The 576,716-nt window shown below is 40.0% G+C and overlaps 30 protein-coding genes and 2 long non-coding RNA genes across 58 annotated transcripts; 15 read left to right on the forward strand and 17 right to left on the reverse strand.

The window, feature by feature from the left end:
* The first annotated feature begins 48,616 nt into the window (after nt 1-48,616).
* Nucleotides 48,617-78,809, forward strand: pax2a (paired box 2a). Of its 15 annotated transcripts, none has more exons than XM_044046112.1 (12): nt 48,617-48,969; nt 50,295-50,472; nt 51,482-51,679; nt 55,001-55,086; nt 55,220-55,339; nt 56,312-56,356; nt 63,158-63,333; nt 65,753-65,873; nt 72,423-72,638; nt 74,563-74,664; nt 76,491-76,577; nt 76,733-78,809. In XM_044046112.1, the coding sequence occupies exons 1-12, from the start codon at nt 48,927-48,929 to the stop codon at nt 76,852-76,854; spliced, it is 1,494 nt and encodes a 497-aa protein (XP_043902047.1). In that variant the 5' UTR covers nt 48,617-48,926; the 3' UTR covers nt 76,855-78,809. The 15 variants fall into 15 exon arrangements, with proteins under 15 accessions (XP_043902047.1, XP_043902048.1, XP_043902049.1 ...); XM_044046113.1 differs by having other exon boundaries at nt 50,307-50,472; XM_044046114.1 differs by having other exon boundaries at nt 76,714-76,854.
* Nucleotides 78,810-85,259: 6,450 nt separating this feature from the next.
* atoh7 (atonal bHLH transcription factor 7) lies at nt 85,260-86,263 on the forward strand. The gene has a single exon (XM_044046258.1). The coding sequence runs from the start codon at nt 85,404-85,406 to the stop codon at nt 85,839-85,841; it is 438 nt and encodes a 145-aa protein (XP_043902193.1). The 5' UTR covers nt 85,260-85,403; the 3' UTR covers nt 85,842-86,263.
* A 1,709-nt stretch (nt 86,264-87,972) lies between these two features.
* Nucleotides 87,973-93,427, forward strand: pkd2l1 (polycystic kidney disease 2-like 1). Its single transcript, XM_044045674.1, has 15 exons — nt 87,973-88,306; nt 88,425-88,538; nt 89,378-89,505; nt 89,607-89,860; nt 89,959-90,183; nt 90,270-90,498; nt 90,580-90,750; nt 90,853-91,034; nt 91,117-91,237; nt 91,325-91,423; nt 91,504-91,625; nt 91,707-91,824; nt 91,923-92,056; nt 92,151-92,292; nt 92,439-93,427. The coding sequence occupies exons 1-15, from the start codon at nt 88,009-88,011 to the stop codon at nt 92,556-92,558; spliced, it is 2,457 nt and encodes an 818-aa protein (XP_043901609.1). The 5' UTR covers nt 87,973-88,008; the 3' UTR covers nt 92,559-93,427.
* Nucleotides 93,428-102,302, reverse strand: tial1 (TIA1 cytotoxic granule-associated RNA binding protein-like 1). Of its 4 annotated transcripts, XM_044045677.1 has the most exons (12): nt 102,124-102,297; nt 101,451-101,547; nt 100,708-100,806; nt 100,511-100,565; nt 100,347-100,434; nt 98,523-98,598; nt 98,153-98,261; nt 97,360-97,455; nt 97,183-97,267; nt 96,844-96,967; nt 96,415-96,560; nt 93,428-96,268 (listed from the first exon to the last, which is right to left on the reverse strand). In XM_044045677.1, the coding sequence occupies exons 1-12, from the start codon at nt 102,150-102,152 to the stop codon at nt 96,145-96,147; spliced, it is 1,128 nt and encodes a 375-aa protein (XP_043901612.1). In that variant the 5' UTR covers nt 102,153-102,297; the 3' UTR covers nt 93,428-96,144. The 4 variants fall into 4 exon arrangements, with proteins under 4 accessions (XP_043901612.1, XP_043901613.1, XP_043901614.1 ...); XM_044045678.1 differs by lacking the exons at nt 100,347-100,434; nt 100,511-100,565; nt 100,708-100,806; nt 101,451-101,547; nt 102,124-102,297 and adding an exon at nt 99,029-99,311; XM_044045679.1 differs by lacking the exons at nt 93,428-96,268; nt 96,415-96,560; nt 96,844-96,967; nt 97,183-97,267; nt 97,360-97,455 and adding an exon at nt 97,462-97,924 and having other exon boundaries at nt 102,124-102,302.
* Nucleotides 102,303-104,999: 2,697 nt separating this feature from the next.
* On the forward strand, nt 105,000-111,030 carry bag3 (BCL2 associated athanogene 3). The gene is made up of 4 exons (XM_044045676.1): nt 105,000-105,239; nt 108,083-108,418; nt 108,563-108,913; nt 109,049-111,030. The coding sequence occupies exons 1-4, from the start codon at nt 105,039-105,041 to the stop codon at nt 109,856-109,858; spliced, it is 1,698 nt and encodes a 565-aa protein (XP_043901611.1). The 5' UTR covers nt 105,000-105,038; the 3' UTR covers nt 109,859-111,030.
* Nucleotides 111,031-112,587: 1,557 nt separating this feature from the next.
* On the forward strand, nt 112,588-125,557 carry inpp5f (inositol polyphosphate-5-phosphatase F). The gene is made up of 20 exons (XM_044045673.1): nt 112,588-113,056; nt 115,018-115,098; nt 115,542-115,678; nt 116,277-116,405; nt 116,527-116,694; nt 116,811-116,867; nt 117,169-117,367; nt 117,531-117,710; nt 117,856-117,923; nt 118,629-118,753; nt 118,867-118,944; nt 119,165-119,285; nt 119,505-119,633; nt 119,869-119,986; nt 120,086-120,284; nt 120,450-120,521; nt 120,607-120,680; nt 120,827-120,955; nt 121,026-121,113; nt 121,734-125,557. Exons 1-20 carry the CDS (start codon nt 112,960-112,962, stop codon nt 122,884-122,886), a joined length of 3,402 nt encoding a protein of 1,133 aa, XP_043901608.1. The 5' UTR covers nt 112,588-112,959; the 3' UTR covers nt 122,887-125,557.
* Nucleotides 115,100-121,767, reverse strand: LOC122781719. The gene is made up of 4 exons (XR_006361843.1): nt 121,714-121,767; nt 119,156-120,320; nt 117,062-117,382; nt 115,100-115,694 (listed from the first exon to the last, which is right to left on the reverse strand). It is a non-coding gene; the product is annotated as an uncharacterized LOC122781719 (long non-coding RNA).
* Nucleotides 125,558-125,853: 296 nt separating the features above from the next.
* LOC122781715 (minichromosome maintenance complex binding protein) lies at nt 125,854-134,415 on the reverse strand. Its single transcript, XM_044045675.1, has 16 exons — nt 134,221-134,415; nt 133,315-133,406; nt 133,091-133,231; nt 132,962-133,003; nt 132,392-132,481; nt 131,976-132,108; nt 131,068-131,213; nt 130,073-130,170; nt 129,824-129,996; nt 128,666-128,789; nt 128,426-128,543; nt 127,971-128,136; nt 127,683-127,816; nt 126,639-126,806; nt 126,433-126,521; nt 125,854-126,289 (listed from the first exon to the last, which is right to left on the reverse strand). Exons 1-16 carry the CDS (start codon nt 134,279-134,281, stop codon nt 126,163-126,165), a joined length of 1,902 nt encoding a protein of 633 aa, XP_043901610.1. The 5' UTR covers nt 134,282-134,415; the 3' UTR covers nt 125,854-126,162.
* A 973-nt stretch (nt 134,416-135,388) lies between these two features.
* Nucleotides 135,389-143,237, forward strand: LOC122781770 (SEC23 interacting protein). Its single transcript, XM_044045777.1, has 18 exons — nt 135,389-135,592; nt 136,451-136,962; nt 137,065-137,272; nt 137,440-137,633; nt 137,801-137,890; nt 137,987-138,107; nt 138,336-138,425; nt 138,509-138,650; nt 139,223-139,431; nt 139,523-139,620; nt 139,824-139,991; nt 140,214-140,309; nt 140,443-140,619; nt 140,708-140,863; nt 141,140-141,242; nt 141,886-142,068; nt 142,155-142,317; nt 142,773-143,237. The coding sequence occupies exons 1-18, from the start codon at nt 135,457-135,459 to the stop codon at nt 142,852-142,854; spliced, it is 2,928 nt and encodes a 975-aa protein (XP_043901712.1). The 5' UTR covers nt 135,389-135,456; the 3' UTR covers nt 142,855-143,237.
* On the reverse strand, nt 143,177-149,434 carry csgalnact2 (chondroitin sulfate N-acetylgalactosaminyltransferase 2). Its single transcript, XM_044045778.1, has 8 exons — nt 149,186-149,434; nt 146,263-147,113; nt 145,977-146,193; nt 145,751-145,852; nt 145,487-145,665; nt 145,301-145,395; nt 145,103-145,184; nt 143,177-145,011 (listed from the first exon to the last, which is right to left on the reverse strand). Exons 2-8 carry the CDS (start codon nt 146,912-146,914, stop codon nt 144,719-144,721), a joined length of 1,620 nt encoding a protein of 539 aa, XP_043901713.1. The 5' UTR covers nt 146,915-147,113; nt 149,186-149,434; the 3' UTR covers nt 143,177-144,718.
* A 1,239-nt stretch (nt 149,435-150,673) lies between these two features.
* ret (ret proto-oncogene receptor tyrosine kinase) lies at nt 150,674-170,176 on the reverse strand. 2 transcript variants are annotated; one of them, XM_044046427.1, is made up of 20 exons: nt 169,897-170,176; nt 160,697-160,939; nt 160,146-160,439; nt 159,398-159,636; nt 159,108-159,303; nt 158,824-159,023; nt 157,949-158,231; nt 157,420-157,551; nt 156,947-157,057; nt 156,721-156,834; nt 156,336-156,580; nt 156,095-156,242; nt 155,869-155,976; nt 155,572-155,786; nt 154,700-154,822; nt 154,515-154,585; nt 154,223-154,360; nt 153,977-154,076; nt 152,602-152,749; nt 150,674-151,723 (listed from the first exon to the last, which is right to left on the reverse strand). In XM_044046427.1, the coding sequence occupies exons 1-20, from the start codon at nt 169,964-169,966 to the stop codon at nt 151,566-151,568; spliced, it is 3,336 nt and encodes a 1,111-aa protein (XP_043902362.1). In that variant the 5' UTR covers nt 169,967-170,176; the 3' UTR covers nt 150,674-151,565. The 2 variants fall into 2 exon arrangements, with proteins under 2 accessions (XP_043902362.1, XP_043902363.1); XM_044046428.1 differs by having other exon boundaries at nt 150,674-152,749.
* A 787-nt stretch (nt 170,177-170,963) lies between these two features.
* On the reverse strand, nt 170,964-194,590 carry si:dkey-192p21.6 (uncharacterized protein LOC565246 homolog). The gene is made up of 18 exons (XM_044045017.1): nt 194,330-194,590; nt 193,950-194,068; nt 193,562-193,683; nt 192,619-192,737; nt 190,412-190,481; nt 190,234-190,300; nt 188,424-188,506; nt 185,553-185,629; nt 184,739-184,769; nt 184,480-184,640; nt 181,867-181,979; nt 180,869-180,990; nt 180,215-180,338; nt 180,048-180,134; nt 178,681-178,758; nt 175,258-175,328; nt 174,079-174,191; nt 170,964-173,598 (listed from the first exon to the last, which is right to left on the reverse strand). The coding sequence occupies exons 1-18, from the start codon at nt 194,400-194,402 to the stop codon at nt 173,417-173,419; spliced, it is 1,812 nt and encodes a 603-aa protein (XP_043900952.1). The 5' UTR covers nt 194,403-194,590; the 3' UTR covers nt 170,964-173,416.
* A 1,331-nt stretch (nt 194,591-195,921) lies between these two features.
* pcbd1 (pterin-4 alpha-carbinolamine dehydratase/dimerization cofactor of hepatocyte nuclear factor 1 alpha) lies at nt 195,922-198,231 on the forward strand. The gene is made up of 4 exons (XM_044045811.1): nt 195,922-196,048; nt 196,763-196,894; nt 196,971-197,051; nt 197,773-198,231. Exons 1-4 carry the CDS (start codon nt 196,046-196,048, stop codon nt 197,863-197,865), a joined length of 309 nt encoding a protein of 102 aa, XP_043901746.1. The 5' UTR covers nt 195,922-196,045; the 3' UTR covers nt 197,866-198,231.
* Nucleotides 198,232-198,612: 381 nt separating this feature from the next.
* Nucleotides 198,613-208,802, reverse strand: sgpl1 (sphingosine-1-phosphate lyase 1). Of its 2 annotated transcripts, none has more exons than XM_044045809.1 (14): nt 208,644-208,802; nt 205,416-205,581; nt 204,784-204,851; nt 204,282-204,429; nt 204,040-204,119; nt 203,680-203,808; nt 203,487-203,575; nt 203,253-203,361; nt 203,072-203,170; nt 202,837-202,983; nt 202,374-202,612; nt 202,143-202,289; nt 201,932-202,052; nt 198,613-200,516 (listed from the first exon to the last, which is right to left on the reverse strand). In XM_044045809.1, exons 1-14 carry the CDS (start codon nt 208,653-208,655, stop codon nt 200,379-200,381), a joined length of 1,692 nt encoding a protein of 563 aa, XP_043901744.1. In that variant the 5' UTR covers nt 208,656-208,802; the 3' UTR covers nt 198,613-200,378. The 2 variants fall into 2 exon arrangements, with proteins under 2 accessions (XP_043901744.1, XP_043901743.1); XM_044045808.1 differs by lacking the exon at nt 208,644-208,802 and adding an exon at nt 206,181-206,293.
* Nucleotides 208,803-209,792: 990 nt separating this feature from the next.
* On the forward strand, nt 209,793-211,206 carry LOC122782107. Its single transcript, XM_044046314.1, has 2 exons — nt 209,793-209,836; nt 210,230-211,206. Exon 2 carries the CDS (start codon nt 210,230-210,232, stop codon nt 211,085-211,087), a length of 858 nt encoding a protein of 285 aa, XP_043902249.1. The 5' UTR covers nt 209,793-209,836; the 3' UTR covers nt 211,088-211,206.
* A 4,552-nt stretch (nt 211,207-215,758) lies between these two features.
* neurog3 (neurogenin 3) lies at nt 215,759-217,123 on the forward strand. Its single transcript, XM_044046536.1, has 2 exons — nt 215,759-215,802; nt 216,028-217,123. Exon 2 carries the CDS (start codon nt 216,029-216,031, stop codon nt 216,599-216,601), a length of 573 nt encoding a protein of 190 aa, XP_043902471.1. The 5' UTR covers nt 215,759-215,802; nt 216,028; the 3' UTR covers nt 216,602-217,123.
* Nucleotides 217,124-217,146: 23 nt separating this feature from the next.
* pdlim1 (PDZ and LIM domain 1 (elfin)) lies at nt 217,147-223,325 on the reverse strand. Its single transcript, XM_044046535.1, has 7 exons — nt 223,076-223,325; nt 221,112-221,263; nt 220,563-220,647; nt 219,354-219,538; nt 218,417-218,565; nt 218,138-218,255; nt 217,147-217,737 (listed from the first exon to the last, which is right to left on the reverse strand). Exons 1-7 carry the CDS (start codon nt 223,166-223,168, stop codon nt 217,551-217,553), a joined length of 969 nt encoding a protein of 322 aa, XP_043902470.1. The 5' UTR covers nt 223,169-223,325; the 3' UTR covers nt 217,147-217,550.
* A 2,606-nt stretch (nt 223,326-225,931) lies between these two features.
* On the reverse strand, nt 225,932-266,466 carry LOC122782276 (sorbin and SH3 domain-containing protein 1). Of its 2 annotated transcripts, none has more exons than XM_044046564.1 (28): nt 266,278-266,466; nt 256,566-256,608; nt 255,911-255,997; nt 255,382-255,498; nt 254,499-254,605; nt 254,219-254,360; nt 253,979-254,008; nt 253,266-253,408; nt 253,052-253,112; nt 252,829-252,903; nt 251,256-251,291; nt 251,020-251,122; nt 248,806-248,920; nt 245,940-246,023; nt 242,061-242,110; nt 240,091-240,269; nt 238,153-238,164; nt 235,422-235,486; nt 235,077-235,247; nt 234,552-234,598; nt 234,094-234,208; nt 233,788-233,913; nt 233,498-233,692; nt 232,811-233,332; nt 232,107-232,202; nt 230,297-230,484; nt 230,068-230,174; nt 225,932-229,152 (listed from the first exon to the last, which is right to left on the reverse strand). In XM_044046564.1, the coding sequence occupies exons 3-28, from the start codon at nt 255,942-255,944 to the stop codon at nt 229,085-229,087; spliced, it is 2,988 nt and encodes a 995-aa protein (XP_043902499.1). In that variant the 5' UTR covers nt 255,945-255,997; nt 256,566-256,608; nt 266,278-266,466; the 3' UTR covers nt 225,932-229,084. The 2 variants fall into 2 exon arrangements, with proteins under 2 accessions (XP_043902499.1, XP_043902498.1); XM_044046563.1 differs by lacking the exon at nt 266,278-266,466 and adding an exon at nt 258,994-259,015 and having other exon boundaries at nt 236,686-238,164.
* A 1,048-nt stretch (nt 266,467-267,514) lies between these two features.
* On the reverse strand, nt 267,515-276,916 carry pik3ap1 (phosphoinositide-3-kinase adaptor protein 1). 2 transcript variants are annotated; one of them, XM_044046566.1, is made up of 17 exons: nt 276,590-276,847; nt 275,137-275,562; nt 274,581-274,804; nt 274,259-274,403; nt 273,174-273,316; nt 272,951-273,083; nt 272,656-272,852; nt 271,817-271,985; nt 271,673-271,735; nt 271,331-271,588; nt 271,106-271,162; nt 270,454-270,647; nt 270,288-270,360; nt 269,964-270,119; nt 269,067-269,137; nt 268,292-268,401; nt 267,515-267,756 (listed from the first exon to the last, which is right to left on the reverse strand). In XM_044046566.1, the coding sequence occupies exons 1-17, from the start codon at nt 276,618-276,620 to the stop codon at nt 267,633-267,635; spliced, it is 2,574 nt and encodes an 857-aa protein (XP_043902501.1). In that variant the 5' UTR covers nt 276,621-276,847; the 3' UTR covers nt 267,515-267,632. The 2 variants fall into 2 exon arrangements, with proteins under 2 accessions (XP_043902501.1, XP_043902502.1); XM_044046567.1 differs by lacking the exons at nt 267,515-267,756; nt 268,292-268,401 and adding an exon at nt 268,408-268,672 and having other exon boundaries at nt 276,590-276,916.
* A 21,597-nt stretch (nt 276,917-298,513) lies between these two features.
* On the forward strand, nt 298,514-313,617 carry fam204a (family with sequence similarity 204 member A). 2 transcript variants are annotated; one of them, XM_044046401.1, is made up of 7 exons: nt 298,514-298,896; nt 299,784-299,868; nt 300,060-300,093; nt 300,690-300,795; nt 301,853-301,942; nt 313,245-313,354; nt 313,517-313,617. In XM_044046401.1, exons 1-7 carry the CDS (start codon nt 298,660-298,662, stop codon nt 313,566-313,568), a joined length of 714 nt encoding a protein of 237 aa, XP_043902336.1. In that variant the 5' UTR covers nt 298,514-298,659; the 3' UTR covers nt 313,569-313,617. The 2 variants fall into 2 exon arrangements, with proteins under 2 accessions (XP_043902336.1, XP_043902337.1); XM_044046402.1 differs by having other exon boundaries at nt 300,693-300,795.
* A 40,791-nt stretch (nt 313,618-354,408) lies between these two features.
* On the forward strand, nt 354,409-368,846 carry LOC122782176 (rab11 family-interacting protein 2). Of its 2 annotated transcripts, none has more exons than XM_044046417.1 (6): nt 354,409-354,584; nt 355,576-356,161; nt 359,084-359,490; nt 360,105-360,456; nt 361,659-361,758; nt 364,233-368,846. In XM_044046417.1, exons 2-6 carry the CDS (start codon nt 355,809-355,811, stop codon nt 364,455-364,457), a joined length of 1,437 nt encoding a protein of 478 aa, XP_043902352.1. In that variant the 5' UTR covers nt 354,409-354,584; nt 355,576-355,808; the 3' UTR covers nt 364,458-368,846. The 2 variants fall into 2 exon arrangements, with proteins under 2 accessions (XP_043902352.1, XP_043902354.1); XM_044046419.1 differs by having other exon boundaries at nt 361,659-361,731.
* Nucleotides 368,847-437,134: 68,288 nt separating this feature from the next.
* On the reverse strand, nt 437,135-439,640 carry LOC122782211. Its single transcript, XR_006361894.1, has 2 exons — nt 439,565-439,640; nt 437,135-437,520 (listed from the first exon to the last, which is right to left on the reverse strand). It is a non-coding gene; the product is annotated as an uncharacterized LOC122782211 (long non-coding RNA).
* An 11,589-nt stretch (nt 439,641-451,229) lies between these two features.
* On the reverse strand, nt 451,230-455,888 carry emx2 (empty spiracles homeobox 2). Its single transcript, XM_044045055.1, has 3 exons — nt 455,151-455,888; nt 453,876-454,060; nt 451,230-452,459 (listed from the first exon to the last, which is right to left on the reverse strand). Exons 1-3 carry the CDS (start codon nt 455,530-455,532, stop codon nt 452,292-452,294), a joined length of 735 nt encoding a protein of 244 aa, XP_043900990.1. The 5' UTR covers nt 455,533-455,888; the 3' UTR covers nt 451,230-452,291.
* Nucleotides 455,889-458,283: 2,395 nt separating this feature from the next.
* eif3s10 (eukaryotic translation initiation factor 3, subunit 10 (theta)) lies at nt 458,284-467,068 on the reverse strand. 2 transcript variants are annotated; one of them, XM_044045949.1, is made up of 21 exons: nt 466,894-467,068; nt 466,258-466,448; nt 466,026-466,162; nt 465,130-465,293; nt 464,775-464,974; nt 464,352-464,560; nt 464,100-464,271; nt 463,770-463,874; nt 463,551-463,649; nt 463,336-463,452; nt 463,038-463,223; nt 462,309-462,656; nt 462,110-462,214; nt 461,912-462,025; nt 461,700-461,822; nt 461,374-461,527; nt 460,990-461,171; nt 460,755-460,837; nt 460,128-460,666; nt 459,374-459,727; nt 458,284-459,079 (listed from the first exon to the last, which is right to left on the reverse strand). In XM_044045949.1, exons 1-21 carry the CDS (start codon nt 466,940-466,942, stop codon nt 458,907-458,909), a joined length of 3,804 nt encoding a protein of 1,267 aa, XP_043901884.1. In that variant the 5' UTR covers nt 466,943-467,068; the 3' UTR covers nt 458,284-458,906. The 2 variants fall into 2 exon arrangements, with proteins under 2 accessions (XP_043901884.1, XP_043901883.1); XM_044045948.1 differs by having other exon boundaries at nt 460,755-460,852.
* Nucleotides 467,069-469,926: 2,858 nt separating this feature from the next.
* On the forward strand, nt 469,927-474,004 carry dennd10 (DENN domain containing 10). Its single transcript, XM_044045014.1, has 10 exons — nt 469,927-470,063; nt 470,151-470,205; nt 470,890-471,086; nt 471,277-471,356; nt 471,436-471,584; nt 471,833-471,944; nt 472,032-472,132; nt 472,595-472,702; nt 472,789-472,883; nt 472,968-474,004. Exons 2-10 carry the CDS (start codon nt 470,160-470,162, stop codon nt 473,133-473,135), a joined length of 1,056 nt encoding a protein of 351 aa, XP_043900949.1. The 5' UTR covers nt 469,927-470,063; nt 470,151-470,159; the 3' UTR covers nt 473,136-474,004.
* Nucleotides 473,810-477,064, reverse strand: sfxn4 (sideroflexin 4). Its single transcript, XM_044045015.1, has 14 exons — nt 476,920-477,064; nt 476,767-476,832; nt 476,623-476,676; nt 476,512-476,538; nt 475,770-475,824; nt 475,466-475,491; nt 475,315-475,368; nt 475,145-475,207; nt 474,946-475,014; nt 474,752-474,842; nt 474,548-474,663; nt 474,373-474,458; nt 474,173-474,290; nt 473,810-474,094 (listed from the first exon to the last, which is right to left on the reverse strand). Exons 1-14 carry the CDS (start codon nt 476,956-476,958, stop codon nt 474,017-474,019), a joined length of 942 nt encoding a protein of 313 aa, XP_043900950.1. The 5' UTR covers nt 476,959-477,064; the 3' UTR covers nt 473,810-474,016.
* Nucleotides 477,065-477,441: 377 nt separating this feature from the next.
* On the forward strand, nt 477,442-490,539 carry prdx3 (peroxiredoxin 3). Its single transcript, XM_044045016.1, has 7 exons — nt 477,442-477,520; nt 487,708-487,813; nt 488,054-488,195; nt 488,295-488,430; nt 488,581-488,684; nt 489,785-489,950; nt 490,365-490,539. The coding sequence occupies exons 1-7, from the start codon at nt 477,485-477,487 to the stop codon at nt 490,413-490,415; spliced, it is 741 nt and encodes a 246-aa protein (XP_043900951.1). The 5' UTR covers nt 477,442-477,484; the 3' UTR covers nt 490,416-490,539.
* Nucleotides 490,540-490,759: 220 nt separating this feature from the next.
* tm9sf3 (transmembrane 9 superfamily member 3) lies at nt 490,760-500,740 on the reverse strand. The gene is made up of 15 exons (XM_044045013.1): nt 500,557-500,740; nt 499,238-499,433; nt 498,979-499,101; nt 497,586-497,746; nt 497,372-497,449; nt 496,930-497,061; nt 496,646-496,812; nt 496,403-496,497; nt 496,150-496,280; nt 495,389-495,528; nt 494,636-494,704; nt 494,400-494,546; nt 493,693-493,776; nt 492,924-493,000; nt 490,760-492,349 (listed from the first exon to the last, which is right to left on the reverse strand). Exons 1-15 carry the CDS (start codon nt 500,647-500,649, stop codon nt 492,282-492,284), a joined length of 1,761 nt encoding a protein of 586 aa, XP_043900948.1. The 5' UTR covers nt 500,650-500,740; the 3' UTR covers nt 490,760-492,281.
* A 2,366-nt stretch (nt 500,741-503,106) lies between these two features.
* On the reverse strand, nt 503,107-508,560 carry si:ch211-117n7.7 (Monoacylglycerol lipase ABHD12-like). The gene is made up of 13 exons (XM_044046437.1): nt 508,316-508,560; nt 506,491-506,606; nt 506,291-506,396; nt 506,059-506,178; nt 505,887-505,917; nt 505,738-505,783; nt 505,307-505,436; nt 504,778-504,815; nt 504,608-504,687; nt 504,411-504,493; nt 504,206-504,284; nt 503,965-504,086; nt 503,107-503,253 (listed from the first exon to the last, which is right to left on the reverse strand). Exons 1-13 carry the CDS (start codon nt 508,408-508,410, stop codon nt 503,214-503,216), a joined length of 1,086 nt encoding a protein of 361 aa, XP_043902372.1. The 5' UTR covers nt 508,411-508,560; the 3' UTR covers nt 503,107-503,213.
* Nucleotides 508,561-509,487: 927 nt separating this feature from the next.
* mocos (molybdenum cofactor sulfurase) lies at nt 509,488-517,283 on the reverse strand. Its single transcript, XM_044046517.1, has 15 exons — nt 517,041-517,283; nt 515,483-515,572; nt 515,319-515,385; nt 514,577-515,221; nt 514,393-514,469; nt 514,075-514,274; nt 513,865-513,981; nt 513,407-513,787; nt 513,160-513,322; nt 512,953-513,040; nt 512,456-512,580; nt 511,190-511,286; nt 510,908-511,049; nt 510,708-510,812; nt 509,488-510,613 (listed from the first exon to the last, which is right to left on the reverse strand). The coding sequence occupies exons 1-15, from the start codon at nt 517,150-517,152 to the stop codon at nt 510,512-510,514; spliced, it is 2,511 nt and encodes an 836-aa protein (XP_043902452.1). The 5' UTR covers nt 517,153-517,283; the 3' UTR covers nt 509,488-510,511.
* A 2,736-nt stretch (nt 517,284-520,019) lies between these two features.
* On the forward strand, nt 520,020-531,672 carry zgc:110045 (uncharacterized protein LOC664755 homolog). Of its 2 annotated transcripts, none has more exons than XM_044046329.1 (13): nt 520,020-520,630; nt 524,425-524,536; nt 524,701-524,724; nt 524,823-524,855; nt 524,959-525,075; nt 525,234-525,365; nt 525,780-525,908; nt 526,477-526,566; nt 527,200-527,241; nt 527,642-527,717; nt 528,556-528,608; nt 529,446-529,615; nt 531,339-531,672. In XM_044046329.1, exons 2-13 carry the CDS (start codon nt 524,459-524,461, stop codon nt 531,373-531,375), a joined length of 981 nt encoding a protein of 326 aa, XP_043902264.1. In that variant the 5' UTR covers nt 520,020-520,630; nt 524,425-524,458; the 3' UTR covers nt 531,376-531,672. The 2 variants fall into 2 exon arrangements, with proteins under 2 accessions (XP_043902264.1, XP_043902262.1); XM_044046327.1 differs by having other exon boundaries at nt 520,026-520,630; nt 529,937-531,672.
* A 2,814-nt stretch (nt 531,673-534,486) lies between these two features.
* vwc2 (von Willebrand factor C domain containing 2) lies at nt 534,487-560,384 on the forward strand. Of its 2 annotated transcripts, none has more exons than XM_044045104.1 (4): nt 534,487-534,830; nt 545,109-545,814; nt 547,163-547,292; nt 559,550-560,384. In XM_044045104.1, exons 2-4 carry the CDS (start codon nt 545,188-545,190, stop codon nt 559,699-559,701), a joined length of 909 nt encoding a protein of 302 aa, XP_043901039.1. In that variant the 5' UTR covers nt 534,487-534,830; nt 545,109-545,187; the 3' UTR covers nt 559,702-560,384. The 2 variants fall into 2 exon arrangements, with proteins under 2 accessions (XP_043901039.1, XP_043901040.1); XM_044045105.1 differs by lacking the exon at nt 534,487-534,830 and adding an exon at nt 536,812-536,979.
* The last annotated feature ends 16,332 nt before the right edge of the window (nt 560,385-576,716 follow it).

Consider the following 576,716-nt stretch of genomic DNA (forward strand, 5'->3'; position numbering starts at 1 on the left):
ATCAAATTAGCATTACTGCCCATTTTTTTACACCAAAATGTTGGGCTAAAACATTTTTGCTCCATTCATTTTTACATAAAGCCTGGTTTTTCTATTTCCTGTGCAAGAATCTGATGTTTCACTCCAAATTCTCCAAGGGGTCTTAATGATGGAATGTGTAAATGACTTTGGGTGGGCGCAGTGAGGCAGGGGAGCAATATCAGAGGGGAGAAAATGACCAACATTGATTTATCCTGGCTGTTCTCTTGTCTGGTTGGTGCCGTCAGAACACCTCGCTGCATCCCATTCCCTCCCATTATCTCCCCGCGATCACCGCAGTCCAATGAGTTTCCTACAGGGTCATAAATACTTCCCCCAGACCCCATACTGCTTCCACATCATCCTCCAGACGCCGCCTAATGACAGTGAAAGACAGACAATGCATCCTTTCTCTTGTCTCTGCCATCCCTCTCTCGCTGTTCATACACATTTTACAGTGGCTGGAGAACACACACCTACACCACGAGAGGCCAGCAGCGCCGTGTCCCTCAGACTTTGCATTTAAAATGGTACATTAAAGCAACATGTCTGGAAATATTGCACATGATTGATGTTGGTAATGACAGTGTTTCCTCAGTGTGAAAGTCATGTCTGTGCTTTTCTTTACATTTGAAGTCGCCGAGAAAAGAAAATGTCAAAGCCCCGGGAACAAACAAAAGAAGCTATCCTTGCATGGTAAAAGCGCTGGGCAGTCTTGTCAAATACGCCCGACACCGTTTGATCTGCAGGAGACGATGTATCAGGCAGTTAATCCAATTAATTATTTTGATGCAGTGGTCATCAGAATCAATTAGAGTGCGGCACACAATGCACACACGAGCATAAACAATAGCTTTTCCCCTACAAAAATGCCTTCCGCAGTCCTATTAAATAAGAATCCATATTCATAAACAAAAGCCAAAGCTTGTAATGTGACACTGCTTCAGGCAGTTTGATGGTATTTTATTTTGTATGACGCCGTGCAGATTAGTGGCATAAACAGTCATCAACAAATGTGTGCAATATGAATATCTTTTTTTTTTATTCTAAGACTTATTTCGTCAAATACTGATCAACAAAGATATCATTTATGCTGTAATTTCACCCCTACTCTTGGAGTTGTATTGTTGGCATAAACTAAAAATAATCTATATATTGTTTTTATTCATTTCTTCTCTATCAGGCAGACATGCATTCCGCCGGCTGGGGGGCAATGTTGTTAGCCGCTACTGAGTCCCATCTGTGATGTGAATACTCTGTGCATTACTCTGTGTTGTGATCTGAATAAAGCAGTAATGAAGTGCTGGTAGCCATCACCACAACTGGACCCATGAAAAGAGACAGCTAATGTCCCCCATCTATAATATGGGACAAATGTAAAATAAATAACACACATTGCTTACATAAACAAAGCCTGCATGGGGCTGATGAAAAGGGGAAATAACATTTTATGTCAACATTTAAAGGCTGTAAGGGCACGACGCGCTCTGTTGAACAATTAAAAATGCATTTTAAAATGAACGTTAACATATTGTCATTTCGTGGATGAAGACGTGATTGAATTTTGCACTGTAAGTTTATTCACACACAGTTTTTTTGGCAGACCATATTTAGAGACCGTCAGCTGACACGGTGAATTGGCCACCCACAGACCCCGTGCATTGTAAAGCTGCCACATGCTCTATTAGTCCCCACTGTTCAAATGTATACATAGCAGGACAAAAATCAGACAGCGAGTCCGACTCTGCGCCATGAAATCAGGACATCATCATCCTCTGGTGTGAAACATGAATATTCACACCACGCCTCAGTTTACATCATTAAAAACCAAAGCGTGTGTGCCAATTCGGGCTTTGATGTGACGCTCAGAGCGACTCTCCACTGTCACGGAGACCAAGCTCATATTGTAAACTGTAATATATGACCTCGTGTTGAGCATATTCTTCGCGGGGTCTCGCAGACAAGCCGTGCACTTGGGAGGGACACGAGTGACTGAACATTGCTCTATTGAGCAAGGCTCCTAATAGAATGGCATGTTTAGGCCTGTCATTCAAAGCAAAGGAGCGTCGTGTGATGAGGACGCTTGGTAAATTAGTATTTTAGCAGGCATGGCTAATGTCTACAAACCTGCGGTGTTTAGTTTGCTGTTAAGGATGACATTAACGGAGACACCGACCCAGGGATGCCGATCAACCCTGAGGTCCTAACACATGGGATGGAGTTTCTGGCTCATTTCCTGCACCATAATCAAGGCTTATGTACCTTTTGTGTGAAGTTGGATGGATGTGTTTCTGTTCTTAATAGTTTAGAGCTTGATTTTGTGTTACTATGCCCAGCTCTCCATGCCAGTTTTCTCAGTCTCATCCTCTGCCTCTTTCTCTCTCACCCGCTAATAGAAACGGGAGGGCATCAGCTAATTAAGTATGTAAATGGAAGTGAGGAGCGACAAAGAGCCTGCTTGTAATTCGCATCTAAATTGTCTCTTACCTCAGCAGAAAAATTTATCACACAGGAGACAATGTCAACTTTTACATGTGCAGAGCCATTTGCATTTTTTGAATGCATTACAAAGGTGGCGCTGCAGTCACAAGCCTTTATAAACACGCCCACCCTCCCTCCATTCTGCTGCACCCACCCTGCCCATCGCTACCGGGGAAGAAATCTGATGGGTTTCTCTTCAGTGGTCACTCAGCAGCACCACAGATGCAGGATAGAGAGGAGGAGGAAAGGAAAGCAATGGACGGAAAGTAGCAAGGAAAGAAGTGTGGAGAGTTTGCTGGATGTGAAGCGTAAAGTGGTCCACCCACTTGTTTGTGTGCATGTGCGCGCGTGTGCATCCGTGTTTGTGCCTGTGTGTGCGTGCGTGCGGCAAAGCCACACCAGTCTCCCGAGCGACAGAAACCTTGTTGTGATTTATGCAGCCTGAGATATGAGTGCTGGTTACGCAGTAGCAAGACATCGATCTGACAAAGCAAACCAAACAATAAAGAGGCGAGGAAGATGATGTGCCCAGTGGAGTGGAGAAATGGAGAGTGTACCTATAAGAGCTAATTATCTGAGCACATAATTCTTCAGGTTAAGACAGGGGGAGCTGAGAGCCAGCCAAACCACCGCTGTGTGAGTCAAAGGCTCAGATATACAATGGGCCTGAGGTCTCAGACACTGGTCAAGAGTAAATCCAAATCAAAATGTATAAGAATGCAACATGTCAATAGAGTAGGCTTTGCTAAAATAAATAGGACCTGGATTAATCTGTGTGCAGCAGACTGTGACATTTGCAAAAGGGGCTTAAAAACAAATAAATAAATGAAATGCTGGACTGAAAGCAATGTTCTAAATTGACTTTGTGCAAACACGTAGAATCCAGTTTAGATTTTAAGTTTACCGGGAGGTTGTTCTGTTTAAATTGATGAGTGTCCAAAAAGAAGAATTCCTCAGCAGTATTAGTGATTACAGCTAAGTTAAATTCAGTGGAATCTAATCTACAGTTGTCGTTACTTAGAAAATCCGCAGCCTCATTGTGGAGGAGACTGTGAGGTTTTTATTCCTATGTTATATAATAGCCACAACGGGCCCCATTACATTACCGAGCAAGTTCACAATTCACAGTTCAAATACAGTCCTCCAGCCGCGTGTCGTCTCTCTCTATAAGCCCGTGAAAACAATAATGATAATATTTGCAATTATTATTTCCTATCTTGCAAACCCATTCTCTGCTTCTGTAAGCAGAGATCCTTTAATTAGACACAAGCACACATACACAAAGACCGGGGCGGTGGGTGCTCGCTGCCATTAATAACGCTATATAAAAGCAAAGCCAGACAACCTCTGACACTTTTAGTAGTTTGGGAAACAAGATGTAATCTGCGTTCGGTGCCAGGAGCAGACTGGGGCTGTGTGTGTGTGTGTGAGAGAAAGAGGGAGTGCGGCCTGTAAGTCAATGCAAACAGAGAACTGTGAGTATGTCACTGATGAAAACATTATCTGTGAGTTACACTCACACGAGCGATGGGAGGGAGAGATGTACACGACCCATAAGACAAGAGAACGTGACGGATGAAATGGGCATCTGTTGTTGCCAAGGCCAGTCACTGTGGGTAGAAATAGAGCTGGGCGATAATTCAATAACAGTATATCATAATATCATTTCCTTCAGTGTTAGGTTTTTGTTTAGTTCACAGAGGTGCAGCACAGCAGTCCATTCCTATTTTCTCAGAGAGACTAACAAGATGGCAGCAAAGCAGTGGAGACTCCTCAGTTCGTTTGGTTTAACAGCGTCAGACACTGAGGCCACTACTGCCCGCTGCAATAATAAATACTAATTTGCTTCTAATTAAATATTTATTGTTTGTATAATGTGGGTTTTTTTTAAACAGAAAAACCTTATGTAAAATTATAAATCAGAGATTTTTTTTATTTATTTTTTTTAAATTAAGGCCATATAAGCCACTTCTGTTCAGTTTATGTAGATATCATGTTTATACATTGTGCAAACACATTCTGAACTTTAACATTTCAACGTCACTTCAGGTGTAAAATGTAATCTTCACATTTGTAGCATTATATTGTGATCATTTTCGATATCACATTCGCCGTGATAATGTTTGGCCATAATCGACTAGCCCCTAAGTAGACGTGATACACGCTGTGGTCTTTTCCTTTTTCGTTTTGAGGTTCTTTGTGCCTCCTTTCATTGTGTTATATTGCAGCATTTTGTGTTGGGCAGAGCAGAGGATGAGGTTCTGTTTAGTGGCACCCTTGGCACCCATGTAACCTTGGCATACTGCTGGGCATGCTCCACTGGCCCTGAACATGCTGAGGTTTGAATCCAGAAATGCCTTTGTGCAGCACAGGCCACCAGAGCGGCGGGGAGGCTCCATTATTATCCCCAACTCTATTGCATCACTCAAGACTCGACTGAACCCACAGATCAGTATCTGCAATACCAGAGGAGCATATGCTTGAAAGTGAGATTCATCCTAGGATGTAAAAAAAAGAAAAAAGAAGAAAAAGTCTGTTCACTTATAATATTAAAGAATTTACCAATTTGAAAAGAATCAGTTACGGTACATTTGGTTCACGTGAGGTCAACCTGTGCCATTGTTTTCTCGTTTGTGTGTTTGTTTGTTTAATATAAACCATGAATTCTAATTCTGGCAACACAGAATGCCACATTAACCAGGCATGGCAGACTGGGACGGGGTCCAGCTGGAAGCATGCATGGGATGCTGATTTCCTGCAAAAAAAAAAAAAAACTGGCTTCACTGGCAACAGCTAAATAGTTTTTCACTTCCAAACAGTCGGTAAAGGGGGAGAGCAAAATCAAGTATTTTTCACTATAAATCTTTCCCTCAGTACTTATAATTATAACATGATTTGTATAGCATGTCTTACCTGTGCTCACAGTAACTGATAAGAACAGGAGAGTGTGTGTGGGGCATATGCTGTGTTTCCACTGGAATGTAAGCTCACTCTTCACTGTTCATCAAATTCTCATCGTGTTTTTTTACAGCCTGCTGGGTGGTTAGTGTGTTGGACGGGTGTATGTGGTGTCTGTAAGAAATGTCCTAAAATTACCTTATTCTCATTGTGATAAAGTTGAAAGTGACTGGTGGTGAATACTGAAATATGATTTACTTGGGTTTCCATGTACAACTCTCTTGAGTGTTTTGCCGAGAATTGCCCCAAAGCAAACTTATCCAGTGAGTTTCCAGCTCTCTTGGTGCACATGCTTTGATAGCAGCGATCAGAGAAGAATGGCTAGACTAGATTAAGGTGGAAAAAAACAACAGTAACTAAAATATCCACTTACTATCAAGTAAGGTATGACAGCATGAAGAACAGCAGCTCTGAACACACATGTCGAACCCTGAAGCAGATCAGCTGCAGAAGCAGAAGTACAAACCACGACAGCTACTTTATTCGGTGTCTTGTGTACCTAATAAAGTGGCTGGTGAGTGTATATTTATATAAACATTACCATCGGGTGGTGTGAGGTAATGTTTTGCTCTCAGGGTTGCTGTCACTCAACTACTGCAGTAAAACTTCATGACAAAATTACACACACTTCTGTGTTTGTGCAAATGTTTCAGAAGTAGCACACACAGAAAAGTTTTAAAAACACTAGCCCTTTTCAGTCCTTCCATTTGAAAGAAAAAAAAAAGGATGGTGATGCTTTCACATGGCAGCAGTGCTATTAAAATCTCCATTCCTGACATGCTGTAGAAGGGCTGCACTAATCTATGGTCCCCTTGCCCTCATTGGCCTTTTACTGTGTACAGCCACCTTTCTCTTACACTTTCATCAGAATCCCATTTCCCCCCACTCCTCAGCCCAAAAGCCCCCTCTGAAACTCTACCCCTCGTACGACCATTCTAGCCTGTGTATGATGGATGGCCGCACCTCAGGTCCTCTCAGCCTGTCCATCAAGCCCGGCGATTAAAACACTTGGAATGACCAACATTTTTTTTTCTCTCTCTCTCTCTCTCTCTCTGTCTGTCTTTCTCTCCCCCCCACCCCTCACCCGCCAACCCCTTCTCCCCCATGCTACCCCTCCACTCTTGGGCCACCACCAGTGCAGCCCTCTGCCCCCTCACCTTTCTCACCCTCCCTCCCTCCAACACTCCTCTCCTACTTCCACTGCCCTCAGAACCCCACAATCCATCTTGTTGAGAAAAAACATCATTTATTCTGTACTTCCCAGATAATTTACTTTTTCTCTCCCTCTTCCGTTCCTCTTTTCTTTTTCTATCCTCTCTTCTACAGGAATTCTCCATTTCCCTATAAAATGAAAATTCATCTGGAATTACATCTTATGTCATCATTATGTTTATTAAGCGTGGATGATGTATATGAGGAGCTGCGGCGTGCCGCTGAGTGCTTAATGATGCATAAGATTAAGCCGAGCCTCTCAGCTGTGCTGAGACTCCCCTCTGCTTCCCAGGCTGCAGACACACGCTGGGGGAACAGGCTCCAAACGGCCATCAGGTGAACAGGGGGAAAAAGGAAAACCTGCATCCTCTTTGTGTGTCAGCAGAGAGAAGGAGGAAAAGTGCGGCGTTGGTGCAGAGGAGTTGCTGATAAGGGAGGATCAGAGAGTTGGCATCGAGTTCAGAGGAAGGGAAAGAAGTTGCATTTGTATCAGTTTGTTGGGCGCAGTCAAAAGGGAGTTCTTAAATTGTGTCTACTCAATTTAATTATACAGTATTTATAATAATAATAATAATAAATATTAGTATCCCTGTTACCTACCTTTTCCAACATTTTTCTCCTCTGGGATGTGACACACCCACACGCACAAGATTCGCTTCCGGCCTCCTGCCCTCCAGCGTAGCAGCAGAAGCTCCAGCAGTCTATGACAAAAACATTATCCTTCTGGTGCTAAACAATCCAATAAACCTCTCCACAGGGAAGAACTTAACCTCTCCTCTCCTCCATTGCTGGCTTCCAGACCACGTGACGGCTGCCACAGTAAATTCAAATCATTAGTCTTCTCAGTCTGCCATCACACAGGGAAGAGGAAAAAAAATCTGCCTCTATTAGTAATGGAGACCTCGTCAGAGACCTTCCACTGAGAGCCCTGCCTTCCCAATTCCCACAGGAAAAATCCCCCTGCAAAAAACTAATTCTACTTTTAATAATCTGTCATCAGGACCAGAGGCAGTCATAAATTATGTGGGGAGCATGTGCGGGAGCGGGCCACGAGAGGGAACTCGGGGGGGAGAAATCAAAGCCCGAGTTTGACAAACTTTGCCGAAGATAAATAATAACTTACAAACAGGATTAGTTGTAAAGTCATGGTTGAGCGCCCTGCCAAGCAGTTTCCCTCGCAGTCTATGTAGGATGAAGAATTTACAAACACACCTGTCATTAGCACCTCCCTTCTCTCCTGCACACATCCTCTCTTTTCATTCTCACTCCCTTGGTATCCTGCCACTGTCTTCACAATCCTGACAAACTCCCTTTGCCTTTTTTCTTATTTATTTTTTTATTCCCACAGCAGACACTGTTTGTGTTTCCTCACTAATGCGCTTGGTTCCCAGAGGCACGTGCCGACGGAAGATGATTCTGTGGTTCAGACGCAATATTCGGAGAGGAGTGTGGCAGGAAGAATATCTCTCCTCCGCCTCCTTTTAAGGTTGTAGTGCCTTTTAAATGTAAACTAATGTCCGTTGCATTCAACCACTGTCAAATGAGGTCACACTATGCTGATGAAGCCTATCATCTCCACATGATTCTCAATTAGTTCCCACTGTAGCGGTGTTGAGGTCTCGCGTTGCCAAGCGACATTCTTGTGATTTGTTTTTGTCAAAACATCAGCAACCCACTCAGAAAACTCTACCTCTGTATACACACAAATGCTCCCTCTGTCAGGTCTGACATTGTGAGATTGACATTTAGATAATAAAAATAAAAATGTTGGGTTGCTTATGCAGAAGAATAATGTGACAAAAATCACTAAAACGTAAGCACTGCAGCTTTAAGTAAATAAATAAATCCACTTCCTGCACAAACTCAGTAGATAAACAGAAGCTGTATTTAAATTAGATAAATTAATCTTCATCTTTCGGTGAACATGTAACGTGTGACTATCGTGAGTGTAGCACTCGACTGTCCACCGCAGGGGTCGTTCTTCCGCCCGCTCCCGCGTCAATATTTGCCGGAACAATCGACATGCATCATCATCATCGCCTCCCTCTATCAAACTGCAACCTGAAAGCCACTCTCCGTCATGTGACCAAGACCAGTCAGTCAGGGGATGAATCTCGCCCTCCCACAACCGAGCATGAAGGCAGGAAGTGACAGAAATAAGAGAGGCATATCTTCCCAAGTCTGTGTCAAATCTCTATTGATTTAGTTTTTCCATCAGAACTACACTCTGTTAAGGTCATCTGATGTGATGCGATGGCTAACTTTTTTTGGTCTTGTATTATTAAAAGGCGTAAGGCATGCAAGAGTTTGTATTTTTTATTTTTAACAACTGCCAGTACCCGGGTTCATGACCTAGTTTGGACAAAGGCCTTTCTGCATGGAGTTTGCATGTTCTCCCTGTGTTTGGGTGGGTTTTCTCCAGGTTCTCCACATGCACATTTGGCAAATTGAACACTCTAAATTAACCGTAGGTGTGAGTGTGAGAGTTGTTTGTCTCTATGTGGCCGTGTGATGGACTGGCAACCTGTCCAGGGTGTGACTGCCTGATGTTTGCTGAGATTGGCACCAGTGCCTCTCATGTGGAGGACAAGTTGGTAGAAGATGGTTGGATGATGATCTCGTAGTGGCTGAGATTATTTAATTTATGGTGAAAATACACTGATTGAGTTGGTGAAATGTTCATTTCATTTCACTTTCAGTTTTTCCAGTGTAGTTTAGCTGACCATGGTGCCGTTTGGAATGGTAAAGCCTGATCTGGCTTGTTTTTCCACTACAGAGTGCGTGTGGTGTAACTGTGTCAGCCACATAAATAGTGTGAGGTCACACCAGCTTGACACAGTGTAGGCTGCCAATAAATTCCACAAAGAAGAAGAACGTGATGTAGTAAACGAAGGAAACAACAGCATTTTGTGTTGGTTCTTCTTGGCATTTGGATGTTTAATCACAAACTTTTGTCTGTGGCATAATTTGTGTTTTTTCCTAGTATCGCACATAACTTAGGATTCTCTGTCAACAAATCTCTGGACTGTTGTGTGGCTGGGTCCACGCTTTAAGAGCCAGATCCCAACCTCCCGTTGGGGATAAAGCAAACTGGGGATAAAGCAAACTATTGCACCTATTGCACTTATTCCATATTTTGGATATCTAATGTATGAGTACATGGAGTAATACTTACAGCTGTGACTGATTTCTTTCATACTGAAAACTAAAAGGGTTCAGCGCTAACTTCCAAACACAGACCTAAACACCCCCATGCTTCTGTCTCATTGAGCACAACATAAAGACTGCACTTCAAGCGTGTCCCATGGAAAACCCTGAGAAAATGCAAACATGTAGTACTGGGATTTCAACCCTACAAAGTCAAGTGCTCAATTTTCTCTCCATTCTCCGGCGATACTGAAGAAGCTCAATCATACCGGGACAGTAATATGAATCAAGGACAGCTCACTCACTCTCAATTGCAGCTTGGTCTAACTGGGACCACGGGTAGAGCAGAAACTGGGTTCTCAATTCAAATGGGAGAGTGAGTAGGCCAGCCGGACTCTCCCGCACGTCTCTGGGCTGATAGATTACCTACTGCAGTAAGGACAAAGGGAATGAAGATGACTACTCTGCCAAAGCTGGCTACAGATGAGACATGCACGGCTGAATGACCATGATACACCTCACCCATTTGTCTATGTGTTCAAGCTTTGCACTACGTATGACAAAGGAGTCCGCGCGCTCCGCTATTGACATATAGTCTCACATTTCTTGGAATATCTTGTTCTAACTTTCATTTTGGGTAAAATTTTGAGCATGTTAGAGCATCCGTCAACCGGATTGGCCACTTAAGGCTGCTGTGTATTACACTAAAATGCACAATGAGGACATAAATCTAAATGAACGGTGATCAGTTTTGTCTCAAACATAAAACAATACGTCTTGTGAGAAATCCGTGCAACATTTGATATGATCTTATCTGCGTAAAACCTAAGAATACTATGCATAAACGTTGATAGATAATACAAGTATTTGACATTGGAATCTTGATTCATTGCATAAAAGCATATACATCTTGCGAGCCAGCAATTTTTTTTTGCACTGAGTACATGATGTGCCATCCTCAGAGATTAACCTAGATGTTCTTGAGGCCAGGTTCACTTGTATCTGAGTCGGAGTCGTATATTACAATGCAGCTGAGATGGCAGTAGCAGTAACTCATTCTTTTCTGTTCTGTTCGGCTTGTGCATATTCCACAAAGCCCCCACTGCTCTGCACTTAGAAGGTCACCTCTTTCATCAGCTATTCTATTTGCATTCCAAATCGTACGTACATGAAAAATGTGCCACTGAGTTTTCGTGGCGGCCCTTCGAAGGCAGATTAGATAGAATTTACCATACGAACCCTATGCACGCTAACCTTTGCAGATGGCCCCACTATTGTGGAGAAATGGATTGCCTAATAAACCATATCATCCGACATATTTGCCGCTTGGCTGACCAAATAGAGGCTGTGTTTTTTGAGCAAATTCCCTTTGTCAAATTTGTCAGTGTTCATGCCGTCGTTTTTGGTTTGGGTCGCAGAGAGGAGGAGGAGGAGGAGGCGGGGATCCCGTAGTGCATCAGGTTAGAGTGCTGACCAATTTGGACCGATTCTGAAGATGAGACAATTTTTCCATATGATTTATTTCATCAGAGGGGAAATATTTCACATGCTCTCCATTTGTTAGTTGCATGTTTCCTCTTCCATGTGTCGCCATGTATAATATACAGTATTTGAACAGTGAAAGACAGTTGGTGGCTTCTTATGTCACCGGATTAACAGAGACAATTAACACTGCAATAGTGGTAACACTGAATGTCATGTCATGTCATGTCAGTTGCTATATTTTTTGGCTTTTGTTTTGTGACAGTGTATTTTAAATGTCTTTACTTTGTGTCGATTACCATTTAGAGCGTCTCCAAGAAGCCTTTGGTTTCTTTCGGCTTGTCGGCTATTCCGACTTTCATATTCTTCACTAAATTCTCCACATTATTCCACATTATTTATCTATAATTATCATATGATTAGACAGCGGCGAGGAAACAATGCTACTTCTAAATCTTGTGAGGTTTTTACCAGAAAATCTAATTTCACAGCAGAGCCCTAATTTGTCGCTCCCAGAAAAACCTCTTTCATCAAACTTTGCATATGAGCAGCCAAGTGATGCACAGGCTCTTAACGGCATGCTTTGCCTCCTTTGGTGAGTTGGCCAACCAATCCATCTTCCTGAGTGTGCTCAGAGCCGAGGAGTGGGCAACCGATGCTCCCGTCACCACATTCCTGCGGGAGATGGATTGGGGCTCCATCGCCCACCTCCAGTCCGGTACCAGCCCAGTGGCACAATCTGGACCTCGGTGCAGAGAGCCACGTGGTGGGCCTTGTGGGGCTCTATTAGGGGGCTGCGAGATACAGGATGGAGGATGCTGTGTCTCAGTCACTCATGTAGAATCCAGATCCTCTGCTCCACAGGAGACAAAGCTGGACCTCCTGTTTTGTGTTCCACAGAACAGAGTGAGGGTGTCCAAGTCATTGCCTGCCTGTGCAGTTCCTAATGTGGGCATTTTATCTATGACAAAATGTCAAACAATAATGTGATCATCAGCAAAAGAGAAGAAAACTCGCATCAACTTGTTTGGGAAACTAAAAAGCAGGAATTGTAATCTGTGTAAATGTGTGACCTCCGTCTTACGCTGTGTCCTTCATTGGTCTATTAGTCACTGAACTGTCCGACAGGACAACAAATACAATAAACAGTTGGCTTGATTTGTTATTAATGTGATAACTTGTGATTCAATATCTACATCCGCCCTTAAAATAGCCTGTCCTTCAGCCAGAGGAGGAGTTCTGTCTCATCCCTTTGTGGCGTTCATCATGACTGGCTTTGAAACTGAAGTGAAAGCTTCTTTTATTAATCACAACGAGCTCAAGTCAAGGCTCTGCACTCCGTCGCTTGCATCCAATTTACAGCGGCAATAATTCATGCTATGCTAAACATTTCTTGTAAAATGTCACTTTGTGTTTGTAATTAATTTCCAAATTAATAAGCAAAATCTCTGAGTTATGGCATCAAACCCCTTGAAACCTTGGTCGCTAAACAATGCATCAAGGTGCCACCTGGAATGATCGAGACGATAATAGGAATATGACTGTAGGAAGAGATGAACATGCGGCACATTTGGCAGGTTGTTTAATAGAGTAATGCAGCAGAGGATGGCAAATCACAGGTGATCTATCTCTTTTATTAAAATTTCTTTCTCTTATTTTAAAAAACTTTGAGACTAGCGAATAAAGGATGATTTGGATCCTCTTTTCCTGCGCTGTCAGTCACTCTGCCTTCATAATCTCACCGGTGACCAGGGTGGCCTGGTCCACTGCGAGCTTTATTTCCAAGTAACAAGCTGTGTGTAAGGTTACCTCCTTCATGGGGTATCATGTGTCCCTCATTTAATGCAAGCAAACTAAAGAGTGGGGGTCAAAATGAGAGGAAAAGACAGAGCCTGTCTGTGTCCACTCAGCTCCCACTTTGGGGGCAAATGCACCTGTTACATAAAAAACAAGTGTGAAGATCCAAAGCTGATAAATCAGATTTGTTCCGCTGACTTCAAACTTAACTTCTCATCTTTTAACATATAAAAAAAAAGAAGAAGTAGTGCTCTGGGTGCGAGAGCTGAGCGATGTTGATTAAATGATCTGTTGTAATGTCTTTTAAAGCTTTTCACTTATGGTTTTTTCCCTTTGTTGCAAGTGGCCCATCTCCTCTGCTTTCAGTGCCATTGATGGCAACATCCATAACCTGTCCTCTGATATTTTATTCCCATACGGGTGCCATGAACCTAAGATGTAATCGATACACAGACACACAGGCCTCCTGTGTTATTACAAGAGGGACAATGTCTGCTCAGCTTCCCGTGCCGTTACACAGTTCAGGCTTCCAATTAACCTGAGCGGATCCCCATGCCAATCACACAGGGCTTCTATCGACAAACCGCATGAAAAGAATAATGTTGTTAGGATGATGTAGCTCACGGTAGGAGGGCTGCTTCTCCCCCCTCTCGGTGCTGACAGGGATGAGTGTTGTAGTCATTTATCACCTCCTCGCTGGTCACTGAGGGGCCAAACGGGGCTGCATGCCTCTCACAACCTCCCTCTGCTCCAGCAGACCACAATCTGAATAAGTCTGAATCCAATACCGGGGCAGCGGATCGTATCTGGATTTCAGTGCAAGAAACCCACGGTGAAATTAGTGACACTTGCTTTGCATATTGCAGCTGATGTGGAGTCTTTTTTTAAAACACTCCTTATTGGAAGCAGTTGGTTCATCACAGACAAACGTGTGTTATTTGGAGGCAGAGGAAATAAAAGGAGTCATTGACTTCTGTTTGTTCTGGTTTTGTAACTTGTGAAACTTTGGGGATGTACAGTAAATGAAGGGAAGTAGGGATTCTTTAGAGTCTTTGGTTCATGTTTGCCTCTCACATGTATGTTTGTTGTTTAACTATCTGTCTGATAAACACACGTTTCCACAGAATTTCCCAACCCAAAGCTGTTTTAGTGGTAACTGTCTTAAAGTAAATATGAAAAATACGTAGCTATATAATCTATAGGTTTACCTGTTTATTTTTCCAGCCGTGACAGTTTCCATAAATCCCGTCTCAAAACAGATGTGCTGTAACTGTTGGACTCGGACAGGAGATCAATCCATTTATTTTTCCCCATGTCTACTGAGAGACAACATACAAATTGAGACTGTATCTAAGTTACAATAGCAGCCAAGTGTGGCCTGCTAGGATTTCAGGCGTGATTGAGAGTGTGTTTAGACGCTCAGGGCCAAACTCTAAAAGCATTGTTACATTGACAAGGCCGACACAGAGAATGAATGCCTCTCTACATTTACTCCCCCTTTCCTGGGCATTGCAGCCACTGGCGACTTTGATATTGATTATTGTGAAGCAAAAATCAGCTCAAGGAGCACGATCATTAAGACAAATGCAGTTCCACTCAATGCCAGAGAGCTGAAATTCTTGGAGACATATACTTCTCAGTGTCAGACGCTGCACATGTTAGTCCACGACTGAAGAACACACAGAACGGAGTTGCTGCCTTTTAAGACGTGGACTAAACTTTATTTGTACTTTTTTATCAAGTAATGTTCAGTTTATTGTTCTTTTTAACTTAAGTAATTCACTAAAATATATGCAAGAGGCTGATAATAAAGCATCGGATCAAGTATTCGTGTACATAAAGTAAAAGAAAGAATGGTGCAAAATACACTGGTATCAAATCGATTGTTATTGGATGCCTAAATTTGCCTTTCGCCAACTATGTTGATAATCAATCAGTTTCAAGTTCTTTTGTTTTATTTTTGGTGTCTTAAATGGCTATATTTTCACATTTTCTAAATCACAAATAATCAATAAAACTGAATAATTTAAGTTTGTGAGGAAGAAAACTCAACAATTCATCAACAAATCAACATTTGAAAGTACAGTCATGAGTTAAAATGACTTAATTAAAGTATTAAAAGTTGCACAATATTACATTTGCTATCGACTTGAGTAGTAATGAGTTGTGTTGTATTGTAAATGTTATACTGTTATACCAATGCCACAATGTGTAAGTACTATTGTAGCTGGTTAAATTTTACTTGTATGAAATCCTTCATTTGCCAAGTAATTTATGGCCATAATATGTCACATGTCTGTAAATAGTGGAAACAAGTACAAATGGCACAAATATAATTATTAATAGATGGATATATACGGATAGTTTTTATGTACTTTCTGCACTGAAGTTATTTGTAACATTATAAAGAACACTAAAATACCATCGTGGACTTTGAGATGTACAGTATATGATCTACATTATTAAACATCTCAAAACTTTACTCCTAACTATGATCACTTTTTCTTGTTTAGCAGACACAGCTGACTTGAGGATGTCATTTCAGATTTAATGTGGCCCCCGTACCTTTTAAAACTTTCCATTTGTTATGTTTGGTCATCCCAATAGTTGCCATTTATTATCATTAGCGTGATAGAAGCCTCTTCCTCGCCGAAGCAGAGTGGAAAGAGAGGGGGGGAGAGAAAAAACTGCACATTTTCACATTAGACAGAACTCCACTGGTGCGTCAGATTAATGTCCCTTTCACAAAAACAGAAAAGGTAGGTGGAACATCAACTTCAGGAGCAGCAGCATAACTATTACATTATGCTGTCATTTTATTTGCTTATTTCCTTGATGGTCGGCTAATTCCCGTTGCTTTTCTCCTGATGGTTGGAAATGTGGCTCTCTTTTTGGTCTAAGTGCATTTTAACAACCTGTATTTGATGCTTTAGTTGTTTGGTAATAGCGTCAGTATCAGTTGGGCTATATTTAGCCACAGGGAGAAAGAATTAAGTAGCTAGTGAGCAACAGCAGATTAGAACAATTTCATGCTTTGGATTTCAACACAACATTGTTTTTGCATTTGATAAATGATTATTTATTGAGGAATCGGACGGGTTTGATCAGAGGTTATTCAGTGTTTCGTCGTTTGCATGATGGAGAATTTAATGTTGCCATGAAATAAAACATGGCACCTTTTTTATTTAGATTTTTTTTAAACAGCAAAGCTAAATGTATCAGGATAGCAACATGCGTTTATGATTAAACCTTAGAACACAGAGCATTTTGGCTGCTTTTTTCTATTACTATGTTAAAACATACAGTATATACAGAGATTATAAGAATGTGTTTAATATCCATTTTCAGCACTACCAAGGTAATCCGATTAAAAATAAATTCATTTTCACCAACTGAATAAACACACCTGAGTACAAAGAGTACTCAAAATGTTTATTAAATTTGTCAAATTTCGAAATACGTCACACTTCAACGGTCACTTGGCTCGTTTTTATGAACAAAAAGAAAAGAGAAACGCTCTATTTTGTGACTTCTGCACAGTTTTTGCTACTTTATCCTATATACTAAAATGTCCATATAAGGAGTTGTGTATTATTCCCACGGCAATTTAACATGGGTGCAACAGATCCGTGGGGTTAAATATGGAACTTGTATTTCTTATTCTGATGTCTCATCGTGAAGACCGCATGATACCAAACACACAGTCACAAGCAAAACACGCCACAAGCCATAGTATATAATAAAATATAACAATTAAACATAATAGGTTCCTTGCAATATGACACAATATTTGTATCATCAGCCGATATTGGTTTTAAAATGTATTATTGATATCGCCAAGATCCCCCGATTTCACTAATGACTAAAACAGTTGGCAGAACAGGCTGCTACCTATTATTATTATTATTATTATTATTACAATAATAATAATTCTTATTATTATGTTTAGCTACTTTGCAAGATGAAGAAAGATATATATTTATTCACCTGCTGCGACATGAGTATGCAAATATTATGTTAATTTCACTTCAGAAGACACAAAAATTACCTCTGTAGTTGGGCTGTGGGAAAGGATGTATATATACATATCGGTATTGGTGGTTAGATTAGATTAGATTAGACTAGACTTTATTGATCCCCCATTGGGGAAATTGACATGTTGCAGCAGTTAAAGAGAATAGAAATGGAACAACAAAAGAATAAATTAAAACAAAAAATTGGAGCGCTCCTTTTAGCAAAAAATCCAATATCGTGCATCAAGATAACATACTCGTTCATTAGGAAGAGTTATTTATATCACATATATCACTGATTCACTCTGTGCCACACACCAAGTGTGATTAATGGTTTTCTTAATGTACTCATGGCAGTAATAGAAGTCCCTCATGACTAACCTTTCATAAAAATGCAAACGAACACTGTGGGCAGGGCTAAGCCTGGAAGCCTTGGGTAGTGGGTGTGCATATTTTCTGTTTCAGGGAGACTAACTTAACATTGTGGATGATCTTGAGTTGTGGTGGAATAATTAAAGATCACAAGGGAAAACAAATTGGGTATTGAGAAGAAGGAATCCAGAGAAACTAAAAACTGCCCAAAAACAATGATTTCACTAGTATTATTGTGTATTATGCTAAAGCACCAATATAATAAACATTTCCGAGGTTTTCCTGAGTGAGTGCTCATGACTGCCAAGGCTGTTCTGTTCATCAGTAATTTTCCTCCCTCTCTTTTATCATAATGAATAATGTTGATTAATTAGCAAGACAAAAATCACTGAGGATAATCCGCGCGGAATCGATCACTGTCAGGAGAACTGTTGAATACTGCATTTACACCAGGAGCGTTTTAATTACAGAAGTCTTAACATATTCATTAGGACTCAGAGGGAACATAAGAACAAAATAACTTATTTTCTTCACCTCTTCATGTTGTGCCTCCTCTCTCGCTCTCTCTTCCTTCTTTCCTTCTCTACCTGAAGCCATCAAAATTTCAAACTCCCGCTGAATCTTGGCTCAGAAAGGAATGTTGAATCCAAGCCCGAGTCACTGAGTCGCGTCCAAGTGAATCAGAGTGAGTCAGAGTCGCTGAGGTTGAGTGTTATGTAAAAGTTTTAAACCTAAAATGTACAATTTTAAGCGTCTTCGGTTCCTTAGCACTTCACTGAATACGAAACCACAAACAGACAACTGCTGAATGTTAGTCGTTATGAGACATGAAAAATTGAAAATGAAATGATGTTTATATACATTGTTGTTTCTCATTACCCCAGAATGAACCTTTGGGTCAGCTCTACGGAGGCCGCCAGTTTGGACCACCATGTTTTTACAATAGACCACAAATCATTTGATTTGATGCCAACTGGAGGCTACATAGATTCACACTTTGAAATGAATATAAGATGAGGAATATTCAGCTGCAGCATGCAACTTCACCAATAAATATTTCAAAATTTGACATACTGCACTGCTAATATAGCTACAAATCCCATGCCAAATTAGTAGTGTGGCCTACTGAAAAATAAACCCTAAGTCTAATATCAGTCTTTCATCAAGTCAACAATGTTTGATTCAAGTCTTAAAATTCACATCTTAGACTTGAGTCTAAATCCTGGATTGTAGCTTTCAACATATCCAACTATTTTCTTAGTATCCATAGTCGAACCTTTATATTTTAAATTTTTTTACACTTTTACACTTTTTTTTTTACACTTTTGTCCCAAGAACAGATTAGATTAGACTTTATTGACCCCGAACTGGGGAAATTCACATGTTGCAGCAGTTAAAGGACAGAGAATAGAAATAGAAGAAAAGAAGAAATTAGAACAAAAATCGTACTGCAAAGTATAAAACAAGATGAACAAAAATAGAAAGAATAATAAACCAATAGAAAAACCCATCATGTGCTCAAGGTAGCATGTACTATTACTTCTACTTTTGTATCCCATATAGAAAGATGCATTTTAAATAAATTGAGTAACATTGTATATGAGGCTAATACAGATTCTATGCTTGCATCAAGCAAATGTTGCTCCCTCCTCACTCGTGTGCTAGAGGAAAGGAAATGGTTGCTCCCTCCTCAGTCGAATTCACATTGTTTAAAGGCTCAAATAGGGATTGTTTTGTAATAGGTCTGAGTTTAGCAATCTCTCCAGGCTCCAAAAAGCATGTCTTACTGCTTTATGACGCCATGACACACTCCTATGATCCTTTATGAAGCCAGAAAGCAGCCCTCTAACACACAGGCCCATCAAAGCCAATCCCATCAGAGGGATGTGGGGCAGAGATAAAATTGGTCTCTTTAACTCCCTGTACCGTAACATGCTAATGCAGGACAATGACTCGCTCATTGCCTGCTATTATGGAATATACTGGAGGCCAACGTGAGGGCTGTGACAGAAATGGTTGTGTGATACATAAAAATGCCGAGCGGGCGATGGGGAATTCAACTTTTTTTTTTTTTTACGGTCAGGTGTGGCGGTGTCGTGCGACATCCGCTGAAGTTGGGAATGAAGATTGATGCCTCACATCGCCGCTATTAATGTATTGATGGCGCTGTCAGAAACACTGTGAATGGCACGTTTGCTTTATATTGATGCATTAGCTGCAGGTAATTGATGAAAATCCTGTAAAACTCCTTAATTTTGTTCCCCCCTCTTACAAGCTATTTGTCTACCATCTGCTCCACTTAGAGCTCCCCTGGGGACGGTCGTGATTGGTTGAAATCACTGCTGATGAGAGTCCTGAGTGCTCACAACTCATAGTTGAGTTTAGACCCTCGGAGAGTGTGATATTCTGTGCAGAAGGATAAGCGAGTCGATTGCAACACACAGTAAACTGTGCTCAAAGGTCCAGTGTGTTGTGTTTATTGGCAGGTATTCAATGTGTGGCCCAAGAGCGTGTTAGTACGAATGTAAAATTGCTTTAAAAATAAAAATGGATTAGGGTTTTACAGCCTGAGGACAAGCCTTCTGTATATACTTGAGGCACGGGCCTTGCTTTTCAGAACAAATGGACAAACTAGCCAGAGCATTTTGAAGCGTAAGCTTTGTACATAAATGAAGAAGAACACCATCCTTCCTGGTCTATGCAAAGACCACAGTAGTGGTTTGTTACAATAACACTTTATATTGCTGTGCAGGAACAATATGATGTAATAATAATAATAATTGTGAAATTTGTAAAATTATTATGGCACCATCATCTTATTTCTGTTGTTATTACCAAGAATAGTTTGTCAATAATGAGGGAAAATTTGGTTTAGGGTAAGGGTAAGTTAAGGGTTTGAGATGTCAAGGTTAGGGTAAGGGTGTTTTGTTGAGGCAAGATACTTATTTTACAGGGAAATCATTTTTCTAGACGAGGTCTCTTTTTTGGATCTTCAGCGACCCTTCCGAGTTCTTTGAACTCAACTTAAGCTGCACTCTAACATTGGTCCAAATAACCCATAACAATTCTCTACTGTCGTTCTGTTAATCTCTAGAAGCTACCGCTAGAAAATCAAAAAGGTCGAAACAGAGTCAGAACAGCCTTGATTTACATGCAAACTGATTCAATCCACTGGGAAGGCTGCACAGTCAAAGATCAAACCAGAAAAACAGAGTTAAAATGTTCACCATTGTAAATCTCATTACTATAAATTAAGCTTCAAGCAGAATACTTGATATACAGCTGCAGTGCTGCTAAATCACAAAGAAAGATTAAGACTCGGGTTTGGGGTTTTTACTGTCAGTTTACCTTCTGTGATCGGAGTTAAATAAATTAACCTCGGCCAGTTTATACTTCTGCAAGTCATAAAGCATCAGAATGACACTGTCAACGTTAATTTAAAGAAAACAGCGCCGGCACTGTATTTTATGCCGTTTGTTGACAGAGTAAAACCCAACAGCTCCTTCCATAATCATGAAGGGCGTTGACGTGAAATGAACTGTAGCCACTGTCTCCTTGACCAGTTCGCAGTGGTCAGCGGTCCACGTCCAGCAGACTAGATTGGATTTATTGCTACTGGGCTAAAGGTAACAAATACATGCAATATAAAGGCGGAGATGGATGCCATTATCACTGGATGGATTTTGTGCCCATCATGAGGGGCAATCACATGGAATAGATTGATACTGCAAGCAATATCTTTATATTAGGCTTATATATCTTAACTGGACAATTCACTTTCAAGAAGGTAAAACAGGAACTGGTTGAACGAAGCAACTCTGCAGCCAGAGGCAGGCGACTTCAATCATTTCTCTTCTTCTGTGCATTTGTGACTTCCCCGTTTCAATAATGGTTTACATTTAAGTGTGAGCAACACTGGTCAAACTCCAGCTATTGTGTTTATACGTTGAAAAAAACACTTTTGCCTGGAGGTTTGAGTCGGTTGAGGTGGAAATATCTTCATCTCATCCACAGGGTCGGACCAAGGTTCCCGGGGAGTCCTCGGAGAGATGGGATGAGGTTACGAGAGGTCATGTAGAACAGCTCAGTGTGACAGCAAATCAGAGGCCACCCCTCCGGATGGAGTCACGTGAAAACAAAAGGAAACAAGGAGATGAAACACAAACACAAACCTCTTGTGGGCAAACTCCATCGCCCCCTGAGCTTTGTGCAGCACCAGCGTGGCCTCATTCCACCATCATAAAGAAAGAATGTGCACAAACTGCTCTTGGTTAAACGCTATCATTTGACTCTCGGTTCATCTTTTTTTTTTATTGTAATCCATTATTAGGGAAAAAATAAAGAAAACCTACATGTATATTTTTAAAGTGTTTGGTAATAGATTTTTAATGTTCATTTGTCTATGCCCTGGAGGCTTTGGATCTTTGACATTTGAAATAATTGTTGTTCGAAGGATCATCACCAGGGGAGGCTTGTGAATAGTGTAGGGACGATTTGAGTAAATGACTGTGTCAGCCTGTTTATCTGTAACACGATTGCCGCCGGCGCTGCCGCAGGACAGCTATTAGAGGGTTTGGCCATAAAGAGATAGAGAGAGAAGCCCAGCGCTCACCCAAAAGTTAGCACTTAATGTGACAACTTATCAGCCAGCAGCTCCCCACAGAGAATGTGGAAATGACAGACAAAGAGAGCGAGGAGGGTGTGGGGGTGAAGAGGGATGGAGATATCATCGCCCACAGACAGAATAATATAGAATGACGATGAAGAAGAAACGGTATTATAATTACAACGCTCTAAAGTGGCTCCTGTGTCAAAGATCACATGTCTATTCAGAGTCCAACACTTTGCCCCATATGCTTTAGCATATTGCACAATGCTGTGAAATCCATGTTGGCCTGAGGGGAGGCAAGGAACAGAGGACGTTTAGTCCCATATTTAATTAGATCACTCAAATACCTCTCAGCCTGTGGCAAGGCCTGAAGTGCAGGCGGAGAGTTTTTTTACTGCAGTCTGGAAGAGCCACTAAATAAACACTTTAGGTCCCAGAGGACCTGAGATCATGAGAGGACGCTTGTCACTCCTTAGGTGTAAACACATCACTAAGATCACTTGTCCAGATTACCAGGAAAATAATCCAATTTTGTGCACAGATTATATCCAGAAAACCACAATTGAAATCAGAATGTGTCTTAGTCTAAACCAGTGGGATTTTAGTTTAATTTGATCTGATAAACTATAAACAAGAGCTCCAAATTGTTCCCTTTGTTTTACATATAATGAAGTAGACACTTTACAACACGTATTTTCTTGAGAAAAATAATTGCAATTTCAACAACATTTTTTAAGTTTACCATCTACTGATCACAGTGGCTCTACAAAGGCACACAACATTTAGTCACGGCTATCTGGATCTGAAAAATACGGTATTTAACTTTATGATTAGACTCTTAATTATACTGCAAAATGTTCACACATTCATCCTGCGGGCCGGATCGGACCCTGTGGTGGGCTGGTTCTGGCCCACGGGCCATATGTTTAACACCCCTGGTCTAAACGGTCTCACTGCTCAAACTGGAGGTTCTGACCTGTCTTTTGCATCACTTTACATTACAGTACAGTAACAATAGGGTTATAGTGAAGTAATAGGGATGTAAAATGATGGTAATATCATCAGATTTCTATATAAATGACCACATATAACAAAATTATAACCTACTGTAATGCAAAGCGTTACCAATGATGAAATATTGGTGACGAGGCGTAGCCACGCCAGCTGTGACTGCAGCACGGAACATTGCAAAATAGACCAGTCAAGTTTGACGCACAAGAGAAAACCCGGCGAGTTTTTGCACCGTGACTGTTTGGAGATGATGCATGTCACTTTCTCCTGCCTCCATGTTTGAAAGCCATGGAGCAAACGTGGGTACGGTTTTATTGTTACCAGAGCAAACCCATGCAGAAAGGTTGGTTATGTTTGACTGACCACACCTGATTTCCTTACCTAAGACGCAGGGAGGAAAATAATGACAAGATAGTACTATCATAGATAAACATTAGAAGCAAATTTGTAAGTGCCACATAATTGAAAGCACCAATAGTTGCCGTTGGAAGAGGCGGTTTGTTGACACGGAGACAAACGCGTGTCCTCAGAACTCTTCCAGCGCTGCACGTCGCCACAACAACTCTGGCCCCGCTGAAGAATGCTTGTAATCTCTGCTGGCAGGGACAGATCCTGTGGCTTTGGAGTGGACGGTCCCATTGTGGCCTTAAAGCCTCAAAGGAGAGGAGAGAGATAGGAAGGCAGGCGGGGAGGCAGAGAGAAAGAAAAGGGAGCAGGGAGGCAAAGGGCTCTGGCAGCAGTCAAATAAAGTGCAGGGATGGATGGATTAACAGTGTTGATTTGATGGCGAGGAACAGGAAGTGTCTTCTTTTAATCCTGCTCATGAAACACCTATCTTCTGTTGTCCTGGGGAAAACTGCGTTTGTCTCAGTGTCTTCCAGCTTCAGTCACATTTTATGTTCTTGAGTTTTTAGTTAAGTATTTAAACAACAAATGAAATGCATGTAAATGCTCAGTTTGTCATTTCCCTGTGGATAGTAGACGCCCGTCTCCAAGAACCAAGCTGGAACACAGACACCAGCTCTCACTGGACCAATTTTAGTCCTGTAACTATAACTAAGGCTCCTCGAATAAAGTAATAAAGATATTTTAAGAATGATTAGACACCTCTATCTTGTTGGTAGACAGACCTAATCACTCTGTCTACCACTGTTAATCACTCACTCCTCACATCAGATTCCAATGAGATTCCAACCGCTGCCTGTGTGTCACTTCAGATCTGTTATTTTGTGACTTTGGCGTTTGAACTACGTCTTTAAGATTTACTGACGTGACACAAACTTATCAGAGGAGGCTGAAGTAGAGCAACAATGAGATAAAACACTTCCTCTATGGACTTAGGTGTGTGAGAGAACGGTTTACAAACTTAAAATGATGTGTAACTGTGGGATAGGGCAACAAATAAATTCTTAAGGAGGTATTTAGTGAACATTTTGTTGAGTAGCTAAGGTCTGGTTTTCCGTGTTCCGGCCTCAGAGATGACACAACCATACTTTTAAAAAAAAACCAGAACTATTCCTTTACGATGAATAGGAAGAGATTCAGCAGAGTGTGTGTGTGTGTGTGTGCAGAGAGAAGTGAAGGGGAGAGACCAAGGTTTTTTGAGATTATGCTAAATCAGGGCCAGTTAGAGGAGGAGGTGGAGCAGAAGGCCAGACAAAGACTGAAGAGGATGCTGCTGCTGACATTTAAATAGGCAGGAGGTTGTGGAATTGAGAAAAAAAATGGAGAAAGAAAGAAGAAAAAAAAGGGGGGGGGGTGAAAGAAAAAAAAACTAGAGTGAGAAAAAGCATAGAGTTTCTTCGCCATGACAGACACTTTTTTCTGGCTCTTCAAACAGATGCTGAGGCAGATGGTGGTGAATTAACAGAAGATGGGAGAAGAAGAAATGAGAAAGCCTAAAATGGGCCCATGGAGGGCAGACATTAAAATGTGTGTGTGTGTGTGTGTGTGTGTTTGTGTATACACATTAATATATGCATGTGTGTGTCTGCATGTGTGACAAAGAGAAATTGTGTTTGTACGTCTGAATGTACAGGTCCAGGGGAGCGTCGTTTTAACAGTATTTCAGCTGGGAGGACTAAAGAGGATGGGTGGAGGATTCCCAGTCAGAGATAGAGCTCGCGATAATAATCACAAGCGTGAAATTACAATGCTGATATTTGTTGCACCCCAGGGTGTGGTGTGGCGGGGGCTGCCGGAGCTCAGAGGGCCCACATATCACCGAAGGCCTGCACTGGCTGACGGTCATCAATGATCAGAAGAGCGGGCGCACGCCCACCGCTCTGCTCACTGCAGATCCACATCATCCTGCTGAGACTCCAGAGGGTCACCTGTGCGAACTGCGGGGCAAATACTGAGTCACTCTCTGTGGTTAATGATTACAGTTGTGTCTTTTGGAAAATTACAGTCACGCTTTGATTTCAACACTTCACAAAAGAAATCTACCTCTACAAACTACTATATTATATTTAAAAAAAACCTTTTAAAAAGAAAAAACTGACATAAAGGAATATATATGTGATACTTGAAGATATTTTTGACACTTGAATCTGCTTGATTCTGATATCTGAAGCACACAAACTTAACATTTGACACGTTTTCTCACATAATAATCAGTGTTGTTAGTCATCGGGTGGCAGATATTGTTTTCTCTTTGTTCATTTCAGACTTGACACTCAGAGAAAAAGAAATAATCTACAGTGTTTTGCACTCTGATTTATCCGTTTTGCCACTTCCAAGTCAACAAAAGATGGAATGGAAATACTATTTAATCTACTTTTTCAAAGTATTTTATAATGCTCATCCTGAGAGGAGGAATGATCAGCTGTTTGCTTTACAGACACTAATGTTTGGTAGCTGGTTTTCTTCCTGTTGAAAAAGCAAAACACCACAGTTGAGTTTCTTTTGAAGCCACAGTTTGGAAAACCCTCTCCATGTACATTCATGCTTTTTGTGTTTGCGAGTCCACAGACGTCTGTGTGACGTAAATATCATCATCCATTCATTTCCACACGAACAAGAGGCCCAGATTATGTGAGCTGTATATGTGCCAACGTATGGTCCATGTTTTGTTGTTCAACACTTCTAGTTTCTTCTAGTCTAGTCGTTGGCGTGTTCCTGGTGTGACCATGTGACGTGGAAGTAAACACGTGTGGAACGATATGGACCTTCTTTTTAGTTTGAATGGAGCTGCTGCCATGTCTCAGCTCCACCACGACCCGACACACTCTCCTGTAGACCATCACTGATAAACTGCTCATGTTAACTCTTTGCTGTGCTGTCACTTCAGCAGAGTGAAGTTTTGTGACATACCCTTAGAGCTTCATTCTTCATCATCGTCACTTCTCAAGGTGATCTACTTCCTCTTTTTCACCCTAAATTACATTTTTCCAGTCAGTTTTGTCATCAGCTATGCAGTTTTTTGTAAATATCGTAGTTTGAGATTCAATTCACACCCATGCAGCCTCTGATAATCTTGTTGAGCAGTACAAATCTGAAGCAGAAAAGTGGCAGGACCTACTTTCAGCATCAGCCTCCTCCTGGCCATGAGCCAAGCTCTGACAAGATATGACACCACATTTTCTTCCGTCCACTCAGTGAACGGGGGCGAAAAAAAAAGCAGCTCATTTTCATGTCCATCATCTCCTGCTCTTGCCACTACGCCCGTGAAGGCCCCCTCTGCCTGTCCAATTTCTGGGGTGAAAGTGAAAAGTAGATGTGTTGTCAGGGCAAAACTGATAATGGCAGTGGGACACACACTGATCCCAATTGCCCTGCTTTCAGCCCCTGCCACCCCTGCGCTCCCCACCACTGAAGGTTCCACTGACAGATGGGATGTGGCACTGTGGGGTAGATTGCTGAGTTGGCATAAAAAGCCCACCAAACAGGCCTTTTCTTGCCTAGTTTGCTTTCAGGATACATTACTGTCTGCATTCTTCCTCCTTGCACTGGAGTGAAATTTACATTTTTATAAAGAATAATGATGGATATCTTTGAACAAACGGATAATGTGTTTTTCCTCTTCCATTGAATGCATAGCCAAACTTAAAAAAAAGAAAATGTCCAAAGTACAACAAGAATATTTAATCATAAAGTCTCATCATAATTCTCTTGCAGATTCATTCATTAATTTTTTTCCAAAAATGAATCACCATAGATTCACCATCTTTTTGCAAAATTTGATAATTAAAGGTCCATGGTATATTGTTTCATAAATAAAGACGGGTTCGGATCAAATTCTACTACTATAGTAAAGGAATTCAAATCTTCTCTTTTACATGCGGGAGATTGTGGTGAATTATCTTTAAAAATGTTGTACATCTTTACTAGAGTGAGATGGAATTTGTGCAAATGGAAAATATATCAAATACTTACCTGACAATGATGTTTTTGACATTTCTTGAGTTATAATTTGAAGGGTGACGTTTGGCAAAGAGCCACACTGTTGATTTAAGTGGGTTAAATTCTAATTTAGGTGGTTCCACTGCTAATTTAAGTGGTTTCAATAGAAAATGTATCAAATATGTACCTAAAATTGATGTTTTTGACATTTCCAAAGTAGTGATTTGATGGGTGACGTTTGGCAAAGAGCCACACTGTTGATTTAAGTGGTTTCATTGCGAATTATTTTACGTTTTTAATGCCACAAAGTATTTCATTTATTAGCCCGAGCCTTTATTAAGCCTCCCACCCACAGGTCCTTATCAGTTTTGAGGTACATTCAAAACTACATTCCAAACTACGGGCCCAAAGCCAGTTGAACACATTACCTCTACTCTGTGTTTACTTTCTATCATTTTGTAAAGCAGCCAAGTGGCTACAGTTCTCTGTGGTTATCACTTCACAGGCCCATTTCATTCAGATTATCTTCACCTCTCAACAGAGGGACAGATAACTCACGGGATCCATCAGCAGAGGGAGCGAAAAGTGAAGGTCATTAGAATGTCATCGCAAGTTATCCCGCCGACCCCAAACTCCCCGAGATTGAATATTGTCCTCTGTGGGACATGAAAGGGAGACGGGGAGGGACAGTTAAAGAGAGAGAAAGAGACACGTTGACAGACGGGAAGTGAGAGGAGGAGGAGGAATGGAAATAGCACGATATTACAATAACATATTTATGCAGAACAATGTTGCAGCAGAAGAGATAATGTATAAGCTGCCTGTTAGATTTATACCACAGAGAATAGGCTGGTAAAGATGCACTTTATCTTCAGACGTGAAAACAGCCCTTCTGCTCTGGCACAATCCCAGCAGGGGCTGCTGGGAAATTGCTGTTCTTACATTTCTGTATCATTCTCCCAAAAGGAATATGGATAACAAATGAAATATTCAGCCCCATTGTCTGATTTATTCCCTTTATTATCCACGAATATCAGCCTGGCAGTCAAAGGACGCCTCTCCTCATTCAGGGGTGCTTCTTCCCACTCGGGGCCTGACAACCTATCAAGTCTCCCTGCATAAACAGGTCAGGATCGCGTTAGAGCTCCAATATGTTATACTTAAAGGTTCTCGCCGTGTAGCATCGCTCAACAGAAATCAAAATCTCCAGAGGTGTCACAGAGGGCTGCTGCTGTGCAACAAAAACAACTAACAACATTAAATCTACACAAGAGCTAAAGACAGTTTTTTTTTTTTAGCTTTAGTAGCGAGTGTGTGTGAGGTTTATTCAGCTAATGTGGGATCCTGCTGCAGGAAGAAGAAGAAGAAGAAGAAGAAGAAGAAAAAAGCCCATGTGTTGTTTTGATGTTTGCAAAGTAGACGAGACAGATGCCCAGTTACGACGGCAGCGGGACACAATGAGCCTCATCAGGTATTAGTAATTGACCATTAATGAACTCTCTATGATAGCCCACTGAGGAATACGCACAAGGGCCCTGGGGACCACGGGGGGCCAGCGGGGGGGAAAGGGCCTCTTGGCATTTACATACTCCCAAGGCTACAAGAGGCTTTTAAATGGCCAATCAATAAAGAGCATTAGTTCATCGTGCCCTCTGAGGGACCCTGAGGTGTCTGTTTTTGTGTGGAGAGGCAGCACAAAAAAGGGGAAAAGTGTGCAGTCAAGAGCCCCCTTTATGTGAGAATGATGAATGTGAGAACCAAAACATGGGTGAAACGTGCCGTTTGAGAAGTAGAAGCATATTGATATTGTGCCATTATCATGACAAGAGGACATTGAGAAGATATTGTTTTCTTGGTTTTGGAAGGCTGTTGCAGTCCTGGGATTCAGGCGTTCATTCACATGTTATGATATTCATAATTACACGTTGATTGTGATTAAAAAAATACATACAGTTTTAAACCAAGGGCATCGCAAATACCATGTGACATTTACTGTACATGAATAAAGCCAGACCTGCTCTGCAGCCAGCGGTTTTATTCTTAATTTTCTCATTTGTGTTATACGGCACAATGAAAATGGGTATCATTGCATAGAATAGCACTGTCACACAAATACCGCGCCGTGTCCTTGAAGGTAGCATAATAAAGGGTTCATCACTGCAGCGACCAAACGCCAAGACAAATTTATGGCCGCTGATCTCTCTCATCATCAGAGCAAAGTACTCAGTAAAATTTCATTGTAACTTCCAGGGAAATAAATAAATGTGGCCCCTGACCTTGAGGGGGAAAAAAAAAATCCCCTCCCACTCATCCAGCTGAGATGATGGACCTCCTCTGCCTCCATCACTCCCTGCTCTCTCTTTCAATCACCTCTATACAGCTGACCTTCTTTGGCACAGTGTCCACACATATTGTAGACGGGAGGCTAAAGATAGGCGTCCCACCTTCACTCGCCATATACTCCATCCCCTCTGAGATTTGCATCCCGCTTTCTGCCTCGCTGTCTCTTTTGAGGCCCCCTCACCCCCCAGAGGAGCAACTGCAGACGATGAAAGTGGTGCAAAAAGAGTGAAGAAAATAAAGTCTCCGTTTAAATCAAGATATAAAATAATAGAGGGGACGAGCTTGTGGATGCTGCCTCTCTCTGATGGAAACACATGGCTGAGGGCTGAAGTGTTGTCAGTCGTCTGCCTGTGCATTCTGACATCGCCTGCCCGATGATCTGGCCCGCCATAAAATTAGAATAGCAAATGCCCCGACTGACACAGACGCATGTCCTCCCTCTCTTGTGCTACCATAAAAAAAACTCCTGCCGGTGTCTTCCGAACACCGCAAACTTCAATTTAAATTTACAGCGCCGCAAAAAAGAGGAGAAGTGATACGCATTCAAGAAATTTTAATAACCTATTAAGTTATGGCTTCAATTTCGTTTTATGAATATTTTCCTTCGAGAGTGCCGCCATCACCAGAGAGAGACTGGAATTTAAAAAAGATAAATAGTGCCATTAATCTATAACATTTTTCTCCCATTATTCTTGAAAATGAGAAGTTATTTTTGCTCCGATCGTCGTATAATTAGCTCCCTCTATACTTGACTCGCAATCCAGAAAATGACCACGTTTGAGAGATTCGAAGTCTGTCATTTGGCCGGCGATAAAAATCATCATTTGTCTTAATCTACCGTCTCTCTGACAAGTGGTAGCTGAAGTTGATTAAGTTCCTGTAGCTTTATTAATAACAACTGGTGCTGGATCCGAAGGAGCCGAGTCCTCTTGTGTCTAAGTCAGTGAGTCTGCTTTGTTTTGAAAGATCACTGCGCTATAAATTCTCACATGTCGTTTATTACCCAACATTGTGTTTTTACTGGTTTTAAGCTGCAAAACTATTAACCAACTCATCACAACTCCACTTTGTAGAGAGTGAATGTGGGAGTGCAGCAGGGTATAATAGCTTTAATCTGTCTGTTGTTTGTCTCATGGGCATTAAACACCATCTTGATATGAGTGAGACTACAGTGCACACAGGAGGGGGTCCTCATAATATTTAATAGGTCATCAAAGGGAATGGGGGGTAGACTGCTGACATTTGCCTGGATAGTTAGGAGAAACCCCAGGAGTTGTCATATGACTCATTACCAGAGCACAGTCGACGTGGTTGCATCATCGTTCAAAGTGACTGTGTGGCAGAAACATCATAATCCAACAGATATTCAAGTCGCAATGGCTCCATTAAGTAGCACAAGATTCTGATTCTTGTTTCCAGCCTGAAAATAGACACTAATCAGTTAATAAAACTCTATTACTGCCACTGTGAATGAGATAGTGCTATTAGTGTGGAGAGGAGAGAAGAAGGAGAACCAGCCACTACAGCATCAGCCTGACAGCATCACAAACCACAGCTCAACATAGAAGGTCCTTTTTTTTCTTTTCACTCCCGGAAGCATCTAACCACCTCCTCACCCACGACCTCTGGTCACAGATTAAAAGCTAAAGCCCTGCAACCCAAAGCTGATGATGGGATGTAAGATTCTCCATAGCAGAAAAATAAAATGAAATGTGGCGACCGGACCAGCTGCTGACCTCCTCCGGCCCTTTAGAGAGCAGGTGTCACAGGTGAAAACTTATTGTGAACTCCAGTGTCTGTGTCTCTGTTGCCCTCGGATACGTTTAAGTGTTAATGTATTCAAACGCACAGTATGTAATTAAGGTCTTTCTCTCTCTCTCTCAAAACTATAATAATTAAGACAACGTGGAGGTCGTGACCTTCTGTTCACTTCTTAATTCATTGACCGGTCATTTGGTGTTTTTTTCTTCCTGAAGTCACTTTATTCCAGCTTTTATTTAAAGTTGCATTCGCCACACAACACGTCCTGTGCCCCTTTCAAAGTAAAAGCACTCTCGTTTTTCCTGTTCCTTCGTCCTGTGTTTTTTCAACGAGGCTTTTATTGTGAAATATTTGCAGGACCACTGAAGAGTCTAATTGAATTTAAGGTTATTTTTAAAGGCAAACCCATTGTTAAACACTGCAGCAACTCTGCACTCATCAAGTGGATGACGTCATCAAAAAGCCGACAAATGAAGTGATGTATTGTAATGTTAGCGCTGACTTGTTGAATGACACATAAGTTCTCAGTCATTTTAAAAATAACAGGTCACAATACGTTTAGTTCACGATAGAGAAAAACCTCATTATTACCTCATACTTTATGACAAAGAGAAGCAAAAAATAAGATGTGTGTATTTATTCTTCCAAAATAAAAAGCCTAAAAACTGTCAGATTTACAATAACAGCGATATAAAACAAAACAAGAGCCATCTCAAAGCAGTGATGAGGCCTCACTGCTCATCACTGCTCTATCACTCCTTAGTTTGGAAACTTCATCTCAGAAAAGTTTTTTTTTCCTTTTTGAAAGAAGCAAACAAAACATGGTCGTTTGAAGAGAATTTCACTGTCACATTCAAAACCCCTCAAACTTCGGACGCTCTCCTTTTAGCCGCCACACAAATCAACAGTAGGACTCTTGCACGTCCCTCACACACTGATTCCTCTCCCGAGGGCCCAAACCAATTTCTCTCGCTTTCAGACACTCTCCCTGCTCGAACCTGCAGTGACCATCAAAGACACTCATCCATCCCAACAGGGTGACTATGACTGATCTGACCACCAAACGATCAATTTGTATCCTTTTCTCTTTCTTCTTCTTCCTCCTCCCTCTCTCTGTCTCTTTGCCCCCGTCACTTCATTCTCTCTGCTGTTTTGTTGATGTGCAGAATATGATGAAAAAGTGAGGGTGCAGATGGCTTTGACACGGTGGCATGTGAGAGTAACAACGCAATCACTGTCTGACCTTGGAGAACGGCTAATTCCAATGTTCATCTATCTGTATTTTTTGACACATGTAACTTTTTTCCATTTCAGCAAAAGCCCACGGATCATTCATGCAAACATTAAATGATGCATTTTGTACTCGCAGGCTTTTGAAAAATGTGGGTCATTGGATCACCGAACTATCCGTACGTAGGGTCTTAAAATGACACCGTCAAAACGAGGCTGCGAGTTCGTTCCGATCAGCTTCCGTGTGCCTGATTCGCTCAGTAGTATTTGCCTCTTCTTCATTCATTAAACTGTAATTGGACATAATCCTCAGGAATGCTGCCTCCCCTGATTCCTCCAAGGCATGCAAGGTGATGATGACGACAGTGTTGGAAAGAGCTGTTAATCCACCTTGTAATTGCAGCGAGCAGACGGCAGGGTGGGTCTTGTCTGTGGAAAAAGGCTGTGGAGAAACATTTGTCACCAGGCTTGAACAATAGACATTATTTATCTGTGGGCATCTGCATGTGGAGCGGAAAGCTTTTGTTTGCCTCTGTGTTGCCGCTGTGTGTGCATATGTGTACATGGCTGTGCATGTATGTTGATGCAAATGTTTGTGTGCACACGGCGGGGTGTGTGCGTGTGTGTGTGTGTGTGTGTGTCGGGCGGGGGTCCCTCTGCCTTTGCTATTCACAGACAATTTGTAAGGCCCGTCGGTGAAGCCAAGTCGAAGCGCGTGGAACAGCTGGAGCCCCTCCATGATTGATAAACATGGCGGCGAGGAACTTCATCTCCCCCTGAATGAAGACAAAGGCCCCACAATGCTCAGCCAGTGTGTTACGCCTGCCTGTCGTTAAGTGTGGACCGCAGACCTGCCCTGGTCCTCAGCTGGGGGAGTCCCGGTGCCAAGAGGGAGGTCAGGACCCAAACTAATTACCATTTTATGACAAAACGGTTCTTTTGTCCTCATTATATAATTGATTTACCTTTCAGAGGGAGATCATTATAAAGCCACTTTGGAAGGTTGTCATTTATGTGGAGAAAAGGGGGATTAGCGTCACTTGTACATGTCGTACATATCTACAAATATATGTGCTTTCAAATTAAAAGACACTATAAATGCATAAAAGATATCTGCAATTATTCTCCCCTACTTCATCAGCTGTCAAAGCAGAAAACAACTGATATTGAATATTGAAAAACAGGAAATCACTGACCCCACGAGTGGACATGAGCAGCTATGTGCATCCACCATGTAGATGAATGTTAGATCTGCATCCGTCCTACGTGATTAAAAAACACCAAATCACTTTGTTGTATCGGTGCTGGCAGATATTTCCAGGAGACAGATTTTAACAGAGACGTGTTCAGAGGTCCGCTGCCTCAGTGTCGTAAACTTTTGCTTAGTTTGTGACCCATGCCGGACCAGGTCAGTGAGTCAGATCAGGGCCAGATCTGTCAAAGTCACTGTGTGGTCATAATCGGTATATTTGGCCGTGATGAATCCCAACCAAGCATCTGTTTCCTCTGACTATACATTATACTTGAATTATGTGTGATGTCATTTAATCATCCTCACCACTTTCTGATTTTTGTCCTCATCACTTTTTAATTGCATATTTTGTGAAAGAATAAAGACGTTCAAAAAAAAAAGACAGCATATAATATAAACGTGCTCCAGCTTAATTATGGTGCATTTTAATGCAGCCATCCACAATACAGCGTTGTAGACAAGTGAGGTGTGAGGCATGTCCAGGAAAAAGCTCATCACGCTGTTTGGCTGCATAAAAACTTGCGATTTAAACCCTTCATTTATGCAGAGAAACAGAATCAAATGTAATGTAATTATTGACATACTTGCTGTCATAAATACTTTTATTTTAAACATGAAATAAAATAAATACTTGCGCGTGAGGGTCCTGTAGTATCTCACTTGAACATCGGGTGGCGGCACAAGTCTGGACGCAGAGAATATGTCGCATTCCCATCAAAGATGAAGAGAACGATGCTACAGCTCTCTCTGAACCTCTGGTTCGAGAGTAGGTAGAACTTCCACTAGGGGGTGCACTCCAGAACTCGGACTGTATTGAACGAATGAATTTGCATTTAGTAAATTGCAAAAAGTTGGTGACAGTGGAGGAGTTTAGCTTGTAGTTACTTCTGAGATCTGAAAACAATGAGAGATCGCTATTACCGCTTCTCTGCACTGCCACCTACTGTTCATGCGAGTATTGCATCTCGCAGACACTGTGCGCAACTCACTCTCCACATGGGATAACTCAGATGTTGGCGATGCGTGCGCGTGTGTGTGTGGTTATTGCTATCAGTGACAGGTATTCTGGTGTTAAACATTTACGTTTCTAGTTTCAGTCAAAGCTGTCCAGCTTTAAAAAGGAGTTCACTGCACATCTGAAATCCCCCGGTCTCAAGCGTCTTCCTTTGTGCGAAACAAAAAACGACGTTTTGTGACCATGCCTCCAACTTTCTGATACATCCATCCTTGACCTATTTAATGGCCGGGTTCTGTTGACGAGCCGTCGCGCAAATTGAAAAGTTTTCAGTCGCTAAGTGAAATGTATGGGCTCAGCCTCCGGTCCAGAGAAATTGGGGGATTGTTCTATTTTAATTCCAAACCCAATTGCATTGACATGGATTTGTCGCAACATCCATTGCGTCAGGCTCGCTGACATTTCAGCTGCCAGGACACACGATGAATGAGTGAATATAGATGAACAAAAAAGATGAATCCAAGAGAATTCTCCAGTTATTGTTTAGAAAACAGAGGAGAAGAGGCTCCCGTCAGATCCCCCCTGGGAGCGAGGAGCCATATTCAGAATATTTCGCTGTGAAGTTCAGAAAGAGATATCAATCTCACTTTGAGGCTCTGGGCCTTCATTTGTTTGTGAGAGATGCGGAGGACTGCTCACATGACTGTGCCAATTCTTCAAATCCCACTTACAGTAGGAGTTCACACACACACACACACACACACCAAACACAGCCAAGCATCTGCCTCTTTCCTGAGCCTCGTGTGTTTCAGTCATCAGTGTCTTCAGAACCGGAGACTGCGCTGTGCCACTGTGCGCTCCTGATTGAGGAAGCAGTCGCGGCTCTGCTGGCGTCTGTTGGAGGGTTAAGAATGAAGTAACATGAGTGTGTACTGGATAAATGGGTTAGTTTTACAGCGTTCAAGTGTTTGTGAAAGGGAGGCATGGAGAGTGAGTGAATCAGAGGTGATGTCCTCTTAGATTCTCAGTTGATAAAGCGTTGGTGAAGCTTAGGATGTACCACCAAAGGAAAATACAGTGTATTCTCTTCTGAAGCACCATTTTGGTTTGACAATGCAATGTGTCAGGTTTACATATCTATATCCAAATAGAAGAAACAATACTTGAAAATCAAATGATAAGACATGATAAGATGTCCCATACAGTACACCATACAGTACATAGTAAAAAAGTAAGCTAAAAAAAGAAGAAACTTGCGTTACAAACACAAAGGTATATAAGAAATATGAAAGTAAAGGAAAATATGAAACATTTTAATGATAAATAAATAGAATAATACCTACATACACATAATATATGCACTGCAATGTTCTCCCCAATCATCAGATACTGTAGAGAATGTTTTAACTTCATTTAACTTATAAAGACTACTCACTTAAACTGCTTTTAATTTAATGTAAAATGTGTTATTGTGTGATTGTAACTGTGAAGGCATCATGCACATGGGCAACTGAATACAGTGATAAAATGTGACGTTAAAGGTTACCAAAGTCTTTTCAAAGAGAAATGTAGTTATCAGCTTGAGTTTCAGTGTCGTATCACGACAACGCTTCTTATTTAGAGCTCTGATCATCACGATCGGAGGTAAGAAAAGCGATCTGTAAGGAACACAGTGGAACGTTACACTGGTGCGTGTAGATCTTAGCTGCTGACAGTACAGCAAACGGGGCCAGTAATGACTCTAAGAAGTGAAATAATCGCGTGCATCCCCACAAATCCAGCCGTTCTTCAGCTCGATGAGCACCCTCTCTCTCCTCGGGTCCTCTCTGTCTCTCTCACTTTCACACCGCGCTTGATGTGACAGACCCTCGCTGAAGAAGCGGCGTTTGATTGTTGTTGAGGTTTAAGCTGGTTCCGATTATCATATCAGTTTGATTTAGTGGTGCATCATGATGCATTTCATTCTCAGATTTCTATATTATGTATAAACCTTATATATAATATATTGTAGGAGCCATGTCTCATTTTTATTTGTGAGATCTTCCTCCAAACCACTAGGGGGTTGTATTTTATTTCTTATATTCTGCCTAAGGCACTCCTGATGCTGATTCACCAGCTTCCTGCAACAACGCGAGCGAAATTACCGTAATAACCACATGTCGGCTTTGACGTGCAACTTCTCCGCTTTCAGAAACTGTTTTCCACAAACCGTAGCGTAATTGCAGTAATGCGAAGTGCACTTGTGCAATCGTGGCGTCTGCAATATTCTCGGTGTTCAAGGGTTAAGTTTCGTTTCTGATTTGTTTAATGGAAATAGAAAAATAAGCCGTGATCGGGAGAAAACAAATCACTGCTATTATTTCAGACGCTGAGGAAGAATCTGGTCCTGATTTATATCTGAGTGCATGTAAAAACATGCTCTCAGCAGCCAGTAGTCAATCTCAGCGGATATAGGTTGATAGTCGAGGTCACACAGCAGATCACTAGTCCATCACAGGGACACATAGAGACAAACAACCATCCACTCTCACACCTACAGTTAATTAATAGTGTCCAATTTGCCTAATCCCCAAATTTGCATGTCTTTGGACTGTGGGAGGTAATGCGCACACACACGGGGAGAACATACAAACTCCATTTTTATGACCCATGTCTTTTAATGTTGATCCAACTGAACACCCTTTTCCTAAAGACACGAGTGTGTCAAGCATCTAACCTGGCTGTGGTTTGGCTTTAGCAAAGCAATGGGCCATGCAGGCCTTTTTTTCTCCCCCCCACAGTGGGTTTCTGAGTGGAGTCTCTGCCCTTACATGCATTCAGCTGGGCCTGCTTTACCCACACTATTGATTGCAGGTGATGTTCTGGACTCAGTCCAGCTGACCTCAAAGGGGAAGTTCGATTCATCATTGTCCAAAAGAGGAACCTCTGGAGAGAAGCGGCACACGTGTTAAGCGGTCTGACTTTGTCTGGCTGCTGCATCTGTCAACAAGCGCTCTGGACACGAGCATCTGTGCTGCTTAGCACAAAACAAATCTTATCGTTCAGTCATTTCTGAAGTGAAACCGGACGCCGCCGAGGCAAACGCTCCCGCATCAGCTGCTGTGTGCGTGCGTGCGTGCGTGCGTGTGCATGTCTTGAACGGACACCGCGCACGCTCCTCTAGCACCTCACCTTTTTCCTTCTGCCTGCTAATTAGAAATCTTAATATGCAATCATGTTAACATTGGCTCTAATTTGTGCAGCGTGCATCTTTGTTTCTCACACACCTCACAGCAATTGATGGATATCCAATGAGACGCAGAGTCCCTGCCAAAGGGAGTAGCTCTGCAGCTTGTGACACATCGCTGAGGCTGGTGGGGGTGCACGTAAATTAACATCGGACCTCTTGTAGCTGCTCACTTCTGTAAACAAACATTTTAATATGCAGTAATTAATTAAATCTGCCAAGCTACTCTTCCCCTCCCATAGATCTTCTTTCACTCTGACTTTCCCCCCCGTCTTGTTAAAGAGTTTATTATGTGAGGCGAGCGGTAAATTCACAACTTTTACCAGGAGCATCTCCCTAAAGTCGCCACTTTTTTCACTGTAACCCGGTCGTGTATTATTATAATTGCAGTCTCGTCGCCCCCAAATTGCTCGCCCAGATTTCACACATGGTGTGAAACATGGTGAATAAAAGGAGCAAATATCACTTGACACTTGTGAGGAATGGACCAATAAATAGTACATCGCACCCGTCCTGCCCCCTCTAATAGCTTCTGGGTTCTGGCTGTGAGAGAACAAAAAAAACCTCCTGGGCTGCTTTGACCAAGTGCAATGAATAATGTTTGGTCTGACAGTCACAAATTTGTACTTTTGACACCCAATACACTCTATTTGTTCACCACCAGTGTGTGTGTGTGTCTTACTTTAAGGTCCAACCAGGTGTTTTCATTTGTGTTTTTCCACACGTTTTCACACATTTGCCAGGTTTTTTTTGCCCAATGTTACTGTTTCCTACATAAGATATTAACCCTTAGTGCTCACAGGTGCACCCATGGTTAATTTGCCATGGGAATAATACACAACTCCTTATATGGACATGTGTGTTTACAGGTCACATCTTCATGCTTCAAAAAATGGTTTTTTTCGTCTTCTTGTGTGTTGTTCAGTCAAAGTTATAATTCATTTCATGTCACGTTTTTAGTAGCGATATGAAGTAGCAACAATTGAGCCAAAGTCACAAAAATAGATGTTTTTAGCTCAAGTGTGTTTAAATAGTTGGTGAAAATGAAAATGATTACTGAAAAAAAGGATATAAGACACTCTCTATCTTATAGCCTCTGTACATACTGTGTGTTTAAACATAGTAATGGAAAAAAGCAGCCTGTGTTCTAAGGGTTAACATTCAAGCTGCTGGACTTTGCAACAGCCATGCTAATATTCTAATTCTACAATATTCAAATTGTACGTGAGAGTCAGCTAGTTTATTATATATCTGTGCCAGCTGTCTCCGGATTTAGATTTCTTTTCCAGATAAATAACAGTTTGACAAATCCTTCAAATTATCTACAGTGGGTAGTTTTGCATTTATCAACATGGAAAACAAAAAACAAAACAAAAAAAATTGCCTGAGTTTATGGAAATCCACATCAGAGGGGACTGGATGTGGACTCAAGGGGCATCGCTGCACAGGTAAGCTGCTTTTGGAGGGTTCATGTAAATCCTAAAGTCCAAAAAGTCAATTACTGGGGCATCTCAAGCGTGTGTTACTGAAAGACTCTGATGTTTTATTGAAGAGAGGCTTTAATTCATCAGGCTTCTCAGCTCCCTTTCATGCAGCTCTGAGAGAGGGAGAAGCAAGGCACCTCCTTCAGATGGCCAGTGTCGTATATCACACACACACACACACACACACACACACAGAACACACACTAATGCCCAAAAACAACTCTCAGGTGGTCTGCTTCACTCCACTGACCAGACCATTACCCCTACACACACGTACACACACACACACAACACGTACACACTCACAGACCTCTGTGCAGACCACACAGACTAAACAAGAACATTTTAATTCAGCTGTGCTGCAGCTTCTTTTTGCTCCTTCCGTGCACAGTTATCTACATTTCTAACAAGGCACGGACACATTTTAACTATAGAAAAACAACTTTACTTGACAGACACCTCACAGACTTCTAAAGATGACAAATGCACAATGTATTCCATTTTGTTCCTCTGTTTTACTTTTAATGAAGTATCTTTTTACAAAACATGAACTTTACTTAGAAAAATAAGTGCAATTTCGACAATAATATGCCTCAATTTACCATTTACTCATCACACTGGATCTGTAAAGGCACAAACACTTTAGTCAAAGGTATCTGGAAGTGAAAAATATAGTATTTGGCATTACGATTAGGTTCTGCGCGCCGGATTGGACCCTCTACCGTTACTGTTTCTGGCCCACGGGCCATACATTTGACACTCCTGTGTTAAACTGTTCATGTAAAAGCCCAACTAGGGACAAGAGTTGTAAACTAGCAATAGTTATAAACACTAAAAAATCTAAAATCTGTAAAAACAAAATGTGCAAAAATAACCTAACCCTGTCTCTGGGAGTGAGAACAGAAAAACCTTCCAATCTGACCTGGTTTGGGAAGATTAACTGTATTACAGTGTCATAGAATCACATTACTGTTCATTTTTTGCCATTTATTCCCGCACTGCCATGTGGATAAACAAATAGTCTTCACAGCGGGCCGACACAGTCTCACCACAGCAGAGCGAGTCCACTGTCTCTAATGTGTCCACAGCTGGATTTAAAGCTGGCGTTGCCCAGAGTGAGGCGAGCAGACAGCTTATTTTTCCACCGTGATTAGCCAAACTGTGTTGCTCATATACAAATGGAAATGGGATGTGCATGAGTGTCCCCCCCCCCACCCCCCTCTCTCTCCCCCTCTCTCTCTCTCCCTCTCTCTCTCTCTCTTTCTTCCATCTGTCAAGACAAAAGATTTTAATCTTTAATCCATGAGCACCCATTGAATACTGCATGGGAAGTACAAATTACAGATGTTTTACTGTGTGTGTGTGTGTGTTGTCTCTCTTCCACAACACGTCCTCCTGTCCACTGTCTGTCTCCATGTTCAGGCCCTTCAGCTACAATGTTGACGTTAACACATGAAAAAAGAAAAAAAAAGGCTTTTCTCACACTCGCTCTACACAAGCGTGCACAACAAGGAGAGGGACACACACACACACGCACACACACACACATTATACACCCTCATTCTGTGCCATCATGGTACCATATGACACTGTCATCATTTGGTAATTAAACCCTTGCTGGCTTTAAATATGAAAAGCTGGCAAGAGTTGATGATGATGATACTGGCTGTCGCTCAGCCCAGATTTCCAACAAACCATCCAGACACCAGGCAGGAAGCATATTGTCCCTTTGTTGTCTTAGTTTGGCCAAGCAGTTCTCGTCTGAGGAGGAAGAAAATAATGTGCTGCTGTGAATCCACTGACCACCAATACACTGCAGTAAGAAGAATCATTTTTGTACATTTGCACATCTGATTTTAATTGTGCTCTAGTGAATAATATAATAATACATGATATGTAAGAATGCACTGTGCTGTATGACAATGACACATTGTTTTTTAACCCTTAGAACACAGAGAATTTCGGCTGCTTTTAAAGAATGTGCAACATAGAGTGTGTTATGTGCTTTTTATTTCCAGCACAACCAAATTCACTTTCACCAACTATATGAACACACATATATGTATATATATGTGTATATATATATATGTGTGTATATGAACACACATATATATATATGTGTATATATATATGTGTGTATGTGAACACACACATATATGTATATATATGTGTATATATATATGTGTGTATATATATACAAATATATATATATAAAATCGGATTGAATTCACAGGTCAAAGTTCACTTGGCTCGTTTTCATGAAAGAAAAACACGTCTACATTTGTGACTTCTGCACAATTATCGCGACTTTCTATCACTGCTAAAAACATGGTATACACGGTGAAAACACGGTGACCTATAAACATGCACACACACCCAGGATGTCCATATAAGGAGTTGTCTATTATTCCCACTGCAATTTACACCTGCAGCACAGATTTGTGCCGCATGAGCACCAAGAGTTAAATAAAAATTCCAATTTTGATCCTTATGTCCAGGTTTGCCTCGCTGCATCACATGATGTATATTTGTTTCCAGTCTGTTTTTGATTAATTGGATCATGGATTATGTTTTTTTTCCCTCATCTATTGCGTTTTGTCTATCAAGAGAGTCATAAATAGTAAATAAATAATAAATATTACAGTCTGGTACATATGGAGTTACAGTGGCCTCCTACAGAGGCCGACAGGGAAGTGTTGGTGCTGCTGGTTGTGGGCTGTGAGAGTGGGAAGTGTATTTAATGTTCAGCCCGTGTTCAGACACTGTTTTTTTTTGTAAAGTAGTGGTGGGGTGTGGGGGGCTTAGAGGATAAAGGGTGTAAATGCAGGTGAGAACTTTCTGTGGAGACAGGAAGGAAGAGCAGGTTTGAAGATACACACCTTTAACATTAACCTGACCCTCACACTTAAACACACACACATCCTTTTCACACACACTTCCTTCCAGCCCCCTGGCAATCTTGGACAGAGAAGATACCATTGACCAGTCTAATGGACTATGCCATAAGATCTCTCCCCTCCAACCCCCCCGCCCAACCGCCTCATGACATCGTCCAACCAAAATCACTCCTCTCCCTCAATTCTCTGACTCTCTCCCCCTGCAGACGCCGGTCATAACCCGTAAATGTGCTGTGTGGCTCTGAGGAGAGCTTAGGTTCCATTACTGACAGCCCACACAGCTTTATGGCCATTTAAGCTCCTCGATTTGGGTTCCTCCCATTCCGATGTTCCTGCAGACCCCCAGTGTGTCGCTGCAACACCAACATATAGAGAGGGGAGGGAAAAAAAAAACTGCTTATTAAGATCATTAATGTCAAGATTGCTAAGGCCGACTCGACTCTCACTGTTGTAAATGTAATTTAAACGCGGCAATAAACAATAATAGAACAAAAACAACACACTCGTGTGCCAGTGTCCACCAGTGAATTGGTGTGAATTCACTTTTTGCTGCATAAAAACAGTGCACTACAATTATTTTTTTATATATATATATTTCTACAAAACAAACAACTAGACATATTTCAGTCACAGTGTAGGCACATTTTAAAAATCAATGAAATGGACAATAATGTGCATGTTTTTCCATGAAAACCTGATACACATCACATGCTCCTGGTGTGAAAGTCGGCTACTTATTTAAATTTAGTCAGGAACTCATCTTTTCTGGCTGAGTATCTTAGATATAAAGTGTTCCATAATATCCATTACTGGTCCGTGGTCCAGTGGCAGTGTTATTGCCATTTCTGAACTTCAAGCACTGTAAAGAGTCTTATAATACAAAATGTTTGTTAAATAGCCGATAGAGAAGCTATAATCTTTTAATGTTGAATTTTATGGCTTTACCACGCTCTGTCGTTCTTGTGAATATTGTAATATTGCATTTTTACTGGTTATTCATCTGTTAATGTTCCAGTTACTAACTTTTATACTCCCCCTTATACTTTTTTTTTTTGTATTCCCTCACACTGTTAAACACACACAGAGAAAAAGTTTCCTTTGTAAAGTTTATGTATATACTTGAGTGGAGTGAAGAGCAGAGCAGTTTGATGACTGTTTTAAAGCCCAGGTGTTGAAATGATGATTGATAAGAAGGAGGATGTACAGTATAGAGGGTAATGTGTAATGTATTGAGCAATAAAAGTGAAGGGTCTCAAAAAATAAAAGGAGACAGCAACGTTTTATGGAATTAAATTAAGACTCAATAAGTCAGTCTTTCTGTGTGTGTGTGTGTGTGTGTTGTACAGAGAGAGATTTTGTGTTGTAGTAAATCTGTATAAACTTGTTTTTACTACACAACAACATTAAATTAAATAAATTAAACAACACTAAAACAAGTTTTAAAAGCATCAGAGCTGGTGTTCATGGGGAGGGAGGGGCCATTTCTTGTTAGCTCATTCTATATTGTCATAATAATGATATAAATGCTTTATTTCACTGTTTATTTTGTCATTATTTAACTCAAAAGACAACACACACACACATACACGAAGGTCCAGTCATTTTAACACATCACACACAAGTTGTTGTTGTTTTAATTCTGCACTTTCTACTTGTTTTATTTTATTTCTTTATTTTTATTTTATTTTTATCTAAATTCTAGTCCACTGGAGCAGTGTTGCTACTTCGTTTTTTGTTTGTTTTTTTGTCGCCGTCGTCGCCTAAACCGTTTAGTTTTGGTTGATCGGTCAAAGATTCTGTCAACCAGCGGGGAGAGGCGCGACGCCGCAGCCGGGGAGGGAGCGCAGGAGGCCGGACAGATCTGCTGGGCTGCGTCGGGGAGACGCACCATTAGACAAGGGGAGAGAGAGAAGCATGGCTCACAGCGCCTGGTCGATCAGGTAAGAGTTTCTCCCTCTGCTTCTGCCTCACACTCCTGTGTCTGTGTTTGTTTGCAGGTGACTTGGTCTTTCTGTGTGGAACTAAACTGTGTGGAAGCTGCACTTTTATTTTATTTTATTATCATTAGTATTATTATTTTTATTTTATTTTTTACATCAAACAAAACCGTTTTCAGCAATTTCACTATTTAAACTGTTTGTTTTCCCCCTTCACTGCAACTATAATAATACTAATATTTTTTATTATCATTATTGTTATTATTACAGGCCTATATGCTCGTGGCTGTAATTGAAAACATAGATCACACACTAATCCACCTCTCAATTTTGGGGCGTGGACGCGCAGATCAATGGAAAAACAGTTGTAATGATCTAATTAATTATGGCAAAATTAAAAGCAAGTACAAAATCAATCTGTGCTGGTGTCGAGGATATGGAGTCAAATTGATATCCATCTGCTGCCGTCCTAAAGCACATGAATAAGCAATCTAAGGGCTGCAGCTGATGATATCCTGCAGTTTGGCATCGCCTGTCTGTCCATATGGCTCCGGGTGTCAGGAGACACCGACACAATCATTGTGGGACATTACGAGTGTGACTCCCGGTATGATGATGGTGTTTTTTCACTAATATAGGAGAGGGCAATATAGAAGCGAAGAATCATGTGACGTCTGACGTGCAGGGGAGAAAAAAACACCATCAAAAATATGGAATTGAATGTAATAATTCAGAGTTCATTTGAATTAGGAGCTGCATAAGTAGATTTATCTGTGTTTACTATAGGGCACATTATTATTTATTTATTTATTTATTTGGTTGGCTTAGCCATCTTTTTGAAATATGTGTATATATAATATATATAGACCTATATATATATATGTACACACATTATCTGTGTATGTATACATATCTATCTATCTATCTATATATAGGTATATATATATGTGTGTATATATATGTATATATATATATATATATATATATATATATATATATATATATATATATATATATATACATATATATATATATATATATATATATATATGTATAGGCCAATTAAAATATTTTAAGGCTATTTTAATGCTGAATTTTGTTGAAAGGGCTCAGACATTCAAGGCTTACATATAAGGCAGATTTAACACAAAAAAAATCCCAGAAATATTGATTATTGAACAGAGAAGAGACCAAAAAAAAGGTTTTGTCCCCGATGGAAATTCATCATCCTACCCTTCCTGTCTGTGTGTCTGTCCACTTCAGTGCTCTTATTATATCACAACCCATTCGCACATAACAATGAATTATTATTATTATTATAACATATTATTGTTATTATGTTTTTCATATCTTTTGTTTCAATTATGAAAGTCAACTCTTGTTAGTGTGAGTGCAGGCAGAAAAACATTGCGAACATAATCGCTGTAAGTCTTTGAGGGAACGATTTGTTTTTCTTTTTTTTTGTATAGCTGAAGTGAGGACTAACAGTTTGTTAATGATCACGCGCTTTGTTTTTTGACTTTTGTTTGCGCTGTGACACAGCGACGCTCGTGGAGCAGGATCCACGCAGAGGTACGGAGGGTGCAAATCGGGCTGTTGAGGGGGAAACACGGCAGCAGCTTTAGGGCAAAAGTGCACTGACGTGTGAAATTACAGCCCATGGTGCTACATATTGTACCAGAAGCTCCCATCCTTCCCCAAAAAAGGCAGAAACAAAAAAGGAAGAAAGAAGAAGAATCGTCCTCAAACTTGTCCAGAGGGCAAATGAACAGAAAAACTCTCCTTTATTGTTATTATTGTTATTATTATTAGTAGTAGAATAATCATTAATATTATTATTCAGGTTAAATCCCTGAATCGAAATTGCAGTTTTATATTTTTTTTTCTTTCTTTTCTCCACTTAAACACTGAGATGATGTAGTGATGTGCACGTGTTTACTTTATTTTCTAATAGAAATTATTTTAACTTCATCAGTCACTTTTGGACTTGCACAAGTTTTTGCCACTTTAAGTCAGCACTATTTTTTATATAAATAAAAAGAAAAAACTGAATCTTCCGGATTGAGCTCCACACCGGAAGTGGGTAACTGTCAAAACCTACAGTAGGTTTGACCTCACCAAACAACCTGAGCCCGCCGCCGCCGCTGCTGCTGCTGCTGCTGCTGCTGCCGCCTGTGAGCCTGTGAACAGCAGCACTGCACATGTAAGCGGTGTGTGTGTGTAAGCTACTGTGTGAGCGCCATCTACAGAGCGATGCTGCACACAGGCGGTGAGTGAGTGAGTGGATGATGATGATGATGATGATAGTGCAGGATTATGAGGAGGAGGATGGTCTGCACTGGGCTGGCCCCTCTCTGCTCCCTAACCATGACTGTCATTAACTAAAACATAGATTATTATATATATATATTACGTATATATATATATATATATATGTATATATATATATATGTATATGTATATATATATATCTATATATATATAGATATATATATATACATATACATATACATATACATATGTATATGTATATATATATATATATGTATATGTATATATATATCTATATATATATAGATATATATATATATATAGATATATATGCATATATGTATGTATAAATTAACATTCAAGACGTGCAAATGCTTTATTTATTTATTTATTTATCGTTTTTAATTTCTGAATATAACACCAAGAAGCTGCAGCAGTGAGAATCATGGAGCTGTGATGTGTTAAATGGCAGCAGCACATTTTCCAAAATAAAAGGGCACTTGATTTATTTATTTATATTTTTATTTATTTTTTTACCCTGTCGTATTTCTTTCATTAACAATAAAAAAACTTTTTTAAAGAGAGAAGAAACTTGATTCTCTAGATACAACCACAGACATACAATGAAACCTGAATAGCTCGCAGAGATAATCCAATACAAATATTGTACCAATACAAATGTGGTACAGTGGATTTTGAACCATTTTGAATGAGGAGTTCACACAACAATCTGGGTTACTGTGTCGCCTCCAAAAGAATGAAAAAAAGTTCATTATTGTTACTTTTTAACTTGTTTAGATTGTTTTGAAACTAGGGCTATGTGTAATAATTCAAAAATAATGTATATAGCAATATCATTTTCTTAAATATCAATATAAATAGTTCAATATCTCATTTGTATGCAGTGTGCAAACACTTCCCGTCTTTATCATTTTTAGTCAAGTAAAGAAGTTTAAAATCAAGTTTAATTCACTGTTTTTGGACATTTATTGTGATGTTGTATGTAATCCTGTTTTTTTATGTTATTTATCCCAGCTGGTGCTGCAGCCTCTGCTCATGAGTGCTGCTGAAAACAAACCTGAGCGTCTAACATCATCGCTTTGAACAACACACTCGAGCAGCTGACACTTCTTTACCTCTACCCCCTGCATTCCTTTAATTTCCCTGATTCTTCACCCCAAAGTCTCATCATTTCCCGTTCCGTCTCCCTCCTCCCTCCTCCCTCCTGGCTGTCGGATGCAGGGACCTCCTCATTTGAGCTGCAGCTTCTTCTTCTTCTTTTTTTTTTTTTTTTTAAACGTAGGCGAATCACAAAGTGTTGGAATCTATTGCCTTTGTCTGACAAGTCATCCATCTCTATGCGAGAGGATCTGTGGGATGAAGGTAGAGGAGGAGGAGGAGGAGGAGGGAGGGAGGGAGGATGAGGAGGAGGTGGTGGTGGTGGGGGGGTTGATGTGTGGGACTGCAGCTTTTAGAAACAGACACACAAGGAGAGGGGTTTCATTCTCAGCCCAAAGCTTCGCTCAGGCACAGCCCATTCCGGAGGAGAGGGGACGCACTGCTCCGCGCTCCGCCGTGTCCATGTTGTTGTCATCTCCGCCCCGCGTCTGACTCAAAGCACCTCCGCGGTTCCTCCACAGAAGAGGAGAGAAGAAGGATTTTTTTCTGTTTGTTTTGGTTCGGCCTGCAGTTTCCACGCACACACGGACCCGTGAGGACTTGAGCTGCTGCTGCTGCTGCTGCTGCTGCTTTTTCTTCTCCTTCTTCTTCATAATCACCATGTCCTTTAAACACAAACTGTGACCCGTTTCCAACGTTGCCGCGAATGGTGCGCTCTCGTATGCATGCACACGCATGGGTCACGCTCCGCACCTGACAGTCTTACATCCGCACACTTCTGAGTCCACACTTGAGAACAGGAGGGAAACTTAGACATCGCACCTGCAAAGAAGTTCTTCCGCGCTGCTGCTGCTGCTGCTGCTGCTGCTGCGGACTCTCCGCACCAGGACTTGTTTTACTCCAGAATCTAAATCCTTGTTTTCGTTTTTTTTTTTACTCCTATAAAGCTGCACCACAAAGGCGAAACGGCGACCTCAGTCGATTACCTTTCTTTCCTTTGCTATCCCATGGATATTCACTGCAAAGCAGACCCCTTCTCGGCGATGCACCGTGAGTATAATGGACGAGTTTATAGACTGAGAAAAAAAGGAAAAATAAATGAAAGAAAATAAATAAATATGTCCAGGACTTCTCCTCTGGCGAAAAATAAATACAAGAAATTATAATTATGTAAGTTACAGTTAAAAATGTCAAAACTTTTGTCTAAAATCGAATATCTTTCTTTTTAGATCCATTAAATGTTGGAAATTAGCTCCTTTTTAATTATTTTTCTCTTTGAAAACTCAACGACACAACTTTGTATCAACTCGTTTGAACGGTAGCTTTTTTATTTTCTGACAATGATAATTAAAAAAAAACAGCACAGCAAAAAAATAGTTTTGCTGAACACTTTTATGTCATTTTTTTTACATTAACAGAAATGAAACATCTGCTTTAAGCTGATCTGCTTCAAACAGAAGCTCCCCCATTTAAATACAAAGCGTTTATTAGCTGCGAAATGACAGAGAGAAGAGAGCACGTTTGTGTGTAAATGGATGTCATCGTGTCCCCTTTTTTCTTTTCTTTTTTTTGAACCCATCTCTCACTTTAACTTCAGGTGTTTAAGAATAAAAAATGCAAAGTAATTGTGGAGGAGGGAAAAACAAAGCGAGTGTTTGTTTGTTTTGTTTTGTTTTTGTTTATTTCTCCTCCATATGATATGTAAAGAAGAGCCGGCGCTGTGCGTAAATTATTTATCCCCTCCTCATTCGCACCATCCGCGTTTGTAATATGAGTTATCAAAGCTCATTTGAATTATTTACAGCAATTGTGCGAGGAAAATTAAACAGGTTGAAACACAATATCCCGCGACATGTGTTCAGCTGCGAGGGGGGAAAGAGATGCTCCTGGTAAATGTTGTCCAAATAATTCACAGTGTACAGAGTAAGAGATGTTTTAGTGTTGCTTTTTCCCCCCTATAGATGCATGAAAATGTATATTTTTATTAAATTATTGTGAGGGAAAATAGTCATTCATCTTTTATTTTTATCATTTTTTAAATTGCTATTGGGGGTGTTATTTTTATTAATGTATATATGAATATAAAAACTGAAATGACTGTGTTTACTGTTTAATGTAACGTTATCATTATGATGTGCTATTAAAATTTAAAAAATTAAAAATTGAAATTTAACATATTACTAGTCATGTTTAGCTATTTTCCACTGAGTTGTAAGTGTGTGTGTCAGTGGTGATGTGATTTAATATTTATATAACATTCATACATATACATAAATATACAGACTGCGGTATATTCTCTCGTGACAGAAAAGCCCCGCGTGTCTCTTTTGCTGCTGCAGGTGTGTAATGTTATGCTCCCCCTTGTGCTGCTGTTGTGTCCCACGCAGGGCACGGCGGTGTGAACCAGCTCGGCGGGGTGTTCGTCAACGGCAGACCGCTCCCGGACGTGGTTCGGCAGCGGATCGTGGAGCTGGCGCACCAGGGCGTCCGGCCCTGCGACATCTCCAGACAGCTACGGGTCAGTCACGGCTGTGTCAGCAAAATCCTCGGCAGGTAAAAGGGGGGATCCACCACCGACAGCAGCGCGCGCTCTGTGTGTCAAACATCAATCTTCTCTAGATTCTCCTGCACTGTATAATAATAATAATGCGCACCCAGCTCTATTTCAGCCTCAGTCATCGGTTATGTAGGCAGGTCATTTTTATTTTCTGCTTTCTATCTTTCTTTTCTTTTTTTTTGTTCCTTGAACACAGCAGTTCTGCGTCAGAGATTTATTTATTTTTTACTATTTCTATATTTCTATCCATCACCTCCAGCCTCACAGGACAGAAAAAAACCCACACCATAATAACCACGAGAGGAGTTAAAAAAATTATAATGTAAATCACTGTATTATAAGTAGAACACCTGAAATGATAATCCATCAGATTAAACAGCATAAACACAGGCTTTAAATTGCTATATATATGCATACATATTTTTAACTCCAGAGCACAAATGCTGTGAGATAATATTTTGAAATTATATTTTTTTCAGCTATCAGAAGGCATTTCAGAGGTATTTTTCATTTCACACACACTGAATGTTTGTCACCAACATTTTTGCCAGAAAGGTCATGGTGGCATGTCGTGCATGCTACTGTACAAGCTCATGGAGAGTGGAAATTGAAGTCTAAAAACTCTATATGTACCTCACAGCAAACCTGTCCTTTGTTCTGTCCGTCTCACCGCTTATTATTATTATTATTATTATTATTATTCTTGTTATATTGTGTGATTTCAATTACACGGCCCCTTTTTTGTTGGAAAATCACCCTCCACCTGACACACGATTTGATTTGGCCCCTAAAATCTGCAGATAATAGATTAAAGACACATTTCGAGGTGTTTTTGTGTATTTTTTTATATTCACTCGCAGAGGGTCGGCGGAGATTTGTTTCCACACAAACGCTTTTTTTTTTAAAGCCACCTTTCCCCCCCTCATCATTTCCCACGACTGACTCATGTGGACTGTTGAATAAAGGCTGGATCCATTCAAGAACACGCACTCTGTCCCCATGCAGGTACTATGAAACCGGCAGTATTAAACCCGGAGTCATTGGTGGCTCCAAACCAAAGGTTGCAACTCCGAAGGTTGTGGACAAAATAGCCGAATACAAGCGCCAGAATCCAACCATGTTCGCGTGGGAGATTAGGGACCGACTACTGGCTGAGGGCGTCTGCGACAACGACACCGTCCCCAGCGTCTCATCCATCAACAGGTAGGTTAAAATCTCGTTTTAACTACACGCTGTTGTCTTTAAAAGCATGCCGAAGTGTTCCAACACTGAGCAAAATCCTTCTGAAATAGTCGTTTTCTTATCTTTTTTTGAAAAAACGTGTGGTCGTTTGTGACAGATGTTTAATTGAGCTAAATTAAAATGAGAAATCGGACGAGAGACTTTTCTAACCCGCGTAAAGGCGATAAATTAGCTTTAAAATAGACACATAGCTATTTTATTTTCACATACGAGGCTGAACCATAGTCGTTTCCAGTCCAGCCATGTAACCGGGGTGGTCTCACAAGTGAAATCCAATCCCCTGTGCGGCCCTCCACGACACTGCCAGCGCGGGGGCTGGCTGCATGCATGGGGCTGCACGGGGCCACGGAGAATCACATCTGTCTCGATAAAAACCGATCGATACCGCGTAACCAGATCCAGAGGCGGAGGGAAATACCCAACCAAGTCGCTCAATACGCGGACCACACTGCGACAGAGGCGGCAGCAGCAGCAGCAGCAGCAGCCTCTTTATTACCACACATTTGCTCGGTTTCCCTGCGCCAAGCGCGCATGTGGCGCCACAGCACATCTCAATTTTCAATTATTCTGAGTTAAATATCACATTATTATCATGATCACTATTATTATTGTAGAATCCATCTAGAAAAATACAGTCTATGTAAAAAGAATACGTGTTCCACTGCTACAGCAGCAGACACCCTATACCTTCACCTTTCCACATGCAGCGGGGACAGCAGTGGACAAAGTGTCTTTTAGACAGAGGACGCCTGTGAAAAGCCCCAGTGCACGTGTGCAAAGTGAAAAAAGAAAAAAAAAGAAAAAGCCCCATGGAGGCTGGGAGTGATGAACTTTGGTTAGGAGGCACTGTTCCAGAGAGCTGGTCATCGGCATTACATTTTAATGAGCTGAAGAGAGTCTCATAACACCATCCAGCCTAAATGAAAGAGATGGATGAATCTTTATTAAAAAAAAAAGAAAAGAAAAGAGACAGAATTATCAGAATATGTGGTCGTTACATGTATGGTTTCAACAGGTTCTTGGTGTCACGTTTTTAACCTGTTGTCCTCAGACGCAGAGTAAATCTTATTCACAGATATTGATGTTGTTGTTTTTTTCGATGCATTCATGTAAAAGAAAAACAGCATTTCAGACAATCTTCTGGGTTTAAACTGTCTGATGGGAGAAGTTGGGTCCTTTGAAAGTATTTTCACGTGCACATTAATAATTAATATGACAACTTGTGGCATTGTGCACATCTGCACTTTTCTCCTTAAATCACGCGACAGACCGTCATTTTCACTCTTAAATGTGATTATTAGCTGGTGTTTTCTTCTTCGCTTTGTTCGTTTTACAAAATAAACCACTCAAGTGAAAGTTTTCACACAATAGGCCTCTTATAATATTGTTTTGTGTCAAATAGAGAGATATGGAGGAGGGAATAAAGTGAGGAAGGGAAGAGAAAGGAGGGAGAGGAGAGGAGAGGAGGCAGTGCACTGGTGGTCTCTGTGGTTACAAGGGCTGACCCCTGTGCTGTAGACTAAAGAGGATGCCCCGGCTTTAAACACATTTTCCCTGCATGAATTATTAAAGATTACACAGATACTGGGTTGCACTTTTGTTTTGTTGCCGTAGAGAGAGGAGTTTCCACTGGCTGCACCGCGGCGCCCAGTGGACGGAGGCGTCCACCCATGAGGTCCTAAGTGGCTTTCAATCATATTGATCCCGATTTTAATATTTCTTTGGGGATTTTTTTTTTTCCTCTTTACAACAGCCAAACGCCCAAAGTCGTTAATTCAGCCATCCAAATTGCTTATTCAATATCAACAACATGGACTTGAAACAAAGTCCTTGAATTTATGAGGCTCCCTCGAGTCATGAGGTCAGATAACTGTTGTGGTGAGATGTTAGAAATTCAAATAAAATATTGATGTGTGTTTTCTGGAGGAGGCTGCTGCTTGCCTTTGTTACTCTGCCTGAAGGAGAGAGTATAGAGGACGCCTGAGATACTGAGGGGAATGAAAACAGTCTGATGTACTTTTTTTTTTTCTTGCCCCTGAGGATGTTAACCCTGTAGCTGCCTGATTCTGTAACGATGCTGCGTCTGAATGTCAATGTAGCCTCATCTGCACGCTGCAAAAGTCTGTTTTTTCTGTCTCACACCTCTGGAGTGAGAGGTTTGTAGGAAGTGCACAGCAACGCTGCACGATCTCACATTTGTCTGTCAGTCAAAAGATTATCACGGTGTAATGCGATCATGTCCCATAAGAAGCAAAGCTGAGATTGTGTAATCCCACTGTAACACTTCACTTCACCAACAAAATCAGCTTTTATTTTTGCCACCTTTAAACATCATCTAATGCTTATTTTTTTAAATCATTTCCCAAGAGCACACACAACAGATTTAACAGGGTATGGATGTGGCGGTGCTTTCAATAAGACACTATTGCTTTCCTGTCATGTGAAATTTATAGATCATTATTTGCATGTGCTCGTCCTCGCTGCCTTTCGTCATCAACTTTTCCATCTAATCGGCCCCTTCTGTTTGTCAGCGAGCCTGGAGGATCTCTGTGTGCTACACTGAGCAGCAGAAAGAACAGACACCAGAGAGGTGACACACAAATACAGAGAGGAATACTAAAAAAATGAGCCGGAGAGGAGTAGCCAAAGACGGAGAGAGAGAAAAAGAGCGGTGAAGAGTGAGAGAGACAGAGATTGTAAAGTACATTAAAACAGACAGCACACTGGACACTGGAGGAGAAATAAGAACAGAGGATGGCTACGGGAGTGAAAGATCAGGTGTGAGAGATGGAGAGGGAAGGAGAGAATGAGGAGAGTGGGGAGCCGGAGAGGGAGATTATTAGAGTTGGCCAGGTAGAGCCAGTGAAGCCGATCATTGAGGTGAATTGATGTGATTTCATGCTTTGTTTGCAAGATCATTCAGACCAAAGTGCAATGAAGACTTTCCCGCCACATCACATCTTACTGGTACGGGGACTTTATCATATTTCTAACCCCAGAATCCAACTAGATTGAATCCACAATCTCTGGGGGCAGCGACTATTCAGCCTCACACAGGAGCACAGAGATTGCCCCTAAGGCCCTGAGATTGGCTGCTAGTGACGGGGGCCAGAATATGAGGATACAAGTGCCCCCCCAAACGACAGAGCGTTTGTACATGCACAGGCGTAAGTGGACGCGATGTGCCGCATTTAAGTGTCCCGGGGGCGACTGTGGTGGTGTGAAATCTCCATGCTCTGGAAGCCGAATTGATTGATCCGTGTCTGTTGTTCACTTTGCCAGGATTATCCGCACCAAAGTCCAGCAGCAGTTCCACCCGTCCCCAGACGGATCTGTCACGCCGCTCTCCACGCCGGGCCACACCATAGGTGAGCGTGAATGAGGCTGCACACAGCTCACAGCACAGTTACAACTTTGTCGACACCCGGCCGACGCACAATCACCTGAATAAAGACACAAATAACTCACACACACACACATTAACTCCGCTTTCTCCATCAGTGCCCAGCACAGCCTCCCCCCCTGTGACCAGCGCCTCCAACAATCCCGTAGGATCCTACTCCATCAACGGCATTCTGGGTATCCCCCGCTCCAACGGCGAGAAGAGGAAACGAGACGATGGTAAGAGAGAGGAAAGACGAGATCCCTTTTGTTTTCCATCCTTTTAATTCCCTCCATCACTCGCCTCCTACTTTTTTTGTTTGTTTGTTTGTTTTTTTCTCGGTGTGCGTGTGTGAAGAAGATGGCATTTATGACAGCGCTGCAGCCAAGTGTGTTTCTGTGTGCTGTCTCCAGTGACTTGTTATGTTGTATATCAGCGCAGGGCAAGTGTTGTGATTCAATCAGCTTTTATTTTTCTTTTCTTTTTCTTTTTTGATGCCCCCCCATTTTTACCATACGCCTACAGAGCTGCATCTCAATTTCAGAGCATGCCTGGGCGTACTGTAGATATCCTATATAGCTGTCATACAACTCTAATCCCCCCCTGGCAAAGCATTATTGCTGCTCTTCCTTTTATTTTTATATCATAGCAAAAGGCAGCAAAAAAAGAAAGCTCTTTTTTTCTGCCTTGAAACCTACCAGTCATCTAATCTTCCACAGTCTATAGATACATCAATTCATTTTTTTTTTTGACTAAACTGTATTTTTATTGTGAGGAGCTGAGCAACACTTAACTCAATAATATTGTATTTTTTCCTTTTTTCTTCTATTTTTTGAATGACTTCATAGACGCCATCAGGAGACTGGCAAGAAAATAGATACACTCAAAGATTAAGTGGAAGCTTAACCGGTCCAAGCCAGAATTTCTCATTCCTAGGCAAGGCAAGAGTGGACACACACTGCCTGAGGGCTAATAGATTATCGGTTGTGCAAACAATTGGCTTTTTTAATGCCTATGAATTAACATGTCCCTAGTGGAGGCCTGAACAGGTGTAGGAACAGACCGGTGCAGGCAGGGAGGGGGCTGCGCATGTGCCTGTGTGTGTTTGTGTGTGTGTGTGTGTGCGCTGATGGGATGATATGGTTGAAATTATCTCAAAGAGCACTCATCAAAACAGGCCACTTCCTTCTTTTATGTTTCTGTCTCTTTAGTTCACTGGAGTGGCAACCACTTGGATGGGAGGAAAATAGGACATTGTAAGTTGAAGTTAGACAAACCTTGTCTTCTGCTTCTGCTCAATCAGATCACAAAACTTTTCCCTCTCAATTCTGTCTTCCTTGTTTTTCGCTCTTCTGTGTCTGGGGTGTAAGCTGTGGAAAGTCTTTTCCAAACAATGGCATGTACAGTGTCTTTTTACTTTGCATTATTATCAGGGAGATTCAAAGTCAATGGATTTTCAACATGCGGTTACGTGTACATACATTTCTAAATGATTTTAAAGATGATATTTGGTTGAAATGTTGCCTGAAACCCACTGCAGTGCATTTAATGTCAGTATTATTGTTACCTGGGGGGGAAAAAAGAGGATAGTATAAGTATAATTGTAGTTGCAGGCTGATCTGCTCAGTCCATCTGAGCTAAATGAGAGAAACGTACCTGCTAAAACTTGACAAGTAAACACATGAAAAACAAGGGGAGACCTGGACTTTGTTGCATGTCTCAGATGTTTTAACCCCTCACATATCTGTTCCTGCATTCTTGTTCATTTCTTTGTGCCCCTGGTGTTGCATTGGTGGGGCTTGTGTGTGTGTGTTCCCAGTGTGGCTAAAGTCGTCGTTTGCCCTTTGAAGGTAGAAAAAGGTCCCCATTACTGGAGGGCTGTAGAGATAATGTAGTGTGACACGCGTTATGTACACCAGGTCCCCCGTAAGACGAGCTTCAGGGACATAGGTGCCATAAGAGCCATTAATCTGTCCTTGTCATGTGTTATTGCAAATTAAAAGTTGCATGTTATACCGGGGCGGCTTTGAGTGAAGATGGGAGGAGGAAAAAAGAGAGAGAGGAGGGTTTATGAGGTGAGGAAGGATGAAGGATGAAGACGAAGGTTCTGGCAGCCTGAGTGAGAATAGAGCAAGGATTAGTTTTTAGGATTTGTGCATGTACAGTACACACACATGTGTATATATGTATATATATATATATATATATATATATATATATGTATATATATATATATATACATATACACCTCCATAAGCATGGAAATGTGTGTGTTACATGTGTCTGTTAGTAACTCCGTGGCTTTGGATGCACCTCACACAGTGAACATAGTGACATTTAAAAGAATTTGCAATTCTGCAGAGAAAAGCTATTAATTCACAAATTAACATCTCACCCCCCCACCTCCCCTCCCTCTATCTGGGATGTGCAAGCCATCGAAAAGACAAAAGAAATAGCCTTAAGGGGGGAAAAGAGAGAGTCTCAGCCCTATCTGTGGAGAGATTGGTTTGCATGTCTGCAAGCAGCGATACCAATTATGCCAGAGCTGGGAGAATGCGTCTCAATGTGCCCCCTCCTTTGCCCCGCCCCCCCCTACACACCTCCTCCTCCTCCACTTCCCACCACTACCATCACCACCGCTGCTGCCGCCGCCACCCCGAATCTATCCATGGCCAGATTTATTTGTGTATCTCATTACGGGAAATGGGATGTTGTTCCTGCCAAATGCATTAATAGTGAAGTGGGAAAATTAGCCTGTTGTACAGAATGCATCTAACTCAGTCGTTCAAACCTATGGTGGAAGTGGAAGCCAAGAAAAGACAGACAGAGAGACAGACAGAGAGAGAGAGACAGAGAGAGAGAGAGAACCGGGCGACAAGTTTGTCTGCTCTCTCTCTCTTTGCAGGCCAATGTGTAAGAAGTAGTGGCATCTACTGGTGGGACTGCTGACTGCAACAACTGAGAATTACAAATCAATGCACAAGTGCAATAGTTTTCAGGGAGTTTTCAAACGAAGATGTGCTTTTAATGCAGTGTTCAGTTTCCTCCTCGATTGCTAAGAATGAGGGCTTTGAGTGACTGAATCAATAGATGCTGATGTTTTGAAGTTTTGTTGTTGTTTGCGTCAAGTTAATGTGGGCGGAGCCTTTCTTCTTAACTGGTTTGTTCTTTCCCAGCTGCCGTAGAAACAAGGCAGTGCAAGCTCGTGACCCCCATGAAGCAAGGTCCTTGCCTAAACAAACTGTTTTTATTTTATAGTGGTTATACACATATACTTATTGGCAATATATCCAATATGTTCCTTTATCTATAAGGCACTGCTGGGATTTGAACCCCCCAGGATCCTCCTGTTTACAAGACAAATGCTTTGACCACCTGAGCCTCTTCTTCCTTCCTCCTACCTGAGCTCCTAAATGTTACACACTGTTTTTAATTCAGTTTCCCGCAGTAGTTTTAACATCATACAGTGACAACTCACTTCTGACCTTGCTGCTGTGTGCAGTCAGGTTGATGTGACCTAAGTGTATGTTTCCCTCATCACCAGCTTACCACATCACACACGGAGCCCAGTGGAGCTCTAGGGAGGACAGGCGTTCGGGAGCCACAGTGATAAATTAGACGGAGAAAGCAAAGGTCATAACTTGTGATTGTAGCGTGGGTGTGGGATGAGTGTAGAAGGAGTTCATGAGTGTGTGAGCGCGCAGAGAGAAAGAAAAAATATGGCCCTGTCAGGTTATTCATTCATGACATAAAAGAACGATTGTAGCGCGGGAGTCACATCAACCTCGTTCAACAGCTGGAGGAAAAGATGAATACAGTCGCCGTGGTGATTTGTTCAAATTTGATATTTGGTCCCTTTTGGAGATTGTCCCGAGTGTGCGTCTCATACACATATGACCCGTTTTGTGAAGTTTAAATCAGTTAGTGTAGGGATTTGAACCTGGGCCGACACTGGTTGGCTAGTCAAGCCAGTCCATGACAATGAGTCAATAGAGGATCGCTTTAGAAAATAAATGCATCCAGAGCGAGACAGAAATAAATGGAATCATGAGCACCATGATGGCCTTGATGGGCTGTGTGTGCTGGAGAAAAGCTCAGGTTTGAGAGGGGCCACGGAGCGGAACATAGAGACAAGAAGCTGTTAGGGCCCCGGCAGTGGAGGAGGAGGACACACAAGGGTCCGCATTACACCCACCCCCCCTCGCCACCACCACCACTATATCTCTGTCATTCTCTCTCCTCAACATTTCATTTCTACCGTTCTCCTCTCCAAGTCTCTTTGTATTTAGCAACATGGCTGCATGAGTTTAGACCACATAGATAATATAATATAAGGATAATAATATAAGGAGAAAGAAGTCAGTTGATGTCGAGGGAGAGAAAAATCAGTGATGGGCACCAATGTCGAGAATTAATAGAGCAATGCATTACTCAGCTTGAGGAAAGACGGCGTTTCCACAAATACTCAGCACACAGGGTGGCAACATTAAGTTAAGAGGAGGGAGAGAGAGAGTAATCTGAAATATGATATACTTTTTTCTTTTTGGAACAATTTGATTGTTTTTAGTGCAGAACATTATGTATTATGTTGTTTTTGGTGCATCAGTTTGCTTTATCTTGAAAGAGTAAGATTAAGTGGCTATACTGTCATTTTCCCTGTGTTTTAAAATCATGTGCAAATACGACTTGTATCAGGAGTTTTTGCTCAAGGACACATTGACATGAATAGCCAGGGAAATGTAACCGTTCAGTTGGAGGCCTACACTCACAGTGAGTGGACCAGGAGCTCCAGCCACCACTCATGATCTGTATCCACACAGTTGTATAAAATTATTTCATATAGTCATTATAAACCTCAGGCATTTTCCTGGGATATGAGAATTTCAATCAAGTATAATAACAAGTGTTTTAAAGCACTATTAATGCAGCTCCAGTGCCAGCCGTGAGTGCAAATATCAAATAAGCATCACTATCCCCGCTGACAGTCAGTACACTGGTTGGCGGTGCTAAATCGAATTAATAAAGCTCTTAAACACGCCACAACATAACAGGATCTTAACAGCCATGGCAGTGTAGCTGTCTCTCTCTCTCTCTCTCCCCCTCCTCTCTCTCTCCTCTCTCTCTCTCTCTCTCTCCCCACCACCCCACCCACCTCTCTCCTTTCCGCTTCACAGGTTTCATAAATATAGCTTACAGGGAAGGAGTTTTCACCCTCTGGGTGTACCAGTTTGTTTGTGCTTTTCTTTTTCCAAACTCAACTGCATTTTTTTTTTTTAAACAGCAAACAAATGATCCGCAATTTGCGATAGCATCATTTCACCAATCAGCAGAGGACGAATAAGTAAACAGTGGAGCCGCAGCCTCTGATCTTGGAAACCCCGTGTCATTGATTTACAGAGCGAGCCAAGCTCGTGTGTAGGAATTCATTTGCCTTTCAAACAAGCCCCAACACCCCACCCCACCACCACCACCACCTCCCGCTCTCCCTCTGAGTTATCTTATCACAGGAACAGGGGGAGATGAAAGAAGGACATAAAAAGTGCCACCTTGCCAACACACGACGTTAACATTCGCCTTAGAGACAAAGTGAGACAGCTTTTGATATCGTTGTAGAGCTTCTACAACGAGTGGCTGTTTGAGTTTGACGCTGTCTGTTTTTAGCCGGACGTGTCACGATGAAAATGCACAAGTTTGGGGATCGACCGTTGTGAAGCGCACTGCTCTTCAAAGAGAGCGTGTTTGGCACTGAGTCCTGTGCTTTGTGGTTGGCATGTGTAAACGTCACTGTTGGTTGTTTTTATCTCGGGGTTTGTCTGCTCACACTTAGGCGTTAAAACAAAGAGATGCTGTGAGAGCTGGTGCTGTGGGTTTGATAAGAGGATACCTGCTGTGACACCCGAAGGGGTTGAAGAAACAGTGAGAAAATGGAGAGAAAAAGAAAGAAAAGAAACCAGTCAATGAGACACACACACACACATGCACCTCTGACAGTGGGGCTTCACACTCCACTTGACACGTGGACTGTCAGAGGATGAATCTGATTTATTGCAGCTATCTTCTGATATATGTCAAACATGAGCCACTAATGGCGAATTCTGAAAATAAATGATTTACCATTATTTCTATTTAATGGCCAAATCTGAATTTTTTTTGGGAGCCACATAAATTTACAACGCGTCACTGAAGGCCTGTAAAAAAATAAAGTGTCTGAATGAATATACACTGTTCAAAATATTTAGAGTAGATTAAGTATTATTAACTATTAAGTAGAGCAAATATAGATTGAGGTATTGTTTGTGTTGCAGGGACTGACTGATCAATTTGCACATTTCATTTTGATTATTTTTAGGTCAAAATGAAAAGACTTAAAATAATAACCTGCTATAATGAGAATATGTTACGTTACCACAAGTTCACAATAAAGTGTGCTCCTCCATTATAAATGACAAATGCAGGCTATTGATTGAGCCTCTTTTCTCAGAGCAGCTGATACAAGGTAATTAATGACTCCATTTTCTTATATACCACAGATACAGCAACTGAGTTTCATGCAGCAACACTAATATTACTCCACCACCTCCACCAGGCCTTCACTCAAAGAAAGAAAGAAAAAAAAAAAGCCTTGTGTTAACGTACTTGGTTAACTGATGGAAGGAAAAAGAAACATGTGGAAGGAGGAAAAAAATGGATTTCTTCATAAATGTTACACTAAGAAAAGTCAATATATTTTAAAGAGCGAAATTCACATATATATTTACCCGCCAACACACACCTTTTTCCTCTGCACACACACACACACACACACAGTAAATTCGAGTTCCATTCTCTCCCTGGATCTATTTCTTGGTGCGAGGCGGGTTCATCCTCTGGCCTCAGCCATTGAAAAAAGGTCAAGCAGCCGAGCAGAATGGCAATAACGCCCCTGAAATGGTACCATCAGTGGAACATGATTGATCAATTGAATTCCATAGCACAGAAAAATGTGGGATTAAGTAGAGTATTATACGCACAATGAGTTGAGGCATGATGTTCATTCCAAGTTCATTTCGCCTCCCTCCTCTGCTGGCGGATCAGGCAATCAATAGCGGCCTTGCATATCATATATCACCGCTGGCTCGCCCAGGAGAGAACATAATCTGCTGCAAATTTAGAATGACAGATTTGTACGGTAGCTAAAGCCCTCATCCGCTGTTGGCGGTCGGGCGTGGGGAGAGAAGGGAGGGTGGCGGTATAGCGAGCACTTGTGTGGAGGGTTCCCCGGGATGCTGGCTGGAGGTCTTTATATCCCTGTGTTCAGGACTTGATGAGTGAGCAGAGAGAGGGAGCTGTCGTGGCAGCGGTGGGCTCCCTGGCTGCGTTGATAGGGTCAAAGATCAGGAGAGCGAGGGAAGCATAGGCTCATTTGTTTATATAGAGTGTGACCGAGTGAGGAAATGCATACACTTGCCCTCGACGCCCCGTCCTCATTCGGCCCTGAGCTCCATCCCCTCTCCATTCTGTTTTCCAGAAGACAGGCAATATGTGGGGGGTAGATGGAGGGAAGGGTAATATGTTCATGAGGAAATAGTACAGTTAAATAATGGCTCTCTATTTCCCGCTGGCAGAATGAGAGGCTCTGTGTGTAATCGCCAGCCCTATACTTCCTCCACCTGAAACACACGCTCCCCCTTACAAGTATATATTTGCACTGAAGGTAATCCATCAATTACCACAGACCTATCACATGATGACCGTGCTGATGGTGGCCGGGAGTAGTGGGGAGTGAGGGGAGAGACAGTGAGTGTATGTGTGAGGGAGGAGAAGAGAGAGGGAGATAAAAGGCAGACACTGAAGCTGGTGGGTTTCCCTTGACTTTACTGCATCTCCTCATGCCATCACTCTCATACACATCAGAAATGTTCCTCCTCCTCTTTATCTCACATTGCTAGTCTGTTAGAATAATGTGTAGTAAAAAAGAAAAGAAAATGAGCCTGATGCAGAATGTTGTCGTCCTCCTTTCCTCCTCTTCCTCCTCCCCCTTCTTCTTCCTCTCCTTCTTCCTCTCCTTCTTTCTCTAGATGGCTCTGATGGCTCAGGCCCCGGCAGCGACTCTCAGGGCAGTGTGGAGAGTTTAAGGAAACATCTGCGAGCGGACGCCTTCACCCAGCAGCAGCTGGAGGCCCTGGACCGTGTGTTTGAACGTCCTTCTTATCCTGATGTCTTCCCCACTTCAGAACACATCAAACCGGAACAGGTTAGCCAGACAGATTTCTCTCTAAAGCCTCATTCACACTGAAATTAGTGGATAAACCTGGAGTAGATGGTGTTTGGTCTGCACTGCCAAACGGAAAGCAGATGAAGAAAACACGTCTGAGTTCGCTTGTGTCTTGAGTTCCCAACAATCAGGACAACTAGAGAATTAGCAACTAGAGAGAATGTCAATTTACATTCCCACTGCTCAAACACAGCTTTAAAATCCAGGATGAAATTGCTTTTCCACTAGTGGGAATGACCTATAACACTACTCTACTATGTGTCCTACCTGTTCTTGTATTGTAGTTGCCACCAAACAAAATAAGTTACCCTGATTTCGAACATTTTAAAGTAAACAGATTGTGACGCTGGCAACAAAAGGCTCCGTACAACTTCTTGCTCAAGGCGATACAAGACTACAGCCCTTTTCAGCGGATAACCTTTATTTACATTTATTAGACTGTTAAACAACAAGAGACTATTAATTTTCCCATTGGAACTCTATGTGGGTGCCCATGCAGCCTGAGCAGTGCCCTAATTGAGTTCATTTTCATCTCTGTGCGATCGTGGGGAATTACAGCGGCGATAAATCAGGGGGACAGCCCCTCAGCCTGCTATACAGCCCCTAATGCAGCTAATTACCAAAGTGATTTCTACGGCAAGATCAATACCAAAACGAATTGGAAATGACTTGCAATCACAAAGAGTGTGGGAGAAGGTATTAAAAAGGCGAGGGCAAGGTGGAGGAGGGGGAGAGAAAAACGGCATCAGAATAGTCCAGAAAAATCAGTTTTAATTTAATGTAATATTAATCAGGCCACTTTCCCCTCTTTCCGTGCACCTCCTTTTTTTTCTCCCTGCTTCCAACACCCCCTCCTTTTCTTAAACTGGTGAAAAGGTGGGATATTAGGCTATTAGGGACTTGTCTGGTGTCTGCGTCAGGGCATTAAAAAGCCATTTTGAGGAGGCCAGGCTGAATAGGCCTCATCCCTCCCACACTTCTGGCAGCCATGTGGTCAGGTCATTCAGGTCCCTCTGTGCTTGCCACTCGCCCTCCGCCCAGTCCTGCCCAGCCCTGCCCACAGCCCATCTGCATGACAAAATGGTTCTTGTGCTGCGGAGGCCCAGCGGAATAGAGAGGAACATCCAGCCTAGTGCCAGGGAACAGTTGTAAGCAGACAATTAGAGTTTATCTGGAATAGAGGCAGACAAGACCGGGGTCACCAGCTTGCCCCTGTGGGACCCCCCATCCCATTGAGGCAAACAGATGCACACACACAGTCGCATACAAACACTCACAGACACAAGCGTATGCACACACACTTCTCCTTTTTAAAGAAGAGTCAGTTCAGGAAGTGTCATCTCATTAAAAAAAAGAAAAAAAACAGGATTCATCACAGCTGCGAGTGTGGTCTTTATATGAGAGTACAGCGGATAAATACTAAATGTGGTTTCCTGTACCACATTTCCACTGGTCAGAAAAACCCAGGTTAATCCCAGATTTAAATGGGTTTGTCAGTGTATGTAATCAGGGGTTGTGGTTGTTTTGTTTCCCTTGGTGCAGGGGTGAAAAGTCCCACCTCAGGACAGACCAACCACTGGCAATGTGAATGTTGTGAATTTGTCTTCTTTAATGTGAAAGAGGCAGCACAGTGGACAAAAAGCAAAAGTGAAAAACATTAAGAACGACTATACAGCAGCAGAGAAAGGCACTTATAACCTCTAATATAACATCAAATAAATAAAGATATGAAAAGGCAAACAATACTCACTAGTTTATATTTTTTATGAACGTGATTTTATGTGTTCGTCCTGGAGGCAAAACACAAAGGTTGGTTTTGAGGTTGTACTCTCCTTTAAAGAAAAACAAAAAAAACAAAAAAACACACCACATGTCTGTCCTGTAACAAAGCCCTGAATGTCTCCTCCCTTGACTGGTCACAGGGATGACTGCAGTGGAGCACAAAGAGCCAGCTGACACCCCGTCCTTTCACTCCTCTCCCAATCCTCCTCTCATCCCTCTCTCCCTTTCTGCCGTCTCCTCAGACAAGCCCTAATGCATGCATACATCATGGGTCTTGGTAAAGCACAGGCAGCGGAGACAGTTTGGGTCGAGAGGGGGGCGGCGGCGGCGGCGGTGTTGAAAGAATTCACAGGAAACATTGAGAAGAATACACAGTGAGAGGATCACAGGCAGCTTCCTCTGATACACCAGAGGCTGTCTTCAGACATATTTCACGTATTGTCGCCTAAACTGGGAGATCTGCTCTAAATCTGTGACCCAAAGTGGGCTCGCCTGTAGTGTAGCAGTGGTATCACCGAGCTCACATGGTGGAATGTGGAAACACATAGGAAGCCTCAGTTTTTTTTTGTTTTTCTGCATCTCCCCACTGACATATTTGTTGCACACCTGTCCACAGGCAAATGAATACTCCCTCCCATCCCTGAACACCGGCCTGGAAGACGTGAAGCCGAGCCTCTCCACCAGCGCCAGCTCCGACCTTGCTTCCAGTGTGTCCCAGAGCTACTCTGTTGTGACAGGTACAATCTGACTCACGCTATTGATCCCTGAAAGAACACACATACACTACTGTAAGGTGCAGCGGGTCAAAGACATCTACAGCAGAGCGGGTGAACTTACAGGAGTCAGATTCCACCAGAAACATCCGTTCAAAGAGCAGTTGACTCTAAAAATACTGATATTAACATGCAACTTCCAAATCCTCATCACCAGCTTCAACAGTCTTGAGAGTCGTATGTTTTTTGGCAGCAACAACTGGTTGTGTGTTTTATCATTTTCTGAAGCACTCTGTGTTTCTTTCATGTGGATGTGCAGGCCTTAGCATACTTGCTATTATCTTATCATCACCCGTACCTTATGACAGTTAACAAATCTAATTCAATCCCAAGATTGGCAGAATCAAGTGAAGACAATCGAAGTGTTAGATAGTAAATCCTTAGAAGCATGATCAGCGTGAGTGGAATTTGGGGAAAAACCTTGTTGGAAAATCTTGTTTGGCCACTTATTTAAGATATCACATCATCACTGACTCATTTCACTTTTGACGGCCACTTCCTCTTCGTTTTTTTTTTTGGAGTGTTTATTTCCACAGCAAAGTGATATATCATGTGAGCCCATTAAATCCTTCTGGCCTTTCACACGCTGCTCCTAACCAGCTATTGTGTTAGCCCTATGTTGGCCTGCTAACAGATTGACTGGGTTCACTTCTCTCACAAGAGACAGCTGCTGTTCTCGCCGTGACACAGCGTTGTCATCAGAGGCTATGATGATAGCCCGCTGATTGACAGCGGCTGGAACGGCACCGCGGCTCACTTGGCTTGTCTGAAAATGATGAGACGCGTGCAGTAAAAGAAAACTGAACTAGTTTTTTCCAACTTATGAACTTCCACTGAGAGCAGGCAGGTAATAGCAGGTGCAGTGTATTGAATATCACATAGTATTAACTATCTGTATCATATAACCCATACTAACCCACCTTGTATTGCACAGTGGCTTCTTTTGCTGTGCTGTCGAGGTTGATGGCCGCCTGGCTAATTGAAATATTGTCTCATTGTGGCTGCTGAGGCACTTTCCCAGGAGAGGTTAGGTTTACTGATGGCTACTCCGACTCGAGAATAATATGCCAGCCTTTTAATAAAACACCCATAATTATGCAGTGGGCATCAAAGTCAATGAGTCCACTGTGGTGTGTGTAAGGGAGAGGGAGGGGAGAGAGTGGACAAGATGATTGAAAACTGCAGTAGCCCTTCTCAAATGATCCCCACAGTCCAGCCCTGGACCCAGACACAGAGCTATGGGAAAAGAAAGACCCCTCTTTTATTCCTGAATATGTGGGAGGTAGATTTGCCCCAGAAAGTTGGGCCTCAGGAGAAGAAAGGTGTGTTTTTGTCTTTTATGGCGGGCTCCTCCTATGAAAGCTGTCTCGCTCTGTGGAGCACAGTCATAGCAGGTGGCCTCACAGCCACCTGGGGGCCCAGGGGCCTCCTAAAGCGAAACATGTGAGGGCCACAGATTGCATAATGAACCATCAAAACTTTAAGTTAACCATCACGGCATACTTTGGTACAACCATTAAGAAAAAAAAAAGTGTCTCAGCTCCAAATTAAACTGGGAAGTAATATCCAGTAAACTTTTACTGCTTAATTTTTGCGACTATGCTAGGTAATACATGAAGCATTTGATTTGTTGTAGGTTGTTAGTGCATAATATTATTTTTTCTGCCATTAGCAAACACTGTAAATAGGACTGTATGCCAAGGCAGGAAAAAAAAAAGCTAAATTACCTTCCTCAATTAGGGTGAGATCCAATTATCAATAAATTATGCTCTCATACTGGATGGTGCTACGAGATTATATTCATTCTTTAAATGTTTTCAGCTCCCAATTAAAATTCATACAGTTATTGATTTTGTTGATTTTTATGTCCCGAAATTTGCATAATCTATTAAAGATGAATGATTAATGAAGTGCTCAGTTTTGCATTCCAAGGGCGCTCGTGAAAGCGATGTTGGCCGTGTTTGTGTCCTCTGTTTACACTAATGTGTGAAAGAGACACTTACCTCAGAAGGAGGGGAACAGCCAAACTCAGAGAGAGATTTAAGACACTCAAGAGGGGCAGAAGTTCCTCTCAGGTTTACCTTTAAGGTCCAGTGTTTAACATTCAGGAAGGCAGACATTTAATATACTACCAATTAGGGATGGGATAAAACCAACTGATACCAATATCAAAAACTTGAGTCTCTACCGATACTGATATTAGTCCGATGCAGACATTTTAGACCATTCTCCCAAAAAGAAGAAATAAACAGCCAAAACATGACTCATGATTTTTCTGATCTGTTCAATATCCAATCCAGTGATTTTGACCAGTATCGGACTGATACTGATTCCCATCCCTACTACCAATAAGAATTTTAAAAATATTTAGAACACACCTTCTACATGTACCTTAGTCCAGGCTGACAAAATCATGCCAAATCATGCATTTTCATGTTTTCATTAAGAAAACTACATTTTATTTCTGGTATGCAAACGCCATCGTAGTTTCTAGATGCACCTGGGAAAGCGAGGTGGAGGCATAGAAATCCAGTCTCACCATTAGAGATGAGTAATTGTCTCATAGTGGCTCTTTAACCCTTTAATACCAAGCATATCGCACAAGCACAATTTGCATTACTGTAGTTACGTGATGGTTTGTGCTACGGGGAAAATTCCAGCGGTTTCTGAAAGCGGAGAAGTTAATTACGGTAATTTCACTCGCACTGTGGCAGGAAGCCGGCGAGTCTTTGTCAGCAGAGAGGAGAGAGTTGCAAAATACTGTTCAAATTCAACAGGTGTTGAAGGGTTAAAGATAAAGTTTGTGAATGGAGCAGTTTCTTTTGATGTAGATGTTTATTGTTCCTTTTGATCACGTGTCATTCAGCTGATATCAAGACAGAGAGGACCAAAACCCTATAGAACTTGTTTTTAATAATAATACAGTAAGGTGCAGTACCAGCGCACACTAAGGTCCAGTGTTTTCATTTCCATGCTTATTCAGCTGTGTAATAACGGTGTGAGGACAAAGGGATACACCGAGGAAAAGCTGTTGTGCCTGTGTGTGTGTCTGTGTCCAGTCACAAGTCAGTTAGTCAGTGTCACTCACAAGCAGGTAAACACTGAACTCTTCAGTGGATAAAACAACAACATGTCATCGTGTGTCCCCTGGTGTTTGGCTCTGGTCCAGCATCTGTGTGTCTGCACAGTTATCCATTAATACCTGAGCACGGGAAACAACACACCGAGTACAGTTCGGATGCTGGATATCTTGCCATTTTATCACGAAACCGGGTTTGTATTGAGTGAAACGTTGCTTAGCTACTTATCTGTTGTTAAACAGTGTTTTTACACGATGAGAGTCCAGTGGTCTGTGTGCAGACTGGGCCTGATAATGGCTCTCACCACCAGAGCCTGCAGGGAGGCCCCCTCTGACCGACCACAGATGTGAGGGTTTTTACACAATCGCTACCTTTTAACCTACCTGTGCTTCTTTCACTCTGTGGGAGAGTGAAGGTGGGGAAAAACAGAAAAAAGATTGGATTTTTATTTCAAATTAATTTTACCTTTTATGACTTGGCAGTAACAGCGAGTCTCAAGCAACACGCCACCTAACCCGCGGTGCGTGGTGTGTGGCCCGGTGACAAACGGCTTGTCTCAGCTCAGTTAACGCCAGCAGCAGCCCCGAGCTTGGAAATTAATGTTTATATCAACCCCCCACAATAGCACGCTAACCTTTGAGCACACATTTGATAATGAATTACTTTAAACTCATGGATGGGGAATTCACGCTATTTGGCCCCCGCAAATATTTCTCGCTCACAATTGGGTGCAGCCGTTTGACAAGTGTTCTTTTGTCCCTTTTTCCTTGTGTAAGTGGTTATGAATGACCAGTATATGATAGAGGTGTAGGCTTAAAGCTGTAGTGCGAAAGTTTTAAATACAAATACAAGTGATTTGATTTCACGTCATGAATGATGGAAGCACGGCAGAAGCTGCCAGTGCCCGTGCAAATGTTTGTGGATTCTAAAAAAAACCAAAACCCTGAAGATTCAGCAGTTTGACAGGATCAGTGCTGGGTTGCTGAGGGGTGGGGGTGATATGGGATCACTCGACATGTAGAGATGCCAGCAGGTTCTGGTAATTATTCAGAATTCCTCATGGGGGCGACAGAAGTTCCGCACTGGGCCTTCATGTGTCTGCACTGAAAGCAGATATGACTGTCCATGTTGAGGTACAGTAGACTTGTCTCCAGATGATCTGGAAGTTTTTCCACAACTGAAAAGTTCTCTGTGGATCAACTGTCAGCCTTTGCAAACAGAGTTCTGCCTGTAAATGCTTTGAGTTCCTTGGTGAACATTTAAAAATGAAATGCCCACTTGAGAGAAGGCTGTTGCAGCTATATCCCGACACATCACTCGGCAGGCTGTTGTAGGTTCTTAACAGTCCATTTCTATGGTTGATGGGGTCTGCGGACGTGGCGTCAGTGGTGGAGCAGAGACAGATGTTGGAGAACTCTATAGCGTCTGCACTCCCTCTCTCAGAGATGTGTTTGCTGGGTGGAAGAGGTCCCCGAGGACCCTGAGTTTATCTTCAATCTCCATCATCAAGGCCTGTGATTTGACAGGCTCCCTTTACCCAAGCGCTGCCTCGTCTCTAGGACAATAAGCAACACCATGTCTGATTAGTTTCAGAGTTCAGTGGTCTTGAACGCAGCGTTTTGTATCAGTTGTTGTTGCATCGTAACCCCTGTCTGTTTGACAACGGTTGCTCAGGCGCTGAGAAAACAGCGACCTCCATGTGTACGTGTGGAGTCTGCGATACAGTTTAAATAGACTCAAGTTCAGGTTAATGCTCGACAGATTCTTTTTGTCGTTTTTTAAATATGTTTAGCTGATGTTGTTCTGCTGTGTAGCCCATTGGTTGACCCGGTAATTGGTTTTCATGTGCTGTGAGTGTGTATTCTAGCAATGATGTGGGTGCATGTTGAACATAATGTGTTTGTGCAGACACTAACCACTAACAAGGCTGCTGTATTGTCTTTTATTAAAGAACGCCTGCTTCTTTTCTGAGGGGAAGTCCTATTTTTAATTTTTTTTGGCTGTGATCCACTCACAAACTTTTAGAAGCAGTTTTAACTTTAAACACTTTAATAGGCTGCATGTTTGCCATCATTCAGTCTGAGCTATTTAAATTCATTCCCGTGTGCAGACTCTCTAATAAATGTATGACACACATTTACATTTGACAACGGCCAATTAGATGCAAAGCCCACTTATTACAATATTTCTGTTCACACCACAAACTCATGGCGAACACTCGTTTTTTAATGACTTGATCATGTGTCAGAAATGTGTCGCTTCCTCAGTAACAATGGTGTTTGTCTCAGTGAGATGTAATCGAGGCACTTCTGTCTACATCAACAATTACAACTGTCGTAAAGACAAAGAGGGGGAGATTTGAGGAGACCTGCATGACACACTGTGTCTATGGGAAAGCGTTGAGTTATGTCGCCTGACTCCCTGCCATTAAGTTCATAGGGCCGACAGGGGCTGCGTCCCCTTCCATAGAACAGTCCTTATCTTAATGAGGAATTGCAACACACACAGTCCTGTTGTAAAACAACAATGATGGGGGGGCGGGGGGGGGCAGCTAATGAGGCTATCATGGTGTCGGGGAAAGAGCCATCTCTCCCTAAAGGCCCCAGCGAAAATAAAACGGGCTCTGGAGCAGACATGGAGGAGCTGGAGACAGAGCTCACATTGATGATTACATAGGTTTGAGGGGCAGAGCTGCAGGAATGAAAAGACGCCAAGACTCATCAGCCAAATTAGATCCAAAGTGTGGAGCTCTGAACTGTCTGCAAGACGATTGTTTGGTGTATTTGTGGGAGTGATTTGGTGTTCGCGAAGGCAGCCGTGAGATTATGTTGTTTGTTTACCCAAAACCTTGGGGAAATTTTTCTTTTTCCTTTTTTTTTTTTTTACGCATTCAGGCTTGATTGATCAGGCGTGATGTGCTCGCTGTAACATTCCACTGGTGTATGTTTCCACTTAGTTGAATAAATTACCGATGGCTGCATGTGAGATTATTATTATAAGCTATGTAAATGAACAAATCAACTGCTAAAGAGTGCTCATCTATTCACAACTCATATGAATGCACATGCCTGGTCTGGCCTCGGTGGAGGATAAGAAGTTAAAGGTCCTGTCTGTGACACAGACATTTAATATACACTTGTATATGTGTATATAATGGCTTTAAAATAAGAATGGTTTGGTTTTTACCTGTAATTTAGCTTTGGAGCATGTGTTTTGCATTTTTGCACAGATTTTCAGACCTTGGACTTTTAAACAATGCTTCCTTTAGTTTTCCTTTGGTTATTAGAACATTTACAAAGTTACATTACATTCATCCCACCATAGCTCTACATCCGAGTGACTGATGTGAATGTATGAACAGTATGTGAGGTGTTGCATGTTTGCATCATAGTCTCTCTATTTTTTTTTTCCTTTTGTTTTCTTTGCCTGGCAGAGTCTCACCCATCTTATCCACCTTCCATGTGTGTAAAGCGGGAGCCTCATGAGGCGTCCTTTGCCCCCTTCACCCCCTCCTCTGTTGGGGACTCTGCTCTAGCTGACATCTTGTCCCGCCAGTCCAGCCTCTCTGTAGATGCCTCTACTCCCAGCTACCCTGCTCATGCCAATGGCCCCTGCTACAGCCAGTATGCCAGCCAGCCCTTTATAGCAGGTACAACTTTAGCCTCCTGTCCCTGTAACCCAGATCAAAACTCACTCACCATGTTCTGTTGATTTTTTTCCGCCCTTAAAGTTCCAGTGTGTCAGAATGAGTAATATTTAATGGTGAGACAGCAAATAGTAACATATGAAGGAGCCGCTCTTTTCCCAAGCATGTCTGGGAACAAGTGTTTATGACACTAATGTGATATATTATTACTTTATCAGAGATTACACTTTACAAAACAGTGATAATATAACAAGTCATGTTTCCATTGCTAAGCAGCATTGTGCAGAGTCACTGTGTTACTGTGATGTGTGCATGCAATTGGCACATCACATCTAAAGGAATATACAAAACAACATAGTCATAGTTGGAAGAAACTGCCACGGTGGGTGTTCTGCAGTGTGAATCAATGGATTCAGTTCCAAAATAAACTTGTTGTACGTCACTTTTTGATAAAATAATATACATAACATAATGAGTAATGTAAGTTATTACTTTCACTACCAAGAAATACATAACATTATTACTTTCTAAAGCAGTAACTGGTTTGTCCTTAATGTTGCCGTAGAAACATGGTGGCGCAAGATAACGGCCTCCAAAAAGAAAGGCCTTTGCTTAAAGTACACAGGCTTATTTTATTTTATTATTTTAAGGCTATGAAACAAAATTTATTTATTTAATTTGTTTTACAGCAGTTAATCACCTTTACAAACATTGTATGGGAAGCATATTCTGCCAATAAACCTTCCTAAATGTTAAACATTGGACCTTATGTTCAAATAATCTACTCAAAGCCATGATAATCTTTCATGTTTACGGCACTAAATCCCAGGATTCTTTGTGGTTTTACTCTTGTGTATACAAGGGCAAAACTGTCTGCCCCTCATTAACAGCAACTGCTCTCCCCTCCTCTCCTCACCCTGCTTTTCTCCCGCTCTGACCCCCTGCTCATCCCTTGGGTTAACAATAGCCCTCCAAGTCCTTCCAGTGTCCTCGTGACAGGCCTGAGGTCTGAGGGGCCAGGCAAGGCTAAAGCAAGGGGGGGCAGCTTTGGACCCCTAACTCCCTGTCCTGTGCCCCTTCATCCAGCCAGGCCTGATACTGTCACTGTTAATTACAGAGCTGAATGTGGAGCAGAGAGCAGCGAGAGCACTCGCTGGTCTGATGCTCACGTCAGTTTAAGAGCTGCTTAGGACAGCGGTGCATTAATCTTACAGTAGTTGCATCACTGATGAGCTCGTTTCATACTTCTTTTTTTTTTTAAACCATAATAACTTTCGTGAAGTTAACATAACAAACTGCTCGGTGATTGAGCGCTGACTCATGTAGGGACGAGCGCACAAGACCAACCGCTCCATGACTGTTCTGACCTCTCCTCATTCAAATCACCCCTCAAAACTCACCTTGTTTTAACTGAAATGTCTTTTTTCCTTTTTTCTTAATTCATTATCTGGTTCTTTTTGTGCTTTTAATGTAAAGCGACTTTGAATGTATTATTATTATTTATTAATTATTTCTTAAGCGTTCACCTACAGTGCATCACTACCCTTCAGCTGATGCAAACAGCCATTACACATTTGTGGTATTCCTTTTCGATTTGTATGGGTTTCAAATGTTGGATGAGGAAATGTAATGTTGTGATTATCCACTAAGGTGATTTAACTATGTATAGAAAAGTAAAGCACTTTTCCCATGATGGCAGGTCACATGACACTGGAAATTCTACATATATATATATGTTCTATAGTAAAGTCAATTTAATTCAAACCACATTGTTCTTTTTAACTGGACAGATCGGGAAAATAAGATGACACATTTCAACGGTTTTCCTTCAATATCTTCACTTTGGTTACAATTCACAATTAAACCTAACAACTCAGTTTGAATATGGAAAGATAATATTTTTAACAATCCTCTTGTGTCCCCACAGGTCGAGACATGGCCAGCACCACTTTACCTGGATATCCACCTCACGTTCCCCCGACAGGACAAGGCAGCTACCCCACCTCTACACTCGCTGGAATGGTCCCTGGTACGTGGCACTGATACATTTCATTTGTTTAAACAACTGTGGGTTGCTGAATGACATTGCTTTGCTAAAACCTCGACAAGACACTCACAGTCAGTCCTTACTGAGAAGCAAAAGGAAGCGCAAATCCTCGCTCTGCAGGATTGAGGGAAGCTTGTTATAGCTTTGTTAGACTGTGGTTAGCGTGTGGTTAGCATCTGCGGATGAGGACATTAGATGAACTCGATAGGCGATCACCACAATCAGTGGCCGTGAGATAGGACAGTTCCTCTCAGTTACACTCCAGCTCCCAGCGCTCATTACCCTCACCATGTCCACACGGCGCACTCTCACCAGCTCCGTCGATAAACACGGCTTTTGCTCCTCTCCTCGCCTCCCCGGACACTCAGGGCTGCAGAGCGTATCTCTTTCCCCTCTACTTAACCTGCAGTTCAGGTTCACAGCAAACAGTTAAGGGTCAAAACACAGAGGCGTGGAGGGCCTGTAAATATTTAAATCACTATCTCTCTCAGGGATGAGCTCGGGTTACACGACCAGCTGTAAGGATGCTATAGCTGTTGTGTGGCGCGTGTAGATCTCCTCCAAACAACTGAAAACACCGTGCCCTTCATTGTGCAGGAGACCTGAGCCTTTCACTCTGAGCACTAATCAAAGCAAGCCCGTCTAGCATATATAAATAGAGGTGAATGCAAACCAAATCCAAGAAATGTATGTTAGCACAAAATCCTTTGTAATCCAGGTGTTGTGGATTTTCTTTTTCATCTGCCGGCGAATGACTTAGATTTAGTGACTGGTCCAAAACACCGTTAAAGCAAAGCCATTCTTCAGCAGCTTCATATAAAACCCTGCCTTTATGGTCCCATAAAAGAAAGAAACCTGTGGACCCACAGCGTCGCTCCCTGACATCCCCCCTCCCCCCCTCAGCCTCCCCGTCCTTCCCACCATGACCTGCACCGGAGGACAGCCGCAGAATTAGTGGCAGTGAAACCCACGGGAAAGTTTTTGACGCAAAGAATTGTCCTGAAAAGCAAGAAAGACGCCAGTGAAGACCTTGAGTAAAGAGCAAAGGGAAATTGTAAAAAATGATGATAACATTCTCATTCAAAAATGCATGCATTCTCATCTTCTCCCCAAAACAAAAACATTTAAATTTGCCCCGGCAGAAACTGAGGGTCCGTACACACAAGAACAAGTTTAGAATCTGCAAATGTTTTATAACGTGTCAGCTTTTCATCCACATTGAATCTGCGTTTCGGAAACTGCCTTTAAAATGCTATTGATGGAAAATGCCACCCATACATTTCTGAGTGTATAATCTGACAATGATGTCATAGCCCCGCCTCTCTCATGCTCTTAAATTCACTGACGCCATCTTCTTCTTGCTTTCTGCACATGCTCCGCTTCTTCTTCTCCATCGTTGGTGTATTTCTGTGGCAGCGTTACAGCTTAACTTATCTGATAAGATAAGATAGTCCTTTATTTGTCCCGCAGTGGGGACATTGTTACAGTAGCAAGACAACAAGACATATGTATATATATACATAGATACTACAGCATTTAGAATCAATTTTATGTAAGTAAAGTACTGTTTCTACATTCTTCATTCATTAACTCTCATTACCTAAAAGCTTACTTCCTGTTTTACCTTATCTTTGAATTCAAGTCGTTTTTTTTTGCATTCTTGTTTCTTGTTCGCCGTATTTTCGGAAACCAAATTAATTTCATGTCACTGTTGTGTGACACGGCTGAAATGTAGCCATGGTGTAAGAATATGTAACAGACGTCACCTTGTTAGCCCTTTGCTAATGTTTGTTTTTATTGATTTCCAGGAGGGGACTTTTCCGGAAACCCTTACTCTCATCCACAATACACCACTTACAACGAAGCCTGGCGGTTCAGCAATCCAGCGTTATTAAGTAAGTGACTTATTGTATTATTTTAATCTTACACATTGTACTTTAATAAGCTTTTAATAAGTCGTACTGTACTTGGGGCTTTAAACAAGTTTTGACCTCATTGTTTCCAACGCCTCGTTCTTCTGTTAACTTTCAGGTTCCCCTTATTATTATAGTGCCGCGTCCCGTGGCTCCGCACCTCCCACTGCTGCCGCTGCCTATGACCGCCACTAGTTACTATGGAGAGCAGCTCAAACTGCAGGGCGAGGGCTTCGGCCTCCATATTGTCCCCGTCTGAGAAACACTGAGGTCAAAGGGAAAGCGAGGTGGAATCCTAAAGGAAGCCCTGTGATGTTATGTGATGTGGAGGAAGGAAGGAGGGGAGGAAGGAGGAAAGGAGGAAAGAAGGAATGGCTGATGGCGGCGCATCTAGCCCAACTTCAGCGCTTCACACTTTGGGCCAAAAAAAAGGGCCCGTGTGGCGTTTAGAACTTACCCATCATGCCCTCAATCTCTCTCTATCTCTCACACACACACACACACAGACCTGAATATTTCCAGAATGACTTTAAGAGATTATATAAATATATATATTATAAAGTATAAATTGAAGAAAAACCGTGTGAAGAATACCATGTGGAAAAAATTGTTGTGGGTTTTTTTTTTTTGTTTCTTCGTTGCTGTTGTTGTTGTTGTTATTTTATTCATGGATCCTCACATTCCTTTTACGTAACGAACTGCAGTGTTTTTCTGCTCGTGAAAAGAGAAGTCCAAGGGAGTTCCACGATGGTCCCCCATAGCTTGACAATGCAGCGGCCTGAGCCAGTGTTGTGGGGCCCCTGTGACACTTACCGAGATCCTGGCTCCACGATGTAGGGCGGGCTTTACTCTGGTGCTTCGACGACATCTTCTGCTCCCATTTCAGTCCGACACACACAGCATGTCCCTATAACGTTTACTGACCCTGTACAGACCACTGGTGACGTCCCACTCCCTGTGGCAAACAATCAGATGTAAAAATGTAAATCATTTTTTTCCGAAGTATTAAAAGAAAAAAAAAGAAAAAAAAAATGCAGTGAATGTGGACTCAGAAAATGGTCTAGCCAGAATTTTGAATACTTTAAATTATTTTTTTCCTGTCACTACTCATTTTTAATGTAAAAGCAACAAAAAAATATGGTATCAAAGATTTTGCAGAACTGCTGTCATACTGTTTCCTCTCATCTCCCGTCACGTCCATCTCGACGTCCAAATCATCTCGCTTTTTTTGCACTATCGCCTCAGCTTATCTGATTTATTTGGTGCGTTCACATACAAATCAAGTTGAAGCATAACTGTTAAATATTTGGGTGTAAAGCAAACAAAGCAGAACAACATCTTTATCATTTTCCTTGGTTATATTCCATTCAGCTGCTTCGTCGTACCAATAGATGCCTACACTGATTAGAAAGCTGTACGCAGTTGAGCTTCAACAATTGCCTTACAACCCTGTGTTTCCAAGTTAAAGTCATGACTATTCAAAGAGATCAGCTGCCTTTTTCAGAATCACATCCACGACTCAACGCTCCACACGGAAGAAAACACTGATTCAGTTTTGTTTTTTTTGAGAAACAATATTTTGTGAATGTACTTTTAACTACATTTGCCAAAGACTTAGTTTGATATTTAATATTTTATTTACAGTATATGTATGCATAAGTAAAACAGTATTATCTTTTTTTTTTGAGTACGTAGTCAACACTGAACATGTATGCTGTGACTATTCAACAAACCACACCAATGAGGTTGAAAATTCAGTGACTCAATATTCCAACGGCTGCAACTAAAATGCTGCTTTGTAGAATGATTTGTGAATAATGTGAAGACAATTCTTCTATGTAAATAATATCACACACACACACACACCATCGCAGTATCATTCCAATGTACTGGCTCCCTTTGTAGATATACAAACAGGAAAAAAAAAGAAAACGTGCATTACATTATGTGTCCTAATGTAATGTTGTGCTCCGATGAAGTGCGCAGCTATTATCGCACCTGCGGAAACGTCAGTCACAGGTTTTCAGCAGCTAACGTCCCATACACTAGACTTTGTCTTTGTCGTTTAATTTTAATTTTTCATGATGTTGTCATGATCATGATGATGTTTTATGTCACTATGCAATGAGTTCAATGGCTTTCTGTATCATCTTTTGTTGTCGGGCTCTGAAACAAGTAACCCCTGCCCCCCCCCCGTGAAAAACAGCATAAAAGTGAAGAAGTTGAAAAAGACCTTCAGTGTGAAATGGTTTTACTTTTTGTTTTTGTCCCCAAAAATCATCAAGACAAGATCAAACTGAAGTCCTTGGCAACAATCAAAGATATCGTTCCTGTTTGCTGTTCGTAGATGTCGTGATCATTTTGTTAATTCAGATCGTCTGTGCCTCCATGTACACAAACCCGTCCATTTCCCCGTCTTTCCACCGTTTTCCTCACCTCTTCCTCTCGCTCTCTCTCTCTCGCGCTCAGCCCACAAACAATGCATCTCTTTAGCATAAAAGCATCCAAGGGGGAAGTTTAATTCAACACAAGAAAAAAACAACGACATAATCTGGTGCCAGGGGTGACTGTCATTTCTGAGGGAACCAGATAACAGAGAAAAACAGACTGCAGCCCGGCTCTGCACGAGAAGATTTCCTCCACAAATTGCACATGGGATTTGCCTATTTCTGTCTGCGTGTAGCTCGACATATCCGGAGATGAAACACTGGCACAGAGTGCGGGCCACGTCATTCAGCTAAGTCATTGCTTTAGGAAGCGGAGCACCTCTGAGGGAATGGCTCTTCTGCTGTAGTAAAGATGATACAGGAGATGTGTCATGGACATAAAAAGGATTTCTGATGAAAATCTATACAGAAAGCCTTGTGGCCTCAATCATCGTTCTGTTTCAGTTCTGTTCCAATTCTTTTTGTGCACATGAGAAATAAATTCTTTTATATGTCAGTCGTTGACTCGGTGTCCCCTCATTATTAACCCCATAAGAAAATGATTCAGAGTTCAAGGTTCCCGGGGAGCACCGCTGCTGCTGCTGCTGCTGCTGCTGCTGGCGCTGCTGCTGTATTGACATTTGGTTTTATTAACAGTCAGGAGCACAGAAGGCACTTACATGGGTTACAGCTCTCAAATATGGTCCACACAATAGCTGCACAACAGTGGGATAATGTATGCAGAAATTATATACATTATAGTTTAATGCCGTATGCGATAGAGAGATCAACTGCATTTCGGTAATGCGTGTTTGTGCAAGTTAGAGAGAGAGAGAGTGGAAAATAGAAACAGGAGGAAGGAGAAGACGAGGGTGAAACAAATAAGGACAATCGAAAAGGCAGGAGAGCATTGCACCAGCTTCTGTCTCCACTTTATTTAATGATGCATCAGATTCATCCTGCTATATCACACCACTGCTGGTGCATGGCTTCCTCCCTGCATTCTCCACCCTGAAACACACAAACCCAGCCATTCGTATTTCTCTTTTTTTCGTTTTTCCGTTTCCTCTGCCTATTGTTTATTTCATGGATCCCCTGTGAAGCATCAAAAGCTGCTGTTTCTGTCAGCCTCTAACTGTCCTGTGTTTGTCATTCAGGCCTTGTTAAAAGATAAGAACCCCCCACCCCCACACACACACACACTCCCTATTCTCCCAGCTCAGAATTCCCAGTGGTAAAATTATTCCATTTAGATGGGAACTTTTTTTGTCACTATCTAAATTGGCATATCTGGCTCTCTCGTAGAAACCAATAAACTGTGAACTCAGATGCATCTGTCAGTCAAGCTCATCTTTACTTTAGCAGGCCAGATGACAACAACAGGAGAAGACACACACAGACACACACACACAGACACACACCAGCAGAACGGGGCGCACTGATTGGCTCTCATCAGTTAGGCATTACGAAAAGCACCTGTCATCCTCAAGGCTCCTCAAGCTGCACAGAGGCCCCTGCCACAGGGGCCAATGGGCCTCGTGGCAGGACGTACTCAAACACTTCACCCTCATTGTCAACGTGGCGTGGTGATGCCCTACAGCGAGGCCTCTTTGGCATGATTCATGTCTGTCACTGGTAATATATACAGCAAAGAAACTGCTTTACAGAGCTGGGAGCGGGCGGACAAGGACTGAAGCCATTTGTGGCAAATTGAAACCCCTTTTATGTGATGTAACATATGTCATTTTGCCATATATTTAAATTTCTTTTAATACAACGATAAACACAGTAAATAAAAATTGTGTATTTTACAATATTGATTGAATGGATGAATATCTTAATTTTGGTTGCATTCATATAAAAATAAACATGAAGTGAAATCATTTAACACATTTATGCTAATAACCGAAAAAAGGAATAGGCTGAAGGACATGGCTTATTTTTGCATATCCTGTACACTAGGAAAAACAAGAAAATCAGAAATGTGGAGAAAATACATAAAACAATGCACTGATAATTATTATTATTATTATGTACAAGAATTCACTTTGCATTGTAAGCTGTAATTACTTTACATTTAGAACTTTTTTTTTAACCCCAAAAGAGTTTTACACAATTTAATTTCATCATTGAGCTTGTTCCATAACTATGCCCTTAGTTTACTTTGATACCTGTCAGCGTTGAAACTGAAGAGCATAACCTTTAAATAGATCCAAATATGATTGAATACGACATACTATCGTATGACTTTTTTGTCAATTTTTTGATGACATACTGTAGCATGAATTTTTTGTCTCATTTTGGACGACATACTATACTATGAGTTTTTTGTCTGATTTTAGACGACATACTATACTATGTATGTGACAAAAAGTCATAGGTTAGTATGTCGTCCAAAATGTGACAAAAAAGTTATACTTTATTATGTCGTCTAAAAAGTGACAAAAAAGTCATAGGTTAGTATCTTGTCCAAAATGTGACAAAAAAGTATTTTTTCACAGTGATAGTGATGACAGCAGGATTTCTCAGGCATGATCTGGGTCACTTTTTATTTTATCAACTTTCCACAAATAATGAAAGTACACAAATAGGTCTATGTAGTTCTGTGTTTCACTTAAAAAAAAACCCACACGTGCCTTTTGTCTGCTCTTCTTTGGCAACAGCTATGGGGTTGCAGACCCCTGGTCTGGAAGAAACTGCAGCTTTGAAGGCAAGACATTTGAACAATAAGGCATTTCAAAGTGCTTTACAATAAAAAGGAAGATACATCCAGCAGAAGCAGCATTATAGATATAAAAGGCATAATAAAACACACACAAAAACTTTAAATTTAAATATAGAAAAAAGAAAACAGGTAAGTAGGTTTTCAGGCCAGATTCAAAAGAATGAATTGATTTTAAAGACCTGCACTGTTCTGAAAGTTTGTTCCATTTAGGGAATAAAGATTGAATTCAGCTTCCTCATGTTCAGTCCTCATTCTGTGGACACAGCAAACCTGACCCAGATGACCTTAATGGTCCGGACGGTTCATAAATCATTTTAAATAATCTGCCATTGCAGACTGATCACAGACCTGTTAACTTAAACTGACGCCTGATCCAAAACAAAAAGGAAACGCTCAGAAGCCAATTAAGCTTTGTTAATGAGTCCAATTAAACGAGAAGAAGAGTTCAAATAGGCATAAAATTACGTCCACCTTACGTGACCTAATTATACTGCAAGCCTCGTCTCACCAGCTGCCAGACCTACTTGTTCACTGACTTCACTCTACGTGTTGCTAATCAGTAAATATCTGTGTCCTTGTAAACATTACACACTTTTATTACCTCTTTTTCATGATTATCATTAGTATTATATAGTATTATTCTTACAGCTGACTTGTACTGAATAAAACCATGATTCAAATTGTGTTTTCTATATTTACTCAACTTGTATATTGCTGTATTTACGCAAAAATAACAAATATAACAAAATATTAACTTGTGCTGTTTTTGCTTTACATTAGAAAGTCTGATCTTATTCACACGCGGCTCGTTTGGTTATAATCCTGTGATGATAATAAGATTTACACTTTCTCCTGGACAGAAACATATGCTTTGTGCCTTAATCTCTCAAAAAGAAGATGTGGATTTATGAGAGTACATATTCCTGCCAGAGCCAGGCGGGTCCCTCCTCAGTCATAACATATGGCTTTGGACAGAGGAAATGGTTCAGCCCATCAAGACTCAGAGAAGCCAATCATGTGAAAGGTTGCCTTAAAGAAAAGAAAAAAAAAGACAGAGAAGAAGACACGAAAGGTCCAGGCCACGTCTGAGGCGAGGCCCTCAGACAAGACAAGCAGCAGCTGGCAAACTACATAAATCTGTAATCAATGAACCAACGGGTAGATGGGATTATATGCCTAATTGCACAGCTAACCAGTCCATCCCCAAAGTGAACAGACAGCATCAGCTTTTGTGCATGACCCAGTACCAGAGACGGGTATTATTGTGGGCCTCTGACAGTTATTAATCATTCATAAACCTATCCTCTACACCCAAGCTTTCAGTTTGTCAATACACAGCGACAGGAGCTGTGTTTCCACCACGACAAAGGAGAAGCAACACAAACAGTCAGGTCCTTTACTACAGGAAAAGTAAAGGGATTCACATTATTAACACATTATATGTCGGTTCAAGACATACATATCTTATATGTAAAATATAATTTATAGCTACAGTATATACAGTGCTTAACACATTTGTTAGACCACGTCCCGTATTAAAAACCGGAAAGCAGAAATCTTTCAAAAATGTATTAAAAACTAAAAATGATATTGCTATTTATTATAAACTTTTTACACCCTTATTTGAGCTGACACACTGGGCTTCTTCTCTAAGAAGTCAGAAATGATTCAAGCATAACATTCAACCACTAAAACTACTTTTTCTGTTCAGGAATGCAAGTAAATAACTATAATCAAGAAATATATTTTTTTTTTTCTGTTTTTGCGAAAATTCATGGATAATAATAATAATTATATTTTAGCATTAAAAATATGATTTCAGCTAAAGAGCTTCTACATACTGGTGTATTAACCATTATATAAACGTAAACAATTATTTTGCTAACCAGCAACGCTGTTAATTTAGGGCAGCTGTGAGTTTGGGTGGTGGTCTAATAAATGTATTAAGCACTGAATTGTAAAGTCAACCTATACAACCTTAAACTACAGAGAAGAGACAATTAGAACCAAGTCAAAGTTGTTGTTTTTTTCCCCAGAATTGATTTCACAATATATAGATTATGTGTAATACAGTAGGAAAATTAGTACAATTGTGCTTCAGTGGTTCACAGAAATCAGTCACATTCTGTGTATTGCAACCAAAAACTATCTCTATTTTCATATAAAATGGAGTATTAGTAACAGCAGTGGTAAGTGATGTCTCACATTTTGAGAGTAAACGTGTGACAAATGGGTCGAGCCTCTTGTATTACAGCATTCACTGTTGCCAGATGGAAAGGACAGACAGACATATTATTCTGTCTGTCCCATTTTCTCGGACCACTACACAGATCAATTATTTATTTCACATGTGCTCTCCACCACATGAGGAGCCTTAATGCATCATCCCACATACTGTGATTCAGTAAAGCCACAGCTCTGATCATCATCCTCACAGACCAACTGAAGAGAGTAGACCCAGATTAATATGGAAATCTTAATCTTATTTGTACACCTGCACAAAAAAGTGTGCTCAGTGCTCCTTACACCATCTTGGTCCATATTGTTAGAGGCTCATAATCCACTGACGTGCTGTTAAAATCCCTCCAGTTACAGACCACACTTACACTCTGTAGCCTCGGGCTAATCTCAGATTATGGGTATTATTACATGAAGAAAGGCCAGTTACATGGGAAGTGAAAGGGAATTTCTTCTAACTAAAAGATATACAGGCAGTATGACACTGTGGTATCTAGTAATATTCCTTAATTTGAAAAAGTGACATTAAATGGGGTACAAAATTAACATGATCATGAAAGAAATGTATTTTTATTGTTATTATACAATGAGGTGACATTCTGTATGTTTATATGTAAACGCTATTTATTTTACAATGTAATGTTACATGTAATTTTTTTTAATTTATGAATTTTTTTTATTTTTTTATTTATAGTTACATTAACCTAATATTCATCTAAATATGAACTCAGTCCTGCACAATAAGGTCGATTTTTAACCTTATAATTTTATTCTGTCGTCCTTCTTATCTGAAAAGCTCAGTCAAAAATAAAATGTATCATATTTTGCTGATGCAGCAGTTAATTTAAATATAACTGATGCTTTTGCTGTTATTTTGTATTTTAACGTATGATCATTATTCCAGATAACTGGTGGAAATTAACATTAAACAGGGGAAACATCCACGACTCAGCCTTTTAAAAAGTTGTTTGCATCATCAGCTGTGATGAGTCGATACCAGATGGTACTTTTGGTGTGTGTGACACATGGCTGTGAGTGAAGCCACGGCCAGGTCGCCCAGCCTAAGATAATTGGAATTTCATTAAGGGTTTGTTTGTGTGTTCACTGAGTGTGTGTGTGTGTGTGTGTGTGTGCCTCTGTGTGAGAGTGGGTGTGGGTGTGTTTCTTTATGAACAATATTTGGGGTGGGGGAGCGGGGACTCCACCTGCTGCCACCTGTTAAACTGCTCCATCTTATAAAAGCTGCACCCTTCACTGTGTCCAGGATCAGAGACACCTTGTCCTCCTCAGGCTGTCCATTCTCTATCTGGTGAATACTCAGCAGAAAGGACACACAGCTTGGACATACATAGAGGAACATCTGAGGAACCCCTGAAACTCAACCTGGAAACGTCTTGGACAAATCGACTGACTCAAACCATGAAGTCCCGGCGGCCCAGCTGCACTGACTCTGGATCCGAGTCCTCAGAGATGGATTCCATGAGCCCAGAGAAGTATGAGCCCACCACAAGGCGACGGATGGCTGCCAATGCCAGAGAGAGGAAGAGGATGCAGGGTTTGAACACAGCCTTCGACTGCTTACGTAAAGTGGTCCCCCAGTGGAGCCAGGACAAAAAACTGTCCAAGTATGAAACCCTGCAGATGGCCCTCAGCTACATCATGGCCTTGAACCGGATCCTGACAGACGCCAGGAGGCACGTCGCTCCTCACAGGCAGTGGCTGGACCTGGACCTGCAGTTTGACTGTGTGCAGCCTGAGAACTTCGCCTGCCTCATTGGGTACGACTCCCCGACGGGACAGGACTACATCCACTCACCGTTCCCCTATCAGTTTGATGGACATCAGGTCCACGTGTAAACTGCTGCCATGTGTTGGATAATCAGTCATTTTGTTGATTTTGAGTTCCTCCAGTCTAGGAGACAGTAAATACATATGTATTACATAATTTTATTTTTTTCCGTATTTGTGTGACATTCAAAAATGTGTTTTGGTTTTGAAAAATGTTGAGCAGCTTTTTGTTCAAAGTATAGCAATAGTGTCATTATGATGACAGGCAATTTTATCAGTTATTTTTGATACGGCCCCTAAAATGTTGTGCAATTTTCAGTTGATTCTGAGAAAATCATTGTGATCTTTGTTACATAGTTTGATTCAACATGTGACTATATTGACAAAGTGTTAAGTACACGTTTGTAGAGTTGGAAGATATGTTATTTTTCACATGCAGACCTCTATTTTGTTGAATTATAGTTTGGTTTTTTTACCAAAAATAAAACATTTTTTATATGAAAAATGTTTCTCCTGTTCTCTATTCATGACTTGCAACTTAATAGTGTATCTGCTACATTCCTTTTTATATATATGTGTATGTATTATATATACATATATATATATATATATATATATATATATATATATAGTCCTTTTGCTTTATGCTCAAAAATATACTTTACGCTCACATTGACATTTAAACCCTAATTTGTCTGGTTTTACAACAGGGGTTATCACAGAGAACAAGTAATTTACAGCTCTGTCTTTGTTTTGTGCTTGTCAGGTTTTCAGCAGGTCATGTCCACTGCAATGCTTCAGTTTGTACTGGGGGAATAAATCATGCTTTAGTCCAGAGCTCCTGTGCTTTGAGATAAGACACTTTTACGTCACCAAGGCACAAAATAAATCTAATCGTATAAATTAGGAAAACAGAACAATCATTAAACGATTTCCTTCTCAATTAAACATGTTTTTTTAAATTAAAAGTGACACCTTTTGAAGTTAGAAACTCACTGTAACAGAGAGAAGCCAGGATGCCATATGATCCGCGGGTGTCTGTTGTTCGGAGCCACGCGGCTACAGATTTAAATTGCAATCATCGGCCGCTGACAAGTGATTGTTACAGACTTGAAGAAGTTTGAATGGTGGCCGCAGCAGATTAAGCCTGTGTGCCCGAACCAACCATGGCTTCAGCGGGGGAGCAGAAATTAAACTCTATTGTGTGCTAATGGCTGTGTTCAGAGCCACTGAGGCATGAACGACCATCCCTGGACCCAAACTCTAGCTACATAAAGTGGAAAGACTCTATTATTATATATGTAAATATTATAAAGTGGAATTATATACAGCACATGTTCCTGTCTGTATCCCATTACGTTATCTCCTTATTCTAAACACTTATATACACATGTGGAACATATTGCATGTGACTTGTTGGGTTGAAAGAAGAGAAGGTGCCAAACACTGATGCAGATGGTCATAATGACACATCTGCCACATCCAATGTTGTGTGTGTACATACTTTTAATCAATGCTCTCTGACAGTTGGCATGTCAAAAATGAATAGAGGGCAGAGTCAAAAGTGTGGAATGGTAATGAGGCGGAGAGCCATCAGTGACACCGCAATTATGCTCTTCATTAAATCAGGTACTAATGGTGAACAGCCGGCGATCAACATGAAATTAATTAAGTTTTTTCCTCAATAGGAGCGTGTTTTTGGACGAAATTGTTGATCAGTCGTGACGCAAAAGAAATGAAAATGTCTTGTAACTATAGAATGACCATGGGTGAATGTTATTTTACTCTTTTAAGACATTTCCAGCCGATTAAAACATGTTGGAAGTGTTTTTTGAGTAACTATAATAAATTTTCTGTGCCAGCATGAAGGAGGGATCATACAGTATCAAATGCACTGATAACATTCATAAAACGATACACTCATATCTAACAAATATCCACAACCTTAAGGACTGAATCTCATTAGTTAATAGTACACGTGATTGTATCACTGACCAAAAGAGATTAAAATGTCCAGTATTTGAATAAACCTTAGTGAAGTGTCATACATTATACATTATACTGGGTGTAAACCTCTAAATCTCAAGACTACAAAGCTCCAGCAGAGGACCAGCAGCTCCTCCCTCAACAAAGATTATGTCATCAACTCTTTATAATCATCTCTCCAGCAGGTGCTCAGAAGCTGCCGACACTGCTCTGCTTCACTTTCTTCTCTGATCTGAACCCCTTGCAGTTCATGCTCACAGACAGCATGAAGTGCCTGAACAACCGTGCCGAAAGTCACCTGAGCGGGCAGGTGGAGTTGGACAGTGTGGGCAAAGGTGCCTGGGTGAACCATGGCTACAGTGGTTCTCCTCCACCTCTGCCCCGCGCTGTCAGCACCATCTACAACCCTCAGCCTCTATTCCAGGGCTCCATGGACAGCATGTACAAGCTGGACAGCCCCAGCCCATTCCACCATCCACCTGAGGAACCACTACCCACTGAGAAAAGTCTGGAGAAAAAACAGAGAGGCTGCTGCTCTTTTATCAAAGGTAAGATTAAGTCACACAATTTGGTATAACTACATCATGACAGGTCTTTACAAACACAACACCAACAGAAGTGTATTTGTGTCTCATGTCTGACGGTTTGAATTGATATTTTGTGTAGGGTTGTGGGGCACAACGTTGACAGAAAACACCTCCGACAACAGGGAGCTGTTTGTCCGAACCACACTACGGGAGTTACTGGTCTATGTGGTGTTCCTGGTGGACATATGTCTCTGTAAGTGTCCTCCTTACACTAAGATGTTTACCTCGCACTAACTGCAAGAACTTAGTGCTACAGTCACAAAGACTTCACAAAGCATTCTCCAACATATGACACAAGAATGTTTGTATGTAAAAAAAAAAATGGAATATTTTGTTATTTAATGTTGTTTTAAATTAGGTTTACACTTGTTAAGATTTATTATGAAATGCATTGAAATTACGTCCAAACACTATGACGCCAAATGCCCTTTTGCCTTTGTATTTCAGCGTATTTTCAATGAAGATAATGAGATATTTTCTTTAATTGTCGCTGCTGTTATGTACACCAATCCCACTTTTCAATGCATTTCCATAAACTATTTGTTTTAGCCGATCACTGCTCACCACTCGGCAGGAAGTTACTGTATAGGGCACTTTGGGCTGTTGATATACGCTGCTTTAATGCCTACCACCACAAATGCCCCTCCCATTCTTCCACCTGTGAGCCATTGTCCAGCTGAGCATTAGGAGAGAAAGGGACATGGACACTGCTCTCTTGCCTTTTAGCGATAAGAGCATTAGGCCTCGTCCATTGTTTCTTTGTCTGGCTTAGATTTACATTCTTTGATGGGGCTATTTGTGTCAGACCAGCGTGCTCTCTCTTCAAACAAATAATAGCATCTGATCTGGATCTATTTGACAGCAGTGACATAAACACGGCCAAACAAGAGTCCTCAATGAGGCTTTGCGTGTCTGCTTCTGAGCTGTCTTATCTTAGACCGCTCAATGGAGCAATGTTAAAAGCCGAGTCTGAGCAAAGAGTGATAGGAATCAGCGATTGGGTGTTACCAGTGTGATTACGTTGTCTTTCAGTGACATATGGTATGACCAGTTCGAGCACCTACTATTACACTAAAGCCATGACGGACCTGTTCGTGAATACAGCCAGTGAAAGTGGGGTTAGGTTTCAGTCCATTGGCACCATGACCGACTTCTGGATTGTGAGTTTTCAGCCATTATTAATTCCTTCCATGGTCACTACAATGATTACAGTACATTCAATCTCAACCTGTGTGAATCCACCCTCTCGTCATGTGAACAGTATGCTCAAGGCCCATTACTGGACGGCCTCTACTGGACTAAATGGTACAATAACCAGTCACTGGAGAGCGGAGAGCGCTCCTTCATCTACTACGAGAACATGTTGCTGGGAGTCCCCAGGGTGAGGCAGATAAAGATCAAGAACAACTCCTGCAAAGTCCACACAGATTTTGCAGAAGAGATCACGGGATGTTTTGACGTCTACAACGAGAAGAAGGAGAATGACCTCAGCTTTGGCCTCATTAATGGCACAGCGTAAGCCTCTCTTATTGCTATCATCAAAGGGACACTACACTGCAGTAAGAGTCATTGTTTTATTGAAGTGATTTCCATGCTCTTGTGTACATCTACAGCTGGACCTACCACACGGAGAAAGAGATAAAGGGTTCCTCTCACTGGGGCATGCTGACTACTTATACTGGAGCAGGATACTATCAAGATCTGAATCTCACCAAAGAAGATAGTGCTGTCATACTCAACGAACTGATGGACAACTTATGGCTGGACCAGGGAACCAGAGTGGTCTTCATCGACTTCTCCACTTACAACGCAAACATCAACATGTTCTGTGTTATCAGGTAAACGCAACAATGAAAAATGGCAACTTCACTCAGTAGTTGGTAGCGGTTCATTATTGGTCTTATGTTTTCTACACTTCTTTCAGGTTGGTGGTTGAATTCCCAGCAACCGGTGGAGCAATCCCTTCCTACCAGATCAGAACAGTCAAACTGATTCGCTACATTAACTACTGGGATTACTTCATCCTCGGCTGTGAGGTCGTCTTCTGCCTGTTCATCCTCTACTATGTTGTGGAGGAGTTTCTCGAGCTACGAATACACAAGTTCTCCTACTTCAAAAGCATCTGGAACATCCTGGACATTGTTGTCATAATGGTAAAAAAAAAAAAAAAGTGTTATATTTGTTTCAGACAAATTTGCTCCGGCCTCAAAGAGTTAAATTGTTCTCTTTTCCAGCTCGCCATCGTCGCCATCATATTCAACGTTTTCAGGACTGTCAAAGTGGACAAGTTGCTTGGCAAACTTCTGGAGCAGCCTGACATCTATGCTGATTTTGAATTCCTGGCATTCTGGCAAACACAGTACAACAACATGAATGCTGTGAACTTGTTCTTTGCGTGGATCAAGGTAAAGGCACTGGCATCTTTCATTTCAGGTCATTACTTTCATTAGAAATTTGTGACCCTGGTGTCAAACCAAAGACCGTGTGCATGTTTCTTGTCCCTGTAGGTTTTCAAGTACATCAGTTTTAATAAGACCATGACTCAGCTGTCCTCCACACTGGGACGATGTGCCAAAGACATCTTGGGATTCGCCATCATGTTCTTCATCGTCTTCTTTGCTTATGCTCAGCTTGGATATTTACTCTTTGGGACTGAAGTTGAATCCTTCAGCACCTTCGTAAAGTGCATGTAAGAAGTGTCAATCATGGCAGCTCAGTAGAACTGATTTAATTCAGAATGAACTCATCACATGTCCCTTTCATTCCTGCAGCTTCACACAGTTCAGGATTATTCTTGGGGACTTTGATTATGATGCCATTGACCGTGCTAACAGAGTTCTTGGGCCAATCTACTTTGTCACCTACGTCTTCTTTGTTTTCTTTGTTCTGTTGGTAAGTCATTCTGCTGCAGAGGGTGGTTGACTTCAAAAGGCGAAAAAACACTAATCTCATAAATGTGTCCATGCACTTGTATATCAGAACATGTTCCTGGCCATCATAAATGACACATATTCAGAAGTTAAAGAGGAGCTCTCATCCCAAAAAGATGAGCTGCAGATTACGGACATCATCAAGCAGGTAAAGCCAATGATTTAGATGTAGGCGGATTATTTGTGACGTTTTACAAAACCAAAAACTGTATATTTTTTGTGATTCAGAGCTATATGAAGACATTTATGAAGTTGAAACTCAAAAAGGAGAAAATATCAGACGTTCAGAAGGCCCTAAAATCTGGATCTGGAGAAATTGAATTCAGGGACTTCAGAGAAACTCTTAAAGAGTAAGTGACAAAATATCAAAAACAAAGGGACTTATTGTACTTACATGTTAAAGATAACTCACTGCTCTGATGATTTCATAGGATGGGACATGCTGATCATGAAATTTCTGCAGCCTTCTCTCAGTTTGACAGCGATGGGAACCAAGTTCTAGACGAAGCCGAACAGGAGAGGATGAAAATTGAGCTGGAGGAAAAGAGGGTTTGTTTGTACTCCATTTTTCCTTCCAGCAAACAAATTAATGTCAGCATTAATGTAGAAGGAGATGTTTTTACTATGTATTTGCCATTTTTTGTTAGGATGCTCTTAGCGCTGAACTCAACAATCTGGGAAAGAATTATGAGAAAGAACTGATGGAGAAGCCTGCTGTGACCTCCACTGAGCAGAAGAACCACTCCAGTCAAATCTACGTGGATCTGGAACAGTTTTTGAAGTGGGAGACTTTTCTAACCTATAACCCATGTTATGTCAAAGTGCATATTTTGCTTTTTAATAATGACAGCATTACCTTTCTCTCAACACTTAAGACTGACCAGACAGGTTCTCCACCTCGAAAGCTCTGTGAAGGGCATCACAACCAGGATTGACTTGATTGCAGAGAAACTGGGAGTGCATGAGAAAGCCAAATGGAACGAAAATCAAGGGAAATCTTTTGTGACCAATAAAAATGTGAGTACGGAAACTGGTTGTGAAATTCTTGTATTAAGACTAACATTCAAATGGAGGAGGTATTCAAGTCTTTTAAGCCATAATAACAATACAACAGAGCTGTAATAATTGGAGAAAGGTTAAAATTTCCACTTACCTCTATCCAGAGTGATGACACTGCCTCAGAAGGGAACATCCTGGTTTGTGTGGACAGAGACACAAAGGCCAATCTGTCATTCAGGAGACCAGAAGTTCGCACCACCTCCACATTTGACGGTCACATGTGACTAACGATCAGAGAGGCAGAATCATCATCAGTTATCTGGAAGTCAGCTGACATTTGAGAACGACGGGGTCACCCACTGACAATATTCTGTGATTCAAAGCTTTCCTATATTCAAAGTAAAGATTCTTCACATTGAAAGCAACAGTTTGGACGCTCAGATCAAGATCATCAGTAAACTTCTGATTTACAGAATGCAAGGCTGAATGACTTCCCTTCAGCTACTCAGTTTAAGTCACTCAGTCTATTGTTATATGTAAATACTGTGTATACATGCATATTTTTTTGGAATTTGCTTTCTAGGCACCTTTACTAGGGCGTATATAATAAAATGTGTTTAGAATTATAGAGGACTACAATGTATGCCGTGGGGGAGACCTGAATATTAATCTGGATATTGTTAAATGTTGTGGAAAATACATTTATTTCAACATTAGGTTAGAAATAAAAGGCAATGTAATACAGTCCATTATTAGGCAGTGCAATTAGCATCTGACTAAATTGATGTTTGCTATGCTTTATTCCTGTCAATGAATGTTTAAGTTACTGCACTGAATTACGTCGTTTAGTGAGACAGTGACAAATTAATTCATTATATTTTAAACTTGTTATATCATTTAGTAATTATTCAACAACTTCTCCCACATCAAGAACCTCATATAAACATATATACTTGAAGATCCTTTGCGTCTTCTGTCCTTACAGAATTGTCCATGCAGAAATGGGTAGTCAAGTTATAAAGCAAACCCATCTATTAAAAGGTACAATCCTCAGTTTAATAATTCTGTATGCAGTTGAATTACTGTTGACAATTTTACAATGCGTTTGTGTATAAAGCTCAACTTATCAGTGTAAATTAAACGCACGAAATGACCCGGTTGACGTATGTCTTTATTTGAAGTGACTTAGTATTTTCCTGGAAACGGAAAACTGATTTCATCCTTTATTATTAAACATCACTTCAGTGGTTCAACTTAGATGAATTACTTGTCATAAAAGCAAACTGCCATAACATTCATTATTTTCAAGCAAGAAATATTGTACATGTCACAAGCCTGCAGTTCAAGCTGATGCTTCATCTGCCTCTGGTCACATCCTGAAAATGGCACAAAGTCTAAGATGGGAAAATCTACATTACAAAAGAATTTAGATAAGGGGGCCCTTTAAAAAACACAAATTAAGGCTTATGCATAAATTATATTGCTGAAATTTCATGATGGCATTTTATTTCATAACATTCTACCTACAGTATGTACATTATTTCCTGACTGTAATCAAGGTTCATATTTACACTCTCAGCCAACATGATCCTGTTTTGTTAAATGAACACCCCCCAATTTAAATGAAATAACAAAAACATCGTCATGAATGTTGGCTTGTACAACAGGAAATAGGTGACATTACAAGGTGTGTGGTACACTGTACAGAATGGCACATATGCAAATAAAATCCAAATAGCAGGATAACTTTACGAAATCCTCTTGCCACAATTAATCAGTGATGTTTAAAATAGTTTACATTGGCATATATGAAAACATTCTCCAAAATAGTGAGAAAATTCACAGGGCAGAAGAATAAATGATATATTTAGGAAATGTCCACTGATTCCACTTAATGGAATTTCTATAAAATAAAAAATAATCCCAGTTTAAAGTTTCCAAGTGTGGACAGTCCGACACAAAGGTGTGGCTAAAAATTATGTAAAAACCTGATGCAGAGCAGTGGGAGGGGCTGGTTTTGGTGCTAAATTAAAGGAATACTTCACCGATTTACATTTAGCTTTGTATTACTAGAATAGGGGTAGTATTTTTGAAAAAGTGTAACTCCCAACCTCAGTTTCACCTGAGTCAAGAAATATCTTTATTCTTTTTTTTTGTTACTTGCCCACCAGTGACACTTAGTCCAAGCCTTGGTCTGGGGTTTGACACTGCAACGCTGATTCTGCACTTTTTAGACCCACTTGTAGGGGGATGGGACCTCATTCCAAGAATGTAAACAGTGTCCGCCATCTTTGCCAACAGTTACGCTAACAGAACCAAGTGTCACTGGTGGGCAAATGACAAAGGAAAGAATTAAGATACTTCACAACTCTGGGGAAACTGAGGTTGGGAAGCACAATTTTTCAAAAATAATACCCCTATTCTAGTTATACAAAGCTAAATGCAAATTGGTGAAGTACTCCTTTAACTCTTAATTTTCTTTACAAACTTTTACAGCCATTGAAAGAAATGACTATAAATTACTGAGGTTGGCAAAAGAAAGAAAAATTAGAAAAAAATGTATTAATGATGAACTATTCCTTCTAGGAAACCAGCCCCAGAATCAGCACACACAATCAGTTAAATTTACAGGGTTTGGGTGGGGGTTGCACTGTATTTACAATATTTTCCTTGAACATAGAGCATGTAATACAGAGCCTTTCCGTTGAGACACACGGTTATAAGGAAGTCCAACCAGGCTCTATTGCAGCGTCAAATTAAATCTATCAAAAGTCTGCAAAGACCATGCCGATTACTCAATTATACTATAATACTCCGATTACACACAAAATGAAAATTTTTTTTTTGCTTTGAGAGCCAAGTAGGTGAAATATTCTTTGTACACAAATCTCACCAAAGAGATTCCACCTTACACTAAAATAATAATTTTGTCAAAGTTGCTCGTACAAATTTTCTAACACATAAACTGACTAGGACTTCAACACACAAAGCATTTTGTTTGTAAAAAATATGTCAAAAACACAACCAAAATGTTCAGATATATGGCGTGAGCTAAGCCCATATCATCTTATAGCAGTCTGGTTCACTCTCAAGTATAAATTCATCAGACGTGCACCACGGGCATCCTGTTATATTACAAAAAATGTACTTATCACTGCTTAAAGACCCTCCTTTATATAAAATGACAGAAAACTATGACGAACAAACATTATGAAGAGTCCGTAACAAACCAATACACTTGAAATATTCAAATATTACAAAACCTATTGGCAAACTGAAAGCAGATATATATTGCTGTAGTTTGATAACTTAAATATTTATATTATCAAGTTTGAGGTTTTTAAAGGATTTTAATCCTAACCATATTCCAGTGGGTTGCTGGAGTAACAGGATGGCTTCTAGCTCCAAACATTTGAATCAGTTAAGTTTATTTAATTTTTTCCTCATAGAATTTTTCTTACATGTTTAAGTTGTCAGGGCAATTTGTTTTTATGAACTACACCAATCTTTTGATGGTGTTTGGCTCTTCATGAGTGCGTCCAGTAAACTTTCTAGTACTGTAAATCGTCTTGACTCATGAAAACACACATTGGTGTGTCTTTTAACATCTACTACAGAAAGAAATATGGGTTGCTTGGCTTTCCTTTAGAAGGCCAAGAGCATTTTTCCAAGACAGAACTCATCAAACATTTGTTTTAAGTCCAAAGTGAAATTAAAATAGACGTTTTAAAACACAACAGTTTAACAAACTTTAGAGCAACTATTGGCTGCAAAGGCTTTGTGAATGTGCCCCCTGCCTTTCTTCGTCAAAGCTGTCCAGTTGAGGGTGCTGTGTGGTCTAAAGGGTGTTACACTTTGGTTTGGGCCAGCTCACTGTGTTTGGTAGCCCGCCATGCTGAAGTTGGCCAGGTTGGACATTACTTGACCAGTTGGGGCTGCAGCCTGTGCTGAAGGAGATCCAAAGTTTCCCACCCAGGCTGGTGACTGGGACTGCCTGTCAAGATCACACAAATACTGAATTAAAGTAACTACTGTGACTTGTGTTCATCGTGTACTAACTGTACAAACATCAGCTGTGACGTAAAACAAACTGAAGCACTCAGGCTGAAGGAAAAATATACAAAAGAAAACAAGACTTACTCTACTCCAAATCCTTGCTGGTTCCATGTCTGGTTGTACATGCTATAGGAGGGAACTTGCCAACTGTTGGACACATACTGGCCAAACTGCTGCTGTTGTGGACTTCCATAGAACTGGTTCCATTGTCCCCATTGACTGTACTCAACCTGGGAAAAACCAACAGATGCAAAGTTGTCACAATTGTAATATTTCTGTTCAGTGACCGTAACATTAATGAGAGATTGGATCACAATTAGAGACTTAATGGTTTCATATTATCCTTGTGGCTCATGGGTTAAGACACCAACCATTGCACTGTCCATGGTTCTGGTTTTACCAGACACAAGTGTAACATGTTTTCCCCCTTATCTTCCCTCATTCACTGTTTTCTCTTTCAATACAGTATCTGTTTTATCCTATTAAATTAGCTAAAAATTACACTGTCCATACCTGCTGTGGACTTTTTGCAGTGTCGGGTGATTCTTTGCCCCAGTAGCACTTCACTGTATTTCCTTCAATGAAAGTACCATTGACTGAAACAATGGCATGGGCAGCACTGTCATGGGAAGAAAATCTGAGAAGAAAAAAAAGCAGTTTAGCAGTGCAATTTATCTCACATCATTCCTGATGAGCAAGTCAGAAAATACAGAGTATTAAAACTACAATCTGACGGGTCCATCATCAAAGTACAAGGGTGAGGCTTTAGAAAACATGCCAATGACAAGGAGTCATGTCAAGTGTTTGTGTTGACATCTAGAGGCCAAACTTAGCAATAAACTGAGACACTACCTGATGAAAGAGTATCCTTTCTCCGGAAAAACTCTGATCTCCATTATCTGACCAAAAGGTGTGAAGGTCTGTCGCATAAGGTGTTCTGAAAGAACCAAGGAGAAACAGGTTTATATAGTTAATTCTTGGGGTATTTGATGAAAGTGGAAAAAATTGACTTCTCGAGATGATACTTGCCCGATAGTCCTAATTGGATCCCGCCACAGTAAACGGTACAGTTCTTGGGACTGGACTGATTCAGTACATCCTCAAACCTCAGCTGCTTCGAAGAATCTGAAATAAAAAACAAACGAAATTTGAAAAAGAACAATCAAATTTCAAACCTCAAATGCACATAGGTGACATACTGCACATGATAAACAAATATCTGAAAATCCATGGACCTTAAGTAGAGTATTCAAAATGTATCTGGCTGACCTAACTGAGTAAACACAACAGTGAGCAGAACCTTTAACTCATTTACACCCAATATGAAAAATGCGTTTTCTGTGGATTGCAAATAAAATTACAGATGTAAATGCAACACGACAAACTGAGGGCAGACTGGGATGCTATTAGCCACACTGAACACTAGTGTATGTAATTATATTCTCAATTCACATACAAAAACTATGTATGTGGGCAAGCCTTCCAAAAAATCAAGGAAGCAGCAAGTAAGCAACTAGCAACCAAGAACTAATAACACAAAAAAAGAAAACCAGAAGACGAGTATTTTCCTTAGTCCTCATGATATTCACGATACCTAAGAAAGAAGTGAAGAGGAAGCCAGTTGAAATGCACCATCAACTTCTATTTTATTAACTTGCAGTCAGAAAACTCCAAATGAGAATGGTTAAGTAGTTGGTGCATAGAAGCTAAAATATAGACAGTCTGCAAACTCCAGCAAAATCCTAAAAAAGGATCTAATCACCAAAAATAGTTCCCTGAATCCATGTGTGAGTGTTCAGTTGTTGTGGGCTTGAAGACTTACTCTCCTGAGAACTCTTTGGAGCTGGTGGTTTACGTGTTGCCCAGTTGGTTCTGATTTGGCGTCCTCCCAACCACTGTCCGCCCATGTTAGCAATGGCATTGTCTGCATCCTACAAATCCAAATCAAAGACAGTTATTTCCCAGGATTAGAGTATCTGAAAAGTATTTTAGTCACCAAAATCAATTCAATATAAGCAATTACTGATTTCAAACCAAGTAATATTAAAAAAGACTACGAAAACAAACTGTAATGTTAAACTATTTAGAGTTGTTGTGACTGTACTATTAACTGTGATTTACGATAGTAAAATAAGATGATAAACAGAAAATTGAAATAACCTTCAGTCTGAGTTGTTGCATCGGAACCTTACCAGTTTGTTGTAGAAGGACACAAATCCATACCCCTTTGATTTGCCTGTCGCCATGTCCTTCACAACACGAGCATCCCTGCAGGAAAATGTTAAAACAATATCAGTGCTCTTCTTATTTTAAATGCGTCAAACTAAAACGAACCACGCAAAACTCTGAACTGTGAATCCTCTACTCTGTCCTACAAAAAGATATATTAGCTATGATGACCTCTTACTGAGCACTGACTCAAAATGTAACACTCGGAAAAAACAAAAAAAAATACAAATGCATGCAGCCTACAGTTTATTCTAAATAATAATTTTAGACGTATTAATTAATGGATCCTCACCTCTAGAGCACCACTTTTGTTCAATGCTCTTAAAAATATTGATTTAAATTCACAAAAGGAACTGATCATATGAATTACCATGCATTCTTAAAATCTGTTGTTGGTGCTCTTCCTACAGTAGCATATATATGTATAGAGAATATATGAAAAGAGAAAAAAAGGAATTAAACGGCATACATGGCCTGTTAACAGATTTCTTTATTTTTCCTGGTCAATTCTTTACCACCAATATGGAGTATGGAGTTTGAGGAGCTGCAAATTTTGAGAAATTGACATTTTCAGTAATTTTGGAAAAGGATCATTAGGCTGCAAACAACACTATGAAAATCAAAATGAGACAATTTAAACAGAAATGTACTAGACTGACTACATTGCCTAGTGGATTCTGTTCATCTTGGCTAAGTCATGTTAACACATAGCATCTACAATTAAAGACATGTGGAAAGAATGGAGGTAAAAAAAAAAACTACATCTGTGTCTCCAGAGTGCACAGTTCCTTGCTGTGCCTTCAAGCTCCTGTCCAATCCTATGAGCATTTCTGTAAAATAACCAAAGTGCTATTACTTCACTGAGACCCACAACTAAAAGCTATTCAGGTTCAACACAAAGCTTAGATTTTGCTGACACACTGTACAATTTACTTACCACATCATAAATGAGTAAGGAAAAGCAAGTGTCAATTTAAGGCAAACAATTCAGCCGTGAAAAGTACACAAGGAGTAAATAGCTGGAGTTAGGTACATGGTGGCTTACACTAAGTGTTATAACATTTGATAACTTAAATGACTTAGTTTCAATCCATAAGTGTTTTTAAAAAAGTAATATGTATGTTAAAAAACATCCACTGTTACATGCTTAAATTATCTTTGTCCATTATTAACTATGTTTACATGCATGATATGGATATGGTGTCCTAATACTTAAACACATAATAGAAATTTGACAAATAATTAAAAATCAAACAAAATGAATACTAACAATTGCTGTAAATAAGAAAATGGCTTATCATACAAGTTTGTCAAATTAATAATGTATTCTTTCAGGGCGTTCATACAGTACTAATTTGCAGAACCAGTTAAACCAAGCCAGTTCAGTGCCAGTGGACCAAAGTTTGAAATTATGAAATTCAAAACCTATTTTAGTTGCGTAACTTTATGCATATATAAATATACATATACACAAATATATATATATATATATATATATATATATATATATATATACACACACACATATATATATATATATATATACACACACATAAACACATATGTATATATATATATAAATAAATAATGTTGTATTTACAGTTTAGACAATACTCATGTGCATGTAAACATGGCCATAGATGGCAAATCAGTCAACATGGACTTACAAAATACATGATTGAAATTCCTTGTCTAAGTGAAAGAAATCAATGTGTTTGCATTAAAGCAATGAAATTATTGAAGTTCAAACTAATAAAAAAAATTAAATTGAAATAAAAATAACTTACGAGATTTTCCCAAAAGGTGCAAATGCAGACTTGATATCCTCAGTGGAAATCTCAGGACTCAGATCACCCACAAATACATGGAAGTGATCTAGAAGAAAAACAAAAGAAAGAAACCACTTACTATTGTCTAATCTTTAGCAGTGACTCAATGTAAGAACACTTACTGGATGTATCTTTCTTCTGGCAACTTGGAGTGGTGGCCCAATTTACTTTGACCTCCTGAAAGCAGAGAGTTCACAGAGATGAATTGAAGCCATGACAGACTTTTACAAACTGAAGAACAAGGACCACAGGGAAAATCTAACAACAAAATAAACTCCCTAACCCCACTCATACTTTGGGAACAAATAAGATGGCCTACCTTTCCTAATATCTTTCTCCCGTTCATGGATGCAAGGGCTGATGCGGCATCTCTGTGTTCAAAGAACTCCACAAAGCAATAGGGGTCATTGCTTGTATGCTGCGTGGGACAAATTCAAACAGAGCCATTTAATAACAATGTCAGAAAACAAGAACAATGCTGAGTGGTGCACTGGGATCACAAAATGTAAAAGTGCTCATCAAGAATAAGATTCTATACTTGATGAACTGTCCTTTCATTCTTAAATTACCTAAAGTACAACTGTCTTTGGGGCACTCTGAATTCTTTATTAAGTATGGATATTTTCTTTAGAGTTAAAACCATCGTGATTTGATCACATGGATGACATCTGAGTATAAAACAAATAGTATCAATCAAACCATACTGATAAATTAACTAAAGACATGTCAAGCAAAGAAAAAACAATATTCATTAACATCTCTGAGCAGAGCAGAACATAAAAAAATGATAGGAATAGATATATTACTGTGAATTTTAAACAGCAGTTGAAAATGTAGGTTTCACTATCATACACAGCTGTGATCTAACTGCAGTTCAAAACTTGTATTCACATTTCTCAATGATGGAGGACATATTAAAGATGTCTATCAGTTCTAATTTTCTTCTAGGTTAAAATGGGACTTAGTCCACCAATAAATGTGAATAACAGGACAGAGGACATGGAAAGAAAATAAAGATAAGTACAACCAAAAACCAACAAAACAAACTTTGTGGCGGCTCACCTCCGTGATCATTTTACAGCTTTTACAAGGTCCTATCTGGGTGAAAAGTTGCAGGATCAAAATTTCTGTTACCTCCCTGGAGAGGTTTCCCACATACCTGCAAGGAATCAGGAGATCATTAATTTAAGAGCTGCTACAGTTTCAGGGAACAATAAACGATTTCACAGTGATACTATTATGCAAAGATAGCATTTAAACAAATAGTAACAACAACAAAATAAAAGTACCATAGATTAACACAAATGATCAAGTTACACAAACAATGAACAACACCAGGTATTGTGACTCTAATCTTCACACTACAATAACAAATAATAAGTATGGAGCACATCGTTACTGTTTCTACAGCTTTTCTGATGGACTGAGCTGCACAATATATTGAATAATTATGAATACCGCGATATCAACATGCGCAACATACCGTTTTTTGGCAGCTAACCTTGAAAAGATTAGAATTGAATTATTCATGTAACGTGAGGTACGTTAGCTTAACCCATATTTTAGTTAATTAAACATGACCTTGAATAAACGACCTCGATATTCGCGAGGCAAACGTTTATGTTGTTTAGCAGCTGTGCTGACTGTAGGTACAACGGCTAGCTAGGTTAGCCACCGGTTCCCGGCGATAGCAAAGCAAACGCACATTAACAATTTCCACATTGAAATTACTTACAGTGTTTTGGGGTAGCATTCGTCGTCCATTGTCGATCCTGACAGTCACCAGACACACAAACTTCAGCTGCAAACTAGTAATCGAACGACGACCGATTCCAGCGTTCGCAGCTAGCTAAATTGCTTAGAGACTAGCTAACCGGGCGGCATACGTCACGCGGTGAGTGGAGAGAACGTACGCGTGCGTGGCTGAGTGCCCAGGCGCGGTCAGGGTGAGGCAGCATAAAATTCCGTCAACTATTTTCAGTTTCTTATACGTCTGTAGTGCAGTTTTATTTATTAGCCAACACTTTATACCTACAAAGGCCACAACTACTTTTTATTTTAACATAGCTGATGATGATGCATGGAGGCAACTGGCTTGACAGACTTTTATTTTGAAGTGGGACGCAAAAGAGTAGGCTTGTTTTAATCACCAGGGTGCGACTGTAAACGACCGCGAGTTGAGTCACATGCATTATGACTAACAATCTTATTTTACAAACAGTGGCGTGAAAACATTTGGAAGGGCAGTGGCTAAGAAACTAATATCTGATGTACACATCTAATTTAGAAAAAAATTATGCTATTTCTAGCTTTAAAATTCAGTAAATATAGGGATAAATAATACTAGGGCTTACACTCAATAACACAAGGCAAGATCTTTTTTTTTTCAGGGAAGTATGTGCTCCATGGACAGTGAAAAAAACAAAGATGATAAACAGTAAACATATCATCGAAATATGCAAATAAATAAAAAAAACTAAGCTTATTATGAAATAAAAACAATAAGTAGTAATAACAATATGTACTGAACTGAAAAAACAAATGCACACAAATATATTTATGCCTTTATGTAGACACATGTTGCTGTATAACACAAGGTGTTTTTAAAACTAGCACTAGGGGGCGCCAAGGATAGACAGTTTCAAAAATGGTATTTAATAGTTTTAAATACATTTTGACAGGTATTTATTTATTATTTATTTACTGTACATTTACACGTCTGTGCCATGACTTAGTTTTAAGAAATGTTCATCAAAATTACTAAAGGTTTTCTTTTCAATTGCTTTTCATATCGACCACAGTTCCAACTGGTGTTAAATAAGTGAGGTATTTTACTTCATTAGAGGTCACCTGAGAGGGGTGAAGGCAGGACACGATGATTGGTGATAATACCAAAAAATTATCAACAGCTGTGTTGTTCGCTGGGCTTGCAAAAGCCAGAGATTCCCCTGACATCTTAGCATGTGAATGTTCCGGAAACATGCCAGAATATTCCAGAAACATCCGGAATCTGACAATCATTTATCACTTTGTTAGTGTTTGCAGTGACTAAATGTATCAACTATTTGTTAATGTGTACAAATGAACAATGTAGGGCTGACTGGACAATTAAACAAAAAAATATATATAAAACACATACACACACATTTAAATGCATCTCAGGAGCTGAGAAAGCGCTCTACAAAAAGACCTGTACATATTCTGGCATACTATGTTTAACAACCATTTTCAGCAATTGGCTCTACATACTATGCAATGTAGGTTTTGGTATTTTGGTTCCTTCATGTGTAGGTGTTAAAACGTCAAATTAAAAATGTAAGTATCTCCAAAAAATACATGTGGTGGCCTCAGATGAATCAGGAAACATATTCTGTGTAGTATGAAGCAGGATTAGAGTACTCCTGTGATTAAACTCTGTCATTTGAGCTGTCACCCGGCCCACACTATTATTTTGGCACCACTGAACCACATAATTGTGCATCAAATCATAGCAAAATCAGACTAGGTTCCCTTCAGACAAAATTTGTCATGTGGGAGTCTGAGTACATTTCTCTGGGGGATCTTTTTCCTGTTAGAAAGGCCTAGGATTCCCTCTTCAGTAATATCACACAGAAATCAATATGGTGTTCAGGATATTCAGGGAGTCTCTGCAAATATTCTTCCTTTAAATTAACAAAATACAGTAATAACACAATATCAGGAGACGCTCATGGAATTGTGGTATAAATTAAAGTTAAAAAAATAATAATTTATGCAAAAGAAGAGGGAAAAGTGACATGTATTAATGTATTGTATTAGGGAATAAATTGCTGTTGTTTGCAAATTATTTTTGATTCGGTTTACTACTTTTTTACTTTTTATTATAATAATTTGGTATATTTTGCAGTCTTGTATAAATATCTAAAAGGGATACTTGAGTAAAAGTACAAGTATCTTACCAGAAAATAATTGGTAGAAGTTAAAGTCACTTTTTATAATATTATTTAAGTGAAAGTCTTAAAGTATATGTCATTTACTGTATTTATGTATCAAAAGTAATTTTCTGATAGAAAATGTACTTACATTTTAGAAGTAAAAGTCTTAAAAAAGTGAGGGGTTAGAACTGAGCCATGGTAGCTCAGAGGTAGGGCTCGTTGTCTTTCTCCTGGAAGGTTGAGGGAATTAGAGGAGATCTAGTGGAGTAGAAGTAAAAGTTGCAAGAAATATAAATATTAAAGTAAAGTACAGATACGTGAGTGTTGTACTTAAGTAAAAGGTGAGGTTTGAGTTGATGTTATATTATATGCACAGTGGAGCACATCGTTAAACTATTTTTAATTGATAAAGACTGTTCATTTGTCAGGTTGTTTTTTTATTCTGTTCAAGTCATTTGGATGAATGGAAGCTCGCAAATTGCGGACTAAATTGAGCTTCACACTCTTGGGGCTCGACTCAAACACAGAGGTTTAGATTGTGTCAGTCGAGGGTTCGATCGGCAACATAACAAGTTGGAGACCTCACGCCGCGCGAGCAGCAGCAACAGCAGCAACAGCCAGCACCATCCGCCCCCACCATGAACCTTGGGCGGTCACTGTTCGCTCTATTTCGAGAAACTTCCAGCCCACTTCACCACGTCACTTAAACCTTTAAAGCGTCCGTCGCCCATATAAAATGTCTCAGTATTCGACAGCCAGCCGCAACATGAACGGCATGAAGACACAGTCGCCGACACTGACGATGGCAAACAATGACAGCGAGCCTCTGCCCCTCGGCTGGGAAGTAAAAATCGACCCTCACACGGGATGGCCCTTCTTCGTGGACCACAACAACCGCACGACAACCTGGAATGACCCTAGACATGACACAAAAAAGGTAAATGAATAAATTAAAGAAACAGAACGGCGGGATAAAGTTGGTTTTGTCGACGTAAACGGCTAACGGCGGTAAACTCTTTTGACAGTTATTGTTCGTGCGTGGCGTGACAGGCTGTGGATCAGTACTACATCACTGTTGTATATTTGTCTTGTTGACTGTAGGCCTGGTATGACACCGTTACCCCCCCTCACAGACAGCTCATAAGACTATTATAACGGGTGATATGTTCCCATGTGTCATGATCTCATACTATTATTACTCGATGACTCAGTCTTGCAGCGTGTAAAGGCTACGTATGTTGAGCTGCCAGTATTTCGATAACATGGCTTTCAAGGTGGGAAAAAAACACTGCGACGTCGGCTGATATTAAACTTTTTCCTTACAAGGATTGGAGCTGGTGCGGTTCACGCTGCCCGTGCTGTCTCTCTGTGTATGTGTGTCTGTCTCTGCCCTGTGGATCACATTCAGCTGTATTTGACACAAGAGACTGAGAGATAGGTCTGCAGAGGAAACCAGTGTGAGCTGAACTGAGCTTCACACAAGCTGCCAGTTGGTAATCTTTCGTCTCAGAGACAGACACCGTTGTCCAAAGTTAGTGTCCCGACGAATCTGCTAGAAAGACACAGCTGTCAGGGGATAAAATTGGTGCAGTGGTGTGCTGGCTGTGTGTGCAGTGTACTCAAATGGCAGAGGGCAAAGGGTCGTTCACAGCTATTTCATAACTTTGGACTTTGAGGAGAAATGCCAGTGGTCCACACCTTAACACAGTTCTCTGGGTTTTGTTTTAATGCCATGCTTACTTTTTAGATACAGTATTGTCAAAGAGCCAAACTATCTGTTGACCTGTTGCTTGCACCTTTCCATAGTTGTGAAAACAACACAGAGAGTAAAAAAATACAAATTACAATCTACTTTCAAAAAAGTAAAATTCTCATGTATAAAATCCAGTAATGTGTTATTTGTATTCCTTTAAATATCACAATTATTGTTCCCAATTGGGACTTGCCTGTACTCTGATTACTAATAATTTAGTACAATAGAGATTCTCATAATATGATAAATTTGGGGGGTATTCAGATAGTTGTGTAGAGTTTAAAAAAATCTGGGGGGTTTATTGGCAGAATTAATGGGGGTGGGAATCACAGGGTGCCTCATGATATGATACCATACGCAATACATTGTCCATGATACCAATAATACCACGATACAACCATTCAATATATTGCAAGACAACCATATAGCGATACATCATATCTGTCTAACTGAAGAAAACAAAACATCTGTGAAAAGTTAAAAGTACAGGATTATTCACAACATAGAGAACAAAGTGCATAAAGTCTATTTATTGAACGTGGATAAGCCATTATCCCATAGTAAACTCCCTCTTTTTCGGCCAGGAAATGTCTATCAAAGTTTCCCTCATTAATTTGAGCAGCGGCACCTTGAGGAGACATCAAGGAGTGGCGAGTGAAACTGGCAGGGACTTACTAACTTTAGAGCGTCTTAATTTTAATTAATATATAGATATTTGCCCTGGTATATTGATTAATGTATCGCAGGAGGAAGATTAATAGATTTTGACCCACCCCTAGAAATCATAAGTATGTTTATATGGCTTGTCTGTAGCAGTGGCAAGATCGGCTATAGAATGGATGTTCTTGAGTGCGCTTGGGAGAGTCAAAGTTTGTGTGCACATACTGTAAGTTTGTGTTAGGACAAAATGAAACACAAAAGACTAGTGAAATTGGCTAAATGCACAAAACATTGGCTGCCTGACACATGAGCAGCTGGCTAGCATGGAGAAATGGCTCCTCAAAAGTAGGTTGCTAAAGACTAACAAGAATCAAACTGTCCCTCCTGATAATCCCACAGCAGCACCTAAACAAAAGGGAACATATCAACCTGTCTTTTTGTGGTAAATAAAAGTTGCACTAAGTTTGCCTGATGCAGTTTTAATTAAGCAGTGACCATGGTTAAAATCTTGCATTCATTGTTTACTACTTTATCCTCCACATGAGGGTCGCAGGGTAGCTACACCCTGGACAAAGGTCAAAGGTCCATCGCAGGGCAAACATATAGAGACGAACACTGTGCAAATTACATTAATAGACAGACAGATAGAAAATAGAAAGCCCAGCCAATGTGACAGAATGTCCCAAACTGCTGTTTGTCCTTCTTCTGTGAACAGGGCTACACAGCAGCTGTCTGGCGGTGCAGGGGAGGAGGGGGAAAATGTTTTCCTTCCGACTCATCAGTTCTTCAAGTAAAACTGAACACAGTTAAATGTGAATAATTGCAGAGACTGTAGTGCAGAGACATCTCGGCTTCACAGCGAATCTGACCAGAGCTGTTCATCAGGACAGTGGACCAATCTGCCCACTGAGCTGACAACAGACAAATAATTATTATTTACAGTTATCATTACAAAGGAACAGCTTTTTACTTTGCCAGTTCCCCTCATGAGTTGTGACTTGAAAATGTTGAGAACCACTATTAGGAACGGGACAATGTATTTAATATTGTCACTCATCATGATTAAAACTGCCAATGTAATAACATGTGAATAATTTAAAAAAGGTGTCTAGCTTGCCAACATATGGCCATAGACATTTACTTTGAAATACCACAAGGGAGAGTCTGAAACTTTCCAGTCATTCCAGGACCTCATGACTTATACTGATTACAAATATACTTGTTTCATCTAAAGACTTAATTGTTATGACAAGAGGAGAAGAAATCTATATTCCAAAGCCATTGCTGACCTATACCTGTATTTGCTTTGGTTCACAGAAGAAGAAAAGGAAAGAAATTTAACATGGTGTCTATTGACTGTGTTTCAGGTAAGAGACGTGTCTGCAAATGGTCCTAACATACCACCAGACCCAAGCCCTATGGAAACACAGAAGAATTTTGTGAGGGAGATGAAGCACCCCATTCTTCGCCCTGGTTATGTTCCCATCCCAGTCTTCCATGAGGGGGCAGAACTGAGGCAGCAACAGCATCCATGTTACGCCTACATTCAGCCAACCACTGCACAGAATATCCGCACGGAGGGGCGAACGCCTTCCCCAACACCTGGGCTCCACTGCAGGCCCCGATCACCCTTACATGGACCCTCTGAGAGTTGTTCTACTGATACTGGGATGGTCGGCTCACCTGTTTCACAAACAGCAGAGGTAGAGTTCAACAGGTTTAAAGAATAAATAATGCAGAAATGTACAATATTTTATGTGTAGAGCTTTTAAACTAACTGGAAACAAATGACAAAAAATACTGACTGTTGACATTGTCAATTTCATTTTGTTTGTTTTTTTTTCAAGCTGTACACTGCCCCACATCACCAACCCTCGTGGCCCAGCAGCACTGGTCTTCAGGCAGGTTATATCCCTATCCCAGTGATCCATGAGGGTGGAGGAGGTTCAGTACAAACACAGGCTCAGTTAAATCCCTCTGGCTACTCTCAGCGTGACCCCTTCTCAGAGCAACAGCAGCCCTTTCATCGCCATCAGACGGACGAATGGCCTGGCTACTCTGCAGCAATGCAGCCCCCCCGGGAAAGGGCATCTCCGATACTGCTTCCCCAGCATCGTGATGCTGCTTCTATTCACCTACCACCTCATATTAGAAGCCATTCACCTATCATAACACAAGTGCTTGGAGAAAGACCACAGGTGATTTAACATTTAACACGTTTTCACTTTGATTTTTCTTGTGATCATCAATGTTTGGTTTTATTATGTACGGTATATATTGACTTAGATTGTTACACACCATCCTAATGACTTATTTTATTTTTAACTCCAAAGGCTCAGCAGCATGTCATCACAAGAGACCCTGCCCAGAAAATGGAGCAGGAACAACAAAGCACGCAGCAGAAACCTGAGAACATGCAGCTCCCCCAGCCACTGCACACAGAAGCCGAGGTCCAAAAGCCTCAACAACCTCAACACTTCCAACAGCTTCCACCTCAGCAACCGCAGTTCCAGCAACCGCAGTTCCAGCAACCGCAGCAGTTCCAGCAACCTCAACATTTCCCACAGACACCATCTCCAACATCTCCACAGCCTCAGCAGTCTGAACAGTCACTGCTGGCACCACAACAGTACCTGCCGCCCCAGAAACCAGAGCAACCACAGCAACACATGGCTGATATTAAAGTTCAAATACCTCCACCATCAGAAGCCCAAGACATCACAGCTGATCCCCCAGAGGTACCACCTGTAAAGGTAGAAGATGAACAGGCTGCTCAGTGCCCAAGTCATCCAGGCTTGACTAAAGTAAGGCAGATAGTTGAACGGGTTGCTAAACTGGAGCATGAGGTGAAGTGTTTTGATGGGAAGAAGAATGATAAGAAGTACTTGTTACTTGAGGAACTGCTGACCAAAGAGCTTTTAGCACTGGACTCAGTTGACCCAGAGGGTCGTGTAGATGTACGGCAGGCGAGGAGGGATGGAGTCCGCCGTGTTCAGAACATACTGGAAGCATTGGAGCAACTGGAGGAGCAGCAGGCTAAATCTGACTGTGAAACCACCATGGAGGGAGAGAGCCTGATACAGAAAGGAGAGCCCAGCATGATCACCAAGGAGAGTGCCGAGATGGCAAAGGAGATATCATAATAATGACTTCACACTTCATCATCAAGAGGAGAGGAAGATGGCCTGCTGTTCACATATTTGATAGTGAACAAGTGTTCTCTGGAGAAGTCTCCACCTCCTCTGTCTACAGCATTTGTAGAAGTTGCATGCTTCAACAGTGTTGGTATTTCCTGCCATTCAGCACATTACGAATGGTAACTCAGTGCAATCATTTTCAAGCCAATGTTGTTGCCTTCTATGTGGTGCCAATGTTGTCAAATTAAGACAGTTGTCATGATCAATGTGTGTGACAACAATTTCTAGTCAAAGTTTGAATAAGAGGCCTTTATCAATAAATGAAAGATAACTAGAAGTATTTTCTTAAGAGATGTTATATGGAGTGGCCTTTTGTCTCATTCAGATATTGTATGGAGCTTTTCTTAATCCACCAGGTCAGTTAGTTCATGAGTGCAAACACTAGGGCCTCAAGGCAGAACTGACTGCAGAGAAGCACTGTCCCTGTTGTGGCCACACGGCCATGTTTGAGCTTCTTCATCACAGAACACAGTGATTATGTTTGTTAGATGCTGCTTTTTGGTGCATTGCTGATTTTGCCATCTTTGCACCCGGCCATCATTGAAATTGCTGACAGTACAGTACAGCAGCACTACAACTGAAATATAACTGCTACACAAGTTTTGATTGATGTGTTTGTGTGTTTGTATGTGCATTGGTTTACGTGTTATTCAAAAACATTATATCTGTATTTATATATCATTATATAGTATTTTGGTACATTTAAGAATGTATAATGATGAGCAGAGGTGAGATGGTGTGTCTTACTTGAGATTTTAGACAATCAGCACTTAGTGCTTGTCAGGAGCTGAAGATTGTCACAATGTCTTTGTATAGTTACCAAAGCCACAATCTGTAATAACACTGACACAGAAATGACCTTAAGCCTTATAAACATCAACTGTGAGAAAATGTCCAATTCATTAAGAGAGGAAAAACTTCAATTTAAAATATTTTTTCTTGTTTCCCTGATTGTTAAGTAGTGTATCATAAGAGAGAGACTTGGTGTCACTGCCTAACACAACTTTACAAATTATGGATTGTGGCTTAGAGTTGATCATTTGTGTTGCAGCCTGTTGTGTTGTTGAAAGCAAGTCAATCTTATTGGTACAATTATAATAAATTGTATTTGACATGGATTTTGCTGAATATTTTTGATTAATAATGATTATATATTTTGATATTAATCATTATCAGAATTAGGACTCTGGTATTGCTTTAAAGGCACTGTCCATAGTAAGGCAAACAACCTGCCTTATATTATTGTCTATTATGACTGGCTGCAAAATAATTTTCATGATATAATAAATCTTCTGTATTTTATGTAAAAAAGTCAAAAACATGATTAATTTCGAAAGTGTATTCATGAAAGTTCTAAACATTGCACACCCACATACTGTATATTTACATTAAGGTCACATTAGACAAAAAACTTTCATAGGAGATAGTGATTGCATAACAATAAAGAATGCAGGAAAACAAAGCTGCTGTTAATCATCATAGAAGAATAAGCAGTGTTAAAATTCTCAACTAACAGAGAATAGAGCCCAAAAGATCAAAGCCATGATGCAAACATTACAGAATTAAAGTTTTGTCAGGTAAACTGAAACACAAGAGGCAGAAATGCAATGTAATGGGAGTCAATGGCCATAAAACACCAAGAACAACAATAAAGGTAACGTTCAAAGGGATTTAATGCGCTTGTTAAACAAACATCCTGAGGTAGGTTGGTTCAGCGAGAGGGAGTGAGGGTGTTTGTCAGGTGCACATTTATGATGTCAATCCCATTTGTATTCTACCTTATCCCAAATGTGCTCACTGACCCCTCTCATGTCCTGTTTGAGGAATACCAGCTTCTGCCTTCAGGAAAGCACAGAAGGAATAAATACAAACATTCATTCCTTCCTTACTCAATTACACTAAAAATAATCCTCTAGGGAGATTGTTGAGTACGTTTTCACTACATTCAGTGTGTAATTTCTAAGGTTTTTAGGGACATATATTTAGAATTTTAGTGCATGTTACGGACTTACTGTAGAATTTTGGGGGGTTGGGGCCTCGTGCCTTAATGGACTAAAATGCTGCACCCTAAAGTGCCCTCATGAGTCACAAGATGCACACTTAAGTAGCATCTAGAGTGGACAAAAAAACAAGAGGAAGTGCTCTACTGGCTGCCATTAATTTGTGGCCTCTAAAGCAACATTTGAATAAAAAAAAAATTGGATTGATTCTAAAGGAGTGCATTTCTTGTGGAGGAAAGTGATGTAGTGTCCTATAAGATGCCCTTCCAATCAAAAAGGGTGCGAAAGGGTATCCTTAGAGGAAATAATATCCAGTACTGTATTGAAAATGCCCAGCTCAGTGATAAAAATGAATTAAATAATAATGTGTGGCGGTCCATATAGAGATCCACATGCAACCCCAGTTGCACATATCTGCCTTAAGTGTATTAGTGGTGCCTGCCCCACCAGTGCACAGTAGGTGCCCTTTTAATTTTTCGCCCCTGAGCTTCCAAATGTCTGTGTACGCCACTGGTAAAGATTCACTCCAGATTATGCCAAGTTGTGACCTTTCACAAAAAAATGTGTCAAGTTCCATTATGCATATTAACATAATATAGTAAATGAAGATAAGTCTAGTGTACCTGTGTGTTGATGACAGTCATAGATCACGTGTTATTGTTTGGAGCAGGAAACTGCCTGTCGGTTACGACACACACACACACAGAACAGCTGCTGTGTGGGACACTTTCTCCCTCATCCATCTATGTTTGCCTTCACCGTGTCCGGTATGCGTGTAGGGATGAAGGGATGCCTCTCCATTAGAAAGGAAATTCAATTACCAGCATGCGTAGATGTGGAGTAAACAAATCCGACACGCAATTAGCTGCTGCTGCTAGCTGCTAGGTAGCTAGCTACCGCAGCTCAGCAGCCCGTAGGGGGGAAAGAGGCACAGCCGTGTGTAGCTACAGCTAACCGTCAAGACGTGGACGTTGACACTAACCTACACCTGGCTGTGCCAAGCCAGATACGCGCTTGTTTGTTTCACTCTCACGTAAAGGGACTACAATGGAGCTGTTCCAGGCCAAGGACGACTACATTCTCCAGAGCGGGGATCGGGCTCTGTGGTGCAGTCGAAAAGATGGGACCATGACGGTCAGACCGGGTATGTATGTTAACGCGACAGCGTTCTCTAGTGTACCTATAACACGTATCGTGGAAGTACAGCGCACATATCAGGTGTCGACTATCTTGTCTCGCTTTTGTCAAACATCGTTTTGCTCTTGGTGTCGTCACTATAACCATATGCGTTTAAAACACCTCACCCCCTCCACTGACACTCGTTCACCGGTGTAATATTAAGAAAGTCATGATAATCTGAGCGCATTGAATGAGCCAGCTGCGCTGAAAACCCCCCAGCTTTTTTTGGTAACAACGAGACAGTAATTACTTTATGTGTCATTCCTGTGTCTTGAAATCATCGTGCTAGCTTTCATTCTAGCAGTGCCAACACCCCAAACACTCAAACTTCTAATGTTACTCTGTGAGATAAGCATTTGACTCTTCCGGTCTTAACACCAAGGCTGTACATGACACTCACTAGGGCTCAACGATTTGGAATTAGATATGATTCACAATATCAGAGGAAATGGTAATTTTGACATAATCATTATTCTCATTTGCATTCAAAAAACACATTTAAAGTGTAATTGCTGTGTGATATTTGTGCAGATCTGTGAGAAACAAATATGTTCTTTTCAGTCTGTAGAATAAGATGTGTATAGATCAAGAAAATAATTAATCAAAATTATTTTTTGAAATGTAAAGATTACTCAGTTCAAGCCCTGTGGCAGTGAAAATATCATAAAATCATCTTATATACCAATATGACAGCTGTCCTAATCTCGTAATACAGTCAGTTATTGTTTGATTGTAATTAGTGATGGGAGACTATATAAAGAAACAGGACCAAGTAAAAGTGTTTTTTTTTTTACAATATTGCAATGACATCATACATCTTATTTGGTAATTTGTGACAGAAAATCTTCATGTTTTCCATTGCCTGTCAAAAGCTGACTGCTTTAAATTTACAGCATTCAGGTACAATAAATACACGTTAAAAACTGCATGTTTGTGCTACTGAGGTTTGTAAAGCACTCCTTGGCAAGATTTCATTAGTTAATTACCTCTGCTGCTCAAAGTTGTGACAAAGAAATGGTCACGCTTCCCTAATTAATAAAATAGCTGTAAAACATCTCCACATGAAGTGAAAGAACTGCTAAACCAAAAGGAAACTTTCATTGGACACTGCAAAAGGCTGTGCGTGTTATCCTGTGTGTCACTTGATGTTGTATGGCTGTGCAGCCATCCTGAACAGGTTTTTAGTTGCACCACTGTTCCATTATTTAATTGGAAAGAGGGTTTCCACTCCTCACTGGGTTTCCGCTACTCCCTTAAGCACACAGGGAAGTATTTCCATGATAGTACTTATTCTGAGTCATGTTGTGGTATTACTTTCTTTTTTCTGTGAGACCCTCCTGGATGTGGGCCGTTAACAGCCATCGTCTTTCACATTCCCTTGTACATGAATTTCCCTGGCTAGTGGAACAGGAAGAAACATTGGCATTGTCCACACATATGCTGTTCTCCAGCCACAGCCACACCCACACCCTCATTTTTCCAGTTTTCCCTGTTATGATTTTTAATCCATCTCCAAAGCATTACTATTTCCCTCCCAGTTACTCATTCTGAGTCATTACTGACTCCTGCTATGGGTTGTTGGTAACAAAGTTTTACAAACCACAGGTTCTACAAGTTCTAGACCAAGTCTTTGTGTTTGAGGTGTTTCACTGGGAATTGAAAACAATTTAGAATGGCAGCAGGAAACCACCTAACCATGACTGCCATGATGTACTTTCTGTTGGGTTTAACACATAGATGAAGCTTTTTAGGGTGAATATTTTGCTGTTTCTGACAGAAAGTGTGTATTTTAAGTACATGGTCCAATAATACAAACTACATGGTCCAATATTTACAAATATATAATCATTTATCCTTGCTTATCTGGATGTCTGCATGTTTTATTTTGCTGATCTGATATGTTTCACCTGCATATTTGTATTGCAGCCACAGACCTGCTGTTGGCATGGAATCCAGTGTGTTTGGGTTTAGTGGAAGGACTCATTGGAAAGATACAGCTTCACACAGGTAAGTGGAGAATGGCGAACCTTTAAATGAACACATTCTTGCCAATGATTTCCATCTGTGTTCACTGGACACTTTACTTGACAAATCAGCCTCTATTTTGTATGCTTTTTTTCATCACAGAGAGAGTTGTGAAAACATTTGCATACTAGTGCATTCATGAACAGGAGTGGGCCAATGGTCTGGTTTTGTTTGTTTTTGTAGTCCCAAGGGGAGGATGTTTGAAATAATAATCCCCCACAAGTAACTGAACAAAACCTTTGCTAATCAAATGGATTAACATGGTTTAAACGTATTTACTAGATGTCTTGTGTGGCCTTATGTGGCCTTATGTAAAGAAAAAAAAATCTATAATGGTGTGTGTGCAGCTGCTTTCTTCACACCTTCCAGAATGTGAGGAATTCTGCACCCATGATTCAGCTCCTCCTTCCTTCTCATCTTGGCAGATCTTCCTCTCGGTCTTGTATTAATCCGCCAGAAAGCTCTGGTGGGCCATTTACCAGGCAACCACAAAGTCTACAAGATCACCAAGATAGCTGTCATTCCTCTCTCTGACGAAGAACCCCAGGAGCTTGAGCTGGAGGTGTGCACACAATACACTGTAGATGAGAAAACAGCATTAAGGAGTTGTGTTTTAATTAATGTACTCACACGGCTTGACGATCATTATACCAAACATGTTTTTTGTGATTCATTCTGAAGATGATTGAGATACAGAAAGAGATGTACTGTAGCTGTTTTTAATTAAGGGATGAATCACATTTAGAGTGAAAATGAAATGCAGGCATAAAACTGCTATTATAGATCGCAGAGGAAGTTGAATGTTGGCTAAGATGTCGGTGTTTCAGGAAGGCATCATGGATGGTGAGACAGAATATTTTCAAGTGAGTAGTTACAGAGGATGGTTGTTCTATAATAGACTTGGATCCCATCCTGTTATATACTGTCTTTATACAGCAGAGTGATCAGTCAGCATCCTTTGTGTCTAGAACTCCTGTAGACCAGTGTACTGAAGACAGAGTTTCTTGCTGTGCTGTGTATAGTAGGTAGTAGTAGTATGTCACCATAAGGGGATACCAAATATAGCGATTACATAATTTGATGGTAGAATAGGTAAATGATCATAATCATGTTGATAATATGTGTATTTGCATTGGTGTAATACAATATTTTCTTTCCAGCTGTGCAAGAAGCATCACTTTGGAATTGACAAAGCAGAGAAACTGGCCCAGTCTCCCGATGAGTCAAAGTTTTTAATGAAAACTTTTAGTCAGATCAAATCTAATGTGGCTGTGCCCATCAAGAAAAAGGTATTTTTGTTCGTATAATCAAATGTTTTCTTTCATGTTTAAAACTACACACAGTTTCCAAACATTTCTATTTTAAAAGCTTTTGCTTCCTTCACCTTTTCAACCATCCCCTGATTTTCAGGTCAAAGAAAACAAAGAGAAGGAGCGCTTGGAGAGGAGACTGCTGGATGAGCTGTACAAGATATTCATAGACTCCGACTCCTTTTACTATAGCTTGACCTATGATCTGACTAATAGTGTGCAGCGTCAAGGAGACTCGGAAAAGACCAGTTTACCCCTTTGGAAACAGGTTTGTAAATAAAATTATACATAATATTTGAGTTCTTTTCTTCACTTTTTTTACATTCACATGTAGATTGTGGAACAGCTTCACATCTGACTGTACTATTTTCATCTCTGTCAAAGGTGGATGATCGTTTCTTCTGGAATAAATACATGATCCAGGACCTTATTGACCTTCAGGTAACTGCGTTTTCCACACAGAAATACAGACTTGTACTACTTATTGTTGTTCATCTATTTTAAGCCCAGACTGATCCTTTGACAAATGCTGACAAAGTCATACACTATTATTTAAAATGTCAGCAATAGCCTGCTAAGTAAATGTGACAGTTAGATGTTCATATTCATGTGCATATGAAAATACTCTCACTTACTGAGGATTATCTGCTTTAGTTGGTTGGATGTAGAGTGCTTTTCTTGGAAGACAGGATTTGAATCTCCTTGTTCGGCTGTTCTTCTTTTTAACATTGGACTGGTCCAGGTCCCAGAGGTTGACCACTGGGTGATACCAGTTATCCAGGGGTTTGTGCAAGTGGAGGAACTGGTGGTGAACTATAATGACACATCAGATGAGGAGAGGAGCAGTCCTGAGACCCCGCCCCAGGAGGTCACCTGCGTTGATGACATACATCCTCGCTTCACTGTGGCTCTGATCTCCAGACGTAGCCGTCACCGTGCAGGTAGAACATCTTGGCCTAGAAGATAGTGAGGCTTGAGCTGTAATTCAGTTTACATGTGTGGGTCATTTTTCAAAAAGCTTGTACATGTAATCCTTGGAAGACAATTATGTCTCCATCTGTGATATAAATAACCCGGTTGTTGATGTTTTCTCCTTGCCCAAAGGGATGCGGTACAAACGTAGAGGAGTGGATACAGACGGCCATGTGGCTAACTATGTGGAGACAGAGCAGCTGATCCATGTGCACAGTCACACTCTGTCTTTTGTGCAGACTCGTGGCTCTGTGCCTGTCTTCTGGAGTCAGGCAGGATATCGGTACAATCCTCGGCCACGCTTAGAGAAAGGTCAGTGCAGCTGCATTATCTCCCATAGAGCCTGAACAGAGTGTTTGCTGTGAATTGAAAAGTTGGATTTGCTTCATATTTACTGAAACAGAAGACAACACTTCAGTTGTATGAAAACAATCTACATTTGTTTCTAATGATTCAGGAGAGAAGGAGACCATGTCTTACTTTGCTGCTCACTTTGAAGAACAGCTTAACCTGTACAAGAAACAGGTGAGTCACATTCCCCCAAGTGTATGCTTGGGTATATGTTTTCATGCATCTGTCTTGAGTTATTGTTATTTTAAATGTACTACCACTGTAAACTACCAACATTTTTTGCCACTGGTGTAAAGATAACTGTGAGAATTACCATGTTCTTCATGTAGTAACTGGACCAAGATCATCCTGACAAGATTGTTTTTTGTTTTTTTTTATTATTATTATTCCATTATTGATCTTTGACTACACACAATATCATCAAGCTAGTTCATTAGTTTGCAAATGTAACAGTAGTAGGGCTGTAACTAACAATTATCTTTATAATTGATTAATCTATCGATTAGTTGCTTGGTCCTTAAAGTGTCATAAAATGTTGAAAAATGTAAATGTCTTTTTTTTCTTTCAAACAAACAGAAAATATTCACATTTACGAAGCCGAAAGAGCACTCAAAGAACACTCTAATTAATCGATCATCAAAATAGTTGACGATTCATTTAGTAACAGATAAATAATTGATTAATTGTTGAAGCCCCAAACAGTAGTAATGCTGATAAAATGCTAGCATTCATGTTCATTTGTCTGTCGACCACAAGGTGCCATTAAAAGTGCTTGTTCATTTGTCTGTTGTCTGTCCTCTGATCAGTGTTTTTGCAGAAATGGCTCAAATGCCCTCAGTGTGTGTTATCCACTAGGCTTAATGACTTTGTCTTCTTCAGGTCATTATTAACTTAGTGGATCAAGGTGGACGAGAAAAGCTAATTGGCGACTCTTATCTAAAGCAAGTCCTGCTTTACAACAATCCAAACCTCACATACGTTTCTTTTGACTTCCATGAACACTGGTAAGACATACTACACTCAGAAGTGAAACTCCTTTGTGAAAGTACTTGCAAAAAAACATTTGATACCACAATGTATTTATTTCCTTTTTATGGTTCTTGCATCCTTTTCCTAGCCGAGGTATGAGGTTTGAGAATGTGCAAACACTGACTGATGCAATTTCTGATATCATCACTGACATGAAATGGGCCTGGTAAGTATTATGTCACCACTCTTTCTTGTTTTTTCAAGAAAAATTCTAATAATATAAGCAATAGATTTTATACAGAAAGCTACTATAAACCACCAGTGCACTGATGCGTGTCTATCAACTTGATTACCTTAATCTCTTTAATATATCCAGTGTATGTATGTATGTGTGTGTGTGTGTGTGTGTGTGTGTGTGTGTGTGTGTGTACGTGTACCTCTCTCAGGGTGGACCAAGCAGGAGTCATCTGCAAACAGGACGGAATCTTCAGAGTCAACTGTATGGACTGTCTTGACAGGACCAATGTGGTTCAGGCTGCTATTGCTCGGGCAGTGATGGAACAACAGGTGAGTTAATAGACCCAGGTAAAGAGAAGAACAGAAATGTCACTATTGCAATGTTGCTCATGTGTGCACGCCAGCATAACCATTAATGTCCAATGTATCTTTGCAGTTTTCTTCAGAAACAACATACTGACCTTTCTCATTGTAAATTAAGACAGACATGAGTGTATGCAAAAAGAAATTCAAAACAGCTCACACTGAACATTTTACTTCTTCATGCAGCTGAAGAAACTGGGTGTGATGCCTCCAGAGCAGCCCCTGCCTCTCAAGTGCTACAGGATTTATCAGATCATGTGGGCCAATAATGGAGACACCATTAGCAGACAGTATGCTGGAACAGCAGCACTCAAGGTAACATCACTGTCCCACATTTAAATCAGCTTTTGCTTAAAACACATCTTCTTTTGACCCAGTCGATTGTTAAGTGGATAGTTAAAGCTTCTGTAGCACAAACTTTGTGACTCAGATTATATAGTATGTCAGGAACGTCAACACATGAGATTAACAAATGTGAACTGATCTTTTGACTGATTAGACTCACTATTAATATGGGAAAGTGTAACAGACACTGGCTCATCTGTTTCAGGGAGATTTCACTAGGACAGGGGAACGGAAACTGGCTGGTGTGATGAAGGATGGTGTGAACTCGGCCAACCGCTACTATCTGAACCGTTTTAGGGACGCTTACAGACAAGCAGTCATTGGTATGGAAAAACTAACCAAATATAATGGCTATATTACATATACAAGGTTGTCCTATAATCATTCCGTTTATTCCCCAAATCATTTGCCCTTCTATGCAGACCTAATGATGGGCCTGCCCGTCACTGAGGACCTCTACTCCATCTTCAGTAAAGAGAAGGAGCATGAGGAGAAGGAGAAAGAAAGCCAAAGAGGAGCCCAGGAGCAGGTTAGCCTCCTGCTCCAGACATACATGCAGCTTTTGCTGCCAGATGACGAGAAGTTCCATGGTGGTTGGGCCCTCATTAATTGTGACATGAGGTTAGTTCTCCAGGTTTGCTAACTCCTGACCCCTTCCTGTAAGAAAGATTTGTACATAAGTACTGATAGTTCCACAGGGTTTACTTACAACTACCAACTGAGCAACTTTGTTAGTAATTTGTGAAGTTCTCTTTTTCATGGTACTGTTCCTGTGCTTCCCACCAGCCTTATTGATGCAACTAACAAAGATGTGGATGTCCTGCTGCTTCTGTCTGACAAAGCGTACTACATTGCTTAGTAAGTCTCAATTTATGTTTGCCAAAATATCTCTTCAGTCATAGCTCTTGTGAATTCTTTTACACTTGCATTTCTTTTCTTGTAGCTATGACGAAGAAGCAGATAAAGTCAACCAATACCAGCGCCTCAATTTAGAGGGATTGGAAAAGATTGAAATTGGTAAGAAGTCAGACTCAAAGGAGAAGTGAGGATTCTTTTAGTTTTCGTTTACTCAAATGACTCACTCAGCACTTCCCAAAAGTGTGCTGTCAATTATGATTCATGCAACAAATGTGCATTGTTAAAAATGGTGTTTTATTTTGCAGGTCCAGAGCCTACTCTGTTTGGGAAGCCAAAGTTCTGTTGTATGCGTTTGCATTACAGGAACGAAGAGGCAAGTGGGTACTTTCACACACTGAGAGCAGCAACACGAAATCCTGAGGATGATGGAAAAGGTACAATGTCATATACTTTAAATTCTTAGATCACTGCAGTTGTTGAGACTTACATTGTGACATATTTCAGATACGTTGCAGTGCATAGCAGAGATGCTTCGCATAACTAAACAGGCCACGGGGTTGGACCTGCTTGTGGTTGAAAAGAGGCTTGAGAGGTGAGTAGCTAGTCATTCAAATAAGTAGCATTCATCTGTCTTTCTCAAGATGTTAAGGTCTAGTGTGTAAGAATTAGTGTCATCTAATGGGTAGACTGAAGATGGCAACAGATTAACTATGGCGCCACATTACTTTGTCTGGGTTTGTTAGTATAGTGGTGTTGTGTGTTCTTGTGTTGCCTGCCGACATTCTTTAACTGTGCACAGGAAGTGAGTCGTTTTACATCATGACTGACGGAGGCACGGTGGAAGCACAGCTGCTACATAGCACTAGTAAAGCACGATGTCTGCAATGATTCTGTTGCTAAAAAAAGAAACTGGTTGTTCAGCAGTTTGACAGGATAAAACTTATTGCAACTGGGTAGAGGAGGAGAGGGGGGTTGTGGGATCAAATAGACATTCGTCATGTAGATACGCCGGCAGTGTTTTTGTAATTACTCAGCGGAGTCCCGCACTGGAGCTTTAAAGTGATTATACACTTGTACAAGCATGCTTATGCATAGTTTATTCAATTTCAGCCAATAAACTCTCCTAAATGTTACACACTGGACCTTTTAATGTAAGGAAGATCAGTCGGTTTCATGAGCTGTTTTTCCTTACTTATGGTGTTTGTGTTCCAGGCGACAGAGTAGACCTCATGAAGATATAATGGGGATCCAAAACAAACCCTCTGATCAGGTTCAAGGAAGCTCTGGTTTGGCACAAGGCAAAAGTTTCCTCCTCAACAAATTCTCCTCTCTCAATCAGAAAGTTAAACAGACCAAGACGAACGTAAACATTGGCCCCTTCAAGCCGCTTGGAAAGCTGGGCAACTTCTCCAAGCCTGATGTAAAAGTCAATTTCCTGAAACCAACTATGCATGTCAACCTGTGGAAGTCAGACAGCAGTTTGGAAACATCAGACAACCCTGGCACAGGATCCCTGAAAGACATTGGTGACGAGCACTCTGAAATGTCAGATGACTCGGATTCCTATAATTCTGACCCAGATCACCCTTGTTCTGGTTCTTTAGAAAATGTGGACTATGTGCTGCCCAGCTGTGGCATTGTAGCATCAAACCCTCGACTGGGCAGCCGCTCCCAGTCCATTGGTAGCGTGGAGCTAAATATCCCCTCCATTATCCACATCACTGCCTGTGACGAGGTGCAGGAGAGCTCCTCTGTAGTCAGCGACGACAAGTCTCCAGGTGCTGCCTCGGTGGCCGAAGAAGCCATTCTGATTGACTTTGGTACTCCCATTGATGCCTACTGCCACCAGTTTGTCCAGGATGCACAGACCAAACCTGTTGAGGTGTTTGGGGAGCATCCACCAGCCTCTGTACCTCCAGTCAACCCTGTTGTGCCTATACAGAATAGGATCCCAGCAAACTCAGACAAGCAGCTAAACTCTGAGCTACAGGAAAAGCCCCAGCTCCCCAGGCCTTCTCAGCTAGATGTTGAGTCCGCTACCTCCAATTCCAATCTCCTTCCTGTACAGAGGCCCAGCTCTGCGGTCTCAGGAGGCTCTCAGAGGAGTCTCGGTTCACAGATGGAGGGCAGCCTCGGCCCTTCACCTGCTGACAGCAACAGCAGTCGAGTGGTCTCCCCCTTTGCCAAGATCAAGAGCTCCATGGTCCAGGTGGCCAGCCTCACCCAGGCAGGACTCACCCAAGGGATCAACTTTGCTGTGGCAAAGGTACAGAAGAGCCCCGAACCAGACACCGTCACTGAGGTCCAAGAGAGTGAGCTGAAGGCAATGTTTACCCAGTGCCAGACCAGGATCATTCAGATCTAGTGCTTTCCTTCCGTAGCTGACAACATGTTGAAACTTCCTGTATGGTAGCAGTAGCAAAAGTGTGCACATAGAGTCGCTACTCAGCCAAGAAATGCACTGTCAAATTTACCCTTTATCTAAAATGGTCCATAATCACGGCTATTGTTCCAAATTTTCAAATATAAACTGAAGCCCATAGCCAAGTGGCATGTGGCTGAAGGGTTGCCAGTTTGTGTTCCCGCCAGGTCTCACTAAGGAAGGTACCCAATCCCCATTACTGATTGTTAATTGGACACTAAATTGACCCTAGCCTCTGGAGGTTATTTGTTGTACCGGCCCCAAGCCCGGATAAATAATAGAGTTGTGTCAGGAAGGGCACCCGGTGGCATCCCCAAAAAATATTAAGGAATTATCTTACTCTCAAGAGAACACTCCCTCTCGTCCCTTTATGCTATCCTACACATGATGTAAATGTGAGTGGAGTATAAAGATGGCATAGGTACAAAAAGTATTTGGGAAATGTGTGAAAATTCCCATGTGTCATTGAAAACTGTATGCAGTTACAATCGATTTATTCTCCTGTCATAATAACATGCTGTCCTTATGATTAATTACCTTAAAAAACTATGGAAATGATGGACACAGAGTTTAGGTTCTTAAGACCTTTTAAACTCTGTACTTTTTTCTACACATGTACTTTTTTGTGCATGTAAACATGTCGCTGTCCTTGATCTGATCACTCATTACCCACAATGCTTGCATGTGAGGTTAATGTAAAACGACTGATATGAACATGGCAGGTAAAGAATCAGCTGCATGTTGAACAACCAACTGTCACCTGTTGGCATTTGTGATATAGACCTTGTTTAAAAAAAAAAAAACAACGTTCAGTTTGTTAATGTTACTGCTGTAGAATCTGACCAAATATCTTTTGTGATTCCCAAAGGATAGTTCTATGTTAACTTTGTATAGCTGTCAGAAACTAGCCAGGCGACATACTGTACGTAGTTATCCTATGTAATTCAATGTTGTCAAGTGGAACTTAACAAAGATATACCGTTAGAAATAGAAATAATGACTACACAAAGACCTTTGGAGTATCATGGTTGTTGATATGTACAGTGAGTATTGTATGTTTCTGTTCCCTAAGTAGAGCCGTCCCTTGAGCTTTTTTGTGTATAGCAGGGTGGCAACCTAATATGTTTAGAGGTTTGAGGAGCGTTATATTTTGAAAGGAACACCCAGTACTGTCGGCGATAATCACAAAAAATGGAAAACTGCTGGTTGGAGTTTTGATAAGATTGTGTTTTGAAAGAACTGTTATGAAAATGACAACTTGATGATGGTTTGTTTGAACCGAGTCCAGCGTTGTATATTGACGTTGCATGTTCGAAAATGGATGGGAGAGTAGCATTTTGTAGGTATAGAAGCAGCTGCACCCACCCACTTATATAAAACACTGACGCTTTATGCACTCCCCCAAACTGCAATTATATTTGCCTTAACAGGGACTTGAAGTGGGATTAAGTATATTATCAGGTATTTATGTCAAAATCTACCTTTTTAAGTCCATTCTGTCATGTTACATTTGGTGTACTGTATAAAAAAAAAAATCATGTTCAGGGTTATTGTATGTCATTTGGCTTTATCTTGGGATATTTCATGTGCTGGCACATGCATTCTCCATAGACACGTGCAGGTTGAAACATCACTGCTGCTGGCGATTGTTTGCTGCCGAACCCTAGTTATATTTATGTAGTAAGAAACTGTAAACATTACGTTATATTACAAGTTTTTTCCACTAACTTCTAGAAGTGAGGTTTTGCCTCAGTTAGCGCCTGTTAAACTTTACAGATTGTCGTTCGTTGAAAATCAATAAAAGTGTTTATCATAAGTAATTGTTTTGCTTTGAGCTGAAATATCCCAAGATAAATGGTCAACATTTGTATCTTGTGTAACATTTGCCTCTTTTCTGCATTCATCGTGCACACCAGCAGATAAGATGTGGAATAAGTGTATATTATATCTGACTAAAATTGTATAAAGTGAGACTGTAGCCTTGGCTGCTTTGTGGGTGCTAGATTATATAGTTATTTAGTTATTGAACCTGCTGATAGTGTGTGGTGCTGCCAAAGCTTTAAGGTGACAGATGCAATGCAACGTTTTAATTAAGAGGGTAAGAGGTGTTACTTTTGTTTTTAAAATTCCCTTCAGGATTGCAAACACTGGAGCAGTTCTCAAAGCAGAGACACATTATTCTGTCCTGGCTGTATCAAGTTATGTGTATGAAAAGAAAAAGAAAACGGTGATCTTCAACATTCCTGACAGAGACCTCAGTGTCACAGTGCTGGTGTCTGGTTTTTATATGCAAAAGCTGACATAGTTTGATGTAATCCTGCCTTTGCTGGGTGAGATTCCCCCCTCGTAACCTTTTGTTTTTACATTAAGTGCTTTTGTAACCACCACCTAATTTGTTGTCTATGGTCGACCCCCACACCGTGACATATCATCATGTGACTAGAGGTCTTAAAGCATTTGATTTGCACTGTTGAAGCACATTTTCTAACATTAGCACCATCCATCTCATCTGAATGTTTGTGGTCATGTCTCTCCTCTTTACCAACTGACTGTTGTCACTGATTTCCAGTGTCCTGAGATTGTATTGTATATTAAAGTATCCTATTTATTCTTATTCCTTTTTTGCTGTTACTCGGTTAGATAATGCACAATACATGTTCTCTTTAGTAAAATACACCTATTAGATTAAAAAGTACACACAAGAAGACTGCATGCCCATGTGTTATATATGGATGAGCAACTATGCAACTTAAAATATAAAGTGAACACCTAAATAACTTGATGGATGAAATATTTCAGCTGAAAATCATACAAACCAAAATCACAGAAATTCAAAGACTAAGCGTTTGCTTAATTTAGCTGTTCAATGGCCACTGAATCAAGAAGAAACTACACTATAAGAAATGATCATCTAGAGCACAACTCTTTTATTTACATATTAAGGAAAAAAATATTTTTTGTCAAACAGAATATTTGGTCCGTCACACTGTCAAAAACTGCTGGCATATACCCACAGCAGGCTGTGCAGGTAAGGCAACAATGTGACCAACAACACACTGAGATGTTGCTTTACAACAATCCATTAATACCATTTATCCACCAGTAGAAAATAAAATATTTTCAATCTAGTGTAGAAAAAGCTGAATGCAACGGTGGCATATTGAAACCATTTTTTAATTACAAACCTGTTTTTATCAAAAGGAAATTTAATTTACGTGGTCACGGCTCATTGCCATTGACACACTTGTGTTGCTCCATTCGGCTCCTACGCTGTGCTTCGATGTGTTTGGCCTTCAGCCAGGTGTCTCTGGACAAAGAAGTCTGTCCCAGACTCAGAGACAACAGCCTGTGGACAGAGTTTCCATTGTCATCATATTTTATTGTTTCTTTTGAAGAACAATTTCCAGGCTGATATTAATCTCACAGAATACATCAGCACAGAAATGTCACATAGAGGAACTTGAACTATGAATATAAACCACAGCCTACCTTGCCACAACGAGCATCTTGTGGAGGTCCTCAGCAGATATGCTCTGGGGGTCGTCCTTCCTCATGTCTACAAAGTCATCCTCGACTGACTGAGGACACCAGAAAAGTACAAGCATCAAAGGACTGCTCATTAAACAATCGTAAACAGGCCTGCTAAACACATAAGGGACAGCTGCATGACTTTCAGAGTTTACAGCACACCTCACCTTTGTCACTTCATCAGAGATACTGTAGTCCAGCAGCCGAGCCACACACAGGTAGATTCTGAGCTTGTTCAGCTGTGATGACGTCGGTGAATGCATGTGGATGCTGCTGAGATACTCCTCCATGTGTGGAGGGGCGACGTGAGACTGTACGTGCACCTGAGAATCTGACTGTGGAGGTTCAGAGAAACAGAGATAATGATGTCGGTGAAGGTTCTCAGTCATCTAAGTCATTGTATCTTCAGGAGTTACGATACAGGCAGTTGGACAACATTTATATAATCAGACCTGAAGAAGCATCTTTGGATGAATGGTGAAACAAAAAGTCCAGTTGACAGTATCTTAACTCCTAAAGACACCAGAGAAGTTTCTATTTTGTCTAGAAGTTCATATCTTACACAGAGGAGCTGCATGTTGTTGCTGTGCAAAAGTAGTTCCTGCCTGCTTTGTGCATGACTAGTCTGGCATATTGTCAAAACTTAATAGCAAAACCAAATCATTGGGCTGACCATGAACCATCTGATCGGCTTGACCGCTTTGTTCAAGGTAAACACAGACATGCACTTGTGACTTCTAATCAACCCCGGGCGCTGTTTACTGCGCGCCGCCCTTCACTGATGAACTAATAAATGGCCTGGGCCCGATGCCTCTCCCTGGATTGCTGCTGTGGCACACAGTTGCCGTCATAGCAACCCATTAGCCCAACGCACAGAAATAGAACACAGCACATTCCTCGTGCTTTTCACAACAGTGACACCGGGGATAAAGGCGCCGGCTGAAGGGTTAGCTTTGGCGAGCCAATGGCAGCTGAGATGACAGTGTGACGCTGGCTGGAAACAACCTCCAGTGTTTTGACATAGCCTGGTCTCAGGATAGGCTGGAGGAAACACATCCCCCCCTCCCTACCCCACCCTCCAGCCATACCAGAGAGGCCTGGGTAGAGCTGCTATCAGTTTTTTTGGGTGTTGGCTGAATGGAGGGGACAGAAGTGGGTGGGGGTGAGTTTTCCCCCCTGTCTTTGCACTCCTCATCACTCTTTGTCCTCACCGGCAGTAGCGAGCGGCCCTCTGAGACGACGAGCACGTTAATATTGCAGGGGAATTCCATCTGGTGGTAGTTAAAGTCATAATCAACCTTCTGCCACGAGATCAAGTTGCCTAGGGCCGTGACGTTACGCACACCTAGAAGACGCACAGACACACACACAAACACAAACAAAATGTGGTTAGCGTGGACTCGATCAAACCACTTGTGTCGACAGTGTTCGCACGATGCAGCAAGGTCACTAAACTACAGAGATTGTCCTCTCAGTGTTGTGGTTTCTAGAATTGTCACCTGTTGTATCCAGCTGTCCCTGCTCCAGCTTGGTTTCATCCAGGAAGAGGGAAGTGTTTCTGGCCAGCTGTAAGGCTCCACTCACTAGACGGTTAGCCACATAGTCCTTCTTAGGCACCAACCGCATCTGGTTCATGTTTTGCAGGCTCATGCCCAGATAGTACGACTGCACAGAGAGGGGAAAAACATTTTAAATAGGGCTGTCAGTCAGATGATTCATTTTTTCTTACATCATCGCAATTAATGGCATTTTATCACAGTTTTTAAGTCCATTAAGTTAACACTGTACTTTTACTGGTGTATCTTGATTCTAAATTAAATGAATGCAAAGATAATGGATAACTTCAAAGTATAAGAAGTGAAATGATTGAATTACATTTACATTTCCCACTTAATTGCCAGGGAGTTAACTGTGCCATCATTGGTAGTAATTCATATTCAGATAATTCACTCACAGAAGGAACAAGCTGCTGGATGATCTGGTAGAGGCGCTCAGTGTACGAGGCAACTGTAGGACAGCCACTGAGGTTCAGTGTGAATTTGCCCAGTGGGAGAATATCTCGCCTAGTGTACCTACAAGGAAATCCAACACTGTAAAATGACAGCGCTCCTCTGGCTTTGGAAAGAAGCCACATAACAAAGACAGGGCAGTCGGTTGGTTATTTACACAGACCAGGCTTCTTTTTGACACGTACACGCTAGAAATGAGATGCAGAATGAGGTACTCGGCAGCCAGGGAATCTCCCAGGAGGACATGAGTGAAGTATGTGAGTAGCTCTGCCCTAATAGTGGCCATCTCGCTCAGGGTCGAAGATAAAACTGTGGAGGGAAAGAGACAAAGAGTTAGAAGAAGTCCCTCTATAGAAACTAAATGCAGTGCTCTATAAAAGACGTACAGTGGAAAACACTCATCCTCTCCTTTGAAAGCTTTACAACATACAACTTAACAGCCCGTGTTTTCCTGCTCACCCACAGCTGGAGTGGATCAGCATTCAAACACTGTGAATGTCAAGACAAATTATTTTTATATGCTGATTTATTTAAGCTATTATTTACCAAAATAAAAAAGTAATTGCTGGATCAAACCAAGATGGAACAGATGCAAGTTCACTCTTTAAAGTCCAGTGTGTAAGAATAAGCGACATGAGGATTGTAACAAACAGAAGACCCACTCCTCTCTTTCCCTAGTGCGTTAGGGAACCAAGAGATGATTGTTTTACAGACATTATTCACTTAAGCAAACACACTTAGGCAAAAATATACTCAATTTCTGCCAAAAGTGGACCTTCAATAAGCGGATTTGAAGCCGAGTTTCTGCTTGATAACTTTAATCATTACCTGAATATGAACATCACTTTCTCGACAGACTAATAAATAAACTTATTTAACACATCATGCCCAAATTACAGGGCAATGATTTATTGATTATTATTAGATTACTAAATTAAGTGTCAACTAAATTTATTTGATGGTCGATTAATGGGTCTTTAATAATTAAAACAAGCTCAACAAGTGAATAGTTTTAGACATTAAAGATATTTAAGATCATCATCGTGCGAAACACCGGTCAATATTTTTGGATATTTATGGACCAACAAGTGATCGGGAAAATAATCGATAGACTATAAAAATAATCATTAATGGCCTACCTATAATGGTAATCCCTTGGGTTTTTCTGACAGTGAGATTACACTGGGTTTGAATATGGAAAGTCATACATAGTGAAGATAAAAAAAAATGGTGGAATGTTGTGCAATAGCATTCTGTTCATAAATAAGAATCTACACTGCCATGCAACAGTCACACATACACATGGGGGACATATATGGTCACTGAGCTGCTGTTGTCCTTACATGCACTGTTGTCTGTTAAACTGAAGGAAGGCAGCAGAGGGTTGTTGTGTTGCAGCGGTTTGGCGTAGAGCATATGGAGACGAGGGACTAGTGAGGCTGGCGGGCTGTGCACTCTCTGCTCCTCTGCCGTCTCCATGCTCTCTGTGGGGTCCAGCACGGACGATGAGGCGTCTCTGTGAGGACAGGACGCGAGCGAGTGAGTTGGCACATCACAAGCAGAGGGAAATCAAACAGAATTACGTGTCTTACTTCTCATCAGCCAGCGCACTGAGAGCAGGACTGACAGAGAGGATCCCATAGACCTCGAGTGTGTCATTCAGTTTGAAGCTCTCCCAGTCCTCGTATACCTGCCAACAGTATGCAGTGTTTAACCCTATTTATACATAATAGTGCATTTATAACGTTGCCATCGTGTCTGCAATCATATCACCTCTTAAAGTAGTTGAGTTAACATTGACTGAGTCAACAGTCTGGCATACAGTGATCTGTCTGTATCTGCCCCTGTTTGCTTGTATTGATGCCATAGAGTGGTGGAAGAGTTAAAGGTACAGTGTGTAACTTCTGTTGCCAAAACACTGCCAGTGTCGCTACCCACCCCACAATTACCCCCACGCAACAGATGAGCATGCAGAACTTTCTGAGAGGACAACTCTGGTCCGTATTCCAACTGTTCTCTTTAGACATTAATTTCAGTATCTCACACCCTAAATCAGTTGTGATGTAAAACAAAATGGTCAGTACGTTTACATGCACAGTTCAATCGACCGCAGTCTGATCAAGAAAGACTTGCCAAGCCCCAGTATACATGCGGAGGAGAAAACTGATTTATTGGGCTTGTATGTTTGGATGGTTTGAACGTCACAGACATTTAAAATGTACACACTACACCTTTAAAGAAAGGACGCACACAAAAAAAGCACCAGCAGATTGGTATAGTATAAATTTATGAATATATTTCCAACATAATTAACTGGCAAACTTTGTGAAGAAACATTGCTGCTTTTTTTCGAAGTCTGACTCTTGACTCTTCACCGCTTGACTAAGTTAATTCTCTATTTAATGCTGCTGATGGAGAATGTTTTTTTCACCCCTATATGACGCAAATGGAAGAAAATCATGAAATGATTTGATTATGGATCACTGCACCTGATCCATAATCACTGCACTGCACGTTTTCAGAGAAAAATTGTGAATTACCCCGAGATTCCCACACCTGGTGGTTAGCGTGGAAAAATGCAACATACCTTAACTAAACAGGAAGGACCTTTTTCTCCGGGCAGTGGGAAATTAAGGTCAATATGAGACGCAGACGCCGTCTGGGTGGACGGAGCTTCTGTCTCCTGCCGTTTACAGTCGCTGTTTCCCTGCTGTTCTATGAGACTATGAGGACCTGCAGCCGAGGGAAGACAAAATCTTTCAGTGTTAAATAATCTATGATGATGTAATGAGTGTAACATGTAATGTATTTATCTGATGTACAAGTTACAAGCTTCCTGTGCCAAAACAGGACAAAATGGCAGAATCAGGACTGTTGTCTTGTGGGAACAAAACCTTTTGTAAGTTCTCTTCAGAATCAGAAATACTTTCTTAAGATTCACAGGCATGCAACTATAGTATGAAAAGAGAATAATATTATATACAATAAAAATATTTGCATCTGTGTCAAGTATGTTGAATAAAGTTAAATACCAATACACAAAACTTCAACAGTAAATAAAACAGCAAGAACAGAATTTAATTCACTGACATATAGGTCGACAACAGTTGCACTAAAATGTCAGTGAACTGCCACTGACACAGATTCACAGCAACTAAACGGACATCGCTGTGTGATATTGAAGGACATTGTAGAAAGAGGTAGAGTGCAGTAAATGTGTGAAAATCACACTCCATTCATCATATCTCCTACTATGCACATATTTTTTGGTATATTTTATCTGTTGCTAATATTGTGATAATCTTATACCTTATTGTTCTTTTCCTTGTTAAAATACTTGCTAAAGCAGCAATAAAACTAAATTCCATGGTCACGACTTATGATCTGTAGGACAGTGTCAGCTACACAAGCTTCAGCTCTTCAGGATGATTTTAGGTGCATGCAAAACACACAATGCCAAATTTAAATTTCAATAGTTTTCAATCTTCACTTTACCGCTTTGTGGCTCCCTCTGTTTCTGCGGCTGCGTGTCCATATCGTCGTCGTCGTCCTCGTAGCTTCGCTTCTGTCTGCTCGGCACATATGAGGTGGAAGGAACTACTCTTGCTTGGCTGGAGCTGGCATAGCTGTGTTACAGAATTAAGGAAAACTAGAGGGGGAATATTTGAAGTCAGGCACTTGAATCATGTATACAAGATATAATATGCTTATCATCACATGCAAGGTAAAACAACAAACAACTAAATTTCTCATAACTAATACAATTTTGGATAAAATTAAAGTCCAGGGAAAAGAAGTTTAAAAATCTGATTTTAAAAAGAAAGTGCTCTGTTCCATCAGACAATGTTTGACTTCAACCTAAACTCACATGTACCTGATGGCACAAGTGTTATAATTTGTAATGAGGATATTTCCTTCAGCCAGGGATTTTCTCCAGGGACTGGCACACAGTAGAAAGTCTGTCTCTCGGCAGTCACAGTGTTCGAGGAGTTCAAGTCCACCTGGAAATAAATGCAAGCATAAGTATTGTTAATGGCAAAGCTGAAGCTCAGCTGATGCATTTATGCATGCTTTAATTCAGTGGTTCTCAAACTTTTTATACCAAGTACCACCTGAGAAAACACCATTGTTGCCAATGTTAAAATACAGTGGTGTAAATAGGCAGAGCAAAGTCAGCTACGGATAATAAGACAAATTGCTCTTTCAACATCCTCCTCTTCCTCATATATACTTCACACACACACTGGTATAGTGTAATTAGTATAAAACTGAGCAAGACATAAAGCGACTCTAATTATTTATTTGTTTTTTGACATTTGTCTAATTTTCTATGCAGTCTGGTAAAAAAAAATCTTCAACTCCACTCTCCACTCATTACCCTGGTATAAACAGTATTTTCTGATTTTCCTCCAAGTACCAACAGAGGAAGCCTGTACCACAGTTTGAGAACCACGGCTTTAATTGAACAGAAATGCACATACCCCACACTCTGTCACATCTTTGTACTTCCCACATCTCAGCACCTGGGGACAGTCAGACAGTAAAATGAGATGATGGGATGGCTGCTGTTATGCAAAGAGAAACACAGATGAGGAAAATAACACACTTACGTTAGCCTTTGTTGACGCATCAACGGTCTCATACACTCCCATGTAGAACTCTGGATCGAACATGTCTTGGATTAAACAACGAAACTTCACTAGGCTGTTTGGCTTCAGGTAGTGCAAAGGGACGTCGTTCAACGACGGAACCTGCACCAGAACAGAAGAGGCTGTGAATGTGCTGAAACAGGCTGCACCACTTTCTGAATAAGTTACACAGCACCATTTATTACCGAAATATGAGCATCCTTCTCTTTCAGCTGCTCTTTGAAGAATTCAACCACTTTTGCCTCCCATCCAGAGTTTGGACTGTTCTGGGAAGCAGCTGAAATATCAGTAACAGCTGGTTATTACTTATCTTCAAATTTAAAATGAACAATATAATTGCGATAACTTAAAAAACGTGTTTAATGTATACATTTTTAAAGATTCTTAAAAAAAATATTACGGTGGTGAGAGAAAACGCAGAAAGAACAAATTTATTCACGAAAAATGATTTAATAAGACCATAGATGATGAATTAATGACTAATAAGTCATGAGGAAATATGCTGCTCCCAATAGGCACAGTAGAAATAGATAATAGACGACTATGGGGAGCTTTCAAGTCAATCTCGTGAAATATTGATGTTTTTCTTCATTTACCCATTAACACGATTATAGAAATTCACCTTTTAATTCCCGACAAGGCATGATATCGTATATTGTCCCATACTGACCACTTTATTACTACATAAGAAAACATTACCTCTTGCTTTTGAGGACAGATGTGTCTTTAATTTACATTAGATAAAAGCACGTGCACTGCAGTCATTCATGTTGGCACTAAGTACATGATTTAAATCTCTTGACTGGTCCGTGAACGCACCACGTTGATGGTTTTCAGTGTTGATGTGTGCGGACGGTTCTTTACATCAAATTGCTCCAACACACATCTGTGTTTCGTGTAAACACGTGTGTGACATGTCACATTAAAGCAGCAGCGGCTTCTATAATCCGCAGAAAATGTTACTTTCATTTTTTTTACTTCAGGAGCAGAAGAACCGCGGCTACACTTTGAGCACGACCGTTAGCACAGAGCTAACAGGCTAGCTTCACGCGTTAGCTGTCATGGAGAGAAGTTCCGGTTTTGTCTCTTACCAAACATCTCTTCAACGACAGCCAGTGGACTGTTGATCCAGTCTGTGTGTGTGGAGGGCATCGTTAGCCAGCAGCGTGGAAAGTTATAATATGTTAAAGTACAATACAACGTGGGGAAATCACTACTTTGTTGACTTTCTTTCTCCACACGTATAGGACCGCAGAAGTGAGGGCGGGAAATTTGCGTCACTAGTCAAAGACCGGAGTGCGTTTGTTTTGTTCACAGTAAACTGCCGCCGCCGGATGCACGGAGACAGCCCACTTACTGTCTGAGCTGTAGATTTATTCTGGATTATATCATCTGTGACTTTGAACTTTTGTTAATATAGTTTTTGGCTTCCTAAATTATCTATAGAGTATTTTGTAATCGAAATATATATATATTTTTAGCAATGTTTCATATTTATGAAGAGAAGAAACAAACTTTTTTTGTTTCCTTTAAAGACAATCTCCCGTTAACAACCAAAAGGCTGTAATGACTTCAACGTATTATATTTTTAGACATATGTTGTCTTTTATTTTGCTCCCAAATTCTCTCATTGTCTTTGTTGTCTATTGTTAATTTCATATGTCACAGTCGCTAGCTGTCTTTGACAGCTGCAGCCCGGTGCTCTGTGTTTTTCTTTCAAATCAGCACGTGGCATTTGATATAATTAATAAAAAGTTGATTATAGAAAAATAATAACTCGCTGTGCTTCACATGGGCTGTGTTTGGATTTCGACTTCGACTTAAATTCAAGGTAAATTTATTTTAGATTGAGAACATTGCGTTTTTCTATAACATATAAAAGAGTGAGTAACATGTGGACATACATTATCTTCTTCAAAGAAATTGCAGTATTTTAGTTAGCTTCTTCAGCATATTAGGAAAACAAATTCGCTAATGATAATTTTTGAATCCATTTTATTCGGACAGAGTTCCACACCACATGATGGCGTTGTTGTTTGGCGATACACGAAACAGAAACACCAAAATAGAGGAAAAGTAACATATATGACCAATAGATGGCAGTCATGATATATACACTATTCATTTGTTAGTTTTATCCAACAGCGAAGAAGGAGCTGCATCCGTTGTTTCCTCACGACTTTAGTAGATCTATAAATTATGTGTGCCATTGCTTTAGTGCAGCTGATGAGGTGGGGATCAGCTAAACGTGTGTGTTCGCTGCTTGGAGACTAGGTGGCGCACTGCCTGCCTGCTCCGGTAGTGGCTACGTGTAATTCTAGGGGAAAATGGCAGATAGAAAAAATAATAATAATGTTGCTAACCCCGGGGCTAACTTACTGTTTAGCGCCGCTCCGGAGTTTAACTTCAATCTGCCTTTCATGCCAGTGAGTCAGGCCACTGGTCCAGCGGTGCTGTCAGGAGGTGAGATTAAATACTGACTGTGGGGAAATGTCCACTGTGTCCTCAGTCACAGGCTAAGCTAGCTTCCTGTGCTGCTCTCATCTCTCAGTTAGTTTCACATGAATAGAGACAGGGGAGAAACAACAGTCTCAACAGCTAGCAGATGTATGCTAAATGTTTAATTTCCTGCTTGTTTTCCTGTCTGAAACTATGAACGATAGAGTAACATAAATCAAAACATCTGAACTCTTGAAATCTGCTTAATACTTAAGGTTTTAGTTTAAAATCCTGTTTTAAGAGGGTGTTGCCTTCGCCTTAAGAATAGCCTGTTTTCCAAATATAGTCAATTATATATAGAGAATACTTATTGGCTCCTGTTTACACAGTGAACATATGCTCATCACTTATTTAGTTAGTATGTGTATTTAGTAACGTCGGTGACGTGGAGATGCTGCAGTTCATCCATTTCAAGGATCAACATGTTGTGCATTTAGAGATTGTCTTAAATACCCAACTGCTGGCTGGATATGTTCTCCTTTTTGGACCATTCCCTTTAAATCTTAGTGATGACTATGAAAAAAATCCCAGTAGATCAGCTGTTCTGGCACCAACAACCCTGCAATGTTTAAAGTCCCTTAAATCATCTTTCTTCCTCATTCTGATGCCCAGGGTTGAACTCTAGCAGGTCATCTTGACAATATCTACATGTATAAATGCAGTGATTTAACACCTTGTGATAATCCAGTTTGATATTTGTGTTAAAGATTAGTTGAATTTGTATTCCTTTATAAAGTGGCAGGTATGCTGTGTTTTGTATGTCCCTCACATAATCACATATTCATGTTAATTTAAATGTCTTACTATTTTAATGTCCCATAGATGACTCCACTGATGTAGGAGAAGAAGACAGCTTCCTGGGTCAGACCTCTGGAAATGGATCTGCCCCGTCTACATTTAACTACTTCTCCAGCCCCGTAGCCAGCAGTGATCCATTCGCATCCATTGGCCAGTCGCCATACCCATCACCGGCCCTGTCAGCAGCACCTCCTACAACAACAGGCCCGGTTTCTGTTCCTAGCAGTGTTGGCATGGTCCCACCACCTCCAGGTCCACATATGAATCCCGCCACTCCTACAGCATTTGGCAATGTAGTTTACCAGAGTCCAATGGGCCGTCACACACCTCCACCCACCACAATGACCCCACCACCTCCCCAGATGCAGCCACAGAGTTATAACCCTTACCGACACACCCCCACCAGCAGCAGAGTCAATCCTTATATACCAGCACCAGAGGTCCTGCCGCCAACACACACACCTCAGCAGCACAATTCCTACCCCTTCAGCTCTCCACAACAGACATTCCCACCATCAGGACCCACATTCACAAAGGTGCTTAAAAGTTAATAATTGGCACCTGTTGATTGCGTCACATACTTGATCCACTCATTAAGAAGAAGTTTTTAACAAAGAATTATTCTCATCTCTCTTTAGCCTCCTCCCACACAGATTCAAGCGCCTCCACCTACAGCCACCAGTGCCGGAGCAATAGTGCCAGCAGGACCCATGATGCCATACAACTACAATATCTATGAACCTGTTCAACCTCACTGGTTCTACTGTAAGCAAGTAGAGTCAAAGAGCGTCTGGCTTCCTTTCAGTATCATTGACTCCCTTAAGCTCGAGGAGACTTTCAACTCAGGTACGGTGATTCTTTCATGTTAATATTTTTTGAATTCACTAACTTTGTAATATCATTATTGCTTTTTTTCCTAACCATTTATCATGCAGTTTGGCAGTGCTGTTTGCTGTCATTACTAGTCAGTGTGATCTGCTCTAAAGTCATGTTGACCTTTTTGTTTTTTTCAGTTCAGCCAGATCCAGAAAATGTGATTGTGCGAACAGAAGGAGGACGATATGACGTACAGCTTTATGACCGGAATCGGACATCGGTGTACTGGGAAGAGGAGCCCACAGAGGTCCGGCGCTGCACGTGGTTCTACAAAGGAGACACAGACAGTCGCTTTATCCCGTATTCTGAAGAGTTCAGTGAGAAGCTAGAGGTTTGTTTCACTTTCACATTTGACCAAAAACTGACATGGCAAAAAGGGGGACATTTTTAGATTATTACTTCTAGTCACTCTTGTTTTAAATCCAGTTGCTGCATCAGTTTTAATGTACAGATTTGTTTTGTAAATTATTGGCTGTGTGTTTGTGTCTCAACACATAGGTCGAATATAAGAAAGCTGTATCTACCAACCAGTGGCACCGTAGACTGGAGTTCCCCTCAGGAGAAACCATTGTCATGCATAATCCAAAGGTGACCCTTCTTCCTTCTAATAAGTGCTAAGTGATCGTTATCTTGTGATGATTAAACCTATACATTGTTTTTTACACTTAATCTTTGCACCTGTAGGTGATTGTGCAGTTTCAGCCGTCCTCCATTCCAGATGAGTGGGGCACGACTCAGGATGGGCAGACCAGACCCAGAGTGGTGAAGAGAGGGTTAGATGACGACCACGATGAAGTGCCTGATGGTAGTGAAACTCCTCTTTTTACTTCCAAGGTCCAGTGTGTAACATTTAGGAGTGTTTCTGGACAGAAATAGAATATACTACCAAAGTAGTAGTAAGCCAAAGTGGAAGCTTACTGCTTAAAAAAAGAAAAATGACATCCTTTCTGGTATGTCTGAAACGCTTGAGAAAGAAAGTGGTGAGTGGAAGATTTCTCTATTTGTTTCCACTGTGTGCATCTATCTGTTACAGGTGAGCTGTCCAAGGTGGATCATCTTGTTTTCATGGTTCATGGAATCGGTCCCGTGTGTGACCTGAGGTTTAGGAGCATGGTCGAGTGTGGTGAGAAACCAAACAGTCAGGTCCTATGGCCCTCTGTGGTGACATTGTTTGTGAAATAAAGTTTTCAAATGTTTGTGTTTCAGTGGATGACTTCCGCAGCGTGTCGCTAAAGCTTCTGCACAGTCACTTTAAAAAACCGATGGACGAGCACGCCATCAGCAGGGTGGAGTTCCTTCCTGTCCAGTGGTACGCGGCTCTGCATGGAGACGCCACTGGCGTAGACAGGTACGGAGACCTAGGTTTACATAGTATTTATGAGACTGACATAGAGCGATAGGCGGGGTACACCCTGGATAGTTTGCCAGTCTATCACAGCGACACAACCAATCATTCTGACACTCACACCTATGGTCAATTTATAGTGTCCAATTGTTACCTAATCTCCATATTGCATGTTTTTGGACTGTGGGAGGAAAACCGAGAACCCAGAGAAAACCCACGCAGATAGCCAAAGTCAGTAATATAACAGCATTTTATGGAAGGTCTGGATGGCCATGTATTTTATTGTATTGTGTTTTTCAAAAAAAAAGGAGGAAACATTGTCAGCTGTGGATTAACACTTATTTGGTGTTATTAGGACAGCAGGGGTTTAAGTCAAAGTACTGTGTTAGTGTTGGAGGTAGCCTGCCATGTCCACAATAATGTAACTCACTGATGTGATTTTAATGGATTTTTAATCGAGTATAATACAGACAGTGTTTATTTAATGCTTTGACAACAAAAAGGAAAAACTAATAATATTAGTGGACCTATCCTATCATAGACTTCATTAATCACAGGCTTACTTTTCTGTGCAGGAGGATTAAGAAGATCACCCTGCCCAGTACTGGACGACTACGTCACTTTACAAATGAGACTTTGTTAGACGTCCTCTTCTACAACAGTCCCACTTACTGCCAGACCATCATGGACACAGTTGCCCTTGAGATTAACAGACTGTATGCCCTGTTCATGAAGAGGAACCCAGACTTCAGAGGGGGAATATCAGTGGCTGGACACAGTTTAGGTACTAAATCAGTTCACATACCTCTCATCTGTTGCTGTTGGTTTGTTTTCCCCCACATAGAACGTGTTGTTTCTCTCTTTTATTTGTTCAGGATCCCTGATTCTCTTTGACCTGCTTTCAAATCAGAAGGATGAGTCTTTTGCGATGGCCACATCTGATGAGCACACTTCGAATGGAGAAACCAATCAGGTCACACATCAATCAAATTAATTGGTCATATAACCACAGTATCATATCATCTATTATCCAGCTAATCACAAACTGTAATTAAAAGATACACCGAATGTGAGGAATTGACCATAAACATTTTAAGTCCTTGCTCCTGTTGGTGGAAATAACGTGTCTAATCCCATGTTGCAATACATCATTGCCATTTCTGCTTACTGTGTTAGGTGGCAGCCCCCGTTCCACTGGAGAATAACGCAGTTGCTCCTCCGGCTGTAGAAGAGGAGGCCAAAGATGCAGAGGAGCTTGAAGATCTTTCTACGATGCTTGAAAATCTGGGCCTATCCGAGTACAAGAGCACATTTGATGAGGAGAAGATTGACAATGAATCTTTTGTAAGAATAATTCTTTTCTGCTGGTTACAGGTAACCTAAAATAAAAAGGTCAAAGAATGAAAATGTAAGAATACAGTTTTGTTAGAAAAGTTAACCCTTGACCGAAGGGACCAATTGGAAGCTGACGATATTTATAAATGCTAAATTAATTTCACAAAAGCTTTTATTTTATCTGATATTATTATTCTCATTGTACGTTTATTTATTTTTTCATGTTTTCAGCTCATGTGCACAATTGAAGACTTGAAGGAGATGGGAATCCCACTGGGTCCCAGGAAAAAGATTGCCAAGTTTGTGAAGGAAAGAGTGAATAAGCAGGTAAGACCCTGCATAGACCTCCACTCATAAAGGATCAACTGGTTGTGACGTCACCCAAAAGAATCTTAACTGCCGAACATCTCTTAGTGAGTTTCGTGAGTGACTTGTCGTGGTTGTGTTGTCATCGATGTAGGCTGCACGTCAGGCAGCCCAGGAGAAGAAACCAGAGATCAAAGAGACGAGCCAGGTTACTGCACCACCTCCACCTGCTGAACCTCTCCCTGGTCCGGTTGTAAAGAAGCTTCCTGTGGGCAACACCGTCTCCTCCATCCACGTCGACTACAATTACTTTGAAGTTGGCACCGGGCAGGTGAATGGGACTTAAGAACTTAGTCATGGATCATGCGACATGAAAAACTCAGAATGTATCTGAACCTCTCTGATGTTTTGTCCTCTAGGTGTCAGTGGTCTACCATTCTCTGGACTTTGAACCTGTGAATTTCTTTGCTTTGGGTTCTCCGATTGGCATGTTCCTCACAGTACGTGGAGTGGAGAAGATCGAGGAGACATACCAGCTGCCCACGTGCAAGGGATTCTTCAATATTTACCATCCGGTAAACGTGCTGCTCCTCCTACCTGTGCATCCTGAAGGAACTACTGTCCCTGAAAGCATAGATTTTTAGTTACTCAGCCTCTTGACTCATGATATCATGCGTTTGTTGTATAGTAGTACAACTTTACATATTCCAGTGTGAAAAGGCATTTCATTCAGTAACTTTACACATTAGTTCAAAAATATGCTTTCATAAATCTCTCTGCATGGAAGTACAGGATGAAAGCATCATAGCTTTCATGCTCTGCCCTCTAATAGTTTCATCCCTGTGTTTTAGTTGGACCCTGTTGCGTACAGGATCGAGCCCATGATAATGCCAGAGGTGGAGCTGAAGCCTGTTCTGATCCCTCATCACAAAGGAAGGAAGAGGCTTCATCTTGGTACAACTTTCTCTCCACTCTCTTAAATTTGTTCTATGTATATATAAAGTCACGCTTCTGTTCAATGTTCATTATTGTGTCAACATTGTGAATTCCATTCCAACTCAATTATCGCAAAAGCTTAGGTGTAAAATATCTGTTATTTTGAAATACTGGACTTACGTCATTTACTTAGGACATAATTTGCACTAAATTTGCTGCCTTTGTGATTTTCTAATTGTGTCGTTTCACGATGTGAATTTAATTTGAATACAGTTAATTGTTCAGCCCTAAGCTACATGTGAGCATTTAGTGAAAATGAGAAGCCGCCACAGCTACATGTCTTTTGAATAATCTAATCTGAGTTGCTGTTGTGTTCGTGAACGCTTTGTCCTCAGTTCAATCATTTCTGTCCCTTATGGATGTGGTGCCTTAATTTGAGTGGTGGCAAAATACAAGAATTATGGTACAGTCTATGGGAAAAATAGTAGCTGAAGGTCCAAATTGCTCAATTTTTACCTTCTGCTTTTTCTATTTTTAGTCTGAAAATGTTACCATTTTGAAAAGGAGGTTTTGCAGCATGTCGCGGTTTAATTTTGTAGACAAGATGATAAAAAGAAAAAAAAAAAGTCATGCTGAGTGAAAATGTTTACCTGTGTTTCAGAGCTGAAGGAGAGTCTGTCCAGGATGGGCTCAGACCTGAAGCACGGTTTCATCAGCTCTCTGAGAACCGCCTGGCAGACGATCAACGAGTTCGCTCGCGCTCACACCTCATCTGACCAGCTCCAGGCCCAGCTGGCCATCGTGGCCAATCAGATTGAAGAAGAGGAGAAGCAAGCGGAGGAAGGTGAGTTTCTCTAAGACTTTTGACTATGTGGTGTAAATTGTAACTGTCTTGTGTGCGATTAATGACTCGATCCTGATTTGCTGCAGAGCATAAAATCCCAGAGATCCCGGAGCCACCGAAAGAGGAGGAGCCTCAGGTGAAGATCGGGATGCTGAATGGAGGGAATCGCATCGACTACGTCCTGCAGGAGAAGCCCATCGAGAGCTTCAATGAATACCTGTTTGCCCTCCAGAGTCACCTCTGCTACTGGTACGGAGATTGGCATGTCTCTTCCATTGCATCCACATGCAATCAGAACGAAAAGGGTTTTCCCATCAGTAGACAATTAATCAACTATTTTCATATCATTTTTAGTGATACTGCCCAAAATTAGGTCAGCATGAAATGTGATATTTGTCTGCTATTCCTCATCATATGAGTAACATTAATGTCTTTAGGGTTTATTTTATAGATTTTATTTACCAATAATCAAAATTGTAACTGTGAGTGCAGACTTGTTGTAGAAGGGCTTTAAATAATCACATTTCTCTAACGTCTTATTTCGTTTTTGACTCTCTCAGCACTGAGGGAGGTGATTTTCAGATTCAGAGCCTTCACATAAACTCTACGTTAGCTGAAATACACTCACATCTGTCACACAACCACTTAACTCGTTAATATGTACGTTTTTATGTTAATATATTGTTGTTTTCTTTATTTTCCAGGCAATCTGAAGACACTGCCCTGCTTATTCTCAAAGAGCTCTACAAAGACATGGGGATCCACCCAGAACAATTAGCACATTAAATTCAGTGAAGTACCTGAGATGAAAAGAAGGCCAGCTAAATACTTTCCTGTTAGCTTTATTTCACATCAGGATTTTAATTTTTTTTCTTCTTCTTCCTATTCATTGTTAATGTAGATTACTGTATACAGATGAATAATACAACTGTATTATGCCATTTGTCTTAAATTAAGAAACATTATGCTTAAGCTAGATGATTTACAGACACATGACAAGTTTGATATTATGTTTTTATAGAATAAATTATATAATGGGTCCGGTTTACTGAGAATATAGACGATTAAATGAAATGCCAACAGCAGAAATGACAAGCGGCAGTCAATGCAGCCTTCTCTGTTTTATTCTATGGACAAAATGTCAAAATAAATCATTTCCTTGCACGGATTCTTGCTGGTTGAATTGTTGTGTATTTCTGAGAAGAAGATGTGTAACATTTCTTCTGCAGGGCGAAGGAGACTCAAAGACTATCTACAAAAAGCTGGAGTAGCTGCAAAAATGTTGACTGAAAATTAATTGTCCAGTACAGGTGTAGAATTACTGGTTTCTTTTTTGGGGAAAATAAAACATTTCCCCTCTGTTGTACCTCCTGTTTCGATAGTTGTACTTAAACCTGTGACTGAACTCTTCAGCTGTAAACATTCTTTGTCAATATGAAATGGAATTTAAAATCAAACGAACAGGCCTACAGCCATCAACACAGCTTCAAACACTGTTCATAACAATCTCGACACTTCACTGGAAGCATGTAGGCACATATGACGAGTATTCAAGTCACATGTATGACATAAAGAAATACCATAGTAGAAAAGTATTTACAAGAATGGCTGTAACATTCAATCTCAGTCCAGAATTAGGAAACAGTGCGTGTATGTGACAAAACAGTCGATCCAGTCCTGATATTATAGCGCTGCATGCTATAAGCATATCTTTTCTCCCGGCTCTTAAACTATTTCATCAATGTGCAACTTTGATAAACTGATCACATGATGACACTAGTGTCATCATGTGATCAGTTTATAAAAAAAAAGGAAGTTAGTGCCTTAATGGAAAACTCAAAAAAGGTCCCTTTTTTACCACAATGCCAAACTAAAACCTGCACACACTGTATATTTGTACCATAGTAACACAAAAAATATGCTCAATAGACGACTGTTAATATTGTACTGTGTCAAGTCAAAGATTAATATTGACAGACACCGTTGGGAATCAATGGATATTCAGTGGTTCTTACAGGGTCGAATTAGTATTTTAAACTTCATTTGTGCAACCTTTTACCATTTCTGTCAGGTAGTTTAAAAAACATTTATGTCCCAGTTTTTAAAACGTTAAGGGGAAAATAAATCACCTGAAGGAGTTGAGACCTTGTGGCTGACGTCACATTCAGCAGTTAGCAGCAGAGAAAGTGAACGTAGTGAAGGATCTGGTTGCAGGTCGGATGTTTTTGAAGCAGGTGAGATGGCTGCAAGAGAACTACAATGTTTGCAGTATCAAACTAAATCCAACAAATATATTACCTGAAAACAAAGTGTAAGGATCCTCCTGCATGTTAAATATTAGGGATGAGCTGAACAAAAAGAAAAAGTAAAACAGACAAGTGTTATTTTGGCTGTGATATCAGTATCAAACATGAAAAAGATGATATTGAGCCATCCCTGTTAAATATTTGTCTGATTTGATAATGAACCTGTTCTCCTGCTGACGTTCTTTATGAACCGTACCGTGCTAAAGCCTGTCGTAGATCAAAGCCCATTTCTCTACATTCATTTGTCTGCAACTGAAATGCAAAAGGATCCGTGTTGTGATGCGTTCACAACTTACAGTCCAAACGCTGGAATGATGTTGATGATGATGTGCGCAGCAGTTTGTTCAGGCCTCCGTTTTGCTCTGAGTCTTAAACGCCTGCTTGCGGAGGTGAGATTCGATCTCCTCGCGGAAAACCAACATGCCCAGGTGAGAGTGCGAGGCCTCGTTCATGGCTTTGGACTGGATGCACATGCGGTACTGCTCGGGCGTCAGCTCATCCGCACACTGCTTCTCGTGCCACATGTGGAAAAGACCGGACACCGGTGTCCGGATCACTATCATGTCACTCCGTAGATACTTCCTGTACAAGTGGACGTCCTCCACACCCCAGCCTTTCACTTCAAGGTCAAACCCCCCTGCAGGAATGAGGTGCATTTGCCTTAACTTGCAAAAGCTTTTCATGATTCTACTGTTGAATTTTGATAAACACAAATGATCAGTGCTTACCGATATTAAGAAAATCTGAGCGAAACTGACATGTCATTCCAAACCCAAAATCTCTCCAGAATCCAGCATCTTTTTTGTGAATCTATTCAAACACAGACGATCACTTATTTCAAACCAATCAGCACCACAGGATAAGTTTTATGCAAATAAAGATAATTACACATATATGAGCTAAAAGTGAAATTTTAAAATCCTTACCAGTTGGAGTTCAATTGGTGGAGCCAGCTCCATATTTCCATAGACTATGGCAGGGTTGTACAGACTAAACACCACTGGATAGAAGACTTTCTTGTCTAGAAAACAGAAATAGTCAAATAACACAACATTTAACCTCATTCTGCCTGAAAAAAAAAATTCAAGACTGAAAAACTACATAAAACCTACTTGGGGCAGCATGCAGACGACAGGTGTTAAGGAACTCCAGTGTAAAATGGATGTCAACGTCACAAAAAAACATTAATACGTCGCCTCGCTTCCAGGCATGGGCTCCAATATCAAGTCCCCGACCTCGAGAAAACTCTTCATCCACTGGGATCAGTGTGTAATTGGAGAAGTTCTCTTCCCTGAAATACATACACTTCCATTAAAAAAAATATACACATTAAAAATAGCACATCAAAGGCTCTTTTTTTTAATGAGAGGGCAAACCTTGACATTTTTTCCAAAGATGACCTTGCCTCCTGAAGGCCTTCATGCCCAAAATAAACCACTGTGAGGTGCACACGTCTGTCCTGCTGTATGCACACTTCCCTGCAGACATTAACATAAACCATACACATTCAAATTAGCATAATGTACGGTGCAGCGACAAGGAAAAACAGTATGAATACAAATTTGAAGTGAACATGTTGGAGCGTGTGTGATTCCCTCCCACCTGAAGTTGTGTAAGAACTGTGAGAAAGTTTCCACTCTGCCTGCCAGCGGAACGATGATGTTAATAATCATTCCTGATGTTTCTACAGAGGTGCTCCTGACTTTCATTAGAGGACCAAAAGGCCTGAAGAGTGTGACATGACGGAAGCTGCTGGAATCCTCTTTGGCAAAGAAGAGCTCATAAAGTGTCCCTTTGTCTCGCTCTGTCCTGTACAGCCCTGTCAAAAACATCAGCTTTCAGTCATTCATTCACTCATTATTTGCTAGTCCGAGAGCGTGAGTCTTACCTTCAGTAAAGTGGACCTCTGTGTAGGTTTGTCTCTGCATTGGCATGTCATCTTCCACACCGTCCTCCTCATCAGGGTTGTTTATAATGTCCAGTGCAGCCTCGATGACCTCCACCAGCTCGTCTCTGCGGTCCTTGCGGACAGGTTTCTCCTCTGGGTGCCGTGTCAGCCCCATCTCCAGCTGATACACCTTAGATGTGGTGAAACTCTCGAAGGGAACCAGGGCGTACTCGCTGGGCAGGCGTGCACCGGTGCTGACCTCAGCTTTGTCAATCTGAGAGTGCAGATACTCCAGCAGATCTCCTGGCTCTTGGTCTTTAGTCTCTGCCAGGCCCTGCACCCCAGGGAGCTCTTTCTTGTCCTGCAGCAGCTTCAGCTTCTCGCTCATTTCCTGCAGCTCCTGCTTGAGCTGGGCAATCTGACGTTTGAGGCTGGTGGCACGGCTCAGGTGGCGCTCTTCCTGTTCCTGCAGTAGGGCCTGGTAATACTCCTTACCATAGGTTTCTCCTGCTGGACCGGGCAGGACCAAGCTGACATCTGCCGGTGGGGTGCACTCCAGCAGGTATGCAAACAGCAGCAGCACCAGCAGCAGGAAGAGCCCCAGGAAGATCCAGCGGACCCGGCCCTGGAGCGGCAACCCCCGCCTGGGCATCACACTCACATGCAAGCTATAGCTGACAAGTCTGCATTCCCTTTCCCCACAGATCACATGACTTGTTATGATATACGTGTGCACATCTTAGTGATTCAAAGGGCCATTTGTGTCATTTTACTGTGAAGGTCTTGGTTCTAGTCTCAAAGGAATCAGTGTTTCCATACATTGGTCCCGTGCAAATCCTTGTGATGATCACCTGGAAAAATCACAGAAATTCACCATAAGACAAATACAAGTAAAAAAAGGTCTGGTTCAGAATAAAGTCACACAGTCACACTTATGTGTGTTACCATCCATTCAACCTCTGTGATTAACCACACTGTCTTTGACATTCTCAGTCAATGAATAGAACATAGACCAGCATGTTCACTGTGAAGCAACAGTGACAACGAAAAACATTCAGTTTAAATGTTTAAGAAGGAGACATGAAGAAATACCTTCACATAACTGTCCTCGCTAGCACACGGAGACTAGCTCTCAGCTAAACAACAGTACAGAGGAAAATTGGAAAATGACAACATTAGCAAGCTACTAAAGTCTGACTTCCGGTTTCTACTTCAAAATAAAAGGGACTCTCAAGAACAAGCGAATTTACAAGACAACTTGGATGATAAAACTAAAAGGTTGTGACATGAGTTCACCATTTTCGAAGTAATCCCAGTAGTCATGGTTTTTACTCTTTGAAATTGAATGTGCTATATTCTTTATTAATCCTAAACATTTTAAAACTTTTAAAACAAGGTTATGTTTTTGCCTGTGTTAGTCTGATTGTGAACAACGTGAATCAAAACATTAACATGGATTTAGATGACATTTCATGGACATGTATATTATGTCACACGGAAGAAAGGTGGAGATTTTGAGTGCACTGACACTTAACACCATTGGTAGAGGTTTGCATAATATGAGCACTTACTCTGCTTTACCATTACTATATTTGTTATGCCCCATAACAAAAACATTGCAATAAACCAGACTGATTCTGATATTAACCTGCCCTTAAATATGTTTTGCTCTCTGGTTTCCCCCATACTTTGGAGCTTTAATACTTAAACTCTTCCAACACAAGTTTTTTTTTGTAGGTCACACAAATCAACAGCTCCAACCTCGGCACATTCACTGCTGCTGTTTGTTCTCTAACCAGGCATCAGAAGACTTAACCTGGGCTTGCGCGTATAAAGTTGACTCCTGACAGCTCTAATGTAAACCAGCAGGGCTCCGAGTCCAAAGTACCAGATTGAGAGAGAATTATAGCTCCAATATTTCAAGCACCTACAATGTTTATCAAACCATTTCTTTGTATCTCGACAGCAGAACTAAATGTAAACAACATGCAGAGGACTTTCAGTTATTTAAAGCAAATATAAACACAATATTAATTAAACATGACTTTGGACTTTTTGGTGACTACAATTACTGTCTAACGTGTATTTACCATTGTGCAAGATATTTAAGTTTAAACCAGGATAAACCAATAACTAAACCTGTACTTTCAGAAATATTTATTTAGCTGTGTTAATGCAGAACCTACCAGTCCCTTCACAAACTCAAAAAGTAAGTTATATATAACAGCTCCTTCACTAGAGAGATTAAAATATTCTTGTGTGTAAGTATGAGGATGTCAAAAAAGTATGCTTAAATAACACAAAACAGTGCTACATTTCTCTTGGTATGCGCGTAAGTATTTGTCTAATGACCCTGACCTCAGTCTAAACTATTTCACATCAATAGGGAATTTTTTAATTTCAGTAACCTAGATTAAAACAATGTCTTACGAGTCTAATCAGGCTAATATTTAATAAACACAGTGTGCCACACACATTTGTGTGATAAAAAAAGTAGTGATACTGTTACCACTTAAAATGTGATTTTATTTTTAACAGCACTTTTAAAAGCACAAGTTTACAAAGCACTGTCATAGACAAAGTAAAAACGAGACTGAAACAATAGAATCCTTCATGAAAAACAATAAACACCACACTAAAGCACATACAAGTGAAAATAGTAAATACAAGTAATAAGACAAAAGCTAAAAAAAAGGACAATTGTTTTCTTCTAAGATGCGTTTTATTGTTACTATTTTACATGAAATATTTCTCAACCCTGCAAACATTTCTTTGACGCTTATTTTGAAAGAGTCTAAACCGGATATTGACACGGTTCTGTAGCTAGCTTCGCGATGTTCGGACCTCCACTACGCTTTCATGATATTTCAAGGCTGTTCGGCGGCCAACAAATGAGATATACTGTTCACAGTCAGTTACTCACCTACTCCTGTCTGTTTCCATCCCTATCCGTGCTTAGAGCCACGAGTTAGTGGTGAAAGCAGAGCAGCTGCAGCTTGAGCAGCAAAATGCCACGGAGCAAAGAGAAAAGAGTGGGTCGAAGTCTACTTCCGGTCAACGAGTAACCAATGGGAGTTTGGGAGGCGACGTCGTCATCAAACACGGCAGAGATCCATGATTGTTGTCATGATTATTATCCTGAGTCAGCATTTACGGGCACAGTATTCCTCTTTTCACAATGAGTCTCTTTCTTTCTTTTCTTTCTTTTCTTTCTTTCTTTCTTTCTTTCTTTCTTTCTTTCTTTCTTTCTTTCTTTCTTTCTTTCTTTCTTTCATTCAATGTATTATTCTGGATTAATGTAGACTATTGTATTATGTAGAGTAAATTTTGGTAGGGATTAAGTTTAATTTGCCTGACATCAAGAATTTTGCTTGACTTTGAGAAAAGACTTCTATGGTTTCTTCTCAAACCATGGAAAGTTGTCATATTCCTAAATGTATGTTGTGGAAGAAGATCAAGCGTCCACCAGTTTAAAAAATGAAGTGAGACTTGAGATGATATTTGTGTTTACAAAGCTGAATGTAAATATAAATGTAATTTATGTTTGATTGTCAGTTTATTTATTTGTCTTTTCATTAAATGCACTCTTAAGAAGGTGAGATTTTCATAAATGCTGAATATGTCTCTCCGTCATGTTATTCACAAAACAAATATATTAACTTTTCAGTCTTTCACTGAGAGATTAACTAATCAAGAGAAACAAATGTAACTATTATTTCACTACTTTTAGACATGTGCAATCTCTTATTGTAACTGTTTTGTTTTTGCTCTGTTTTGTTTTTCTCTTATCTGTGATGAAACATATGCTGACAACTCTGAATTGCATTACCGCTGAATTGGACAGAAACTGGAGACAGATCACTTGTTTAATGTGCAAACATTGCCTCTGTTATCACTATGGTGCAGTGAGTAAACCAGGAAATGTTCCCGGGTGAGATTCTATTTTAGTCCTTCTTTTGTTAATTTGTCTATTAATTCCCATTAAGGATGTCAGGAGTCTAGAGCCTCTGTGAGGTGGGAAGCACACGACGACTGTCACTGTCACACAGTCACACAGCCATTTTACTGATCGTTTTTATTAACACTATAAAATGTTTCCAGTTGTTGGAATGTAAGTATTACATATTACATCGGGGGTCATGGGAGCAACTATCATGTATATTTTAACTTCTAGAAGAATTCTACATCATCTGAGAGATATTTTAAAAAACAGACATATTTGACATTATATAAACAATTAATTTTATTTACTTAGATTTTATGCTTAACTGACACAAAAAAGTTATGCACAAATAAATAACTAGTTTTTCAGATCAGACAAAATTAAAAGTTAGCATTAGTCCTTACACTTTTCTGGATGAATGCCTGATAATTCTACTATTATTCCTGCAACTATACTATAGAGTAGTCCTTTCAATTGTGAAAAAAGCTATCATACAGAAACTTATCCGTCTTTAGACAAACTGCACATTTTGAATGTTTATTATTAATGGTAACATAATCAAATAATAACAGGACAATGATAACACTCCTTACTTTACATCACCGTACGGTTTTTCCACAAAGATTGCAATTACAGTGAATCAAAAAAAAGTGAACCATAGTCTGACGAAAGAACATTGTCACGATCTACATTAAATCTCATGTCCTCACACTGCAGTAACACTCTCTAGTTGATATTTGTCATGTAAAAAAAAGCAACAGAAAACAGAAAAAAAAGAATATGAACTCGTTCACTGAACATGTCTGTGTTACTTTTTTCTTTGGCAACAACAGCTTTGAAAAATCTTGTGGGAGAAACACAAAATGGGCCTTTGACATTTCGAGGAGCTGGATTCTCCACAGTAGAAACTTTACATTTGCAGAACAAGTTCAGCATTTTCTGTCCACTCAATCCCAGCTGTCTACAACAGTGATGGTAAAGACGTCCCCTTTAATTCCTGGGCTGGAACAAGATCTTCACGGTCGCACATTAACAATTGGAGGGTATTGTAGAAGCGGCACAGGCACTTAAAGACATTGACACTGACATACAATCTGGTACACTAGTCATGCAGTGATACAACTTGGCCAACATGACCCATGAGGTAATAATTAACATACTGAAGAGCAGAATGAAGCATGGTCTACGTTGATCCAGCCAGTTTTAGTAGCCAAAACACCTCAGCTTTAAACCTTGAATGCAACCCATGCAACAGAAATAAAAGGGAACCAACTTTAGCATCAGATCGTATATATATACAGTCTTATAGAAATATATACATCTACCAATTAGTCATCTTTTCTACAGTGTCGGTTTGTCTTTAGCTATCAAGCTTGTCCACAGCTTTTGCGGGTGAAGGCAAAGCCATCCAGTTTGCATAAACACTATCATTGGCATATCTTGTAAAGACTGGATTAGTGGCATCATGTCTGTTGAGCGGTACCGGGCTCTTCTCAGGCCAGTTCGGGTATGACATGCCTAAAAACGAGAACATATCATTTTTCTGCACTCAGTGAAACACAAACATCGTGCAGACAGTAAGGCTCTCAAATCAAAACTCTGCAGTGCCCGTCACTGAAATGGGTCCTGATTTGACTCTCAGGTGTGTAAAGTTGCAACTCTTAAGTTTGCTTCTTTTAAATAAAAAGATAATGTATGATTTTATTTCGTGTTTTTGTAATGCGAAAAGCAATAATATGATCTGTGGTTGTCGTCCTGTAGCTGTTGAGAAATGAAGATGGACAGCAAGTAATGAGTTGAGTGTGTTCTGCTTCTGTTTGTCACTTTAGAGTTGCGTTCAAAAGCCTTACTGTTTCTCTGTTCAGCATTGTGTCAGTACTATTTACGTATGACTAATATACATTAAAAAGTCAGGAAATGTAAGACAATCTGGAATTCAAACCACAGAGAGTGATTGATTCGACAGAGGACCTGTTTCAAATGTTACATGCTGTTCCTTCCAAATGCAAAGAAAACGGTGACAATGGAATGTGGTGAAATGGACTTTGTACAAATAAAATGCGGGTGACGTGTGAATATGAGCAGTGCCATATAAACTAAAAATTAAGGGTTTATTCAATATTTACAAATTTTGGGGTCAGCATTTATGTACATTAGAAGCAGGTCCAAAGAAACCAAAAAAGTCAAGACACAAGATCTTTTTTTTTTGTCTACTGAACCTCACATTTATAATGAAATGGGAGATATGTCAGCATTAATCAGCAAAAAAGGCATGCCTACATCACAGTCACACACACTTGACTATGGAAAAGCCAATCACAACTTGCCAAAAAAGAGAGAGAGATTGTGTTGTGTGTCCTGTTTCTAAAATCTAGTAAATGCATGGGAGATTCTACCATAGAGCTTGTTTTCAATCCATGTGGAAGGGAGGGTTCGAGGGAGAGGGGCGTTATTACAGTCCACTAGTGGAGTGTCCTCTTCAGAGAGGGCGTCATCGTACAGCAGAGCATCGGCAGGCGTGGAAGCTGCAAGGTCCAGGTAATCCTGACAAGAGCAGATAAAGGTGTTTTTAGGCTGCTTAAGAGAAGTTTAGGCACAGCTCATGTTGAAGGTCAGAGACATTCACTGACTGTGAGGTCTGTTCAAAAACCTTCTCTTTACCACATACAATGATTTACCCAATGCCTGTTTTTTTTCTGATAACAGAGACGATGTGAACTTGCCTACAGTATTCTCGGATGTCTGCATTCCCTTGTCCTTAAATGCTCTATATTTAGCTGCTTCACATCAGCAGCAGGGCCCAGACTGGAATGCTCTATGATTACATGGGCCAAGGCCACATTTTAGGATTCAGGCACTAATTATGGTATCTGGAGCATTTTGGGAAGAGGGACAGATCATTCAGTGAAGCAGGCCCAACTTGTGTCTGTGTACGTGAATTTAAAGAGGCAGTGGTGCGTTTTAATGTCCAGCAAAAATGGTACAACGTTCAGTCATTCATCTTCTACCACCTTTGCTTGTGCCAAACCCAGCTGACATAGGGTGAGAGGCGGGGTACGCCCTGGACAGGTTGCCAGTCCATCACAGGGACACATGGACACAAACAACCAGTCACTCTCACACTCACACTTTCAATTTAGAGTGTCCAATTTGCTGAATCCCCAAATCTGCATGTTTTTGGACAGTGGGAGGAAACTGGAGAGCCTGGAGAAAACCCACGCCCACACAGAGGGAACAATGTTCATTCCCAACACTGTAATAATAATACATAACTCCTTATATGGACATCCTGGGGGTGTTTATAAGTCACATATTCAGGCTTCATCCGATTTTAAACATTCTGAGTACTTGGCTCAGGTGTGTTTATATAGTTGGTGAAAATAAAAAAAATGTTTCATCAGATAGTCTAGGTTGTGCTGAAAAAAGGATATAAGACAATCTATATTGCCCATTCTTATAGGCTCTGTATATACTGTACGTCTTAACATAGTAATGAAAAAAAGCAGCCGAAATGCTCTGTGTTCTAAGGGTTAAATGCACTCCGGATCCAGATCCGAGTTTACTGACTCTAAACTGACTCTAAACTGTACAGTAACAAGCTGAACTTCTCTGTATCACTTGGTGCAAATGCAGCTTAAGATCACAATGATGCATCACTTAATGTGATGCCTGTAATGCATGGAAAGATGATGATTAATTCCTCCCCCTCATTTCTTTCCTGTGGAAGATTATGAATAACTTATTATGATGTATTGTACAGCGTCATCATACCCGACTTTTCACCATCATCTTTTCGAGCTCTTTGCTGATGTCTGAGAATGTCTGCCTCTTGTCTGGTTCTTGTTTCCAGCACCGAAGCATGAGGTTATACCTGTAGAGGGAAAAAGTTACACATTGGGACAAGTGTAAGTGTAATGCTATTCTCCCAGATGAGTTATTTTCCACATCTGCATGTGCTGTGGAACGGCATCTCGGCAAAAATGAGACGATGCTGCGGAGCAATAGAGAGGAGCTCACATTTCCTCTGAGCAGTTCTCTGGTCTTTCCATTCTGTAGCCAGTTTTGAGGAGGTTAAAGAGGCGTTCAGGAGCGATGCCTGGGTATGGATTTCCTCCCAGTGTCACTATTTCCCACAGCAGCACACCAAAGGACCAGCTTGGAAGAAGATAAAACAAATGTAATTATTTAAGCAAAGTCTTTTCAGTCTTCATGCAATACAGCTTGGTTTATTATCTTCATAATTATTGTGCAGAAATGACATTGGTATCAATCTTATATCAGTCATATTTTAAATAATTATTGCACTCACACATCACTTTGGGTTGTGTATATGTGATCAAACAAGGACTCTATTGCCATCCATTTAACAGGAATACGGCCCTGGAGAACAAAGAGAGAAATGGTTATTTTTTGTTTTCTATTGTTTTCTAAAAACATTTGCTCAATGAACATTTGTACTTTTCTACTCCCTTTTCTTTTCTTTTTTTTTTATACCTTGCTCCTCTTAACATACGAGTCCTCTTCATACACGTCTCTGGAGAGGCCAAAGTCTGAGATCTTCATCTTCCTTCCCTCAGCGACGAGGACGTTTCGTGCTGCAAGGTCCCTGTGAACGAGCTGTCAGACCAAGATGCTCATTTCAGCTTTATTCATCTCTCTGATTTGAACTGACAATTCAACACAGATGATTCAGCTTCATTTAGACCAATATTTAAGCTTTCCTCAACACTTAGACTTGAAATTGTATTTAAAGCTGTATTGGATCATTTTTGAAACAAAAACAAATGTCTGTTACGTTCAAATCATTGTAAAATTAATTCACACAATGCTGATTAAACCTTTCAGTCCCACATGACTCTGTGATTCTCAGTACAGCAGTGGTGTGTTTTCGTGATGCGTCACAAATGATGAAGGGAAGGCGGAAGCATGATGAAGAAACAGCAGCACATGGTTGGGATACAGACCTAGAGTCATCCTTTGTGAAAGGTCTGCAGGCTCACCTGAGGGGTGAGAAAAGTCCGATGACTCTGCTCACCTCCAAAGCTAAAGATGCCAGGAGAATTCTCCTAATCCTCATAGTTCTGCCTCGTGCAGACTGACTCTGCCACGGCCTCTGCTGCTCTTAGTGCAGAAGCTTAGTTCAAGTCTGTTTTTACTTCCAGCAGCTTGTTTTTGAACAAACCGCTGAGAAACTGTCAGAAAAATAACTTCACTGCTCTGCTCATTCTGTTACACACTGTAGCTATAAACTTGGAAAAACATATGCTGAAACAGGTTCAGTCTTAACCGCTATTATTTCAGCTCCTCTGTTTTTTGTATTTAGGCCGCAATCAAAACATTTGAACGAAATCCTCTTTGACAAGTACCTTCATTTCAGCCAGGTACTGCATGCCTCTGGAGATCTGCCATGCAAAGGAGATCAGGTCGCCCATGGTGAGCGCCCTGTCATCTGGGTTCTCCAGGTAGCTGGAGTTTCGGTTGGCGTCCCTGCCCATGTAGCTCGGGCCAACTTTCCGACTCTCGCGCAGGAAGTTGCGGAGCGACCCATATTTGGCGTACTCCACAATCAGATACAATGGTCCTATTGAGAGAAACGCAGCACTAAGACCCCATGTGCAACACACGTGCCCCGGGTGTAAATGGCAGGTGGAGTGAGGCCTTACCTTCCTGGCTGCATGCTCCATACATCTTTATAACATGCGGATGGTTGACTTGCTTCAGTAAAGTGAATTCCGACAGCAGGTCACGCAGCTCACTGTGTGAGGCGTTCTCTGTTATGAAGGAAAAGCAGGGATTGTAATGAAAAAAACATTTGTCTCTCCAGACATTAATTCCTCATATATCATCATGACTTCCAGGCTTGTCTGGTCTTTGCCCGGCTTGTCTTACCTTTAAGCATTTTCACAGCCACAGTGGTGTAACCTGCTTTTCCTTTCAGCCGGAAAGCTGTAGCCTTGACAACTTTTCCAAACTCTCCTTCTCCTAAAGTCTTGCCAAGTACAAGGTTTTTACGAGGAAACTCCCACTTTGGATCTTCCTGTTGAAACAGTGTGATATCTCCAGTTTCTCAAATGTTACAACAACAACACAGAAGAAAGAGGGAAAAAAATGTCTTATAAAAGAAGCTTACAGGGATTTTAAAGGTATCAGGCTCAATAGAGTCCTGTGAGCCCCGGCGTAAGTTGTTTGCAGGGAAGCTGATGGGATAAGCCTGAGCTGGCCGACGGAACGTCATTTCTGCAGAGGCTATCGGTGGTTTCGGCGAGTTCTTGTGATACCGGTGAATGAAGTATGAGGACAGGAGGATGGAGGCGACAAAGGAGAGCAGCAGAGACGTGGCGATGATGGTCTTGCACATGTCATCACATATCGCCTCTGGAGGAGGAGGATATTGCAAGTGTCATTTTTCAAGAAAGCCGCTATCAAATTTCTGGTTCCTTCTTGAGATGACATGACATAGGACCTCACGGAGACATTTTATCACCAACTGCTTGGTGTGATTTATGACAACTCACCCTCAATATCTTCCTTCTCACAGAAGCATCTCTCAGAGTAGCAGTAGCAGGTTCCATATCCAGCTTTAATCCCGTTCCCTAAACCTCGTTCATGACCTCCAATTACGGTCTCCTCTTTAGAGACAAGTGAAATGCTTTTAGTTACATGTCTACATTACATAGGATACCTGATTTTTTCTTCTTTTTTTAATCATGTAGTATTTGCAGGAAAATACACGTTTCATACTTGTACAGTCTTGTGGGCATATTAATGGGTCTTTGCTTTCCACTGCATCACAAAAGCTATCTGGGCACGTCCGCAGATCAGGCGAGCAGGTTGAGTAATATTCAGATATTCCTGAAACAACAGATGACAAACAATCATTCATTTCATTGCCAAGGACACTAATTTTGAGTTTTTGGTTTAGTTCACCATTCATTTTTGGCCTAAAATTAAGGGTTTAGGTGTTTAAACAACAAGGCACCACTGTGGGCACTAGCCTAAATTTTGTTAGTGCTTGTACTTATCATAATTAAAACCACACTTTCCATGACTTGCATCCTGTTGCAAAAAAGCATGTAACTGAAAGGAATACACGTGCTGGATCCAGGCTTTAATTTGTTCCATTGCCACCACTGTGAGAAACACGTTTTCCTACATAGTCTCATTGGGTTCGAGGTCTTTTTGATGATGGTAATTTTTAATGCACTAAACCGTACCTTTCTCTGTGCCTTGCCTCCACTGACAGCTCCCTGTGGTTGCCCCCAGGCCTCGGACAGACTCACAGTCTCCCCGTCGCCTGTTTTCGGCACAGGACAGGAACTGCTGGCTCTCCTGGCTGCCTTTGTTTACTATATTCAACAGAGCCACACAACACACATAAGCAATCTGTAACAGGCATTTAGGGAAAAGGGAAACATTTTTAAAAGGATGCCTTATGTGTAAATTGCAAGGAGTTGCAAAGTTCCAAGAGAACACTAGCTCTAAACTCTAAACATAAGGTTAGATTTCTATAAAAATCTATAAAAAAAGTGGGAATAGTCTTCCGGTTTGCTGGTTGAAGCTAATCTGGAAGTAAGAATATAATAAATAGCCACCAAGGGCGACTCAACTCCATTCAATAGGTGCCTGGTTTACAGATGACATCTTAGGTAGCAAAACCACAATATGGTGCAAGTAAAAGTAAATCTTGAGGCTTCACTTGATAAAATCTTGATAAAAAGTGGACCCTGTCTGTTGCAGTTTCACCTTCACTATCCAGTTGGATGTGGATCTGTGTGGTGGCCTCCTGCTTTGTGTGCTCCTCCTGGGCGACAACAAAGTACTGCAGGTCCTGGCACTCGGGCTTGCGCAAAGCCTCCGAGTCGTTCACATAGAGCAGTCCCCACATCTCGCCAGGAGACTGGGTAATGCTAATGGCTCCATAGCAGAACTGCAAGTCAGCAGATGCGTTCCTATCTGGCACCTCGAGGCGGTACGTGACACTGAAGCCATCAAACTGCTGGCAGTTTTCCACGCACACTCTGCCAACCTGAGAGGAAAGAAAACAAGGGAATAAAAACTCCACATCATTATGGGTAATTAAAGAGAAAAAGACTTCCAGCAGGTGGCAGTAATGTCTGTAAGTGAGTCAGCACTGCTGTGGAATGAACACTAGAACATTTCAATGTAAAATAAAATAATCTTAAAATGATTGCAGCATCAAAACTCTGAAACCGATCTACTTACCACATGAGCACCAATAGACTATTATCTTGACTATTTCCATCTTCATGCATGATACCACATCCACTAAAACACTGATCTCACAGATCTATTTGTTTTGTGACAATTTCTTCCACCATAACAAATCCTCCAAAACATTTGCGACAACAAAGGAATGTTGGAGTTTATCTGCTGCTACTAAAGAATTGTGCTGGTAAATCTATGCAGACCGGTGACACAAAAACTTAGTGTCACTGTTTCAGTTGGTTAAATGCCACTGCAATCACATTAAGAGTAGACTTATATTGGCCAATATATTAAGGAGAAATAATTGCAGTGGCTAACACATTTTGTAATAGCCTATAAATTCAGTTTATGACTTGTAACAAATTTCTACTTTGGCATTTGGTAAGTTTTACCTGAGCATAAACGGAAGCTCTACGTGTCAGTGTGAACGTGTGTGTGACGTTTGCGAAGCGGATGTGCACTGGTAAGATGGTGATGTTGAAGTGCAGCAACACTGTTCCCTCCACACCAGGGTAGGTTGTGTCATTGACCAGGTAGTCCAGCTGCACGGAGCGATTCTCATTCACATACAGGTTCCTCTTCAGGACAAGCTCTAAAATCAGAGAGAACAAAAACATGTATTAAAAACTACAGTGATGATAAAAACAGGTGACTTTCAGGACCTGGATTTACTTACGGTAGTCGTGAATGGTCTCTCGAATGCCTCCATGAGCAGCTTTCTTTTCACTGAAGGTGCCTTTTATGTCAAACGTTTTATTTATCCATGCATCACTGTTGAGCAAGGTCCCCCTGTACTTACTGTGACTCTTGTCAATGTGAAAAATGGGGGTTAAATCCCTGTCAAAGACAAACAAGGTTCCAAAGGAGCCACCCTAAGGATAAAAAAACAAGACAGTGAGACATTGTCTGACATTGTGTCTGGAAAAGACAACGAGGGACCAGACCTGTGCTCCCTCTCCCGCTCACCTTTGTACGATTGAAGCTGATGATAATATCTGTTGCGTCTGTTCCATTTACATATGGTGCGTTATCATCCTCGTCCATAACAAACACGTCCAGGGAAGTCTCCACCTTGGTGATGACTGTTTCTGTTCGGACTGTACAGACCAGCAGGAGTCTGTAGCATTCGCTCTCCTCGCGGTCTAATGGAGCGGTCACCACCAACTCTGTGGAGTTGTCGTTCACAGCAAATGGCGCTGGGGTCTCTGAGAAGAAGAGGAAGAGGGACAAACTGTGTGTGTTAACTGTGTGTCTTCGAATGAAATATAGTGAGTCACAAAAAGGTCTGATGTGACCTTTGCAACAGCAGCAATGGAATAAAAGTCAAACTAGTGTAACTGTACTTCAGGTGTTTAAGAGTCATTCAGTCGACACGTGTGTACAACGGCTGCTAACGTTATGAGCCACAATGAGTGTGTGCACATGAGTGTCACTGCTGCGTTTCCGATTTGTTTATGACTTTAGTTTCTGATTTATCTCTGACAGAAAAGGTTTAACATGTCACATGATTTTTGTTTTCTCAGACACACAGAGAAAGAGAAATCTGCCCTTCACCTGAAATAATCATAACCTACGTAAGGTTTTCCTGTAATTGTAGCCTCCACTTTCTCTACATAGAGTAGCTAAAGTAGTAAAAAAGCAGATGCCAAAACTCAAAAAGAGATGTGTCTGAGTTACACAGGTGTGAGAGTTCACACATGTCTTTGTTTCTGACCTGATTCCACATTATAAGAGATGGTGTAGTTAGGACAAACGTTGAGTCTGGTAAGACGTCGGAGTTGCCTGATGGCCCCGGGGAACCTGTTCTCCATTATGTGAGGGTTGGCGGTGTCTCTGTGGGGGAAGCACAGTTCCTTCATATCTGTCTGAGCACACTGTGGCAATGTGGCGTTGACAAAGTCCAGAGTGATCCGAGGGGCGTTTTTGTTCATGCAGTGAGGTTTCCTGGAGACGTTGGGTAAGACTGTGGCATGAAGGACCAACTTCTTCACTGACCACGAATGTTGATCTAAAGGGATTCACAGCCAAAAGAAAAACAGGAGGCATTTTAATCTCAGACAGTGCTCTTTTTGTTGAATGGATTTCCTTTTTACAACCTGAACACAAAGCCAAAGCATTATTAGTATGCAAAGAGCACAAACATCAAGAAACTAATGTACTATCACTCATGCAGCACTGAAACAGGAATAAACAGAGACCCTTTTACTATTTTGGAGTTTTGTATATTACCGTGCAACTCCATGAAAATGTGTGTACCCAACTCACTTGGGAAGGTGAAGTCGCTCTCCTCAAGGGTTTTGTTTAAGGACAATATTCCAGTGTTAATGTCCATGTGGAACCAGGAGTTGTGGGGTGGACGTTTGAGCGCGCTCCAGCACAGGTAGAAATGCGGCCGCTCGGAGTCGTTGTCCAGCATAGCGTGGACCTGGAGGATCGGTGTACCTGCAGGCTGGCCCACGTATACCGTCTCAATGTACTCCTTCTGAGGAAAGTACAACCCTGTCACTCCTGGAGAATTGACAAAAAAAAAAAAAGATATAGTCAGCTGTATTTGTGATTTATAGTATCATTTTGAAGTGAAGTCAAGCTTTAGTTCAATATTCACTGTAAAACTGATTTAAAAAGTGATGAAACATGACACATGATTACATACTCTGTGGTATAATGTGAGGATGATGTTTGTAACAGTTTGTAAACGCATTGTTTTAATACTTGATTTGGATTTAAACATTATTTATCATTCAGTCCTAGTTCTACTCATTGAACATGGTTTGTATTTTATATTGCACTTTTGTAGTTTGACATTCATTCACTCATTCACTATCCCAACAATGCTCACACTTAATGCCCGAGGAAGACACTTTCGGATGTGGACTGAACCACCAACCCCCTTATTAGCAGATGACCTATCCTGTCTCCTGCTCCACAGCAGCAGCCCTGATAACTGAAAAATAAGGCCTTACATTACTGTCTTATTACAGAGCAGGATAACAGCCGTTATCCCACTCAGACATCTCTTCCTGGATATTTGATAGCGACAACAATGCACACTGTCAAACCTGTCTGGGCAGTGAGTGGAAATTAAGACATACATGGAGTATGACAGGTTCAGTTTTCGTCTCCTCTGATGCGTTTTTCATCTCCTCCACTGCAGCGGAAATTGAAAGGGGGGCTCAAATGACACTTATGCAGCTCTTTTAATGAATTTCTCATGTGGTCAATAACGTGTGGTTTCCGCTTCTCCTTGCGTTCACCTTGAAAAGCTTAATTACAAGGGAAAACATGATATGTAGGATAAATGAATCACTGCTCTGTTGCTGTGTATGCACGCATGTATGTGTTTGGGGGGGCTAAAAAGCTATAGCAGGCCGTGTGTTTTACAGGAAAATGGAGATGTGAGTGTTCCTCCTGTAATTATACCCCTGTTATGCTCCTCTTTGATGACAGTCGGCGACCATTTAGGGAAAGCACTAATGTCATTAGCAGACAGCAAAACTAGATTTTCTATTTCTGTTGGTGCAGTTGAGGCTTCAGCTCTGGTTTCAGACATTGATTTAATTTCATGAGGCTTGGATGACAGGAGGCTGAACTGATGGATAAAATGTGGCCGTCCTTCCTGAAGGATAAAGATGGAGATACACAAACAGAGGCCACAGCCCTTTTTATTAAGTGTCCCTGGGACAAACACAAACAGCAGGCCACTTGATTGTAAATCCTGCTGGGATGGCAGGAGTCACTTTCATGACTACTGACATTTTCGGGATGACTTTTGATTTTTTTAATCCCATCACTGTGTTAATATACTGAGTGTTGTGAGGGTAATGTGTCAGTCCCAGGTTTAGGAGCACAGTTAGATACATAGATCTGTCAGTTGAACCAATAGAAGTATATGTTCTGCACTGTTTTTTGTTTTTGTTCTGTAACATTTCTATACAAAACAAAACCACAAATATATGTTTTTTTTTTTAGAAGATGCTATATTTACGCTATATTTCCTAAATCACAAATCAGTTCTTATATTCAGACAACATTATCAGCTCAACAATCAATACAGGATGTAACAAATTACATATTTTTAAAAACAAGGTTGAAAAGATAATTGATTGGAATAAATAATGAAAACCTAACATTTTATGTTATACATATTTTCATATATATATATAAATATGTATTACATGAAAAATTACAGACTTTGTTGTGAAAAATTATGGGAAGTAACACACAGTAAATACAATCAATACAATCTTCATCTCTGGACATAAATCGACCATTAGAGGGAGCTGTTATCATAGTGACACAGCCTAAACCTGACAGAAAGGAAAACTGTTCCTCAATATTCATCAGAATACACATTGGTCTGTACTAATTTGATGAAACGCTAAAGATCCTTGATTTATTTGCATTTTTAACACGCTATAACATCCATCATTCTACATCGCTTCATTAAATAAATACAGACAATTAATCCACACAAATCTCACACAAATAAAACTAGACGAAGCAACATATTAACCAATAAGAGCCGTATGCATTTATGAATACTGGCACACAGCCACAGTGATTGGACTGCATGCAACACAATTCGTTTATATCATTCAAAATTCAATTTCTTTTCAGGATAGAGGCCAACAGAAAGCAAGCAGTTTATATCAAAACTAATTAATTGAATGGATCAAGCAGGCCTCTCTTAGCAAATGGCATCTTTTGTCAGTGAAGCCATGATGACAAATTTCAGCGTGACTCATTACCTCCTCCCAACGATGCACAAGAATGACGGGAAAATAGACAGTAATGACAACTCACATCTTAACACCATACATGGAATGTTATTATTATTATTGTTATTATTTTTGATTTAGTAATTTATTTATTTATTTTAAATAAACACACTGCAGCACATGATTTGTTTCATATGTCTTGAGGACAGCGAAACACAAATGTTCATTTGAGGTTGAAACATAGGGAATGACATAATGCTGTTTTTGAACCAGCTTGATGTGCCATAAATCAAAGTGAGTAAACATTCGCTTCATAGTCCGACCTTTTACAGCCCTCAAACACCCATAAAGCTGATGCTCGGCTGCAACATACAGTGTCATTTCTTCAAAAGCTAGAGTAAGTAATTTTGCAAACAAAGCCAGTGTTTGAACAGGAGGACTCTTGTAGCAATTCATGTTGACAATAGATATCATGTACTGCTGAGTGGATAGTGAAACTGGACTGAAAAACAACAATGTGAAACACTCTCAGTCATCTACGCCTGTATGCTCTCCCTGTCCCTGTCTGTCTCTGATTTTTGCAGTTACCTTGAGTTTAAATGGTCACTGTCTCGTTTTGTGTCATATTTTTAACAGCGGAAGGACAAAGAGGACAAAACCTCATCACAAAATCAGAAACCACGTGCTCAGTCAGCCACAGACCACAATGTGTCTGGGACTGGTCAGAGCTGATAGGGTGGAACGCCCTCTCCGTCGTCCCAGACAAAGACAGGAACTCAATTAGCTCAATGCGTGCTTCGGCTGATAGATTTACCAGCTATGAGCTCATGGGCTGGACTAACCCACAAGCTTACTAATCTACCTCTATGTAACAAAACATGGATCTCCCACCCTCACTGAGTGTCCCCATCAAAGACATGGCGGTTAAAGAGAAGTGACCCAGTCAAGTTGCTGTATGATTCAGTCTCTCACTAATCTTGTTCATGGACTGGAGCTCCCGCGGTGCGAGCTCAGCCCCATGCCCTCTGATTCCCAAGGTCAACATGTGCTACATCAGTCCTTTGTAACGACCCATCGGCCAGGCCGTGTATCTGGCAGCAGACCAATCAATAACAGTAGTAATCAACAGTGATGCTGATTGTTTTCCACTGATGAGACAGACGAGGGGAACGGTTGAGGCCTGCATGTGTGTAATCATTTGTGCCGCACGTAATGTGAACCCACTTCTTTAGCTGGGTGCAGAAACATTACATCAACAGTATGGGTTTCATTTCACAGCCAGCTCCATAATTTGCTCCATCAATATCTATATTTTTCTTAAGAATCCATCACCTATTACAGAGAAACTGCAGCGAGAAGCATGAAGTGGCACATCACCCGGTTATATGGTGATGGTAATACAATAAATATTATAATCACTCTGAAACCTATCACTGTGCTTCCAAAGATGTAACAGTTATGGGACTGGTTCTCTGATTCAATTAACTAAAAAGCTGCACATTGGGCTATAATTCCATTTATGAAAGCTATTATTGATTATAATGTTTCTGAAATCTTTGTCTGGTTTCCACTTTAGCCGTATCACACTGCATCCAGAACCTGGATTTAATATAGTACTGACTGTGAAGCTTTCAGTCTCAAAACACTGAGGTCTAATGAGCAGAGAAGGTCATTTCCTGTCATGATCACACAGTCATCAAAGTTTTCATCAGAGTAATATGATACCTGATCTCAGTTTGGAGGGGGCAGTCAGGCTCCAGGTAATTACTCATTTTACCGAGATGCATACCGTAACATAATAATCAATTACCCAATAATGTAATCCAATTAGCCCTCAGAGAATACAAGACCTGCGATCCAATGAGCCATGTTCATCAGTCATAAATAAATCGAATAGAACATCTCCTTGGGGGTTTGTTACAAGTATAAATTCAGTTTAAGAATTCCTCTGGGGGTGACAGTGGCATCAAAAATTGAACATGTGGTACATTATAGAGCTCCAGACTGATGGACAAGTCATTAGTCTACTTTTATTAAAATAAATAAATAAATAAATCTCATGTACAGAGACAAGAGCAAGTGCTGAAAATGTCTTTCTGCCACAATTGTCATAAAGCTTTCACTCTAACAGATGATTGATTTCTGAGCAATGTTTTCTGCTACGACTCCAAATTTCCAAATACAAAGCAAGAATAACAGACTCTTCACAGTTTGAGAATTAAAACTAAAACTAATCACATGGCCGTGTTCACTCACTGTGTCGAAGGACACGGGATTCGTTATTGGAACAACTTGTCATTTTTACATTAAAATCATAAAGATTTGACATTTTTTGGAGTCTATCCACAAACAAAGCACACTTTCCCATCTGAAGAGCAAGATTGGACAGATTCTTCCACCACTGCAGAATATCACCATAATGCTGTTTTGGGTATTGCACGTTTGTTTTATTGCAATTTCGACTGCTTTTGCAAGTAAGTGTGCAGTTAGTCTGTACAAAATGTATAGAAATCTACTCAGACATTTGAGAATGGATCCCTTATGATCCCTGGTGCCACTGGCAGGACTAAAAAGCAGGCGTGCGTCTGATCTTTTATGTTACATCTTGTCATTATTTGAGGTCTGCACTGTTCTTATGAATCAAATATAAATTGTTAGTAGGCATCTCCATTGCGCTTAAACAGGGATTACAAGTACTGTGTGTAACATTTTAACATCATTAATCCCACATTTGTCCTGTTAATGTGGGATTAAAACACAGATAGATGAGCGGTAACTATTGGTTGTACTAGTGTCTAAATGCTTGTTGTACTGTGTGTCACCACGTCATGTTTAATGGTGGATGATGGATTACATTATGGAAGGGAGGGGCCATAATTTATGGCAGAGAATGGAGGGCACTGATCTTTCAGCATAAACGGAAGTAAGGCTTTCAGAGTGTCTCTCTCACTGGCAGGTGGAGGAACGTGATCGAAAAATAATTTCCAACATATTTACCCACGTCTCTAGAGTGAAGGACGAAACAAATGGACAGAGTGGTAGCAGGGTGTGGCAGGTGGAGGAGGGGCAAGCAGGAGTATTCTCTGTCTGATAAGAGGGTTTTTGTGGGAAACTGACTGGCACTGTTTGGACCAACAGCAATGTACTTGCAAATAATTAAAATGTCATAAAATGTGTTCATTCCATTTAAATAACAGCCCAGACTAACTAACATCCAGCTCTAGAGTATCCCACATGCAGATTCAAATGAGCAGAACCTGTCCTTTGTTATGTTGACAGTTGTAAATGACGGGTCAAACACAGCGTGCACCGCTAGGCGACCAGAAAATAACTTGTCAAGACTCATGTGATACAAGAGGAATAAATGCCCCGAGGACAGAATTTCAATCAATGTCTCCTTGTCCTTTCACCAGAAAATTAGATTCTAGCCATGCATGAGAGGGAAGTGTGACCCTGAACTGACTACAGGATCAGGGCGAGAGCTTTGACAGGTAGGAGCAGCATGCATGCAGGCCACGAGTACCAGAAGCAACAACATTAAGTGTTAGAGGTCGGGATTCTTGGAGTAAAGGCAGGTGCCCCACACCAGGCATGATGTTCAAAATAACCGTTCATTCAGTTTGATCAAAAACTGAATGAACGGAATGATGGAGTTCTCAACAAAGTTTTGGTGAAAAACTGATAACCTGGCAAAAGGAATGAAAACTGAAAGGTTCATACTTCTGCATCATTGTTCTGATTTTACTGAACGTTCCAAATGTTAAAACTGCATTTGTGGCAAACCACATGCTTACATTTTATTTTTATTTATTTTTTATCACTTTTTATCTCATCTCCTTGTCTTAAAAAGAAACCCCCCCCCAGATTTTCTCAGCATGTATGGCTGAGTGCCCTTTCATTTCCTGGGTAAGGTTAAGATTTAATGATTGGAGTGCAGCTGAGGCCAGATGGTTGTGGTTTTATATCACATGGTGAGGTGTACGTTGTATGCCAAAATGTTTATTTTAAGTGAATAATCTTTTTTTAAAAAAGAGAATTGTGTTTCTTTCTGCTGCATCTCTGAGGGAGTTTTTCTTCATAAGACCCAAAGAAAATCCCTGCTGTTTACAACATTTTATGTAAAAGACAAACTTTACAGCACAAAGATTGTGTTGAGATGTTTTCTAACTGTACTGTGAGAGGTGGTGACAACAAAAGAGTAGAATTGACAGGATTTACAATGCATCTGCAGGCAACATGAAACAGAAGCTTCACTAAATCATATGTAATTAAGAGCTAAATCAAATATCAGCATGTACGAAATGAGATTTATTGACCTGGTACTTCTCAAAGCAAAGATACTGATGAAAATCATAATTCTAATGCAAGGACAAGGAGAAGCAGCAAAAGAGGCTTCAGTCATCCATGGCTTCCTCTGGGATGGGGTCATCACTGAGGATTACCGCTTGGTTAAGGTTTCAAAGGTCAGAGGTTGAGGTGGGGTCAAAGATACAGTAACAAGGTCACGGTGGGAGATAAACCAATCAATGCTTTTATGTGAAAACATCTGCGACTCTTCTTGTGGAAGTGATGGATTACACGGACACATTTGTCAAGATGACTTGGTTAATTTCGATAAAGGCTTTTACCAGGTTTCGTCATAAAAGCTGCTCTTCGGTGCTTAGGTTGACATCAAACTACTCACATCATTAACTGGTTTGAATTTAAATTAATCAAATGAAGCAAAGGTCATTTCAGCAAATCCACACACAGAGGCACAACAGTCAGACCCACCGTGACAGTCCAGAAAACTTATGTGCTGCTGCTCTTCACTGAATAACTACAAAAAAACATCTTTACACCCAAACTACAACCAAAAAAAGAGCTTCCAATTAAGTGTAATCCATGTATTGAACTGCTTTTCTTTTCTACTTGGTGCCTCATTGCAACACTGGAGCCATATTTAAGAATGCTGATTACTCTGATTGCCAGTTTCCTTTCTTTGATTATCTCAGCAAGAAAAAACTAAACTCGTTAGTAACCACAAAACAATTATAAATTCTACCATACAATCATTATTATAACTTCTGCTTTCACTGGCATGGGCACATTCTGCACTAAAATCATTTCTGAGATTAAATCATTTGCATTGGGGGACACAAAAAAGGCATCAAAGTTAAATTAATTAAAATATGAGCACTGGGAAATCCTCAAAACAACTTGTGTGTAGAGCTGTAAACACAGAGCAGGAAATGGTTCTTCCTGTAAATGACGTCAACAAGCAGAACATCCTCCTAAAACTGACACCGAACCAAACAACAAAATCAATCTGATGTGTCATTTTCAAGCGAGTTAGCGTCCGACATGCAATCTGAGCACTGTGTGCACTGGTATAACAAGCAATATATTTTTTTAAAGAAAACAAACAGCCAGTGTTTGCCCAGAGATAGGAGCAGCTGCTGCACACCTGCCCATGGCTCGCTTCTTCACCTCTCTGAGCAAGTCTCGCTCTTTTGTTCCAACAAACAGGCAGGTGATGGGCACTGCCTTTAATGTAGGGTGTACATTTCAGCACCCGTTTAATTACCATGTCGGCCTTGACATATGAAATCGAACTAGACCAACTATTTACCTATAAATATCACGGGAAAGGCCTGCTGACCGTAGTGTTGGAAAATAAAAAAAACAGGAATGCAAAGTGAATGCATGTTGGATGTGTGATAATGTTTCAGTGATATAAATTTATGACTCTCAGCCTCTTTGTGTTGTGAATTCCACTGTCTGTCATGAAGATAAATAATCAGAGAGCGTTATGTGCAACTGTGGCACCTTAAGAATTAATCATTGTAACAACTCTGCAGGAAACTGCTCCCTTTGGTCTAAGCCTGAACAGTTTCCTTGTAAGTTCATACTCATGCAGACATGAAATAGCAAGATAACCATATTTTCCATATCTCAATTCCCCCCAAAAACACTGTGTGGTTTAATCTTTTTATTTCAGTTCTACATTCCTGATAAAAGCCCTGACAGTGACCTCTGCTAAGACTGGTTTTAAGTCCAAAAACAAACTCAAAAATTTCACACAACGGCCTATATTTGTCCCAGCATCACATTTGACGTCCTCGCAGCACACAGAGATTTGCACACTCCTCAGCTATGAGAGACTCTTTAAATATAGACTGCATGGGATCGGCAATGTTGGTACAGTTGGGCTGAGGGATTGTGACTGGGATTAGAATATTATGATATATGGCTCTTTTTATTTGACTGTAGGACTCAACGTGTGGTGCCATGCATAACAGCCAGCAGCACAATGTGAGCATGAAACACTGTGTTGCCATTTTGGAAAAGTCACTTAGCCTCCAAAAATGTTGCAGTGAAGTTCCTCACAAGAGCAAGTGTGTTATCAGTCATCTCATTTAAACACAGAACTATGTGGAGTTCATTTAAAGAAAGTGAATCTCAAACCAAACATGTTTTTGTTATGTTCAACAACAACTTATAGCTTTTCTGTTTGAGAGGAAGGAAAGAGAAGATGCTGAAAATAAAAATAAATGCCTCAAAACAGAGAAAACTCAACTGCTACATTTTTTTTTAAATTAACCATTAAGCAGTACATTTAATGTAACTGCTGCTTTATTTGCGTGAACAGATTAAAATAAACCTGCTTTACATTGGGAAACACGGTGGATCACAGTGTGTGTGTTGCAGCTTCATCGTTTGCTCCTCGCGTCTCACATGGAAACTGATGAGCGTCTGTAATCTTACCTTCAAGCAGCAGCAGCAGCAGCATCAACACGGCGATGTTTCCACGAGAGAAACCAGAACTTAACCCCATTTTCGCGCACCATAAGTAAAGGTTTGTGAATGAAACGTGACTTCAAAAAAGTTCCTTTGGCAAAAAGAATACAAAAAATCTTTAAATAGTTAAAAAAAAAAAATCAAGCCACAAGAGTCAAAAAAGGGCGATGTATAAACCAGTGTGCGTCCCGAGTGCGCGGTTCTCTGTCTGGGCAGACACAGAGAGATGAAGTCCTCCTCAGTATCAGGAGAGAGAGTGTGTGTGTGTGTGTGTGTGTGTGTGCGTGCGCGCGGCTCCTCCACTGCCTGCTGCGCTCACAGACTAAATGACCAGGAGGAGGAGGAGGAGGAGGAGGAGGAGATCCATTCACCACCTCTACATTCACTCATTGCTCCACTGCTTCCGCAGCAGCAGCAGGCGTTTACAGGAAATTTAAGAGCATAATTTAACAGCAGGTCAGTCATCTCATTAACACACGCAGAGGAAAAAAAATGATTAACAGTTATTATTATTATTTTTTTTAAATGCGCAATGGCGCACTTTAAAGGCGCAGACACTGGGGTTTAAAGGGCATCAACGTGGATCATTTAAATAAAATATTTACTTTGGGGTTTTCAAATTTTGGGACAAAATGACACACACAGTGTCACCTTTAAACAGTCTTTTAAAAATCACCGTATAGTAAAAGTACAAGTATCTTAGCAGAAAATGACTTTGGTAGAAGGTGAAGTCACTTTTTATAATATTACTTAAGTAAAAGTATTAAAGTATATGACATTTACTGTACTTAAGTATCAAAAGTAATCTGAAGAGTTAAGATTGAGCCATGGTGGCTCAGTGGCAGAGTGAGTTGTCTTTCAATTGGAAGGGTGTGGGTTCAATTCCTGGCTCCGCTAGTCTTTGTGCGTCCTTGAGCAAGACACTTAACCCCATGTAAAGCAGCTCATCAAGACTAGAAAAGCTCAATATAAACACAGGCCATTACCAACTCTTCTTCTTCTGATTTTATTTGGTAATAACGAGTAACAAAGATAGTAAATCTACATTACATTACACTGAACATGAGAGCAGGATTCCAGTGACCCAGCATCAAGTAAATTGTGTTTGTTAGAGGTAATCTTCTGTGCAAGACATTCCATTTTTGTTGCTACTGTACATCAGTATAAGTTATGTGTTGTTAATCTGCCCTTTAACGTTGCATTACTTGTCTAGACAGCTGGGTTCATGGGAGCCAATGGGAGCTGGGCTCCTATAAAGAGGGTTTGAGCTCCCATGAAGGTAGTAAATTTGTAAATCTTTAACCAACCATTTATCATGTTCAAATTGTTTGAGTTCATAAAGTGAAGAGATGCAAGGCAATCAGTTTCCTCAAAAAGTTTGAGTGGAATTACAGTATTAGGTTTTACAATCCTGCGATCCAGCAACTTGTTTCCAACAGTGCATACACGTTTATCTTTGTGAACCATCTCTTTTCCTTTGGTTTTATAAATATCTCTTAAATTCTGTGCCACCACATTCATGATTAATATCCGATACAACATTATACTGAAAACAGATTTATCTGCCAGCTGTGCTCAGTGTGTTTCCACATAAAACCATGCATCCATTTCAAATGGAGTTGTTGCTTGAAATTATTATCCAAGAAAAGGCATTTGCCTCAAGATACAATATGTCATATCTATTTGGAAAACATGTATTTTATGCATTTTTGAAGAAACGATCTGACAAGCAGATTCTGTGCTCAAATGTTCTCCTTCTCCATGGAGTGGGCTTAATGTAATGCTGATTGCGGTATCAAGGGAGAACGTGGGGATCATTTTGTGAATATAAGAAGCCGAGTGGTTTGCATGAGAACATTGTATCTGGTATAAAGTTTCCATATGACAGACTATAGGTATCCTGAGACATACTGTATGCTCAGCGAGAATCAATAAATGCAAGGAAGTGTAATGTGTGGGACCGCAGCGGCGTCTTATGGGCTCTTTCTGACAAAGTTATAGAGCGACATGAATGTTTACAGCACTGCAGGATGACATTAGCAGAAATTCAATCTGAAATGTAAGCAAAATATGCATCACCTCCACAGTCTAGACGCTCTTATTTTGACCTCAATGATCTTCATCAGCTATGTGCTCATCATGTGGCCGCAGTTCCTGCACATCACTTTGAGTGAGTCAGCTAAATGTGTATATCCAAGTAAAAAAAAGAAAAACTTCATAATTGCATACAAATACAACAAAAGATATCTTTAGACCTCCTTGGTGAATCTGTATCGATTTTGTTTCAACAAACAGAGAAGCATTTATGTTTCCTTTGCCGGTACGAGTAGTTTTGGAGAGCAGTAATGGACCTGAGTCCTGTTGAAGACGGAAGGATGCACCTGGTGGGATTCCAAAAACATCCTCTGTTCACTGTTACCGAAACCACACTGCCATATTACGCAACGTTCTGACAGCTTCTGAGGGGCATGTAATTTGATTTCACTGTGGAAGAGAAGCATGAGGCTGCGTCATTTCATTAGCTAGATGGTCATTTCATGATGTACACACCACCTGACCTGTAGCTGAGGGCCCACTTCTACACTGCCATATAGATTTTATTCTCATCCAGACTGTCAGCCATGAGATGTTACTTTGAGTCTGGAGGTGAAGTCAGTTTCACTATCATTAGAGCTGCTTTGTGCATCAAATCATTAAAAATAAAACATAAATGTGTTTGGCTCTGTGTGTATGTGTGAGAGGGCTCGTCTTCTAATCAATCGGACGCATATAATTTCTCTGATTTTCTAATACAATGAGTGTGAGTCCCATTAATGACCCTCCTTTGTGATTTGTGCATCTTGACCCCTGCTAAAGTACTGTCACTTCAACAGCAGATGGTACCCCCTTAACACACGCACACACACACACACAGGAGAAGTGACCATGGCAACAGACTAATAATGGCTTGCCTGGTGTGTCGTGGAATCACTCTGTCTAATTTGTTAAGTACCACCTCAATATATTTGAATTAATCAGTGTCTTCAGTATAAAACAAGTAGCATTAAATGAAACCTCAGCTGCCCACAGTGACAGGGAGATGTTGTTTCACTGGTTCTTATTTGGAACCTGGCTGATGATTGAAGAGGCTACATAACTTTCCACTGTGCTACAGTTTAAGGGCTGATTTAAAAAAGTGATAAAATGGATAGTTCAGGTCTTCCTTCAGAGGTAACACACAAGTGCAACAGTGTATTATGATGCAGTTCAAGTTGTACTTTCAAAAGTATTTCAAATATAGCAAACCAATAGAGTAATATTTGATTTTTACCAACAGGCAGCATGGTCAACACTAATGGCAACTATTCCTTTAAGTCAATAGCAGATGTTAGAACAACATACAGTATACCTCACTAAGGTTGTTGCTTGTTTTTACTTTTTATTTTGAAAAACCCATGAAATGCTCCAAGTGGCATGGGGCCAGATGATTATCTATCTATTATCCTGTTCATATTTTAAGGAAAAACTTCTTCCTGTATAAGAAGAAGGCAACGAGCAGCCACAGTGAGGTTCCCCACAGGCTCTGGAAGAGCCACTCCCAATGACTCTGCTGGAAGTGCATCTCCCAGCTGAACGGGAAGTAGAAACCGAGGAGAGAGTGGCCGACATAGACAAAAATGGAGTTCATCCCTGAGGTGGAGAGAAAAGATAAGTGTGTTTTAGCCTTAGTCAAATTATTCATCTGATTAAATAACTGCACAGCTTGATTAGCTCCAGACATTACACTCCAGGGGGCTATTTCACTATGTTCACTTTGGGTCAGACTGTGATACAAAGTCATTTTTGACATTAGTTTGCCCCAATAAACTAGAATTAACAATTTTTGCCATTTTGTGAAAGTGGAAACACAGGACCAGCACCATCCGACCATCTGGTGCTGGTCATATGGTGAGCGGTGATCAGGTGAAATGGAAAACAGCTGTCTGTGCAGGGAAATCTCCCTGATGAGAGTGAGGTTAAAGGCCAGAAAGCCAAAACAATGAGAAGAAAGATGTCAGAATGGTGAAGAGAATTGTGTCACCATGAATCATTGTTTGCGTAAACATATCAATGAAATTATTGAAGACTGTTAATGCAATTTGAGCCACGTGATTTGTGATTTAACATTACCTGGGTATATGAATGGCTGTCCACCCCACCAGCCCTTGATGTCAATGACAAAGAACATGGCTCCCAGCAGCAGGAAGGAGAAACAGCCCGTACATGTCACATAGGACAACGACCTGGAGAGACAACATCCGTATTTTACATTTGGGCGTCACTAAAATGTTAGTAGCGTGGTGTAAACAAGCGTGTAAAGACACAGAGTCTATCAATACTCCACGCCAGATAAATAACACCCAGGGATTTTAAGGCAATTGGGCAAAAATGTGGGACAGTTTGTTGGAATTGTCTTCAGCATCAGACGTGGATCCTTGGCACGTGCCACATGGATTCGTGCCAGCCAGCCATGTCCCTGTCTGTTCCTAAGTGCAAGAATGTTTGATGTAATATCATCTAATGTAAAATGGCGGTCTCCCTGAGCTTTCACTGGACTTTTTTTTTCTTCTTCTAATTTTTTATCTCAGCTGAAGTGAGGCCAAAAAGGACTCTTGGCTGAGAGTTAATTACTTCTAGACATCCAGGCAGGGACTCGTACTCTAGAGCTCAATAACCTGTGCATGATGAACTGCCCATAAAAGCCAGTCAGGTAATGGCGAGGGATGAGCTCTGTGGTACCAGGGGCCCTGTGGAGCATCACGAAGAATTTGCTTACACATCACAGATGAAGTGGAATTCTTTCTGCACAAACATTAAAATGATTCACATCATATTAAGGGGACTGTGGGAGTGGAACCACTGCACAGGTCATTAAGTCATCTGTGTCTGTGGTAGATATTGTGCTGTATTTCATGCAAAACATTTACCAGGACCCCCACCACGCCACACCCCGCCCAAAATAAAGGGGATATGATAGTTTGGGAGCAGTTAGAGAGCTGTATGATTAAATAGATGCTTTTCCTAGAGCCATCAGCCTAGCCTGTAGTGAGATGTGTAGTGAGTGCTTCTGGGGAAGAGAGGATAAAGCATCCTTAAGTCTGTCGGCCGTAAGGAAGAGTGATCATGTTGGGAGGATGTATAACCACTCCACCTCACACTCCCAACAGCCCTGGTGCTTATTTACAGTCAGAGCTGTTGTAAGAGGTAAGTAAACGTGTGTTTTAGCAGCCTTGATTTGTGCCTGTTGGAAACCCATTCTTTCTTTTGTGAGGAAAAGTGGCTGGATTTAGAGGGTCAGGAAGCACTTACCAAAGGTTTTTATTGACAGGTATAAATCCTCCGTCTCGCGTGCACTTAGAAAGGATGGCTGCAGAGATTCCCTAAGGGTGGAAATGAAACAGATTTCAAATCGATGGAGGGCGATAAAGTGAGCTGTATTGGGCAGCTAAAACGTGGAGCAACAGAATCACGCAAGGGAGGCAGATTAACCGATCATCTAAGAGTCAGAGGAACAGAGTTTGTCAAGTCACACACACACTAGACATAATGCATTCCCAATTCCCTTATCCAAACCTAACCATAACCATAGATTTAACCCTAACCCTTAAACTAAGTTTTAAGCCTCAGAAATCCCGAAGCAGAGGTCTCAAACTCAAATGACCTGAGGGCCACATGAGCTTCAGGTTTGGTCCAAGTCCAACTGTGTGGGTGAAAAAAGTGTTCTGTATCAGTGGGTGATATTAGCTTAAATGATGTAGCAATAGACAGTATTTAGTAAAGGTGCTTGTTTTGATGCATAACAATATATAATTCAAAATTAAAAAAACACATGTATGATGCAAAAATTAATGTACAAATATCACAAACAAACATTTACGTGGCGGACCGCATGAAATGGATTGAAGGGCAACGGGTGTGAAATCCAGACTTGCCAATTTTATCATCTACACTAGAATGTTATACTCCTAGATGTATCACCAGTACATTTTCAGGCCCATCTTAAGCACAATATAAAGGGGCTAATGAACTTCATATAAATAAACACTTTTATTGTCTCGTCTATTTACATATGATTTACAGCAGATACTTATTACAGAAGCATTTGTGCTCAAGAGAGAAACCCAGCGCACTGGATTAGAATCCAATCCTTGTTAGGTAGATATCCATCATGTGTATAGATGACAGAATCGATGGTGTGGAAATAGCCTAGCTGGGCTGGATTAAGCCTCCAGGCCATCCAGGCAGTAGGATGTGGGATAGGGCTGGTATGTGGGGCAATCGCTCAATTTCAATCTCTCACTTCTGGAGCCTGGTCGTTGGACTTTAATTAACAGGCACTGTTGTTTATTAGGAGGAAGATACGTGGTGTGCCTTGAATATCAGTCCACCACAGGAATACAGTAAACTCTAGTGCAGAACCTGGGTTTATCGTTTACTACTGTGTAGCGCTTCATAGTGAACCCACTGTGGGTTTATATCAATCATGTGGTTGTGTGCGTCCTCCTCTGAGGAGACCTGCTAATGTCATGAGCACATGTCTGAAACAAGAAGCAGTTCAGCTCTGCTTGCTGCCTCCCATCTGAGCCCAAATCATGTTAGAAAAGTGCAAATTAAGAACAGGTTATATCACTGGAGCTAGTTTTGCTTTGTTGGACTAAAAATACATTCACCCACTGGGAGTACGGAAGAAACCAATTCAGGACTACCTGCTTTATACGTGTCTGCTCCCAAATTTTATTAAAATGGAATGCTCCTTTTTTTATGTCAAACCAATTAAATTTTTTTTTCAGTCTGTTTACTGAGATTTTATGTGTTGATCTTTTCGCTTGATCCGGAATCTGTCGTCTCCAACACTGTACTCTCAGGCAGCATCTGCATCTGCTAAAGCATTTGCTGGAGAACCATAACATACAGTGGAAATACATAAAAGTCTGCTGGTTATTTATTTGGTCATGTGTTACTTTATCACTCGCTGCCTTTAGGAGAAACCAAATGGATCTAATTTATTTCACCTCCCTGCAGCTGCTCACTGCACAAAAATAGTCAATGAGATTCAACACCGGGAGATAAAATGGGGGAGATTTTTCAAGGATTGAGGTTAATGACATAAATTCTCACAACTTTCTCTTCATTTTTATTGGCATCGTTCCCTCCTTCTGATTATAAGTGTTTTCCCACTTTGCCTTTTACTCCACTGGGGTTGCTTCTCCTTTTTTGCTTGGTTTGATTTAAGGATGGTGGTGTTTCATATCATCAGTCTAGATGGAAACATCTCAACCAAATCACATTAATATTCACCACAGGATGAAATTTAATAAGTTCTCCTGCACCTATATCCTTCTTGGACTCTTATGTTATGTCAGGTTTTATGTTTTCTTGAGCCTTCTGATGTATTTTGTGTTTTAATTTACCTACCTTGTATTTTGGGGGGTGAGGGGGCACAGAACAAGTTTTCTTTTATTATTCCTCAGATTTCTTTGTTTTCCCCCTTATTATTTCCCCCATAATGAATCAGTTGTTTTTTATGTACTGTATAATTATTAATATTTATTATTATTTCTCTAAACTTTAAATTAATAATAAAAAACATTAAAAAATAGCCTAAAATTGCATATATAATAGCATTTTCATCGTGAATGTGTTTACATGCTGATTCTTTTTTAAAATGTAATTGTAGAAAGAATAATGTGGTCAAGGATACATTATTACTGTGTGAACATGAAGAACATTTGAATAAACCTGACAAACCTGCACAAAGAATCTAAAATCTAAACTAAAACATAACTATGCATAGATCAAGTACATATATAACGTAAAGCTAATGAGATATCTGTTTTTGTGTCGTTTTTTCCTCAGGCTGAGTCAATATGCCTTTTCCTTTCATGCTGAACTGTTTGATATCCAAGGCCAAATGATGCAGCCAGCTCCTGCATCTCCATCATCGCTCCAGATCACAGGACTGAACACCAGTTCATGATATCTGCCTCTGCTGCATGGAGAGGCTCGCACTCACCACATTTTTACAAACAAGCTACATCGATGTATGCACTTTGAACCGTAAAAAGAGTAGTCGGGCACAGTTCAGAAAAATCTGTCTTTTCTTTTCAAAACATTTCAATCTCGTAAGAGCAGACCATCAGCCTTCTGTCACAGGTTTACAGATGTCTCGTCTGACACTATACTACTCCCTGTGGGACAGATTCCCCTTCTGAATGAATACAGGAGCCAGCTTGCTTCACTTTGTGCTTTGAGACCACCCAACATGAACACAAATCCTAAACAAACATAAGAGGAAATGCTACGCAATATATATTATTTATTACATGCTAATGATACTGACTGCAGATGTGTAGTGTGCACAACTCTCCTGATGTAAAACCACATGTGATACCGACAGGCAATAAGAGACAGTGTAATCCTCCTGAGGCGCTGGATACCCATGTCTGTCCGGAAACACAGCTCCACACATGGATGTTGTTTGATTGTACTGAGATCACACATACGTCCTCTCCTAAGTTCTGCTAATGAATGGCTTTGGCAGTTATGACTAATACCTGAGTGGCTGGAAAACACATTGCAGACTTTACCTGCAAGGCGAAGTGAAACAGCAAGACCATCTAAGTGCTCAGCTGTGTGTGAGTCATAGTAGCAGGTTTTGTTGTCCTGGTTGCACATTTACACACTCGTGTTCTTTATCAGCTGTGTTTAAAACGTTCATATTCTGAAACATACCAGGAGGACAGCCCACATGAGGAAGCGACAGAGGATATGGACATTTCTTCCCTTATAGAAAATGATAATTTTCCCGGCCTGTGGAGAAGGAGGCAGAGATAAGCAGACAGACCAGAACTTGTTCAATGAGAAATACCTTATAAATATCTATTGTGTGCATGTATTTGCTCTTCAGTAACAAAATAGGCCTGGGATGTGGGTGTCAATATTGTGTCCCTGGTGTGCTGATCACATTTCTCCTATCCAGTCAGACCAGATGTTGGTTTTAAGTCATCCGCACCCTCTGATTAATTTGGTGATGATGAATGCATTTCAGCTGAGGACATTAGCACGGGTGAACACAGAGGAGGGCAGCAGACACCTGGTGTGTTGTCTAAGACACGTTGACTGAAGGGCTCAGTGCTAACCACCCACTGGGAATTGAGCAATGTGGCTGCTTTTGCCTGGCAACTTCCCACAACACAAACGGTTATAAGTGACATCGTCGCCTTCACAGATGCAGGTCTAACAACCAGAAGCACTCGCCCCACTTTCTGACATCATTGTGTCCATAAAGAAGGGCAGCTGTGCACTTACAATTAGGTGGGAAAGAGTCTTTCACATAACCTTCATTTAAGTAGAGAGTTTTACAGCCGATGAGTGCTGTTTATGAATCTACTAAAACTATGATATGGGTAAAGTCATATCACTATTCCTTTTGGTTAATAATCGCTGTAACAGAATTTTGTTTTAAATTTTATTTTCAAGTATCACTTAATGGATTTTCTGCCAATCAAGTGCCACAATTGTAAATGGTCTGTTTTTATATGGTGCTTTTGTAGCTGCTTTACACTACAGTTTGGCCATTCACCCACACTTTCATACAGTGCATTTATGTGCAGCGCTTTATCTATCACTCATCCTCCGAACCCATTCACACACTGCAGGCAGGGGCAACATGGAGTTAAGTGTCTTGCCCAAGGACACTTCGAAATGTAGACTAGCAGAGCCAGGAATCAACCCCACAACCTTCAGGTTGAAAGACAACTTGCACTACCGCTGAGCTGCCGTCAACGGTCAATCCATCTAAATTATGTATTTCCAGAAGCCCTGCTGGCCACAGTTTTCATATGTGAACTTCACGTCCCTATGGAGACAAAATGTCGTTTGCATATTTAAACTCAGGCAGCATCAGAATTTTGGCATGTATAAAATATCTGTAAATACATGTCACTAGGGGAGAGTCTGTGTGAAAACTATTCACAATTACTCTGAAGATAACCTTACTTATACACCTCAATTTGAAGAATATACTGCCTCGTAAAAAAAAAAAAAAATGGAACTAACCATGTGCAAAGAAAACATATGAAATACATAATCTGTCCTACCTGCATCCCCAGGAATCCCATGACAATGGAATTGATTGTACCCAGAATGCCCTCTGGGTCAAAGGGCTGTGTCGTCTGATACATTTCCTGCAAAAAGAAAAATGAAATGGTTTCAATTCAATTTTCGATGGCTTGATAAAATAATGAGTAGAAGAAAAAGAACCTACTTTGCATGTAGGGTATCTATACATGTTATCACCAAACATGACTCTATCAATGTATCCTGCTGCGCCTCCAGTGCAGTTCGGGTAAAGACCATTATCACCAATACCACCAGCTCCCAAATATCCTCTGACAACAGAGCAGAGCTGTGATTAGTAATAAAAAAGTAACACAATAAAATGACAAAAGCTGGATTTAAAAAAAAAATAAAAAATCATATATCTGATGATAAATATCTTGTCTCTTTGTGTTCACCACTTATCCATTAAAAAAAAAACAGAAAATCTGTGGGGAAAATGCAACAATTTGAAGTCACACTGTGCCATGCAGAGTCACAGAAGTGGGGAAAACAGTAAAAGCTGCAGTGAGCAGAAGACACGGAGCGAGGAAGATGGATCCTCTGCCTCCGCTCCTCTTATTGCACATGACAGTCTGAGATTGGCTAATTATGCCCTCTGAAGCCTCCACCACAGGCCCATAAATCACAGCGGCTCGTAACAGCAGCATCACAATGTGCAGACTAACACCTCTGCTGCAGCGCGAACTGCACGGACTGTACATTACATCAATGTTAAGAGGTGAATGAAATGTATACATTTTACATAGAGTAAGTGCATGCTGTATCAGTGAGTATCAGTGAATTATGTGCTTAAACGTACGTGGGGCAGTTGGGTACAGGCATGAGCAAAGTGATGCACAGCCACAGAGTCTCCAGCAGGATGATAATCAGCCACTGGGGCCAATACACAACCAAATCCTGGACTTGACTCCACCAGTGAGTCTGTGTTAAAAAACAAAAAGCACAAAATATATACAGCAAGACACTGCAAAAAGCTCTTCTATAGGGATGGCAATGTCAGTCTGTCTGCCGGTCTGCTATTGGACAGATAATGAATCATCTTACCCAGAGGATGAATCCTAAAGACTTGGATGTCCTTTTAATAAACCTTCACTGATCTATTTCTCAAATTGAATGTGATGGACTAGCACAAGATTTTCTAGTCAATGATGCTACTGACCATATCGACCCTCTGACACAGTCATTCCTAAAATTCCAAATGTAGCGGCCCGTTTTAAATTCTCTAAAAAGTACATTTTACTCAAAAAGGTTGTGTTTCCCTTTAAAAGGAAAGCACATTTGAATTTGTTTAATTTGTGAAGCTGTTTATAACTTACAAATGGCAAACTTAATTCATTAAACTTAATTATTTATTATCTATGAAACCATCCACATGAATGCAAATATTCGCAGAGCAACTTGTTTTATAAATTAACTCTAAATATTAAATAAGTATTGAAGCTTAATGGCCAAACTCAAAAGTAAAATCTTTCTATTTGTTTGTTTTTATGACCTTCACAGTCCATGAGGAGACCTTGGCCCACATTTTGGGAATTACTGCTCTTACAAATCATCTGGCAGTGTTAAAGCTTTCACTTGGTTTATGACTAAATACTTAAGCTGCACATTCTGTTAGGGATAAATTAACATGTAAACGTGCACAGATAAAAAAGATAAACATTAGACCTGCCACAGCATGTTAACTCTGTAAGTGTGATGAAAGTACAGACAAGATCAAATGTATAGTATCTAGTATTCTTAAGTGTTTTTTCCCCCCTTGTGTGTAATGATGAAATTGAACATGACAGAGCTGCTCACTGATGTCAGTGGGATTTCTCTCTGTCTCCACAAAGTCTGCAGGAGAGACAGAACAAAGTAGGTGAAGGCCAGACGCTGCAGCACCCCAGGGATCCGCAGCCAGGACCAGGACACTGCAACAAAGTCAAAAACACGCTGCACGGATAAACACACAACCAACAGCACTGTGCACTTTAAAGGCTCATTGTGTAACATTTAGAGGGGTTGATTTATAGAAATTGAATATACCACAAATAAGTGTGTTTAAAATCAATTTACCCTTACAATAATAATAAAAAAAATTTTTTGCATTACACAGACCACCATCTAGCGTCACCATGTGTTTACCGCAGCCTGAATGGAAACACTAGCCAGGGCATGCATTTCATATTCTGAAGCATACATCCATCTTCTACCACTTTATCCTCCACATGAGAGTCACAGGGGGTTGCTGGTACCAATCCCAGCTGACATACGGTGAAAGTCAGGGTCCGTAGTAGGGACACATCGAGACAAATAATTAATTATAACTTATCTTTATTAATCCCCCTTAGGGGAAATTATTCTCTGCATTTGACCCATCCTAGAATTAGGAGCAAGGGGCTGCCACACTGAGTAGCGCCCGGGGAGCAATGGGGGTTGGGTACCTTAATCAGGGGTACCTGAGCAAGGTACCCCTTCCGCTGATTTGAGCAAATTATAAATCAGAAATTCCATCACATTGAACACAAGACATTGAGCATGTCTTTCAATCAAGCTACCTCCACGTCCAGTGAGAGGATGATGGACAGACAAGTGTCAGTGTTCGGAATTAGATCATGTCAAGAAGGTGGGAAGCTGGTCAAAGATTCCCACTTATCTCTTTGTCTTGACAAACTGGGTTGGATACGGCTTGGCCCCGAGCTGAGAGATTGATTTTTATCTACACATTAGTTAATTGAAAACCTCTTTGCCACACAGTGTGCCGTAATAACAATGCAGTTCCAATCATTGATCTGCTCAAATCAAATAAAAGGCGGAAATCTCTCTTTTCACAGGAAAGAGGAAGCTCTTACTGATGACACATTTGTTAAATATGCAAGCTATAAGCCCCTCCAAGATAATTTACTACCTGTCTCGCCACAAAGCTGTCACTTAAATAAAACGTATAGTGGAAGATATAGTTTTAAACCAGACTGCAGGAAACTGCAACACTCTTTGTATGTGTGAAAATGAGACCTCTTTAGGCTCAATATCATTTACAATTACAAGAATCTCACTTACACTGATTATGGTGATTCTTCTGGAAGTGAGCAGAACCATCTGACTTATCTTTTCTCAAGTGTCACACGGTCTGAAATAAAATCTTGAAGAACCTTTTTTTCCAGATGTGATTTCAATTTAACCAATTAAAGCTGTTATTTTATCAAGATCTAAACTGGCATAGAAGTTAGGATGACTAAAACGGGAGTTTTTTCAAGGTCTGTCACGCTGCTTTAAAGAGCAGACCAGGGATTTATTTGAAATGACTCATAGTTGATGTTAAAGGTTAACACCTTCTTCTGTCTCATCTGACACTGAAATGGTTTAACATTGAGCTGATATCTGTCTCCATTCTCTTATTAGATCAAACCGTGCAACAGAACTGGCAAGGGCGTCCTTGGAGACAGAGGACGAAGCTGCAGTTTATGGTAAAAGTCACCATGTTGCTATGAGCAGCTCCAGCAGGAGCTTCCACAGCAGCTGCATGGGCCTGAAGTGTGTAACACTATCTGTTTATAATTGTCCATTACCACAGCCGTTGTTTTTGCTCAATCTGCCTCCGTTAAATTTCCCCTGGTGCTGGATTTTTAGACTACACATACAATAACAATATTTTTGTTAACCAAGTTATACAGACATCCACCCATGAAAGTCCATTAGCACTGGGAAGGACTAATGTGTGAGGGGCACTCTGTGCATCCCCAGGTGAACAATGAAATAGGGATTTTCAGCCTGCCTCCCTTCTTTAAACCCCAACAGAGACCTACAGAAATCAAGGCCTTATTTGTCCTTTGTTGGATTAATAGAATCAATATAATCTGTACATACAGCCAGATGACACCCAGAGAAAATGTTATATCATTACTATTGCAACAGCACATTATCGGGTTAAACTAATCTGCACGACAGTCTAATCCCAGCTCATGGGAATTCTGCTTCATAACGACAGAAAGAGCCTTGTTTAAGCCTTGTTTTTCATAATAAATGTATCTGTATGGATAGTAAATTTGATTTTTTTTTCTCTAATATAGCCCCAGAAACACTACACACTGTAACTTTAAGTATCAAAAATGAATATATATACAGTATATTTTAACTAGGTTATTTTCTTTTGATTGACTAATTGATTAACTGCTCTAACTGCTGAAAATGGATACCAAAATACCATTTTACAGAGGTTGATATGTTGTTTGTGTTGCACAAAATCAAGCAAATCCAGTTTCAGACGGACAGCTGCATTAAAAAAAGCATTGATGATAATGATTTTAACTACTGCTCATGTAATAAGTAGACCTATTATTAGACATGCCAGGGTCAGGATTTTAAGCACAGAACAAACACATACACATACACATGTATGTGTGTTAATAACGACAGTATGTGTGCACCTACATGGTCCATCTCTTGGAGAGTAGTTGAGGAAGCAGAAGCCGAGCAGCAGCAGGACGATTGTTCTCCAGGTGATTTTGCGTAACAGCTGGAGGTGACTCACACCTTTCCTCTGCATGGATCTGAACGCTAAGACCACTGAAGTCCCGATGATAAACACAAACCTGAAAGAAAACCCCCAACTATAAACAGCCGTAATATACAAAACTTTGCAGATTTATTTTTTATCAAGAGACTATAAATATCTGACGACACGACCTACCATGGCATGACAAGGCCTGCTACAGTTAAACCTGCAAAAATAACAAAATAATGTCCTTAAGGTGCAGCTCCTGATATTAACTTTCCACCTTTAAAAGGTGTGATTAATAAATATCTTCACTCCAGTGACAGTAGCATCCCTGCAGCAAAGACAATTCATCAATCAAACCACCCGTGGAATCAATACACCCTTGTAGATGTGGCTAGGTAGCATTATAAAATGTAATACATTTCAGAATTTTTTTAATTATTTTTTTTTTACTTTAATCCATCCAGGGAAAAGGGATACATCAACTGTCTCCTTCAATCACACAGATGCCTTGCTCAAGGGCACCTGAAGACTGGTAATTGCAGCAGGGGAGCGTTTCACTTTTACTACACCCTCCCACATTCTCCCAGCTGTCATTTAAACACTCATCCCTCCTCCTCCTCTTCCTCCTCCTCCTCCTGCTCTTATGTTCCCCTCCCTGGTTGTTAATAACAATAGACATATATAGATTGGGGCTTTGGTTTGGCTCGTATGACGAATGACATCCTGTATGTTTGCTTTGAAACAGCATTTATCATAATTAGTGACAACAGGTCAGAAAATGCTGCAGACATGACGAGGGGGAAAAAAGGCAGCCATTGAGTAATGTCCTGCGTTCGTTTAATATCTGGCTTAAAAGATGCTGCTGTGTACATTAAACATGTTCACCACTGTGGACCTTTCATCCACTAAATCTACCTGAATGACAGAGGTAGCCAACATGCATACATGCACATTCTCTCAGTTTTATGTCTGTTTTTGTCTCTAATGAATGGCTTTACTTCACCGTTCCATGGTGCATGTTGGAAGAACCAGTAGCCTCCTCCACCATAGTTCACAAACACCATCACTGTGAGGGAAAACCTACAAAGAGAGAACACTGAGTGAGCTGGACACGAGTTAATAAATCAGTTAAAAAAAACACATGATAAAATGTGAACTGCATGTTAATGTAAATATTTTGGACTCTCCTCCAACAACCCAAAAGATACTTTCATTCTGAATCAATTTCAACTTCTGAATCAAAGTTAAAGAGGCCCACTCCAAATGCAAGGTAATGCAATCTAAGCATTATGAATCACTCAGGAAAATGAACACTTGTCCTCTGGATCTCCTCAAGCAGGAGTGCTGACTCAAGACTCTGTGGCTAATATATGATACACTTTATGCCTTAGCACTGGCCAGAGCCGCTGAAACACAGCACACGTGATGGAGTGCTTCACTGAATCAAACACTGGAGGGGGAAAAAAGGTGTTTGTGTTGCATGTAAGAAAATGGCCGCGTGCCATTACACAACACAAACTTGCAGCAGAATGTAAATGGAAGCGTGGTCATGGAAGCAACCAGTTTTGCTCTGAGGCAGAATCCATTCAAAATATTTCAGGTCATTATTTTTGATTTATGTGTTGTTTAATCAGAAATAAATAAGACAGGGAAACTCACAAGAGGGTCTTTGAGAGGCAAAACAAGATTAGAGCAACCTCCACGAACGAGACTCTGTGATAAGGAGCTCTGTATCTCCCTCTGCCTCCTCTTGTTTTTCTGCTTAGATTAAATTAAGAGGTGAACCGAAGCCATTACTGCTCTTTTAGCCCCAACCTGCTGATACAAGATTTTAATCGGCCACTATTATCTCAAAAGGGGCTATTAAAGTAGACTAAACCCTGGCGCATGTGTCCATGTGCTCTCTCCGTCTCTCTCTCACACACACACAAACACACACACAGATGAACACAGGCTATCGTTTAATTTTTGACGAACAAATCCATTAGTTGCCATAGTAACAAAGACAAAGGTTAAATCACTAGCCAGATGAGACCCAGTGAAAATGTCTGCATATTGTGGATTATTGGCAATCTTTCTGATTAAAACACCCTGGGTGTCTGAATTTGAATAATCACACCATTAAAGGCAGATTACATTACAAAGGCCTCACATGTGTTTCATACATATGTGTATGGCTAATCATGATTTATACAAGCGCTTAAAAAATAATGTGATGTGTACTGAGATCACTTTGTTTTATGAGTGAAGAAAACAACAGATAATGTCCAGGCTGAAAAGGCACAGCCGTGTTTCTCAGGTTTAAGTTGCAAATATCCCTCTAAAGCTCTGTATTAAACATTTGTCACTTCAATAACAGATGTTATTCATGTCTGGAAGTCACTGTGTATCTAACGCTAACAGGTTGAAGACAAATGTGTCCGTAGCGTTGCAGCAGTGACAACTGAGTACGACTCAGTGAAAGACACTGATGATGGACTTCTTCAGTTTGAACACCTGCACATGCATTACCAATTACAGTAATAACGCAGTACATTTTCCTGTCGCAATATCAGTGCAGAGTATTGAGTTCCTTACTGTGATGGCCATATTAGGTACACAGACACCAATCTAGTCATAATAAATAACTACTTGTGAGAAAACGCCAAGGTTCTTTTTTGTGGCCAAACATCTGAGCAGATCTGAAACCAAATAGGGGGAAAAACTTGGAGCACAGTCAAAAACAAAACTAATGAACCAGCCACCTGGAGGTGAATGCACCCAGCAATCCATTGTTTTGATGTAATAGTTGTTTCCTCTGTTGTATGGGACCGCTAACTACTGACGGTGCAATTTTCAACAGCAAAGAAACCAGCAACAGGCTTTTAGCAGAGCGGCACAAGATTAAAATCCAAATCCTTTTAGAAAAATTAACGTGCGACTGCACCCCACAGTCATCTGTATATCATGTCAGTGGAGCCTGAGCAATGATCAACTAAACCTCTCAGCTCACAAGAAAAGCCTTTTGCCTTCAGAAATGTCTCAGCATTTATGGCAGATGAGTGATGTGTCTGTTCTCTGTGGAAAGTTGTTACTTATCAGAGATATGGATCATAAGTCACTGAGCTGGGGAGGCACACGCAGCGTTAATCCTGAGCCCCGAGTCACAGTGTGATTAAGTGTGTTGTCAGCTATGAGAATTTCGAGTATTACCATTCGGGACATCAATATGCAACAAGTAACTGTATTCCTACAGTGACATTTCAGCTAATAAGATTAAACAGTGTTACAAAACTATGTGCAATTAAAAGAGAAATTAAAATGTCTCTTTTCCTTGAACCTTTGCATAACCAAATCAGTCCAAATGAAATAAAACTTTTAATTCAGCATATATGCATGACAGTTTCAGATGTTCTTTCATGCAAAAGAAAGCCACAGATTGAGAAGATGCCAGTCATCTGCGAGATGCTGCCTCTGTGCTGCTGGATTTCCTCTCGCTCTCCATTTTGGCAAGAGATCTATGACTGTGTGGATGTGTGCTGATATGTTGACGGTATTATTACATCAATTATTTGGCGAGGGGGAGGTCAAAGCCACACCAGCATCCTGTTTCCAGAGAGGCGTGCTTTGTGTCTACCCCCAGGCCACAATTAAGGCTTGTAGGGAGACCAGATTCAATCACATGCATCACTCCTGTCCAACAGAAACACACTGTTCCAAGCCCGAGACGCACTGATATCAGAAATCATGCCCAAAGCTATACCGCCTGATAACACAAGCTTGAGGGAGCATGTGGCCAGACTGTGACCCCGGTAATTACTCTTTATGCTGAGCCTGTAGATCCTCATTTTTCTGTGAATGTGCTGCGTGCAGGCTGGATGGTTGTTGTACGTACCCTCTAAAAGTGTCCAGTGAGTGCAGACGTGTTGGTTTAACTTTGGTCGTTTCTTGGTCTGCTTCACCAGCATGAGACTCGGCCTGTATGGACAACAATGACAGTGTCTTTTAAGTAAAATCCACTGTGGATCATATGCAAGTATCTGACAGTTAACTCTCATACTGTATATTTAACACTGGTTCAAATGGTAACAACTTCTTCTGCATGGGCACAGTTAAGCTGTATACATGTTCAGGTTTTTTTAAATGTTCAACTTAACAAACTAAAAAATAGTGACATTTAAAGGTAAGATTGCAGATCATAACAAATGGATCACTCTTAGCACAACTTTGCCATAGGTAACCTTGTAGGTAAATGCTATGCTATGTTTACTGTCTACCTGCTGGACAGTTAGCATGGAGGGCAGTCATTTAAAAACCCCCTCATATACAGTATTATAATAATAATGTGATGTATAATGTGATATTTCGCAAAAGGAAAGATAAATGATATTACGCATACAGAGGTGTACAGAGAAGTGCATTCATTCAAAGCCAATACCTTTTCTACCTTTTAATAAAGGTAGAGTGTTCACCTTTATAAGAAATGTAAGTTTTTTCCAGGGCTAGGGAATTTGGCAATGTGATTTAAAGCCACTTTTACACATATGCAGCAAATCATCTAATTAAAGGTTAAACAAATCCATTGTTTAGTACACCTTTAAATATTTTTTGTCCTTTGTCTTAGCACCAGTTATTAACAATGTCTAAGCTCAAAGATATGTTACAATAACTGTGCTGAGATGTAAAAATATTGACAAAAACATAAGTCCAAAATGTCACATCGGTCATAACCCTACAAAGTCATGTTCATCCTCTCTGTATCCCGGGTCATATTGTGTGCACGGCGGCAGTGGCTCTGAGTCTCTGAAGGCAGCACAGAGATGACTCTGGCCTGTTGCCCTCTCAGTTGGATTAGCCTGACTCACTGGCCTCTGTGCCGCAGCCTAAAGAGCCAGAGCAGGAAGACACTCGCTCTAATATGTTATGATGGATCGGCTTGCCATCCAGACAGCATATGGAAGACCGAGACATCTTGCTTGGGAGAATAAGAGGAGCCATTCATGCTCACCAAAAACACACAGCAGTTCTTTCCATCAAGCGAGCTGATTGGACGGACACAACGCTCTGCTCTATCACTTGTATGCAAGTCTGCAGCACAACTGGCTCTGCAAACATTTGTATCAATCATTCCATTAGTGTCTCCCAAACGGCCTGATGACTGGAGTCTCTGAGCAATTTTGGTATGCAGGCTGCAGAGTTGGCCAACAAGAATAATTCAGTGTAATGTTGGATCAAGGCAATGTTACTCTCCAACTACAAGAAAGCATTAAGTCAACCAATTTCTGCTGAAAGAAGTTCAAATGGTGCAGCTGCATTGTGTGCCTCTGAATGCTCTCAGGTCTCATGTGCAACATTTATGATGGTTTATTGGCAGAAATGTAATATACATTAGTATGTTTGTTTGATTATAGAATCACTTTAGTTTGGTATTCATAGTGTTAGACTGAGCCTTTTCTATGTACTTTAGGTACAGTAAGGGCCTTGCTTTACAGAGGTTGTCGTCGTCTCTACGACTGCACAAATGAAAAAAATATAGTGTTTAATGTTGCATATAAAAATTGTATAGCTGATACTGATGAGACTACCACTCAAGCGTCATTTCATTTGTTTATGATTGATCCAAGTCTAAGCAATCAAATTATGCATCTGTGTCCTCTCATAATGTGTAGAAAGATATTTATCAGCAGCAGCAGTATTTTACTTACATTATCCACTGAGTGCTGAGGACTTTGGCAGCAAATGGTCTTAATAAAGTTTGATGTACAACGCCTCCTGTAAAAAAAAAACAAAAAAGAACAAGTCTGGTCTGTCTGGGTCTGATGGAAGAGTAATCAGTGCAGAATGGTATTTTCATTGTGGATGATGTGAAAAACACCTGGGTACCTGTAGATGTACAGTGCCACATTGAACAACAGTGTGATTATGGCCAGTAAGAGAGCTGAGACCAGGAGAGCTGACAGAACAGGGAAAGAAAAAAAAAATCTTATGTTTACAAATGGAAGTTGTGTAATCAAACTGTACCACCATACGTCACACTCTCTCTGCCTGGACGTCAATGTTTATCATGTTTATCAGAGTAGAATCTGACTGGGAATAAAAGGGCCTGCTAAACTAGTCTAAACAGTCCACTTCATTCACCTCCACACTCCCTGTGGGAATCAAACCGTGTCAAAGGGGATCCCTCAAGTGACATACAAGAGCTTAATGGAAAACTCTTGGTCGATCCATCACAGAACAATCACCCTGGGTAATCTAAGCCCGCAGGCATCTGGAAAGGAAAGTGTAAGACTACACTAGGTCCAAATGAAGTACAAGAGGCAACAAATACATTGAATGCCTTTGGTTTATGAAATTATAATTATTAAAATAAGCACTGGGTGAAAATGAATAGCTGATAATAATAGCAAAATCTGTACCACTGCTTAATGTGGATGGAAATGTATACTAGGAGACTATTGCTGGGTAATTTATGCTAAATATCACTGATTTTTACCTTCTGTCTCCTAAACAAAAATTGAGGTTATTACTCATCAACAGCTCCAGTAGCAGTGAAATATCAGCGAGACATTAGACAGCTGTGCCACTGATTATAAAGCTATAACACAGGAAATATTGGTGCCGTCTTCTTGCGTCAAAGCATGGCAGACAAAGAGGCAGTGTGCGCCGTGTTTGTCTTCAGTGGAAAAACAAACAAAAAGACACCATACTAACCCGGGCTGAATCCACACTATGACATCCACTCTGAACTAAGAGTGCTCACTTAATCACCTCGGAAAAGTCATGGCATCTCTGGTGTCCGCTCATAAAAACACCATAAAGCTCTCAGCACAAACAGCATTAGATCTCTGCAGCAGCCATGCTCACTCTACATGCTACAGTCGGAATAATTTAATGAAGGTAATGAAACAGCTAAATTAAGTTCAGATTGTCAAACGTTTGCTTAAGTCAATTACTCAAACTCTTGGCACAGGGTTTTTAGACTAAAGTGACCACTGAGGGGCCACTGAGCATTGAGTGGGAGTGAAAAAAGTCCAGCTTTTTTGGGAAAAGCAGATGTTCAGTAAGGGTGGGCGATAAGAAAATGATATCAGCATATTCTGATATTGCAATAACAATATTTTTGTTATTTCACAGAATTTCAGAACAAAACTCTTGATATGGAACAATATATAGCTCGAAATAAAAACGTTTTTATTGGGTAAAATGACTTTGCATTATAAACATTCAGAAATAACTTGATATTAAGTGGTAGGCCACAGGAAATTGACTGTAGGGACACTTCTTGTGAGTGTGAGACCTGTGCCTTAGCAGGTGACTTGTGGTTTGTGGTATGAAGCAGAATTCAGTACTAACACGATTAAAGGGAGGATCTGATAATACATCCTTGAAGAACACAGCACATCACCCAGCAAATGACCTCATGAAGACCTGCGGCCAATCAATGAGAAACGCTGAAGTAAACTTTGAAATTTCCTAGCAGAGCAACTCTAACCTGTCCCGAGCTGCTGACCAGACCATTACTTAAGCTGAGCAAGTCCTACGGGGAGTTTGTATAATCACCGGTCTGTGAAGCTAATGGAAGCTCATCGTACTGTGAGGGGTGCAGTCACACTGACCATATATCTGCTTGGATAATGGCTACTTGGCCTTAAAAGTCTGATCTACAACATAATCTGCAATATTGTTAAGTAGAGTGTACATTATGGACGGAGACGCTTTCAAAATCCCATTACGCCCTAATCCTTCCACACTCCCTAATGTATTACCCACAATCCCCCACTCACGGAGCCAGGCCTTCAAAACAAACAGAGAAGCTTTTCTTTTTATCCCTTTTCAAGAAACCATGTCTTATTTGATCAATACACATCATGTCCCAAGAGATGGATGAGAATTACTGCTCAGTAGACGTGGACAGGCTGAGTGATTCTGCTCTTTGCTGACTCAGTCTAGGTGAAGTGGATCAAAGGCTTGGCCCGGGAGTGAACACAGGTTCCATTTTACTGTCACTGTGTCTAAATAAGGAAGGTACATTCGCTCTCAGTCAAAACTATTCAGCGTCAGGAGAGAAATTCATCATCTTGCTCACTTACGCAGGTTTGCATTGCTCGCTCTTTTAGTCACAGTGTGAATGCAGTTGGGTTTACTGGTGTCTTCTGACCTCTGGATGCACACAAAATAATGACCTCCTTCTCCGTACGTCTGACTCCACCTGCATCCAAAACAGTGACAAGCACATAACACAAGAGGCTGTGTTTATTTGATCTCCTCTGAGATTGTGTGTTTCCTCAGAGGAATACATTTTTTTCCACACTGTAGAATAAGGCACTAGTACACACCACTGTCACAGCTCTGGAGCACCCCCTAGTGTCCATGGATTCAAAGTGTGTCCCTCTGTACTTGGACCCCCAAAACACGCATTACACACTCATATTGATCCACTGTTGGGATGACATACTAGCTATCACTTGGAGTGTTATTTCAAAGAGAGAAGGAAATCAATAGCAGCACAGTCTGGTTAGAGACCTCAGCATTGATCTAAGAAGGCCAAGAGCAGGGCGCTGAGAAAAAGCAGAGAACGCACCACAAACCTGTCGTCCTGCAACTGAATCCCTGGCACCATGTTTGCGGGGTGACCCCCAAATGGAAAGCTCTGCCCTGCTATCTTGTCAGTACTAAATATGGTAACAGTCTCCTCCAGTTAACAACCTCACTGAGATTTCCACAGGACGTGTGGCTTCGAAGCTTTAAAGAGCCCTTTTCATCAATACTGGAATGTCGGGTCTTATTAACCCCAAAAAGGCCCCTGATCAATACTTAGCGAAGTGGTTTAAGGGAGGGCATCACTCAGGTCCAGAAAGCAGGTCAGGACTACTCCCCCTGTCCTGTAAATAATCACACAGACTGCTGATGCACTCTTAGGCTGCCACCGCACTATATTATGTCTGCAGACAAGAGAAATACACTCCCACAGGCAGAGTCATTATGAGTAAACAGGAAAACAAATCAGCACTTTTTGCCATCTGTGGACTTTACCTGCAAAGACTTTCATTCCTCATCTGTGATTCCACTTGCATGGTCAGAGTGAATTTAGTGCTGATCACCACAGATGCATTACAGTTGTTGGGCTTCACTGTGACTAAACGTTGGTATAAACACTGAGAAGAAGAAAGAGAGAAAGAATTAAAACAGTTAAGAATACAGGAAGAGGAAATATTTAATGTTTAAAAGATTCAAAGCAAACAATGTCTAAGGCAGCATAAAAGAGTGTTGACTTAAATGTGTCTCCTCAGTGCTTCAAAAATCTATTCAGCCAAAACTGAAAAACAAACAATAGGACATAACATTGAGGTTTATCATCCTTAAACTTATTTGCCGTCCTTACATCTTACATCAACCACATTATTATGCACATGCTCTGTACCTTGTAGCAGTAATCTGATGTGTAGAAAACCTGCACTTCTTCTGTCAGCTCGTTATGAAACGCTAACAAAGCCTGGTCCATTTTCAGACTGGCACCTGGAACAGTTTGATGATTTACAGCTTTTTGGACATCACACATACAAGAGAGCAGAAGGGAGAATCAACTCACAGTCACCATCGAGATCACAACACTGATATAATCAATAACATTGATGAAATACGTTCTCACATGTCTATGTGTTATTATAGAGTTGTACTTTGATGAGGCAAACTATATACTTTGGACTGAAATACTATAAAATGACTACTATCTTTTGTAAAACGACCGCTCTGGGAACAAGACCAGATCCACTTCCACCGACACTGAACCCTATGACTCACCTGGTTGTCCATAGCTGCTGGCTACAACGATTAACAAAGTCAGACTTGCTTGTTTCAGTGACCTGAGCTCCATGTTGCTTCTTCAGAGCAGCCACTCTTGTCCACTGCTCATCTTTATAACTCTCACCAATATAAAAAGTGGTCAAAGGGCAGAAGGCATGCGTGGCTGCTATTTACTGTTGGCTGATGTTTGGGACAACAAAAGTGTGTCAAATGGGAGGTTTTTGTCGCTCTGTTTGTCCAGACTGAGGGCGTTTGTTTTAGATCACGTATTGCTTTCTCTTCAGAAAACCTACATCAACCTTCTCATTTCCCTTATCCAGCCAACTGTTAAGAGCTGATCACTTGTCACATCCTCTTCCTCTTCTCATTTCATTAACGAGTTCATTTCCCTGAGCGCTCGATGTGACAGTTGAGTTCACCGGGGCAATCTCACAGGAGCACCTCATTAACCTTTGACATGAACTCCGTTCAGCTGAGGGGCAGAGCTCACATTTAAAATGTGCTGTCCTGTTGAACACAGGCATTAATTGTAGTGGACCTCCACTGTGCACTTTTAACTCATGCTATATATACTGTATATATACTTTATTTTCTTCCAGGGAGTCCTGGTCAAATAGTTAGGGACAAAACAATGTCAGATACAAAACTCAAGACAGAATATAAAAGCTAAAAGGAAGTAGTTAAATGCTTTTAAAGGTGTTTAAAAATAGTTCTGACTATGAGGACAGACATTTGTAGAGTATCATTTGTAAGCAGGGCTTCAATATTTGGGTTTATGTATGAACACAGAGGAATCAAAGTAGCTGCAGCATACAGACACACAATTTCTAAGACCAGTAATAAAACATCGCACTTAGCAGGTCACCATGTTCCAGCAGTTTCAAACTGAATTGACCTGGGAGCCAATGAGCATATAGTCTGGTCAAGAGAGGAATAAAGAATGGTAGCAAGTGAGCAATATGAGTTTAAAATTATAGCACAATATTCTATCATCATATTCATGAGGATATCTCACATAGTTTCAAAGTAAAAGCGTACGTTTTTAATGTGGAATGATGTTAACTTCAAAATTAAAAACATGCCAACGATGCAAAAAACAGAGAAATACATAAATAACTACATCTAAAATTAAATAAATAACAAAGTGGACAAGTGTAATTAAAATACCAAACAAGCTTATGTGCAACATGTCATTTAATGTTGAATGTTTTCATAATGATGTGATATTAAGTGGTAGGTCGCAGGTCATCGATGTGGGGGGCCGCCAGTTTACCATAATCCAAGAAAGTTACAAATGTGTCAGGAAAAAAAAAAAAGTATACTTATATGACTTTTATGTATATAAATATGTGCATACACAACACAGAATAGATTATTAAAGAGTGGGGGAGATGGAAAATTCATCCTTTCGTCACCCAGCAAACACTTGTGCACTGGCCTTTGTGTTGAATCTCCGGCTACAAAACCTCACCATGTGTACCTTGTGCAACAGATGGCAGTTTATGATTAAACCTGTGTTGACAAGTGGCTGTGCAGCCAATCAGCAGGGAGCATTTCTGTTCAGGCTTCTCTAGGGGCAGCTGTGAGCAGGACCCACACACAGCTCAGCTCATGTGTGTTAGATGGGTTCATTCCTGTTGCACTCACTGCCTGTGACAGCAGATTTGTCTCTGAAAGCTGAATTCTCTCTGTGTGTGAAGGCGCTCTGCAAACATGGTGAGTACACAACCTCTGCACCATCACACGCCTGCTGATTACCTCACAGACCTGTTGATGTTAAATCATGTTTTACTGCAGGCTGAGAAATGCTCATAAATCTATAAGTGTCTACTTGTTATTTAAGGATAGGATATAAGCACATTTTGCACCTGTGTGTGTGTGTGTGTATATACACTGAGCCACAAGCACAAATGGTTTAAGCCAGTGGCTTTTGTTTGTGCTCTGCTCATTCACTCCACAGATAAAGGTGATTAGAGTGTTGCTATGACACCCAGTGATGTCATCACTTTGTTTGAGGCCGGGGTCATATCATCTGTTTCATCTTGTGGAATATATGAGCATGATGACTCACGAAGCCTTTAACGTCCCCTCTTGATTCTACAACAGTTCTGTTTGCACAATGTACAGAAATGTTGTCAGTGCAGTTAAGATGTGGGAGGCGGGTTTACGGGGAGTTAAATTGATTTTAAAAGCATGTGACTCTGCATCATGCGACAAGATTATGAACAGAATGACCAAAAAAAAAAAAAGAGTTCCCCCACCCCCGAACCTCCCCCGAACCTCCCCCAACACCACCACATGCCTAGTTAGTTTTTTTACAGCAAGAATGCACTCATTGTTTCCAGATGTGATACTGTGCGACCAATCACTGTTTGTGTTTGTGTAACTGCCCCTCGAAAATCAGCTGCTCTGTTGCTGCTCTGTCAACAGGCTGGTAAGATACAGAGTCTGAATGAAGAGGAGAGAACTCACCTACTCCCCCTGCTACGCAACGCTCAGTGGGTGGAGGTCGTGGGCCGGGACGCCATTTACAAAGAGTTTGTGTTTAAAGACTTCAATCAGGTTTGTAGTCGTAGTTGTGAATAAGTAGATTGTGTGTATTATGCTACTGCCGCATTCATTTTTTCTGCCATTTCAGGCTTTTGGTTTCATGTCCAGAGTGGCTCTACAAGCAGAGAAGATGGACCATCATCCTGAGTGGTTCAATGTCTATAATAAGGTATAAAGAGAAGATTCCAACCCTTAAGGCTTGTACATACTCTGCAAGAACAGATGCATTTGGACTTGTTCTTGAGGTGACAAGAACAAGAACAAAGTTAGTTCTGCTCAGGACATTTCTTACTAATCTAAAGAACAATCTGAAAGAACTCCCAAACAAGGGAGCCTTGGGATAGAGAACCAACTTCTTTTGTTCTTGCAGAGAACTCTCTGATCATGAGTGAATATATCACCTCACACGTACTGGGATCATGTACCCCATGTTTCAGTTCACATTGTAAACAGCCACTCCTAAACTTAAGAAGGTCATGGCTTATTTAAAATGCTGACAATCTTCTGTGGCTCACCAAAAATATTAAATCACAACTCAGATCACACAAGTCAATGGGATGAGAAGTATTTTCATCGACATCATTTATATGTATTCATTTCATAAAGAGGTAAAACTTTCAAATTGATCAAACTAAAGGAGAGACTGAAAGGGTTCAATGAAGGTTCCAGTTAATTGTTGTGGTTTCTCTAACTTGTGTTTGGGACGCTGAAGACTGCTTAATAAACTAGAAACTATTCAGTTTTTACACGGCAGATATTTTAGATATTTGTCTGGATTAACCAACAACCTAAAGCAATTGCACTCAACATTTAACCAGAAAAAAAATTGTCCAGTTGTCCAAGTCATCTGATGAGTGTCATAGTCACAGTTTTCATGTTTGTTCCTCTAGGTTCAAATCACTCTCAGCACACATGACTGTGGAGGCTTGTCGCAGCGTGACATCACTTTGGCCACCTTCATTGACCAAGCATCTCTGATGTGACCAACACAGTTTTCACAGTAAAGAAATAAGCAGCGGGAGTCAGTGATCGGTGTATTTGACCTGCAAAAAGGATATGAACTAGTTACTTTCATTCTATAGCCATCTGTAAAGGGTCCAATATATTTTTGATGGTGGTGGTTTGGTGAATATGGTATCTTTGCTATAAAATCACATTTACATATTACAGTATAAGGATTCAATTCATTCCTCAGTAACCATTCCACTATTAATTACACCGCATTTCTTCTTCAACATCTTCAAGAACAACTAAAGGGCCAGTTGCTACCAACTCAATGTGTGCCTCTGTCACAGCTTATGTCCCAAATACATTCGTACTTTACCGTCATTAAAATCACTTTCTCTATCCATCATGTTGCTTTAATTGAGCTGAGACTGATGCTTTTCAGTGGAAACAACTGTGCGCACCATCTGCAGTGTTAAATGTTAACGGCTCTGAGTGGATTAACAGTGTTTGCTGTGGATCATTTGCTAATAGAAACCTGCAGGTGCCTCCTAAGTAACAATCAAGGTCACACAAACTCTTTGTTCCTTCGCGTGAGGAAGCAAGAGCGGAACTTGATGTAGTGATTTCTACCAATGGCTCTTGCATCTTGCAGCGTCCCTTTGTAAGTCACCTGCTACTTTGGAAGCCTGTCAAACACATTGGACAATAACGGAGCGACAGGCATTGCTTGGATTTACAGACAGAAAACTAATAGAGAATAATTACTGTCAGTTACACAGGAATTTGAATTAAACAGTTTTATTAAAAAGATATTTCTTTGCCATTCATTCATCATACGTTTGTCTAAAAAGCAAATTGGATGGTTGTTTGTTGTTGGAGAAGCCCTTGTTTGTTTGTTTTGCACAGGCATGTCTCCACATCCTGTCACTGGCTGCAGTAATTGAAGATGGATGGGTTTAGTGGAGCTGTTAATGTCCTAATATCTGTCATTAGTCTTTTAACCAGGTGTGAATGAACAAAAGATGAAAAAACGTCCCTGCACGTAATAAGCTAAAATACATTCATCTATCATCTTTGTAAAACTGCTCCGTGTGTAAAATCACAGGTCGTTAAGAAAAGCCTCACAAATTAAGTGACTAATAAACACGAATGGTAAATTACACCAATAACATCTTCAATACAATGCCTCTAATAACATAACATTGATAGTGGAGTATTCCCATTCATTTCTCATTCATTAAAAAGGAAAACATATTGCACAAACATGGAAATACAAAATCAAGAAGCAAAAATGTTAAGAGCACACGTCATGAGAACAACACAAGGTCCTTTTGGTGTTACCTTGTGACACCAAAACAACAACTTATTGTTAAATGCACACATTTCCTGCTGAACGGATTATTACTGACAACACTATTGCAGTTTCTGTTATAAATGGAAAATAAAAACAGTTGCCCTGTTAGAATGTATATAAGTGGATGAGCAGAAACTGAGGTAGATTTAAATAATTAAAATAAGGTAGTACACAGGTGACTCTGCAGACTGAGTAAAAGTGTGCAATATACACTAGACCAGGGTTGGAAACATCTTTCAGTCCAGTCTGTTATTATAAGATAAGATAGTTGTTTTACAAACCAACGACTATGCGCAAGTTCTTCCCCAATTCTGGAAAAAAAATAAAAATAATGGCTGGTAATCTTTGGATTCCTCTTTCCACTCTCAAATATGCATTTTCCTGGTTGCAACTTGTCCCTCACTTACATTTAAAGACAATTTGTTGTATTTAAAGATCACGCATTGCAAGTTATTCTCCCTCCGTCCTCAATCCCTATCACGGTGGATGTTAGACCACAAATATAGACTTAAAAAAAAACTGAATGTCATCAAACACAGTGCAAACAAGAATAAACAGACATAAAGTCAGAGAAGTGTAGTTTCAAGTGAATTACAGATTTACCTGATATGTTCTTGTCAGGGCATAGCAGTGCATTCTCATTTAAATGCTATTTTCCAGCAAACTATTTCTATATGATGGTGAAAATGGTATTCAAACACAGCTCGACACACCTCCACGTTTAGAGCCAGTCTGGAGCAGTACATCAGATTTCATGCTAGAGGGCAGCACAGAGTTTCTAAAGAGTATAATTTTTTTGCCGAGTCATTGAAGCAGTGTTTGCAAGCTGAAATGTTTCTGGAGTTTAAAGAAATTAAATCTGAATGAATTCACAATGAAATTATGCCAGACATATGCATTTGACAAAAGCTAAAAAATGAATATGAACATTAAAAACATAAGTCACACAGTTCTACGTCATTGAGTTAATTAAATGAAAAGACCAAAAAGTTGTCACTTCTCTGAGCCCTTTGGGCACAGAATTACATGTGATTCTCCCCCGTGGCCTGATTAAAATGACAGTGGCTTGTGCTTCACAGATGTTCTCCCATGTTGTAGGTGTGCAAGGTAAGGCAACCGTTGAGCAGTTAAATCAGAGCTCTAGAGGAAACAAGCATGCAGTGTGCTCAGGCTGCGAGGGGCCCCAATTCTGTTTCAGTGGGCTTTGCCGTTGCCGTTCATGTGGCCGGTGTCGCGCACCTCAGTGCTGTAGAGACAGTCGAGGAAGCCTCGGGAGATCTCTGTCACCATGGATCTGTCTGGGATGGACTGGGCCATGCCATAGATCGCTCCCTGAAACATGAGCGAGTGCATCGGTGCACAGTGTAGCAGTTAGTGGCTAATTATCGTCTCACAACTCCCCTTTATTAATATTGTCTTGTTAGCTGTGGGTTTTATCGTACTCACTTATTTTTAAAGTTTGTATTTGTAACACATTATTATTTGAAAATCAGTAACACTATGTTGAGTAAGTATGTTTGTGTCATCCATAGATTACATGCAGTTATCACTGGAATATTCTGATAGAGAAGCAACGTGGACTTCTGAAAGCTTAATCATGATGGACTTTAGAGATACCGAGATCCTCGGGTTGTTTTGGTCAAGATAAATCTGAAAGTATATGTACAGCATGTGTATGTGTGTGTTAGGATTTGACTCAGGTACGACCTTGAGGAGCAGAACAAGTCCCAGTGGTAAACGAAAACACAATTCTCAAGCAAGAATAAGTGAGGAAAACACAGTGGAGCATAATTGCTCAATAATTCATTTGTTTTCATGTCGCAATTTAAAACAACACAATCACTAAAGCTGCAATTTAAGCCTTCCATTTGTGACTCTGAGTACTGCAACAATGAATCTATTAATTTATTACTAAAACTAGTCATTGGTTTCAGTGTTTTTCATTTTTGTTAATGAAATAAGAGTTTTATGATTTCAGCTTCTTAAGCATGATTATGTTTTGGTTTCTTTGCTCTTCTCCGACAGTAAAGTGACAATCGATGGTTGTAAACAAACCATTCATATCTTAAACGTTTCCTCATTGCATTAGAGTATCGCTGCTCATATTTTTGATGATACTTAATCTTGTTTTAAATCTCTGTCCAACATGTTAGTTCCATGATAAAGTCTGTTTTTGTTTTAAATACATGTAACAAACAGTGCAATGTTCATTCAGGTATAGTGCTGAAGTCACAGTTAACTATTTTGTTTAACATGTCATTGAAGGGTGTTTCTGTTAGTGACACCTTTTTTAGTTTCCTCAAAAAGTCAAACATTTTTACAAATTCTGTAAAACGAATGGCTGATCTGCCATCATATTTATTTGCCTTAGAGTGTAGTGGTAGCAGCCACTGGGTGTGTTACTTATCTTTTAAGTACAATTCATCTTTGACAATTCATTGCTGATCAAACATGCAACCACTTTAAGGGTTGAAACGCTTCAATGACAAAAACGCTTCCAAACAAAACCGTTAGCAGTCAGCTTGTTCTATGCTCTGTGCCAATTTAAGATGGCACAGAACATCCTTGCAAGATGTCACAGTAGTTGGATGGTTGATGGTATTCTCATGTGGTCATATCCCATCTTGTTTTAAAATGTATAATATAGTAAATATTGTTCTGAAACCTTATATTAATAACTTATATTTTACCCAGTTGTTTAGTAAACAGATGTAAATGTTTCAGGTGTGTAGGCAGAGCTCTCTCACCATTCCTGTAGTTTTCTCTTTGGGGTTCTTCATGATGATGGCAACCTGCTCTTTGACCTCACGAATAAAGTGATCTGCAACTCCAGGCTTGGTGTGCAGAACTGTGCAACAAATGTGGATGCTGTGGAAGAGTAAACCATAACACATTAAAAGCAGTGAATAATGATTATTATTATTACTGTTGTTTCACTGATTCTTGTTTAATACATACCTGGATGGATACTGTAGAGTGTTCAGATTCCAGCCCTTCGACGTCAGAGCATTAGACAGACGGAAAATATCAAAATCATCTGATCCTATTGCCACTACTGACACCTCCGGATCCCCAAACACAAACACTCCTTTTATCTTGCGGATTCTGTCAATAAGAAAAAATGTTAAAAGGTGGAAAGACGAATGACAGTGAGATTCTGTATTGTGATAAACACACAGAGTGTCTTACTCTGTTTTGATTTTGCGTGCTGTACTGATGATTTTCCTGGTGGCATCTAAGTATCCATTCTCTCCCATGTGCATCATGGTCGCCCAGCAGGCGGCGATGATTCCACCTGGCCTGGAGCCTGCGACAGAGGGTGAGGCATAGATTCCCCCCTGCCAGTCTGGAGCTACAAAGTACTGGTAGTGACGGTATTTTTTATCACTGTACAGGATTACAGAGGAGCCTTTGGGGGCGTAGCCATACTGGAGAGGAAGGTCACACAGATTACACATTAATATACACAATGCAGCTTTAAAATAACTACAGCAAATATTGCCTCGGGCCAGCTGAGCTCATAGGTGGTTCTATGAATCCTCTCTACATTCCATTAAGGCACCAATATTTTGTTAGCTATTACAACAAAATGATGTGTAAAACAGATTAAAAGACCAAGTTATTTGAAGGGAAATTATCAGCCACTCCTTACCTTGTGGGTGTCTGCAGACATGCTGGTGACACCTTTTACCCTGAAGTCGAACGGTGCGAGTGAATAACCAGCCTTGGCCATGAAGCCAATGAGAAAACCTCCAAGACACGCATCCACATGCAGCGGGAGGTTATAACGTACAGCCAGCTGGAACACACCACGGGAAAGTGTCATCATGTGACTTCCCTGTTTTCATTTGAAAGCCCATTAAAAAGGAAAATGTTTCACATCTGACCTTAGCGACTTCCTCAACAGAATCCATGATTCCATGTGGAAACTGCGGTGCTGAGCACACGAGCATGGCTGTGTTCTTGCCGATAGCTCTCTTCATAGCCTTTGAAATGGAAAAAAAAAAACAATATGAGGGGAGCTAGTGTCTAAGAATAACATGCAGTCTATATGTGTTGTATTCTCACCTTCACGTCTACTTTCATAGTTTTATTGTCAAGGGGCACATGAACCAGCTTCATACCAAAATAATGTGCTGCTTTGTTAAAGGCTGCGTGGACACTCACAGGTGCAACACTGTCAGAACCAAACACACAAACATGGTTAAAACCTGTGTGTTACCGTGAAAAAAAACCAAAAACAGTCACGGTCAAGAACAAGCCTTGACACACACACACACACACGCGCACGGCTCATCTTACATTTCAGGGTATTTGACACCTCGTTCATACGCCATGTCTCTGTATGCTTTACAGGCCATCAGTATGCTCTCAGTTCCCCCTGAAGTAACCTGAACAAAGTAGATGTAAATAATGTTATATGAAGTCCACATTTTCTCCATTCGAGTTTACTGGCCTGTGTATTTTTATGAGCATGTACAGTATGGTTACTTACTGTGCCACAAGAGCTGGGACCACCATGGAAAAGTGTGCAACACATTCTGACAACCTCTGCCTCCATCTTTCTTACGCCTGGAAAGATGTCTGGGTGAAGTGGATTGCTCCAAGCAAAATCTCCATACACCTTAAGTCAAAGATAGAGAAATAAAATAAGTAAAGATACAGAATAGGTAACATTTACAGATAAAGCAGGACAAAATACTCACATTTACTGACTATTGTAGCAAAAATTGTTTCTAAAAAGGGAGTTTTTCCTAGTCGTACAAAACTGAACCTTGTCCTGCTTACAGTAACTAACATTAAAATGTTATTCTGTTCTGTGCCAAGGTCCTGACAGAAAAACAAGGATGAATACCTTCACCAGCAGTTTGGTCAGTGTTTCGTCACCCCAATACACTGCACCCGAAACACATCCTTTCTCCCATTTCACCTCATCTGCAATGACACAAAGTCTCTTTAGAGATTGGAAAACTGGTTTTCTCAGAATAGTTCAGATGAGAGATTTGTCATTGGTCATACAAGTTTAACATTGGGGTATAAAAGCTGTTAAGTTTGTGAACAATGGGGGAAAGCTCAGGGGGGGGAACAGAGACTTACTCAGAGTCTGGTACTCTCGGATTTTGTCTAGCACTTGTGTCTGAGAGAGACCTTTAGATGGCAGCTGTTTAGTGTAGCTCATCCCATTCTTCAAAGTGCACAGACTGTCAGACATGTCATCCAAAGCCTTGTTCAGCTGGCTCTGAATCTGCCATAGAGAGAGGGAAGAGTTGATTTAGAGGCATTGACTATTTCTGCATTGAGTCAAGCATAGAGTAATGTAAAACACCCCTAAAATAAATAACAAGTACTACTAACATGTTTGATAAAGCCTGAAAGTGAGCTCTCAGGCAGTGATGTAATGACCTGAAGTAACCAAGTGTTATCACTATTGTGTGATATTAAGTGTGCCAAAGGTCTGACCCCCACACACACACACACACAAAGACACACAGACTGTTATAAACAGTCATCTTAGAGTGACTCATGAAGCCTCATGGCGATGGCAGAGACAGTGCACATCTGCAGGAAAAGAGGGAACAGATTTACCACAGATACTTACTGCTCCGCCAATGTAGGGGATTTTTCTGATGATTCGAAAGCACTGCTTCTTTATTCGTGATGTCAGACCTATTAACCAAAAAGAAAAGACAAGACAGCTGCTGTGGTGAAACCATGGTACATCTGCAGATATTAATCAGCTGACTGTGACTATTATTCACGTGTCTGGGGCAAAAGTGTACATTGAAAACTGGAACCATGTCGACTTAGCACTTTAGTCTAAAGACGTGCCACTAGTTTTCTTACTCTTGAAAGAGCTGAAGTATGATGGCTGGAGCCGACTCTATTTCGGAGGAATTCAACCATTGATTGATTGATAGTATATCTACAAAGTCTTGGTGATTGAATGCATTGCTCAGTAACAAAGATAAATTTAAGTTTCTCCTTATAGAGTACTGGAGGACTAACTTCAGAGAATGAGGGAAACTAAAAGGGTTAAAAGAAAAGTAATTAACTAAATTGCTCAGACCACATGTTGTTACAAGTAGGTTACCAGAGGTGAAGCAAATTACAGTATGACTCAGAAAGCTTAGTGAACATGATGCATCGCTGTTAGTTTATTTCCTAGTATTATCGTTACTGCAGTATACACAAGACCTTCATCGTAGCGATGTGTCACATGTGAAGCCTTACTTTCTTGCTGGAAGAGGAGGCCCTTGATCCAGATTGCTCCCAGTGTGGTGATGATTGTTGCTCCAATGATCTGCCATGGTTCCAGGTGCGCGCAGTGAGAGTTCACCTGCCGCCGGCCCTCCTCCACATACAGCAGCACCATCTCTTTGTACACCTCCAAGGCACTCTGAACACAGACACACACACACGATGTATCACAATACAAGAAGGCGGCTTTACTGTCACAGGAGAGTTTCAGAGACGTTTGGCTTCCAACAGTGTGTTAATATTTAATATATATGTGTGATGTATTTATAAGACATACAACTAGAGTGGATACTGCAATCCAAATGAAAAAATATTGGAGAGCATCGTCTCCCATGCCCTTCCTCCTCAGACACTCGAGGTTGCCAGGTAGTTTGAGGAACTAATTCTGCATGAATCCAAATATAGACCTTCGAGAAGCTACACTATCTTTTCCACAACAATGACATAAACAGTATTTGCACGCTGTAAATTTAATTTATATTTAAATTAACATTTGCACCAGTTAACTATTATTTCAGTTAAACATATTTCCTGTATCTGTGATGAATCGTCATTTTTTGACTTAATACATTTCTTACATACAGCTCCTTTAAGTCAAACTCTATGGCACACAGTGTTGATATTTAGAGTAAAACTATACATTATAGAAATAACAATAGATACAATGGTTGATTTAAGTGCCTGCTTTTCACATTATAATGATAATGTTTTTTACAATGTTCAAATTCTAGTACTTACTCCCAAAGCCATTGTCAGACCTACAGAGCTCAGATTCCTCTTCACACTAACACTGTTTCTTAGCAGTCTTTCAGACAGTCGTCCATGTGAGATTAAGAGATCTCCCTCTGCTAAAAGCAAGACTATCACCAGGCTCCTCCCAGCACCCAAACCAACAACAACACGTGCAGCCAGTTGAGTCATTTATGGTGAGACAAGACAGGAAGTTCTACTTGAAATAGACAGAACTGTATATTTATTTGCTGGTAACCAATAACTGCTGAAATACTTTTTGGAAATCTAAACATGAATGCAGTTGTTTTTTTCTGCCCGAGTGAGTAGATCTAACTTAGCCTGAATGCAACACTGAAATTACATATTAATGTTATTTCATAAGTGTAGCATTATTATCTTTTCATTATCTCTCCTATGTGCTGTTTTTACAACACTATAGCACACAATTTGATAGCAGGGACACCGGTTTCTCCACATCAGCCACAATCAGATGAAGAAAAGTTTAAGGTTCAAAGATCATTATCTTAAGTAATACCTGAAATAAAATAATAAAAACTGCCAAATGATAAAAGTCCCACTTTCTGCAAAGAAAAAGCAACTGCGTTTAAGAACCTTCCATCTACTTTGTTCTAACCTAAGAAGAGGTCAGGTATTATTTACGCCTCTTCAAATCAGCCACAGAGCATTGTGATAAGTTGGATTTTTTCATGTACAGTAAATGGAGAGTAAATGGAGGCCCATGAATGGGATGTCTACCTGCGTTCCAAGGGTACAACTGTCATACCTGCCAGTTTTTTTTTTTTTACCATGTTCTCATACTGGTTTGGCGAGATCAGTTGCATCGAGACAAGCGTGTCTAAACTGAAAATATCCACTAACACATGTTGACTGGCAATTTTCACAACAGGATTAATACAAACTGAATGACGCTACACATATCAGTGCATTAGGCAGGTCTACCTCTGGAGTTCCATGCCTTTTTAATGGTATCCAACATATTTTCTGCCAATATAGTTCCCTTTCTGGTCCACCCACACTTATCTAAAACCATTCAGAGCAAGTCTCGCCCAAGGAAAACCTAAACGGACTCCACACAAAGACTTTTGTATGCGCATTGTCCGACTCATTGTTGAGCAGTGGACGCCCATTCCTTAGCTCCCCCTCATACAACATTTGACTGTTCGTGTAAGAAGAGCTTTTGTTTTTCAGAGGGGAGGTCATGTTCTCATGGAAAACTGGGTGTGACTGCAGGGTGGCTGCTCCTGGATACAGCAAGGTGAAAACTGGCAGTAAGCACAACATCACTACTGATCATTGGCAAAGAGAGACCCAGAGAGCAGTCATTCCCAAATTCAACAGTAGTGGCCCATTTTAAATTCTAAAAATATTTTACGCACCACCAATCCTAAATATTTTACAATTATTTAAAGTTTAATGACAATCTCAAAATTAAAACCCTTTCTATTTGTTCATTGTCTTGATCTCTCACTGTTCACCAGGGAGCCATAGCAGAAACTTTTTTATTACTGCTTTATTCAAAAGACGGTCAAGAGAGAACAAATATTGACAGATATGCAAACAACTGCAATGAAAAAGACGAGCAGGCGCACACTGGGGTAAAGCAGGTGCTCATAATCTTCCCCTTTAAGAGTGACAAAAAGGAAAGCAAAGTATGAAAATATATATTGACATATGATGTGATTTGTTTTGTTTTTGTTGATATTTGTGCTACAGTAAAAGAAGGCTGTTATCATGACATGCATTGATTTTCCAGTCAAATTCAAGCTCATTCTTGACTGGTGTAGCAGAGAGCAGGACAGAGTTTGTCTGGAAGGTAATTTTGCACTGACAGCACATCTGTGTAAGACAAGCTGCCCTCTAGTGTCTTTGGTCTGCTGCTGATGTCTGGTGTACTCTATCAGTTGATGTTGCTCCATTGAGGAAAAATCCCACAAATCTCAACAGCTCTGCGGTTACAGGCATTATTATTGAAAGCGGTGCTTTGTTTGAATTTCCTGTAGGTTTATGTTGAACAGGATGTCTAATTTTAAACTGTATGAGACTCAGTGAACAATAGAATGGAGCTTTAAACCTGCTACAAGGAGGAACTCTACTTTTCCACAGCCCCACAGTTTATCAGAAAACTAATCGGCTTTGTGACTTCCCGGAAACAAACATTGAATCATTTTGATGGCAACTTCGTTACTTGTATTGTTATTGTGGATTATCAAGGACAATGACACTCGTTCATATTAAATGTCACATTTCAGTGTTAATGTGTGGGTGAATTGTTTCTACTGCATGACTTCGCTTCGCTGCTTGTGAACTTGCAGCATCTTTGCCAGTAAACAAGTCGAGTCAGTGGCGATAAACAAGTCTTCCTGCTCTCTACAGCAGCTGTGCCGCCGTCACATGAGCCGCACTGTGTGTGTAATATGCAAAAACAGAGCGAAGTAAAGCGACACTCACCCAGTAATCCATGTTTCGAAGTCAACTCTCTCCCAAATTCCTCTTTTCGTCTCTGCTTCTCGAGAAAGTCGCCTCCTGCTGCTGCTTTCTCCCTCTTCTGCTTCTCATCTACATGCTGCTATCAAACACAGCAACAAGCAGCTAACCCCGATTCAGGAAGTACACTGGCGTAGCCGCCTGCGCTGATCTTATGGTCACATGGATATGTGCAATGGCAGGGACCGCTGTTGGTGTGGCGCCACATGACTTGTAGATCTTCCATTTCAAGGTGCGGTGTGAAACATTTCGGAGAGTTTATCGACAGAACTAGACATGCTCCTCACACGTCTGGTTGCATACGAGCATAGTCGATTCAAAATAAAAAACTTTTGGTTTTCGAAGCTTTGGAATAAGTATTTTTTATGTACTTTTGCAAGGTTGTTGTGAATGAAGTCCGCCATCTTGCGCCGCCATGTTTCTGCTGCAGCCCGGAGGGACAAACAGGCCACACCACTTTCGCCTATTTAGGCTCAGTAACAAAGATATAAACCCTTTTTAAAAAAGTAAAAACACTCACAGAGTCGAAAATACATGCAAATATTCGATTTGATATGGGAACTGAACTCACTTTTCTGGTATGCAAAGCAAAGGCCACTTTAGTTACCCAAACTTCTTCTGCTGCAATGTGCACTTTCACCATTAGATTTCACTAACACACTGGATCTTTAAGATAAGAGGAACTTGTTCATTTCTTTGCTAATTTCCGGGCAAAGAGGCCCAGTAAAGACATTCTGTTCACAATAACCTCTAACATGGACATGCTTACTCCTCAGGAATATCAACTGAGATGGGTGCTTAAGACAGTGAATGTGGGTTTATGTGTATCATCTCCCCCCCACCTCTCCGTGACAACCACCCAGGTCAGAAGACAGCTGGAGAGACTGCAGCAGAACAAGGCTGCAGGCCCAGACGGTCTTAGCCCCAGGCTACTGAGGGCTTGTGCTACCCAGCTGGCTGTGATCCTGCAGCACCTCTTCAACCTGAGCCTCCAACAGGGGATGGTCCCAGCGCTGTGGAAGACATCATGCCTAGTTCCTGTCCCCAGGACAAAGTCATCCACATCCTGTGAACCCAGGGACTACTGCCCAGTGGCTCTGACGTCCCATATGATGAAGGTGCTGGAGAGGCTGGTCTTGGCCCACCTCTGACCGCAGGTAAAGTCCTCACTGGACCCGCTCCAATTTGCTTATCAGCCCAACCTGGGGGTGGATGACGCCCTCATCTATCTGCTGCATTGAGCTCAGGCTCACCTGGATGGTGCTGGAGGCACTGTGAGAATCACTTTCTTTGATTTTTCCAGTGCTTTCAACACCATCCAGCCACTGTTACTGGGAGAGAAGTTGCAGGTGGTGGGGGTGGACATGCCCACCATCTCCTGGATCACTGACTACCTTACAGGCAGACCTCAGTTTGTCCGACTAGGTTGTGGTTTGTCTGATGTGGTGGTTAGTGATGTAGGAGCCCCACAGGGAACTGTGCTGTCCTCCTTCCTGTTCACCATATACACCTGAGACTTTAAATATGACTCTTTGTCATGCCACTTGCAGATGTTCTCTGATGACTCTGCGGTGGTGGGGTGTATAAGGGATGGACAGGAGGAGGAGTACAGGACAGTGGTAGCTGACTTTGTGAAGTGGGCCAGTGAGAACCACCTGATTCTGAATGTGCCCAAGACCAAGGAGATGGGGAGGAAGAGGACAGCTCCACAACCTTTGAAGGTACTGGGGGAGGTCATTGAGATGGTGGAGGAATACAAATTCCTAGGTGTGAGGCTGAACAACAGACTGGACTGGAAGTGCAGTGCTGTGTACAGGAAGGGAATGAGCAGGCTCTTCTTTCTGAGGAGGCTGCGATCCTTTGATGTATGCAGCGAGATGTTGGAGTTATTTTACCAGTCTGTTGTGGCCAGCGCACTGTTCTTTGCTGTGGTGTGCTGGGGGAGCAGCATTGGAGCCAGTGAAACTAACAAACTCAACAAACTGATAAAGAAGGCCGGCTCCATCATCGGCTGCAAGCAGGACACCGTGGAAACGGTGGTGGAGAGGAGGATGCTGAATAAATTTTTTCCATCATGGATAACACCGATCATCCTCTCCACCACATCCTCTAGGCCCAGGAGAGCACATTCTCCAAGAGATTCAGACAGCTCCGCTGTCACAAGGACAGATTCAGGAAGTCATCAGAACTTAATAATAACTAAAAAGACTGACTGCGCACTTGCACAATGCACATTTTCTCTCCATGACATATGGTATGCCATTGCACTCCTTTATGCCATTCCTTTATTATTGCACTATTTTTTTCCCACTGTTGCACATTTTACATTTTATGGTTACATTACATTTTATGTTTATAATATTTTCTTGTATTGCTACTATGTCGAAACAATTTCCCCATGCGGATGAAATACAAAAAAGTATTTCTATTCTGTTCTATTCTATTCTGATCGAGTTCAGCAAGGTAGTACTCAAGGTCTGCGCTGCTCAACTCTCTTTACCAAGATATTAAATCTGACACAGGCTGAGATGGCCACCTTTTCAAATTCTTTGGGACCCACATCTCAGAAGATTTCTCCTGGTCAGTAAACACTCTGGTGATAGTCAAAAAGGCTCAGCAATGTCTACATTTTCTGAGATTGCTCAGGAAAACAGAACATTCTGGGGAAATGTTACCACTCCACCACTGAGAGTCCTAGTGTACAGTATCACAGTGAGGCAGGCCACCTGCTCAGCAGCAGATATGAAAACTCTGCAGAGGGTTATACTGTATGTCCAGCAGACAGGTTAACTGGCTGCTCCCTGCCTTCTCTGTGTGACACTGCCAGCACACCATGCATCTGCAGAGCCAGGAAAATAATAAAAGACCATAGACTGTTTATTGCCATCTGGGAAGTCGTTCAGCGGCATCAACAGACACACAAACTTTCTAAAGCATCTTTCCCTGGGCCACTAGAACCCTAAAATCAAAATCCATTATTATTTCATACATTCAAATATTTATTCCTAAGAACAACCATAGGTCCCACTCATCTATTACAAAATCACTATTTGTTTTATCTGTACGTGTCCTATGTTTTTTATTTATAGTAGAAATCTCAGGGTCTCATTCACAATGAAGACCTGTTTTGTAAATTTACCAGTAAATTTACTTACATACATATTTAATACTGCCATACATTACAAGTTAAAGTATCAAATAAAACAGATAACATACTAAAAGCAGGAACAGGTTTCCAAAGAGTCTCACTCTAGTGCTCTTAAAATAAATGTAAAATCCCATAGTGGGATCAACCTGGATAGTTTAAAATCCGGCTGTAGTATATTCCAGGTTGAAGGAGCAGAGTAGGAGAACACTATATTTTTTATCAAGCTCAGTATTGAGGGTACATTTAATGTAATGAAGCCCTGGGAGCAAACCAAGAATGGATTTGTAAATGAAGATATAACAGTGTGGTAGTTTGCGTACATTTAAAGAGTAGAGACTGCAGTGGTGAGATCATCATCACCTTCACCTTCACCTATTTTTATTATGGTGTCTTATGATGGATTTATATTACTTTAAAAAATATATATTATTTTGTCTTCTACAATAACAACAAATGTATTGCCTTCTCTTCATTAACCAAAGTAACTAAGCCACAAATATTGTCACTTAAACGAAAAACAATCATGAGTAGTACAAATACAATATTTTTTCTGCTTTTGTGATGATGTGAAATGTTTTCTTTTTAGAAGTGAATACAGCGCCACTGAGCTGCCGATCAGTAGTACTGCAGGTGTAACTCCAACAATACACCATGAAGAAAGATTGCATTTATAAATGTTATCTCTAAATGTGAAAGTCTCTGCTTTGTTAAAAGGGAAAATGTGCTTTTCTTTTAACTAATCTACAACTACACAAGTGCAACAATTTAAGAAAAACATAAACATATTTTATATGACAAACTCAAGTCACTCAAATAACTATGTCAGTGAGCTCAGACTGTGGTGCACACAGAGGCTGTTGCTATGCTGCTGGTAATTATTCCTGGTCAATGCAAGTTTATATCCCAAATATATCCTATTTATCCTAAATAACCTCAAAATAGTTTAAATAATCTCAAAATAGATGTTCTCATGCATCATTGTATCAACATACATCTATACAACTCAGATGGGAAAATCACCACAATGGAAATGTTATTTCATTTAAATTCTGGTCCAAGCATCATGGACACAACATTTCATATGAAAAGCCCCCCACACAAAAAATCCCCTGTATGAGTTTTAATAGAAGTGACATTTTGTTAATGCTTGTTGATGATGCAGTGGCTAACGTAATTATTCTGTAAGAACTTTATCCAGCTACAGAACATGCACATTTGTTCTTATTTGTTATCCTCAAAGAGCAACTAATGAATGCAAAGTTCAGCATTGCAAACACGCAATCAGAATAAAAAGAAAAACAACAATCTACCGTAGTCTGGGAGGTGAAAGGGGGCGACTTGCAGCCACAGCCCCCTTAGTGCTTAAAATCTTCAATCTTTACAAAAAGACAAACTCTTTCTAAGGGACAGCTATTCCACTGTAATTGGTGTACACTGTGTTCAAAAGCTGAGGTGAGAGCTACAATGAAATGCCCGTGAAAGGAAACTCCAAAGCACATTAAAAGTGAATTACTTCTTGTTGTAAGTGTGCTCGGGGTCATTCTGGTCACGACGTGCGCACCTCTCCAAAAGCGCACACGTCTCCAAAGGCGCACTCCATACTTTCTAAAAGGCAGTCACATTGTTGAGGGGTTGCACAAGAGGTGTACATATGGCATCCGGGTTGCAATTAAATGTTTTAAGATGTTTTTCCTTTCTTGAAGAAGTTTCCTTTTCTTTTTCTCTTCTCTCGGCAGCTCTTTGCCAGAGAGAACAAGAGGAGGGGGGGCACATTGAATGGCTTTGCTGCGAGTTAGGGATGACAACAATCTGGTCAGCGAGTTGTTGGACTTTGATTGCCCCCTCAAAACGTCCTTCAAACAAAAAGCTGAAGAAGAAAATAAAGCACCACCTGGTACTTCTGTTTGCTAAAATAATAATAAATAGATTTTGTATAATAAATAGGCAAAGAGACTGTAAAGTGAAGTAGCTGAGGAAGTATTAATCAGGAGAATCGGGCAGGTATCACCTGCTCTGGAGCTTACTCAGTTTATTGTTAAATATTGTTAAATCACTTTTCGTAGCAACTCCTCTCTGATATCTGTTATTTCCACAGCGACTCGCCGCTTATGTTTGCCTATACTTTGCATAACAAGCAAGACACTACAGCACACTGATAAAAATCAAAGGAGAGAGACTGGCAACTTCAAATCCACACCTGTTCACGATATCCGAATATGGATTTGGCATCAATGATTATTTGTAAAGTGGTAATATTTAGTTTACTTTAGACTTTTCGTGCCATTTATAACAGCAAGGCACCATCTCCTATCTCACTAGTATATTTGTCCAGTTTATTGAAGCATATGGTTATCAGATTGTTCCCAAAACACATATTTAGACAGAAAGTTCGGGGGAGTTTTTGTGATCCTTTGCTGGCAATTGTAAATCATGTTTGGGCTCTGTCACGCTCCCCCTCTCCCCCCCACCGGAGCTGAGACGTGTGTGTATTTGCTGACTTATTTTATTGGTCTTTAACTTCTTAAATGTACAGTTATATTACAAATCTGTCATGCGCTAATGAGTTTGGGCGAAATTGGACATGTTTGGAGAGGCCATTGCGCACACATGTAGGCTCACATTACAGATGCAATCGAGCTTTTGTTGTCCTCACACACAACAAGACCCTTTGTACTATCCGTTCACACAAAATGTTTCACCCTGTTAAATCTCCTTTGTCAGGTGGCCCCATGCGTAATTGCCTTTGTCCAGACAGCGGAGCATTGCGCTTTAACGCAGTAAGCAAACGTTTGTCCAAACATGTGTGGCATTTAAAATAAACACTTTCTTTGACACAGGTTAGATTTTATTCGCTAACACATAGAATAGTCGTTCTTGTAAACACGTTTCTCTTGTTCTCATGAAAGAATGGTTTAGTGGAGTTTTTCAGGTTTAAAGGTTCTTAAATGGCACACTTTTCAGCACGAGATGAGCGCACAGCTAAAACGCGGCCATATATTTAATTATAAACATACATTTGAGAATAATCGTGCTTTTATTTTTTATAAACCGTTCTGTGGTGCGACTGTGAACTTCAAGACATTTCGTGGAGCCAATTTTCAATGTGCCATAATTAATGTGCACCAGGGAGCACACGTCCCAACATGTGCGTAAAAATTGGTGCAATTAACCGTTAAGGATGGAGATCTATTAAAAATGTATGAGCAAACTCGTACCTGCTGCGTAAAACGTAAGCACCATTACACTACTCAAATTTCACAGCTTTTACAGCTAAACAAAATATAAGATTATCTGCGTAAATTGAACGTCTTAAATAAGAAGGGACATGAACATAATAGTATTGATATCCAGTGGATCTGAGCAAAAATTTCATTATCTTTGGTTTGGATGAAGATTCTACGCGTAAAAAGTTTTTTTCCCTCTGCGTTGTGCGTCGATATGAAAATAAAGAAACAAACCAAACTACGCTGACGCACAAGGCAGAATACATTGTTTATAAACATGTCCTGCCAAGTGGTGAGGTGACTATGACTTCTAATTCGTGAATAGTCAGATTTTTTTAATTATCGCTTCCATTATTTTACACAATAGACCACGAGGTTTATGGAAACTTTTGTTTCACAATCATTTTGTATAAGAGATAATATATTAACCTGGCATCAGCTACTGCACTTCACGCTGAGTGTATTTAAATGAAAATCGAACACGAACACATAAAGAAATACAACACTGTGAAGACTGAGAGATGTAGAGGGTGAAGGACGCGCTGCCTGGAAGCTGATTGGCCACTTGACCGCCGCTGTTGATTCAGGCAAAAAGATAAGATAAAGGCCATATAAAATGACAAAGATGCGCATCCATCCCTCACTGTCAGCTGCACATGTGCACTCTCTGCACCTCCAGCTCCGCAGCGCAGGATTAACAAGGACGACTGGCTGACTCCTTATCCAAGCTTCACCTGTCACGAGCACACAAGTAAGTGTAAACATGCGGTAACAACCCACGTGAACTTCTTCTGTTTGTTGTATGGATTTCATATGTTGTAGTGCACATTCATCGTATGTGCACTGCGTATTCAGCATCCTTTGACTACAGTGCATCATTTAAAAGATGGAGATACGTAAAATTATCTCAACACGAGGTTTTAAGCTTGACTACGGCAATGTGTGATAGAGTCTCATCATTATTTTAATTGCACAGGATGTCTCCTGCAGTCCAGTGCGAGCCCGGTGCCCTGCGCACGCCCAGACACCCAGCGACGACCCGCACCTCCGAGGATGAAGCTGGGGACACTTCTGAAGACTCTTTTCTGGGGAGACTACCGTCTGTTTACGGAGGGGCGGCGTCCTCAACTAGACATCCCAAGCACAGAAGCAGGAGTGAGCGGCCTGGGCCGCGGGGAAGACGCAGAATGAAAGCGAACGACAGGGAGCGTCACCGGATGCACAATCTGAACTCGGCTCTGGACGCGCTGAGAAGCATCCTGCCCGCGCTGCCCGAAGACGCAAAACTCACCAAGATAGAAACTCTGCGGTTTGCGCACAACTACATCTGGGCTCTGACGGAGACTCTGCGCATGGCAGACCCGCAGGGACGCACGGCGGACCTGACGCTGATGTCAAACCTGAGGAGCCCGCCAAGTGTTTCACCTGCAGAGTCTGGTTACGTGTCATCACCTGACTTTGACCCGCACAGCTATTACGCGCCAGTCAATGAAATGAGCTGTAAAATCATTAGACGAGGCGAAGCTTTTCATTTCGCGTCTATGTGGTGAACACATCTCAAACCTTTGCACTATTTATTGTAATTAAGTGTTTTTGTAATGAACAGCGACGGGTAAAAGAATAAGCATAAGTACGTCACAGCAGGTGATTACCATCAGCAATCAATGGGAAATGACCTGCAGTGATATTTGAAGATTATGACCTGTATGACAGAACCTTCAACACCTGCACTTATGTCTGATCTGGAGCCCTTGACACAGCAGCCATTTTGATAAGTTACAGAAGAAAAATCACACGTGTAAATTATTATATGACCAAGTTCTATTTAGCTTAATTGCTGCTGTGCCAAGGGGCCATTGCTCATAAAACAATCCACACAGAGCAGCACCTTACCACAACATTCCCTGTGTGCATTTTATTCATTTCTTTTCTGACTAAAAGAGATAAAAAAATTAAGTACCTTTCAAAGTTAGCCATTAACATAATCTGTGAAGGTTGAAAATGTTACTGTGCTCACATTTTTGTCAATCTATTTTAGCAGACAATGTCTGCTAAAATACCATGAAGGACAATCAATGACTTGTGACACAGGGGGTTAAAGATAAAAATATTTATTTGGCAGTGACATTCAAATGTGTTTCCGAGCTATTTTGAAGCATATAGTTGGTCTATTTATTTAATAAAAGTGTAGAAAACTATGTTGTCTCTTGGGGAAGTTTGTCTGCTAAAAAAACATGACTCACATGTACAAGGACAACATTTGGCTGTCATTCTGATTTTAGGGGTAGTAATCAATTTACCTTTTGTAGTAGCCTAAGTTAATGTGCAAATCGACATTTTGAAAACAGGTAGTTTCAGTGACTGTACTGAAGCAGAATGCCAGAGAGAGATAGAATCATTTGATTGTCTTATGAGTAGCATGAGCTAAATACTGTAATGTTTTGGATTATGTTGTGTCATTTAGTGGTGTGCAGTCCAAGGCTGAGCTCAGCCGGCGCTCTACTTGGGGAAGACAGTGACCACTTCGTAGCCCTCAGGCGGAGTTGTTCGCTCCCGTGCATGCTTCTCACAGTAAATCTGGTCCTCCACAAAGAAATGTCCCTTCTGTTTTAGGTTGGTTTCGCAGTCTGTGCAGGTGTAGCACTCGGGGTGACGGAACTTGTCCCTCAGCTTCACCACAATCCCCCTGAAGTGCAGATGTAAAGATCACATTACGCATGACACACTATCTTCTCGTCACATATAGTAAATCCACTCAAAATTAAGACAAACATTAAAAAAAATATATATATGTATATATATATATAATGATATAAAATGCATTTCAAGACTACTGCAAGTGATAAAAAGGCAAAAACTGAGCTTCAGGCAAGGTTCATCTGGTGGTTTTTACTACATTCAGCCACAAGAGGGAGACAAAAACCACATCTTATCTTTTACCAAATGTCATCAGACAAGATAAACAGCATATCGGCACATAAAAGATGCCAGAAACTTATCAGTGTAGAAATAAAAACAGATCTGGAAGTAATAAATCTTTTGTGTGTTTTATATAAGACAGTACAGGAGAATCATAAAATACTTACACAATCCCAGATCCACATTTGTCACAGATGGGTAACTTCTCTACACCCCCCACTGATGAGCCGATCTTTGTCGTGGGTGCCTTCACACTCCTGAACCCTGAAGGTTTATCAGGGTCACCTACAAACATCACACACACACTGAGATCTGAACATATATTCTGATTTTACACATTTTTCAAACAGAAAAACCCAATGAATCTATTTGTGCTTTCCACAGACAGCATGCATTGTAAAAAATGCTCCTCTATAGAAACTGTGAATAATAAGTACAATTTGTACCAGTCTCAAGGATCTCCTGAAGCACCATGAAAGAAGCCGACTGTCGTGGAGGCTCATCGGACTCTTGGTTTTCCTGTAGCATCTTGTAGACCTCTGAATCTGCAGTCACAGGCGGCCGCTTGTTCATTTTTGACGGATCTGAAGGAGATCTACAAAGCAAGTATGTCAGCAGTAGGTAAAAATCCCCATGAAAGAAAATCACAAGCTGAAATAATAATAAAAACTGTCTTCAGATTTGTTTTTGTTCTTAATATTGTGATATGGTTTAATATCGACTTATAACATTTTGGGGTCTTAAAAGCTTAAGTAAATGGTATGAGATTCTTAATATAATCCCCCTATAGTTGAGCACACTCTGAATACCTCCACTTGTTTGACCATCACAACAACATTAATTCTGGGGCAAGTACTCAGAGCACTTGGTACAAAGTACAAACTTACAAGCTCAGTTTGTGATGAGCAAGCTCATAAATAAATCAATAAAAATCAGCAAATTCAAACAGTTAAAAGTTAACCAATCAAAATTATTCTTAGCGTCATTATTACACTTATTTTTTTAATTTCTTTCAACTCATGTGTGCTGTAAAAGAGTTTTGCAATAAAAGAGAGTTGGGTAAAAGCTATCACACAAGAGAACAGTGAGGAATTAATTTGATTCTCTACTGCAAGTCTAATATATACACACATAATACAGTAAGAAAAAGCATGGAATTGCAGAGTGGAGATGCAATTTGACTAATTCTGAAATTTCAGCATCCTAAAGAAACCTAATAGTTTACCAGATTTATTCAATGTGTACTTCCTTAAACCTCAACCTCCAAAGACCATAGTAGCTTTGGCTTAGTTTTGGAATTAGTGTTGTATTAATCCTGACCCTCTTGGGACACCATCGTCAGTTGGACTGCACTAAAGTAGTTTAATTTTAACTTTCTCTTACTTGCTGGTGGCTTCATTGGCTGTAGCGATGGTCTTCACCTCGTCCACAGCCGAGTTGAAGTTCTTGATGTTCTCTGAAGAGTACAGACCAGAGGGACTGTTGTACTGGTTGGTCACAACTTTAGGGCCAAAACCAGCAAACGGCAGGGCACTCCTGTTGTGGGTGGACCCAATGTGTTTCACCTCCTGTAAAAATCAAACACTTCTGTTAAAGGTTAACCAGACCAGACGTTAGGGAGTGCAAGTATTTGACATTATCCGACACATGCAACACACATGTACGACAAACTTGATGCAAAAGGTGGCCACAACAATTTTCAATGAACAAGTAAAACACCATGCAGTTACCATTGTAGTATTACGTGTGGTTCACGTCTGGTTTCAATAGAAATCAGTAATGTTTAAACTTTTCTGAAGTGAAAATGTCTTTTTCTTCGTAAACTGCTTCCAGTTAGATACAAAAGTCACACATAATTTATCAGTCTGGACTCTGGAGTCAGCCTTAATTGTAGCTAACCAGTTAACATCATCACACTGGCATGCCATTAAAGTGGGCACATAAATACCACAAAATGAAGCCCATGCTTTACAGTGGAAACATGGAAAAAGCCTCTCAACATAGCTCGTGCGTCAAGCATCTGACATGTTAATTACAGAATACCCCAGAGTCTCAGAAAGAAAGTAAATGTACAAAAAGAAAAGACAAAAAACAGTACTTGCATGGAACAATGTTACATTAACTTAAAGAGAACAAAAATATAACAAAAACTAAAGTGGCATTAAAGTGAAAAACTCCAGACAATCACTTGAAACACGTGCTTTTGTGTGTACAAGAAAAATATGCAACATCTGTGACTTGTGAAACACACAGAGTCTGGAAGACATCACATCATTTCCTACATGATTTCACACTTTGGCCACTCAGCTGGCAGGGACTGTGGATTGCGTCAGAGCTTGGCTGATAAACTACCGTCTCCTAGGAAACCTCCTGTTGGAAAGTAAACAATGACTTCATCATTGACACTATAAAGAGAAAAAGAACCCACAAGCCTTTGCGGGTGTGGTTGGACAAGAATGCGCAAGCTTCCAGAAAATATATGGCTACCTGTGAATGGGAACACTCACAATTTCTATCTAAATGACAGAGTTGGGCAAGTAATTTGTAAAAACTCAGGTGATGCCTGAAGGTTTGAGCTTGACACATACACACCTGAGGCTCTGATTCAAGATTCATCTTGTATGGATGCGTCTTCCCCTCCTTGCATGAAAGTGGCGACCACAATTTAGCTTCCGACCTGAGGGACGGAGGAGAAGGAATATAGCTTATAATTCTTCACATGAAAAATCTTTCTGTTTCTGGGTGTTTTCCTGTGTAGATGTACATGAACATGAAAGTGAAAAACCATTGAAAACCAGCGATGACTTCACTTGATTTTCTTCACAAGTGAACAATGCGTTTCACTGTAGCACAGCTATTGTAGGTAGCATTGCCGGGCTGCTTGATTTTCTCTAAGTGTGTTTAACATCCCTACCGCTTAAAATCATCTGCTATAAGAATATTTCTGACACGGACATGACACTGCATTACACAGATTAGCATACATACACCTTCCAGAAAAACAAAAGACAGACATGCCCTTTTAAGAGCATAACATCACTCCCTGAACACCTTGAGTGTAGGTGAACTGTCTCAAATTACTCAGTGTTTTTCCAGCCTGTGGCAATTTACATCAGACTGGTACAAGCTGTTACATCCTACCTGTCTATGGAGAGCACCATCTCATCTATACAGCCCTTAATCTTGTTCTGTGCTTCCAAGTGAGTCATGTTTTCTGCTGACTCTCCGTCGATAGCCAAAATGATGTCTCCGATACAAAGATTGGCCTGAGCTGCTTTACTCCCAGGGGAGACCTGCAACACAATATAAAGCAAACACTTTTAGGGCTGTGGCTATGTCCAAAAACATTACCACATTAAAAAAAAAGTTATAAATCAGTCAATTGCAATGATGACTTTTGCTCCTTTGCTCCATTTTTATATTTACAACAAACACTTCTCACAAATCTGAGCTAAAACATTCCTGGCAATCATGCGTTTGGGCCTCAACGTGTTTGCATAGACATTTGTAATTCTAGAGTTAAATTCTGAGACACTTAAGGAGGCAAAGTCTTAACATATGTGTTTTCATGCCTCTTTCAAACATTTAGTGTTGTAAGCAATGACAGCCTACAAAGTTAACTTGTTAAAAATGTGAAACACACTTTTACAACAAACATATACATATGCTTTCACTCCCATGTGTGTTTACCAGAAGGTTCTAGTCAAATGAGAACATACTGCTACTACTAGAGTTGAGCTCTGTCTCTGAAGACCATGTTGACAGTAAACAGGCAAAAGCCACAAGCAGAGGTGTTTTCAGTGGTTCAGGCTCAGCGCGTCCTCTGTCATAGATAAGGTTGAGATAGACTTTGGCAAAGTGCAGAAATTCCTGATCACTTTTCCATGGGTGGGGTGGACCTACCACTGCAACAACATTTACAACAAGAACAACAGCCTAAAGTACACAGTGGAAAGTCATATTCTGGTTCATTACAGCCACAGGGGTTTCATCTCTACAAACATAAACTGTGTAATTGTGTCTAATAAAGTAATAAAATATGTGTATTGATGTAAGATGATGCTGTAAAATGACACAATGAGCAACTGTTGACTCAGTAGAAAGGTTTAAACAACACAGAAGGATAGCAAAATAAAGAAGAGATTGACAACCACCCTCCATGTTAAACTTCTAATTCAAAGTTGGGTCTAGGAAAGCGATACAATATGAAAGTCCAGAGATTAGAGACTGAATCTCTGGAGTAAGCATTTGAATAAAGAATGTAAAACAGCAGACTCCATAGAGAATAAAGCTGCTTTTTATGTCTCTTGGGGGTGATATTTTGTATGTAGCATGAACACGATTAGAATTAAGTTAATGTAATGGCTAGAGTTAAGCTAAACAAATATCACCATCTTATAGCAAATCTATCAATAAGTCAGTGGTTTTCAGATACTCAGTTAAGAACTGGAATTCTCTCACTCAACCTGGAAAATAGCAGATATAAAAATGTTCATGAAGGATTAATGTGACCCTGAAAATGAGTCACTCTCTTCTATATTGTTCTTATTATGATTGATGAGGAATACGCAGACTGAATGGAATGTCTGTTCATCATCAGGAAATGTTCTGGTCCACTGATGATGACAGGGAAAGATATTACTGCAGTTTAATGTCTATAAGTAGGCTACCTATACACCCAAAACCTGGAGAGATACAATTAATTAATTGGAAATTATTATTTGTAATTTATGTTCTTCTCTTGTTTGTGTTGCCTGATTGGTAACAACAAAACATAATAGTTTCACCTGTAACAATAAGCCAAACATTGAATTACAGTTCCCCACCTGAACAACATGTCATGTATTCTTTAGCCTGGTGTAATGTTTTGTCTCTGAGTGAAGGTGTTTAAGTAAAAAAACTAACTTCAGTCACTAACAACACGCCGACGACAAGCTAACGCTAGCTAAAGTAAAGGCTTGTGTGAACTAACGGTAGCACCTTTACCTGAGGCTAGTGCTAATGGAAGCTAGGTTCCAGGTTAGCCTGTTTACGGCGAAGGCAAGAGGTGGACAATAAACTCAGGTGTTGTCCCTGATAACAACGAACAGCGAGAAGTAACTTACCCGGGAAACAGCCAGCGGCTGCTCAAAGTCCTTTCCCCCAACCAGCCTGAATCCCCAGGGTCCGGGACCCTGCATCACCACCCGCACAGGCATGATGTTAAGGTGGTGCTACTGTGTTCTTTCTTTTCTTTAAAAACAGAAAACAGACTCGTGTGTTCACAGCTGTTTTGGACAAACAGTCCAGAGGAGGCTGAACCACAGGTTAATATGGGACGAGCGGGTTTGAAGTTTCCTCGCTGATAAGAGAGAGAGAGGGAGAGAGAGGGAGGGAGCAAAGATCGTTTATCGAGCGATGAATCACTGCGCTGTGTCTGTGGAGACGCGGGCCGTGCTGGTCACATGACCATCAAGGAAGCGCTCATTCATTTTCAAGTTCACAGAAGATATTTATTTTTAATCTACAAACGTTATCACACAAAACTGACGGATGAGATTTCAAAGCAGAGGTCTTAAAACAAACACCTTTGTTTTGAAATGGTGTGTAACATTGATCAATTATGCTTTAATTGCAATATTATGATGATAAATGGGGTGTATTCTCTTTTTATGAGTTTGTTTTTTTTATCCTGTAATAGGTTTCGTGATGCAAAGTCAATGTGTGATAGACACACCCTCATAGATAGGTGACCAGGTAGAGTCAGTCCAGAATAATCTGTCCAAGGCCATCACTGGTATTGTTTCAAATGATTACGAGGACATTCGATTCATCTGACTTTAGATGCGACGAGCAATACATGTGGGATATACATTTTACAGTTGACAAAATCATTTAATGTAACAAAAACTGAACCTTTGTTTAACCACAAAACTCCAGTTGTGTTCGAAAATATATAAATAAAACAATTTAATAATAAAGATTTGTTAAGATTTCATTCTTTTATTTTACTTTCTTTTATATATTTTGCAATGCTGTTTTTTAAAAATTTCTTCTTCAAAAAAAATAATTCATAAATTTAACTTCGAGGTCGAATGCTTTCATGAATTTAAATAATGCTTGAAGTAGGACAGCTAAAATGCGTTTGTAATGAAAATACTTTGAAAGCAGAGCAGAGTGGTTCCTCTTCGTTTTTTGGCTCCTCTCTGACGAGCTCGTGTTTGTTTTACGGATGTGGGCCTGCCGGTGCGTCACCGTGTTTTATGCAAGCTTACCATTTATGGTAGAGCAAAATCCCAGGATGTGGAATGTGCCTCTCCCAGAATTCCTGCCAGAGGATCTCTTCTCAAAGTGAAGAGAAAAAACCTCCACGCAGCCAAACTGAACCAGACACGTCCTTTCTTGTGGGGTTTACATACATGACCTCAGATATGCCAGTTAAGGGCCTAAAAAGACCGGTTTCAAAGTGAAGCTCTTATGATATGTATGCTCTATTGTAAGGATAAGTACATCTGCTCTTAGCTGTCAAGGTTGTTAATACTGTACATATCTGTCGACAAATCATCCTTATGTGACATACAGTATGTTGCCCCATAGGACACACAGCAGACATGATACATTAAGTTTAATGGTGCGTGCCAGTTGTGGTTGGAAGTTACGTTATTCCTAGTTCCACTCGGATTTCCAGCTCGAAAAGTCAGAGCGACCTCACCAACCCCGACATGGGATTACAAGATGGCTGTCACTCATACAAACAATGCAATTTTCTACTGTCATATTTGTTTCACAGTAAATCAGTCTTACACATTGTAATGTTCACTTTTTATCACTTCCAGTTTTGACCTCCGACTTCCAATGTAAATGGAATGCACCATATCCTTGTAGAAAAGCTTACCAAACATTACCTTTAAAGGTCAAAGCCCATTTATACTTGATTTTCACAACCCTACATACCTCCATGCATCTTTTGCATTGGTATGGACATTTACGTAATACTTCTTCTAGAACAAATACTAGTAGAGAATTTTGTGGTGGTGGAACGTAACACTACTAAATGTAAGTTGTCATATTGATGAGGAATATTGGTGTGACGCAGCATAGTATTTGATATTTTCCTATGTCTGCTGCTTCGGGAAGATCGTTGCATCTCTTCCGTCATTGCAATCTCCCCTGCTAGACACACAATGATGGATGCAATGAACACAAAGTACAGAAAAAGGCTCCGTCAGTATCCGTCTTTTGTGTGGAGTATAAATGGGCCTTTAGAATTACTGATGTAAGTAAGTAAATAAACTTTAATTCTATAACGCTTTTCACAGATAAAATCATATAATGCTCTGATAATAAAAATGTCGAGTGGCATAAGACAATACAAGGCCAATTAAAATAACACAACGACTCAAATACATCTAGCTTGTCTCTTCTCTAAAAGAGTCAACTGAATCAGTCAGAGGCAGAGACATGGGTTTCACAAACGAGGAGCAACAGATTAGAGCGAAAGGTCACATCTGGTTTTAGGCGCCGTCAGAGGATTCTGACCTGAAGAACTAAGTGATAGATCTGAAGACTATGGGGTTCAAAGATCACAGATGCACTGTGGTGTTCGTCCATGATAACATTTTAAAATCAATGTCTAATATGAGACTGCAAATTGCAACACATTGAGGACTAATCTGCTCATCCCTCCATTTACAAAGCATCTCAGGGAACTACGGTGGTCTTTTACAGAGAGGATGTCAGTTTTTTTGTTTTCATAGTAAGCTTCTGCTTCAAAATGCTCTGGCTGGTTTGTTCGTTCAAACTACTGTAGAAACCTGGCGGCACAAGATGGCGTGGCCTACATAAAGACAGGTCCTTGCCTCGAGTAGGCTACTTATAAAGGGCTTATTTTAAGACCACGGAAACCAAATAATTCATATTTAAAGAAATTATATACAAACTGGACCTTTGCTTTTGCCTGGAATCAAAACATAACACACCAGAAAGTTTAAATGGTTTATTAAATATTGCATAATACCGAAGTCACAGCAGTGTATAGGATCTTTATTTTAATAGTGTCAATGAAACAGCACTGCAAATTGAAGCAAACAAACCAAACCTGTTACAGGTTGTGTGTCTCATATAAACTAGTCCATTCTCATGATCATTAATCATTAGGTTGAAGCATTGTGTCACACTCCCAGGTACTTGCACGGTAATGGACAAGTTCTTAGTAAATGTGCTCCTCTCACAGAGACAAGGATTAATGGGAGAACAATGGTTACATTAAATATGTCATCAATACATTTCAGTGATACTCAAAAAAAATGAAATGAAATGAAAATGAGGCACAATTTTGCATCTAAAATAAGGCATTATGACCCTCACAATGGCAGCGTAATGTTCATAATGAGTCAAACCTCCTGTGCTCAGTAATGCTCCACTCTGTGCTTTGCCAGAAAACCTTCAGGTAAATAAACCACTGTGAGTAACTGAGAGCTCAGTGTGACGCTCACATCACTCGCAGTTTTCTTTTCTTCTTTTTTTTTATCTTACATATTTACAGTCCTTCGTGTGCCTTCTTGTGTCTGGCTGCTCAACAGTCTGCGTTCACTCACAATATAAACTCAGACTTTGTTTGCAGCTCGTGTGCACAGAGTCAGCACCACATTCATATAATCATACATTCATACACACTGTGATGTCTGAGGGGAGCACAGTATCACAGAGACAATCTATGATGGGACTGAGTGATTGTTTTGTCACCGAACAGTCTTGTGTCTGAGACAGAAAACGTCTCCGCGTTTGTTCCGTCAGGGAAGAATAAAGTACTGAAGTATTGAGGAGCTGGAGCTACGCGGGACAAAAATATTTTGCCAGCAGTGAAGGGAAAATACTTTAACATTGTCAGTGCTCTTTATAAAAGCAAACCAACAGTGCAGTGTATTTATTGTACTCTGTGTTTTATTTTGCTGAGGAAGTGTTCCAAATGTAGAATCTGTTCAGGAAAAACAGCTCATCTCGTCTCAGTAGCAAACTTCAGAAAGGAGGAAGCATCGTTGGCCACTGGATTTTAGTACAACAATAAAGCACTTCATCTATGACTAAACTTCATCTATCACTCACTGTGTGGGTTTGCCACGTACAGCTGCATTCACGGTTACACATTCAGATGCAAAACCCAATGATAGAGTAAACATACCTTTGAAGGTCTAGTGATCGTTATTGTTTTATCTTTACTATATTTCACGCCTGTAGGATTGTGTATACGATACTAAAAGGTGATAGTCTGGCACCATTTAAGTGGAAATGTGTGGACCGTGTAGAGCGTTTGAACTCGGCTGCTTGTTTACACGGGCACTGACAAAAGCGATTTTAAAATACTTTTTTTGTAGCAGTTGTTCAACAAACTACACCCATCTGCTGCTCCGAGCAGGTCACGACAAGCACAGAGAATTATTTTGCGAGTACTATTTGAGAACTCCAGTGAGGGCCGATGAGCCTGCTGCACCAGTCGATGACAGAGGGCAATTTAATGAAAACACAAGCACGCAAAAAAAAGAAATACCTGTGCATGCAGAGGAGCTATTCTGACAGCGCGTGTCCAGGATCTGATGGAAGAAGCTGTGAGAGCAGAATTCAAACCATTCTCTTCCAACAAAGAGCCACTAAAGCTCAGAGAGCAACCTGATGAGCCTATCGTCACTTCAGTTTACTTTCAACTGAATGCAAATGTAGAGCTGCTAGCTGATAGTGTATCATGCTCCAATTCGGATTTGTCAATCTCTAATTGATTTCTATTTTTATTTTTTTTACAGTACATGCTGTTCTAATCCTGACCTCTGAAACTGAATCATTCCACTAACTGTAATGAGTCATAGTCAAGACATATGAAAATATGTAGCCATATCTATAGAAGGCCTCTTAAAGTTTTTTCTGTACACATTTACAGGGCTAAAACACACACTCTCATCAGTCAGGGCAAGGTTAAAATGAAAATATATGCTCAGAAAATCAGTACGATTATTTTCCACACCTCTCTAGCTTTCATGAGAAGGTATTAATAGTTTTTTTTTAGTGTGACCCACTGTTATCTTCTAGGTGTCTGAACAGGAAGTTAAGAGCTACCACGCCTGTTCTGTGGTTGAGCTGGAGCCGGCTGTGTATCAGCAGCTACCTTACAGGCCGCAGCCATCAGCAAACACGGTAAAGAAGAAGAAATAAATAGAGGATGTACACGTACACAGTTTCTCTTCACCACCACGAGACAAATGTGGCACTGTCCACAGAGAAAAAGGTGAAGCAAACTTCAACACTGTTGAGTTTCTAGTCATGCACATGACTGTAACAACTCTTGTATAACAACTCTTGGATAAAAGTGAAGGCAATACTGAACCTGTTTTTAAAACCTTTTGGTTACACAGAGGTGTGAAAGCTACTTGAAAACTAGCCAATACTGACTTAATGGTGATTCAGAAAATGTAAAAGAAAGCGTACGCACATATGATATGTCAGAACAGTATCTCTAAAGGACCTTAAAGAAATAAACCACCAAATTCACATGATTTTCCTCAAATCTATCAAATTGTCTGTTGCACAGTGAAGAGTGAAAGACTGAATCACCACATTAAACTCCAGACAACAAAATGTTTGTTTTTTTTTTCTTAGAATTTAAATAACCTGTCCTGAAAGGTAGATCATGATAAAACAGCTCCAACCCGACAACAAACAAAAATATATTTTCTCCTCTCCCAGTTCAGGTAAAAATAATCCTATCTTTGATCCATAAACTCAGCTCTGCTGCCGGCCTCCAGACTGAGGTGTTACGTAAACACTTGTGTACTGTGGAATTACAAGGACAAGATGAAAAGCAAGTGTCTGTACAAAAAGCAAGAGTGTGTTAGGTTTTTGACCGAGAATTTCCACACGTGGGGATGGACGTATTTTGATTGTACAGTGTTACTGAGGTTTGGGCAGTGAGCTGTCTCTGTCTTCGCCTCGTGCAGTTTGACATACCTCAGGCTTAATCCATCACTTTCTCCATGATCAAACGGTTCTGGCTGGCTAAACGTCTACTCTAACCAACAGCCATGCGTGATAGTAATGACTTCCCAAGCTTGGCAGGCAATCATGTGTCACAGCCAGATTAGATATCTTTACAGTTTCACCTCCTTCACGTAATTCCCAGGGAAGGTCCCAAACTGTTTTGTCCTCTTTGATGTACCTGGAGAGAAAGAGAAAGAGACGCTGATTAGGAAAAAGAAAGTGAAATGATACTTGAAACACAGTACACGCCCTGAGCATATCCATTGCAAGGTTATAATAGTTTTTAATAGTAAGTTTTGATTAGTTTTAGTTTTTATTTAGTTTTGACTTGTTTAAAAATGTGTTTATTTTAATTAGTTTTTAGAGCAGGTTTGCTGGTTTTTATTAGCTTTTGTTTTTTATAATATGGAGTATTTGCCAGGTGCAAGAGACTTCAATTTAAATGTTTATTAGGACACATGAACAACCATCCCTGAATCAAACATAACAGTCTACAAGAAAGTAACCTGAAGTGTAAAATGTGGGACGGAATGTCATAGTGCTGAGCTTGGTGTGAAAGGTGAAAAATATAGCCAGCAGAGTAAAGACACACATAAACACAACATAAATAATAATAAATAACCCTCATGAGGCACATCACGTTGCTTGTGAGCCAGGGGATGAACCAACTCAACCCAATTATCTACATAACTAATGTTATGTTTAACTTATATTGTATTGTAAACTAAAACAAATTGAAAACATTGTGTTATGAATGAAAATACAACCTTTCAAAATTGCCAGCAGAGACTTCATATGAACCCATGTATAAAATAAATTTAAAAGACGAAAACTAAACACGTGTTCGCTACAATTTTAGCTAGTTTTATAAACAATAATAACCTTGGTCCCTTGCAATCATCAATCATCCGCTGTCATCCTTTAGAAACTCTATATGTGACACAGTGAATATGTCTCCATGTTTACAGGAGCCCTGAGCATGCACATTGCACACTTGCAGTCGTTTGCTGTCACTTTGCCGAAACCCTATTTGGATTGATGTGAGACGGTGAGTGTGACTGCACGTCTGAAGAATCCGTCCCAAGGCACATACCGACAAACCAGCCGTCATCGCACTTCTCCATGACACTGACGAGATCTCCCTCCCGCAGCTCCAGCTCGTCCTCGTTCTGTGGCACGTAACTGTATAAAGCCTGGAAACTGGAGCAAGGTGCAAAGATTAAATGGCGAACTTGCAAAAACGGGGGAAGGTGCTGAATGTGAAATAGGTTAAAAAAAAATTGAAGAGTGGGGGCATGGAATTGAAACAGAATCTTACTTACATTCCACAGTTAAGACGACTCGGCTCTGGACTGCTGCTGTGGGACTGGGGTTGCTGGGAAATGATGAGAGATTGTTTACTGGGGTGGTGGAGCAGTCTATGAACAGAGTCATGAGGGTGGTGGGACAGGGTGCTGCAGTACCTCACCGAGGTCTCAGCTATATTCAAGATCTCATTACACACTGCCTCCTAGTAGAAGTGGGTGAAGCCATCAGAGAAAAGACAAACAGCGGGCCCAATAAGAGTCCCAGAAGAGGCAGAGGAGAAGTTGAGGAGGGAACGTGAGGAGTTAGAGAAGGAGGAGGGACAAAGGGCAAGACAGGAATGTAGGTCCAGTGAGTAGGAAAGAAGAAAAGGTGGTGATCCATTAAAAGCCAGTAGAAAACAGCAATGGTGATGATGGTGGAGCCCGTGAGGAGAGCCATGATAAGGGAAGACACCAGAGTGAGAGCATGTAGACAGGGAAAATGAAATATTAGTTCACTTCTTACAAGGTATCATTCAGGATGAACATGAAGTATTAAAGGGAAGCCGATAGGTGCAATTTAAAGGATTAATTTGACATTTTGGGTAAAGCTCTCATTGTATTTCTTGTTGAGACTTGATTCCGCTCTCATAGCTTTTCATGTAACGTGAAACTGCAGCAGCCACTAGCTTGACTTAGCACGATGAGTATGGAGGGGGGAAATAATGTAACGGCCATATGGTGGTAAAAACAAGTTTTGCCAAGTTAGTGACCTTATCATATGGTTTATTAGAACCAAGTGGAAAAAAGGCAGACTTTCTGTGAATGTGCTCTTATGTGGTTTTGGCTCTCTCTCTCTCTCTCTCCCTCCCTCTCTCTCTCTCTCTCTTTCTGTGTGTGTGTGTGTGTGTGTGTGTGTGTGCGTTCAAGCAGACTCATTTTCAGTCAGCCAGACAAAAATGTGAATGAACATCTTGTCAGTATCATTATTTTTTGTTGTAATAGTTAAACTTCACTGATGGAAAAACACTCATCAAAACACTCATGACTCTTCAGTACAACAGTTCATCAGCTTTCATAAAAAGGAGATTTGCATACTGATGAGACAACAGTAGCCTGAAAATAACACAAAGTGACCTTATTTTTTAAACCTTGTTTATATTTAAAGCTCCCGTGTGTAACTTCTTTTGCCACCTTAAGGTATTCTGGGTAATTACCAAAACACTGCTGGTGCCTCTGCGTGATATATGCTGCAGTGATCTCATACCACCCTAACACTCCTGCCTCCCAGTCGCAAGAAGCATTTATGCTGTAGCTGCTGAATGTCCGGGAATGTTTGGCAGTAAAATCTACTTTTCTAACATTGTCTGGTTTGCCATTTTTAGCCAAACTGTTTGCAGCTGTCGGCCTTTACTTTCACAGCGTTGTTGTTGTTGTGCTTCCTCCCTGCCTCTGTCAATCTTGACATAAAACCAGTCACTTCCTGTGTGCAGTGCAGGAATGTCACAGGGCAACACAGAGAGAGTTGTGTGGAGCTGATAGGCTTAATTTTGGGAAGTCAGGCAATGGCTTGAATGCAACTGCTAATACATTCATATTTAAGCACTATGCACCACAGTTTTATAGTGTTGTTTTACCCCAAATGTCAAAATATTCCTTTAATGAAAGGATTTTCTATGTCACATGTAGCACAATTACAGAAGACATAATGGGAGTTAAAGATGATTTGAGTGATATGGATCTTTGAAGGTGATAGGTTACAAAGTTAATAAGTTATAATGTTAATGTCATGTTATTTTTTAATGAAGCTTCAGCAGCGATCCAAGGCAACTCTGTGGCATCTTACCGCGAACGAGTTAATGTTGTTGTTATCCTGGATGTCATAAAGCATCACGGGGCTTCTGGAGCTCCGTCCATGATGGTCAGCCTCATTCTTCATGAACTGCAACACAAAAACTTCACGTTAGCATGGGCTTTTCAGACTTGATGCGTTTCTCTGGGAGATCGCGCCTCATATCCTCTGGCTCTGAATTGTTGTCATACTTTAGAGACAGGTTAAACTTCCGTGTGGTTGGAATTTCAAACTTTGAGGCAGCTTTTGAAACAGAAGCCAACACGTGAAAGCTATAAATGTCACTGTCCAGAATACACTTCCAAACTCCAGTGGCATCCACGATATGACACCTCTGCTTAGAACAACAACATGCAACCATATGCTGAACTTTGTGCGGACAATGTAACTTGGGCTTTCAAACGCTTCCTCTTATAGTCTTTTACAGTTTGGTAATTTGATACTGAACGTTCACTGACTCACTGTAAATTGTTTGCGTGTTAGTGGAGCACACACTACAACATGCAGACCTGCAGTATTAATCAGTGTGACAAGGTACTAAAATAGCACATTCAACCGTCAAGGGCCTACAAATCAACAAGTTAGTCACGTCTTCAGTGCTTCATCAAACTCTGTTTTAGGGAAAATCAAACTGTGGCCCATAGCTCATGTTCCAGAGTGAGCCTGAGATGCAACACTGCACACCATGCAGAAGATACCTCTGCAGGGCTATTTTGCCTGCTGCCCAAGGCTGTGTGGCCCCTGTCCCTCTCTGTGCCTTCCCCCTCTGTCAACTCTTTCTCCCCCCTCAGCCAGCCCTCCAGCACTGGCCCGCTAGAGGGACTCATGCTGCGTGACAGATGGAGTGAGGGAGGGGAGAGCAGGAAGTCCTCTCCTTGAGGTGGTGTGAACGTGAGGAAGGGAGTGGTGGAGTTGGGTCTGGGTGGGTGAGGCGGGGGCAGGGGTGAGGCAGATGGGGACACCATAGGGGAGATGTAGTATGGACTGCTGCTTATGGGAGGCACGGGACTGACAGAGAATGGTGGGGGCAGGTACTCGCCGCAGCGGTATGACACGGTGGGCAGCGGCGGCAGAGGAGGGGTGGGGGCAGCTGGAGGACTTCCTCCTCCTACAGTCAGAGAGATCCACTCAGAGGAGACAGCGTGGACCTCAGGGGACACAGAGCGGCGGGGGGAGCGAGGGAGGGGCAGAGGGGAGGTGGTGAGGCGATTACGATACAGCTTTTTAGAGCCATGAGATGAAGGAGATGGAAGGAATGAGAGAAAGAAAAGGAAATGAGAGGTGATACAAATTCAAAAGGCGACAACTTTAAGATGGATGGGTTCTTTGTGGATTCACAGACTCAGAGCTTTACAACAACAGTTTATTTGGCTCAGAGCACTCACCTGAGGAGAAGCGTTGGTGCTGCGTTGAGGCGACTGACTGACAGGGGGGTCGCTATACTCCATGCCGTTCTTGACGCGGGGTTTTCTGTTCACTTCGACATAGGTGACGGGGAAGATGCCTTGGCGGTTGGTGCCTGAGATTTTGCCCTCATACCAGTTTTCATCGACTCTACGAATAAGCGTGATCCTCTCTCCCTGCACATGTTCAAAACAACAATAAAACAAGTTTAATTAATATTTAGTGACACGTGTATGCAGTTTAGAATTACAAAAACCTTTTCACACCTCACCTTTCTGAAGGACATTTCCACCACTGTGTCCCCGTTGAAGTTGAAGCGGGCGACAGCCTCTCCATATTCCAGAACCTGAACTGGGGCACTTTTCTTTGGCTGGGCTTTTTCTGTGGGGGGAAGAAGCTTCACAAGAAAATAAGAATTAAACTATGGCTTTGAGAGATGTCTTTAAACGTGCAGTTAAATATAACATCTAAAAATTATCTTTACAATGACAACATGCTGATCAACTATTTCTGCTGCCAGTTGTCCTTCAAGAATGTTTATTTTTGAAGACAGGAAAGTCAAAGAGCAGACACACACCTCGACATAACTGCGGGGGAAAATACCAACTCTCCCATGATGCTCTCCTTCATACCAGTTTTGATCCACCTGTCGAATGATGTACACGATGTCTCCCTTTTGAAACGGTAATTCCCTAGCAAAGTTTCAAAGACATTATACAGTTCATAAGAAATGAAAGAGAAAATGTACAAGTATGACATCACACACTGGGATTCAGTGACACTAACATATCTGTATGAGTACAAGGGTTCACATTCTGGTAGCAGTCAATCTGTAAATCTGTCACTGTTATTCTAAACAGATATTTCCTGCGATTGTCAACATTTTTGGCAGCGTTTCATCATCAGCCCCACCTAGTGTACAGTACTTTGTTTGGACTGTGCATAGAAAAAGAGTGCAAACAGTAACACAGCATCAGTGTAGTAAAATGTTTCTTACAAAGAAGTTACAAAGAAATTCTGGTTGTTTCCACTTACTTTAGACTTTCTGCTCTAAAGTCAAAGCGAGCCATGGCTGGAGTTCTCTGTGTAGATAAAAATAAATACGGGTGACCCTTAAGTTATTATGACAACAGCATAAATAATGGTCTTGGAAAGATTTCAAACCTCCCGGCATATAAATATTCTACAAATGACAAGAATGTTGTGCTTGGGTTACTGGACCTTTCAAGAATGAGTGAAAAAGGAGTTAAAAGCAACTCTGGGTTGTTTACAGTAAGAGTGCAACTAATACCAGCAGTTTCATTACATTGTGATATACAGCTGATAAACAGTGTGTGCACTGTGGAAGTACATTCTAAAGATCCATATCCATAAATATTCAGTGATACACTGAATATGACTCATGCACTGTATCTCCCTTCTATTGTTGCTCTGAATTTCATTTACTGTGGAGAGAAAGTCATCTGTGTCTACAAGGATCCTGTCACATGCACACACGGACAAAACATGTGTCGTCTTTGTTCTGCTTACAGAAGGATAAGACTCGGCCCTGCATTGTACCTCTATGCCTGATTTCCTTTTCTCTGTGTTATCTGTGATGTTGAGCAGGTCCCCGAAGCGCTCATTGGTGATGAACTGGTGGTGTGTCGGGACAATGCCTGTGTGTCGCCTCGATGCTGTGTCAGCTTCCTCCTGTTCCCGTTTCAGCCGCCGCTGCTCCTCCAAGATTTTCTGCCAGGAAACCAGATAGAAATGTTTGTCCACTCCAGATATGTGCCTCCATGTGTCACAGTGTTATAATGTCTAATATATGAATTATAAATGCACAACAGTGCTCTGCGTACTGAAGCATTGTCTCAGAGATGTAATATATGAAACTTTGGCTTCATTGTTGAGAAAATTCACCTCTTTGTCCCCATGACGCCTTCGCAACACTTCATCTGGGCCCTCTCCGTGAGCTGGGGACGAGTCTGGAACAGAAACAGAAGAATTATACAGTGAAGCAGTTTCATCGTCAAGCCTCCATACAAATCAATTACAGATTTTTTTCTTTTTTATATATAAGATGATGGAATTACAGTGAACTCCTCCTTCCAATGAGGATAATAATAAAATATACAATAAATAGTGAACAACCATGCATTCTTTAAATGAACACCACAATCTCTGCAACACTAAAACAAAAAACAAACAAACAAACAAAAAATCACACATCAAAAAAAGCCAAAAGTAACCTGCATGCATATGGGAATGAACACAGAATGACCAAATGTGTGTTCATGAGAAAAAAAAGCAGAGAGGAAAATGGGAAACCTACTGTATCTTGGCCAAAGGAAAACAAATATGACAACATGATGTTACTAATCAACCAACCAGCATCCATTAGTTTAGTTTCATAACTTTGTTTACTTCCCACACCAACATAGATCTTTAACTGTGTCCCAGTGAGGGCCACAGGATATAACTATCAGTGTCTTGGGGTCTGTGTCTGATGCTCCAAGTACTGGCTGACTTATGTAAAAGAAATCATAAGAAACATCCTGACTTCTCATGGCAACAGAATGAGACACGGTAGATGTGAACAGTTTCCAAAAAGAAATAAAATACAGACAAGGTGAGACATCAATTTGAGAGAGGGTATGCAATGTTGTATCGCAATGCCCTGCTTAAACATTACAGCTGGGATTGGAATTAAAATTAGTGTTTCAATGTTGTTGCCCACATCAGTACTTAAGTACCATTATGGAATATGAAAAAGAGAACAGTCCTGTTTCATGTGCATTTATCTGTGGCTGTAATAAAAGACTTTGTGAATCAGTGTAATGCTTATGCAGACTCTAGCACTCTTGCATACAGCTCAAATATGATGTCACATGGAGATATACATTACCAAAAGCTGCCTGAACCTCCTACAGTGAAGTGTTTGTGATGCGTTTGTGGGACCATACTCATTCACAGTGAAATGGGAGAGCACCAAAAAGCACACGCAGAATGAAATGGAGGCTTCCCTGTCACTTTGTAAACACACCACACAGACTACAGATGGAGGGCGGCGGCATCACTTTGTGGAGAAAAAGGGACACAAGGTGAAGAAAGAGTTGAGATAAATGAGTGACCACAGAGGGAGGAGAGCGGAGAGTGACAGTGGTGAGGGGATGCAAATAGCCACCTCTGAGGTGAGCTGCCAGCGGCTGCAGTAGGTTCCCATTGGTGTCCAATCTCTGCCCGTTACTCAGGCGGTCAGTGTTGCCTCCATCTCCATTACTCAGCCTCTCCAAGACCTCTCGGGAGGACAGGCGCTGAGGGATTAGAGGTCTAGGCTCAGGGGACAGACTGCTGGGCCTCTGGGGAACCATTGTGATCCTGGTGGCTAATGGGGATCGCCGGTGGGACTGCAGGTTCTTCCGTGGTTTGAAGGGAGCAGGGCCCATGAGGAAGAGGTTCCCAGGAAGCGTGGTTTTCTTCTCCAGAGGTGCCCACTTCTCCTGTTGGGTCGTGGCCTGCTGCCTCTCATGTCTGAGGATGGTGGTGAAGCGGGTGTAGGAGGCTGGGCAAGAGCCTTTGCATTTACTGGGTCTGAGGAGGAGCTGATGGTTGAGGTGGTGCAGGTGGTGGTGTTGGTGGTGGTGGAGGTGGTTGTGTTGCTGAGGGGATGCTGTAAGCAGTGCTACAGGACTCTTTGATCCACTGATGCTTTGCTGGGTCAGTTCTGGGGAACACTTACTTAGGATCTGCTCAACCTCCACCTCAGTGTTTGAGGGGGACACGGCGCTGATGTCATGTCCCTCCTCTGAGAAGGATGGAGCCTCCTCTACTTTTAAACCGTTCAGCGGGAACGCCTCCTCCTCCTCTTCCTCCTCCTCACAATTCTTGTCCTGTCCCACCACTGGGGTGCAGGTGTCTGTCTGGGTGGTGTCGGCAACCAAAAGGGACTCAGCCGACACTGCTGATGTCATGTAGAGGTGGGTGGGGGTGTGGTCAGGGCTATGGCTATGGCTGGAGTTCAGGGTGGGCAGGGAGGAGGAACGGCTTGGAGCCGAACTGGACCGCTGAATGATTATCTCAAACTCACTGACCCGTGACAACACAGTATCCCTTGAAATGTTACCCCCATCATCTGCCTCTAACCTTTCACCCTCCTCAGCCTTTGTCTTCTCAAATAGGGAGGTCAGGCTCCGGACGCTGCCATGGGGGCTGCAGCCAGCTGAGCTGGGCCGCTGGATGTGATGCATGGTCCGGTACAGACTGGAAAACTCAGATGCACTCCTCCTGAGTGCAGGGAAAACATTCCTGAGGCCATCCACACAATCGCTGCCACAGCTAGAGTCTGAATATTGCCCACTCTGTCCACTCTGTTTTTCATCTGCTCGAGAAAAGTCTGTGTCACATTGCCCTGTGTATATATCTTCACAGCTGTGGGCCTTTGGGTGCTTGACAGTTTTAGTCCTGCACTCCTCACTGTCACCACTGGGTGGCAGCAGCTTGGGCTTAAACTTAGAAGGCAGGATTTGAGGTATGCAGGCCTTGGCAGCAGAAAGAGGCTTCTTGCTCTTACACTGGTTACCTATTGCATTACTGGCAAGAACCGATCGACTATTTACAGAGGAGCAAGGTGAAATTATATAGCCATTCCCACCTTTATAATCCACTGGCAAGCATGCAGGACAACAGAATAAACAACATATTAGATTACAATGGTCACAGGTTCACACACACATACACACTAAAAAAGACTCAGGCACATTTCTGAAGTAAACACCCTATTCCATCAAGAGGAAGCAGACTTGATGCACTGAGCATCAAGTAACAGATGACTGTTGTACTAACAGAATAGCACTGTAATGAAGAATTATGCTTTGTAAAAATGAAACATGGCGGAATTTACTAACAGAAGCCAGTATTATCATTATCACTATAAATGGCAACAAAACAAGTGAAACATAAATGATTAAAACAGCTATATGCCATGAAATGTGATGTGATGGTGGGCACTTTATAGGAATTCTTCACTGGCTGCAGCAACGCTACAAGTTTTAAACAGAAAACATATTTAAATGTTGGTCTGTTTTTGCTGCATATGCAGGAGGAGGAGAATAAACATATGCATAGTACAGTGTATTTAATAGTGTATTAAATGTTTAGCAATTAGACAGAATTGCACTGCCATTAATTCATGCACTGCTCCCCAAAAAACAAATATATTCAAGACTCAACTTGACCATAAAACCCTCTGAGAAATACGGGCCCTTGCTACAGTCAGTTCTTGGCTATAGTATGCGTGTGAGAGCACTGCAGATGGAACTAGGAAATGACACAAGACTTTCACACACTGTGAAACACTTGTGTAGCATGAATGAGCCATCTGTCCCAATCATATCTGCTATGAAAACACACAAGTAAACCAGATATTTTATACATTTTAGACATGTAGCAATTAAAGGAAAAAAAATCAAATAGGCTCAGCTCTTTAAAAAAAAAAACACCACCAAGATTAAAACATAGTTTTCTTTTTCAAGGGCACAAGACCGAATCACATGATGAACTGTTTGGTTTCTGGCATTTGTTGTTGGTTAGGGCTTTTCAACACTTACAGTGCAGAGAACAGTAAGTTACTCTGATGATCAAGGTAGTGCCTCTAGCAGTGGGTTAATAAAAGATCATGCTAGTCAGTTGACCAGAGTGCCATATCCATTTACCACATTCATAATCCAAAATTTCAACTGGATAAAAGTTATTTTGATGCTAATTTGTGATTGCTGTACAGTATATACACATTATGTTCAGTAAATATCAACTTTAAATCTGAGTTGAACCTGTCTGAAGAGACAAATGCTTTGTGTTTCCAGATGTAATGTACTGATGACATGTAATGGGTCACACTCTCCTTCAGCGTCTCTCTCTCCCTGGCCATAAGCGTGGGCATTCCAGCCCTGACCCCACACTGACAGCTGACTTCCTCATACCAGCCCACCCTCTGTGTCCCCCCTGTTTATCTCACCCCTGTGTAGCTGGGTTGTGAAGAGCAGAGCATGGTTTTTTATCTTGCTCGTCCCTTCTCATCCCTCCCTGTTCTGGCCCTCCACTCCCTGGTGCTAGAACACTCTGGAGACTTGCCCTAAGCCTGCCTAGCGACTGGTGGATCACAACTGGAGCAAGAGGGGGGAAAATCCCCAAGGTTAGCTTCCATCGACTTAGCAAGACAAACTCACTCCCACCAAGAGTTTTCCAAAGCAGATGGCCAGCACACGTTTGATGAAAACACCCATGGCATCAATAATAAATCAAAAGGTATTGAGGGAATGAATGCTGCAAGGTGATTGGCCAATACTGTTAGGTCTGGGTTCAAAGAAAATACGTGGATTCCAACAGAAACGTTAACGGAAACACATGAATCTCTGTCTGACACGTTAACACCAGTGTCTGTAACTCATTGGTTCTGTCTCAGCAGGAGATGAGGCCTTTAATGACCCACAGTGTTGTTAAGCCTCACATCCAAATACACAAACATACTGTACAGTACACACACCTACTGTTTTACTGGTGAAATATATATATAAAGTGGCTACTATCCTACCTTTAGAGGAGGAAGAGCTGCCATGGCGCTTGTTTAAGGCCCGTAGACCTTGTAAAGGTATGTCGCCGCCCTCCAGGACACTCTTGTAAACATGACGGTCGCATTCTGGAGCCGTAGGCTCACTTGTGGGTGATTCTCTGTCCTTCTCCACCTCGCTGTGTCCAGACTTACTCGAGGAGCTAAAGAGCAGTGGGAGGAACACAGACAGTTGATTTAACATGGTTGAATTCTTTCAGCAGAGTTGTGTTAGGTTTTTATAATTAACTGAGTCACACCAAATTAGATAATGAGCCATCATGTGGTTCTTATTTAGCATATCTCGGGGTAATTCCTGTCTTTGCAGACTTGTGGGAGACAAAATAATCAGAGACAGATTAAGACAAAGTTGAGACAGATATGGCAGAATTTATAGGTTGATGTTAAGTGAAGGCATTGACTTTCACACATACTGTATCTTGACAGTGCAGATAGGCCAGTAGGTCTGTTTTCTATAAATATTCTTGGAACATTCCCACATGGTGCATCAACCCCTGCTATGCACCTGTACAATGCTCAGGTTTACGCTCATGTGAGTACAGACAAACATGGTCATTAAACTGACAGTGAAAGACAAATTGATTATCCAAAAATGTGTTTAACATTTGCAGTGCAGCTGAGAATGAGTTTCAGTTTTCACAAATGTATGAATAAAATACTTTTCTTTCATTTCTGTTAGTGTTAGAGAAAAAAATACGCACTCCTCTGACTGTAGTGAACCATGGAAATTAAGTTGGTTCTTGGTTTCATACAAAAATTCACATAGATGGGAAGTGTGCAAGAGAATCTCTTGTTGAAGTAAGTTTTAGCACACTGCCTAAGAGGGAAACAGTGATAGTGCTTTAATTCAGGTTGAGGCAAATGATTGAGTGTACAATACTGTTACAAGGTTATAAGGCAAAATATTCGACTGTGAGACTTCCAACACATCATTTTGCTCTTTCAGCTTTCTCTGTCATTCTCAATGAAAATAACTATTATGCACAAACAGTGGGCGCCTGATTGAGGCCAAATACCATTCACATTGACTTGCTGTTCATTCATTTATCCAATAACATGGCACAGACACATAGGGCTTTGCATTTGGCAGATATTGTTGGCCCTTCAACATGTCACCAATTTCAAACAGACCTCAGAGGAAAAAAACATCCTGTCTCACACATATGTGTCTTTAAAGGAAGTCAGTTTATGACAGACTGAGGGAGTGGACCTTCACCACTACTTCTCCAGGAGTCTTATTTCTTTCAAATGTAACAACAAATCAACTCATTAAAAATTGGACCCGGAATCGTTTCTTGAGTATTTGGCCATAATGAGATAATGACTGTAGCAGATGGAAAGTTCTGGAGGGAGAAATGGAGGGAGAAGTTTATTTTCCCTTTAGTGTGAGACAGGTCTGGCTCAGCCCTAAATTCCTTGAATTTTACAACACAAACAAAAATAGACAATGTCAATCTCAGCAGACAAAAAACTAAAGTGATTAACAGCTTGGTGAGATCTGACTTTGTCTTAAGCATGATCCTTCATAATCCAGCTGCCGGTCATAGTTCTGTACGCACACACAGGAGATAACGGTTTTTAAGTTATGCAGCAGCTGGGTGAGTTCCCTCTATCCAAGTGACATCCAGGTTGCTGTCTTTAAATAAATCACCACATAGCAGCCATGTGTCCACACTACAACCACTGACCCCCCCCTCCTAAAAGCACCATGAGACACACACAGAGGACACACTGTTCTGGTAGCTCTTTGCCTTATTAACTGGATCTCCTCAGGAAGTAGGAGTCCCCCTGCTGTAGGTGGGAGAGCTCTACAGGGTGGAGAAATCCTTCACTGACATTTATTCTTACAACAAACCTCGGATTATCAACTACATTCTGAAAGAAGAAGGGTTAAAACACAAGTACCCAAAAACAGGAAAGAAACACAAACTTACTACTGCTGCAGGTCGGAGGCTGTTTCCAGGGGACTGAAAGAGGGGGTACTCTGCAACAAACCAAACAAAGAAGTCATTGATAAATCCACAGGAAGGTTCCCTCCAGCTAGAACAGAGGCAGGAGCATTAGCTATGGCCAGATTCTCTCCTCTTTCCCTCTCTGTCGTTCACTCGCCACTCTGGGTTTCTTTCTTGAGCACCCAGGGTTCTTAGTTCCTTTTGACTGGGCTTGGCATGGAGGAGTAAGCGTGTGTTTTGGCCTGCATGCAAGTTGGAGAAAACAAGCGGCAGTGAGGAGAGTGGAGGGGTTTGGGGGTGGGGGGTGGGCGTGCATTGGTCAGGGGGCGCCCATGCAGGGAGGGGGCTGTCACAGACTCAGCCAATGGGCTGCTGTCTTGCTGTGAAGCTGTCTCTTTTGTCTGGTATTGAGTCACTCTCATTACCACTGGACCAGACCAGGGACAATTAACCAGCTGGTGGTGCAAGTAGGCCGAATTACACACACACACACGCACACACACACTCTCGCAGCAAAGTAAACAGTAAAACATATTCACTTAAGATACACAACTATAACAATGTTATAAATACAAAGAACAAAAAGAAAAAGGCAGGAATACATTAAGTGTGAGCACAAAGTGAGTACACAAATGACTGTAAGAGTAAAGATATTTAGTATTTTCCTTCAAAACACATGGGCAGTGTGACACAGTGTGAGAGCACCCACTTATACACTCTGAATGGTTTCGAGACAACTAAAATTAGCTCACTGTTTCTGTTGCTTTGCTCCTTTCGGACGTCACAGCAGGTAAAAATAACAGACGTGACATGGGCACTATGAATAAGAGAGCAAGTGTTGTTTGCAAATACGATTGCACAATTCTCATCCCGAGCTAGCCCAGCCCTGCAGTTAATACCACATCCACTCCCCCCAAGCCTCCGCTTCCCACACCAATGTCCAGACAAGGAGCATTCTCAACAGTTCATTTGCCACAACATGCTTTAGTTGCTGGGGAGGACTATCATTAATAACCTTTCAGAATAAATGCCTATCTTTATCAGAAGAGAACTTCAGGCTGGTGATCTATTTATAAAGTCGAATGTTCCATGTTGACATGGAGAACACACCAGCGTCAATTAATAATCTGCAGATCTTCCTTATGCCCTAGGTGTTGTATCCCCCACAAGTCTGATGTCAGTTGGGGAAGATAATGTCCTCTGACACCCCGGGTAATTGATGCATGAATGGAAAGTAAACAGGAAACAAACATGGTTGGCTTATCTGACGTAGAGAACTGGAATTTTAATCTGGCTATGAACAAGATGCTTAATTGGTGTCACTCCATGTGAACTGCTCTTTGTGTAAAAGGGAAAACCTTTTCAATTTCCAGCACACATCATTTAACATCACATCACTCTGAGGAAGTTGCACAACTTCTTTATTTCATCCATCAAAGGGCGAAGCGGAGAGTGTAAAAGAGAGATGCTTAAACGGATACGACTTGTCCAATAAACACACACAGAGAGCATAAAAGTGCTCGTTTGAAACATTAATGGTGTGAAATGTCTGAATAAGGACACAAGCAGATGCCTCGGTGAGTCAGTGGAACACCTATGACTATGTTTCTGCAGAATTTCATGTGCGTGTTTCCTAACAGGTGTCCCTGGCTGGTCAGAGCTCTGGCTCCTGTGTGCCGCTTTCATTTTCAAAATAGCGATCATGAGTAGGTCATGGTAACATGATTCCCATTCTTTCCAGCACCTTATTTGTGTTGATATGTTCTCATGAAAACAAACAGCTAGCCCAGCATGAAGGGCCCATTATAGCTGTGCATGCCCCTCACCTCATCCCCACTAAATGCTTAAAGGTAAAGGTTAAGTGTATAACAGAGGTTAAATATGAAAGCACAATGAGCTGGCAGGCTTATGGAGTTGCCTCCTTTAGAATATGTCAGGTGGTAGGGGGAGGCTCTGTGTAACTCAGCGCTGAGACAGTGTGGCAGCAGCACTCTCGTCAGCATATGCTCAACAGATGGAGTCACTCTGTCGGTTGTAGGGGGCCAAACTGCTCTTCCTGACCATAGCTATGTGTGGAATTCTAGCTTCAGCTTGCCATGTATATCGATGAGCCTGCTTTAGATTGTAACTGTCACTGGATGTGTTTTCAGACTCCTCCTGAGCCTAGAACCTGTTAATATTAATCAAGAGAACCATTACTGTGATTATACACTGGTGTCACTCCTGCCCTGTGGCTATTGGGTGACACGTGGTAACTCATGGACAGGTAATGATGATTTGACAAGACAGGATAAAGACAGTAAAATGATGCAGTGTTATAGGAGTACAGAATGGATAACTGACAGTAATCCTGCTCTTTAGAGGTATTTGGCGGACAATTGGCTCATTAGCAGTGGGAAACCACAAGATAATTGTAGCTCAAAGATATAGGATGAACTTTTAATATTGTTAAGATGTTTCAACTTATCATAACATTGCATCATTAGTAGAGGTTGTTGTCCTCAGCACTCCTCAAAGTACAAATGGATTAGAGCCAGAAAGGCTAAGGCCTCTTCACTTCACTTCTGAACACTGTCATTTCTGCAGACTTCCAGACACATCTCACTTACGGTAAAACAGAGTAAGCACTGATATGTCAATCACACCCCAATGAGTCAGTGTGTCTGGCTGAGCCTTAAGGTCAAATACTGCACATACCAGGTGCAGCTTTAGAAGTGACTTTGACATTAAACAGAAGCCAGTCATCAAGTCCAGCTCATCTGGCAAACATCCAGGCTGCCATGAGACAAGAGTCGACCGCGTCCACGACTAAACCTACTCCACATATGCACTGACATGGAATAGGAGACTCTGCCCCTGTGGCTGGTTACTGCTAAGACATGATCTCATTTTGGAGTCAGTGGTGCCACCTCATATGATCCAGGGTGTGGCAGTGTGACTCTGACTGACAGAGAGCATGGAGAAGCAACATCTGTTTGTGGGCAGCCAGTGCCACATTTGTCTGGTGCCATGTAAGACCTGAGGCATGGATTTATCATCACTCTGTATACTGCTTCCACATGCCTGCACCTTTTTAGATATTCTGGTCGCAATTATTATTTCAAGGGCCTGGGATTATCATGGAGCCCGACGCGCGCTTGGACTCCAGACCCTTCAAGTGAAGAGTGACTTCTGGATGAATCACCCAGTTTTGGCCTTCAGCTTATGCTATGAATTCTAGTTGGCAGGGGGCGTATACAAAAAAGAAAAAGACAACAACAGAGTGTTGCGCTTGGGTGTTGAGTTAAAAGGATGGAAGAACAGGGATGTTGCCAGCCTCTTTTAAAGAAAGTAGAATCATGATTGAATAACAACAAACCCTGTGATCACTCAATAGGTCCTACTACTGCTAGTGTTCAATACTCCTAATCAATAATCGGCCTTATTAAATATTACTACAATAAGCTAGCGCAGCTGATCGTGCTCAGCCCCATGGAGACACAAAAACTATTTTTGAAGAAAAATAATATATCTGTTTTAGACTGTACAAGGTGATGCAGCACCCTGGACAGATGAAATAATAATAATAGTAATAAATAATAAATGGAGAAAACAACCCGATCTGTCACATTAAGCCACATGATATGGGAAAAATGGTAGTAACTTAAGAGGACGTCTTGTTTTTTTCTTACACATGCTTTCACATAGGTTTTCACATAGGTATGTGAAGGAATCGATTAAAAAGAAAATTATTTCAAGTAAAAGTAAAGACTCGGGCAGTCCTTGTAGACAGACAGTATGTTTAGGCATTATTTGAACATGGATGTTATCACATGCAGTGAAATAAAATATACTGTCATGTTAAAGACTGTGACCACTTACCGCTTTGTCAAACTCCATCTCTGAAAAGAATTTATACCAAGGCTCATTCTCTAAATCTATGTCTTCTGGACTTACATCCTGAGTCTACAGGGGGCATGGCAATGAGAAGAGGAGGAGAGAGACAAAGAGAAGACAGTTCAGACAGCACAGAAATTACACTCCCAATGTAACCAGTCTGGCAGACATGGTTGATTGCTGACATTGCCAGCAACAACATGGTAATAGTATGGTAATAACTTTGTAATAAGGAGGTAACGTAATGGTAATGCCATTTTATTTCTAATGCAATTTTCAGCTTGCTAATAAAAATAATAACAGTGTGGCAAAATGGAAATAATATTGCAGCATTATCATGTTTTTACCAAGATAATCATAGCTTGCTAATGATAATCACTCAAGGCTACCTTCAGTGTAACATTTTCACAAGAAAATATTTGCGAATCAGTATTGATAATTACCATATTATAAAGTTGAAATACATCCACCCTTGTGTCTCAAATACATTCTCCATCTTATTACCAAACTATTACTTGGTGATAACTAGAAACAAGATGGTATTACCATATAGTACCTCCCTATTACAAATTATAACTATACTATTACCTTACTATTACTGTAAAATGTTACCTATGCAGCTACAGTCAGCAGGTGTTGGTTTAGCTTAGCATAATGACTAGAAACAAGGGACATAAAAAGGACACATAGGTTCCGCAGTACAGCTGTATATGACCTGTGACATATTATCTTATGTCTAACAAAACTGGCCCGTCTGCATACAGTGCACACACCACTTATACTACAAATCCCAGACTGCAGAGCTGGTGCACTGTCAGGTCAATCGAGAGCTGCATGTGCCAGCTGACTCCCACTCATCAAGTCACGTGACTCAGAAAGGAAATGGCAAAATAAAAGGTGGACTGTGAAAACAGAGGCTTTCAAGACAGGTGGAAAGCAGCTATAGCATCCAATCACCAACACATGTTAACATAACACACCCTTGATTTCAAATGTGATAGTGCCTTGTTCTATAAGCTTGTTTTTCACTTGCTATTTCCCCTTGTTCCCAGTCAAGAGCAAAGCTGCATGGCTGCTGTTCTCTCGACAAATATAAAGGTGGTATCTCCTCATCTAACTTTTCTTTCCTTTCACACTATGTGTATGGTATTTCTCACATAAATAGATGTACATTTAAAAGGTTGTAGGGCACTGTAATTATTTCTCCCAATCATACTGTAACATCTTCTTCACTGCAGCTCAGCAACAAAATACTGTCCAAATGATTTTATTACAAACATTTCATATTAATTAGCTTCAAATGAATTTTTGAAAATAATGTCCTTTTTGCAGGTGGGGATCTCTCTGTTGCCTCTATGAGTAGGAAGAACAATTACAGCTACCAGAAACCTGTTTCGTGTACATGATGGTCATGGGTATTACAAAAATACACATGAATATGAAAGACATATAGACCTATCATTTAACAAAGTCTTTTACAACAGGACTTGTTGTGAATTATATATTCATAGAGACATATTTTTATTTTTTCAGACATGACATGATAATGACCAACAAAACATGCACATTCCTTATTGAGACGTACTATGACCATCTTTCTAAAGTAGGTAATAGATGACACAACTTTAAGCACCACAAATAAAAACTAGAGAAGGCACTCAGAGAGCGTAAACCTCCACCAAGGCCACTCAGTTTCCCATAGTGTCAATCACATTCACCATGCTTCGGATAAAGATCTTCCTGTTTTTGAACTACACAGTATGCAGTGACTTAGACCTATACAATGAACTATTATGTGATTTTGTTTTAGCAGTTATGTCTATTCCCAACCCTTCTAACCGCTGAATCCTACCCATATTCAGAGCAACCCAAAATCTAATAATAATTTGTGTTCCTTGTGCCATAACATACATCCCAGAAGTTTTAATACAAAAATGTTTTTAATTGTGTGTTGCTGTTTTGTGGCTCACAAACAAATGCAAACACAGACAAATGGTGGCACAAACACAACCTCCTTTTTGGAGGTAACAATGGACCTAAAATGACCAGTGACAGCAACAAAGTCAGTGACCTGTAATAACTGAGCTTGTGATTGAAAAACAACAGACCATTATTTCACAGAGGCCTCAGGATGAACTGGAGTGAACTCTAATGAGTGTGTTTGCTGCTACTGGGATCAGGCCAGATGTAACAACATAAATTACATAATCAACAAGCCACTCACTCAGTCACATCCACTGAATCCAACCAATGTCAACTGTGTAAGAGAGAAATAAAACTTGGAAGACAAATGAAATCTGAATGCAAAGTAAATGTGCCCCCCTTTTTTTGGTAAACATTACACATGTATATCTAGTCAGCATTTGCTAGATTTTTTTTAATAAATGTGACAAAGCTCCTCCTCAAAACAAAACCCTCAAGGACACTGAATAAAGCTGCAGCATGTGATACAACAAGGTTCGACAGGAAAGTAAGAAAGCAGACGCGATCTATGTTTTTGTGTCTGCAACAGCATCCTCTCACACTGAGCCGATTCAGCCCAATAATCTTAAATTGAAGACAGGGAGACAATGGCTATCCTTGTAAGTGATACTCCCCCACTGCCAAGCAGGATCATCTGTCTCCGCAACGGGACACCCTTTAGGAATGTGGTGCACATGGTGAATCAGGCTGCACATACATCACCTCTTAAGCTGCTGATGAAGCTGCTGCCACCCAGGAGCTTAGATACAGAGGTGGGAGTGAGAGGGAGGGTGGTGTGTGTGTGTGTGAAGTGGGGGACAGCTCACACGACATGCACATTGAAAGAGAAAGAGAAAGAAACAGTCAAAGCGGCGGGCGGCTAGCATACCGTTCTCTCCAGCTTCAGCACCGACGATTTCCCCGGCTCATATTCAAAGATGCTCTTGGGCTCAGCGCGGTACTTCCTGGTGTCTACCTTTTTATCCGGGGGCTCCCACTCATTCCTGTGGAGAGGCGGGTGTCAGGGAGGGGTGGGGTGTGGGATGGGAGACAACCAATCCTTAGCAAGTAGTCTCCATGGCAACCAGCAGCGGCAAGGATGTTTTTCTTTTTTTTTATTCAAGTATGACGTATGTCCTTATTATCCCCATTTCCTCTCTCTCTCCATCCTGGTGCCTCTCATCCTCTAATGATGATATGACAGAAAATCTAATTCATGGTTGAGCCAAATCAGTAATTTGATCAGGTTAACTTGATTGGACCTAGTGACAAAAAACAGAGTACCTCATTATTTCCCGGGAGAATTTCTTAAAGGTCCAGTGTGTGTAACATTTATTTATTTTTAATTTATTTTTAATTTATAATATACCTCCCATAAGTATGTTTGTACAATCCCTTAAAAATCCAGAATTAGTCTTTTACATGTACTTTAGGCAAGGGAGTGTATTTCCCTAACACACTTGGGAAAGGGACAGGTGAGAGTCCCCTATTATTTGTTAAAGTCCCTGTAAAGTAATAAAAATATCTATTCTGTCTTTGTCACGCCACAAAAATTACGTTACTAACCCCCTTGCCAAGAATGAATGATTTAAACAAGTTAAGCTGCCGTGTTTAAAAATCAGGTTTCAAATCATATAAAATTAAATAGCGTAACATTTTACAAATAACACACACTTACAAAGACATAATGTCCTGGGGACCAAAGTCCATGTGGAGAAGTGGAGTTCACCCAAAGCATGTATGAGTCGCAATCGACGGTTACACGTTCTGTCCTCTCCCCCTAATGCACTGCCACACACATTCTGGCCTATTAGGACCAAAGTCACTGTTTGTCAGTGTTTGTACAGAATAGTCACATAACCACAGAGGTTTTAAATTTCCTGTTCAACAAACAAGAATAAAAGAGACATTTTCATCACAGCAGCACACAGTCTGCTCTTCTTTCTATTCTTCTTCTCTACTCCACTCCCTCGTCTTTAGGAATTTTAAAGAAAAAGACAGAGCTTTTCTCTGTGTTTCTGCACTGAGGTAAGACACATTTTCAAGGCAAAGACATCTCAGCAAACTGGACACTAAAGGCAGTGGTGTGGGAGCAAGAATATTTACTCATGAGTGAACAGGTAAATGCAGATAAAGTGCACTGAGGGTGGTAACTATACTGTATGGCCCCTGTGCATCATTGAGCCATATTTTAGACACATCTAGAACGAATGACTGGAGAGAAATAGTTTCCATTCATTACTCAATTACAATTCTTTACTCCACAGTTGTAATATTTCCCTCATGTTCTCAGTCACTATTTTCTAATATATATAACGTGTGAAGAGGAAGGGACTTTTAAATCTTAGGTCTCACATTAAAAATCGCTACTTCTTACACACTGGACATTTATTAGACAGCCAACGCTAACTTACTATTTTGGTAAAGGACTGAAATAAGACTCTGAAAACGATATCTAATCTTACACTTGCACGCACACACACTGCTGAATATCCGTCAGCATTAAAGCCCAACATTCAGAGGTCAAAAGGTCAGTGCTCCACATGTCATTTACAGCTCTAGTGGAAAACAGTTTATCCTCCATCACCTGTCCTCCTTCACCACCCCATCACTCATTTGTCTGAGAGAGGATCATGCCGTGTCAGTGCTGAGATGTGTGTGTGTGGTGGGATTAGACTAATCATACATTATGTCAAAACAGTAGCACACTGCAGTGGAAGCTGCTGGGGATAAAATAAGCTTGGATTGCAACAATCAGGAAGGAGGTTTTGTCTGTTTTTCCTCACGGTCATGCTTCGTCACGCTTACTAACGCTGAGCATGAAGAAAGATTACTAGTTGCTTATCACAAGACATGTTGATGTTAAAGTCACAATGAGAGAACATGCATATTATAAATGCTGATCTGCCATTGCAGCCATGGCATCATGGAAAAACTACCCGTCCAGTTTCAATCACATTTTAGACAAGCTATATATATAATATATTTTTCCATCCTGAGTTGTAAACAGCCCCTTTATTCATTGACAAACACAACTGCGCTTTTGTGTTTAATATCAAAGTGACTGGCATAAGGAGGTTTGGAGCAGATGGAAGACACTGACCTTTTTACTGAGGGCTTGAGGGAAGAGGAACGTGTTGGCACCGGCATCGACCGTCCTCTTGAATCAACCTCATTCTCGCTTTTTGAGCGAGGGACGGCTCTGACTGAAAACAGGCAAATAAATATTGACACAGTGATGCTCAGATGCATCAATGCACCATCTGAAATGTTAACAATGTTGAGTAAAAGAGCAGTGAAGGATGAGGGTTTTTTTCTTTATGCCTACAAAGAACTCACCATCCTCCAAGTAACCAAAGGGTGTGTGGCCATCATCTGAAAGAGGTACAGGAAACATTCAAAGGCCATTCATTATAATTTTAACTATGTTTGTCTCTGAAAAGTCATGAATAAACCACAACACTAAATTATTCAAAAGGCATTAAACCCCCCTCCCGCCCTTCCTGTGTTTGTCCCCTGCTTCACACCTTCCATTAGGCCAGACATTAAACGAAATCAAAGAGTGTCAATTCAAAGCATTTTACAGGAAGCATTACTGAGCTAAAAGGGGGATCTGGACATCGATAAACATCAAGGTTATGAATAAGTAAAGTACTGCAAAGCAAGAACACTGTAGACACCGCATTCAGAGTGATCTCTTTATAAGTTATGTAACTTATAAAGTCATATTAGTCACCGCTATACATGGGATCGCACATGGAAACCATTGGAAATCATTGCGTGGAATTAAGACTGAGACACCCGAGGAAGAGGTTTGGCAGCTCTTTTTTTCTCATTCTGGACACAAATATTGCCTCCACTGCTAAAATGAGCAGATCTAAAAACCCAAACCATAAACCAAAAACCATTAACTTTACCCATAACCATTGAGATATTCAAACCCTATGCTAATCTGTGAAGCTTAGAATGAACAACAAACTCTCTGAAGGTTACATACAGCCTTCACGCCAAAACCTGAGTACAGGACTGTGGCAGCACCAAGTGGCAACAACCCTGAACTACATCTTAGGGTACACAAGACGACAAACTGAATCTACAAATTCTGAACTATTGTGGAGGTCAGCTGCCTTTGTAGAGTTTGTAAAAATGTAAATGGGTAACAGGAAAAACAGGAAGATCATGAAAAAGCTGTTACATTACATTTAGTACAAGTAGGAAAAACACCACAGGTTTCGTGCATCCTCCTTTGTCTGCTTAAAGAAATTTGCTCAATCTGAAATTTTTGAGGCAAAACCGTTGTCATATTACTTCACACAATTCTGAGTAAGCCTATCAGCTCCACATGACTGTCTCTCTCTCTGTTTCTTAGTATAGCAAAGTGAGATGGATACAAACAAGTTGGAGTATGAATGAAAAGACAAAGCAAATTCTGAACCCTATCACTCAGCAGTTTACGGGATAAATGCTTTTTGCCCCCGCCCTTGCACCGCTGGTGTATACACACAAACGCTCCTTTACTCAGGTCTGATAGTTTTGCTGGACAGAGCTTGTTTCCTGATGAATAAATACGCACTGCAGCTTTAACATTTCAGCAGATGGCTACACTTCTGTTGACAGATCACGGCTTTAAACATATTTGTGCAACTCAGTGTCCATGAGATCCATTTTTGGATCAGATCAGGATGAGCACGAAACTTGTAATGTACTCGAGACTAATAGTTGCTCCAAGGTGTGCAGCAGGAAGGACAAATGATTAGTTCAAATCCTTTCAAATACTTTGGACATCCTCAAGGTGCGTGGTATTGCACTTTGTGTGTGTAAGCATTGAGACAGATGAAGTATTTGAAAGGGCTAGGGACAGCTACAGATTAGTAATAGAACTAAGGATAGTGCAGTTACTGCCATCGGATACCTTTTGATTTCATGTGAGTGTCATAGTTCTCGGGGAAAATGTAGGTGGGGCGGTAAGGGTTTTCCTCAATTGGCTCTGAGCACAGTGATGGAGAGACAGAGCACAGTGTGACATAAACACACAAACACATGGAGAAACATACACAGGCTTTGTACACCAACAGAGCAACACGACAGATATGATCAAACACACAAAGAGTACAAATGATGATAATCTCTCTTACCAGGTATTTTATGTATCTGTTTGAACATGGTCTTATACCAGTCTTTGGACTTTTCAGTGTTCTGAAATTAAGACGAGAAGTAGATAAATCAACATGAATCAACAACATGAATTTTTACAATACTTAATACATAAAGAGCCAAGTATTGTACGAACACATGAGCCAGTAAGCATTTGCAGTGACTTGATTAAGTGCTTTTTTTCTTTTTGCTCACCCGTACAGGCACAGGGGGATTGTTGAGAGGATTAAACACAGGTGAGTGCAGTGATAGTCGCAGCCTCTTTTCTTCCATATCAGGAACTGGACTCACGGATTCTCTGCCAGGATCAGGGCTTTTGTCCCTTTCTGGAGTTGGGTCTGTTGACGAAAAAAATCAAAAATCAAATGTTCACAGCACATTTTTAGCAAGATACCAGACACAACAATAATTGTACAATAACAACACTATTTTAAAATGCCAGCTTATTTCTCATGCAATTTCTAGCTTGGCAATATCATTATGGTAAGATGAAGACAATATATTGTATTACATGAATATTACATGTATAGCATGGTAATAAGATGGTATTAGCATAATATTACCTCATGATTATTACCATATTGTCCACACTGTAATCTATTGTTCCCGAAAAAGGTCCTGATGTAATTTTTGTTATGATTTGGTGCTAAATAAAAACAAATGATCTGACTTTTTTTAGTTACTTTACATTAAAAGTACTTTCATATGAAGGAAGGGGAGGGTTTGGGGTCAGATATTTGATAAACCTTTGCTTAGTCAGAAATAGATTATATCTATTTCTGACTAAGCTAAGGTTTATTTCTTTGCTTTATTAAATTATAATAAAGTAAAGAAATTAAAAGTGAGGCACGGTGAATCATCTACTTAAATTAGCACAAAAATGAATTGAAGTTAGGCCCAGTGCATACCTTTCAAATGAGAAAGATGCTTTTGCTGCTCTGTTGTGAGAAAAAAACAGACAAGGACAGGACAGGACAGTGAAATGTGACTAATAAAGCAAATGTGTGATGGATCACAGACGACACACAGTTACAGTAAGATGCGTCGTAGTTTTGGACACCACACAGCCTGACGGACACAGTTTTCTAACTGATAAAACAGCATAAAAGAAAGTTCATCATCCCCAATTTACGGACTGGTGTACTCACCTCTGTTGTGTTGTAACAGGACTATGGTGGGATTGACTGAGCTAGTGCAGGGATAGACCGAGCTGGAGGGTGATGAGATACAGTTTTGAACATCAATGGAGGACGGAGCCTGGTTTTCTTTTAAGCTTTCGGCTAAAGTGGCCTGAAAATGACAGAAAATACAAAGGAAAACATTTTCCTTGTCATTTTACTGGCAATCGAATAGAGAGACCGAACTGATGAGATCACACTGGCCTCATAAATGTACAACAAGAGTGAAATGGGGTGGAGGTAAACGTACCTGGCACTGGGTGTTGTTTACAGGAGGTAAATCAGCGGTGATGTTGCTGCCTCCCTCAGCCAGTCCTGCTTTAGAGCTGTCTCCATTAATCTGGCTTGTCCAGCCACCTACAAAGAGTCCAGGGTTCTCTCAGTTTGGCAGTCAGCCACGCAAGAATGAAAACACTGAGCAATTTACAAAGTTTAGCATTTCTGCAAACATATATCAGCAAAACCAGAAAACCATACACCAGCTAATTGCTAATCAAATAAATCTCCATTTCATTCCGCTGGGTGAGAATGCTTTCTCCAGTGGTTTTCATGCACATAGTCGCTAATGTCCCCAGGAAAGGGAAAAAAGAAAAAAAGATTCTCCCACAAACTCTGAACTTTGTCATCAGAACAAAGCGTCAATTCAGTGAGCTGCAAAGGCCGTTTGTTCCAGTGGCCTTTATATTCCAGCTCAACAACAATTAAAGCATCTCCCAAAAAGCCTTGGCCAGCCTCCAGTCTGGTTCCACTGCGCTCTATATGCAACAAACAAGCCCACAGTCCGGGCCCTCGCCTCCAGTGGACATTGTGGGCCAGTCAAAACAAAAGACCACTGTGAAGGTCTCCTGAAAATGTGAGCAATTGGCCTTTATCACAACGACGAGCGTTCCTGGTGACAGAGCATACGTTTCAAAATGGGATGAGTTACATAATCCTGACATCTGAACATGACTCAGAAAGGCAAGAGAGGAATGCTGACAAAATGTTTTTAAGATTGCTGCAACATTCACGTCCTCTGTCCACATTCTACAGCCACGTGTCCCACGTTTTCACACAGCTACACAGCTTATTACAGTGTGTTTGCACTATGTGGAGAGATGTTGCAAAGAGCTGAGGAGTTCACTCTGACTTACTTGGAGCTGTGATGACGCTTGGCTCCTCACTGATGCAGCCCTCATCATCTATGTGGACCAGGGTCGCTCTAAGAGTCACAACTCCTTTTCCTTTGCACACTCTGCTGGGGTCCAGATCTGAAAAATTCAAAATAATGTCTCCTCAACTCCTCTGCTCTGCATTGTTCATTGCAAAGCAGTGTTGTAATCTGTACAATCAGAGTGCACTCCTTCTTCAGAGGAGCTTCTGGGAATCCAAGTTATCACAGCCTCATGCCCCAATTCACCAAAATAGAAATGTAACAAAATCAGGCCATCAAATTAATATCCTGCAGTGACAAATATAATTGCCAGGATCATTGTGTCAACGCTGGAAGTAGAGCAGCCAAAACTTGACCTGTGTTTTTATTCTTTCTACATTGGTTGTTAAACTGACACCACATTGTGGACAAATGGGTTGTAAAAGCATCCTCCTAAGTTTTCTTTGTGAGTATGAGGTGTCCCACAACTGTAGGAGATGAAATATTGATGAGGCGAAGGGAAACATCACCTGCAGCAGGAATCAGGTCAGGAGAGCCTTTCATGGTTTTCAGTGGCGTGATCCTGACGGCACAGGATGCTCGTGGACCTGATGAGGCTTAACACACACAGAGAAAGAGAAAGAGAAAGAGAAATTAATTTTATTTTATTTCATTGTCTTCTGCTTTATCCTCCACAGGACGGTTGCAGGGCCACTGCAGTCAATCCCAGCTGACATAGGGCAAAAGGTGGGGTACACCATGGACAGGTTGTCCATCACGGAACAAACATACAGAGACAAACAACTATTCACTGTCACATTCACACCTACGGTCAATTTAGAGTGTGCAATTACCCTCTGCATGTTTTTAAACTGTGGGAGGACACAGGATTACCCAGAGAAAACCCACGTGCACATGTTGTGACACAAAAAGATTGTCACATTTTACATCTTTACGTTAATATCTATTATAATTAAAATCTATGTAAGCCTTTAATGTGCATAAATTATTCTCCACTGTCACCTGTTTGTTAAAACGTACAGTGTCACTAGTTATAAATAAAATGCACTTCATTCTTGACAAGTGGGAAATTCCCTTGAACAGATTTAACTTTAATGTCGTGTGAAACGTGGTTATGTAATCACGACGTGACATCACAGAACAACATAAGTCAGAGTGACTTACTGGGAGATGCTCTTGGACTGACACTGCCCTCTGCTGGAGAGCCCTGAAGAAGAAAAACAAGGAGCACATACTGTTTATAAAATGAGTGACAAAATGAAAGATATGGTTATCGGGAGAACTTTTGAATACTGCTTTATATATTTTAATTTATTTATTTTATTTTATTTTATTTAATTTAATAACAACTTAATATAACAAAGGATAATCACCTTTAAAACAGTTTGTATTCCCTAGACTGCAAACACCTTCTTGACCATAAAAAAAAACAATAAACTGTAGTGTTTGTTACAACAAAACTTAATTCACTGATGTTAAGTCACAGTGGAATAGATCAAAAGCCTGTTTCACAATAATCCATTGTCTTAAAATACAGTATTACTGCTACTCACATAGAATATGAACGTAATAAATATAAATAAAGCCAAAGGGGGGGAAAAAACTAACCAACAGGTGCTTTATATAACATTAATTAAAACAGATGCTGAACAAGTGGCACTAATTACTTACTCAGCTAGGTCACTTTCACTGAGGAATTTACCCCGGTGGTGTCTCTTTGCTTTTAGGAGGATGTATGTCCTGCCCTAGGTTATTCAAATGAGCTGAAAACGTTATGTGAGGAGGGAGGGGCCAGAAAGAGAACTAACACACTATATGCTAATCTGAGCTGCGTCAGTGGAGCATGCAGAGTGAACACCAAGGCCACAGGAAAAGTAGCTGTCAAACACTTGTCACTGCTCTCCTGGACCTCTCCACTGTGCTCAGACAGCACAATGTAGTGAGGGAACATCTCCACATAAAAAGGCCAAGCCAGGGGCTGACTGAGTCAAAACACAAACACACACATACACATACAGTAAGTCAAGCATGAATACAAATAAACTTCAATTTCTGTTTTCATTTGTCAGCAATCTTATTCTGCTTATAAAGCTGTAACTTGTGTGGATCTGACTCTGTTGATGCATGGCAGTAAATGACATGCAGAACATGCAGGAGACTGATGTTCCAGCTGGAAACATCCACAAATAGGCCTACAGTAAATGCAGGAGGGAAAATGGGAGCGTTTCCAAACAAGTCCCACAGGAACAAGGAGCAAGAAGCCTTTTAAAACATCTATGACGCTTGGAGCCGAGCTGTCCCACAGCATCGAACACTCAAATGTACTCATTTTGCCTCTCTCTTTAGCAACATCCGCTTGCTTCTCGACCCCCTGCATCCCAGGGAGACAATGAATTCATGATCTAATGTCTAAAAACCATTAAACGGCATTCCTTTGCAGAGTGCTAACACTGATGTCAACTCTACTTCCCCTGTATCCTCACATGAACCTCAACATTGTGAATATACAGCTGAATGAGAGCTGTGGGAGAGTATTTGAACTCCTCTCGCATATAACAGATACTGTGACGATGACAGCTCGCAGTGTTCAGTTTGCTGTATAAACAAAGGAGAGCCGAGATCACCCCCAGCCTTTTTAGGAAGAGATGCTGCACCGCAGAGCCGGGGCAAAGAACACCATCTACTCAGAGCAGTGTGGGAGCTGTTCAAGCCAAGACAAACAGGAAAATGAAAAGAAACTTTATCAGACAAACTGCAGTTTACCTAAATGTACCAAACAGTCCTCATAATCTAGGAAATGTTTGGATGTTTCCACTTCTCAAATCGAGCAAATTTGGCGAATCTCCAACGACATAAAACAAACATGAAGTTAAAGCTTAAACTTCAGTAGAATTTTCAAGCTTCAAATTCTTAAACTTAACCAAGTTAGTGGGCAATATTTCACTAACAATAGCAACTTAATTCTCTTCAAAGTTTCAATGTATGGATATAAGGTTTATGCACTTTAAATAAAACTAACTGGTTTCTTCAACATTTTCTTAGTATCTGACATTTTGTCATGATAATTATCAATAATAACTGATTTGGAAAATGTATTTTTATTGTGATATCATTTTTGGCCATATTATCCAGCCCTATTGACAGTGTTTCTCTTTTAACTTCATCACAGACTTAAGGTAACAACATTTTTATGTTTCCTTAAAAGTCCTGATGAGCTCAAACGTCTTCTGGCCATACTGAACATAAAAGCAGCAAATTCTCAGAACTGACAAACCTTGAGAAAGTGCAGGTGTTACTCATGCATTAAAATCATCAGTCAAGAACACAGGAAATCTCAGTCAATGAAACGTGTCAGCTTAGACCCCGGGTGACTCTCTAAAAGCAGGAACATGTAGCAATGGTTGGATGATTCATCTAATTAGCAGCTCTCAGTCTGCTATGACACATACCCACCTACCCACGCACACATCATAAACATCCAGTTCAATTATGTTGGGGGAAACTAAAATACCATTCCAAAATAAGGAACTCCCAAATGGCTATCATCATCATCATCAGCGAGCATAACTGTGGATCTGGAAGGGTGTATTACCTTCTTGCACAGTGTGTCCTGAGTCCCGGTTCCTCTGAATTCCCCTGGGACGTCTGCGTGAGATTTGAGAGTCTCATCTGAGGGGGGCGGTCCTAGCCTTGACCTTGATCCGTACTATGTAGGGGGTCTGTTTGTTTTTGACTACAGGCGTGTCCAGATTGACCTGTCACCGCTTGCCACCTGGGAATGTGGCACCCACTCAACAACTGTGCAGACTACCATGTATAAACCCTCCCCCGATACAAAACACTCCAGCCGGGCCGCAAGACGAGAAACACACAGACCACTAGAGGACGGACGGAATCTGCTACTGGATGACTCAGCTGTCCATAAAGATTTAATGCCATCATGATGACTGCACACTGATGTGTGAATTACTAAATCTTACAATTCCCCTCATTATTTACTAGTTATAATTATCAAATGACCTAAATAAGCCTAAAAAGGTTTTCACAAATCTATACAATAAACAAGTTTTAACCCCAAATATATAACCATTCATTTTATTTCATTAAGGAGGGGTCTTCTTAATGATAAGAATAATAAAACTTAAGGCAGAAGATCAGTATTACTCTATCGTATATGTATTAACGATAATAATAAGAAAACAGGAGCAGAAGCACACAACCAGCCCGTCTTTCCTAAAGTGACAACTTTAATTTAATAACAAAATGTTGCTTTTGAGCATCAGAGATGTTAGTATTTATCATTTCAAACAAGCTGCTAGTGTGCAGAGTCATATTTAGCTCTGGGAAGGAAAATCTTGGATCAGCATCACTCTAAAATGTTATCTTTAAAATCAAATTAAAATCAAATTAAATAATGAAAGATTTCTCTCTTAAATGAAACCGAGGTACCAGCTGTGTGAGCAGCCACACCTTCCAAACTTAATTTACAAGACACATTATAAAACAATGAAATTAAATTTAGACAGTGAAAAATGTCCGTAAGCAGAATAATCATCTAACATAGTAAATATGGTATCACTTTGTCTGAATCAGGCTCCAGGTTCTCTCTGTCGGCCGCATCTGAACAAACGCTAGGTGTCACCAACTATGATGTGTGTCACACAAGCGGTCTCTGCAATGTTAGCACAAAAGAGCTCTCATCACATGCTCAGCTGTACCATGGTCGGAGAGAAACGGCCGTTACATAACACCGTTTGACTTCTGCTTTGTCAACAAATGGCACAGAAGGGAGAAGCTTTTCCAGCGCTGAGCGTGAATCCCACCAAACAGCTCCAAACATGGATATGAAGGGCTGCTCCGGAGCAGCGGCTTAGCCTCTTAATTGAGAGGAGACCCCCACCTACCCCCCCTCCACCCGCGCCAACTCTCTTCCATAAACAGCTTCCACACTGGACAACAGCCTGGGATTCTACACATTCCTCCACCCAGCTATTTGAAGTTCATTTCAAACAACGGCAGCATAAAAGGAAATGTATGTAACCTACACACCGCAGCCATTACGGGCCTCAGAGCGGGATTATACGTTCATGTTGATATGGGCTGGAATTTAAGCCCAGATTCCATGAGCAACCTTTGAATCATGAAGTAAGACAGTTCAAGTTTACTGTACATCTTTTAGTGTCAGAGAGAGGGAAAAAAAAACAAAAGCATTCAACACATCGAGCCAGGGACAAATGCCTGGCAGTGTTTGAAAAGTCCTGACAGGTACTGGATGTGACCAAGGTCAGATCCCCCCTGACAGGAAACACTTGGCTGGCACATGTGAAGGAAGGCTGCAGCTGGTGACATGGACCAAACAGCCTTTTACAGAGCCCTGAGTTTACTCCGGGTGATGCATCTTCACAGCAGGAGCTACAGGCCTCTCACTCCTACAGCAGAGGAAACGTGACTCACAGAGCCCGAGTGAGGATAAACATTCACAGTTGAATATTCAAGTTGATCTGTGGTGACTCTCAGAGTTTACTTTTGTGGGCGGTGGCGTCGAGTGAAAAGGTAAAATAGAGAAAAGCCCATGAGCAAATAAGGAGCTCATCTTGATGGGGATAGTCATAACAGTGAGTGACATATTTGGAAAAAAAAAAATGACAGCGTGTTTGCTCAATGTCAATGTTTTGGTAAATTGTGCAGTAGGTGTTTGTGGCAGTGTTGTGCTCTAATGAATGTCCTTCGTTGAACAAAATTGAACAAAATGTGAGCGTGAGTGGCGTTCATCCACACAAGATATTTTACCACACTGTTCTACGATGTGCTGCATGACTCCATAGAAATAGCTGAAGACAATGTGCTTGAACATTTGAAACACTTTTATACACAAGTGAAGGCTTGGCCAAACAAAACCTGTTTTTATGTAAATTGTGCATCGACATCAGTGACATCTGCATTGAATGAATATGAAACAACACATTAAGTTGAAGCATCGGAAAGAAAACTTGTTAATCCTGGGTAAGACTATTTGCTTAAAATGCAACTAACTTCTGTTCCACAGGGATATACAATCATTCATTTACGAGGGGAAATTATTTGGGGCTGGTGATGGATGAGAAGGACGCCTATTTACTGAACATCAGTTTAGTATTTTCTGTTTAAATAGATTTTAAATTGATGAAGCATTACTGTGTGACACAGTTTAGTCTAATTCAAGGATAACAAGTTATGTATATTTAATGATTATACTGTAAGCTAGATGTTTAAGTATCTATCAACTATGAAGTTGATATTATTAACCGCTTGACAAAAAACCCTTAAAATAAGTTAATCGTGGTGATTTTCTATTGATAATAAATTTTTTAATTAATAATTAATATTTCAATGTTAGTGACTTGAAAAATTCTGTCTAACACACCAACATACATACATATTTTTGTGTCACTATTGGGAGCTTCATCTACCTCGTGACTTATTATGATCTTATTTAAGGTAATTATTTTTCACTAGAAAAAATAGGACTGCGGATCAGTGTTGATCAGTGTTTTTCAAACCTAAAAAATTATGATGTTCTCAGTGTCTTGTTCTGTCCACAAAGTAAAACTATTCATGTAATGATTTCTTTGTCATAAGGAGCAAATAAACGGGAAAATATACACATTTAAGAAGCTGAAAAATCAGAAACCTCAAAACACTGAAGCCAATGAATCAATTATCAAAATACAGTTGAAAATTCATTTAGAAATTGTTCAAAAGTGGATTTATCGAGTAATTTTTCTGAAACAATTACTCGAAAATTACTCTAAAAGATATTTATCCTATCTGCGGTGTTTCTGCCACTGTAAGTCGAGACGGAGGCCTGAAAGTTTAAGAATCTAAAAAACATCTAAAACATTGTTTGTTTCAGTCATCACATAATTCGGATTGTGAATCCGAATTATTTTGGTCAAGATAATCGGGGTGGGAAATGACTAGTGCGATGGTGGATGAGGGCCCAAACCAGTGGACTCCATACCTTTTAAGCCTTTGGGGTGAGGATTTCAAAATAACACCACTTTCACTGCCATTTGGGCCTGAATATTTCCAGTTCAGTAACAAACCAGTGTAAATGCAGTCTGGGAGACTTAATCCACATCAAAGGCATTAAGTGTCATCACTAGATAATGAGCTCAGCTGTGCACAAGAGATTCCTCCTAGCTTAGATAATAGGGTGGACTGCACATTAGGCGAGCTGCAATGACAATTCAAATCGCCGTCTGAGAGAGTGCTGAAAGTGTTTCCTCATCTCGGCTGGATAGTTTCACCCCAGCGTGGACTGGAAGCTCTGAGTTGTGTTCCCTAATATAACTCTCCGACCGCCTGTATGTGACAGGACCACTTGATAATTGAGTCATAGGATATGGTGGCTAAACATGAATATAAACAGCAATGTGATAATCCTGCAATTTTAAGTGCTCTGAAGGTATCCTCGTGTGAAATGAGTGTGCAGCAGGACCCCAGCAAGTCCCCCCATCATCTGTCTTTTTCAGGAATGCTGGGCCCAGTCTGACCCGTCATGTCACACCCAGACACAAACGCCACAGGCTCCTCCAGCAATAACAGCCCGACTTCACAGCTGGCAACACAGATATCAGGTTTTCATTGCTGTTAATCACATTTCGTCGGGAGTCATTCATGAAGTGGCAGTCTCTTGGTAGTTCCGTTTCTTGTGGTGATGAACATGAACATGTGTTTTCCTATTAAAATGTCTGCCAAACACTGTCATGATGCTGTTGTTTTCCATCAGGTGCTGAGACATAACACAGGGGAGACGCTATGGTGGTGGTGGAGGTGGTGGAGGTGGTGAGGGAGGAGGAGGGGTTTGGTGCTGCTGCTTAAATCAATCACCAAAGCATAAATTGTCTTTTCACTGCCTTGTTTACATGCGTCCATGATCAGGGGGCTTCTTTGTGCCATGGACCTTGAAAAGCCAAAGCATAACACTTCACTTCACGAGCCACTTCAGCCAATGGCAGCAGATGGAGAAAGTCAGTAGATGGGGGGGTGGTGATGGTGGTGGTGGGGGTTGCTAAGCAACCTGTTGTAACATTAACATGGAGTGAAAACAGAAACCTGGTGTCTCGCTGAAACATCCGGCCTGATTCGATGCCATCCGTTGTTCAGCAGACAAGGATACTCACTACAAAGGTTTTTGTACATGGAGCTGCTTCTATCCTACTTTGCTACACACAGTTAGAATCCATGAAGTACACATAGGCCCATGAATAAAGCTGATTTAAAAACGAAACAAAAACAAAACTCTGCAAGCCTTTGGAAACAAGAATGACATTGAGTATTCTTACTGTCGTCCAGGTTAACTTTGAATTACATAAGCATGTGAATGGGAGGTAATTCCACAGAAAAAAACAGTTCATTATTTATAATATAATGGGACATAATTAAGTCATGACTAAATTTGGTTTATCATAAAACAAGAGCAAAAGTGTGTGCTTTTGGCAAATCTTTAAAATTGAGATTTATGTCTCTGAGGGTCACCCCTCACAAATCTGGGGGGATCTATGTAACGCGACTCTGAACAAGTTCATAAAATATTAACCACGCTTGGTTCATACCAACAGGTCCCATCCCTCCTCTACAGGTTATCAGTTAGTAAAAGACTCGAAATGCAGCACTATGACCTTGATTTTTTTCTCTCTTTTAAACATTTGATGTTGTGGTCAACATCTAACACCAACATTACAACTTCACGTGCTTTATTCTGGAAATTTAGATTAGTTTAGAAAGAAAATCCCTCTTAAACCTTAAAGGGTAGTTAATCTACCTCTGAAAGATAAACAGCACGTACGCTGATAGATGCTGCTTCATGCTTGACTTGATCTAAGTGGTGAACAACTGGTATGTGCAAAAGGTCACAGTGGTTGGACTGACTGACTGACTGGGTACCAAACACATGATGAATGTATCTGTTCCATTTACACATGCAAACCCATCACTATCTCTGTGTAAACACCTACAGCTCCTTTGCGCACACGCTGTAAACCAGGAGCCTGCTTCATACAATGCGCGACTACAGCTGAGTCAATATTCCCATGAGCCTGAAAAACAAGTATTTCAGAAGTAAGCACTGCTTATGTCTTGCCTTCAGGGAGCTTAACAACTACTCTTTTAATTAGATATAACATTAAGGACAACTATTTGAGGTTTGGGTAAACATACACAAAGTCCTTTGACATGAAGTCATGGATGCACTGTGTTCTGTGAGCAAACATTGTCCAGATACAGTATCTCTATAAGAGCTGTGTCCAGTCTGAAATCATGCATATTACAACACAGCGAAACTGGTAGTTTTGGGGAAATCAGTCAAACTGCTTTGACTCTGTACTCTGAGCTCTTTGTTTAATTATTTGTGCTGGGGTTAATATTTAATCACGCTTGTGTCGCGTCCTGTTTCAAGGACTGTGTGGAGTAGGGGAAAACAAAAAACAGAAGAAATGATCGTTGTAGTCAAATCATGAATGAAAACACACGGGTTTCAAAGGGAAAGGACAGATCAGTGAACAGATCAGTGACAGAGGAGTGACTCAGAGAACTGAACAGGGAAAACGTAGTAAAATCACAAATGAAAACACAGGCAGAGAAAAATACATGTGCAGCGTTTCATTCATTTACCAGCATTTTATAAAAACTGAAGTGTAAATGTTAAAGTCTGGGAAACCTGAAGGATTCACAACTCAAGTAACCACTTATTTATCCAACATATTTGTTACTCGTCCCTCATCCCTAAAGTTGATCCAGTTGCTTTTACGTTACACACTCTATCTTTCTGTTTGTCTTGCACTCGTGTGCTGGAAGGCAGTTGCTCGTGTCACATGCCGTTCATTATTTGGGCCTCGGCCAGACCAGTTTTTTCAGAATAACGTGGAGTTTTGCATTCATGTCCAGCACTACTGTGCAGTTACACAACACCGCAGCTGACTCACAAAAAAAATCCACTGAAATAAGTGGAAAATAAACAACATTGCAGGCTGTTTTATGACCACATAACAATGCAGTTCTCCTCCACAGCAACTGTGCAACAACCACAGCTCCTGCTACCACCACTCACTTCTGCAGTTCACCTATGAAATAACCTCATCACATATGCCCACACGTTAGAGTCTGACCCGACAACACAGTGAGGACACGACATTGTCATTAAACTATTCTCCAGCATGTCCGTGCCGCATTATATGCATTCCATTATGAGCAAGCTGCTCCTGATGCCACAGCCTTTTATTGTATGCGTGTGGAGTAGCAGCACACAGTCTGCTCCACTCTGAATCACAATGACACGAGAGTGACACTTCACTGCTGCTCACAACTTACAGAGACAGCAGCACCACAGAGGGTGGATTACAACAAAACCCAAAACACAAAAATGATGATAGACAGAATTCAATGTGGTGAAAAAAGCATGGAGATTTTAAATCTCTGACTTGAGTATTTATGTTTTCGTCTGGGAATTTAGCCTCAGAGTGCGGCACCCATGCGGGCTGCATTTGCACTGAATGGATCAGTCTTTGCTGCAGTAAGTGTCCTGTCCCACAGCCAGAGCCTCTGTCCATCTGCTGTTGAGGGTCAATATTTAAAAAAAGAAGAAAGAAATAAAGAAAAGAAAATAGACTGACACTTTATATTTGACTGAATCTGCTGAATTGGCAGGAACAAGGACTGAATGATCAATAAATAAAATAAATAAAATGCATTCAGTGGTAGGTGCTGCTGTTTGCATCCTACATTACAATATAAACACAAATTCAGCTGTTCTGGTGCCAAGAGAGAAATGAAGACGTAAAAAGGACGTAGATACATAAAAAAAGACTTGGCATCAGCAGATGAGGACATGCTTTACCTGTGTGTGAAGGTAATCCAGTGTCGTCGTCTCCTCGCTGCTGATGCAGACACACTCCACTGCACTCTCTCTCTCTCTCCGTGTGTGTGTGTATGTTCACGGTGTCCCTCTCCTCTCCTCCTCTGCTGCTCTAACACCACTGAGTCCGGTCACAACCTACCAAACGGTCCCGGCTGCGTCAACACACACGCGCTGAGCACCGCTGTCCCTTCACAATAAAAGCACAAAAGTCCCAAAAACAGGAAACAAACCTTTGAGTTGTTGCTGCTGCTGCCACTTTAACATACTTTGACTTAAATACATACAGTTTGCAGGCAAAGTGAGTTGGGGTTCATGAAACCAACACAATCAGCTGACATATATATGTATATATATACATATATATGTATATATATGTATATGTATATATATATGTATATATATATATATATATATACATTTAACAGATTTATACATTTCTAATCTGATTATCACAGCAAAAGTGAAACAAATATGTATAGAAATGTAAAGAAAATTTCCAGTGAGCCTTCTTATGTACTGTATTATTTATGTGTACATTCAAAGTCTCGCAGTTTGGATTTTATGTTGAATGTTTTGACCAGAACTTACTTGACACTCCCTCAGACTTTGAAGACATCCTTCTACTCACTTGTTGTGAAGACACTTGCCGAGGAGACACTGAGGGTTCATTTGTCTGATCTGTTATATACACGGAAAATATGGCAATGCAATTTATAGGGCAGACAGAACATATTGAGCACCATCAAGTGACAAAACATCATACTGCACAAAACATAAATTGATACTGATTTTAATGGAGTCAATATAAATAAGGATGGAATACATGGTGATAGTGACTGAAAAGAAATAAGCGGAAATAAAATATTTCATTGTGAGAAAAAAGAAAAAAAAGACAGATCCATGTAAGGACACTTCCTTCCTATTATGCAAGTGACATGAGGAAATATCACTACCAATATTAAAGTCCTTTAAGAAATAAAAGCATAATAAAATCACAATCAATAAAAGTGGAACATCCTCTAGTGAATAAAATAAAACAAATAATGTGGCTTTCCCTCGATTGAGCACATTGCATTTAAATACATGAGCCATATGTTTTATTATTGTATCACAGCATTTAAAAGTTTTACACTAAAAAGACAATATGTACTAAATATGACTCACACATGCATACAAACAGGTACATATACATTTAATAAAAATTATAATACTATTAATAACAAAAATACAAACGCCCATCTCTTTGCGTGGATTATTTTCTTTAAATTGCTTACAGATGTCACATCCAAGAAAATAACCTTTAACACAACCCAGCAAAGGTGAACATGTGATGATCACCGTAGACGGCGAGGTACAGGAGGCGGTGGCACTGAGCCTGATGGTCTGTTAGAGGGTATTTGAGGAAGTGCTCGTGTGGGGAACGCTATGTAGCGCTCGTGCAACGCCTTATCTGGCACTCTACAAGAAAGAAAGTGTTCTTAGTTCAGCGACTGATGCAATGACGCCTCAGGAAACTGTGATCAACACTTTGTGATCATGAAAAAAAAAGGCAGCACAAATCATGACACATTTTATACTCCCAGACTAAAAGTAGTGTTTTAAACTTTAGCATTTATCTAAAAGTAAACAGTTCTTGGTAAGTGGTAATGTCTCTTTTTATAAATGTTGTTTTACTTAGAATAAGACCTCCTGTATTTATTTCAACCCTTATTTTGTTCCTAATACGTATGCTACTTCCTCACCTACACACCATAAACATCAGCACTTTTATCACTTTCTGACTTGGTTTCCTGCCTAATACATGGCTGTGAATTACACTTCCTTTTTCTCCTTTTTTCTGTGTTTTACTCACTGCTGCCAACGCATTCTTAAATTATCTCTCTGTCCATTTCTGTCACTTAGCAAAAATCTTATACATCTCTATTATAATTGCTGTTGTATCTGTGCAAACTGTTTATTTATGTGTATACTGTATTCTCGGCTTTGGACTGACCTGTCTGGGATTCGTGGAGGAATCCTGGGTGGAGGAATGATGGCTGTAGCATCAGATTGCCGCAAATGCCGTGGTGGTGGTGGAAGAGGTGGAACATTTTCTAATGTGTCCTTTAAGAAACAACAAACAAACGTGCACAACTCTTAAAGAAAATAAAACCTTTGGACAAATTCATTCTTGTATTACTATGTCTTTAAAGCCCAAACACACTCTGTGCTTCCTGATCTCTGTCTTACAGTAATATAAAAAAAGATACAGATATAGATACAGAAGAAAACTGATACAGACTTTTTTTTTCCTGACATTTCCTAGACTACATCACCACAGCCTGGCAAATCCTGCACCAAGGTGTTTCCATTTCCCTAGGATGGTCCTGCAATTCTTAATTAATAATATTAATACGAGTTAATACATGTGATATAAGTAGGTGTTGAGCTAATGTGAATGACAGTGAATTTGGAGGAAGTACTGAGCAATGCGAGTCAAAATTCAAAGATTTCACAACAGAGCAAAATGTGGGTCTTGCAGTTTGTGTCTTTTGCACATGATACTGTATAAACAGTGTATTTCCTGTTCAGAAGAAGGAAAGAAGTCACTGCAGAATAAAATTGTACACTGGAGTTTTTGTCAAACTCTGTGCGGCAATGTTAAATGTTACAAGTACAGGCCACATGAGAAAGGAAGGTCCAACTGCAACATTGTGCCCAGTGTTACTACGTGTTACTACTTATGTGAATTAAAACTGCAAGAACTTTTGATTTCACTTTGGACTCACCTCTAGATCAGGCTCTGTGCCACTGCTGCAGCTGAAGGCACTGTGAGTGCTAAGTCTGTTGCTTTCAGTACCTGAAGTAAAGAAAAAAATAGGTTAATGTGGCAGGAAGACAAACCATTTCAGACACTGAGGTTAGCACTTGTGATTAATTATGTCACAAGACCGCCAAAAAAAAAACAATAAAAATATCATGTATGCATGAGGTATTTGAGTTGTATTAAGTAGACAAGAAGGCTGTAGACAAGAGACAGGCAGAAGGCTTCTTTCATTTCTAAGAACACTTTTGTTAAAAAAGGTACAAAGTGGCAGCTCTATTTTAAATAAATAATGATGAAAATTAATTAAGATGACTTAAAATGGGTGTTAAGTATGTTTAAGTGTACTGTCTTTGATGAGACCCTGCTAGTTTGTAACCTGATTGTGGGGATTGTGATTTTTTCTGATGAATGATGATATTTTTAAGCGGAACTACAGTATACGCCATAACATATCAGGCAAACCTGTTTTCTAAGGGGAAATAGATAAATCTTTTCACTGAAGTCTCATGTAGACTTTTGCTTTTAAATAAATGAGTGCATGAAGGACTTAATCTGACACAATGTCCAGAATAAACACACATGTATGAACCCCCATAAAATCAAAGCAACACCCAAAGCTATCATATGTCCAAAGAGATTTGTTTTCCAGGTTCTTTCTCCCATGTATTACTCCCATGTATTACTATATTACTATCTAAATCCATAGAAGAATTGTTAAGAGAGTGAACTACATCACTGAAATGTGCACCACCAAAACAGGACTTCTTTGTATGTGAAAATATTGCTCAAGTTTAGTGGATGAAGGATTATAGAGTCAAATGCACTGCAGGTAAATGGAAAATAAACATTTTCAACTTACTGGATGTGCTGGATGTGCTACCTGTCTTCCAAGCTCCTCTCTGAATAGGATGAGTGACAGGAGGGGGCTGAGCCACCACTCTGGGTCCTGACTCATACACTGCACACTCGAAAGTGGCACTGGAGTTCCTCTGCAGCGGAGCACTTATCTCATAATCTAAGAGTGAATAGACAAAGATAAATATGAGCTTTGAAAACAATGCTGTGTTGTGCTCATACATTAATCATTTTATAACAGCAAGATATTCAGTCCATCATGGAGATACTCTATAGGTACAATAAATATTTAAGATATTTGACAATGTATTTAAAGATAATCATCTACCAAGCTCCTTTCCTGTCTTCTCTCGCTCCTTGTGGCGCCTTGTGATGCTATCTCGTAATTTTTTCAGATTTTCCTTAGGCAAAAAAGAAGCACATATGAACACGGATCAATTCTTTGACCATTAATCCACAGCTAACAGACCATGGTGTTGGTACAGCAGATCTACCTGCTGATAGCGTATGGAATGTGCCCTCCCTTCATGGTCAAATTGCCATGCCTTGAACTCTTGGACGGCTTCATTCACAGTTATTTCCCCCACTTTCACCCTCTCCTGAAGGGATATGAGCTGCCTCTGTCCAGGGGTCTTCATCCCAGCATAGGGATCATGAACAGATGCTGGGATGTCCACGACAGGCCGCACTGAATAAATGGAAAATATGTCAGTCTGCATGGGTGAAATTTGTCATGGTAAAACATGTAAAGCTCATGTAGGCACAATGATGCAATATTTGTGCAAATTCAACAAAAATCAGTTATTCTGGAAGGTGATATGCACAAATATTAGTAGAATTAGTTGTAGTAGTATGTTCTGTTTTTAGAGTTTTGCCTTTGATTTCATTTTTATTTAAAACTGTGTTTTTCTTTTGGACTTGTAAGTCTTGTATAGTATAAATTGTTATGACTTTTAGGTTCACCTCATTAAAACAACTGATTAAAAATATCAATTATAAGAAGAAATGTGTCATGGTTTGTTCAGACAGTCCAAATACATATGATAATCTACTGTGCTTAAACAATTTTTCTATATTCAATCCAAAAATCACTCTCCCTTTATTTAGAAAAAAGGATTAACAATTTTGCTTAAAACTGTGCTTTACCTGCAGGATATCCAGTTGCCATTGTTGCATGCTGGGATGTACTTTTTTCTGAAAAAACTGTAAAACAAATTTTAATAAATGAAGTCACCACTTTTGTATAGAAAACACACTGCAAAATATGTGTAGAGATGTCTTCAACTTTAGTAAACCAGTCCACTTGTTCATAACTAACTTCTGAAGATTACAATGACTTGAATGAATGAGAATCTTCACAGACATACGTACCTCTAGAGATGTAGGTAAAAGTTGTTTTTGGCTCAGGCTCAGGCTCCGGCTCAGGGTCAGGCCCACCTTCATGTCTTGGGATTGGAGCTGGTGGACGATTCTGAATTCCTGGGTTATATGTACTATTTGTATCCACAATATCATAGATATCCTCTAGGAAGATGTTGTAAGGATCCTCCTCTTCTTCCTCATCCTTTTCTTTTTCTTGACCTTTTGGCTGCTCACTGTTGTCCTGGAGTTGACTGCAGTGAGGTTTTGCTGGGGAATAAAGTACCACCACATTTCTCATATACGGAATATAATATCTCTATTAAATGTTGTGAAATATGTTTGTATGTTTACCTTTGAAAAATGTCCTAAGAAGAGCTTCCTCGGGATACTCATCAACTGCATTCATCACCTCATCTGATAAAAACAACACAGTGGTCATCAGTAACAGGCTTATCATTAGCATTGTAGCTTCAAATAAAACCATGTTAATCTTACAGAGGTCCTCTGCACATTCAGGGTTCATTGCCAGCATTGACTCATATATGTCCTCTGAACAACCTGAGTACTTCATCATGATGTCTTGAGATGCAGTTGACATGGGTTCATACACCTCTTCACTGTTCTCAGTGTCCTCAAAGTGAGACCTGAGCATGTCGGCCGTCTCCTATAGATTTGAACACAGAGAGCAGGCAGATGATGAATCCAAACGGCACAGACTTACTGCATGTCTTTGGGGTAGTACACACAATATTTGAGAATACGCTATGAGATTAGGCAAACATGTTAAATTGAAACAGAGTTTCCACTGATACCCAATAATGGAGTAATGTCGTAGCACTTCAACTCAAAGGTTGCCAGCAGAGGAAGGAAGGCAGCTGAATCTGAATAAGTGCTGGAATGTGGAATGTATGAATAACAAAAAACCTCACTTCCACTCTCAAAAATGTCTCCACCAGAAAAAAAACATGAGGGTCTTCAGTGGAGATACTATAAAATATAGACAACTGAAAGCAGAGAGGAAGTTGGCAATGTCCCTCTCCCTTTCTGTCATAGAGTTTGTTGGTGGATACTAATACAATGTTTTTACTTTCCGTTATGGTTGCATTGTGGTCTCCTCTCAACATATCATAATTCTACATGACCGCTTTAAAGCATTTACACTTTCACTTTCAATCTCTACCAGTTGCTGACTTAACAGATATCACATTAAACTATCATGTCACCTCAGAAATAGTGGTAAGTCCAGACGATTTGCACATTTAAATTCAGCAAGACTGCGAGAGAAAAATATCCCACACACAATTAGATACCTCATAAAAACACAAGAGACTTACAACAAATTCATCCATGTACTGTCTGAGATCTAAGAAGCCGCTCTTTTCTGCCAGCTTGTTTGGGTAGTCTCCATACTTGTTCATCACACTGTAAGCCTGCAGAGCTCCGGGACATCTGAGGAGAATGGTGGTCAGCTTTTTCAGGCCGTACTTGGCAGCAAAGTGGAGCAGTGTGGGAAGCTCCACATCACGCTGATCTGCACACAAAAAAAAACAACCAAATACAGCCATTCATAAGATAGACAAGGTGCAAGTGCAACAGCAGCAGATCAGTAGTACTGAGTATTGTACTCACATGCCCCCATATTGTTTTCTTCAAGCTGTCTGATTCCAAACAAGTGAAGACCAGTTTCAGGCATTCTGGATTTAAATGAGTCAGTTAATGTGTTGTCTACTGATTCTGTCATATTGCTTGTGAAGTTGAAGGCCTGAAAGTAAAAAAAAAAGGAAGTGAGATAACTCTGACAGGTACAAAACTAGCCAGCAATACTGTATAACATTATGACATGGTGGCTCACCTGACAGATGAAGTTAACAGGATCAGTGGCATTCTCAATTAACCGACTGACTTCAACCATACTGGTATAATATCTAACAGGCTTCAAGCTGACACAAGAACGGTCAGTGTACATAGTGAGTGAGACCACTCCAGCAGGCATGTCTACATGAAAACAAAAAAAACATCCTTTTTCAAATTTGACTTCATAATATCTTGCATTTATGAGGCTAACTGTACTCCATGTGATGTTGGGTAGCTGTTATGAGTTACAAAACATTGTAACTATAAATGACATATATCTGAAAATGATTTGTTTCCTCCATCCAGTCACTATAATGATCTAAATAAAGAAATCAGTCGTGCTTTTGACCAGTCATCATCTAAAGTGTTGTATGGAAGAAGTTTATTGAATTAAGTAATTTAATGAGATTAACCCTTACTGTAGAACAAAGAACATTTAGGCTTTTTTTTTCCATGAATATACAAAGGCTATAAAAATGTGCAATATAGAGTGTCTTATATCCTACAGCACAAGCTAGGCAATTTCTTTTTTTTTATTTTTCACAAACTATATAAACACACCCAAAGTACCCAAAATGTTTAAAATTGTATAGAATTTGTGAAATTTGGAAATACATCACAGTTCACCGGTCGTTGGCTGTTTTTTATGAACAAAAATAAAGAAATTTGGTGTATTTAGGGACTTGGGCACAATTATCGATAATCCCATTTTTTTTAAAGAAATATGCAATCAAATGAATCAAGAACACCTAGGAAGACGAAAATAAAATACTTTACATCCTGCAAAGTCTGATTATGTTATGGAAACGCAGTATAAGTGTACCTTGGTGTAGATCTGTCTTTGAATTTGTGCAGGATCCTCTAACTAGTAACCTCAAGTCTCGAGGGGGCAACAGTCTCTGATAGTGTTTATTCGGCCTGCAGTACGCCCTTTTAAACTCTACTTAGATTTCTTACCTATAGCCCCTTAAAAATGTGGACTCCTCTATGTCTGAGACCAAAACAAGATCAAGTGAAAGACCTTTTAAACATGTCTTGTCTTGAAATCTTATACCTAATGTACTACAATAGTACTGTACTTGCCAGGTGCAGCAACACTTAAAGTGTATTCATTCTCAACGGTGCCTGGAAACCGTTTTGTAGTTCCACTTTCAGATGAAAACTCCACCTCTGGTATTAACTGACGATCTATTTTCTGTTTGAAAATGATGAACAATGTCTCCTGTTCCTTTAACAAAAGAGAAAGAGGTAGATTTAACAAACCACCATAAATGTGTGAAACATGTCAGTACTTAATTGTCTCTCTTACAGCAAGAAAATGGGAATTGATGCATTCTCACACATAGAAACTCCCTGAAACTACACCTCTGATCTGATAATATTATTATTTTTCCTTCAGTCTTACCCCGCAGAGAACTTTGTTTGGTTGAACAGTGAGACAGGTGAGGTGAGAAGATTCCTCACTCGCTGAATTCCACGTGCTCACGGGGTCTTCATCATTTTGGACAGTTTGTTTTTGCAGCTCTGTCACCACTTCCTCTGTTTTATCATTGGTGGGATTTTCAGTTGGGGCTGGGACGTGCAACTCTGGTGCAACTTTGCTTTCATGTTCAGCCTTGAGTCGTTTGCCTGTAAAAAAAAAAAAAAATGAAAGAATATAAAAAAAAAGTTATTTTCAGACCCTTAATGAGACTATTTATGATGAATTTCTCTAGTTCAAGTTCAAGAGTCAAGATAATTCTGAGTTCAAATACTACTATTATATTTCATTCACTACTATTGTAATTTATGTTTAAGCCATCAAAAACTAATATTTTCACAAGAATACCATTTTTTCGTATCTGTTTCAGGTAGATGGGTTATATATCTTTAATTTGGGTGAAATGTGCCTTTAGTCTGCTATGTTTGCTCTTTGGGCCTCAAACAAATAAAAAATATATATATATATATGTTTTGCGTACTGTCAGCAATAGACTCCAGAATGGTGGTGAGGTAGATGGCAGGCTCATCATCAGCACAGACTTTTCTCCAGCTCTGCCAGCCGTTGAAACTCTCTGTGGGTACGTCGTCCTCTGAGATGCCGCACAGCAGTGCCACCACTCTGTGTGGCGGGAAAAGGAGCGTGTGCAGCGCCCCCTGCAGGTCAGGTTCGTAGAGCTTGTCCAGGAACGCTCCCGTGAGCAGCAGCACAATGCACTTACAACTTTGGAAGTTGTCAAAATCATATCCATGGAGCTGATGAGCTGGGTCCAGTGCGTACAGCAAAATAGACCTTTTCCGGAATTTTAGAGAAGATTTCAAGATCTGCTGCAAATATGTTGCCCATTCCTGTGCCTCTGCTGTGTGCAGGATTAAAAGTTCATGTTCTGAAAGACATTTGGAATCTGCTGCAAAACAGAATATATAACAGTGTGATTAGTGTGTACAGTGCATCGACTCAGTCACATGACTCGCTTGCCAAAACATAAATACTCTTAAACCTTGCAGATTTGGCATCATTATGAAACATTAATCACAATCTTGTAATCAGCTCAGACATGACACTAATGACACTGGTGATATTATGTGTTGGTTTCCATGTTGCAGCAGCCTGCGCATGTCGTGGAAACGCTCCACAATGCATCAGCTGTCCGGCGGTGGAATGTCAAGGTGACTGTGGTCAGAGAATGAATGTCCAATTTGTTTCAGTGCAGAGTCAACAAGTAGTTGTGCAAACAGCACTTTGTGTCAACACTGGTCAGAGTAATTCTGTTTGACTAATTACAGTGTTTAATCAGGTCACGTTCACCTCTTGTACACGCTAACTGGGAAAGAACCCCAACACAGATACTCACCTTCGTCACAGTTCCCACTGACAGCAGAGCACAGTAACATACCATCTGTTAATTAATGGACTAATAACATGACATAGACATTAAATAAATCACCTATCTATATATATAAATTTATAGGAAAACTCTAAACTCTGTTTATATAAGACAGTCAACAATATATTAATAGTATGTTAACAATTCTGGAGCAGGGAGGTAATATCATGGAAATACCGTATTATTTCTATAGTAATCACTTAGTAATAGCTTGGTAATGTGTGTTTTTCAATGATACCCATATATTATTTTGGAAATGACATGGTAATCTCTTTATTACCACACTATTAAAACCAAGCTGGAAAATGCATTAGAAATAAGATTGTTTTAACATAATATTACTTCCCTAATACAAGATTATTATCATACTGACACCAAACTATTACCATGTTGTTACTGTACTGTAATGTAAAGAGAAACATTATGAAAATTCAGTTTCATATAAATATCCGACTTCAACAGATGAAGGAAGATAAAAAAAGTAAATAAAATACTAGGTCTATTGGCCTCATAGGCAGTCAGTTTTTAAAAGAATGTTTATAGTTACCTGATTCAGTATTTGAGACAGATTCTTCCATGATTGCGAGGCCTCAAATTAGTCAAAAATCAGCCCATAAGGAGCATCGTTTGTCCAAATATGTCCGTTTATGTGCTCAAGTTTACCGAAACTCGGTAAACTCTGTAACTGTTCAACTGAGACGACATGAGCTTTCTCCAGCTCTACCCTTTTTGCTCAGCCGTATTAATAGCAGCACTTAGTTTCCTGATTTTGGTGACACTGCCCCACTTCCTGAAACTGTTGAAGAAGTGAGAAAATGCACCAGTGTCGCATCAGAACGTGCAACAGGTCCACAGTTAGACTTGCTGTCAGCGGATTATAGTTTTAATGTGTTGATTATTCAGGCAAAAGATAAAATATCATCTTTTTTTTTTTAATCAAATAATAAAAAAAAGAATGTGTTTTCTGAGTCAAGGTCTGTGTACGTGTTTCTCAACACATGCACACGCAAACACACACACACACACACAAACCAGATTAATAAACAGCATCTCATCTTTGTCATAGGAAATACTTTTGCTTTCTGTTCTCAAAAATAGACATGCAGACACCAACTCACCTGTAGTCTGAGTTACATGCTTCTTCTTCTTTTTTTGACTTCCCTAAGAAGGTGTTTCACAACTCTGAGACTGTGTGACTGTATTTCGACTAAACAAAGACTCTAAGATTGCAAGATATGGAATATCCTGAGACAAATGCTGACATACTGATAATAAAAGTTAAGGCTAAACTTGCATCTATACTTTTATAGACAGTAAACATTAATTTAGTCTGACAATAAACTCTTTTTAGGTTATGATGAAGTTTAATGCAATATTAAACATAAAATGTGATGTCTATCATTGTACAGCTATACTCACTGAAATATATTGCAAGCGACAGTGAAGAGTGATTCTCTGAGGGAGTGTTTTTGGGTTTTATTCTAATCATAGTGACCAGAGGAACTGTAATCACCAACAAATGTGAATATTTTTTAATCCAGGTTAAAAACACTGCTTTTTTTCGTACGCTTATTCGTATGCTTTCGTATGCTTGATTTTTATCTTCTGCACTTTATATGCTTAGTTTAGATTTATGCTGAACTACCATATTTTCTGCTCCATTTTAGTCCAGCATTTTGTTTAATTTCTCTCTTTTTATTATTCCTGTACCTATTATTATTATTATTGTTAATATTATTATTATTATTATCATCATTATCATTATTATTACTTAAGTACATTTTAATGTTTCCATTTTAATGTGATTACATGAATTTAAATATTTTGTAAATCTTGTAAAGTACATATAAATATAATAAATAGACACGACAAATATCAACACACATAATGAATTTCAGAAAGAAATATATGAATGAAATTAATGAGATGGATAACTAAATGACTCACCTGTATGTTTTAATTATTTCTTATTTCGCATTAACTTCCAAATTCCCCATACAACACACAATTACAACACCAGGCACCACACTTTGACATCCACTAGAGGGCAGCAGACAATCTCTTACTACATTGACCAAGAAACAGGCCCTCATCACTGGTCACTGTGAAAACAACCATTAGAGTAAAACAGTAAGTATGAGTTATATGAGATCCAGGTACACTTACACAGGTGTTCTAAGTAACTAAAGCATGAAATACTGTATTTACTTGGGATAGAAGTACTAACTAAGACACTGGCTTTGTAATTAAGAGGAACATTGCTGGAAAAAACAACAACACCTCTCTCATCATTGTTTTTGGAAGACTCAACCACCAGCCTGATTTTGGAGGGGTTGACATGGTGAGGAGCAAGCAACTCAAAAACTTCAGTACAACCACTCAAAAACATCTTGACCAGAGGAGAAGCAAGATGATGTTCTGCATCTGAGATGTGATAAAATATAGTTATGTCACCTAGTTACTGCTGTTACTTTCACTTTCAGTCCTCACCTGATACATTCAATGAATCATATATCATATGTATCAATTCCTTGTCTACTGCTTTATCCTCTACAGGAAGCCACTGGAGCCAACCCCAGCTGACATAGGTTGAAATGCCGGGCACACCCAACCATTCACTCTCACACAGATTTGTCAATTTAGAGTGTCCATATTGTGTAATCCCCAAATCTGCTGTTTCTCTCTCTCTCTCTCTCTATATATATATATAGATATAGATATATATATATGTATATATATATATATACGTATATATATATGTATATATATATACGTATATATATATGTATTTAAATCCCCATATTAAAATTATGACTGAAGCCTTAATCCAAAACAAGAGTATTGGGCTGCAACAATAAAGTAGTGTACATACAACTCTTTCACATATAGTACTGGTGCACTGAAAAAGTATTGAAGTTCAATGGCTAAGACCAACTGAACCAATTAGAAGTTGAAGATCAGGAGCATTCATTGATGAGAATTGACTGACCACAGCACAGTGTGTGGTATTTTCTTTCCAAACTCCCATCAACAAAACACAAATCCATCTGTTCTGTTGTAGAATAGCAAACTTCCAGCCCATGTCTAATAAAGTCTTGGTGGCACATTATTCAAAACTTTTTTGTTATGGTTTGATTTACTTTGGCAACGACGTGTAGATGTCCCTTTGCCCTTTTTCTTCAGGTTCTAAAAAAGCATTTCCTTGCTTGTCTAACCATGAATTTCTGCCACAAAATCAATTTGCACAGCTTTGCTTTTCTTCAATAATACAATTAGTTTTGTTTCTGCTTTGACCTCTTTCTACAACGTAGACCTTTTAAATGGCCGCAGCAAAAGTTCACTCTCTGACTTCTGAAGAGCAGGGTGATCCATGACCTGTCTTTAAGTACAATTTCCTGTAGAAAAAGAATCCCCTAATTTCATCTAACTCTGCCATTAGCTACCATAAGCATGACCGGCCAGTTACCTTTTGTTTGGGATCCCTTGAAACCACTATCTTTTAGGTGGCTCAAACCAAATCCCTGCAGCCTGAGTTTAATAAGAGAATATTTTTGGCCCTATATTTTAACCTTGTTATCCAATATCCTGTCTTTTTAGTGCTCGGTGTGTTTTCAGCACACAGAGCAACAGAGCCAGAGAGCTTGCGTCAGTTCACAACGCAGACCTGACATTCAGAGCACAAAAGTTCACATGTGGACCAGCAGCTTTGTGAGATTCTGCGGCACTGACAATACCAACACAAGTTTAACAGTTTAACACTCCAGCTCAGCAAACCCTTATTTATTTATTGTTAGAATAACTACCTAGATAGAGTTTTGTTATTTGTATGACATTACAGGTCATTTAATTATATTGCTCCACTTATATTAATGTAAATTCCACAATTATTGGCTCAAGCGTAATTATTAAACCTTTGCAGCAATTATTCTTACATTTCTCTAAGTAAACTCATACTTACTATATCTTCTTTGTGGCTGAGAAACACAATCACTGTAACAGGAAGTGCATTTATCCACGTAATGTGCCTCTCCGATGACAACCTTGTGTTTCAACAAAGGTATTTTTTTAAATTGACGGCAGTGGATTTTTGCACGTTGAATTACTTTCATAACATTGAATCGTCATTAAATTTTAGGAGTACATTATAAATAGTATATGGTCTGTATTTATACAGCACATTACTAGTCATGATGACAATTGAAAACTGCTTCACAATACAGTTTTGCCTTTCAGCCATTCACACCCATATTCATATATGTGCAGCACTTTTTTTTTATCATATAGTACATCTTTCACACCCTTTCACACGTTGCTGGTAAAGCCATCAGGAGGAACTTGAGTTTAAAAGTCGGCATGTAGACATTAAGCAGAGCGTTGACTCAAACCCTCCACCTTCTGCATAAAAGGTGACTTGTTCTACTCGATCTACTACTAAGCCACTGTCGCTATTGTGATGCATGTAAGTCTACAATGACAGATAAAGATGGAAAACATCAAAACTGGAGTTACTAAGCACCGAGCAATCCATGACTGTAACACAGGAGGAGTCAGATTTTGCTACATCTAATATGGCCAACATAATGGTCATGTTACCGTCTCCTTTACTGTACTTCCTCCACCCTGGGAAACTTCTACCTTATATATGCGCTGCCTCTGAGGCTGTTTTTGGAGACTAAAAGACTTAAACAAAGCACAATCCAAGGACATGGAGCGCAATCTTGAAATGGAAAACTGAAATGGGGAAATGGTCTCTCACTGAAATGTTATTTGGATGATAGCCTGCATAAGAAAGGAACTGTGTTTGGTTTCTCATTGAGAGTCACCAGCAGGGCTCATTGTGATAAGAAAATAAGTCTAATGTTACCTGATCTGGTATAATGTGGACCAATTACCACTCCATTGCACTTCATTACAGGACTGTAATAGGGCCGGGGGGTCAGTGCTTGAGATGGAGTAGCAGAGGAAAATTGAGTCGTCATTGATAATATGATAAAAAGTGACAGTGAGAGGCCCCTCCAACAAATTATTGAAATTTACAGTTGATAGGGAAACACTATAACCTCATTTGGTAAGCAGCTGGCAAGCAGTTGTACAAAGCAGGTCCTCTAATACAATGAGAGGCTTATGGGGAGTGGGAAATCCTAAACTATCAAAGAATAGTTTTAGACTCCCGCTCACTGCCCTCTGGCAATCAGTGTATGTATGCAGTTTTTTTTTGGTTTTTTTTTAAATATCTAAAGTCACACAAATTAATCCTGACATTATTCACTCCTGAGCAGATGGATTGTAGAATGCCATATCAAACCATTGTATTTTACAACAAATAATAAATGTGCCTGATTTGCTTAAACAAACAATTCAAATTCAACTTCTATTATTTTTTTCCATAGTGTCTCTCCAGACTGGAGCATAGAAAGACTAATACAATATGAAATCTCAGAGTTTGCAAAAAAGGCAGCAGCCATTTGTTTGCCTTGGTTTAAGTGCCTCAATTTCAGGACAATTGAATACAAAAATCAAATAAACAACCATCAAAAATACATTTTCTCTCCATCAAGGTAATCAGATTATGTTTACATGAATTGTAAAATGTTATTAAAAAAAACTTTAATGCAGTTTAGGTGTAGAATAGCCAGACAAAGGAAATGATGAGCAAACATCAGGATAAGATTCCAATTACTATTAAACAAGCTTTGCATTAACTGGTAAAGAGGAAAATTGACATTTTCCACAGCTGGAGTTCCATCCTGACAGGTTTTACACACCAAAATCAATTAATAGACTTTTATACATGAGGAAAAGCATTCTCCTAAAAGGATGCTTACAAGCCCCTTTTCAATTATTCCTCCTATGGATTTATGTGTGGTTCATGAAAAGACACTTACTGCATTATAATTCATTACATTTATATGAAATACGTTATATCTTTCAAAATTTGATCAAAAAAATTGAATATGTGGAGAGAAGAATTAATTTAAAACATTTTATGACGGATTAAAAACTGAATCAACTACAAGTGGTATTAAGCAATGCGATGCCCTATGTTTTAATACTTTTCCTGAAGTATAATAAGAATTCAACGAGGCCATGAAGTCATTACCTTGAACTGAAGGGAATTATAATTTATGAATCATTTGGAAGACCAGTTAAATTTATCTCACATATCTAAATAGGCAATATATTGAATGCATGCTTCATTGATCAAAACTGTTGTGGAACAACTTATCAAGCAGTCATCTTTAACTACTATTTAAAGATCATTTTACTTTCATCTACCGTCTTCGCTCAGTTGAAATCACTTTGACATGATAAGACAGTCAATTTGGATGTCAGCTTTGGCTACAGTAATCACACTGGCCGCTAGATAAGTGTGACTTTATTTATTCATATTGAGCCCTGTGCGTGTCTAGTTGAAGATAATGGTTTCATTTTCCAGAGAAAGTTTGCCAGCTACACTCATTGTGAAGTAAATGTGAAAGATTTCTGCTTCTTTAGGATTCAGTGGGCAGACAAAAATGAATCCATGAGATGAATGAAGAACAGCAAAAGCAACGTGAAGGACTCCATAAATCTCTCTATTTGCTGAGTGCTGGCTTTAATATGGGAGATGTACGATCACAGGTGACAGCAAGACATGAGAGATGAATGCATTTTTTCAATGACTAAACAAGTTCTTAGTCAAATTCAAGACTGAGAAGGTATACAGTGCACTTTGTATTTTATGGCAAACAGGAAACCAGGAATGAAAAAAACACATAAAGGGCATAGCTACTGTCGCTGTTTTTTAAAAAATTCACAAATTATCACTAAGTGAGGTCAGAAGTTGGTGGTCAATGTGATCCAAAGTACCAGCTCCATTATCTACATTAGCTTTAAATGAAATGAAGCTCCATTAAAGTGGTTTCTTGAGTTACTTGCTATCAGACAACAGATGGCATAAGGTCAGCTGACAGTCTCCTTTTGGTCTGGGAGTAACACGCCTGTGCATTAGTACTTCAGCTTATCTCCAGGTACATTGGTAATCTCGAAGCATGCAGAGGTGGATTTTTGATGAAATGGTGTGTTTCCCAGAGTTATCTATATGGCCTCTGAGAGACTATCAGTGACAGACTCCCATTATTTTGCAAGTCGGCACAGTGCCAAGAGGGATTGCTTGTCTATGTTAGCAACGGCAAACCTGAGAAGTGAAACCTAACAAATGGTCACTTATCCTGCTGCATAACACGGGTTAAATGTACAGTATGTAATTTCTGCTGCTAGCGGTCTCTCGATCAAAACAATAACAGACGACCTGGTTTGATGGCGTCGCGAAGCAGCACGGAATCATGGGAAGTGTAGACTGGGGAGAGCGTCAGTGGCAGAACATGCAGCTAATAGCAGTTAGTAGTAGTGATCCAGCAGTGACACAATAAAGTGCAAAAACAGAAAACGACATACTGGCTAAATTATACAACTAATACTTTGCCCCGGAAATGATAGCTGACATGTATAATAGTCTACAAATGATGAATAACTTACCATAGACATAGAGGTAACATAGGAGAATATGTAGGCGAGTTGAGGGCGTTTATGTTGTATCTTAACTCATTAACCCTGCTGTTACCAATCCTGTCGACACCTGACAGGATTTGGTATGCATACCTCTCATTACCGTAACTTCTAGACACCCCATGTCATCTAAGATTGGCACAGCACCTCACGCGACCCTTATGTGGAAGATAAAGCAGTACAAGATAGATGGATGGATGGATGGATGGATACCGGGAAGCAGAGAAATATGCGGCCATACATTTGCCATTACGCTAGCCCTCACTTCCATGGAAGTGACCGTCCAAACACGGACAAGCACGTAAGGTTCTCCCTAAGTACCGTAATTCCTAAATGTCTGTGCCAGATATCAAAAGTGAAAGTTATCTTGGAAAAAGGAGCATAACTCATTGTTTTGCTTTGTTTTTTAACAATACAATAATAACAATAAGCCAGAAAATCTAAATAAATCCAGGTGGCCTGATAATCATGACAGTCATAAGAGGGTTAAATTCAGTTAAGGTTCTGTAAATTTTGCAATGACCATGGAGTGGTCTGTTACCTTGAATAAAAATATGGATTTCTATGGATTTAAAGTAGTACACTTTACTAGTATACCACTCAAAAAAGGTAGAAATCTTGCATACTATATCTTTAAAGCATAAGAATTACGCAATGGCCTTTACATTTTAACATGAGCTTGAGAAAGCAGGAATGCTAGAGAGCAAAGCACGATGCAGAGTGAAGAGCCTCTACATGGATCCTTGTGAAATATTCCTTTGAGTCACCATAATAATTAATAAAGAATTGTTAGAATTAAGTAAGTTTACAAAAGTTTATTTATTTATTTATTTTAAATTAAAAGGTGTGCTTACAACAATAGTAAACCAGAGTTTCTAACAGCCACTGTCAGTGTGGCAAGAGAATTTTGCACTTCCACAATAAGGCACAAGAGGTCAGAGCTTCACAGCAAATGCTATGACACCCTTAGCATCTTGATCCACACTGCTAGTTTATAGCAGATGAGCACTATGTTCCTCATTATCATTAAGGACAATGCCTGAAATGTGTCTACTGAAATAACTTTGCTTAAATAATCATTATAAATCCATTTCATAGTGCCATTAGACTAGATGGAAGAGTGACAATATAGTGGGGTTTGAATGTCTTAAAGATACAGAAAGCCTTGAGCTGCTCACCAGGTAGTAATCTAAGTTGTCAGTGATGTTTAAATGTAGATGTTATTGAAGGTAGTACAAGGTTTACTGACTAGAATTATGATTAAACATGATGATTACTATATTTAGAGAGGGAGAGAGAGACAATAATAAATCAATCATTCTATTATATATATATATATATATATATATATATATATATATATATATATATATATATATATATATATGTATATGTATATGTATATATATATATATATATATGTATATATGCACTTTATTCACTATTATATATTAAACTCTTTTGCCACAGCTCATGTCATCTACCTGACATGTAACCAAGCCTATTTCTACAAGGATCCCACTACCAGCATTCAAAAGATAACACCATCATCCATGTGATGAGAGTATCAACAATGCCAAACTTACTGGCTTAATGGACTTAACTGGCTGATCAGAAAAATCAGGGCTTGTTTGTGAAAGGCTCCTGTAAATGTTTCTGTCAGTCTATTATAATACACAGGCTTTACAAGTGAGGCTTATTTTGTTTGTCATTGATTCATTAATTAATTCTTTATAATGTTACGTCAAATATTTTATCCGGTTTACATTTCGTCTGTCGTCTGTAAAATCATTTGATACAATTATTGGATTTTTCCCTGTGACACTGACACAATGTGTAATAAAATAAAAAAAAATTAAAGCATAAAAAGCAATGCAGATGTGAAATGTAGTCTGAGACTGTGCTGTGTCTTGGAGAATTGCAGTTCCTGGATGATGAAAACTTCAAAAAGTAAAACTCATCTTTTGCTATGTTCTGTTGTTCTATCTGTGACTCATGTACATTAAAAAATAAGACTAGATTTTGCCTTAATAACACTATTTTTAAAATAGCAATGCTGATTAATATTTGACAATTTTGTTAACCCTAACCCTAACTGAAGATACGTCCATGACTAACACCAAAGTACCATATACAATCCTATAAACCTGTACAAATATCTCCTCCGTCTGCACACCGAACCCCATATACTCAAACCCCACAGGAGAACATGAATACCAGTATCCTATTAAAGCTAATCTGTTTCCTCGTTTCCCCGTCAGAAAATGTCCTCCATCTGACACACCATTCCCATTCCCTCCTCCAACATTGACAACACTGACAATGAGAGGATTACGAGGTAAATCAATAAACATCACTGGCTTCATGAATGAGCACAAGTCTCAGTGAACTGATACCTTCACTTTAGGTCTGTGGACCTGAGATACCAATCCACAGAGGCATCTTGAGTGCTTGTTCTCTGTCGTTAAGATAAGATGTGGCCGTGCTTAATAATGAGAAGATGCCTCACTGCTCTACAGCAAAACACATTGTGTTGGTCAATTGTGAGGTGAACATCAGCTTCACGTTAAAGTAGATGGAAAATACATGAAACCACCAACACATACAGCGACATATTAACTAATACTAAAAAGTCTTTGTTATCCTGCTCATCTTTTCTCCTTCTCTCTTCAATATAAGCTCTGTATCTGCATGGGTGTCTACTTAGGAGATGTGTGGTGCTCATAATACACAATAAATGAATTTCCTCGACCAGATATTCCTCACATTCTGCAACCATAGCAACTTCACATTTCCATTTTGAGTTGGGAAGTAGATCTCTAACTTTCAGCAAATGGCATGGGACAAGAAGAGGCAAGACTGCCGACCAGACAGACGAGCGTTCCACTCTCCAGCTCTTAACAAGCATAGTAATACATCAGTCAAAAGCAATAATTTTACCATTAATGAAATTCCAATTTGCCTTCAGTGCATTTCACGTTGACATTTTCCACATTGCAACAGTGCTTTGATAAAGTTTTTAAAATGCAAAAACGCATCTAAGAGGCTAAAGACCAGCCCGAGTGTCAGCGTGCCTGGCAGAGGACTATGGTACTTAATTTTTATCGCCATGTGCCTGGGGCATTGGAAGCCTGAATGTTAACATTGGCTCCATTTTCATTATCATCATATGATTATGGATTTTACTGCATTTAGCTGATAATACAACTAGGAGCTCACCTTAAAAGAAGTTGCTCGAAGGTTTCATTTCTGCCCAAATGAAATTTTCATTTGACAAACAAGTATAATTAGGCTGCACTTCTTGTTCAGTGTCAGTCTGTTTTCTGATTGAACTTAGACCAATTTACTGCCACTAAATGAGTTTGAATAATTTCCATTCCGAATGTCTCGGGGACATTAGCTTTAGGAGTGCTAAGTGGCAGCATGCTTTTTGAAGTTGCTGATTATTTGATGCCACCCCTGCCTACCTATACATTTTTTAGCTTACTTCAAAGTTAGTAGGGGGGAAAAAACTACATGTCGTCTACCTTGGAGTACAATGAGCAATTGAAAGTGGGGTTTTTTTGTCCAGGTCTTGCAGGCAAAGTGAAAATTACTTTAATAAGTGTGTAATAAACTTCGTTAGCTTCAATGCCTTTTGCTTCGTCACTTTATTTCTTTCATGTGGCCACTTTTATTGCACTGAATGAGCGGATTTGTTTCTCTTGAAACTGTACACCTAATAACTAATGTTGCAGTATCAGTTTCATTAAACCGCTAATTACAAATGAGTACAATATGAATTATGAGAGCTGCTACAGCTGTTTCTTACAGTATTAAAAGTAATGTGACACTTTAATGTTTCGTATCAGTCGGGAAACTAGTGGTGAAGCTGGTCAGTGAGTGAGGCAGTTAGACCATAGCTTTAATCCAGTTTTCATAATACAGTAAAACACAATACCCATTGATACATTAAGAAACAAAATTGTTGCACATTAGCCAATATTAAAAGCAATGTACAATGAGACACAGCAGACCACTGAATGGCAGAGGAAAGTGGGGTGATTTGTATATTTCTCCCTAATGGATTTGGTAGATAACTTAACAGCTATTTCAGAGGAGGTAATCCAGTCAACCTAAAATAAAATAAACACCAATGTGGAGCGAAACTGAACGAGAGAAACGGAGTGAATAAAACTGGTGAGGGCAGAAGAAAGAGAGGATCACAAATAAAGCTCATGATGAGAGGAAATGGGGATTTTGACAATGTGATTAAGTAATGGTCTCAAAATATAGAAGCAATGGCAAAAAGGGAATAATTTACTCAAATGTAAGAGCACTGCATGTCAGTGAAGGGCGGAATTACATTTCATTATCATAAATAAGGAAAACCAAACCGTGGCTTAGTTGTGAGGAGTTTAGAAGCTGCTGAGCCAAAGACTCAAGACACTCCAACACAGCTTTAAATGTGTACTCCAGACTTTCTTTTCTTCATTGGATGTGGAGATTTCTGTCAGTCACAGTGAATCATTTAACATACACATATGCAATAAACATTTACAAATATCAAATAACCCTTGATTTAATTTAATGTGTTGTCATATATCTAGATTAGAAGAAAGAGTATATGGAATCTATAACGGTTTCCAAACCTGTGAAGGGAACACACAAATACATTCTCCATTTCCAAAGTGGCACTTAATAGCAGAGGTGCACACAGAGCAATGGTGGTCTATTGAACTAATGTGACAAAGGGCTCAGACACCACTACAAAGTGGAGATAATGTTGTGGGATCAGCTTTAAAAGACAGAATTACTGAGGATCCAAAAGGATTGCAGCACATCTGCACTTCATTTGCACTGTATTCATTTTTCCAAGGACTGAAACAACTCTAAACTTCAAGCTGACATACAAAATAACACACTGCCTCTTTGTCAGTTGGTCAATGAATATAAAATAATCTTCAATCCGACTTCAACAAAACATTTTTTCCCAGATTGGACTTTAAATAACTTAATTTTCTTGCACAGTTAGCTCTCACTGGGGTTTCATAACTTGCTTTTTGTTCTTAAACATGGGTAAATTCACCATGCTAACTTAATTTGAAGACTACTTAAGGGTTCTTTTGTCAGTTAAACTTGTTTTGATTTTCATTGTGATTCATGGCTTAAAAGCATCTATTTACATGTCTGGCTTTGTCTTTCAGTTTTTAATTTTAAATATCTCTTAATTTGCTTAATTGCCCTAAAACTCTGTGTCAAAAACCTCTGATGTATACTTCTCCATGTTACTAAAGCACCTGGCAGCCCGGAATCTTAATCAACATGATGGAATTTCATGCAGGAGTCTTAGTACTATGTCAGAGCGTGTTTACTTTCTCTGCTTTCACAACTGCCATGATAATTACCAACTGCCTCAGTGCATTGTGGAGACGGGCAGATTGCTGCTGTGTGTATCTGGTTTTGAGAGGATGCAGTGTGCCATAAGAATTAAAAAGGTACACAGGTATACCTAGGTGCCATCCCTGACATTAATAATAATACATTCACTTAATATTCAAATAGGACAAGAATTTTGTCCTATACTTCTTTTGTTAAATGGTTTATAATGTGCAATCAGTTTCACTGCAATCTAAAATGGAAATATGGGAGCTATTCCGTGTGTAAGTAAGGTGATAAGAGTACAACAATTGCTTACTTTGATTGATATTTAAAATAAATGATTATATATATTATTATACTATACATAGTATACACAATATTTTTAAAGTATATTTTATTCTAGGACTCAATATAAGCAGTGATACACAGTTCATAAAAAGTAATTACTTACCACAAACAGCTCTGTAGCTGACGGCCTGAACATCACCCGAGCATCACGCCTAGCGTTTGCAAGGGCCACTTCACCCTGTAGCAACTGCTGACATACTGAAAGAAAAATGCAAATATAAGCGACAAAGAACTAAGTAACAAACATTGTTTAAAAATGTCAATTTCTTATTCTTGATCTGAAATAGATGAGAATGGACAGTGAGAATCATGACAGACTCATAGACCACAGATAGGACCTCTCTATTGTAAACATTATGCCCATTTGCTACTTCACGTGTCATAATGGTGGACAAAAATGTTTTTCTGTTAAGAGTAAAACATGTGTATAATACATGTGGGACATGCACTAAAATGAAAAAACATCAGTTGTCACGATATACATAAGATAGTGTTGCTAGATTAATGCTGTCACCACATCCTGCACTTATTATCATTATTATTATTCTAATAACATGTAACACTTATTTGTAATACCACTTAAATTAACAATACTATGAGTTGAGCTTGAAGTGAATGACAATATTAAAATATGATGAATATAATGATCTGATCGATGGCCGAACAATTTTGAATAAATATCTAATTGTGATTATTTTGACAGGATAAGCGATATGATTCCCAATATCAGAAGGAATGGTAATTTTTACATCATTATTCTCATTTTCATTCAAAAAACATATTTAAAGTGATTATTGTGTGATATTTGTGCGTATCTGTTAGAAACAAAGATGTGCTCTTCAGTCTATAGAATAAGATGTGTATGGATCAAGACAATAATGGATCCAAAAAAATATTTTGACACACATTTTGGCTTTAACAAATATTGCTATTTGAAAATTGCAGTAGACTGTATTGCAATTTCAATAAAATTTTGATTGTTAGCCCTAATCTGATCCAAACATACACATGAAACTAAAAGTTTTATAAGTAATAATAACACGTCAGAAATGGTTTATCATCTCCCCTGGTAAGGATTCCCTTAGATTAAATCTCTCTAAATCCACTCCACAACCAGTGACAAAGCCAAAATCTGATTATGGTATCGCCTGTCGACAATTTGCATCCCAATCCACAAGAAAGCTGCTTAGCCATGGCAGCTAACACATAAGAGATCTGACCCAATGGTGACAGAGTGCAAGAAACACATGAACCAAGCAGTCTCGTGATTAAATGGAGAAAAAAACAATGCAAATAATTGAATGATATCCATAAGATCCAATAATTAAAGTGAGCTTTTCAAGTGTTAATCACATGCAATTGTTGGTAGGAGTTTACCCAGCTTCAATAACCATAAACACTCTCCCCCCATTCAGATCTATGGCTAAATCCCAGGTGAGTGACAGGTGCCAGCTACAGGGCTGTTAGGAGAGAGCGTTTGTTGATATAACCATGTTTTCCTCTCTTTGAGCGACTGATCTGCAAAAGTACACATGAAGGCCCTCCTTCAACAATGTACACAGAGCACTTGGAGAGGAGTGCATAAAAATGCATCTCCTCTCTCCCTGCAACATTAAACAGTATGTGGGGGTTGGGGGGCAATTGCTGGTGTATGTGTATATATATGTGTGTGTGTGGGGTGGGGGGTTCTGGTGGCTCAGGGACTCAAACAAATGCTGGAGAGTGGCAAGTTTGCATTTGCACATACCAACAAGCTCCTATCTCATTAACAAACCGCTGAAATAAAAGAGTGCTTTTTTTGGCTCACAGCTATAAAAAATTATCATAGTGATGATGTTCCTCAGCCGTCAACAGAGCTGTGATAACGTTGTTTGATGATGACTTTCCCATGAATGTTAAGCAGCCGCCGCGGCAGAGGAAAGGAGCTTATCAGCGCCTAATGCCCATCTCTAATTCCTGCCCTTCTTGAACTAGCCATTTTCTAACAGCGTTAACTGTCAAATTTACATCCCGTCTTAATGCCACTAAAGAGTACGGGGGATGAAGAGTAAATGACAGCAGTGTAATGAGGAAGGCAAGCCATTCCTTCTCCCACTTTCTCTCCCTCTCTCTTTCTCTGAGGAGAAAGAGATTTCCACTATATGGGGTGTGTTTTTTTTTCCACTCCTCCTGTGCCATGACGCCGTGATGGAGAGCTTACCTGTGAACTCACTGTGCTGTAGGTGCCACATGAGCCCAATTAGCAGTGGGTGTTTTTAGGAGGTAGGAAAAATACACATATATATATTTTTAAAACAACCTTTATGTTCTATCTAAAAGTAACAAGCATTTGCTCTTGATACGAAAGGGTATAATCACTGGCTACATAAACTACCACTGCCAACAAAGCCATTTTTTTGTTATGGCATGGCTATAAATCACATTGTATGTTTATATACTGTGATGTTTTTGTGTATTATTGCTATGATATATTCAGCAAAATAATGCTGTTGGTCAGAATTTTTCATTACCTGGCCAATAACTATGTCTTCATAATAGTGGATTGGCCATCAGCAGGCTTTAATGAAAGATAGGCATCCTGTTCTCAATTTATTCGCCTAAACCTCGTTCACGTGTTGTGTTGTTCAGCCTCGGTTTATTATGCACAACCGAAAAACAATACAAATGAATTAAATCAGTATTTTTAATTCAGCATAACTGGGTATGTGTTATCTGGGAACTGACCATACTAATTTAATACAATTCAATGTGTTTTTAAATTGGCAAGGTGTGCCTTAAGTCTGTTCAAAATGTTGTGATGATTGTCGGTGACAATCACTCCTGACATTCAAATAGAACAAAGGGAAAGTTGTCAGAGCTTCACAGGTTCATTGTGAAAGCAAATTTCATGCATGCGTATGACATCCACCGTATAGCACCAAATACAATACACGTTGAAGACTATCTGAGGTTTACTTTGACCTGATAAGGGTGGAGATGAGAAGGTGGAAGTGAACACCACCTGAACAACATATGACTGGGACACAGGATGAGCAACACATAATTATGAGCCTGTTCACACAGGATACGCATAAAAATATGGACACAACTCTACAGATCTGTACATTCTCTTTGTGAGCACAGACAAATAAACATTAGTGATGCTCCATAGTTTCCTTTCCCTTTCTGTTAAATTGAAGAAAATATGTATTTCCTTTATTAATACATAAGGTTGTACTGTGGATGTAAACACACACCCACACACACACTTTTCCCTTTATGCAAATAAGACAAGTTGAAAGTTTCTGCATGTAATTTAAGATGGCATTTAAGCCTACTTCCATAGATACTATCATCATAATTAATTCATCAGGTAATATTTCCTATTATTCAATGGCATGATTTTATGTCATGCGCTAATGAATAGCCATGAGGGCTCACGCTATACAGCTACACAATACAACACAGTCTTCAGTGTTAATTTTAAGCAGTCTGCAGGAAATTATTGAAAGAGAATAATTAAAATTAAAAAATCAGCTGTGAAATGGGAGTGTAAAAGCACATTTGAATTCTTAATAGTTTCAGTTGGACTCGTGAAAGATGAGCACCACATCATTGCGTTTTTAGATTTTGAGCCAATCATTGGGTGGACGGGGAGGGGGATTCGTATTCAACACTCATTCTTCATTTTCACACAGAGAAACTGGAATGCAGATAAACAGAAGAAAGGCTGTACCTTCTATCTATGCTGTTATAATCGAGCGTGCAAGTGAACCTATGAATATGCAGTCCATTTCATCTGAGGGGTCGGACTCTGGTAGGGCAGGCCAGCGAAGATTAAATCTCAGCTCATCTGATTGGACCACATATAAGATTCAAACTGAGCTAATTTCATGCTGATCTGGTTGCCTCCAGTGAAACTCTCCGAAAGGCAGGAGGCTACACTGATGTAGAAAAGAAGGAGACAACAGATAAATGGGCGAAATGAAGTTGAAGGGCCTTCTTACCTTGAGAAATATTTCAATTTAAATGTAGAGCTTCAAACCTCTGAGATTACACCAATTAAACATCAAATATAATGAACTGCAAATGAACAAATGCCTCACGTGCCCTCGCTTAAAAGCAGGCATTCTGCTATTATTCAAAGATACCTATGCGCAAGTCTTTTTTGTGTCCAATAGCGATATATCACAAACTCGAGTATCTACCGATACCAATATTAGTCCGATACAGACAATTTAGACCATTTATGAACTATGAAGATATTGACAACACATTTGTACTGACTCACTTCAAAGATAAGATAATTCTCCAACTGTGTAACAAATATTGTTCTCCCAAAAAAGAAATAAACAGCCCAAACATGAGTCTATGATTTACATTTTTACAGTCTGTGCATACATAGGCCATATATAGGCTTTTTGGAATGTGTCGCATTTTACATTTTTATAGTATAGCTATATAATATATTTAATAGCCAGATATCTAATCCAGTGAGTCTGACCAGTATGGACCGATATTGAATGATAATGATAGCATATTTCCAATTCAAAACCCAATTTTAGAAATGCTAAATAATAATGTCATCCTTTTTTAACATTTAACACAGTCCATCTTATATTTTGTATTTTATTTTTTTTAAATTGATGAAAATTAAAGCCAGTTAAGCTGGTTTTGACTATAGTTCACATGGTTGAAAATATGTGCTTCACTAAAACATTACCTGACTCTGTGCAAACCAAGAAACACCCAGAAGTCATAGCACTGGTTTGTGTCCAACACTTCTGTTGCTCTGCACTTTGCTGCTGCTGAGCTCTGCCTGTGGGCACAACAGATTTGACACAAGAGTGCTGATGAATCTCATCAGTTTAATGTGTTTATGCTTGCTAAGCCCTGAAAGCTTATTGCTGTTCAATGGAGTGCTACAAAGTTACCTAATTTCCCCCCGGTTGTCCACACGCAGCTTCTCTCTGGCTTTACTGGCAACACAGACTTCCAATAACACGATGTTTCTCTGCAACCTGTGGAAGCCAGCAGGCACGCTGTGTCTCAATGATTTGTGTTATCGGGCGGAGAAAAGACCTTGACAAATATACAGTGAGAGCAGATATTACTGTTTTTTCCACCTTAAATGCAACCCATGACTGTCTGTCTCCTTCCACATTGATCCCTTTTTTACAGACTTTTCACAGTAAGTGCTTTAGTCTTATCTTCACTGCCCCCACCTTGCCTGTCTTATATTCTAACCAATGAGGCTGCCTGCCCGTATGACAGCTAACACCCAGTATTAATTAAAATGTCATGCCTTCAAATCAATATTGTAAAACAGTTCAAACACAACTCATCGCCACTGCTGTGATAAGTGCTTTTCAGTGACAGGTAAGTCCAAAGAAAGTGATGCAGAAGAATGGTATGACAGAATTATCGAGAGAACATGTAACATTAAAATTTATGACCCCCCTCCATGTGTTACTTCATCGCTTACAATTGCAAATTATCCACTGTGTCATGAAGTGTGCTGTGCTAAACTGACAGATCCATAAGTCAGCAGCAACAGGCCAGGAGGTATGACGTGAGAACTCTTTAGCTTTGGATGTTTGACTGCAATGCAAAAAAAAGTGACTAATACACTCTCATTTGGGAGAGAGGCTCTCAGAAGGTGAATTTATCAGTTCAAATAAAATAGCTGCAATCCATCTAATTATGGTCTGGTTCACTCTGCTCTGCAAGCACCAAAAAGTCTGCAGATTATTACCAAACAGTTTTAGGTTAACTAAGGTGTAGGAATTTGCCGTGAAGTTTCCCTGAACAAAGTAAATAAAACTCAGAGCTACTGACATTTTCCACAATATTCAAACTATTGTGCGCAACAAATGGGTTGATTTAAAACTTTGGTTGAGGCTGTACATATTCACACATACTCATTTAAAGGTATTGTTCAAAAGCAAAGCTCAGGATATGGATAAAATGTGACAAATTCTGTCAGAGTAAATATAGTTTAATAAATGAATTAGCCTCATAAATAATGGCTGTAATGACATTTTAGGGGACAATAAGCCTAAGCGTTGTCAGGAAATAGTTGATGTATGAGCTTCATGCCTCAGCGGTTCCTCAAAATGAATAGGCTTGGGAAGATAGCAGGGGCCTGCAACCAGCCTATTTCCTCGAATTATCTACTTGTTGTCAATTTGCACAGTGGAATTACACATGCAAATTGAACTGCCTGCACAAACACCACTTGGAGATGATAAAAACAAATTAACAAAGGCTATAGAAGGAGGATTTATTTCACTGGCTAACCCAGGTCAAGCAATACATGTATTTTACGATTGTGTGTACCCAATTTTGGTGTAATTATATCAGCAAATTATTCTTTGTAATCTTATTTTTTTTCCCTCAACCTTCTCCTTACACACACAATTAACTTCTTTCATATCCTCATAAAAAAAGAAGAAGACGAAGCTTGCCTCTGTATCTGAGCGACACAGTTTAATCTGATTTAGTTGTTCATTCTCATCACCTTTCTGCAGCTTAAATCCAGAGGAAGGTGAGAGGTCAACAGTTTAGTGGTGCTGTTAATGTCACTGTTTGGTAAATGTGTAGATACGGCTACACAGCAGAAGTCACAATGTTAAAATATATATAATCACCTCTTAACATCATCCCTCATACGGGGGAGGAAATGAAGTGTCCCTGGACCTCCACGTTTGCTATTAGATATCTCATTTACTTTGTACACACAGTGCTAATCTGCACTAATGAATTCTGCCACACCAAGCCAGATCGAGATGGCTTAAAATTATTACCACTTCCACAGATATGCCTTTCCTCATTTGAAGCTCAATTTGGTCGGCTCGCAAAAACAGTCTGTCACAGTAAGATACTAATAATTAGGGTTTTAAGATGATTAGTTTATCTCTGTGCTCTTACAGTCCTGCCCGTTATCCACCATGGCCAAAACTTAATAAGAGGCTCTAAGTTTTAACCAGCCAACTCCAATTTACCAAGAAATGATGGAAATAATGAACTGGAATGGATGCCAGTGAGAGAGAGGGAGAGAGACAGAGAGATTGATGGTGGGGGAGCTGAAACACATTAATTCAAGTGTGAAATAGAACACAAAGTCTGGTAATCAATAAGGAAATAATTCAGACCTGCAATGCCAAAATTGTTTAGTATTAACAAGACTTTATGACTCTCATTTACCTTCAGACGCTGTCGTGCTCAACTTGTCACACACACATGTAATTAAGGTCACGATAATGCTGAGTGAGTGATACCAGTTAATGGTTGCATATTTTAGAGGATGAGATAGAGATTTTACATGTTCCAGATGACATTCAATATAGCATAAGCCTTATCAGCCCACTTTAATATGCATTGCATTTAAAGCTGGGCAGAGTAAATCCCTCATTTTAGAGTCCAGGAAGGTCAAGGGGAGTGCAAGGTCTCCAGGTCTCCATTTGTTTTACATTTGCGCCACAAGACAGGGCAGGGTATCATATCTCACTAGTTCTTTGTAAGTAACTAACTTTGTAAGTAATGTGTTGAGTATCCAAAGCTGGCATCGAATGTGCTCATAGTTTTCTTTGATAACTTATTTTTATTTTCAGGTGTATGCTTTTTTGTAATAAATCAATCATATAGTGTGTAAAACTTACAACAAAAAAACTTTTGGTGAATGTGTGTAATTACAAGTTCTCCATGATTGACATATTGCTTTAATTGAGAGGTTTTACTAGCCGATATTGAATATACTATCTACATGTATGTTTGTAGAATTGTGTACTCACTTTTCAATAAAAATTGTTTAGTCAAGTATCTTGCACTTTCTTGTTTCTGCAGCTGTCTGAATGGAAAAACCTCCATTCCTCGTATTAAAGCAGAAGCTGACTCCACAAAGGAAGGATGAAATCCACTCTAGAATGCAAAGGTTTGTTAGATTCCGCAGCATTCTCAGTTAGATGTCACTCATTTATACACACATAACCTTTAAATATATTGCTTATGTCCACACAGTCAAAAACATATAGATTTGGTTTAAAATAAACCAGTTTTTACTCATTTACAATGAAAGCATAAGAAATAAAGCAACTAATGTAAGACGCTCAAAACCAAGACTGACTAACTTGCTAAATTAATTACACAATAATAGGTATAATCACTGGTTTCAGGATTATCTGTTTAAATTATATTTAAACATATCATTTGATTATATTTGATTGCATTTTATTGAACTGTAGATGTGGACAGCTATTTTGAAACAAAGAAAGGACAAACTATCAAAAAGAGTATTATATTACCATGTGACATCAGGAACATATATATATATATATATATATATATACACATGTACATAAATAATTGTATATTCCAATGCAAGGATAAGAACATAATTAAACTGTAGATGTATTAAATGTTTGGAAGTGGTATAGAACGAAGAACAATACATATACGTACATACATAAAGTATAGAACTGCATGTATAGTATTATAAGTATAACTGCACATCATTTCCAGCCTTTTACAACTGTTTTACCTGTAACACTGTCCTTTTCATATACATTGTCCAGCCTGTCTGAACTTGCACTGACCTCTTAATGTATACTCTGGTGTTACAGGTCTCAGTCCACATTCATACGGCAAACAAAATACAGGGCTGTAATGTAGTTAGATTGTTGGCTTCGCAATAAGATGCAAATGAATGAATGAATGCCTGTTTTTGAATGAGTGTAAAAGGGTAGATGTTCCTGTGCCAGTGCCAGGGGCTATACAAGATTTGCATGCTAATCATTCTGATAATAATGTAATGCCCACAGCACTTTGAGCAAATTGCGAGCCATTGGTCATAGAAGGGAGCTTATCTCACCAGAAATATAGGTTCACATTTGAATGATTCCTGGTAATTCATGGGACTGTCAGTTGCCCGGCTCACCTCAATTAGAAATGCTCCACAACAGCTTGCTCTTGACTTTACCTCACTGCAAAGACCAGCAAAGAATGCTGAAAGTCTTTATATTTCTCCCTCACAGTAATTCTTAGTCAACATTTGCAATGTAGCCGTACAGTTTGTTAGCTTCGTTAGCAACGAAAATCCAACGTGGACATTCCGTCCCTCTTACCACAACCATCCAATAAAAGCCTTTGTCTTGCCAATGTGCTTAATTTGTTAGCACAATTCTCATTGGACAAAGATGATTCGCTTGCCGAGCTCTAAGCCAATCGATGCACTCTTGTAGCTGACGTCACTTTGTTTACCCGGAAATGAAGGTCCGCTCTTACTGTTGCCAAGAAATATACCGATTACGAGACGTTTCTTTGATTGCGTAAAATAAATGTTAAATTCCAACGTTTAAAGTGACCACATACCGCTGATTCGGAATGTACAGCGGACTTCTGCCTAAAGGTCTGACCGAAAAGGACCTCAGTTCAGGTGACGAGGAAGATGAGCAAGAGGTTGGTGTTGAAGAGAAGAAGTCAGAGGAGGAGATGTGTGAGAGCTCTGCACGGACAAACAGCACATCACTGATGGATCCACTATCGACCCACGCTGCCAGTGATGCACACAGTGATTCACCGACATGCAGCATGCCCGGTATTTCCCAGGAAATGTGGCAAGTATGTTGTGCAGTGAGCTGTGAAATGATGGTGTTGTAAGCTAAGGGGAGGACTGACACATTATTGACTGTTAACATTTATGTTCAATGCCCAACCTGAGCGAACACAATGTTTTTGAAGCCCTACTGCACTACAGTACAGCCCCTGTATGTGTGTATTATATCATATGTTGTGATGTTTTTGCGTTTACATTTTGTAGACTTCAATGAACACTTGGTTGTCATTTAATGCCCAGTATGTCCTATTAAAAAGCATTTGGGCAGCCAATGGTCAAGAGGAAAGAAATTGGGCTCGTAGCCAGAAGGTGGTTGGTTCAAAGTTCAAACCCAGCCTGCGGTGCCCTTAAGCAAGGCACCCAATCCCACATTGCTCCCCAGTTGCAGATAATTGCAGCCCATTGCTCCTGCACCTGGCTTATGTGTTCACTAGTGGTGTATAATAAGGATGGGTTAAATGCAGAGGTCAAGTTCACTGTAACTAATTGGGGTGTGTGCAAAATAACAAATTCTATTTTAATGTTGCTAATAAATATGTTTATACAAGTGTGTAATTGCTTTATAATTAAAATCATTTGGTGTATGTAACATTTCAAATTAGCCATTTAAATGTACCTTAGGTTTGGATCATGATTTGCAAAGGCTGCCATCTTGTGTAGCCATGTTTTTAAAGCAGCATGCACATATAAAGAAGGGCACCGTAGTTCCCTAAAGAGAGAAAGGGAGGAGTGAGCGCTGGACTCTTTGTTTGATAGTCTGCAGCAGTCTCACCATAAGATTTTATTAAGTCTTGATCTTGTCACATTGGAGCTTTAGAGATAAAGTTAAAGTTAGTTTTTATTAATCCCCTTACAGTACTAGAGAAATACATTATACCTGTGTGTTTTAAAGAAATTCCAGGATCTGCGGAGGAAGAATGATGAATTGAAGACATTGAAGGTTCCCAGAAAAAGAAAAAGAAGACAACACAAAAAAGGTGTCAGTGACATTTGAGACCTCTTGTTAGTATGCTCAGTATTTTCACATTGTCAGTGTCAATATTCAGTGTAAATGTCAAACTAAGAGAACTTTGAGCCAACGTAGGTACTTGAAGACTCTTTATCTGATGTAAATGTGAAACTATTATATAAACCGTTAAATATCTCTCTTACTGTATCTGTCTTTCAGGTGGAACAGAGAGTGGGGAGCCTACAAAGACCAGGTATCAACATGTTACATTGGCCACAGTGGAAAGTTTAATAGCTGTCTGTAAATCAGCACGTATACTGTAAGGCAAAAGCCTGTAAACACAAAACACTCACACATTGCATGCTTCAAATGGGTCAGATTCTTCCAGTCAGTCTAGATTTCTATCTGCACTATCAAACCTCAATAGATTACAGCAGTATACCAGTCTGTTAACGCAATATAATGGCTGCCTGATTAAGGATATGGTAAATAATTGTTTTACAATGCAGAATATATGTGAATTAGAGTTAAAATGCAAAATAACTCCATATAAATGATTTGTTAAATCATCTATATGCAAGCATCCTCTGCAGACCAATCAGTGTAACATCACAGATGTGTTGTATTGAGGTAGAAATGTGGTAAGTAGTAAACAGTAAGCAGTTTCACAAAATTTCACCATGAAGTGTAAGGTAGAACATATTGGAACACATCTAATGTCTTTGAGCTAGAAATAGAATCTAGCCACAGGATGGGCACAGTGTTGAACTTTAGTGAACGTACAGTAGTGTGCTTTATCTCGATGATGGTCTACATGAACTGAACATTAACACACATTCTCTCTGTCAGCAGAGTGTGTCAGGGGGAACAGGAGAAGCACTGGGATGAGCTTAAGCAGTATTTTGGTGTAAATGATCGATTTGATCCCCCTGCATGTTCCAAACCCCCTCTGAAGGTAACAAAGACTCCTGCCTTCCAACTTATCTGCAAAGGTTTAATACTGTATCTGTCATAGCTGTTAGTAACAGCTTCACGTCCTTTGTGTTACTGTGCCACTGTATGCTCTCATTGTTTTATGTGACATGACATGTGGATTAGAAAAATCCTTATGGTCGCTCAGTCTGACACTAAGAAGAATAAAAAGGATTATGTTTTGGCTACATTTTGTGATAAGATTAGGGTGATTTCACTCTCTTGTAGGGTTGAGATTAAAGTGAGATGTAGGTCTTTCTCTGCGAGGAAAAATATGAAAATATGAAAGGAGTTTTAGGCTACATGACACTGCCTCTACGACTGCAGCCATTATATCACATCAACATAATGATCCCTCAAATGCAGATCCTTGTAATTAATGTGACTGTTTCTTATTTATTTTACATAGCAATTTCTAAAAAAGGCTGTAATAGCAATGAGATGCAGTTAATTGATCTGCTCACAGAGTTTCGTGACCTCAAAATACATATCATCATACAAAGTCAAAGCATAGTAATAAATAATGTTCAGCAGATTCTTTATTTAGAGTTTTTACGTCTGGTTGTTTTGTCCTTGAACATTTACTGTTGAGTTAAGGTACAATACATCAGAGAAGACCCTTTAATAATTGCAGGCTCTTACCAGTACATTTTTTAGCATGATGAAGTTTTGGGGGCTGAAGAAATCTGGTGCTTTGCTTCCCCAGATAGGCTCAGAACTGCCTCACCATCAGTAACCGGGGGCTTTTCCGCTCCCCCCTCTGCTTTGGCCTGTAATGGAAATGTGTAATTAAAGAGTCACATTTATGTTTGGTAATCTCCTGTAGCATTTCTGAGATTTCCCCACTAATATCCAATCAAAAAGGTTTTCATTTGTGAAGGGAAATCTACATATTTGTAGTAATGGCAATCATATTAAAAATAAGACCCTGGGGACTTTTGAAGTTACTCTTTGATTTCTCTCTCTCTCTCTCTCTCTCTCTCTACCCCTATTTCAAAAATACGAAGAAGTCTGATTTTTTTTTTCCCCCTCTTCTGCAGTCCGGCCTAGAAAAGAGCATAGAGAGGGCCATAGCTGAAGGGGACATTGCAAAAGCAGAGGAGATGAGCGACAGACTCGCCACTCGAGAGGTACGTTGTGCTGATAAGAGATCTTTGGGGTGCTCCCGCTGTGACAAATCAGACTAATGGATCCATAGCCATTTCCGCAGCAAAGACATAGAGGAACAAAAACACACGCAGACAGCCACTATTCAGTCCTGCAGCCTTTTTCCATTGAGTTAATGGAAAGCCCTCCCCTTAGTTTTGAAGTGCTGCAGTGTCTAAAGGACTTTTGGCTCTGCTTTTTAATGAAGGGTACATTGCTTTCAAGCCAACTGTTAAATCATTCTGCAGGTAAGAGTTTCATACCTTTGAAGTGTACATGTCCCTAAATGCAGTGCCTGAAGTTTTGTAACTAACCGCCTTGGCAGTGGTTTGAAACTAATTTAGCATAAAATGTAGCCCCCACACACACATATAATTGTGGTTAAAAAGACGCACAGCAGCAGTGTTACTTCTCTACTGGGAGAATTGCTCTTCTTTGAGCATCAAAGTTTAACTTCTTTGTTTCATGATGAGTGTTGCTTACAGCATCCCATAAGGTTTTTTATTTATTAATAGTGGCAGCACAAACATGTAACTTACTGTGTGGCCTTGGATTTCAGTGTTGTCCGTGGATTGCAGGAGAGTTGCACAAATAAGGTTTAGAAATGATTTTTCTTTCAGCAGAACTGTCATTTTCAATATTTTAGGTGTTCATGGAAACATGAATGTCGTCTTTAATATGTTTCTCATGTCTTTACACTAAAGCTGGCTATAGAACTATAGCCATTAGTTAGCTTATTTAAACTGGTGTAGTATATATAAATATAGTATACAGCTTTGTGCCTTTTTTGAGAAATACCAGTGATGTCAATGGATGTTTCTTGAGTTTTGGCCAACATTCATCTGTCATTTGTCTGTTTTAAATCATATTTTATGTTTTCATCAGACATTTTTTCAGAAGAGTCTTGTCTGCTTTAAAGGTCCAATGTGTAAAACATTTACTGGTTATTGGTGTATTGTCATGTTGCAGCTGAGTGTTCCTCACCTTACCCGTCCCTTTCAAGTGTGTTGAAGAACCTATGCAGCCTTCAGTTAGCATAGTTAACATCAAAACTGAAAAGATGTTGTTTTTTGTCCATTGTGGACTATTGTAAAAACCTGCTGTTCCAGAATTGCGGCCTCCATAGAGCTGACCCATCTCCTGATAGAAATATGAAAGGCTCATTCTGGGCTAATGAAAAACAAATATTCATACAATCAGGTGATAGTATGCTTGTAATTTTTTTTTAATAATAATTGTAATTATTTTATGTTCAATTTCTGCCAAATAAAAATCATTTCACTTAGATTTTACACACAGCAAATCATGGTTCTAATGGAAACAATCAGTTGTAATATTGATTGAATTGTCATTACATGTGTGGCCGTCGTTTCGCCATGTGTAATAGATGGTACTGTGCATCATTACAGTCCCCCCTGCCAGCAGCGTGGTCAGATACGGAGGAGTTAAATGAAAGCTTCTGTGAGTGGCACCTGTGCTGTGCTTTGAGAAAGCCTCTTAGAGTGCTGGTGGATTGGTTTTAGCCTGAGCCCAGGTTCTACCCTCTCTGACATCTGCCTTGAGTCTTGCCAAAACCGTGATGGGATGTGACAGCGGTCTGGCAGCCGCAAGTCATTGTTCAGCAGTGATAACTTCATTTCACGCGGGTAGTGAATTGACCATTGTTAAATCCCTGAATCCTAGGTGTAAAAGTAAAAGCGTACACTATTAGTTTCTGAATAAAGCAGTTGTGACAATATATTTTAAAAGTCTTATGATACATATTTGATGATGCCATCTCTAACATTCCACCATCTGTGTTCACTTTTGACGGAGCACAGTGACAGACATTTAGAGGATCAATAATCTCCACTGTGGCCAGAATCAACTTTACGGTTATAATTGAGTGGCTCATTTGGCACGGAATGGTGTAGATGTTTAATTTCTTTACGATCATAACACCGTGACATGATTGCACCAGGCTTTTCACCGTAAGAATAGGAGCAGGTTTTCTTTGCTTAAAAAATGCAAAAGCATTGCGACAGCTGTGAAGAACTTAAGAGGCCCGTGTGTCCCTCCAGGCATTGTTTTGTAAAGAAAATGCTGCTATATGTAGGATGACGGTGTTTCTATGTATTTTCCATTCCTCAATCTAATGTTTTACCACTTATCTCCTCAAAGCAAGGGAAATGGAAGGAAGATAGAGTGCTTGCTGTCGGAATCCTCCTTTTTGGGAAGCAAAAATGTTTGTTTCTGCTGTTGTGAGCTCCCTCAAATCAATTAATGATTTCCATTTGCTCTACTTTCTTCTTTTTAATCTGTACATTAAAACAATTAGGTAAAACGCTGTGTTGAAGGCTTCTCACAAATTGGCTCTTTCATCTGTCAAACTTCTGAGACATGTTGCTTGGATATTGCGGGTTAAGTTTATTTTTCTTTTTTTTAAATTCTCATTACAGTTTCTTAATAATTCCCAAGGCTTTAAGTCTTTGTTTTAGATAATTTCATTAAGACATCCTCCTTTTTTTGATTGGAGGTTTCATTGCTTCCAAAGATGTCTCAGAAACCACTTTTAGGTAACAAAATATTATTAATGTCTACATTCTTAGTGTTTTTTAAACTGTGCAGACAGGGTTTATTCTTCATACAGATGTCTGTTTGTTCTACTAAGAATGTTCAGATTTCGTTTCACAAGTCTTAGAAGACGCAAAAAATTATGTCAAATGCTTCTTGTCTCATAGAAGACCTAGTAGTTTCGAGGATAAAGCCTTACAACCCATCCAATTAAGAGGACTGGATCACCAGCCTCCAGTGTAGATTAGTGCCTGTTTTAAACTGGTGCAAGTTGACACAATGTTGAGTGAGAGACAAAATGTTTAAAGGGCACAAAGCTCATCAATTGTCGTGACAGAGCATATGTCATATTTGTATGCCATGTTTGGAACTTCCTCTATGACTCCATATCCCATCTGGCTATTTATCAATTTTTTAAAGCTTTAATACGGTATGTAAAATTGAAAACCTTTTAACAATGCCACCTAATTGTCTTACTATTTTAAAGGCCTTGTACTGTAATATCTTTTATTGAAAAATGTAGTGCATGATATTCCACAATCTTTCAGTAGACCTATTGTAACTTGAGTGTATCGTGCCATAGGCAATTCCCTTTGACAGCTGTCTTATTCAGGATAATCAGAAGAAAATGCGGGTCAACGTAAACCTCTATCTTTATGAAGAGTGCGTTTTAGTCAGTGACCAAGGTATGTCCTTCACAAGTGTTACAGTTACTAATAAATCTGGTTTTAGCCAAGAGTTTATGGTTTACTTAAATTCCAGAATTCTGAACTGACCAAAAATACATTTTGAATTAACAAACAGGCAAGTTCTCAATTATATCTGATGTACAGACACAAAGAAAAGTAAGGGTCTTTAGGTTGATCCCTGTGGAACATCCCTTACTCAATGTGGTACAGTCCCATTATTTGCTACGTACTACAATCTTTTACATATGAGTAATATAAATTAATCAAATATTACGTTTCCAAATGAAGAGACTGCATCAGATAAATATCAGATTTTAAATGTAATTTAAAGCTTTATTAAAATAGATTGGTATTAAAAGTTACTATAAAACATTCAATGATCCCTGGCGCGACTGCACAGTTTTTTCTTTGTCACACTAATCCATCCTCTCCTATTCCATTCAACATTAGCCTTACAATAAATAATTACTGCCATGCTCTTTTTTCCCCTTTATGAAACAGAGCCACTAAGGTATTATGAAATGAGCAGGAGGTGTACTTTATATAGAGTAAGTGGGTATATTTCACTACAAAAGACGGTCATGGCATGTTAGAGCTTACAGTTTCTTCACAGCACTCATCACCCGTTATTAGAGCAGCATTACCACTTCAAAACAGAAAGTCTCTATAGTCTGTTACAACAGTGAGTCCACCTCATGACTTCCACGAGCTAAAGAATATGAAACATGAAAAGTAGTTGTCCCTGTCCCTGTTTCATTTAGTTAGAGTTCTGTTTCACAGAATGTCAACACTAAAAGGTGACAACAGGGCCAGTTTATTCAGATGATTGACTTGATGACAAAATGTTAAAAATTACACCAACAGATTACATTGACCTTTTCAGAGCAGGACACTTGCAGTTGCCATGTATCATATGATTTTGTCATCTCATAATGCAGTGCAGATAAATATTTGCATATATGGTTAAAAAAAACTGAAATCATTGTCTAAACGATTTCTAAAAGATCAGAACCTCTAACCCAGCTAATACTTTTTGGACAAATTTTTTTGAATAACATGTGTTCATTGCATACTCAGTTTATGATATTCAGTTTCTCATTAAAATATCTTCTATAAACAGTGAGCAAACATATTTGAGGTCCAGGAGTGATCTGTGAGTCTGCAAGACAAAATACCACACGCAATACATACAGTAGACATTAACTGTCTCTCTCATTAGTTAAATAAACTCGATATTTTTGCCATCGTTTTTCACCCATATCGTTCCAGGGGCATATTGAATAAGTGATTTGCTTTATAGGGCATGTAACTTACATAATTAACACAAGTATGTATAGTGGGGCTGTATTTTGTGATGGCCTTTACTCGATTACTTGCTGCCAGCAAGACCCTTAAGAGATAAATATTGGTTTTACCCAATCCATCAGGGATGTTTCCAAGGTAAAGTGTTGTGATATATGCACTGATACTGAAACAAAGAACCTTTTGAAATGATTTTTGCCACTTCCTTCCAGAAAATCTCAATTGAGTTTATTCATTTTCTATTTATTTATGTGTTTTAATCTTTGAAATAAAGAAATGATTATATCACCCTAGTCTGTTTTTCATGGATGCCCTTTAGTTGGTAAATGTTTCTTTTTAGCCTCATGGGCATGATTAACCTAATCACTATATTTTCATAAAACTGTGGGGCCATTTAATAGTTAGATCACTTATTATGCAACAATTAACCATATGAATATGTATTAATTGGTGCCATTCATGGTTTAGCATTTGAACATACGGGATGGTTATGATACTGCTCATTATGTCCCAGCTCATATTTCAATAGAAGCAGCGGCTGAAAGGAAAAGCCCCACTGTCCTTGAAATCTACCCTTTGGAAAGCCTTGCTTAAATGCTGTGAAACAAAGGTGTTGCAGCACTTTGTCGGAGGAGACATGGTGGCTTAGTTAAAACAAAGAGCTGAACTAAGAGTGTTTCATGATATTTATGTTATTTAACACAGCGCAGTTTCCCCCATGCCCTGTTTGTAATCAAAAAAAATTCATGAGCAGCGCTTTTGTGAAAAGTAGGCGTTATCAGATTCTGACTTTCCCCACCCCACATCAGAGGAGTCTCACTCTCTCCTCTACGACTCGCCCCCCCCAGCCACTTGACTGAGTTTAGGGAAACTCTCCTCTTTGTTCGTTTCCCCTCCACATAAGCAATTTATCACTGAATGAACTTTTATTGTATCTCTGCATGACTCACATTAAATTTTTCGCCCATTAATTTTAAAATGGATTTTGAAATGGGTACTAAGCTTTTATCAAATGCCTTGGAATCTCATTTGGATTATTGTATTTCATTAATTATGCGATAGACAAAGCATACTTTTCAATGTAGATGTGTGTGCTGTTTAATTAATTAGCATGTTTTCTCTTTTAATTAAAGCCATTTTTTTTTTAATTCATGCCCACAGCAAAACACATATATAATTTGTTTGTAATTAGGCCTTAATTGGTGGTAGTGGAAGCTTAGCACCATCAGTTTCTTTTTTCATGATTGCCATTTTATTGCCAGTCACTCATTAATTAAACTGTTTTTTCTAATTAGCTTATAAAACTGTTGATGACATATTATTCTAAGTGCGAGTTCAAAGCTGGCTAATTAGCCTACCCTACTCAGAAGAGGAGAGATAATGGAAAGCACACAAAGCAAGTGAACTTTCAGAGATTTCTCTCTTTTTTTTGTCAACTCCCTCTAGATGACATGTCATGTGTATCTAGCATCAGATTACTAGAAGAGAAAATTGTGACATGGCTGTTCTACTGTGCTGTTTCCCCGGAGTGACTCTCTTTTTTAGCTCGTCGTGTAATTGTGTTTGTCAAAGTGTAGGAAAGATTACAACAAGCTCTTGTGAGGATGCCCCATGAAAGTCTGATAAACTTTGGTTGGAACAGTGTGAGAAAAATACCACGACTTAGCCGTGCCATGAGAATTAATAATACATTGTACCTCAAACTCCCAAGCAGCTATTGATCATACTTTTGAGATGATCAATAGTGTAATAATGGACTTTCAGATACTTGGACTTAATTATTTTCATTTTAGTTTATACCACTATTATCTAGTGTTTTTCCTGAAATGTTACACTTCACTACAATTATTTGAGAGCTTTATTAACCATCCATCTTTTACTGCTTTATCCCCTACATGAGGGTCACCAATCTATGCTGTGCAGGTTAAAGTGTGTCTTTATTGAGCAATTGAACAACATGTGAACAATTATTTTGAATAGTGTTTAATTATTGCAAAAGGCCAATGGTTTCAGCTGTTATAAGATGTCACTTTAGGCTTCATAGAATTGCAATAAGGCATTTCTTCTTGTGTGTTGACGTTCTGTAGAAGAACAAGATGATACATTTCAAGGGGTTTATCCTAATAAATAATTTGAATTAAGAAAACAATCAGTTGCTTATTTGGGTACATTTACTTCTACTTTTAAGTTGAATTTAAATTAAATTTGAGCTGTCCCTCTACTGGTATTTATTCATTCATTCATTCATTGTCTACTGGTTTATCCTCCATATGAGGGTAGCTGGGGCTGGAGCCAATCCCAACTGACATAGGGTGAAAGGCGGAGTCATACCCTGGACAGGTCACCAGTCCATCACAGGGACACACATAGAGAGACGAACAACCATTTACTCTCACACTCACACCTACGGTCAAATTTAGAATTGAGAACATGCAAACTTTGCACAGCGTCACTGGCATGAACATTTTAAATTTGATTATGATTCTACTTTTCTATTTTTTCTTGTTGATCTGTGATGTTAACTGGAATAATTAAAATGTTGTTTGGACATTTTTGCATATTGCATTTTGGGTTCTTGAGACACGACCGGTCACACTGAGCGATGTGTGTTGACATGAAATTCTAGAAGGTTTACACTCTTCATGTTACCTTACTTCAGAGATTTAAAGAATAGGCCAGCTAATTGAAACATTCCTTCTTTTTAAAGTGATACGGGTGGTACTGATTGACCTCTTGATCCTTTGGCCCTTCCTTTGTAGCCAAACCTCTTCTTTTTTTTTCTTCCCCCCTCTGCCTCAGTTCTCAGAAATTATGCTGAAATAACACACACGCTGCTTAATCTGATATTCATTCCTTTCTTATATAGCCCTGCTTTCCAAAGTTGACTAAGGCCACATTATTTAGGCATTAAGGTAGTGTGATAAGAGCATTAGGCTGGTCATTAATCGTTTACACGTCAAATGCAGCAGAGCAGCTTGGGGAGGTGATTTAGTGAGGCAAAGTCATATAGCCCTTGTTAATCCACCTCTCACACGTTTTAATTGGAAGAGGCTTCCTGGATTGGAAATTTATGAATGGGTTTAAGGCCATTTCTTCCTTGAAGCCATCATTTATTTCACATTGTTAATAGGAGCTTTAACATTTTTATCCACATGGAAACTCGTTTTTTCTCATTTTTTATTCAGCTATTGTCTTTTTTCCAATTGCTGTTTAATTGCCACACTCCTTTTGTGACCCTTGAGCTGCTCAGAAAAACGTCCCAACGCCTCCACTGTTCATCACACGCCTCCAAAATAATGCAGGAAAACAGACACTCACGGTGTAAAACTCACTCTTCATAAAGATAGACTTGGTGCATCTTACACAGCAGCAGTGGGGTTTTTTTGTATTGAGGCCCCATGTTTGGCTCGCCTTTTGAATCTCCATGACGACCCAAACATGAATGAACAGAAAACGGTACTATTGACTTAACCTTCCTCATGGCCTTAAGCTGCTGCTGCTGCTGCTGCTGCTGCTGCTGCTGCTGCTGCTGCTGCTGCAGTGCCAACATTGTGCACAATGCATGTTTTTTGCCTTCAAATCTTCCAAAGGTCAGAGTATTAATCCTTTGAATAAACCTAGTTTTTAACAGAACTGTGCACAGGCCACACAAGAGAGAGAGCGAGAGGAACAGAAATATGCCTGTGATGGACACTTAATTATATGTTCGTATGTGAGTGGGAAGAATTGCCTTTTAGGAACCGCATAAACAAAGAGAGCAGGAGGTTTCCCCGTCTCCTGCCTTTATTCCTGCTTTGTGGCTTCATTCTTATTTTTCCCCAGCCTCTGATGTGTTAGGATTTGGCAGTGTGAAGCACACAAGGGGAGGGTGGGGGCTGAAAAAAACCTGAAAAGTGGATCAAAAAAGTAAATGAAAAATAATGTCATATTACTGAAAATATGAGAGGCTAATTTGTGCCGACTTTTTGCTAATTTTGTTCTCGCCACAGAAAGAGGAGCCGTCACCTGCTCAGCGCCACAGCGCTGACAGTGCCAGTGATCCATGAAATAAGCTGCCGCTGGCTTTGTTCAGATAAGAATGAACAAATCTGCACAATGTACTGCTCTCGGAATCTCATTTTCATACTTGCATGCAGGCTAAAAGAAATAAGCTGTTTGCAGGCTTGATTAATCAGACATTGGAGGGTTTGTTGTCTCTTTGATCTGTTCTGTCTCCTAGGTAACTTGGTTGACATTAATGTTGAGCCCCAGTAAAGACCATCAGGGATTGTAGCCTAAACTGATAAAAAAACGGGGGGGTAAAAATTACAGACCTTTTAATGTTTTATATATAGTGAAGGCTACGGTAAAAATAAAAAGTCTGTGTTTGTAAATCTCTAAATGAAACCATTCAGCATTATTTGATTTAAGCCAATAAGCCAATGATTTTTTTTTTTTTTTTGCACAAACATAGAGCAAAGGCTTCTCTTGGATCCATCAACAATTGAATAAACGTCTGGTTTATAATCTCATTGCTGTATCGGAGCCACTCCAAAGCATCTAGCACCTACACCCACCTAACAAGGAGCAGAGAAACCCTGGTGTGGTTTTTATCTGCCCGCAAATCTACTGCAAATGTAAAAAAGGAAAAAAGAGAGAGAGCAATCGCCTGTTATAACTGTCTTTAACAGGAGAAAACATGATTTAAAACCTATGAAATGGCAAAGAACTGGAGAACTGTCATCGTATGTACGCTTCAGGTTATTCAGACGCTTTCACAAATCTTCCAGTGACTGTATAGATGAATGCCTCGAGGGCCTGGTGGAGCCCAGTACTTTGCAGCCAGCCGGAGCCCTTATCTTAAATCCAAGCAAAGTACCATTAATCTTTTTTGAAAGACCTTTATGGCTTTTAATGTATCCCAAATTAGAACATTTTACACCCTTGGTTCCTGAAATATGGTGATAAAAAGCCTTTAGAGTTTAATTTTTCCTGCCTGCTCGCTCTGACCTGCTTAATCCCAGCATGCATTAGGAGATATTTTAGTTTCAGTCTTTCTAATAAAGTTTATCCCACTTAATTATAATTGAAACATTTTTTTCCAGCAGGTCTTTTTTTTTTAAGTGGCACAGTGGTGGCACATTTCCTCATTACCTTAAGACTCCCCACCCTGATTGTACTCTGAATATTACAGAGAATTACCCAAAGGTTTGGTAAAATTGTTCCAAGTTGTTTATCAAACTTTGCCTTTGCTTGAATAATAAACCTATCTCAGGAGTGACGGAGGAGGCAGGATTTTTCCCTTTGTTTCCTGTGCTTCTGTGTGACTGGGGTTATTGGGATTATTCTGCTTCACAATACACACATGTCTTTCCTGGGATTTGAATGTTTGCCTCTTGCAGTCACGGTCATTCTCTTCACTTCTGATTTTTTTCTGCGACTGCCTGCAGTACTTTTATACACGGGTGATGAGTGGAAGAAATGCCATTACAACATTTTTGAGATGGAGGGGAAAAGAAAAAAACAGCAAAATGCTGAACATTGTTTCTGTGCTAATTTCATTTGCACATTAAACAAGAAAAAAGGCACGATGAAATAGAGACAATGTGCAAGAGAGACTATAAGCCAGTAGCATAGAAATACAATTCCCTCTGAAACACAATAAACAAAAGGCAAAATAGATTAGAATGATACTAATGAAACAATGCTGCTGTAATTTCTACAGCTTTGAGGAATTACACCCTCGCATAAAAAAACACATCTACTGACATTTTCGAGCACTGCTGCACACTGCGGTGTTATTTTCACTTTTACACTGGAGATACAGTGGTTTTGTTAGTTGTCGATCATAAAGGCAGTGAACAGTTGTATTTTTTAAAGAAAACAAAGGGCACTGGAGCAAAATCAGTATCTACTGTAGAGTTGCAAGTAATGATGCTCATCATGACTCATTAATCTGCATATTATTTTACTGATGAATTGCTTTGTTATTCTTTTCAGTCACAGATGTTAATAACAGTGAATATTCACGTTTAAGGCTGTGGTTTTCTTTCTTTTTGGCAGTTTTTCTGCCTAATTTTAAACATTTCCTGTTTGTTACCATTTTAAAGTGTATCACTGGTGTATAATTAAAATAAATTAACTCAATGTCGTCAAGGAAATCTATTGAAGTATTGCTAATTACTCAATTAATCGACTATTAATCTATTTGTATAATCGATTAAGGGTTTTTTCCATAATTAAACAAAGTTTGTGTGATTTTTCAGCTTCTTAAACATAAATATATTCTGGTTTATTTTACTTTTAATTTCTGGTTTGTGGACAAAAACAAGACATTTGAGAACTTCATCACTACCAGGTTTGACAAACATTTTTCTATATTTTATGAACCAAACGATGACTCAATTAATCGAGAGAATAATCGACAGATGAATGGATTATGCAAATAATCGTTAGTCGCAGCCCTAGTATTATTATAAAACTACTACTCTTTACTATTTGGGCCACTTCTTGTTGCCTTATTTTTAAATGCTCACTCTTTATCTATATAATGCATATTTCTCTCATTGTACAAAGATGAGTTTATTTCTGTAGCAAAATGATGTGACATGTTATGATATTGTGAGGGGATTCATGTGTTGTCCAGTAATGTCTTAGCTGTGACGTAAGGCCATTGTGACGCATCAGTTGGAAAGCTCGTGCTTGCCACTGACTGATTTCTTTTTCCCTAATGGGCCTCTCTCCTCTGTCTGCCTCTGAATAGCTGGCTGTGAAAATTGCTCAAGCGGCAGATTGCCGTGACTTTGTGCAACACAAACAGGAAGAGGAAGCTCTGAGGACGGCGCAGAAGAGAAAGGAGGAAATAATCTGGGGGTATGATGATTCTATCTCCTGGTGTTCACGTCTTTTATCACCTCTGTCATTTGGGTTCATGTGTGGTTAATATGCTGAAACCTTTATTAGTCTTTGATCACTTGATAGTTCAAATGTATTAATTAATTCACTTATGTTATTTATTTCTTTTGTCTGTTGCAGCTTTGAGGCGAAACAGCGATGGGAAAGCAAGAGCAACATGGGCTACATGTGACGAACATGGCATCGGAGAGTTCCTTTAATAAAATAGTTGTTTTTTTTAATGGTGGATTGATCATGTTTCCTTTTTTTCCCCCTTTGTATGTTTTCAAGCCTTCACACCAGCAGAGTGTGGAAGGGCAAAAGTCGCACAGTTGGCTGAGGGAAAAAAACAATCCAGAGAGAGAGAGAGAGAGAGAGAGAAAATTATGGAGCTTTCAAATTAATTCCTAAGGCGCCCATTGGTGTCTGCATTGTAATATTTTTCATTACATTTCAGCGATTTGAGCGCTCTGGCCCCTTTTTCCCCTCCAAATTAAATCTAGTGTACATTACTGGATGATGCGTTTATTTATTGCTGTAAAGTGGGTTAATCATGAAGGCGCTCCTTTCTTCTTCCAAGAAAGAGAAAGGGAAGATTAGGGCCTTAATGCAATGTACAGGATAATGTGCGATAGGATTTGGGAGTAGAAAATGAAATTTAGCTGCTGTAAACTGCTGTGAGCAGTCGTAAACTGGAAGTTGTGTGAACAGTTGGGGGTAGGGAGGAGCTTTCTTGGCCCTCGCCCATGCTATTGTTTCTCTGCCCGAACAAGAGGCACACGCTGTTTCTTGAAGCCAACACCGTGTTTAGCTCTCTTCAGCATCTGTAAAGTCGTGTGAGATTGTCGCTCCTCTCGCTGTTACTTTGATCTTTTTTGATCTGCAGCGTTTGCCTCCACAGCTTCTCGGGCACTTCTGAAATGCTCATTTAGATTCCAGTGTTAATTGCAAACATTGTGCAGGAAAAGCACAAAAATGATGATTGCTTTTATTCATAATGCGTGCTTATATTATTTTCAATCATAGAAAATGATTGCTTTGCTTCAAGGTAATGAGAGTTAAAATTAATCCACCTAAGTTGTTTGCATTGCACATATTTGGGCACTTTGTCCCCTGGTGAAGAGCGGTGTTTTCGTGGCTTTGCGGTATATAGGCTGAATCAGTGCAAGGGGAAAATTAACAAAACATCAGCATTAAAAGTTTGGTGGCAATTACGCCACAAAAACACCTGAGCTGCGGAAACACAGATATGACGCGGGTGCGAAAATTGAATTTCAGAAAAGTGAGCTTTTTTGTATCGTTTCTCATTAAAGTGAGCCTGAGAAGCTGTCAGATGTTGAGAATTGCTGCTAATTAAACTATTAATTATCTCTGTAATGAGACGCGAGTCAAAACTGCGTTAAGCACATCAAAGTACGACGTGGGATTTGTTCACTTTGATGAGTGCCACGAAAAATATATCTTGTGCGAGGAAACATCAGAGATGCTTCATTAATGGGACAAGAGGAAGCGAAATTTGAGGGCATTTAAAAGTTTTTGGATAACTGCTCAAGAACATCGTCATGGTTTCAGATTCTCCTTTATTTAAAGAGCTGCATGGATGCAGGTTTGCTGATGGCAACCTCTCAGAGATAATGTTTCATTTAAAGGTCCAGTTTGTAAAGGTTGTCAGAGGAAGCTACATTAAGAGATGCCCCATCCACGTCCAATACATATACTTTATGCTCTTTGTTCTCCATGTTGTGATTAAATAGAGAAATCCTGCGCTTTTAACTTTTCACAGACGTTTGTGTTTTCAGATATTGTGATGTATCGCCATCACACAATCGTTGTATTGTGATATTATTGGTATCGTGGGCCACGTATCATATTGTGAGGTAGCCTGTGATTCTGAACCCTACTAATATATCAGGAGCTGGGTCATCCCTTCGCAGGCCGCCATTTTGTAAAAATGTATTTAAAAATAGCCCACAATAGACAAACATATTCAATAATGGATTCTCCAACACATTTGGAAGGAAACTTCACCAATAATTAAATAATGAAAAATAACTGTTTTATATTCGAGCCGTTCTCTGATTCAGTTTATCATCTCGGTGGAGCAGCCACTTTCTAAAGCGAATCGTTATTGTCAGTGAACATGACCAGTACTGATCGAGGAGCAGCGCAGCACTGTATCAATTGCATCTCACATAATTAATCTCTTTGAACACGGGGTAATGGCCCTGAGCAGGGATGATTCTGCTTTCAAACTGGAAAATCCACTTTCGCCTCTCGTCGTGTTGACGAGCTGTTTTCAATAGTCTATCACTGGAGGCCAATTTTAGCTTCTGACCTAGGCTGATTTGTTGTGAAATGTGGAGGCAGATTCCCTCGGCACATGTCGCACCACTTCTAGGAAGTGTTTGTTGTGTTGAGCTGGGGAATTAAAAGAAAAAAACAACAACAACAGCAGCAATCCTATTAAATGGTTGGAAAGCTGCTATTGTATGAAAGGGAACATATGTTGCTGGTAACAAGACATGAACACTATCACTTGCCGCTATCACCCGCTAGAGGAGGATTAACTCGAAGGAGAGATCTTCGAGATGAAGCTGATAAAGACGAGCGATGTTGAAAACACCTTCCACCTATAACACCAAGTGCAGCTCAGAGACATGTGCCTTTGATATTCTGACTTTCTAATAATGTTTTAGTTGAAACTGTTTTGTAAGTACAGCTCACCATGAATATGAAAGAGTTTGCATTGTTTTATGAGAGAGATTTGCCTTAATTGTGATACAGTGGCCCTGCAGGAACAAATATGCAACGTGCTAAAAGGCAAAGTCACCAATCCTCCATAGGACTGTGCAATACTTCAATACTAAGTCACTCTCAGTTATAATTTGTTTTAATATGTAAAGATACAGATAAAGTTTGAGACACAACACATGCTGTTAAATGATTTGCCTCAGAATAAAACCACAATCAACTGCTTACGTTTACTTTTCCTTAGGAGTATAATATCATTAATATCTGATATTCTAACGCAATAATTATCAATATTGACCATATTGAAAATGTCATATTGTGATTAGGGCTGAAATCAATTAATCGGAGTTGTATCAAAATAGCAAATACTACTGCAATTTTCGAATTGCAGGAGGTGCAGTATTTGTCAAAGCCAAAATGCGTGTCAAAGTATAATTTTAGATGAAGTGTTGCCTTGATCCATACACAACTTATTCTACTTATTCTTATGAAATTCAGAATAATGATGTAAACAATTACTGTTCCCTCTGATATCGCAAATCACATCACAATCGCAATTAGCTATTTATTCAAAATCGTTCAGCCCTAATCGTGATAATGTTTTTGGTTCATTAGCAAAAACGTTACTTTTTTGTTTGTCCTGTCCATGTTGTGTAAAACCCCCAAAATGTTGTGTAAATTATGAGCACCAACATACTATGCACATGAATTATAACCTCCTCCCCAAAGTAATATACAGCAGGAAGGACACAAACACACTGTGTGGATGTTGACATATTCCCTGGCTGATTTAATGACCTGTTTAATTCTGGCACGTCTGCAGCCCTCTCAGATGTTTTGCAGTTTTAATTAGTATAATCACCGCTCTTGAAAAAGGCCACAGGGTTGTTTAATGGGTCATGTTTGTCAAGATGCACAGAATTATAACACAAAAGACACGCCATTTACTCAGTGCAACAGTCTTTGGGTGATTATGGGTGTCGCAATTGATAATTAGAGAAAGAATTGATTCATCTGAAAGCCAAAATGAACCTCCATGGTGTGAGGAAATTAGTTTGACAGTGTTTGGATGAGCGGTGTTTACACTGCTGTGTGGCATTGTGGGAACACTTTACCACTCAAGTGTTAACCGACGCAGCATGTGCACACACTGCTGTTCCTCCGTGGCAGACCTCGGAGAGACTTTTGATGTGACATCTGGAGCAGCAAAAGGATATTTTCAATAATGACAAAACTTCGTATGAATTTATGAATATACTGCCTCATTCTGCAGCCTCTTGTCACATAGTAAGTTGCGGTTAAGGTTCCAATTTTCAGGGAACAAAATACAAAGTGCTTTGCATAGTTTCCTCAAACTGTGGGAATTGGGTCAAGCTAACATTTACTATTTGATAAATGCACTCCGTCCATAATTAAAAACCACACTTTATGTGGGTTACAAAGACACCCTCCTAATTGTTTCGCAGTCAGAAAGTGCTTGGAAAGCATCTATTTTATCATTTGGCATAACTTAAAGAACAAAAAAATGAAAACCAACTTTCAATTAATTCTCTTTCTTTGCTATCCTGAAATAAAAACATTCCCGTGCACAAATATGCTGAGCACGCACTCATTATGCATTCATCTTCACTCTGCCAACCACATGCTGCATTTTATCTGAATGAATTATTAACCAAGTTAATGAATATTTCATTTTTCTTTATGGAACCATTTAACAGTCCCAACAGAGGTAATGACATCTTGAGCAGTGCCATGCAAGTACCTGGTACCTAACAGGTTAAGTTGTGCACAAGTTAACTCATGGGTATATTGATGTTAAAGCTTTTATTGCAGTTTGTATTTAACACTAAAAGTAGAATTTCACCACAGTGTATAAGCGCACGTTTACAGTATAACATACTCTGACCTGAGAGCCCTTTGTATCTTATGAATGGACACAGCATGACGTAAAGCAGCTGGTGCGCATTTACACTGCAGAGCAAATGAATTTAATGGTGTAATTAACATTACCTTGATTTGTACCAGGAAAGACCTCAGAAGGTCCAGCAGCTTGTGTGGTAATTTATTAGCGAGTTCCCATGAAGAACACTCACCTACTGTAGAGCAGGTAATTACAAACACTGACTTGATTAGAAGAGGGGACAAGCTTCTCCTGGCTCGTCAGTGATCAAGTCATACTGGTGATGAACTGCAGCACGACGGAGGCAAATTCATTTACCTTTAGATGTGAAGATCATGTGAACCTTTTGTGGTAAATGTGAACCTACAATTACGTCCCTCTGATTACATTTTAATTGCATCTCGAGACTTTTAGACAATTCCAGCTACATGTTGACATCAATATCAACTGCACTTTCAACCTGAAAGCAGCACTGTGTAGGCCCTCGCTGCCAGCAGGTGGCACTATTCTCAGTTTAAATGTGCTCTCATCTCACGCGTGAAGTTTTGTGCAGTGAATGTACAGCAAAGTTACAGGTCACTTCCCTGTTTCGTGGCAAAATTAAAAATGTCTGACTTCCCGTGGGTCAGCTTAATGTTCGTAGACGTGTTCAGGTTCGGTCTTGTGTGTCACGTAGGAAGTTTCAAGCCAATCGGTCAACATATGGAAAAGTTACGACTCACTTCCTGTTTTGTGGCCACGCCCTTTTCAATCTGCAAGACTTTTTGTTAACTTTTCATATTTGATGTGTATAGTACAAATCGACACTTTTTTTTTTAGGTTGGTACGATTTACGTGCTCAAATGAGTTTGTTCATTTATGTAACGCGCAAATCGCAATGATGGATGCCAAATTCAAAACAGCTGACTTACTGCTGAGTTGAGGCCCTGGTCCCAATGGACTTTTTTGTTCGTCTTGGGCTGTGACATGACGTTTCCATCACGTTTTGTGAAATTTAGTGCAACTTAGTTTCATCTTTGTCCTGCTGGGTCTTACTTTGGGGGCGCTACTGAGCCATTTTGCACCACTTTTACGTATTTGCCATATTTTCTAAAAATTTGTGGCCATTAGCGTGCCAATTTTTGTCCACAAATGTGATCCTGTGGGAAGAAGAATTAGATGCCATTGGATAAAGCGGTGGAAGATGGATGGATGGATGAACAATATACTATACAATCACAATGATTTGACTTTGTTTTGTTGATTGTTTTAATGTTTTATTGACCTTGCTGTAAACTGGGGTAACAGGTCTATCACAGAAAATAAAGTAATCTTTAATGCAGCAACAACAGTTCTAAATGTGAGGATTGTATTGCTCCATGTTAATGTTAATGCTAATGCTGCCGTGTTGGATTCTTGTCTAACAGTCTATGCCAGAAGGCCCAGTGAGCAGGAAACTCATTTGTGCCCAAACCCCAAGGAACTCCGAGCACTCTTAACTAATTCCCTCCATTCCAACTCCTTAAAACCTTGTCTCAACACAAACAATAGCAACGCTTTGTAAAAGTGACTCTAAAACCTCTGCCAAGCATAATTTATCATTTGAATGACAATGGACCACTTAGCGCTGCTTAAATTATGTCTGTGCTCTATCTGCTACTTCACTGTGTTTGTGTTGTAACAGCGGGCGATCATTAACGCCACAGGGACGATGTGGCAGTCTCTTATCTCAGACTGGGTCCTCAGAGTTTACTTTAGATAGAAAGTGTTCGGCCTCGACAGCAACAGCTTGTTTTCTTTCACTGCCAGGCTGGTCCAAGTCACGACTGATTAGATGTAAGTGTAAGAGAACAATGCAGAAAGTAAAGTTATAGTTAAATAGAGATTTTGCCAAGGGAGAAAACTTAAAATGGAGGGAGAGACTTGTTTAATAGTGACTCTTATCTTTAACTGTCGCAGACTCAAGCAGGTGCAGGAAGTCACTGCTGCACAGTGCTCAAATCCGGGGTCACAGTTCTTTGACATGTTGTTATGGACGTTCTAAGACAAAAATGAAAGGAAAAAGTGACATTTAAATACCTGTTTTATTTATATATTATATACATTTAATTATTTATCCACAAGCAGCCTCTGTATACATGTTTTACATGTATACAGTGTATTACTGTGACGATCAGGCTTCTTTTACTGGACCAATCAGCTCCCAGGATCCACCTAGACTGCCACACCACATCACACCACGTCACACCACATATCATTCAATCAAGCATGTACACCTGCAACACATCACACACTCACATGCAGACACACACAAGGAAAGGGAAAGCACAACCCTGAGGTCGTAACACATACTATACATATATGAAATTCAGAACTAAAGGAGATGGTTAAAGTGACAGAGTCTGCAAAATATGAGCAATAACAATAACAGTGACAAATACTTTGTCACTGTGCTTAAGTACGACCTTCACATTTCTGTACTGTACTTATTATTTATTATTATTTATATTTCAAGCAACTTTCCTCTAACTATCTTTGTTACTCGTCACTACCAAATAAAATCAGAAGAAGAAGAGTTCGTAATGGTGTGTATTTATATAGAGCTTTTCTGGTCTTGAGCTGCTTTACACTATAATTATGCCATTCACCCCTTCACAACATGGGGTTAAGTGTCTTGCTCAAACACATATAAACTAGCAGAACCAGCAATTGAACCCACAACCTTTCAATGGCAGTTACTCATTTTCATTATACTACTATGTAAGGTGAAAGTTACTTGTTCAAAGATAAGAGATAAACAAAAATCTGAAGCTATATTTATAATTGATCACAATCACTTCAAAGTGTACAATTCTGTGCAAAAATCTCAGCTTTGCTGTTGTTATGTCAGTGGAATTCTGCGATTGTTGACATTTGGACTGGAATGATGTGACTTCAACTCAAACATGTGTGATGCTCAAGCATGTGTTGAATATACCTAATCTCCAGATTCATGTACTTTCCATATTCCAAACACAGGTAGGTTGAGTTTGGGATGGTTTTTAAATATTGTAGACGTAGAAATAGGATGTGACGAATGTTTGACAATATATTAAAACACTTTTATTGCCTTGATCGCTAAATAAGAGGTCAGTTTGAAAGACAGACATTTCTAATAAACTGGTTTAGAGGGACAATAGGAGGAGGTTACATGCCTCTGTCTTCAGATTTTAAATGAGTATAAAATAGTTAGAAATATTAGCATGGTATTACTGTATCCCATCTATCCCATCACCATCTACAGAAGGAATCTAAGTTTACCTTTAAATCCTCATCATACTGTGGTATGTACCACATTCCTGTGCCGCGTGTCTTTGTGTCCCATCTTGTTCACTGATACACTGGTATCTGCCACAATGAGATTTGCCATTAAGAGAGAAGGGAATGAAAAGGACCTCGGCCATCTGTATGACTCGCCATAGTAAAAGGCTGAATGCTATCAAGCCAAAATTCAATCGCCGAATTATCCCCTCTTTGTGTGCGTGGGGCTCGTGAGTACCTCACACTGTATTCATTTCAAAATAAGGCCTGGATTTAATTAGTTCTCATATGTTGAGAAATTCATGAATTTGTGAGCAAATCCCACTGCCATTGTCGGGGAGTGACTTAAGCAATGGTGTCAGGCTTTGAGGCGGTTTGGAGGGGAAAATAGCCTGCACAAAAATGAAACAACTGTTTATGTAAATAGACACTGCGTGTTTACTTGGTGGAAGAAAGCGAGGGCCCTGAACAGAGTGCTAAGCTTAGCGTGGCTCTGCCAAAGGGGACCTCTCACCATCAACTTCAGTCTTATTAAACTGATTACCAACTCCAGCTAATTAATCAGAGACAGTGCCCTTTCTTGTCATGCAGGGAGGGAGCCGTGTGTGTCTCACAGAGTTCGTCTCTCACCACCTCCCCCTCCCATCTGCTCGCCTCTGTTCCCCCCGTTCTCCCTTTTTTTCCCGCTTTGATTGAAGTAGGGGAATGGTAATTTTCATGCATCATCTGGGCCGGCAGGATGGTAGGGCAAGTAGTAATTACCTTAAACAAACACGGCCGAGATTGCTTGAGAAGCTACCTCTTTATTCAAGCTTGTGAAATACGAAAACAGACTGAGAGCATAATGGTTTCAAAATACATTCTGCGTACGGGCCATTTTATTCACTGTTTTGGATAAAATGGGGTTTTCGTCTCAAGGAGGCGAACAAAAAAAATGTAAAGCAAAGACATGAAAGGTGTTTGCTTCAGGTGCCATCATGTCAATGTCGTGTCATGCCGTGTAATTAACATTAAATATTTCATTGTAGGAAGATGATGGATGTGCAAAGTAACTGTTGTCACACACACGAGTAATAGTCGTCGGATCTTACTCCCAGTGTTGATGCTGCTTTAGAAGGACATCAAATGTCTGTGGCATGAAAATGTCAGTCCTACATGTGTCTTAATAGATCATATGATGACTTGAGGCAAGTTAAATTCTACTGTTAACCAAATTTGTTGGGATTAGAGTCTGACAAAACCACTTGATTTAAAAAACTTAAAGAAACATTTAACCAATACTCTAATAGAAATAAACAAATGCACAAGAAATTAATCAGTCGATTGTTCAGTATTAAAAAGCATAAGCTCATTAATGCTGAGCCAAGTTTCCATCTGTGAATGCCAGGGCTGCACCTAACGATTATTTTTCATAATCGATGAATCTGTTGAGTATTTTAATGTTGAGAAATGATGATGTTCTCAAATGTCTTGTTCTGAAATGATTCCATTTTAATGATTTCTTTGTTACATGGAGCAAAGAAACCAGAACATATTCACGTTTAAGAAGCTGAAAAATCAGAGAAACTTGTTTTAATAAAAAACAACAACACTCAACCTGATTAATCGATTATCAAAATAGATGACTAATAATCAATTATTCGAGTAAAAGCCCTGACCAAAACTCTGAAAAACCATGTCTGCTGCTGATTCAGTTTGTGTCAGGTAGATTAGTCAACAGCAGCATTTGTGAGCCTTGATATACAGTAAAATTGGTGCCTTTCTCTGTGGACTGTTGCAGGGAAACTTGTTTCCACTCCGGTTGCCAGAAAATCCTGTCAAAGCATAATCTTTAAATGGACTGTACTTTAGTTAGTGGCTAAAATCAGTTTTTCCTGGTTCCCTGGCTGGCAACCATGTTTTCACTACGCCTACTATGGCTCAGGCATGGTCAAGGCATAGGGGGGTCAGCTCTGAAGGCTGCGTCCCATTTCACCTCTTTGCCCCTTCAGCTTGGCCTGACTCCTCCATTGTGCGTGTGATAGAGCTGTTAATGTCCGCTGCAAGGTATCATTTTTTTGTTCATTCAGCATTTGTTTCAAGTGTCTAGAGTTTGTATGCTTTCACTTCTATTTTGGAAGAGTTCAAAATGTTCACTAACGTTTAGTTATATTCACTGACTTTGTGTTCTGGAGGACGTTTAAATAACTGTTGAAAATGTTAAGGATAATCTAAATATACAAGTTGGGAAAAATGTAGCACATAAGCCAATAACACACGTTATTTTCACATGGACTAAATATTTGTGTGAACATCACTTAACATCTTCTGGTATCTTTTATTTACTGAAAATGTTCATAATTTAGTGTTTCATAAATTAGTAATACATGCCTCATATGTACGCCTAAAATTCAACATGTGGTTATTATAGTAATTTCACTCACGCTGTTGCGGGAAGTGGCGACTCAGTGTCATCAGAGAGGAGAGAGTTGGAAAACACCTGAACATTGAGACAAAAACTCAAACAAATGTTGTTTTAATTTAACACGCAAAATCTGGTGTTCATGTACAACTACAGTGTCGTTTGTTTTCTAAATAAAACCTTTTGTTACTAATTTAACTTGCAATAAATTGTAAATCACTGCCAGATATTGAGAGTTATTCTGGAAAAATGGGCAAAAGCACTTAAGTCACAGGACATTTTCTGGCCCTTTTATGGTTAAAATAAGCAAAAAGGCTTAGGTGTTAAAGGGTTAAGGGTAAGGATGTGAACCCTTTCTCCATACTCTAAGTTGATTGTTAGGGTGGATGGCATTGTAACATCAGTGTAGGTGCATGTATCATCTACGTTAAAAAGCTGTGAAAAGAAAACGTGCATTGTGTGAGTTAAGGGCTTGAGAAGCTCAGATCCTCTCTCTTCTACCTTACACTTCCTGCCATTCTCTGTACTTGTGTGTTGCCTCTGTCTTAGCCTGATGTACTCGTCTCCTCCTCTGGTGAGAACAATGCTGGCCCTTTCTTTTTTTTTTTCCTCCTGCAATCTCCACCGAATGCCAAGTGTAACTGCTGCCCTTTTTGCTCCTAATTAATGCATGATTAAAGAGTGAAATAAGGGATTCTACCAGTGATTTGTTTTTTTTTTTTCTTCCAAGGAGTGAGAAATTAATCCCCTTTGGATCTAGCAGAATCATTTAAGTATTCTCCTTGTTCTGTTTATCAAATAAACCAAGTAATTAGAGACTTTAGATAAGTAGGCTAAATTGATGCCCGCCCTATGTCTTCCAGAGCTCGTGTTCGCTCATAGAAACAGCTGTGTTGCTCTGGTAATGTGTGGCATTATACTTGTCCAATAACAATGCCCTTTGTGTTTGGTAGGCGGTAATCACGCTGGGGAGCCTTTTTGACCTTGGTAAGCACATCTATCTTAGTTGTGGATCAGCGTATTTCATTTCTGCAACCACAGAGATACATCACTGGGGAGTTTATCGTCATCCCCCTGAATGTAATTCAGACTACAGACCATGTTACTGCCGCTGTGCAATATGTAGCTATAGTCTGCAATAATGCAGTTATTCAGGCTAATGGTACACGCACAGCCTCTGGCTATTTAACAGCGGAATCCTCGGCTAACGTGCTGCACTGGGCTCTACTGTGATATTTATTACAGGGGGATGTAGCTCGTCTAGACATTTTCTGCACTTATAGGTATTTAAATGTAGAAATTTGAGACTTACTTGAAAGACACGTGACGACTTCACAGTCACCCCTGTATTAGAAGGTGTCGACCATTTTCTGGTGTTGCATCAGTGTTTTCAGCTCTGCACCTGCAGCAAGTGTCCAGACTCAAACAGACTCAGACAGACACTTTGAAGGCGAGCGGGGTCGGGTCTCGTCCAGATGAAGAAGGAAATGTTCCTGCATCACAAACTGTCTGCGTCATGAGTCTACATGAGCCATAATGTGTCGAAACAAAGGCAGAAATGAGACATCAATACTTTTGAATAACTATTTCACAGGCCTGAATTAGACCCGAGTGCCTTTGCACATCAGATCATTTTCACTAACGTTCTTTTCTTCCTAGTTTCCCTTATGACAGATTCAGATGTAAGTAATCAGAATGTGTGTTGTTGTGACATAGGAACATTTCAAATAAGCAAATGTGAATTAAAAGTGTCCTGAAACAGTGAAGTAGTATAGTTTCTCTGCATGCTCACTGAGGCTTGTTAGGGCCACAAGTTTGTCATATGCTCATTTCTACCCAACAGTTTGAGTCCTTATCCACTCCTGTTCATGTCAAAAGAGACTTTAACCATGGACACTTATATGTGATTATGTGAAGAGGTTCAATGGTAGCCACACGTAACTCATTTATTAGAGCACCACCCAAAGCCACAGCTGCCCTAAATTAACACCATTGGTAATTATGAAAATAATTTGTTACGTTTAAGTTAATACACCAGTATGAAGAAGTTCTTTAACCGGAATAATATTTTTAACATTCAAATATGATTATTATTGTTATCCATTGATTTTTAAATGTACTGTTTTACAAAAAATACAGAAAAAATAGTAAATTATTATAGAGAAAATACAAATTAGGGCAAACTACTGCAATGAAATATGAGACTGAGTACACATGCTTAGAACGCCATACTTATGCAGATCCTAATTTCAGTGCAAACGGAACCACAGCCTTGCACATGCATGCAGAAATGCAAAGTGGCTGTCCACGGACACAGAAAGTGGAGCGTATGACCCAGGCCTTACGCCCCTCTCTTGTTCAGTGTTTGCCGTAACCACATATTTTCTTTATATGATGTAAAATGAGTGAGCACCAGTACATCATCGCTGGATTCTGGATCCTATTTCCTGTTCTTCCTGGTTGCTAAACTTTATTTGCAGTCATCTTATGAGTAAATAATTCATGTCATGTTTACCTTGAAAGTTTCACTTTACTACAGTTCTTGCTCTGGCCTCTTGTTGCTCTGGCCACCTTTCTCTCTTTTCCTTTTCACCGTCTTTTTCTGGGCACACACGCCTGCCTGCATGTTATTCTTTCATGGCAGGCCTAACACTGAGCCTTCCTCTAATTAGATCAGGAATTATGGTATGGATTAGTTGATGAAGGGGCATGCCAGTTCTTCTGACCATGGTAGCTGTTTCAAGTCACCGTCTCAAAGTTATGTGCTTAATGCCTTCCCCACCCCCCCCCACCCCTTGCTTTGCATTATAACACAGCTGCAGGAAGAGTGACAAACACTGTTAATCTCTTGTTTACTGGCAGTCCATTACAAAGGGGTAAAGCAGGATTTTTCTCTAGCGCTGTAAACACTCAAAATTCAGCATTGTCCATTACCTCTTAAACACAGCTGATAACAAGCATCATTAATTAAACTGTAGGAGTAAGTGGAGTTACATCAATTGAAATTAATAATCGGTCGCAAACAGAAATAGCAGGCATGTTCATTGTTTCTCCACAAACTTCCAAATGAAGCCGTGTAGATTAAGATGTTTGGCTTCTCTTTCACTTGTGATGTTTCCACCAATCCTAGGGATAGGTTTAGTCATGGAGTGCTCTTTTAATTTTTTTTTTTTGCCACATTCTCACAATTTCCCAGGAAAAAAAAATGATCAAGTAGGCATTTAATTACTTTATGAAAATAAATCACTTCCCACAGCCATTGTGTTGCTGCCAAGTCTATTGCACATAAGCTGCAAAGAACATGAAATATTTCACCACTTGTATTTGAAATACGCACCGTTGAGTCAAATTTGGCCACACGACGGAGGAAAATTGTTGCCTCCAGTTTTGTGGTTGGTGGGGAGATGAATGGCCAACTAAATCAAATATTTTGTACTTACTGGAGAATTACGAGCACCACAGGAAGCCGAGCGACGTGATATGCACGAGGCGGTCATTGTGAGCCATTATGTCATGTGTAATTATACAATAACAGCTGTGTGTAATCACCAAGCAATCAGCAAGAGGTGTAAATATCTGAGCCATGACACAAATCTAGACTAGCATGTTGTGTTCAGAGTGTTGACACTGCAGGAAACAGCAGTGAGCCCCGTGAGGACCTCATCCTGACGACACAGCCGATTGTGGCTCTGTTGTCAGGGAGAATCAAGTCAGGACATGCCCATCTACACCTGACAGCAGGCAGGTAGACACTGTCCCTCAAACCTTTGTGTAATTGAATTAAAGCGTGTACATTTAAGGCGAGAACTTTAGTCATCGGACAAGAATTACAACGCACGGCGGTCGTTTAATTTAACTTTTAAGAGGTGAATACTGGTGGAGACGCCCATGAGTGCCGGCTGGCGCTGCCTGCATGTGCCTGCGATCACTTTCATGTATTAATAACAGCCATGCTGGGCCATAATTTCCCCTGTGGGAAAACACCTATCAACCTGATGAAGACTGATAATCAAAATCTGACGGAGATCTCCAAAACTCCCAAAAGGTGAAATCAAGTCCCCCGAGAGCCAAATTGAGCGATTGGTTGGACAAACATCTGCCACAGTAGAAATCCATATGGCTGAGAGTTAATTGGCGCACACACAGGCCCGGGCTTGACGTGAGCATGGATACATAACAGCCCGTGTGGGTGGGCAGAGGTGGCTGGAGATTTGAGGTCGAGTCTCAGTCCCCTCGACACGAGCGTCCTGGAGCTTATCAGGGAAGGAGGGGAAATCTTACAGCACTTCCTGCAAATGACATGTTAAATGTCTCATTAACACCAGTGACCTCAGCTTTATCTATCGCCCATTTCCTTATGGGGAGAAGCACTGAGTCCATTAGACGGTGACTAATCACAATGACATGAAGTGATTTTAAAGATTTAGAAGTTTTTCCGTGTTGGGTTTTGATGTGCGATGTTGTAATTTCAGTCTGTGATCACACATAACAAGAGCGATGAGGAATCTCTGTTGATATGGAAGGGTTTTCTGAAGCTGCAGTAATAAAGATTCATGTTTTGGGGTGTTTTTTTTTTTTTTTTTACCCCTCAGGTCTTTCCCTCATTGGAGAGACTTGATTCATTAGGACAGCAGGTCTGTTGGGAGAAATCTCAAGAGCCTCCAAACCATAAAAGTGACTGTGATAACATACAAAAACACTCCAAAATGAAGTAAAACCCTCCCTGTACGAGCCGGAGCACAAGACTGCATTGACGTAATTCGCCATTATTTATTTATTTATCTTTTTAACATCTCCTCCCATTCATTCATGACAAAACAAAAGGAGTTCTCCTTGTCAACAAATTGCCATAAGCGCTCACACACACACACACACACACACACACACACACACACACACACACACACTCACCAGCCATGGGAATTTCCATTAAAGATGGTTTGAGTCAGAATCCGCGCACAAATAAATGATGTGCTCCTGGGAAATCACAGCAACAAGCAGATACATGTTAAAACTCAGGAGAGCCTTCTCATTTGAGCTGGAGAGGGCTTCCCAAAATCCAGATGTGGTGAGAGTGCAGACGGGGCTCAGGCCTCCTCGCCTGTAATGAAGCAATTAGACAGACAATTATGAACACCTGTGATCCTGATTGGCACCATGCAGCTCCAGCTCTTTCCGTGGTGCTAAAGATGCCCCGAATGTTGCTAAAGTTAACCTCTAACGAGGCCTGTAATGACGACGAGGGCCCAAACACGCCACACTGATGCACGCTCAGCCTACACTCTTACACACACATACACACACAGGCGGTTCGCATTAGGAAGATGGGCTCATCCCACACAGCCAGTTGCGTCATGTATTATTGAAACCAGCCCCTGTATAAACACTACTCCAATAAATTGGGGTCTCAATTTTTCTGATTCATTAACGTTAATGCAGTTTTAATTACCGCTTGATTTGAAGCCTATTAGACGCAATTTGTGAGTCCTTTTTTCAGGGACCTGCGAGATGACGTTGTGCAGAATTAATAAGATAAAAGACACAAGTTGGAACTGTCGTTTCCTCCCGGGTTCGTTTACAAACTGAGGGATTCCTCTCCTTTCACTGTAACTGCTTGTTTATTTGCACAACTGCTTTCAGGCACATTAAAACAATCTAATGAATAGAGAGCTTTGGCTGCAGGGATTGCAGTACCCACTGGATGAACAAATGAAATGGTGGTTATGGGCTGATTAAAAGGATGCTCAGGAAAGAGGTTTAAACAGCTGAGGGCTCTATAATTATAAACCATATAATAGGGTTGGAAACAGCGTTTTACCTACCAGAACTTCACAACTCACTCCTGGTGATTCTGTCGGTTTGTTCCAAATCTTTGAGTATAACACTGATGGTTGTTTCGAGTGCTGTCAGAATTTAAAGCTAAGTGCACTGGATTAATTGTGGCAATGAATGTATTTGTCAATAAAGTATAACTTATTATAACAACTACAAACCCTGCTAAACATCTATGGAAAGCATATTAACAGTATCTGTATATTATGACCAGATAATATTATTTAATATCATTGTACATTGTTAATTTACATTTTTAGGTAATAGATCAAACTGGGATAATGCTTGGATTAATAAATTAAACATTTCGTTGAAACAAAACCATTTGACTGTAGTATCTGTACGTGATTATATTACTTTGGTTTAATCACTTAACCAAAATACTATATAGTATAGATAAAAAGTACTAAAGGCCCTAAAACAGATCCTTGTGGTACACTATAAGGAACATTTGAGTTATTAAGTTACACACATTTAAGTTCTGCAAATTACATTTTCATTATAACTTTAACTAAATACTTAAAATCTATTTCATAAAACATCAATCTAATTTTTAAAATTGTGTTTTATTACACGTCATTCTTTAGTTTTGTGTTGCAGATGCATCACGTCATTTCCAGATAAATCTATCTACACGTTCAACTTCATCACAGTGTGTGCGTGTGTAAAAACTATTTTCACTGAGTTTATAAATGTAATACATAAATATTATCACGGCACATTAATTCTTTGTTTACCTCTGCTTTATTATTTGTTTTGTGGGAGTTTGACATTTCTATCATTTACCGAGCGAGTAGACAGAGCAATACATGAACTTATAAAACACTGAATGAGTTGAAATAGGAAAGTAAGAAATAGGAAAAGTAAAAAGAAAGTTCAGTGCTGCTTGAATTTCTATAATAAAACCTGCGGCTGCCATTGTCTAATTCTTAACATTACCTGTTATTATAGTCTTTAAATCTGGAGACTGGAGGCTTAAACTTAGAAGGAGACCTTAAGTGTGACACAAAGCTATATGATCACGCTTTCAACAGTAACATCTTTAATTCAGCTGGGCCACACGGGTGTTCTGGAAGCATCTTTTTTTTTTGCCCTTGTGAAATGTAAAACATTAAAACCAGAGCAAACACTTAATAGCCCCTGCAGCTTCAGTATGAGTGATAGTGAGCAGGCTTTTGAAGCCGTATCAGTCCTGTGGAGATGGCTGAAAATTACAGGAAGAGCGTGTAGAGCTGAACTGCTGACAGCAGGAGTCACAATGCATTAGCACATCCTCCAACTGGCTGCTCTTTCTGCATGACAATCCCACAGCACAGAGTTGAATTGCTAACACACATTGTTTGACAATGTCACAATGATATTTCCTCTCCCTCTCTCTCTCCGTGCAAGGAAATTGTGCTCCGACGAGGTTATGAGACAGGTGGAACTCCTGCATTTGGCTCACAGGTTGTGGTGGAGGAGCTCTCAGTTTTGCATGTTTGTAAATTGCCACCAGAAGAGAATTAAATGGTCCCATCTGTAAACTGCAGCTCGACGGGCCCACTTCAGAGACTCAAGATCAATTTTGGTGCATTTATTCTCCGAGAGAGGCACACAATGGGAGTTTGCTGAAGATCAGCTTTCAATTGGATAATGGGGTTGTGAAAAGAGGGGATCTAGAGGGCATTGCTTTTGCACATACTTATGGCTCGTCATATCTCTGTAACATGAACCATGTTCGCTTCAGCCTCAGTGCCGTTTTCCCTCCTAAAATGAACTTAATACAAACCCACAGGACAGTTAGAGTTCATGTCACGATATTTATCTAATATATACTACAATCAAAGAGAGACGATGTTTCTGTATGGATAGATAGATAGATAGATACATAGATAGATTGACACATAGATACATAGATAGATACATAGATAGATTGACACATAGATACATAGATAGATACATAGATAGATTGACACATAGATACATAGATACATACATAGATACATACACACATAGATAGCAAAGATCTATCTATGTGTGTCATGTGCAGTTGTCAGCGTCCTCCTCCTCCTCCTTGTCCTCTTCCTTCTCCTCCTCTGCTCTGTCCTCTAACCCACTGCAGCCACTAGATGGAGTATGATAACCACAGAGCAGCTCTCCCAGTGGGACAGTGTGCTCACAGCTGTGGTGGGTGCTGCCACTCCTGAGAGAGAGACAGAGGTGAGGAGAGGAAAGTGACAGCCAAGTTGACCACAGATCCCTATCAGCCTCTCAGTTGCTTTTTTTTATTGTGTTTTTCCTGTACAGATAATTCACAAACTGATTAAAATTATATGCTCGTATGAAATAAATAAGTGTTTGACAGACGGGGCCGTCCCCTGGTGCCGCTGCTGATGCTGTATTCGTAAATTGTGCATCAGTATTTGCTGCAGATTTGTAAGAATGTGTCATTTATTTAAGTTTGTAATTTACAGCTCTATTTTCCCTGAACAAGAAGATAAGAAATATGTGTTAGAGGTAAATAAACCCTAAAATAATAAAATAGTGTATTTAAATAACAGCAGAGTTTGCTGTTAGATGGGTAAAGTTGAAGTTCACCACCATGACTATTTGTTCATTTAATAGCTTTTCCATTTCAATTTATCACTTTAAAGTACAGAATGTTTGTTTTCCTATTTGTGGAAAAAATACTTGAATAAAAGGCACTTAAATGTAAAACTTAATTATGTATTATTATAAATGTAAAATGTAATAATTTGTTAAGTTTGAGTCCGCTCCCACACTTAAAGTGTTGAAATACATGGAGTGAAAACAAGCACAGAAGTGTCGCTGTGACACGATCAGGTCCTCTCCCTCTCTCTGCTCGGCTCATGACCTGACTTGTGTACGCTGAGCTGAGGAGCAGATCATTAAATGTGCCATTTTTCCTCTAACATCGCCTCCAAATATCTGAGGTCTAATTTTCTCTGTGATGTCTATAACACACTGGAAAACACGTGGATCTAAACAAAGACTTATGAACAAGTTCTGATTAAAAACACCAATAATAATAAATTATGTTTCATGTTATTATGTTCTGAGTTTATACTCTTTTACCAAACTGCAGCTTACGATCTCCAAATGAAACAGTAATACATAATTCAAAAAAGAAAAAGCAGCAGATGTAGAGAGACATCTTCATTTGCTCTGTTGAATCTATTTCACTTTTAAATCACAGCTGGATTTCCTGTGATGATAAACTGACACCATGAATATTTTAATAAAGAGCGTGTGATTGGTCAAAATCAGAATAAATTCACAACACGTATGGTTTACTCGTGCCTGCAGTCCTGGAGTGTTTAAACAAATTATTTAGGGTAAAAACTGACCTTCTATAATTGCATTTAGCTCCTGATTCTGGGGACTACTGTGTGAGTGTGTGTGTGTGTGTGTGCGTGTGTGTGTGTGTCAGAGAGAGACATGTTTGACAAAAACATAAACAACATGATCGGTAAATCATTTAAGATTAAACCCAAAGTGTATTTTGTCTTTGCAGTCACTGCAATTGCTGGACTGCTGAAACCTCATCTTCTCAAAGAATAGGTTTGAATTGTACGGATATTCCTGGACACATAATTGTTTCACATTCCCTCACTTTTACATTCGAGATGTTATTGAAATTGAAGAGTATTCGCAGCAGAGCCTTCAGTAATAACTTTGTGATGGTCGTACTATGATCAGGGTAACGGGAATGTATTCTGCTTTATCTGCATTAATGCTTTAATGGTTCACAGGGAGTTCATGCACATCAATGGCCAAAATAGATTTATTTTACTTGGGGCACCTATGTCAACAGTAGTTATAGGAATTACTCTGGATGCGATCCCATTATAGGATGTCAAATATTTTGATGCTATTGGTAAATGGCAGAACGGCGTGGAGGACAACAACTGGATGGCAATTTTGCAATTTCTGGATCAGAATAAAAAATATACAGCCTGTCTGCTCACCTCTGCAATCTCAGGGCTCACCCCAGCCAGCAGTGTAATACTGAACAATGAATTTTAAATAAAGTCAAACATTTGCTTCATGCTCCTCCACAGTTTAAACAAGGCATTTCTGATGGAGACGTGTGGATTTATTGTAAGTAAGAGATATAAGAGATAACTTAATCCCCAATTGGATTGTAAACCCCACCTCCACTTCACGTGGCTCCACCCTGTCACACCACTTTTCTTGACCTTTTGTCTCATTTCTCGGCGGGTAATGAATGCTTTTCGGACTATTTCAGACAAAAAAGATCTTACACATCGTCCCGAGCATTGGAATGCCATATCAGAAAATCACCCAATCAGCATGCTGGTGTTGAGAGCAAACAGAGAGTGAGGCCGCCGCACGCACAGAACAGTGGTGGACTGGGTCGTCTGGATGTCAATATAATAGACTGGCTTATGATGTGTAAATAACACACCACTTAATGGTCCTCTCCCACTCTGTCAGAGCATTTTGAATCACATGGAGGGCAGTGTCTCCCTCTCCACAGGGTCTCGTCATCCACTATTCATCCACCTCGCCTCTTTCTTCCGGAATATTAGATCAACTGCAGTGACTCTCGCTGCAGTACATCGACATGTTTTTTTAAATAAAACTATGTGAGTTTAGAATTACACAACAAATATGTAAAAAACAGCTTATAGTTGTGTCTTTTTCAAGTGGGATGGAAGATGGAAGGGATGATATAATTTGGTCATTATAGATGAACCACACTTATTTATTTATATTTTCCTGTCATTTATACATATCTTAAAATGTCTACACGTTAAAAAATATGACAAAAGATCAATCTTTACCACATGAATATAATATATATAGAAAATATACAGGTGCATTGAATTGGGAAGAATTCTTTTTGTACTTCACAAGCAAACTTTTACAACTTTCATTCTACTATCAAATGATAGTTCATAATTACCATGTCCCCTCATTTCCATATTATGCAGAATTCATTTCAAATATAAATACTAACCACTGACAAAAAAAATGTTTGCCTCATTATTTTTCTTTGTTTTATACAATAAAAAAAATTCCAACAACCTGCGTGTAAACATTAAAATCCAGCATTTGCTAAACATCATAGTTAATTCTGTTAGATGAATGAATACATGCAGGGCAGCAGACACATTTAAAAAATACTTACAAAACAAATATACCCCAGAGACATAATATGATACAGGGTAATGTTTTTGTGAAGTAATAATTACAATACACACTTTTTATGCAAGTGTTTGATGTCGGCTGAACTTACAATGGTGGGGAAACACCATGACATTTATTACAATAGCCTTGAAATTACAAGACTAAGTCAATGACACACCCTCACTGTGTATTTGCTTTATTTGTTTACAAATTTGAACAATTTCAACATTAATACAACGCGGTGCCTTGTGTGCTAATTTCACACTCGGCAACATGCAAATGAGGTAAAGCTCTGTGTTGTTAAAAGTTGGTGGAGAGCGTCTCCTGTCCTGTTTGCTCACACCGGGAATAAAAAGAAATCTGTCAATAGTTCAAGTTACACACACACACACACACACACACTCTACAGATTCAACACACGCAGCTTTAAATCAGTTGTTTAAACTGTAGTCTCTCTCTAGATAATAACTTCCAGGATGACAAGTCATTCACACCTGCTGATGACACGCATCAAGCATCATTACTGTCCCCTCCATTATAGACCTGCTGTAAATGTGATACCCTCCCCCTGCACTCATAAATAGACGTGACCTCAGTGGACGTATCACTCATGAGCACTCTTTGATTTGGCCACTATTTCAGTCAGACCCAGGAGACAGCGGCAGTTCCCACATCCACTGACCTTGGAGTCTCTTTAGAACCTTTTTTTTTTTTTTCCCAACCCGGCTATTCAAGGTTGCGTCCGATCTGTGTGTTGTTGTCTTCTACGTTAACAGCCCTCACTCCTCCTGTGCCCCGTTGGCCCTTTAGAACACTAACACCTGAGTGTAAGGGATGTAGCAGTAAGAGGTGGCGTGGGAGTGCAGGTAGAGGTGGGTCAGATAAGGTGATCAAAAACAAAGCAAAAAGGATAGAAAATATAATTTTACCTCCCCTATAATCCCAGGCTTCCAAGAATGACCTTTGATCTTGCAGCATGTGTGGTATGCTGAGCCGCCTGCTCGCGGTGCATGCCACTCTGATCCTAGGAAGCAATCACCGAGCGCACTGCTATCAGGAAGGCTGCTGTGGAAACACTCTAAGCCCGAGTCTGGAGGTGAGTGCCGAGCAAAAAGCAAATGTGCAGGGATGGAAAAAATAACCAAGTGCAGCCAACCACACAGAAAGCCTGATGGGCCAGAGCGCCGCACGATAAAGGTAAAGAGGATACTATATCTACAACACAGCCTGAGGCCAGCTGTGTATCAACACTGCACAAAAATGGAACAATATTAACTGCTGAAATACTGGCTAAAGGAAGAAAATTATTTCTCCACCTATTTCAATTACAAACTATATTACTATATGAGTTTGTAAACTCTAAATGAGAAAAAAAAAACCCACATGGGACTTGTTTGTATTTTTGTACGTGTTTCTAATGCATGTTTCATTTTAAATGTCCAATGTGTGAAATATAGAAATTGGAATTATTTACTTTTGACAGAAATGACTTGTTGTTTTTCATGACATCAGAATGAAACTTTTATTTTTATATCAGGAGCTGGGTCTGCTCTAAAGGGGCTGCCATGTTTTTACAATAACCTACAATATCTAAACATCTTTTGGTGCTAAGTGAAAGTTCTTCAACATACTCGGAAGGGAAGGTGTGAGGTGAAGAATATTCATCTGCAACATGCAACTTTCACCAATAAAATGTTCCTTAATGTTTAAAATAGAAAAAAGAAATCTTGCATAATTAGCACAGATGCATTTCTTCCCGGTTTTATATGTTTTCAAAGGTGTCAGGTCCAACCAGCGACTCTGTAATCACCACCTCACCATCTCAGTGCCTTGGGCATTGGCAAATTCCCCCGCATGTGCGTTTATTTGATTGTTTAAGAGCGATTTCCGGAAACCAAGTTTTTGGATGGGCAGGAGCTGCCTTGTAACAATTACGGGGTTAAATGGCAGTTGGCCACACAGGAGGGCATTTGCCTGCTGGCAGCGCCTTCCTGTTTCGCGAGGGGCAGAGGTCACAGACTTTTCAGGAAAAGTCCATTTCTCAGGCGCTCTGAAACAGGTGGAGTCCTGCACGGCCCTGTTTACTCAAACAGCACAGGCTAAATGGAAAAGATTAGGCTAACAAATAACCTCAGTAAAAACAATTGTACTGTTTTTTGTTTTAAAAAAGCTTCTTTAGTCATATTATTTGATTTATTTATTTACTTTATTTTATTTATTTATTTTTTTAAAGTAACAGTACACATTAAGGCACATTGTCATGTTAATGTGCCAGATTGTTGCCATTGGCTATTTTCCATCTGTAGTCCTTTTTTTGGCAGGTTGATTAAATATAAAACAGTAAATGTATATTAAGTACAAGCACAATTAGACATAAAATATATAACAATGGCAGTAAAATAAAATGCCACCGAGAAGTGCACATTACCCCTTACAGTGCAGTGTATATCACATTGTTTGTCGTTGTTCAAAGTCTGTTAATATTGTACAAAATGTACATACATTGTACATTTTTGGATATTTTGTATATAATCCATTTTTATTGCACATATTTATTATGTCTTATGTAGTCAGTCCCATCAGGGAAAACTTTGTAAAACAGACAGTTCTATCTGCAAATAATGTCCATACAATGTTGGCAATTATTTGGAAAATTCTGATAGATGTGAGGATTCAAAAGCCATTAAATACAATGTGTGAAGTATGAAATTCATCAAAATTGAATTAAACCTCTGTTTTTACAACTGCACATATAGATCCTCACTCAGTGGAGACGGGTTAATACGCTGAATTTAAAGAAAAAAGGCCAAAAGGCAACCCTGTTGAATTCGACCCCTCAGTGCTCTCACATTTTGGATTGGTTAAATCGCTGGGACCTGGAGCTGAACCCATCAGGAAGGGCTTAAGTGTTTAGGATTAGGGATCTAAAAGGCATTTGGAGGCCCTGAATCAAACCCGCAGGACCGGGGTGGAGGCGAGCCCTGATGTTTGGCCTGTGCTGTAATCAAACAGGGGGAGCTAGGACCTTAGCACACCTGCAGGAAGGGCCCATAGCAAAGGAAAATGTCCCAGCAAGAGGGGCGGCTGAAGCAGCAGGGCTTTTTCCCTGGCTGCAGAGTGACAACAGCTGGATCAGTGTACGGTGGTGTGGCCCAAGGGCAAGGTCAGCCCGTGGACCGGGGGGAACAGCAGCCGGATTGTTTTCACTCCACTAGTGAAAACAGCAACCGTGGAGATGCTGAATGTGCCAGCTGTGGTTGTGGATTTCTAGTCCACAGCCTGACCCCATATTAACACTATGAAGGGAAGCTGGATCGCTAATGACCAGTGGCCTCTGGCCTCACCGAGGTTCCTTCTATACAGCAACTACACCTCCGGACATACTGTGAGTGCATGAAGGGAGATTTAACACACACATTTGTAGCATTAGGCTTGTGCTTATAGGATAAATGAAGATTAATTAAAATGTCACTGATATTCCTGTTTTTTAGGTGTGGGGGGGGGGAGAACTACTATTCGTCATTTTTAATCCTGCTAGACTGCTAATTCTACAAATTTAAACAATTTAATGTTTTAAAAATCCTTGTAAAAATGTGATTTAATTTCAACAAAATTTCTATGATATGTTGGTGCGGGGTTGCAGCACAGAGAGTCAACCTGAATCCATGCGTGAAAGCGTCAGGATTCACATATGTCCTCGGGCCTAATTGGTCTGGACAGTTAACATCAAAGAAGCTGGGCTTTATAAGCAATCTCCTCGCTCCTCCGCCACATTCTCATACTCGGGCCTTTTTTATATGTTCAAACGTTGTAATGAAGGTCATTCTCCGTCAATTCACTTTGATCTAAAATGACAAAAATTTTGCATATTAATAATCAAAAAAAAAAAATCTTCATTACTTTTACCACTTGGCCTGCCGTGTACTCCTGCACTTTCCCTCCCTGTTTCTTCTAGTCTTTATTTCTCACTCTATCAGTGTGTCTCTGTGTGTGTGTGTGTGTGTGTGAAAACAACTCCCACCACTTATATAAGGGTAAATGAGGTAATTCTGCGAAGAAAAAAAAATATTTCACAATAAAAATATGCTGGGAGTCTCTGACATGTCCTAACACCTGCATCATATGTATAATTAAACGCTGGGAAACTGGCGCTTTATAATGATGAGCTGCTTTTATAGGCAGTGCAGAGTCAATTATGTGCAAAGTATGAAACATTTTTTCACCCTCGTAAAAATCTACCTGTGTGGAAATTCCCTCATAGCAAACTAAACATTATCATTTAGCCTCTTGAATTGGGCGGGGTGGGAGGAGCAGTGCTGACTTTGTTTATAGCCACACTGAACTAAATCTGTACAAAAAAGTGACGGTAATAGTCATTTGGAATTCCCTTATATATAATACATTCGCTTTGAGATAAAAGTTGCCCATTACGGCATGCTCGTCTGCCGCAGCTGTGTGTTTCTATCACTCTGTTATAATGAGAAATCAGCTGTCTGCAGATCAGCTGCTGAAATGCTGTAACGAGCCATGAGCGCTAATACTTGAGGATCAGTTGCACTGGATGAGGCGGCTTTATCCAGTTATTAGGGTAATGTAATGGAGTCTCCTAATCCAAACCCACCAAACCCTTCCACCATAGGGGGCACAATGGTGAGGCAACACGTTATTCCGGCCAAAAGCCGCATTACCCGCTAATATAGCAGGACACCGAGGTTCGCGGCCTGTTCAAACAAGTCCTTCACAGTATCTCACATAAAATGATTTTCTCCCTTCTTTCTCTCCCCCCTCCTTTTTTTTCCCTGCTAACAGTCTCCTTCCAACAAACGCTCTGCTGGCAAGGCATATTGTACGCTCCTTAATGCCAAATTAAACCCCAACTCTTTTATTTTAAATGAGAAAGGCAAAAGAGGGTGCTGACAATCTTGATTAGGTCAAAGAGAAGGAGGGGAGAGAAGAGGAGCAAAAATTAAACGGTATTAAAAAATATGGAACATTACATTAATGCTGTCTGGTACAATTGGTGCTAATTGGCAGATAATCCAGGAGCTCTGGGCTGCCTGATGCTGGGCTGTGTATAGGAACAAGCTAGGCCTCTTGTCCTCTCCCACCACAGAGTCCTACAAGCCACGGGACGGGGTCAGAGCACAGTGGTGGGGGGAGGGATTAGTACTGGCATTGTTGGCTCTTTCCAATGGAACATGACCTTGAAAAGAGTTTGGTTCACTCCCCCTTTCCCAATATTCCAGCAACATGAACTTTAATAGTAGCATAATGGGCAGTTTTAGACTGCCAAGAAACACACGAGCAACACAGCGACATCAAATAATAAAATAAAATAAAATCTGACATTCCAACACCTCTCAATATGAACTGACGCAGGAGCAATTTCTCCAAATCATATAGTTCTCCCTACATTTACACAAACCCCATACTGCCGAGAGCTTATAAAGTTAGCATTGTGTATGGTCTTTGAGCAGAGGAGAAGATATAATTTATGCACCCACACAAACTTATAAAAATGTTTTATTTTTTGACAAAATGGAATGAAAACAGTTTATCCTGAATGCGGCACATATTAGAGAAACAATTTCAATAAGACTTTGTGCTCAGAAACAGCTGTTCCCTCCACAACAATGAGGTTAAAGTGTGCCAAAACAAGCGCAGTGATCCAAAGTGCTGTGGGAAAGCCAGTAAATGCTATGCGTTTTGAAAATGGTTCTGATCATTTTGATCCTAATCCCTTAATTGGGAGTCAATGTGGTCTCCAGTGAACATACAAAGCCATTGGCTGGAAGGAACTCGGGACAGAAGAAGCCCTTAAAGGGGGCCATCTACACCTGGGCACTGAGCGTGCTTTTCACTACGCTGAGGAGGCTTTCAAGCAAGTCCTTGGCTGTGAAAGTTCCCATGTTAAAAGCACTACCTATTAAGGTACATCCGAAAGAGATGTATTTCCGCACAGTGTTTGAAGATTTGCCATTTGCATGAAAAAGGGCCTCAGCAAAACTGTAACTTGTGAACTGATCAAAAGCCGGGGGCCGTTCTCAAGTTGAATGGCTTTCCCCCTTTGACACGAAAGAGGCTCTCTTGAGGCGCCTTCGCGGCGGTGTCCTTGGAGGTTAGGAAAATGTAGCCTCTCAGACCATACGGGACTATTCTCTGGAGTCTGGACAACACTTGAGTCTGCAGCAATAGAAGAGAGCCGCGTTTGCCACGATGGATCGGTACTTCAATGGGCTGCCCTAACATTCCATAAGAGGGCTTTTACTATTCCTATGGACGGCCTTTCATGTTGAGTGTGTGTGTGTGTGTATTTGCATATGCATAGCCATGCTGCATTGTTTTTGACATGACAATATTATTACCAAATTAGAATACATTACACAGAAAATATCTAGTTTCAAATGTAGTCTACACTGAACACATTACAATCCTTTTCTCTATTTCTAAAAAAGACTTTTGACATTGCTTGTTTTGGAAAAGTGGTTAAAGCCCCTGTTAAAAGTTTGGAAACATGAGAAAATGTAGTCACGCAAAGGAAAATAAATGTCTCTATAAGGATCTTGCAGGTCTCTCTCTCTCACACACACACACAGACAGGTTTGCAGCTATTCTTCTTGTCACTAACTGGTCTTGACTAGGTTAGTATTTATGGAAGAAAAGGTCCTAACGAGGCAACAAATTCAAGCATAACCACACACAGACACACATTCGGGTGAATACTGGCACAATCCTCTCCTGCAAATATCTTCAAAGTGGAAAATAGAGCGATAAGAAGCCGGGGTATTTGTCATTCTTCCTGGGTCGATGCAGTGTGTTTTGACTCGACGCTTTGCCAGAGAGAGAAGCTGCAGAGCTGCTCACTTCTGAGGATTCACACCAGCAAAAGTGTCGGGGCCGAGACTCCAGATTGATGGGTAAGTGAGTCTCAGCAATTGTCAGGCCAATCCAGCCACAGCGCACGAACCCTTCTCCACTCCCCTCCAACCCTCTCCAGCTCTGTGACTCAGCTGGTTTCACTTAGAGAACATGGAAAGAGGGGGTCACGGGGTCATACCATGACCTCATCAAATTAGCCCCAACCGAGTGAGGTGTTTAGCACGAGTTAAAACAAGTAATCTGAAGGACATTAAATGCAAATGCGACGACCATATGCCCACTTCAAACACAGACAGCTCCCATCCAGCCGTGCTCCCCCTTTTTGCCCTCTCACACACACACAGCGGAACCATTCACATGTCTCACAGAGTGGGGGGCTGTTAAGATGACAATGGGTTTCTGTCACGACAACCAGGTGCAAAACATTTCTACCGCAACTCCTAAGCTGTTTGATATCTGTTAAAAGAACGTTCGCAACAAGGAGTCGGCAACTGAATTACGACACTCTTTTTACCTTCGAGAGTAAATATCTCTTACATGCGCGGATTATGTTCTTGCGTATCTTGTTTCATCGTGACCTTAGAGTCGGAATATGGAAATAAAGGGGAGATGCACACAAAGGTTATCCGGCGGTTCAGGGAGGAGAGAATAAAATGGAGAGAAAACACCGGGGTAATGCCTCTGCTGTGCTTCATAAACGCTATGCCATGTGCCCCTGTTATTGGGAGTGAGGGCCTGGTCAGGCTGTGAAGATTATGGGCGAAGACTGATTTTGCCCCCTCAGGCGGTGGCTGTGCTGGGAACATGTGGCAGCTCATATGTGCTAATAAGCACCTGTGGAGAAGGGGGGAGAGAGTAGAAAACCCCCGCCAGGCTGTGCAGCCGTGCCACCTGCACAGACCTCCACTGTGCCTCTGACTCACTAACGGCCGGGAAACCTGACAAACACAACGAGAGCTCAGACTCGGCGCTGGAGAACAGGGAAAGTTAGCAGATAATCTCCACTGACCACAATATCAAAGCGGTAATCTGGCTGTGAGTGCTTATCGCTGAATGCTTTTGTAATTGTGAAGCAAATTGTATGGGCACGGTGTGTGAACAGCACTGTGCTTATTTTAATTCTTTCACTTTTTGGCGCGTTATTTTCTCATGGCCATCACCATGTTCGTGTTAATAAGTTCTTCCTTTGGTTAATGCTAACATACTGCGGCCACAGGAAATGTGAAATGCACCATTTCCTGTGCAACTAACGCCACTGTCAGACCAGCAACCCTCAAACAAGTTTAAATGATTCTGCCACTGATTGATTTAAATATTTGCAGCAGTTTTGACTCAAAAACCCTCTAATGACAACTGCAGAAATATGACTGTACACCAACTGAATTTACAAAACTCTCAATGATGCAAAAATAACACTGCAGAAATGTTGTCATGAGTAGCACATTCAGGCCGACAGAGACTTGTACAAAAGTCCTACTTGTTCCAAGTCAAGTCGATAGTGTGTGTGTGTGTGTGTGTGTGTGTGTGTGTGTGTGAGTGTGTGTGTGCGTGCGCAGCGCAGCTTTTCAGCCTTCATTTCATTCAAAAACTGTGCACAGCTGCTGACGAGGAATGTGAGAGCAAAAAGAAGACATTGTGGGAGAGCGCTCTCCTGTCAATCACAAGAAGTCTTATTAAATTTGTTTAAGCTGTGAAAGCATTTTGGAGAAAAGAAACAATGTTCTTCACGACCACCAGTTTTCCTCCGACAAGGTCTCCAATCAGACAAATTTTTCTTCATACTTTGGGTCGGAAAGAGTATCAGATTTATTTTCCCCTCAGTACACCAAACACTGAACACCAAAATACATATCGCTGTGGGAGGAGAAGCTTTGTGCGAGTCAAAGTTCATACCCAACAACAAGTTCAAAGGAGCAGCTCACAAGCTCTGTCTCCTGTCAGTGATGTATCTGAGCAGCATATGCTTGTACGTGCGAGAAACAAGAAAATACCTCAATGTCGACTTAGAGAAGCAACTTTCGGTCGTCCACACTTTATGAATCTTGCGTGTTTCTTGTGCTTTGTAAACGCTCTGAAAACCACATTTAACCTGTCACTATACAGAAAGCCATGTAAAGCCTTAGAAAGTGAATAAATGCAGGGAATATATTCGTCTCTTTATTGGATTTTGTATTTTTATGACACCTCTTTACAACACGCTGCATACCTTATCAAAGATAGGGCTGCATCGCCACAAATTTTCCTCCTCTTGAGGAGGAAAATTTGAGGAGTCAGGAGATAATAAATAAGAAGGGCTGTTCACTGAGTCCATGTGAGGAGATGATGTGTGCATGTGCTACCGAGAGGCAACTATCACCAACGTAGTAATAGTAATAACTTCACTGTAATTCAGCCCAGACACACTGGGAAAGACTCTTCGGGGCAATTTCAAATGATCTATATAAGCAAATGAAAAATATTTATGCTCAGTATTAGAAAGACCCTTCAGACTCTTATCCAAAAAAGCTGCATAACCCCCCAAAATGATTCTTCAAATAAACTTTGTCAAATCTTGTTATTCTTAAACTTAGTTTAGAAAATTATTAAAACATCATTTTCAATTGGAGTTTTTAATTGAACGACAGTGCAGAGCAGTCCAAAGAAGAATGGCGTTAATTTCTTCACCCAATTACGGATGTCTGAGGAAATGAGCCTGTGTCAGCACAAGACTTATCAAACACGCACATTTTAAGATACTGCACATTTCACTTCCACAACTCCAGTCAAGAAGAAACAGACGCGCGTCACAAATGGAACAAATTCAAAAACATCAGCAAATGACATAGTTGAATTCTCAGTTTGGTTAATTATCGACACGTGTTCCTCCATGTGATTTTTTTTTCAGTCACTCTGCTTTTTTTTCTTCTTCTGTACAGTTACACTTACACTGATGCAATTAACTGCCAGAACACATTTGTACCTTTTAATCACATCGTTTTGTAGCTAACAAAGAGCACACATCAAACTACTGCTGTTAAAATTTAGCACAAGAAACTTTATTCCTCACTTAATTGTATCAGATGAACATAAAATGATCTTTCATACTCCTATAACAAATAAATATAAACACAAAGTACAGGAAAGCAGGAGCTTCATTAAACTGAAATAAACTGTGTGTGCTTTTAAACGTGTTGTAGTCGCTAAGAATAAAGCAATCTTTGGGTATCATTATGTTTTGTTAATAAATTGGCTTAACACATTTTCCGACGGTGTCAGATCCTCAGGTGAGAGCCGGTGAATTTTCTTCTCTCAAATTATCAAGCGGTAAACATCAATCTCCCACTAATTGAGAAATTTAAATTATAAGCAGCCACTAATAAGAGCCCTTTGCTTCCAAAATAATCCCTCCTGTGCCACCATTTAATAACATTTCTTTTATTAACTAAACAAAGGACAGACTTCTACGGTTTAAACATTATATGATGCTGATATATCTCTGTGAGAACCACTCAGATACCGTGGGCTGTGTTTGCCAGTTGTCACAGAAAAAGAAAATAAGCCCCACACATCTCAAATCCCTTCCCCGATTCTTTCTGGGCTTTGGCCCCTTGAAGGAGTAGAAGTCTTTGATAGTGACTACGTGGTTTAGACTGGAGCGCCCAGTCCAGCTCCCCCCAACTTCTAATAAATAGCTTCAAAGGTAAGGGATGCTGATCAGCACTTTGAGCAGAGGAAGCATTGCAAGACCATGAGATCAACCCCTGGATTATTCTGCCACTACACTGAAAAGCAGCCCTCTCCAGATCTTGGCCTGGGTATAATACCCATTGGTTGCCACAAGGAACACTATTTGGATTAAGTGGTGCCCCTTTCACATCAGCAACAAGTGACAAAGGAGGAGATTGGGCAACTAACCTGCTGTTTAGATAAATAAAGGTACTCTATCAGCTCTAATAATTGCTAACCCGCTCTCCTCTTGCTCCATTGTCCACTGACAAGTGCTTCTTGGCCTCCTTCTAATTGCTGACAGATTTGATTTTTCAGTGACAGCAGGAGCTCTGTTTGTGGCCTTTGCATGAAGTAATTACTCTGTCCCTCTCTCCCCACTGCCACCTATTTTGTCCTCTCCTTTCGCTAAACCCTCCTCTCCCTCATCTGCCTCCTCCTGGAGCTGCATTTTCCACTCCCTCAAAGCCCTTTCATAATAGTTAGATTATGTGAATAAATTTGAGTTCAGACGTTTTTATAATGTTCCAGCAACAGACCAAACATTGTTTTAGTGAAACAATCTGTACTTTAACTTGATCACAGTTAAAAATAACGCCACTGGTTGAAAGTCATTAGGAGATATTTGTGAGTAGTACATTAATTATGACTATTAGTGAATTAGATGAAAACTTTGGGGGGAAAATACAGAAAACAGACAGCAAACCTAAAAACAAAACAATATCATCGGGCCATGTGAAAGTGTCTTTAATGAGGAGTTGGTTTATTTTGGTTGTTTAACAGTTTTTAATCCTAAAACAGAATGGTACGGTCCAATATATAAAAACACAACCAATAACCCTGTAATCATTATCAGTATAGAATTTGCAATAATCTATCTACTGTATCTATTATTTATATATCTATATACATAAACATATATATGTGTATCTATATTATTTTTTTTATTAGGAATATGTCAGAACTATGTGTGAATTGAAATGTGTGTGTGTTTATGTTATTTTATTATCTATATTAGCTCCATTTTTGCCAGTACACTGAATTTTGTTGCACGCTCCTTGAATTATTTAGTGTACTGTACTTTTTGTCTACATTTATATTTCTGCTATTATCAATAAGGGAACCTCTCAAATTATAAACAAAAAGAATAAAAATGTTACTTTGAATGCATGAAAAAATTATCATAAGCTGCTAAAAAAATGTACTTGAATAACCACGTTTAACAAGTAGGAAGGTGTATGAAAATCTAGTTGGAAGATTTGTAGTCCTACTTCTGGCTTTCTGGCCGAAACAAATCTGCGTGAGCACAGACGCAGGTTAGTGTTGGTGCACACACACTGTGTGCTTTGCCGCTTCTCCTCTGGACTGCAGGCTGCATGTAACAAGCACTGCGACCCCACGGGAGAGCTAGAGGGCTCCCTCCAAGAGCAGCAGCAGAACCCAGGAGAGCCTCCACGTTCACGCTCACAACATTAAAAAACTAATTATCCCAGGAACAAAAGTGCACTTTATTTTCACTTAACACCATTAGTCATAAACTGCGTTTCCGAGTTCTAAATCTACACAAGCTTCCCATTCTCTGCCAATTATTCATAGTTGCATGTTCGTATCACATTCAGAGTTTCAAAGCAAACATATTTTCAGTGCTGCTGTCTGTGTTAATCATCCCACCCACACATTTCATGGATTAGTCGTTCACATTGCATGAAATATGAACCGGAGTGCAGCTCTGCCAACTATATACATATGTATTAACCGGGATATTTCCAATGGGGAGTTTGAAAGGGTTAGGTAGACACTATATATACACTGAGAGACAGAGAAAATCAATGATTCCTAATCCACTCAACAAGCTACTGAGATAATTATGCATTCCATAAATGATTAGCAAAATACGGGAATATTTAATCCCTCTTTGCACTGATGTTCTTTAAACAGCTCTTAGGTTCAGAAGGGCACATGATGAGCATCAAATTAGCCATTCTACTGGAAAATAGCACTTTTGTGACTTTTTTTGCAGGCATTAAAATGAGGATTTTAACATAATATTCATAAGTGGAAATTGATAACTATTTACAAACAGATGGAAAGGCTCAGTGTGCACAGTGTTGTCGGAATCAATTCAAATGTATAAGAGATTAACTTGGTGTGCCACCACTGTACATGTATCCTCATATTTATGTCAATGGAGCTGCACTGCAAATTTGTTAATTAAAGGGCCCAAAAAATATAAAAAAAACTTACTAACCTCCAGAGATAAATGTGTTATTTGATCATCAGACAGTGGATCTGAAATACACATCTCATTCCCACAACAACAGAGGAAGTTGGGATTGAACAAAATAAATGTAATTGACAAAATTTAACGTCAAAGCCACTTGCTTCAAAGAAAATAAAAGCTCAACTTAAGTTTTATGAGTAAAAGATATGAAAACATCAAATAAATAATATCAATTTAAAAAAAACCTGGTAAAAATGTGATACTGTAATAGAATATGAAATAAACAAACACAGCAGCATCATAATGATTTTAAGTTTATTCTACAAGAAACAACTGTGTTTGCGTGAGCGCCAATTACACGTCCCTGTTTTTTAACTGCTGCAGTCACTGTGGAGTGTGCGCAGCGCGTGTTGAACAATTGGAAAGTCTTTATGTTTAAAAAAAAAAAAAAAAAAACGTAAACATATTAAAACCAGTCATTGTGATATTAAGATGTCAAAGTACAGTTCAGGCTGTGTACATCATAAAAGGTCATGAGTCTCATATTGCCAATCAGTGATGTCAGCTCAGTTTAATGTCATCTGGGTAACCTTTTGATTACTGAAAAAAAAATAGAAATATTTCACCATTTCTCCATCACAGACCTTGACCTTTGTTGTCACGGTGACAAAGTCATGAATGATTTTTCCTTTTATCAATATGCCATCGCCTCACGGGACAAAGAAAACGAGTGCAATATATCAATTAATACACACTTTCCTTTCTATCCGTTGTTGCGTTACATTAACTAAAAACAAACCAATGTGCAGGTGAACATGCTAAAGCTGCTGTAATCATGACATCTGGAAGACACGTTATAGCCCACATGAGGATGTGATGTGTGCAGATTAGAGAGTGTCAGTGATGTTTCCTGGAGAAAAAAAGAAGCGCGCGGGGGGGATGACGAGAGAGCAACAGTGTGTCTGACCTGAGTGAGAAACCACTCCAGGGAACCGGATACTTTTAACAGACACTGGCGGTATTCGACTGTTTTCTGGTATCGTGACATCGAGATGCACCAAAAAGAAGAAAAAAAGAAAAAAAGAAAGATTAATATGTGTCTCTCTGTCGGGAAGATAGTGCACTTGTACTGACATCCACGATGGCCGATCAGTCGTTATCAGCTGTTATCTGTAACCTGCGAAATATGTCATTCAAGGTTGTGGATGCTCACACATTCTTGGCCTTTAGTCGACCAAACGCAAAGGTCAGATGTTTAGCGTTTGTTACCCAATGATGGAGTGACGTTATCTTTTCATTCATGACCTTCCTGACACGGGGAAACATTTAGGCCAACAATTCAGCTTCTTGGTGCTATTTATTCCATCAATTGCGATGTAATCAAGCAGCGGCACTTTCTCTGTCTCAGTCTCACTGCAAACAAGTATAGTGAGATTGACTTTGGATTAAAACACCAAAATAATCTATCCATTATTCACATGATTGATGATTCATTCACATGCATTGTGATACTGGTGGGATGATCCACTGCAAGACCATTCATATTGTTGCAAGAAACACTCATCACTAGATTTCAATTTAGAAAAATATTAAATTAGATAAAACTTAAATTCTAAACATCTTATATTACATTATATTTTAGGTGTCTAAACATTTTTTACCGTTGACAATATAACGTGGGCTCTCTCAACATGTTTTATTATTAGATAAATATGTATGTAATGTATCTAACTATTATTTATACTAATCCAGTTGTTATTTGTTCAATATATTATTTTCCTCCACATGCACTGACCCAGTTTCCCCGAAACATGTGTGTGTGTGTGTGTGTGTGTGAAGTTTCATCTCATCAATATGTAAAAATGACTTTGCAATGTGGTGTTCAACGTGTTAATGTGTTAGGAGGAAATGTTAATTTGATACTTAATATACGCAAATTGCTATAAAACTGTGAAGACTGAGTAGCTGTGTGGGATGATCACCCTTGTAGAAACTGGTAATAAGCTGATTCCATTCTACTTTTCGCTTTGAAGACTGGTAAACATTATGATACAGCCCACTTATGTTTTCTGTGGGACTAAGGTAATACTTCTTATTTTTGTCTTTATAATACACACTCTCTCCACGTGCAGTATTTGCTTTACATTTAAATGTTCAAATGTTTTACTCCTGGTTACAGTTAATATATATACACACATGCTGCATATCCTATTGACTATGCAAATACCTGTGCACCGTATATTCCACCGTCCTGGCGGAAAATGGTAATCTACAGAAACTCGTTTAGAGCATGTTTTACATACATTACCTTAAATTCTTCAAATTATTCCAGTCGCCTTTTTATTTCTGCTTTGAAAAGCTCAGGCCCGGCAGCAGGATTTCATAAAGTAGTCCATGTGTTATATTTTCAGCTGATAAAACAGCATTGACAGGAGTTTTAAATAGGCAACATACTTTCTCCAGTATTATATCCAACAAGTGCACTGAAGTAAAAGTGGACTGACGAAGAAATCCCCATAAACCAAGAGAGGACGACATAGAACATGCACCATGTGCTACAAAACCACCAATTTCTTTTTGGACATTTGCGAGCCCTCTGCATGGATTATACAAAGATACTGTATAAGGAGTTTGAAATGGCCTAACCTCCGTTCTGTCATTCCCAATTCATTCAGGGCTGACAGTTTTCCTTTTTCTCTGCATACATATTCTTGTCATTAGCATGCCTCTGAACCTTGCCTCGCACTGTCTCTTCTGAACAGTTCACATGAATTATTTCATCCTGTGCAGGGCTGACTGCAGGGCATACACATGTGGGCGCTTCCTCTGGCCAGGGTCGAGTCTTTTCATACTGATACAGGGCGAACACCTGTTTGCCTGCCCCACTGAACATGACCCCGGAGTGTGCTGCTGACATTAAACGGTGCATGTAAGAATGTACTAATTTGGAAGCCTGCGGGGACAAAGTGAGCCTAATAATGTCTTAGTAATACCAGAATACAACTTTAACCGTTTTTTTTCCACTATAAAGTTATTGGTGGACGTTATTAACACAAGTCTAACACACGCACTACATGGGGAAATATGGTCTTGTAATGTTTAATAAAAGTCAGAGCTCCATGATAGATTGTGACCCTGTGAGCGCAACGTTTTTAAGGTTCACTGTTAAATCAACTTGGACTCTTGAGATATTACTTATATTACTCATATTACTTCTTTATTAAGGTTACCTACTTATCCCTGTACCAAAGAGGCAATCAAGTTTTCAGTATAGTTTGTGGCTGTAAGAAATGGGTGACTTTGCATTATTTGGGTTTTGGTTTGATTGCATTCTTTGCTTAACATTGCACTAGACACTTTAACATTAAGTTGCACTTTAATGCATGTTTGCACAGAATATTTTTACATTCAGATTCTTTTTTATATAAAACATTTTGATTATATGTAGAAAACCTTTCTTTTAACATGATGTTCTTGTGGCAGGTGCTGTGGTGGCCACTCATCTCCTCCTGAAAAGGAAAGGTGTATTAGAACAATAAAACAATGTGTGTGAAGATTTATAATTGATTATGTTCTGTGAATATTGTGTGAATATGTGCTATAATGCTGCTGTGTAAACAAATGTTAGAACTTTGGCAAGACACTCACCTTTTCTTCCTCTGTTTGCAGCAGGGTGTTCGGTTAAAGGCGTCCCTAAGCGAGCAGGCACCTATTTATGGTTCTGGGACAGACCAAGTGGAGATAGGAGAGGGGGGATTAAAGTAGAAGGGTAGGTATAAAAGAAATTGTGTGATTTAGGTTATTTTGATTAAAAAAAATGGGTTAGGGTTAGGTATTTATAAGTATTTATAGAAATGATGTTGTTAGGTCACTTGCTCATGGTAGTGCCAGAGCTGACAATCAGGGACAGTGAATAAAAAGGCAGCATTTTATATGTGTTTGTGTTGCTGGTCAGAACTCAGGATTATTGCTCCCATTTAGTTCAGTTAATAATTATTAGGGGGTGCCCCTTTATTCACTTGTGTCCCTGCCCCCTGAAATATCTGTGCACACTACTGACCAGATGATTTTTAGCAGCAGCAGCTCACCAATGCACCTTGAATGCACCTTCTCTTCGTGCACAGTTTTGCCTCAGGAACACAGTCAAATATGTTAAACCAAGCAAGAGGACATCTAGTGTAATTACCGATTACAGAGTGGAGTGCTGTGCACATAGCATGATTGACATGCAGGGAGAAACACCTCCTGGACAAACAAGGCTGTGCTAATTGGATGGTTGGCCTAAGAATAGTGTTTTTAGTCCGGTTTTTTAATATGTTTTCATTTACTTCATTTACTGGAAATATTTGTAGGGAATATGGTGTAAAAAAAAATCAAAGCAGATTTGTCAACTGCCTCTCCAGATTTTTCAACTTTCTTGTTTTGAAAGCAAGTAAACAACACAAGCATGTCAAGTTCAGTGAGTTATGAATGTTGTAGTTTCACTCACTCATACTGTGGTTATGAGGTAGAAATCACAGTCTTTAAGGAGTCACCGGGCTGACATGTAGCCCCAGCTTAGCAGCCCCTTTAGCTTAGCTCGTCACGCTGTAGTCGCACATCTGCACCTATATATCAAAGCAGTGCACAAAAACATTCCTGAGAGCAAAGCAGTGGTGATTTGTGTGCCTTTCTCCTTTTTTTTATTAAAATTCATCTGTGATCTAACTGTTCACTCGGCTAAAAGCTATACCTTTTAAATCAGTCATCCGTCCACAAGTGAGATCTGCACTATATTAAGACCAGCACTGACATCACGACTGTTTCCCCTGTCCCTGCCGAGCCTCACGCTTCTTTCATATAATTTTTCTTGTCCCTTACAGATGGACAAGCTTGCAGCAAGATATTTTTTAAAGTGTTTAATAAATGTAATACAACCTTTATAGTGTTGAAGAAAGGGGACTAAATCAGAACCATGTGCCTGCAGTTAGGGGCCACGGCTAATACAGTTCAACATGTGGACCAGGTCATGCAGGCAGGTTCACTTACATGTTGGCAGTTTATGACCTTCAGTGCAGTTCTCTTAGAACATAGAGTGGGTGCTTATGATGCTGCACTCTAATTTATAATGTGATGTTTTGTTTTTATATACACCTAAATATTCTCTACAGCAGGAGAGTAATAAAAGGATACAGGTGATGCTGGAATGCAGTGTCTTTCATGTTTTATCTCAAAAAAGGAGCTGTGCAGCGGCAGAATGTTCCTATAGGGGGTTATATATGAAAATGTTTGACTTATAGTGAAATTAAGGAAGAGTGTCATGACCCTGTTGGGCTGTATGCATGTAATGGGTCATTATTTCATTCAGCTCAACCTGACACTGCTAACCACAACAGATCATAAAATGTAACTGAAGAGGAATGTGAGAAGTGATGGTACCAGATAAATCACAAAGGGAGCTGTGCTGTGTGAATACTTTTACTTACACTTTGAGCATATTCCACTGTGGAGAAAGCTTATCTTGTGTTGTCTTGAAATGCAATCAAAATTCACTGCACTTGAAACAGAGATGCTTGTCTTCCTATTTTGTCCCTTTCCCATGATGCACTCAACAGCAAGAGCTACTCAAGTCTTAGAGGCTGCGTCCTAGCTCAACATTTTGGACATTAATAACAGTAGTTGTCATGGTCAGGTGTAGATGTCATGGTTTGTTCCAATATCATATTTTTTTCTAAATTAAGTTAATATTTGAGAAACCCTATTCGAGTATCAATCAAACACTGATATAAGAAAATACATTAATAATTTTCTTCAGTAGCATTATAACAAATTATATATACATGTACTGTATATTGAAATCATTTTTATTGTGATGTCACACTTTGAGGTGTAAAACACACATTTGTAAATACATATACAATATCCTCATGTATCCAACAAATCCAAAAATAACAAATATGTTGTACACAAAAAAGAAACAGCTGTGGAAGCACAAAGGCTCAGATTTGACATAAAATGCAAACACCTGAAATGATGGATTGGACTTTATATTGTGCCATAAATGTTTATAAATATATGTCCACGTATGAGCTAAAAGCCAATCAACAACACTAATTGATATAAACATGTAATGCTTTTGCAGCATCTGCATCATTTTGCAGGGTCAATACTCGTCGAGTGCTTATTCCTACAGTAAATATAAAATACAAGGGTGAGAGATCCACAGATGCATTAAATGCTATCTGACTCACATTTTTTGTACAGCCTAATATTTCACTAAGCCTTAGCATTTCATTCAGAGATGTACTCTAGATAAGTGCAATAATCTCAGTTTGATGGATGGCCCAGCCGGAGCCTCAGGCCAGCGGTGTGTGTACACACTGCAATGGTTGTTGCAGAATGATAAAACCAACACGGGCAGGTGTGTTTGGTTAAGATGCACTTGTCAAGTGGGGTGACAAGCATGTCTGTGTTCATTCAAGTGAACCCCTTATCTGCACCTCCATGTCCCACTCATGAGACAAAAGCACTTCCCATGTTTGTATGATTTACTTCAAGTGATGTGCACCCATCCCCACACACACACACACACACACGCACTCACATCCATAATCATACACAGAGTGAAATCTGTTGGCTAAAATTATTTATATTGCCTCTCATTACTGCTTAGTCCACAGCTGTGGGCCAAAATGTCACTGTGTCGTGTTTATTTTCTTTATACATGTATTTGTGTGTTTTTCTGTTTGTTTTTTTTAATAAATCTGCACGGATTGTATGTGTGAACGTGTGCGACTTTATTTTTATTATTATTATTTTATGTAATTAGTTTTATCGTAATTATTTAACTTTATTGTTATAATTATCATTATTATTGTTATTTGTTTTTAATGAATATTGGATCTTTAAACTTTCACCCGCGTGGGACAGGAAGTGACGTCAGACAAGGAAATGAAGCTCGCCACTCGCCGACACCAACAGTGATCAGCCACAGAAACATCAGCTGGCATTCGTCTCATAAGTCGGCGCATGAATGTGGTTTTTGTTTACTTTTTGAGCGTGATGAGGTGCTGAATGTGCGTCTACATCTACTGAAAATGACACCAAGGTAAGATACTCTGTGTCTGTGTCACGCTCACTGTGCCTGTTAGCTTAGCAGCTAGCTGCCTGTAGCTGTCGTAAAACCTGCAGACAAAGCTCAGTGTAAACCTCATAATTATGAGTCGCTTCACCGAATGATTAAACCAGTGGCACTGAGCTGAATTAAAGACTACTAGGTCGTGACAAACCTGTGGAAAGAGGCTCACTTAAGGATACAATACAATTTTGGAGAATTCATGCAGTTTCAGAAATGTATTAATAACTTTAAACAATATTTATTTATAGAGCATGTTTCAAAATTCACAAAATCAACATACATTTTATAAAAATCAGTCAAATGAATAAAGTCATCAGGGTTTGTTTTTGTTTTGTTTTTAAAAGAAGAGGTTAAAGTATTTGATACATAAAACCAATATGGTGTATGGAGGCAGAAATACAGAACTAAGTCTAAAATCAGGAAAGGCATTTTGATGAAAGTGAATTTTAGAAAGCCATTTGTAGGGTTGTCATTTAGTTTTTTTATTGACACTGTTTTTTCTTTGAGCTCAACAGCAGCGATATACATACAGAGTGCTCATAGACACTATTAGGCAGCAGAAAAAGGCATATACATTGAATCCAAGTGAAATTACTTTGGTCTAAATAGATTTAATTAAAATGACGTCTTCCCTTCTGAGCCTGTCGCCAATTAGGTGACTGTGCACCAAGACCAAAGTGTGTCACTGCATGAGATCATCACTGTCTGTGGTCATGCTGTAGCACTAAGAGATTCAGACCTGTATATAGGTACTCTACCAACTTTTATGCAAATTCACATTGTTTTAGTCTTCACATTTCCTGGAATTTCTCGAATAATTAAAATCACATGTGTCTCAACAAATCTGGCTGTAACCATTAGCTGGCTTAATATTGATGCTCTCCATGTGTCCACATGAGTCATGTCTTGGTTCTGGAAAAGATACTGATGCTCTTCTGCTTCTTTCTTCTTCTTTTTTTAGATGACTCACCAGTGGCTTGGACATCTGATTTGACAGAACATGGGACTTGCTCTGTTTGTTCGATTTGTAATTGTGATTGCTACTCTAGGCACAAATCACACTGACATGAACAACACACTATCGTGAATCATGAGTTTTGCTTTTTGCACATCACTCTCTCTAAATACCTAACTTCATGCATTTTACCATTTAATTTGTATTGAATGGTTCTAAGTTAACAACCAGTGCTGACAATGTCACTGGGGGAGCAGTCTCAAAAGTGGTTTCCAACCCATGTCCAAGCCACTGTTTTTCAAGCAAGCCATTTACAGCCCAAGGGCAAAAATGGCACCAATGATGCCTACACTATTATTCAGCTGGGCAAGGAAAAGTACTCGACATCAGTGGCAGAGAAGACTGTCAGTCCAATCTGGCGAGAAGAAGCCTCCTTTGAATTACCTGGTCTGCTTTTGGAGGGCAACCCAGAAGTATATGAACTCTGCCTTATTGTGATGCATCGATCGTTGGTTGGGATGGACAAGTTCCTGGGTCAGAGGTCCATCAATCTTAATGAAATCTTTGATAACAAGGAGCGAAAGAAAACTGAGTAAGTACTGCATCACATACCGTAACAGTAAAGTCCCACATTTCACTAGAGTCAACATAGCTGCCAAACAAAGCACACAGCTAAACCAACCAAATATTAGAAGATTGTCCTCAGCAGAACTCTAACCATGCATTGTTGCATTAAAAAACTTTTTTTGGGAAATTTGCCAAACATGTAATGCTGCCCTGATTTGATTATCAATCATTGGAAATGAAATATTGAAGTTAAAGCAACAAGTGAACTACCATTAATCATGTTTTCTGTACTGTCATTGCAGTGCCATTACTTAATCCACCCATTAAATATTAACTTGCCACTTGTCATATTTGAATTAGAATTTTTGATACAGTATATTTCTTACCAAGATTTTAGCTTCAAAGAGTTTGAGCTGTTATTTTATGCAGGATTTCTCCAGCATTTTAAGTGTTATTGTAGCTCATGGTCAAGAAGCAGTGTAGAGGAACAGATTTTCTTTAGAGGAAGTGGAAAATATTTGCAGAGCTATTCCAGTCATAAGTGGATTACAGCTCCTGGTACAGTATATTAGTTGTTACACACAGTCACATTCATTTACGTCACATTTTATTTCCACATTAGGCTACATATGTGGACAGTGTGCAGAGTTGTGTGTGTTATATTTTGTGCTTTGCTCTCAATTAGGTTGATAACATGGCATTGTCTGTTTAAACAGTTTCACAAATACCTTTCTGATCAAAAGAGCAGGAATCAAATTGGTTGTTACCTAGTAGATGAATCAGTCCAACAAAATCAAATCATTGGGTTTCTTTAATCTTTAACTGTGTTGTTTCTTAGTTAAATTACATGATAAAATTGTTTCACAGTAAGTAACCACACATTGGTTGAGTGTTATTTTGTATTTGCTGTTTCATGCTTTGTTATATATATGTATGTATGTATATATATATATATACATATATATATATATATATATATATATATATATATATATATATTTCCCTACATTGTTAAGAGATTGTTTTTAGCTTAATCATTGGTGTGGTGTAGTTGGCCTAATTGAAACTAGTGGAGCTGGCTAAACATGTCTTGTTAGTCACTCCTGTTCATACAGTTGTTTCTACTTGTGCTGGGTTTAAATCTCATCTTGTTTTGTTGGTTTCACATGTTCCTGTGTGCTTTTTTTGTGCACAAAGAATGTAAGTCATGAAGTGGAGACACTTTAGGTTGATTATAGGTGTGACTTTTCTGGCCAGTACTGGGTGTTGGTCTAACTGAGTAACAGGTGACTTATCTGTGCTGTTTATCTGCCTTATGTTCCTTCAGCAGAGAATCTAACATATGCCATCACATCTCTATTAAGTACTATTATACTTGGCCAAAGGGTGTTGACCCTTACAAGTCCATCAAACCCTACAGAAACAGAATAACCAAACTGAATCTGCTGCTAATTAGCTCAGTGCACGTTTTAAAATGGAAAGACACTTCCCTTTTGCCCATCAGGTGGCAGAATCACAATATATTATAATCAGCGTGAATTGGTTTTATTTGTTTTAGGTGTCTGAGCTGATGCAGCTTGAGGTTGTGCCCTTTTTCAGCAGTGGTTCAGTAATGGATATGCTCGCATTGCTCGCTTGCCTAATCCTACACTGCAGGCACACTTGACAATGATGCCGGGACCCTCCATGCTATAGCCACACTCGATAGTACGACTGTGTTCGTTGTGGCCCTTCGCGCACTGTTTTTGAACTGATATATTGGGGAGGAAAAACCTGCCTTGATATCTGAGTAGGCAGCCCATAATTATCGCACACCTGTGTTTGTTGATTGTGAGGAGTTTCCCAGAGGTCCTGGCCCAAGTGGGAGGATTGTGGTTCCAAGCACACAGAGGTTTATCTTGGCCTTGAGACACATGTGAGGTGCAGCCCTGGCCCCACGGCAGCAGCATGCTGTGGCCGCTGATCATACTGAGCATGGTGCACAGCCTGGGAATTAGACCCAGTAAGGCCTTTCATGAATGGGCTCCTGGGCCACGAGACGGTTTAGAATAGCCCTCAACAGCTGCGGTTTTTAAAAAGCCAATAGCAACACTTCTTTGGTTTGAAGATATTAGCTGATATTTCATTCTGGAATTCGAGGGATACGACCAATCCCCACTTAAATCCAGAGAGTAATATCAGCAGTCTTATTAAAAGAAATATATTATGCAAATATATTCTCAGTTAGAGGGTTGTCTATTATTTTAAAACATTTATTATATTAATGGGACTGTACTACAGTGGAGCCCACACACGCATTCTACGATTTACTTTGTCGGATTTCCTATAAGACATTGTGACAAGCCCTAGCACACGAACGATATGTCTCGTTAGCATATATTGGCTGGTGGGTTGCCCTGCAACTTGGCTTTGCAATTTCCCAGTTGCTTGTTGTTGCATTTCTGAACAAAGGCCAGATTTGTGCAAATGCCACGTCATTTCGCTCACAGTGAAAGCATAAATCCCATTACTTCCAGTTGAAGAAGCAGGGAGGTTAAACAAATAGAATCTCAAAAGCAGCCTGAAATGGCCTATATTATTCTGCAGTTGGCTGTTTCTTACATTCAGTTTGCAAAGAATAATGTTTATCCACTGAATGATAAATTGCATTCTCACTTGTGTCAGGAAAAAGTTCAAATGATTTAAGCTCCTGCATTTGTGTTTAGCTTTTGGATTAGTCTGCTCAAATTAGCCTTTTCACTGGTGTCCACAAAGAAGTAGGTAGAGCACATTAGAAAAGATTTGGGCTGTTTTTTTTCCATTTTTCATTTTGTTTGATAGTGTAGGGGCATTTACTGACTTTGTATACCTGTGTTCTTGAATTGTGGCTAATCAAATAACAATTATTCACTCATTTTATATAAATTGTCTTTTTGAATTTACTAATCCTAAGCTTCCTCCATTCTAGCTGGTATTCCTTGCAGTCCAAGCCAGGAAAGAAGAGGAAAGAACGAGGCCGCATCCAAGTTGGCGTCCAGTTCATGAGAAATAACATGACAGCCAGCATGTTCGACCTCTCCATGAAGGAAAAGCCCCGCTCTCCTTTTTCCAAGCTTAAGGACAAAATGAAAGGTCGCAAACATGACAGTGGCTTTAGTGACACATCTTCAGCCATCCTGCCTCGCTCTACTGTATGTGACTTGGAGCCCAGCCGTGAGTCTTCTGGCCCAGACCCACAACCCCAGCCTGATCCAAAGGTGAAGAGACAATTACTCGCTGGGGCTCATAAACTCTCTGCAGCCCATTCCATGTCAGATCTCATTGGGACCCACTTTCGACCCAAACTGGACTCCATGAACTCCATAGGAGAGACTGGTGAGCACCAAAGCTTTTGCTTTCTCATTTTGTATGTTTGCCAGTTTGGTGTTACATTATTATCACGGTTTGCCACATACCCATCATTGTAGGTCATGGTGTTGGGGCTGAGTCTAGTCACAGAGCTACAGAGATACACTGTATATTTAACAACATTAACAATAAGGGATATTAACTGATAAAGGAAATATATGTAGCTAACCAGTGGCCTGGACTGCTCCTCTAGCTGATACTGTTTTGCATGTACTGAAAGTCTTAAAAATCAATATCTGCTGGTGTCAGTGTTGTGGTTGTGTATTGTCTAGAACATTCTGTAAGCAGTTTTGAAGTCCTTTTTCACACTAAATGTGCCAAGCACTCTGACAGTTATCTGACTAGTCTGTTATTCATTACCCACATTTTGTTTAATGATATGTGAAAAGAAAAGAAAAGCCAAAACTGTCCACCTTCACACACTTTTCTGACCATACATCCATCTGAGTTATATGACTGAATTGAATCAGTTATGGTCTGTCCCTAATAATTCCATAGTATTTTCTGTCCTTTTAAGAATGAGATTAGGTCTTTCTCCATCATTAGGTGATGTAATGAATTCGGTTTCTCCCTGATTTCAGGGAGCACAGGTGGACCTCATAGGCGTTCCCAGAGCGAGGTGCCAGACTATCAGGATGGCGAGGCACACAGTGACCCTTTTACTGATATCAGTGACACCCTGCCACAGAAGTATGCCACGCTCCCACGCAATCACAACCCATTTGAGGAGGACCGCGCACAGCTGTGGGACCGTGCAGAGCGGAAGGAAAAAAAGGAGAAGGTCAGCCTACTGGAACGTGTGACAGGAAAGAAGGAAGCCCGCAAGCCCAGCAACGGGGCCCGATCAGGCAGCCCTGGAGACCTGCGTTCCCCCAACCCCTTTAGTGGAGACTCAAAAGCAGATACTAACCCATTCAGCTCCAACTACAAAAGGTAGTTCTCTTTTTCAGTTTTGCTTTGTGGTTCACCAAAATTATAATTAAAACACACAACACAGCTTTCCTCCAGTCACCATGTTTCATTCACCTCATAAAATTCTGTTTTTTGTGTTGTTATTTTTTTAAATTTTTTTTTATTTAATATATAATTTCAACTTTCTCTCTGATTTTTCATCTTCTTAAATCTGCATATTTTCTGGTTTCTTTTCCCCACATAACAAAGAAAGCATTAAAACTGAATAACTTTGGACATTTTATGGACCATATATAAAATAGGAAATACAAGCTAAATCAAATAATTTGTTAAAAAAAATATGTCAATATAAATATGTCAAAGGTCTTCTGTCAACCATCAAAAATCTCTTTATTCTCTTCACTAAATCCCCCACCACCTTCATTTTAGTTTAATGGTGCATCTTAACAATCACTAGCTGATATCAAACTAGTTCAGAGCAATGTTTAGACAACTAGGAAACAAAAATAGCATCCTAATTTCCTTTGAATTTCTTGATTGTAGCCTTTATTCATGTGGCAGCAGTGGCTATTATATATTTGCAGCATATTTCCATTGTATTTTTCCACAAATACCTCACGTGGAACAACCACTACCCTGGGGGGTATTGGTTACATGTAGTGGCTTGTGTAGTTTTTAATACCTTGTCACTTGAAATCTACTTTTTGATACACCCCCATCTCCCTGCACTCCCTGCACTGTTTTTAAGTTTTGTTGTTGAAAGTCATTTTTCATCCATCCATTTTCTACCACTTTATTCTCCTCTGTTTCTTATGTTGCACTAAGAGTTGGTAAGCACTGTGGCTAAGTTCTGGTTTATCAGACGAGAAGGTGTCATTAGTGGCTCTTTAGAGAGCCTGGGCTTGATAAGAGAGCCCTCTGAGCTATAGTAATGAGATCCTATGCTGAGATAGACCACCCAATTAACCACTTATCTCTGGAGGCACTAGTCCATCATCTTTACTGCTGCCTTTGTCATGCAGTAGCTCAGTGGTCATTTATAATGTGGTGCATGAACATAAAGAGGGGACTCAAAGTACTGTTTTATTGGATGAACTTATTCACAGCTGCAGCAAAAGAACACTTTGTGTTCAACTTAAATATCCAAAATTGCATCAGAGAGTCTGTATACGTTGTTGTATTCGAAATATACACCACTGACTTGCTGTTTGATTGTTTTGCAGTGACAGAAAGTCAACAGGAAAAGAAGACTTCACCTTTGGCCACAAGAAGAAGGACATCTTTGGAAAGAAAAATGTACGAATGGAAACACAGCCTTGTCTGGTAAAATTGTTTGTCAGGTGATGGATGTTGTTGCACATTGTCACACATTGTCACTTTTACTTGACAGAGACTGAGATAGAAAAGAAAATAGGAGGAATGACCTTCACATTTGCAACTGTGTTATTACTTCATGTTCAGTGTCAGACATATTTTTAGTTGAGAAGTCTAAGTTTCATTTGACAAAGCAGCTGGTGACACTGATCTCTGAGACCTCTGAAAATTCAGATGTGCCATTCAACTAATTAGCAGCTGCACACATCGGTCATCGTGTCTGATCCAATCATGATTTGTAGTGGTGTGAAGTTTCAGTCTATATAAGGTCAGTCAAAGTGGTGTATAGCACTGGCTCTGTAATTGGAGTTTTGTTGTCGAGAAAAAGGCAAAGACATGTTTTGTTTATCATTTTTAATGATTATTACATTATGTGTAAGTGGCCTTCTTATCCTGTTGTTTTCTGCGAAATCCTGCAGTTTCAGATTTAAATGGCACAAAAATGTACAGACTATTACATAGCAAAATTGGTATTCATGAGGGAGCAGTGGGAATGGTTGCTTAAGTGATGCCTAAACGACAAAGAGAATGTGGATAATGGCTTTCCTCACCTTTCTGTGTGGGTGTTGAGGGCTGTCGGTATCCACACGTGCCCCTGTGCATGCTGCAGTGCCTTGCCGAAATGGCAGGCTCCCATTTCCTCTGTTCCAAGGCCCTAATTAACCACATGCGGGGGGAGGGAGGGCAGTGAGAGATTTCAAAGGACTGAGCTTTTAGATTCTCTAGGCTGAGCTCATTAGAAACTGTAATGAAACAACTGGAGAATGCCAAGTGTGTGCCTTATCTTCTCCTCACTACTGATCGCAGAAAAATGGCCATCATTACTTTGCCAGTGTATGGTCATTTCTAGGCCTTTGTCACCAGCCACTAAAGCTCCTGATTATTATGCCGTGTGTGCACATGCGTGGGTAAGAGAGAGCGTGTGCACATACACAAATGCTTGTGTGTTCCGTACAGTATGGCTGTCAGTTCTCTTATTGCCTCTGTAGTTGGCTTAAGTGCAGTATCTTTCAATCAGATGCCTTTTTGTGTTTTGTGTGTGAGGAATAGGTTACTGAGCTCTACTCTTGAAATCTTCCTTACACTGGACATTTAATCTCTATTGAAAATATTTCATTTTGGTTTGTGTAGCCCCACAGTAGCCTCTGTGCTGTTTTTAGCGATAAGATACCTGGTAAGCAGTCTCGCTCCAGGTCTTTCAGCATTGTCTTTAGCCAGCAGTAGAAGCTTGAATGGTGCATGGGAGTGGAAGCTGATAAGTGTGGTATTTTAAACAGGGTGAAGGCTTTGCTGCTCTCTCCGTTTGGGGGAGGATGCCCAGCACTGAAGCGATAAAGTGGTACCTCATTAAAAACGATTACAGCTCCTCTCGTACCCGCGCAATATGATCTGCACATACTGTACCACACTGCTCTGTCCAAAAAGATTGTCCTCAAAGAGCAAAGCTGGGCTTGGGTTGCATCCTTTTTTTTGGTATTTTATTCTGACCTTTAATTGAAGAAATATGCATCCTGGCGCTTTCCCTTAAAACAAAGATGTCATTTTTGTGGGAAATGTTTTATTGTTCACTACAGGCAGGCTTGCAGTAGTTTTTTCCTTAACCATTCCTGTTTAGGAAGATCATATTAGAAAGTTCAAAGAAAAAACTTTCTCTGTATGTTGGTGTCAAAGTTAAGTCCCATTAGAGCCATTAAACTGCTGTTGATTTGATACAAACACTGTTAGACAGTTTTAGATCACAACATCTGCCACAGAGAATCAGTGCTCGGGCTGCATTTTTCTGTCCGAACTTGACTGTTCCTGAGAGAATTTTGACTGAGCTGTAACCAAACTTGATATACTGTACATGTACATATTTTTTTTGTTGGTGCCATACACAGTTGCTGTGTACTATAACTGTGTCTGGCAATGGGAAAGGAGGAAGACGGGGAGAGGGGAAAAGTGTGGGTATGTGCGATTGGTGTGTGTGTGCCCCAGTCAGTAACGAGTCACTGCGACACAATGACAAATGACAAAAGTTATCTTTATTTTCACACACCGTAAGAGTCATCACCAGTATGTTTACAATTTCAGACTCACCTTTAACATCCATCAGTTCTTCATAAATTACTCTTGTTGAACTTGAACCACTGATAAATATTAACATAAAACAGCTGCCTTGGTATATTTTGAGTTGTGGAGGAAAAGCATAGCATCCACTGTGGGTTAACGGCCTCAATAACCAGTGTGATGTGTTTGCGGTCCTGTCGTAAATAGTAACCCTGGTTTTAAAAAGGGACACTTGGTTGGTTTCCACTTATTATCGCTTATTTTTACCCATTATACATCTATTAATTACATGTTTACACCATTTCATCAACCTTTATAAAACATATGAACAATTTTGTGGTAAGGTACTTAATGATTTTTTTTTCTTTTTTCAGGAGGTCACGAAGGAAAGTGTGGCTGCTTATAGCAACTTATCATTTGAGGAGGTTGTGCAGGAACTCATCAAGCAGAAAGAAGTAGTGAAAAAGAAAGATGCTCAGATCAGGGAGCTGGAAGACTACATCGATGACCTACTTGTGCGTGTCATGGAGGAAACACCAAGCATTCTACGGACACCCTATGAGCCAAAAAAGAAGGCCGGTAAACTTAGCAAGAAATAAAAGGCAGCAAAGAAACAAGAAAGGTTACACATTAAGGTTTAGCCTTAGCTTGTGTATCATTATCATATGTTAAATTTATGATTGAGCTATATCGTTAGAACATTTTAATTCAATTAATGTAGTTCTTATACATTTTTAATGTTTTGGTTATCCTAGTTCTTTGTTTGGCATTCCTAAACATTCTTTTTTTTTAATTCCTCTCTAGTTACTCGTGGTTTATGTTGAGGTACTTAAACACACACATAGTATTCATCACTTAATTAAAGTCAGGATTGGGTTTAGCTACTATTGAATGCACTTGTGACCAGCACAGGTCTGTTACTCGTACAGCTGGAAGCCCTTCAGTTGAAAGTGCGGGAAAAGTCATGTTTACCAGATGATGAAGTCGCAATAGTGTGTTGTTTGCTGAAAGATTGGTCAATTGGATTGACAAGATAAGACGAAACTGTTGGTACTGTTTTTAAACTTGGCATCTAAAATGTGATGCATGTGAAGCAGAGACGGTATAAGCTTTGCTCATAGTCTTCTCTAGTCATTGCTGCAGATGTGGATGAACTCTGCTTTTAACCAATAGACTGAGTGATTTATAGGTATTCTTAGAAAAACTGGAAGAGAGTCATTGTAAGAAGAAATTGCTGGACGGTAAATAGGAGTCTGGTTTCTCTCCGAGTCATTTTTACAAACAAACTTACATCCCTTTTATTCGGTGCTGACTCTTTACTCTCTTTATTTTATTTATGATGATTATCATGTGAATGTCTTGCACCAATGATCTTGTATTCACTCACTGAAGGTTATATTTTGTGCAATAATCGCAACTTAATGGTTTTGGGCTTGTATTCTGCTGATAATGTTCTTGTTTACAATTTAATTACATCTTTTGTTTTGAATCTTTCACTAAATATTGATTGAATTTCTTTGTTAAGGCCTACATGAATTGACCTGCCTTCATTTTCTACCACTACAGTTTTTTGAAGGATTTTGCTGAGGGTACAGGTAAGCTGCACCCTGGATATTTTCAGTTTAACAGTTAAAACATGCTAAAATGTCACAGTGACCCCAATACCACCTCTCTTGCAAATGGTTTTGTTGTAATAACACTTAAAAGTTATGACAAATCTTAGCAAACACTTTCACGCACTAAGGCTTTACTGATACAGTTCATATATGTAATTCATATTGGCATTAATATGTTTACTGGTGACCTCCATTGTGTATTGTGGCTCAGTATATTTCACTGTATTTGATGTTTCATGATCAAACTTGAGGATAGAATGTGTGTTGCTCCAGTTCACTTGGTTACTGACGATTCATTAATAATTGTTTGAGGTAAATGACCAGTGGACATAATTTAGGTCACTGACGGCTTGTGTCGGATGTTTCCTGTCCTCATTTCACAGTTTTAGTGTCATCTCAAATGTCACTTCAATCTGTGATGCTGAACCCATAGCAGTACACCTTATTTCCATGTTAAACACTACGCTGTAGTTTTCTTTTATTAGCAACATGACAAGCTTTGGAGAAGCTGCCTGATTTCACCACTAAAATGTACTAAAATGAATGAAATGACTACTGTTTAGGTTCTGGTCTCGTACAGAGGCCTTTACCTGAACCTGTGCTTGTTGTATAGTTACTTACTGATGTTAAGGTTTACGTTGCTACTTTGTTTGGTCTTTCTTAATGGAAAGGAGTTTCATGAACAGTGTTGAATATGCTTTGTATTATCAATATCTTTCACTCAAAGTTGCACACCATTTTTAATGGAGGTCCTTTTAATGTGACGCTCCACTTTGTCTTGTTGCTGGTATTAATTCTGATTTTTTTCTTTTTTTAACATCTGTTTTGTAACAACTGTTCTATCCCAAGTCTTCAGAACATTTGACCTCTACACTGTATACCAAACTGCAGGTGCTGCGATACTGTACCTATGAAATGTCAACAGTCCAAAACACTTTAAATGGTTTCATGTACGTCGCACCACTCTGAAACACATTTAGTCTTATGCTGTTCATAATTGTTTTCTGCTGCTGTGAACGGACTTCTTTCTTCTGTAGGTTTGTCATCTCTTTTTGGATTTGAAGCCTAAATCTTGATGCTGAATGTATTCTGGTTGACTTTGGATATGCAGAATTTTGAAATGTATAATCATATACAGTACATTAACAAGGCCATTCAACCTTGATTGCCTTTAAAGTATTTGGTGTATCCAAAGAGGTCATTTCAGATGCAATTGTTTTTTCTTTCTCCTGTTCTACACTTTATTCTCTGTGGTTATTTGGACAAAATTCAGCTTGTCTTTATCATGGACAGGAAGTTATTGTTATCATTGTGTGTGTGATGATGTGACACAAATGTTGGGAAAATCCCTTTGTATTTGAAAGGGATGATTTGATCTGCTTATATTTTCTAAAGCCAAAACATGTTATGATACTAATGTAGAAGATATGTGGACAAGTATCTGCTTTCCATTATGAAAAACTTTAATGAATGCCTTCCTACATATTATGTTAAAGTACTGTATAAACTCTCATCTATTCGTTACAGGCTGCAACAACTCCTTTGACTAGTCTGTATTCATAGTTAGCCAGTTGTTCATGGACCTTACTAGACATTACACACAAACTACATATAATGTAGTGCTTAGACACTTTGTAACATCACTTCACCTGTCTCGACCTTTGGAAATTGTGCTTCCTGCGGATTTATTCTGAACATTCACAGTTAATTTATCTGAAATTTTAAAAGTGGGAATAAAAGTGTAAACTGAAGAGTGACTATTTGCAAATTAGTCAAAAATCTGACATTTACAAACTCTGACTTAATTGTGATACTCTTTATTGTATCACAATTTACAATTATTTATTGTAGTTACTGCCACTTTAGATCATTTCTCTTGCATATATTTATGGAAGTGACATTTTAGTTTAGGTCATATTGTGTTTTAAAAGAGCAGGTGATTTACACCCACGTCTGCAAAGATTCTGAAAGCTCGGTTGCTTTGCCTCAATGAACAGATAAGGTCTGAGAACATTTAATGTTTGGGCCTCAAGGTTATTTAGTTCAAATGAAAAATGAGGGGTTTACTTAATTAATTTCGCTTGCCACTCGTTTTCTTGCTTGATTCTTACATCGGCTTCATGCTTTAAAATCATTTATTGCTTTGGTAGATGTCAGTCTAAAACACAAATCTAAATGAAAAGAGATTTTTAATATAATTTTCAGCACAGTAATATGTTTTTTGTTTGTTTATAAAGCCTGCATCATTAAAGAGTTCTTCCTTGCCTTTTTAGATAAAAGTTGTCATTCAATTAATGGCAGTCTCTAAATATGCAAAGCACTCTTTGGGCTCAGAGGCAACATTTCCTATAGAATCTGGCCATGGCTTGTGTCATAATGTAAGTTTATATATACTGGACATCTGTTAAGTAAGTAAGCGTTGTAGGACATTGTTTACCAAACTAATGTATGACCTTTTTCCCCCCCCTCCATGTTGACGATGCATGCATGCACTGATCTCACAATTCTCTGGCAGTCGTAAGTCCTCTGCTGATAATATGATGCTGCTTGCCATAGGCCACAAGCAGCTGCCAGGCAGTAAGACATAAGCTCCAGCTAAATCCCCTGATGGTGCTCGTAATGTGGCTCATAGTTTGGAAGAAAATGATGACTGTTTATAGAAGATCTTGCCAGTCAGCAAAGCTTAATTGAGTTAACAGTGTATAGAGGCTGGTGCACAGAGGCCAACACAGTTGAATATAATGCTGGGTTTGGTTCTTCGTTAAGATGAATGAACGAGGAACATTCTGGTTCCTACCTCGTAATGTAACTCGTAAATGTGTTTCTGCATGTGAATCACATTTGTTTTTACTCTGTATCACACAATGTTGCCAAAATTGTATAGCATTTTTCTGCTTCAGAAACCATTAAATCACACAACCTTGTTGAAATGTTAGAATTCAGAGTTCCGTGTCTGAGTCAGTTAAATAATTATGTCATAGAATTCACTGTAAAAAATGTAATTTTAATATTTAATATTCCCCTGTAATTAATTACCAATATGCAAGACTTTCATACAAGGATGTTCTGGGGGCCATGAATGTATGGCTTTTATTTTATGATTCTGGGAACACACTTGAGTCTTGATGCTGTCTTATGACAACAGTGTAATGCTGTTAATGGTGATTGTAAAGTGCCAACCTAATTCAAAGGAAATGGTGATGCATTCCTAATTCTGATTCACTTTCAATGTACTACATTTTGGAGCATTACATTTTAAATAATGTCATCGCTGTCATGATTAAATTCCAATGTTTTTTGAAGATTGAAAGTTTTGTATGTTTTCTATTGCATACCCTCAATTAAAATTGTGGAAACGTTTTATAAACAATATGACAAGAGTTTAATAAAAATGATCACCCTGATTCAAATGTGCAAAGCATAGTTCCTGAAGGATAAATTATATACCGGTCTTAATTAACTCTGATCTCACTGGCAGTTGAACCATGATTAGTGTTTGTTATTGTGCTGATTGGTGTCAGGCATTTGTTTTGTCCCTGCTCAGAGACACTCTTCCTTTTGTTCTGGGAAAATTCCCATGCTTTACTGGCAAAAGAGAGAAGTGGCATCATTTGACAACTGAGTAGCAAGATTGCTTGTTAAAATGCCACTCTAATTTGCCTGTGTGTGCTACAAGACTGTGAAATCTTTTGGGACAAGAAACACTTGTCTTGTTTACCACCTGATGCTTTTGAGGATTGGTTTGCTTCCCTGTCACCCTGCCACATAGCAGGTTAAAACATGACCTCTCTCCTGTCACCTCAGTGTTGTAGTCCCTGAAGAGGTGTGCCTCAACAGCGCAGCAGCTGCCACTGCTCACCACAGCATCACGTTAGATCTCCTGATGGAAGTTGAATAGCAGTGGTAACCATGGATACTGGCAAAATACAACATTACTTACAGCTTAATCACATAAACGTTGACAGATATAGGTGACTGAAACAATGACAAAACCACTTAAAGGTTTTTAGTTTTTTCCATAAAAACAAATGAATGTGTCAGTGGTTTTAGATTAAATCATGCTCATGAATTTAATTTAAATATATGTATGTCTGTGTTAACTTGTGCATCTTGGGAGACAGTGAACACAAATAAGTGTGTAATTGGCCTTTATGTATGTGTCACCTGTTGTATTTATAAGCTAATTGGCATACCTATTGTCATCCTTACACGTTCATCAGCATATTGAATTTCACAGATCCCAGCTTTTGTACGGCAGAGGCACGTGCCATTTGAGTGCCTCCTAGACTGAAGCCCATTAGTGTGCATTATATCATATTGCGGTAATTTGAGGAAATTTCCAACAAACATGTTACGTAAGATTCTGTGGGTGCAGAAGAGCACATGCGTGCCAGAAAGGGCCACCCACAGGTCACCTGTACTCCCCTTTAAATATGGATGGGCGTCATGGCGGGGATCAATGTCATCCTGCACGCGTCTGTGAATAGAAGTGCCTCGGGCAATCATGGAGAAACTTTTATGAAGAGAAGTTCAGCAGATGGATGAGGTGTTTTAAGGGAAAACCCAGACCTATTTGGGCAGCTGGGCTGAACTTGTTGGATGATCGGGGGCCAGATGTCAAGGTTAACCCCTTAAATTCCCCAGAGTATCAGACCCCACCCACTCATCAAATGCAGGACTCTTTGTTGGATGGTTGACTAATCTGAATAGGTGCTTGAGATAAATCAGGTGTCAAACGTGGTGCAGATCCTAGCATTGTGCATTGTATTGTTGGTATTGTCTTCCTCTGATAGCCGCCACGCGTCTGGTATCAGGTGAAAAAAGCCATATGACAACCAGAGGAAAGAGGCATGTGTCAACCCTGAGCACCAAACAAGGGAGACGGCCATGGTAGACTTCATTTAACTACAACATACTGTAAATGTATATTTTATTATGTCACACTTACTGTAAACAACACCAAAAGGTACATTTATTAAAATCCTACAGTATTCAATTCAAGTCAATTTTATTTATATAGCCCAATATCACAACATATTTTGTCTTGAGGGCTTTAAAGTCTTTATAGCAAGTACCATCCTCTATTCTTAGATCCTGACATTGAATAAGGAAAATAAATCTTGTACACTATCATCACTAACATAAGAAAAATGAACCCTTACTTTTTATTTGCTTGAACACACTGTTAACATACTTAATTAAAAGCTAAAAAAAAAAAAAATTCAAGGACAACTGTCAGGTCACTAAATAATTAAAATCAAAAGTGTGGTGTTTGTAAGTTAATTTAATGGCGTTAGTATACATTGTTTGTGTAAGACTGTATACTTGAACAAGCATTTTTACTAAATGTTTTCTCAAATGTGTGAAACAATAACATTTATTTTTTATTTCCTAAACCTGAAATTCTGCTTTTTCACACAAATCACTATCACTTATGAAAATGAAAGTCAACAACTAACAGCACAGATGCACCACAAAATGTTGTATTGCGGTGCTGTATTCTGCTGCATTGATTTTTACTGTATTTCTGTCTGTCCGTAATTAGTTGTTTTGTTATATTGTTTGTCTGAAACTGGTACCTCTTGAGAATGAGACCCAGTGTCTCAATGAGAGTACCTGTATAAATGAAGCTTAAACCAAAAAAATGTCAACGGTGTGCGACACCTGAGCTCATGCATGTTGCTCGTACATAAAACAAATTACAGAGAAAAGACAAAGTCTGTTAGTGATTCGTAAGTATATTTTGGTGATAAATTATACATCTGTGTTAATTCATTTTTAGCTAATGTAAATAGTTAGTTTACTGTCATTAAAATCACTGTTAGCGACTAGCAGTTAGCGACTAGCTGCATTACAACGGGCTAGCAGATAGCTTTATAATTATTGTACGTTGTCATTATTGCTACTAACCTTAGTTGTGTTCCGCTAAGTGACCTTGTGCTAATTATATATTGTAAGATACAATATCTACTACTATAACAAAGGTAATGTAACTATAATTTAACCTTACTTTACTACTAACGCTACTCATCATAGCATAGCTCGCTAGCTTGACTTGTAGCTGATTAGCATATCTAGCTATAAAGCTAAATGGCTATAAACAAACAAATAATTAACTGGAGTCGCGTCAGCCTTTTTAGAACTACTTTAAAACACGGTAAATGAAATTGTTTGTTCATAACACCACATAGCTGAGGTAGAGTAGTAGAGTTTTGCTTCAACTGTTATTGGGTCAGCTTAGGGTTGTCAACCTCCTGATAAGAAAATAAGGAAAGGGTGTTTACAATAAATAAAATCCCATTCTCTACTCACTTATACTGTAAAATGTGCTGTTGTGCAATAGTATTTCTAAATATAGTACAGTATAAATGTATAGTATTATCATTATTATTATTACTATTACAATAATATATTATTATTTTTATGATATTTTTTCACCTGAGCACTATCCTCCTTTAGCCATTTTACCTTTATTTCTCACCGTGCCTCTGTTATTACAAGACACAGGACTCACAGTAAATCAGACAACCACTTAAAAGTGCCCATTCTCTGTTGGATAGTAATGAATGACAGACAGGCCGAGAGGGCCTGACAGCACGAGGAGGACATTATTTTCCCTCATACATCATGCTAATCTTTAATTTTTCTGTCATGGTTTTGCACTGACTTGATTATCAAAAATAAGGAACAAAGTGTGTTCCTTATCTGTTCAATACGGATCACCTCTTTTATCTTTGAAATACGGAAAAAATCCTTATTTTACAGAATGGTTGGCAATCCTAGTGCATAGGATTATATGTTAAACATGAGGCGAAAACAGTAACCTTTGGACACTATATTTAGTTAGTAGGTATTGTTGTTCAGTTCATTCATATGAGGTTAAAATTCCCCAAAAAAATCTGTCAGTCTTGAAATGTTGTGGGTTATTTTGTTAAGTTCACTTTTTAACTCTGATTGTGATTATCACAGTAGGCTAAGGCAGGTCATGCACTGCTTATGTCAAGCACAGTTGTAGTTTGCAGTGGATAGATCACATTAGAACTTTACTGCAATAGCTCAGTAAAGCCATGTAAAACTAGAGTAATACAACCAATCAATCAGTCATCTCCTGACTTCCTAGGACAGGAGAGCTCTGCTGGAATGCTACTAAGCTGCAGATGTACCAGCCAAATTATTCCAGAGGGGAATTACCAGGCCATAAATCCAGATGTCAGGAGGATGCCTGTAGCCTATTTCACGGTAAAAACCCATGCAACTTGTTTTCATTACCTCCATAAAGAATGTCTTGCTGTGCACAGCTCAAACTTATCACTGCCGACAGATCTCAACATGTTTGCATCCAAACACGGCCTCAGATCACTGGGGCTTGAAACAAAACATCATGAGAATCTGCTGTAGTCATTCTCCATGCCCTGACAGATCCTTTAAAATGAATGACCTGTGACATGACAAACTGTGAAAGCAACAAATAATCATGTTCTGCTCAGTCATAACATTTTGTAAACCTGAGGCATGTTGCTGCCTGTGGGTTTATCCTTTTAGAGATATGAGCGTAGTTCTCACTAAGTGGTGTAACAGAATCCATCCGTCCAACTATTATCTGTAGCACTTATACTTGAGGGTTGTGGGGGAGGTTGAGCCAATCCTAGCTGACACTGGGTGCAATGCAGGATATAGGCTGGACAGGTTGCGAATCTATCAATGCACCCACATACAAAAAAGCAACCATTTATAGTGACACCCACAGGGAAGCCGACTCACATAGAACATGCAATACATTTTAAACGTTTAATTATTTATTCATTATTGTTATTGCACTGAGCACGGTGACCTGAGTCTCCATGTATCAGTCTTGTTAATGTAATAAACATTTCAATCTTCACCCTTCTTGAACCAGTGCTTGCTGCCACACTGCCATGCCATCCTTGCCCTGTAAGAGAATCCTATAGCCCAAAATATTATATTTCATCATAAAGTCAGTCAGTCATCATCTACCGCTTTTTCCTCCATCAGAGGGTCGCGGGGGGTGCTGTGCCAATCTCAGCTACATCGGGCGATAGGCGGGGTACACCCTGGACAGTTCGCCAGTCCATCGCAGGGCATCATCATAAAGTATTACTTACATTTAAAGAGCTAATAGTGTTACATGTCTGTTATCAGATCTAGTGATCATTTTACTCATTTTAATAGCACATTTCTCATGTTAATACCAGGCAAACAACAGACAGTCTGTTCAGTGCGGTAGCCACTGGCATCAGATTGTTGGCGGTTGCCATGTTTCATTATTGTTAATTAAGATGTATAAATATGCTGCCTGGCACTTGACTTGTCATTTTCAATTTTTTTTACATTCAACTCAAAAAGTGCCAAGGTAGACACTAGGTGAGGGCACGAGTGCTGGTAGTGGTGCTGCAATATGTACTCTGTGGGCACACTTCAGCTCAGCTGGCATACATCAGACTGATGCCTTCAGGTGCCAGCAGCTAAACAAGCCCAGGTTTGAGCGTTGAGTGTTGTATATTTGAACTGAGCTCATCAGTCTGCCAATGTCTTTGAGTGTCTGGCTTCATACAGAGCTCCTCGTTAAGCTGCACTCTCTGGTCATCTTACAAATGATGGCAGAGGACGAGTAGAAGGCACAGCTAGGAGGATGTGACATATCTACATGCTGTACTAATGGAAAACGTTTTAAAATGTTACTTACTGTATGTTAATCAGTGTTCAGTCTGCTTGCTGTTCTTGGGCCTAGTTTAAGATTCCAGGCATTTAACATTATTTGTTTGTCTGCCACCAGCTTATCTTTAGTTGGATGTCATTGCAGTTATGTCATCTCAATGCAAACAACTCATTTAAAATAATATTTGAAATGGAAACCAAAATATATACAGTATGTAAAAGGATCATTATTTGATGGAGTTGTGCTAAACCAGCAATTAGTGCTAAATAGAATAACTTAGAGATAGCAGTAAGCAGATTTTTATTTTGTGTTTAAATTGCATCATATTGTATAATATAGTATGTATGACTGAGTTCATTGCAAACCAACATTATCATTGAAACGGGTTTGTTGGCAGTGTTTTACTTCCTTAAAATACATATCCTTTTTTCATTTCATATTTATTCACAACCCGGGTGATTATTTTTCAAAATACTGTGTTAACATGCAACGCACAGTGGCAGTTACAAATTAAAAGATTTTTCTTCATTTACAAATTGCTGCTAGTGTTTTTGGACTGTGGGAGGAAGCCGGAGAACCCGGAGAGAACCCACGCACACACGGGGAGAACATGCAAACTTGAAAGGCCCTTGTTCCAACCGAGGCTCGAACCCGGGTCTTCTCGCTGCAAGGCGAGAGTGCTAACCACTACACCACCGTCTGGCCCTCAATCTGAAGTATATTTTACTATTTATTTAAGCACAGAACCAGCCTATGTGTGTGAATCCTCCAATACAACTTGACAAGCACATTACTGTAAATTAGGGTCACTGAACAAAGCCTGTTATTCTTCAGTGGTGGATAATTAAAAAAGGAAGAATTAGCCAATTGACCAATTACTAACAATCCTCTAATCTACAAAAGTGATCAGCAAGAAAGATCTACTGGTGTTTTTTTTTTGCTGTGAAAAGAGAAGCTCCACAGGCTTTCGGCACAAGACAAGATTTAAGAGGTCTTTCATCTAATTAATCTGATATAAATAATGGTTTGTGCTATTACAAAATTGCTCATAGAGAGGATTACAATACAATCAAATACAAAGAAGTAAGTTTTAATGAAACAAATTGAAATATGTCCTTTTCTCTTTTTTATGGTCTTCACCAGCAACACAGTTCCTTGTTATAACCATTTGCTGTGTGAACACATGTGCACAGTAGTGGTGTGCATCTCTCTGTTCTCCTCGATGCAATATATTTATGTGATTAATGTATTTAGGCATTCATTTCCAGTTACAGATTAGAGTAAAACAAATAGATCTTTCATTTTTCACTACTAGAGAATATACAAAATGTACTTTTGTTTTCTAAACTACCTATGTGCCATTGTGTGTTACAAGAGCATACAATGACAAAAAAAAATATTATATATATATATATAAAATAACATTTTGACTTAGTAGATATAAAGTGAAGTGATTCAGCCAAATGATTTGGTTTTGAGAAGGTATTATGACAGAGGAAGCAAGCAGCATGAAAATGATTCGTAACATTAAAAGATGGGACATTGATTGGTTTCATAGATCTATGCAGTGGTCTGCATTTTACTTTATTTGTAATTTGTACTTGATTGATTTACAATTACCAATTCTTACCAGTACATTTTTGCACACCTAGTGCATAGTGGAGTGGCTCAGTGGTTAAGACCCTACCTTGTGTACCAAAGACATCATGGTCGCAAGTTCGATTCCACCCCTGGCTAATTGTACTTGATTCCATTGTAAGTCGCTTTGGATAAAAGCGTCTGCTAAATGACATGTAATGTAATGTAATAGTTCATATGCACATCCAGAAACGTCATTTCCATTAACATCAGCATTAAGTCTATATTCAAATATAAAGTGACCTACTCATGATAATGGTGTCTGTAATTTAAAAGTAATGTAAATGCTAAGAATGTCTCAAGATGTCTCAGTATTGTGTAAACAGATGTATCAACACCTGTTTTTATTAATTTTACTCCAAAATCCTTTTTCAGATGGTGAATAAAATTCCTCAGGCTAGATTATTAATGCACTTTCCACCAGCATACAAAGCATTAGTTAGTATAAAAAAGTCATACATAAACCACATGGCAAAGAAAGCCAACATGCCAGAGTTCATAACCCCTCTGCACTGTTCACAGTTTGTTTTTTAAATATAAATTACAGCAAATAATGGCGAAACAATTGGTCAAACAGCTCTGAGTGTGTGAAAAATAGTGCTGCTCTCAGCCATATGGACTATCATCATCAGCATGGTTCGTGCTTTTTCCAGCCTCCAGTATTATGGCATGTCTCCACTATTTTCAAAGTGTCATGTAGCTGCATGAAGACCCATCGCGCCTTGGCTGGTGAGAAGCTTGCTAGTCTCTACAGACTTCTTTGTAGGGGGGTAACACGCTTGCAATTTGCAAGTGAGATGAGATGTCAAGGTTTTGGAGACGTGCAGGTGGCTCAATTTGTCTTCCCTGTGACATGGCTGGCACGAGTACTGGCAACGTGTAGGTAAAGCTCTCTAGTCTCTGTGAGTTCAGGGAGTGCTGCAATTAATTAAACCTCCTAAGTTTTGACACACATAACATTATGCTGTCACTCGTGAGATGAAGTTGATTTCTTTATTATTCTATATTCCTTAATTACTGGGTGTCTGTTACTTTTCACACCAACCAAGAGAAAGGTGGTCAAACACACACTTGATAAAACTCCGATGAAAAGCAAGTTTATTTGTATAGCATGTTTAACAGCAAGACAATTTAGTTTACAAAGTGTAAACACAACAGAAACATTTAGATTCAAATAGAAGATAACTTACAGTGCAGTGCAAGAAATTAGAGTATTTTATTTTATTTACAGAAATGTTAATAAAAATCAGCAATTTTAAAGAACAGATTTGCAGCATACCTTTAATTCTGTGTAAGTTTGTTTTAGATAAACTGAACATTACATCTCTGAGATAAGTTTCACTCTAGGTATAGACAGCAGAGAGGCGAGTATGGTTTGTAATGTAGCGATTAGAAATGTAATTTAGTCCCTTAACCATTTAGTGTTTTATAAACCAAGATATTTTGAAATTAACTGTTTGACATCTGAGAACTGGACTGATATGGTTCCTGGTCTCGGTGAGAACTTGAGCAGCAGCAGCAGCCATCTGAATCAGCTGCAGTTGTCCGATCAATTTTGTCCATGACTACACCAAGAAATCTGGCTTGGTTTGTGGTTTTAAATTTACAGACTGAAGCTAAGCACCGACTTGTAATGTAAAACAAGTGGGACCTGATTTCTCCAAACATGAAAGTGATTCACCCACTTAAGGGTTGTTAAGTCTGTGGAAAGACAAGCAAATGAGACACTGAAGTTAAAAATCCATGGCTTTTTTATATAAATACATGTCTGTTTTGTTGCTCTCAGACACAAATCCCAAAACAAAACCATGACGCAACTTCAAGCAACAGGTCACTTCTTTGCATTTGAGTGAAGTAAATGAACTTTAGAAAAAAAGGTAGCAAAGGTAGAAAGGAAAATAACTGGAGCAGTTTGCATTAGCACTGAAAAAGTCAGCTACTCACCAGCCATGACAGAAGCGATGGATATTGCTTTCACGTTGAGTTTGTATGTCTGTGTGTGTATTGGTAAAATGTAATCACCTGTAGTGGAAGCTACCACAGAGGCTCTTTGCTTTGTTTATTTTTGTCTTGTCTGTACAGGTGCGGAGGTTTTGTTCCAACTGATTTTGACCAAGAATTTATATTGTTACATACATTTTTTTCACTGTTTTCTTGCATTTTACTGGACGAGTACTCGGCCAATAATGAATTAATTCATATATAATGAAACTCAACCACTAGTTTCAACTTTATTTCAACATATATGCTTAAGAATTCTGCTTTTGTTCCAGCTGTATTTCACATGAATAGTGCGAGCACGAGGAGATGGGTGTTTTAAGGCGACAGCAGTCATGGAGAAGTTGTTAGCCTAGGTGGTGTTTCGTCTGGGGGTATGACTTTGGAACATGCAGCCCCCTTTCTTCGGGCGATGAACCAGAACCAAGTGGAGTGAGGCTTGCGGGCCACAAGAGCGCCATTGTTCTTCACATTAATCAAACTGAGGAAGGGCAGGTAGCATTTCCCTGGCCCACCCCACATGCACACCCTGCCAACCCTCATGAATGGACTGCTTTTTTAGCTGGCAGCGATTGGCCATCGGAGCTCTGAGAGGATGTGTGTCTGTTTAATTAGTGTGATGAGCTCAGCGGAGTTTATGTGTAGTGTCGGACACCAGGTATTAACCCCTCGAGTTTGACCCAGCGATGGGGGTGGCTGACCTCAATCTTGACATCTCTTTCTTTCCAATGTTCTCACTTTCCTTCTTTTCATTAGAAAAAGACAGATTAGACAGGGAAAAGCTGACTGGAAGAGGGGGAGAGTGGTCTCAACCTTAGCCATCAGCCATCTTTTTCGGCAGCCCCTCGGTTGCCCTCAAATGAGGAGAATAATTACCGCTGTGGTTCACGTCTAATGATGCTGTCATTAGGATGCTGAGTTGTGGTCTGATGTCATGGTTTTTTAAAAAAAGTTTTCACTATAATTGATAACTATAAATCTAGTTATCAAAATTAACCCACAAGAAATATAGAGATGGTGAAAGACACATTCACCGTCATAATTAGAGCTGTGGTCTTCTTTGCTCTGTACCATAAACACCCATATAAATGACACAGATGATTCACTGGCAGCAGCCTTTACGTACGCTGTGGATGAGAGAGAGTGCAATGTGTTAACATCACCCAGGGGCACGGTTTTTTAATTCATTTAACCACAGTCATGTTTTCCTAACAGCTTCAGATGGCAATTAAAAACCATGAAAAGATACAAAAACATTCTTACCATGCCAGTCTCACTTTCCACAAAGGTAAAACAACCACTTCAGGCGCAATCGAAGCTGAGGATATCCTTTATCGGATTATGTACATTATTACCTCACTGGAACAAACACTGGCACTTGAGGGGCATCTACTCTAGGATTATAATGCCTCTTTGACTACAGATGTTTGGTTTATGTGAGGGCAATTAATCAGTAGTTTTCTGTCTTTCTAATATTCTGGCTAATGGTTCAAAGGAAGTCCCATGGTCTAGGAATACATGTCGAAAAGTTAAAGGGCACTCAGAGGGCACTTCCACTAATGAGTTATGGTAATAATTGAGAAAACAAGTTTGGATTAATCCCATAAATTGCTTTTTTGTTAACATTTTTAAACCATCTGGCAATAATTTAAAAGTTTTTAACTCGTGTGGCCCAGTCCGGAGAGGGATTTATAGGATTACAGCATAAGGACATCTTATAGAGCACATTATGCAAGCAAGTGCAATACATACCAGAGAGAAAAGCAAGGGAAGAGGCTATGTCTGCAGTAAATGAAATAAAATTTCAACAAATCTTTTCCGTTGATCAAGGGAACTCAACTTTTATCACTTTTTAATTTATTCAACCATAAAAAGCTAAAGCAGCATCCCGATTTTCTTTCAAAGAGTGATGCAGGCTTAGGGTTGTGTTTATTAATATCACTCTTGCTACTATGGGAGAGCAGAACAAAGAACTGGAGTCACAGCATGTCAGCTCTCTAAAAGGCAGTGTTTGCTGCTCCCCCTCTGAAAACACTTTATTAATTGGATTTAGATATTTGCAAAATGATCTATTTAATGGGATTACCACTCGTATAATGATCTTATTTATGAGGGAAGCAATCCAAGCTTTGGGGCGGGCTGATAATGCATTTCCAGCTCTTTGGCAGTTAATGTTGTGTTACAAGGGAAGATAAAGTTGAAGTCCTGTTGTAAATGAATAGGTAAGTTAGCCCGGTGAAATGGAGCTGGTACGGTGGCAGGTCAGACGGGCTTGAGTGGACGCGCTTGCATTCCAGAGGCCTGTCTGGATTGTCGGCTCAGACCCGCTGAACTCCTTACAAGTTCAAGGCAGACGTAAAGAGGAAAGGAGGAGGGAATGCAGAGAGATAGAGCCTCCTCTCCCCCCACCTCACCCCAATCCCAACTCAGCAGCATAATGGGTCTTTCTTACATCTTTATCCACCTCAGTATCTCGCCCGCTTGCTTTTACAGACCCTGTTTCCACTTAAATACCTAGGTAATGTCCTCCTCTCCTCTCCTCTCCTCTCCTCTAGGAAAATGTATTTAATCTTGTCAGCGACCGTATTGATATCAGGAAAGTAAAAGCAAGATGGTATGTACAGACATGTTGGGTAAAATAACACAAAGAGACTATTTATTGGAGCTGGTTTCATGTTTGCCAAGACATCTAAGCTGTTTGGATGGGTTCCCTCATGAAGGTTTTAGCATCTTTTGAGATCTTTTCATGTCGTGTTGAGCCACTAATGCAAAAAAAAAAGTATATATGTAAATGTATAGCTTTGCTGACAGACTTTAAAACATTAACATTTCAATGCAACATTTGATTTTTATGTGTTTAAAAAAATAGGTTATAATCTCTTACTTTAAAGAGACATATTCTCCAATGAGATTATGCTAATGAGCTGTAATTTGCATAAAATGGGTGGAATTATTAAACCAGATTAAAAATTCAGAAAATGTAAAAGTTATATCCGTGCGGTTAGTCAACAAATATATTAGTGCCTACATGTGAAAAATGTGGAAAAACACAAACTGTGTATAATCAGTCCCAGTGGTTTTTCTCATTGCCATATTTGTTTTTTCCTGAATTAACAATAGCGTCATTAATCAATTTAGGCCACCTAATCACATCAGAGCTGTTTAAGCATAAATATTATACCAAAGTGACAAATGCATAGAATGTGACACTTATCATCTGCTCTTTGGTGGATTATCTCCAGACTACAGGCACAAGCAGGCCTTTGAATGCCCTTTCCAAAATGGCTGCCCTCACAAAGAGAATCTTTGTTATTTCTGAAAAGTATTATGACATTTATATTGTTACAAACCAAACGTTACAAAATAAATATTTACTTAATTGCAGCAACGTAAACTTAATATTTTTTACATTAAAATCAAGTTGAAATGTTATATAGCAGGTATGTATTCTTTAAATACCTCAATCAAAAATGCATTATACATGGCTCACTCAATAATAATGATAATAACAATAATAACAATGACAAAGGCTAATAATTGACAAAATTTTGGTTTGTGGACGAAAAAAGATATTTGAGGACATCATAGTTTCAAGGTTTGGTAAACACTGATAAACATATTTCAACACTTCTGGACCAAACAAGTACTACATTAATCGCAAAAATAATCGATAAATGATCATAATGGTTATGAAAGTAATCGTTAGTCACGGCCCTAAATAATTAATAATAACCACACTTATGGTCTATTATGGTCAGGGGTCAGGAGCTGAAGCTAGTCCCAGCTGACGGTGAACAAGAGGCAGGGTTAAACCTTGAATAGGCCGCCAGTCTATCAAATATTCTTATTCTTATTCATATATTCCACTGTATTTGTTATTTCAGGAGGGTTTTTCTAACACTTTAACTGACTACTTAAGCCTATTTTCTCTTTCCATTTTACCCAGTGTTCATTGTGTCAGAATTTAATGTGAGAGAAATAGTGGCTCTGCTTGTTGTATTGAAATCCCTGCCGTGATAATACAGTTCACTACATAACATTTAGAGGTGTGATTTTACTGTTACATTAATGTACAGTTCTATAAAAACAATGCATTTGGATGACTGCTGAGCAAGATAACCAGATCTGAATGAAATTATATTTTACACATGCATTTTGGTTGATGTTGTGCAAGGACAGGGAGGTGCTCCCATTGAACTATCTCCCTGATAAAAATCAACAAATCTCCTTCTGTCAACATCTCCCATAAATCATGTGAATTATACTTTTAGAGTGGTTTTAGAGTCTTTCAAGAATTAGTCACAAGTGAGAGCTGAGGTGCAAAGAGTATAACCTAATGTACAGTGTACAGCTTTAAATTGCCTGGAAATATATTATCCTATTACAATTGAAAATTAAAAAGAAAAATGACAAGTAAAGAAGTAAATAACAATATTCTGTAGTGTGACTATAATTGTAACTGTTTATTCTTATGTGACTGTTATGTTCACACACACACTGTTATTGTCAGTACTGTACTTGTGAACATGTAATTCATGTCTTTTTAAACGATTTAATTTGGGAAATTTGGGTTTGTTATTTTCAAATATTAAAATATTATCTGTCATCTTATTTTGATGGCATATGGAAAATGTTGGCATTAAAGAGCTATTGCTTAGCTCTCTTGATAATTTCAGCGCAGTACATTGTGTTACAGTATATTATCAGGGCAAAATAATTCTGAAAGGCATACATATATGAAAGCCCCTGCTACACTTTCTACACTAGCTCCTTTAAAACAGGGAAATATGGAAGAAAAAATCACTTAAGGATGAAATATCTAAGTGTAAGAGAATTTAATTGAGAGTGCCTCCTTGTGTTCTCCCACTTTGTGCAGTTATGGAAATATCGAGACATAAACACTTGATAATCTTAACTGTCTGTTGTGAGCCTTCCCCTGCAGTGAATCCAATTTGGCACAGCACTGCAGCCCTTATTTGTCATGTACTGCACACTGCCCCTTGTGGCGTGCTACAGGCTGAGATTGAGATTGTGATTTGGCAGCAAGATCCTCTCTTTGCCCTAAAGCTTACACATTTGTACACTCATTTATTTATTGGTTTATTTGAATGGCTTTGCTATTGTGAACTTTGGATAGGTTATTATTTTCGTTTTGTCTCACTGCAGTACAGTCCAGTGTGATATTTCTTCCTTCTGACAACGGCACATTTTCTGACAGCTTTCCCACTTTATGGTCTACAGTTAAAAATTTCTTTACAATATGTTATGCAAAGGTATCCTTGTCATAATAGCTGGGTCAGAAGATCCTATATTACACTTGTGTGAAAGGTTGACGTCTCTCTTACGCCTCATTGTAAAATTGTGAGGCTTTAATTGACTGCAGATGTCTGTGTGTCCTTTCTTCTTTGTCAAGGAGTTATTACTTTATAAATAATTGTTCAATGGGTTACTCTTAATGTATAATGTGCACCCTGTATATTTGACCTGTGCTAAAGTTCTGTAATTGAAGCAGTCATATTAAATGTATCTGTTGTATTATGTGTGTTTTGAAGTTCCAATTTTGTTGATATAGATTTATGAAGTGCTGGCGACTGAGGTCACCGCCCTATTAGAGATTTATGAAATGCATACAAGGCACTATTTTTTTAGGCTCAATAAATCATGCCAGCCACTTTTATTACAGTACAAAGCACCATAAGCCCGATCAAATACACATCTTGGTTGCAAGTCAAAAGCATTTGTAGTTCTTCTATTTAGGATGATTTGAGGTCAGATGAGAGGCTATCACCACATTATGTTAGAGGATAGTCATGGTGGAGTTCATGTTTTGGTTTGACTCATCTAATAATCATAGATAATTATTGTTTTCCTCAGTCTTTTGTGCTTACGATGCTGGTAGCTGTCTGAGAAGTCCTTAATGGAACATCATAGCCCCTACAGTTTTTTTATTTCAAATGTGGCTATGAAATGAATTATTGTAAAGAAGAGCTTTTGTCTAAACAAATACTGGCAGTCTTCTTAACATCAAAAATATAGAGAGCTGCTGTACCCCACATAAAAACACAAGTGGTGCTGTTTAAGTGAAATTTTGAGTAAAGCATATGTCTCAACAAGGCTGAGGTTATAATCTATGGGTGTCGGGGGTTGTAGATGTGAGGTGGATCAGTTTTTATCACTTGCACAGGCTCATAATGTAGGTTTCTTTCATTGGTAGGGGTGGGCGTAAGTGTTGTGTTCTGGCGGGCAGAGACAGTCAATGTCCCAGATCTACAGTATGAATAAAGTCATATTGTGAAGTGTGTGGGCTGATATGCTTGGCAGTCAACCCTGACAAGTAGATTAGCTCTTACTGGGCCACCTCTGAATGCCATGCACACGACTCAAGCGTTTCCAGTCATAATGCTACATATCAAGCATCTAACGCCCAGCAACACAGATGAAAGCACATCAAAACATGAAAAAACACTGCTGTATGTTATGTGGCTTCGCTACAGCTGCAACGGTTAACAGGAGTCAAAAATTGGCATGTCTAAAAAGTGGGATAATGATTATAAATGTGACAGGCTGAAAACTAATTACAATTGTCTCACTGTGTTTTCCAATAATGCCTCTAACATTTCTATAAAACTCATTTAAATCTTCCACAAGTCCAAAATTCAGTCTTGCTCTAAAGCCATTTGGCACAATTTTTCTTCAGTTTACATTTAGAGAGGATTAGCTGAAGAGCTGAAAATAATCATACCAGATGTCTGCGACACTGAGAAAACTGCCTCCCCGGTGGGCATTTGATTTTATTGAGTTTTTCTTTTTTTTTCTTTATCAATTTGAAGCAAATACACTCCAGTGTCCTCATGATACACGACCTCATGATGTGAAGTCATGTACACAAACTGAATATCATGTCACATTTTACAATCACATTAAAAAAACAAACACACCCTTTGCTCATGTATGAGGAGGAGTTCAAACAGTGAGCAATAGTCTGTTTATAGCCAAGTTAAACAGGGAACACAACTGGACAGACTGGTGGAACAAACAGTGTTATAAATACGCCAAATTCAGTGATAGGTTTAAATGCTAAACCACATCTGAACACTTAATAAAAACCACTGAATGACATTGTCTCTAACACATGTCTAGAGATTAGCTGTCAATCACAGTGACCCAGTGAATTTTCTGGGATGTTGTTTGGATCACACTGTTAATAACAACAACAATAATAATAATATTAAAAACAATAATAATAACAATAGTTCGAATTTGATAGATAAATCTAAACCACACTAGTTGTCATTTGCTGTGGCCTAATGTTTCATGGTCTTCCTATGAGACAGTGTTTGTTGGATTTGTTTCTTAGCTTTAATGAGCTCCTCTGGAATGCAGTGTCTCCCACATGTCTTGCAGAGGACGGGGCCATCTTATTGCTGCCACATGTGGGACTCCTAGTGACTCTTCCAGGCCTGTGTGGTCAGCTAGTTCAAAGAGTCCAGGCTCATTTGTTATACAACTTTATGTAACAATGAGCCGATGCTTTAGCGTGTCTGAAGAGGCAACAAAGGGACGCCGTCATTCTTTCTCCGTCCTGCCCTGTCCCGGCTCTGCCCAGAGAAACCTTCAGATCATCTGTTTCCCTAATTAGCATGTTTGCTGGACAGTGTGGGCTATTGTATTTTATCATGGTGCACAAATCCTTTATTTAAGTGCCTTCAGCATTTGAACTCTGACAGTAATATTTGTTGGATGGTTATGGTGAACGATAGTAGTCGATCACTGTCACTGCCAGAGTGGTGCGCCGTGCCACATATGGCAACAATCTGACATGGTAATCTAGTCTTGAGGTTATGAGTGCCTAGGTGTGGTTTCCCTGGATCAGACTGACTCCATCAATTCCTCTGTTAGTCATCCTTCTGCAGGGGTAAGCCCCTGCTGGTGTTTGACAGGACATCTCAGCACTAGTACAAAGTCGGGCCTCACTTACCTCCCCTCATGTAGTTTTTTTCTACTTGAAAGTAACATTTTCACTTTTGAGGAGGAAGAGAAGTAAGATGGAAGAAAGCTAAGCAACATGTCAATTCATGTTCCTGCTGTGCTCCTGCAGTAGTGGGTGTTGCCCCCAAACTGGACATATACTATTTCCTTCAACTCTCAGTATTTACACCATAATCAAACTCATGTTGATTGGTTGAAGGGAACCAAATTACAAAGGGTCTTGACAACTTTATACCACACACTTACTGCAAATAACCTGTTTTTCCTTCTTCACACATCAATTCCCCGGGGATGTTTTCAGCTTCACTAGACTGGCAAGTCTTCAGGGACCAGGTCCACTGCATGTGCTGGCTAGTAGGCCATTTGCAATAATCTCCTTTTTACTGTTTAGAGGCTAATTATGTAACATTACACCTGCCTCCCTGAGCCTTGGCTTTGGCATAGTGCAAAATGAGTTGCTTTTTCCCCCACTACTCATAGGGGTGGTTAGAGTTTCTTAATGAGATTAGCCCAAAGCTCAAATCTGCTTTGTGTCCCGGGCTATATGGCGAGATACTGGATCAGCGGAATCAAAGCTAAGAAGGGGAGCCATTGGTAGATGCAGGCAGCCGACCTCGTTTCTGTTTCCCCACCAACCCCCCTGCGTGTGACTTGGACAGGATTCATCGCTATCACACATGACATTGTGTGTGAGCTTTGCATAAGAAATATCTTTGTCTCACTGTGGTGTTTGCTTGCTTCAGTGTTTTCGTGCTTTTCCTTTATCTTGCTGTCCACTTTATATTTGCAAATGGATCAAACTTCTCAATAGTCACTTTCTGAAATTGAGTACAGATGGGTTAAATATTGAACAAAATAAAAGAAGAGCTTTACCAACAGTCTGGCACATAAACTCGTCTAGCTGTGGTTGCTGTACTACTGTGTTTTTGCCTTAATTAACTCAAAATATCTTGTATTTTTACCAGAACATCTAAGGCTAGGCCTAAACTCTTATTTGCCAGCTACACCATAATGTGCAAGACAGAGCTAAATAAAGGCAGAAGTACACCACCCACAACAGCCCATTTACAATGGAAGCCTTTCTTCCACTAATTTATTGGGACCCTAATGTCCTTGTGACTTTTAACCCAGACAAAAGATGAAAAGCCAACAATGGCCTCCTGACAGAATAACATGCGTACTCACGCATACATGTACTATACACACATGCATTATATGCACTGTGATGTACGCAAGCAGGCAAACAATGAAGCTGAGAAGTCCCAGAGTGAAAGCAAATTCTCAGTGAACGCTTCAAGAGATAACATGTAAATATTTTGCCCACTTGCTCCGAATATGATGTTGATTAAGAGAGTAAAGGTTAAGGTTAGGGAAGGGGCAAGGATTAGTTGTATGGACAGCGTCTAGGGTTACCATAACAGCCCGACTGCTGGGACTAGTAATAACAACAGAAGTAATAATAATCACAGACTAATTGATTGAACCCTGTGGCTTTTTTTCAAGAGTCATATTTGTAAAGCTTAATGCCTCCTCTATAGCAGCTGAAGTAATGCATCAGTTGCTAGTGTGGCTTCCAAGTGAGTCTCATACTTTTTCCTGTGGTAAAAAATAAATAAGAAAAAAAATAATAGAAATCTCCTCTTCACCATTGTATTTGCTTATGTATAATGTTCATACTGAGCATTGTGGCTGCTCTGTATGAGATCCTATCATTGTATCATAGTGTGTTGAATTTACAAAGAAGCCCTGAAGCTATATACTGCTACAGAGAGCTATTTGCTCTGCGTCAGCGGAGTATCCTGTCATGGAGAGAAAATCCCGTTTGAAGTATGGCCCCCGTCTTTCACACTGACGATAATGCTCCTGGCTTTATCATGTCCTCCGTGCAAAGCCCATGTCTTCCCTTTTGTCCGGCTCCCTCGCCCCCACTCCTGCACACCCCCTGGCTTTCGTCTTTTGTGTCACCCTCAGTCACATTGCTACCCGTTCACTTTGAGGAGAAGCCATCCAAACCTTACCCCCCCTCCAGGCATGCTGGGAAGTGTAGTCCGGGGTGTTTATGGCATTAATTTAGGACTTGAAATTGACCAGTGGTTTATTGGAGGTTATAGTTCAGATAAAAGAGTAAAAACGGTGATATAATTTTAAAATGTAAAGACCATTGCCTGTGACCACACTGTCATAGATGCTGTACAAAAAGGAGTGTTTTGATTTAATTTGTAAGGTTTAAATGGTTGGATATATTCAAAGGTAAATACTTAGCATTTTAAATTAGCTAGATTATTAGTATTCATTCTGCTCTGGCTATTCCTAAAACCACAGCTCAAATGCAGATGCGCTTCAGTCTTTTCCATCCATGGCTTTGTTGGCCTATCAGGAACCTTAAGCCGGTATCTTACACAGGGGCCTCTCATGGCATATGCATGTGCACTATCTTATCTGGTGACTATCACAATCATTCCCTCACAAATCAAATATTTAAACAGGCCATACAAACACGAGACTGGAGGGGGGCATGGAAACAAGCCTTTTGTCGGTCCTGAGCGAAAACAATAACTGAGCAACCAGACCTAAATATTTTCATATTCAATGACTCTATGATCCATATGATCCCAACATAAAGAGGGTCTGTGAACCCTCTCTCTTAAACTGTAGCAGGCATATATTACCAGGCTTAGAGCTTGGCAAGCTCCATATCCCAAAATAGATTTCAACAATACTCTACGAGGATGCATTAAATAAATCTCTGCTCAGCTAATCCGTGGAACATTTCACATTTTTGAGCGCCGCACCATCATCTGGGGACAGACACACATAAAGAGAGATATTTGGACAAAGAGGAGGGGATGGGGGGGGGGTCCTCCATTATTGTGACACTGAATTCTCAAAAAAAATTAATAATAATAATTTTGCTCTTGCACTGTCTATCTATCTATCTATCTATCTATCTATCTATCTATCTATCTATCTATTGAAGGCAAAATATGGACACAGGGCCATTTTGCCATTTTGAAACATGCTGTAGATAAATGTTAATCACATTAGTATTTCCCAGACTTCTGTAAATCTCCATAAATAGCATGCTGAGGTTGATCCCTCTTTTTTTGCCCATTGAGACAAAATTACAGTTGATGAATTGCTTTTGCCATGCATGTAGGCTAATGAAAGCTTTGCTCCTGGGCCTTCCTCAACAAAGGCCCCTAATTTTTCCACTTTCCACTAAAATAAGAACCTGTTCCACTTTTAATTAATACCCTCTCCTATTCAGGAGTGTATGCATAGTTTCAAATTAATTTTTTTAGGTGAGGCTTGATTTTAAATGCTGAAGTAACAACCCCCCTTGTGTTATGTAACAGGGTGGTAAAGTTAGCTTTCAGGTTTATGAGGAATTTGTGCCATATCACCAATCTACTTAACAAAACTCCTGACATTGCTCCAAGACTGTAACATTTCATGACAGTTGGCTATTCCTTTCACTTGAAATCAGGTTTGTTCATCTATGACTATGACTATGTAGCTATGTGCTTGCATAAGCACATGGGATTAACCTGTCCTTATTTTTTATTTATGTAAATACAAGCCACAAACATTTGAAGTACTGTATATTCATGCAGACATGAATGAAACTACTTTTAAATCTGGATTATATGTTGTTTTTTTTTGACTGTCCTTGGAAATATTTTCAACGTTTGTTCCATATTGTTTGTTGCTTTAAAACAACCTCTATTAATTGAAGTATTAGTTTAATAAACAGCAATTAGTATGCATCAGGGCATATGCCACAAATAATGAGGTATGATTATTGTCACAGCATGATTTTTGAGAAAGTAAATGGCGTCATATAGCAGAATGTGGTTAGTGCATATGCTATGGTTAATCTGTGACAGATCCAAGTGAAGTGTTTTGGACATTGAACTCCAACAGTATAATTTCACAGCAGTAATTTATTACTGTCATAATCACTTGTCTCCTGCTGGCAGGCAAAAATATTTCTTTGTATTACTCAACATATCTGGAAATATTATGTTCCATATATATATCTGCTTTACGACTGCTTGTCCAAGCTGCCAAACAGCCATCCATCCTGCGTTTTTGTTTAAATCAGTTTATGTCATAATATTTTGAAAAGCTTTCTTCGCTCAATAGTTTAAATATCTGCAGGTTTATGTGTTCATTGGTAATGACATTAAATAGTTCATGTAAATTTAATTGCTGATAAGAAAGCAAAAGGCAACAAACATTTTCCGGTAACAGTCGTTTTTCTCTTTGTACCTGGGACCTGAAAGCTTAAAGGTGGGAGATTCATTTGGCAGTTTTGTATTTCGGTTTCCAGGCTGTCAAAAAGAATTGGCCCTGACATAGCGCAGATGCAGCAAACCAAAGCAGTAGCTGCACTTAAGGACTGTGGGTGATTTCATACCAATTAGCGCAAATCATGGAGTACTTAAGATTATTGCCCGGTGAGTTTAACAACACTTTGACACCTCCTCTGAAACTGACCCCTCTTGAGTTTATTTTTCCCCCAGATTTCAGACTTCTTTGTGGGACGTAAAAGTAATTTATCCAGGCTGGGACTTTTCATTTCAGCAGCTCGGCTGTTTTTTTAAAAATATGGCCTCCGGTGACAAATCTGGCCTCCATCTAAGGTCAGGCCCAGTCCCCCTCATTTGTTGTAAGGGAAAGGTGGCTGGGCTGGGGACAAACTAACAGCCCCTTTCTGCTGCCCCCCTCAGCCTGGAGCATTAGCAGAACTGCTCTGGCATGAAGTAGAAGCTGTTGTCTCCATGGTGACAAGTCACTTCAGCTCTACCAGCTTTACCCAGCACGATCAGCCTTAGAATTGACCAGCATTAAACAAAACATTGAGAGAAAATAAACCATTTCATTCCTCTTTCCATTATGTTTGCCTGTGAAAAACAACCCTAATATGGTGCCACGACTGGTAACATGAATAATGGTGAGAGAATATAGCACTGAATAGCATTGCTAATGTTGAAAAGCAAATGGAGGAAGTATTTGGCAGTGTGTGTCTCATTGAGGAGGGAGAGAGAGTGAGAGGCAGTCCCAGAGGTACGCATGGGGCTGCTGTGATAGTTGTGAACTGTCCCTGTGTTTATGTGTCAGCCAACAGCCACCAGAAGGAGACTGGAGACATTCTCCATACTGTCATGCAGACAAGAACTGGTCCCCTCAATTAAATGAGTTAATTTGAAACCATAAGCTTGTCCTTAATTAAGAAGAGCTTAGACATCTCCTGTAATGAAATATCTGAAATGAGCTATATTGACGACATACTGTTCCCCATTGTTCAGATGTTGGCTTCCCCGTCCTCCATTAGTCGAGATGGTCCATGCACAGGGCTCAGCTCATGCAGGATACAGATAAACGCCAGAGAGAGAGAGAGGGAGAGATGTAACCTCAGAAAAATGTATATCATTTTGAAGAAAGTTTCATTTTCAAAGAGGGTCCATTGTGGACTCTCGCCATGTCTTCTCTCTCACAGTATTCCCTGCCTGCCTGACTCTGTGCATCCCTGATGTTGGAGAGAGGAGGATGAGAGAGGAGGAGAGGGAGAGAGGGAGAGAGATTGTGGCTTTAAGTAAATAATTTGTATGATAATTCATTACAGAGCAGTCTTTTTCAACTTTAATTGGTCTAAATGAAGAGACATTTCACACCATTTAGATAAAAAAGAAAAAGGAGGCCAGCATAATGAAAAGGGGCCTGCCTATCGGACTTCAGAGGTTTGCTCTAAATGAAAATGTAATTGCAGGCGGAATGGTACAAGAGGAGAGACCCGCGCTGCAGATCCGGGGGTATCTTCAGACAGCCGAGCAAAAGCTAATGACTGAGCAATTTGGAACATTTACTCACCCCAAAGACTCTCATTAAGTCAATCACAGGCTTAGCCGAGACCCACTCGCTGCGTCGGAGCCGGCCCTGCATTTATTCCAACATCAATCAGGAGGGGCCGGCTTCTTCGTCTTTCAGAAGCCATGAAAAACGCCCAAGTAATTTATTCGGGATCTTTGAGAGGATAATGGCCAATTATTTGTTTATAACACTGGTTAAATTTTCATTAGGCAGATTAATGGAATATCATGTACTGTCAACACTGGACTGAGGGGTGGTGTGTCAGAGATAAACGGCCAAACAGATGATGTCGCTCTGTTAGTAAATTGGTTTTTCTGCAGCCCCTTTCCTCCATATGAAAATTTAAAGGTGGACAAGGCAGTGGGGGTTGAGGTTGGAAGACGAGGAGGGGAGGACATTGTGATGAAGCATATTCAGATGCAGGTTTTTGTTCCTAATGGTTGGCTACTATGTAAAACTTGAGCACTATATATATTTAGCCTATTTAAATGTTAAATGTTCTGTGAAGTTTGACTGTGTGCAGGTTAAGCACACATTCATTCATATTCACTTCATCCCTACCCTTAAATTGTCTGTTCTATCAGTCTTGCACAATCCATAGCCAATCCCTGGGAAACATATTTCATACAAACACTATTTGAAATGATAATTTTTGTGTGAGTTTTTAGAAGTTAACTTTTTTAATGAAGAGGAAAAGCTACTTTGCCAGTGACTGTGGATGATAGCTTAATCTGACATTATGCAGGCGACACAAGATACCTGTAAGTGACAGTTAAGAGTGAAATGACAACTACAAGGCAGGCGGGCTAGTGATTTGCTGACCTCATATGATGCATAAACTTGATATAAAGCAGTTTGAACCTGAAGTTGTGCCTTCACAGACCTCCACCTGAAAGTGGTCGGGGAATTGTAATTTTGAGCGTTGCATATTTGGCCTTCAATAACCTCCCTTTTCCCCCATATGCTGGGTTTTGAGAATCGAGATAAAATATGGCATATCAAATCTTAATATGCACGCTTTACCCACTAGTGTGCAAATGATGCATCGCAGGTTCACAGTAGCAGATTTATGAAAGCTGAATTTTAATGACTGATTTTTTTCCTACTTGTAGTTCAGGATTATTATTTTTTTTAAAAAAAGCTTATTGTGCCTTCTTAAAAATACATGTTGTACTAAAAGGCTGTAACAGCTTGGATCTCATTTCAATATGAATATCTGTTATACCCACCTTACCTTATGATACATACATTTGAAAGCTCTGATCCCTCATTTTTCACCATAAACCTTTCCATCCTGTTATGAGTTAATTTGGACTCCTGGATCGCAATCTGCCAACATCCAGGTACCCAGCGTGCTTACGAGCTCCCCCTATCAAAACAATCATCAACCGAAGGAAGTTATCATTGGGCTGGGCTATTTGTCACCCGGACACCGGCAGCCAGTGGGACACAAGGGCCATTTAATTAGGCCCACTGCTCCTCTCTGGTGTGAAAGACTCTCAGGCCCCTTTGATTCCCCGCTGCTGTCCCAGCAGGAAGTGGTTGGTGATAATTGACACAGGATTTCCTTGTTAACCAGCGGCAGACTCTTTGGATTAAAGTGACAGAGATCTCCAGAAGAAAGTGGGGAGTAGATAAGGGGGAGGCATAGAGGTGCAGTGGGGGGAGTGGTGGAGGCGGCAGCTATTTACCACTCTTGAGAAACCAGGGAGGAAATAGCAATATCAGACTGGTGCGCGGTCCTGCCGCGAGATGTAGGTCCCACTTATCTTAGCCATTTCAGCTTGGCTGATCAAAGATTGGCTTTCCTTTAAATAACCTGGGTCCAAGGTTGAGTACATGCTTCCACGCCAGGTTTTTTTTGGCAAATTATCAGTCTTTTCCAATCCCCCCTATAAAGCTGCATTGCTGTTGGTGGATGACTAGAGAGATAATCTCATTTCATTTGTACAATTATACAATATCATGGAATAAAAGCATATTTGTAAATGACGTAATTTCCTACTTTGTACCAACTGGGTGACAGAAGAAGCATTATCATGCAGATAGGAGAGGTACCCAGTCGGCTGTAGGACAAAGATGCATCTTTCACTGGACATAATCCCCTGTATTTATTTCTAGATTTCTTTTCTGCTTATACAGATACTACACATCTTACCAGCAGGCGTTTTGCAAGTACTCATTGGAAGGTTTTAACATAGCTCCTCTGGAGATAAATCACAGGATGAACTAGAGTACTGTACTTCCTCTCCATCAACTTTGCTTTCAATGGTAAGATAACCATTGCATCAAATGCTGTATATACACAGTGGGGATGACTTTTACTTTTACTTCTTTCTATAACTGTACAGTTTGTAAACTTGTCACGACTGCCAAATATAACTATTTCACTAGGTGGAGCCTTTCATAAATTTAGCTCCCCAGCCACCCTGCCTTAAAAAACAAAGCTGCAAGTACATGGGTGACATATTAACTCATACACCTGACAAGACACCCCCTTAAACGCCCAGCCTGCACCAAAGGACCCAAATGTGGTGTAAAATGTTGCCTGGTCACTTTCAAGTGCATACTGATATCTGAATGGGGTAATGGCAAGCATCCAGCAGTAGGAATGGGTCAAAACCAGGTCCATCATATAAATCAAAGGAGAAATTCCATTCCCTCTTGTTCCCCAGCCAGTGCGTCATACATAACTGCAGCTGTGGATATGTGAGAGGAACAAAAAAGGAAGCTGTTGCTTTATTGCAGCATTCCTTAGAGAGTGATCCTGTGACATGGGTCAAATGATGACAGTGACTTTTGGAGTGCTTCAATCATCACCATACACAGAAACTGTAAAATGGTACTTCATTTTACTAGTAAATATATTATGTTAATACTCATAGACAAAAAGTGGTTATATTAATAAACATGTGATTATTCTTATGAAACAGGTTGCTGAAGTTTATAGGCACAATAACTGCTATCCTGATCTAGACTAAAATACATTTCAATCATCACAAGGTCAAATGCCTTCATCATCAAGATTACAATAATAACTGCTGAGTCACAGCAAATGGCTCGTAGGTACTGTAAGTGTGCTACATCATGCATTTAAGAACGTGTTTTTGGCTGGATTTGTCTGTTTGTCTGTCTGTCTGGGACCAGCATATCTTAAAAAGTAAACACAATTATGATGAAAACTTTACATTATGGCCCAAGGAAGAAATTAAAAGATCCTGTCTTCCAAGGAAGTTATCCTTCTAAGATAGGGAAGTGTATTGACACTTCCCTATCACACTTTGACACCTGTATTGAGTGCTTTCTCTAGTGTATGTTAACCATTTTCCTTGCATAAATTGATATGGTAATCAAGATTTTATCATGGAAAGTAAAAATTAAGCGAGAATTAGAGGTAGAAAGAGTTAACTTTATATGAAAATTTTCAGCACGTTTACCTGTATTTAAAATAAACTCTTGTATACCTACTGGTTTTAGTGTAAAATAGATCCAGCTTTAACAACTCATTGCTAAGATGAGTAGTTACTTTTTACTATTTTACTTTTACTTGTTACTACTACTACTTTTATTTACTTTTGTTATAATATTAAACAAAAGAAATTTCCCATTGTGGACCAGCTGTCAGTCAAAAAGTGTGGTCAGTACATTGTGACTATCTATGATCAACATTATAATTTCGATTTGATGGAATAGATTGGAAAATAAAAAAGAAATTAATACATTCCTGTGTAAACTGTCACAGTGTGATCACAGTCACTAAAACCCCTTCATTACTACTGCCTTTTGTGTTTCAGTTTAAAACTGTGATTAAACATCTTCTATTTGGCAGTGAAAGACTTTAAGCCATGGTCAAATGTTCCAGAGAAAGCAGTTATTTTAGCAGCAGCTGTAACTGTATTAACTGTATGAACCATAACTTTATTTTTTCCCTCTCTGCCTCTTCACAGCCAGAACTTCTCATCTTTGTGCAGCCATACAGCCAGACATTGTGGCCTAATCTGTGAGTGTCAGTTTTAAACTCATTATTAATATAAAAAATGTGGGCTACTTTCCATAGCCTTTGTTGCAATACAATATGTTTTACTGAGATACAGGGGGAGAGGCTCAATTTCCTGCAGGGGTTGAGTATTAATGTATGAACTGCTCCTCTGGGAAACGGGGGATCACAGTAGAGGTCGTTAACTTTTCCTTAGAATCATTTTGATGTGTTTTCTCTTTAATTCCTTGTACATAACATGAATCTACAGTATATTGTATGTATTAATTATGTTTGATGTTGGTTTATGTTCCTTAGTGGTTTGTTTGTATATTGCCCTGACAATGAGTGAAACTATTCACAGAGACCATTAGTAACCGGCTCATTCAGAAAAAAATTATTTTGTAGCCTTCATTGGTTTCTGGGGATAGAATTAATCTTTGTACTAAACCACAATCGGCAAATTAAAAGAATCACATGCTGCTATTGCCTAAAAATGTAAATAAAGTCATATTGAAGTTAGCTGGAAGGACTAGACTTTGAAAAATCCACTGTAGGTGAGCCATATTTGACTTCCCCAAATCCTGGACACTTCAGTAACAGACGTTTATCTTTCCTTGCTGTTTAAGTTTGTCAGTAAGCTACTGTATTGTGCACTGTTTAAATAGAAATCACCAAGAAGCTACAGGATAATTTATGCAGAGAGTGTGACTGTGTTGGCTGTGTTATTTGTTTCGGCTCAGATTACTGTGACTAATTATAGATTACATTATATAACAGTAATGCTTCTGTTTCCGTTATTCTTCTACCTCAACAGTAGTAAGTTACATAAAAAGGGTTTCATTTGAGGTGCCACTCTGTTGCTTAAAGAAGAATACAATCAGAGGGGTAAAGGTGTTTCAACAAGTTAAAATCATCAGAGGGGCAATGCATACCATGCACATTAAGCAAAACTAACTTTTCTGTACTGTAATAATACCATTTTGTAATAATGGTATCGTCATGAGGTTGTTTATTTTATACTGTAAGATGGTGGAGGATTGGTTAATCAAAATAAGCTGCAGTTCATGTCTCTAACCTTCTTGAATGCAAAATCTTCTCACCGTGAATTTTCGGACCTCATGGTGATGTCAAGATGATATAATTACAACAATAAGAGTATAAATTATTTTGTTGCTTGAAAAATAGCTTGAAAATGCATTTTTGAACTATGCGTGACATAATGTTCCTCTTCCTCACTTATTTAAAATATGAGGAGGACTTTCCATCGCACAAGGTTTGGTTGTTCCTCATATTTTTTTTGGTTTACATTTGACTTATCAACTATCCAACTCTTCTCATCTGGAGAAATTTCCCCACCACATATTGGTGGGGATATTACATAAAGAAGCCCAAGGGCTATTGAGTTTTTAGTGCTAGAAAACAATATAATCAGTTTTAACTGAACCCCATACCACTAATCAAAGTAATTGTTTCAGTGGGTTTTTGTTTGTGGCCAATTGCTGCTGATCTTCACATCAGTGGCAAAGAATATTTCTCTGAATCATAAATAAGTTTTGAATTAACACTTTTCAGATTTTTATAACATTTTAGTTCATCATTTTAGATTTTTTTTGTTGCTGTTTGTAAGATAAACATTGTTAAATCACAGTAATAGTTAAATGTGGAACATAATTGTATCTTATAGACAACTGCAGAGAAAGCAAGCAAGTGGGGGCTTAGGAAAGCTAATAATTAATGTGCTGCAGAGCTGAAGAGATCCTTCAGAGGACAGGGAGGAAACGAGTTCAAGGGAGGAGGAAGGCATGACCTCTCTTGGCCACACCACCTTAGCCAAAGGATTAACCAAACAGCGGCCACTGACAAACACTCCGCAAATCAGAAACACATGCTGGAAGGGAGGTGTACTGAAATGCTTATTTGTTTTTGTGAAATTAATGGGGGCTAATTGATAATGCATTACATCACGGGAGGGGCATGAGGAAGGGCAGGGGTAAAAATCAAGGAATGCTGCCTATCAATCCTCTTTGAATACCACAGATGCTGGACTCAGTCTGCCCAGAAGATTAAGATCTGTTGAGTTAACCAGGAGCAGACCTGAATCTAACCCACCACTGCGACCTGTGCAGGATGTAACACATCACATCTTCCAAAGTCTTCAAAATGAGCCAACTAACCACCACCATTAATGATTAATAACTACGTATATGCCATTCTGCATTTTCATTTTTTATTAATTTATATTTAATACCAATGTGCTAATTATCACAGTCATTTTAATATGTTTTAAAGTTATTGATGCCTATATTGGAGGGACGATAGAGAAAAAAATTGCTTTCATATTAGGATATGCGTGTTGAAAGTATAAGTTGTGAGGCAAGTTAATTTGATTTTTATCGCACTTTCAAAAGCAGATGTCACACACAAAAAAAGTTTTAAAGAAAGCAAGTGTAAACACGTGTCTTGAGCAGCTTTGTAAAGGTATCATCAGTCCACAGATGATGAAGTCTCATATTTCTACTGGTATTGGAAGAAAAGCGGAAAGTGGTTACACAGTGGCTTGTTTGGAAAAAAAAGTGACTGAATGTCAATGCATTATTGATTACAGACAGTACACATGGACCAGTGGAGTCAGTAACATCCCCTCAAAGTAGTTGGTAAAAATAAGGGAACAAGATAAGACTTTTTAGGTGGTTGATTTAGGAGGTAAGACTTTTGCAGAGAAAATCAAAGAAAAAATATATACTTTAAGATTACATTTTGTATGACAAGCTACAACAATGTCCATGTTATTTGTTTGACAGTACTGATACAGGGTTGGACAAACTCTGTCTTCATATACTTTAGATCATTTTAGAGTTGCAAAGCTCACAATTAAAGAAAAGTGGAAAAAAGGTCAATAAATCAGTTGTGAACCAGACAGAAGGGCTGTATCTGCTTATAATCAACACCACTTAGTGTAGTTCATGGCTTCAGAGCAAGTGCAGCTGTGGGAGAGAGGATGGTGGCTCATGTGCTGCGCCAGTGATTTAAGAGACAGCAAGGAGGTTTATATAAGGAAAACAAGTTCATTACAATTCCATGCTTGCATATCGCTCCCCAGAGGCTTGTCAATAAGGACAGTGGAGAAATGAGCAGGCTTCATCCTCTGCTCAAAAAAGTTATTAGGAGAAGCCCAAGGGTGAACATGTCATTTGCAATTCTTACCCAGAGACCCTTGACCTCAGACTCTCTGGGGTCACTACTTCATTTCAAACAGTTTGTGTTACTCTGGTGCTCACTGAGCACCAAGTTTCATGCATGCTCCCCAACAGCATAAGCTGGTTTTGTGCATGTATCCGTGTAGGTTGCAGGGGTGGTGTGATGGCAAATGATTACAAATGTCTCCGTTCTAGCGTAATTGGATCAAGCTGACTCAAGCTTATTGAACAAGATCTTGGTTGTTTTTCAGCAGATGGATTAACAATTAAATTTGTTTGATAATTCCATGGAATACACCTTGAACAGAAAATAAGTCGCATTAACTTGAATAAATTACATTCTTCCCACAGGGAATATCATTAGCAGGGGATTCCTTTTTATAGCCTCCCAAAAGACTTTGTTTCACTCTTCATCTTTTTAAATGGAGGCAAACGTCTGCAGTATGTGTCATCTCTTTCATGCTGCCTTCCACCGCATAGTTTGTGTTTGTGTAGTGTTAATCTGTTTAACAGTTAATGTTCTGGAGCCATAACCCTGTGTTTGCAGGAGCTACATCCAAATAGAATATAACAAAGGTCACTGAACCATCTTTCACAGCTATAATAACATCTGTAGTTTATAGTTTAAACGGTTATTATATGCAACTTGCCGATAACTTAAAAATAAGAGAGGAAAATAATAATGACGGTAACCTTCAGTTGCCGTCCAAACTCAAAAGATGTTCAGCTATTATACACATATGGTGGTCTAAAATGGCAGCATCTGTAGCTCTTCTACACTTATAACATTAAAATAAATTTAGATATAATTATTGTATCTTCAATTTCTGTAAAATAAAAATTAATTCACCTTAACTTTACACACTAGACCTTTAAAATATGTCATTAAAATGTAGTGATAAACTGTTAATAACAGGTATCACTGATATTGTAGCATATGTATGTGACTGAGAGGCTCTGCTGAATTCTCTCAGTGTCTGTTCAACATTAAACTTAATCACATACTTAGAGAAATTATTTTTCCAAAATGGCCTCACTGCACATAAATTCACATGACAAAACATTTCACAATAGCACGTCCATTATTCATGTTTTCATAACATAACGTGTTAAATTAGTTGGATTTTCAGCCAAGTACGCATCATTATAACTTACATCACAGTTTTATCTTAATATAAAACTGATTCCATTCTGTCAAAGGTCTGTTCACAAATGATGTTCAGCTAAATCAGAAATCCACTAAAGATTCATTAATCACCCGAGAACGTTGGTTCCTCCTGAAACAGCCAGAACTACTGAGAGCGCACGTCACTGCTGAGGTTTAGGTTTGATGTGTTTATGAGGATTGAGGTTATGAGAAGTATGTGCTGTGCCTGAAGCTGCTGTACCTGTGTACGAGCAATACCTTTCACATTAAAATCAGCTGTCAAGCTATTAAACTGGTGCAGTCTCCCACCTTTGACTCGGACGGTGACTCACCTAAAGCAGAAAGATAAGCCCTCGCTCTATAGAGCCAAGTCCTGCAGTTAGCACATTAGCTTGACAGAGCAGCATAATTTGTCAAAACCTTATTTTAAAGCACCATGAATGTCATCCTGTGTTGCTGCTCTTAATTGAAATGTAGTTGGCCAAGCAAGGAAATATATGGGCACACATGGAGGGTGTTGGCAGGATGTTTTATGGTGATGGTAACCACACCTGTTAAATATTAGCATCCTCCTTACTGTATACTTTACATTCTTCCTGTCAGCTTTAGTTTGATTTATCCAAGAGAGGTTAGAAGTAGATAAAAAATACACTTTTCTGTTTAAGCAAATCAGAGATCTTTCCGATAACTAGAGAGTGATAAATATGTAAAACATTTTTACTGATTATTTAGGTGCGAGGTCATTTCTGAGATAACTGTAGGCATTGCAATAATGCTGCGATCATAACTTATGGCTAGTCCCTTGAGATTTGTCATCTGCAAATGATTCAGGCTGAAGGACTAAGCCATTTCATGTGGCTATTCAGAGAGGTTGGTTGAAAGAAAAACAGCTGCAACAGCAGAAGTAATATACACTTTGTGCTCATCTTTAGTGGCTTTCTCTATAATTGCAGTTGCTCAGTTCAACACTTTACTCCTACTAGTTTTTATGTCTAAGTTAAAAACACCGTAACAGTGTCTGTCTCTAAAGCGACGGACACACAGAACAAAAAAGACGACAGGGTGCAACAGTCAGAAGAAGCTGTCCAGATTCACATACACCATTATTTATCATAATCTATGCTCTGTGCTAAAACCGCGGGTTGAAATTAGTTTGCTCCCACCCCCTACCCTTGTGTGAACCCTGCCACAACCCCGGGCTCCTGAACCCACTTGTACATTTTAGGCCCTAATAATAAACCAACATCTGCAGAACTTACAAGTGCTTCACCAGAGTTAATTGAGTAAATTGAAGCAAGCTGCAGAGCAGTGCTGATCTATGATCCCCTGTTGAGGGCCTAGAAGGGAGACAACAGATTTACTGCATGGACAGTGGGCGGCCTTTTGTTCAGGCTCTGGTTCATGGGAAGTTTGAGGTCAGCTAGGATTAAAATATCTTAGGGAACAAATGGAGTAATTTGAGTGCAATATAAGGAGCACTCTGCCAGTTTTACCAATGATCCAGGTGTGATTTATTTGATTTTAAGCCCTGTGTCTCTTTTTCATCTTTTTTTTTTTTTAAACTCATTCCGTATTATTTGGGATTTATAGATAACATGAAGATTGGTTCTTTTCTAGAAAGCGCTTTAGTTCCGGGTTGACATAACTGAGAGAAAAACAGTCATGCATATAAACACAAACAAATACCAAAGGGGAATTTTTTTTCCTTTCTCTTGGGGGCAATAATGTTTGGCCTCGTTCATTCGTTTTTCTTTCTGCAACTATGACATACTTTTGTGATTACTGAACTACAGATGCTGTGTTCAATTACATTTATCCAAACAGTTTATTTTATATTTCATACTCTCTTTGGTGGGCCACGGGGTGGTGTAGTGGTTAGCACCCGGGTTCAAGGTTGGAACAAGGGCCTTTCTGCATGGAGTTTGCATGTTCTCCCCGTGTGTGCGTGGGTTCTCTCCGGGTTCTCCGGCTTCCTCCCACAGTCCAAAAACATGCAGTGTGGGGATTAGGTAAATTGGACACTCTAAATTGACCATAGGAGTGAGTGTGAGAGTGAATGGTTGTTTGTCTCTAGCTGTGTGTGGCCCTGCGATGGACTGGTGAACTGTCCAGGGTGTACCCCGCCTATCGCCCAATGTAGCTGAGATTGGCACAGCACCCCCCGCGACCCTCTGGTGGAGGATAAAGCGGTAGATAATGACTGACTCTCTTTGGTCATGCCTCGATCTTTTCTCATGTTTTCCTGTCAGAAACTGTTTAGACATGTGAATTCATGCTTTTGTACAAGGACAGAGGGAGCACTAGCTTTGGTAGCAAGTCAACTGTGCGCTACAGAAACAATTAAATGACCAAGGAAATGTGATATGCTAAGTAAGCATGCAAATCAGATTGATGTGGAAGTGGGCAAAACAATTTGTGTTACCAGGGTCAATAGTTTGATCCTGGTGTTCTCCTGGAGGAAGGTGGCTAAGGTGATTCATTTATACAGTGATTGTGTTAAATTGAGCATTAAAGAGAAGCACTTAAAAGCCTCAATAAAATGTAAGTGAGTAGATGTGACTGACATTAATAGCAGCATGAGGACTGAGCACACTCATTGATGTGAATAGAAACCCTGCAACTACGCCTTAATGTTTGTTTTGTCTCATAAGTTTTATGTGCGGGTTTTAATTAACCACTCACTAGTTTTATTCTCAGCTTTTTTCCCAACAAATGTTGTCAACAATGAAAGGATTTTCTAAATTTAGGATAATTGAACATAGCCAGCTATGATGTTTTACATGTGAAATAAATGTAGATGCTTGAAGTCTTTTCGTATCTATCTAGTTTTCAGAGTGGGAGGCAGCCATGTGACTTGGGAGAAGACAAAGACGAGAGGATTTAAATGTGGATTTGAGTCTTGAACAATGGAGTGATGGTGCAAATATGCCACAATGGCCCAGAAGGCCCTTTAACACCTAACAAAGAGAGCTGCTACTGAAAATAGTTAGTAATAATTAGTACTGTGCTATTAATATTTATATTTCTTTTCATCTGTGATCATTAGTAAATCCATCAAACCTAACTGAGGGAGTGTTTGTGGGTATACAGCAGCAGTGCAGAGGAAGGTGATGGCAAGATACATTTATCCATTCAAATTGCTGAATTGCAGTAGAATTAATTTCTGGAACTTTTCACGGACAGTTATTTATGTTTCCAGTTGCATTCCAACCTGTTTGCAGCCGCTTGCTTCACTAATGCAGTGTTGCTGTTTCCTCCGTTTGTCTTAACATACAACTACTCACTTCCTGTGTGCAGTGCCGCAATGTTGCTTGGTGACACAGGATGGAAACACCGCTATACCGAGAAACAGAGAGAGGGCAATTCCTAAAGGTAAGAGGTTTTATTTATTGTTGTACATATTGATATTGTTTTTTGACGGGGAAAACAGAAATTACTGGAGATTGGATAGTGTTTGCCTTTTTCAAAAATGACTTCTTAGGGATTATTATTCTACACCCACAACCCTTGTGTTACAAAAAGTTTACAATTACTGTTATGAAATCTTACTTTGTTGCATGTGTTATAGTTTTGTGGGACATATAATATGCCTTTTTAAAGATGAACACAATGGTAACTGGGCAGCAAAAACTGTTTTATTTATTTATTTACACAGTTATTAGATTGTTTACTAATGCATAGAGATGATGCATTTTCACCATGTGTTTGCAAAAGTCTGTTGCTAGTTTGGAAACACTTTGTGTTTGGTCGGACCTAGTCACCCGGTCATGAACAGTGCACCTGTGCATTCATCATTTTGAGCCATGAAAAACAGAACAGGAGATGACCTGCAGACTTTCTGTATGTCCAGATGTAAAAGACCATCATCTGTTTTTAGCATTGTAGTGAGACGCTTATGTACTTTTTTTTTTAAATTGCAACTTCCTGTCTTGGAAAGATTTCCTTTGCGGAGACTCCTCCTCACTAGGCACCTCAAAACAGTTAGCACCCACTCTAATAACTGTATTCACAACAACAAACATTTGTGTACAGCATTCCTACAAACCGATTGTAGTAGAGTGCTGTAAGCATGATGCAGACTTGCAGCTGTTACCCCAGCTGTCTGTAACTGTAACGTCCTCTTCTCTCCCAGTCTGCTGTTGTTATTGCAAACAGCCACATGGATTGCAATGTACAAATAAGCTAGTGGGGCAAATTGCCCTCTGGCATCTCCTAAGTGCATTCTCCAGCAAGGCATCTTCCGATTCTTGGTTGTGTCTTTATTGTCTGGTAAAAGTTCCCAGCACCAGGTGAGCATTCACAGGTGAGGATAGTTAATGTGCGACTGCCAGGGATTCATCCATTATCATGACATCAGTGTTTATTTAGTATGTATATTGGCCGTTACTTCTGAGCTGCCGTTTGATTTGACGTGAATGTCTGAAGCAGACATTCACGTCAGTGGTTCTGATTAAGCAGTAATGTAAATCATAAACAGCTGTTTTACTTGTCAGAAATATTTTTATATCTCTCTCTGAGTTCACAGACCTGGATTTATCTAATACTTGACGCATTATTCAAATCATAGTTGTGAGAGAAACACAGACGTGCGCGCGCACACACACACACACGGAGTTCCATCTGTTTAATAATGACATTCACAAGTAAAAATCAAAGCATATGCTCTTATCACGATAATTAAACATTTTGACCAAATCTGGCTCCATTCTCGACTTGAATTTACAGCCAGATCTTTGTGTTGTGTCTTGTTGAAGCACATAAGTCTCATTATCTTGCCCAAAATACAAAGGCTATATTCCCTATGCCAAAAAAAATTCTTCCATGATTGGACGCAAAAGATAATTAGCCGTCTTGTATCAATGGGCTGCCAGCCACACCATCTCTTGAAACCTTTCACGCCCAGACGTGGCCAACAATTGGCTCCATGCCTCCCTCATTCATATACAGTGGAATCAGTGAGCAACTGCATGAAGGTTTCACAATGGGAAGGGGAGGGAGTAACACAGAGAGAGAGAGAGAGAGAGAGAGAGAGTGAAAAAAACAGGCTAAGAATGAAAGAGCAAGGGAGGGAAGGTGGGAGGTGGGGGTAAAAGGGAGGAGAGAGAAATAGCGGGCCAAACTCGTTTTCCGCTTGATGGGTTAGCTGCAGAGAATGTGCATTTACTAGGTAAATGATTAAGGGGGGTGGGAGGGGGACCTATGCTGCTCTGCTATTATGTGCTTCAAAGGTCTCCAAAGGCAGGTTAAATGAAAAGCAAATGTGTTGCCCTGCTGCTCAAATACCTCAAATGTTTTAGCAGGTGCAAGCAATGAAGAGGTGGGCAGTGATGGCGATGTGCTACACCTTGCCTGGGAATCGTGGATCTTCCTCTCTTATGTGGGACAGATAGTAACTGACCACTGAGTGGTGAGACACCGGTCAGTGGGTGGGACGGGGGTGACACAGGGCCAGTGTCTGGCAGTATGAAAGAGGTCAAGCTCTGCTCAGCGTTCTCATCACTTATAGGCTTTCATCTCTCACACAGGTGAAAAGGTGATTGGGTGCAAGTGATGTAGCTCATTTATTGTCCAGGGTAAAAATAACACAAGGTCCATTCACATTTCTTTCACATAGTTCAAGTGTTCCTCAAGTGTTCATGTTCCTTCTTCTTCCTTGCTTGATAAGATTTACTTACATCCATACACAATGTTATATAGAGTACCGATCAATAAATATAATTGATAATCATTTAAAATCTTTATATGACTGATGCGTTTTAAACAAATTTGCAGTATATCTGATATAATTAATGTCAAATTAATCTCACTTTGTGTCTTTGTTGTTTCTGTGAAGCACTTTTGTTATATGAATAAAGGTTATTATTATAATCATAAATTAATCTGTACTCACCAAGGATGAAGGTGACTGGCTACATATATAGATTTAATAGCTTGGGATTTGTTTTAAGCAATAATAATAATAATAATAATAATAATAATACTAATAAGCACTCAGTGAAGAGTAAACAAGTCATTTGTTGGAGATTTTCAGCTGCAAATGAAGACATTTTTGTTTGTGGGTTTTTTTCAGTAGCATCAGCAATGGGACTGATTCAGAGGTGTTCGTTATAATAAACAAACATGTCAGTTAGTCCACAGGTGTGGTCCACTAATGTGTTCCTGATCAGCAAAGTAGATCAGTGGCACACAGCAGTGTGTAATATTCTGGCTTGTTTATATTGTTAGTTTTGGTTCTTTCATTGGATTTGGAAGTGTGAAAATGTTGATTATGCAAAACTCATCCTGTGGGCTGGATAAACCAGTTTGTTTTTGTGTTTGAAGACAAGCAATTATGTGTTCATTAGTCTAAGACAATGTTATTATTAAGGTTAACAAGACTTATTAAAGTAAGAATAGCAACCTATGATTTAGTAAATTGTCACCACATAAAAAAAACATATTTTAACACAGCCTTTATTGTCCTAATGATCTAGATTAGTGCCTGCATGCAAATGAAGTCCCTGTTGTTGATCAGCATCGGATCAACAAAGTAAATTGTCACTAGTTAAACATGTTTACCACAAGTTGATGCGATTGATTAAGTTGAATGCATGATCTGTGATGATAGTCATAAACAACACTCCAGCAACTCCAGATAAAACACTGTGATCACACATTAAGGGTGTAATAGCAGCGACATAATGACTATTCTGTTTACATGCAGCCAGTCCTGTTTTACAGCCTTTACTGTTTTAATGACGGTGTAATCTAGAATACTGTGCGCATGCAAATGAAGTCCCTGTTGTTGATGGTCCAAATCAATCAGCTCACTCTCGGTTCACCTGTTCCATATCAACGACGTCAGTTACATAATCACAGCGCGGTGATTACAGGTCTCCTACTGGCAGAGCAATTACCCCGACGCGGTCATTATCACCTCATAACATCATCTGCTCTCCACGCATCAGCACAGACAACATCGCTTTATATTACTCAGTGTTAGGTCATAAAACCAATCTGCAACGCTAATGTAGTGTAAATTGTTCATTATATTAAGTGTGAGAATAATAGGTGTAAACACTGATAAGCACATTTGTGATACCTATTTTTCTCACACATGATTGGATGCAGACACTCGGACACAGTTGCACAAAATAGAAAAAACTAAACCCAAAGTACGTTTTTGAGAAACTTAAATTTAAGCACAAATAATAATGGTAGTTATATGGAATTTGACACTTTTAGATACATCTCAGTAAAACTGATTGTCCATCAGTTCTGCAGATTTTCCTCCGAGAGATTTAAATCTACATTTACTTCTAATGAATAGTTTAAAGGATAGAATAATGTATCCAATTGAATCAATATCATTATTTCATGAGATAGTTTAAAGACAGAGAATTATTTAACAATTGCCAAGACATAATCACTGGTCATTCTGTTCATTTAGTTGAATACATTTGCAGTCATGCAAAGTGACTTAGGACATAATGGAGGCCACTATTTAAGAACACTGTTGACATCCGTGCGATGTGAGATGTGAATACTTCAAATTTCCAATATTATTTTTAAAAATAGTTTCATTTTATTTATTTTGTATTTTTTACTTTTAATAAAAACAAATTATTCTGAATAATTCCCATCATATTCATAACTGAGTTCAAGCTTTGCTTTGACTTTGTCCACTTCTGCTCACTATATGATGAATGCAAAGAATGATGAAGACTTTGTTCTTTGCTGTCTCTTCTAACAGCCATTTGTCAGTCCAGTTCCAGGGAGTACAGGTGTTGATTATTCCTCTCGACATTTTCCCAAGACATTAATTTCTTCATATTGACATTCTTGCAGCTGCCTGGTGAGGGGTGGGGGAAATGAAAGTACTGCCATGGTATTTTGGAAACCCCTCAGAAGTCAGACTAACATGGGCTAGCTGCTATGATGGCCTACATTACGGAGTTTATGGCCTGTGGGGGGTCTGCTTCCACTGGCCCAACCATCAGACCTCAGGAAAGAGCCAGTCTGTGACATGATCAGCACGTCTGACTCCAGATAGATGCTAGAGGAATATACGCACTGCTGTAATAAACGATGTACCACCCAGTGAGGAATTACAGTAGCAATGACTGTGTTATGAGGCTTAACTGTCATTATTTTTATGTATTTCATCGCCGTTCTTGATTTAATCCATACAGTAACACCACAGCTCGCCCACTTCTTTCACCCTTAGAGCTGGACACAAGTACACACTGCACCCACTGCCTGCCCTGATGGTAAAAAAAAGTGTTGTCGTTTTTTTTATTGTAGTTATGTTCTCTAGCGGAGCAGTAATTATTAATCATATTGCTCTGTGGTGCTGCTCTGACATGGTGTAACTGTGTTATTCTGTGGTTGACTCCACAGACAAACTTTGTCACCATGAAAAAAATTTCATGGTGGCGGTTCAGCCACAGATAAAGGCTTTCTCTTCATTAAAGAAATAAATCAACAAAGGGAGAAAAGGATATGTCAACACATTATTGACATAGCACTCTTCCCCTCATCTCATTATGATTCCTCAGCTGTGTTGTCACCAAAGTGTTAGATGGAGAACTGCTCACAAACTAATTTAAAAGTTCAATCACGTGCGCTGGTAGCAGTTTGCTCTTAAACTCATGGCACACAGTTAGTGCAGTTTGTAACACAAGCAGAAAATCACACACAGTAGTACAATTACTTAGTTAATTAGTTAGTTAAGATTAGTGTTAGAATGTTCTTATAATTTTGAGGGAGATTGTGAATTGAGAATTGTGTTGGGGGTGATGCAAAAAGGCATCTCTACCAAAGGTGTTTTTTTTTTAGGGTCAGGTTGAGTGCTTACTGATGGAGCTGCAAGAGGAATCGTGTGCTGTGCACTTATCTGGTGTGTAGACTTTGGGGTACTTTCCTCCCTCTTTCCTCTATTTCTTCTCTATCTCTGGCACCAAACTTATCAAAATAATATGTGCAGTAAGATCTTTTTTTTTTTGGCTTGCGTCTGACAAACTGATATAAATTTCAATCTTGACTTTGACAGAAGTTTTCATTTTGCCAAGAGTGCAGAAAGATGCGTGTGTGCGTACATGTGTGTGTTGTGTGGGTGTCGGGAGGTGTGCTGTACACTTACAAGTTAAAAACGTGACCATAGGAAAGCACCAGATGACCAGAAAATGTTTTCAAACAGCACCCAGGACCAACATGTATTTTCATTTATGAGTCAATCAGTAAACCACAAATTTTTTCACGTCTCACATGACGTTTGTAGCCAAAGCACTGAGAATTACTTTAATGTATCTATTATTATTCCTCAGGATCATTGTTATTTACATTACCACCTGTTTGGAGCCACTCCAGTCTAGCTGAGAAATGTATCTGGAAATATTCAGCAACTTCAGACCAAGTCCACTTTGATATGATGCTGGCTTTTCTCACATGCTGCTTCCAGCGGTAGAAACTCTGCTCTGCTCTGGCTCAGATTCCACTCCATGGTGTGTCATCAGTAACCCCGGTCCAGTTTGGCACGGGCTGCATGAGCCGGAATCTTGCACCCTCATTACACCTCAGCCACTCTAATTACAACCTGCTCAAGAGCTGTTATCCTACACCTCACAGTGACAATGACAGCGCCTGCTCTTTAGAGGCCTGACCGGTTTTCTTTTTTGTACAGAGACGCAGCACAACATCCGTGTTAATAAGTGGCGTTCCTGCTGAAAGAAAATGCATCACTTACCAATTAATAACTAAAACCTATGATCTTTCACAGTGTTATGTCCCCGGCATAATTTTTTCAAAATTCCTCTTGAATATTTAATAATGATGATGAAGATGGCGTGGATGGGTTTGTGTATTCAGTGAAATGATGATGAAACCAAACAGAATCCTTTCTGGCCCTTCACTCGCTTTCATGGAGGAGAAATCCGTTTACACAACAGGCACAGAATTTGGTGGTGAATGTGTTCCATGGTGTCCTATCACACACATTATTGTTTGAGATCCTGTGTTATGCTGACAAATCCTCTCGTGGCAGCAATCACCTAAGCGTCTTCCATGAAAGAGATGTACATATTCCTCCACTTATTTCAGAATTTATTGTGTTCATCACTAATCCAGAGATGGGTTCCTCATGTAATACCCACCATCTAATCATTCTTAGTACTCCAAGGGCTTGTTAGACAAGATCCTGCAGACTGTAATTGTTTTGACAATTGATCCCACCAGCAATAGATTAGAAACCAGGAAACAGTGGGACGTTATAAATTGATATTAGTTTAAATATATAAATTACTCCAAATTAAAGTCTTCTTCAACATGAAAAACAGCACATGAAGCAGAGAGACTCCATCTCTGCGAACACCTTGCTGCTGCCTTTTGAATCCAGCATGCACATTGTCCTGATGAAGAGCATGACTTCTCAGCTCGATGACAGTGAACAGTGGCTGCCTACTGTATGTCCTCGCTAAACCTAAACATATTACACAGTATAATGTTTTTATAAAAGTCCACATTAGGCCGTGCCGATCTTAAAAGGTTTATGACGGCCATTTAGCATCATAGGAGCAAAGCTTAACATGGCCATGTCAAGATAACATGCAAGCATCTGTGTTGTTTTCATTGGCTGTCAGCACAGATTTTACAGTGGCTGCAGGGAAAAGGGGCATATGTGCTTAAGATCCTCCTGCAACGGCTGTCACTGCAGGAGAGCAAGGACGGGGAGGTGCAAAAATAGAACAAGAGAGACTGAGAGCTCTCCTGTCCAAGAAGATGATAAGGAAGAATAGACCACAGTGGATAATTTGACTGGAGCAGGGGGATAATATGGGCACAGAATTTTATTTGAAATGGTAGATCTCCTCTCATTCGAGCTTCATTCATTCATCTGTGCTGCTCTGAAAAGAAGTGCAGTGGCTAGAGTGGCGCCACAAAAACTAGGTGGAGCTATTGCTCACATCTGCGTCCACTGCTGAGGAATCAGGGTTAAGGGGGGTGGAAGAGACAATGTTTAGGAAATGAATGCAGGCCTGGGTCACAGCTTAGAATACGATTGTGGGGTTATAAGAAAAGGAGAAGCCCTGTGAACTGTGCACCTGTCACGCAGGATCTAAATGGTCTTAGACTTAAAGTACAGCTTTAGGCCTACTTGTTACTCCAGAGGAGGGCAAAAATATGAGGAAATATCTGTGCACTTCCTTCTTTATCGAAATGCTGCTGCACTATATCCCTAAAGATGACACCCAACAGAAATTAATCTATAGGGAAATTGTGTTGCAGTAATGCTGAGTTGAAATTTGCAGACTAAATTACTCTTTGGCTCTATCTCCCCTATCACCCATGCATCATAAAAGCAGGGGTTTAGTATGAGATGAATAATCTCGCTTCAGCATGCCTCCCTTCTCCTGCTCCCCCTCACGCCATAATCGTCAGAAGGCAAGCCAGCTTAGTCAACCCTGTGCTACGGGCCAGGATAATAATTGCCGTATTAATTGGTGTTGTCCAGGCTAGACTGAATATAAGAGATCCCACTGGGGCTAATAATTAATGTTTTTACCCTCTCTTTCTCTCCTCCTGCTCTTCCTTTAACACCACAAGCACCTGCATAATGCACACAGTCCCTCTCTGCCGTCATTTGTTATATCATTAAGAAAAAGAGTCTTTACCTCCGCCAGTCTAGTAGCAGGATGATGATGTCTCACAGGAGCATTTAAAGATAAGGCAATGGAAACAGCACTACTACCTGTGCTGATTGTGTTTATTCTTTAATCTCACACTACAAAAAGATATGAAGATCCCGGTAACATGGTAACGTGGCTGTTCACAGTTTTCTGTGGGGATGAAGAGTCATGTCAAGGCATGAACCAGAATCCTGGACTGACTAAATCACGCTCTTTTTTTTTCAGAAGTGTGTTAATTTAAGAAACAAAATTCCAGCAAGTTGTGTGCACTATATTTTACAAGTTTTTGTTCTCCCTGCTGAACTGCTGCCCCTCCTGGTGTGAGCCTGCTTAAGTTTCTCGTGGAAGCCCAGTGAGTCAATCTGAGAGTGACTGCCAAAGAGGAGAAAAGCGTTTTTATGAAAGGCACACAGGAGCTCATGGCAGTTTTACACAGCCCTCCACCTTCAGGAAGCAAATAATTACAGGCTGTATTATGTGCTGTAGTATCATGTCAGAAAGTGTAGTGACTGCATAGGACTGCTGAATGTGCCTTTACAGCATGTGTTCCAATTGTAAAATGATGATTATACTCTATGATCCTTTTAATGACAGATATGGGGATTTCTTTTTTTATTATTTCTTTGTTGTTTTTTTTGTTCAGCTGGTATTTAGCACATATCTCAGTGTGGGGCTTTTAAACACATCTCACAGTTAAAGGGGGAAGAAACACATTTGGAACCAGTTTTGTGAAAGTCTAATAAGAATCTCTCTTTTTCTTAAAAATATAAGCCTGACCACACACTAATATACAAATCTGCCACGGCCTTAATTTAGTGACCTCCCATGGTGCTTTCTTTCTTTCTTTCTTTCTTTCTTTCTTTCTTTCTTTCTTGGATAAAAAAAGAAAGAAGAAAAGATGAAGGAGATAACTGTTTCCTTTCCATGGCTGATTGAAGGTCATTCAAACATGAGTACCTGCGCTGTAGAGATTAGGCAGCTTGGTATTAACCAGCTTCATTTCAAGTCATTTGAGGTCATATCTGGCATGTCACAGACACTCTCGCCTAAACGTCGGCTTTGTTGTCCTCAACCGAGTCTATTTACTGCTGTGCGTCTTAATTGTAACCACAGCTTTAATAGGGCCCAAATGAAGTGAAAAAAACAACTCTTCTGTAACAATGTGCAGAGGGAATTGACCAAGGCACAGCTCAGCTCAGCAACCGGGCAGGGAATAAGGGCCGTGTAGAGGCCCTATTTTGTTAACGACTGACAGGGTTATTTGACCATTTGCTTTAATTACAGGTACTGAAACACTCACAACGTAATGCCTGAGTGTCAACCTTACAAAGGTGCAAATTAGTTAACACTTGAATAGTCAGGGTGTGTCGCAAATCTAACGACATCATTTGGCATCAGACATGAAACTTAATCAGCTAAATTGTCTGTGCTAAATTATTTTATTAGTTTCCCCATCCCTTTAATATGTGAGAGCTCCACAGAGATATGCGTTTAACATTTGCATAACATTGTTTTTTTTGTTTTTTTATGAGAGTTTGCGTCCCGGAAGAAGTGCGTGGTGCTATGTTACATGTGTACACATGTAAGCACAGAATGTTGCCACCATGGTTGGTATTTCAAAGGCAAAGGTTTATGAAGCCTGCAGGGCAAATTAAACAGCTGCATTCCAAACATGCCTTGTTTTGCACAACACTGGCAGTTAACTTAATGGTCGTGTGCTCTTTTTATTTGCATCGGATTAGGTTCCTGTAAAGTCAAACTGAAACTGCATCCATTTAAACAGATCATTTTAGCCCCATAACACACCTCTCTGCTCCAGAGGCTCTCCCTCCTCAACATCTGCAGCAGGCCAGCACCTCTGCTGAGGGCATGACACAAGGGAAACCTACAGTATTACTTTTCACTTTTCACCCGTACTCACCTCTAACTCATGGGTATTACCACCGTGAACTGTCAGCTAATCAGCTTGCTACACATATCCTACCCAACGTCGACAGTTTGCCTGTTATTCTCCCCTCTCGTGAGTCAGTGAATAACAGGGTGAACTCTGCAGCACTTAAATCAAACAGTCATTAGTAGAAGAACAGATTGTCTTTTCTTCCAGTTCCTCTGTCCCTCAGATAAACAGGTCTGAGTGCTGACATATGATCCCTTTAACTAACACAGCCCAACCTGACAAACTGATGAGAGGAATATTAATCAGGCATCATATGTGCCACACACTATATTGCTCATAGGTCTTATATTTTGGATACATTTGAAGAATAATTAATCTAGTTAGTGCTTTAAAGTGGGACATAATAAATAATAAAATTACACTTGTGGTTTAAAATAAGCCCCAAATGTGTGTGGTGTTCTTGGTCTTCCACAACACTTTGAAGTCAGTTGTTAAGAATGCAGACTCAAAATAGGTAGCTCCTGTTTTTTGGCAAATGCTGTGTGATGGTGTGTTTTCAGCCAAGCTAAACATCTGTCTCTGTGATCTCTTCCTGTAGGGGCCTGGTGTCAGCCACCCAGTTTAGGCAATAACTGTCATTAATTAGTCTGATAAATTACGTCCAAAACAATGACTTGTTTAAATGGTCCAATTTAGCTCAAATCCTAAATGAGATGTTACATCAAAAGCCAGCCGTTTCTCTATTTTAGTCCATTTATAGAGGCATGCTGCCTTCCTGAAAGCGTTTTAAAGGTTATGATTTCCTCTGATGATAAAGCGGTACCTTTTAATGAAATTCTAATTAGTAATTTCATGGACTTTCTTACCAACCATATCTGATAAGTGCACATTTTCACAGCCCACTTTAATTAAGCACACTTACAGTACAGTTTCAAACAGTCCCCACTTGAAGATGGAGCTCAGTGTGTCAAAAAAACAAAACTTAGTCAACAGAAATGTTGCCGTTTTCTTTTCTTAATTAGATTGCATTATTTTTTTTGGTGAGTGTTTGTAAAAATGTTTTCCCCCACTTCTGTAGCGCATGCCTCTGAACATGGTAAATGTGGGCATGATAAGGCTCTCATTAACATCCATGATTTTTGGTTATTATTTAATATGATGACAACACAATTAATTGGCCTCATTTTTTCCTTCACTTTTTTTTTTCTTGTTGACTTTTGGAACTTTTTAATCTGAGCTTAAGCTCAGATGTTAAGATTTAGGTGAAATATGATGATTGTGCGTGATTTTCCCAAAATTGTTTTGACAATATGCACACAGTGTAATCACATCACTTTTTTTTTTTTTCCCCACGTAAGTTGAATGTGTCCCATTTTTGTCAAAGCCAGTTGAACACTGTTGGTGTGCTGCTGAGGTTTTGCTCTGTTGACCACAGAGCCCCAAGACGTAATCTGATTTCACTTTCATTCAAATCATTTTCCAACTTGAGATCTAATCCTAGTTTACAATATGAACTCTGACCTTGACTATCAACTGGACTGGAGTTGGTATTTAATGTTCATCAGTGCTCGTTGTGGGAGTCTTCCCCTCAAAGTGGAGTGCTTTTGACACAGCCTTCACCCAGCTGCCCCACAGTGGGCCCCAGTGGACTTTTTCAGGTCCCTAACCACACAAGTGTTTCCACGGTGGCGAAACTGTTTCAGTCTGACTGACATCCCAGTGTTGGGGTCCAGAGTTTTAAAAGTGCACAAAGCGTGACAGACCACCTTGGCCCTACCTCCTCGCCCCATCTCTCCTTTTAAACATGGAGTCCACCCTGTCAAGTCACATGCCGGAGCCGTAATTTAGACTAATAATTACCAGACATCACCACAATGAAACATCAGTGTCTGAACTTCTTTGGACCAAACTGAATTTTAATACATTTGGAAAAGGTTGGCCGGAGGCAGGAACCCTGCACACTGGGAAAGGCATTGCACATGTGGAAGCACTTTGGGAAGTGATAAATGATTTGAAATCCACAGCGTCCCTGAAAATGGAAATTAGGGCGAACAGGTGTTAAATGGGAACCACTGGTGCATTTTGAACAGGAGAAATAAAACTCGGGTCTTTTGGGCCAGATGTGACACAGCCGGGCCTGGGATGGGGAGGGCGTTGCTGAGTGGTCATGGCCTGAGGTGTATGATGTGTGGAGGCCCCATGTGCTGGACCTGCCCTCCAAGAAATAACAGATCTCTTGTGTCAGCTGGTCTGGGGGGGACGGCCTATTCTTACCCTCCTCCTTGCCACAAATACACTGCCTCTGGAGCGCATCGATTGAAATACTAGCAATTTAGCTTTAGCATAACGTGCTTTATAGATAACATGTGTGAAGCCATTTTTAGCTGTACATGTGAGGTATTCCAGCTACACAATATGATAATAGCAGCTTCAGCTTGCACATTCTCATCACCTCTGGCATGATTACTAATTTGTATGGGTGCCGTCGTTAACATGGATAATTGCCATAAATTGGAGCTTTATTCACAGAGGGTCAGGAAATGGCCAAGTATAACAGCCATCAAGCGAGTAAGACTAATTTTCCCTCTGCTCTGCTGTATACTCTTAACTGGAATTTTCAGACCAAGGGAACTGAGCCGTAACCTAAATGCCCATGATTTCATTCACATCATGCCTGAGGTCTGTTCACCTTAGGGACCCATTTTAAATGTGATGACTAATTTACATTGTCAGAGATAATGAATGAATAACAAAACGGCAAATGTTGCTGGCGTTACAGAAAATAAGTCATGAAGAACATGGGATTGGGTTTCATTGTTGCAGCGACAATGAATGTTCTCTAATTTTGGACAATGTGAGCACTGACGCAGTTGACAGTAAGCCAGCCTCTGTACCCACCTAAATACTGTACCTCCACTTTTCTTGCACACATATCCTCTCACTGTTTTGGCAACTGTCTTCATGAAAGGTCTGTTTCCCTATTCCCCTGTCAGTCTCATTTCCTCTACTGATTTCATGGAAACTTCTCAGCCTGCACTGAATTGTCGTCTCATTTTAGAGAGAGACTCTTGTTTTGTCCCAGTTGTCAAAACAAGAGGCATCAGAATCAGACACTTTTGTAGACTCAGGTGATGTGTATATCGCCTTGACCTGAGAAAATCCCAGGATGGATCACTCAGCTGTGGATTGTTATACTGCTCTTAGATGGCCAGCTGTTGAGATTATGTGGTATAGTATTATAGACCTATTCTAACAGAGTGCTACACAATCCAGATGGAGCCTAATCCTAATCTCTACATCAACATAAATTAACCATTTCATTAACCCTGCCGTAGTAACCACTGCTGTGCATGGGGAGGCTGTGCATCTGCATTGTTTTGCCATGACCACTGTATGGGAGTTTAATTGGCTATTCCATTAATAACATGGGCAAACTAATTTAGTAGAACCTGTCCTCTTTAAACCACGGGAACAAAGAGTAGGAGGGTGGAAATCAATCTCAGCTTTGTGCCTGAGCCACTGACCCGTTCATGCTTTGAAGATTGCTGCTGTAAAAAAAAAAGCATCTGAGAAGTTATTTAACTACAAACAGAGCCTACCTTCCCCATTCCAGCTGCATAATCAGGCATAATAAGTGACTGCAAAGGTCCACTTAGTGTATTTCTAACACTGGAGACCTGCTAATCCTGTCAGCAGGAATGAAATTGGGGTGGGTGGGTGGGGGGTGAGGGGAGAGGGAGGAGGACTGTGCAGAAGCTTGGCCATGGAGCTGAGCATTTAACTCCATAACCATGCAGGCAAATGCCTGGGCGCCTTTCACACAAAAAGAGAAAGAGAGGGAGAATAAGCCTAGCTTCATATTTCAACCCAAAGTGGGGATCCATTTTTCCGCTTTAGTGGCCATCGAGGAACAGTGGGAATAACAACAACAGCAGTAACAGCCTGTCTCACTGGGCTGAGTCCTCATAAACTTGTGCTATTATCACTCCTTTATGGGCCTTTAAATAGAGAGTCCTTCAGATCAGCAATGTGTGCGCTCGCTTAGGTGAAAGTCAGCTCCCTCACCTTTCAGCCATTTATAACAAGACATTTAATACTTGTTGAATTGGCCTCTTTGTCAGTAATATTTTTGCTTGCAAGCGCTGTGTACAGTAGGGCTGCAACTGTAATGTATCGATGATTAAGGAATTAGAAGAAAATAATTAAAAGCTATATCAAAATTTTTATGTATGTATGTTTTTTAGTATGTATGCATAATATTTGTGTGTAAACATAATATTTCTTTGTAAGCTGGTATTTTGCTTTTGTTTACTTAATTATTTATTTAATCTTCACTAAATAAGGACAAGGTCCAATTGAGATTATGATCTTCATTACAGCTACCATTTTCTCTACATCTTTCCTACGTATGAAAGAGCTCGGTTGGCTAGTTAACTAACATTGTGCCACCAAATATCGGAATGCAAAATCATGCATAAAAAGGAAGGAAATATTGAGCCTTGGAGCTTTGATGCCCTGCAAGTAATGGAAGCATAAAAAAGGGAGGAAAACAAACAACGAATACAGAGTCAACAAATACACTGGGACTCATCAGATATCGCATTTTCCCCAGCTTTGTTTGTCAAAACACCTTTTATGGTGTTCTTTGAAATTCAGAGGCCCCATTAACAGTTCAAGCATATAATCACATCTCAGTAATGAGGTATTAATTAAGCAAGGGGCATCTATTGGCCCACTAAACAGCCTCATAAACAATTGACAGGAGATTTACGATTTTTGACTTCCTGACACCATTAAACAAATCAATATTGGGTTTTGCAGCGATGCTCGCCGGCTGGCTCTCTCTGGTCTTTGCCAATCAGCTCTGTGGAATACTAATGAGGGAATTAACTGCCTCATATTCCGCATGTGTCCCATCAAACAGATCCTTATCAAGTGAGTCTCATTTGCATGGAAGAAGACTGCTTTGTAGGTAAAGATTTCACAATATGTCACTCATTATGCCAGCCCACCCCAACTCCATCTCCTATCCCTGCACTTGTCTCTTATTTTCTGTAAGACTCTTGAAAACCCCCATGACCACCGCACAGCCACACAAACATTTATCCAGACACACACACACACACACACACACACAGCCACACAGGAGACCCATGGGCTCTGTTTGCTCCTCCACTCTTGCAAAGACCTGATGATATAACATAATGAATAGAAGCGTGGATTTCAAGTGGCATGTTTATCCTCACTATTTCTGCTGAGATTTTATCCTACCACACCCACAGCGTGTTCTGCTTTGACATGACTGCCTGTTTATTGTCACCTGGCACTGCACTCCGTTCGAGTGCATGAGTAGTTTTGTTTGATGAATATTTCCCTTAGAAGCTAATGATGTTTGTTTGTCTAAATTACAATGCTGTTGTCCAAACCTGCTTTTCCAGTGAGAGCTGCACACTCCACACTGTTGTGGCTCAGTTCTTCGTAATGTGCGAATTTGTTTAAACTGAAAGAAGCAGCTACAATGCAGGGTGTTCCTGTGAACGTTTGCTTTGACTTTTATTTGATAATTATAGGTACTGTGCTTTTGCTGCTTGTGACATGATGGAGCGATCTTTTCATTAGTAGGTCAGCATTTGATTTGTATCCTGCATGTGCATGTCCTGTATTTGTCCCTTTAACTGCACAATGATGCGGACATGTGGATACATGTAATTCACATTTTACCTTGATGCTATTTTGCTGCTCAACAGCAGTCCCATGGCAATAAGTGTAGTAATGTGCCTACAGATCCAGTGAAGAAATAGACTGCTACTTAACAAACATGGATATAAACAGGATGAATAGATGTATAATCAGCTTTTTAAATGCTTTATGAGCCTGCTGCTTTTTTAGTAAGAGATGTAAACCTTCTTGACAAGAGAGTGCTTTTAAATATAATATTTATCTTGATGCTGCCTTACGCAAATGAAATAAAATGTAATTAATGATGGCTGACCTACATATAATCGCTGCTGCTTCAGGGTGCTGGTGTTGTATTTGTTTAATCATAGTTACTGGGCTCTTAAAGAGCACAGAGGCATAATTAAATGTGTTAATAATCTCTCTGATTTTCTTATTTTCAATGCAAGTCCTTGTATAGAACATCTCATTGATGCTGATATAAAGACATTACACAAGCATTATGCATGTGACATGAACTGGAGATGCATTTCCTCGCAGCGTTACCTCCTCCAAGTTTAAGTTTCAGCAGGTGAGCTCAGAAGGACAGAGCATCCAATTTAATCCATCTCAGGAGTGCTCTCCGCACTGCTCACCCCAGGAAAATGAGTGACAGGGGATGGCCTGTTGTCTTTGTGCTATGTGTGTGGCCGCGGGGCGGTGAGTTAATGCAGGAGATTGACTCTTAATTGCAGTGGGGAATGCTCATCTTTTCTCATTAATGAGACAGAGCCAGAGCCTGGAGATTTCCTCATCACACAAATACACTCCTCTACCAGCTAGGTTAAGTGCTGTTTATATTATTGGCTTCCTTGCGTATGATTTTTCCTCAGCACTATGTCTCAGATTGTGAACACAGGGAAGAGAGGAGGGGAGTAAAGCGGTGTTAAGGGAAGGCAGTTGTGTGTTTGTCTGAAGTGAGCTAGTCACATGTGTGATACATGTCCAGGAAAACAGGACTCAGTCCTGGTGGCTGGTGAAGCCTCCCCATAGAGTCTAACAAAAGCATTTATGGGATCACATTTCATTTGCATATTGTCCAGCCTCCAGATCAAAAGACAATCTTAATTTGGAGGCGTGCACCACTAGAAAGTGAGTGTTTTCTGATGGATACAGATGTTGCGGCTGAGCCAGAGGAGAGACAGTAAGGGGAGAGAGGAGAGGACTGAAGCAGCGCTGTGGGTTCGTCTGTCTCTCTGCTTTTCTGTGCGTCTGGAGGTGGGGTTAACCTCTGCCTATAGAACGACCACTGGCTCCCCATGATGCATAACCGTGAGGGATTAGAGAGCACAAAGCAGCAGACTGTTTGGTGGAGCACTAAAATGTGCTCCTCTGGGGCTCATTGAAAAATGATTGCCGATTAAGTGTTTGAAGTCTGCCAAAGACGAGTGTGCGTTTTTAGTGGGATGACGATGAAACTCTATCTTCCTGCTTATGCAGGCAATTTTTCCTCTCTTTTTCCACTAACTGTACCATGATGTGTGTTCTCTTGTCATGCCTGGAGTTGAGGTTGCCAAACTCATTTCACCTCTTGGACCCCAGCTTGACTGGAAGCCAGACAACCAAAAGTGATAAGAGTGAATTAAGCTGTTACTCTCCAGCAGGGATGTTATTATCCCACCAGAGAGACGCATTGATTTCCTTATGAGAACAACAGGTGAGCTTGTCGAAAATAACTTGGAGTCCGCCTCAATAGAAGGTTATACCGACTCTATAAAGATTAAATAATGTTTATGGAAATAAAGCAGATAAGGTTCCATAAATGCACACCTGATAAATTGGTTCATGACCTAATACTCTATTTAGAGCACCATAATAGTCAGAATTTCTACAAGGTCCTCTTTAAGCAACAATTGTGATTGCTAAAATGTTTTTTTTCCGGAGGGTGTTTTTTCAACATGATTTATAGTTTTCTGTCTTATTTACTTGCACACTGCTTTTATCACCTTTAAAAAAAGTTTGAAGCAGAGAATAATGAAATATGTCTGTAGTGATGTGGGGTCAGTCACAGTCACCCTGCACAGGCATGTGAAACGGTGCTTCCTTTGATTAATTGAAGCCTTAAGAAGACTAATACTCTGAAGTGAACTGAAGGAAATAATTTGTGTGAGAGACAATGTCGAGAGTGATGACAAACATAGCTTAGTCTTTCCCTGGTTGCACCTCAATTCCCTGCAATGTCAGCTTTGAAACTGTTGCAGTCCTCAATATATTATCATGTTACACTCATTTGTTTTCATTATCGCATCAAAGAGGATCTGGTCATGCAGCGGCCATTTTCCGCTGTATGGGGGCCCAGAGAACAAATGTGACTCAGGAGTCACTTTGGGGTTATACAAACACAGAGGAATCTGCCATAATAAAGAGCTAGATTCACATTCTTATGTTACTACCTAAAGGGAGCAACAGCCACTGGACTTCAGAGTAAAAAAAAGCAGTGGTTATTACTTTGTTCTGGGAAAATATTTGAATATACCATTAAAGTTAATTTAACGTAGGCTTCTGTTGTAAAATATCAAGCAATAAATGATAAAAAATGAGGCTTTACCTAGACTTGAAAGCAGTGTTTTCCCTTAACTAGTGTCAGTAAACAATGGCAGAGTTTTGTTTAAGACCTGTAAAAGGAGCTGAGCTGGGTATGTTAAGTAGTCTCACAGAGAGGCTGGAGGGCGAGGGGTGAAGGGAGAAGCTGGCCCCAGTGGACAGGTGGAGGTAAGCTGAGAGCCATACCACCCAAGGGGAGGATGAACTTGAGAAGTGTCCTTCACCGTCCTGTGAAGGTGGAGGTCAGCAGACAGCCACTATGATCAGCCAAGATTCCCCAAATCAGCAGGAAGGACCCTTCTTGCCTCACTTGAAATAAAGCCACCAACAGTCCAGGTCAGTCACAATTAGGACTCATAAAAATAATCAAAAGCTCAAAAGCTGGGCAGCAATACTGGGGTGGTCAGGGGAGAACAGAGCACATCTTTGTGCTTCAAAAGGTTTTACTCATGCGTGAAACAGGCACACCTTGTTCCAATGGGCTGAGATGTATAGCAGTCATGTAAATTAACTCGGAAAACAACTGCCCTGTAAGTTAGTGCCCTCTGCTCCAAAGAACAAGAATTAATTAAGTTTAGGAAACTATGGGCCACACACTTTTAAGTGTCACAACCTCTACCAAGGCCACATCCACAGTACAAGGTGCCTTTGTACTAATCTCCTTAAGACATCTGAAGATGGTGATAACAATCCATAAGCCCAGAGGTTGTTTGTTTTCCACCAGCATCTCTACCTAAGGCAGAGTTATTGTTTGTTTTTGAAATCCGGTAATTAAGGCAGCTGAAAATTTGTATTTCTCTTGTCTCAGGCCTGGGGCTGGGATTAACAGCATTTAGCATTGTATAGTGTACCACGTCTCGTTCAAATAGGGTAGATAAAAAAAACAAAAACACATGGAAAGATGTGTTTGTGTCATGGTGATAAACTGTGGAAAAATGCTGTTTGACATGTTTTGTCTTTGTTGAAAAATAAGTCAGTTAATTGATCATTCACACATACTGTGTTTGTGACATGAGGAAAGTATTAACTGTCATAGTTAATAAGTATTGTGAAAATGTGCATGGGTTTGATATGAAGTTTATTCAGTTCATTTGTCAGTAGAACTTGATGAACACGATCTTGGTTAAGAAAAAGGCTGACGACTAATCAGTTAAGAACGATGTTGTCTTCACTTCAAAGCTCTCTGTTGATATAAATCACATATTCTTAAATGAAACAATTACAGCTACACCTGCCTTTGGATTGTGGTTTTGACACCTAAGTGACACAAGATGCCCAAAGGTGTTTGGAGTGGTTATTGGTTCTTGACACTCATTACCCCGGTATTACAAGAACACGTCAAGCGTGAACATATTTTCCATTTTTGCTCTACAACTTAAACAAAGGGATACATTATGGTGGAGGAATCTTCTGACACTCACTTGGCCTTATTTGCCCCAGGCTGCACCCATGGGTGACATCTCAACTCCCTGGTTTATTACACGTGCCCGTCAAACCTTGGCTCCCAACCGCTTGCTCAGCAATGAACATGATCTAAGCTGTCACTGCCAATGACCCGCTGTACAGACTTGCTCACTGACAGGAAGTATTCTGTTAAAGAAGGCGTGTTTGAAAGCAGATCAAGGTGATGCGTCAGATTGAGCTGGTGATAAGTCAATTTAACTGATACATGAGTTAACTCACTCTGACATACTGAGATGCATTCTGATAATATCTGCTGCAAATTACAGACTCTGCAGAGGTGAACTCTACAGGTTCACTGATGTGACAGGACAAGATTTTTTAAGTAATAATTATGTCCATTTTTATTTTTAATGATTGTGACAGGTATCACAGAGAGAAAAAAAAAGACCCAGATTAAAACGAGGAGCTTGCAGGTATTAAGAAATTAATAGATTTAACGTTTCCTGCACTGCAGTAGCAGCTTTGGTTTTTCTGTTGTGAAAAGAAAAACCTGTTCATTCAAATCAAATGAAGTTTGTGAAGGGACTTGTCATACAAAGTAATCTGTGTGCTGCACCACATATTAATACAAAAAATAAGATTAAATCAATGTCAATGTTTAATATAAGTATAAAAATAGTGCATCAGCAAACCCAGTGCAGCAACACATCTGCTCACACACAAATGGACTGACTTAGATGTTGATGCTGAGAGAACAGGCACTGGTTTAGTTTTACTTGGTTGTAACTTTGAAAAAAAAAAAAAAAATTGAGAATTGACCATCTTTAGAGTTTCTGCTCTAATAGTCACCCATTAAGGAAAGGTGGCATGTAGCAAGTCAAGCAGATCAGGTGTGACCAGAACTGAGAGAGCACCTTTACCAGAAACCAGAAATTATGAAAGATATACAAAATGAACAGGCAGTTTTGTGGCTATATTGTGTAACAGTGATGTAATCACATTGCTTCAGTGTATGACAAGCAAAATGTGATTTTTCTCAAGATACTTCAATGGCCCCAGGGAGGTTGATAGTTGAGTTGTATTTTTTCTCCTGGAATAAAAAAATACAGAACTGTGAGTATTATTGCAAAGTTAATATGTGCAACTGTCACTCCATTAAACATATTATTATTGCATTAATACATGATTGTTTCATGTTTTCCATTGTGCATGAATGTACTGTAAATACTGAATCTGCAACGGCAGAGTGTGTGTCTGAGGAAAAGTTTATTTTTCCTCATACTTTCCTGCACCTTAGCTCTGCAAGCTATTTTCTGCTCCATTGCAAATCCTAATTGATCCAGCTCAATCTTAGCTTTACATTACATGGGCAGATGACATCATTTGATACTGATATTGTGCATCACTTTCTCAGGCTAATGTTGTTTTGCCAGCTTTATGGCAGTGCATGGTCTAGACAAAAGAGTGTGTACACTCTGTTGTGTGGAACTGAGTGTATAAATGTTTAGACAATCATTATTTTAATTTAACATTTTTAAGGCTGACTTATCTTTGGTGGAAGGTGACACTCATTCTTGGATGGGTGGCAGTAGTGTTATACTAAGGCTTCCAGTGCTTTGGTCTTTGTTCAACTCACATGCTTCAGGAGACAAAGTCAAGTGCAGTGGAGCGACAGCGTAATATGACATAGCTGAAGATCAGGCTTGGTTGTCAATCCTGGCTTGTCTCGGGGGTTATATGTCTCAGTCATGAAGCAATGATGGAAGTAATTCTGTGTGTCATTTCTGACAATCAGCATTCTCATCAAACTATCCCTTTTTAATCCTCCAACATTTAAACACATGTCATGATTAAATGGAGTGAAATAGTTTTGAGTGTAAAATATTTGTGGATGTAAACCACAAACTAGGACCTTCACTGCTTAAGTGGTATCGACTGGGTATGAGACTCCCTTTGTATCACATAATATTGAAAATGTGTTTTCATGCTGTATCAATGTTTAGGCCCTAACTAGTATCAGTATCAGTGTCAGTGAAGTATCAGTGTCAGGCATGCTGCATGCCTATTGCAGCATGCAAGTGATTGGCTGTTGCGAGGCATGCAGTATAAGTTACGAACAGAGAGGGAGAAGTGGAAGACATGGCTTAACACATTAAATGAATGAAGGTTTGTGGAGAAAATCTAAAGTGCATGAAATAAATTCAACAGCAAAAAACTGTGTTTGAGTGCAAGAAGACAACTGAGTCAGCTAAAATTAAAGGAATTTTCAAAGTCCAGATATCGATACTGATACCTTATCAAACATTTTATCAATACCACGCCCTACTCTTATCTGTCAGGTACTTTGTCTTAAACAGTTGCATAAACTATTTCTCAAATTTTAGAATGCTGTTAATATATTTAACACTCAAAACACCAAGAGAACATTTTCTTCCTGCATACCATCATCTTTCTTTTTAACAAGACAATTAAGACTCTTTCAAACATCAGTCACTGTAGACTTCATTGGCATTCATTTCTTCAGGGTAGTACAGCAGCCTCCCAGAGGGGCTGCTAAATCAACCTTAAGACCTAAGAGTAGTGCTTTAACCCCTCGACTACCTCTCCTCAACTCCTCCCCCTCTCAAAGCTTGTCCTTTAGACATTTACTAATAAACAACAGGTCAGCACCTGCGATGGCAGGTGATTTATTTGACCCTGAACAGCCACGGCGAGTGCACAGAGGGGAGGGCAGCGGACTGGGGGCTGAGGAGGGGAAGATCCTCAGTAGAAAACCAGTTCCACCGCCCCCGGAGGCATGGAAGTCAACGCCCCCACTGTAAAGCACTTACCGCTTGCTTCGTTCTGCTTTTCATCTGACTGTTTTCTTTATTTCCCCTGTAAAAGACAGCAAAACTGTTCTCGTTTATCACCATGTGCTCATAAAAAGCCTGAAGGATAAAATTATCACTTGTGCGCCTAGCGAGGGGGTGTCAGGGTTTGTCCCCAGTGTGTGACATCACAGAGCCTGACCACATTGTCCAACTAGTTCCCAAATCACTATATCCCACCCCAGTCTCCTCCCTGACGGGCCAGTCACACAGGGCCACCAAGTTATGGACCAATGATGAAGTATTAAGCATGTTTCCCCTGCATCTGTCCAATGGATTGAACTGATCAGACAAGGTACAGTGCAGGATGTTGTCCAAGGACCTAACTAGAGCAGAATTATTGAGTAACAGGAAATTAAAAAATTCCTGCAATGCCGATCCACCACTCAGAGCAATTCTTTTGCAATCTGGGCTGCCCTTTCTTTGAACTCTAGCCGTTGGGGGTTCATGTTATATGTTCCCGCGTGCCAAAATATCCCCAAATTAAACAAAGACAGAGGAAAAACAAAGTTATTGTACCTTTTCTCACAATATTGTTATTGTTTTGTGCGTCATACTATCTCTGATTCTGCAACTATTGGAGGTTTCCTCCTGTTGAAAGGGATTTTTTTCTTCTCCACTTTTTGCCAAGTCCATGCTCATTGCTGGAGCTATTTGGTTGTTTTTATGCATAATATTGAGGAAAAATGTTTGCCTTGTTGCAACACATGTTGTGATTAGATTCACTCTAAATGAAATTGAATGTCAGTTTAGTACAATTTCACCACTTGCAGATTATTCTAGACAATAACATGGCTCCCAACATTTAAATGCAGATAAGTTTCATAACTGTGAGTGACTGCTAGTGTAAGTCTAGGTTGTCTGGTTCATCCATCTGGAGTATTTACTTAGTTCCTTTTGCCAAATGCAGATAACCCTCAAGCTGTTAATTCCCTGCATAATACACGGGATAAAGGCCTAAATGTTCCACTGTTTCAAATCTCCCTCTGAATAATTGCACTGAAATATTATTCAAAATTTATGCTTCTTAGAGAATGATCCTTTTCCAGGAATTACAAAGGAACCAGCATCTTACACGTCAGGCCTTCATCAGCCCTTCGTCTTACCATGTGGGTGTTTTCCTTCTGAATGTGGAAAGCATAAGCGTATTTCCCCCAAACCACATTGTCTCATATTAAAGTAATCACTTGCAAACATGCAACTAGTTCATAGCTGGGCAAAGACTCAAAATCTCAACCATAAAAGACAGTGCAGACAGTCAACCATATAATTCAAGTAAATTCATTTTACGTGAACAGGTGGAAAATTATTACACCACGTAGTGACCTCTGAGTTGGTTTTATGTGGGCATTATTATGACTTATGTGAACACATTACACAACCACCAATAAGTTATAGTAGACAGTGTCTGTAAAAGTGTAAGCAGGTGTGAATGAAGGGTGAACAGAAGTATCAAACGGTGACCACAGGCCCACCCAAATCTTTCAGACTCAGTAACATTGACCATAAACCTGTATGTAAAATATTAACCAACAGAGGAAAAATTACAGGTGCATTACTGGAGATGTTAGGAGCATATGGAAACTGTTAATGCAGCACCACTAATGTGGCCTAGCTGGCTGCTTTCATTAGTAGGATGACTGGGGCACAGGGTGATGGAGGACATCCAGGCCTATTTGTTCAAAACCTTAGTGCACCTAAACACAACATGAGGATTCACTTCCTTCTCTGAGTCACTCCTCCAAAGAGAAGAAAAATCTTGCTGGGATCACGTCCACGCTCCATCAGTCCTCTGTTACCTCATTTTAACCCTGAACAGATTGCGGTTATGAAGTGTTAGCAAGTATAGTTCATTTGTTTTAACCATCCTGGGCCACGAGATGGGTGGGGTTTACTCAACTGGAACAATCCAGACACACACAAGTGTTTGATTCACAGTTCTTTCCTGCAAGATGTGTCAAAACATTATGGTATTACTTTGTTAATGTTTAATCTCCCTGACCTCAGGACAAGGCAGAAGTCATCAAGGAGATTAAACAATGACTGTAGACAGAAGTCTGGCGCAGTCGTGTTTTTAATTTTAAGCCACTGACAGCACCACAACTAAGAACGCTGTGGGATTGTGCGTGTTGTTGCTGCCTCTTCATTAATTGTTCTTTTTTCTCTGGTGGATACATTTGGAAACAGCAGAATCAGCTCAAGTAGATGAAGTTCATTTTTGCTGTGTATGCCCTGTTTATTTGTGGCAGAAAAATAAAATGTAAAACATATACATTTATTGACTTAAATGAACTGTTATGTGGCCTATTTACATCAGCAGCATAGGTAAAGTAAACATTGGCATCTATGTAGATCAGGGTTTCTGGTACACGATGAATGTAAATTCAAAATTAACTCTCCTCTTTGTTCTTTTCCTGTCTCTTCTAACCTCTGAGCAAAATGTCAGGCTGTCATTGCTCCACTACATAGTCAGCAGCTGGTTTCTAACTTTGTGTGACTACTTTGTAAGTGATGCATGGATTTTTTTCACTGAAAAAAAATCTCCCTGCTGAGTGAATCAAAACATAAAAACCAAACCAAAACAATGAGCCACAGGTAGCTTAAAAACTTGTCAAAAATTAAGGAGAAATGTAGAGACAAGTAATAATTCTCTGTGGGATAATAACTCTGAGCAACAGCCTGGTCTGGTCTGAAACACTGGAAGCACTCTGCCTCTGAAGCATTTAATATGCTACTTTGCACTTAATTCCACGAATATATGGCTGTGTTTGGCGCTGCCATGTACATTACATCAGGCTTGACTTGATTCTGCTCCATTCACACAATCACAAGGATTAATTGTCAAAGAAAATCTCCTGTACATGAGCATGAAGAGTGAACTCCTGCACTGAAAGATTGGTTGTATGTGCATTATGGCAATAATGCAGTTATTTTCTTCTCTGTCACAAATGTGACGACTCGAGTGGAGTATGAGTTGTGTTTGAAAAGTGGTAAACCTGCTGAGGCTCTTTAATTTCCCCCCCTCTTCACCAGCATGAGGGATGGTTCAAAGGGGTGACTCTCTGACAGGGCATGTGATCGCTCCTCCGTCCTTTATCTGCCTCCCCACATTAGCACGTAAATGAGGATGCACTTTGGGTTTTGGGAGCTGAAGCGTGCTCAGTGTAAACAGGAGTTGTACTGTTATCATTACTGGACAGATTTCTGACATCCTAGCACCTCCGTTTCATTAACATTCAAAAGGGTTGGGATTTTGACACTGCCTATGTTTATACAGATTTTTGAATACTTTGCAGTGGGGGATTGTGCACAAAAAAGTGTATGCATGGTTGCGGTGTTGTATTAAGTCATTTACATATTGGCAACCTGAACATTGTGGTACAAAAAGATGATTTTGTGTTTAAAGCTGCAGTGAATATTTTGTGGTATTCTTTTTTTGTTAATGTTATTATTCTGCCTCTGTTTGGGCTTTGTAAACAGAAACAATGTAATGATGTGTGTAATATTTGTACACGACATCCTTCACCTGATGAGCTCTACCAAGCAATACTATCAGACCTGACTGAGGGAGCATTTGTGTGTATACAGTAGCAGCATGAGAGCAGGCGGGTTCAAGAGTGTTGTGAGCAGTAGAATTCACTTCCATAACATTTTGTGCATGCTTCTTTATCTTTGCGGTCATCACGTTTTGCTTGCACAATGTTGCTGTTGCCTCAGTCCATCTGAAACAAAACACACAAGAATGTCGCCAGGCACCATGAGGTTTGACCGTCTCTATTTTCAGAAACATAGAGTCGTGTGGATCTGATAGACTTCATCAACATTGTGTCAACTTATTTGACAATATTTTGAATGCAATGGACTTTAAGTTACGCCCTACAGCTTTAAGTGCTTCACTGTATCGCAACTCAAGAGAGAATAGCGCAACTCTCAAGACAATTTGGTTGATCACAAAGAAAAAGCTGTTGGTATGAAATGGATCCAACATGCAATTAGCTACAGTGCTATATTTCAATGTGGTTTGCATATCGATGTTGATGTGTATGCTGGAGTGTGTTCTCAGGCCTACAGTGGGGTGACTGCAGGGTCCTGAAACTCTATTGTGATTCGAGCAGAGCTTATCGCATGGGAGAGAACTGGCAGCCTCTTAAAAGGTATTATATGTGCTCTCCTTCTCCTTCTCTCTGTCTGACAGGAGCCCTCGGGATGAAAGGGAAAAGCAGTGGAAAAAGAGACATCGGTTCCCGACATGGGGAAGTCTTTGTTTCTATTCTCTGCATCCCGAGTCTCTCCAGGAATCCTAATTTCCACCATTCACCTACCTATCGGCAGATAAAAGCTGGTTGAAGGGGGGGATTTCCTCAATTGAGACAGCTTGTAACCAGTCTGTGTGAGGGGGGAGCAGCACAAAGCTCTGGAGTGAGAGGAGGTTGGAGCACAGATTTCAAATCATTTTGAATTCGAACACACTGGCCAGTGAGTTGTTCTGAACAACTTTTTCACAGAGGCTGATCTCAGACCTGGCTAGGAATCTTTGAGCGCTTGGAGGAGAGTGACACACGACATGAGAATCTCCACGAGTCCTCAATGTTCCCAGGAAACGAAAGCGGAGATGTTGATATTGCTTGTGAGAGGCTGAGCATGCCTCCACTTTGTTTTGCATCATGTTGGTTTCTTGAAACCACTCTCATTAAGGCTGTTTTGTTCTTCTTATTTTGAGGTGAAGTAGGTTGGGGGAGGGGGGGTTGCTTAGATGGTGTTGTACAAATTCTGAGAATGCCAGGCTTGGCAGCTGACATCCTTAATGTGGCTGCTTGGCATTAGAATGAGGGAGGGTGAAGTCCATGCCAGTCTCATGGGAGTGGGAGGTGTTAACTTCTAATGGCTCTCTCTGCCACAGCCCTGACATCTGCAGGGCTCCCACCAAAAAGAGTGAGGCCTTTTTGAAAAATTAATGGAGTTGAATGCATCTCACAGCAAGGAGAGGGCTGGATTAATCAGCACATTAAGGGCTAGCTCCGGATTGGAAATAATTATTGGAGCTGACAAGGTGCAGAGGTGCCACTGCCAGCTCCTTTCAGGAATTTTTTTTTAAAGCAGTTTAAAAAGCCTTCAGATGTTGGCATTATCTTGCGTGACCAAATTAGGAGCAAATGAGAAAAGTTTATCTGGCATTTTGGAGTATTGAAAGAGCTTAGGCTTTATAAATTATACAGTGTGTGTTTGCATTTGTGTTCCTGCATGTGTGTGTGTGTGTGTGGAATAAGAGTGCAAATGCATTTCCTGCATGTGGGGGGGAAGGGATGCAGGCAACGAGAATTATAGGTAAATCCTTTTTCACAAAAAAGAAGAAAAAACATAGGTTTCAGATTAAAAGTGGGAGGTTTGGTTTTCTTTTAGAGGGACTGCACAAAACTTTAACAGGGATTAATATAAATGGGTGCTTGAAACTATCATTCTGTGTGTACGCAAAGTGGATGTCTTAACACCCTGAAAGAGCCAGACGGTAAACTGATTACTGTTGACCACCCATGAAAAGCATGAAGAAGGGTGGAAGAGAAATGATTTAATAAGCGCCATGTTTTTCTGCCTTTCAGAAATAATCCGCTATAATTTTTTTCCTGGGGAAGTGATTGGGCTCACGTTACACTCGTCATTAATATTCTTCACTTTGCAGACATTTTGCCAGATAATGGCCGCCTCCTTCCAGGCATAATCTAGGTGATGCATGCTAAATCAAAGATATCTCTGTCAAAATAAATACAAATAAAATTACGTTTTTATCAGATTTCCGCAAGATTGTCTTCACCTGGAATGCATGAGGACTTTCTACTGAACAATAGTTATTGCAAGTGAGCAAATTCAAAACTTCAGTAAGGCAAACGGACATTTCCTTCTTATTTTATGTGTTCTTTCTTTTTAAACAATATTAGGAAACAGATCAGCGATCTGCACTTTTCTTTGGGCTGTTGTGCATAACACACATATGGCTCAACCCTGAAAGCAAACACGAAATGATGAAATGGATTAATAGTAAAAATTTTTACATCTTCATGGTGATATGAAGACAACACCTTTGAAGGGAGGCGGTCCACAACATCAAAAGAAACTCTGTGAGGAATGCCAAATGTTTGGCTGGCTGACTCTTTGATCTTTAAAGCCCCTCGATCAGATATGTAACCTTGGATAGAGATCTCCATTATGGCTGTTATTCTCTTTTAACTGCAGTGGCTCTCCAGGTAATGACAACACACTAGGTAACAAATTGTAGGCCTGAGTGGCAGCAATCATCTTTACAATCTCTGTTCCGCTACAGTGAAAGAGTCACAAACGTCAGGCAGGAGTAGAAACTGGAATGAGTGTTTACTTCATTCAGTATCGATGTAGCTCAGTCGTCTCACACGCCGCCACTGTTCCTCAGCGATGTAATTACACAAAGCATGACTAAAGTCAAACCCTGGAAAGCAGGTGGATTTGCAGATGCAATCAGGGTTGCGATATATTCAATGCAAGGGATGCAAATTTGATTTAACTACTTCCAGGGGTGATGTATGGAAAATGATATTACTGAAAATGCACGTAAATTGAAAAAATAAATAGGAAGGAGATCATCATAATTACCTTGAAATTACACTCATATTCCATGGTACCGATATCAGAGATTGACATAGGTTAGAGATTTCAGTTGTTTATCCACCAGTAGAGTTGTGATTGCCATAGATAGAATATTACAGTTTGTGTTTTCTTAGACCGTGTCAGTGAAATTGTATTTTGGTGGTAAATGTTCCTACTGGAGGTGTGAAATACATACCACAGATTTGTTTAACATTGGATACTATACATTTCCTACATACATGTTTGTGTTGTGTATGCAGTAGCCTCTGGGTGTCATGCTTAAGCTTTTACATTTGTGAAATCCAACAGGATATTTACCTAAATGCTTACATGAAAGTCTAATTTCTCCAAATGCATGTGTGTATGATTGTATTTCTGAGACCTCACCTCAGCTCCGTTGCCTCAGGGGCCAAGACCGGAGCAGGATTGCTGTGCTCTGTAACACTGAAACCACTGAAACTAAACTGCCTTGGATTCGCCTCTTGTCTCTTTATCACGGTTCTTATTAAGAATTACAGTGGACATTTTAAAGTGCTTTTGTATTTCTACATGCTATTTGAAAGCAACTGGACCTGCTTGGGGTTCTTGAAGATGTTCCACCTCTCATTCAAAAGGAGGAAGTCTTTTTAGGATGCAGTCAGAAATGCGTTGAGCTGAACCTTTACAGATGTGCTTTCATAAAGATAGAGTCAGAACCTAGATGCATTCAGGGTTTTTTGTTTTGTTTGTTTGTTTGGTGCGGATTACAACTGAGAAACATTAAATCAAATTAAATTTGATCGTTCTTGGACCTTTTTTTTATTTTTTGTAATGGATTATAGAGCTACAAGAGTTCTGTGTCTATAAGAGAAACAGGTAACCAGTAGACCAAATCAGTTCTGTGTTCACCCATCCCCTGCTGAGCAGTTAGACACGATCAACCAGTAATATCCAAGGGTGAAGGTCCAGTTTGTAAAATGTAAGTGAAATTATTTTATTATAACAGCAACAACAATAATAATAATAATAATAATGATAATGATAATAATAATAACAACAATAATAACAATAATATTTTAAAGTCTACTGTCGCCTGATTGTATTAATTGTTGTTTTTCATTATCTTTGAATGAGCCTCTTATATTTATATCAGGAGCTAGTTCTGCTGAGGCCGCCACTTTGGATCACCATGTTTTTACAATAGCAAGCAATGGACAAACAACAGCAGGCTAAGGTGCTGCTGCAACATGCAACTTAACCTATAAATCTTGGTACTCTGTACCTTTAAATAAATTAAATTAACCAAAAAGATGTGCATTTTACTGTGCTGTATCTGCTGATATGCTGCAGGAAATTGTTAAAACATCTTACCTGTCTTTACCTATCATTAAAAAAGATAAAAAAAATAAAAAATGCATGTGTATATGCATGCAAACCATCTGTTCTCTTCTCGTAATAGCCTGCAATTAAAGTTTCTTCGGGCTGTCAAAGAAGACTGCAGCAGGGTCAAGGGTCCTAAACTGGCACCATGGGTGCTGCAAGGGTGCTGATGGTACAGTATAGTGGCAAAGCAGAGCTGTTATAAAGGGCAGCTGCCACCGATTTAATGAGGGAGCAGTGGATGTGGCCCCCCCCACTGCAGCTCATCGCCACTTAATGGCACCACTAATCCCTGCAGAGACGGTGCTGTACACACAATTGGTCTGCCCTCCATGTGGCGAAATATTCCAGCAACACTTTCTCACACCCAACATCACCAGTTAGCTGTTCACAGTCATTATGATATGGTGCCTCTTTCAAAAACACTGGCAAATGAAAGGGGTGAGCTGGCGATTACAAATGAGGTGCGCCGTGACATGGTCTATTGATTGTTATTTCCACTCAACACTGCTACTCCATCCAGTTTGTAACTTAAGATGTGGCTCACTGGTGTTAAAATTTACCTATTATTTTTTCCACTGAGATTTTCCTCTGGATGACTACTACAGAGTAATGAGTCTTCCTGCCTCCACTGTGGTAGTGTTAAGGGTGTAGACAGAGCCATTACTAAGCTTTGGTCATGTTCAAATGGTCTTGGTTTTCTTTAAAACATCGTAATTGGCCTTGAGTGTGAAATGTGATCTGTGAGCTGCTGGTTCACTTGTTTTTCACAACACTATATCATTATAAAATGGATAGTTCCTGACTTATTAGCTTTTCCAGGAATCCTGCCTCGCAGGCATTTTCGCTCGCATTTATTCAACACAAGCCTCAATCTGCCGCTAACACCGGCAATGTGCACATACATACACTTATCGGCCATCATTATAAAGCACACATGACTTCTAATAGAGCGGCACCTGGTGTGGTCTTCTGCTGCTGTAGTCCACCGCCTTCAAGGCTCTGTGTGTTCAGAGATTGCATCTGTGTTTATTTGAGTTACTTGGTTATATTTTTGAATTAGTCTGGACGTTCTCCTCTGACCGCTGGCATCAATAAGGCATTTTCGGAATGGGGAAGACAGGTGATTAAAGTGACTTTGAATGGTGCATGGTTGTTGGTGACATTCAGACTCACTTAAATCTCCTTTCCGTATTCTGATGCTCAGTTTGAACTTCAGCAGGTCCTCTTGACCATGTCTACATACGGAAATTCATTGAGTTGGTGCCATGTGATTGGCTGATTATATATGTGTGTCGGTAAGCAGTTAAATATGAATGTGTATCTGTTAGTTCACTCATTGTAGTGGTTTTGCTTTGTTCATAAATGGCACGAGCAATTGCCCTGTCAACATTTAAACATTTAAAGATTGTCATGAGAAAAGCTGAGAGAAAAAGGTTGAATTTGTTCTCCTGTTCACCACGCATACGTACAGTATACACTAACATATACATACAATCCGTATCACACTCAAAGTCTTGCACAGCCCTGGCGAACATATGAAAATTGAATTTCAAGTGAAAATCAAAAGCATGAAAATCCAAACCACACTCCACAAAAAAACATTCCCCATATGAGATTTCATGGTCGTGAAGAGCTAGAACATCACAGATCCCGAAAGGTAATGTGTCTAGCAGCAATGTCAAAGCAAACCTGTTTCACTTGTAAAACATCTCAATATGTTAACATGAGTGCACAATTAATGCTACCCATTTAAAATATACACATGTAGAACAAAATCAGTTTCATTCCCAGCTGGGAGCTCACCTTGTTTTCTGGAGGGGAGATGCTTATTCCCCTTGTCTGGGTAATAATTTGCAGATTTGCTGTCTCACAGTATACACTCGTTCTTTGACTTAAGTTGATACTTTAGTCTCAGTGGGACTCCAGGGCAGTGGAAACGAAATCTTTATGATTCTCTGCCTCCATATGTTTTTGTTTATGAGCGGCAATGTCTGCCAGGGAATTCAGCTGTCATGTCGGGACAAAGGGGGCAGTTGTGAAGATATGCCCGTATACATGTGATGCTGCCCACCTGCCAAACACACATAGAGTACATGAGCTCTCCATCTACCTATCTATCTATCTACATAACACACACACACACACAATCCCTCTGATACAGATGTGCTGTGCATGCGGCATGCTAAGTCTGATCTGCCATGAAGCACCTTTCAATACACTCAAAGAGACAAAGTAAAGGTTATGTATAAAAGAATGATCAAATAGTTAAATGCATTTATTAAAGAATAAAAAATACAACAAATATAGTAGAAACAATATTTCTATTGTGTTTAAAATTATGATTCATTGACTTTATTTCTACTATCTATTAACAAGATGATCTCTCTCATACCTCATTAAATCATTGTTCTAACTTTGACACAATTAGCAGTTTTGTTATGTTTATCATCATGTCTGTTTTTTTGTGGTGTAAAGACAGCGGGGTTATAAGTAAAATGACAGCCCTGATGAAACCTGGGTCACTTTTAGACATGAACGCTGGATAAATGTCTGGGGGTCTGGTATTTGGGTCTGGACTTTCTGAAGAATTTGCCACTGACATATGTCAAATGTAGCAGGATGTTGTCTGGGTGAGATGCGTTCATGAAAGCAGGATATTTCAAAAGGTCCAGACGAGGGGGTGGCATCTGGCCTGCACATTCACTTGCTATGGATCATGGAAACATGGAGTTTCTCCTGCTGTGCTCTCACATGAGCTAGTGTTAGGGTTAGTCATTAGGACATTGTGCGGAGATTTGACAGGAGAATCTCCAGAGTGACTTCTGTGGACATTTACGTTCACACATACCATCCCTCTAGTCTGAAAACAGTTAACCTCAGGAGATGGTGCTTCATATTAATCTAAGAATAAATGATGGAATTCAATCATTCACACTCTAAACCAAAAGAGGCATTCATTTTGTTTCATTTTCTAGAAGTAATGTGTTAACATCGACTTCGTTGTGATAGAGGAATTGGCTCACAAAAAATATGGAACAATATTACATTATGTCTTGAAATTAGTTCTCATCCCGAAAATATGCAATTAATCTGCATTTGGAAAAGATTTATTGTTAAGGAGACAAATCAGTGTAAACTTTATCCCGTAGCAATGAGGCCACATGATGAGCCACCATTGGAAACAGAAATAGAGTGAAGCTCTTGCCGTTGCTGCTGTTGTTGCTGCTGCTGCCCCATCATCTTTGACAAATGGTGCAGTGATAGAAAGGCCTCTTTGAGTGAGTTGTAACTTTCAGCAGCCCCTCACAGGTGTGGGTGATCTTTCATCCTTCCAGCCCTCCTCCTCCTCCGCCTCGACGTCCTATCTCTGGCCTCCATCAAAAATGAACGTGATGCCTCAGGTTCAGATTAACTCCACTTTGACAGACCAAAGGCCTCCCCTCCTCCTGCCCCTTTCCACCTCAACTCACACATCTCCTACAACAGGGGAAATTAGGGCTTGTTTAGCAGATCTTACAGCACCACTAAACACCGCCCTAGATAGGTCACTGATTGCTTGGCTCAATCCATAGTGCTCCGCCACCACCTCCACTCCCCTGAGCTTATCTTTGCCGTTGGCCAAAAGCAGCTTCTCTGCTCTGAACCCACCTCCCCTCACACACACACACACAGAATCCTCCCTCCGGCTTGTCCAGAGAAAATATATAGCTAACTTATTGTGAACAGTCTCAGCGGGGTCAGTCGATAATATCTGATCAGACTGTTGCCGTGTCACAATGTTTGCTTTGCGGTTTTCCAGAAAAATAACACACACAAAGTTAATGTTTCTTTTAATTGTGGATTGAAGCAGATGGTTTATGACAAACTGTAAGAGCTCCTTTACTGGTTATTATCCTCAGTTCATCTCAGGCAGGCTTCAGTGGTTACCTGGAATGAGCTCACTGTGGTCAGACAATAGTTACTATATGGAATAGACATGACTTTGTGAAAAACTGTTAATTTTTAAAAATGAAACCCCACAAGGTGTGTATTATTTTAAAAATCTTTCTAAGTAGTACTCTTGCAGCAATTATGGATGTGGCAAAGTGCTTAAACGCCTGTGGTTGGCTGAGCCCTATCATTTGTCTCTCTTGTCAGTTTCCTGTTTTCTTGAGCAACTCCCCTGACCTGGCTGGCAGACCCGCCTGCCCTGAAGAGCACTTTCCCTTTTCCTTATTCTACATTGGGCTGGCAGGGAAGAAGGGAGGGAGGGAGGCAGAGGTGAAGGAGGGGGTCTAACTTAATCTGACCCACTGCTCAGGTCAGTGAGCTGCTTACCGGGTCTATCCAAACATAGGGGCTTGTTTTGCTAAAGCTGTGGAAAGAAGAAGTGCCCTCTTAAATCAATGCTTTACTTAGAGCTGTGCACATGCAAGGTTGTTATGCGTGAAACCACAGGAGGCAGAGTTGGCACACAACCAGCAGTGTGCTCCTCACCATGCAAGCTGAGGGGGGAAAAAAGAAATCTGTACATGGCCAAAAACCTTTCAACATTACAGGCTGTATTGTTGCATTTTTAAAGTGCAATAATTTCCCCCACAATTGTTATGGTGCACTAAAACGCAGCAGCATTTTCCTCTTGGCCTAACACAGTGTGTGCTCTTCCTATGACAAAAGGGAATTGCTCTCTAAAATGCATCCAGCTGTGTGTACTTATCCTTTTCTCGAGACATATTTTCACCAAAAAAAGTCCAACCCTGATCTAATCATGATGCTGCAGAGAGAGACCTGACCGTGCAGCTCACCATATGTGTTTGTTGTGCACAGACTGGAGCAGTTTTGACTTTTTACTCTGCTGATATTCAGGTATCATATGATCTAAAGAGGAATGTCAAGATCGTCCAGATTTATTGTTCCTGTTTGACTGAGCGTTTGCAAAGAGGAAGAGAGAAAATATTGCTTGAGGAGTCATCTTTGAAGTAGCTGTCAGCAGGGCAGGGCACTAAAGTGCCTCGTTACAGAGACGGCCAGATACAATGCATACTGCAGAGGTGAATTGTCACTGAGATTGATTTTTTATGAGCACCCAAAGGCACTTTCTTGCCAACAGACTCAATGTTCTTTGCTTTTAGCGAGGTGAGGCATTGTGAACTCATCACATCTGACACTGGCAAGAAAAGAATTCGCATTATCTTGCCTCTGCTCTGCATTTATAACTCTGACACCTGGTGTGCGCTCCATTCCCAAAGTATTGTATGCAAATGAGGTGCAGTAAATTTGGAATCAGGTTATATGGCACTTCTGACAAACATAACCAGTGGTAAAAGGCTCTTGTTGTGACTGTAAACAAAGGCTCTAATTCACCATAATGGCTCTATGGGTCCAGTGCACTGGGAGATGCAATGGCCAGTCTCAGTGGCTTAATTATCTTTCTAATTTGTATTAGCACTGGCTATCCTCTCAGGGATAATTATGTATCTTGTGTGTGAGCGAGCTTAATGAGGTTAACTCAAGTCTTTACATGGTATAAGAGTTCACTCACCTTATAGGAGAAATGAAAAGCCTCATTGCTGCTGATTGTATTCTTTTTCTCCTATATGTGCATAAAGTCTTGTGAATCCCAGTGGAGTGCAGAGGTAAAAATTAACTTATTGTCAGTGGTCACAGGAGGCGGGGACTCAGTTAGGATGGTCAGTTAACTACACCGGCTAAACCTGGTCCATGCTGATCTGTTTAAAGTTAAAATCAGAGACTGTTCCTACTGGATCAGTAAAACCTCTGTTCCCCTGACTATGGTGACATTTTGAGAAATCTCAGCACTTGTATCGGCCTCAAAAATCACTGAGCCCCAAAGTGAATCAGGTTAGCAGGTACTGATGAGGTTGATAAGAGCTTTAGTTTGCCATTTGTGTCTCAATATCATCTAAATTCTCTAAAGTCCTGTGATTGTGTCGGTTAATACTTGACACACAGCTCAACCATCAGCACAAAAAAAATACACATTTTCTCTTATGACTAAGTGTAATCCACAGCTAAAGAGTGCTCATTTATTTGCTACACCCCTCCCATTTTTGCTTGCTCAGTACTTAGCTGTTTTTACTGCAGCTTAGGAAGGGAAACCATCTTATCTTTGACTGGGGGGATTTATTAGTGCGAAAAAAGATAATTGCTATTCATAGGCCACTGGGGGCTGATTTACAACCACTAATATTTAGGATTCCTAGAGCCGTTTTTCTGCTTTTTTTATCTCCAGTCCTGCCTGCAGTGCAGAGGGTAGAGAGGTCATGATGGACGAGGGGGGATGGGCGGGGTGATGCCTCCACTCAGAGCAATTTGGCTGAAGACTAATGTGTGAGGAAGTAGCCGACATGAAAAGGTCTCATCGACGTAGGTCTGCCTGGAGCTGACAAACACCTGTTCTACTTAACCTGTAATGAGTCTGCAACTCAGATCTCTCTTGTCAATTTTTATCTGTTTGCACCGTCCAAAGAAACCAAAAGTGGTGATGAAGTGGAACAATCTGCAAATTTGCATTAAAACCTGTTTGTTATGTGTATATGAAAACATATTTGTTACGAAGATGTCACAAGTTGAAAAAAGTCCTCCTCATTTACAAATTTTCCCTCTGGGTTTTACTCACAAAATGGCTGTGAACGTTAGTTCTGTTGATTATATTACCTGAAACACAGGTGGTATTATTTTTTTTTTCTTTCAGTTTGGGAAAGGTTGGTTGCAGGTGAAACAGGAAATGAAGAGTTTTGGGCTTGTCTGTCCACGTTGATCCTTCAGCTAACCGGGAGGCAGCGGGAGGCTTCAGCCTGAGCACTCAGATGTGAGGTCATAGGTTCAAAGCCCAGGTGTTGTGCCTCGCAGCGGGACACTTCCCAGTCTAAACAGTGTAAATGGTTTCAGAGAATGTAGAGGTTAACCTGAGATCAAAGGGAGACACCTTGGAGGAGAATCACTGTACTGTATCTGTGAAGGACATCAGTTTGTAAACACTCTCATCTGTTCTTTTCTGGTACGCATGCATGACTATCAGGTGTCCTCATTTTAGGATTTATTTTATGATCACACCAGCTATACATTTACATTTGTCCCAGATCAGTGCAAATCCACATGTGCACACTTCTCACCATTGTTTTACATTTTTCTTTTTGGATTAGCAACTGTGGTGCAGGGTTAGGTAAATTTTTGTTGATTTTTGTTGTTGGTGATCTTATTATTTTTGTACTGAGGGTACGTTTGTGTATACATCAGCAAAGCAGGAGCAGGCAGAGCTAAGAAGCTTTTATCCCGTCAAACTGCTGAACGAGCAGGTTTTCTGAGCGGTAGGATTCACTTGTTAAAGTTTTTGTGCACGCATCATTGTGTTTATAGTCAAACTCTAACCTGTTTGTAGCCATCTCACTTTACTAGCACATTGTTGTGCAGTGAGGGAATATCACCAACTGAGAAATAGGGATGCACAATATCATTGGCACAATATTGGAAGATATTGGCTTTAAAATATATTATCGGATATCGGTAAACACACCAAGATCTACTGATATTACTAATGACTACAACAGTAAGTTAAATTAGCTGCCACCTCCATGACTTCTGTGCCGACATCTTCTACAATTGTTTTTTTTTAATGTTTATTTATTTTAATCAATAAGGAAAATGTATATCTACATCTGCTGCGATATGAGTACAAAAAATCTGTCTATTTTACAGAGAAGTGTATCAATGGAAACGTATGATATTGGCAAAAATTCTAATATCGTGCATACCTACTGAGAAACACAGAGGGTTGTGTGGAACTGATAGGCTTAATCATTATTGTGAACTCATTTGACAATGGTAATGGTCATTTGTTAAAATTATGTCAAACGTTCCACACTACAGTTTTAAGACAATATTATTATATGATTTTTCCATTTGCTGTCAGACCATCATTAGATGTAAATTGTGATTTTTTTTTTTCCCATAGCAGGTAAAATAAAGCAAGCACAGCCGGAGAACCGCGCAGCTCCTTCTTTCCTTTTGATTCTCATTTCATTGATTTAATTTCTCATTCTTAAGAGATGTCACTTTGTCTGAAAATTTATTCATCCTGCATATGCAACTCTTAATAAAGCTAATCTTTTGCTCGAGCAGAAATCTCATGGCGGGATAATCTGAGATAAATATAGTTAATTGAGGCCAGGTGAACTTTCTTTATCAGCAGCCCAGTCAACCAATCTGGAGTAAATGAGATAATTAGAACGGAGATGTCTTCACCGGGAACAGAGCGTGGTCCTGTCCCACAGCCATTTCCCTCGAATTATATCTGATTTCACAACACATCAGAAATATATAGGGAACTAGTAGGCTAACAAATGCAGTAATGTTTCTATACAGACACATGGAAACAATAATCAAGGCAGACAATTTTTTATGTCCCTTGTGTCTTTCTCAAACGATGCTGCGTTACTTTTAATTGCAGCAAACATGATGAACCTCCTCTGTGAAAGAAAACTGATCTGAATCAAGTGAAAAGCAAACACCGTTCTCGCTCTCCCTTTCATTTACTGCTCTCTTTGGCCATACGTGCAGTCTGTGCTCCGCTGAGCCTGACCGCCATTAACACATCCGAGGAACCATGTCCTAATTACTCATTCAGCCTGACAGAATCTCCTTAATTACAAACTTCATTAGCCTGCAGGACTTTGTTTTTCTCCAGAAAAGGAGGGAGCAGGGGACAGCTCGGGCCAAGGTGCAGTGGATGCGAGGCGTAGGTGCTTTAGCACCTTATTCCTCCATGCATTTCTTCTTCTGTTTTTTCAAAGGAGATGTTAAGACCTCAGTCAGAGATCTAATTAGATTCATGGTGAGAATCAGACACCTTTTAACTAGCCTCTGGAGTCCCCCTAAAAGGACATTGAGATCCAGTGTAAGAGAGGCACTGAGAATTAAATGGACCTACAGTGCCTTTCATGTGTGAAGTGGTCTGATTTGCCATGCCCTCACTTTCAAATACAAAATAACCCGCAGCTCTTACACACCCTGCTAGCTGCTACTCTTACATCCTGCGTAAAACACATAGGACAGCCCACAGGAGACCATGTCCACTGACTTATGCCATAATTGGACCTGAAAAGACACATATTGCCATTACCGTGTTTATATATTCTACTGTTGCACCTGTTTCTCCTCACTGCTGTTTAATTGTCGAGAATCACGTCAGCCACATAGATCATCTCACGTGACGTGACTCAACAGTCAATCATTTCCGCACATTACGTGCATTCGCAGCGCAGACGTTCACACGACCTGCAATTATATCGTGGCTGCCACTGCAGCTGTATAGTAACCATTTCACCTTAAGCTTGCATAAGCCCAAGAAGTTATGCTTGTTATTAATTATAAGCTCTCAGAAAGTCCACTTGAAATCGTTAGACAGCGTTAGCTTCCCTCTCCTTCAATGGCTAAGCTCTGCAACGTGCGGGAAGAACATTATGTTGGTGAATGATTAGCATGTATAATTGCGATTTCTTTCTCTGCAGAGGTGCTAAGGTGTTCATTGGCACGTAATGGATGTCACAACCTGAATTACTATGACCAATCATTGACACCATCTGTCAAGACAGTGCTTCACCTCTCTGAGCAGTGGTACAGAAACGCTGCTTTTATGCACAGAACAAACAACCAAACACCTTTTTTCTGCCCTGTCGACATACAGGAACTGCAAGACGTCTGTAAATGTGTTTCTCTTCCGCCTGTTTAAGACAATCTTAAAAAAACATCATAAAAGTCTTTGCACTTGAGGAAGGTGGAAAAGTTGGTGCAATAAAAGAGAATACCATTTCAGCATAAAAAGAATGTGGTTTAGAACTCGCACAACTTCATTTATACCAGTAATCAACAGGTATTCAGTATCATGTCAACAGACACTTTTTGTATCTACTGTTCTCAACCATTTTCCCCTCTAATTAGATGATCCTGACACACATTTACAGATGTATGTGCAGGATCCCCACTAATAGACTGTTGATTGCCAACTATAGGGTAGTTGACTATCATCAGATCAGCGACTAATTGTCATCTAACATACAGTTTGATGTTGACTTGACAATTAACATATTGTCAACAGATAATCAACTAAGAATGTGTCATAGTTGTGATCATCATCAGTCATGTCAGTCATCATCTACCGCTTTATCCTCCACCAGAGGGTCGCGGGGGGTGCTGTGCCAATCTCAGCTACATCGGGCGATAGGCGGGGTACACCCTGGACAGTTCGCCAGTCCATCGCAGGGCCACACACACAACTAGAGACAAACAACCATTCACTCTCACACTCACTCCTACGGTCAATTTAGAGTGTCCAATTTACCTAATCCCCACATTGCATGTTTTTGGACTGTGGGAGGAAGCCGGAGAACCCGGAGAGAACCCACGCACACACGGGGAGAACATGCAAACTCCATGCAGAAAGGCCCTTGTTCCAACCGGGGCTCGAACCCGGGTCTTCTCGCTGCAAGGAGAGAGTGCTAACCACTACACCACCATGTGGCCCCTAGTTGTGATCATATTTTGTTAAATTATGCAAAAATAGTATTTATAGTCAACGGGCACTTTTATACAGGGTTTGGGTTAGAGACGTCAGTTTATAGTGGCAGTTAGTTAATTGTATGTCACTTATCGGTTGAATACGTGTCAAGTGGTTACTAATAGAGATTCAGCTGAGCTGATTTTTCTTTTTTTTTTAGTTGAATGCATGACAATTTGGTTAAACAATTGTAATGCACTGTCATAGAAACCAGCTTGTATTTAGATGTCACTCACTGTATTTTCCACTGAAACACATTCATCACTAGTATTAACCCTTAGTGCTCACTTTGCATGGATCTGTGCCGCAGGTGCACCCTTGGTAAATTGGAAATAATACAAGTCCTATATGGACATCTGGGGGTTCTGTGTTTATAGGTCACATAATTAGGCTTTAAAAAAATTGTTTTTTTATCTTCTTATGTGTTGTGCAGAAGTCACAAAATAAAACCTTTTCAATACAATTTTTACATTGTATATATACTGTACATTTAAACATAGTAATGGGGAAAAAGCAGCCCTGTTCTAAGTGTTGATGTTCTCTTACCTTTTCAGCTTATGAAAATGTATTATATATATGTATATATATTTTTGATCCAACTTATGCTTCATCTCAGCTGCAGTTTTAGTCCTCAGTCTCATGAAACAAAACTACTTTTTTAGTAGTTTTTTCCCAGCAAAAGAATAAACAGATATTACACAGAAACCCACTAGCCATACTATATGTATACAGAAATACTGGAGGCACACGCACACACACACAACCCCCCACAGAAATGATTGTTTGCGCATGTTAGTCATGTTAAAACCAACACCAAGTGTCTGTTGAGCAGCAGGAATGAGGGTATTATGACAGCACTGACCAAGGAATTGGCACGGTTTTGCACTGGTGCCACAAATAACTTTGGTGTTACGTGAAAAGCTAATGAGAGCTGGCATAAGCGTTTTTGGTCGGGATTCACAGAGATGCCACATGAAGCAGTGCAGCAGGTTTCATGAAGCCCTTGCTGGTGTGCTGTGGGTGTTGACTGTTGTAGAGTTTGGCGTCATTGAGAAATTAGTCGAGGGAAATATTCTCCGCCCCAAAATTAGAGAAAAAAAGTACTTAAACCCTGTGTAAACTGTTATTTTTTTAACTCGGTAAGCTCACATACTTTTCCATTTCATCATTTGTTTGAGTGTCATAGTCTTTAACTGCGATTAGGAATTGTTATTATCTTTAAACCTATTGGTCCTCTGTGGATTGTTGTTATTGTTTTATAATCATATTAAATTGTATATAGTTATAAATAGATAACATCAAAACAGCCCCACATGGTGAATTTTTTACAAGGGTGTGTTGTAAGAATGTATTTGGCTTTGTAACACTTTCCATTACAGTACAGTGACAACATAACAACATGAAAATGTTTGTCATAAATGTAAAATCCATCCTCATTAATGACTCACATTGTCCATTGTTATACGACCAAGCCATTTCTTGTTTATTACTATAAAAATAAGATGGCATGACCATCGTATTGTCAAAAATAATTACTATACTATTTCCATATTGTTAATGAAGTAATGAAGTGTTACCTTTTTATTTCCCTATTTATTTGATTCATTTTAAAGGCCAACTCCTACAGCAAAGAGCTTAGACTTATAAATGAGGTCTGTACTTGTTTTTGTAAACACTTTTATTAATTAAATAATAAACAAAAAGCTGGTGTTAATTTGCAAACTTTTTTTTTTTTAAACAAGCTCTATTAACGATTGGTTTGTATTGCGTTATTTAACAAATGAAACAGTAATAAGGATAAGGTTATAATGAGGTTATTAGATCAGTATTTTTTACTTGTGAAGTTGTTTTCTTTTTTTAGTTCCGTTTTGCAACACTAATTTATTCTCATGAAAAAATAACTAAATTTACTTTTTTGAAATGTGCCCTAGTTCAGTTTACACTCACGCTGAAAATGATCTTAAGTTAAAAAAGCAATGGACCATCCATTACCCAAGTGCACACAGACAGCTGTCCAAAAAGTCCACCACTAGTATTTTATACCGCCTCACGTTCCAGACACTAAGCACTCAACTGCTGTCAGACACAGCCAATGGAAACTTGATATTTCATGTTTTTTGGGGGCAGATTTTTCTCCCTCCCAGCCACCAAGAGGGGGAGACATAGCAAAGTTCAGTGGCGAGCAGAGAAAGGACAGAAGAGCAGGTGCCCACAATTTCACCTGTCTGCTCAAAAACAAGCACACCAACACACCACCAGCTATATTCCATTTCAGCTCTAATTGTAGCCACATTTTGCAGCACAGAGATGAAACCGGAGAAGATAAGTGGACCAAGACCCCAGTTTTAGAGCTGATTTCATGGGAAGACACAGAGAGTAGAGTTGGTATGGCTTTAACACAAGAGCATTGCAGCTTTAGCAAATAAAAGCAGGAGTGTATAAAAAACCTGTGCTATTATTTTGAAAAGTACCCTCTGGTTGTGCCACGGCTCCGGCCTGCAAGCTCACAGACCTGCTGGTGGTTGTGGGAGGGGACACAAAATAGTTCAGCAGGCACATGTGATATATTTAGTGAGGCCATTGTTTGTTTTATTTAGGGAACGAATTGAGGATTTTCCAAACTGCAGGGCCCCTGAGGTATTTTATCAGGTGTACAGTCCGCCATATGTTACACATTAGTGAGCTGAGCATATTGCTGGTTGCAGATACAACCTATAACATGTTTGCAGTTTAAAACTTCAGAGGACAAGGGTTGAAAATGTGCTCACTTCATAGCTGGTGGGCAAGTGGGAAACACTTATATGCAAATGAAACTGCATTACATTGCAGGCCAACTTCCCCCTATCATCAAGGAAAATGGACGTTTGGACTTTATGGCTTTTCAGCAGATTGTGAAGAATATTAATGACTGCAAATAGATATTTACTGCACAGGCCGCTGGAAATAATAAGAGGAAAAACAGCTATTAAAGGTAGTGAAACTTTCTGTGGCTTCCCTAAACTGAGCTGTGTCTGTGCAGTGTGTGGTTGGAGCACGGAGCAGGCCAAGTTCAGGCAGATGCTGGAGGTGTCTGTGGACTGTGTGCAGGGCATTATGGGAGCCAGGCCAACAAGAAGCCTGACACACAAGGAGAAAGAGGAGTCTGTCTGCATGTGCAGGCTGACAGAAAAAAAAGTTTGCTGTTTCTGATATTTCACAGTATGAAATGGCTGTTTGTCACATGTGGCTGTGTGACATTTGTTGTCTGTGTGTTGTCTGACCTCAGTGGATGTGTGCAGTGGCTGAAACTGTGCATGGGTGTGTCACAGCAGCGTGTAATGTGGCCCTCAGCTTTGTTCATCTATTAACAATCACATGTCGGGTGCCAGGCTCACAAAGTGTGTGTCAACGAGCCATAAATTCATCTGTTGTGATGGATAGTTTTTCAGTAAGTTTATTTTCTGTTTTTCTGTGCTGTCTGGTCCCCTCGACTCATCATGTGTTTTTTAGGTTTTTAGTGAGGATGACGATGAAGGAGTGAAGGCAAGGACAAAGGGGGTGTGTGCTGGGGGAGAAGAAAGAAACCAAAAACCCTTCTGCTGCTGCTGTTTCCCATCTTCCTCATGTCACTTGTGTGACTGTAATTGTGCCTTTATGTGAACAATAAAATAACTGATCATAAAAAAAAATCTGTTATGATGGAGAATAAAAACATTTAAAGTAAAAAAAAAAAAAAGAGAGAAAAGAAAATGGGACACTTAGCAGAGTGGAAAGACAGCAAAAATAAATAATTGTCTCCAGATGTAACTTTACTTTTTTTGACATTTTATATTAATAACATCACTGTGGTGTGTTTTTTTTATAATCTATATATATACAATATATAGATTAGATTATATTGTCTAGAACAATTCTGTTAAGAGATAAATCTTAAACGGTGTGTGTTATTAAATACAGCAGACCCGTGTGTTTATGTGTATGTGTGAACGTAATTGAAAAAACTAAATTTGAAAAACGATTCAGATGCATAACAACACAAAGAACACGTAATTTGTTATTTTCGCGCCTGCGCACTTGTGTTTGCGCAATTTGCGGGTCACAGCAAATTGTAAATTGCTGCATTTATGGCACAAAAATGATCAGAGAAGCACATCATGGCCACAAACGCTCCTCCCTTCGTTATTAATAATAAAGAAAGAAACAAAATCCCGGAGCTCGGATGTTTAATTTATTATTTTGTAAGCCATTTGAGGGCTGATTGTATGGTAATTGCTCATTAGTCTTGTATATTTATCGCTGCACCTTATGTCAAGGCCGAGGGAATTGTGTGGACTCCATTCTCCCGTTTCAGGGATCAGTTTCAGGTGAAACGGGACAGATCAAGTTAGTGCGGCGTGGCGCGGCTGATGGCAGCGGCCTTACAGGTGCCACCGCCTCCTCCTCACCTCAGCTCAGCAGCCTGATGAGAACATGTTCTGGTGCAGTAACACCAGCAGCGTGTTGACAAACTCTCCAAAGCCATGTCCTTTCAGGAGCCACTTCTCCCGATCAATTATTGACTCCCGGCGCTAATGCGCGTCCTGTTCCCTCCCTCATCCACTATTCACATTAGTGCTGTCAGCGGACGTAATTATAGCTACTAATTGCAGATTAGAGGTTTTGGGTCAGTGGGGTCACTTGATAGGACCGACTACTCTGTTCAATGACGGATAATCATTTCACGTTGCAGGCTAAATGTTTAATGCGGGTGGGGGCTCCATCAGGTCCAGAACTGGGCCGGTTCTGCTGGATGAAGGAGCAGCTTCAGTTTAGATAAGCGGGTCAACAAAGGTCCCACAGCCACGGCCTTATACGCACAGCACGAGCGTGGAACTGGAAGAACGTGTGGTGTATGTATATAGTAGGCCTGCACACACACACACACGCTCTGTTTGAATTCTGTCCAAACCAATTAAATTCACTTGAATTTCGTCTTAAATTGCGCTTGTTCGCTCTTTAATAGGATGTGACCAAAACGGCACGCTGAATATTTAAGACGCAAAATAATAGGAGATCTGTGCTTACATACACGCAGTGTGAGGTTTTTCTCGATCATTTAAATACGACCCAATTTAGCCCGTAAACTGCATTCTGTTTAACAATTAAAAGAAAGAAAAATCAGAATAAATATTTACAATAATCTGGGATATAAAGAGGCTGGGATTTTAAGTGGTATAATTATTAAGACTATTTTATCTAACTGTTAAATTCGCATGTTTTTTATTGTTTAAACAGAGTTGCAACCATTTTTTGAGGAGAAAAGAAAGACGGATATTTGCAGGTTAAAATCTAAGGCGTTTGAATTTATCAAGCGGTTCCAGACTCTAATGAGAAGCTTCACGTCCTCTGTGTCCATACAGGCGCACACAGGGTGGGGTGGGGTTGGGGGAGAGAGAGAGAATGCGCCAAATTTGTTTGCGGCGGATCAAGGCTCACCGCCTCCACTGCACTTTCTTTATCTTAATTCCAACTTGAAAAGATATAATTATCTAGTTTGAACAGGACTGCTATCAAATCCTTCTTTATAGGCAGGGAAGGGAAAGGCTCGAGTGGATTGTGAAGCTCTGAGCCGCTCGGTGTTGCCCGAGATAGGAGTAATGAAGTTGTGGAGTCCGGAGATACAAAGGGCATTAACCTCATTAGCATGAAACCTTTTCTTCTAACTATTGTGGGACCCTTTCAGTCCTCTAATCCCCCCTATTTCAAAGCTGGGTTTGTAATAAAGCTTTTAGGTTTTTTTTTTTTTGGTTGTTTTTTTTTCAAAGCTAATGGTATTCTCTAAAGATTTTATTGCTGTTATAATCTATGGGTTGATTAAGAACTCCCTATATGCCACCCGTCAACCAGAGCAATAGAAAAAACAGCCATTTTTTAGTTTATGAAACAAAAAAACGTGCACCTTGCAACAGAAAACACCAGTATAAATCATAATCCAGTATAAATTTGTCTGATTTAAAACTGAGCTGCATACTTCTATTGTTTTGCTCTTGAATTGTTTGTTTGTGCGTAAATATGGAAAAATTTCCTGCTTTAGCCTCAAGGCTTCTGTAAAGAAGTCCTGTATAATGATCCCGTTCAGTCCCGAGCAGCAGCAGCCTGCAGCATGATGGAGCCTACAAGACAAGATTTTAAACAAAGATCCTATTTTGCGGCACACTGCAACCTTCCCTTATCGCGTCGCGAGGGCCAGTCAGATTGTACTAAATTATGTCCAACCAAGCCCCATTGGATCCGTGGATTAAGAGATTAAAGTGGACCACTGGGCAATGCACTCCCTTTCCCCCCACATATTACTTGCATGATAATTGCCCAAACTGATTTGCACCTACACAAAAGCTCGTGGAGACTCTTTGTAGCAGGAGCTGCTGCTCTAAAATAAAACTAACGCTGTCCAGTGCGCACGCACACACACGCACACACACTCAGAGAGCGCAGATTACAGACTGCAGCTTTTTCAAAAAAAAAAAATTATCTCCACGACATATTCTGTGTGATGATGGAACAGAACAGCAACAATAATAACGATCCTCCACTGTCTTATCCTGTCAACGGCCTCCCTCCCCCTGCTCCGCATAATCCAAAAAAAAACTCTTTACTTTTACTGCGCGCAACATATTGATAAAACTTTATTGACAAAATATTGACAATTACATACTTCTTGGAAGTATACTTTGTGTTAAAATTGTAGCAAACTTAACACAAACACAAACATTATTTACATTCTGTAAAAGAGGGTTTAACAGAAACATTAAATTTTAGCATTTCTGTACATGGAATACGCTCAGTGCTTGAAGTTTTTTTTCTCTTTTCTTTTTTTTCTCCTCTCAATTCTTGCATTTAGTCCTTCGTGGCAACTTTCACTGGAGGGTCGAGTCCTGACAGAAGCTGCGTGGCGTGGGGCCACTGCAGCGACACATTGGTAAAGCTTTAGGTTAAAGGAATGTGCTGATAGCCTCCCTTTAAGTACGTTATCTGTGGTCTGATTCACCTTTTTAAAAAGATTTTTTTAAATCGAAATTGAGTTTTTGTTCTCTTTTCCTAAAAAAAACAAACACTATAACGCAGCACCGCTACTTCATTTTTTTCACAATCACTTTTACACGAGAATCATTAATGAAAGACTGCACACTTTGTAAAAAGGAAGAAGCACGACATCTCTGTTTGAAAATAGAGTTAAAAACACTTTTTTTCTTCTTGGTTTGAGAAAACTTGTCAAATTAAAAATTAGAACAACTACCAGGAGAAAAAAAAACTGTACCATGCATTTCAAGTTTTACAAAAGCAATTTTGGTGTTTTGGTATCTTGAGTGGAAACGGTTTTTGATTATTTATTTATTTTTTAAAGAAACTTCTGAAGTGCAAACGTCCAATATGAATTGGAGAAGAAAGTATTTGGAGGTGGTAGATGGGGGTTGTAGTGGTGGAAGGGTGCAGGTGGGTGCACTGAGACACTGTCAGTCACATTTCCCCGGGTCATTTGGACTGACAGACCCACTGGTGACATCAGTGCCACCAGTCAGATTCTCTCACCCTCAGCTGCCGATCTCCGGAGGTGTGAAATGTGACATTGGCTTTTTTTGTTTACCCTCTCTCTCATTGTCTCTACACGGCATCCTTTATCCATGTCCTCCTTCACACAGACGATCACATAATATAGTCTTGTTTGTTTTGTTTTTTAATCGTCCGAAGTGACATCGATCTCCTCTGGACTCGCCTGTTTGGTCGCAAGTCTCCACCGGTTTATGTGATGCGATCCTTTCTTCTTCTGCTGAGACTCCGAGCCCTCCTCCTCCAACTTCTGTCGCTTGAACTTCGTCCTCCGGTTCTGAAACCAGACTTTTACCTGAGGAGGGAGGAAAGATAGGAAAAGAAAAGAAAAGAAGAGGAGAGGAGAAACTGGATCAGCGTCAGGAGATAAACCGCTAATGGCCGGTGCGTAAAACCACGCGTAAAAGGGACGCATTGTTTGGACAGCAGAGCTAAATAGGAGCAGACAGTAATGGAATTTAAAGAAATAAAAAAATAATAATAAAGACAAAATGACATGCAAGCATAAATACAACCTGAACAAATAAAAGTCAGGAAAGCGTTATTTAATGAATCCAAACAATCAAATTAATTGTTACGAGATATTAAATAAGGAATGTATGGCTCATCCTATAAAATGTCCGTCATATATTATCATTTACGCTGACATTTTATAACAGTGCAATTTATCACACATGACACCGACCATTAAAAGGTAGAATAAATAAAGTAATATAAATAGTAATAGTCAATTTAAATAAATTTTTTGAGGAAAAAAAAATAGGTCATTGATTATTTTTCACCCCTCACAGCAATAATAAGAGTTGCATGTGTGCAGCCTACAGGCTGCATGTAAACGAAACAAAAGAATAACATCCATGTCACATACTTAACGTACATTTTCACACACTCCTCTAAATCGACTCGGCTGATAATGAAAGGTACCGTGGGGGGGATTAACGACATCTAAATCGATAAATTGTCTGTTCCTGCTTTGTCACTCCGCGGCCTCTTTAGCCCTTAAACGGCATCTGAGGTGCGTTTAATAAGCCTTCAGTGGACTAATTGAAGGAGGTGATGGTTCACTTCTCCCTTCAGCTCCTCCAAAGGCCGCGCGGTGCAGGAGGACAGAGGCGGCGGACAAAAGACAGCGGCTCAAACGGCATCTTAAATATGGCAGGGGGAAATCCAGCGCACCCGCCTCGCTGTTTGAATCGCCTATGCCATAAAATGGTTAACTGGTTAATTTGCCCTCCATTTTGAAAGGCAGCATTCTCTCCCCCCTCAAAACAAAGTAATCCAACCCCTCCTGAAACGAGGTTAGGCCTCTACAATGACGGTGGATTTCATCCAACAGGAAAGCCTCTGTCTTCCGTTAACAACACGCGTTTATGGACCCGATGTGCAATTTATTATTTTTTATTATTGTAAAATGCCCGTTTTTCTAATATCACAACTGCTGTTTATTTTTACGTGTCAATATCGTTGTTCATTGTTAATATTTTTTTATTATAGTGGCCTAGTTTTAAAATACTCGTGACGCACGGTGCCAAAGGAAAATACTTAAACATATATCACACACTACGTCCGAAATACCGTTTTATGGCCACAATAAAAAAAAGATTATGAAGTACAAACGCATCACACAACAAAAAAAATAAAATAAGAGCACTGCTGCTGTTTGAACGCAAACAAAACAAAACAAAATACAGAGAGTAAAGTTGTGTCTTACCTGAGTTTCTGTGAGGCTAAGGCTGTGGGCGAGCTGCTTCCTCTCTGCTCCCACCACGTAATGGTTTTTCTCGAACGCGTGTTCGAGCCGTAGGAGTTGTGAGGGAGAAAACGCTGTCCGGATTCTTTTGGGCTTTCTGGCCAGCGCGTTGTGCAAAAGGAAGCTCTCTGGACTCGTTTCATTTCCTGGAAACGAGCAGAAAACAACGAGGGTCTGACATGATCTCTTTTTTTTGTATTTATTATTATAATAATATTATTAGTAGTATTATTTGAACAGTTCGAGGCCTGCAGACAAGTGTGGCACAATAACACACCGTCTGCAAATATGACGTGAGCATAATAAAATTAGATCAATTGTTATTTAGCAGCGTGCGCTTTCAATTATTATTATTTAACGTTGTCGATTTGTTCGAACATTTGTCAGAGCACATAGGCATGTTTAATCTTGGGCTCATAATTAAATTAACTCGAAAACAGTCTTCGTTTACAAAAACAAAATCGCAGGTAAAACGAACAAATGGAACATCTACAAATAAACAATAGCAGGGAAGAAATCACGAAAAATCACTTCGAAATTAATTTGAATTCACTTTATGATACATTTTATGTCCTGGGGGAAATGTAAATAATAAGAAATAAAATAGTACAAAGCGAAGTAATCGTAATAATAATAATAATAATAATAATAATAATAAAATAATTGTCGCCGACTCCCTTGTAAAAGCACCAGTGTTATTATGTAATTCTTATCTTAAAGGCAAAAGTGCAATTAAAATGTCAAACTAGTCTAATTAAACCACGGTGCAGTGAGGTATTTTTCGTTGGTTGTGACGCGTGGATGTAGATCATATGCTATAAATAACCTGCAGACTAACAGTGTACAAACATGTCAAATATGCCACTGCTCTTTTTCTTCAAAGCCATGAACAGAAAACACCAAACAGCAGAAACACGAGAAACTGTTATTTCTCAACTCTCAACAAATTATGTCTAGTGTTTTATTGAAATTGATTGCACGGTCACTTTAAGGGGGGATAATCCTTTAAATGTGCTGCGGATTGGAGATGATTTACGGCTTTAAAAAGAGGTCATCTTCACTTTGACACGTTTATATTTCTCTTTCTACTCCTCACACACACACTCTCTCTCTTTCTCTCTCTCTCCCCCCTCTCTCTCTCTCTCTCTCTCTCTCTCTGTGCTGATGGAGAGTCACATCTGTGCTGTGATCCGAGCCGAAAAAAGTGCACCAAACCAAAGCTGCTCGATCACTTACCTTGAAACCTGTGGCCCAAGTATCTATATCTGTGTAATAACCAGGGGTAGAAAGTTGACGGGTCCCTTTGCTGGCTGGCGAAAAGAGGGTGCGGACTGTGTGAAGAGGAGAGCGGGTGAGCGGCCAGAGCGTGCGGCGGGGCCACGGGATGCACGGGGTTGGGCTGATGAGAGACCGCCTCGGCAAACACCAAGTCCGGGTTAGAATAGACGCTCCTGCCGCCGGAGTGAAAGCCGTTCAGGAAAGGATGCATCTGTCCGGAGTTTGCATAGCTCAGAGCCGCTGGTCTGATCGGCTCCTCGGCGCGGGACACCGGTACTGGATTATCCTTCGCCACCAAAGACTCTATAGTGAAACACCTCTTGGGTGTTGGTTGAAACATTGTCTGATAGTCCAGGTTCCCCAGTTTCAGTTGAAGTCGTCGAGGCGCTCTGGCTTTAAGAATACTCCACACCCAAGAAAATAGGGAAAGTTTCTGCGCAGTGAAATAAGTTGTGGGAAAAGAGCGACAGCGCCGTGGAAGCCAAAAAATGAAAAAGTGCTCGGCTACTTCCAGACTAATCCATGGATGTGATCGCTGTCCTCGCCGGGTTCGCGCAGACACATTTCTTAGTTCATGAGCCTAATTAGCGCTGCAGTCCCATAAACAGCTTCCTCCGAAGGCTGCACGGGCATGGTGATTGGTCGCTGCTGCTGCTGCTGCCGCTGCTGCTGCTGCTGCTCGCCTAAAGGTGGAGAAGGGGAAGACGCTTAAAAAGTGCGTCAATGGGAAGCAGGGGCGCGGAGAGGCGGACTCAGGCGCGCAACATTCATCCGGACGCACGCGCGCGTGCTCGCGCACATACCTCCAGGACATTTAACAGAGTGAAGTGAAGCAGCAGAGCAGCTCAAGGAGGCCTGTTTATTTCTATTTAAGGCCCGCGACAGGTTCAAAGTGATTTTAAACAAGGGAGGAGGGTGCTTTTATTATCGAGCGATTGTTTTAATGAAGCACAACAATGTTGCACAAACATCAATCAGCACTTAAAGTCTGTTTCCCACGCAGACTAATATTGATCACCATCTTTAAGTGCGCTTCATCAGGCAGCCTTCGTTTGTTCTATCCCTCACTTTTGTTCTTCTCTGTGGATTTGTGTGGGGAAAAAAACATTCTTGTTGTTTCGTTGTGTGTTCTTTGAAGATGAGGTTGACTCTGCACGACCACGCGTGACTGTGTGTGTCTGCATGGGAGACACAAACAAGCTCGAGGCAAAATATAAAACCTTTTTTTCTTTTTTCTTTCTTTTAAATTTTACCAGTGTGAAGAGGGCGCGGAACTGACAGAGGCTTCAGGATCCACTGACACCTATACACCGATGAGTCGCTGCGTGTCACAGTCGCTCACGGCTAAATGCGCTCAGGTGTTCAGTGGATCTGTCACCAGAGTGCGTGGATCAGTAAGTATAGAGCTGCAGCCGTGGCCGCGCACCGTGGGCCTGCAAACACACTATAACACACACTAACAAATGAGGTGACGCGTCCTGACACTGGTTCACCCACCTGGCATTTGATTTAAATTATTATTCTTATTTATATATTTTTTTTTATTTTCTTGACAGACTATATAATATAAGGTAATTATGGGATTAATGCTGGAAAATTATAATTTCCTTTAATGAATTATTATTATCATCATTATTATTAGTAGTAGTATTATCATTATTATTATTATTATTATTATTATTATTATTGCTGTCAGCTTGTGCACCTAAATCCACTTCAGCTATTATTTATTATGGGCGCTTTGGAATCAAATAAGTAGTGAAATCGTTTGGTTGCGCTGTCAGAGCCTCAGCAGCTCAACAACACACAATACGACCACTTTGACATTTTCTGTTTATAACACTGAGACATGGGGGATTTCGCTTCGTGAAAGTGGTGTAGCCTTTTATTTTGAAAATATCAATGTCGTGATCAGGAGCTTCATATTATCAATATTATATTTATTAGTATTGATTGATTTGGATCTATAATTCGTACTAGATGATTTAAAACTAAAATTATGTTTTTTATTTTTTATATATTTATTTTATTAAAGTAATTTTATAATAAATTAAATCACATAGTATGATACTGGTCCGATCACGGTCACCTTTTTCAGTGAAGAAGAAGAAGAAACACGGACACACTTTGCTTCTTCAGCTCAGTGAGGCGTTCAGGGTATCACTCTCTGAACGGTGCTTCAAGGACCTCTAGTGGTGCAAAACTGTAACAAAGTGCAATAAAATTTAATTATTTAGGCAGAAAGGCTGTGTAACAACATAACAGTGGACTGGTATCTCAGAGTTAAATGCACACTGACTGACGTAGAATAGTGTGTAACGTGGGTGAGAAGGTTGTCAGTGAGTCATCATGGTCATTGGATCTTAATGAGTGAGGTCACCTGATTCTGAAGAAACCTCTGTGATAAGAAGTGAAGCATATTCAGCTATATTGCTGATATAGACACACTAGAAGATTAATTGTGGTACTAATTGCTGATATAGACACTCTTGAAGATTAATTGTGGTACTAACAAAATAACTGAAACATTGCAGAGCAATAAATATTTAAATGTTTGAATGGTTTTCCATTGAAATCAACAGGGGGAGGTGAATGGAAACAACTGTTTCCAGTCTCTGTCACTTCACTTCAGTGTAGGAACAGACAACACAGGTCTATAACTCACATTTATCTCAGCAAATAATTTGTTCTTTGTGTTTTTAGATAGATGTTCAAGCTTAAAAGGTCCAGTTTGTCTTATTTTAATTTGTTTTTAAATGACCTCACAATGAGCCTTTAGTATCAGGAGCTGGGTCACCTCTACAGAGGCTGCCATTTTAGATTGCCATTGTTTTCGTTTTTTACTTTTGGGTTTGGACAGCAACTCACATGGAAGGGAAGGGTGAGGTGAGAGGTATTCAGCTGGAACTTCACAAATAAATATAGCAAAGATTCACACATTTAACCTTAAAAGAAAGGCCAAAAAAACATTGGTGGCTGTGAATTCTTTAGGTGTCATTCAGACTTGATCAGAGCTGTCCTGACTCAGCATGGGAACCACTGACCTGCCGTCTTTAGCGGTAATACAGCATTTATCAAAAACACAAACATGTAGATGGTGAGCAAACATCTTTAATGATAAAGGCTTCATCTGTACACATGCAACCTGGTTTGGTTATGCTGTTTGCACCAAGATAGAAGCACACACTGGATATCAAGCAAGACCAAATTGAAGCACATATGATGAAATGCAAATTTTGTTATTTAAGAAGCATCTGAAACAGTTAAATGAAGAGCAGGTATTACTGAAGAATATGACTAATACAGTTGCAGATTTGTGCCATGAATTTATGCAAAGGTGTATTGTTCAAAAGAGGCATCTGGTGATCGACTGAGTTTGTATTGAAAAATGGTGCATGTACACTGGTTTTCAGTTTTCTCATTTTAGACAATCGCTCTCCTACAACTGGGACCAGTGACATTTATAAGAAGTTGTTTGCATCATGAGAGTTAAGTGCAGACAAGTCCATTGACTGATAGTGTTTGAGGTGTTTTAAGAGCCTCTGGTTCAAAACTGCTGGAAGTCAAATTTAAAATAGGAAAACTATCATCTACCAATATTATTTTTCAAAAGGAGTAACACACACAAGCAACTGAAGTGGGTACTGATGTTTTTTTTTTTTACTCAAAATGAATTCATCATTATCTGGGCCCATTAAATGCAGTGGCTGTTGCTCAGCGGCGGACAGTTGTCCAGCCATCATCATCCGTCTCGTTCTTGGTGCGACGAGGGATTTCTTTATCCAAACGCCAACCCTTGTCTCCTTCAGTATCTCGGTCACGCTCCCTCTCTCGCTCTCTTGGCCGCTCCTCCCTCCTCTCTTCACCCGCACGACGCCAGGAGCTTCCTGATAAAACAAAAGATGCACATGTAGTCGTGTTGATACAATACACAGGTTACATTCAGTCACTGAGACAACACATTCATCTTTGTACAGTAAGACACTTGCTGTGGCTGTGAATAAATAGACAAATATTGACATGAATAAAAAATCAACACAGTTGTTCTGTTGGACAAGAGTGCTAAAAAAATAAAAAGGTTAATTGATAACTCCATTAGCAGGCAGCCAGTATAGATACATTAATTCTCAGTGACTGAGGAAAACTATGATACATTCATCCCCAAAACCTGCTCTGCTTACCTTCATCACGATCTGTGGGTGGGGCTCTCTGTTCACGCTCATCCCGGTTGTCTCTATCACGGCGGTCAACACGTCGATCATCACGGTCACGGCGGTCGTCACGTTCACGGCGGTCGTCACGTTCAGGGTCTTCTTTGCGAGATTCTCTCCAGCTGCTTCCCTCATCTCCACCTGGTCTTCTCCAGACACCCTCTTCTCTTGGTGGACGACGGTCTCTCAAACCAGATCTTTCCTCTCCATCTTCATTTTCGTCCTCGTTACGACCACCACCGCCGCCACCACCACGAGGGGGTCCCCAGCTCTCCTCTCTGGCCTTCTCTCGCTCACGCCAGCCTCCTTGAAGACCAGCATTTCCTAATGAACCAGTTTAAGGTGAGGAGATTGTTATTGTTGCTGCTGATACTATTCTCCCCGTCTTTAGTTTTGTGAACAGAAACAATGTAAGATTATTTGCAAGCTGTGTCCTGAAAATGGTCTCTGTCAAGCAATACTATCTGACCTGACTGAGGGTGTGTTTGTGTGCATACAGCAGCTGTGCAAGGATGGGTAGCAGCAAAAAGCACTTATCTTGATATAAATAATGATGTAAAAAAAAAAAAAAAAGCATGGAGGATCTTAAGACCACTAAATCAATATCATGAGCTAAACTAGCAAAACATTAAGCCATTAACTGTTTGAAAAGTTATTTTTCAACCAGCCCCCTGGTGGCATATATTTGGCTATGTTCTTAACAGCTGAATGACTACAGGCTTACCAGGTCTTCCCAGAGGTCTCCATGGGTTGGGATCATCATCATCATCACCACCACGACGTCCTCCATCATCCATGCCTCTCCTGCCACCTCTCTCGTCATCTCCTCCTCTTCGGGGGCCCCAGTCATCATCAGCCCCACGCCTGGAACCTCTGGAGTCATCCATGCCTCTACGAGGACCTCTATCTTCATCAAAGCCACGCCTGGGGCCACGATCTTCGTCAAAGCCCCGTCTGGGACCGCGATCTTCATCAAAGCCACGCCTTGGGGCACGGTCGTCATCTCCGCCCCTCCTTGGTCCTTGGTCATCAAAACCTCTGCGAGGACCACGATCATCATCCATTCCTCTACGTGGAGGACGATCATCATCTCCCCCACGGCGTGGAGCTCGATCCTCATCAAAGCCACGGCGTGGAGCTCGATCCTCATCAAAGCCACGGCGGGGACCTCTGTCGTCACCCCCCCGACGGGGACCGTCGCCTCGCCTGAAGGAAGACTCCTTGTCCTCTTTGTCATCATCAGCGCCTTCCTGTCTCCACTCCCTAGAGGGAGAGAGCAGACACAAGTACAGTTTGAGTGAGTTAAGGAAGTTACAGCAAGTCAAATCAGTTTGAAGTTGTCAACACGTACCTGTCAGGCACTGAACGACGCCACTCTGAGTCACCTCCCTCCACACGCTTCCTCCATCCTCCTTCCTCCTTTTCGCCCGGCTCCTGTGTAAGCAAAACCTAGGCACCGTCATTTTTCACTTGAAAAAGAAACTAAGTGTTCTGGGTATCAAACACCTAATTTCCACTCCTATTTCATATTGAAAAGAAACCTGCGTTTCTGGCCATCAGTTCAAATAAAAGTAGCTCTTTAGTACCTTAGCTTTCTCCTCTGGTGGGCCTTTTCGCTCCTCGTCCCGGCGGCGCTCTCTCTCCTCAATCTCCTGCTGACGGGCACGCTGCTTACGCTCCTGCTCTTCAAGCTTGCGCAAACGCTCCTGGTACTCCCTTTCTTCTGCCTCTCTCTGCTCTTGTTCTACGCGTTCACGCTCTTCACGTTCTTAACAAAAGACGGAAAATAATGTGAGGCATTTTCAAACTTCATTAACTTATGAGTAAACAGTACCTCATTCAAATGCTACCACATTTAGGATAATAATACCAAGGATTTAACAGGTTTCTGTAAGGAACATCATCTTGTTATGTTCATCTTCCTTTGCTTTCTGGTCATATGTATCCAGTTTGTGGTAAAAAGACAATACCTTTCTTGAGCTGCTCCTCGTGGATACGCTGTGCCTCTTCCTCTTTCTGTTGGTAGTAAGAATTACGCCTGTCCTCTTTGCGCTGCCTCTTCCTCTCTTCCAAGCGCTTCTTCCTCACCTCTACTAAACGCTCCTGGAAAGCTTTCAGTTTTTCCTTGACAGACAGAAAAGTGTACATGAAGAACTCCACTTATGTTGAAAGAAGAACTAAATGTTATTGGTCAGCTTTATCGCTATGATATTGAAAGGTCTTCACCTTACCCCCATAAATGACTTGAACATTTGTACGTTCTAATTTAACACTATTTCACAAACATTTGACTAACCTCATAAATAAAGCTTCGAGCAGCAGTTATCTTAGACAAAAAGCTCTCTTTGTCCTCCATCATCCTGGACATGCGCTTCTTGTGCTCCAGAGCCTTCTCTCGTTCCACTTTCATGTTACTGATCTACAACGAGAGGGAACAAGTTCAAGTCTTGAATTCTCAAGTTTGTCGAATATTTTTTGGCACTGTTTTTTTCCATTTTAAAAACATACCCTTTCCTCCTCCTGGAGCTCCCAGAGTTCCATGTCTTTGATTCGCTGCTCCTCATAAGCCTTTGTGATGAGAGGAATTTCCTCGAGGCGTTTGGCCCTTTCAAAGTAGTCAATCTGGAAAGAAAAACTTCAGTGTCAAAGTCATCTTATTAATTCATAGGTAAGAATATAGTCAGCACCAACATCTTGCTCAGTTACCTTCTTCTCCTGATTCTTTAGACGCTCCTGAAGTTCCTTCTTCTCCTTCTCCAGCTGCTCCACCTGTTTGGCCATGATGAAGTCAGGATCCAGCTCCTCCAGGTCCTGTGCAAAGCGATGAAAGATTTGTTGATCTTGTGTCTGAAACTTCATATCACCATGATCGAATGCTGCATTAAAGAAACTATCATAATTTTACCTCAATATCAATATCCTTGAAAGCCTTAGCTCCAAGTTCAGTCTTCTTGATCTGTTCCAGCCGTTCCCGGACTGTCTTCTTCTTAATCTGCTCATGCTCCTGCATGATACGCTCTTTCTCCCTCTCTTTGGCTTCCTGGCGCAAACGCTCCTCTTCAGCCTTGCGCACTTTCTGCATCTCAGCTTCCCGCTGCTCCAGCTCCTCCTTCTCGCGCTGGATGTTCAAGCTCTCCAGACGCTCCTTACGCTCCTCAATTGTCTGCCTACGAGCCAAGATGCGCTGGTGTTCTTTGCGGCCGTTTTTCAGGTAGGCCACTATGGCCTGCTGGCTATGCTCATCACGCTCTTGCTGAGAACAAAAAAATAAAAATACAGTTTAGCATTCAAGAATAAAACTGTTCCGTACCAAAGCAGGGTCTGGTTATGAATGAGACTTCACTGCAAGAAGATGAAAATGTACATGTGATATTAAGTTAACACTGATCACTGATTAAGTGTCTCCAGTTTCTGCGCATCTGCAAATAAGAGCTCAGTGAAGTCTTTTCAGTGGAAGAAAATATTCTATATCATTCTAGTCAAAACGTGTGAATGTTGCATTACCCTATTTTATACTACATTTGTGACACTGAACGCGACAATACAAAAAGAAAGAATTAACTTGTGATTGGAAACAAAGATTTTTTTTGTGTTCTTTAAAAAGAAAAAGCATTTACAGACCGATGTAACTCACCAGGGTAGAGGGAGGCTTGATGACCTGGATGGCTTTAGCCAAAGAAGAAGACATGGCAGTCAGCTGGTTTCTTATCTGCTCTGAGGGCATGTTCTGCAGGAAAGGGCCAACAGGAGCATCTTCTTTGGTCGAGTAGTTCAGGTCAGAGCCAAAGCTCAGAGTTCGAGAAGAGTGGTCTATTCTGACCTGTAAGACAAATATGCACCGTTGGCAAACTTGAGAAATAGCATAAATACATTTGTCATAACATTTTATTGGTAGTGGAGTCAAAAAGCATTGCTCCGAAACTTGAACTTACCTGCAGATCACAGTGGCGGGCAGCATCCACAATGGAGCGCTCCAGCTGGAAGGCATCCACAAATGGAACTAGGGATGCCAGGCGGCTGAAATCAATGCTTTGATAGACCTGCGCCACCTGAAATAATGGACGTGGTATAATGACAGTAATTACCATCAAGGAAGCGCAACCGTGATGATGAGCTTTCCCGAGGAATGAAAAAAATTAACACATACCTGTTGCAGGAGCCTCAAGATGGTATTGCTCTGCAGGTGGGGAACATATTGCTGCAGATCAGGCTCCTTTTCAGCCTGGTCTCTCACCCAGTTCAACACCTAGTTGAAGAGTAGGTGTTTAAGTACACTAAAATAAGAAGGGAGTCACTACTCTAAAATGAGTGAAATTATTTAGAAAAAATGGCATGCACTTCTCACAGACAGCTCTTTACTATTTACCTTGGTCACTCTTCCACATAGTTTCAGAGGATGAAACTCTACTTCCAGCCAGTTGTAAAGTTCTTTCACTTCAGGTACAATATACTGCAGCAAGTTAAACCTCACCTAGAATACAAACATGAAAACATACAACATATGAGTTAGTTAACTGATCAATGCAAATGTGTGCAAATCAGTATATGGTCATGTTGCCTGGCAAGTGGCAACTCATCTGCATTAAAATATTGAGTATTATAGTAAAGCTAAAATTACAAAATGTACAAAAAGTACAAAACAAAATGGGGCATTCTGAAAAACACCTGTAACTATTTCCTTTCGCACAAAACATACCATGTCATTGATAAGACTCTGGCGATTTGGCGGAGACTGGAGGGTCAAAAGTGTGGCCAGTCTGCGGTGTTTCTCCACAATGATGCCATCCATGTCCAGCAGCCGAGCTATGTCAGTACGTTCGGGGGTGATGGGAATGGACAGTGTGGCCAGAAGGACTCTGGTGGCCATCCTGAGAATAGAAAGCATTATTAATCATTTGATGGTCGAAGTTGAACTTGTCCTCTTTTCTAGAAATGATGAATTACATACCTCTGCATCTCGTCTTGGGTCAGATTCTTACGCATCTCCCTGGACAGGTTATAGAGCCGATGGAGGGTGCTTGCATGGAAAAGAGCATTTCCAGATTTCCAGAACACAGTGGACACCTTGTTGTAGTAGTTGGCCATCAGCTGGGGCTTGGGAGGTTTCTTGGAAAGAGCAAACAGGCCATGGATGTCTTCAACAGCCTTAAATGCTTCCTGGAAATAGAAACAACACAGCATCAGTATAAATATCTACAAATTGTCAACACATCAATCATTAAATTACAGTGATCACACATATTTAATTATTAAATAGGTAAAACTATACATGTTTGTATGTTTATATGTGGTTAGAGTTTTAGTGACTGTGGTAAAACATGCATCAACAACTGTACAATAATTTCAAAGGTTTAGTGTTTGGTGGACCAACCTGCCACAGCTCCATGCTTATAGCACTGTCCAGCTGCACCAGGCGTGTCTCCAGGTGCATGGACTGGCTTTCGGGATTGTTGAGGTTGATGGCAGTGCTCTGGTTGTGGTGACGCTGAATTTGTCCCAGATGCATACGCAGGTTGTCACACAGCTTGCGAAACTCAGCTTTGCGGGTGTACTGAAGGCAGAACTTAAATGCTGCAAAACAGATTAACAGATATATTACCAGCATATTTATGAAATATTCAACAAGGGTTTTTTATTTAAAATGAATTTCCTTCCTGTCATTAATTCAATGACACAATAAAATGATGTAATCTTGTAATCTAGATTTTCAGTTTATGTCACTATACCTTGCTGGGCGATATCATGGTACAGACGCTCCACCTTGGAGTTGTTTCTGAGCAGGTCCAGGCACTGGCGGTATGACTCCCACAGAAACTTCACCCAGGGAGTGAGCAGCAAGCGATCAGTACGATCCTGGGTGTCCTCTCCACTCACAGCACTCAAGAGCACACTGAAGTCACAGCACAGTATTTATTAACACAACCCTGCTGATGATATGATGATAATTTCTTTTTTAAGTTTTAATTAAAAGAACATTTTTGATCAACTGTTGATTGATCAACTGTCATTAATTATTCAACAGATTAACAAATTGACCATCAATTGACCAATAATGTCTGTTACTATATAGACATGTAATTTCTCTTGACCATACATGCTACATAGTTAGTTTATAACAGCAGAGGGTGCACGCCAACCACAATAATATCATAAACAGCCTTTCTTAACAACTGGTCTATGTGACAGCTTGTAACCAGAGAGTTTCTGGTTCGAGTCCCCACCATGTCAAAAAATCTGGTGTACCCTTGAGCAAGGTACCCAACCGCCATTACTTCCCGGGAACTGCTCAGTGGCTGCCTGCTGCTCCTAATCCTAGTAAGGTTTATCATAGAGGATGGATTAAATGCAGAGAAGGAATTACCCCTTCCCCCTAATTTAATTTACGATACTATAAGTGTAAATGAATAATCAACTGTCAATTATTAGCCAATTCACTTATTAGTTAAACTGCACGTTTGCACCATACTATTAAATATTATAAACAGCAATTGAATGTTATCTATCCTTATGATGTCCAACATAAAGTTAAAATTCAGTATCAAATTACAGGTACAGTCCAGCAGCATGGGTGGAAAAACATGCTGTGGCCCGATTTCTAAATGAAAAAACAGAGAAACCTCACCTTTCTGGAGTCTGGATGTTGTCAAGATCTTCAATGTCCAGGACCATCTGCTGGGACTCCCCCTTTGCAGTCTCAGTCTTCTCCTCTGCCAGCTTCAGGTAAGCCCGGACCACATCCTCCAGAGATTTGATGTTCACCTGAAAGCAGAGACAGTGGTTTCACGTCAAATACAGAATGTCTGGTTCATTAAACAGCCTTGATGAGCAGAAATCTATGTTTTCTCATCTCATACCTGCTGGCAAATGTTCTTATACTGGTAGAGACCCTCCTTGGCCAGGTGGCTCTTGCGCAGATCCACGCAGAGCTCCAGGTACTTGAGCATGATGGGCTCGTGAATCTTCTGCCATGTTCGATGTTTCTTGCTTTTGATGACATCGTACAAAACATCCAAAGCAGGCTGTTTCTTACCAACCTCAAGAAACTCTGTAAAAAGAAAACTTAATTAAAGAACCGCTGACAACACTAAATGCATCATAAAATCCCAAGTACACCAGCGATACCCATGTTAGCATAATTCACATGATATAGTTAGGCCTGTATGCTAAACATTTGACATTAACCAACAGACATTTAAGATAACAAATGACTTTGTAATTTAAGTAAAATTTCATAATATGGCCACTACCATAGAAATGACCTAACCGGTTAACTTAGCACTACTGTCAGCTGGACGAACTCTAGCACTTAGCTAAAACCAGATGGGATGACCCGCCATTGTAGCTAGCATTAGCCGTTAGCTTGGCTTAGCGAAGCCGCGGCGTTAAAGCAACGAGGTATTTTCAATGGTGGAGCGAGCTAGTGGTGGCTCGGCTAGTTAGCATATGTGTGAAAGGTACGTGAAAAAAGGCGACGCCGTGAATCTACTCACCGTTCGCTCGTTTAAGAGCATTTTCTGGACGCTGAAAATACGCCGGCATTGTGGCGTTCTAGTGAAACTCAAACTTGGCTGACTAGAATGAATTTTCACAGATTTCACCAGTCCATCAAAGCCACGCACTCACTCGCCGATGCGGTGCTGGCTGAGAAAGGAAGAACCTCGTGAACAGCCTCGGTAGGGTTGCCAAGTCCGTCACGCCGCAGTATCCTCCTATCACACGCCAAGCAGATGTAGGTCCACCTTCTTTTTCTTTCTAGTTATTGTATATTTTTAATAAGACAGTAATAAGACAAAACAATAACACCAACAAAGTTTTCATCTTATTAGGACCTGTTTGAGGTTTGGATGATTGATTGACTTTTTGATGGCCAGTATGTTTGAATAGCCTCAGCAAACAGCTTTTAAAGGCATTGTATGCAGCTTTAAATGTTATGACATTGTTTATTAACATTTAATGGCAAAATACTTTAATTCAAAGCACCCTCTCCACACATTCTTTCATCATTCTCTGTCTTGTTACTTATCCATTATTTTGTATAAAATATTCTATTTCAAATTTCAAAGTTTTTTTATATCTGTTTGTGGTGTGAAACTTTGGAACAGTCTGATGGAGGAGCACAAGGGATGTTGAAACATTAAACAATTCAAAAACATTTATATATTATATTTGTTGTTTGCATGTTCAAAATAAACTACTACTACTAAACTAGTGCAGTATGCACATCTCAGGCTTTCAGTGACTCGCATTGCCTTGCATATCCTCTCTCTATTGGCTTGACTGTCCTAAAAATGTAGAAGGGGCTTGTTTATCGGTATAGCTGTAATATTTCTACTGTAAACACTCTGCAGCCCTTAGTCAGTGACCTGCCAAGTTTGAAGCCTGTCACGTGACCTGTTGGACAGTTGTGCAATGAACAGATCGACAGACAGACGGATAAACAATAAACATTCTTTGAATTAATAAATGGGTGGTCACATTTTACATCAAGGGAATCTAAAAACACTTGAGGTCTCACTTCAAAGTCATCAGAGGACACTTGAGTTGATGGGCAAGATACTCTGCCAGGTGTGAAGCCTGTCATGCGAACTTTACTCAACCTATTCCTTTTCGGACAGTCCTGAAGTGTTTATGCTCGCTATCTTCACACCAATCACAGTTTTATGGCAGTGAGAATCTGGAATGTTTTTACTAATGCCTTTTCTTTTTTTAAAGGCATCAGAGGACTCTTGTCTCGTCATGCGACCCAAGACACACAAACATAAAGAGACGTCCCTTGAATTAATGGAGAGATGTGAAGACATGATTAATAATATAATTTCCAGTCATTCTAAAAATGTTTTGGAGTCTTGTTGTAGTGTTGCTGTGTTTGTCTTGGTTAGTTGGTAGAGTGGTTTAATGGTAGTGGACAGTGCATTCAGCCTTGCATAGATCAGATGCAGGTGAGTTGCCACTTGCCAGGCAACCTGACCGTTGACTGATTTGCACACTTTTGCATTGCTCAATGATCAGTTAACTAACTGACGATTGGCTAATTAACTAACTGAGTAACTGACTGCAGTTAAGCACCATTACTAATTGGAGATATACAGTAAATGACAGTTTTAAACCTAACAACAGCCACTGATAATTGGTAACAACTGTATTCGGGAAGCATGCATTTGTCTCTTAATGTACACTCCTCAGCCACTTGATTAGGTGCACCAGTTCAACTGCTTTTAACACAGATATCGAATCAGCCAGTGTTATGGCAGCAACTCAATACATTTAGGCATGTAGACATGAACTGCTGAAATTTAAACTGAGCATTGAAATGGAAAAGAAGGTGATCTACTGGAATTTTCTCAAGGGTCTCAAGGGTTTACAGTGAATAGTTTGAAAAAGAAAATATCTATTGAGCAGCAGTTCTTCAGGGCAGAATTACCAGGTTGATGCCGGAGGTCTGAGGCAAATGAGCAGACTGGTAAGAGATGATCGAAAGGCAACAGTAACTGCAAACAGCAACTCAGAAAGAACAAAAAAAACACAAACAAGGTCCACCACACCAGGTGCCACTACTACAAAATAAATATATCTTGCTCTATGTACCTAATAAAGTGGCCAGTGAGTGTATATGCTTGGTGAATTGGGCCAATTAATACTGATATGTCCTGGGGCATAAACTCATCCATATGTGATCCTGTGTAGAGAATAAACTATATTAAATGAATAACGCTTTTTGTTTGTTTTTTTAAACAACAACGGGCAATTGTAGACTATTCTGAACTGCATCATCCTACAATGAATTCGATTTGAGTTGTCCCACTGTTGAAGACAATACACAAAAACCTTTACACAAAAATCGGGATTTCAACAAACCTGGCAGCTCCGGCTGTATAAAGTTCCCGTATGCTGTCTCCGGAGGTGCGTTCATGTAATCCCCGTAAAATGTCAACCCCGCGCTGAACTCATACTTAACTAGTAGTAGCAATAAGAATTAAAACGTCCTTCCTAAAATACAACTCAAAACACATACTTGTAATTTGTTCTTGTGTTTAGCGGTCTTAAAACAAATAAATAAATAAAATGCACTGCTTGCCTGACTTAACAAGTTATGTTGTGTTTCTGAGGTAAAAGTGGAACTGGGCTTTTCAAATCTATGGAATTTTTTATTATATATATTTTTTCATTTTGAACTACAACAGCCCACATAACAGAATAATTATCTTATCTTAAAATCACACAAAGCGTATTACATTACATTACATGTCATTTAGCAGACACTTTTATCCATAGCGACTTACAATAAGCGTTTTACCTTCCAAACACATTTCCTTTGCCTGGCTCATTTACCTTCCTTCTGTGGCAGACACAAATGTTTCAATTCAATTAAATTTTTTATTCAGGAATAAAAGTCCGTGCCAGATTATAGATAAATGAAAAATGGTCATATATTAGCGGTGAACCCGGAGCCCGTGAATGCACCATCACTCCTGTACGATCGCGAGATGTGATTGGTTGTGTCCTCCTCACGCGCAAAGCTCTAATCCCGGAAGAAGGAAGTGTGGAGAGGGGAGTCTGTTGACAGCAGCGGGACAATCGACAGATTTTAAACATTGTTTTTGTCTCTGTTAATCTGTTCTGGATTACATTTTGGTATTTCGACGCAGCAGGAACCACCAAGGTACTTCACAGTTACACTTGCGTCCACAAATAAACGTGGTTGGCGATTTCTCTCCTGTTAACTCGTGGTTATTATGAACTCTTTCAGATATGGAATATGGCAACAACTGAAACGCAGTTTATGTCAAGCGTCGGTTTGATCGGTAAGTGTCCATTCACGGGTAATTGATCGGTTCTTGGAAGAAACGAAGCTGGTGTCGTAGGGACTGTACCCGGCAGGAGAGTCACATGATCCCAGTGTGACCCAAAAGTGTCCCATCATCATGGGATCACTGCTCCTACATGTCATATGTGCAATAATGTAATAACGTATTGTTCTTCAGGACATTTTTTTTTGATGAACATTCTAAACTAGCTACAAATAAGACCTAACATTAAAGCATGTATATCTGTGAATTAATACCACAGTGAAAAAGAATACACCCCTCGGCCACTTTTTTAGGTACACCTGTTCAACTGCTTGTTAACGCAAACAGCCAATGACATGGAAACAACTCAATACATTTAGACATGTAGACATGGGTAAGACAACCTGCTCAGGTTCAAACTGATCATCAGAATGAGGAAGAAAGGTGAATAAAGTGACTTTGAACGTGGCATGGTGTGAAAAAGAGATCATGTGAGCAGCAGTTGTTCCCATAAACAAAACCAAGGTATGCAGGAAACCATCTGTGAAAATACAACACACTGGGCTACAATATGGAAGAGGTAACCAGGTAACCAGGTTACCAGGTTAAATGCATATGTCCACATTCTCTGTCCATCGTTTAGCACGTAACGTAAATATATTATGTTCAATCTTTGTGTTTCCTTGTTGCTGTTCTCAGAGAAAGATGTGAATGGAGACACACTGTGGGTGTGGTGCTATCCCTCTGTGGACTCACGCCTGAGACAAGTCCTGCTCAGTAAGTGCTGTCTGACGCAGCAGGGCCGGGATTTCCACACATTTGTGTTTGGTCAGTTCTGTCGAACCTGGTACTACATCACCACAGTGGAGGTTCAGGAACCTACAGCACTAAATAAGGTACAGCGTCATTACATAGACAACAATACACTGCCAGTAATTCGCCTTGAGTGAGGAACAAAACATTCACAAAGACTTCCATGTTAAAGAAGCTAGAATTAACAGTTGAATAGAAATAACAGTAATAAAATAAGCAGTGCAGCAGTGAACTGTTTTACAAATGTATGTTTTGTTTTTTCCGTCCTTCAAGGTCACTCATTTTTCAACAGTCGTCACAGCAAAAGACTTCAACCCTGAGAAGTATGCTGCACTCAGCAGAATACTCTGCAGGTAAATGTGTTTGTAAAAATATAAGATGTAGGTTATTTCCTGGGTCATGCTGCCCACACTGGTGTGGTGTGTTTTTCAGGATGTACGTCAAACATGGCACCCCAGTGAAGATGATGGAGGCTTACCTCACTGTTCTCATTAAGGGGATTTGTCAGAGTGATGAAAATGGATCGTTTCTCATTAAGGACTATGATGTTCGGAAAGCGTACTTGGCCGGTTCAATCAAAGGCAAGGCTGAGACAATTTGATGTTTTGGTCATTTTCTTCTTAGATTTATTTTTCTTTGGGATTTCATCTAAGTGTAGGTATGCGTTCTGTGAACAACCTTCACCTGATTTGACATTTTATTTTTCAATATTAAATGCAAATGGCAACCAAGAAGTTTTACTCGGAAAACAACCCAGATTTCTTTTAAGAAAGAAAAGCCTTCTTTCTTTTCCTCAAGCAATTCATCCAGTTTCCTCGCTCTTCCTCAGATGTGGTGTCTCAGTTCGGTATGGAGACCATCATCTTGTACACAGCACTCATGCTGAAGAAGAGGATCATTGTTCATCACCCTCGTATTGAAGCGTTGTTAGAATTTACGAGGTAAACTTGAGACTTGGACATTCACATGTGGGTTAAAATGTTAATTATAATCTTGGTGTTAGAGATCACTCTCCTGTTTCCCTCTAGAGCTCTGCCAGCGCTGACTTGGCACAGGAAAGACTGGTCCATCCTGCACCCATACGTGCACCTCAGTGATACTGAACTGGAGGATTTACAGAATTGTCCAGGTGAGGCTGCTTCCTGGATTATTTACTCTTGATTCAACAGCAAGTGGCAACCAGAATCGGAACTTGCTTTCTGAAGTTCAGAGATTTGTGATGTCAACCTGCAACCAGGCATCTATTGGACAACACTAGCTGTCAATCACACTGGACTACAATGTTATATTGTCTATTTTCCTCTAAATGGGAACATAATAGAACTGACATCATGTATCTCCTCAGGCAAATGTTTACTGTCATTATAAATTCAGTATGCTCGTTTTCCCACAGAAATCCAGTCAAATGCGGTTATTTTTTTAGAGAGAGTCTCTCATACTTCCAGTTTGGCTTCAACAAGTAAACCAGAGAACTACATCCACTTTTTAAATACAGACTTTGGTCAACTGTTAATTCCCATTCTCTCCTTTCACTGTGACCGTGTGGTGCACAATTGTGTTCTTTATCCACCAACATGTTTGTACTTCACAGGTTATATAGCAGGATTTGTAGATCCAGAAGTGAGTAACAGATCGGACTTGTTTGATGTGTATGTGAACCTCCCTGACAGTTTCATCACAGTGTCACAGAGTGCTAAAGGTACAGTATAATGAAAGAGAAAGCACGTTGATTCCCGAGTGTAGGACAATGTTAAACTCAGAGTGACATGCTCTATCTTACCACAGAGGCAATGGCTATGGGGAAGTTGCACAAGGAGGTTGGTCACCTCATCGTCCAGTCGGCTGAGGACCCAGAGAGGTCAGACAGTCAGGTGATTAAGGTGAGGTCACTAACACTTCTGTTTTCAAGCCACGGTCACGTTCTCTGGGAAGAACTAACATGACGACCACACTTTAATTCACAGGACATCTCTATTAAGACCAAAGAAATCCTCGCCAACCTGCTCGCCCTGGCTGACAAGTGTGAAGACTCTAAAATCACACTGGAAGGTTTGAAGCAGCATCATTTCCCTGCAGCGACAGAGAACTTCCTGTTTCATCTGGCTGCTGCTGAGCAACTCTTAAGAATATAGACCTGTTTTCAGATGTTCCTACTGAAGATCATGACACCGCGATCGTGACGCTGGTCAGATTCTGGCTCTACTCTTTTGTAAATGTCTGGATATTTACTACTTTTCTAAAAGGCATGTGCAGACTCTCACAGTAACCTTTTGTGTCGAGTAGCAAAGTGTCACCAGTATTAAATTTTAGCTTGCACTTTTATGCTAATATGAGACAAGACTTAGACGAGACCACCATCAAAATAAAGTTTATGTTTGACAGTTTTATATTTTTCTTTCAGCCAACTAATCCCATGATAAGACCAAAACCAAATGACTGTGTCATCAATTTTATATTATTCATTATACTATATTTTAATGAGGGACAGTGTTATTGGTGGATTTTCTCTCGCAACAAATTCAAGGTTTGAGCAGCTTTTTTTTAAAACTGTAGTACCCAGATGTTTAAGGAAACTATTTGTACTTATTTTTCCAGAGGGACTCTTGTGGGTAAAAGACAGACTGTTGATTTTGGACTTGTTATGGTATTTGTTTATAACTAGATAAATATAATATTAGTAATTGTGGACGACATAAACTAAATGACAAATTTAGTTTTTTTTTTTTTTTCAGCCAGTACATCAGATAGCACTTTTCAGATGCTTCCACTTCCCAAACTCACATATCTAATTCTTGGTCGCTGTAAATGTGAATGCAATATAAGAAATGTTTTATTGTTGAGAACAATTTCAGCCACATTGCCAAGACAATGGTTTTGTGCCAACTAAGACTCAGAGTGCAATACACACAAGTGCTTGATGTATTTTCATGAATTGATGATAACATTTCCTATCTGCTAATATTAAAAGTAAATAAATTGGGGTCATTTTGTGTTAACTTCATGCAACTGCTCCTCAGACTCCTCTGTGATAGAATAACTGTCCGTCCACTGCTGCAGCTTGTAGCTCCTCCTCTAACGTTTCTCTCTTTATCTGTAAGGAAAGGTCAGTGTGTCAGCTGAGGTCGTCACAGGGAAAACAACAGTCGAGTGGAGGAGTCTTGAATCTCACCGTTCCCAATTGTGGAAAGAGACTAAATGATATGGGGATCATCAGGCCCAGAACAAATGCAAGGCTCATGTGATGGAGAGCAGTGGCCAGCAGATAGTTCCTCTGAAAAAGTCTTGTTCTGTAAAATAATTCATTTAGTGCTCATCTGTGGTACCTTTGTCCTCACACCTTGACCAAAATTCAATTCAAAAGTAACTCACTTTCGTAAAAGGAAAAGCAGTAGATTAGGAACAGCACCAGTTGTACCAAACAGCGCTGCTCTGGACAACGCAGTTTCCCTCACAGCCTGAACCAAAAGAAACAAATATTTAATACTGCACGTTTTGAAATGGCAGTGTATTTTGTCCATAAGCTCAATTTTTAAAATAACAAAACCTTCTCTCCTGCTGCTTTAGAGAAGCCAACTGGATTTCCATTGGAATCAAACACTTGGATCCCTGTTTCTGACTCCTCACTCCTGATAGTGAAGACACTGAAGAGGGCCAGAACAGCTGTAGAGGGTAAATAACATGTCAGTGTAAAAGGTCTTATCTGTCATGACAGCAGAATAATTATATCACAAGATCACATATGCCTTACCGGAGAGCGGCACCGGTAATATTGACCTGAAGAAAGTCTGGACTGGTACACTTTTTATACGGAGTCGGTTAATGAAAATTTGAGGAAGGGCCTGAAACAGAAGATAGGAACTTCTTTTCTTAAATGTTTAATTAAATGAAAAACTACTAGTCAACAGTGAAGAACAGCCACCAACACTATCGGCTCACACACACCCCTGCACATGTGGCATAGGACACTGTTGCAACAGTCAAAATGAGCTGCTTCAAATGCGTTGTCTTCCCCTGGCGGAGAGAGATAGGAGACTGACGATTAACAAAGGAAGTATTTGTTTGGGCGGTTCTGTTAGAAAAGTCAACATGAATTCACTTGGAGATCACAGTTGCATGTTTTATAAGAAATCAGGACATTTACCGGCTCTGACGAAGAATTTCTATTCGCATAGTTAAACCCAACCATGTAACTCTGCAGCATAAACTGAAAGAATAGTTTTATTAATGCAGGGTTTTTTAATAGTATAATTGTACATAGTGTTAAAAGACAAGTGATATATTTGAATTAAAATGACAAATGGGCTGCTTTACCTGCCAAAACAGAGCTGGTTTGACAGTGGTGTGAGGCAAAAAACTGGCAACCACCTGAATTGAAAAAAATGCAAAAAGAAGAAAGAAATCTTAATATAATACAGTAGTAAGATTAAACTGTCATTAAATATTTGTTAGGTGACACACGTACCAAAGGGGCTGATATTGGCAATAATGCTGAAAGGAAAAGACAGAAATGAGGGCCTGAACTGAATGTCCAGTAAGCAGTAGAATGATACAGTGTGTAAATGTTTTTAAAAAACCTAATTGAGATGTTTGAAGACTTATACTATTGTTACTGGTATAGTTGATCGTCTCATAATATTAATATAAAATATATAATATAAAAAAAGACCATGGAAATACTATGTAATGCCATTACGGTTCCTCTAAGAACACTACAAACAACCCTTGATAAAAAGTTTGCCCGGAGAACGATTATGGTGATTATGTACCTGGAGGACGGAAGGCTAGAGGAAGAACAGCTCCAGAATCAGCATGGACAGATGACTGCAAACACAGAGCAAAAACATGTAGACATTTTGTAGACACATACATGATTTAAAAATAAATAAAGCTGCAAGCAGCACTGTGCGGGCCCCACAGCTGCCACCCTGCCAGCAGGTGGCGCTATGCCCATGATCCAGTTTGGTCAATTTATGGCGGAATTACTTCCTGTTTTGTGGTGAATGGACAAAATTCACCAAAATTCTGATGGCTGTCGTAGACACGCCCTTTTGAATCTGCGAGATCCTTACACGACTTTTCATCTTTGATGTGTTGCTGTGCTGTGTTTTTTTTATGTTGGTAGGATTAACATGCTCGGATGGGTTTGTTTATTTACAAAACGTGCATGATGGACACATAATTCAAAATAGCTGTCTTCCTGTTGAATTGAGGCCATGGTCTCAATAGACTTTTTTGTTTGTCTTGGGCTGTGACATGTTTCCACCAAGTCTTCACCAACATTTTGTGCCTAAAAATGTGATCCTTTGGGGAAAAACAATATAATAATCCAGGAATTCCAATAGGTCGTTGGGCCCTAATAATTTTTGTTCTGTTTATACAAGTATTTGAGCAGCAGCAGTATTCATTACAGTACAGTGCTGTACTGAATGCTGCAAAGGAGACTGTATGTTTCAGTAAATTATGTTTAATTTAGATAAGATAAGCATTGTTTATGTTTCTTTTACTCACAAGAGCAAGAATCAGAGCAGGTGCATCCTGTAGAAAGAAGAGCAAAGATGTTTAACTCGGTGTGTGGTCACATGACAGCCAAATCTCCATCAAACAAGAACATCAACTGACCTTTTCACTTTTCTCTTCACTTCCAAGCAGAGAGTGAGCTTTCTCTATTTCAGGCTAAAGAGAACAGCATCATTAGTTGTGTATTAGATATTTACTGCTCTTATTACACGACAGGTACAGATTACTGCAATGGCTGCTGCTTACATTAGAGGCGATTAAGACGGTTGGATCGAGGAGATTAAGCCAGATTTGTATTCGGCTGAGGAAAGACTGAAAGAGAAGGTGTTCACATGTAAACATAGTTGTTCCTCATCTCTGATGATGATAATGCTCTGCGTGTACAAACACAGTCGTTACCTGACCATGACCTTTCCAGTACAACAGATTAGGATCCATTTGAGCAACAAATACATGTAAATATCACTATCTCTTACTATACAGCACTGTAACAGCTTATTGTCATACCTTTGAGGTCACGTTAGAAACCACTTCCGCGTTCAAACGCGTATTTGTTTGTGCTGTATTCAGGAACACCGGAAATATCTATATAATAATTCCAAAAAGTTAAATGCCTGTGTCTACGTTGCCATGTATTTTGTTGTATGTATTTTTTTTTTAATTTAATAAAAAAAATCCCATACAAAATCGATACCGAAATAACAATTAAAAAGCTGAACGTTTCCTAATAGTTTTTCTCTGAGGGTACGTGAAGGCAACACAAATGCTTCTTTAAACTTGTCGTTATATCTTTATTTTGTGTATATAAAACAGTATTCTCCGAGTCTCCTGTTGCTGTTTTGGTGGCAGCATTTGTAAAGTCCTTTAAAAAAAATAATACAAGGTTATATTTTAGAAATATTTTAGTTTGCGTCAGTGAAACGTCGTATATGACGAAATAACGTCTTCTTCTGACACATTCAAGATGGCCGCCACCATTGGAAGACTGCTCCGGACCTCTGTAAGTACAAATCATGTACAAACTCGTTCACCACAGTCAAACTTTAACTCATTACTGTTAAATATACTCTGCTAGTCTATGAATCAATAACCGACGCGTGTCCGTGGCAGTTATTAATTAATAATAGACATGTGTCATCACGGAGTCGCTGTCATTTTGGATGTGACGCACATTTGAACAGGGTTTCCAACGTGTGGACTGTGGTCCAATGGTAGGCCAGTAGAGTCGAGGTTCTACATAATGACAAGCCATTTTAACATTTAATCACCAAGTTTGACTGTCTAGAATTACCATTATAGTTATGTTTGACTAGTAACCTTTGCTATTCAAGTGTATAGGGTTTGTTATTTTAGACATCTACAATTCAGTTACAGATATCCTAGAAGATCTACATATTCATTCTATCTAAAACTTACTTCAAGGTATCAAAAAAAATAAGGACAATGTAGATATCTTCAACTGAGCATAATAAAATATATCTTCAATTTGAATTATGACGAGTCATAATGACATTATAGATGTCTGAAATTGGAATTAGAGATAGCTACTATAGTTGAGCCAGGGTACCAAAGTATAATCCATATTTCTGACAAAACCAAAATACGGAAACAGCGCCCCCTTTTCCTTTTTTGTATTGAACCAAATACGGAAAACTGGATTTTGCTCCCAGCATCAAAAAACAAAAAAAAGAGAAAACGTAAACCAAATAACGGCCCAAATTTGGTTTTTGCAAATTCCTTTTTTCGTTTTTTGTTTCTCATTTATTAATATGACGGTGACAGAGCGGAAGTGGCATGTAACAACCTCAAAATAAAAGTAGCGTGCTAACTTATTATCATGCATAATAAAGTTAAAAAAACAAAACAAAACTTATTATCATACACTATTATAGGCTACCGTTCTCTTTCTACAGCCATGCATGGTTCACATTTATATTAGTCAAGTGAAATTATAACAGCTGGTTGTTTTGGAGAATGTGATACATAATTATTATTATTTTAGCTGCGTGTGTGAATGAACACTGTGGAAAATAAGTGTTAGTGTTAATAATCATTAAAAATGAGAACTTGTGAAGAAGAAAGTTATGACTTCAGCGCTGATGTTTAGCCACATGGTGGCACAGTTATTACATCAAGAGTAGACCTGAGCTGCGATCGCGAGCTGCTTATTTCAGCCAAGAGGAGCAGGTTGTTTTAATGCTGAGCTGTGAGGAATACAAAAAAGTGATCACAGCCAAATATGATAAGAGATGAGGCCAGAGCCGGCCCAAGGCATAAGCGAACAAAGCGGCTGCTTAGGTGCACTTTTTTTGCGTGCAAGTGATGACACGTATCAGTGTCCTTGAGGGAAAAAAGAGCAGCGAAACGCAGTGAATTTAAGTTGAGACTTTATTTGGAGTGAAAACACAGCTGAGAGCAGCCCAGTGTGAGCGTGTGTGTGTCAGTCCAGCAGGTGGCAGCATTTCCTACAGGCGGTGGGTTTTTTTTCTCTGTTTTAGGAAAAATGTTTTGAAATAACAACAATTTCAGCTGCCATTTTTCTTTTATTTGTCCAGCGAGGACATGAACGTTGATTAATTACAGGTGGAGCTGCTCCTGCACAAAGACACACTAATTTAAAAGCCTTTGTGTACTTTCCATGACTTGGTATATTCCGCTCCTCCCCTCTGAGTCGATCTATTTGGAATGTTCCACTTCCTTTGTTGGAGGCGGAACTTCTTCTACGCAGAGAATCCGTAAAACGGGAGGAGGACGAGGAGCAGCGGGAACAAACATGTGGACAAACGTATGGTAACTTAAGAATTACCCGCACATTTCTTAGGTTCTCTGTTGACGCTCTGTTCACACCCGACCACAGGTGTTCAGATTACACCTGCTAATGCTAACGTAACGTCACTGCTCCACAGCAAACACACGATCAAATATGAACTTTCCTACTATAGTATGTCATCAAAAACGTTAAAATATAAATTCGCCACATGTCCTCAAAGAACTGTCCAAAACGTCAAAGAATGTCCTCAACAAAAAATGTCAATAGACCATTAAAACTGTTCAGAATGACTATCTAGTCTGGCCAGTAGCAGGTTAGCTGCTGCTAATGTGACGTCACTGCTCCACAGCAAACGTGTGTGTTTGCTGTGTCAAATATATAATTATATAGTATGTCGTCAACAACTGCCTTCATACTGTCAAAATAGTGTCCTAGTATAGTATGTCGTTAAAAAAAAGTATATTATTTAGTAAACTATCCAATTATAAACTGTCAAAAAATGTCACTATGCCAATAAAACTGTTAAGAATGAGTATCTAGTCTGGCCAGTAGGGGGCAGGTTAAGGGTGGTTTAATAGAATTTCAAAATAAAAGTGTCCGTGTTGATAGGACCAACATATAGTTGACAATAAAAAGGATTTCATGTATTTTCCTCATCTTTTCACTCATTTACTGCAGTGAGAACATTTGAACACTTTAAAGTGGACACTGCTTTTTCTCACCATGTCCTCTGACTGAACACCTGCAAACAGCTGCAGTTAAAGGCACAGTTCATGTGTTTTCAAGCATGGTTGAATGAGGTCATTGTTAACAGAATTTAGGGCAATAAGAAAAAAAACAAAACAAGCCATGACTTTACAGTGAGGAGTAAAAAGAGGCATTTCGGCAGCGCTGTCACTAAATACATCTGAATCCTCTGTTAAATATTGAGATTTTACAAATGTTTACAGGATTCTTAAAGTCTTTGTAACGGATCCACAGCTTTGTTTGGACCAGGACCAGGAGCCAGAGCCAGGAGCCAGGACCAGGAGCCAGGAGGAGCTGGAGGAGGACTAGGAGCAGCGGGGACAGGTGTGTGGTAACTGCTGCTTGAAAATGTTCCGCACATTTCTTCGATGTTCTGTTGATGCTCTGTTCACACCTGCTGTTAACATCCGACCTGAGGGATCCGATCACAGGTGTTCAGATTACACCTGCTAATGCTACATGTCACTGCTTGACATGTAAATAGACACACCTTTCATTTCATTTCTCTTCACATACAAATGCTGTTGTTTTCTGATTGTTACAGAAAGACAAAGAATCCAGGAAATCTTAATGTTATTATATTCTCCATTAATCGAGTATTTGTTTGGGCCAGAAAATGTTTGAAAAATGTTGATCAGTGTTTCTCAAACCTGGAAATTATGATTCTCAAATGTCTTTTTTTTATCCACAAACCAAAAAATATTCAGTTTGAATTATTTCTTTGTTATTATAATAATAATAATAATAATAATAATAATAATAATAACAATAATAAGTCCATTTATCAGAGTGCAGTCATTAGTCATATCGGCAGACCTCGCACATATCCCATAAAACTTTTCAAAGCCAATATCTGCCCATAAATATAATATCTTGCATCCCTACACATTTCCATGTCAGGTGTAAACTAACGACAAGCTATTGTTTATTAAAGAATTAAATCAAGCTTTCTGATTTTACAGCTTCTTAAATGGCAACATTTTCTGTTTTCTTTGCTCCATAAAAACAAAGAAACTCAATCATTTTTGCTTTGTGAACAAAAACAACACGTTTGACAACATCATCATTTTCACCTTTAAAAAACACTCATCAACATTTTAGCACATTTTATGGACCAAACCATCACTCTTTCACCTGTGATTTCATCACCTCACACGGACGTTAACAGCACTTGTCAACAGAGCCTCTGTTTAATGTGTTCACATCATTTATACATCGTTTTACAGGTGAAAACTGTGGACGAGTCAAAGTGGCAACATTCAATCAATAAACACACCATTAAATAATGACTCTAATGTGTCTCACATTCATTCACACTGGAATTAAATACATACACGTCTTATTAAATGTGTCGTTCATTCAAATACCAAATTCATTTAATGTAAAAAAAAACCCAAAACATATAGAATTACTGCAACACATGACCATGAAATTATTCATTAAATAGTGAAGAAATTATATATATTTTTTACATCAAATGTAAGGTATTTTAATGAATGAATGTCACATTTAATAAGGAGACATTTATGTATTTAATTCCAATGTGAATGAATGAACGTGAGACACATTTGAGTCATTATTTAATGGTGTATTTATTGATTGAATGTTGCCACTTTGTCTCGTCCAAAGTTTTCACTTGTTAACAATGTAAAAATGATGTGAACACATTAATCACACAGACGTCTACTTCATGTGCTCATCATTTTTAAGCAGCAGTTACTGGACACCTGGACCCAACTGTGTGGTCAACAGTCCAGGGAGTGGACCCCTATCAATTTTTTTTTGTCTTTTTATGGCTTTTTTTGGGGGGAAAAAATATAAAATAAAATGGTATAACCCCCTTCTGTTATCTTTGTGGGAGGCCGGGGGAGCACAGCCCAGCCCCGACCTCCCACCACTACGCTCGCGCGTAGTTTGGCCCCGGCGCCGGGGCCAGGTATTCGTACCGTGCTGGATTTGAACCAGCCACTGCCGGACTGGCACAACCTTGCGGTTGCGAACTAATCCAGCGCGCCACGAACCCTTGGGATACTTTGGAGAAGCTCTTGGTGTTTTTCAGTCTTCACTTTGGCTGTGGAACCTTAAACCTTCAAGTATAAAGGAATTGAACCGTCAACGTCAGGACTGAAAGGCAGCTCTCTAACCAATTGAGCTAACTGTCCACGCTCTTCTTCAGGTTTTCTCAGACCAATCTACTCTCTGTGTTGAATATTGTGCTTAAAAAGGTGCTTCATCCAAGATTTGATCTCCTGACCTCAGGAACTCTAGTCTTTAACTAAACCACGTGAGCTGTTTGTCCTCGCATAGAATCACTTAAACGTTCGACGTCTTTCAATAACAGATGACCCAAAAAACGCCAAAAATACGTCACACTGATGAAGTATTTAACAATGTCTGTGCAGGGTGCTGGGCCACACGGCTGGCGTAGTGGTTATCGCTCTTGCCTTTGAAACAAGAAGACCTGGGTTCGAGACCCAGTCGGAACCAGGATCTTTCTGCATGGAGATTTTCCATGTTCCCCCCATGTGTGCGTGGCTTTTCTCCAGGTTCTCTGGCTTCCTCCCACAGTCCATCAATCATCTACCGCTTTGTCCTCCACCAGAGGGTCTCAGGGGGTGCTGTGCCAAACTCAGCTGTCATAGGGTGATAGGCGAGGTACACCCTGGACTGTTCACCAGTCCATTCAAAACATGCAACAGGGCAGATTGGTACGTTTCCACACTGTTCTACTTAAACATTCGCTTTGAGTAAGATTCGAACCCCTGACCATAGGAACTCCAGTCTTCCGTGTAACCACACGAGCTATATGTCCTAGTATGTTGTTTTTGCACAATATGGAAGTCTTTCAATAATAGAACCCACGGTTTCAAAAAATGTCAGACTGATAAAATATTTAAGAACGTCTGTACCATTATATGGGTAACATGGTTAGTGTCGTGGTTAGTACTCTTGCCTATGAATCGAGAGGACCTGGGTTCAAGTCCTGCTTGGAACCTTTGTGCATGGAGTTTTAGAGACAAACAACCATTCAACACATTTACTCTCACACATTTAGAAGTGTTTCAATTGTGGATTACCCATGACTTCACAGACGTCAGCCTGATTGACCAGCTCAGTTGGTCAATTCGTGACCGATTAACCTAATCCCCATATTGCATGTTCTTGGACTGTGGGAGGAAGCCAGAGAACCTGGAGAAAAGCCACGCACACATGGGGGGAACATGGAAAATCTCCATGCAGAAAGATCCTGGTTCCGACTGGGTCTCGAACCCAGGTCTTCTTGTTTCAAAGGCAAGAGCGATAACCACTACGCCAGCCGTGTGGCCCAGCACCCTGCACAGACATTGTTAAATACTTCATCAGTGTGACGTATTTTTGGCGTTTTTTGGGTCATCTGTTATTGAAAGACGTCGAACGTTTAAGTGATTCTATGCGAGGACAAACAGCTCACGTGGTTTAGTTAAAGACTAGAGTTCCTGAGGTCAGGAGATCAAATCTTGGATGAAGCACCTTTTTAAGCACAATATTCAACACAGAGAGTAGATTGGTCTGAGAAAACCTGAAGAAGAGCGTGGACAGTTAGCTCAATTGGTTAGAGAGCTGCCTTTCAGTCCTGACGTTGACGGTTCAATTCCTTTATACTTGAAGGTTTAAGGTTCCACAGCCAAAGTGAAGACTGAAAAACACCAAGAGCTTCTCCAAAGTATCCCAAGGGTTCGTGGCGCGCTGGATTAGTTCGCAACCGCAAGGTTGTGCCAGTCCGGCAGTGGCTGGTTCAAATCCAGCACGGTACGAATACCTGGCCCCGGCGCCGGGGCCAAACTACGCGCGAGCGTAGTGGTGGGAGGTCGGGGCTGGGCTGTGCTCCCCCGGCCTCCCACAAAGATAACAGAAGGGGGTTATACCATTTTATTTTATATTTTTTCCCCCCAAAAAAAGCCATAAAAAGACAAAAAAAAATTGATAGGGGTCCACTCCCTGGACTGTTGACCACACAGTTGGGTCCAGGTGTCCAGTAACTGCTGCTTAAAAATGATGAGCACATGAAGTAGACGTCTGTGTGATTAATGTGTTCACATCATTTTTACATTGTTAACAAGTGAAAACTTTGGACGAGACAAAGTGGCAACATTCAATCAATAAATACACCATTAAATAATGACTCAAATGTGTCTCACGTTCATTCATTCACATTGGAATTAAATACATAAATGTCTCCTTATTAAATGTGACATTCATTCATTAAAATACCTTACATTTGATGTAAAAAATATATATAATTTCTTCACTATTTAATGAATAATTTCATGGTCATGTGTTGCAGTAATTCTATATGTTTTGGGTTTTTTTTTACATTAAATGAATTTGGTATTTGAATGAACGACACATTTAATAAGACGTGTATGTATTTAATTCCAGTGTGAATGAATGTGAGACACATTTGAGTCATTATTTAATGGTGTGTTTATTGATTGAATGTTGCCACTTTGACTCGTCCACAGTTTTCACCTGTAAAACGATGTATAAATGATGTGAACACATTAAACAGAGGCTCTGTTGACAAGTGCTGTTAACGTCCGTGTGAGGTGATGAAATCACAGGTGAAAGAGTGATGGTTTGGTCCATAAAATGTGCTAAAATGTTGATGAGTGTTTTTTAAAGGTGAAAATGATGATGTTGTCAAACGTGTTGTTTTTGTTCACAAAGCAAAAATGATTGAGTTTCTTTGTTTTTATGGAGCAAAGAAAACAGAAAATGTTGCCATTTAAGAAGCTGTAAAATCAGAAAGCTTGATTTAATTCTTTAAAAAAACAATAGCTTGTCGTTAGTTTACACCTGACAAGGAAATGTGTCGGGATGCAAGATATTATCATTATGGGCAGGCTTTGAAAAGTTTTATGGGATATGTGCGAGGTCTGCCGATATGACTAATGACTGCACTCTGATATATGGGCTTATTATTGTTATTATTATTATTATTATTATTATTATTATAACAAAGAAATAATTCAAACTGAATATTTTTTGGTTTGTGGATAAAAAAAAAGATATTTGAGAATCATCATTTCCAGGTTTGAGAGACACTGATCAACATTTTTCAAACATTTTCAGGCCCAAACAAATACTCGATTAATGGAGAAAATAATAACATTAACATTTCCTGGATTCTTTGTCTTTCTGTAACAATCAGAAAACAACAGCATTTGTATGTGAAGAGAAATGAAATGAAAGATGTGTGTATTTACATGTCAAGCAGTGACATGTAGCATTAGCAGGTGTAATCTGAACACCTGTGATCGGATCCCTCAGGTCGGATGTTAACAGCAGGTGTGAACAGAGCATCAACAGAACATCGAAGAAATGTGCGGAACATTTTCAAGCAGCAGTTACCACACACCTGTCCCCGCTGCTCCTAGTCCTCCTCCAGCTCCTCCTGGCTCCTGGGCCTGGCTCCTGGCTCTGGCTCCTGGTCCTGGTCCAAACAAAGCTGTGGATCCGTTACAAAGACTTTAAGAATCCTGTAAACATTTGTAAAATCTCAATATTTAACAGAGGATTCAGATGTATTTAGTGACAGCGCTGCCGAAATGCCTCTTTTTACTCCTCACTGTAAAGTCATGGCTTGTTTTGTTTTTTTTCTTATTGCCCTAAATTCTGTTAACAATGACCTCATTCAACCATGCTTGAAAACACATGAACTGTGCCTTTAACTGCAGCTGTTTGCAGGTGTTCAGTCAGAGGACATGGTGAGAAAAAGCAGTGTCCACTTTAAAGTGTTCAAATGTTCTCACTGCAGTAAATGAGTGAAAAGATGAGGAAAATACATGAAATCCTTTTTATTGTCAACTATATGTTGGTCCTATCAACACGGACACTTTTATTTTGAAATTCTATTAAACCACCCTTAACCTGCCCCCTACTGGCCAGACTAGACACTCATTCTTAACAGTTTTAATGGTATAGTGACATTTTTTGACAGTTTATAATTGGATAGTTTACTAAATAATATACGTTTTTTTTAACGACATACTGCACTAGGACACTATTTTGACAGTATGAAGGCAGTTGTTGACGACATACTATATAATTATATATTTGACACAGCAAACACACACGTTTGCTGTGGAGCAGTGACGTCACATTAGCGGCAACTAACCTGCTCCTGGCCAGACTAGATAGTCATTCTGAACAGTTTTAATGGTCTATTGACATTTTTTGTTGAGGACATTCTTTGACGTTTTGGACAGTTCTTTGAGGACATGTGGAGAATTTATATTTTAACGTTTTTGATGACATGCTATAGTAGGAAAGTTCATATTTGATCGTGTGTTTGCTGTGGAGCAGTGACGTTACGTTAGCATTAGCAGGTGTAATCTGAACACCTGTGGTCGGGTGTGAACAGAGCGTCAACAGAGAACCTAAGAAATGTGCGGGTAATTCTTAAGTTACCATACGTTTGTCCACATGTTTGTTCCCGCTGCTCCTCGTCCTCCTCCCGTTTTACGGATTCTCTGCGTAGAAGAAGTTCCGCCTCCAACAAAGGAAGTGGAACATTCCAAATAGATCGACTCAGAGGGGAGGAGCGGAATATACCAAGTCATGGAAAGTACACAAAGGCTTTTAAATTAGTGTGTCTTTGTGCAGGAGCAGCTCCACCTGTAATTAATCAACGTTCATGTCCTCGCTGGACAAATAAAAGAAAAATGGCAGCTGAAATTGTTGTTATTTCAAAACATTTTTCCTAAAACAGAGAAAAAAAACCCACCGCCTGTAGGAAATGCTGCCACCTGCTGGACTGACACACACACGCTCACACTGGGCTGCTCTCAGCTGTGTTTTCACTCCAAATAAAGTCTCAACTTAAATTCACTGCGTTTCGCTGCTCTTAATATCGCATCATTATGTGTGGTGATATTATACCGCTTTTGAAACACCCACGTATCGTTTTTTTTTAGCATATCATTTTTTTTAACTCATGTTTGTGGATTAGCATTTTTAAAAATCTATTTATGTTTCAGTCCACTAGATGGTGCCAAGCACTCTCTCTCACTAGCCTTGTCTGAGTATATTGCAATATATGATTTCACAAATACTCAGTATTTTGCAATATTGTGATAATATCGTATTGTGACTTAAATATTGTGATACTAGCGTATCGCGGTGTCTCTGGCAATTCCCACCTCTAATATTTACAATATAGTTATATATATTAATAGTATATTAATAGTTTTTTAACTTTTCAAATATCACTGTGAGTGCTAAAAGAATAATACTTGAGTTAAAATGAATTATTTGTACAGGATTGTACCTTTCTTATAAAAAACGTTCCAGCTTCTGCTTCAGTGTCAACTGTATCAACTGCAACGACTTCATGTGTAAATGAACCTTGAACCTTGTACATGAGCATGACTTTGCTCGCTGGACTATGAAGTGATTTTTATAAAAAGGAAAATCTTAAATCCTAGAGATGAAGTTATGGCCCAAAGATCTCCAAAAAATTTCATCTATCATCATCAGCAGGTCTTTAATTTTTGGCTGAAAATACAACTTCCTTGTTGGAGGTAAAAAAGGAAAAATAAGACATGTACTCACTTGGCTCAAACATGAGGGATTAAATATACTTATTTGTATGGTTTAACTTTTAAAAGTTAACACTGGGATTTTCTCAGGTTGCAGCGGGAGGGCTGAAGCTCACAGCAACATGTCAACATGGAGTCTCTGGCGCTGCGAGAGTCCTCGCTGCTCCTGCACTTCAGAGAGCCTGTCTCTCTACAAGTACGTACAAAACCCTCATGTGGTCAAATTTTACCCCCACATGCTTGGATTAAAGCTGTGAGATGATATAACCTTACTTAGAAATAACCCTTACCCATTGAACTGGATTTGATGTGTTGTTATACTGTATGTTTGTACTGATGTCTGCACTCAAATCTGCAAGAATTATGCCTTGGTTTTACTCATCAACTGAATAATTAATGAATAATGAATAAATAGTACTGGACTTTTTTGTACCAGGCACTTGCAGATGGACCCCTGCTGTCACTCAGCCTGCTCCTGATTTTAAGGCCACAGCTGTTTTCAACGGGGAGTTTAAGGAAATGAGCCTCGCTGATTTCAAGGGCAAATACCTGGTCCTTTTATTCTACCCACTGGATTTGTGAGTACCAGTAGTGACATTGAAATTAAAACCTACTCTGTGATATTTTGTGATATTTCACGCGCAGAACCTTTAACTCGTGTCTGTGTTGCTTTGCAGCACCTTTGTGTGCCCAACAGAGATCATCTCATTCAGTGACAAGGCCAACGAGTTTCATGACGTCAACTGTGAGGTGCTGGGTGTATCTGTGGACTCGCACTTCTCCCACCTGGCATGGATCAACACTCCACGCAAGGTACACTTACCCACGTGATCATCATCACCCAGCAACAGACAAATGGTGCAAGGTTCAACTCAGTGCCTCGCTTTCATCAAGTCTTTGAATGAACCGTTAGTAAATGAGTGATCTACTGTGCGTTGACATAATGTAAATTGTTTTTGTCAGGCTGGAGGTTTGGGAAACATCCACATCCCCCTGCTGTCAGATCTCACTAAGCAGGTTTCTAGAGACTATGGTGTTCTGCTGGAGGGTCCAGGCATCGCCCTCAGGTAGGTTTAGTTATGTTTCTCACTATTTACCTGGAATTCAACATAACTTTCTAATTAAATAAGCATTTTTGGAGTTGTGAGAAATATCCTCTGCCACTGTCAGTTTTTGTTCATCTAACATGTGAATTTCTTTTTTATTTTTTGAAGTTTTGTAATGTCTATTTATTGTCTGGTCTTTTATTAAAATGTATTTGTCATCTAGTTCAAATCTCCACATGAAAGAGGTCATTTGTTTGCTCTGTGTGACATGTTTGTCACAAACGGCACAGTATAATAATGATTCAGTAACACTCACATCATCTTTATATCTTTTTTTATATATTTTTTAATGGTTCACAGTCACAGAAAATCTTTGTTATGCTCATTTATGTGCACAGTGGAACTTCAGAAGATGATGTTTTTGTCAATAGTGTAATTATAGATGATTTTAATTTTAATTGAACCAAACTAGCTGAGAATTAAATTAGTTTAATTATGTAGAACATTTAAAAACAACCTCAGGTGACCAGCATGCTGTACAAACAATACAAGTTGGTTACTAATAAAAACAACAGTAATAATTTCAGCAAGTTTTATTAAGTACTAATAAAAACAACAGTTTAAACATAAATTTGCTATAAGAGCAATACAGTGTGAATAAATACTGTTCATTCCTCCTTAAATGTTTGCATATTACTGTTGTGTTGCCTTTGTTTTTCTTACAACTACATCATAGAATTCACAAAATGTTCTGTTGACATTATTTGGTTTGCAGTGCCACACGGTGTTGTGATGGCTTGCATTGTTGTCTCGGAAATGTCACCGGTTTAGATCCTGGTTAGACCAAAAAACTGAAATTGAAATCTACACCATACCAAACCTATACCACCTGTGTAGGTGCTTTACATGAAGCCTTTGTGTGTGTTGTTATCTCCAACTGTAGGTGTGAATGGGTGTTTGTCTCTCACTGTGTTCCCGCCTTTTCACCCTATGTCAGCTGGAAATGGCTTCAGCTCTCCCTGCTGCCCTCAAGAGGATTAAGGATGAAGTGGTTGAAAATGACTGAATGAATAATTGAATGAATCGTGATGATTTCAGTTTTGGTTATTCTTGTCCTGTAGGGGCCTTTTCATCATTGATCCAGTTGGAGTGGTGAGACACATGAGCGTGAATGACCTGCCTGTGGGCCGCAGTGTGGAAGAAACCCTTCGTCTGGTGAAGGCGTTCCAGTTCGTGGAGACTCACGGTGAAGTGTGTCCGGCCAGCTGGACCCCCAAGTCTCCAACAGTGAGTTCACTCGTCTTCCAGACACTTATAGCATTTCAATGTGTCCTCCTTCAAAAATGTCAATGTTCCTATTGGCACCTTTTGTTGAATTATGTATTTCACACTTTTACTGTCCTTTTTTTTTTACATTATTTATTTACAAGGGGTTTGAGGCCACATCCGAAGCCACTAAAGCCAAAAAACTTTGGAATCGCTGCTGGCTCCCATTTTATTGATATATAAATGTAAACTCCAGGGTTACATCTTGTGGTTGTAAGACTCTAGCAGCACATGCAAAACCGTTTTTGTTTTAAAACTAAAAGGCTTTAGTGTGGATGTAGTTTTCAGAAAACTTAATTTGTCTTTTTTCTAGGAGTGAGATGCAGTGGAAACCTGCTAATTAATTGAACTTAATCTTGTTTAACTGTTTTTCAGATCAAACCAACGCCGCAAGGATCCAAGGAGTACTTTGAAAAAGTCAACTGACAAAAAGTTTGTTTTCAGCTAAACCAGAAGTTGGTAGATACATGAAATTCTTTAAATGTACTCTGTAAGTTGTATTTAATCACACTCGGCTGAATACTCAAATAAATCCATTCTTTATAAAGGACAGCTCTTTGTTTTGCTTCATGCGCAGGTTTGTGGTTTTAACACTCGAGTGTTATTCATGGCTGATTAATGTAATCACCTCAGCTGCTCCATTACAGACACTGAACTGCACTACTGTGTGTTCATGTGACTGTGATACACATGTACAGTAGATCACTGTATGCAAGCGCCTCTCTAATTAATCAGTTAATATTTACCCTCAAAGTCCAAACCACACTTAATAACCCCTGTACATAAACATGTTTATTTTCTCTTTTTACAGCAAGTTAATATGCAGGTTCAAAATGTCTAATCAGACATTGGTACACAACATGAGGTGCCAAAATCAACTTCAGTGGGGGAAAACTGGAAGTTAGAAAAAGAAAAGGCATTGCCACTTCTCATACAAGTAGGGTACGTACTGTATTTACACAAAATGGAAAAGCATTGGAAACACTCCGCAGCACTGTGTGTGGTCATGAAAACATCTAGTTTTAATTGTACATAATCTTCACTTTGTACAGTTTGCGGAAACAAAGCCAACGCCTCATTCCCTTTGGACATTCACAAACGATGTTTTAGGTTAGGCAACAGAATGAACATGAGGGGGAAAGTGGCTTACCTAAGATGTTGAGCCTTTCTCAAGCTTTAAATAAAAACAGGAAATCAAAGTATGAAGAGTGTCCACAAGTAAGTGTACGGGGTTGTCAAAATGCTCCATGACATCTTGAGACAAGGACGCAAAACAAAACTGACTGCGGTGGACGTTTGATCAAGATGTTTTTTTGGTGAAAAGTTCATGCAATTTCAGGCAAGATGTAACAGCGCCACCAGCCCCACTCCAAGCACCCAACGGAAAAAACAACCCAAAAATGATTCATTAAAAAAAACCCTGTAGTAAATCTGTACAACGAAAATACATTTGGGATCTACATCTAAAGGTACATTAAGGTTATATACACTCCCCCCAATCCATATATTATCTTTACAAGTAGACTTCATTCAAACCCAAACATTAAGAAACAGAAGACTAAACAGGGAAATGGGATCACATCAAACATCCATTAAAAAAAGAACAAAAACAAAATTGGGGTCTTAATTACTGTACCTCAACCATTGATCAGTCCCTCTGTTCTTGTCTGTACAGTAAACTACAGCAGGACTAAAATAAAACTGGATGGACTGCTACTGTAACAGGGGATTAAGAATTGTCAAAGGGGGGGGATGATTCTCACGTGATTACTTTTGCAGTGAAGGTGGATCTGAACCAAAATACCCAACAGTGATGCAGTATTTTGAGTGCGGTTGCAAATACAAAACAAATCAAGTCAGAACAAACCTAAGGGCACAAACCCAACTCTCTCATTATTCTGACGCAATGGAACAAAGGCTTTTCCATACACTTAGGCCTCTTCACTGAAGAGAGCTACACAATTCCATCAATGAACATTTATTTTCTCTGGTTTCCGGTGAGATTGGGTTTTTAAGGAGAAGCCATGTCAGCCTTTAACACTTGCCCCAACATTTGTTTGAAAGCAATAGATAAAAACAGAACCTTGTGTTTGATATCTCCGCCACGGATTAAACTCTTGTTCTCTTTTGAGTTGCGACGTTGAAATTTCATTCAGAAAAATGGAAAAACTACATTGTACAAAGTGAGATTCTCACAATCTCTTTGCAAGAAAGAAAAGTAATAAAGTATGACTTGTGCCCGCCGTCATTGGCAAATCCATTATTTATCCCTGTGTTTCTGCTCTCTGCGTCTTAGTCAATTTTCACATTTGTGTAGATCTTCCTCACAAAGGCACTTGTTCCCATGTATCCAACAGCACCTGGAAAACAAATGTGCTCAGTGAGTTTCTTTACAGGGGAACTGGGAAATCACACTCCTCTCACTCTGCAGGTAAATCTGTCACAGGAGAGAAGAGTTACCAGTGAACGGAGACACTAAAGGTAAGCAGAGAATAGCACAGTTTACATCTACAGCCAGATATCAAACAGATCCACAAGACTGCATGTGGAAGCAAGTGCAGAGAGGAGAAAGCTCCACAAGCTTTCAAGTACGTGGGAGATGGAGAATCAATGTCAATGGAGCTAATGAGCAATGATTCACCAAACTGAACTTGGTGCTGAAGAACTGTGTGTTTGTGTGTGTGTGTAACAAAATGTACAGCCTGAGATAGAAAACACATATCTGTAAAATCATTCAGAGGCACATCCTGTACATTTGATAACACAACAATTTGTTACATCCATCCACTGTGTCTGAAAGAATTTCAAATGTGCATACAGGACTGAGCATTGAGTTTGAGCAGGTCAGGCATTGAGTACATACATGAGAGGTAAATATTTGTCATAACAAATAAGCTGGTTGAAGTTACACGTCATATCAGACGCTGGACTCACCACACATGATTCCTAGAGCAGTGCTGAACACGGCCATGTAACCAAAGTAGAAGGACGTCTGGAACAGGCCGTACATCCTGCAATACATCAGCACAATTTATATATATAAACAGGTTACAAATCAATTTGATTGTTCTGACATTGATTATTTTTCTACTTTGAATGTGTTCAAAAAAGCAGCATTTTCTTTAGCCTGTAAACGCAACATTTTTCCAAATGTAATTATAATTTTTGACATACAAAATCAGGAAATATGCTATATTTTCCATGTACTACATGATAATGTCATAGCTTACCTACAACAGTGATTTTCTTATGTGTATTTTTAATATTCTGCATTTCCTGAATAGGACTCGATTGACCATTTATTATTCAATACCGCCACCTGCTGGATTACGAGGAAACTAGCATCCATGCCAAGTGGAAGAAAATGGGTCAAAATTATGAATACAAGTTATAAATCAGAGACTAGTACATCAAAATGGAAGCTTAATAACAACACGGAATGCATGACTTAATGTTCTAATGATGGGGGAAGAAAAAAAAAGAGTCTATAATGGGCTGCATGATGATGCTTGATATAAGGTAAAGAATATAATTATTTGTTTTACACTACAAACTATTTGAATATACGAACCCGAAGCAAATTTCTTGACATGTGCATACACAGACAAATTAATCAAAAAATAAAAGATAAAAAGCCACAAAAAGATCCTGAGTTTGCATGTGGGTTAATGTAAGGTTGTGGTTAAAGAAGACTGAAACTCACTTTGTTTTGAAGAAATAGTAGTAAAAGGAGTACATGTAAACATAGACAGCAGTGGATGCTGCAGAGAGGAAGCTTGTCCATTGCCTGGAAGAGACACGAGAAAAAAACAAAACAAAGGTGGTCACAGTTCAACGGTCAATCAGCAACTTATTGCGCTTTATGGTATTTGTGGTCAGTGATGACAGTGGTGCCCTGATGCAGACCAACTGCAGCTGCACTGGCCTCCATCAGCCATGGACAACTATCTGTGTAAGTATGCAAACTTTCCATAATACATATACACTTCATTTGTATATATATATATACACACTGTATATATATTTTTTAACATTATTTATTTATATCCAATGCTTGATGAGCCAGTGAAACTGATTGAAAACATATTCTATCCATCTACTGTATCATTTCACAATTATCTGAATAATCATATATATAATAATAATCCAGGTCTCTCCCAACTAAAATCTCAGCATCTCCAGCTCCAGTCTTTTAGACTGTGCCTCTGTCTCCAAGCCATACATCATAGCAGGTCCCTAACCCCACCTCCACCAACTGCACCAAGTGTCACTCCAACTGCACACCTGTGTAGCTTATGCTTAAAGATACTATCTTTTGGCAATAACATACACAAAATTTTTGTGTAGAAATGTTTACGTGATAATGACACACAAACATACATTCAAGCAAATAAATACAGACACACTCACCATCTGTAATCCTCAGCGTTGAGCAGGAAGTACGTACACACAATGGTGACACACACTGTCACGATGCACAGAATGACCAAGACCAGCATCATGAAGCCGTACACATAGTAGATTTTGTAGGCCCAAAAAGATGTGAAGATGAAATACCTGAAGAATGAGGACAGTAAACGCATCACCATGGCTGCCATCTGCAGTTAACGTTGTACAAATCCATCAATATCACTGCACAGACTTACATTTCAATGAATATGGAGCCGAATGGAAGGATTCCTCCCAGGCAGACAATGACAGCAGGCTCCATGAACCTGTGCAAACATGGCAAATTAATATGAGCTTTTGTGTCACACTGCCACTGCCCCCTTCAGGGCAGGGGATACATGACTTATTATGTTTTGAGCACAAAAAAAGGAAATATAGACTAGAAATTCAAGCAAAGTCTGGCAGCAGAGCTGAGTCACATCTACTATGTCCTGCTGGCAGCTGGCCACAGAGCTTGGCAGGAGGTTGTAAATGTTAATCTACTTGTAGCTTATTGCTTTGCTATTTTTCATTATCCAAAGAGTTTGTGCAGACAGCAGAGCCACTTTGTGCATCAGACCTGACATCAAACACTTGAACACAGGGTCCAAAAAACACTTTGCATTCATTTCATACATTAAAAGCAAAAACCACACTGCCCACTGATCACTCATTACACTTCCCTCTGCAAAAATAAAAACGGAGGATAAAACAGTGTTTAAAAGCATGCTGTGTTTCAGGCATTTGGCCTATTTGGCATTTGAGAAAATCTCAATTAGCTAATTGTTTTCTTTTTGTTTGTTAACATTGAAAACATGGAAGTTTTACTCAACATTGGCTGTGAGTAATGGCAGGCTGAGGTTATTTCACCAACAGTTTCCAGGTCTGCTCTCGTGCCATCAAGACACATTAATAACAGATTTCTGTAATCAGACACTGAACTGACCCCGTCTGCTTTGGGCCACACCTACCATTTCTTCTCTGGGATGGGTCTCGGCACAGCATTAACTCGGCAGGGGAAGTTTGGCTGGCCTGACAGATTCCTTCCCAAAATTGTTCCCACAAGGTTTAACGGCAGGATGACGAAGAAGCAGATACAGCAAACAGCAACCTGTGGGAAAATTCCAAAAATAATAGTCCTTTAACTGCTCTGTTATAAGCTTCAGTGTGGCACTGGATCTCTTGATACCCAGATTTCTGTTGCTTCCAGTTAAAAACACATATACTCACTAAATTAGAGACAAACTCTTTTGTCAGATGACCTTCAGATTTGGACAGAACAACTTAACTGAGTTTCATACTTATTCCAGCTCAGGCTGATACAGTTGGAAAATGGCTTCTTTGTGGTATGATTTCAACACTTGACACTTCGTGCAGATAATAACTATGGGGGTTGTATTGATCCAACAAACAGCTGTTTGTCATTAAGTGCTGAAGCTATATTTCAGAAACTTAGAATGAGGTTTGCACTGACATAAGGAATCCAGTGTTTTGCATTCTTTTGTCTTTATATATTATTTTTTGCAAATAACCATAAATATGTACATGTTTATACTTGAGTTTTAATATTCTTGATGGAGCACTCTTTTATCATTGCCTCAGTTATTCATCAGCTCCATGACTGATTAATCAAGTGCTTCGGCCACAGTGCATCAGAGTCACAAAAATAAACTTTGTTGTTCATAATTGTGTTTTTTTTTCTTTTAGGGAGGAACTGCTGTGTCAAACCCACCATGGTGCCAAATGGGATGGCTCTGGAGGCGTGGTAGTAGATGGCAATGAAGTTGATGAAGAAGGCAGTCCCGCACACCATGGCTGGGATCAGGAAGGCTCCGATGAACATTTGTTTAATCCATCTTCTGCCTGTGTCATTGAAACAAAGCACACAGCATAATGTGAGAAAGTAAGTCTACGTCAAAGCAATAGCAACACATACAGGAAAGCAGTCCAAGAAAAAATAAGGTATGGATGTTTTCTTTTATTACCTCCTTGTTTTGCATACAAGCTTCCACCAAAATAGCCATTGACAGGGGAGGTGCCAGCATAAACAAATATGGCTGTGCTCAGCATGGATCCTCTCCTGTAGAGGGAGAGAGAGACAGAAAGAGAGAAAAAGAGAGAGCGAGCATTAGCCACATTATGCCATATATTTGAGCTTGATTTGGCAAAAAATCTGACCCCATCTCATAATTGTAACAGTAAACTAGAATATGCTCCCAATTACTCACTCTGTGTACAGATCCTCAACCATAGCGACAATGATGACGATGAGGGAGACAGAGAAGATCTGGCAGCCAGAGCCAATAAGTGAAGAAAAGATCAGTGGGTGGCTTGATGGCCGAAACACATCGCCATGTACTTGCTTCCACCCATATTCATCTCCCAGGTCTCTGTCCTGTTGGTACACAGTGACAGAATGAGACATGAGACAATGAGAAGATGAATGATAAAAAAACATGAACTTTTTCTCATTCCATTCACTCACAAGCAAATGAGCAAGTTACAGACTTACCATGTCATCCATTTCCTCCTCTTTGCTGTATCTGGCATAGTCCTTTCTGAGTGTTCTCATTAGAATCATGGACACCAGACCCACCAGGAAAATGACCATCATGAAGGAGTTGAAGATGGAGAACCAATGAATCTGAAACAGTAATAAAAAACAAACAAACATGACTAACGTGAATGACTATTAGTACAAGTCAGGGCAGGACATCACTTTTTCATTCCAACTATCTGCAAATCAATTGAATTCCTGTCATGTTAGCCGCAACAGTTAAAGAATCAGCCGAAAGTTACTGTTACCAATCTATTGTGGAACAAGGCTCAATGAGAAACATGTGAAAGGTCATACACAAGTGTTCTGTTACAAAATGCCTGAGGCTTATTATAAAATTGGCTGCTATGATGAACCACAAATAGCTGAAAAACCAAACCCATAGTATTCAACTCACCCGATGCTGGAAGAAGGATGGGTCTAGGTACTTGTCAAATCTGTCTTCAAATTTCACATCAGACTTCTTCCACTTCACCTGTGATGGTAAAGATGTATTTAGATTGACAGATATAAGATTATAAGATCATCTTAATTAGTCCTGCAATGAGGACATTTACAGTGTTTTCTAAAAAATACAATTAAAAACTTCATAAAGGTCATGTAGTACTTACAGAATAGGACATTTGAATTCGGGTGTTGGGCACGAGTTTGACTTTCCCCTCACTGGTCAGATTTACATCAACAATTCTGTTGCCATTGAAACCAATCTCCAGTTTCTTGTACGTCCACAGGTAATGATCTTCTCCATTTTCATCTGCCTCACCAACAATACCTGAAACAAATTAAACATGCATTGAATAGAAGGGTTGATTTGGACATGTGTAAACACTGAGCCTCCAATTATATAAACCAAATCAGGATGTGAAAATGCCAAACAAAGGTCACTTGCTACACAGCATGTTAACTTTCAGACAGCATCATCTGTATGCATCAGTTATTGTCACATTAAGGCTTCAGCTGTTGTCCACCACTGTCCCTGATATCCATTATAAACAATATCTCACTGAAAAAATCAGTTCAATGCAAAATAGTCATGTCAACATTAAATCAAATGTACAGTATAAATCCCTTCTTCCCAGTACAAATAATCTGGGGTGAAATACCCTCAGTTGGCAGTATATTAGATATAACTCATTTGAACTATCACGGTGTAATATAGCAACTGTGCGAATCATGAAGGTCACAATGTTCATTATTGCTGAATTAGTTTTTGAGAGCTCTTGTTTCAACTATATTACCATCGGGATGAAATGTGTGGTGTTGTTGAATAGTGTTATAGGACTATAAGATGTTTTTTTGTCCACATACTCACTTACACCAAGTAAGGCAGGCTAAAAAAACTCAACATCTATCTTTATGTAGACAGAATCACAAACAAAATCTGTAAAATGTCTTAGCATGTAATGGTACCCTTCAGTTTATCAAACTCACACAGGTGATATAAATCAAAATGAAGACACTGAAATAAGTAAATACGTGTAAAAAATTGGAAAAACTACAGATCCAATTTTTACTGAGCTCCAGGTTCACCAACTATAACTAAACTAAACACGCTGTTGTCTCATACATTACATGCACTGGTTCAGCTACCAGGCTGTCAAGCCGGATATGAGGTTCAAGTCCATATTTATATATTGTCAATAATGGGCAAGTATGGAATATATAAAGGGAGTGTTACTATCTGAGCAAATGTCAGTGATCCACCCACAGCCAACACCAGCTTCCAGAGTAATGTTTGTGCAAAGGTAGGAGTGGCACCACTGTCCAAACTACGATCATATACGAGAGCGGTAACACTTGATACAAGCTAAATTACAATGACTCATATATATCCCTCTTAGTGTAGAGGGCACTTCACTGTCAAACTCTTAACTGGAACATACAGACAGACAAAGCCAGGGCATATAAGAGTAAAACTCCAAATAACAGGTAAACTCACAAACATCTTTTACAATTTATACATTTCTTAAAAAATATTCTAAATGGAAATTAAGCATCTCTTACCCCAGATGGGCAGGTCATCTATGTACATTTGGTACCAGTAGTGGTTCTTTATAGCATAGACAAAGGCATCCCGCTTGGCTTTATCCAGGTCAATTTCACAGTATGTTGTCTGCATCACTTCCTCTACATGGATCAAAAACAAGACATCAAAAGACATGGAAAAGAAGACATATAGATATTCAGTGACAGCTGAAAAACAGCTCAGCCATGAGTGCTCAACAGATGAACTCATGAAGGTCAGTGTGACAGTAGAAAGTACCTTTGAATTTGATGTCTAGGCCGCTGAATTCCAGCTCCACTCCCTGCAGAGCCTCTCCAAGTGTTTCATGGTAATGACTGATGGTTTTCTTGGAGCCCACGCAGAATGGCAAAGAGAAATACTTGTACGTCTCCTGTCGATTGTGGTAAGGCCCCACTGTGTTCATCCATAGGACAACCTCCTCCTTATCTGTGTACTGTAAAGAGTCAAAAGACTCTTCTTAAGAGGTAGCCCAGGAATGTCACACCAGTTCTGCTTGTCTTGCTGGTTTCATACTGGTTACTTTTTCTACAATAAAATGTCTAGACTTTAATCAACTGTAACCACTTTTGACACTTCATTGTTTACAAGACATCCATAGCAACATTTGACTCCATCACTGGGTTTACAGGATAATGACTCGGTCATAGTGACGTTACGACGTTGCCTGTAAAGCTGAATCCGGGAGGAAGCGGTAGTCCAATAAAATCCATGCAAACAAGAGAAAACTTAACAATCTTAGGTCTTAGTTAGTGTAACACTTAAACAGTAATGCATATCAGACGAAATGGAGCGTACTATACTGTTATCACAGATAATCAAGGCACGATGAGAACATTTCATGTCATATTATATTGAATACAATTATTTATTGACAATATTAGTGTAGTACTTGTAGTTTTAGTAAGGCTGGTGAACGGATATCGCAAATTCCTTCATCGATATAATTTTCAGACAATGTAGCAGTAGAGAGCTGATGAACACGTTCATCGGTTGTAATTCAGGCTTCAGCATCGAGTTAAGAAGAAAATGACATAAAAGACACCGGGAGGCCCTGAAATGGTTTAACCGGTGTGTCAAAAGCTAATAAAACATACGATGCAGTCTTGCCGTTAGGTCAATCGTGTTTCATGAGTCTCACACGGTTATATTGTTTAGGCACTCATTACGTTTCTGATAATGTGATGGTTTATGACGTGACTGCGACTATGGAGCTTAACTTGAGTGCACTTTCCGCCGGTGCTTGAAGGAATGCTGAAGAGAACCAATGTGGAAGACGTGCTAACAAGCTAACAGGCAAACGTTAACCATTAGCACAGTTAAGGCCGATAAGAGGTGACATGTTATCTATCCAAACGAATATCTCCATGTTTGAAAGCTCGTCGGTTATCATTAAACAGTCCGACAGGTCTATCCTGTCACCGTGTCATGTCTCTAATTGTCTTTTCCCGTGTACAGCTAGCCGCTGCGGCTACTGTTAGCTGGTTGTACTGAGCACAAACGTCCATTATTTTCAAGGCTCCCCCTTTTTCCAGTCGGTCTCTTCGGCGCTGTCTTACCGTGTGTTCGTGTTCATCTGCGTCAACAGGTAATAAAGAGCCCACTATAGCGAGGAACGCCGCCGCTAACACCTTCCACCTGCAGGATCCCATTATTATCGGCGGAGAAAGTGTGCAGAAAGACTGGGGATGTTAGCTTTGCGGGGCTATTCCACCTTCTTCCTGGTTGTATGACAGAGGCGAATTTTAGGGATGCGCTTCGTACGCATATGGCGTAAGCGCTTTCAAGTCCGCACACCGCACGCACGTCAGATTGGCTGATATGGGTCACGTGGCGTAAGCTGTCCAGCCAGCGCGGAACGCGATTGACTGAGCGGTTAATAAAGAAACTCTGTCGACGCTTCATCCGCAACCTTCAGCCACGTCATCTGACTGCTAAGACAAGCTTCAGCTCAGAGTCCTGACAGAGCTGGTGCATGAAACCCGATCCCCGCGCAACACAAATGGCTCTATTCACTATTTGATGAGGCCTACGAATAGAAACAAAGTTATCTGAGCAAAATTATGTTTCGCTCTGTGAAGTTTAGAGCATTCCCAAGAGCTTCATGTGCCAAGTGATTGTATGCCTTTTTTGATAAAGGACGGCGCTCAAAACTTATTGTATTAGTTTGATTTGAAAGTCCATCTCTTTTTTCTTTTTTTAAATACACATGTATGCCATCAAAATGCACAGGTTTAGTTAAGTTTATGAATCAGTAATACAATTGTATGAATTGTATTATTATCCTTGCCAAACCACTAAAAATTATCTTGATTCTAATGGACCCTCCCATTAGCATAATTCAGTCTGGCTTTAAAGTGTATTTTCTGCAGAATTTAAGTTCTTGATCTGCAACCCGCAGTCCATTTCAGTGCAGAGCTCTAGTAATTGTCTTATTTGAGACTACAATTCCTGACTTGGCCATGTCATTCACTAGTGTTCTGAGGTCTTTATACACATATCCCACCAGTTGTCTTTCCAGAGTCTTTGAAATCTTTCCTACCTCTGCCAAGCTTGTTCTGTATTGTCAGGCTTTCTTTGAATTTCTTGATGATGCTTCTCACTCCAGTTCTTGACACTTGGAAGCGCTGTGATATCTTTGTATTATCCCTCTCCTGCTTTGTGAGCGTCAACAATCCTTTTTCTCAAGTCTAAACTGATCTCTTTTGTTTTTGGCATGACACTTTCTCAGGTGACAGCTCAAACCCTTATACTGAAGATTTTATATGGTGTGTAAATTTGGAAATAAACCCCAGTGTGAATTTTAATATAATTAAAATGCCAATGAGTATTTAGATTATCAGATAAAACTGAATCTGTATACAGTAACTAATTATATGTGTGTTTCAGTGCCGAATTGGGCTGCGTGGCTTTGTGGTAAGATACTGCACATCCAGGCTACATTAGCATTACAAGATTATATTGTACGTGTGTTACAGTTTAGATTTAAAGGGTAGACTTGGTTCACTAAGAAATATACGTTCACTGATAATCCATTAATAAAAATGGCAAATTACACATTTAAAAGTTAAGGAATATGAGTGTAGGTACTCTTTAGTCACTGTTTTCATGTAAATGTTTAACCTTGGTGACAGAATGTCAAAAATCTATTTTAATAAATTGCACTATATAGGCTGAAACTCTTCAAACATATTATGTGAATGCTCTGTAGCATAATATGTCACTGCTAAGTCTGCAAAGCATCAGCCCTTAATACATTTATCTAAATATAAATACATTATATGTTTAAATAACAAATACATAATTGCATAAATAGTTATTAATAACTGTTTACAAATACAAAACTAAATCTACTGTTTATTAAAACAAGCATTTGTAAGTGAACAATGTTTCCATTCATTCAATGATCAAACCTTATTTGTATTCCACCTTTCATAGAGGTTTGTGTGGTTCAATGTGATTCACAAGACAATTAAATCAGCAGAAAATGAAATAACTAACAAATGCTGACAATGAAAAAATCTGTATTCAGTTCAAGGGGATTTTGACCTGGGCCGTATGTTTATAAATGTCTGTGTATTTGAAAGTACATGAAAAGATTCATAAGGTGATCTACTGGACTGCAGTGTCCAGTAGTGGCTGCAGTATAATTTTACAGGGGAATTGCCATTATTTATAGTTATATCTCCATAAATAGTGTTTGTTTTTGCCAATAAACGGCTCAGATTGTTATTGTAAGAGTCTGGAAACATTACCGGGGGGTAGGTTTGGTTACAAGACTGCTGTGTTGTCAGTACAGCACATCTCTCTCGTCTCCTCTGTTACTCTCAGCTATGTTTCTGCTCGGCTGTGATGGTTCACTGACGCTCGTAAAATCCACTTGTTCACTCACGCTCTCCTCTCACAGCATTTGCGCACACATACACACAAGGGCATAGGTTTGCATATGGACGGTGGGGACACCAATATTTGGAGAACGCCAGACTGTCAGGGCAAGGTGTATATATGCATGGATGCTGTGACAGGAGAGCGAGAGCGAACGAGTGATCTACTGGACCATTTATGAAACTTACTATACTATTCACATTCATAAACATAGGGTCGAAAAATACCAGAATTCCACTTTAATAGACATTCTTGATCTTGAATTTATGCAACACAAATGGAATGATGAAAATGAATCAGTGGTGTACATCTGAAACATGGCTTTTCTGTTTCAGTCTCCTTTCCCACGTTGCAATGACAACACAAACTTCCTGCAGAGGAAAAATAGTGACGATGACATACAGAAATAAAACATCCCATTTAACTTGCAGAGAGGTACTCAGTCAGAACATAATAACTTTCAGATCATAATGACCTGATGAAAAAGAATGTGTATATTGTGTATAACGTGTACCTAATAAATAACTATAATTTATATAAATTCTAAATGAAACAAACGCAAGCGTCATCTTACACAATGTGCACTCGGCTTCTAATTGACTTTTGTGCATCAGTTTTACCCAGCCACGCATCTTTTTAAGCCCAGACACATTAAATTGCCATAAATGACGACAAGGTGAAGTAGCTTGTAGAGAATAACCCACAAAATGCCGCTTCTATCTTGCAAATTAACAGACAAAAAAACCCAGGTATCTTTCGTTCCCACTGCAAAGCTGAGTGGACTGTGATAAGTATTTAGTAATCAGGTCTTGTTTGCAGTTTTAAAGCAGTGGTCTAATATCTCGTGAAGAACCATTAAGACAAATGTGGAAACATTACAAATTGCATTCAAAACATTTTCCTCAAAAACAAAAATACATTAATTGGTGTGAGCAAATGGCATTTAATGTATGTTAACATAATGAAGACCAACCTGTTTAAGATCTAGGATATGATATTTGAAAACACTTACTATTACATTCTAGACCTTCATAAGACATTTTCAGACCCTGTAGAAGTCTAGTCATGATATGTTTTCTTACTGTAAGATGTCAGGTAGATGAGGGTCTCTGTACAGTCCATTGTGCAGATACCCCAGAGAACCGTCAAATGACACCATTTTGACTCGCTCTGCATTTTGGTATCTCATTGCTACCTCGTACATCTGGGAGACAAAGGCAGGATAAGGTCAGTCCTCGACTAAACATTTTACTTGTATGTACAATGTATCAGCTTTTGAACTCATACATTGCCCCAGTTTACATTGTGTTAGATTAGCCAAACCTTCTCAACTATCCGAATGGGAACCAAGTGATCGTCCTCTGAATGAAGAAAAAGTATTGGACTTTTCATTTTCTTCAAACTGCAAAACAAAAAACATATTATAACCCTGATATTTAGTAGCATAATCACAATAGTTATCAGCAAGTCAATGTTTGCTATTATGCATCAGCTAATATTTGAAATCTGTGTGCAAACAGTATCTTACTTTTCTTCACTGGGAAAGACAACCTCGTTTTCTGCCCATGGCTCTGGGAAAAAGTATCCAGTGCCAGGAAATTTCCAGTAATACTTCAAACAGAAAGAGAAAAAAATAAAATTCAAGCTTGTGTGTGTTATGTAGTAGCAGCTTTGTGAAATTAACAAATCCAGTATCAAAAGTAGTAGTACTGTCAATGAGCCTACCCAAGTAAAACAATGCTCTGTCATTTTCCTTGCAGCACTGTTGAATGTACCCTCGAGGATCACCCCATCAAGAACCACATCTGGTAACAAGAACAGCTGTCATTGTAAGATCATGAAATTATTTTTCTTTCATTTCAATTAGTCAAAGTTCAGTCGTAGCAAAAACGTACCTTGCTCAAGCAGTTTCACTGCAAGGTTAGTGGACACACTGCACAGAGATGCCAAGAACAAGTTAATCAGCTTCTTTATTTTGTATTAATTACAACAATGATAATATTAAATTTTTCTAATATCTGTAGATGTTTTTAACGATGCAACTGACGGCTACAGGAAAGTATGCCATTTATGTAGTGACTGTCATCAGTCCAATCTGTGTGGACATGGGCTGCTCATTTAACACACCAAAGAAAATCATAAAAAAACAGTGTCATTTATTGCCATTCTAAGAGAAATCTGTGGTATTGAGTTTATTTTTGTTGAGCTGAATTCAGGTTTTCTGAGGCTTTGTGATTCTGCATGGGGATATTGTTCATCTCATCAATCATCACTGACGCTTACTGCCAAAGATTAAATCAACTGGGCAGGAAAATGCAGCAATCATTAACTGCAAAGCTCAGAGATGACCTTTTCAAAAACAGGAGTATACAGTGCACACATTTACTGCAACAATGAGGAGAGTGGGAGCGGTTTCTTACTCACCCAGTGCCAAGAGAGTGTCCCCAGAAGACAACCAGGCTGTCTCCACAGTGTGTTTTGACCCAGTTGTACACATAGAGGGCATCAGTGGTCAGACCGGCCTCAGTTGGCTCCCCAGAGGAATCTCCAAACCCTGCCAGAGTTTTACATCATCAGGTGCTACTCACTGACATATCACGCAGGTGTTTCCTTCTGCCACAAGGTGGCAGTCACTAAGAGGGAAAGCTGCACTGGCTATTGACCTAGGGTTGAACTGCTGTCATGTAACTGCCTTGCAACACTCCACTCATCAAGCACCACATCACTGATGTACAGTGATCATGACCTATATGACATTTATGTAAGAAGGTTGTCAATTCCTTCAACAGGGGAAAGAAGCAGAGAGAAGGAAAACCTGTTTAAGAGAAGAATTATAAAACTTCATTAGCACCAACCTCTGTAGTCAGGCACCAGCACATGGTAACCAAGTGCACTCAATACCTGTTGACACAAAAGGCTTATTTGTCATCATAATGGCCGCTGAGACGTTCATTTATTTATTATACTGTCAAAAATTAATATTCTTGTGTTGCTGGTCACTCACTTTTACCACTCCCACCCGATGAGTGGCTGCCCTGATGGAATGATTCACAAACAACAAAACAAATACTGGTGTTTTTCAGAGGAAGAAAAAAACACATTTGTCTAGTCGTGTGGAAATGTTACTCTCTGCTCTCAGGAGCCAACAAAAAACGCAAATACATTATTCATAATACCTATTCCCCGTGTTTCCATGAAGATATATGAAAACCGGTTTGCCATTGCTTAAAGTGTTCTGGTACCATGCCAAGTCCTTCCCTTGTGCTTCCTTCCACTGACTTTCAGGGACAGTGTGCCTTTAAGAGTTGAAAACAGCACACCCGCTTAAACTTGTTAATTAGATCATTAAAATCATGTATTGCTCCTTTACCTTAGCCTTTTATGCTGGGAAAAGAACCCAATACTCACCATACCCCAAGGGAGATTCCTTCCTCTGATGTAAAGTACATGTTGATGGTGTGATTAAGTGAGAAATCAGCAGGCTGGCTGAGGTCAACAAAGAATGGCACCCTCACTACAAACAGGAAAAGAACAGAGATGGACCCTTTTCTGTGAGTAGCCTGAGGGATTAGAGTACTCGGACAGGGTTGGCAGGGTTTTTAACTTACTTCTGTAAGTGTATACAAAATGCTGAATTAATCCTTGGAATACACTCAGTGAGAAAGGCACCAAGATGAGGACAACAACCAGGGCCAATAAGCATCTTTTCCACCACCATCTGGACCTAAAAACAGACATTTAATTTGTCCACAAATGAAGGGGGATTTATACAATCTGTGGTCATTGAGGTTCAGTCTGAACTATCTGATTAATCATAAGTGAACAAGCATAAGTACAGATGTGAGTGCATTCAATGACCCATGTTATTGAAATTAAATAATTAAATTAAACGGACCAAGAATACATTGCTATGGATTGTTTAACAACAGTAAGGGATCACCATTTATTTGTTAATTTAATAACAATTATTATAATTATTATTTGATTATTGCTGTACTTGAACTGTCTTCTTCACTGCCAGTTCCACTCAAAACTCCCTGATCAGCAGCTGTCCAAATAGAACAGGTGTCACAACCCTTGACCACATTGGGACAGTTTTACTTCCACTCCTCTTCTTCATCCACTTTACATTCATTTCAGCCGCAGAGGGTTCATGGTGACTCATCATTACGAGGTGCAAAGGGAAAAGGGAGAGTTTGTTGAGGTTTAGAAAGGAACCACCTGTCGGTGTACATCTGATTATTACATCACAGCTGCCATTGACAGGACTATTAAACCAGTGCAATACATTGGAATGTGCACTCAGGCGTGAACAGAGCTACTCTACACACCAGTCTGTGGTTGCAGGATTAATGTGAAAACATGAATATGGAAGAGAGGAATTGAATAATTTCTTAAACAGGCCAGGCAGTTATGGAGTCAGGTCTCTACTCCCTGAAGGCAATAGCGGAAAAGGATGCTATTCAGAATATTGCCAATTAATGGGCAATGCCTCCACTCCCTCTATTAACACTCTAATCAGCCAGAGGAAACCCTTTAATTCCAAGACTGATTTTTTTCACACTGCTGAAAGGGGAACATAAAGGAGGGCGTTTATTCCAGATGGTTGCTCACATGTCCAGAGTTAACATTGTGATGATGTTCACTTACATTTTTTTCTAGATGATTTCAAAACGCTCATGTTAGATTTGTATAGAAGGCATAATGGCAGCGCAACCATTGAGTTTTGTACTTTGGCCAAACACAGTGGCTTCAGAAAGTATTTGGAACATGTAACTTGAGCTGGAGGTTGTACACTACAGCAAACTCACCACAATGAAAGCAGATTTCTGATGACCTCTAAAGGTCTTTTTAACTGACCCTCGGTTCAGCATCACTCCTGAACTTACTGGACCTGATTCTGGCAGTTTATGTCTTGCACTCTTACAACCCCACTTACCTAGTCTGGATATGTACTATGGACATCTGTAATTCAATTCTACCTAACTCAAAAGGTATCCACAATGATATTCTTCCTATCCACAACAGTCTTTTCAGAAATTCACAAGGACAAATGATGTCACTTTTCCCATCCATGTACAGGGGTATGTCACTAATGATATCTTTCTATAAGGATGACTCGAGGTCCATTCTCCAACTGATCACCTTAGTCTTGGCATCCTGCTGTCTCACTTTGCTAACATAGCTGTAATGCTTGACATAGAGGAATTGATTTCTAGACAACTGTAATGCATACGTGATGGCACAAACTACAAAGTTTTAGATATGTGAAATGAAGGAGTAGATATGTTAGAAACTCTTGCGGAGTGTATATAATGTCTATAATGTCGTGTTGACTTGAGAAAACGTGCAGCTATTAATACACGTTATTGACATCTGCATTATATCAAAGCTTGTGTTGTTGTCTTTGGTGACTAAATAGTGCTGACTCACGGTGTCTCCTCCGCCCCCTCCCGCTGGACTCTGGTCCTCTGAGCTGCATCGAATCCATAGGAGGCTTCTGCGTGTTTAACGACCCTCCTCTTCATTACGTTAATAACGTCAGTTCAACAAACAAACAAACAAACGAACAATATATTAACACGTCTGGACACGGACGTGTAATTTAGCTGTTACTTGTTACCTGCAAACCAGTTTGACTAGCAGTTTTCAGACTAAAGTCTAGTCAGGAAGGGGAGGTGCTTTGATCTGTTAAGGTCACACTGCTTTAGATGAATGTATTACTGCGTGTAGTACATGTGATATTTAACGCCACCTTAAATACTATTCAGACATAATCTCACTGTGAAAACGGTCCTCAAAAACGCCTCTATCTCAAAAATATAACCCATTGTTTTTTGTACTGGTCTTAAAATTATGTGATACATAGTCATTTTTTATCCATTTACCTATTTCATGTATTTAATATTTAGTATTTTACTTTATATAAGTGCACAACTGATTAAAAAGACCACAAGTGTTGTTCAATAAACACACATTTTACTGGATGAAAGAAAAAAGAAATCAAACACATGGACAAAAAAGCCTGCATCATATTTTGGCCACTGACTGCCCTGATTCCTAAACTGAAGGAAGAATTAGCAAAATAAGTCACTGATGCATGTGGAAATAATGTGAATCATAAGCAGTGGCCTATGAAGTCAAAGCTGAGGCAAACTGAGATTTTGGCTTTTATAATGCAGCACAGAACTGCCCACCACAAAATACCAAATACAGGTAGAATATGAATTTGTTTTTATTTTGCACACACACCAATTAGTGACAACCATGATTTTTACACACCCGTAATGAGCACACACAAACTGGTTCACAGCAGATAGATAGATAGATAGATAGAAATTAAGTTGTCATAGCAGCATCAAGAGCTAGAAACAAACAAACAAACCATTAGACAGGACTAAAATATTTACATTTTAAATAGCAGTGATATTAGTGGGAGTACTGAATTGGCACAGCCACAATAAAATATAGTCTAAAATATGATAATAATATGCTCTAATAATAATAATATAGTATAAAACGTGACAACAAATTATATGACATGATGTTAAATCACAGTAATAATAGCCAATCACATGTTAAAATGAAATATATTAAATGATAATAATTGAATAATAATAATTATATATATATGTTATACAACATAAAAAGAAATGTACTGTTCAATATTCAAACCACTAGTCCAGATTTAGATGGGGACGGCAGCCTGCAGCTTGGCAGAGACAGAGCAGTTACAGAGTTTTATTGCAGTGGGCAGAAAATACCTACTGTGTCGCTCCTTAACAAAATAAGTCTGTTACTGAAGGTGCTATTGAGCCTGTCCACAGTTTTATGAAGGAAATGTGAGGCATTGCCTATTGTATTATATTGTAATGTGTCTATGACTATTATATGTTACATTAGCATTTGATTGCATTTGTTCTCTGTCCGTTTTTAAATTCAGCTTGTATTTGAGATGCCTGTAAAAAAGGGGCACATACTGCATATGACAAACAACAAAAGCTTTTCAAAAACAGTAGATCTGTTGTACTGACAGATCACTTGAGCACATACATACTTAATGTATAAGCGTGTCACTCTGAGCATGTAGTCTTGGCTGGTCATGATATCTGACCTCAGTGCTACATTACACGTCATGTCCTGGCATAAAATTCTATGTTCAATTCACCCCACTTGGGAGCAAATACTGAGCACTGTGTCTGGTAGGTTTTTTCATTAAGGGGGCAATATCATTCAGATTCTGGCAGCACTAATGGTGATGTTGTGTTTGGAATGAAGAGCAATATAAACCTCCATGAGGAAAAACAGTAAGAGAACTGCCTGGAAGGTTAACATGAACAGAAATGGAAGCATCAGCCCTGCCTTGTTTTGACAAAACATAACAGTAACTTAACTCAAATGATGTTTTTGTCATGTGATGAATACTCCAGTCGAATAAAATCTGAATGCATTGGTATGAAAAGGACTCTTGAGAGAACAAAAGCCACGGAGGCTACAGAGACAGAAAAGAACAGAGTTTATAGAAAGCCCTCACAGTGTCAGACAGGTGATATCTGGACGTGCAGTGCAAAAATGATTGGTTAGGACCTAGGATGACACCAAAGTGAATAAAAAAGGAAGTTGATCACTTTAAGGACTGTGTGGTTCTGGCTGAATGAGGGAGCCGACAGAGAGGAGGCTGACATTCAAAGACTCTGGTCGCTGATGGGCCAGGTACACACCAAAAGTCACCTAGAAATGTACAAATAACAGGCAAAGGCAAAGTGATCATACTTTTCATTCACATGTACATCACGCAAGGAGAAAATAATAGTTTTTGACTGACCTTTCCACTGCGGTAAGCAGACAGGGACATGAGTGGCTCTTTTGTTTTGGTCCCAGTTTCCTGGTCTATTCCAACCATCTGGCACCTTCCACAAGGGCCTGCAACCTTTGGGTTAACCACACAGAGCACATTCAGCTAAGACAAATCTGCTTTTGATGCAAATAAAAGATTTCAGCATTCATTTCAAAGTGTCAGCTCACCATGAATCGAGTGTTGCCAATAATCAAGTGTGACCAATTATCTTCCTCAAATGGTTCTACTCCAGTGATGACTAAATTGGCTCGAAAGCGGCTAATGGCATTCTGTGTGTCAAGGAGCGGATCCCCCTCAGAATAGTGCTGCCTGAGAAATCGGGTGTGGAAAGTGCATGTTATTTTGCCACCCTTTGTAACATAATCCATTGCAATGCAAATGTATTGGCATCCTGGTGTTTTTCACTGCATTTCTGACTTTTACAGTAATATCACATTCTGTGCTCAAACCTGCTGCTCATTTGTTTCTGAATGAGCTCCACACTGGCACGGTTGATCATGAGATACTGAGCTTTATTCACCAGGGAGAGGGATGTGGAGGTGGTAGCTAGAAAACAAAGACTTTATATTACCCCAGTGATTTATTAGATTTCAGCAAAAACATTCTGATCTCTGGTTTGAACAATGCGCATCCTTAAAGAGATGATAAAATGAGGTTCCACTGTTATAAATAGTTTGGAAATTGTATTACATTTTTTTCAACTACATGCACCATTTAGGGCCTGTGTTAAAACTGTAGTGCCTCACTTTGAAACACATAATACATAAATAAATGTCTGATTAAGCTTGTCAGCTACATAAAGTTACTCAGTATGGCCGTATTTAGATCTTAGGTTGCACAGGTGACATTCGACGCACATCACGGCTCAACTCTACTCGGTTTGGTATTGTTTTCCATTACTATAGTACCTCCTCAACGTGGGCGGAGTCATCAAAGCACGGCTGCATGAAACTGCCGTGACGTTGTTTTATACATGATACAAACAAACTAGTGATTAGTGACATGTAAAGCAGTTGTTTTCGGTGTAACTGAATCATTACAATCAGTTCATTAAATAGATTAGTTCACAGAATCGTTCAGTACTTTGCAGCATGACTGGAGCACAGACTCCGTCTGACGCAGTCACTGAACTGAAATACAGCGTCAGGAGTTAAGATGCTCACTGCTCACGATCGCCGGCTTTCAGCAGCGCTGTCGCTAAATACACCAGACTCCTCTGCAAAATGTTGGAGATTTGAAGACAGGATTTTTAAGTGTTTTTAACTGATCTACAGTTTATGGTGTTAATGGAAAAAAACAAAAACGAGTCATGCTGGAACTACGTAGTGGAACATTTCATCACTAAAAGTTCGCTAGAACTCGATCAACTACACAACTAGTTCATTTGGAATCAGCTGTGTATCACAAATATTGTCTGACACAATTTTCTTTATCGTCATTGCAGAAGCAGCACGGTGCATTAAAACCAGGTCCATTGGTGTGGACATAATCTATTTCATACATCTTCTTTTACATGATAAACGGATGCTTTTCAACATAGTAACTTGCAAAAGCAGAAAAATTACGACAGTTCCAAATCCAAACAAGAGGGAATGCAAGGTCACAGCTACAACCAGGTACTTGGCAGAACTAAGACCTTGCATTGCTCTTGTAAAGTGTAACAGATGAACCAGAAGAGCCAAGCAATGCAGGTAAAATGCTCATCTGTACTGTACCTCCACTCATCCCCTTCTTTGTGTTTCTGGTGAAATCTGGACTTTGTCTTATCAGGCGACATGGCTGTCCGAGGAAGTCTGAAAGCCACGATGCCGCTTCATCCCCACAGTCAACAGTCTCCACCCTGTAAGGGAAGAAGGAAGATGGTTATATTCAGGAGGTCCTGGGGGAAATCTTGTTGAGGCTGGTAACTATTTGCTGCTCCTAATCCAAGAATCTAGAGAAATGTTTTTGTCATGCAGGTTTCTGTCAATTATGTTAATATCACATCTTACTCATTGTTTGTTTTTACATTAAAAATGACATTATGAGGCTTCCACATTCACATTCACATGAGTGAGAACGTGGAGGCCTCATAATGTCACCCACTGTAGAGCGGTAACCGTCAAGAACAATAGACTTAAGAGGCAGTGATATGAGAGAGCGATATGAAACAAATCATATATGTGACAGAATTCCCTGCAGCTGCTGTTTCAGATACTTTAACACTGCTCACCTGTCACCACAAACTTTACTCTGACACATCCAATAGCTTTTGTTCTTTTGAACATTGTTTTCCAAGGGAACAGAAATGGTGTCCATACCTGCAGGGCAATGGGGAAAGAAAACAAAAAGAGAACAGTTGCTTATTCACCTACAGGTTAAATATCCTTTGGCTAAGTGACATATTTATTTTCAGTGAGCCACTGACAAACTGTTTGACCTGATGTCTGCAGGAGCAATTTGTTTGAGGGCAGGTGGACTTTCGGGTGAATTAGGCATAAACGTGTCTCCCTCTTCTGACTCAGGCAAACACCGTTTGTGTTTACCACCATCCAGCTTCGGTCATAAAGTAAACCCTGCGGTCCCACTGGCCAATCATGGACCTTCATAAAGAACAGAATATAGTCAAATATAAACATAGGGAAGTGGGAGTGATAGGAGTGACAGAGAAACTGATGTGCTCAAACCTCATATGCTCCACACGATTTGATGGGATATATGTAGATGTTGGTGAGAGTATAAGCTTCTCTGTGGCTTTTTGAATCTCTATATTCAAATCCCTTCTGTGATGCGGCTGTGGGCTTTTCCTCATCTTCTTCATATTTTTTTCCATTAGTAATTTTGACAGGTGGAGTTTCACTTGAGCCCAGAGGTTCTGCAGTGGTTGTTTTGAGCTTTTCCAGCCTCACTTGGTCCACTTTGACTGGTTTCTCTACGAAGCACTTGGAAACAAATTTCAGGAACCTTTGACAGTCCTCAAATGTTGACATGAAACCGAAGGACACGCGGATAGATCCGGTGGGCTGGCCATCCACCAGGTCGATGCTGTCTCCACAGACATGCCCAGCCTTGAAGAAAAAAGACATGTCAATATTTTATGGGACTAAACAATTCCCTTAACATTTTTCTTGCGCTCCGATCTCACCTGCACATTTCTCTTCATCTGCTGATTGGTGATCCCGAGGAAGGACTGACAAGCTCCAGTGTTGCAGAAGCAGCCTGTACGCAGGTGAATATTGTACAAGCTTGCCATTCTGTCCACCTGAGGACGACAGAGGAGTAGTAGAATATTCCTACGCACTGACTATGCATGAGGTCATGAGAAAAATAAATTAGTCCTATTTCTATTAGGTACCTGAGAATAACCAATTATCTGTCCATGAGAATCCATAAGGTTAAAGTTAAGGATTGCACCCTGTGTGCTTGGGCACTCAAACTGGCCTTGAGTGTATATCCGCGCCACTGGTTGCTTGTTGCCATGGCAAAGACTTGACAGCAGTATGTAAGTGTAGCGTGCCAAGCCAAACGTGTGCAGCTGGATGTTGTGCATGCCCCCTGAAGGCAAACACAGGGATGGAGTTCATATTAATGTTGATGTCAAGGAGATTGGCACTGTGAATCAATTGCATATGTAATCTATTTTTGCTTTTTTGCTTTTAATGAGGCGTTGTACCTGTTATCTTGTAAAGAGTGTCAAAACCATGATTTAGTGCAATAATGTCCAAGAAAGAGACAGTCCCGTCTTCAAATCTGAATCAGGGAGGAAGAAAACATTTTAGAATAAGGATGCAGGAGTTACAGAGCAAGTGAGAGCTCAGAGAATATCTAGAATTTGGCAGGCTTGTGCAGTGCTTTACCTGTCAGAAATGTTTGCTGAATGCACATAATAATCTTCCCCAGAAAGGTAAGCTGCTGCTGTGCCTCCTCCAAAATAAGTCTTTTTTAGTATGCCTGCTGCGTTGTTACGGACAAGCAGGGCCCCCAGCCCTGTGGGAAAGCCAAACATCTTGTAGAAGGAGATGGGAATGAAATCAGCAGGGTAGTCCTGTAGGTTCAGAGGGGAGCAGCTGACGTGAGAGGCAGCATCAAGGAGCACAAACCAGCGGCCTCGGTGGTCACATGCTGGGTAAAGGCGTCTTGCCTGGATACCTTTCACATGACTGAGGGGATACTTTCTTCCAGAGAAGTTGCTCTGTGCTGGATAGCAGAACAGGTGTGGTGTTGTGGAAACAGCATCTTCACCCCCAGACTCACCCTTTTCCCTGTTTTGCAACTCCTGTGGGGAGACAGGCAGGGAAACTACCCCCTGGCCAGAAGTCACCCCTCTTATGCCAACCACAGAGGTATGGCTGTCAGTCAGGTAGCTGAAACAACTCCCTACTTCGCTCTCAGTCTGCGGCCTCCAGGGAAAGCTCTCTGCCACTAATTTGAGAGCGGATGTACAACCAGAAGTGAAAATTACAGTGTATTCCTCTGGAGTGGTGTTAAAATGCTGCAATATCCTGTAAGAGATAGTTCTATTTTTAACAAATTTAAACCAGCAAAGTGCATTTCAAAGCATCCGTCACACAGATTTCTTAAGATGTTATTTGGCTTCACCTATATCTGACCCTATCCACGGTGTCATGTGTCAATCTGCTACTAAGGTTATGGCTGTGAGGGTTTCCTGTTGGGGAAAAAAAAAACAACAACATTAACACACCATGTGTGAAAGAAACTAAATGACCATAAAACAACACTCTAAATGTGAAACGTTCTCTCACCGTATACGTTCCTTGAAATGTCCAGGAAGTAATCCCTGACCAGAGACTCGGGGTACAGGGTGGTTGCTGCATGATCCAGGTAAGTGATTCCTGTTCACAAAAAATCCCGTTTATTCTGGCATTGTCCTGTTCTAAGCAACATTTGGTGTGACATTTACATGGTCGTCCAATCAGTATTTGAAGACAAAGGCCTTTCCTTCTTATTAAAAGTAGGCTCTCAACTCATGGTTGCAGCTATAAAAGGAAGATTATTGAAATGGAATTCTTCACCATGTTTCAAGAGGTGGCACAACGGAATGCTTTTCATTGCTTGAGCAAATATAAGATTTTAATTTTTAATTCCAGAAGCTGCTGTGAGTATTCTTTTTTTTTTTTCTTTCACTTACTTTTTGAGTGCACCTTTGAGTGCCTTGCCATGCATGGAAACTCACAAAAAATGTGATCTGACTGAGTGTGAGCACAATCTGATGAATTTAGTAGGAATTATGGTTGTAAAAACAGTTCCACATTTTGTGTTCCCACTAGTGATGCAGCAGGCTTCTACCCAGACCCTTTGGATAATGACCAGTTTTATGTTTACAGATCAAGAACTTTGAACTGTGATGGGGAGCTCAGAACTGTGCTGAAGAACTTCTCAGAACATGTTTCAGTGTACAGCCTGCCAGAAAAGTGTTTAGTCGGCGTCCACACCGTCTCTATTCCCTTTCATCTGCTTTTCAGGGAAAATCGGGCTACGATGGTAACCTGCAAAGCCAGTCTTTGTGACTGATACAGGAAGTACAAGTTCAGTAACAATCATTATTGAAGCTTTCAGGAAGTGATCAACATTTGGGTTAGGGTTGACATATCAAATTATTGGTGGCCTCTCTCTAAGGCCACACAATAACCATTGTGGTTGCTCCACATCTCAACATGTAGGGGGTTGTCAGGGCTTGCTCGGTGCCCTAGTTTTTTGTTTTTGTATTGTTGTGGACCTTTTCTTTGTTGCCCTTTATCCTGGCAGAAGGAAAACAGCCTGCTTGTCTACTTAGTGCTGCCAATTGTCTGAATTGGACAATCTCTTGAGTGTTTTGGATGTGAACCTTATATCTTTTTTTAAACTCTGTGTATTGAGATCAACAGACTTAACAGCATTGGCATCAAGCTCTCAAGTTATAATGACTTATTTCTGTACAGTTCTCCTTAATAGATTCATTTTGCATAATAAATACATTTCTATTGTGAAATATTTATCATTCCTTATCAAAACAAAAACATTTATTTCGAAACAATGATGAAATCATCATTAATGTGTTATTATTACTGTTATCATTATTATTATTATTATAATTGTAAGTATTATTATTTTCTCAAAGGTTTTGACCTATTTTTTTTTCTCCACTTTACCACCCCTACTAAGTTTGAGTTGCTTTCCTTCTAAAACGCACTTTTATAAGTTGGCCCACATTTAAAGCAATAATATAATTTTATTACTACTACTACTACTTTAATGTCATTCAGGGGAATGGATGAGTATCCGATTTAATGATTTGATTGTGCATTATTATTATGTCCTTACCTTTCAAGCGCGTGAACTCGTGCTCGATCACGTCCTCGAAGTTTCCCTCATAACCGTAGTGTCTCCAGATCTGCTGGAAACATTCAAAAGTACAAAGTTCTTGGAAATCCATCGGTCGAGCTCCTTCACTGAATCACAGCGACTTCTCTTCTGCTGCTGCTTCTGCAGTCATTCACAGTGAACACAGTCCCGCGGTGCGGCCGTGGGACGGAAGCACTTCAGGTTATACAGTTATGGTTTGTTATTTCCAGATTATTTGCAAACACGTGACAGGCAAACACGTGACAGGCAATCACGTGACATGAATACAGTTTACACAGGTACACGCTAGTGTAAGAGCGAAACAGTTGACATTACAGAAGTTACAATGATTAACTTCCCGATACACTTACTTTTTATACAGGGTATTTGACATCATTTTGTTTTTATTTTCATCTTTCATCCACATCTGTTTGTGTAAGGCAACGTTAGCCCCTGCACTTTTTTCAACACTTTCTTAGTTTACATTAGTTTTTCTATATTACAAACTGGTGTTTTCTCAGCTTCTTAATGTTATGTTATGATCTTTGGATGCAGAAAGTGAATGTGTTTGTTTTGTGTGTTGTGTATGGAGGTGTGTACGTATGTTTTCATGTGAAACACATTTTATAAAGTTTGCTTGATAAAACCAGACCCGAAAAACCAGGACTAGAGCCGACCCAAGGCATAAGCAAACTAAACAGCTACACATGTCCCCAAAGTTTTAAAATCAAAAGTCATCAAACTAGTTTAATTCAAGTTCAGTATCACCACACTTGGTGCTTTACTTTGAATACAAATTAATACGAGGCTACTTGTGATTTTACTTCCCTCTACGGTTTTTGGTTTGGTCTAAATAACACAACTATAATTAAAGTAATGTATAGTGTTACATTTGTATCAATAATTGTAAAGCACCGGCCACTCTGAGGTTATAAAAACATCAAATTCAGCTTTGGGCCCCATAAAGGCCTTGAACTGGACATATCCTACACATAATTTGCTATAATTATATATATATACTCATCTTTACAGAGACGTCACTCTCTATTTTCCTGCCCAAGGATTACAATTGGAGACTTGGAATTGGACATGGGCTGAGGCTGCATACATACCACACATTTCCATATGTAAATGACATTTACAGACAAAAGATCTGCAAGCAGACAAGCATTTCATACTAATGCTCCATTCAGACATGCTCCTGTTTACGTCATGCTGAAGTAAACAAGAAGCTTATATACAATATAAAGTATACATTATTAATCAATTTCGTAGGCAGCCATATCTGAAAAGTTTTGTTATTATGTCAATATGCTTTTATTCTTTAATACTGTATTCAGTGTACCAACCTTCCTCTATTATTTAAATATATTAATTTCCCCAGAAAAGTACATGTGAAATGCTTTAACTTGCTGTAAGTAATTATGAGAACATTTCAGTTTTTCACTGTTTATTGATCTTCATCCTTCAACTTCAGGCAAAAGCCAGACTTTCATCATCCATTAAGTCAAGTGTGGGTCACATTTACTCAAGTTCAGCATTAAAAAAGTAAACCTGATGTGTTTATATGTCATTCAAAGTACGCTCAGATAGTGAACATTATATTTATTACATACAGTTTAACAGTGTTGACCTGTGTGCCCATCGTTCTCCCTGTGTGGAAGCTGGGATTGGCTCCAGTGACCCATGACCATCATGTGGAGCATGATGTAAAGCTGTATAGACAATGGATGGATGGATAGTCATTTACTATGATTGCAACTGTTTCTGCGACACCTTATTTATTTCAAGCTGTCCCTGCCAACACATTTGTATAGGAACTGTAACTGATTATATCAACAGATTTGAGTGATTACTTCACAGTAATATAATCCCCAAATGCTGTCCTCAACACACAGGCTGTGAAAAAAAGCACATTCGTTGGTATTGTAAATCCTATTAAAAATATTGATTCATTTGTTTTAATCCTTACTTTATGTCAGACTATTAGAGCAGCTGTGTTTTTAACCACAGGGTCAACCAATGATGAAACAAGCACGTTCACTTTACCTTCTACCATTCTTTGAATTTAGGTGAAATGGGAGCAATTATATCCGATTTTCTTATTATTTATGAGGCTACTGCCAATTTAAAATGCTCCCAACATGCGGTAACAGTCACTTATTACACCAACCCTTCTGAGTAATCACTTCTAAGTAATCCCATTACATTTTATCCATGACTCTTTAATCCCGTTGACACACAAGGAGACAAAATTAGTCACAAGTAATGGGCATGAAATCTGTGATCATCACATGCTGAACAGAATAACTGCAGACATCAGATGACAGCTTCTTGTCAGTTTGCATTGCTTTGTTGTATTTCTGCTCCTGTTATTGTATTTCTTGCAGTTTGGACTCACAAGTCTGCCTAGATGTGTGGAGAAGTGTGTGGACTTCATTGACCCTTTGTTCCATGACCTCAGATCCATAAAAGACAACCTTGTCTTAACCCTGGAAAAAAAACACTTAGAAATGAAGAACGGCTGAACAAACACCGTTTAAATTACTGCATTATCTTCATCTTTCTGTTTCCATGAAGATATTCAACCCTTTTTATCAAAGAAATAACTTGAATTTGAATCCTAGCTGAGCAGTGAATATAATATGGCCTGCTTAGATGTCTGATAGAAGACCATGAGGCTCACAGCAGCCGTCATTGTTTCTGTGCAACACGCTGAATAGTAATTAAATATGCCACTTATGCTTCACTGATTCATTTCCTTCACATTTTGAAGCTCAGCTGAATAATTTTTTTTTCTGCGCAGAAGGGCTGCATTGTATCCAGTATGGCCTCATTACTGGGGCAGAGGGGCTTGGTGCTGGGGGAGGGCAGAGGCAGTGACGGTGGAGAAGCACCCCACTAAGACATTGTGCTTAACATCACTAAATAACTCAAGCACCACATTGTCCTTTCCAGCACCCAATTAGTTGTGTTACTTGTACAAAGTGACAATTTCATACGGTGAGATTTATTTTTAGAGGAAAATCTATCCCTGTGCAGGCAGGAATCTCTCTGCAAATCTAATGAAGGACACAGCAGTCATGCAGAGTTGTTAGTCACAGAGCAACCTTGATTCACAAAGCTTCTCTTTAGTGCTGCTGTGTGTGTTTCTGATGACTGCAAAAGGCTAAACCTTCCCTGGGTTTTTTGTTGTAGTGGTGGCTGTAACTGTAGCTTGTTCTATAAATGCTGGACAGTGTCCAGGCATAGAGCCTCTTTGCCCTGCCCTCAGGCCTCTTCTGCTCGTGGATCTCCGTGCTGAGGAACGCCTCTTCTGTGTCTGTGACAGGGAGAATTAGACAAGAGATGCGGGTTCACTTGCCCTGTGTAGGGGCTTATCTTGGGCTAAGCTGAGGGACTAATAGCAAAGCCAGCCTCCGCTCCAGCCGGTCTGAGGGCACAGGGAGCCATCTGTCCACTCTGTGGATCACCAACACTGGGGGCAAACACAGCAAAAGGACTACAAAGTAAATGAACATTCATTTTTGGACATAAAAGAAATACAGACGAGGAGCGGATACTGTAAGGTAAGTGCTTTATGCTAATCAATCTTGTTGCATTACAGGCCTTTTCCCTGCAGCCACAAACAGAAGGGTCAGACTGGACGCAGCTCTATTTACTGTGGACTTCATTTTGGGGTTTAGCCAGATAGGAAGTTGAAGTTTGGGTTTGAGTTTAACCATCCTTTCCGGATCAGTGTTTTGAAAAATAACTACAAAACACGAGGTTATGTTTTAATTCACCACTCCTGACTCCTATTATAGGCTGGGATAATCTGAGCCTCCACTCTCCTTTGTTGTGCAAGTGGATTTTGTTGAAATCTAGATTCAGAGATGGTTCGGGCAGTAATTAATATCACACTAAACCACTCATGTGATGAATCTTCAGTGCTGTAACCGTTATGTTGAGAGAGGAATGTCATGCTGTAAGGCCTCAAGCTCTTAATCGAATACGTGGTGGCTCATAAGCAGTCATAAAAAAAGAACATTGTGTTAGATACTATTTTGTTAGTCAGAAACTTTCATTACAATAAAGATAAAATATTCAATACATTTTGTTTCAAAATGTGTGGTTTTTTTAAGGGCTTTGTTCCTGAAGCATTATTGCTGATGCTAAGGAGGTTATGTTTTTGTCTTTGTCTGTTTGTTTTTCTATTTGTGAGCAGCATAACTCAAAGAGCAAAGGACACATTTTGATTATATTTTCTGACCCAAGGAAGAAATTATTCGATTTTAGTTGTGGATCCAGATTCAGGATTATTTTTTAATCAATTGTTAACCTTGTAAGATAGCGGATTGTATTGACATGGTTGGGAAACTGAGTGGCCTTGGTAGAGTTCTGCATCTCTAGTTTTATGTAATACATTTCTATCTTATAATATATTTTTTTTATAAATTATCAAATGTAATTCATTAGGTAATCCACTTAGGCATTGTTCTCCAGTTCCCTTAAGGATTAATGCCTGTTTGTTTATGTTTTATTTGTATTGTCTCTGTTTCTGTGTGCTGGGGGTGCTGGTTCCTTTACATTATCTGTTTTATCGTGTATACGCTGTGGGTGCTGTTGTGAATCAGTGTTTTGTTTGAAAGTCTTGAGTGGGCGCTGACGTGCTGGAGGTGACAGAAGTGGGTCAAAAGGGTCTTAGCATTAACTAAACAAATCCCGGCCTATAGGATTAGACAGATACGTGGCTGTTTATTTGATGTATTCACTGTAACTTTATAATGATGCAGTCAGAGTGTGAGTCTTGTTTGTGGAAATACAACAGTACCCTCACTTACTCGTCATTACTCTGGATTAGGTTCTATCAACACTAAAATGTTAGAACATATCTCTGTAAACACTAACAGAGAGCTACATTTGCCCATTATCACGATGATGCTGCCACATTTCAATAGTTATCAGAGCTATCATACCAGGGTCACTCATTTTTTTGTTTGTTTGTTTTTTTCGGTGTGGAATGGCGACAGGGAATTCTGTATTTATTGGTTTGTGTGAGTATCCAAGCCTGGGTCTGTGCAAGGGATCAAAATTTTGTTAGATGAGGGAAATGAGTCTGGTGTTCGATCTGGTGATTAAATAGTAAATAGCTAAATTTTGTATTTTGTATTGGACAGAGCAAAATATTGCACTACCCTTTGTTTTAAGCCTTGGTGCAATAAGAAAACCAGTTGTCTAATGTAGTTAAGTTGATTTTATATTAACTGATATATAAAACTGATAAATGCATCCCTCCAAAACTCCTTTAGAATGTCAGGGATAAAACCATGGATTGAATTGAACTCAGGATTAACTGTTAACACGTCATAAACACTCACCAATAGCGTGCCACCATGCCCCCTCCTTCTTCCTCATGACATCACCAAGATACCGTTTGCATGACGCAACATATTTTTGTTTCAGATTTGAGTCTTTTCTTGAGACTGACCAGTCAGTCCAGTCCAATCTAGGCAACTTTCACAAACTTTCTCACACACTGAACTTTATCAGTCAATAATGAATAAATGTAATATCCTGAGTTCTCATAAGCTGCCGACACTGCAGGAAGGCATTTCATATTTGTTCAGCAAATACAACAAATTGGATGTGCGGCCTCAATATCACTTGATGTAATATTAAGAGACAGTGATACATGCTTTAATTGATCCTCAGGCTTCCACGGCAGAGGAGTCTTCCTTTTGTGTCTTATCTAATCAGAGGGAGTCACACAACTTGTATTTAGCCGGAACCAAAGACACAGTCCCATGTGAGGATTGTACTTACTGATAGGCTTATCTTACCCAGCTCACACAGACATGATCAGGAGACAAACAAATGGTCTACAGCCCTTCAGAGAGCATTAGCCCCCTGATAAATAAAAATTGTCTTTTATGATTTAGCAGCATAAAAGCTGCTATTCCAACTTTTAGTCCAACTTCAAAGCCTTTTCTAGTTACTTTAAATTCTCTGTTGTGATTTAATTTTTTCATTTATTGAACTTATTTAAATTTTATTTTTCTCAAATCTTTGCTGCAGACTGATCTGCAGAGGGAACACCAATGATGCAACTTAAAGCAGGTTCATGAAAGCGTCTTACAATTGGTGTCTGGTAGCTCTGGTTAAGCACAGGAAAAAGTATATGTCACATTTCAAGACCAGGGTGAGACGGTGCTGTCAGGACAAGCATGGGCCTCTTTTTTGTAATGGCGGACATTTGGACAGGTCAAGGCTAGTGGCAGCAGTGGGCAACTATATGGAAGCAAAATTGCCTTCCAGTCATTGCCTATAATGTTCCTGTCATTTTTGTAAGTGGCCTGTTGTTAAAGGGCATTTGTCAAGCAAAACAACTTGTTGTGTGCTGTAGCATATGACTAGAAAACCTGGGCTGTCTGAAGGATTATGACTGGCATGGATGTGTCCAAGGAGACTGGCTGGAACTAGCTGCACACTAGACCTTGAGTCGACACTTTGCATTGGATGAGGAGTGTGTGGGAGGTGTGGTACTTCTACTCGACATTACAAATAAAAGTATTTTTTTCTAAAAACGTAGTACATATCACAATTTGCTCAGATATATTATTTTATTCATTAGTCAAAATGAATTTGGTCTGACAGAGGGACACACCAATGAGTGACATCTACTGGTGAGACAGTAGATTGTAAAAAAGAAGAAAAAAGTAAAATGGACTCCTCCACTGACCCCTGATGACTGATGTACATCAGGGATGTATGGCGGCTTTCACATACCACAAAGGATGTTCCTCTTAATTTGCATAAAAAGCTTCAAAATACAAAACCACCTGGCTGCTTTGTCTGTTTGCACTGCTTTGTCTGTTTGTTGCTCCCTTACCTAAAGTACAGTACATAAAAATGGCTTTATTCTTAAGCTATGGAACTCAAATGATTATGATCTTAAAGCAATTATACATAATAAACTTTATTAAATGTTAAATACAGGAGCTTTAATGATGGGCTGCTTCATAATGCCCATCTCTATAGCTCCAACTCACGCCCCATCGATTCCTCTACTGTCACTGGTGTACTAGATAACAGAACAACTCACACATATTTTGTTCCACAGTCAACAACTGCTATGCACTGCTCTCAAATATAACTATGATAACAATGCAATCTCTTATTGACTCTGCACTGTTGCCTTCACACTGTTCTGTCCACACAACGTTGTATGTTTCTGGTGTGAGCAATGATGTTAGTTGATTAAAATGAATTAAACAGCACATTGATCTTGCTGAGCATGCAGCTTTTACCTTGATAGAGATATTGTTCTGAGATTGATATTCACTGAAACTGTCTCAGTCTATTTCCTTGGTTTTTTTTTCAGAGTGTTTACGTCAAAAGTGTGGAAAACACAGAGGATGTCTGACAAGGAAGAAATGGCTTTAGATGGGAGTCTGAATGTGACACTGACGCTGAGATTGCTGATGCATGGAAAGGTAATAGACAGACATGGTCATAGTTAAAATAGTTGAGTGTAGTTTTGTAGGAAAATCCGAATGGTTTATCGCTAGCACGTCATTGCTGTTATTACATCCTGCTCCAAACGAGAACATCTTGTGTTCTGCCATGTCTTCACACGATGTTATCTTTTCCTTCACAGGAAGTTGGCAGCATAATTGGGAAGGTAGATTTGTTCTTACTAATTATCAGCATTTATTGATTCTACTGCTTTCCCTCACTCTTACTTGTTTTCTCATCAAGACTTCTCTTTTATGGTTTCAGAAAGGAGAAACCGTGAAGAAAATGAGGGAGGAGGTGAGAATTAACCTCGACAGACATACTGTGAAACCATATGCAAAGTCCTTAAAGTTAATTACAGCTAATTGACATTGGAATGATCATTGGCGTGTGTTTCCAGAGTGGTGCTCGTATCAACATATCAGAGGGGTCATCTCCTGAGAGGATAGTTACCATCACAGGACCCACAGAAGGCATCTTCAGAGCTTTCGCCATGATTGCAGAGAAGTTTGAAGAGGTGCAGCCAAATAACTACGCAACAATATCCACTGCAAATATCATCAGCAAAGTCACATTATATTATTAGATATTAAGAGAGATGTTTCTCTTAAGTCTGACACACTTGTTGAATAAAGCATCGCCTCGAATAAAGCATGTTTTTGAATTCTGCCTCAGGACATTACTGCAGCAATGACTAACAGCAACGTGACAAGCAAACCACCTGTGACACTGCGTCTGGTTTTCCCAGGGAGCCAGTGTGGCTCACTGATTGGCAAAGGAGGCTCAAAGATCAAAGAGATCAGAGAGGTAGGAGCCATTTTCATTCTGCACTTTCTATCAGGACATTGTTTTTCCACCACCAACTTTAATACCACTCACCACCCTTCAGGACTCTGACACGTCAAGTATCAAACACTCCAGTCAAACTTGTCTTGACTTAACTTTTGAGCCATTTTTGGTGCTGCACATGAAAATCCCACTGATTATGCATCTAAAAATCAGTGGAGGTTGAATACTAGTTCTGAATGGACAATATTTGTGCACGCCTCCCTCCAAATATTGGAGCACACTTTGCTTTTTGGCTTGCAGCTGCTCCCTGCATGTGAAAATGAGCTTGGTGTAATTTACGGGTGCTTGAAACAGAATTTCAATGTGGGAGATGGTTGTGCTCTTTTCAGCAATAAATAGACTTTGTTTCTTCTGTTGTCTGGCGGCATCAAGACCACAGGCGCTCAGGTTCAGGTGGCAGGAGACATGCTGCCAGACTCCACAGAGAGGGCTGTCACAATCTCCGGCACTCCGCAGGCCATCACTCAGTGTGTAAGACACATCTGCTCTGTCATGCTGGAGGTAAGCGCAGTCACACAGCAGATGATCTTCAATTCCAACAGCTCCACTTAGGTGTTGAGTGTGTCACATTTGTTTGAGCTGTGGTGAAGAATATTCAGGAGCACATTTAGGACATTTTCAAGGTGAGCAATGAGGAAGTAATCTGTTTATCCATAGGATTAATTCATTATCATATTGCAGTCACATTTGTCTGGTTATATATTTTCCTCTTGGTTCAGTGAAGAAAGAAATACTTATTATATAGAATTACCTAAACGATAGTAATTTACATAGGCTTTAAAATCCATGTGAAATGGCTCTCTTTTTATTGTTAATAATAGAAAAACAATGACGAATGTTGCAGCGACTTGACACCAACTTGTCAAAAACAGATCTATTCAAAGTGGGTCCTTTGGCCCAAGGATTCACGTCTTGTTCAACCAATGTCTGGATGAATAGATTCAGCAAGCGATATAAAAGGGGATATATGACATTTTATGAAAAGAGATATAAAATGCATCAATGCCATTCTTTGCTCAGCTGTGGCAGTGTATAAATCTTTCTCTCTTTTGCATTACTTTGTTTCTAGTCTCCGCCAAAAGGAGCGACTATTCCCTACCGTCCTAAGGTCATACCTACAGGAGCCCATGCAGTATTAGCACCACAGCACACTGCACAAGTAAGTATCATATTGTGTGCTGTTCGCTGTGATTTTAGCCACAGAATAACAAATGAATGGCCCCCCCCCTTTTTTTTATCTCAGTATCACATTGATCATTAAACGTGTTTTGATTATGAGAAGGACTCATTGGTGTAATTATACAACAATAAGCCCTTGATATTGTACTGTTGTATGCACAAAGATGTGGTGATGATCTTATTTTAAAGAGTATTCAGTCAGGATGAAAAGTGTCAGTGACATGAATAACAGCCATTTACACTGACAATTTCCCTGCCAAGTGAAATCTGTAAGATATCGTGACTAAAGCACATGTTTTCCGAGAGCTACTCGCTGCTGTCCTGAATTTGGCACAGTCTCTTCTGACCTATCAGACATCTGTTTATGCTATTGGATTTCTGGCCACGGTCAAAGGGGTGGGGGGAACAGCAGATGACATTTAGATGAAATTCCATCAAATCTATACACATTAAAGCTATGGAAAAGAGGTCAGAGATGGATTTTCAAAAATGCAGCCACTGCAATCGTTATACTCGTCATATTCTGTGGCAAATTTCCATTTCAAGTGACATGTTTAAACATGTCTGCACCTCTCACATAACCACATCTCTGCTTTTGTGCCTTTGTGTTTAGGCCTTTGCAATTCCAGGGCAGTATGCATTTGCACATCAAGATGTAAGTATGCTCATTTGAGTAACTGACACTTACTCCTGCCCACTCCTTCTAAGCCACCACTACACCCTCTGTGTGCCCTGTTATTCAAAGAAAAAAACCTTAAGTAACCCTGATCTGTTGACATTACTAACTCTAACCCACAGTAGCAGCATGCACTGAATAAAATGAAATTGAGGATATTGAGTCTATGATCAGTTGTACCTTTGTAGACAGAGATGTGACTGCATTTTCAGATGACTACTCAGATAAGTCAGTATACCTTCTGCAGGAAATGAGTTTTTTCATATTGACACCATCTGTGATGTTCGTGAACTTCAGATAGGCTCTGTGTTGTAGTTGTCAGCTCCTCTGAAATAATCCAGTTCGATTGGTTAGCTCTAACTTCCTTCCTACCCTGCAGTTGACCAAGCTTCACCAGTTGGCTATGCAGCATATCCCCCTCCCTTCCCTTGGGCAGAGCAACCCTACCTTCCCTGGTACGTACCCATGGCTCCCCAGGGAAGTCAATCTATCCCTCTGTCTTCACTCCTTTTCAAATCACACCATCAAAATGACCCTGTCACCTCAGAGAATCAAGTACTTCGCCATTCTTTCAGAGTGTACAGCCTTTTTCCACATTTTTTCCTCTGCGGAGGTTGACTTAAGAGAAAAGAAGGTATTTACCTGTTGGTACTTGCATCTATTTGTACCAGAACATTTTAGATTAAATCTAATTTTTACTGCCAACAACCCTGCAAATATGTGTAATTTGAAGAGGCTGAAAAACACTGAATAAAACGAAGGATGATGATTGAAAAGGAAGAATTTTCTGAGAGACAACCATGGAAAGAATGGCAGAAAATATTTCATTTTTCATTTTCTCTCATATTCCCCAAATTGATGGGTCCATTTGCCCAGTTAACCTCTCCAGAATAAAACAAAAAAAACCATAACAAAATAAATCCCAATCTCTTGACCCATCCTTCACCTCAGCAACATTTCTTCTCCAAATCTAACACTGTCTTGGCCAGACCACCCTTGACCTCAGCCACCCCATGTACTCATATTTTGCCATAACTTAAACCTATGAAACAACACACTGTTAATGTTAGAATACAGTTGCTTATCTTACTGTAGAACTGTAAAACATGTGATTAGAATTTGTGTTGAATACGTATCCATGTAACTAGAATCTATTTGTATTTGCAATTTTTATGTTCCTAATTTAGCAGTGTAGTATTTATGAACTAGAGGAAGTAGGGCATATTGTCGTGCATTGAAAGAGGAAGCCATTAGTGCCATGCTGTTGTTAGCGTTCCTTGTCCTACTTTGCAGGGTTGGATGCATCTGCTGCCACAAGTTCACAAGAGCTGGCAATACCTAATGATGTAAGTGCTACCTTGTTTGTGTTTCTCCAACACTAAACCTCACAGTGGTAATCAGCATCATGCACTGATGTTACTGACACTACTTCTTGCACAACATTTAATAAGGAATGTCTTGACACTAAAGGTTCACCGTCTTGGGTTTATAAAGAAATGTATGCATTGTCTCTTACTGGAAGACAACATTATTGGACGTGTTCATAGCAGATATTATTGTGGTGGTAATATTATAAGTTACATATACATTGTTTTAAACCTTACTTTTGCCATAAAGTCACATCACTCTAATATCTGGGTGGTAAATATGAAAGTGGATCCTGAAGCTATTTGCTCAGCTACAAGAAAGGTGAAGTTGGGAAGCAGCAAGTTGTTTTGTTAGTTACGTTAATTCAAAACTAAGCAGATTAAACCAAGGAGAGATGATTTTGGATGAACCCAGACTTGCTGTTTCCCTTTCTTTCTGGTATTTGGACATAGTGTAGCTAACTGGCTGCAGGTAGCAGCTTATAGACATCAGTGATGCATCATATAATGTCGCAATAACAGCTCATTCACAATAACAGAGCACAGATCCAGTGACAATATTCACATTATCACCAGCTTGCAGTCCCTTTCATCTTATAGCAGAACATAATGTAGTGTTTTAGTAAAATGGGTGTAAAGCATTATGGAGATGTTTTGTGCTGTTACAGTAACAAAGCTCGTAATGTGGATTTTGTCTGTAAATCTACCAGGACACTTTGTTGCTGTTTGTTGCTTCAAAAATGTTGTTTTGAAAGCCAGGCCCGGAAATTCATGGAAACTTGAGCTGTTTTGTTATTCACATTTGTCCCCTTCTAGTTTATTGGCTGCATAATTGGAAGACAAGGCAGCAAGATCAATGAGATTCGCCAGGTCTCTGGAGCTCACATCAAAATTGCCAGCGCCACTGATGGCTCAGCCATGCGCCAAGTCACGATCACAGGCTCACCGGCCAGCATCAGCGTGGCCCACTACCTCATCAATGCCAGGTAGGACATAACATAGGTCCTGCAGGGCTTTACATCACAGTCTGATGATAAGACAGCCAAACACCATGCTATTGTTTGCGGGCAGAGTTATTGTGCTCAGGGTGAGGCTGGATTTGTTCCAGCTCACTGCTCTGCTCTCTTGACTGCATTAAAATTCCTTATTGTCTCTGCTTTTTAACACATTCCTTCTTCAATACTGATGTTTTCTCCTTTCTCTCACCTCCCTTCACCTTTGTCTCACCCATTCATGTTTCACTCTCTTCTTCTAACCCTCACCGTCTCATCCCACCCCACCCCTCCTCCAATTGTCACAACTTGCAGCCTAGAGATGGCTAAATACACCATGCAGGCCGCTTCCTCAACGACCCCAGCTGACCTCAACATGAGCTTCGCTCAGTCTGCTCCTACTGCCTCCACTGCTGCTACCTCTATGGCTATGCTGGCGGCCACAACCCCAGCCCCAACCACCCTTAGCGTCCACTCTCCTTCCACCTTACCACACATCCAAAACCCACACTATGCCGTACCCATTTCTAGCCTTCTTGGCATGAAAACTCTCCCTGTACTGGCTGTGCATCCAGCCGCTGCTTCCAGCTTAACACAGGGTTTATCTCCTTTCACCACAAAAATGACTGGCGTCAAAAAGTCTGACCGCCAGAAGTTTGCACCTTATTGATCGCTGCTGTTAAAGTCTCGTCAGTGTGGCTGACGAGTAAGACATGATCAAAATACGGGATTTCAAATTATTTATCAACAACATACAATCGGTGTAAAAATACCTTACAGCAGTGTGTGCATGTGTGTGTGTGTGTGTGTGTGTGTGTGTGTATGTTTTGCCCAGTTGGCAAACCCACCACTCATTGGTTTGTGAACTGCTGTTTAAAAGCCTTGAGATTGGCAGTTTGGCCAAAGCCATCTTGAGATCATATTTGGATGAGAGGGTGCAGGAGCTGGGAGAGACGTGATGAGTAGCTCTTACTGAGAGCCGGAAGACTGACAGGTTACCATGCATGATATCCACTGTCAATCCCACCATAGCCATGCCCTTAGGCATACTCACCTTTATTCTTTAATTCTAAATAGGACCATCATTTAAAAACTGGACATCATGTTGCATTGAAGAAAAGCATTGAGACCATGAACTCCTCAGGAAAATGTTATAAAACATTGTAAATCAGAGAATTCTGGACCTATTTTCATAGACTAGATTATTAAAAAGGGACTTCTTTTGGGTTCAGTGGAGTCACCCCTTGACGGCCATTCAAGAGAATACAGGTCGTAGCACTTGTTTTCCATAAATCAGGAGAGTAATGAAAAGACTCTGAAAAGATAAAAGAATGGAAACAAACAGCATATAAACTCAGTATTATGTCACGGACCTGCATAAGAATTACTTCGGATATCTCAGGCTCATTCAGATTAGATTCATAGGATTTTTCTTTTGGTCAAATGGATTTATGTAACAGAGCTTTATATAAGGACTTAAACCAGGAGATGTTTTCCATGATGCAAATACTGACTTAGTTTTCTATCTGTGTAAGTAGTTTACAACCAGTTTTTGTTAGAAAATGCATTCAAATACCATAAGACATGGTGCTTTGTTGGCAGCAGGCTGTTAAGACATTTGTCGTGTACAATAGAAATTAGTGTGTTTATTGTTATTATTTTTTTAATAAGGATTGCTCCACTTTTCTGTCATGTTCCTCCCTTTCCTTCACTATAGGCTCACATCAGTGCAAACAAACTTGGGTGTTCTGTAGTAGCGCTGCTCTGTTGCAATGCTGATGGGATTATCCTTAAAGCCACATTGGATTCCAGTGGATTTTACTCTACACGGTAATCCTGTAGAGGGGGACTGGTCTAACTCACTTATTTTTGGTTTCTGTATTTTAGTGAATTTTTCTTGTTTATTCTCCGCTGTAAATGAGTGGAATGCTTTAACTTTCAGCACCTGAAATAAATGCTGAGCAGTTACTGTTATAAATGTATAATGCATGTGTGGGTTTTACCTGCTGACAATGAAATGACTGAAATAAATGCGATTTTATTTGAATGCAGATGTTGTTGTATTGTTCTAATTTTCTATATCAACTCTGAGGATGTATGCATTTATGTGTGTTTACTTGTGAATGACCATAACCTTAATGTCAATCAATCCCCATGTCAGCACCAAAGCTCTTTGATTTATAGTATTTTGCCTCAGAGAGAAAATGTCTGTGGAGAGATAGTTTCCTTTTGGATCACTCTTTGTCTGATCCACATAAAACTTTGATATAAAGTACAAAGACATTTTTTTTTTTCCAAAGGTTTCCTCTACTACCTGCACATCATTTAGTACATTAAACAGCAGTGATACTGAAATATAGAAAATAATAGACACCAAAATCAATGGCTGTCAGCAGTTTGCAGCATACAGATGCAGGTGTGTGAAAACGAACCATTCAAGTTTCCATAATGCATGCAATTTGCTGATGGCAGAGGTTACAAAATCCCTGCCGAAACAACTGTTCTCGCTCCTGAAAAACATGCAGAAGAACAACTAGAAACTCTTTTTTTTGTGTGTGTGTGTGTGTGTGTGTGTGTGTTCCAGCTTTGGCTGTTGCCCCTCTGTGAGTCTGACTCCACCTATTCCTCACTGCAGGAGGACGTGGGCTCTTCTGCTCTACCTAATGTGTGAAGTGTGGGTTTGCGAGCCATGTGGGCCATTTCCAAGGCAGGCCTGGAAATGCTGAAGTGGAGATAATCAATAGTTAATGGGGCAGAAATGTAATGACAGTGAAGGATGACATTTCAACCTAGGGGAAGGTGCAGCAGCAGAGAACACTGCTGCATGTACATTGGTGTGTGCCCAGGGCAGTTATGGGTTCACAGCCAGCTTCTAATGCTATATTAATGACTTTTTTTCCTTCCCCTGACACCGGCAGGAAAGAGGGGCCCGTTTTTTTTGGAGCTCACTGCCATTGTGCAGTTTTGAAAGGCAATTTGGGGGCAATTAAACTTTTTTTGTTACATAACCACTTGAAGATCAATCCATCCTAAATGCAAAACTACTGTAATACTGTGATGCCTGTATTTATTTACTGTTATAATGCTTAATATGTATAATCACTTAAAGTAACTAATTTCTCACATAATGAAGTCTGAGTTGTGCAATGGATGGTGAATGAATGGACTGCATTGATATTTGGTGTAATGACTGTGGAGATCAAGTGGCGTTTAGGGCTTAAGTTTCATCCGACTGAAAAAAGAACAACATTTCTTATTTTCCATTTCGGTTTTGATAAATAGACGTGGAAAACAGACCTACAGGGACAATTAAAAGTTATCTTTTGCGCCTTTAACAGAACATTTTATTACTTAATTATGGTACAAAGAATTGAACTCCTCCACGTGTATATCCATAAATGCATTCACCAGTGCATTTTACCGCTGACTACTCTGGTTTATTTCAGTAAACATTATTAACAACTGTGCCAGCAAAATAACGATACATAAAAAAATTATGTGTCAGCTGGGAGGCTTGAAATGGGACTTCCACCTCCATTTTAGTAAATGACAGAATGTCAGTAATTGGATGGATGACTTTTCCAAATAGGAACAAAGCTATGTCCTCATTTATGAAAAAAAGCTGTCATGGTAAGTCCTCAAGAACTGAACGTGAGCCTGTGTAAATCCCCAAACATGACCTCACTATGTCATTCTCCATGTACCTTTTTTAATTCCAGTGTTAACAGTAGCAGTTAACCACATGCTCTATTCCCTCCTGGTATAATGTTTCGTGGTCTTTTCTCATTCTGTAACAAATTAACCAGAGACAATTAAGCAAAGACAAAATTGTAACACAGAAACCACTCTCTAATTCCAGATAATGAAGTAAAGTCGTTGATCACCGTGTGTGCATTTGTGTGTATGTGTGAGAGATAGAGAGAGGGAGAGATAGAAAGAAAGAGGGAGAGAGAGAGAAAGAGGGCGAGAGAGAGAGAGAGAGATACTGTATAGTTTACATGTTATTGTTACCTCTTGAGGACATTTTCCAGTATAAACACTGCCCTTTTCAGGACTAATAGTCTTCGTAGGGACCAGAGCCCTAATGAAGTCTCACTTCTGTAGCAAGGTTATGGTTAGAGTCACTGTTAGGGTTATTAAATAAATATGCAATGTTTTGTGTGTGTGTGTGTGTGTGTGCATGTAATTTGTGCACCGGTCCTCACAACTTGATGAGAGTTAAAACTTGTTTTATAGTTGGTAAGTGGATAGAGAATGCATGAAGTTTATGGATGGTTTCACAAATACAAAGAAACTGTATGTATGTGTGTACTTGTATCTGTTACCTTTTTTGGACATTTTCTGGCATAAACAGAGAACTCGTCAGTTTAAGGGTAAGATATGAGGTTAGGTTAAGGTTAGGGTTAGTCATTAACTGGTTATGGTTAAGATGGTTAAAGTACATGTTCTAAAAAGGATAACTGCATGAACCTGTGTGTTTGTGTGTGTACACATATCTCTAATAGGCTGTGAGGTAAATTTTTCATGCAAACCTCTTTTTGTAAGGATATTTTGACCTTGTGGGGACATTTTGGTCCTCACAACTTTAATGGGCTTTCTAAGACTTGGTTTTAGGGTTAGGTTTACCATTAGGATTGGGTTAGGAATAGGCATTTAATTGTGATGGTTAAGGGGCTAGGGAATACATTATGTCTATGAGTGTCCACACAAAGAACGCAATACCAGCACGTGTGAGTGCTTGTGTGTGTGCGTGTGTGCGAGAGAGGGAGAGAGAGGAAGGGAGAGACCTGTGAACGTCCCCTATTCCTCAGTCGTTTTAAACGGCTCCACCTAGTGGCCGCTCGACCGAACGCGACGCCTCTCCCCATCTCTCCTCCTCTTGCTCCATCATTTATTAAAGTATTTTCTTCTCTGGCACCGTGAGAAACAAAGTGTCAGTGTGCAGCAGGGACATCAGTAGCAGCGCGGCACTGGCACACGAGCGTGGGTACGCCGGGCGGACACGGGGCGCCCGCACAATTCACAAGTTGAGCGCGACGCACGGAGGAGCAGCGAGCATCCTGCGGGGACACTGTGCTTTTAACGGACTCACCGAGCGCCAGTTTCCATCTCCTCACCACTGATCATTTGTTGCTGCCTGGGCTCCAACAGTCCCGAGGCTGTGTTTCATCCTGCGCACCGACGGATACCCACAGACCCACGATCACAGGTGAAATATTATTATTATCATATCATTGTTGTTGCTGTGTGTGCGTGCGCTCAGACATCCATAACCGCTTGATTGCATTGTTTGAATTATTCGTTTTCACATCAACTTTGCGTAAAAGCTGCTGATGCTTCCCGGTGTTGCTTGTTCTGGTTTTGAGAAGATGAAACTCACTCGGGGTTACAGCGCAGGCACAAAACCTTCTGCTGAAAAATCTAAACACATCGACAACACAAAGCTGTATTTGTGGGGAAACTAATGATTGATAGTTGAAACCTGCAGGAAAACCTGTAGAGGCTACATGGTTGTCACTGTATGTGACACGAGCTGTTTTTATTTTTCTTCTTGTAACCTTGGATTGGATGTGTTCCAGGAAGCACCAGTGAGATTTTAGTGGCTACGCAAAGACTTCAGGATGCAACAGTCAGTCAGTCCAAACTAACAGAAGACTATAGACAGTCCAGCACATAATACACTGTATACAGCATTAAATAAAGTCACATTGAGAATTCATAGCTGTAGCTTTTAAATCAGTTTTCTTCTTTAGGTGCAGGGTTATTGGATTCATTTACAGCATCAATTAAATTCCAGACAGGTCAATTAGAATATGTAGGTATATGTGTATGTATATATATATATATATATATATATATATACATACATATATATATATATATATATATATATATATATATATATATATATACATGTATATACATATACATATAAAAATACAACTGATTTTCTGTGAAGCTGCCAGAGAGGAAGCATCGTCTGAGTGGTCATATGTATATATCCCTTTTCCAGGCTGTAACATATACAACTGACTGACATGCACTAATATTGTAACAATTTTTTTGGTCAGTTTCCACATTGAACTTGGGCGGGTTATAAAAAAAAGAATCACTGCAATAAAAATAAACACTTCCCCCCCTCTCCCTCTCTAGGGGTTACAACAGCAGATCACCTGCTTTTTCAGTGATCTGTGTATGATTTTGCAGAGATTTTTTTATGCCCACTGCCCTTCCTGATGCAACCCTCCCAGTCAAGAATCAATCCGTTCCACATAACAGAGTGATTTAAAGCTGTAGTGCGTAACTTTAAAACATTAAAAAAAAACAACTGAAAATGTTACATGCAAACCATAGTGAGTTCACACAATGCCGATTAAAGCATTTTAACCCCAAATGTGCTGCACACAGGAAGTGATTCTTTTTATGGAAAGGCAGTATATCTGAAAACATGAAGAAACATCCATGAAAGATTTCACAAGTGAATTCAAATGCTCAAAAATCCTCTCTGTTCTACAGTTTAATTGACCCCGTCCTCCCCTGAACTGCTGCTGTATACAAACAAATGCTCCCTCCGTCTGGTCTGATAGTTTAGCTAGATAGTTTATCCCATTTTCAGATGAAGGTCAAAGCATAAAAATAACCTTACATTGTTTCTGTTCACGAGCCACACGGTTGGTGTAGTGGTTAGCACTCTTGCCTTTGCAGCAAGAAGACACGGGTTCGTGACCCAGTTTCTGCATGGAGTTTGCATGTTCTCCCTGTGTGTGTGTGGGGTTTCTCTGGGTTCTCCAGTTTCCACCCACAGTGCAAACACATGCAATATGGGGATTAGGTAAATTGGACACAAACTGTCCAGGGTGTACCCCGCCTATGTCAGCTGGCGCAGCACCATTGCAACCTTCATGCGGAGGATAAAGCAACAGTGGATGGATGGATGTTTCTGTTCATGATGACCAAACAGTGCCAGAATAATAACATGAAAGGAGCATCTTAAATTTAAGTAGAAAAGCAGTAAATTAAGTTTCTCTCTTGTTTTTTGTTGACTAAAGTCCAAATTAAAAATTCTGCCTGTCAAAACACGCACTGTGAGGGTATTTCCTTTCGGACGTATTTCTCACTCTATTCTTCCCCCTCTCGTCTCCTCCTGTGTTTGCCTCACTTACTGACTGAATGCTCATTGGAATTCACAGATGTGATTAGCTGAAAGTCGTCACGTGTTGATTTACGGAGAATGTAAATCTGAGTTTCCACCGTGCAGTGCAGTTCAGCGAGCTGAGCTGTGGAACGGGGAGCACTGATCCGGCCTGTGTTTCCACAGTGGGGTGTGTGGGCAGGAAGGCGATAACTACATCAGCTATGTAAGTAGCGTAACATCAAACCAGTGTGACACAGCGAGGTCTGCCATTAAATTCAATGAAGAAGAAAAAGAACAGGACACAGTAAACACTGCACACATTATTTGTTAACAACATACACAATTGGCCTTGACTGCTCTATCAGTTCTAAGCCAAGGTAAATTTAAAAGTGGCATGTTTTTTGTGATTTTTTTTTTCCATTCCATTCCATTACCACAGCGACAATTTTCTTTTGACCAATCAACAGACTGCAGTGTGTTTAACTCCAGCACCACTGTGCGAGCTCCTCTGACAGAAGAGTGCCTCGCTGTAGGAGGGCACAGAGCGGCTATTTTGGTAACCTTCACAACGTTTGACAATTGAAATGCAAATAATTGCCTGATGTACCAAACCAGACTGACCTGAAAGGCTCACTTGGTCTGAATTTCCTGGACCTTAAACGCTGTAAAGGCCAGAAAAGGCTGTGTATCTCAAAAAAATCAAAAACTTTATGTCAAATCATGGAAATGATCAATTATTCATGGGTCAGAAAGAATGGCGAGACCTGGATCATGGTCTGCTATTGAACTATGATTTACAGTTTTATTATGTAAATACATTTCTGGATGTGGCTATAATAATACATTTACATAAGGACATAGTAATCATCACTGGCTTTTTTATTCTTTAAGAGTAAAAACAAATAAACTGAATCACACTCCTCTGTAATCTCTATAATCTATCGTCCCTGACTCTTCCTGGTGGGGCTTTGTATACGAGCAGATTCTCACCTTGTTCCACTGCACATAATCTTAAGATCACAGGACAGTTTTGCAAGCGCTGTTGGTTTTGTATCGCATATTTTGGCAAAGTTTCTTTTGATTTTTGGGTCACTTGTAAGATTTATAGCTAAAGGATAAAATTCAATTAGACAACCCTGCAGCGATCTTTACTCACTGGCAGATGGCTTAATACTTTTGGATCCTCCTAGTGTCCCTTATTGCACTAATTGGATTTCATCATTTCACACTGTTTAGTTGGGTAAAAGCGAGTTTTAAAGCATGGCATCATTAATTCAATACTTTCTCAACCCTGTCAGTTCCAAGCCCACTAGCCTGCGCTGTCTAAACATTTCATATCCCGTCCCCCGTGATCTGCTTTGTCATAAATTGAAGTAGACCTCAAAGTAAATTATTGCTTTTCTCCATGTGCTGTCGACGGCATGTTGGGATGTTGGAGCAGTGTAAAGTGGGAGAATGTGTAACGTGAAATAAATAAAGTGCAGTCTTCAGCAAGGGCATGTTGTCTGCCTGAGTTAATTCTATCACCCCGAGGAGATTGTTTCCCTCTCAGTGAAATTCAGTTTGGTTTTACAGAGGTGCCGAGATGTGAGTGGGATGTTTGCTTGTGTTGAAGGCTCACTGTCAGACTTACATTATATTATGTTTTTGGCCTTAGAACAGAAATTAAAAAGGCATAATGCAGAGACCCTCGCTGACTGCAACTGTGATTGCAAAAATATTCTGTCACTTTTTTACGCTTTTACTCTTTTACGTGCCACTTCTTATCATTAAGACAAAATGATAATGATAACAAGCATAACCTTCTTAGCATATGTGTGGAGAATTCCTGGAGATGCAAGGCCTCTCTAAATATATATATATATGTATATATATATGAATATATTCATATTATATTCCTCCCACAGTCCAAAAACATGCAGTAAATTGGACACTCTAAATTGTGAATGGTTGTTTGACTCTATGTGGCCCTGCGATGGACTGGTGAACTGTCAAGGGTGTACCCCGCCTATCGCCCTATGTCAGCTGAGATTGGCATAGCCACGACCCTCATGTGGAGGATAAAGCGGTAGATAATGGATGGAAGGATAGCATTTATTGTGAGATTGAAACTACTTTTCTGACTGACAGTGAGAGGCAGATCAACCTTGAACGTACAGTTTTTAAGGATTTTGCATTACCTGTTTTCACCCTTCTCTGAGCATCTATAGGACCTTCATTTATCATTCAAAACTCAAAAGATATTTAGGTGTCCATTAAAAACCTGCTGGTCCAACATAGCAGTCTGCACAGAGATCCTGATTTAAGTATAAGGGGCTCCATTCTGTGGTAATGAAAAGTAACAATTCATCCATTCAGGTGCAACAGCAGTGTAATTATTTTTACATTCCATTTCTGCCAACTAAATCTTACACACTGGACCTTTAACGCATCGCAACCATCACACTTTGCATTACTGTAGTTAAATGTGTATATGCATATTAGTTAGGTCGTACTAAAATGTGACTCCGAGCTCAGGTTGTAGTGATACGACTAATAGGCTTTATTCACTCCGCTGGGTAATGAAAACGACAATAATTTGTGAGTCATAAATCAATGTGATGGTAAGCATTACTGAACTGTAAACCAACAGCCAGTTTTAGTCTTTGCTTGATTAATCATTGTTGCCGCACCGTAGTGGTAAAATCGACTGTGCTCAGTAGCTTGAGATGCAAACAGAGCTTTGGCCTTTGACAAAGGGATTTAAAGTGTATTTACAGTGCGATGATAATGGCTGAACCTGCACCTGCTGCCAAACACGGAGGCTAATGTTGAGTTCATTCATCTCTGGCAGGGCAACATTTAAATGTCAGTGGAACATCAGACTTCAGTAGTAGTAGTGCATTTTAAATTTGCACCGTTAATGAAGCAGCAGAATAACAAAATGCAGCTTTCATATTGTGAAATTAGCCGTTGGAAAAGACAGTTCAAATTTCCTGACACTGCACAGTCCTCTGTTGATGTGGTAATTACTGTTCACTGTGTGCAGAATTCAAACAGTCAGCTGTAGAGCTTTTGGAAGCCTGGACTAGGTCACATTTTAATGGCAGAGTCGTCGGCCCGCTAACCTTTAACTCTTGATGTGATGTGTTTACACAGGAGTATACATCTCTGTTCTGCACAGTCTATATTTCTACACAAAAGCAACATGCACACATACTTCTTTGCTGCATTTAAACAAATGTTTTTTGAGACAAAGTAGTAGAAAATAAGTTACAACCTAAATAGCAGCTTTTGTATAATTGTGGTTATGGTGGTTTGCCCTACAACTGTTTGTGCTCTGCTGACTTGTAAAAGATTTAGATGACAGCTTACAATATTTTACAATATTTTTTCAGGCCTTATGTAAACCCAATTTGAGGAGAGGTACGGTGTAAAGAAGGGACCTTCATTACTGGTGACTTTGCACTATGTGGGTTTTGGTTTTATTGCATTTTCAACATTTTGACATTAATTGCACTAGACACTTAGTTGCACTTCATTGCAGGTTTGCACAGAGCATTTTATCATTGCATATTTGCACATTTCAAAACAATTCTTGTTTTTTGTTGAAAATGGTTTTATTGATTGATTAGATTGATTGACATAATGGTGTGGTGGCCTCTCAGCTCCTCCTGAAAAAAGTATTTGAACAGGAAATAACAATGCTTGTGCAAATGTATTATGAGTGAATTAATGATGAAAGTCATTAGTTTCTGTGTTTACCTAAATATAGTCTTAATATGTGTTCCTTGTGCTGCACTTCCTGTGTTTGCAGCAGGGTGTTTGAGTAAAAGAGTAAGGGAGCAGGCCCTTATTTATGGTTCCAGGACAGACCAAGAAGATAGGAGAGGGAGGAATTGTTTCTTAATTGTGATCATATGATTTGGGTTATTTTAATAAATATTTATTTTTTTTTTGTGAAAAATACATATGTTTATTTATAGAAATTATGTTGTTAGGTCATCTGCTAATGATAGTGCCAGAGCTGACAATCAGGGACACAGTATTACATCTGTATGTGATGCTGCTTGATCCATCTTACCATCACCGTCCATCATTTTTCACTCTATCATCCAACCACTGACAGGGTCATTCTTACATACAGTATTAATGTGCAAAACATTTCCTTTGCCATGAGGATGAAAATTATAAAGTTGACATTAAGTGTCGCCATTGAACCAAAAAGGACACATTTCATGTTGTCAAACATCACAGTCAAAGTTTATTACCCCGTATGGTTACATTTTATAGTTAAAACTGTAGTGCACAACTTTTTAATATCAACAAATGTCCGTTTCATTCAAACCATTGTCATGTGAGTTCACACAATGATCATTTAGTCAACTCCACACAACTCTATGTGTTTCTCAGTATTGCAGTGTTTCGATCTCATGTCACACAGCTTCACCCTCTAGCAGCACACAGGAAGTAATTTGTTTCATCCAAGACAGAAGCAATAGCAACATTACACTAGTAAAACAACACCACTGCAAAGAGGTTGGAGTAAGACTGAAAACACAAAGGAGCACCAACCACAAAATTTTACTGCTCGTTTTGCAGTTTGGTGGGATCAACACTTCTTTTCCTCACATACACACAAATGCTCCCTCAGTCAGGTCTGATAGTTTTGACAGGGCCTTTTTGCAGATGAAGGACATTACATAATTTCTATTCACAAACAAACAGAGATAGACTATATAACATCAAATACAACATTGCTACACACCGCAGCTTTAGGCCACGTCCGGACAAAAAGTTCCCCATATACGGCATCGTTTCAGTAAATATCTCCGTTCACATGGAACCCCCTGCAACGACTCAAGACGTTGTAGTTCATATGCCAGCTCATTCACCTAAAACCTTTTCCGTGGGGACAGCTCTACAGTCTCATTCACTGGCAGCACACAGGAAGTGATTTGTTTTATCCAAGACCAAAAAAGCAACAGTGCACTAGTAAAACAAGACACTGCAAACAGGTTGGAATAACAATGTTTGTTTAACCACAGGAGCTTTCATGTGCCACATTCATTGAAGTTAGTCTCTAAGCCATTACAGTGTAACTCAAATTGTATGGTTTTTACAATGTTTATAACACATATTTCTTTTTTAATTGACCATGTTGGCTGGATCTACATGCTATTTTCACACACACTGTATGACTCCTGATCACTGATGACCACTTTACTACTTGGTGCCATGCAGAGATCTGTCACACGCTGAACAACAAAGGAGCCATATATGGATGTTATGTGTGGTAAGAGAAAAGGTGACTGTTCCTCGAGATAAGAATACAGAGCTAATTTTCCAGCAATAATTGGTGTTTGTTTTCCAGAGATATTAATATATTTGGAGCCGTCAAGTGTTAATTGAAAGTTGTTTCTCCTCTCACAGAGTTTTTTTTTTTGCTCTGAAGTGGGTGTTAAAATGTGTCAGGGGTGATAATGAACTCACTGATGTTTGCTTATATAAACTCTTGTATACTAATGATTGGAGGCAGCCAAGAGGTAGTTAATATAAGCAAACACTTTTAGGAGCTTAGGCTTTTGTTATTACACCTTTGCAAGTGAGAAATTTATATCTGTACTGATAAAAAAAATAGTACAGATTAAACAGAAGAGTGATTGCAGTTAAAGCAAAATGATGTCCTCATTACACACAAATTAATATTTACAACTTGCCTGGCTAATTGTCAGTAAACCAAGCTCTCATCCAGTGCATGATTTGAGATGCGCAGCAGTAGTATTGTGTTCTTGTTGTCAATTTATAGTTGTTTTTTTTTCTTTCCTGTCAGAATGTCTTTGCAAGATAGAGCAGTAAAACAATGAATACATAAATGAAATAAAATAAAATAAATTCTCTGCAGGGCAAAGATTTATTCATGACCTTTTACCAACTAGCTTATGCGCAACACTAAATAAAAAGAAAGTCTGCCAATATCTCAGCACTTGAACCTGACTGGTAAAAGTATTCTTAAAGGAATTTTGAACATTTTCAGTTTGTTCAGTCTGTGACATTTGACAAACATTATTGTGTCTGTGGCTGAGCAGTAATTAGACTAGAAGATCTGATCTAGAAGATTAAAAAAATCCATTAGAATTTAATGAATGAAACAAATGATTGAACATGAATCTACACAATGTTTTTAATATTTTGTTGGTATCGAATGCGGCAGAGTTTGGTCTGTATTTCTCCTCAAACAATGTGCTAAAACTGTCTCTTACTGGTGTCTCTCACACGTTCTTTCTTTCAGAGAAAAGTAAAAAACAACCCAGAACTGCAGCAAAACTTTCAGGCCTTGATGTTAGTGATTATACATACATACTGTATGTGTGTGAATGTTTTTATAAGGGCTGTCATGATTTCAGAATTTCAAACTCTGATACCCAGGAGAATTTTGGTGGGATTTAAGAGAAACATAATATATTATGTCTATTAATGTTACAGAAGACACTATTGCAAAGGCCTATCTAATGCACTACATTGGTTTTGTTTAATAACCTCAGAATATCCGTCTGTATATTGAAATGTATTTGCTTCAGTATTTAAACGAAGGGCTACATTTATTAGCAGGAGTGGATGAACATATGATCATCATTCAGTGGCTTGCATGCAGATTACAGTCATCCTACATTGCAACACCAGAACTCTGTGGTTCAGAGGAGCGAGAACAGGCTTTGGACAATACTTAGTATGATGAGTTTGCTGCTGGCTATGATCTTTATGTGGGATCTGTTGGTCATGAGAACAAACAAATATAGATCTTCTGACAGATTTATCCTGTAAGATTCAGTGCTGTGATGAGTTTGTATCTTTTGAGATCAGCACCCAGAGCCGAGTCTGGCAGAGGGCACTGAATCTGTGTGACAGCTTTTAACAGCTGTTAAGGTGGAGAGATGAGAAAAGCCAAATGAGGTCTTTTTTTTTACTAATGAGGCTTGGTCTCATATCATTCTGCCTTTCCCTTCGTCTCTCCCTCTGTCTCTCAGCTGCAGCAGCATTATCGGTATGCACCTCATTCTGCTTCCCCTCAGTTCGACAACAGCTCAAAGGATTCTGCCTCAAACACAGCAATTCAACTAAAACACCACTCAAATACCGCTGGTGTGCTGGTAGTCAATTTTAGCCTCTTTCCCCCTCGGAAAGGATCAGAATCCATGAATATCAAAATATATTACTTAAAATATATGGACATAATTCATAGGCTTCATGGTGGAGTCTGACAGAATTAATGTCAATGTTTGTCCTGACATTGTCTCTACTCTGTGTATGGCCATATTCCTAATTGTGATTACTTACTGTTTACTTAATGCGCAGTTGCTGCTCACCTCCTGTTTAGCCCTCCTAATGGTTCTGCTGGAAATTAGCTGTATTCATCGAGGCTGACAAATTAATCAATATGGTGAATTATTCTTAAACAACTGCAGACAGGACCTCACAGTTAATTGGAGAGTCAGTCGATACGGTGTAATCTCACCTTTCATAATAAGCTACAAATGTCAACACAACCGCAGCTCAGCAAATGGATGGACTCCTCCGAACACTCAGTGTGAGACAAATGAATGGAAGTAGGCCATCACATACAGCAAAACATCATTGCGGGCATTTGAATTTCAAGATGCTGCAGTAAATCAAGCAAAGCAACAGAAAACAAACACAAACACTGAATTCAGCTTTTCACAAAGTCTTGCTGTCGATCCCGGGGTTTCACTGGACTGTAGCCGTTGTATATAATGATTTGTTATTTTAATTAAAACAAAACAATGTGAAATGCATTCTAGGTTCTTTTTTAGAAGTTGTGTTTTGGCCCCTGGCAAAGGCTGGAGCAGATGTGGCTTTATTTTTAAACTGTCATGGCAACTTCAGTCAGCTAAAGCCATTGCAAACTAGAATTATGTTCTATTTACAGATCAATTCCCGCTTCTGTACAGTTGACCGTGATTCATTTAAATAAGCGCAGACATTGATCCTGATTCTTTGTTCCATAAAGGGGCCTGGAGTTTGGAGTGTTAGATTCAGGTCTTTCTTTGCCCATTTTCCCTTTAGTCCGTCACTGCCATGGCTGATTGATGTGGGGAAGTGTTACTGTATGAAGTAGTATTGATTTCCTAACACGTCCTTTGAATGCTCCCTGTCTTGATGATTCAGTTCACTGATCCTGCAGGCTTGCATCATACTCAGAGGGATGTTTGCCAGATATGATGTAGCAGTGCTCGGAAAAGTCGCCTGAAGTTTTTGCAGTTTTTGAAGGCCATAATAAGACAAGCCTCACACCTGTGATAAAAAGTGTCAAAACACTGAACACATAACCCCAGTTTAATTTTCTCTTTCCAGATGGACTGGATCAACCCTGAGCTGTGAAGTGTGTTATGTGAGCCAAGGTGTTTTCCCACCTTGCTGGTGGTGGGGAAAGATGCTGCACTTTGTTGCCATGACAGCAGAAGTTCTCTTTGTTCTTGGGTTCCTGATGAGCGCCGCTCATTCTAACCCAGTAGCGACCTTACCAGAGAGCCGAGGACGTCTGGAAAGGGTGTTGACCCAGGCCACCGGGGGGAAAAATCAGGGCAAGCAAGTGTCTGAGGAGCTGCTGCGGCAGCGGCCGGAGGACATCAATATCTTTGGCCCCAACAAGACTGAATTGAGCCGCACAAATCTTCAGGCTGGAGGATCTGAGGGCGGGAAATCCCAGGAGCAGTGGAGTGTACAGGACAACCTAAACCAAATAGATGAGGGTCCCACCAGTGACGTCACCCTCTCTCTGGACGCTATTGATGAATACGCCTACCCAGACTACAGGGGGAAAGGCTGCATGGATGAGAGTGGCTTTGTGTTTGCCATCGGCGAGCAGTTCACACCAGGTCCTTCGACATGTCCTTGCCTGTGCACTGACGAGGGCCCTCTGTGCACCAAGCCAGAATGTCCAAAGGTTCACCCTCGCTGCATTAAAGTGGACACTAGCCAATGCTGCCCACAGTGCAAGGAGAAAAAGAACTACTGTGAGTTTCGTGGCAAAATCTACGCCTCTCTAGAAGAGTTTAAGGTGAGCCCAATAACTGCATTCACTCACTTTTTTGACATGCTCAAGACTGAAAGAAGTGCTGACAACACTCCATTCTATCAGAGTTTATAACAGACATTACACAGAAATAGTTACCTTAGCTTGCAGCATACAAGCGAGCAGGCAGATTTAGAATGGCAAAGGTCAGCACTAGTTCTTTTGTTTTATCCTGCACACACAACACATAACCAGAGGCTATTAGCAGTGCCACTTCAGCAGTGTTTCAGACGTGATAGAATTGGAGTTATAGTAATGTTACTCATAACTCTGCAAAGCACACAGCTACACGTGGGTGTGTGTGGAGAGACATGGGGATTGTACCAGCACAATCTTTAGTGTTTCATCTTCTGACGCTTGTTTGAAAGGCGAGACTCAGGATTGCACCACAGTGCTGGTTTAACTTCTCTTATGAGATGCAGCATTTATCAGCTTGTCTTTGTGTTGGTGAGTGTCTCAGGGGGAGGTTAAGCCTAATGTGGAAATGTATTCTTCTATCTCAGTGGTTAGGATTGCTCTATGTCAAGTCTCTACTCTGGGAATTCTGCAGAGAGTTCTACTTTCACTCGTGGCATGTGTCAGCCTTTGTGATGTGCTGTGGGGTGTGGAGGTGGGAGGTGCTTTGAAACTAAGCAACAGGCAGGTTTTGATGCCTGATTGCAATGTTCTGGAGCATTGTACTATGTGCTGCCTCGCTCCATTTTTCACAGTGGAGTGCCATGTGGAGGCGCAGGCCTCTACTATCTACAGCAATGCTGGTGGAATTATCCATTGCTCTATTGTTAAGACTAAAGGTGTATAGTTGAATACAAGTGGCTGCTAAATAAAGCCTTTCAGAGAGAACGCTGGGTGCAGTTCCAAATGAACATCTTCACTCCCTGCCTCTGTCCCATATTTATTCCGTTTGGAGACGTACAACACTTGGGGAACAGAGTAATTTGTGACTCTGTTCACGCACAAAAAAAACTGGAAGCATCTTTTCTCACTTTCCCATTTCTATTGATTTCTCAATATAGTGTAGTGAAGTTCAATTCTCCCCTCGGCTCCATCTAAAATGAGGCATTTATTGGCAGTTAAGGTGAGCAGTAGGATGGAATGTTATAGTAGAGATATGCACACCGTCTGAAACGAGCCAGGTGTGTGTGTGTGTGCTTTAGAGTCAGTCACCACTAAAGAGGGATGGAACAGTGGTGAGAGAGATACTGAGAAAAACAAAGAGCCAGAGACAAAGATAGCAAGAAATTAATTAAGAAAACACCATGTTTGCATGTGTGCGTGAACTATTAATAAGGGTTTTAATTGCTTTCTTTCTTATGCCTTCGCTGTTGTCCAGGTGTCTCCATGTGAGAAGTGTCGGTGTGAGCCCAGTGGAGAGGTGCTGTGCTCGGTGGCAGCTTGCCCTCAGACGGAGTGTGTGGACCCGGAGTACGAGCCGGATCAGTGCTGCCCCATTTGCAAGAGTGGTGAGTGCACATTTTATGCCAGTACAACCATTTTCTATGTGGTTACTGCTGCATAAACCTCCACAGCAAACCATAGTTTCTGCTCAAGGGCACCTCAGCAGGAGTTGTTAGCTGACACATAGAATGCAGCATTCTGCAGTGCAGCATTTTGCAGCCTCTTTATTTAACGCAGTGAGATGTGTTTCTTTAGCGTTTTTATTTTTATTTTTCATGACCGATATTGCAATTATATTGTTAAAGTTTCAGTAAAATGTAATTGTAAGAATTATGAAATGTGACTTTTCATCAGTGAAAAAAAAAGAACATTACTTCACCTGGTGACGGTAATTTAAGTTCATCTAAAGTCATAGGAGTACAATTTAATATTTTAGTTTACAATTTTTTAATATCAGTGAAAGTTAATTCAAATTAAACATGTTATATGATCCCACACATTTTTTTAAGTAAAGTAAAGTTTTTCAGCGATGTGTGTGTGTGACACCAGATATTATCAAAATATTAACAATCAAGCTTTTTTATGCAAGAATGAGAACTTGAACCATTACTGAAAATAATAGCAGTAAAGTTCTGTATAAACAAGAAAGATGCTCAACAAAGTTCAGCTCATCAACATCATTAAACATTATTATATAACTGCAGCTTTTGTGATAATCAGTCGGGAGTCACACATCATCTTCAGTCTTCATGTCACATAAATGCTTAGTTTTTCTGACGGAGGCTGCAGCATACGTTCCAAATCTGTCATTACTCTCTGGTGTAAAGCGGTTGCAAGTTTATGATCCAGAGAGTTTGAGCGCTCCGGCCCATCTAAGAAAGAATTCTGCAGCTCAGAGTCGATTATCTCAAGTGGTTTCGAATGATTCAAGACAGCATGTCCTAGATTATGTCCCAGTGTTTTCTTGGGGTGACTCTAATGCTACATGGCAATGTCAGCAACATTGCTTCCTTCAGCAAAAAGAATGATGACTTGTGATCTGTTTCTCTGACGAGGAACCTTAAAGTGGCACAGGCTGAGTGCCATAAAACAAGCAAGCAAGCAATTTGCATGAGGAGGGGGAAAAAGAGTCTGCATTGGAAAGGAGATATACAGCCCGCACTACATAAAAATGCCTCATCTGTGGGAGCTATTTATTTGTTGACAGTAACTGATGCATTTATGAGTAAAACTGCAAGCAAGAGTTTTTGCTGAAACTGAGCATTTATACATTTATAAATATATAAATACACATTTAGACATAGCTGATGATTCGAGTGAAATTACACAGCCAGCTGTCTTGTACACAGGGATGTATCCACAGCAGAAACATGAAGGTGATAGAACAAGAAGATTGAAATGGATTAAATTAACCGTAGGTCAACAGAGTGCTTTATTTGCTTTCTGTCACCATCTGCTTGGTTTGTTATAATTACTCCCACAACATCACAATAGAAAATAATTTATGTATCATTTTAGACTCTGAATCAATCATAGGTTGTCCCACTCAAAACGTGCAGAGATAACGCATGGAAACATTAGCAGTCACAGTGAGTTACTTTATTAATTTTTGCCTGCTGTAATCTTTGGGACTATATACAAGTCCTTTGTTCCCCCCCCTTTTTTTTTGCTGTTCACCCACTTTTTATATATGCACATATTGATTATGCTGAGAGTGCTGTAGGCAGAGTTTTGGGCAGTGCTCCATATATTCCCCCCTTTGCTATGCCCGGTGGATTTGCTGGGTTGCATTCACAGTCAAGGAGACAAATGTAGATGCTGTGCAGTATGTGCAGAGCTGTGGCTAGTTTGTGAAGAGAGCATGAATCCGTAAATCCATGGATAATAAGGACTTTCAGTTTTAGGATATAGCGTCAGTCCCTATTACCACACATTACCATTCAATAAACAGAGCTTACTATGTCTAAGCAACGAACACACTTTCACTGCTACTGATTTACGTGAATTGGCGTAGTCTTTTGGGACTACGTGGTAAAAGAGGATCTGCGCAAATTTTACATATAAAGACCAGTTTACTCCTCATGAGTTCAGACTTACATAATGTCTTCTGTGGCTCCAGCTGGTCTGTCTATAAACTGGGGGCATAGAGTCTAAAATATGTCTGCTTGTATCAGGTGCAGGGTGTTAAAAAGGAGACACCATTAATTATATGATTTTTTTTTCTTCATCTTGTGATTACATTCTCAGTGTAGCTACACGGATAATGTAACAAAACCATTGCTTTTTGTGTTGCTGTTGCTATAAATCTGAATTATGTCTTCTTTGTTTACTTTGGCTACTTGAAAAGCTTTGGTCACTGTCGCTGTGGAGGAAAATCCAGGCTCAAATAAATTGCAGCAAATTAAAGAAATGTTTGTGAACAAACTCTGCTGTCATAGTTGCAGAATTAATTAAATTGGCTGTGAACACAAAAGTTTTAAAAGTAATTTCCCAGACTGTATTGCAGGCTTTTCTCTGCACCACACTGCACTGGTGGTGGCTCACTGTTCAGGATTCAGACTTGGTGACTTGATGTTTCTTGACAAATTGCACCATGGGAGATGTAGTTAACATCCCCTTTTTATGTGCACATGCAAACATGTACTTCTGACTGTCACTCATCCGACACTAACGAGAAAAGGTCATTTTTCTTCTCGAACCAGGAACAGGTGGCATACAATATGTTGCCCTCTAACGGAGTTGTGTTTACAAGTTTGCCACTTTGACTGACCCACTCTTTGTGGTATTCACAACCTCATCCCTCAGACTTGTTTGAAGTCTGTTCATGAGTTGGAACATTTTTGTTTGTAATTTTATGATACAGCCAACAAAAGTGATGTTGATTTCCCCAAAGGCTTGAGCCCTTTGTAATTATGCCTTTGGAGTTCCTGCCAGTTTGCTAAATAATTAGCCTCTGTGGGTTATAGACAAATATCACGTCTAGGTTCTTAGCAGCAAGGACACCATGTACATGACTAACCACAAGCTTACAAGGTCCATGGAAAAGGTAAAGGAGAGGTGGTTGTGGAAGGCTGCAGTGTTTCCCAGCCTCATTGTCGAGACTGAAATTCACAATCTCCTGGTTTGTATTTCTCTCTTGTGCAAAGCGTATCTTTCCCTGGCTGATATAATTTACTTTTACACATTCACCGGTAGGCATGTGGTTATAATTAACCACATTTCCTACATCGTAATGCACCCTCTGTCAGCTCAGCCTCACACTTGAGTAAGCTAAAAGTGCTCAGTGGTATTTGTGATGATGCAGTAATAGCCATTGGCATCATTTATGCTTCATGTGTGCAGCAGTCAGGCTACAGTGTTTTTAAAGTTACTGCAACAAAAAATATCTGTTCAAAATAAATAGTTTCTTTATTTCTCAAATCTCGCATGTTTTTCCTCTCAGATATTCAGGATAGGTGTGCATATCAGCATCTTACTGATTATTAAACAGCAAATCAGTATGTATTTGACATCCTCTTTTTGGTCTAGTAATATTTCTGGCTCTGATTTGATGAACAGTTGCTGGCGGAGCAGTCACTATGTAAACACAATCTGTAAACACCGTCTGAATCGCCAAACTTCTCCATGAAGTCTTAAACACAGTTAAATGAGTGGATATACATGGACATTTAAACCAGAGGGAAGCCTCTAAAAAAAAGTTGACCAGCATCATTTCCAGTGCCAGTGGTTGTTTCACCCCGTGGTGTTTTTTTCACCTGTGTGCGGATCGTGACAGACATACCGGAGACAGAACACCACCACCATTGTCATTAGTTATGGAGGCAGAGAACAGCCATGGTTGCTACTACATATTTTATCTGGTGAATTTTATCTCGTGACAACGAGATAAATTAATGTGCTATCATGAGATAACAAAACTTGTTTTCATGTGATAACGAGATCATTTATCTGCTTCCCGGTGAGTCGGGCTGGTTGGTCATGCAGATGCAAGTGAAAAACAAGAGAGGGAGGTTGGAGGAATATCAGAATAATAACAATAATGAATGAAAAACAGAGCTGTAAAAGTAGTGTTTGAATAAGAAAAGCTTAAGGAACAAGTGCAAGACGTTAGTGTAAGAAAATGGTGTAAAGAGAAAACATCACTCTATACGACACTCACACTTGACCCTTTTATCATGTTTTACCTTTTCCAGGTATCACAGAACCTGTGATTAAAACGATGAGGATCAATAATTTTTCATTTCTAATCTCGTCACTGTTGATACATGATACATGCTGATGAAGGCAAACAAGGTTACGGGAGGTTGTCTGGAAGTTCCTTCTGTTGTTTGCCTTTTCTGCAGATGTTGTTTGAGGTGCAGGCAGATGCTCCCAGGAACTCTGGTGCACGCGAAGGGTAACATCAAAGCTGAGCTCATTAATGGGAACAAATTAATTATCCAGATGTGTAAATGTGATCACGGGAGGGAAGAAAGTCGTGGAGTTTCACAGTCAAGTTGCAAATTAAAGTACAGAAAATGGAAAACTTTAGATCTATTAGTGTCTCATTCAACAAGTCATTTGTTTTTTTACCCTCATTTCCAGATAACAGGCCTCCTCCTCCTCTGAACAGTTTTCCTCATCACTGACATAAATTGAAATAAAGTTTTTCAGTGTTTGATAAATTCATCAATTATGCACAGGCATTATCTTGGCCTTTTCACACATGCAGAATCAATGCTTATGGCGCTGCACCCTCGCTCTGTGTGTTATTCAGCTTGTATGCATGCAGACACTTGCGGAAGAGCCAGGGGAGGAAGATGAAAGTGAGAGGTATCGCTTACATCCACCACAGACAGTTGTTCATGAATATCAAAGACCGGCTGTGAATGGAGGCAGGTTCTTACTTGTTATCTTAAAGCAGTAGAACATATGGCAATAAAATGGTTTCATACTATTGTGACTGTATCGCTCTTTTGCCTTAACAAGGTTTAATTAAACAATATTGATTCACTCAAGAACACCTCATCAATACTGGACAAAGAGGAGCGGAAATTAAAAAAAACCCTGCTCTTTCTAGAGGAGTTTTTACAGATGTTAATATTTATAATGTGCTATTTTCCTTTCTTTGACATGCAGGTAAAGCACATGGATGTGTTTGCAATATCACAGCCAAGTTTTTCCCCTCACAGCATCTGTTTTTTTAAAAGAATGCTTAGGTGAAACAAATCAATGAAGGATACACATCTCTCCTTGCCACCTCAGATGTATCCTCCCTCCCTTTTGTCCTTTGCTCTTGCAGGGTATCGCCTTGGCAACGCATGAGAAAACAAGTGGGGCTCTTCAAGACTCAGACATTAGGGTCAACACTAATCTGGGGAGGGGGGGCTGTGATAAAATCACTTCATACAGAGCAACACAAGACGTCATAGCCTGGTTGCCAAGAGGGATAGAGACTCATTTAAATTAGAGCAGGCATGAATCATAGAGGGCATTTTAAAAGGTTTTTTTTTTTCTTAGTAACACATCAAAAAGCTCATGAGTAAAAGGGAAGTTGTTATATGCTGATGAAATAGTGTAGTTTGCCATCTATGAATAAGGAATAGTTGACCAAACAGAGCTTGGTACTAATCATTCTTCTTACATGGCACATGTTTATCTTACATGTGGCAAATGTACTTTACAATTAGCTGTAGTTTTTGAAATAATCAACATTTACTACCAGAACAACAATGGACATCCTTTTCAATTTAGAATTGATTTTAAGTTTATTTTAATTTAGCATTTAATGGTCTGGCACCTCAGTATATTACCGGTCATTTATTCCCATATAACCCTGTTAGTACCTTGGGATCCTCTTTTTTACTGTTCCAGATTCTTAGCTGAAAACAGAAGGGACAACAGTCCTGAGACTCCCTGCCAGAGGAATTATGACAGACAGTCAGTAGCTTCCTTTAAATCAAATCTCAAAACGCAAATCTCATTCTGCATTTCCAGATGTTACTTAAATTTAGTTTAGTTTATTTATTATTTGTTATGATTGGTTAAGCAAGTTTGTTTCGAGTTTTCATGATTATTATTGTTGTTACAGAGATGGTTGAGAAGTGAACATTTGAAAATTGTTCTTTTATATGAAAGGATTGTTAATAATGTGGAAATAAACTGATCCATTCGGTGTTTACAAGAGGGGTGGAAACAGTGAGGCAATCAGACCAGACCAACAAAGCAGCACTGGAATTTCAGATGCCTTTTTAAAAAATAATTTATCTAATTAAGTAATTATTGTATTTTTTGAGTCAGTCCAAGAACTGACAACATTCAAACAGGCTAAACATTGTTTTAATGGACTAAATGGCCATTTTTTGCTTCATATTTCCATTTTCTATCAAACTAACAAAAGTGGAGTTAGATACATTGTATTGCACTTTGCACTTTAGGCAATGTGCTGTGGATCATACCTGATCACAAACCAAATCAAACACTCACTCTCTCATTCATGGACTACCACTCTATCCTCTACATTAGGGTCACGGGGCAAAGGGCAAGATACACCCTGGAGAAAAATAATAATAATTTATTTAACACAGGAATCCCATTTCTTTGGTCTGGTTGGAGAACAACAATTTTCTTTTAGACAGACAGTTAAAAACTGAGATCTAGCAGCAGGTTGTTTGTTATCAGAATATAAGATGAAAGACACACGGGCAACGCATCGATATTTATAGCTAGACATAAGCCCTATTCCCACCGATCCAAAAACCCATTTAATCCCGGGTTAAAATGAGTCGTCTTTACTCTGCATTCACTCCTGAGTCAAATGTCTCCTCAATGCACACAGGGTTTTATCGGCTTCAGCTCTATTCAGTGTCAGTGGGAATGTAAGACCCAGGTGAACGTGTTAATTTCATCATCGTCTGCTCTCTTGTTTACCAGAGATGTACCATTCCCTGTGCAACTGTATAACGTGCATTCATTTTACGGCTGTTAGCATCAATATTTGGAGTGATCCTTTCTTCTATACATCCGTGACATCACATTTCACACACGGTTTTTGACCTGGACCGAACAAGGGCCTTTCTGCATGGAGTTTGCATGTTCTCACCGTGTGTGCGTGGGTCTTCTCCGAGTTCCGGATTAGGTAAATTGGACACTCTAAATTGACCATAGGTGTGAGTGTGAGAGTGAATGGTTGTTTGTCTATGTGACCCTGCGATGAACTGGCGGACTGTCCAGGGTGTGACCCCGCCTATCGCCCTATTTCAGCTGAGATTGGCACAGCACCCCCTACGACCTTCATGTGGAAAATAAAGTGGTAGAAAATGGATGGATGGAGCCCACAGTTTAACAGTAGACAAAAACTTGAGACTCTGTGGAAGATACAGTTCTTTAGCCCGTCTGGATCTGGACTTAATTTTTTGATAACCTGGAAAGAAAAAGTGGGCAATTTTGCATCATGTAATAAATTCACAAAAGGTAAAAATGACACTTTATCATCTTTTGGTTCAAATGGACAATGGTATAAAGGACAATGGTATAATTTATTATTTAAAGGCCATGTTTCTTTGCCGGACATCACAGACAAAGGTCAGTAATTATTTGTCACATTATGTCGTGGCAGTTAGAGTGGTTTGGGTCACTGAATGGCTTGTCTGCTCAGGTCTTATTTTCTCATTTTTCCTCTGAATAAAAGTCATTGTTAACGCAAAGTCCAAATACATTTTTCACAGTGCAGATCCAGAAAGAAGAGATGAACAAAAATGTGAGTGACGTCAAAGCATAAACTGGGTTTATGAGGTTGAAGTAAATGAAAGTCTTCCAGTAAACTAAAGCCTGTCACCTGGGCTCCGTGGTGCTGACTGGGGAAGGTTTGTGGCTGCTTCCCTGTGAAGGACATTGGTTATGACAGTTGTGCTGCTTGTGTGCAGCTGGGTTGTTGAGGCACAAAGATTTGTCAGTCGACCCAGCAGCTGAAGACAACATATGCAAAGAAACGTTCAGATGATGTGGCACTTTCATCAAAATGCACCTTTTTCCCCCACATTTGAAACAATGAACTTGATTCACGCAGCGTCTCTGAAAGAAATTATTCATATTGTTGTGAAATGAGAGTGTCTCCTCACAAAGTTCTCCTGCTTCCTGTCTTTACAAGGCAAGGTCAGTTTAATTTTACTTTTATACTGCAAATGTACGAAATGCATTAAGATAAGTAATTTCTGCCATGCTTATTCTTCTTCCATTACCCTTTAATGGAGCTCTGCAGGTTTTTAACATTTCAGAATTGTGGGGTGTGATGATTAGCATGTGTCCTCATTTCCTTGTCCATTATCTGGCGTTGGAGCCAAAAGCCACAGGTGCTAATGGCTATCTTTTTCACAAGCTGCTTGTGCCAACTTCTAACATGCTGTAGTGACAGTTTAGGTCCAACTGTTCATGCACATGCACAGTCCATTTGTCTCTGCCTCTGTGTGTCATTGAAAAGCTCTTGTGGAGCCCATAAAAATCTTTTTCTGCCACACAGAGTGATGGTGAGATGAGAATATATTATATTAATGAGGCAACGGCAAATAGGTGGGTGTGCTAAGAATGGCAGAATAATGGTGGTGTGGTGGTGGTGGTGCCAAATCCATGCATTAATTAGCACAAATGAATGTCAGGCAACCGTAAATGACTGGCTGACAAGCTGTGGTTTAATCCTGGCTCCAGGAGGAGGTACTTTTGATTTATTCTGTAAAGTGCATGATTATTTTTTTCCCCCGTCTTCTTTCCCAGCATATCCCTGACATACGCGCGTTTTATTTTACGCACTGTGCTCTAAATGCTGCTAATGATGATGAATCAGTGGCGACAGTGGTCTGGGCCACAGGATGAGTTGTTATTCAGAAAGGGGGTGTGTGTGTTCATCTGAAGACTTACAAATGTGTTAGGGTTGACATATTGACAGGCCTCTGCAAACTGCTCTCATTGATTGATGTGCTGTCTTGCTGCTTCTGGGCGCTACCGTCCAGTGAAATGCAGTGGCTGCAGCTGAAAGTCTCCCTATTTATCAGCATCTTAATTATACAACAGAGCGGCTCAAGACCTTATTAGTATGAGGGAAATAGCTATTGTAATGCTCTACCTGATGTGGGGGAAGCAATTCCCTCTGTTTATATTTTGCTATGCAGCTTTAAAGATAATGGATGATTTATGAGAACTTATCCCAGCCATTGGTCATGGGCGGAGACACGTTCACGGAACAAACACGTTCCCATTCCACATCACTAGTACCAAAGAAGGTACTGTAATTCTAAGAGGAACACACTTACATTTGCAATTGTGGGCTTGGCAAGTGGACACAAAATAACAAAATAAGGCTCCTCTGGTGGGTGGTTTTTTGCGCGTCTCTGGGCTCCTTACAGTGCTCTCCTCCTAACTACTTCTACCTAAACATCAAAATTTCCATTAGTTAGCCAATTTCCTCCCAAATAATAAAAAGAGCAGTACCTTTGGGTGCACTTAAGAACTGTATTAAAGAACCGCAAAACAGTTCTTAATTTGGTTTTTATGAACAATTCCACTGTGAGATCCTACCTTGGCATTACATATGGAGATGAGCTGCCTTGACTAAGATTTATGCTTTCATTGTAGTGCAGCCAGTTGCGAGAAGTGTGGAACAAAATATTAAAAAAGGTCTCGTGTGCAGACCTATAATTCAATCAGACACACGGAGTCCAAAATAAAACAAAAAGATTGGTTTTAATGTGTAGAATTGCTGAACAAAACGGCAAAAGAGTTAATCATATGAATCTGCAGCGTAATCACTGTAATCCCAGCATGTGTCTCTCCTGGGAGCTAGAGCTGAATGAAAAATGCTTCCCTGCATAAACCATGAATGGTCAGCTGGTGGATTTTGAGCATGTTAACGACTGCCAGTGGAAAATCTATTTTTATAGGCAGATATGAAACCACTGGCAATTTCCAACTTTAAATGGACCAATTGAAAATTGTTTATTGTTTTTGCTCTATCTGTGAACAGTGTTGGTTTCACCCTGAGTTAAATCCTGGCAGAAAAGGCCATGGACACTGCCAGCAGCAGACTGTTCATAAATCCTGCTGCTTGTCTTGTGTATCTATTAATTTTCTGTGCCTCTTATATTCTGATAACCAGAGCACTGTTTTAGAAAAGAATCAATGAAAGCCCAGATGTGAGCCCATTTTCCACTGAGAGAAATGAAATGAAGATCAGTTGGTCTTCTATGACTGACTACATTTAACTTCACTGAGATGTTATGAAATTATCTCAAAGGAAAACGAAAGTGAAAATAACCAACTGTGCTCAACTCAATGTGATTGGAGCAGGTGTCATCTTGGTTCCCTCCAAAATGTTCTTGTATTTATAAGAATGGAACAGGTGAACTGACAACCTGAAAACATGGGGCTTCTGGATTTAAAACTCTGGTATTTATTGCGCTGTTAAATTTAATCCTGGGTTTAAATGTTTTATTTCTCTAGTGCAAATGTGTTTAATCATCATTCACTCTTGGGTTAAATTACTCTGCAACGCACACAGGTTTTTATTAGCTTCAGATCAGGACCTGGGAGAGCATATTCATTTCTTATTTTCTGCTTCATTTTTGGTGGAGATAGGTCATTTCTGGCCCAACGCTACAATGTGCATTCACCCTCTGGCCATTAGCCATTAATTTTTGTAGGAAACAAGAAAGATTGTTTGAAAAAGTGAACATTGTGACATGAACTCCACAGTTGGGTTTTTTCTCTTCCAGTTCCTTAAAATTGTGTTTTCTGTGACATATCACATTTTTTGTGGGATGCAGGGATGGAGATCAAAAAACGACAATCACTGGCAAGGTGAATGGTGTTAAAAAAATCTCAGGTATACACTCACTCATTCACTCACTCATATTCTGCTGGGGGGCACTGGTGGGGTACACCCTGGACAGGTCACCAGTCCATCACAGGGCCACATAGAGACAAACAACCATCCACTCTCACATTCACACTTAGGGTCAATTTAGAGTGTCCAATTTGCCTAATTGCCAAATCTACATGTTTTTGGACTGAGGGAGGAAACCGAAGAACTCAGAGAAAACCCGACAGTATACAGTACATTCACAGTTTTATGTGAAAAAGAGATTAACTAACTAGCTTTTAGGCTTTTAATCTGTACATGTTAAGACTCACTAGTTATGCCATTATTAACGCTACAAACACTAATGGCATAGGTTTTTGCCAAACTCTTTTTAGAAAGTCTGTGATTTTACACTGAAGCACAAAGTAGTTGTTAATCCACTGCTGCCTTCATCAGTAAGTTTAAATATGTTAAGATAACTTCTCTTAGATTTAGCTCAGTGGCACACACTGAGAACTGAGAAAGACTGGTTTACAAACCTCAGTTGAAAAGGGCAGTCTAATGGTGACAAAAAGCAGCAACCATGTTCTTAAGATATTGCAGACCTATACGCAGACGCGTATATTAGGTGAACCTTTTGTTGACTGGCTAAAATATGTTGTGTCCTCAGTCCTTGACGGCAGTCATGGTAACAGTGAGAGTGAGATTGAAGCACCCAGACGGGTCCATGCAAAAGGCAGTGCACTTAGAAAACTCAATGTTGGTAATATGTCACAGTCCCTCATACAACTGCACTTATTTACAATTTAATATAGCATATTATTTAACACAAACGTATAAACCACTTGTCATACCAGACCAAGAAACTGTGATTAAATATTTGGGCTAAGGTTTTAATGTTCACAATGACTTTTCATGTGTGTATTTATGAACATGTTTTCTAACTTGTTACACAATAACCTGGCAGCATAGGTCACATACATGCAGATATAATACGCTGTTAGTCAGAGTCCATGCATTGATGCTTCTAATACCAATGTTCAGTGTCACTGAAGGATTGACAGACTGAAAAGAACAAGCAACAGCAGGATTTAAGGGCTGTCATATTTCATAAATCACCTGCGTTCAGATTGACAAGTGCAGTTTCAAATAGATTGGGATCTTTGGAGCAGCACAAAGGAATATGACTTTGAATTGTTTGTTTGGTCCTTAAACTGTGTTTTTCCACTTTGAACGTCGTCCTTGGCGTTCGTAGTTGTAGTCGTGTACCACGGACGAGTGCAAGCTCAATAACACAAGTTTGAATTTTTTGTCTCCGCGGTGGGTGGTGACTGTCGGTGGTTTTGTTTTATTGTGTGAAGCACTTTGATTTGCATTGCTTTGTTTGACTAAGTGGTACATAAATGGACATTGGCATCAACGCAGGACAACAGGAAACAGTGCATACAGTCAGTCTAAAGAGTTTTCCTGTTTTTTCTCTCGTACCACCCACAGGACCAAATTGCTACGCGGACACGACAGTCATACCAGCCGGCCGTGAGGTGAAGATCGATGAGTGTACAATCTGCTACTGCACATACGAGGAGGGTACATGGCAGATTGAGCGTCAGGCCACCTGCAGTAAGAACGAGTGCCAGCGGAGCTAAAGACTGGCACAATGAGAGGGGACATTGGCACACAACACCAGCGCCAGTCCGCATGTAAACTCAGCCTTTCACCCAGTCTACCGGACATCAGGGTCGGACAGCAGCCCTCAAGCAATTCAACATTTATACCCTGGTCACTCCTGCATTACAGAAAAAAAGCTTTTCTGAAAGTTTATAATCCACACACAGAATATCTATTTATCTATGTATGAAATTATTTATGAGTACTTACAAATATAGGGGTCATAAATGCTTAACTAGTGAAAAAAAATATTTTTTATAGCCTCTGTATTTTAATAAGCAATGTATCGGACCAGAGGTCAATAAAATAATAGAATGTACAGAACACACACAGCTGTTTTTGAAGGTGAAAACCTCAATGTCTCAACATGTGGTGTCATCACAGAAATCCTGACACCTGCTCCTCTACCACCAAAGTGCAGACTAGACGCGTGTGATCCGTTTCAAAGGGATGAGGAAAGACTTGCTGTGCTGGATGATCAAGTACAGAGATAAAAACAAAATGAGAAAAGGGAACATTCAAGAGCACTTGACTGTTTCTTGATTTCTTATCTTTTTTTGGATGTTCAAGTGTGTTTTGATTTGAAAGTGTTTTTTGTATTTCTCTTAGTACTGTGTTCATGTTTCAAATAAATGCCAATCTGTGCTTGGTAGATGTTCAATTTGTACTTTTGAATTTGTTATCTTTAAAAAAAGATGTTAGCACTGGGATTATCAACCTCAATCCAGCCCTCAGATGTCAGATATCAATCAACACATTTTACCCTGAAATACCAAAACACCTTACATGAGCAGTTGTTCCACTTTAGCTCACACATTTGCCTTTGTTTGTAATCCAGTGTTGAACACACTACTATATTTTGTCTAGTGTATTATCACGTTGAAATAAAAATCTTTTTGTTTGTTGTAGCCTTAGAGTAACTATGTTACATGTACGTTAGTTAAAGGTCTTGTTTTTTTGGAGGCAACCATTTTGGGCCACCATGTTTAACAGCAGCCCAAATGGACAAACAAGTTAAAGAAAGACAAGGAAAACAAAGAAGAACTTTATCCGTTCTTGTATACAATAGCCACAAAAGATATCAGGCCCTGGAATGGACTGGTGACCTGTCAATGGTGAACCAGATGTCAGCTGGGTTTGGCTCCAGCCCTCCAACACTCTCATGTGGAGGATAAATCGATGAATGACTGAACAAGATCTCAGCTATCTCTGTGTCTGGGGGTGTGACAAACTTTAATAAATCCATGTTTTAGATGTAAGCATTTTTTCGTTTTGATGTTGTGGGGTGGAATGTGTTTCAGGAAGGCTACAGGTAAATATTTGAAGAGCTGTTGGTTATTAGTCATACTTTGAAGTCATTTCCAAGAGCTATTAGCATCACATTTTAAACATGAGAGAATAGAAGTGTTTTAGCTACATTAATAAAGGCCGGACTGGACTCTTTAATGTCACTGATCCCAATTTGTTTCCAAAATCTAAAAACTGAAAGGTAATTTTTTTTTAATATCATATCATTGTTTTCAATTTGAGGATGAAATATAATTAATGCATGTATCTGGCAGAGCCATGGGGCCCACAGACCAGCAGATCAAAAATGATGATTAATAATTCAAGTCTAGGTAATAAACACTGAAGGGCAGGGTATGATAATTGCAGGCAGATGCTGTGTGTGTCTGTTTTTCCCTGTTATCGTTTTGCATTTGTGGTGTGCTGATCTCTGTGTCACCCTTTGCAATGCGCTGGCCACGCCTCGAAACACTTTGATCAAGGGGTTGCCAGACAACGATGTTGCACCTCTTGCACCTCCAGCAGGGAAACGTGCCTCCAAGCCAGCCACCAGGATTGAGGTAAATAAGCCTAAATGCATGTACATGCTACATAGCAGGCATCTCTGAGAGCAGCAGGGGAGCAGTGGCACACATCTATTAGGTTTTCTTGACAGCTTCAACTCCCCTGTTTCTGTGACTCACAGTCCAGACCCATTCATTCGAGGAAAGCGAGACTTGTGCCCGTGCATACAAGTGGCAAATGATTGTGGGAATTTTCTCTCTTCACTTATTTTATAAAGAGCTCATTTTAATGTGCTCAGTTCTTTCTCCCCAGGTTTCTACTATTTTAAGATATCACTACCATGCTGTCTCTCTTGGTAAGAATATAAGCTATAGTCTCCTTGTGGAAATTTATTTGGATGTCACTCGTGATGCATACATCACAATAAATGAATAAATACATAGTATTTTCTCCATTTTGCAACATAATACTCCATTATTGTCTCCTTTCGCAAGTGCCACACCTGCTGTTTCTCGGCTTAAAAAGTAATGACTCTTACCAGAGAGGTTCTCTGTCACGCCTATCTGCTTTGTCCAAGCCATTAACATTTACAAATGTCGTTAGATCATATTCTAGCACTCACTCAACAACAGTTGTGTGTTTGATTGATGAGAAGAAAGACGCGATTAAACCTGGTGATAAAGTCTACTCGTCAGAAACAGTGCTGTGTCTTTTATTTCGACATAAAACTCCTAGCAGTGGTAACTAGCTCCTTCAAACACACATCATTAATTGGACACATCTCTTGGAGAAACCCACAATCCTTTGCACTTGGTCTTCCCAATGCTATAATTAGGCTGCTGTACTCCTCTGGACAAAGTGCATTGCTGCGCACTGAGATGAGCTGTGTTCATATTACAATAGGTGATGAAATTCATGATTACTTTATAGCAACGGGCCAGCTCTGTCGTTTCAGATGAAAACATCATATACCCTCTGGTCAACAACAGGAAGCTGAAAGCTTCAAGCACATGCAGCATTACAGTGAGACTCACAAATACAAAAGGAGTGAAAACAAGCTATATAGGTCCTTCATGAAGATTAGTGAAGACCATACTTTAACCAAAATGACTCTAAAATCTGAAATTTAAAATACACTTTATTATTCATGTCATATCATCAGTTACATTTTCAAGCTTTTTAAACATAAGCACTGTATTATTTCTATTGGCACTACTATTGTTATTATTATTTCTCCCTGTGAGCATGGAAACTTTGTGTCATCAGTGCAGCCTCAGAGGAAAGGTTATAGAGCAAGATTTGATTGTTGTGCTGATTTAACTGTTGTGTTAAGTGATCAGTCTCAGGCGCCTCCGCTCATCAGTGCACAGTTGGGGCCTGGCTCCTCCTGCGGCTTGCGAGTGTGTTGCGGAGGACTGGACCGCAGACAATGTTATCATGGACCGTCTAAATGGGACGCACGCCCTGTACCCAAACGAAAGAAGAAGATGGTAGAAATGGAATGTAACCATTTTAGCTTAGGAACAGCTCTGGTTGTTTTAAAACTGTTCAACAATGTTTATAATTCATGCATTTTTAACTTATACTTTGCTAAATGTTAAACAGAGAATGATAGAGAAACTAATATAGGTTATATATTCTGAGACTTGTCATATGTGCAGTGAAGGACTTAATAATATTTTCCTGACATCTTTGATATCTTTCTCAGCCAATAGGTTGTGGCGGGCGCTGGTGCCAATCTCAGCTGATATAGGGCAAAAGGTGGGGTCACACCCTGGACAGGTCGCCAATCCATCCATCACAGGACCACATATATAGACAAACAATCATCCACTCTCACACTCACACCTACAGTCAATTTCGTGTGGAGAAATGCTTGAAAGAGATGCTGAGCTGATTCCCCCAGGAGATGCTGGTTAGTTGTTTATTGTTCCATGCAAAATTAATAATATTTATTGATGAAGGATTAAGTCACGTTGCATGACAAAATACAAAAAACACCAGCACAACCACATATACTTGACTTGATATATGAACAAAAGTCACAACTCTTCAATTAAATATGGGTCAGGCTTTAAGGATTTCTTAAGAAAAGACCCTCAGTCCACACACACACGCGCACACACACAAGCGGCTCAAGTAACTTATAAGTGCAGAATAAAAAAGACATTTTGTTTGAAGCTTTAGATGAAATCGTGTCAGCGTCAACTTCAATATCAAGCTTTCAAAGCACCGGTTTATGATTTTGCTCACACAACTGTGAGCTGGAGTCAATGGTCCTGTGTGTCTGCACTCTTATGAAAAGCATGAAAAGCTTCATGAGACAAAGATGTGGCAGAGGGAAAAATGCCCGATGAGCTCACATTACAGAGACAAATGTAAAAGGTCAAAGTGCATTTTACGAGTCTGTCTGTCCAGTGAGCACTACATTACTAGCACATAATGCTGTGATGATTACCTTTCATTACCTTTCAATTCATTATTAATTTTTATTTGTTGTGTATTTCTTTTCAAAACAGAGATTAACAGTTATGTCACATTTGCACCATTTGATGTCAATTTCTGAGGGAGCCGTGAGCTTTCAAACTAAATGAGTTGAAATAAAAGGCCAGTTATCTGTAAGTGCGTGTAGAGTTTCTGCTTAATGTGGGACTTTTTTTATCAACAGCCCCCTTCATTAGTAGATTTCTGATCACTCCTTTTTCAGAGCCAGGCCCTTTGAACGTCTGCTGTGAGGATACAGAATAAATTACAGCCCTCTGTTTCTCTTTTAGCGTCTTTATTCGTCTAAATTCCACTGTTCTGAACATTAATATCACTGGACAGCTGCTAAACGCTGGTAAAATGCTTTGAGGATTCCAATTGCACCTTCTGAGATGACTTCCAGACACATCACCTCAAAATCCATTAAATCCAGCTTTGAATCTCCTCACAGCTCTGTGACTCATCCACATGTAACATTCCCATGTGATTACGACACTCCTTGATCAATCTGAGTGAATTACTTCATGATTGAGCGCCTGAGTCTCCAGAGTGTGGGGCCTGAAATTGTCCTTTATAGATTTGGTATTATATCTGCTGCACTCCTCCTCCTCAGCTCTTTGCCAGATATTCGTATTTTCAATTTCACCTTCTTTGCCTTGTCTTGTCTCCCGATGAGAATGACACTGTTGAATTGTGTGGCCGTACATACAGTATATCTGTGGGGGGAAATTCAGCCCTTTGGCAGATATGGCTCACTTAACGACGGCTGGGCATTAGAGGAAGCTTATATACATGACTCTGCTTTAGTGTTAAAAAGTAATCTGAGCCTGGGAGAAAGCAAATCCCCAATTTTCTCCAGACAACATGGGTTAGATCAGCGACTGCAGGTTCAGTCTGGCCCCATTCATCACACACCGTGATAGGGCAGGTAAGTGAGTGATAAGGCTTGAAGAATCTTAAAGGACAATGTTGCAGCATGCAGCCGATGCCAATGTGACCTGCTTGTTGAACAGTTTTTTAAGGGGCGTTCAATTCAGTGGAGCACTGCTGAGCCTCGCACATCTGCATAAGTTGCTGTCAGATGGGAGATAGCATTGTGAATTGTTAGGTTATCATAGCAGAGGCAGCTTTTGTTTCAGCTGTGCAGAATACTAAGTTTTTTAGATTCACACACACACAGCATTTATCCTGGGGTTAGCTGTTTTTGTTTTTGTTGCTGTTGTGTATATTCGTGTATGGTGATTCATCATCCAGGTCTTCATCCATACACACTTATTATAACAAGTACAAGTGCCTCACATGCTGCTGCACTTACCCTTAAGATATGTTGTTTATGAAAACAACAAAGATTTCAATGCAAACAACTCTTTTTATTATCTTTGTTGCAAACACGAAGAGCCTAACCTGTCAGAGAAGAAACGGAGGCTGTGTCCAAATTTGAGCTTCTTAGATGTTTAAGATTTAAAAGCCTTTTGGGTAGATATAGTGGAAATAACCCAGGTAGGCAATGTGGTAGAGGTTTAATAATGGAAACTAAGGTCTCTAAGGACAATTCTATCTTTCCGAGCAACAGAGAAAATCCATTACCCCAGTGTTTCTTTGCCTAATGCAACATCTTATTGGTAATTGAAAATCGGAGGTGTGCTGCTGCACACAGATCAAAAGCTGAAGCGTGGAGCGGTGTCCCGTGTGCCATTGTGAGACGACTGGAAACAGAGCCAGAAATATCCTTAAAAGTATAATGATATATAACAGTCCACACATACAGCACTTTCATCAACATCATCCTCCGGGATTTTATAGTGGATGTTAGGTGAAACTGGATGGTCTTCTATTTTAAGATACTTAAGTGAATTTTGCTTTCTCAACTACTACCTGTGGGTTGGCAGAACATTGACCGTCCTTCTAAATATTTGAACTTATCATGACTTTGAGCAATATTAACTTCTTGTTCATTATTTTTGCTAATAATTTCAATTTATACATCCATTTTTCATTGCCAGTTGTCCTTGGGTGATATATTATCTCTTGTTCATCTATTAGTTTAACTTTTAATTCATCACTCAGTTATTGCTCTGTCTTGCTTGCATTGCAAACATAGTGCATTTGACGATACACACTTAGTTTATCAATAAGTTTTAGCTATTATTTTAATGTTTTTGTTGATGTCATTGTTTATTCTTTACTTTCACCTATATTTTTTACTTTTCTGCTTATCTCGTCATTCATGCTGTGTGTTAAAAAAAAAAATCCCAAAACCATGACCTTTGGGTTTTTGAGCTGACTCAAGCTGATAGCTGTTAATGTGATTATAGTGAATACACATTTACAGATAACCTGCATGTAATTGATTTGGTGTTAATTTCCTCCCAAATACACAAAGAAATCACATCACAGTTTCTATTTGAGATACACTACAGTGTCTGTGATGTTGTTACCCTCTGTAATCATGTTTAGAAACCAATTAAAGTGTCACCAGAGAGTGATTTTAATGTTCTCATGATCTAAGAAGTTCATTTAAAATATTACAAAGATACCAAAATAAATTCGTTTGTCAATAATGACTTGGTTGTTGATTATTTCTGAATGGCACTTTCATTGATTAACACTCATCTTTGGATTATTATTATATTCCACGGACTCCTGGGCGCGCTTCCATGTTAACTAATTACTGTAATGCTGTGAGACCTGAAGAGGTGACTCATTGTGCACTGAGAGTTTTTACTGCCATCTTTCCAAAAGCAGACAGACACTGTTATCTGTCTCACTCGCGATAACAACAGCTGCATGTATCTGCTCCAGTCAATGTATTCATCTCTGAAAGTGACATTGCGTTGTGCTGACTCTCTCCTGGGGAATGCTAAGATTAAACATCATGCTCATGCATGGGCAGTGTGTGTCTGTGTGTGTGTGAAAACTTCCATATTAAAAGCATCGTAAAGAGCAGATTTTTCACTGCCACCTCACTCATGAAAAATGCACAGCGGCATATTCATTACTTCATTGACCTAACTGAGTGTGACAAGCGCAGAGCAGCAGCAATAGAGGGTAGGAAAGCACTGCTACAATAAAGCCTTTGGCCACTCTCGGAGGACACGGGAGATTTGCTTCTGTCTCTGTTTGGATTCTTCCAAGAAGGTGAGAACGCTGCACACAACATGAGACAGAATTCACTTCAGCCCGCTCATTTGCCCTCCAGTCTACAGCATGCACAGTCATCTGCAGTGATCAATTCACTGTCTAAATTTACAGTGTGATGAATATGAGCTATGAGCTATGACTCAGGGCACTTAAGCTATAAATATGATCGCGCATTTGTGTCAGTTTACAAGACATATTGACATAATCTTAGAAATGGATGCATTGCAAATTGGACATGAGTGAGTCTGTTTGTATGGCTTGTGTTGAATACCCTCCATAAAAAACTAATAATGACTTACATTAGATACATACTGTATATACACTGAAGACCACTTTATAAAAGGGGCACTTGTTCAACTGCTTATTAAGGCAAATGTTTTTTATCAGCCTATCACAATATGGCAGCAACTCAAGGCATGCATACATGGCAAATATGACCTGTCGAAGTTCAAACGTCAAAAGTCAATGGAGATTTAAATGACAGATGGGCTGGTCAGAGAATTTCAGAAACTCTACTGGGATTTTCCCACACAATTATGTCTGGGGTTTAAAGAGAATGGTCTGAAAATGGGAGAATTATCAGTGAGCAGCAGTTCTTCACACAAAAGTTCCGTGTTGATGGCAGAGGTCAGAGGAGAATGACCAGACGGGTTCAACCTATGTTATAACCAGAGCATGCAGAAGACTATTTCTAATGCTCAACACTGAACAGATGGGCTACAGCAGCAGAAAACCCCACAGGACACTTTAATACACATAATACATAAAGAGGTGGATAAATTAAGCATCAGACATGAATCACGCCCTTTTTGTTACTTGCATGGTATATATAATCCATATACAAAGAGACAGCTGTTTATAACCCTCATAAAGATCTACATGCATCTGCAGGTGTCTAATGCATTCATGCTTTACTGCATGTCAATAACATGAACAACTGTAGTCTATATCATTGTCAGTCTCCACTTCTCTCCCTGGCAGTGCAGGAGAATGCTTTTATACAGCTACATCTTCTCTGCCCTCGGTCGATCCATTACCGATGCCATGCAGCAGAATCTCCTCGAGGTCCTGCTTGTCTGATCCTGGGGTGTCATCTTGGGTCACCCTCACCACTGTTTTCTGACTTACAGAAATAATCCTCTGCCCAGAGCGGCATCAGGCCATAGTGTCTCCAGCCAGCAGCAACAACACCATAGTGACTTTGCTTTGCTTCAACCTCATGCAGCAACAGTCGCAGCCTCAACGACAGCAGCTGCTGCAACAATGCCTCTTGATCCAGAGCAACAGTTTCTCTCTGATGTATGTGCCATGCCACATTAATGAATGCTGCCCTCTAGAAATTAGCCTGGTACCATGGGTAAGATGTGAGATTTAAATAATTTCTGAGACTGTGGAGAAGTCTAGAGAATGAAAGACACATTGACTGATCACACAGGACTCAGGAACAAGGGCAGTTTTAGTGGTAATGACTCCTCATGCCAAAAATATCTAATGCTGTGGTTGGAATTTAAATTCTTGCAACAATAGTGAAATCCAATGGAACAATGAGGATCCAAACATTGAGGGAGGTTTTTATTTTGGAATACAGAGATATGGAATGGGAATAATTAATGGATTCTCAATGCAATAAATCATGTGGACTTCTGGACCTGTATTACCTCATTTATTACAAGCATGACAATACAATCAGGATAACTCTCATGAGATCTAAGATTTATGCATCAAATTCTTCTCTTTTTTTTCTTTTAATCTGGAGAGTAGTATTCAAAAAAGAGTCAAACAGTCAGCTCAAAAGTGTCATTTGTGTTCTTTTATGGAGAAACATTGTGTGGGAGCTGCGCATATTCACCACTCAGGCATCAGAATAACTCTAATTAGGCTATTTTTAACACGACCGCTCTTGGCTGTTTACATTTGCTAATGACGGCCTGGGTAAAAAAAAATCATCTATCAGCTAGCATCACTGTCATCATCAGTGACACATTAATGTGAAGGAAAAGTGCCACCTAACCAGGCTGCCTTCACTGTTTACATGAGGCAAACACATGGACAGTGGCTGCAGTGTGCATACAGGCTACTCCTGTGTCTGTGTGTAAAGTAATTAATATTCAATTATGCACATATAAGTTCACTGTTTTTGTATGCGCTGTGGTCACTACATTGCGGCTCTTTCAAATTAATTTGTGCAGCAAAATACACTCTTTGTTATTGCATGACTTGAATCCATGTGATTTTTGTCCATATATTAATATATACTGTATATTCATAAAATGTCCTGTTAATCGTCCAGAACATTCAGTTATTTCTTCAGGGGTCTCAGGTGTTTCTGAGATATTGAAAAAACGTTTATATTACAATAATGTTATTTTAAGCTCATAAGATGTCGACATACTATTTCAACATGGGCCTATTATTATTACTATTAATGTTATTATTATTATTATTATTATAATATTATTGTAGAATTTTAAAGTGCATCATTCTCAGTCCTGTTTGTGGTCTTATCATCTGACAATTCAGGCTTTGTTACTCCATCTAGTGGTCAGTTGGAAGAAGAGCAGACAACGACAATCTTCAATGTAATAGTATATCATTTCATTTTCTTTTTTTCATTGGGAAATAAACAATGTGTAACACATCTCAACAAGGATTGTAGCCTTCTCTCAGGAGGGTCACTAAGCCCTGAGGCTTGGGCAAATCTTCTCATTATTATTTGCCACCGAAACCCATTTGCGTTGAATAATATTCCAGCAACAAGAGACACCATTGAATATGGACAAAACATTTTCATTTGGTCAGTGTGATGAATTAGTATTTGTTCTTTGCCAAAAGAAAGCAGCTCAGAGGAAACATTATCAGTCGTGTCTGCTCCTCAGAGGTGAGTCATTTGGTGTGCAGTGTCCAAAGCAGGGGATGGTTATTAGATTTTTGCTTCCCATTACTGTTGCAAATAGCGAATAAATGTCCACATATTAATTTTATGCCAAGGTATGTGATGCTGCACACCTCCACAGCAAAGCAGGTCATATGGCCTCTTAGTAATTTGATCTGAGCAGCAAACAAATCACAGTCTCTGAGAAAACAACACTTACTGCATCATTATACCTGACAGCAGATCTATGACCTCCTCTCTCTCTCGTTCTCTCACTCTCTCCCCTTCTCTCTCTCTCACACACACACACACACACACACACACACACAATAATGCATTCCCTAACCCCTTAACCATCACAACTAAGCCTAACCTTAACCCTTACCCTTACCTAAACCCAGTTGTAACCCTAACCCTAAAACCAAACTTAACCCTTTTTAAGAAGTGACAGAACCCACACACATAAAACATGCACGCACACACCCCATTTCACCACTGCCAATAATGACTACTGTTTTGACTCCATTCACACCATAATCAGAGGCCTGAACTACGGTTGTATGTGAATGGTGGCAGAAATGGACTGAGGCCTGGATGTTCAAATTCTCCTTCTGCTAGATTTTTCACCTCGCTGAGCATTTCATCCTGATTCCATCATGGAACATGGCTGTTAGGTCTTTGCTGTTATAAACTAAGATCTGGAGCCAAGGTACCTATATGAGCACCTATAGTGCTCATATGTCGATGGAAATCCATTGATTTGCATCATTTGACCTCTGCTCTGTGGACCCTCCAGGGAGAGAGGTCATGACCTGCCACACTCTCCTCTGATGTCTGCATGAACCTGAGTGAAGACAAGGGCTGGAAGCCGAGGAGAAAACCAGACTTCTGTCTGTCGTCGGTCTGTCATAATTCATTTCATATGCCATCCACGGCAGCAACACTCGAAAAACAATCATGAAGTGTTAAGAGCTGATATTTTTAATCAACTAACTGATTATATCTATATTATAAATTTTTACATCATGTTAGGCACAACTTGTTATTGTTATGTGACACTGTGTGCAGATAACAAGCTGTAAGCTGGCAATTACGTTAATACTGCTTAATGAGCCTTGTATGTTTTTTATTTGTATTTATATTTAATTTGGAATCTTTTTTTTTTCAGAAGTGCTTTTATTGTAGCTTTATGACTGTTTGAGTCTTTAAATAAAGGAAAAGATTGGGGATTTGTGTTTCTCAGACCTTTTTCCACTTCCAGCAAATTCTCTGTCTTTGACGAGAAAAATGTGTTCATTTTAAACAAGTTATCATGAGCAAACAAAGACTCAGCAAATTTTTGGGCTGTAATCAAAGAGAGAAGACAGCTTATAAATGCATTAATAAGCCGCATGCTCTTTACCTCATGACACAAACTCCAGACCGTGGGAGGATAAAAGGGGCAGAAGGACTGTACTGGCTAAGTCCTAAACGAAGCAGTACTGGTTGCTAATATGGAGGATTTAGTTTAGACGTGCGCCCTGTGCGCACATAGCAAAGCGGAAAAGTCCGGGAATATTACAATTATCTCACAGGTTTATTTCCTTCATAATCATACAGTAGGAATAACTTTAACTCATAATACAGGTAACAAAAACAACAAACCTCGCGGATCCACCTCTTCCAAAAGAGATCCGAGATGTACTGGGTTTGTTTCCACCTTCTCCTTGCGTAAACATCCCCTTTGTCCAACAAATTGCTCACTACATCAAATCACAAAAGCACGAAGGCACATAGGCACAGTCGAAAAACTGTTTGCTTCCCAAATCAGCAACACCTGATTGTTTGGTTTCCCTTGGTTAAATGGCATAACTTGGCTGACTTGAGGTCAACTGAGCCATACAGAAAATACAGCCCCTAGTGGCACGGAGCAAAATTACATGAAAATACAAAATGAATATGGCTCATACACTCCAGCCCCTAATTGCGTCTGGCAGAGCAATTACACCAAATTGAAATGAGACATAAATACCAAAAACACATACAGCAGGAATAACTTGAACTCATAATACAGGTAACAAAAACAACAAACCTCGCGGATCCACCTCTTCCAAAAGAGATGTACTGGGTTTGTTTCCACCTTCTCCTTGCATAAACATCCCTTTTTGTTGATGGTTTGGCATCAGCGCCTCAAGGTCGTTGTGATGGAGGTGATCGCATGGAACACTTCATCATCCAAGGTTTGCTGACTGAGCACAAAAGTACAAAATCTTCCTGATCATCCGTATCATGCGCTCCCAAGTGCCACCGTGATGGGACCCAGCTGAAGGGTTAAAGCTCCACTTAATTCCCTTCTTGGACAAGACTCTTTCAATGCTGTCATGATTCAAAGAGGCTGAGGCTTCTCGCAGCTCTCTTTCTGCACCCACAAAGTTGGTGCCATTGTCAGATCTCAGTTGCGAGACTTGTCCTCTTCGACAGATAAACCTACACAATGCGTTGATGCACAAGTCTGTGTGACTTCAATGAACTTCACAATGTCTGAGAATTGTGCTCTTCAACCAGTTTTCTACAGTACCTCACATGCCTTTGTTCTCCACTTGTCCCTGAGTTTATATTGAAGCTTCTGACTCAGAATCTTTGTTTGCTGGCATGTTAAGTTCCTCCAAGTACTGAAGATCATCCATAGCGTTGGAAAAGTCCATAAACTTTGAGCACTTTGGTGTCCTCAGCTTTGATACTTGGCCATCCTGTGACCTTCTCCATCTAGGCCGCTGTTATCTTGAACTCATTTCCAAAGTGCTCTTTGAGCAACTTCTTGGCAACAGCACATCCTTTATCTGCAGTCATATGAAGGTACAATATCCCTTGGTTGCCCCCTAGTGAATTGTTCAAGATAGTGCAACAGTCTCCTTTACAGCTGGTCTTTGCTTCCAAGCAGTGCTCAGACGCTTTCATAAATGTGTTGAACTGCAGAGGATCTCCATCATAAGTTGGAATTTCTCGGTGCGGCAGCAGTTGTGAGGTTTGCATTTGAACAAGGAGAGCCATTATGTCATTTTGTTGTTGCAGCAGATTGTAGAGCCCTGCTGTCTGATTTTGGCCTTGCAGGGGTTGAAACACTTCTTGGCCTAGAGTGGGTTGGAAGGGTTGAAAGCTTTGACTGAAAGTTGTCTTTGATTGCAACTGAGGGGGTTGAGAACCTTGACTGATAGTTGGCTTTGATTGTGATGCAAAATTTGTGGATAAAGACATTGAAACGGCAACTTGTTTTTTCACCAACTTTGGCATGATAGTTGGCGTAACCAATGGCGAAGCATTGCTTTGCGGTGGTAGAGATGCATGCTGCTGTGAGCGGGAGCTTAGATCAGCAGCTCGAGCCAAGAACACGGCCTGTTCCGCCTCTGCCTTGCGACTGGCTGAAGAAGTGGAGGGTGTGCTACTTGAGCCATGGTGCCTTGACTGAACATTTGAAATGCTGTCTTGAGGTCGAATCTGATCCTCCTCTTCCTCATCCTTTCCAACAGCAGCCACATTTCCATTGTTGGCATCAACCTCCTTTCCATTTCCAGCACTAATATCAACAGTTTGATCCCTTTCATGTTCCTGTAGTTTCTGTAGTTTCTGTTGGTCCATTTTCACTTTGGACAGTTTGAGTTTGCTCAGTTTGAGTTTGAGTTTGACCCGGCACATCATCCTCATCATCATGATCATCACCCACTTTTGTAGCTGGACAAGCTTAAGTGTCAGACAACCATTGATTTGTACCCACATTAAACTCATTGATATTCAACATTTTAGCTTGGTACCATATTTCATGTTTGTTTGCTTCATCAGCAGGCAATAAACCCAATAAAGATGTATGTACCTGTTATATTTTGTCACACAACTCATTAAACATGCTAAATTCATTTTCAGCCATTCATAATATCAGCACATACCCCAATCGAGCGTTGGCCGGCTGTGATGAATGGTGACCCGGTGTGATGAGGTTGGTATTCCGCTGGCCCTGTAGCTCGCTCCGGTACAGCTCCAATTAGCGATCGGCAACTCCAAACATTTGCCCACCTCACATCCGTAGTTTCCAAACGAACGCGTAAATCCACAACAGATCCACAACTCCGGTCTTCCGCGTGACAGGCGGAGATACTCTTCTCCAAATCGAAGCAGTTTTACGGAGGGTTTAGTTTAGACGTGCGCCATGTGCGCTCGTACATAGCAAAACGTAAAGTCCGGTAATATTACAATTATCTCGCAGGTTTATTTCCTTCATAATTATACAGCAGGAATAACTTAAACTCATAATACAGGTAAGAAAAAAAAACAAACCTACATCAAATCACAAAAGCACGAAGGCGCAAAGGCACTGTCGAAAAACTGTTTGCTTCCCAAATCAGCAACACCTGTGTTAGGTTTCCCTTGGTTAAATAGCATAACTTGGCTGACTCGAGGTCAACTGAGCCACGCAGTAAATACAGCCCCCTACAAGAACCTAAGGCTGAATTTAATCTCGGTCTTGCCTTGTGGTAAATCTGTGCAAAATTATGGATCCCAATTTGCCTTTATTTACTTGACTATTGTGCTGTTATCTCCTAAGGTCCTTCCTCACAGCAAACATCTGCTTTAGTGGCAACAAACCACATCTGAAAATCAAAACCACTGGTGAGTGATGACTGAATTTGCAGAAGAACAAAATGCACTCATATGTAAACTATTGTAATATGGATTGTATAAATATGAGTTTATATATACTGCTTAAAAAAATGAAGAGATTTAGGAACACCTAAATTATTAATTGTATAATGCACCATCCCGATAATTACACAGAATAAAGTGCTCCATTAATTATTTTGAGCGCTGTACATCATCCCCAAGGATTTTTGTTTTAATTTCCCTAACATTTTTCTCTTTCACTTTCAGAGCATAAAAAACAGCTACTGATTTATACCTCCAGCCTGCAGTGTATATACACTGTAGACATTTGATCAAACTGAAGTCGAATAGGATTCTGGTAAATTAAAAACTTCACTATCATAGCCCATATTGAGTCTGACAAATATGATAATAAGAGAAGCTCACACACACGCTCCTCCCTGTGGGTTTCACAGCACAGGTTCAAATCCCCAGCCAACTTTTATGTGGGCAGATGTTCACTGCGAGAACATAATCATGCTTTATTGTTTTGTTTCAAACTCAGCTAATTGAAGTAATCACAAGTGCCCAGACATACATTGTTATGGCTCAGGAGAGGCTCTACACCACAGAGTGGAGGCTTGATGGATGCCTGTATTCAAACTGTCTGACTCGTAGGAGGAGAGTGTTGCTCACTGTGTGACTGACTCATTTCTGATCCTGTCGGTTGCTGTTGTTGTCAGTCTACCCTGTTCCACAATGACATATCAACTACCGGGTAGATTAATAATCCTGCGAGTGTGACACAGCGTTACCTCAAGATGCTGTGAGATTGAGAAGAAAAAAGTTTTACATATCCTGTGAAGAATCTCACTCTTGATTCATAGTTCCACAAGGGCAGAATACTGAAATCATTTGTTAGATCAGATTGGTTTTATGTTGTTATTGGCAATGTAGCATACAGTCTGTTTCGTGCGTGTGTGTGTGTGTGTGTGTGTGGCTGGGGGTGTGGCTGGTAGCTCCCATGGCAACTGACAAGGCATACCTGGTTCCAATTCCTCATCAACCTCCTATAAAAGTGTGGTCATCACTCCACCAGTCTGTCAGACAATTCTGTCAAGTCTGGTAATGCCGTGTCATTCTGTCAATTTTTCCATATCTTTGAATGTTTCTTGTTTTGTAATTGCTACTTTTGTTTTCTCATACTGCTTTGGTCTTGCCTTTGTATGTCTTTTGTGCTATTTCCACAGCAAACCAATCAGCTCCATGCCTCTCATTTTATGTTGGACAATAATGTTCACTGATTTATTTTCTTATCATGTCTCTGCTTTGGGGAACCTCACCACAAAAACATGCATATACCTTTATACTAGTTAATAATAGTTCATATTATTTAAAACTTGTTATTTGGAAGTTTTCTGCTTCTACCTCCCTGTCCCAAGAGTGTCAGGGAATTATTGTAAACTTCAATCCCCTCATTTTACAAAGTAAACTCAAGTTTTAAAAAGCCACACACATTTTTATTGCCACAGTAGAAACATGGCAGTAGCAAAGCAAGGCCTTTATTCACCTGCAAGCTTTCAGTTTCTGCCAAAAAACTCCTAAATGTGGAGCATGAATTACTCCTCAGTGAAATCACACGGGCTAACAGTTACTCTCTTTTACGCCTCGGAAGAGAAAATCCTCCCTTTTTAATGAACGTTGTGGTTTGTGTTTAGAGGATGTTTAAGAAGTCCAACTAGAACCAACCATGGAAAATGAAAAGTGACAAACACTACCAAGGCTGGAGTGCAGTTGTCTGTTTTTCCTCTAGTTGTGGGCTTACACATGTTTAAACTCATTCCCACAGAGGAGTGAAACTGAAAAACTCTTTGGTTTGGTACTTTTGCTGTGCTGAGGTAATGTTTTTAAAGATGCACTAATCCTCTCAAAGACCTGCATCAGTCCTTAATTCATTAGAGAATTAAGAAAGGCATATACATTCTGATGCTATTCCTCATTTTAATACAAAACCAAAACATGCCTGTATCCTATAGGTGACTGTTACTGTCTGATTATGTATTTTAATGAAATTAAACTTAATTAATTTACTTA

The sequence above is a fragment of the Solea senegalensis genome, linkage group LG15 (assembly GCF_019176455.1).
Source record: "Solea senegalensis isolate Sse05_10M linkage group LG15, IFAPA_SoseM_1, whole genome shotgun sequence".
Lineage (NCBI taxonomy): Eukaryota > Metazoa > Chordata > Actinopteri > Pleuronectiformes > Soleidae > Solea > Solea senegalensis.

Coding starts and splice junctions, on each gene's coding strand:
- pax2a (XM_044046112.1), top strand. CDS start 48,927: ATGGATATTCACTGCAAAGCAGACCCCTTCTCGGCGATGCACC. Junction 55,340..56,311: donor GAAGAGGAAACGAGACGATG/GTAAGAGAGAGG, acceptor CTGTCTCTTTAG/TTCACTGGAGTGGCAACCAC. Junction 74,665..76,490: donor ACTCGCTGGAATGGTCCCTG/GTACGTGGCACT, acceptor ATTGATTTCCAG/GAGGGGACTTTTCCGGAAAC.
- atoh7 (XM_044046258.1), top strand. CDS start 85,404: ATGAAGTCCCGGCGGCCCAGCTGCACTGACTCTGGATCCGAGTCCTCA.
- pkd2l1 (XM_044045674.1), top strand. CDS start 88,009: ATGCTCACAGACAGCATGAAGTGCCTGAACAACCGTGCCGAAAGTCAC. Junction 88,539..89,377: donor CCTGGTGGACATATGTCTCT/GTAAGTGTCCTC, acceptor GTTGTCTTTCAG/TGACATATGGTATGACCAGT. Junction 90,499..90,579: donor TGGACATTGTTGTCATAATG/GTAAAAAAAAAA, acceptor TCTCTTTTCCAG/CTCGCCATCGTCGCCATCAT.
- tial1 (XM_044045677.1), bottom strand. CDS start 102,152: ATGGACGACGAATGCTACCCCAAAACACT. Junction 97,268..97,359: donor GATCCAATTAGGACTATCGG/GCAAGTATCATC, acceptor TGGTTCTTTCAG/AACACCTTATGCGACAGACC. Junction 96,561..96,843: donor CTGCAAAAAGTCCACAGCAG/GTATGGACAGTG, acceptor GGTTTTTCCCAG/GTTGAGTACAGTCAATGGGG.
- bag3 (XM_044045676.1), top strand. CDS start 105,039: ATGTCTCAGTATTCGACAGCCAGCCGCAACATGAACGGCATGAAGACA. Junction 105,240..108,082: donor CTAGACATGACACAAAAAAG/GTAAATGAATAA, acceptor ACTGTGTTTCAG/GTAAGAGACGTGTCTGCAAA. Junction 108,419..108,562: donor CTGTTTCACAAACAGCAGAG/GTAGAGTTCAAC, acceptor TTTTTTTTCAAG/CTGTACACTGCCCCACATCA.
- inpp5f (XM_044045673.1), top strand. CDS start 112,960: ATGGAGCTGTTCCAGGCCAAGGACGACTACATTCTCCAGAGCGGGGAT. Junction 116,695..116,810: donor GTTTACCCCTTTGGAAACAG/GTTTGTAAATAA, acceptor TCTCTGTCAAAG/GTGGATGATCGTTTCTTCTG. Junction 117,368..117,530: donor ACGTAGCCGTCACCGTGCAG/GTAGAACATCTT, acceptor CCTTGCCCAAAG/GGATGCGGTACAAACGTAGA.
- LOC122781715 (XM_044045675.1), bottom strand. CDS start 134,281: ATGCCCTCCACACACACAGACTGGATCAACAGTCCACTGGCTGTCGTT. Junction 128,790..129,823: donor TTTAACAGACAACAGTGCAT/GTAAGGACAACA, acceptor TTCCCTCCACAG/TTTTATCTTCGACCCTGAGC. Junction 126,522..126,638: donor TCTCTGATGAAGTGACAAAG/GTGAGGTGTGCT, acceptor TGGTGTCCTCAG/TCAGTCGAGGATGACTTTGT.
- LOC122781770 (XM_044045777.1), top strand. CDS start 135,457: ATGGCAGATAGAAAAAATAATAATAATGTTGCTAACCCCGGGGCTAAC. Junction 135,593..136,450: donor TCCAGCGGTGCTGTCAGGAG/GTGAGATTAAAT, acceptor AATGTCCCATAG/ATGACTCCACTGATGTAGGA. Junction 137,634..137,800: donor AGTTCAGTGAGAAGCTAGAG/GTTTGTTTCACT, acceptor CTCAACACATAG/GTCGAATATAAGAAAGCTGT.
- csgalnact2 (XM_044045778.1), bottom strand. CDS start 146,914: ATGCCCAGGCGGGGGTTGCCGCTCCAGGGCCGGGTCCGCTGGATCTTC. Junction 145,853..145,976: donor CAGTTCTTACACAACTTCAG/GTGGGAGGGAAT, acceptor TAATGTCTGCAG/GGAAGTGTGCATACAGCAGG. Junction 145,396..145,486: donor TCGTCTGCATGCTGCCCCAA/GTAGGTTTTATG, acceptor TCTGTTTTCTAG/ACAAGAAAGTCTTCTATCCA.
- ret (XM_044046427.1), bottom strand. CDS start 169,966: ATGGGGTTAAGTTCTGGTTTCTCTCGTGGAAACATCGCCGTGTTGATG. Junction 159,637..160,145: donor CTCTTATAATGTGGAATCAG/GTCAGAAACAAA, acceptor TCTTCTTCTCAG/AGACCCCAGCGCCATTTGCT. Junction 156,581..156,720: donor TGAGAAGGAAGATATTGAGG/GTGAGTTGTCAT, acceptor CTCCTCCTCCAG/AGGCGATATGTGATGACATG.
- si:dkey-192p21.6 (XM_044045017.1), bottom strand. CDS start 194,402: ATGGAGCTCAGGTCACTGAAACAAGCAAGTCTGACTTTGTTAATCGTT. Junction 180,339..180,868: donor CCTGTACCCAACTGCCCCAC/GTACGTTTAAGC, acceptor CTCTGTTGTCAG/AGGATATTTGGGAGCTGGTG. Junction 180,135..180,214: donor ATAGATACCCTACATGCAAA/GTAGGTTCTTTT, acceptor TTCTTTTTGCAG/GAAATGTATCAGACGACACA.
- pcbd1 (XM_044045811.1), top strand. Junction 196,895..196,970: donor TGTTTAAAGACTTCAATCAG/GTTTGTAGTCGT, acceptor CTGCCATTTCAG/GCTTTTGGTTTCATGTCCAG. Junction 197,052..197,772: donor GGTTCAATGTCTATAATAAG/GTATAAAGAGAA, acceptor TTGTTCCTCTAG/GTTCAAATCACTCTCAGCAC.
- sgpl1 (XM_044045809.1), bottom strand. Junction 203,576..203,679: donor GTCCCAGCTCTTGTGGCACA/GTAAGTAACCAT, acceptor TACTTTGTTCAG/GTTACTTCAGGGGGAACTGA. Junction 202,613..202,836: donor TGTCTGCAGACACCCACAAG/GTAAGGAGTGGC, acceptor CTTCCTCTCCAG/TATGGCTACGCCCCCAAAGG.
- LOC122782107 (XM_044046314.1), top strand. CDS start 210,230: ATGTTCTCTGATGACTCTGCGGTGGTGGGGTGTATAAGGGATGGACAG.
- neurog3 (XM_044046536.1), top strand. CDS start 216,029: ATGTCTCCTGCAGTCCAGTGCGAGCCCGGTGCCCTGCGCACGCCCAGA.
- pdlim1 (XM_044046535.1), bottom strand. CDS start 223,168: ATGCCTGTGCGGGTGGTGATGCAGGGTCCCGGACCCTGGGGATTCAGG. Junction 218,256..218,416: donor TCAGGAGATCCTTGAGACTG/GTACAAATTGTA, acceptor TGATGTTTGTAG/GTGACCCTGATAAACCTTCA. Junction 217,738..218,137: donor AAATGTGGATCTGGGATTGT/GTAAGTATTTTA, acceptor TCTGCACTTCAG/GGGGATTGTGGTGAAGCTGA.
- LOC122782276 (XM_044046563.1), bottom strand. CDS start 255,944: ATGAAAGGCTCTCCTGACCTGATTCCTGCTGCAG. Junction 240,270..242,060: donor GCCTCCGACCTGCAGCAGTA/GTAAGTTTGTGT, acceptor ACTGCTCTTTAG/CTCCTCGAGTAAGTCTGGAC. Junction 234,209..234,551: donor TTTAGAGCAGAAAGTCTAAA/GTAAGTGGAAAC, acceptor AAACTTTGCTAG/GGAATTACCGTTTCAAAAGG.
- pik3ap1 (XM_044046566.1), bottom strand. CDS start 276,620: ATGGAAGAATCTGTCTCAAATACTGAATCAG. Junction 271,589..271,672: donor TCTTAGGACATTTTTCAAAG/GTAAACATACAA, acceptor TTTATTCCCCAG/CAAAACCTCACTGCAGTCAA. Junction 270,361..270,453: donor ATTCCATACGCTATCAGCAG/GTAGATCTGCTG, acceptor TTTTTGCCTAAG/GAAAATCTGAAAAAATTACG.
- fam204a (XM_044046401.1), top strand. CDS start 298,660: ATGTACAGCGGACTTCTGCCTAAAGGTCTGACCGAAAAGGACCTCAGT. Junction 299,869..300,059: donor AAGAAGACAACACAAAAAAG/GTGTCAGTGACA, acceptor TCTGTCTTTCAG/GTGGAACAGAGAGTGGGGAG. Junction 300,796..301,852: donor GTTCCAAACCCCCTCTGAAG/GTAACAAAGACT, acceptor CCTCTTCTGCAG/TCCGGCCTAGAAAAGAGCAT.
- LOC122782176 (XM_044046417.1), top strand. CDS start 355,809: ATGTCACTGGGGGAGCAGTCTCAAAAGTGGTTTCCAACCCATGTCCAA. Junction 360,457..361,658: donor TTCAGCTCCAACTACAAAAG/GTAGTTCTCTTT, acceptor ATTGTTTTGCAG/TGACAGAAAGTCAACAGGAA. Junction 361,759..364,232: donor TGGAAACACAGCCTTGTCTG/GTAAAATTGTTT, acceptor TTCTTTTTTCAG/GAGGTCACGAAGGAAAGTGT.
- emx2 (XM_044045055.1), bottom strand. CDS start 455,532: ATGTTTCAACCAACACCCAAGAGGTGTTTCACTATAGAGTCTTTGGTG. Junction 454,061..455,150: donor CTTGGGCCACAGGTTTCAAG/GTAAGTGATCGA, acceptor GCTCGTTTCCAG/GAAATGAAACGAGTCCAGAG. Junction 452,460..453,875: donor TTAGCCTCACAGAAACTCAG/GTAAGACACAAC, acceptor CTCCCTCCTCAG/GTAAAAGTCTGGTTTCAGAA.
- eif3s10 (XM_044045948.1), bottom strand. CDS start 466,942: ATGCCGGCGTATTTTCAGCGTCCAGAAAATGCTCTTAAACGAGCGAAC. Junction 463,875..464,099: donor AGAGTCTTATCAATGACATG/GTATGTTTTGTG, acceptor TTTGTATTCTAG/GTGAGGTTTAACTTGCTGCA. Junction 460,853..460,989: donor CACCAGAGGAGAAAGCTAAG/GTACTAAAGAGC, acceptor GACGGTGCCTAG/GTTTTGCTTACACAGGAGCC.
- dennd10 (XM_044045014.1), top strand. CDS start 470,160: ATGGCAACAACTGAAACGCAGTTTATGTCAAGCGTCGGTTTGATCG. Junction 471,087..471,276: donor AACCTACAGCACTAAATAAG/GTACAGCGTCAT, acceptor CCGTCCTTCAAG/GTCACTCATTTTTCAACAGT. Junction 472,703..472,788: donor AGTGTCACAGAGTGCTAAAG/GTACAGTATAAT, acceptor ATCTTACCACAG/AGGCAATGGCTATGGGGAAG.
- sfxn4 (XM_044045015.1), bottom strand. CDS start 476,958: ATGGATCCTAATCTGTTGTACTGGAAAGGTCATGGTCAG. Junction 476,539..476,622: donor GTGAAGAGAAAAGTGAAAAG/GTCAGTTGATGT, acceptor TTCTTTCTACAG/GATGCACCTGCTCTGATTCT. Junction 474,843..474,945: donor CCTATGCCACATGTGCAGGG/GTGTGTGTGAGC, acceptor CTTCTGTTTCAG/GCCCTTCCTCAAATTTTCAT.
- prdx3 (XM_044045016.1), top strand. CDS start 477,485: ATGGCCGCCACCATTGGAAGACTGCTCCGGACCTCT. Junction 477,521..487,707: donor GAAGACTGCTCCGGACCTCT/GTAAGTACAAAT, acceptor GGATTTTCTCAG/GTTGCAGCGGGAGGGCTGAA. Junction 488,196..488,294: donor TTATTCTACCCACTGGATTT/GTGAGTACCAGT, acceptor GTTGCTTTGCAG/CACCTTTGTGTGCCCAACAG.
- tm9sf3 (XM_044045013.1), bottom strand. CDS start 500,649: ATGGGATCCTGCAGGTGGAAGGTGTTAGCGGCGGCGTTCCTCGCTATA. Junction 497,450..497,585: donor GAATTCAAATGTCCTATTCT/GTAAGTACTACA, acceptor TTACCATCACAG/GTGAAGTGGAAGAAGTCTGA. Junction 495,529..496,149: donor CCATCCCATTTGGCACCATG/GTGGGTTTGACA, acceptor ATTTTCCCACAG/GTTGCTGTTTGCTGTATCTG.
- si:ch211-117n7.7 (XM_044046437.1), bottom strand. CDS start 508,410: ATGAAGAGGAGGGTCGTTAAACACGCAGAAGCCTCCTATGGATTCGAT. Junction 506,607..508,315: donor GAGGGGGCGGAGGAGACACC/GTGAGTCAGCAC, acceptor GTCTGTTTTTAG/GTCCAGATGGTGGTGGAAAA. Junction 503,254..503,964: donor CATCTACCTGACATCTTACA/GTAAGAAAACAT, acceptor TTTCCTCTGCAG/GAAGTTTGTGTTGTCATTGC.
- mocos (XM_044046517.1), bottom strand. CDS start 517,152: ATGGATTTCCAAGAACTTTGTACTTTTGAATGTTTCCAGCAGATCTGG. Junction 514,275..514,392: donor CACTCTTTACAAGATAACAG/GTACAACGCCTC, acceptor GTTTGCCTTCAG/GGGGCATGCACAACATCCAG. Junction 513,788..513,864: donor AGATGAAGAGAAATGTGCAG/GTGAGATCGGAG, acceptor TTTTTCTTCAAG/GCTGGGCATGTCTGTGGAGA.
- zgc:110045 (XM_044046327.1), top strand. CDS start 524,459: ATGTCTGACAAGGAAGAAATGGCTTTAGATGGGAGTCTGAATGTGACA. Junction 527,242..527,641: donor ATGCATTTGCACATCAAGAT/GTAAGTATGCTC, acceptor CCTACCCTGCAG/TTGACCAAGCTTCACCAGTT. Junction 528,609..529,445: donor AGCTGGCAATACCTAATGAT/GTAAGTGCTACC, acceptor GTCCCCTTCTAG/TTTATTGGCTGCATAATTGG.
- vwc2 (XM_044045104.1), top strand. CDS start 545,188: ATGCTGCACTTTGTTGCCATGACAGCAGAAGTTCTCTTTGTTCTTGGG. Junction 545,815..547,162: donor CCTCTCTAGAAGAGTTTAAG/GTGAGCCCAATA, acceptor GCTGTTGTCCAG/GTGTCTCCATGTGAGAAGTG. Junction 547,293..559,549: donor CTGCCCCATTTGCAAGAGTG/GTGAGTGCACAT, acceptor TACCACCCACAG/GACCAAATTGCTACGCGGAC.